Source organism: Canis lupus, chromosome 1 (assembly GCF_011100685.1).
Source record: "Canis lupus familiaris isolate Mischka breed German Shepherd chromosome 1, alternate assembly UU_Cfam_GSD_1.0, whole genome shotgun sequence".
NCBI classification, from domain to species: domain Eukaryota; kingdom Metazoa; phylum Chordata; class Mammalia; order Carnivora; family Canidae; genus Canis; species Canis lupus.
In genome coordinates, this window is record NC_049222.1 from 42790109 (window position 1) to 43355078 (window position 564970).

General features: G+C 36.6%; 3 protein-coding genes across 22 annotated transcripts; 2 read left to right on the forward strand and 1 right to left on the reverse strand.

The window, feature by feature from the left end:
• Nucleotides 1-347: 347 nt before the first annotated feature.
• SYNE1 (spectrin repeat containing nuclear envelope protein 1) lies at nt 348-449580 on the reverse strand. Of its 19 annotated transcripts, none has more exons than XM_038526340.1 (147): nt 449383-449579; nt 440832-441138; nt 364175-364236; nt 345836-345931; nt 338512-338595; nt 332650-332670; nt 332092-332184; nt 330873-331051; nt 326344-326540; nt 325141-325250; nt 321799-321849; nt 318356-318463; nt 315321-315458; nt 314001-314165; nt 305273-305385; nt 304538-304706; nt 299182-299278; nt 298391-298593; nt 296316-296480; nt 295715-295867; nt 294547-294690; nt 292110-292283; nt 289530-289688; nt 289085-289249; nt 287275-287409; nt 285118-285276; nt 284704-284912; nt 283985-284093; nt 282031-282195; nt 279281-279448; nt 277244-277414; nt 276335-276475; nt 272079-272239; nt 269953-270103; nt 266616-266843; nt 266159-266257; nt 264395-264582; nt 263876-263999; nt 262488-262654; nt 259920-260073; nt 256325-256953; nt 253949-254128; nt 252204-252354; nt 251819-251977; nt 250268-250450; nt 247708-247809; nt 245167-245370; nt 243983-244190; nt 243016-243128; nt 241761-241966; nt 240605-240760; nt 236884-237175; nt 235707-235879; nt 232713-233022; nt 231017-231181; nt 226193-226549; nt 221755-221891; nt 221375-221552; nt 220721-220903; nt 216216-216359; nt 215730-215885; nt 214061-214225; nt 212425-212597; nt 210522-210675; nt 207680-207823; nt 206621-206785; nt 204806-205123; nt 203125-203280; nt 202801-202971; nt 201902-202228; nt 200508-200660; nt 200048-200215; nt 197539-197715; nt 195197-195343; nt 193326-193451; nt 191847-192023; nt 190581-190846; nt 186802-188962; nt 182294-182631; nt 181959-182103; nt 181028-181246; nt 179573-179832; nt 178097-178262; nt 177659-177814; nt 175340-175492; nt 174537-174719; nt 173305-173442; nt 169332-169517; nt 169029-169151; nt 168309-168491; nt 167078-167221; nt 162592-162786; nt 161365-161505; nt 154557-154724; nt 154182-154343; nt 147649-147855; nt 145650-145823; nt 142427-142618; nt 134514-134645; nt 133380-133489; nt 128648-128804; nt 125444-125575; nt 125087-125242; nt 124294-124503; nt 118369-118470; nt 113862-113981; nt 111976-112176; nt 109443-109616; nt 108409-108540; nt 107653-107849; nt 106842-106974; nt 106357-106539; nt 105011-105160; nt 104232-104408; nt 103416-103571; nt 99124-99279; nt 96159-96329; nt 94125-94258; nt 93528-93732; nt 91665-91847; nt 90939-91085; nt 88897-89051; nt 88125-88272; nt 85288-85382; nt 76203-76437; nt 73877-74071; nt 70048-70173; nt 66730-66885; nt 58716-58874; nt 55375-55541; nt 41512-41674; nt 34086-34273; nt 32288-32438; nt 29503-29685; nt 29112-29249; nt 27465-27656; nt 26248-26581; nt 24097-24165; nt 22354-22496; nt 20539-20665; nt 19541-19752; nt 16464-16664; nt 12920-13048; nt 11360-11572; nt 10229-10321; nt 8810-8868; nt 348-1313 (listed from the first exon to the last, which is right to left on the reverse strand). In XM_038526340.1, the coding sequence occupies exons 2-147, from the start codon at nt 440896-440898 to the stop codon at nt 1073-1075; spliced, it is 26499 nt and encodes an 8832-aa protein (XP_038382268.1). In that variant the 5' UTR covers nt 440899-441138; nt 449383-449579; the 3' UTR covers nt 348-1072. The 19 variants fall into 19 exon arrangements, with proteins under 19 accessions (XP_038382268.1, XP_038382266.1, XP_038382269.1 ...); XM_038526338.1 differs by having other exon boundaries at nt 134514-134648; XM_038526341.1 differs by having other exon boundaries at nt 134514-134648; nt 147649-147843; nt 449383-449578.
• Nucleotides 449581-505014: 55434 nt separating this feature from the next.
• On the forward strand, nt 505015-526821 carry MYCT1 (MYC target 1). The gene is given in 3 exon segments (XM_038526357.1): nt 505015-505205; nt 524265-524646; nt 524648-526821. Coding segments are annotated over 3 exon segments (693 nt in total). The 5' UTR covers nt 505015-505021; the 3' UTR covers nt 524775-526821.
• A 27802-nt stretch (nt 526822-554623) lies between these two features.
• VIP (vasoactive intestinal peptide) lies at nt 554624-563706 on the forward strand. 2 transcript variants are annotated; one of them, XM_038525593.1, is made up of 7 exons: nt 554624-554837; nt 556224-556335; nt 558213-558335; nt 559110-559214; nt 559952-560083; nt 561059-561143; nt 562981-563706. In XM_038525593.1, exons 2-6 carry the CDS (start codon nt 556229-556231, stop codon nt 561099-561101), a joined length of 510 nt encoding a protein of 169 aa, XP_038381521.1. In that variant the 5' UTR covers nt 554624-554837; nt 556224-556228; the 3' UTR covers nt 561102-561143; nt 562981-563706. The 2 variants fall into 2 exon arrangements, with proteins under 2 accessions (XP_038381521.1, XP_038381519.1); XM_038525591.1 differs by having other exon boundaries at nt 554626-554837; nt 561056-561143.
• Nucleotides 563707-564970: the final 1264 nt, after the last annotated feature.

Here is a 564970-nt window from a genome sequence, read left to right on the forward strand (position 1 = left end):
ATCCTTGAGATGGAGTGGGAATGGGGCCTCAGTCAGGAGATTAGATGGAGTTTCTTCTAACTAGGCAAAGAGAATAGAGAGAAAAGGGGTCTGTAAAAAAAATGTTGGGGAGTAAGAGGTCAGGAGATACGACTAGCTGTGGGAAGAGGAGGGGGAAAAATCATCCAGAGTCCCTTATGTCTAAATGTGCGCCACTTGTAACCACTCTTTTTCTTTACTATGTATTTATGTTTCAGGTTCTCTCATTCTGCAAAAAAGATCATTTAGGGTGTGCTCTGATAAGTGCCTGCTTAATACATAAATTTAGAGTCATTTTCTTAGGGGGAAGAAAAAAAACACAGACAAAATATTTTATAGTATCTATAATAAATGCAGAGAAATCAATACAAACAAAACTTGGCTTTAGCAAACTGTACATACATAAATATTTTTTTTACTGTAACATTCAACTTTTTTTTCACATAAAGCCTTCCATGATCCTATTTATTACATCCAGTTTTTCTTTAGAGCTTTAAAAAAGTGCCTTTTAGATTTACAGCTTGTGCTTCTAAAGCAAAGGTTAGAACATCATGCCCCAAAGGAAAACAAGGTAAAAAGAAAGGTGTCATATAAGCTCTTAAAAATTGTATGTTACAAGGTTCTAAAATCTCTTCAGCACTGGTTGGTTGGTAGATTGTTCAATGCCAACCTGGCATTCAGGGAGAAGCCTGTGTTGAATGGATGGAGCAGCACCAGGGGAGAGCTGCTCAGTTACTTAAGTCCTTGGGTGTGCAGAGGATTCATCCCAGAATTCATGCGTCCAGAGAACGTTGGAGGTCCTTAACCTCTTTAGCACTGAGGCTCAGAGTTTCAGACAAAATTTCTTCCTAAACTGTTGTCTGTCTGTTCTCCTCTTGTCATTTTTTACTATCTCTGAAGCCATAATTTGCACACATGGGATACAGAGATGAGCTAAAGGTGCCACATCAAGGACATTCGCCAAGATTCCGGTCCTCTTTTTACTACTTTGGGATTGCTTTTGGCCAAATCCTCCTTATGCAATCAGCACTGCTGCAGATGGCATCTGCTTGATTCAGAGCGGAGGAGGGCCATTTGTGTATCTGAGCATGGGGTGGAATGATCGGGCAAAGTTGTTGGAGAGGGCACAACTATAGTCTTCCTCTGACATTGGTACAAGGCAGGCGAGCCCGATGAGAAGCAGCAGGAGAAGCTGAAGTGGAAGAGCCGCTCGGAGGACTCTGAATAGGAAGGCTCGGCCGGACCGAGCTGGCCGAGGCTCAGAAAGGGAGGAATCGGAGCCACCTTTTATGGACCTGAGAGGAGAATCAACATAAATAACTCAAATATCTCAAATGCTGGGTGGATGCTGCTTTTTGCTTCCTCACCTTCCTGGAAGCTAAGGGACCATCCCAAATACAACCCAACCTGGCAATTAGCTGGCAGTCATCTGCAGTATGCCCACGTCATCTTCCCACCACCATATGGAAGTTTTTTTTTGGGAAACTTCGCTGATGAAAAATAAATATTTAGTCAGTCAGCTAAAGGCAACTAATTGGGTTCAAATTCTATCCCTTAATTTGGTAAAACATTTTTCATCAACAAAGAAAACTGCTCTACACACATTCTATCAGCATAGATTAAGTAAGTCCAGGATAATTAAAATGTGGATGTTTGATGCAGGGCACTTTTGGTATAAGAGTATCAATAGCATCATAAGGCAAAATTAGTTGCTGTCAGAATTATGCAAAATATGTTCATCTTGTCATCCCGGATGTGCCAAAATCTATGCAGCAAGGTTAAGAACAGTGCAGCCATCTTGCAGAGACCCATAAAGTTTAAATAATCTTAGAGTATACCCTGGTTTTATCTTGCACTGAATCAGCATCTGGCCCTGACCCAAGTGGATTCCAAAGCTGTATGAACAAGGTGGCAGCAGAGTTAGCCTACAGAACACTGGTCTGGAATGGCATAGATTCTAGGCTGATCCCATTTATCACCAGCTCTCTGATTTTGGGAAACAGACACCATTTTCTGATGGGAATAGATTGTCCTATTGAAGGCGTCTTCTGGACTCAAAGTTCCAAGTTTTCTTATCTACTTCCATTTTCCCATCTACTTTTAAATATGGAAGTAAGTCCTGGGTGAGGTGCACTATTTTCTCTTTGTGAGCATCCATTAACATCTTATTTGGTTACTAGTAGAAAAGTCATAGAAGAAAACGTTATTTACAAGAGGCATTTTGTATACACACATGCACACACGCACACACATGTGCACACACAAAACATTCTGGCAGCAAAAAGAATGTATGTACTAATGAAACACATTCCCCCATACCTAGTATGAATTCCCTAATGGGTATAAGATCACTAAAGGTAAGGACACTGAATGTGAGGCCACTGGAGAGATATGAAGGTGTAAAAACTATATTGATTATTCTGTACATTTTTTTCATAAGAAAATATTATGTTTCCAGATATCCTATTAGCCATTAATTTCTGAAAGTAAATTACATAAACATCAGTGAGGGATAAGAGGTGGCACCAAAGAAAATAAATGTTAAGATAAAAACAGACACAATCCCCTTAAAAAGGAACAGAGGGAGTACTCAAAGCTTTCTCATTACACCATCAAAGACATATGTGAGACAAGCAGACTAGACCTGCAGAAGCCCTAAACAGCCACATATCATACTGTGTTCCTAGTACAATTCTTGCAGTGTAATGAAAAAAACAAATTGTTGGCCAAAACTTCTTTTCCAAAGTCTGCAACTTACATTTGTGTAACTTTGAATAACTCACTTCACCTCTACATGCCAACTTCTTCAAAACCTTCAAATTAGATTAGATGTTCTTCCAAGTTGAAAGTTCCATATTTTATACATTTAATGTCTTCTACTAGTTGGTCAGTAGTCTACCAACTGAGAGGCCATAAGAGTTTAATCACCATCTAGTGGTCAAATTGATTAACTGCCCTTAGGCTAAGGCCAATGAGTTATTCCTCATGAACTGCATGGGAAAGGCTGTATATTGTGAAAATACAGTAAAACATAAACAAAGTATGTCACATACCTACTAATGGAAGGAGAAAACAGAAACTGCTCAAGCTATCAAATTATAAAATATTCATGTTGAAATAAAGTCTTAAAGAATATCCAATCCATCTTCTAAGTTTGTAGATAAGTGGCTAAGGAGAGTTAATATTTATTCTTCTAATTGCTGGGCAACACACTAAGCATTTATTCTATTCTCTTACTTAATCATCATGGTAATCTCTGTGTGCTCATTATCTTCATTTTATAGATAATGAAAAGGAGACTAAAAGAGATAAAGTAGCTGGCTCAAGGTTATATAGCTAGCAAATGGAAAAATTAAGATTTTAACCCTGAGATTTTTAGTCCCAGAACTTGGATTCTATGTATAAATCACTTGCCCCAAATCACACAATGAAATGAAGAGCTCTAGCAGGAAGTCAGGGTTCACAAGTCTGCAACACTGTGTTGTTTGATGACATAATGAGGTTGCCCAGGTCATATTTAGGTATCTCACCTGTAGAGGCAAAGAAGACAATACCTGTATCCTAAGATATGTGGAAGTGAGTGGTTTGAGTCTGAAATAAATGCCTCTAATAGTGAAGCCTCACAGTATTATGCAGATCAAGTCTGTATATGGAGCTGAGGACATTTTGTCTCAAGGCAACTGTACAATCTTGGGCAAGTAATTTAGTCTCTTTGGTCTTAAGCAAGTAATTTAGTCTCTCTGGCCTTCATTTTTTCATTTGCAAAGACAAGGGGTGTGCATTAATATCCTAAAATTGTTTTGGCTCTGTTTATGATTTCAGTGGTTTGCCTTAAAGTGTCTTGAGAAGAATGGGATAGTTACTGATGAACTCTGGATTGAATTTTCTTTCAATGTGTCTTTCTTTGACCTGAAAATATGCCCTGGCAAATGACACTCACCATCTATCACTGGATGAATTATAACAGGAACACAAAAGACAGTTCTACATTTCCTCATTATTCAGTATTCAAGCAAAATGAAAGAGATCTCTGAGTCTTTTTCTTTAGAAGATATTTAAGGACATTAGTTATGGGCAGGTTCATGCATATACTTAATTATACAATTTGACTGACAGAGATGAAGAACTCCTGTTTGTCAATTATTATCTTCTTTGAGCTAGTAAGCCAAAGATCAAAATTAATACAGGGGCCACACATTGACAAATCCACTCCCACAGAAAACTAGAAAGGTCACCATCTTGGAATATGGGTTCATGTGTTATAGAGTCTGTTGAAGGACATGGCACATTTAACAGCATCAGAGCATTTCTGATTAAAATTTAATTAGTATGTGCCTTCTAATGTTGAAGAATGCCAACCTGGGAGAAGTAATGGGCTGAGAGGGGACAAAGAGAACACAGAGTGCTTAGTGAGCTTCCATGCAGTTGACTGCTCTTGGAAACGTCCACTTTATCTACTGAGAAAAATGCCACCTCCTTGGGGGCAATTCCCAGGGTTTCAATGTTGCCCAAAGTTGTCTCTTCTTAGATGAATCTGTACTAGAGCTTCTAGTACCAACAGGATAATGGTGTCAGGGTAAGAGGGTGCTTTTAATATTTACCTGTTGATCTAAGATCACCTGTTTCAAGAGCCTTGGGAAATTTGACAAGGGAAAGAACAAAGACAACTCATTAACTAGTCACTCATCACTCTCCAATGGCCTTATTACATAAATAGATGTGAGTTGAGATTGTGTTTATATGGGAAAAATGAAATAAGTGTGAACTTATCCAAGGAACTTAATTGATGGAGATATTTCAGATAATTCTGTCCAGCAAAAATGTGTTTATTCTCTACAAGTAAATATTTATTTTATCATTTTTCTCACTCCCCTGACTCATTCAAATTTCTGGGTAAAAAACTGCCCAGGAGTTGTTTCATCACAAATACATATAGTTGCGGAAGAAGGAAGATGGTAAAGGAGGAAGCAGTTATAATAACATATCACACAAAAGAAAGTATGCCCCCCCACCCAAAAAAAAGAAAGTATGGCCCAAGGATGTAAAAAGCCTGAATAGCATGTGTGAAGTATGACTCATTTCAAAAATTTTACATAATCAAGGAGAATAAAATGAATTACTTCTGGGCATACATTATTTAAAGGCAAGTGAAAAGAAACTTTCAATTCATTTTGTTACTTGTTAGCTAACACTGACAGTGTAGTAATAGGAATTTACTCTGAGAAAATACTGAGGATATGTATGATCTTGTTGTCTGTTCTTGTGTGGATGGTCTTTGTTCCCTGGATGTGTGGTTCAGAGACATATTTCCAGAATCAATTTAGCATTTTGGTCTTCTTTTTTCAAAAAATGAACTGGCTGGTCCTAGGCAGTGTCAGGCTGCCTGGGGCAGCCGAAGCCCCAGAACTATCATGCAAAGGATTCCACACCCCTTTGGCAGAGTGAAGTGCTTTACAAGCTAGGATCCAGAGTCAGGTAGACCTGGTTCAAATCTTTAATCTTCATACCTCTGATCCTGTGTCCTTGTCTGTAAACTTGGGAATATAGCCATGCCATGGGAATGTGGTAATAGTTAAATGAGGTAACAAATATACAATGCTTAGCAGAGTGCTTAGGACACCTAAGTGCTAAATAAATATAATTTATCACTAATAACTTATTATCATTGTTAAAGCAAAGGCGTGATAACTCATACCATTAGGGATTGGCTGTATTTAGCCTTGTCTCCCAGGAGAAGGAGAGTCCTGGTTTATTAGTAGCGCTTTCAATGATGTGATACATTTGCCAAAGTGACTGGCTTATTCCTGGGAAACACTGGGGATGCATACCTCAAAATATTAGAAAAGGAACATTTTGGTTCCTTACCCTATAACTGCCCTCAGCCTTGGAGGCCAGCCTGTCCCAGAAGTGCACCTGTGTAGACTGAGGCTCTCTGGGGAGCCTGATAGGAAAGACTTGAAAAAAATTCCATAAGAAACTGAACAGTATATACAGTGAAGTGTTCAGTTTCCTTCCCCCTTACTTCCGTTTGCTGCTTCTCATTTCACCTTAGTTCTCTGTGTAGAAAGTGCCAGAGACCAAAGGTGCCCAAGGAAATTTTGCATGTTAGAATTTTTTGAAAAATTTTTTCAGAATTTTTGGTTAAGTTTTGGAATGAAGTCATCACCTCATTGTATCCAGACTACAGAGCAATTAGTCCTTTGCCTTGCTGGAAATTGGAGTAATCTTTCCGTTTGTCAACTTCAAATAATCCACTTTAGAGTTGTGAAGACTTACTGGTGATTGAGTTAGATTATTTTAAGTCAAAGGTAGAAAAAAAGTCCAGCTGGACCATTATAAACATTGCTTTTTAAACCTTTTTAATCTAAAAAATTACGAATAATTATTATGAATTTATGCACAGATGTTTTTTCAATGTTTATAATTTTTAAAGAATCTTAAGGAGCTTCTTGTAATTGATTTGTGGAATCTGTAGATTCTGACACATGGTAGGAACCGTACAGCATTTTGTAAGCCCAGTGCCTAAACATAGTAGATGTACAGTAAATATTGGCATCAATCTATATATAAGCTTAGACTATTACTTAAGAGGACATAGAAGTGTGGCTATAAAATCAACCTGAAACCATAAATAGCAGATAAGCAACTGTATTATTAACAATAGACTTTAAACAACAAAAATAATATAAGAACCCCCTCCCTTCAAACTAATACCCAGTTTCTTCCAACTCAGTCTCTTTCCTCTCTAAGAAAGAATATGTGTCTAAAATTTTCCATTGTAGATCGGTGGGGTCAACATTCTACATTGTTTGTGCTTTCAAATTTGCTAGACCAGTGCAAGATCAAACAACAAGGTACTCTCAAGTCTCAATGTAAAGGAACACTGTAACAGGCTGGATTATGAGTGAAGTTAATTCCTTCTTAGCAGACTCCACATTCCATCGTTGGGGTTCGGTGCATCCCAAAACAGAGGTGTCAAGAAGTTAAGAAGTCCAAGAATGTTCAACCACAACCTGTCTACCAAGGTGTTTGATGAAGTTTGCCATTCGAGTGTAGATCATTTGTATTCCAGACCCTCTAGGTAGCAAAGTAAACACTGTGCTGTATGCTCAGAAAGATGTTAATAAATAGCGCTGTACAGAGCGGAGCTGAGTGAGAATGTGGCTGCCCAGCTGCAAAGCCCTGTTAGGAGACATGTTGAAGCACTTGCTGCCCTAAGAAATGATGCTTTTGACATTTTCCGAAGACCCATGCAACTAAGAGGATTGGGGGAGCAGACTGATGTGATATTTGGGAACCAGAGGGCAGTTGCTATTGGTGTTGCATAATAACATAAGAGCTTTCCCCCTTGTCATCACCATCATTTAAATCAACCAAAGAATTGATCTCTAGTATCCTACAAAGACTGCTATGGAGACAGTCCCCATCTTTGCTCATGGCACATCAGCAATTTGTGGGGAGAAGATGGACCAAGCAATGATCTGTCAATAGTACATGATTGGCTTTTCTCATAGGGGACTAAGACAACATCAGAGCACCTGTAGAAGTCCATCACTATCTTCAAAAATTCTTGTGAGTTCTTCTCCATTCATATTCCATTATTGATTTATTATGGACAAAAAAAATCTCACAAAATTATTGCCAAACCAAACCAAAGGGAAAGAAAAAAAAAAAAAACACAGTAAAGGGAGGCTTAAAACCAAAAAGCACATCAAAGTACGTTCTGCATTGCTTCAGCTGAGTAGGAATGACCAAATCAAATATCTAATCCCTTCAGCATACAGCTGGAAAATGAAAACTATTACTCAGGGGTTGTTTATAGTTCTACACTTCCTCATCCCTCACCCTCCTTTCAGGAATTTGATTCCAGCTCAGTGGTGATAAGTTTCCAGAGGAGAAAACTACTTTAACAGTGAACTGCTTGGGACTGGAATGAAAAATCAGCTCCAGGGACACTATTTTCATTTTTAAAGACTTGTCTTGGGGAACATGAATTGATTAGTGAAAGGGCAGGGGAGCACAGACATCACACCAACAACGAAGAAGGCAAAAGCACCGCTAACTGCAGAAATAAGGGATTGTTGGAAGCCAGGCGTAAAGCACGAGTGGCAGTTGTGAGTAGGCTCTCTGGACATCCCCAGGAAGGAGTACTGATTGCCCTTGTTTCTAGCGTGAAAGAGCTTGCCAAGTGTCAGGAAGGTGAGTGACTGAGTGTGCTGGCAGAAGAGAAGTATTAGGGTAAGCAAAAGAGAGAAGGTGCTTATAAATTTTAAATAATACCAAATTAGGACTTGTCATTTTGAGAATTCAAAACCCACAATCTGGATAAAACATTAAAATAAAATAAAAAGCTGGGGATGTTAGTATATTTTATTCAGATTTGTGGGTTCTGTGAATGATAAAATAATTCATTGATCTATTACCTGTCTTATTGTAAAATCTAGAAATAAAGAGGATGATGAAAGTCTGCCATGAAACAAATGTTGGCTATACCATTCATTGCACTGAATCCTTAAGTGCACACAGAATATGATGTGATGAAAAGTATCAGATAGCCTATGTATAGCTAGATAAAATTCTGCTGGGATCCAAATATTTTGTGCTCTGAGCTTTACTTATACTTTGCACTTAAAAAAGTCTCTTCAATTTATTAGAAAAAGGGTCTGGGATGAAACAAGTAATTTTTCAACTACCCTGAGGCAGACCAGATAGAGGTCTACCAAAATCATGGACAATTTTCATCATCCTCTTGGAGTTCTAGAACAGTGTGGAAACCAGGAGAATAAGGTACCTGCTATGTGGACTGTTGACAGAGGGTCCAGGCTGTGAGAGACTACATTTGCCTCGTGGCTGTTTGCAATGAACAGGGGTAAAGAAAGAAGAATGTTCAGTCCAGGCAAATAAAGACAAGCTACTGAAAAAAAATTTAAACTAAAAATGCGGCAAAGGAAAAAATAAATCAAATGAAATGATCAGTACCCATAAATTCAGGAAACTGGCTTTTCTTTTGTTGAAGAAGTGAAACAAATTCACATCTCTATCATTAGTCACTGAGGAAACAGAAATTGTGGTTCAGGAGTCCCCACCACAGTGGGTATATTTTCCCCCATTTTTCATGGTGGAAACACAGATAACTGCACAAGCCAAGGATCTACTTACAATAAATATAAAGGTCAGTGTGCCATGTCATGCCATATTTTTTCATCTTCTAGAACACTGAAATAGTATTGAAATTCTTGGTAGATAAAAAAAATACCAATGGCAATATGAGGTTGTTCTTTATAAAATGACGAGAACCAGACAAGTTAAAATAGGGCTAGAATTTGACCTGAAAAGCCAGTATTCCTTCACATTCTTAAACTAGGATCTATAGGAAACTAGTGAATGTAGTAAAAAACAATCCTAAATAAGATAATAACATTTATCAGCATAGGACTTAAGTGTTTATAACAAAAAGAGTACAAACAAAATCAATACTTCTAAAAACTAAGGAAAACGGGATGTAATAAAAATGAATATAGTCATAAAGCCGGACAAAAAAAATAACAAAACAAAAACAAGCTTCTAATTACACAGAGAAATCAAAGTATAGAGGGTAGTAGGGGCCAGATTCGTCTTTCCATCCTCTTAGAACGCCAGCGAGGCAGCCCCCCAAAGGCTCTGTGGGTGAGTCCTCTTGAGCTGTTGCCTCTTTGGGGGCAGCACAATTGCCAAAATCCTTCACGAGCTTCTTTGCTTGAGAGTTCAACAGAACCTCCACTTGTCTCATACATTTAATGGTCTCATGAGACACTCCCTGTTTTGTCTGCTTCTGGCTGAGGTGCCCCTTTACATGGTACCTGCTGTTTTTAAGTGGACTATGGTGGTAGTGGTTTGAAGGGAGGAGCAACCAAGGAAGCAAGGGAACATCATTCTAGCAATGGCCCTTGGAGCAAGAGAAATAATTTGTCTCCTTGTACCAACCACACATTGAGCCCTCAATTCTTTTGAAAAACAGAATGTTCTTTTCCATTCCTGAGTGCATGTGGGAAAGGCATGTGGCAGGGCTGAGGAAACAACACTTCACTGTGTTACAGTGTGACAATGCTCTTTTGTAGGGAGACTCTCACTTTCCTGGGGGGAGCTTGTGGAACCTGAGGAAGGTATAAATACTGTTGCTCCCCAATGTTCCCACCCATGGGCCAACTGACAAGGACCAGTGGAAAGTTACCGTTCTTTGTCTGTTTGGGGTGCTTCTTCCTGATGTAGGACTCACAGATCCTGAGGTGTCCAGTTCATCAGCAGAAGACCAGGAAGACAAATCCTGCATAGGAAATAGATTCTTTTAATGACTCCATGTCCCAAAGCTATGATGGCTTGGTCATATGCAATGAATTTACCAGCACATCCGTACTGATAAAAAGCAAACCATTCCTTCGGCAAAACAGAATCAGACATATAAGAACAGAACCTAAATCTTCTAGTGTATTAGGCTCTTCTGGGCATAAATTTGGTCCTACTGGAAAATACAGATATAGTTTTGCTATTACTATGTCACTTGTAGATTTACTATTTCTTAGTGACGCGGATGTGGATGAAAGGAAGTAAAGGAGGTGGAGGAATGGGTCTTACACTACAGGCGTCTCACGCCAGAGAGAAACTAATTCATTTAAGTTATAAACAAAAGATATTCATCCAGGAGCCTGCTTTTGTAGTATTTCTAACATTTTTTTGTTATTCGGAGTAGACTGCTCTTTTGCATGCTTACAAGAGGGCAGGGTAGGGTGTTGGTGTGTTCATGACAGGATTTGACAATTGAATGTTTGAAGTCTTACCAAGCACCTCTGTATCTACAAATGCATTTCTCAAAACCAATAGTAGTACCATGATGCAATAGATTTAAGAAAAAAATATAAAAAGTAAATGAGCAGAGGACATTTTCTATGAATTAATTGCCATCTATGTCAGGAGAACATATGCCTTCTAGTGTTTGAAAACAAAACTCATATTGCAATGATTGGTTATGATCTACCATAGCTGTGTGACTGAAAACATGTGAATTCTTAAATAAACAGGGTAAAATACAATGCCACAGTAGTGATGGTAAAGGGTTAGCAGTAACAATTGCAAGAAGTCTTCTTGATGTAATAGAATCAAAAACAGTGTCCTACTATAAAAGTTTATGAGTCCCTTAAAATTTTTTCTTTTAATTTTGAGACAGGACTCCTAAGAGCAGTGATTGAGAGTGGGCACTTTATTCTGACAAGTACTACATTCAAAGTCCTTTTAAAAATGGATAAAGATGATGCTTCTATGGTTTCCTGTAAGAAATGCTACACAATGATGTCTGCTTAGAGCTTACCTGCTGACTGCTTGACATATCTAATAACTTCTCCAGCTCCTTGATGTGACGACTGACCTCCTTCAAGAGAAGTTTGAGCCGATTTCCAATCACATGGACTTTTTCTTTGGCTTCTAAACAGTCTGTGCCTTCAGCATTCACCAAGAGTTGGCAAGACATGTCTTGCAGTGAGGCCACTTTGAGCTGGGATTCCAACAGCTCATGCCTTATTTGCTATGTACGTGATAAGAAATACTTTACTAAGAATTTTGGATCATTGTGGAAAATTCCAAAAAGGCGGAGTGACATCAGTTTAAGTTAGTGAGCCATCAATACCTGAATATCTGAATGCTGTACTCACACAGGGAAGAATGAAGCATCTCATGGCATTCAGGAATTGGGGTCTGGGTTCTAGCCCTGCTTCTGCCAAAAATATTCTATAAGGCCCCTGAATCTTTCAAATTTCAAGTTTTCTCATTTGGTAAAATGATTATACTATTTCCTGTCTCATCCACAGTAAGTATATTGGAAGGTTCAAACTGGTGAATATATGTGAAAGTGCTTAAAATATCAAGTATTATGCAAATGAGACAAGATATTATTTTATACAGAAAGTGAAACATTAACATAAATATAGCAAAACACATATGTCTAAGTATACTCTGATATTTGTTCAAGATTTTTTTTTAAAGGATACAGTAGTGATTCATCATTTACAACTAATGTCTGAGGTCAAAAGTCAGTAGAAATGCCATTGCATAGCTCTTCTCCCTTGGTTTCTAAGACCTTTATTGTACTGAATTAAAAGCTACCAATTCTGTGGCTTAGGTTAGTAAGTATAAGTATTAAATGTTGAGAAATGACATTTTAAAAATACAGAAAGCTACAAAATGCAAATCATTTTCTCCTAATGGAACTGAAATATACTTCTTTATTTTCTATAATATCCCTTAAGTACAGTGTACATTATATTGTCCAAAGTCCTTTGTATGAGAATCGACAAATTTCCTTTTGAATTCAGTGCTAGAAAAAGTTTCTTTCTCCTTGAGAACTAGAATTTTTTTTTTCCCCTCAGGTAATGAAAATGACTTTTCGCACTTTCCTTTTTGTCTTCATTTTCACAAAACTTGGTGACAAGGTTACTGTTAAATCTGGTAAATTTAATTTCTTCTAAGGAGTCTGAATAGTCTCTTTCTATTTTAATAGTTTAAATGCCCATAAAAATAAAATTTAAGCCACTCAATATACTTACTTTATACAAAGATGTAGCAAATACAGTTTAAATTTAAAATAAGTGTCATTGCCAAAGATCTGCTTTAGTAAAAACAACTTAAGATGAAGAACATCTAAGATCTCTACAACTGAGCAATGACTTTAGAACCAAATTCTAAAGCTCATAGACGTCATCTTCTATGAGCATGTTTGCCTCACAAAAATCAGAAACTATGATGAGTAAAAAAGAGAAAGTTAGAGACAGGTAAAAGGTGTAAAAAAAAAAATTATCACCTATATTATTTTCCTATAAATGAAATGGATGGCTGCTATGAATAACCAGCAGCTGCCAGAGTTCACACATCTTACCATAAGCTGTTTGTGATGGTCCTGAAGTGTCTCTGCATCCTGGTTAGAATCAATAGGGACAATTTCATTTTTCCTTCTGTCGATGTTCTCCAGCATAAGCAGCAAACCATGACTCATTTCATGGAAATCCTATGAAGAAAAAAACATGGGATATAAAATCATCTTAAATAGTATGTTTTTTTTCTCTCATAGCTTAAATTTCCATTCTCTCCAATTGCTACCACTGTGGGGTTTAAGTTCTTATGCACAACTCCTTTCTGACAAAAGCACTGGTGCTGTTGTAATTATCTGAGTTCATATTCTCCCCCAACACATCTAGTTTATTATTTGAGGGAGAGTTTAGACATAAGGAAAAACTGGCATGAAATACTTAATTTCTAGGGTTACTATTCAGTTTGGAAGAAATCAGCTCTGCTCCCCTTTTTTCTCCCTGTATACAAACCTTTCCATCTTGTAAGGCCTTAATCTGATTACCTATACGTTTCATTCATATTCAATGCATAGTTCCTGAAGATCTCCTATGTGGATAGCACAGGCCTAGGAGGGGGTACAGGGATGAAAAGTGAAAGGGGGTCTAGAGGTGAAACAACAACTTGTGTATCTGCTTTCAAGGTATTCTTGGGGCACATATAAACCTGAAAAGAAGGCTTACATTGTGCTCAGAATACAATGCACTCTCAGCCAGGACCTACAAGGCCCTGAGTGATCTGGCGGCTAACCATCTCCTTGATCTTTCTTATCACTCCCTGACTCTGACTACATTCTGTCACACTGGCCTCTTTTCTGACCTTAAAGACACTAAGCCTTTTCTTGTTTCTGGGACAACCCATTTGCTCAGTCTCCTTCATGGCAATGTCCCTCCAGTGTTAGCTCAAAGATTCATAGAAGTTCCCTGACCTCATGTCCACTCTCACCACTGCTATTCAACATAGTACTAGAAGTCTTAGCCTCAGCAATCAGAAAACAAAAAGAAATAAAAGGCATTCAAATTGGCAAAGAAGAAGTCAAACTCTCCCTCTTCGTAGATGACATGATACTCTACATAGAAAATCCAAAAGACTCCACCCCAAGATCGCTAGAACTCATACAGCAATTTGGCAGTGTGGCAGGATACAAAATCAATGCCCAGAAGTCAGTGGCATTTCTATACACTAACAATGAGACTGAAGAAAGAGAAATTAAGGAGTCAATCCCATTTACAATTGCACCCCAAAGCATAAGATACCTAGGAATAAACCTAACTAAAGAGGTAAAGGATCTATACCCTAAAAACTACAGAATACTTCTGAAAGAAATTGAAGAAGACACAAAGAAATGGAAAAATATTCCATGCTCATGGATTGGAAGAATTAATATTGTGAAAATGTCAATGTTACCCAGGGCAATTTACACATTTAATGCAATCCCTATCAAAATACCATGGACTTTCTTCAGAGAGTTGGAACAAATTATTTTAAGATTTGTGTGGAATCAGAAAAGACCCTGAATAGCCAGGGGAATATTAAAAAAGAAAACCATGGCTGGGAGCATCACAATGCCAGATTTCAGGTTGTACTACAAAGCTGTAATCATCAAGACAGTGTGGTACTGGCACAAAAACAGACACATAGATCAATGGAACAGAATAGAGAACCCAGAAAGGGAATCTCAACTCTATGGTCAACTAGTCTTTGACAAAGCAGGAAAGAATATTCAATGGAAAAAGGACAGTTTCTTCAACAAACGGTGTTGGGAAAATTGGACATCCACATGCAGAAGAATGAAACTAGCCCATTCTCTTTCACCATACACAAAGATAAACTCAAAATGGATGAAAGATCTAAATGTGAGACAAGATTCCATCAAAATCCTACAGAAGAACACAGGCAACACCTTTTTTGAACTTGGCCACAGTAACTTCTTGCAAGATACATCCATGAAGGCAAGAGAAAAGCAAAAATGAACTATTGGGACTTCATCAAGATAAGAAGCTTTTGCACAGCAAAGGATACAGTCAACAAAACTCAAAGACAACCTACAGAATGGGAAAAGATATTTGCAAATGACCTATCAGATAAAGGGCTAGTTTCCAAGATCTATAAAGAACTTATTAAACTCAACACCAAAGAAACAAACAATCCAATCATGAAATGGGCAAGTCATGAACAGAAATCTCACAGAGGAAGACACAGACATGGCCAACAAGCACATGAGAAAATGCTCTGCATCACTGGCCATCAGGGAAATACAAATCCAAACCACAATGAGATACCACCTCACACCGGTGAGAAGTGGGAAAATTAACAAGGCAGGAAACAACAAATGTTGGAGAGGATGCGGAGAAAAGGGAACCCTCTTACACTGTTGGTGGGAATGTGAACTGGTGCAGCCACTCTGGAAAACTGTGTGGAGGTTCCTCAAAGAGCTAAAAATAGATCTGCCCTACGACTCAGCAATTGCACTGTTGGGGATTTACCCCAAAGATACAGATGCAGTGAAATGCCAGGACACCTGCACCCCGATGTTTCTAGCAGCAATGGCCACAATAGCCAAACTGTGGAAGGAGCCTTGGTGTCCATCGACAGATGAATGGATAAAGAAGATGTGGTTTATGTATACAATGGAATATTACTCAGCCATTAGAAACGACAAATACCCACCATTTGCTTTGACGTGGATGGAACTGGAAGGTATTATGCTGAGTGAAATAAGTCAATCGGAGAAGGACAAACATTATATGGTTTCATTCATTTGGGGAATATAAAAAATAGTGAAAGGGAATAAAAGGGAAAGGAAAAAAAATGAGTGGGAAATATCAGAAAGGGAGATAGAACATGAGAGACTCCTAACTCTGGGAAACGAACTAGGGGTAGTAGAAAGGGAGGTGGGTGGAGGGTGGGGGTGACTGGGTGACCGGCACTGAGGAGGGCACTTAATGGGATGAGCCTTGGGTGTTATTCTGTATGTTGGCAAATTGAACACCAATAAAAAATAAATTAAAAAAAGAAAAAAAAAAAAGAAAAAAGAAGAAGTTCCCTGACCTCTCTCTCAAAGTGGCTTTTCTCAGTTACTCTTATCACCCTTGCTTATCAGCATCTTCATTAAACAATTACTTACATTTTTATTGTTTGTCTTCCCCAACAAAATCAGAGGCTGTGTTGTATCCTGACTGCTCAGCATAATGTCTGTTAGAGAGTGGGTACTCATCAAATAATTTTGGTAGAATGGATGAATAAATATTTGTAATGTTCACTTTCATGTTCAGAAAATGTCTACCAACATGCTCAGTAAATATCTGTTGAATGAATGAGTTGGGGCTGAGATAAACTTGTGGGAATAGTGCAGTTAGCTGGATAAAAGATGGGATTCATTGGCTTTGAACTTCTGTTCAAATGTACAGATTCTCCAGTATAATGAATAGTTTGGGCACAAATTTATCTCACTTAAATCCCAACTCTGGGGAGCAACTGCATCCCTCTAAGTGACCTTGATAAATCAAGTCACAGACTCAGCTATAGTTGAAGTGTCTGACTCCAGAGCATAAGCCGTCTGATGTCCCACCAACCTGACACTGCATCAGTGCATCTTGGAGCAGGCCCCGCCACTCTTCTAGCAATGAGCACACATGGTCCCAGCGCCCGTTCATCTGGGATAGGCGATCTTGCAGATCTTGGCTTTTTTCACTGTCAGTCTGGGTGAACTCGGAGCTGCACAGGTTGATGGAGAGGATGAGGGCTTTGCGGTGGTCCACAGCTTTCTGGAGCTCCTATAAAGAGAAAGGAGAACAACCAAAGAAAATAACAATAAAAACATTTAAAGCATAGTTTAAGACCTTAGGAAATGCTTCACCCAAATTAAAAGATCCACTCATTAAAACTGGCCTTAACCAAATGGCTAGCTAAAATACAGTGGTACACCCTACCGAGGACTATACTGTAGTTAAAAGAAATGGATTGGATGTACACTTGACAACTTGAAGGGATTTTAAAATATGGTATAGCGTGAAAAGAGTCAGAAACAGAACACTGTGTGTGATACAATAGCATTGGTGTTATTTAAAAGGCACGTGCACACACACAAATCCACATTTTTCATGCCTATATGAACCAATAATTTAATAAAAATACTCCTTTAATATTTAAGAATGGTTGCCATGGGTTTCAGGAATGAAAAGATTAAAGAGAGTGGGGGAAGAGTGAGATTAAAGAAGAGTGGGGGGAAGGATAAATAAACACAATTACGAGGAACTTTGCAGGAAGCACTGATGATCCTGAGCAATGAACCAAGGAGTATGATTAACTCAATCCACAGCACGGGAGTTCAACAACAATAAGACAGAACAAACGCAGACCTGGCTCTAAGAGTTCTGGGCAGGAGGAAATGTCCTGGGGAAGATTCTCATTTCACTAGACCATTGGTACTCAAAGTTGTGTGCAGAAGAATGAAACGGGAAACCTGTGAAGCAGGCAGATTCCCAGGCCCCAGCCTCTAGCTGTTTGTTTAGTTAGGGCCACTAACTCTCTTGACAGGCACAGAGAGTTAGTGGCCCACAAAGAAAGAACCGTGCTATGTCTTAGGCCACATCCTTGTGATGGCAAAGAGAATAGATTGGGTATTTCATCAGCTAAACCAATTTAGTTTGATTTCACAAAAAATTAGGCAACTGATTTTTGCCTCATGCATTTCCCACAAATCTAGAACTGTTCCAAGAACTTGTGCAGCACATGATTATGCACTAATGATTCAATATCTGGGTACTATTTAAACATCCCTAGATTAGTTTAGGGTCAGTGATCCTGCAAATCACATCTACCCACGCTACATTTTCTTCTAAGTTCTCAACATTTCCGTTAGGCCTCCAGCTTGTCTTAATTTTTCACTTTCTAATATGTTTAAAATGCAGTAATACAGATTCAAATACGGAGACATTATAAGATCGAGAGATATTGTGGAAAGATACTTGGTTATTCTACAGATTTATCCTCAGGGAACAGACCGGAAAGACTGGGAAAGCACACAGAGGGTGGCTTTTCCCTATCACACAGGCTGACTTTCAAGGTCTAATTTTCCCAACCTAATTTCACTTAGGTCTCAGACTCTGGCCAACATTTGCTTTATCAACTTTTTAAGGAGTCTGGTCATAATACACACTGCCTTACATTTTTCCCAGAGAAGAACTAAAATAATTTAAGTACTCTAGAGAAAAATGCATTTTATAATCCAGATAATATAAATTGCATCTCCGGGCAGTCCCGGTGGCGCAGCGGTTTAGCGCCGCCTGCAGCCCGAAGTGTGCTCCTGGAGACCCGGGATCGAGTCCCACGTCGGGCTCCATGCTTGGAGCCCGCTTCTCCCTCTGCCTGTGTCTCTGCCTCCCTCTCTCTCTGTGTCTCTTATGAATAAATAAATAAAATCTTAAAAAAATATAAAAAAAAATAAATTGCATCTTCAATTTTTATTTATTTATTTATTTATGATAGTCAGAGAGAGAGAGAGAGGCAGAGACATAGGCAGAGGGAGAAGCAGGCTCCATGCACCGGGAGCCCGACGTGGGATTCAATCCCGGGTCTCCAGGATCGCGCCCTGGGCCAAAGGCAGTTGCCAAACCACTGCGCCACCCAGGGATCCCATAAATTGCATCTTCAATCTGATGCTTCATTTAGAAATTGATGGGGCTAGTGCAGAGGCTATTCTATCAATGAAGTCGTCTGAACAGCAGTGGGGAAGATTCATTTCTCTGAAAATTTGTAAGAAACAATAAGCCACAATAACATCCACCCCCAAATAAATAACATACATGGAAACGGAGTGACACAAAAGCAGCATGTTTAATCCTTAAGCCTGGCGAGCCTAGAGGAAGAACACATCTTGATGCTCTCCAAACAAAAAGAAATGACTGAAGGAGCTATTAAAAAAAAAACTGGGCTCTCAACCCATAGTATGTTTACAAAAGTCTCCATATATTAATGCATTTCAAGAATTGTGCTAAAGCAGAGTGTTAAGATCTAGAGACGGAGCTAAAGGACATTATCCAGTGTCCTACATCATCCAGGCCAAAATCAAATGCACATGCCAGGTGTTTTACCATAATGACTCCACAGTTTTGTTTTATTCATTACACTGCAAATTGCTTCTGTTACTACGATAATCTATTTCAGATGTTCTGCTGATTCCAGAATCTCAAACAATTTCAATACGTCTCTACAAACTCACAGAGACACAATCTTGGAGAGGAAACCTTTCTAGCTCTAGATACAGACTTGCCGGAAACCTGGTCATTGCTGCATTTCCCTTAAAAGAAATTAAATAAAAGAGGTTAAATAGGTCCCAGAGACACCTGGATGTTTCATGAACTTTTAATTAGTCTTTCCTTAAGAACCAGGTCGTTAAATCACAAATGTTTATTTACGTGGGGGATAGTTCTACAACATGATCCATCTCTCTGTCCTTCCAAGCCTTCTGTATAAATACTGACTGGGGATGGTTGGGGGAGAGGAGGGTATCTGAGTTCATTTCTGTTGACAACTTCCCTGCTGCTGCTGTGTGATAACAGAGCAGCTAGTACTAGTGGTTTCGTAGGAGCAGGCATTGCATACGGCAGCGTTCTTTCTGGCTGCTGTGGGAAAGGCTGAGGGCAGCTACCTTGAGCTTTTTTATCTGGAGCTCAATAGCCTGGATATCAGTGCTAAGCTCTAGGCGCTGCAGCTGTTCCAACTCTTCCTCTGTCTCCCCCAGCCAGGTCCAGATGTTGTTCAGGTCCGAGTTGAACTGCTGCCACTTCTGGAGGTTCTGTTTCATTCTCAGCTCCTTGCTAAGGGCCTGTGCTTGGATGAGTTCCCATCGGTCAATCACACCTGGAGAGACACGCCACACACAGAATAGTGAGCTGTTTTTCTCCACACAGTGTGTTTGGGAAATGCTTTAAACATACATTAGTGGCCAACTTTAAATAACAACAACAAGAGAAGTAATTCTAACGGGCACTTCTGTTGTTGTCAGTTATAAAAAAAATCCAAACAATCAGTATAATGGCTGTTTCTCCTACCTGCATTTTTAATCATAATGGGGTAAAAAAAAATATGTAGGATTTAATACCATAAAGAGTTTTATGAAGTAATAAGCAGTAATGTGCATGAAGATAACATTCATTTGGTTGTTTTCTGCAACAGAACTTGGAGAGCAAGCATAAATGCCAAACGAGAGGCGCCTGGGTGGCTCAGTCAGTTAAGCAGCCAACTCTTGATTTCAGCTCAGGTCATGATCTTTGAGTTGTGAGACTGGGCCTCATGTCGCCTCATTGCTCAGTGTAGTTTGCTTGAGATTATCTCTCCCTCTTCTGCCCCTTCCCCCACTCACACTCTTTCTCTCAAATAAATAAAAGCTTTAAAAAATGTAAAATAAAATAAAATAAAAATGCCAGATGAGAGATATTGAGACAGTACATAAAATAAATGGTATGTGAAAGAAAACACTATAATGCTGTTCACCCCCTCTTCTGTTAGGAGATCACTGTAATGCAGAGAAGAGTTCTCAGGAGAGAATCATGTAGAATGAGATGAGCATCACAGGGTAACACAGGGCACAAGGTGCTTCAGGATCTCCTATTTCCCTCTTTCCTGAACTGAGCATCACTCACTCACCAGCTGTTTGGGTTTCCGTACTATTCAGGTTAACGAAGCCTGGAAAATTCTCTTCCTCCTCCCTTAGTTTGTGTTCCAGTCTCTTCACTGAGTCTATACTGCCACTGCACTCACCCAGCAATTTCATCTGTTAAGACATAGAATACAGGCTCCTGTCACAGAATTCTCAGGTTCTCACAAGTGCAAGAGCTTCTGGGGGAAAATATCTTTCTATTCCTTAAAATGGACAGTGGCTGTGTTTTATTATTCTGTGGGAAAAAAAATCCACTGAAAATAGAAAAGTCAAGTTCAGAAACATTCTCCTTAAACACAGGACAGTTTCATACACACAGAGAACAATGCCTTGAAGATACACTTCGCATACTGGGTTTTGCATGAGAATCCCTCAAAATTTATTTTAAATTTCTGAGTCAAAACAGACTAAAAACCAATCTGGGATTTAAAACTTAGAGCCCTCAGCTGGCAGTACAATATATAATTTTTGGCAAGTTGCTTCCTCTTTCTTAAACTGAAATGTGGGAACAATAATATTACCACAAATCTCAAAGGAACATTTTTTTGCATTAAATAATTAAAATACTTAGAAGCAGAAAGTACTATTAAAGACAGCTGTTTCACAAGAAAATTTAAGCAATGTTTAATAGGTGTTAGGGGAATAAATTCTAACATCAAAGGAAAACCTTCCAACCCTACGTTTAATGTCATGCACAGCATTTCAGAAAATTCTTGCTATACTAACCATAAAGTTATGTTTCAAGGTCTTTAACAAATAACACTGCCATGAAATTACTTTGACTATTTTTGATTGAGACTGAATATAATCTCAGTGATATCAGCATGGTCACCATAAAACCTGAATATATTTTAATAAGAGACTATATTTTATATATTCTGTTCACTATAACAGAAGTTGGTATAACAGACTACTCTGGACAGGAAATGAATTCATGATTGATTCCTCTCTTGTAATCGTGAGGACATTAATATCAGCATATATAACTACAACAGTTCTCTTCCCTGGTTTCAAAAAGCAGTACATTTGTCATTAGACTTAGGGAAGTAATTTTTCTTTTCCTTTTACTAGGCAGTCTTTTGGGTATGAAAAGTAGGGCTGAGCCTTGGAAGAGATTTGGTTTTAAATTCTCTTGCTTAAGTATGTGTAGGAAAATGGGTAGTTCTCCAGGAAAAATTATTTAGTCAGTAACTTGAGCAGAGCAAATAAACTTAGTATATACTTCACTAGGTAGGAACTTCGAAAACAGAAGTTAGTAACGTATACAATCATCTGCCATCTTTTTCCCAAATCCCTCTTGTAAGTCAGATTTGTTTTCTCCAGAATGAGTATATTGATAACAGAGGATAAAAACATTCCCAAAGCCAGTAAGTAAATCAATAAACCCCAGAAAAGAACTACAAAAAAAAAAAAAAAAAATCCATGTTAGTAATCCATTAACCATATCTGCTGCTTCAAGGATAACTTTGGCCCCAAAATTATTAGCTGAGTTTGGAAAAATGCCTAATCATGTTTGGGAGCCAAAGCATTTTGTTGCTTTCAATTAAATGGATCTCACTGAGTTCTCCATGTAAAGGAACAGGCTGGTCATTGTAGTAGGTTAGTGTGTCTGAGCACGGGCCAGTTTTACTCAAAAGGTAACGTGCTAGCGTGGCTTCATTTTGTATACCCAAACCAACGAGTTCAAGGGCAGTGTGGTGCTTAGAGAGCTCAGAAAGCTCTGTGCCGCAGACAGACTGTTCTTTGTCACACAACTATGATTTCTAGGTACATGTTGGGATCACAAGGGTCAGGATACTTACATAGCCTCTATAGCTGGAATCTAGCTCCGGTCCTGTCGGAGTTTTGCTACGGATAATATTTTCAGTTTGTTGCATCTGAAAACGGCTCTCATCCAATGCTTTGTCCAGTTGTCGGATCTGTGACTCTAAGGCACTGGGAGCTCCTATAGCGTCAACCACAAGAATCTTTACATGCTTGACATTCAAGAAGTTTACGAAATTACTTCAGCTAAGGTGATATAGAAATGGCATATGTGTACGCAATTACAAAGCGAATTTAGTACTAACGTGCTGGTGAGTTAGAAGTTCAAATGACCAGACCAATCAATGAATGTGGTTGGCTAAGAGTCCTAGCAGCAGATATTGCAAAAGGGCTCTGCAATGGGTTCTAACAGCCTGTGTATCTGCTCCTTTTCCAGCTGATTCCCTGAAAATCTACATGTCGTAAGTTGTGGAAGGCTTCTCCAAAAGCCCAAGGTGGTGCCTTATGCTCTCCTGCAAAACAGGAGGCAGTTATTTCTCATATTCCCTCTGCAGGCACTTATCAAGCAAAATAGATATAATCCTTTGTTTTCTTCCTGCATCTCAACAGAAGACAGTGCTCAGTAGAAGACAGTCTCCCCTGGCTGCATCCTTCACTTAAGGTATGTGACCCAGAAAAGACTAGCTTGAGTTACATGTGGGTGGAGACACTAAATTACCAATGGCTTGCTTTTGTTTAAAACCCAAAACAAAACCAGGAGAAAGCTAAGATTTTAGCATTTGCATCTAAGCATGCTCTCAGGGCCTGGAACTCCTGGCTCATCACCTTTCAGAGATATAACACCTTTTGTGCATGCACAAAATGTGTGTATGCAAAATGTGTGCGTGTGCGCTTGTATTATAATTTTTGAACTAAACAAGAACATTGATTGTCAGAGTGAAGCTAACACAGAGTGAAAGCAGAATGTGTATTAGTAAGCTTTATTAATTTCTTTTGTAAAAAGGCTAAATACACCTGGAAGAGGTCTCTCACTGGGGTTCACTCAGGAAGTTACCATTTCAGTAATGCTACTTTGCTTCCTGTTCTTTAGCTTTTCTTCAAAAACTAAGTGTAAACTAATACCTTTGCAATTCAGTATCATATTGTTGTGTTTGAATCCTATTCTATCTTCCCCCAAATTGTTTAACTATGCTAAACTATAGTTTATCTAGTGCAACATTAAACAAAACTGGCTCCATTTTCCTTTCTTTATTTTATGGGGCAAGACTTATTAAAAATTATAATTTTTTTTAGAGACAAACATCTGGTCTCACCCCTTGTCTTACATGTGGAACAGAGGTCACAAATGCAGGCTGGCAGACTTGGGCATGAGAGTCCCCAGTTGCCCTAACTGCACAGGTTAAGGCCCAGGTAAGTCTATAAGCCCTGGAAATCATGAAGTCAGTATGGTTACAATCAAGCAGGACACTAGGGCACAGATGCTGAATACTAGTAGTTCCATCTCCTATTTTCTGCCATTCATGGGCATCTTAGGTCTACATCTAATGAAACTCATTCCCCTTTAACAAAATGAGAAGTTATTTCACTGAAACTTGAAATCTTATTCTTGTTGTTTATCAACAGAATACTTTTGGATTCTGTTTGTTTTCTACTGTAGCAGTAAGAGAAAGGTTGTTCTTAACATGCTGGTGTCACAGAGCTGTGAGAGGTACAGCAGATGTGCTCAGAGAGGAGGCTTGTTACAGGTGAGGGAAGGAGGCTTGCTGGCTTTTTGTGCCTACCAGAGGTATTTCTGATTGCACTTTCTGTGAGTTTTACATAGGCCTCGGGACTTTCGGGGATCATTACATCTGCAAAAAGAGCACAGTCTAAGTTGACAGCTAGATTCCTTGTGGCGGGAAATAACTTTCCTAGAGAAAAAAAGGAAGTTAGTCACTCTAGACAGACAGCTCTTGAATATACAGAGGAGTGTGAGCATGCTCACTCAAGATTTCCTGAAATAAATCTTAAAAGCTCACACTGAAAATGCTTTATGAGTCAAGCACCGTTCTAAGCACTCCTTTATCTTTGAAGAAACTGCATAGGGTACATGGAAGTCTTATTCCCATTTCATTGATAAGAAAAACTGAGATCCAGAGGAATTAAGTGACTTACCCAAGTTTCAATAGCCAGTAATTGGCAGAATGAGATTTCAATCTAGACAGATTCTAGAGCAGTGCTGTCCAATAGAAATAAAGTGAGCCACGTGTGTAATTTTAAAGGTTTTAAGAGACATATTAATGGTGAAAATGTTAGTTCTTTACTTTGCTGGACCAATATATCAAAATTGTAATATATTATCAACATAGATATTATCAATATTTTGCATTCTTTCTTTGTGCTAACTCTTTGAAACATATAAATTTATGTAAGTTCATTTGACATAGCAAAACACAATTTTGCATGGTCACATTTCAGGTCTCAACAGCCACATGTGGCTAGTGGATACATACTGGTGAGCACTGCTATAGATAAGAAATACCTAGTAGGCTCTACTGTGAAAACAAAATAGAAATGAGGGAAATCATGTTCTTTTTAGATCATGTCATATCCTTGGGAATCCAAACGTGAACCATCAGAAACAAGCAGAGGCAGCCTTTTGCAGAATGTTTGAGATGCATTTACAAGGGCTGCAAATTGGCCTCTATTCTATTTTTCCTCACCTTCTGTACAATGTTCCTCTTTCTCTGTCCACCCCTTCACTATATGTGTGCCTTAGTGTTTTATCTTTCTTGTTTTACTTCATATGTTTTTCCTGGGTGATCTCCTTTCTCTCAGGGACAATTACCATTTATTCATGGATAGCCACACAATGTGCATTTCCAGTTCTAGAATTTCAGACCCATGCATCTATTGCTGGGTATTCCATTTGCATATTCTACAGTATTTCGAATTCAGGTGTGTACCACCAAATCATCACCTCACCCTTTCTCATTGCCCTGTCTCCTGGCCCACAGATACCCACAACATTCTCTGCATCTTTCACCAAGATGCCCAAGTCCGAAAGTTGCTTCAATCCCAGTTCAATGAACCATCACTGAAGGAGGAGAGTTTTCATGATTCCATTGTCTCCATCCCTGATGTTGTTCCTTAGTTCAGGCCACTATCCCATCTCTATCCTTGATCATAAAATGTTTCCATCTGAGCTCTTCTCCAACGTGATCCCTTCCACCTAGTATTGAGACAGGTTATGTGAAAGTATGTATCTGATCATGTGAACTCCTCCTTAGAGATCTGTGGTGGTGCCCCTGCGCCTTCAGGAGAGAACTCCCCTCTGTGGTGAGCAGGCTGCTTTATGACCATGTCCTGGTTTGCCTTTCCACCTCCTCTTTGTCCACTCTATGTCTCCCAATCTACAGCCTTGTCATTCTGGACAAACTTCTGGTGACCAAAAGCTCTGTGGCTGATCATAAAGCTCGGTGTGCAACTCTCTTCTCTTCCTCTGAACTTTGCTGTGTCTATCTAGGTGACTCACTTATTCTTCAGGTCTCAGCTCAAGAGTCTTTTCCCTAAAGCCTTTCCTCAAAGCTCTGGTTAGTCACCCCTTGGCTGTATTTCTGTACCACCATGTGTACATTATTACTATCCTAGAACGAACACTTCACACAGCTGTTTCTTATCTGTCAGTGTTCCACACTAGAATGAACCATGTATCCCTAATACTTATACAGTGCTTGTCATATAGTAAGAATGTAACACTATGTGGGATAAACCAATGATCATGTCAACTTTTATATTTGATAATCACATTAAATGCAATTATTCTATTATGTGCAATTTGCTCTAATGGAAGAAGGAAGAAGAAAGTTCTGCTTAGTTTATGCATTTCTAATACCATATTCAGTCCTTTTTATTTTCTTTTAAGTTGGCCTATTGGAAGAGCTCTTTCCTACCTGATAAGCCAACAGCTCCCCTGAGGTAGAAATCTTTATCATCCTGACCCTCTTCATCCTCAGAGGGTAGAGTTCTAGACACAGCAGACTCCAGGTCACGACTGAGGTCATAGTCATGGTCCCACTCCAGGGGGATGGAGTCCACACTGGCAGGCGTGTCTCGTCCTGACCGCTCACTCCGCAGGGGCTGGGCGAGTGAGAGGGAGGGGTTGGAGGAAGGCTGGGGAGAGAGCACGCTGTCTGCAGAGGTGTCACGCCAGTGGAGGTCTGAGAGAGCTGCAGAGTCATCCAGCTCCAGCTCCCGGTCAGAGAGGTCATGGTCATCATCTGGGAGCTAGAAATATAGGCAACCCAACTCCATTACCACAGTGGTCAGATGATGCCCTTACCACTGTTTGTTCTGCTTCTCAGGGTTCAAGCTTATCTGGGCCATATTCCTACCTCAGTGGGGATAATTTATAACTTCCTAACATCAAATAAGTAAGAATCCTTTGATCACTTTTTAAAATGTTGTATAAATTAATCTAGCAAAGCTCCAGTTTTATCACTGGTGAAATGGAAATAATACTGAAATGTACTTCAAATAATTAAGATTAAATAAGATTATGTAAATAAATGCAGCAGAGTAGTGCGCCTGCAACACAATGGGTTCACAATGGCACATTTCAGGAATAAAAGGAAATTACTAAGAAAACTTTACCTGGTCCTTTTTTTTACCTTATATCCCAGATGCAAAATATATTTTATCACAGAATATTCCAAATATTCTAACATTTTGTGATGTGATTATGGTAGCTATTAGGAAAGTGGAAGAGAAAAAATTTCAACTAAACAACTTCATCAACTGAGCAACTGTTTTCACTGCTCACTATCATCTCCTTATTTATTCTAGAACCTTCTTTACTTTCCATAGAAGATATCTGCCATGTACTAAGTTTTTTACACATATACTAACTCGTTTCCTATCTGAAGCGATCCTGTCTATAAGGTAGGATAGTATTATTAGATCAGTGTTACATTTGAGAACACCAAGGCAAGAGATGTGACTTGCCCAGGGTTATGTAGCCAACACATGTCAGAGCTCAGAAGGGAATCCAGGCATTCTGGCTCCAGAGTCTAGGGTTTTCCCCACTGTCCAATGCTACCTAACCCTATATAACTAACTCTCTTTAGACTTTGTGACAATGAAAAAAAGAAAAAAAAAAACCATCACATACAGGCAGGCGAATCAGTTTCTTATGGTATCTTTCCACACGCCCAAAGACTTCCTGACAGTAACGCCGGAGTTCATCTAGCTCTTCCTCAATGACTGCCGCATCCAAGGGCTCACTCTTTTCTATAAGCTGTTCTCCTTGGGCAATTATGTGCTCAATCTTATTGTGGTTCAGTGAAATTTCTTGCTGGAAGGCCTAGGGAACACAAATCTCATGTAATTTTTTTGTTGTTCGCAGTGACATAAAATAATTATAAGATATATATTTAGAAAAACCATGCAGGGGATATTGAATTTACCATATAGGGTGATAAGCCAAGAGGCTATTACTTTCTAAAGTCAAACATAAAAATTTTAAATCAGAACAGGAGTCAGAAATGGAATCATCAGAATTCCATGACCAGAACGGCGCCTTCAGCTAATAAAATTTACCACATGGACAGTGTGGGTAGAGAATCACAGAAAAAAAAAAAAAAAAAAACATTTAAACCCATCATAACATTGATAGTATTGGTTATCCCTAATGAAAAGCAATGGTAACCAATACAGTGCCACTGAAATAAATTTAACATTTTAGAGAGTTAATTAAATATTTTAATTTTAGATTTTCTGATCATATGTCAAACATGACTAAGAGAAACCAACTAAATGATAACTAATGTCACAAATTCTTCTCAGATGATTCTTTTATTATTTTAGGACATAACCAGAAAAGATTATAATTATTTAAAAAACAAGGAATTCTAGAGGATTATTTATACTCGTTATATAAAGTTGAAATGAGTTAAGCTAGTAGGGATAGATTTCAGGGATAAATTTTAATTCAATACAAGAATAAACTCTAGAAGAGTTGAAATTATCCACTAATGAAAAGGGAGCATGGTGGTAAGTTCTGTGACCCTGCCAGAGTCTAAAAAGAAAAGATTCAACTGCCACTTGGTAGAAATTTCCTGTTGAAGGTTTTAAATATTGGTTTGTCTATGAAACAACTTAGAATAGTCAGTGGGGGACGGATCGGGTATAGGATCAGGGCTCGCTGTAAAAAAAAAAATTTTACATTTTTTTCATCCTGAGAATCTATTTTAGGATTTTTTTCATCCTGAGACTTTATCCTTGCATAATTCAAGTTGTTAAAACACTTTTCCTTTTTAGGGACTCCTTATATTTAATGTGTATCACTCCTATATAAATTTTTAATTAGTCACTGCATTTGAACTGCATGGTGAAACATAACAATTATGCTTAAAAATTAACTTGGCCTCTAAGGATAGGGAATAATAATGTGGACTGAAATTCCAACATGAGAAAGTTGGAACATGGAGGTCAAATAAGCTATTTGAAGGTGGTAGCAACAAAGCAAAAAAAAAAAAAAAAAAAAAAGAAAGAAAAAAAAGAAAAGAAAAACAGCCAAAAAACAAGATTCCTAACACCTTGGCAATGAAGTTAATAATTTAAAGTATATAGGCTAATGGTAGCGATCTCTTTAATGTTCTTTATTTTTTTAAATATATTTTGTATTTTCTGAATTTTTTTTCCAATCAAGAACTAATTTTTTTCAAAAGAGTTCTTTACTATGTTCTTTACAAGAGGATCTACAAATCCCTTCCTCTTCACACCTTCTTTGCAATTTGAAAAATCACTACTATATTACCTTGAGTTGCTTTATTTTAGCTTGAACATCACACTCAGAAAAATGCTCAATATTAGTGAGCTGTAGATCCATCTCTGTCAGCCACACCAAAATGCTGTCCCGTGCAGTCTCAAACTCCTCACGCTGGCCAATGAAATGCTAGATGTGAAAAGAAAATGATAAAAACTAAAGTCCATATGCACAGATAGAGATGGTACCACCAATTCCAATGTTCTTATGGGAAGTCATTTTCTCAACAATGTGAACTCTGTAATCCTTTACAATGTAAATTATTATATAAACCACTCTTGCTACCCAATCTTACAAAATCACTAAGATTATGTCTAATGTGTTCAAATGGCCCAATCCTGTCCTCTGGGTCTCTAAGCGACAGAAGAGGTGTAATTCAGACCTTGAGTCTGCGCAAGATGGAGGTGACACGCTTTTGCAGGTTGTCCCATCTCTGGTTGCCTTCATGAACCATCTGCTTTAGGCTACAAGCAGAATCGGTGCGGTTCTCTCTGGCCAGGCGACGGTACTGCTTGTTGATTAGTTCTAGCTGGGTCAGGCTCTCGTGGACCTGTCGTTGGAAAGCCTAAGACCACAGAGAAGCACGCATGTCAGTGAGGGGATCAGTGAAGGGCTCTCAGCGAGAGCACCTGGCCTCATACTGTAGTGACAAGGAAAGGACAATTTCTAATGAGGGTTTATTTTCCCTTGTTAAAGCAGAGTAATATGACCCATATGGCTTAAGGAAAGGGCGTAGATCAAACAAAAATATGAAAGAAATTGGTAAACAGTAATAACTATATGTGTATATATACAAATACATATACATGTATAATATATATATGCTGCTGTATTATAGCTTTTAAAATACTGAACAGCCCCCAAAATTTTCTCATGAAACAAATGATTACACAAATATTTATGTGTGCTCAAATGTGAGTCTGAAAGGTTCAAAAATTTCTGATGTCAATACTGAGAAAAGGTATATCTGCAAAAGAATTCTCTATTTATGAAAGATGTACTCTAAAAATCCAGAAACTTCAATTCTGATGTCTATTAAAGTAATTAAACCCACTTTTTGCAGAATGTATCTGAATGCGAGCTGTTATATCTTGGGCAAATTTCATAACTATACTGTCATTTTAATGATTAAAAGTTAAGTTTTTAAATAATTAAAATGTCCAATCCACTTATGGCTGTTTAGTTGTGAGGTTATCCTATGTACACTTTAGAGTTTCAAAAGGTAAAATACTCTTTCTTCTTTCTCTCTGCAATATAGCATAGTTCTATCATAAGAATCATTTAGTCAAAATAAAATGAATCTATTTTTTTCCAAATTCATATGTATGATTTATGACTGGTGTTTTTCCTGACACTGGACAGAAAACTGTACAGTCCAGCAGTCTGTACTCATCTAAATCACAAAACTCTGCTTCCTTTGGCTCATTACACTGTTTATATACTACTACATCTGTGCCTCTGATATGGCTTTCCTTCTGAGAGTTGCTTTAAGAGACTTGGTCTTAGTAAGTCTAATCTCCAATTCAATAAAACAACTTGAGTTATTTCCCCAGAAGAGGAAGCAGGAAGGGAAGTTCAGCTTTAGCCATTACTGGGAGTCATAGAGTTTGTTTTCCCACTGGAGCAGTGATAGACACCACAAGTGGGTACCCAGACCCATCTCAAACTGTTATTATTTGAACAGGAAAAGGGTGTCCTCGAACAAAATCTTGTTTTTTTAAATTTATTTCTGTCTCTCAAGAACATTAACTAAAAAGTAAATGATAAAATCATTTATGATAGAAGCTAGACATATGGCTAACTTTTGCCATAAAATCTGAGAGTCTAAAATAGCATCAAAAAGGACCAGACATAATCTGCTTTGTAGTGTAAGCCAATTACAGAAGGTTTTAACCTTTATGAAGCAGAGCATAATAAGACGGAGTACATGAATACCTCACTACCACTGGTTCATGCCAGGAGGACCTGAACTCCACTGGATAGTGGCTCTTCACTAGAAATTTTCCAAGAGAAAACATTTTAGATATGAAATTATTTTCCTGGAATTTAGTGGGCTTGTTACACATAACTCCATATTCAGACATCGGAATAACTTTTACTTATTTTACACAGTATTTGAACATTTTTATAGATTTCTATAGCTGCTCATCTAGGACTCTTTGATTTTAAACCCCACAAGCAAAAAGCCAAACTTCATATTTATTCTGACAGGCCTCAGTAAATGCCAGGCAAACTGACTTTACAAGGTAAAAATAAATTCAACTGGATTTGGTTTGATTTTTAGTCTTATTTTTAATCATCTCAGGGAGCTTGGGGCAGAATTAGCAACCAAGAATGATCTTTGTAAGACACACGCATCAGGACGTTGCTGTCAATATCTATGGGTACACACCTGCCTGTCAGAGGGAAGTGATGGGAAAAGAAACTTCAAATTAAAACATGGTGAACTTTAGACTCTGTCAGGTCCTCTGTGGAAGTGAGAGGCAGCTGTTAGGGTTGTTATCATCCCATGGGGATAGAGTAGACCGAGATCACACAAATAGGCAGTACACTGAAGTCAGTTACTGAGCGGGGCCTTCATGAATATGATTATACTGTTGCTGTTTTTGTCTCTGTAACTGAAAAGTCTTGGGGATCCAAGGATGGCATCGTTCTTCATTTGTCATTAGAAATGGCTTATGATTAAAAGTATTTTATTTAATTCTGGAGCCAACTCTACATTACAATGATTGTATATCTATATCTATCGATCTATCTATCCACATCTATTCTCTAATTATAGATAAAATAAAAATCAAGAAAATATATTTGGAAGAGAGATTTTGATAGTATAGAGCATCATATTTTCACCTTAGATGGTGGATAATAAAAAATTATGAAATTTTTTAAAAAGCCAAGATCTTTTTTTGGGAATCATGATTTGTGTTTTGTAACAGAATTTCTTGTCATTATGACTTTATTTGTAATTCATGAGAACTTAATATAAAGCCCTCTTTTTCCCCCTTCTTTGCCTGTGTATGAGGCAGTAATAAAGATGACCATAAAGTCATCATCCAACTGTTTCAACAAATAATGTGCAGATGAACAGTTAATGTCTTGAGACACCAACTACTAACTGGCTATACTCATAGCAAAATAAGGGCCAAATATTTAGAATTATAAATCACCTCAAATTTCTTTAGTTCTTCCTTGGCAACTGTATAGAGCACCCCAGAAGAGCTGGGGAAGGCAGCTGTCCTTTCTGAAATCTTGAGCCAATCTTCAAAACGAGAATAATCATCGAGAAACTTCTGCCACAATCGCCATGTCTCTTCAATTCTGAGACAGAAAACGAAAAAACAGTTTCTGATTGTTTGAGACTGTTGATGCTTTAGAACTCTAATGCCTGCAATAGGATTAAGAGTGCCCAAGCAAGCAACTATTGTGCCAAACAATAACTGTGCCGTCCGACAAATTTGACCAGAGTGAAAAAGGGACAACTGTCTGAGCTAAAATGAAACAGCTGTGAGTTTGGAAATTTTTTTTGTTTTTGTTTTTGTTTTTGTGTTTTTTTTTTTTTAAATACACATCCTGAAGCTCTGGATTTGGAATTAGTAAAATTACGTATTACAAACATATAAAACCCGAACTGTTCTGTATACATGCAAGGGAGCTCAAAAGTGCAATGCCATGTTTACAGGGCACACTCATGCTAAGATTCCACTGAAATTAAACCAGAGTCTCAAGCTGCATGTAGGTCCAACATCAAACTCACCCTCACTAAAATTAAACCTATCACAGCAAGACAAATATTAACCTTTCAAGAGTTCTCCAAAGAGTACACAAGATGATTTTCTAACCCACTACTCTTTATTACTGCCTAGAATTTCAAAGGGCTTTTCCAAAACCTTTAAATTTCATTTTTATGTAATTAATATTACTTTTCATACCACCAATTTTTTAACAATATACTTATTCGAGGGCGTATTTTTATTTTTCTGAATTACATTTAAACTATTAGGTCAGGCATAATTGTTTCATAATATACAGTATATTATATTTGTATATAGTAAATTTATATATAGTAACTCCCCCCATCTATGAGGGATCCATTCCAAGACTCCGTATAGATGCCTGAAACTGTGGATAGTACTAAACCCCTGTATATACTATGTTTTATCCTAGACATACATATAATAAAGTTTAAACTATAAATTAGGGACAGTAAGAGATTAACAATAACCAATAATAAAATAGAACAATTATAATAGTACACTGTAATAAAAGTTACATGAATGTGGTCTTTTTCTCAAAATATCTTACTGTACTGCATTGACTCATCTTTTTTATTTTTTCTTAAGATTTTATTTATTTGAGAGAGCGGAGGAAAGAAGTAAGAGTGTTGGGGAGGTGCAAAGGGAAAGGGAGAAGTAGACTCTCCACTGAGCAGGGAGTCCAACCACATGACACATGGAGCTCCATCCTGGAACTGATCATGACGTGAGCTCAAGGCAGATGCCTAGGTACTTAACTGACTGAGCTACCCAGGCACCCCTGAATTTACCCTTCTTGTGATGATGTGAGATGATAAAATGCCTACATGATGGATGAAGTTATGTGAATGGCATAGCTGTTGTGACTAGTGTTAGGCTACGGTGGATCTTCTGACCCTACCCCAGAAGGAGTATCCTCTGCTTCTGGATCCTGCCCGACCATGGGCAACTAACACCATGGAAAGAGAAACTATGGATACCGTAGGGGGGTAAACTATGGTATGACCTTTATGCTTACTTGTTTTCCCAGCTAAACGTAGATGACGGCAACTTTGGAAAATCAATGCTCCTTTTTTTTTTTTTTTTTTTTTGCTCCTTTTGGACATTACAACCAAAATGAAATAGTAAACAGTGAATACTCTGGGTAGGTTTTTTTTTTTCCTTCTATTTCTGGTCCTTCCTCTTTCCCAGCTCTTTGAACCTGCCCACTTACTTGAGCCTTCTTTCCATGGACATGGCACAGATATTTCTCCATCGCCGGTCCAGGTTTCGCGTCGCCTGCTGGATGGAATCACACTCTGCATCCGTGGCGCAGGCATCACAGTCATGAAGCAGGACCTCACATAAGTTGAGAACAGAGGCCACGCCTGTGCTATGTTTCTCAATGTCTCTCTGAAGCTCCTGTGGGGAATGAGACATGCTTTATTAAAATACTTGGATACAGATGAGAAAATCTCTCCTTTCCTTGAATCCATGAGGTTTCTTCAATGTCTTTTATGAAATATGGCAACCAAAACAGGAGAAAACAAATCTAGAGATATTTTGGCTATGTGAGCAATGCCAAAATATAAACGGAACAAGTGAAATAGACTACATTAATTGTATTAAGAGTAAAGTTAGCCACATGGGCTATCATTCCATTTATTTGTATCTTCTTCAATGTCTATCTGATTCTTACAGTTTTCAGTATAGAGATCTTTAAACTCCTTTGTTAAATTTATTCTGAAGTATTTTATTGTTTTGGATGTTATTGTAAAGAAATTATTTTCTTTTTTTCACATAATTCATTGCTAGTGTATAGAAGTGTAACTGATTTTTGTATGTTAAATTTTTATTCTGCAATTTTACTGAATTTATTAGTTCTAAGAGTTTTTTAGTGGAATCTTTAGGACTTTCTTTGCATAAAATTATGTCACCTACAAAGACAATTTTATATCATCCTTTTTGATTTAGATGCCTTCTATTTTTTTCTTCTCTGATTACTCTATCTAGGAGTTTGAGTACTATGTTGAACAGGTCTGGTGAGAGTGGGCATCCTTGTCTTGTTTGCATCTTAGGTGAGAAGCTTTCAGCCTTTCACCACTGGGTATGATGCCATATAGTCTTTATTATGTTGAAGTGTACTTCTTTTATATACTCACTTGGTTGAGAATTTTATCATTTGAATTTTGTGAAATGCTTTTTCTGCATCTATTGAGAAATTTTTATACTTCAGCCTAGTAATGTAATGTATCACATTTATTTTTATATGCATTTCAACTACATCATTGTGTATGATCCTTTTAATGGGCTATTGAATTTGGTTTGCTAGTACTCTGTTGAGAATTTTTGCATCTACATTTATTCATGAATATTGGCCTATAGTTTTCTCCTCTTGTGTTGTCCTTATCTGGCTTTGGTATCAGGATAATGCTGGCCTTATAAAATGAGTTTGAGAGTGTTTCCTTCTCCTTAATCTTTTGGAAGAGTGAAAAGAATTGGCTTTAAATGTTTGGTAGATTTCACCTGTGAAACCATCTGGTCTTGGACTTTTCTTTGTTGGGAGGATTTTGATAACCAATTCAGCCTTCTTACTCATTTCTAGTCTGTTCATATTTTCTTTTTTTTTTAAGATTTTATTTATTTATTCATGAGAGTCATAGAGAGGCAGAGACATAGGCAGAGGGAGAAGCAGGCTCCCCACAGGGAGCCCAATATGGGACTCGATCCCACAACCGAGGATCACGGCTTGTGCCAAAGGTGGACCCTCAACCACTGAGCCACCCAGGTGTCCCATATATTTTCTATTTCTTCATAATTCAGTCTGGTGGATTGCATGTTTCTAGATATTTATCCATTTCTTCACGGTATGCTATTGTGATCCTTTGTATTTCTTGTAATCTCTCCATTTTCATTTATAATTTTATAGATCAGACGGTGCTACTGGCTGGGCTCTGTGACTGGGTAGAGCTATAGGCTGGGCTCTGCAATCACTCCTGGTTAGGTAGGATAGCAAGCTGTGATCTTAGATCAGACGGTGCTACTGGCTGGACTCTGCATTCAGGTAGAGCCACAGGCAGGGCATGGCAGTTAGACTGGGTCTCAGGTTGTGTTCTTGGATTACATAGGGTTGCAGGCTATGCCCTGGAATTGGGTGAGGTGATAGTTTGGGCTTTGCTTTCAGGTGGGCCACTGGCTGTGCTACTCTGTTGGGCAAGGTCACTGACTGGGCTCTCTGATAAGGAGGGACCCTCCACCTATATTCCAAAGTGTGTGGAGCTAGAGACTATGCTCCATGGTTGAGCTGGGTCACTGTCCAGGCTTCCTTGTCAGGTGGGGTCACAGGCTATGCTTGGTGATTGGCTTGGGGTCACTGGCAAGGCTGCCTGCCTGAATAAGGTTGCAGGCTGTGTTTAGTGATCAGACAAGGCCAGAGGTTGGATTGCACTGTTGAGTGGGGTTTCATCTGGGCTCCATGGCTGGCTAGGTTGTAGGCTGGACTCTGTGGCTAGGCAAGGATGTAAATTGATATCTGAGGTTGTCCAGGGTCACTGTCCAGACTCCCTGATTATATGGGGCCAGAGGCTATGCTCAGCAGTTGGGTAGGGCTGCTGGCTTGGCTCCCTTCTCAAGCAGGGCTGTTGGATGGGTTCCGGGGCTGCCTGGGTTCTCTGGCCAGACCTTCTGGTGAGGAAGGATGAAGGCTATGCTCAGCTGTTGGGCGGGGCTGGGAATTGGCTTCCCTGCCCAGGTCAGATGGTAGAAAAGGTCTCCAAGGTTAGTATGGCCCATTGTCTGGGGACTCAAATCATGCAGAATTGCCAAGTGAACTCCCAGGTCAGATAGGGCCACTGGCTAGGCTCTACTGATGGGCAGCACAGGCTGGAATCTTGGCTTGGGTGCAGCTGCAAACAGGAATGCAGTCTGCCAAGATGTGAGTGCTGGTTGCAGTTAAGCCTCAGCCCCTGTCTCCCTCACTAACTGATCCCCAGTAGTCAAGCCACACAAGTTCCCTTAGTACTCCCCATGAGTTGAGACTAAGACTCCTGGGAAGGGTGGGGCAGCCGGGGGAGCTAGATGCCCATTTTGGTCAAGTGGTGCCCTGTTGGTACAACTCTGTGACAGCCAGGAAGGATTTTTGCGGTCTAAAGTGTGACCACTTCTCTTAATCTTTTAACGTGGTCCTTCCTGGTCTCTGGGGTCCAGGCTGGTGCTTCAACCTTACCCTTGGGTTTTGGGAGTTTTACAGAGGTCTTTTGTCTATAGAGAGTTCCTTGTTGGTGAGGGGAACTTAAGTCAGAGATAACCTATATAGCCATATTGATGATGTCATTTCTCCACATACTTTTTGATCTACCCCAGTGCAGAAACTCATGGGGAGACCACTGTGGTAACCAGGGTGAGGGTATGAAAACCAGAACTGTAAACTGATAGATTGTTGGAGGCTCAGTGTAGACAAAATAGGTAAAAATTCCAGATGAGCTAGTCAATGGATGGAGGAGCCTGCACAATTTTTTGAAATTTACTCCAGGAGATCAACCAGGTTCCCATAGTAAATATCAGAGAAAAGACCCGTTGCTCATCTGCTCAAAAGGTTTTGTTAAAATCAATTATATGAAATAAGCTTGAAGAGGGTTATAATTATTATCCATATAATTATGGATAAGCTCTAGTACAGATAAAGATTTCAGTCTTAGCTTTAACCTCCATTGGTAATGGTCCTGACTTGACACAGTGTCTGAATTTGTACTTCTTCATCTATAGCACACAGAAATTTGACAAGATGTTCTCTGAATCATCTATGTATATTCTATGTATATTTCTGTCCAATTAACTGTGTAAGAATTAACTACATTGGCAAGAGAAACATACAAAAATACTAAAGAGGAGAACAGAAGAAAATATATTTCTTTTGAGTATAATCTCTTTTTAAATATTTAAGAGAATCTTCCTCTTTGGAGATAGACTACTATTTATCTATCTTTTACAGCATGGATCCCAAATGCTACAATTTTTACAGAATCATGGTTAAACATTTGCCACAAAGGAAACTGAAGTGAATATGATAGGATTGACATAAAATTTACTAAGTATGAACTTTGTGCTTGGTGCTGTGCTAAGTGCTTTTCACATTAATTTTTATAATAATACTGTGAGCCATGTACTCTGATTATCAGCATTCTATACACATGGGGGTTAAAATGGTTCACTATTCAGGTCATGCAGAAAAGTGGTGAAAATCAGATTTGAACCCAGGGAGCCCTTACTTTTAACCACTGATACAGAGTTATTTTTTCAACTTTAACTTTAATTTAAAAGGCAGTATGAACATATATTAATTAGTCAAAAACTACTACTAAGCTTCCAGTGAAATAGTTCCCTTTTCACTCCTGATTCTCATTTTCCAGAAATAACCTTTTCTATCTCTTGTATCACTGTCTTCTGGTTTTAACTTCCATATTTATAAGTGGCATGTTTATGTTGCTAATTCTTGATTTTTAAATTTTAGACATTATCTATGCTTCTATAGTAGAGACAGAATACACTTCTACCTGACTCACATGGCTCCAGTTACTGTTTCAGCACATCTTATAGCTGGAACAATAATGATTGTTTGACTGTGGTTATTTAATATGGTTACTTAATATTTTTCATATATGAGCAACAAACTATATTATGGTTATATTTCTTTTCTTACATAACTTTTTGTGTTTATGGAACTAGTAGCTCTCTCGTAATAGAGTCTTACTCCTTGGAGACATCCCTCCTGTAGCACCCAATGCCTTACTTCAGTCTGAACAGAGGTGCTCCAGGCTGCACGACAGCTGGCATCTGGGACATTCCTGTTCCCTCACCATCTGTCCTGAGAGTTTGCTTCTCTCTCTTGTGTAGAATATTCTTCTTGTTTTTGTTTCAGTATGTACATCTTTCATTGGCTTCTTCAGAACGTATGTGTAGGAGGTAAGTATTTTATATATTAAATGGCAGGTATAGTGCTCTAAATCATAAATAATTTTCTCAGTTTTTTGAAGGCATTGTGTCATTATCTTTTCGCTTCCACCATTATTTTGGAGAAGTCAGACTTTTTCATCTTGGAAACCTTCAAGATCTTCTCTTTGTCTCCCATGTTTTGAAATTTTATAATGGTTTTGCCTTGTTTTTAATTTTCCTGGGCATTTGTAGGACTTGTGCTCTAGAAGCACAGTTGATCCATGAACAATGTGGGGGTGGAGGTTGCCAATTCCCCACACAGTTGAAAATCTGCATATCACATTTGACTCTCCCAGAACATAACTACTATTAGCCAACTGCTGACTAGAAGAGGCCTTTCCAAAAGCATAAATAGTTGAATAATAAATATTTTGTATGTTATGTGAATTATATACTATATTTTTACATTAAGCAAGCTAGATAAAAGAAAATCGTAAGGGAAAGTAATCCACAGTACTGCATATTTTATTGCATAAAAAAAATCCACATATAGGTAGGCCCACACAGTTCAAACCTGTGTGGTTCAAGAGTCAACTTTACACATTTTTTAGTTTGGGAATTTTTTTTTTTACATTACTACATTAATAATTTCTTCCTCTCTATTTTCTTTCTTTCTTTATTCTTCTTTTTTTTTTTTTTTTGTGAGGGGCTTTTATGGAATAACTAATTGGATTTTAAAACTCTTGCATTAACCTTGGCTGTAATGTAAGACTGGCTAAGGGGATCTCTGGGTGGTTCAGTGGTTTAGCACCTACCTTTGTTCGGCCCAGGGCATGATCCCGGAGTCCCAGGATCGAGTCCCACATCAGGCTCCCTGCATGGAACCTGCTTCTTCTGTCTGTGTCTCTGTCTGTGTCTGTGTCTGTGTCTCTGTCTCTGTCTCTCTCTCTCTCTGTGTGTGTGTGTGTCTCATGAATAAACAAATCTTAAAAAAAGAAAAAAAGACTGGCTAGTGACATGGTGGGAGCTGAGGCAATGGGGTAGGAGTCATACATACCATTTGGTACAGAGCATCTTATTTAATCTCTTTATTTTTCATATAGTGACTCCAGCCTCATTGGTGCCCTGTAGCCTTAAACCCAAAGTCCCTCTGGTTTGCCTTCTCCAGAGAGTAATCCTCGGGTCTTCCACTAGAGTGAATGAGGCAGAGTTGCCTGGCTAGCTGGGATTAGGGGGAATCTGCCAGTCAAACCACTCCTTATTCAGACTTTCAAGCAATCTTCCATTTAAAAACCCTACAGACTTACTCTCTCCACTCCCTGAGCCTTCTTGGAATTCTGTAGCATGAATCAGCTTTTTCCATCCTCTAGTCTGCTAACACCAGTAACTATTCATCTATCCACTTCTGCCTCCTAAAATTCTGATGGATGTCTGTCATCTTTATCAACTTCCTTCCTGGTCTCTTTGCCATTGTGGGTCTTGACCTCCCCCGCCCTTTCCTATCATTTTATTGAGGTTTAGAACTAGGTAAGCCTATAAATAAATGCATATGATCGATTTGCCATATTTAATTAGATATTGTTTTGATTTTCTTACATTTGCTAAATTATAATAATGGCTATTAGGATTTTAACTGTTTTTAACCAGTTCTCATTGGTAGATACCATTACCATGTTCTCCAGGAATATTCAAGGAGCTGGAGGCCAACTATAACCTCAACAGCTCAATTTTCGAATTTCAAACATGAGAGAATCCATCACAGGGCTTTACTCTTACAAACATGGAAAAATGTTCTGCTATCAATTTTTTTAAGACAAAGAAATGCTACTGAAATAATCCCAATATCTAAAAAATGTATTTTAATATCTATTTGCATTGGTTTAAATAGTTTGTAAAATAAAGTATATGAACTATTTCATAAGATTTCATAAATAGGCCTGTATATATTTTATAGTATTTTTAAGTTAAGAAACTTGGCTATAATGGCCTAAATGTAATGGAAGTAACCAGAGTGTGGATAGGTTAGATTGTTAGGAGAATCTAACAGCATGGAGTAGCAAAATTTCTCATGGACGATTTATGGTATTTACTACTAACAACTGGAGTCTGCTAAGCTTAGTAAAATCAAGGAAGGAAAAAACTGAGGAAGGGGAATAGGAGTTAAAAGTCCTTTGTGTATGTATTTTTCATGGCCACTCTTTTTTACTTTTTGGGGTAGTTTATCATATGCCAGTGTGTTGTGTTGTCTTTGCTACACACATGAAGGTAAAATTACAGTCTGTGGTCTGCAGGTCATGAAACATTCCTTGCAAAACAAAATTGTTGTATACTCTAAAAACTCTAAGAATACCCTGTAATATTTCTTCAAACAGTATATGCAGGAAAAAAAGGCTCTTATCTATGTATATAGTAGTTGGTTCATGACCCAGAAAGAAATAAACAAAACGTCAGCACTGTTATGGATACATCATGGCAGCTCAAGCAGCTCCTGATGTCTTGTTGGTGGACTGATGGCATCAACCCTATGAGACCATATCTTCTAGACTCGACATGGGACCCATTTGTCCCAAACACCTGTCCTGCCCAAGCCTCTCCTTTCTCAGCAATCCTGTCTAGCTTCCTTCTGATTTTCCATCTCGATTAACCATCTCACATCTGCCTCTGTAGCCTCATCAGGAGTGCAGATGTTCAAGAGCCTACTTACTTCCTTTGGTTGTTTTAAGTTTTACCTGCTGCTCAGTAAGCTTTTTCTGTATTTCATCCGAGTCACAGGAATCATAGACTATGGGCTTGGCCAGCTCTGACTCGATGTGAGCCAGCCACGTCCTCAGGCTGCTCATGTTCTTATCCAGCTGCTGTACGGCAACCAGGGTCTCCTTCAGCTTCTTTACCCTGTGGGCAGAGGAGAGACTTTACCCTCAGTGAGAGGCTTCACTCAAGTGTTTCTTGTGGGCAAAAGTGAGCACTGGATTTAAAGCTAAGATGCCTAAAGCCAAAGTCCAGCCTAGCTCAGCCACTCAGTGTCTGGGGGACTTCCGGCAATTGCACACCCTTCCTGTGTCTCTGTTTCTTCATCTATAAAAATGAGAGTAAAGAAAAAATATCTGTGAGATTTTAATGAGTTGAATAATACATGGTCCATGGGAAACATTCAATAAATACCAGCTATGATGATGCTCTACATAGTATAATGATATAACAGTGACAGAAACCTCAGTGTCATAAAAATTGTTATTGACACACATTATATAATTTATACTCCTATGAAGAATACCTGGGAGGAAAAAATGAACATTTCCAATGGATTGTCACCAAACAAATCACAAATTCACAGTTCTGATTACTCCAGCCCTGGTGGGATGTATTTCAGCACCCTCGTGGCAGAAACTCAGTTAAAAGAAGAAAGCACACTTAAGATGAACCATCAGTGAGTGATCATACGTACTTAATGCCAGATCACATCAGAGGAGCATTTGGGCTGCAGGTGGTAGAGGGAAGATACAAGGCCAACCATCGTCCAGTCTTCACCCATGAAGCCTTGTTCAGTGCACTATTTGCTACACAGCAGGTTTTAAAAAAATTTTCCCCGTTCTTTCCAGGAAAGAGTAAAAGCCAATTTGCTTAAGACTGCTACTTAGATCTAACAATCATGTGTGGATATCCTATGTGTCAGATGCAGGGAAGACAGAATAAATAAGACTTGATTATTTTCCTAATGAAATGTACAATCTGACTCAGAATCTGGAGACAGAAACAATGGAATATAACAGTGTGGTAAGAACTAAACTAAAGAGATGAACCAAGTACCCTGGCTAATAAAAAAGGAGGGATTGATTCCATTTGGCTGCTTTCAGTAACCATTCACTCATCCATTCCCCATTTGCTCATGTCTGTATTCCTTCTACAAACATCTATGATGCTAGGTAGACAGGTGTTAAGGGACAGAAATACAGTGATGAAGTTTCATCCCTGCCACTGAGGAAATGAAGTAACATTAGAGCTGCATCTTGAAAGAGGTGGATATAAGCCAAGCTGAACATTTCTGGCCTAGGAAACATAGAGAAGAAGAGAAGAGATTCTGAAGGCACAGTGTTATAATGTCCAGGGGGCTGGGGAGGGTGGGAGGGTGGGGAAGAGAAGCAGAAGAGGGTTGCAGTTGCACTGGGGCAAGACAAATGGACAACCTGAAGTAACATTATACAGGTCTGTGGTAACATGACAAAGGCTTTGTGTGCAGTTGAAAGATAAATAGGAACTTTGCCAGGATGTGTTAGCCAAGGAATGATAGGATCTGTCCTGATTTTGAATGTGTAAGTTTGAAGTGAGGTTCATGTGGAAGTCCACTCAGGAAGTCAACAGAACAGCCCAAGCATCAAAAGCCTATAGCTTGGGGGTGTTACACGCAACTGATAAATTATTGAACACTACATCTGAAATGAATGATGTACTGAATTTAAATTAAAAAAAAAAAAGCCTATGCTTGGGAAGCCAGGGATAGAGGTGAGGCGGGATTGCTAACTTCATGAACTGACATGAGAGGAGGCAGAAGGAGTTAAAAATGATGTATTTTCCAGCTAGGTAACTAGATGGATGCTGCCATCTTAGAGAATACAAGATGAGGAGCCAGTTCATGAGATTAATGGTATAGGAAGTTTACAGTATGATGAGTCTGGGGGATAAGGTAGACATGTATGAAAGGTTCTTAGGTTCATAGGTCCAGAGGAGAGAACGGAGTTTATTCCATTGCTTTAGGGATTGTTGGCACAGAGTGAGGTCTATGAAAGGATGTGTTTCATCCTGAAAGGGAATGGATGAAAAGAATGGATTTTAAAAGGCTGGCTAAAGAAGGAGGAATCAGAGACAATGGGAGAATCAGAAAGGAAGAAGGTGAACCAGGAAAGTGTGGCATGTAACTAAAGACAGGAAAAGCTTCAAGAAGGAAGTGTGGGTAGGGGGATAAGATTGAGGTTGCTTAAGCGTACAAACTTACAACAAGTAGTAAGTAAACTAGTGAGATTTAATGCATGAGAAATGAATAAAAACAACAATCTTGTGCTGGAATTATGTAATGTGATAAATACTGATACAATGGTAACCATATTATAACCTATAAATGTATCAAAGCACCATATTATATACCTTAAATTTATACAATGTCATATGTCAAATATATTCAATAAATTTTTTTTAAAAAGTGTTGGTTTAACTAGAAAAAAACAAGTGTTGGTTTAGTGTTATCTGAATATCCCCTTGATTAGATTCATCTGGTTTGCCTCATATAAATGCAGACCACCAGCTTGATTCCAGGCCAGTTCTCTTGAATCAGAACCTTTGGGGATGTAATCAGGGAACCGGCACAAGAACTCCAGATAAGTCTTGTACATACTAAAGCTTGAGGACCACTGTTCTACTTTGTCAATGCACAGCAGGATAGTATAATGAGACCTAAAAACAGTGCACTTGGGTTAAGAAATACACTTATTGGTAAAGCAGTGTGTTTATTATTTTTAAAAATTAGGCAGTGAAGGTGAGTAAATATGGCATGAAATCTGTGGAATGATGTGGCTACAAGAAAAATTGATTTTTTTGTTTTGTTTAATGTAGTTTAGTATTTGGAATAACTTTAGAATTTTAAAAAAAGATTTATTTAGTTATTTTAGAGAGAGAGAGAGTGCATGTACACAAGTGCGGGAGGGGTAGAGGGAGAGGGAGAGAATCTCAAGCAGACTCCCTACTGAGTGCCTAGCTCAGTCTCATGACTCTGAGATCATGACCTTAGCCAAAATCACGAGTCAGAAGGTTAACCGACTAAGCCACCCAGGCACCCCAAATTTGGAATGTTTTTAAGAAGAAAAGAGAGGGAGACGGAAAGGAGGAGAGAAATGACAGCTGAATGCAGATGATGGAGCAAGGATGCAGAGGAGACAGGGTCAAGGGCATAAGGCAGGGGTAGTTTTGAAAGGTGCAGGGGGTAAGCAGGAGTTTGGGAGGGACACAGCTAGTATTTCTCAGCTCCATTATTATCAAGTAATAGCTAGCAGCAAAAAATCCATTACTGAGTTCCTGGTGCAGGTCTGACATGGCTGAGTATCCATAGATTGCTCTAAAGAGAAAGGTGATGGGGGGGTAATGAGCACATGACCAATGATTTCCTGGTACAGTCCTATTTAAAATTCACTTCTGCTTTTAGACCAGGAATCCTGCCTCAGGTTCAGGAAATGTGGTCACCTTAATGACGGTGCTTTATAATATAGATGAATGCAGATAAGCAAAAGACTTCAATGTCTGAGGTGTCAACTTGGCTCAATGGAAGAGGTATCTATCCCCCCCCCCCCAAAAAAAAGGTCAAGAGCTACACGGCTTTTAGAACTCTAGGAATGTGATATATTTCAAGACAGGAATCTGAAATAGCAAGTTCTAAGACTAACAACTGACCCACAAAGTCATCAAGTATTTCTCAGCTCTGTTACTTTCAGGTAGTAGAGAGGTGATTCTCAAGCTGGGACTGTTACAGGATCACTTAAGGGTGCTTTCAAGACCCAGATACCAATGTCAACTCTCTTCCTGCCTCCCCTAAGGACTCCCTGGAGGACTCTGATAGGCTGCCTTGGTCAAGAGTCATGCTCTGAAGAAAATGTCTCATAACCGCTCTTTGAGCATTTTCCTTTCTTTTTAATGACTTAAAACTGATATCACCATTTCTATGTTTATAAACCAATGTTTCTCTCTCAAATGAAAATCTAAGCATGATACAATCTCTTCTTTTTGCAACACAGATGCTTTTAAAAGGATTTTCACTATGATTGGTTATTAGTAATAATACCTGTATTTCATTAATTATAATAGTGCCTATATCTGAAAAATGTTTTCTGTTTATAAAGGCACTCTTAGGCATTAGCTTATATTGTTTCTGAAAAAAATGTGTGTTTAAAAAATTACATTCATATGCCACAATATAGTCTACTGACAGGAAACCAAAATCATGTGTTGCTCTGTTTCATGACTCAGAATTCCATTCAAGGTAAGACTTCTCTAATTAGCTTTGTAAAGTACAAATTGTACCAGCCCCCAGGGAACTTCAAATATTGGCCTTGCATAAAAATCCCAAGAATATTTACCTACAACCTACTTACATGTTTTTCACATATAAGACAAAATTCACTTGCATGTCGGTCAGTGAATAACGGTTTTAGAATGTCTCCTAGGTGCGAAGCTCTGGGTACACATTTTGCAAATGATTCTGATAAGGGCTCACAACTTGACATGATCCTGGACATCCTGCATTAGTAGCCCAAACTAAAAGGACAATCTACAATTAATAAACACATGGGAACGGGACTACAGAAGGCTTGTTGCACTGAGATGCCTGTCCTGTTTTTACCTCTGTAAGAAAGTTCTTTTGGGAACCTCTGCCACTGGACCAGCTTCCTGTCTTCAGACTTGGTAGGATCTGCATGCTGACCATGCTTTTTGGGATAAGGTTTTATAGGAACCTCAAAATATTACCAGGATTTTGTGTGGAGCTAGAGAGCGGAAGAATACCTCATTCAGTGCTTGCTTCCTTCTTTCCCTTATTTTTAACTCCCTGGCATTGCTTATACACCAGTTCCTCTCCTCATGTTAAATTCCTTGGAAAACTGGAACTGTGAATTTCTACTTTTGGTTTTCCCTTCCCCTGCAATGCTACATTCAGTGCTTGGCCCAAAGTTGGGCATGACTTAAATGCCTGATAAACATTAATAATTAGTATACTTTTATTTGGTTAGCATATTTTATTTTTAATTTAGTTGATATTAAATATATACTTAAACTATTCCTCCAAGACCAACATTTGCAAAAGGACTGTCAAGTACTAAAATTTATTCATTTTCTTGGTTCAAAATTCACTTACAAAAATGATCAAAAGAGCTAAGGCACAAAAGAATGTAAGTAAACATTGTTCCACTGGATATTGTCTACACTAGTCAAATAATTTACAAGATTAGTAATCTTGTATAATATTGAATGAGTTCCAATAGTCAGAGCAGTTAGTGTGCAATATGTCAAGGGCATCGTGACATGGAAATGCTTATTCATATAGCCCATTAGGGACAAGTTCCTCCTTCAAATGAATGTGTAAATCTTAGTAAAGTCAATGGGAGTGAACATTTAAGTGGTTTTCCTTTCTCATTTTTTAAAAACATGTATTTGGGTACAAATAGCACAATGCATTGTGAGTGTGTTGGGGGGGTGCAGATGTGAGCTGAGGGGAAGTGGGTAGTTAAGCCCAAACATCTTCCTTGAACCAAGATTTGCAGGACATGGATCTTAGTTTCTTTCTTTCTTTCCTTTTTTCTTTCTTTCTTTCCTTTTTCTTTCTTTCTTTCTTTCTTTCTTTCTTCCTTCCTTCCTTCCTTCCTTCCTTCCTTCCTTCCTTCCTTCCTTCCTTCCTTCCTTCCTTCCTTTCTTTCTTTCTTTCTTTCTTTCTTTCTTTCTTTCTTTCTTTCTTTCTTTCTTTCAAGAGAAATGTCCCATATTTTTTCCATTATTTCTTTAAAGAAAATCCTTGGGTAAAGTGTCACAATATTGTTATTTATCTATCACTGTAAGAAGTTTGAGCAACATTCTTTTTGGTAGCATCCAGGATTATAATTCAAAATGGATGTTTGCAGATGTTACAAGTCTGGGTAAGTTTAGCAAGTCTTGTACATCCATAAGTCCCTACAGCTGATGAGTCTCTTCACAGTCCATTGTGCCTCATGGGATTTTACCTTCCTGAGTAGGATTCTACTACTAAATCTAGTTGCATGAATATCTATATATACACATATACACAACATGTATATATTTATCGCTACTTTCCTTCAAGCTAATTTAGTAAATCCATTAACCAAAACAAAAAAATTCATATTCTGAATTTAACAGAACCAAAAGTACCATTAGTAAATCCTGTTCACCAGTAGGAATTTATTCGGGGGATGTTATGGTACAAGAATAATATTTTTTAAAATGGGTTAAATTTTGGGATATAATGTTAATATTCTAACTGAAAAAAAATAATGAAATAAGCATTTGCATAATGTACAAAATTACCATTTTAGATATAAATCTTTACATTTTGCACATTTTAAAACCTTTCTACAAGTCAGTGACCAAAACTTAGTGATAAACCTATTCAGAAACAACTTTTTCTCATACACAAAACCTCCAGGCCCCCATAGTATGAGCAGATTTTTATTTAGTAAAGGGAAAGCCTTCAGCTACAAAGCTGCAACTGTGCTAAGGTTGAATTTCAATTTTATCAGGAGCTTATCCTTTAAATAGCAGATGATGGACCAACTGGATCTTCTTACTGGGTCTCTTTTAAATCTCTTTCCTGTGTCTCAGGCTCTCTACTGTAGCATTCCCCTTGTATGACGCATACAGTCCAGAGACAACTGAAATACCAAACCATAACCAAGTCCGTTAACCTTTCCCTCCGCATGCTCAGTAGGGGGGACAAGAAAACAAACCGATAAATAACTCTTGGGAGTCCATGGCCAACGATCTACTAACACCAAATCATCTCCATTTAACATTGGCAAAAATGATTACGGATTAAAGATCCAGCATCTATCCTATGAACCCCACGTAACATGAAAGCTATGCACAATGGAAGAAACTCAAGGAGATGCCTGCCTTGTGACATCGCAGTTACATTCTGGGAGATCTGCATCCACACAGCCGTCCTCTGCCATCCTCAGGGCACACAGATCTTCTGCCACCACCATGAAGCTTCCAGCTTGCAAAAGTTAGGTCTGCAGAGTAAAAGGCTAAATCCTGTGTGGGGATGAAAGTTTCCCCTTGTCTGCGTATGGAAGTATGAAAATGCTCACTCTAAACAAATGTTGGTAGGTCTCTGCCTGATAATATGACACTGAGCAGTGACAAGTGGTCATGTTTCTAAATAAAACCTACATTCATTAACATGTGCCCGGCCTGATCTCCTGGAATGTAGGCCACGAGTGTAAGAAGGGGAAAGGCTCAGTGTAATCTGCAAGGAGGGGGAGGCTTTCTAAAGAAAGAAGGCTCTCAAAAATAAGGCCGCTGCAGACACTTTGCCATTCTGGAAGGACAGGCAACTCTTCCTGTGGGCTGTTTGTTAAGTTGGAAAGGATTTCTGAAAAAGACAAATCACTCAAATGCAAACAAAAACAAAACCTCTACAAGTACAGCAAGTTGTGGTAGCAAAAAAGAACAACTCTTTTTTTCCTTCTGTTTGAAATGCCAGCTACGGTGGTGTAAGTAGGAGTTTTCAGGGGTTGTTTGGGAAGGTGGGATGGAAAAGGTATTCTGTAGAAAAGTAGTTGGTCTTCATTTTTGAATAGACTGTTTAAGCAAGAAAAGTAATTGAAGAAATACTATTCTTCCCTTACATATTCAAAACCTTTGTCCTTTTAAAAATGATGTAAAGTGATAAAAGTAATATGTCCATTTTAAGGTAATAATAAAAAATATGTTCATTTGCTTGGTGGGATTCAGAAAACTTCCTTTGTAATTTTCAAGAGTTTCAAATTTTCTGCACTGAACCTATATTAATTTCATAATTTAAGCTTTTAAAGAAAATGAGCTCTCAAATTATTAATTGCTGGTAATTTAATAAAATATGATGAATGCTGACTGCTTTAAACCCTTTTCAGATCAAGGTATACATACACACAAATAGATTACAAATAAATAAATAATGAAATTTGCTAAGTTTTTTTTAAAAAGCCCTCTATGATGAGCTGCAAAATAAAACAGAGTATTTGGGTCTGATTGTATGAGATAATTAATTTTAAAGCAGGAACATATTTTCTTTTTTAAAGGCAACAAACCGATATTTTACATAATAAATTATTTATAAATAAAATTATTTTTCAAATCCTGATATTTAAAGATATTCTATTGTGAATTCTTTATAAAGCAATCACTCTTCTAAAATATTATTTTTAACAATGAGGAAGATAAACTTATAAGCTTTGGTTAAAGGACTATATTGGTCATGATTCCAAAGCAGTAGGTATATTTATTTTTTCTTGATTATGACTAACATTTCTGAAAATTTGAGATCATTAAAAAATTGTACTGCCATCATTTTCCTAGTTCAATTCCTTTTTACTTTATTTAATTCTCCTCATGGGCTCAAATTTTGTTCCTATGCTCATTATCATTAGGACAACATATTTATTGCAACAGATTAAACATAAAGCACGGCTCTAAAGACACAGTTACTATGATAGTAAAATGGTAATATCAATGTCAATGGAATGGGAGAAATATTGGATAAATCATGGTATATTAAAACTATGGCATACTTTGTAGCTCTCCAAAAGAACAAGATTGCCACATGTGGCATTTTGTAGTATGCATGGCATTGACCCTTTCCCCCTGCATTGTCTCTTTGGAGATATGGCAATTATTTTAATGAATATTTTGAAAATGAGGAATCTAGGGCTCAGAAAGGTTATGTAGTAAGCCCTAGGTCACACAGCCATAGCAAGGTGGACCAAATTCAGGACTCTTGATCTGTTCTGTGCTATTTACATGCTTGAAGCAGCAATACATTCCTGATCCTGGCCAGTTTTCCGAATTGACCCCCATGAGGTAATGGCAGCCATAAATTCCAAGAATCAAGTTTTATTTTTCCTCTAGTGGTGGTGGAACACCTGTGAAACCGAAACCTGTTCTAAGGGCAGCTGATCCAACTTCACAAAGCTATGCATACACGGTTCACCTACACAGCCTCTAAGCTCCCTCTGGGCTGAGAATTGTCATTCGCTGTGTGCTGTGCTAAGTAGTTTACAGGGACTTTCTCATTTAGTTCTCCTAATAACTGTTTACACCTGTGGTTATTGAGGTACTGAGAAGGTAAGGAACTTGCCTAACATCCCATTGTTGGCGAAGCAGAACAACGCAGTAATTCAGGCAGGTGAGGCCGTAAGTGCATGCTCTGCTTTATTATTTGCATTTGCGGCACTTTTCAACCTGTCTTAGATTGGAGAAATGCAACAAATACTGGATTGACCATTATGTGCAAGGAGCTATGTTAGGTTCTGGCTTCATACAGATACACCTACACTATAGTAGAGAGAAGAAACTGTAAACAACTGATCGCATAAGAGACCTATTACAGCAGGGAAATTCCATGGAGAGCACAGAAAGCCCGCTGAGAAGGTAAGAAGAATCTCACCCAGTCCAAAGAAAAGGAAGACCTTAACGAACAATTAGGAATGGGCCAGGCCAGACAGGGGCAGGAGAGTGCGCAGGCAGATGCGATGGAGGGAGAAGACCTGCGGTGAGTCATGTGTACACTTGCTCCATTCCCTTACTTGGTTAGGTGCCATTTCCTCTCCCACTTTTACATTCCCTAGAGCTGGTGTCAGCCAACTATGGCTAGACACCTGTTTTGGTAAACAAAATGTTATTGGAACCCAACTGCATTTTTCTGTTTCCGTAGTGTCTAGGGCTGCTTTTGTGACATGGCAGAGGGGTTTCAGCAGGGACCATTTAACCCGCAAAGCTGAAAATATTTACGAGATAGTCTTGTGCAAAGAGTTTGCCAATCTCTGCCCTGTAGCAGCATCCACAGTACTAAATATGCAGGAGACATTCAGTGATTTTTTATTTTAAATTTTTTAATTTTTTAAAAATTGTATTTGTTTTTTACTCTACTTCTATGTAGTTTTTAAGGGGATTTTAATAAATACACAGTTTAAAAGCAGCCAGCTGCAAAGGACCACAGATTGTATGATTCCATGTATATGGGCTGTCCAAAATAGATAAATCTGTGGAGGCAGAAGGTGACTTAGTGGTTGCCTGGGGCCAGCAGAAGGAGGGAGAGTGGAGGCGAAAAAGGTGAGTAAGGCATTTATTTGGGGATGATGAAAATATTTTAAAATTGATTGTGGTGATGGATACACAGGTCTCTAAATATGCTAAAAATTACTACATCATATATTTGTGATAGATGATTTGTGTGATATGTGAAATTATATCTCAACAAAGCTGTTATTGGAGAAAAAGTATGCTTTTGTTTTGGTGATGGGGAGGTAGGTTTGGCAGATGCAAGAGGAATATCCTTATGTTAGAGAGTACAGTTAATTAAAAAAAAAAAAAAACATAATTGCAACAGAGCACACTTGAGTCTGACCTTCCTAGATACCCAAATGGGAAATATTCAATAAAATACTGTCTAGTATAAAAAGCACTGAACAACTAATTCTAAACGACAGATTTCCTATTATCCTGAGCTCTAGAAAACTACTATGTGGGTTTTTTCATAGGGTTCACAAGCAAAATGAGAGCCAAAATCCCAGCAGACGGTTTTACAGAAAGTAAAGTACACCAGTGACTGTTTCTTTTGTTGACTGTTAAGGAAAGCCAAGGGCTCAGAAATGCTTTCGCCAATTGTCTTGGCCAGTGTTGATCAACAACTTTCTGGGATGAAGAAAATGTTCTGTATCTACAGTGCCCATAAAGTAGCCATTGCCCTCTTATGGTTATTGAGCCTGGGGAAACGTGACTAGACAACTGACTATAATTAAAATTAAACAGTAATTTAATTAAATCCCATTTCAGTTCATTTAAATAGCCACAGGTAGCTAATGACTGCTATATTAAACTGAGCAGGTCTAGAAAATATGGACAGGATACTAGAGCATTAACCACTGAGACATAACTAAGCAAATTTTGTTGTCCAAAAAACTGACAATTCTTAGTGACAGTTTAAAAATGCAATGGAAAACACATTTACTTTGTACTCATAATGGTCTAAGCTAATCCACTAGTGATAGGAAGTTGGCTCAAAGTTATGCATTCTATTTGTATGCAAATAGGGTTATTATCAGTAAATCTTCTTTCTTTCTTTTCTTTTTCCTATTTATGTTAGCTGGGAAACTGTTCACCTGAAAACATGATCTTCAAAAATGACTTCTCCATTCCCACACCTCCCAATATCAAAAGGCCCAACTAAGTTGTGTTCTGCCTTAATGAATCAGTGTGAAAAAAAAAAAAAAAGTTGGAAGAGCTAAGAGTGGTGAATGGGACTGAACCATAGAAATCTGATATTTGAGCTGGCTGCTCATAGTTGAAGATGGGGGTGGAGGACAGACATTTAGTTTGTGTACTCTCAAAGCTCAGATAAACAAGGGAAAGAAAAGTAAATATGAAGACCAAGTGTCATTTAGGAGAGGCTTCAAAGAGACTTTGAATCCAGTGTGGCATTAAACTCTAAAACAAGTGAATGGTCAACACATCATCTGGTATACTTTGGAGTGAGGCAATCAGAAATGGACAACACATCTACAAAAATCTACATCTGTATATGATGAGACTCTACTAAAATAGAAACATATGAGCGTTTTAGTGACTTTAGTGACTATAGATCCAAAAATATTTAATTGGTTCAACTTTACTAATGTGTTTTTGGAAAAATAAATAACATTTACAAAATCCTCACTTGAATAACAGAAAAGTTATTCAAGTTAAACATAACTTTGAGGAGAAATCACCTAACTCATTTGATGTAATGTTGGCTAACAGCTGGGTATACACTAAGCTAGCTTATGAATAAACTATATTAAATTCAATTTAAAACATCTTCAACATAGTGTATCCCCCATTCTATACCACTGAACCACTAAAGATTAGAAAAGAACATTAACTAGTTTAACTGGATTACATGGCAATGCAAGCCAATCCATGAGTCATAATCTGACCAAAAAAAAAAAAAAAAAAAAATCAAGGGATGTTTACCAACTGGGTGGCTTCCCTAAGAAGTGTATTTATAGTACAAAGGGCTTTGATTTGTCCTTCTGAATAAGATTTGGTTATCACAAACTGAGAAGTGAAGCTAAACATAGCAATGGGGTTCCAAAACCTACATATGCCAGAATATTTGGAAATTATATATATTTTGAGCTGAACCGTATGTTTCTGTCCCTTTGTAATAGCTTTACCAGGGCATTTAGCTTGTCACTTTACTTGATTTCTTTGCATGTTTATATGCCCACCATGAACTCCTCAAGGAAAGGGGCCTCAAAATATCTCAGAGCTGCTGTGAGCACTTTACAAAGGACTAGGAAATTAGATTGTTGAAATAATTACAGAATCTAATTTCCTTTTAATTGCATTCTTTAGAACAGGGACAGGAAGTCATAAAATTGGCAGACGGGAGCATGTAGTGCTCCAGAGCATGGGCTGCAGTCAGAGTGCAGGCTCTGCCCCTCAGCAGGTGTGTAACCATGGGCAAGCCTGGGTGTCAGCCTCTGCATCTGGAAAATGGGTATAATAAGAATGCCCACCACAAACGGTATTGTGAACAGGAAATGTGAAGACATATATGAAGCTGTAGCATGGTCATTGACACATACCAAGTGTTCAATAAATGTCTGCTATCAGAGTATTGTTACACATTTGAAAATTGGTAAACATTTATTCCATTTTTGTTTCATTATTGCTAAAATAAATCATAATTTCATCTTCTTCCTAAATTGGCTTCTCTCTGAAACTCCCTTGGAGAAAAAAAATATACTAGATATTTTCAGAATCAACATATGGAATTTTTGCCCATACACAATTTTTGTGGGCACACAGCATTCAAAAAGCACTATTTCATGCCCACATTCATGCAGCATGGCTGAGGAAAAGAACCCAGATTTTTAAAAGTGTATTCTCAGTTAGTTCCAAATGGCTGTGAATCAGAAGTATTTGTAACTTTCTACCTCTCCTAACTGCCGTACAAAAGAATGTCCATTCAAATATTCAAGTATTCATTCATTCATTCAAATATTTATTGAGCCCAAATTGTATTCAGTTACTGTTCTTGATGCTCATGATATATGGTGGATAGATACACAAAGGTGCCTGCCCTTACAGAGCCTATATTCCAACATAAAGCCAAGTTCACCTGAAGTAAAACACTTACTTCGTCATTTGCTTTATATCAAACAACATAGTATCTCATTCATTATATCAGACTCTATATTTTTAATAAAAACCCTTACATATTTTTTCTTTCTTTACATTTCTGTTTTCCCTAACCTGCCCTTCTGCAACAGAAACTGAATATAATATCCCTCTCAGATACAAAGCGGATACTTATTAAAGCTAAAAACAAAATTGCAATAATGCAGATTATTTTAAAACTATGCTGAATGGCAATAATTAGCTTTATTCCCACTCTCTGGTAGCCAGAAATATGGTAGGAAAGTAATTTTATATATATCTTTTAAAAAATTTTTTGCTACTACAGACAAAAGTGCCCTCCATGGATACTAGTCAGCAGTTTTACTTCCTTCCTCATAGAAGGATGCATACCCATGAAGCCCTGAAATAAATAATTTTTTGGGGGAATGGGTTTTGTTTGGATATGACTTTCTTTCAGCTGAGTGAAAACACCACGGGATTTATTAAATAAGGAGAATTTCAAAGTTAATGAAACACATTTATGAGAAAAGCTAAACTAAAATGGCAGGATAAAGAACACACACAGAGAGAGAGAAAGTCATTGGATTATCTTGAGCTGCAGTGAAAGATGGACAAAATGTTTTAAAATTCTGCACACATGTCCTATTGACCAGGATCCTTTTTACCTGGCTGCCATGAGATCCAGGAGATGCTGCCACCGGTCATTAACCTTTCCGAGTTTGTATTCAATCTCAGAGGCTTTGCTTTCATGGCTGGCTCTAGCAAGTCGTTCTCCCATTTGCTGGAGCTGTATTTTGTTCTCTTGGGCAACAGCAATTTCCTCTTGATAATCCTGCATAATAAATAGCAATCACGGAGATCAGAAATCATATTTTTAATGCATTCAGCCTGGCTCTACTAGAAACATGATAATTACTATTTTCTATTGCTTGGAATAGTTTAGACATGAGGAATACTGTGTGAATATCAGTCTATGTACACAAGAATTAGTGGTACCTATTATTTTCAGTATGTGCATAGACTCTAAATGGAATTTTCAAAGAGATCTTCTTAAAGAGAATTGAGATATTTTTATTTACTTAAAATGGGCATTAAAAATCAATAATGGTATATAAATAGAAATAAAAGAAGAAGCTTGAAGGATTTTAATGCTGGGAAATTATACCTTATTTTTATAATCACCAACCTGGTGTTATATTTAGAATCAATCCTTATAGTTGCTAAGAGGCTTAGAATATGTGTGTGTGCCTGTGGGCAATGCACAATTATATATGTGCAATTGACATATATGTGTATTTACATGTAAATGTATATTATGTGTTTCTGTTATTTGTGCAGAATGCTTTCAAAAATAATACTTTCATTTTAATGAGCTATCCTCTATACAATGTCAATATTTTACAAATAAATCAATGGAAAATTAACTCAAAAGAATAATAACCATTAGTCTTAGGGGATCAGTGGGTCTCACACCTTTTTCATTTATCCAGTATTCACTCCTCTTAAAGATTGTTTTGGATAGGGAAACACTGGCTTCATATGCAAGACAGAGGCCTCCAATGGTATGGTCTAAGTGATGATGAATGGACATGCCCTGTGCTCCTCAACCCTCACCACCTGACCAATGATCCTCTTACTCTTGCCACAGTGACAGAAGCCAATCTTCAGAATCACTTTTTCTTTTTCTTCATTTTGGAATCAAACTTCTGTCATGCCGCATATATTATCTTAACAAAATAATATACAAAGACAGCTTAGAGGGTCATGGGCATTTTAATGCTCTCTTGCTCTAAAGTTAGTATGGCAATAGGGCTATCCTTTCAAGTCAGTTATCAAAGCAAGAGGCCCTCTAAAAATGGAGAAGCCAGTGTAGTTTTATTCTATCTTGGTGTTGAGTGCTCTTTTTAGGCCCAGAAACCTCACCCCACCTCACCTACCTTCCATTTTATGTTACTTCACCACAGTGGGATTCAATGGCCAATATGCTAGATGCACTCACACCATGGAGGCAAGCTCATAGAGATGTCTTTTTAAATCTCATAATTCATTTTATAGACAAAATAGTATAGCTAATATTTTAAAGATTATTTCTGACATTGTGCCAAAAAGTAAAACATAATTAGGTGAAACACTAAAGTTTTTCTAAATTTTTTTTGGTTTTTCTAAATTTTAAATTGTAATTGTATTTTGTCTAAGAGAGAGTTTTTTCCACACCCCCAAAATATGCATCTTAAATTTCATGAAGAAAATCAATAAGAATATAGATACACTTATCCAAAATTTATTGTATAGCAAGCTTCACTGTAATACCTATAGTATATTGTGTCCAGTAGAGCATTTCCTGATATCCAGAAATTATTACTGCAAGCTATTAGCAGATGTTATAGTGAAATCTGTATTATCTTAGTTCACATTTTAAAGGTTTACCATATCAAATATACAAATGCTTATTGCTAGAATTTGAACATTTTAAGTGGAAGTCTTAAAGTTATACTGCATGTTGACACTGGAGTTTTTTTTTTTTTTTCTCTTTATGCGTATGCATGGATAAAGATAGTTTTTCTTAATAATTATTTATATTTATTTTAGAATTTTAGAATGAATAAGGCTATAATCCATTTATTCAGTAATGACTGAGTACTTATAAGAAGCTCTGAGTTCAGGAGATACAAGAATAAACAGACAAAGACACTTCCAGCAAAGCTGACAATCTAGTAGGGCATCTACTGTACAGAGATAAAAAATCAGTAATGAGGGAAAGTATGGTGGAAGCCAGATAGTAATATGTGCTAATAAAGAACATAAACTAAAATAAAAATGATTAACTGTTCAAAATATGGAAGCACTATTGATATCACCAAAAACATTTTTAAATGCTAATAAATTTGGTCAGCCCAACAGAGACATGAAAAATGTTCTAGAGCCAGATGATATATAAAATAATTTAATAGTCATACATAACTTGAAAATAATATGAAGCAAAATCTCAGGGAGGTTTTTGTTCTTTTTTACCTTAAATTATTTATTTATTAGAGAGAGAGCACACAAGTGGGACAGAGGGGGAAGGAGAGGAACAAGCAGACTCCATCTGAATGAAAGCCCAAAGCAGGGCTTATCCCATGACCCTAGGATCCTGACCTAAGCTGAAATCAAGAGTCTGACACTCAACTGCTCAACCAACTGGGGTGCACAGGGAAGTTTTTGTTCTTTTTTTTTTAAGATTTTATTTATTTATTTATGAGAGACACAGACAGGCAGGCAGAGACATAGGGCAGAGGGAGAAGCAGGCTCCCTGAGGGGAGCCCAATATGGGACTCGATCTCAGGACCCCGGGATCATGATCTGAGCCAAAGGCAGACAGACACTCAACCACTAAACCACCCAGGCACCCCAGGAAAGTTTTTATTCTTGCAATTGTCTGTGCATAGTGTTTTATAGAGAAAATGTCAGTTTAATGAATCCTAAAAATTTTTTCTTTTGGTTCCTCTCTAGTGATTTTACCTCTTTAAAAACAAAAAAACAGGACACCTTGGTGGCTCTGCAGTTAAGCATCTGCCTTTGGCTCAAGGCATGATCCTGAAGTCCCTGGATCAAGTCTCACATGGAGCCTGCTTCTCTCTCTGCCTGTGTCTCTGCCTCTCTTCTCTTTCTCTCTCTGTGTCTCTTATGAATAAATAAATAAAATCTTAAAAAAAATAAGAACAAAAAAACACAAAAGAAAACTAATACACATAAATGATTCCTTCTGAACAGGTAGCTAAAACGGGAAAACACTGAACATTTATCTATCAGCAGATAATTTACTTCATCATATCCATATATATTGTATATAAAGGAGGCCTTTCCATGCAAGTTTATTTTGTATTAAAAAGATAAAACATTTAAAAGATAGTACTCCTTTTACAGGAAAGTAATTTAATAATGAGTAAAACCATATTTTATACCTGTTAAAAGTACACCTAAGTGTTATGAAGAGTAAAAATATACATAGTTAGGCATCCTGTACCTTCTTGAGCTTTTCTATCATATCTTCAATGAGGATGTCTCCATTTTGAGAAACTTTGCTTTCCATCTGGGTCAACCATTCACAAAGTTCCTTGTTCTTTTCACTGAAGACTGCCCATTCATTCAATCTTTCACTTACTTGCTGCCGCCTTAAGGAGAGCTGAAAAGTTTAAATGGGAAAAAATGTAAAAGGATAATCAGAGTACAACTTGTACCCTGGGTCACGGGGGGTGGGGGGGGACCAATAAACTGAGTTGGGTGGAGGGAAATAAGCAACAGTTGTGCATGTCTTTAGGTACTGTTCCCTGAGTTTGAGACCCAGGAGGGATCTCCAGCAAGCTTTCACAACAAGGACCTGCTAATGAAATGCCAGTGGGAGGAACCCCACCCTGTATTTCCACCCCTCTAAAGAGCTGCATGCACCTTCATTTATTCAAGGTTCCAAGCAATCAAGCCTCACACTGAAATTAGTTCTATGCAGATTTCTACAGCAATATTTTTTTTAAAAGATTTTATTTATTTATTCATGATAGTCACACAGAGAGAGACAGAGAGGCAGAGACACAGGCAGAGGGAGAAGCAGACCCATGCAGGGAACCCGACGTAGGATTCGATCCCGGGGTCTCCAGGATTGCGCCCTGGGCCAAAGGCAGGCTCCAAACCGCTGTGCCACCCAGGGATCCCTCTACATATTGAATGTACTTTTACTAAAAGATAAGGAAGAGCTAGGAAAGAGGGAGGGATAGAAAAAGAAGGAAGGAAAGAAGGAAAAAGGGGAAAAAAAAGGAAGAAAAGGGGAAAGGAACAAAAGAAGGGAAAGAAAGAAAAAAGGGAGAGTGAATTGAATCTCAAGTGTCTGGAGAGTGGAGCAGAGGCGCACAGTGCAGAGAAGTCTGAAGTGGAAGACGGATCCCTGCTGCTCAGCTCTATACCGATCCTTTTACTTTGAGCAAGTTCTCTTACTTCTCTGCCTGCTTTCTTTTTTATTTATTTACCTTTGTCTTTTTCATTTCCTTCTTTTGCATAATGACTTTATTGAGATATAATTCACATACCATACAATATTGCTTAGCATAATGTTTTCAAAGTTCATCTATGTTGCGGCATGTGTCAGTATTTCACTCCTTTTAATTGTTGAATGTATCCCATCAGATGGATAGACAACCTTTTATTTACCAATTCATCTATGGATGGATGTTTTGGTTATTTCCACTTTCTGGCTATTATGAATAAGGCTGCAATTGTACACTTGTAGACAAGTGTGTGTGGAGACACATGTTTAGTTGCCTACGGGGTACTTCCCTATGAGTAGAATTGCCGGGTTACATGTTGACACACTATAGAGTGTCTACCAATGTACATTCCCACCAGCAGTAAGGTATTCATTTCTCCACATCCTCACCTACACTTACTATTTATCTGTCTTTTTGATTTGGTCATCCTAGTGAATGTCAAGTGGTATCTTATTGCTATTCTGATTCATATTTCTCTGATGACTAATAATGCTGAAAATCTTTTCATGTTTCTTGGCCATCTGTATATCTTCTTTGGAGAACTATCAGGTCAAATCTTTTGCCCATTTTTGAATTGGGCTGGGTTTTTTTTTTTCTTTTTTAGCATTGAGTTGTAATAGTTCTTTATGCATTAGAGATACAAGGGGTCTGTTTCTTATCTCTAAATCTAGAATGTTCCAAAAAAAAAAACCTAGAATGTTCCTTTCCAGTATTTTAAAATTTTATGATTTCATAATACCCTTGTTTTTGCAGTGCTGCTTACGATACTAAGAAATATTTTTAGTTAAGCCAAGCTACCTGTTAGCAAAATATAATGTGATTTGACTGGCAAGAAGATGATCCTTTTTTATAGATGTTCTACACACTCATGTTGATAATGCTAGACATTCCACCAGTCATCTCATCGCATTAAACACCTACCTCAATTTTCTTTTCTTCCACCACCATTTTATTATGAAAAACATTAGACATACAGAAAAGTTGAAAGAACTGTAATGGTAAGCAGCCATAATATACTCCCTAGGCTCCAAAATTGTGAACATTTTGCTACATTTTGCTTTAATACATATATTCCTTTATCCATCAGTCCATTTTACTTTGTGATGCACTTCAAGCCAATTTCCTTTAAAAATGAAAATATTTCTAAGGTACCTTACACTTTCTAGTTAGCAATTCTGCCTCAGATTGGCTCTGCTAATGATTAGGTAAATAATAGTCAAGGTCCCACATAACCCAAAATGTCTATGATTCTATATCTGAGAAAATACCTGGTAATTAGGCTTTGAGAGCAGGTTCCCTATGCCTGGGCTAGCTCTCATCATAGTGAGGTGCTCAGATAGTGGGCCCCATAACCTAACATAGTTTCTAAAATGTCATCATTACAAATTCATTCTTTTGAATTATGATCTTTTAAAATACAAATTTCTCTGAGTAGGGTGACACTGATGCATCCATTAAGTATTTCCCCATTAGTAAAAATCAGCTTGTTTTCTTTGAGGCAGAAAAATACAGAACAACCAAAAAGCAGTGAATTTACTTGGGGTGGGTACTGGTAGGAATGGAAAAGGCTAAGAAAACATAGGTTAAAAAGTTTTGGAGACAAAGTTCACCTACAATAAGCTATATCAAGACAGCGCTGCAGTTAGGAGCACAATCCTTCCAGTACTCCCTACCTCTTGAACTCTGATAGCAGAGTGTATTCTGATCTTCTACAGGAATGCTACGATTTGGAATTTTGTAGTGGATATGACTTCTTCCCTCTCATTCACATAGCATCAGAGTCAAGAGTGTGGCTGGTCATTAAAATTCTGGTTCAACTGATGTCCAAACTGAAACTATATTTTCATAATTGGGACCTCTGAAAGCAACTGTTTTCTAAGAAAAGACTAAAAGCCCCCACCCTTCAGATTCAACATTAATAGTTATTGCTCTATGTATCTCCTTCTTTCCTCTTTCCCCAAATCATCCATGAGTAAGGATGAATTCTCGGACTTTCCTCAACAACATCTTCAGGGAAGATGACCACATTATAGAAAAATATTATCTATTTCTTTGAGAGGTGGGTTTTATTTTTTTAATATTTTAAATTTTTTTATTTTTTTTGAGAGGTGGGTTTTATTACCCCCATTCCAGAGAGAAGGTTAGACAAATTTGAGATATTTCTTTCTAGTCAGTATGAGACAGAATGAGCAAAGCTTGAGTCTTTGATAGAGGCTGTGATATAATACTATGATCAAATATCCAGAGGTACCTGAGATTCAAAAACAGTCTCTATTACTTACTAATGATATGACCAGGGCAAGGTTACTTATCTTCTCTATGTCTCACTTGCTTCATTTATAAATGAATTTTATATCTGTTCCAAATTTCATTAAGCAAATGTTTATTGTTTGCAGTAAATAAGTATCTACGATGTGCCAAGCACTGACATGTGTCCTGGGATAATAGGCTTATAATAGAATGCAAACAAGAAATTAATTTAAGAAAATAACCAGTACATGCTAAAGATTTAACAAAAGCTGGCCATTAATATACTACTACTCCTCCTCCTCCTACTCCTCCTACTCCTCCTACTACAGGACATCATTTGAGTTTTTTTTTTCCATCATTTGAGTTTTTAACATTTTTTCCACCTCGACACCCATGTATTCAATACCTCCGCTGAGCAGCTTGCATATGTATTTCTGGTACTTATCACACACCATGGAAGTGTTACTTTCATTTGCTCACTGTAAAGCAACAGCTGAAAGAAGAAACAGGTAGACCACAAACACAGTGCAAAAGCTTCTAAAAAGATTTAAATTCTCAGTGGAGACAGCTTTTACCTTTCAGTTTATAAAACTAGTGTTTAGGCTATATGATAAGTGAACATTACCACCCCTTTCTTCGGGTTTAACTGAAACCCTCATATTACTTATCAGTTTAGCACAGATTTATGTTTTCTCAAGAGTATAAACACTCTGCATTGTTAATAGCTGGCAAGTACCAGCTGAAACCTCCAGAGTGTGAGGCAGCTGAACAGGAAATACATCCTTTTCTACTTCAAATATTTTTGCCTTGACAATTTGAAAAACACTGAGCAATTACAATGATGATGTATTTATATCTCAACGAGAATTACACACGGATCTACAAACCCAAACAGGAATAAAAACAAATATAAGCTATGGCTGAATACAGACACAGCAAACTGTTTGGGGAGTCTATTTATGAACAGTATACTTTTATACGTCAACTCCCCTCTGAAACATTTACTTACACCGTGTCTTCCTCCTCCTCCTTGGTAGTCCCAATTGCTCCTGCCTTCTCACCCACTGCTTCAATTGGAATATGAACAGACTACCGGCTCTTTAATAGCGGATAATGTCAGGTTTAAGTAAAGTTTTTAACTTTTAAAATGAGACCATAGGCTCAAGCTCATTTCCTTTTGTGGTTTCATACTTGACAGAAGAACTCCGGAAACACTAACTCAAGAACTAGTAACTAATTTATATTCTCACTTATAGTTATATCCTGGCACCTTTGGCATGACTACTCCGAACTCTAAAATCTCACTGGATTAAATAGTATTTTTAGGTTGAAGCAATGTGAGATCAGTATGCTTTAGCTTCATGCCTTAAGACATTCAATTTAAAAAAAAAAAAAAAAAAAAAAAAAAAGACATTCAATTTAGAAGTTTCCAGAAACTATGTATTCAATGTACTTCCTCTTTTTTTTTTTTTTTTTTTACTTAAGTCTTAGTCTACTCACAGGTGAAAGGTATTCATCTCTTCATGGCATATCATATGATCAATAGCATCCTTCAAAATGTATTTCCAAACGGATATATCTAAGTCTCGTGAGCAATTTTAAACATGGAAACTTTGGCCCCCTTTTTTCTTTTTCCAGCTTTACTAAGATATAATAGACATATCACACTGTGTAAGTTTAAGGTGTATAGTGTGGTGACCTGATGCACATTTATACTGTGAAATGATTACCACAAGATTAGTTAGCACATCCATCATATCACACAATTACTATTTCTATGTGTGTTGTGAGAGCCTTTAAGGTATCACTCAGCCATAAAAAGAATGACATCTAGCCATTTGTAACAACATGGATGGATCTTGAGAGTATAATGCTAAATGAAAGAAGTTGGTCAGAGAAAGACAAATACCATATGATTTCACTCATGTGGAATTTAAGAAACAAAACAAATGAAGAAAGAAAAAGAGATAAAAAAGAAGAAGAAGAAGACTCTTAAGTGTAGAGAACAAACTAGTGGTTGCCAGAGGGGAGGAAAGGAGGAAAGGGTGAATAGGTGAAGGTGATTAAGGTTATTAATTATAACCACTTATATTGATGAACACTGAGTAATGTACTGAATCACTCTACTGTATACCTGAAACAAATATAACACTTTATATTTATATTGGAATTTTTTTAAATAAATAAAAATTTAAATAAATTTTTAAAATATCTTTCCTCTTAGCAATTTTCAAGTACATGATACAGTCTTATTAACTAGAGTCACATTCCTATACGTTAGATTCCTAGAACTAATTCACTTTATAACTAGAAGTTTGTAATCTTTCTACCTCATGGCATTTTTACACAGGACTGGTTTTCCTAAATCAAACAAATATTGCACAATTATAATCTTCCTAACTTCCAAACTATTCAGAGACTATGTCATTATTTTACATTTAGAGGAACACAATGACATAAAATAAATGCCCTAAAGTCTTCTTTTAATTATTAACAGTATATATATGAACACTTACTTAGCTGTTCTAGGCACTGGAGAAAAAAGGAAATGGTCTTCATTCTTAGGGGTCTCATAGTCTTGAAATAAAGTCACAAACATTGGGAAAAAAAAAAAAAGAAGAAGAAGAAGAGAGGAACAATGCACCATCAAATGATGGCACAGGCCAAAAGGGAATTGGGGAATAGGAAAATACTGAGGTCTGAGCATCTCAAAAGGTGACATTCTAGGGATTGTGGCATTTGAAAAAAGGTGGGTTAAAATCAGAAGGGAAGAAATAGTCAGTCTAGGCAGAAGAGTGGTCTGAGTAAGGTCTGGGGGTAGGGCAGTTCATGACAGGTTTGGGAAGGGAATGGAAGCCATTATTTGAAGTGTTACCTCTCTGAAAGCTCTGTAGACATCAATTAGCCAGAGAAGTAGATATAGTATAATTAATTTCACAGGATATGCTGAAAAGTATTGGGTCATGAAGTAGTGCTAGATTTTTCTCAATTTTAAGAAAAACAAATGAATAAGGCTCATAAAAGTAACCAAACCACTGCTGTGATCATTTTCCATTATTTGTAACCACAAATTATCTTTCACTTACATGAAATACCCTGATAAAGTCCTTCCATTAGAAAATTATGTGAGAATTTACTGGATAGTTATGTATTGATTTTGGGTTGAATAATTCAGAGAAGAATAAAATATTGTGATTAGCATTATCATATTGCATGTGAATTTCTCACTGTGTTCACTAAGAATATGAAGCTCCATGAAAAATGGCTAAATTAATTTTGAACTCAAATTACTCACATGTTTATGAAAATCATCTCTTACACTTCTCCCTTTTCCAAGTATATATTCAGAAGAAATTGTTCACACATTTAGGAAGTGTGCTCCAGAGTTACCCTCTGGCTCATGGTCTGAGAAATATCTTGGTTTTTATCTAAACACAGAGAGAAATTTACCTAACAACAAATTTCTTGTTGCTGTCAAATGAATCAGGAGGCTATAAGCCTCTTAATCTCTGTTTAATGTTTCCTGAAGCATGAAGATAAGTATCTCTAAAGTCAGGGAAAATGGGAGGGGAGGACGGAAGAGGAGAGAGCTCTAGATTAGCACACTTGGCCTGAAACTAGAGAGGCACGAAGAGACCCCTTCTCAAGAGCTCCTTCCTCATCCTTACAGCACTTGCTTCTCCCCAGCCAGCTCCTCTGTCTCCTCCTCTGCCTTCACTCAAGCTGCAGCCGCATCCAATCCACCTGCTTGCTCCTTCCACACCAATCTGTCTCTTGTGCTCCCTGTCTCAGTGCTCAGCTGAAGATTTATCCGCTGCAACATGTGTGTCCTTTATTGCCTGCAGTGCACACTGCCCTGGGTTTGCTTACACTGCTGTACATTGTTTTAGCTTGTTAGAACCAGTTCTCTTCATGGCATAGGTTCTTCTGGACTGGTTTTAGTTTCAGCTCTGTTGTTAAATCGATGGTAGGAACACTTACTCTAGTTTATGAAATTCACAATTAGTGTGACTGATTCATTTACCAAACATAGACCACAGCCTCTCATGTGCCAGGCAATGCAGTCAGGTGCAGCAAGGGACATGACTGACACACACCCAGCCTCCTGGAGGGGATGGTCTCAAGGTCCTCAGTCAGAGCCTGTTCTTCACTTGTGTTTAATCTATGTTATGTTATTAATCTATGTTATTCTTCTTTGTCTTTGATTCCTTCTCATTGTCTTTCCACCAATCTCTTCCTTTCATTTCAAAATCAAAATCCAATCTGGGATCCCAATTTTAAGGTACAATGCACAAGAAAGGTACTTAATAAATGAATCACATGTAACTAAAAATGCCAAACACATGAATTCCTAGGAAAAAAATACTGTAAATCATTAGCCACAGTCATTCCAAATAAAAAACCATTTCCACAGTATTAGCTAAAATTGCAAATAAAACAAAGGTCTTTCATATGTTCAAAGTAAGAAACAGACCATCAGTACTTAGCAAGACTACATCTGTGAACCAAAAAACTATTTTCCCTCTTACAATATTATGTCAGCCAGTGAAAGGGGCAGCAAGAGAATTCAGTTGAGATGCATCTCAAATATAATGTTAATCTACAATATTCTCACAAAAGCCAGAGTTCTTCCTCCATGTATACTCTGAGTTATAGAGTCGATACAAACATGGGTCAAGCTATTTGACATTTCAAGTCATCTTCCAGTTTTCCACCTTTCTGAGCTAATGCTCAATGTAGAGTTTGTCTTACCTGGTGGCACAGTTCTTCCCACTGCCTTTGCAGAAGCTCCATGCGTTCATTCAGGATGGAGATATCATCGGCGCTGATGTAGGCACAGAGAGTATCCTTCAGCAGTGTCAGCTGAGCCATATCATCTGTCCAGCTCCCAGCTACATTTTCCAGCTCCTAGATTAAAAAAAACAAAAATGTGAATACTCACAAATATCTATCATAAACAATTTGTGTGTGTTAGGAATCTCCTCATCATATAATTATCTTTCCATCGCTTTCTATTTTCTATTTGAACATCTCACTTGGTTTATTCTATTTGCTCTGGTGTTGTCTGACACTTTGCCAAGTTCTTCTGATAAAATCCCAGGTTGTGGGGTGCCTGGGTGGCTCAGTTGGTTAAGCATTTGCCTTTAGCTCAGGTCATGATCTTGGGGTCCTGGGATCATCTGCATTGGGTTCCCTGCTCAGTGGGCAGTCTGCTTCTCCCTCTGCCTCTGTTCCTTCTCCCTGTCATATTTTCTCTCTTTCTCTCTAATAAATAAATTTTTAAAAATCATAAAAAATAAAACCACCCAGGTTGTTGGAAGAATCTTCCTATGATCTATTTACCTTTTAACTGATCATTGTGGCTCACCTTTTCTTCTTCCTTTTTTTTTTTTTAAGATTTCATTTATTTGAGAGAGAAAGAGAGAGAGAGAGAGAGAGAGAGAGAGAGCATGTAAGAGCAGGAGGAGGAGCAAAAGGAGAAGCAGACTCCCCACTGAGCAAGGAGCCCAAAGCAGGACTCAATCCCAGGACCTTGAGATCATGACCTGAGCACTTGAGATCATGACAGGCACTTAACTGAATGAGCCACCCAAGTGGCCCCCTGGCTCATCTTTCCTAAATTGAACTTTCATTACTGCATGATCTCCTTTACTTTTAAACTGATTTCATAAATTGCTAATCCAGCCTTTATTTTTGTCCTGGGTTATTGATCATGTTAAAATATTTTCAAAAAACCAAACTTCTAGGTTAACTTTCATCTTCAAACACTATGCATTTACATTCTGCAATATCAACTTAATATAATCGCTGAATTGCTATTATTACTCAATTGAAAATAATGGACTGAATTCATTTCCTGTAGGAACATAGACTTCTTCAGGTTACTAAAGAAAAAATTATGTACTCTGTCCTTTTGGGAAATGATTTAAGAAAAAAATCCATAAAGCAATATTTGAATGAGTTGACATTGGATTTTGCAATGCTTTGAACCGATGACCAGTTTTGCAATTTGTATAACTCTTGCTTTTTGCCAGCTGTGGATGCTTTTAGATTCTGGCTAATTTTGTGTATAAATAGAGTATTTCACATGGCTTTTTCCTTCTCTTTTTGCCTCTTCACACAGGATACAAGTTTCCAAAGGCAAATGCAATTAACAGTAGTGTTTGAGGCTAACTTCTCAGGCAATTTAGGCAGATGAGGTTTTAGTCTGAATTTTCCAGGTAATTGCTTTGTTTTGCTGCTAAGGGTGGTTTAGGGAAGAGTAGCAGAGAGCTGGACCAAAATGCATCCTTTTAATCTCCAAGCTTAATAGCCGGGTATGTTTATAACTGTTGTATTTTGGGTGATGAGGTCCCATGGTAACAGCATTTGGCTGAAAGACCATCCCGGTGGAGTAAAATATGCAGTATTTCTGCTTATATTTGTACACATATTAAACTGTCATGCCAATGTAAAGATTTTCCCCTTTCTTTCCAATTTCTAGCCCCTAACTCCAACATCAGACATAATTCACAATGTAAGGATTATAAAAGAAACAACAGCACCACCAAAACCAACTGTTTCAGACTCACAGACTCTATTAGATGAGTCTATATGGTAAAAATACAGCCTCTGGATTCAGGAAGCCTTGATATTTACTAACACTGAAACATTATTAAACTTCTAGAAGCCTCAGTTTTCACATCTGTAAAAGGGAAATAACAGACTGTCCTCATGAGTTTGTGTTTCTGTCAACTAAGACAACACTAGTTTACTGACTGGCACATAAGAGCAGCCTAATAAATGCCAATTTTCTTTAATCACTTGTTATAAATTTACAATCACAGATTTAAAACAAACTTTTTAATATTTGCATACTTCTGAACTTACATCTCAAGATAATATTTTCCTCACCTGCTATCCATGATGTCATGTATATTACCCCTTTATTTTTCCTAAATCTGCCTCTTCTGAGTTTCAAAGGATATCCTTAAATTTTAATACTGAAGAAAAATTCTTACATCTACGCTTTTTATGATTTCAAGACTCCTTTAAAAATTAATTTTTCCTTAATGCTTATGACTTCTTAGCCAGAGTGAAGCAGAAAACTTCTGATTAAATCCAAATCATTTAAGTATATGTGAAGTTTCTTTCTAAAAGATTTATTTATTTATTTATTTTAGGGGGAGAGTGGCAGAGGGAGAGGATCTTCGAGCAGACTCTCTGCTGAGCACTGAGTGTGGAGCCCAACCTCACAACCCATGTGATCATGACCTGATCAGAAACCAAGAGTCACAGAGGCTTACCCAATTAAGCCACCCAGGCACCCCAGTACGTGTGAAGTTTTACAGCATTGCTCCAGAACAATAATTTGCAAATGATTGGGAAACACAGGGACGTGTATTATTTGGGGAGAAAAAAAGAGACATTCGTAAAGGCAGTTTTGACTAGATCTGCATACTGCTTGACAGAGAACTGCCGAACACTTCACTTGCCTATATAGGTATGAACAGAACGAATCCTCTGCCACCACATCACGTTAATCTCAACGAGCTCACGATGCAGGGAGTGGTCTATATTAGCTCCTGATTTGCTTTCAACTGTGATTTGAGGTGTTGCTCATGATCTCATAAATAGTTAGGGCCCTGATAACTGAATGACTGTGTGTCTCCTTGCTATTTGCATTCCTATTTTCCTTACAGAAGAGCCTACAGGGCAGGGTGTTCCCCTAAGGACCACTGTCTGCAGCATTTCCAGGCTGTCAGGACTAGACTATTCTGCTAGAACAACTCTCCAGTACAGACGCTTTAAAAAGGATTGTGTTTATTGCTTTCGACCCCACTTTTAAATATCTTTCAATGCTGTGTTTTATATTTCTCAAGATATAAACCATAAGCCAGTCTAATTTCATCAACCACAATAAATCAGCAAGCAAGCCTCACCAGAGTTGTCTGCCCTAATGCAATATCCAGGAACTTGTACCAACATATACACTGCTGGAGCAGTTTGACTAGCTTATGCTTTCAAAGGCAATACCACAACAGAAGCGCACAGGCCAGTGACAGCTAACAGCTCAATCCAGTCAGCTACCTTGCAACGCATTTGCTCTGCATGCAGCTCCTCATGGTGATCTGGAAGAGGCTGAGAAAGCTTCTTTTTGAAAGTTCGTAGTTTCTCCAGAGAATCAGCTATTCCGTTCTCACAGTTTTCCCAGTCCTGTAATGGGAGAAGGAAGAGATTTCATGGCTTTGTTTTTGTTTTGTTTTGTTTTGTTTTGTTTTATAAGAAACTAAAACAAAAGATCCACACTCTTCTTAATCCCAGAGAAACAATTAAAGATTTGTGGGGGGTCCACATCCATTGTCATGTAGGCAGCATCAGAGAGTTCAACACTTACTCTATGTGACTTTAAGCAGGTAATATGCTATGTCTCAATTTTCCCTATGAAAATGGGCATAACACAAACTCTATAATTGTTGGAGGGCTGGAGGAAGCCATGGCTGTGAACACACTAAATACAAGGCCCAGAATATTACAAGTAATCAAAATTGTTATTTGCATCTGAATCAATCTGCAGAGGTAAGAAAGTAATCACAGTATTTTGCCTCTTTTCTAACCCCACTATTAATGTGTCTACACTACCTCGGATGTTCTATAAGAGATCAAAAAGAGGATATGGAAATTCTTTCAGGATGAAATGTAAAAATAATATAACCCTGCCTCTGATTCAGCTCATTATATGAACACTATGAGGCACATACATTTGATTTGTTACAGAAGTAGAAATACACAAGTACCAAAGGCTGGCAATGGGTGGGCTTCATCTCAATATGCTGAAATATGTATCACAAAAGGGTAAGTATATAAACACCTAAAAACTGAAACAATCAATGGATGAAGAGAGGTAAGGCAAAATTTAAAAAATATACATCTAGTATGTCAAATATGAGTGAGTGCTCTGAAGAAGAATATAGCAAGAAAAGCAGTAGAGAGTGGCAGCATAGACCGGTAGATCTCTACAGAGTGACAAAGAAAACATACATTTATGTGGTTATGTTTTGGGTGATTACATACCAGACCTGTAACAGTGGTTTATTCCTGTGGAAGATTACAGGATTTGGTTGTGGTATAGGGGAAATTTTGTTTTTTGCTTTACATATTTCAATTATTATCTGATTTTTTAAAATCAGACACATGTATTTCTTTTTAATTGAAAGAAAAAATTAAAGGAATCATAATGCTTTATATAATTAGACCTACAGATTAACTCCTATCCAGTGTCTCAGTGAAAATTCAAATTAAATTCATCTAAACAGGGATCCCTGGGTGGCGCAGCGGTTTGGCGCCTGCCTTTGGCTCAGGGCGCGATCCTGGAGACCCGGGATCGAATCTCACGTCGGGCTCCCGGTGCATGGGGCCTGCTTCTCCCTCTGCCTGTGTCTCTGCCTCTCTCTCTCTCTCTCTCTCTCTCTCTCTGTGACTATCATAAATAAATTAAAAAATAAATAAATAAAATCAAAATAAATTCATCTAAACAAATCTCCTTAATTTCACCTATGACCATCCATTCCTGTCCCCCCTTCCTAGTAACCCTTCCCAGTAGCCACTCCCTGCAACTTAAATTACTGAGCTCTGAAGAAAGACAGAATTGCTTTTAGTAGTGAGCCTGGTGGCAAAATTATGCCGCATTTTCCTTCACATTACCTCTTCCACCATTACCAGTCTTTTCTTGGCTGGGCTCTTTCTGTCTTTCTCTTCCGATGCTTTATTTTTAGCACGGCAACCCATAGGTGCTATGACCAAAACTGTCTTCTGTTAGAAGTGCTGACAAAAGTGTGTCCCTATTCAAAAGGTCTTTTGGTTTCTAACTGAACTGAGAATTTGGCCTAAGGTTCATTTCTCTTAAATTCCTTCAGGGAACTTCCTAGAGTACATAATCACATTCCCTCTTTCCATTTACCAGAAAACACACTAACTGTCTGTCTTGGACAAATTTGTTCTAATTCCCCTTTGTTAAAGTACCTCCATGTTCCCAGGCTACAATTAGTTCATCAATGTTAAGCATAGTGAGATCCTTTTACTAAACTGAACAAGCATTCTCAATGAAATCATCACACCCTCTGAAACCCATCAACATGCCATCAGTAAATCTCCACTGATCTAAAAGAGAAAAGATAAGTTTCTTATTTTTTATAATAAAATTAAGAGGCCATAGTGAAGCAGGTGAACATGCAGGCCACAGAATCATCATCACTCTACTTTTGGCATATTTACTCAGAGCATTAAGTCAAGAGCTAAAAATACATAAGCATTATGGCTGTGATATAAAGATATCCTAAAATAAAGAAAATGACATTAGAATATAGCTTCATAAATTCCTTCTTCGGCAAATGAGTCCTAGTTTATGATTTAAAATAAAATAAACTTTAACAAGAGAAGAATAAGGATTCCCCTTTCCAAGAATGGCTTAGATTCCAAAGCTATAACCCAGTCTTTTTACTACATGAATTACAAGGACATAACAAAATGTCATGGTCTGCAAACATCTATCAAAGTGGATGTTTTACACACCAGCAAACAGACTGGCAAGAAAAGCAAATGCAATGACTCAGCCATTTTGCCTTATTAAAGTCTTGGGAATCTGTCCAAAAATCACATCACAAATAAAGAAAAAATATATGATTAACATATCTCTACAGAATGAGTTACAGTGTTTTTAATCTTTTATTGAAAGTAAAAAAGAAGAAAAAAGAATCAGACATATTGTATTACGGATGAATTGTGCTGTATGCAAATAATAGTTCTTTAACAAATGCTCAGTGGCATTTTTGATTGATTGTTTCCTACACAGAAGGTAATATATTATTAAATAAAATTCAATAGAATAAATCCAATGGGTGTGCATACTTTAAGCATTATAAAAGCAAACTGTGTTCTTTTAACTTTAGTTACTACCTGTGATCCAAAAAAGCGTCAGGCCAAATTTAATAGATACTTTTGTTAAAGTGTTGGTGATTATCAGCATGTATAAAACTTTACTATTTATCTCTGTTCACTCTTTAATATGATGATAATATCAACAACGATGATTACCACCCTTTACCACATGCTCAATTTGTGCAGGTATTGTGCCACATGTTTACTTTCCTTATTTCATTAAATCCTCACAATGCCATCTGAAGGAGGGGTAATCATACCTACTCCAGAGAGGAGGAAACTGCCGCTCAGATAGGTTGAGATAACCAAGTTACTTAGTTTATTAAAATTTTAATTTGGGTTTATCTGAGGTCAGAGACCATGCCCTTTTTCTGATGCATTCTAATTATGTATTGAATATGGTACTGAAAAGTAAGGAAGAAAAGCATCTTGTGGGGGGTCTGAAACTTGCAGTGTGATCAGTATCCTCTCTGTATCCAACTAAAGGCTGAATATACCTCCTGAATTTTCTCTCATAGCAACATGCTTGGATAAACTAAGATGAAATCAAAAGTATCCTCTTGGATAAGTTTTTCCCTGCTATAAAATAAAAGATATCAATCTTAAAAACCACTTTAGAGTCTTAGATCAGGGAGTGGAATCTACTCTTTGCATTCCTGTTTGGATTTATAAAGTCATTGCATGGTTCTTGGCTTAGCACCGACCATTAATCAGAATTCATCACTTGGACAGTCTTATTAGACTTAAAAGTACTTAGCTGGGTGATTTTTCTGAAAGACAAACTGCTGAAAATCGAGAAACTTCTCCAGCTCATGCAAGACAGGACAAAGTCTTAAGACACAGGGCAGGGGATCAAAATACTTCAGGGTATGACTTATGGATCTTTGCACTGTCTGATTGGAAAGCTAAAAACAGGAGTAACAACTGCTTACATGGCTTCTTAAACTGCATTGCATCTAGAGGAGGAAAAAGCTGAACTTACTTTCAACAAGAAGGCCAGTTTTTTCTTCTGTTCCTCCAAACGCACGCTGGCTGATTTCCACTTCTCTTGGATTTCAGTGAGTTCTGCCTGCAAGGCAGCCTCAGCCCCACTGTCCGCTGAGAGCAGGAGCTGCTTGCCAGCCTCCACTGTTAGGATGTAGCTGCCTTGCTGTCGCAGGAACACTTTTTCTTTGAACTGAAAGGAATCGTAGCTTTTTACTTTCTCATTCTTTTTTTCAGCAGTTCCCTACTACAAGTGTTTTTAAGTAACCCTACAGTTTTTCATACATAGCATGCCCTCTTTATCCAACATTTATTGAGCTAGTACTTTGGGTGTGAATGAAGCCCTGCATAAATGAATGAGAATTCATTCAGGATGAGCCTCGGGAGAGGCTCAGTTTCTGTGTTCAACTTAAGTACAATGACCGTGCAATATGGAAACTGCTCTAGAAGATTGATGTATAGGGAACACACTGTCACATGCTTCGTTTAAGTTTTATTAGGATCTCTTAATTTCTTCTGCAAAAAACATTTATGATGCTTGTTTGATACAAGCAACCCACTTCCAAGAAAGACCACTCCTCAAATATCTAACCCACATGGAAGCAAGATGAAGAGGCTTCATGAGTCTTGGAAAATATATGAACATGGCCAGATTAAGGAGGAGCTGGTGTGATGAGGGCCAGGAATCAGGGAGAGGAATCCTTCCACGCGGAGAAATGAAGATAGGCAAATTTACTATAGGAGATCAACAGGATGAATTTAGGACCTTGGATGTAGTTCTCAGGAGCTAGGATATATTATACTTGTGAAAGAGTGGCAAAAGATGACATGAGAGGGACACCTGGGTGGCTCAGCAGTCGAGCGTCTGCCTTTGTCTTAGGGCATGATCCTCGGGTCCAGGACCCGAGTCCACGGGTTCCCCATGGGAAGCCTGCTTCTCCCTCTGCCTGTGTCTCTGCCTCTCTCTCTCTCTCTCTCTCTCATGAATAAAATAAATAAAATCTTTAAAAAAAGATGACACGAGATGATACCCTGCATGAGAATTTTTTTAATAGTGAAAGTGACTGAGATTCACAGGAGAAAATTAAGTAGGGAAGTCATGTGTCTGGATTAAAACACTCTGCAGTAGAGTAGAAAATGAAATGGAAGAATGGTAAATATTGGATACACTAAGATAGGTTAGAAAGCTATTGTCTATGTAGTTAAGAAATCAAGAGCTTCCCATCTAAGGTAGTGTCAGTGGTGATAGAAACTGGAAGTGTATTAGAAAAGAGGAGGGAGAGAAAAAGAATATAGCTGTAGAGTGACTCTAATGTCCCTGACTGATAGACCGGATAGCTGGTAATGACATTTCCTCAAATTAGGGACACAGGAAATGGGACTGCAGGAGAATGGCTGGTCCCGGCATCACAGGCTCTGCTGGAACCCATAGAATATATTATATCCTTGATGTATATATATATATATATCTAAACCTAAAAGGCAGTTGAATACATAAATTGAAAGCTTAGGAGGTGGATGTGACTAGGAGATACTACGTGGGCCCTTCTGTGCTGGTAGAAGGCCAACAAAGCCATGTGTTCATGGGGTTTCCCAGAGAAGCAAGGAGAAAGGAAGCTGCCAACAGTGAAGAGACCAGAAAAGACACTGGGGAGGACTGACTGGTAGGAGGGATCTGTCTCAGGGGCAGGGGACCCTGGTTCCCGGGGAAGACAGAAGGAAGCAGCCATACCAAGAATGGACAAAGAGTCCAGACAGGACTGAGACTTTTATCTTTTTCAGAATACTCAAGTTACACATTTAAATTGTTCATGATGGGATCCCTGGGTGGTGCAGTGGTTTGGCGCCTGCCTTTGGCCCAGGGCGCAATCCTGGAGACCCAGGATCGAATCCCACATCAGGCTCCCGGTGCATGGAGCCTGCTTCTCCCTCTGCCTGTGTCTCTGCCTCTCTCTCTCTCTCTCTGTGACTATCATAAATAAATAAAAAATTAAAAAAAAATTGTTCATGATTATGATCATTGCAAAGTGCTCCTTTCTTGGTCATTGTTTTTCTCTCCATGCTGGAAGTCAGTGAGCTGCTGGGAGGCATTGGTGTGGGCCATGGAGTGGCTCTGTGAGCGGCTGGGCCTGACCAGACTATCATCACTATAAAATCATCATAAAACGTAATACAATCATTTTATATGTTCCTGTTGATACTTTGGAACCATATTTGTCCTCATTCTAGTGTCACTCCAGGATCCTTATGAAGAACTGAGGCAAGGGTAAGGTGTACAGTGGAAATGTATAAGAGGTTTAAAAAGCATGTGTTTTGCACCTTACCTGCACTTCATCAAAGAGGGTCCTTGCCTGTTGCAGTGGTATTGGGACACTTCCGAGAGCACTCACGGGAAGATAGGACACTTCAACCAACCATTTACGAAGCTTCTCTGCCATCTCCCTGTACCGCTGCCACTGGCGAATCTGGCTGTCAATGATGCCCCTCCTCTGCTGGGCCCGGCGAATCACTCCCTGCCACTGATTGCTGAGAAGTGTCAATTTCAGGTTGAATTCATCCCTGGTACAGAAATAATTACATAGGGAAGAAAAATTGTTACCCTGGATGCATTTACACATCAGCCAGATATACACACTGTACATACACTTTATGACAGTAATAAACCCTGGGAAGTGATTTTAGGGCAGAAGTTTTGACAAATATTATGTCATAATCTGTTACTGGGTCTATTTCATGTGATTTTTGAAATTAATAACTGGGTCACCTAGGGGCCCCTAAAAATGTTTTTTAAAACTATACTCATAAACTTGATATTCCCTCACAATAAACAGCTCCAATCTTTAATGATTACTCCATATGTTAATCTAAATAATTTCTTCTACATTTTAAACCCACTTCATTTTGTTCTTAGAAATGAAAACTATCCAGTTATCACTGTCTGTATGAAGGTTGCCCTATACTTAGAGATAGTAATATATAAGTGTTCTCAATTTAAGGCTAAATAATCTCAGATCTTTTAGTTTGTTCATCCTTTATGCCCCTGTGTTTTCCACCTTTAAAGAACATTGATAGTTCTTTATGAAGTTTTCTTTAAAATTCAATTTGTAGCTCTAGAACTGGTTTGTCTAGTAACAATGCATTTCTTTGTACATTAGGGTATTATTCACATTTTAATATTAAAGTGTAACATTACTTTTTTCTCTATTGTGTTAGTTTGCTTTTCTTCCCTAGATATACTATTCTCTTAAGGGTGGCTTCAAATCTGAGATGGACTTACTGTCGTGGACTCCTATATTCTTGTTACCTCCTATCATCTAGGCCTGCTGTAAAACCTTGCTTTCGTAACCAAATGTGTAATTGGTAACCTCTGTGTTTGAAAGGAAATTCTGATATTAATAACTAATTGCAATAGAACTAAACGTGATGGATTAGGTTCATGAAACTCTCCTAGAAGTTAGAAGTATCTATCATCTCTGAAAACATTTAACTCTAAGACTTGAGAATGTCCTACAACATGAAAAGTGCCCTGCATGCTGCTATCCCCACCAGACCACCATCCGAGATCTCTTTGGAGCCCTTGTCCTGGCTTTGGAGAGCTCAACAGTCCTGAGCCACCTGCCAGCGTAAGGAAATACTTAATACATGACAGTGTCCTCGTGGCTGAACTTGAACTCTAAAACACAAAACTGATAAATGAACTTTTAATACACGATACGTTTGTAATCTGGGGCCCTCATGCTCTAATCTGATTTTTTTCTCTCTCTCAGCTTTCAGAATTATCCTCATCCAAAACTTCCATTTTCTTCTCTTTGGTGTTTTCCCTTAACTGTTAACATTTATAATTTAATAGATGTTGGCTTATACATGAATTTTAAATTTTGTTTTATTTATTGGCTTAAACTTTTATAATACTGTTATAGAGCTGACCAAAGGAGGATAAAGCAAAAGATAAGTTAATTGCATTTCAATTTCTTTTTATTTTGAAAGCCGTATATTCTCAGTAAAGCTCACATTTAAGTTTGGCTTACTTTGAACAGAATAAATATGGTATCACATTTTTTGTTCCAAACTTAACCATGAAAATCGTTCATGTTACTTCCAAAGAAATATCCACTTAAAACTGAAATTCATTCCAGAACACTAAAAAAAATCCTCTTAATAAAAATAGTGATTTATGTTCTTTTTTAAAAAATACTAATTATAATCAGAACTACTCGTTCTTCATATGGGAAAGATGTTCTTATGTAAATGTATAAGTTTAAATGAGGTTTGTACTCCAAATATCACTACATAAAGTAAGTGGGATGGACTAGATATTGTTCCTGGGAAATGTAAATATAGTATGAAATCAGCATTTCACATAATGGCAGTCAAAAGAGGAGCTGGATTTTACCTCTCCGTTTTTAATAAAGAGGTAATCTGCTAAGTAAATGAAGAGGAAGCCAGGGAGGAGGGGCAAGATGGCTAAAGAGTAGGGTCCCCAAGTCACCTGTCCCCACCAAATTACCTAGAAAACCTTCAAATCATCCTGAAAATCTACGAATTCGGCCTGAGATTTAGAGAGAACAGCTGGAATGCTACAGTGATTAGAGTTTGCGCTTCTATCAAGGTAGGAAGACGGGGAAAAAAGAAATAAAGAAACCAAAGGCCTCCAAGTGGGAGGGGCCCTGCGAGGAGCCAGGCTGAGGCCGGGGCGAGTGTCCCCAGGACAGGAGAGCCCCGTCCCGGAGAAGCAGGAGCTGCACCAACCTTCCCGGGCGGAAAGGGGCTCCAGGGAGTTTGGAGCAGGACCCAGGAGGGCGGGGATGCCCTCGGGTTCCCCGGGACACTAACAGACACCTGCGGGCCCAGGAGAGTGCGCCGAGCTCCCTAAGGGCTGCAGCGCGCACGGCGGGACCCGGAGCAGCTCTGGGGGGCTCGGGCGGCGGCTCCGCGGAGGGGGCTGCGGGGCGGGAGCAGCTCGGGGGGGGTCGGGGGGCTCGGGCAGAGGAAGAGGCTCGGTGCGGAGGGGCCTGCGGGGCGGGAGCAGCTCGGAGGGGCTCGGGCAGAGGAAGAGGCTCGGTGCGGAGGGGGCTGCGCGGTTCCAGGAGCAGCTCGTAGGGGCTCGGGGGCGGCTCCGGGGAGGGGGCTGCGGGGCGGGAGCGTGAATCCAACAGCGCAGGCTCCGGAGCACGGGGCGCAGGGACACAGCCCAGGATCCGGCCTCCCCCCGGGACAGGCAGAGGCCGGGAGGGCCCAGGACAGCAAGGACGCTCCTGCCCCGAGCTGAGCAGATCAGCGGCCCCGCCCTGGAGCCTCCAGGCCCTGCAGACAGAGAGCTCCGGGGTTACTGCGGGGGCTGAAGCCAGGGCTGCAGAGCTGGCCCCGCCACTGGGGCTGTTCCTCCTGGGGCCTCACGGAGTAAACAACCCCCCTGAGCCCTGCGCCAGGCAGGGGCAGAGCAGCTCCCCCAACTGCTAACACCTGAAAATCAGCACAACAGGCCCTCCCCCAGAAGACCAGCTAGACGGACCAGTTCCAGGGGAAGTCAAGGGACTTAAAGTACATAGAATCAGAAGATACTCCCCCGTGTTGTTTTTTTTGTTGTTGTTGTTATTGTTGTTTTTTGTGTTTGTTTGTTTTCTTTTGTTTGTTTTTTTGTTTGTTTGTTAGGGTTTTTTGTTTTTGTTTTTGCTTTTTGATTTGTTTCCTTCCCCCACCCTTTTTTCTTTCTTTTTCTTTCTTTTTCTTCTTTTCTTTCTTCCTTTTATCTTTTTTCTTTTTCTCTTTTCTTTCCTTCTTTCTCTCCTCTCTTTTTCTCCTTTTCCCAATACAACTTGCTTTTGGCCACTCTGCACTGAGCAAAATGACTAGAAGGAAAACCTCACCTCAAAAGAAAGAATCAGAAACAGTCCTCTCTCCCACAGAGTTACAAAATCTGGATTACAATTCAATGTCAGAAAGCCAATTCAGAAGCACTAGTATACAGCTACTGGTGGCTCTAGAAAAAAGCATAAAGGACTCAAGAGACTTCATGACTGCAGAATTTAGAGCTAATCAGGCAGAAATTAAAAATCAATTGAATGAGATGCAATCCAAACTAGAAGTCCTAACGACGAGGGTTAACGAGGTGGAAGAACGAGTGAGTGACACAGAAGACAAGTTGATGGCAAAGAGGGAAACTGAGGAAAAAAGAGATAATTAAAAGACCATGAAGATAGATTAAGGGAAATAAACGACAGCCTGAGGAAGAAAAACCTACGTTTAATTGGGGTTCCCGAGGGCGCCGAAAGGGACAAAGGGCCAGAATATGTATTTGAACAAATCCTAGCTGAAAACTTTCCTAATCTGGGAAGGGAAACAGGCATTCAGATCCAGGAAATAGAGAAATCCCCCCCTAAAATCAATAAAAACCGTTCAACACCTCGACATTTAATAGTGAAGCTTGCAAATTCCAAAGATAAAGAGAAGATCCTTAAAGCAGCAAGAGACAAGAAATTCCTGACTTTTATGGGGAGGAGTATTAGGGTAACAGCAGACCTCTCCACAGAGACCTGGCAGGCCAGAAAGGGCTGGCAGGATATATTCAGGGTCCTAAATGAGAAGAACATGCAACCAAGAATACTTTATCCAGCAAGGCTCTCATTCAAAATGGAAGGAGAGAGAAAGAGCTTCCAAGACAGGCAGGAACTGAAAGAATATGTGACCTCCAAACCAGCTCTGCAAGAAATTTTAAGGGGGACTCTTAAAATCCCCCTTTAAGAAGAAGTTCAGTGGAACATTCCACAAAAACAAGGACTGAATAGATATCATGATGACACTAAACTCATATCTCTCAATAGTAACTGAACGTGAACGGGCTTAATGACCCCATCAAAAGGTGCAGGGTTTCAGACTGGATAAAAAAGCAGGACCCATCTATTTGCTGTCTACAAGAGACTCATTTTAGACAGGACACCTACAGCCTGAAAATAAAAGGTTGGAGAACCATTTACTATTCGAATGGTCCTCAAAAGAAAGCAGGGGTAGCCATCCTTATATCAGATAAACTAAAATTTACCCCGAAGACTGTAGTGAGAGATGAAGAGGGACACTATATCATACTTAAAGGATCTATCCAACAAGAGGACTTAACAGTCCTCAATATATATGCCCCGAATGTGGGAGCTGCCAAATATATAAATCAATTAATAACCAAAGTGAAGAAATACTTAGATAATAATACACTTATACTTGGTGACTTCAATCTAGCTCTTTCTATACTCGATAGGTCTTCTAAGCACAACATCTCCAAAGAAACGAGAGCTTTAAATGATACACTGGACCAGATGGATTTCATAGATATCTACAGAACTTTACATCCAAACTCAACTGAATACACATTCTTCTCAAGTGCACATGGAACTTTCTCCAGAATAGACCACATACTGGGTCACAAATCGGGTCTGAACCGATACCAAAAGATTGGGATCGTCCCCTGCATATTCTCAGACCATAATGCCTTGAAATTAGAACTAAATCACAACAAGAAGTTTGGAAGGACCTCAAACACGTGGAGGTTAAGGACCATCCTGCTAAAAGATGAAAGGGTCAACCAGGAAATTAAGGAAGAATTAAAAAGATTCATGGAAACTAATGAGAATGAAGATACAGCCGTTCAAAGTCTTTGGGATGCAGCAAAAGCAGTCCTGAGGGGGAAATACACCCAATACAAGCATCCATCCAAAAAGTGGAAAGAACTCAAATGCAAAAGCTAACCTTACAACTAAAGGAGCTAGAGAAAAAACAGCAAATAGATCCTACACCCAGCAGAAGAAGAGAGTTAATAAAGATTCGAGCAGAACTCAACGAAATAGAGACCAGAAGAACTGTGGAACAGATCAACAGAAGCAGGAGTTGGTTCTTTGAAAGAATTAATAAGATAGATAAACCATTAGCCAGCCTTATTAAAAAGAAGAGGGAGAAGACTCAAATTAATAAAATCATGAATGAGAAAGGAGAGATCACTACCAACACCAAGGAAATACAAACGATTTTAAAAACATATTATGAACAGCTATACGCCAATAAATTAGGCAATCTAGAAGAAATGGATGCATTCCTGGAAAGCCACAAACTACCAAAACTGGAACAGGAAGAATATAGAAACCTGAACAGGCCAATAACCAGGGAGGAAATTGAAGCAGTCATCAAAAACCTCCCAAGACACAAAAGTCCAGGGCCAGATGGCTTCCCAGGGGAATTCTATCAAATGTTTAAAGAAGAAACCATACCTATTCTACTAAAGCTGTTTGGAAAGATAGAAAGAGATGGAGTACTTCCAAATTCGTTCTATGAGGCCAGCATCACCTTAATTCCAAAACCAGGCAAAGACCCCACCAAAAAGGAGAATTACAGACCAATATCCCTGATGAACATGGATGCAAAAATTCTCAACAAAATATTAGCTAATAGGATCCAACAGTACATTAAGAAAATTATTCACCATGACCAAGTAGGATTTATCCCCGGGACACAAGGCTGGTTCAACACCCATAAAACAATCAATGTGATTCATCATATCAGCAAGAGAAAAACCAAGAACCATATGATCCTCTCATTAGATGCTGAGAAAGCACTTGACAAAATACAGCATCCATTCCTGATCAAAACTCTTCAGAGTGTAGGGATGGAGGAGGGAACATTCCTCAACATCTTAAAAGCCATCTAAGAAAAGCCCACAGCAAATATCATTCTCAATGGGGAAGCACTGGGAGCCTTTCCCCTAAGATCAGGAACAAGACAGGGATGTCCACTCTCACCACTGCTATTCAACATAGTACTGGAATTGCCTCAGCAATCAGACAACAAAAAGACATTAAAAGCATTCAAATTGTCAAAGAAGAAGTCAAACTCTCCCTCTTCGCCGATGACATGATACTCTACATAGAAAACCCAAAAGTCTCCACCCCAAGATTGCTAGAACTCATACAGCAATTTGGTAGCGTGGCAGGATACAAAATCAATGCCCAGAAATCAATGGCATTTCTATGCACTAACAATGAGACTGAAGAAAGAGAAATTAAGGAGTCAATCCCATTTGCAATTGCACCCAAAAGCATAAGATACATAAACCTAACCAAAGAGGTAAAGGATCTATACCCTAAAAACTATAGAACACTTCTGAAAGAAATTGAGGAAGACACAAAGAGATGGAAAAATATTCCATGCTCATGGATTGGCAGAATTAATATTGTGAAAATGTCAATGTTTCCCAGGGCAATATAGACGTTTAATGCAATCCCTATCAAAATACCATGGACTTTCTTCAGAGAGTTAGAACAAATTATTTTAATATTTGTGTGGAATCAGAAAAGACCCCGAATAGCCAGGGGAATTTTAAAAAAGAAAACCATATCTGGGGGCATCACAATGCCAGATTTCAGGTTGTACTACAAAGCTGTGGTCATCAAGACAGTGTGGTACTGGCACAAAAACAGACACATAGATCAATGGAACAGAATAGAGAACCCAGAAGTGGACCCTCAACTTTATGGTCAACTAATATTCGATAAAGGAGGAAAGACTATCCATTGGAAGAAAGACAGTCTCTTCAATAAATGGTGCTGGGAAAATTGGACATCCACATGCAGAAGAATGAAACTAGCCCATTCTCTTTCACCATACACAAAGATAAACTCAAAATGGATGAAAGATCTAAATGTGAGACAAGATTCCATCAAAATCCTAGAGGCGAACACAGGCAACACCCTTTTTGAACTCGGTCACAGTAACTTCTTGCAAGATACATCCACAAAGGCAAAAGAAACAAAAGCAAAAATGAACTATTGGGACTTCATCAAGATAAGAAGCTTTTGCACAGCAAAGGATACAGTCAACAAAACTCAAAGACAACCTACAGAATGGGAGAAGATATTTGCAAATGACCTATCAGATAAAGGGCTAGTTTCCAAGATCTAGAAAGAACTTATTAAACTCAACACCAAAGAAACAAACAATCCAATCATGAAATGGGCAAAAGACATGAAGAGAAATCTCACAGAGGAAGACATAGACATGACCAACATGCATATGAGAAAATGCTCTGCATCACTTGCCATCAGGGAAATACAAATCAAAACCACAATGAGATACCACCTCACACCAGTGAGAATGGGGAAAATTAACAAGGCAGGAAACAACAAATGTTGGAGAGGATGCGGAGAAAAGGGAACCCTCTTACACTGTTGGTGGGAATGTGAACTGGTGCAGCCACTCTGGAAAACTGTGTGGAGGTTCCTCAAAGAGTTAAAAATAGACCTGCCCTACGATCCAGCAATTGCACTGTTGGGGATTTACCCCAAAGATACAGATGCAATGAAACGCCGGGACACCTGCACCCCGATGTTTCTAGCAGCAATGTCCACAATAGCCAAACTGTGGAAGGAGCCTTGGTGTCCATCGACAGATGAATGGATAAAGAAGATGTGGTTTATGTATACAATGGAATATTACTCAGCCATTAGAAATGACAAATACCCACCATTTGCTTCGACGTGGATGGAACTGGAGGGTATTATGCTGAGTGAAATAAGTCAATCGGGGAAGGACAAACAGTGTATGTTCTCATTCATTTGGGGAATATAAATAATAGTGAAAGGGAATATAAGGGAAGGGAGAAGAAATGTGTGGGAAATATCAGAAAGGGAGACAGAACGTAAAGACTGCTAACTCTGAGAAACGAACTAGGGGTGGTAGAGGGGAGGAGAGTGGGGGGTGGGAGTGAATGGGTGACGGGCACTGGGGTTATTCTGTATGTTGGTAAATTGAACACCAATAAAAAATAAATTAAAAAAAAAAAGAGGAAGCCAGATTTCAGGTTGAGTGTCGTCTGACTTAAGGTAACAAACCCTTTTGAAACCTGGAATTACCATGTTGTGGGAAAGCTGGCTGGTCCTGACTAAAAACCAGATATACAATTCTACAGCTAGTTGAGTGACCTTGGCCACATCAGTTTGCATTTCTGTGCCTTAAGTTTTCTTCTTAAGTAAAAGAGATGATCAAGTGATCTCTATGCTCCTTTGAGGAATACAATTTCTGTTAGGGCAGGAGAAGATTAGAAGCATCTGTTTACAAACCATTGATACATCATTGATACAATTTGTTCTGATCTATTCATTAATTCCAGTCTCCTGCAGAGGTCTGGAGAAGGTTGGCTAGGTGATTTCCAATTACTCTATGTCCTTCATGTAATATAATAGCCATTCTTTAAAAAGATTCAATACTCAGTCATTTCAGAGATTCAGACAAGCCTTTCTTCCAATTACTGAGGCCCCACTGAAGTACAATTGCCTTAGGAAGATTAGACATATGCCCTCTAATCTGCTCATTAAAAAGAAAATGACTAATTCACTGGAACCTTTCTTCATAAAAATATATCAAAGATCCTACCTGTCATCAACTTGACCTTGTTCTAGAAGACGCTGACCATCAATAATGATTGAGTGCAAAATCTGCTGACGACTGAACATCTCTGCTTGAAACAACTATTAAGTGAAAAAAACAGAAAAATACACTTTAGAGTTCCCAATTTTAGTGACCAGTTTTATAGTAACTTCCCCAAATTTTTGTTTTAGCAAGGCTTTGAAAAATATTTCCAGTTGAATTGGAGTTTGTGTGAAGTCCCACGGTATAGGAATAATGCATTTTTAAACAATCACATGAGATATAATTAAAGATAAAGTTTAGTTTTGCTTACAAAAACTAAGTGACTAAAAGTAAAATTATGTTTTCCTTCTTTCAAAATCACCTAATAACATAATTTATATTCTAATTTATTTTCAGATAGAGAATAGCTAAAGACCTTTCAGAAAGTTAAAAAAGATTTAAGAAACTCCACATTTCTCTTTTCTTTTCTTTCTTTTTTTTTTTTTTTTTTTGGAACTCAATATTCTTTTATTTAATTTGGTTAATAAAATTATTTCATTACAAAAAAATTCAACAAAGTTTTTCAAATTATTGCTTTTGTTTTTAAAATAGATTTACTGAGATATAATTTACCTACCTTATAATTCACCTATTTAGAGTAACAATGTCCTTTAACATATCCACAGACTTGGCCAACCATCACCATAATTGATTTTAGACCAAAAAGAACTCCACACTCAGCAATTACTCTCTCTTCCCAATCTGTGGGACCCAGGAAATTTAACAAAATCCCCTACCCCTGGACAAGCAGAGCAGGACCAACTCCATTTTGTGCTACACCCACCACCTCCTATATGACCCCCACATGACCTGCTTATTGCTTAAGGTGCTGCCCCACCCTAGTCAAACTGCTGGGCACACCCTAATCGGAAATTGGCTCATAATAATGTAACTCTGCCTTGTGCCCGCCAAAACTGCACGCCAATTCTGACCAAAGTAATAGGCCAGCTCAAATAGATACTGTAGGGTAAGATGTAATTCAATCAGCCACCTGCGTGTGGACTGACATGACTGTGCAATTATCTGTGTATCCCATGGGCCACTGGCCCCTATAAAGCTGCTATGCCTCTTAGTCTCGGGGTCCAAGTCCCTGCTCCTCTGTGTCGGATATACTTGGACCCAAGCTCAAGCTTGTAATAAACCCTCGTGTGTTTGCATTGGTGTCGGCTCCTTGGTGGTTTCTCGGATTCGCGATCTTGGGCACAACACAACCCATAAGCCCATTAGGTATAACCACTGACCTATTTTCTATCTCTGAAGATTTGTCTACTTTGGACATTTCATGTAAATGGAATCATGCAATGTACTGTCTTTTGTTACTGGTTTCTTTCCACTTAGCATGTTTCCAAGGTTGATGCATGCTCAGGATGCATCATCACCATATTCCTTTTTATTGCTGAATAGTATTCCACTGTACAGACATACCACATTGATTTATTAATTCATCAGCTGATGGATATTTAGGGTTGTCCTCATTTTGCAGCTCTTATAAATAACATTGCTATGAACAATATTGTCGCACAAGTTTTTGTGGACACATATTTTCATTTCTTTCTGGTATAAACCTAAGATTGGAATTATTGGGTCATTGGAATTATTGGGTAACTCTGTAAAGTATTTTGAGGAACTGCCCAACTGTCTTCCAAAGCAGCTTCACCATTTTACATTCCCAACAGCAATGTATGAGGATTCCAATTCCTATATACCCACGCCAACACTTAACTGTCTTCTTCATCAAAGCCATCACAGTGGGTATGGTGATATATCACTATGGTTTTGATTCATTGTCTTTTATTTCATCTTCAGTCAACTTAATAAAACTTGACTTAAAAATACCTTATACATATTTAAATTCTCTACTTTTAAAATATAAGCAAAATGCTTTAAAGTTAGTTTCATTCTCTTGTAATTTATTTTCAGCTTTTCTCTGCTTTTAGGTAGATCCTAACTCTCCATTTGTGTATAGTTCAGAAACATACAGCCCAATGTGGTTATACCAGTAAACAGCAAAATCGAGATGAAATGCAAATTAATTAATTTGCTTTTTGTATTTAGTTCTCTCTTCAGTGTTTCTTAAGAAATAATTATAATGCAATTTGATCAAGAGGTACTCTTGGAGAACAGCCGCGGTGGCGCAGCGCTTTGGCGCCACCTGCGGCCCAGGGTGTGATCCTGGAGACCCTGGATCTAGTCCCACATCTGTCTCCCTGCATGGAGCCTGCTTCTCCTTCTGCCTGTGTCTCTGTCTCTGTCTCTCTCTCTGTGTCTCTCATGAATAAATAAATAAAATCTTTAAAAAAAAAAAAGAGGTACTCTTGGAGATATTTGGTAGTTTAAGCTCCAAGTATAAAATATATACATGTTTTTTACGTAACACACAATTTTCATTTATCAAAGACTTCTGATCAAAACAATCTCTTTAGCAACTAGCCTTGGCAAGATTAATGTAGTATGTAACTAATTTGAAAATTGTCTATTTCTGCATTCCTTTCACACATACCCTTGATTCCCCGCCCCCCCTCCCTTGTAAATAGACTTTTACCACAATTCTGGCTGTATATGTTGCAGGATATCTAAGCCCACCACATTTTTAAAACCAACTAAGGAAACAAAGAATAGGACCACATTTTTGTAATTAACATATGAAAACCTCAAGCTTAAGAAAGAAGGCAAACAATGACTACACCTGAGCAGACTCAACGCAAAATATAGTGCTTGAACTCCTCCCCATGGCATTGTGCAGCATTTTTCAAGGATCAAAAACTATTTTATTACCCCACTAACCTACCAACATAACTTACCTCATGCGCTCTCTGCTGCTCCAAAAGATGCTGATAATTGCCTGAAATCTCTACTGCTAACTTTTGTTCCGTTTGAACCAGGAATTCCATCCATGTTTCACATTTTTCCAAGAAAGTCTGATGTTGTAGCAAAAATGATTGCAACTTACTGACAGAACAAAGGAAAAGAATAATGATTATATTGTTGTTTGTTCTTCTAATGTTAGCAATAAAACTACACTAAATAAATATTCTCTGCCTGCAATTCTAATTTGACCACCATGAAGCTTTTGATGTTAGGTAGTAAATTTTTAAGAAAAAAAAGTTTAAAATGGTAAGTTTTCAGGGTGCCTGGGTGGCTCAGTCAGGTAAGCATCTGCTGTCAGCTCACGTCATGATCCCAGGGTCCTGGGATGGAGCCCTGCATCGGGTTCCGTTTGGTTGGGAGTCTGCTTCTCCCTCTCCCTCCACCCTCCACTTGTGTTCTCTCTCTCTCTCTCTCTCTCTCTCATTCTCACATGCTCTCTCTCTCAAATAAATAAAGAAAATCCTTAAAATAAAATGGTAAGTTTTCAAAATGATAAAATTATGTATGTATCTTTAATATATTATGTAAAAGAGTTTTTCTTTTTTGTTAAAACAATATTTAGCACATCAAGCATGGGAACCCACTTCACAATTTGATTTCTCCACTTCTACTTCAAATTTTGTGAATATCACTGGAAAGATTGATAAACATGCACAAACCATGCACTTATTTCTCCTGATATATCAGAATGGCCCAGACATGTACCTGAATCTTTCTGTGGTCTGAGAGGAGATCAGAGACCAGCGCCGGTTCAGATTCTGCATCCTTTTGATTTCTTTATCATTCAGTGGTAGCCTATACCCAAGCTCATTTAGACGGTCTAGATCAGGGACCATGCTGCTGAATTTTAACATCTGTCCCTGAAAGCAAGATTTAAAAGCCAGTTTAGCACTATGGTCAGGAAAGGCAGAGTTCTTTTAAAGTGCATGGAGAAGAAGTCTCTACATTTCTAAGCCACTGATTTGTAATCTCAGATCTGCAAATAGAGCTTTGTCTCCTAACAAGCTCCACTGCTGTCACTGCCACTGCTGCTACAGCTTACTTGTTTCCACTGAATGTTTAGTAGTTTACGTGTATTACTTACTTGCCGATGGATGAAAGTTCTGTTGATGACTGAAAAAGCATATTTCCTACTCTGTATTCCATTTCTCTATGCTAATCTGCTCTTTATTACCTAATATCAGTAAGAACATTTATAATGATAACCATTTATAATAGCAACAGCTAACATTTCTTGAGCACTTATTATGAACCAAGTATTCTTATAAGAACTTACAGGTAATAACTCATTTTGTTTCCAAAACAATCCCCTAAGGTAAGTACCATGACTATTCCAACCTTATGAGTTTAGAAATGGTAAATAAATTACTCATGGCAACCCAGCTAGTAAGCAGCAGAGCTGGGTAAACAAGAGCCCTTAAGTGCCTGCAAGATAGAATTTGATTCCATTTGAGTTTTGAAGTCACCACACATTATCCAGCAGCTTCAATTTTAGGTGTTTGGCCCCAATCCCAAAGTTGGTAAGACTCAACTGACAAAGCAGTCTGTGCTTTCAGAGCTCTTCCCCCCCTTCAAACACAGGACAAAGCTGTCTTTTCTGGTTTTCAGGGGTTGGGGTGGGGTGGGGGAGGGAACTGTAACTCCAGCTAGGAAATTGGCTATAGAAAGGGGGAAATGGCAGGACACCTTTGGCTGTGTGTGTTTTCTCTTTGCATGCTCTGAAATAGGCTCATTACCCTAAAGACAGAATAAATCTTTCCAACTGCTAAAGTTGAAAGCATAACAATTAGATGGAAGATTTTCCATGGGTAGATATTAGCAGTGAGCAAAACTGATATACAGGGCTCCTTCTCATGGGTCCTACAGACAGTAAGATACTATTCCAATAATACTATTCTACAACAGTAGTCACCTAATCACACAAAGGTAATTAAATGGTATGAAAAAATTTTGAAGAAGAAAAACGGTATGCTATGAAAGTATGTGGCTGGGGAGCCTGACCATAATCAAAAGGTGGAGCTTTCTTAAGACAGTGACATTGAACAAAATGACCAAAAGTTCATTCCTTTTGGTGGGAAGGGACTTGGTGGGGACAAAAAAGAAATTCCAGAAAGAAAGAATGTTATATGCACAGATGCTAGGAAGCACTGTGATGGACACTGAGATGACTAGTGGAGGAAGACAAGATCCTTAGGAAGATGGAAGCCAGGTCCACTGGTCTTCACCCTTAGAACCATGGGAACCTGTGGAGAGTTTTAAACAGAAATAATATGATAAAACTGGCATGTCTATTGTATCATTTTATTTACTGAATGTTTAAAATAATTCATAATTATGTAAAACTCTTTAAAGAAAAAGATCATTCTGGCAACTATGGGCTAAAGATGCTATACAGAAGGCTATGGAGGCTATTGGTGGGGTCTGAGAAATAGAGGACTTGCCTAGGAGAGGATAAGGGTATAGATGGAGATGGGAGGCTCAAAGGCTCCAAAGGAGAAGGTGACCTACTACGCAGGGGCAGGGATGAGAGGTGGGAAGGAGGAGTGAGCTGGAATCCTAGGACTGCTCCTGGCTGGGCTCCCATCATAGGGTGTGAAATCAGCATGTGCTCGCTACAGGAAAACAGAGCAGGTAAGGATTTCTTTGGAAGTTCACAATAAAAAGTAGGCGTATGTCAGGAGTTGTGAGTAATCCTTAAGATCTGGGGCACAAAAGAAGATTTAGGCCTAGCTTTTGAATGCATTTACCTTAAGTTCTTCCATCCTTTCCTGAATGGTTGAGAGGTCAGATGAGTGGCTAGGGTCCTGCCCTTGTAATATGTCTTCAGCTTCTACTATCCAGGCCTCCAATGCTTCTAAACTCTTGGTAAAGGTCTCATAGTCAAGAACTCCAACCTTTTGTTTTCATAAAAGAAAACTGGTATTTAGATATCTAGTGAAAGGACAATTGGATGCTGAAATTATTTTTCATATTCTTGTGCCAAATTGCTATCCTTAAGAAGCAATAACTAAAGAAATAAGACTATATGATTTAACCTTTATTCTCTTTATTAATGTAATTTTTTGAAAACTTGGAATTACTCTTATATTCCATTTATTAATTAACTAATTAAAGTTATTTTTAAAATATGCTACCAAATAGAAATATATTCTGATTCTTGGCAAAAACTTGTTATATAAACAAGAATGTCAACACTAAAGCCACTTACTGTTTATTAGTTGAACATATTTCACTCAGTACCATAGAAGGAAACATTGCTTTAGGGGCAAAAATCACATTATAAGGAATAGTGTTAAAGACTTCCACCTTCCTTTGTCCTCACTGGAACTTCCAAGTTCATTTACTTTTTAATTCTTTGGTCTTGAAAGAGGTATTGTCTTAATGATGAAAAAAATTTCTTTTCCTGTTGTTAGGTTCAGATATTACAGAAAATCAATTTATAAGACATACCTATTATGAGCTCTGTAACATACCTGTAATGTAGTCTGCTGCTTGCAAAGAGCCTGTTCTAGGGCACATAGGTGTTGACTCAAAGACAGCTGATCAGATTGAATGGCTGATGCCGCTGAAGCATCCACTTGTTGCTTGAGCTGCTCTCCCAGCTCATGGAGAACAAAAAGAGAATCCTTCACTATCCCCAGTCCTTTGAGGAGATCCTACAGATGATGAAAATATGCCCATTATGAAACAATATGGTGAGTGTACTCCTTAAACTGATAATCAGCAAAAGGTCACACATCTAGAAATAGTTAATTCTTACTTGTCAAATTACTACACTAAATAACCTTTACACCTGCAGAAAAATAATGAAGAATTAAATCTGATTTTTTAAAAAATGGATATGTTATCATTTTTAGAAGTATATGTATTACCCTTATAATAAAAGCCAAAGAAATCCATTGTAGGATCCTGGGGGAGATGCAGAGAAACATACATAAAAGGAAGAAACATTTTCTTCATGTAGACCCAATAAGTGGAAACATTTGGGCATTTTTTCCCCCTATCTTTCCATGTAGTTGATATCAAGTCAAAATACACAGAGCTACATTTGACCTTTTTCTGCTTAATATTATACACACAGGGGATGAGTTTGTCAACAGCATCTTTCATATGCATGGTTGCATTATAGTGGTTGCGACAGACCCTCCTATCTCAGTGGAGCATAGAGCCCCAACAATGGCCCTGGTGAGCAGGGATTAAAGCATACTGTTGCTCCATTTTCTTCTATGGCTTCTCTTGTCTCCACCTTTTGTGGGACACTCTTAAATGCTCAAAATGTAACCAATGGAAATTCCCTGTTTCTGGTTTCCATCTATCACTAAGAGATGACAAATGACTTATTCTACCTGTTGAGGGTGCTCCACCAGACATGGTGGGAAGGGTAGAGCCTGTTAACCCTGAACAGTGACTCCCATGAGAGGTAGAAAAACAAAAGGCAGCTTTGACCTTGACATAGATCTTAGACAAATTCAGAGAGATAATTTGGAGTATTACCCCTTAAAACCAGTGTGTATGTATCAACTCAGGAGGATTGAAAATTGAAAATGACAAATCTTGTAAGAATAAATTATGTGGAAGGAGGTGAGAAAAGAATTATGTTATCTTTACTGTAAATATTAAACTTCAGCCCTAAAGTCACTATTCAGTATTCACGTTAAAGTATTACAATAGGTTGAAATTCATATGCTTTTTATAACTTGCCTAATAAACCGATTTGGGAAAGTTTACAAGGAGATCTTTGAAACAAGTTCATTAAAATAAAGACAAATCAGGACAAATGACACATGGTAGGAACCATGTAATGGGTGAAACAAGAGAACAGTTTCTGAAAACCTAAAGTAGGTTATTGGCAACTTCAGAGAAAAAGATAAATATTAAAAAGCTATTAAAAAGAAGCATACCAGTAAATCAGGAGAGAAAGACTTCTTATTAAGTTCTTAGAAGAAATAATTATGTGTGATGCTTACATAAGAGATAATGGACTTAAATAGGTAATACCTTTCACAGTGGATTTTTAAAAGGTACATTATTTTCCATACTCTCTCATATCTTAATATTGACCAAATGTGTAAAAACAAATAACCTAAATCTTCATGTGGATGGCATGCTATTTGGAAAAATGCAAAAACAACTCCTCTTTAAAAACAGTGGGAGGGACCACTTAAATCTGATACATGTGCAACAGTGTTCTGAAAACCTAGCAGACTCTGATACTTAAAAACAACTTTTGGATAGCTGTCCCACATACTGAGACTGTACTAAAAGCTTACACACATCAGCACTAGCCTTGCTGAAATTGAGAGAGAGTCTAAGACCAGCCTGGGGGGAAAACATACATTGCAATCTTGAATCCATGTAGCAGCTTCGTCATCAGCAATGTCCTTGTTAGTGGCTGCCTTCAAGAGCTCATTGGTTCGGTCCTCTTGCTGCTGAACTGTAGAAGCACACTGTTGGGAGTAGTCCTTGTATCTTTGCCAGAGTTGAAGTAGGGCTTTGCTGGAGTGCAGCTGCTCAGCAATCTCTTCCAGCAAATTATTCCATCTAGAAACAATAGCCAACACTCATGGGCAGATTAACACCCCTCACCAAATGCTGTTATTTGCTATTTTATTTTTCATGATCCTGCTTTATGTGAATATGGAAATAATGGGGGGTGTCTCATTTCTATTAGACATAATTTTGCCATGTAGTATTTTCCACTTGTATTTCAGGGGCAAAAATGAGGTCAATCTTTGGGTATATAGCAATTGTAATCTCTTTCTAAGGCTCTTCACCACATTCAATTACTTTAAATTCATTTGTGAAAACTGAAACATTAATAGAATCTATACAGCTTGAATTCAAAATGCCAGCAAATTTTAATTGTATCATTATTTATAACAACACTGTGATATAAATAATGTATAGCAGTGTAAAAGTAGCATGTTCCATACCTCATATTGACATCTTTTAATGTATTGGTAAGAGTTTCTGTCACAGGTGGGTGACACTCTTTTAACAGTTGGTTGGTGATAGAGCCAAACCTCTGTAGGTTCTTTTCCTGTTTTTCCAGATCATCTTGAAGATTCTGCCCCAAAATTAAAAAAAAAAAAAAAAAAAAAAGTGCTACGGATGACATGCCAAGATAATAAATTTTAATAATCAAGTTTAAAAGGAATTTATAGCTGTTTTCACAAATATATACATAAAAATATATAAGCCATAACTTTGTTCTGATGCTTTATATTTTCTTTAGATAGCCATTTTTTCTTCTATAATTTTGTTCTTATGAGTGTGAAAAGGGATTCTTTAAAATTAAATCTTCTTACAGTGGCATCTGGAATTCTGCTGGAAAAGCTCACATGAGTGTCCTTGTCCTTCACCTAGTAGGAAGCTATGGTGGTGGTATGCATGCAATCTGTCACACTGGTTCTCTTTGTTACTCAGAGTCAAAACCCAGGTTTCCATTTTATTACATACCTAGAGTTGTTCTACCAGAAACTTCAGATAAATAGACCGTAAGAAGTCATGGCTTTTCTGAGTATCAGTTATAAATTCTATCTTTGGGTGTTCTTCCTTGCAAAGAGCATTTATTAGACAGGCTATAGACTTGGCCCAGTCTTCTACCAAAAACTAGCGAAAGGTCTTGAAGGAAATATTGCTGAGGTGCTAGACTCAGTTCTTAATAAAACTCTATAGGTGACAGAGGCTACAAAAATCCAGTTTTGGGGCAGCCCAGGTGGCTCAGCGGTTTAGCGCTGCCTTCAGCCCAGGGCGTGATCCTGGAGACCTGTGATCAAGTCCCACATCGGGCTCCCTGCATGGAGCCTGCTTCTCCCTCTGCCTGTGTCTCTGCCTCTCTCTCTCTCTGTGTCTCTCATGAATAAATAAATAAAATCTTAAAAAAAATACAGTTTTATTTAACACCAATATCTGATTGCTATCAAATCAAAATCCTTTCAGATCTTAAAGATAGCATGTGCTGGTATTAAATACAGACTAGGCTAAATTAAAAAGTACTTCTAATCTCCTCAAAGTTATAAAATATGTTTTCAAATTTAGTATTTGCAAAGCAAATTTTAATGATTTTCAATATATGCAACAATTGTTTAAGGTTTAAATATATGTATTTTTTATCCTTCCTCCTTTCTACCCAACCCCAAGAAAAGGTGTTCCCTGCAGATCAGAGAGTCTGTGTATGAGGTCAGCAACATATAAAGTTTCATTGCCAAGCCAGGGAAAGGGATTGATGTAAGGAGGGTACATGCTGGGCTCTTGCTGGCAACTCATCTCTTGAGGGCCTATGCTGCCCATCTTGTATCATATAGTCTGCATGAATTAGCCAGGGAGAAAGAGTGGCCATAGGTGACAGTGCCCAATCAGTGCCCAGTGTGCAGGAGGGTGAGGGCTGGAGCTGATTTGAAGGCAGTGGCCTGAGTTAGGAGACAGTGCTCTGCAGAGTCAACAGCAGCGATGTCATTCTGTATGACAGGAAACCAAGCAGTAAGTGCTAGAAATAGAGGCTTATGTGTACAAATCAGGCAGACCACTGTTACTATGCTGAACAAAAAGAAAACAACTTAAGAGTTTACAAGTTTACCATTTTTGCTATCTTTCTCTTTGTTTTCTTTTTACTTCCTTAGAATATTCTTGAAGAAGCAGGATAAAGAGAGAAAGGGAAGATATAAAAGTAGCAACGAGATCAAGGAGGTTGGTTTAGATGTGAAATCATTTTATAAAATGCATTTAAGTGGATATTTTTATAATAGAATTTTAAAAATCATTTAGTTATATATTAACTAATCCAGAAATTTGGTATCTATAGGCAAGTTTAAGTTACAAATAAAGCACGTAGGATTGATTCTACGTATTTAAAAATAATTAAATGCAAACGATATACAGCAATATTCTAGAATGCTGTTCATGTTTGCTTTTTTATTTTCAGAAATTAAAAGGAATATTAAAGATGGTTTAACTTCATTCCTTACCTGAAGATTGTCTACCTGAACTTGTACAGCTTCTAAAGAGCCAGTCAGCAGACGGAAGCGGGAAAGAGAATATCTGGCCTCCATGAGGTAGGTGTTTATCTCATCAAAGGCCACCTTGTGATTGTTCCATTGGTCAAACACGGACTTCAGCAGTATCTTTAATTGCCCAACCTTTTGAAAGAGGCAGATGCTTCTTATAATCGCATAATATTTAAAATTTTAAATATTTAAAATGATGGAATTCATATTGAATTGATGGAAACATTAATATTTAAGAACTTCATCAGGTTTCAGACATTATAAATAAACTAGAAAAGAAAGATTTGAAAAGAAAGACATAGAAACACTGAAATTTATATATTTTTGTGAATTTTTGACCACTCAGTCTAAATTAGAATGCTTAAAAAAGTAACATACAACCTTTGAATGTAAATATACACAATATGTATTCTATATATCTATATAATATACAGGTGATAAAAGATTAATATATTTAACACCACAGTTAGGAAATATATTAAATTATTGTTTTAAATGCATTAACTCATTTAATTCATATAACAACCTTACGAGGTGGGTATAATTATTATCCCCATCTTACAGATTAAGAAACTGAGGCTCAAAGAGGCCATAAAAATCACCTGAGATCATACTATTGGAATATGAGAGACCTAGATTTGAATCTAGGCAGTCTGGTCCTAAAAAATGAAATAAAAATCTATCTATCTCTTCCCTCATTTCCTTTCTCTCTCTTTCTCTCTTTTTAATCTCACATATGCATGTTCACACACAAACACACACACACCAACACTCAAATTCATATCTTAAGACAAAACATTTAAGAACATCCTTTCCCTAGACTTATCTGCAACAGAAAATTTAAGCTCTTTGTTTGGTCTGTGTTATTTGGAAAGATATCTACTTTGGACTTCTTGAATGGCACTCTTAATCTTCTAAATGTAATATTTTGAATAAGGTAGAAGTATGGCCATAATTAAGGAAAGAGATAATATAAATTAGTTTATATCTACATTCTCTGCTTTTGTTCTTAATATAAATAAAAAATGCTGAAACCAATCAAACTACTACCTAACGGGCCAAAGGACTATGAAAGTGCTGTTTCAGAAATGGTACAAAGCCTCGAGGTGCAGACAGGGGTGAGGGCTTACTTAGTTTATGCAAGTCAGGGGCAGACATGAAAATAAAGCCAGGAGAGTAATCAGAGTTTTTAAATAGTCTATTTCTTCTGTGTATTATTTTCACTTGCTTTTCATGAGATGTTTCTGTGAAAGAACCACTTAATTTATTTACATAGTAAATTATTTCCAAGATTTGTGATGATTTATAAGAATGCATAAAATTAAGTAAAACAGATTTAAAACTGGGTTAAAGATAAGGTAAGGACAGCCTGGAAGGCTGCACCTAGAAAGGTAGATAGACTGTAAGGAGCTGTTTGCTGTATGCCATAGGTCCCAGTCACTTAACCTGTTTGTGCCTTAGCTCTCATCTCTGCAAACTGCCATGATAAGTACTCGCACAGGTGTGTGCAGAGCAGTATTTGTTGTTATTCATATTTTTTATTGGAGACTTCAGCACTCCATTAGGCATAGATTTATCAAATGTCTTCATAGAGCTTACATTTTAATGAGAGAAATTTAAACAAGTAGGCTGAAAACTTTGTTAGAAGTTGATAAATAATAAAGGCAAAACAGAGAAGGGCTTCAGGGAGTACGAGGTAGGGATGTGGAAGCTATCATTTAAAACAAAGCCAACAGGAAAGCCCTCACTGAGAGAGCAGATTTGAAAAAGTTTGTGGAGAGGGAGAAACCCATGCGGATACGTGGGAGGAGGTGTTCCAGGTGGAGGCGAGAGCCAGTGCAAAGCCCCTGAGTGTGAAATGTGCCGATTGAGTTCAAGAGTTAGAAAGACCAGAAGCAAAATGAATGTGTGGGACAGAAGCAGAAAATACGTTGGAGAGACCATAGAAGGCCAGGTCCTAAGGGCCTTCAGGCCCTCACCAGGCTTTGGCCTCATTTTTAATAAGACAAGAAGCTACTGGGGGCAGGGGAAGGGTTTGGTCAGATGAGTGGTGTGACCTGGTTTCCATTTAACAGGAGCTCTCTGGCATGGAGGCCACTGGAAAAATCAAGGCCGGCAGTGATGTTGACTTATACCCCAGTGTAGGCTATGGAGATGGGGGGAGGGTAAGATTCTTGATTTGTGCTGAAAAGAAAGCTGACAAGACTGCTGATGGATCACATGTGAGGTATGAGAGAAAGGAGTGAAGAATGACTCTGGCTTTTGCCTACGCAACCAGGCAGAGCAGTCATTAACTGGGATGGCAGAAAGCATAGGTTTGTGGGGAAAGAACAAATGTTGGCTTGGGCATGTGAGTTTGAGGTGTCTACTGGTCATGCAAGAGGAGCTGTCTATAAATTGAATTTCTCTCTCTGCCTCTGTCTGTATCTATAGTCTAGGAGAGAAATCCAGGCTGGGGATTTACATTTGAGAATTGTCTGTACCTAGACAGTACCTATAGACGTGGGAATGGATGAGATTGCCAAGAGAGAATGTTCATAATAATGTTTATTATAGGAAATATCCAAAGCTAGACTTAAAAAAAAAGTCTAATAGGGGTGTCTGGGTGGCTAAATCAGGGAAGTATTCAACTATTGGTTTCAGCTCACATCATGATCTTCCAGGTAGGGAGACAGGGCCTTGTATCAGGCTCCCTGCTCATCAGTGAGGAGTCGGCCTCCTCTGCCTTTCCCCTTGTTGTCTCTCTCTCAAATAAATAAATAAAAATCTTAAATAAAATAAGGAAGAGGTTAACGAAGTAGACCTAATATAAAGAGATCATGTAGAAATTCTGTAACTATTTACTGTTATTTTCAGAAAACCAAAACACCATGACATGTTTGGACACAAAACAGCCTTGGAGTCAGGTCTCTGCAAGCAATATTACCATGTGGTCTAAATTTGCCCAGGTTTGGTTCAGCTCCCGCAGCGTGCTCATGACAATGCCAGAGACTTCTTCTTTCTTGTTCTGAATCAAAGCAAGTCCACTCTGCTCAATTCTCTCTACCTCTTTTTCTTTTGCTTTAACCAAATCTTCTAGATCCTGAAAGATTAAAAATAGTCATTTTAAATTGTTCTATTGTGGAACTCTGTACACTGAAATTGAGCTATTACAGCCCCATATCCCCCCAAGTTTTTGCTAATCCAAAAAATTTATCATTCTAGGGAGATGGTCTCCACAGCAATACTTGTTCCTACATTTAAATTTTTAAAACAGCCTTTTAAGAGAAATTAGCATAACTTTTTTTTTTAGCATAACTTTTAAAAAGTAAAATTTGATTACCTAATAAAGACAAGGCAACATGTAATTTTTTTTCAGGAAGTAAGAAGGAAAGAAATATATGTGGGAAATGGTAACATGATTTATATTCTTAAATTCATGAATCTTGGTGTGGGAAAAGTTACATAGTCCTAGGCCACAGGATGAAATGTAAAAGGATGGTATTCTCGGTATCTGAGTTTAGTTACATTTCTGCTACTATTAAGATGTGCCTCTTTAAATTAAAAACTTCTACTGGGTCTCTTTCTTCTGACAGAAAATCAGAATCTCTTTTAGCCTTCCTTTTTCCCTGATTCTATATAATTCTGAAAGGTTATAGGCTTTTTTTTCATGAATCAAATCCTATTTTTAGAGGGCATATGCTTTTATAACAGTCAGTATGAATTCTTCAAAAAAGAAAATGCAATGAGGCAACATTGAGGAGATCAGCCTTAACCATACATTATAACCCTAGTTTATATTTTAATGTCATTTGAAACTTTGGAAAGCTCATTTTGGATGGATGAATAAGTGGGAGATCAAGTCATATAACCTGTCTTGGATTATAGAGCTGGTGAAGCCTGGAGAAGGGATTAGAACCCAAGCCTGCTGGGTCTACTGACTCCTAGCACAGTGTTGGAAGCGAGTCCCCAGATGTGACCTGTGGAGAGGATGTAAGTTCCAGATGCGGCTGATGTGAGAAGCCATATATTAAAGCCTGGTTGCATGCTTACGTTCAGAAGTATATCTCCAGAACTAGATACGTAGATTTGTACGCACTGGAGTTTAAAGTGAAGAAAATTCTTAAATAATATACATGAAATGTCTTCTAAGCTGTTAAAAATTTGGCAAATGCAGGATAGTATTAGTCTATTCAGCTATTTGGTCATCAGCCATGAGTCAATACTAATTTATTTATTTTTCTCTCCTTAATTATCATAAAGCTATTTTTTTCTTGATGTATTAATTGAAAATTCATGCAATTAGTAGCCTGAAGAGATTGTTTTTATTTTTAATATTGTGCTTTCATTTCTACATCATAATTCTGTCAATATTTTGACAGCTTTAATTGATCAGAGAATGAATATGGTGATTACCAGAGTCATAGGTCCTTTAAGCAATATGGAAAACATAATTAATTTTACTATTTAAGGATTTCTCTCTCAACTTTTTTAAAGGGTTAACCATAAATAATCCTTCCAACAAGTCTTTAATATAATTCTAAAATCCAGCCATTGAAATTAAATTTATCCTATTTATCCATAGATGGTAACTTTTTTAGTGAGCAATATTAAATGAATGATCCATTACTTAAAAACACATCTCTAAAATGGCCTGCATGCTTATGCTGGCATAAAAGCAAAACCCAGGAAGGAAACAAGACTGACTGAAATATATACTTTGTCCAAAATGAAATTGTGTTTTTCTTTCCTTTCAATAATTAAAAGATAATTGTTTCTGATCAATGAAGAAAAAAGCCAAACCTAACATTTTTTTGCTCTAATAAATTATTCTTGAGTTAATTCATAAATATTATTTTTATGTTGGTTTCAATTAATAAATCACCTCTGAAAAAGTGGGAAAATATTCAAGATGTTTTAAAGAAAATAAGCTTAAATCCAGTCACCGATTTAAGTCTGCTGGCTTGAATTTCACACTTTGGTCCAGAGGAACAATTTCTCAAAAATGACAATAAATTTTTATCTAGGTTTGTGGTACTGCCAAATAGAACCTGCCATTAAGCTGTTGTGATTTTTATGTGATGCCCCAAAATAATTGTGTGGGTTACATTCATTCGGTTCTTTGTTTCAAAATATAAAGAAAGATTAAATTTGAAATATCTAATTGGCATTGTGTGTGAAATTCTCTAAACGACATTTCAAGCTTTCCCTCCTGACGCCTGGTGTGACCTTCTGTGAAACTTGGCCAAGCTTCTGCTATATTTTCGATAGTATTGTCTCTGTTAAATAGAAGACATGGTCATGAAAAGAAACAAAACAGAAAATGGCAGAAAAAAAGTACAGGAAAGAGAAGAAAAAATAGTAAGAAAAAGTAGTAGAGAATGTAGAAAAAAGGAAAATTTAATGTATTGTTTCACTTTTAACAGTAAGGTTTATCACAATGATATAACAAAGAAGCAGTAATGTTACTAATGCTAACACTTAAATGATCTTTTAACTTTGGTGGAAACATTTTAATTTAGAAGCTTAAGAGGTCTGACTTTTCATCCCTCAAAGGAAAATTGTGAAATTCTGGATTTTTTTGTACATTTAGATATACAAAATTGATGGCCCAAATTAGAAATACTACAGGCCCCTGGAAAACTGGAAATGCAGTAAGATTAGGTGATGCATAATTTTGGTCTTCAGTCTTTTATATGCCCATCTTCTGATGTGAAACATTTTTTTTAAATTTCAAGACAGAACATAAAGACTCCTAACTCTGGAAAACGAACTAGGGGTGGTGGAAGAGGAGGAGGGCGGGGGGTGGGGGTGAATGGGTGACGGGCACTGAGGGGGGCACTTGACAGGATAAGCACTGGGTGTTATTCTGTATGTTGGTAAATTGAACACCAATAAAAAATAAATTTATTTAAAAAATAAAATTTCAAGGTATTTCTCTATATGATTATTTTCTTTGTCATTTTTATGTACTCTGGAAATTACAATCCATTAGCTTGTCAGCCCGGCACAAGAGCATCTGCTCTTCCTTTTCTGAATGGAAAAGCTTTGATTGAGAGCTTAAATATATCTCTCTTTTCAGGTGCCCCCAGGAAAAAAAAAATGCTTGTTGGAAGGAAGATAATTATGAAAGGCCTTTCCTTTTGGAGTCTACAATATGAAAACAAGATTTAGGGAAAAGTGTTTCTGTAGAACTATTTCATAGCTGAGTCTTCAATTGTTCTTTGGAAATACTACAGAGAATAGTCACATCTAATCTGTACATTAAAAGTTATTGAATTATTTAAAAATTTTACTATAGCATTACCTGTAATGACTCATATTTCTTTTGTAATTCACAAGAATACCTAAGCAAATGTTAAGTGTTCTGAAGTCACTGGAAAACATTTAGAGTGTGCTCACTCCACCTGAACCAGAGATTCTTCTAATAGTAGAACAAGCATATGCTGCTGAATGCTTCCCATGGGACATGGGAGAAATTAATGGTGTCACCTGTGAAGTACTCTGCTCCTCAGAGCTAAAAACAGAATTAAATCAAGTTTCTGGTGCTAACTTCCCTTTACAGGAGATACAGAGGGGAAAAGAGCAAGGTAAAGAACATCTTAAATGAAGTCCAAGGCTCATCCAGAACCTGAGGCCAGTCTACAGATTCTGCAGCAAGTTAATTGTATTAAGAAATATTAAAGAGGCTTAAGAGATCCAATAACAAATGTAGCATGTGGACCTTGTTGTACCCTTATGTGAGCAAATTAACTGAAAAAAAAAAGACATTTCAAAGAAAACTGAGGAAACAGTATTATGAGTTGAGCACTGAATAATACTACGGGATTATCGTTAAAATTTTTGTGGTGATAATGACGTTATGATTATATAAGAAAATGTCCATTTCTTAGAGATGTGTATTGTAGTATGCAGAAATAAGATGACATGATGTCTGGGATTCACTATAAAATATTTAAAAATAATTCAAGCAAATATGTCAAAATCTTAATAATTACTAAATCTGATGATCAGTATAGAGGGGTTCATAGCATTCTACTTACAAGTGTATCTCAAAATTCTCATAATTTCAAATTCTTTTAAATAGGTGAAAGAACATAATAGTTAACAAAAAACTCTACAAACTCATATATAATCAGAAAAACTCATTACCGAACAAAACTTCTTTCAGTATCTAACTCTCAACTCCCAGGGTCATAAAACTGTGACCTATGCATGTCAGCCACCTGGACAAGTTACCTGACAGTCTTTCATTGCATTCTGAACTGAAGCCTGATCTCCAATTCGATGCTGTTGCTTTAGTCTGTTTTCCTGGGTTTCATACCAAGTTTTCAGACTTTGTACATTATTTTCATATTCTGACCAAGATTCCAATAAGCCTTCCAACAGCTGGATCTGAACAAACATAATGAAATGAAATGTGCAATTTTATTTTAAACTCAAGCCACTATTTCCTCCAATTACTCAAGCCGCTATTCCCTCTAAATTAAGAATTCTTACAATATAGTTTATTGGATATATGATTAAAAAATGAATCTTATAAAGTGTGAATCAGTGACTAGTATTGATAAGTAAGTAAAAAAGTCAACTTGAAAGGCAAAAGAAGTTAAGCAGCATCTTTTTAAAAAAGATTTTATTGATATATTTGACAGAGAGAGAGAGGGAGAAGAGAGCATAAGCAGGGGGAGTGGCAGGCAGAGGGAGAGGGAGAAGCAGGCTCTCCATGGAGCAGGGAGCCTGATATGGACTCCATCCCGGGACTGTGGGATCATGACCTGAGCCAAAGGCAGATACTTAACTGACTGAGCCACCCAGGCACCCCATGAGGCAATTAAAAAAATAAAACAACATGTTAACAGGTAAAGAGTAGATGATATATAAGAGAAAATAATGAAAAAGTAAATATTTGGAACAACAGGATTCAGTGGTGTCCCCTGCAGAAATATCAATGTGCCCTGTGTAGCTATACAACTTGTGAAATGAGTCTTCTTTACAGAATGTGACTGTTCTTGGCATTTTCATGTAAATATGGACAGCAGAGGCCACTTGGCTTACCTTCTCAGTCACTAGACCCTGCAGGATTTGCCAACTTTTATTCATGGCTCCAAGTTGTTCAGCAAAATCAGTCTTATCACTGCGTTTACTTTCCACATCCTGACTACTGATTTGTAGCACAGACTGATTCACAAAATCAACTGTCAACTGTTTACAGTTAATATCTATCTTAAAACCCTGAAAAGTGAAGGGATAAAAATAAGAAAACAAGGCTATGCATATAAATATCTTATATTTTATCAGGAATTGGAAAGCCTCAAGTAACCTTAAGATTAATTTTATAAAAAAAAAAAAGATGAATTTTATCATTTCCATGATTTAGCCAGGAGGCACAAACTGCATATATTTATATAACTCATTATTATCAGAAGTTGAATATATATATGATCATCCTGAATCTATAAATTTTGAACTTATAAATATATTGATACGAATTTGAATTTATAAGATTTTCAATTTATTAATGTGCTGAATGTAAATATATGTATATATTTTTAGGTAGAGGATGTAGAAATGGATAAATTGTATTATCTCACTAAACATGTTTATAAATTATAACATTTTTATGATTATTTAAATGACACAAAATCATATTCAAAATTATTCCTAGTACAACAACTTTTCTATGGTCTACAACTAGGGAGGCAATTTCCTTACCCTTGTACCCCTCTCTGGTCACTATGTATGAAACATATACTCCAAAATCTGATGTCCATAATTTGAGTTCTTTTGGATAAAAGAATCTTAAAATATGAAAAGTTAGAAAAAAGTTCCATTACCTTATATTTCTGAAGGTATTCATGAATTGCCTTGTAACCTACTGAATTTTGTATATTCTCTTCATCCTTTTGAATAACATTTTCCATAAGAGAAATCCAAGTCATAACTTCAGAAATGGCATGACGGGAAGGCAGCTTATCCATTTGGAGCTGCCCAATAAGAGACAGAATAAGACACAAGTGTTAAAATTCAAACCAAAATTCTTCCAACCTAAAACCCCTACATTAATATTTATTAATGTCCAACTGAGATAATGATTCCTAATGACATCTTTGGATCTTAACCTCATTAGAAACTTGAAATTAAATATCAGGCAAACACTGAACAATAATAGTCATCTTATGTTTACTTGACATCCGATACTATAAACATTGTATAAACATTAACTAATTAATCAAAATACCAGTAAGAAGAAAATATTATTCTTATTTTATAGCTAGTTTTATGAGTTAAAAAAACTTAACTACAAAACATTCAACAGATGTATTTTATTAATTATCTTGTAAAAATTTCTGTGTATTATGACTCAGGAATGTTAAAGGAAGAAAGAAAAATACCACACTACAAACTATCATTTTCTAGATTTTTGGCACTCTGATATTTATTCCTAAGAGCATAGCCAATTTTCTTACTCTTTAACTAAAATATACTTAGAATTCTGAATCTTACTTAATCTATCATACATTTTTGTAGATACTTATTATAATGATTTGGAGAAACAAAAGCAATAATTTAAAATATTTATGGACTTCTATGTGGTGCAGAAAGATATAGAGATAGATGTGACCTGTTTCCTGCCCCCTGGATGTGTATAGCTGCTGATTAGGAGGGTAAGAAGGCATTAAACACAGGTATTATACCTGGTAGAATGATGAATATCAAAGAGAGATAAACATATACTGTCTGGGATCTAGGGGAGAGAAATGTATTTCCAGATAAGGGAAGTACTTACATTTATTGAATGCCAGTTGTTCTATGGTAGGTGAGATTATAGGTCTTTTCTATATAGTGTGATTGAATCCTCATAACTACCCACTTTATGAGGGAAGTGTCACCCATGTTTTACTCATGAGAAAACAAAAAAGTTTAAATAAGGCCAGGTGAAGGTTCTACTACACGCACACACACACACACAGAGTAAAGAACTCCTTGGAAGATATGAAATCTGTAGGTATGGCTTTGTAGAGCAGTTCACTTTTAGTATGCAGAACAATCCAAGAGAGAAAAGTCAAGATGTCCATGACAAAGCTGATTTAAATTTGGAAGTAAAAGCAGATTAATACTCCTTTCATTTAATATTGCTTAAATCAATTATTATGATTTAAACCTATGATTATTTTTATACCTGATGGAGCTTTTCCTGTACAGTTGGAATATTTGTCAGCAGGTCAGTCCATTGGCTATCAATGTGTGACAGCTCTGAACGTAGGGCAGCTGTGTCTACTTTCTTTAATCGAAGAAGCTGATTTCCAGTGCTGAGGACAGACGATTTCAGAGAAGATTTGGCATCCACTTCTTTGGAAAACTCCTAAAAGAAGTAGCAACGTTCAAACCAGGATTAAATGGTCAGACCTTTAATTTAAGGAAAGAGAACCATTTACTGCATAAACAATTTTTCTTTACCTCTTGAGAGTTATGTTAAGCACTCCAGAGGAAAACAAAAGCAAGCAGACCATTGCCTTGAATGAAAGCCAACAACAAAGCCATTCCTTGAAAATTACTTTGATGAGGCAATTATTGACCATACATAGTTAACACTGACATACCCTCTATAGCTTGGCTTATTAAGTATATAAAACTGAATCAAGTGCTTTAGATTCTTAGGCTTACCAGGAAGGCATTTAGATGATCACGGACCATTTCCAGTTCTTGTGGGACTGTCACAGATTGTTGAGTCCAAAATTCTAGCCTGTCTTTTGCAGATTGCAACCAGTGAATAAGTTCTGCAGATTCGCTTTGATATCTGTAATTATATTGATGAGCCTATTAAGTAAACATCCAATACATCTCTTCTGTTAACCCATGTTATTCAGCAATGCCAATTTTAAAACAAGAGATGCAACAGGTTTGGGAGAATAAATGTCTTGCATTCACACTGTCAATTTCTCTTCAAATTTATACTGTAAGCAAGTTTCAACTTTCTCATTTCTAAGCTGAATGTAAAAATATACATATATCTTTCTCCTACTCCTTCACATTGAGGCTATTTATAAAATATTAGATGACTATTAAAAGTTCTTGGAAATAAAGGTGGCACTGAAATAGAGTATTTCATTATGTAAAATCAACCTCCACTTTCTTGCATACTTCCTACTGCCCTTGAGAAACTTTAGTTTCTCAAACACACTTTCCTTCTATTTCTCCTAAGATTTTACTGTGACCACTCATATACAGTCAAAAGGCAAGGCAGGATCAAAGGTCCAAGATACAGTGTATCAGGCACTTGCTTCCCTGCCTATTTCTAATACATGTTTATACAATTACATAAGAATCTAATTAGAGACTTTGTTTTTGCCTTTATTTTTTAAAATATGAGAATAGTGTCTAAAGGGATCAAGTCTTTTTAAAGTCCCATACCCAGGAGCCTTATAAAGATTCTGTAGCGTTAATCTAAAATGATGTCTAGTAGTCATTGTATTACCTGGTCCAGTGTTTCAATACTGTTTCCAATCTGTGAAGTTCCTTAGACACTTTGTTGGTATTATTTAACCAGTGTTCTCCAAGTTGATTTAGCTGGCCTTCTAGATCTGAGCAGCTAATGGATATAAGCAGTCGTTTCCCATCATCTAATACCTGATATAATTTGGGCTGGTATTCATTAAGGCTGGATTTCAAGTGCTAAAAATGATTAAAAATAGTGGGTTAAATGTTTGGATGATACAATTTTTCTCTTTAAGAATTCTAGTTCCTCTGATGTCCATAATGTTTCTGCTCCATTAGTCAGACTTCAAATATTTGCACCCAAGTAAGATTAGAAAATTTGAGATAGCTCATCTATATCTAAGTATAGATCTTCTCCATTGTCGTCATTGTCGTCATCCGTCATCGTTGTCATCTTCTTCTTTGTAGTAACTTCAGGTACATTTAAAACTATCAAGTTATAGTTAAGGATATTGTGACACCAGTATATACCACATAAAATGCTTGGTTTTAGAGCTCTCTCATTAAAAAAAAAAGAAAGAAAGAAAAAAAGAAAAGAAAAAAGAGTTTTCTTATGTTCTATTATAAAGAAAACACTTAAAATCTGTTTTGAACAATGTCAGTAGCTTCAAATAAAAGTAAAAGTGCTTAATAAAATATTTGATTGCAAGTTTGTTTAGAGTCCTGTTAAAACCATGGGAAAGTTTCAAAAGAAAATATGGGTACTTTTCACACCAAGATGCCACTGGACGCTGACCTGGTAAAGTGCAATCCGGTCGATGAGCCTGTCCTCGCTTTCTTCCACTAACCCCACACTCGGGATGCTACTTTCCACCACCTCCAGCTGTCTGCTGAGCTCCTGATAGTCTTCATCCAGATGAGACCATGTCTACAAACATAGTATCAATCAGTGAGCTAAAGAATCCTCATTAAGGAACAGTGGTACTTTTTTGTGTACAAAATATGCATCTGACAGATTCTCTTTAAAGTTGTGTTGGACATGTTTGTGTTGAGATGCTCTGGGAAGCAAAGGATGGCTTTGAAGCAGGTAATCAGATGGTGACCTTGAAAAGCACAGGCTTTGGTATCTGCAACCAACCAGCTGATGAATATGGGCAAGTCACTAAACTTCTCTAAACCTCATTTACAGTATTAAAAAAACAAAAGGATAATAGCTATCTTGTTCATCATGAGGATTTAGCAGAATAATTGGATGCAGTGCACCTGGAACACAGTAGGCACCTGATATGCATGGTTTTATCATTACCACAGTAACAATGTATGATTTAAGTAAAAGGGAAGGATATGTTTACTTCATGTACTAAAGCGAAGTAAATACATTACATTCACAAATAAAAAAAGCTATAACAGACATTTAAGAAATATAAATATATGGTGTAGACATTTTAATAAGGAGAAATCCCAAACCAGTCACTACGAAATTCTGATTTTTATTTTATTTGAAACTGGAAAATCTTTGTAAAAATTATTTGAAGTCGTTTTCAATAATGTAAAGCAAAGGTTGGCAGTTTTTCAGTGTGACTGTCGAAACCCCAAACATGGTCATGCTCTACCTGAAGTCAGTATTCAGGGAATCTAGCTGACTCAAGGTATGGCATAGCTCTTATCCAAATACAAATAGGAAATACAAGTGGGACAAGGCAAAACATGATGCTGAGTCTGAGGGGATTCCAAAGTTATATGAGGTCAATTGGGTAAATATGTCTTGCCTTAATGGTGTGTTTTGCGGTTAAGTTTGCTGTAGGGAAGGTGCTATGTCAACAGTCTCACCTCTAGAATGTACTCCAACTCCACACCCCTCTTGTGGGCCCGTTTTAGTACAGCTGAAGCCTGTGCCATCAGTTCTGTGTGGAACTGAGTTTCCTGTGGGACTGCAAAGCTGATTATCTTTCTGAAGAGTGTTTCAGTCAAGATCATATGAGATTCCAGGCCCTGAAAATATTCCTGCAATTTTTCAGATAGAGAGAGGTCAGCAACTCACACATATACCACCTACAATAAAAGCTGCTTCAGATGTGAAAGCTAATGGAATTCAGTACATGAGCAACATCTTTCCATCCCTGCTCACCCCCACCTCACATAGGTATTCATGGCTTCCTGCCCAAACAGGGCTCCAGTCTCCTCACTGGCCTCTCGTCCCCCCATTCATGTGCACCTACACAGGCTGTGCTGCAGATACTCCAACCCCACAACAGATGTGACCAGCTGCTAAAAAAAAAAAAAAAAAAAAAAAAAGCCCTCTGCTCTCTAAATGACTTATCCCTGTACAATCTGGGAGACTCTCACTAATTCCACCATGCAAACTGGCCTTCCTTATCTCTGGACACATTAGCTCCCAGTCCCTCATCTTCAGCCTCTGGCTTTACTCCATACTTCCTAAGATGTCCTCATTCCACACATTCACAACTTTTCTTCCTCTATGGTTGGGTTTGAGCTCTACTTTTCCAAGTTCCCATTTGTTGTGCTCCAATATTCATTGCCAAGCATAACTTGACATGTACCAATGGGTATTATACAGTTTTAAATTTCCCTTTCATTATACCTACACAAAACAGAATTACAGGCCTTGGACAGTCCTACAAATGTGTTTTCAAATGTTATTTTCTATGTGTAGAAGGCCCCAGAGGAGGGAGACAGGGATTATCCGACTTCCTGTTCTCTCCACTGTGGGTAGAGCTGAAGACTTGCAAATTGATAACAATATTTAGTACAGACGATATGCTGAAACTCTACCAGTGTTTTACTGACAAATGCAGTTAATCCTCATAACACTTCTCTGAGGTATGTAGTTTTATTTCCCACTTGGTGGATGAGGACACTGAATGACTCAGTCTATAGAACATGTTCAAGGTCACTGCAGACCTCTCCCTCCCAAAATAGTCTGGTCAATAGAAGCCAGAATCTTCATTTTTTTAACTGACAATTATTGTATCATAGAATCTTGAAGTTGGAAGAGAACTTGGAGGTCATTTAGTCCAACATTCACCAAAAACTGATACTCTTTTTACAACCCAATCTCCCCCTAATGGCCTTGGATGTTGTATGGTCTTCTCATGGCCAGGAAAGTTGTCTGCTCAATGGCAGCCTATTCCTTTTAGAGTGCTTTACCTATTGGGCCTACTCCTCTGTTATTTATACTCATTGATCCTAGCTTCCTCTCTGGAATAACTCAGTATGATATTTTATTTCTGTTGTCAAAATTTGAGGGAAACCAGCTGTGAACTTTAAAGGAATCTTTTCAAAGCTAAATGATAAGGCTTTAATAAATCACAAAGTTTTGGACAAAAATCTCTGGGAAAAATAGCAAGAAGTAAAACTAAAAAAAAAAAAAATTCACCTTTACAAGCCATTACAGAGCTACATAATGGTAGAATGTTAACTATCTACAACCCAGTGAGATTTTCAAAGTTTCCATGTATGACATTCCTACAGTCTAGGAGTTTGGGTTTCTGAATTGGCAAACCTAATCTTTCTGTAGTCTAAAAATGTTTGTGTGTGCACATTAAATAGGCATTCCTTTACGAAGGTGTGGTTTCTAACTTGAGCTTGGCTATGGCACATATTGATAGGGCAATCTCAGGCCTACTAGTTTGATCACATAGTTAAAGGACTCATCCTACAGCAACCAGAGGAACATGTGCTTACAGGCCAGAAGAGCTGAGTGATGGACATAAGAGATAGACACCCAGTCCCACAGCTGAGTAGGTAGCTCTGCTTTCCTAAGGCGTGGCGAGCAGCTGCTACCCAGGACAAAGAAAGGCAGAGAGAATACTCAGAACTAGATGAATAAATGGGCATAAAAGACCCAAAGACAAATCAAAATAGAGTTAAGAGGGAAGCCAGGCACTTTGAAGAAAGTCCCCAAGTTTCCCTTTGGTTGCAGTAAATGATGAAGAAAAGCCTGGCTAATATTACTGGGACTGTTGTTATTCTTTTTTTTTTTTTTTTTTTTAATTAACTCCACGCCCAGCATAGAGCCCAACACAGGGATCAATCTCATGACCCTGAGATCAAGAAGTAGGCCAAGATCAAGAGCCGGATGCTTGACTGACTGAGCCACCAAATGCCTCTGTATTCAACTTACAGAATTAGAGGAACATATCCTCTATAATTTTTCTGTGCTATTTAATGTCTATGGGTTTGAAGAGACATTTGTTGACCATTTTGAAGAGTAATTTATTCAAGGAGGGACTCATAAAAGATTAATATTGGGTTTTACCATGTAGATACATATCAGTAACTAAGAATATGCTTTCACAACTATTTTTTCTCTCTCTCTCTCTCCCCCTCTCTTTCTCTTTACCTTATGTTTGTCAAGTAGTTGTTGAATTTCCTCTTTGGAAGACACAATGATTTTCTGGTCACCTGCCATCTTCTCCTGTCCAGTCTCGAGCAGGTCAGCCAGATCTTGCAGGGCCCTTTCGTACTGACTCTTCAGTGCAAGATTCTGGTTCAGACCACTCCGCCGGGAGCCTATGGTCATCATAAGTTCATCATACATATCCTACAAAACAGAGACAGTGATACTCACTCTCAATTAGTATGTTGGCTCTCCTCTGAAAAGCATACTACCTACCAAACCCATGACCCAACCAAGAACACTCCTTCAGGTAAAGATGAGTTTATGGTGGGATATGGGATCAAAATGTTGAAAAGTTGTTTATGGGCTGAGGGAAATATAAGTGTAATTCTAATTTTTACTATGTTCTTAATATGTACATAATTTTAGAGTAACTGAATAGTATCTTTCACATTTTATCTGCTAAATAATGGTCAGATTTTGGACTATTCCCTAAATAAAGATCTAGAGAAACAGAGGAGTTTAATGTGAGCAGAATGCCTTAAGACTTAAAAAGGCAATGTTTTTGCCAAATGTGGTGGAATAAGTAAATAACTATTTAAACTGGAAAGACATTTTAGGAGATGATGATACACCAAACACAAAATTTATTTGAACCATATGGACCTGATTAATGTATCATATTAAGGTTTAGCAGGTCAAAATGGTTCAATCTGGAAAAGTTCAACTTTAATGCCCATTTACAACTATGACGTTTGACTCTTCCACCTGACATTTAAGCACTGTTGGAAAACTGTCTAAGTGCAAAGTGGGGGCAGTGGGCTCATGACATTGTGAAATGTTAGATAATGGAATGAGACAGTTAAAATAAAAATGTTCTTTTAAAAATAAGGGCTATTTTATTTTCTCAAAAGGAAGAACTTGTGACCTTGTGCTGAAGTTATGCTATTAATCCCTCAATGGTTCTCTGTAATGCAGAGAAAACTTAACATGTGTGTGTCACTGTACACAATTTTTTCTTAATGTAATTTACCTATGTTGCTTATCAGCTGCTAAATTTTGCTGGTCTAATATCCCAGTTCCTCCCTACATCCCCATATTGGATTTCTGCCTAGCAGCCTGGTAGAAGAAAGCAAATTAACTCCAACTTATTTCCCAATCCTGAAGGATCCTGGGAAATCTATTTAGGTTTCACCTACCTTCTAGTTTATTTTTTTCTTTTGTTCTGGTATTGACACTGTGTCCCTCTTCTATCCAGACATGTTGGAAAGATTAACTATGGTTTTGAAATACCAGAGAAAAACTACTTTCTAAAAAAATATTAGCTTGAGCCTTTTTTCTTTAAAATAGTTTTTTGAGGGACGCCTAGGTGCCTCAGTGGTTGAGCGTCTGCCTTTGGCTCAGGGTGTGATCTCAGGTGCCTGCATGGAGCCTGCTTCTCCCTCTGCCTATGTCTCTGCCTCTCTGTGTGTGTGTCTCTCATGAATAAATAAATAAAATCTTAAAAAAAAAAGGTTTTTTGAGGTCCACTACAATGCAGGGTAGATGTCTCTCTTTTAACTCTTCTAGATAGGAGTGATAATTATTATGTTTTCTGGAGTAGAAAATAATATGCGACAACTAAAGGCATATATATAATAATGCTTAACCACTAGAATAATAATAAAGTAAATGTCAGAAAAAAAATCTTAGAAGTTTAAGAATACAATTTATTTTATCACATTAAACCTGGTAAAAGTTTCAGAAAAATCTCTAAGTGTTACTTAGAATAAAGATTAGGATCTAAATGACATGAATTGTATAGAGAAAAACCAAGAAAATAAAGAAAATAATTTCTCTTGACTTCTAGTTAGGATGTATCATTGAAGCTGATTGGTAGAAAACTGTACCTGAAGTTTGGACAGTTCCTGCATGGAAGGCTGCTCAATCTGCAACTTGTCACCACGCCTTTTTAATTCAATGATTCCTGCATCCAGTTCCTTTAGCCCATCTTCAGCCTGTTGTATTGCCTATGTAAGATTTATGATATTTCATTAAAATTCCCATTAACAATTTCCCACACAAAATGTGATTACTAGGTCTCTCTATTTGTTCTCTCCACAGTAAGTACTTTCAATGCCTACAAAAGGAGTCATTTTAATACAACATAAAAACCATGACCATCTAGTATACAGAAAAGAGAAAGAGGTCCTTTATTATACCACAATTGGCTACCCTACAGGTAAGGAGGTAGGAGGGACTTCATTTGGAGGGTTGGGAGGACAGTGGCTTCCTTAAACAAACATGGGAATTCATAAACAGCAAGATCTGAAAAAGAAGCATGACTTTAGGACATGGTTAGAAAAGATATTTTCCTGAGATTTCCTAGGGGAACGTGTTTTGGTTTCCAGATATGCCTTTTGAGCATCCTTGTAGAGAGATTCTCTGTGAGGTAAGAGGAAAATATCTCACAGCATCGTCAAACAAAGCTCACTCTTTGTTTAATAGAAAAGCAAGTGATCAACAATTAAAGTAGCTGCTGGCACTATGCCTCATTTTCCCAGTGTGAATTCTATAGAAGTAGTACAAGCTCTCACTCTGGCCTTCAAGGAGCTTACAGTCTGGTTAGGAAGTCAGAGTAAACAGAGCAACACAAAACAAGGATGAATCCAATGACATACTCAACTTGATGCAACTTACCCCTGTTAGAGGAGTTTGGAGAAGAGAGACAGCAGTGGATTCTGGAGCAGTTAAAGCAGACTTTTGGAAGAAACACAACATTAGTTGCACTGAAGGATGAAAAGAACATGGGCTCCAGATGGCAGATGAAACACATGTGTCTTATTTTCTCCTTCCTGAGTCATTTACTACAACTACAGTAAATATTCTGTTTGCTTGTTTTTTGGTGCCCCTCGCCTGCCCATAAATCTACCAGGACAAAGAAATGGGAAATAAGGCAATACCAACAAAATTTTGAAAGCTGGAATTCAGAAGCATGCAGGATAACTGACTTAAGACATCTGAGAAAGCTGAATCCTAAGTTAATGGGAGAGCTACATCACCCGACTTATAGCAATAGGAATCTCTGGCACTCTGGGTGGGTGGGATGGGGCACCAAATAAGGAGGGTTGATAAAAAGCTGTTTAAAGAGCAATGAAATTTCCAGAGCCTCCTCCTCATTCCACATGGCCCTTTTTTCCTTCTCTAGGAAAGATGGAGAGTTTATTTACCTTAAAGAAGGTAAAACAAATAGTCTCTGGACTGAGGGGTACCACATAGTTGTGAGTTTGAGTACTTGACTGAAAATAAGGGATATGTGACTGAATGCCCACAGAATGCTAAATGGGGAGCCCCTCTGACATATTCTAGAGTAGTGCAGCCTGACCTCTAGTCTCCAGACAGGGGAAGAGAAAAAAAATGTAGAAAGACCATTAGAAAAACCTAAAAACTGGATACAAGAATTCTCCAACAAATAGCCCACACGGCCCAACATTCAGTAAATCTCAAAGCCATCAAGCCACATCCATACACAAAGTTCCCATTCAGCGGTTTAGTTTTCCATTCTAAATGTGAATAGACAACAATAGAATTTCCATAATCTCAGAAAAGTTGCTAACATGAAAGATGGAGCCTAAAACAAATGAATAAAAGCAAGTTGAAGGGAAACAGACTATATAGGAAAAATAAAACTCTGGCCAAAAAAATCATTAATATATCCAGAGAGATTACAAAAGATAATGCATCTATTAGAAAAAGAACAGGATACTACAAAAAAAGGATCATTCAGAGAACCACAATGAGCTCAGGGAAAATGAAACAAATGAGAGCAGAAATGCAAAACTCAGTAGGAAAATTTACAGTTGAAATCAAGAAGTCTTCCAAAAAATAGAGCAAAATATCTTTTAATAAAAAAATTAGAAGACTGAACCAGAATATCCAACATCTGCCTAAAAAGAGTTCCAGAAAGAGAGATAAAATGGAGGAATGAAAAATGTTAATCCATTAGTCAATTTTCCAAAATGGAAAGAGGAGAGCTACCAAATCAAAATAGCCTACTACACTTCCAGTCCAGTGGATAAAATAGCCCCTTCCCAAGGTGTGTCACTGTGAAATTTCAGAGCACTGGGATACCTCTGGGAATTAGAATGATTTTAGATTCCTCAAGCCAACACCAGAAGATAGAAAACAATCAGGTGCCTCAAAACTCTATAGAAAATTGATTTCCAGGATCCCGGGGTGGCGCAGTGGTTTGGCGCCTGCCTTTGGCCCAGGGTGCGATCCTGGAGACCCGGGATTGAATCCCACATCGGGCTCCTGGTGCATGGAGCCTGCTTCTCCTTCTGCCCATGTCTCTGCCTCTCTCTCTCTCTGTGACTATTGTAAATAAAAAAAAAAAAGAAAAAGAAAATTGATTTCCAACCAAGAATTTTATAGTGAGCCAAGTTATCAATAAAGTGTGAGCATAGTATAAGGACCTTTTAAGATATGCAAAATATTAAAAAAATACATCTAGCATGCATCTTTTCTTAGTAAGGATATGTACTAACAAGACAAGGAAGCAATACAATAAAGTCAGACTTGAGATTCAAAAAAGAGAAGATCCAACAGAGGGAAAAGTGATGGAAATTCTCAGAATAGTGGTAAAGGGCATCCCTGGAAGTCACCTGTGCACCAAGCTTGTGGAGACAAGTCTATTCTAAATCAGAATGACACAGCTCAAAAGATGAATATATTGAGAGATATCATCTTCATGCTTTCTGCTATTATTACCTTTTAACCCAAGAAGGGTTGAGGTGGAAAAGCAAAAATTTTTTTTTGGTGCTTTCCATTTATTCAGAGAAATAGTCTAGTTATTTATTTTTATCTGTGGGATTCACTTTAGTGATACTAGTTAATAATTAGTAAAAATGTTACTTGTGATCATACATATCCTATATTTCACATTAGAAAATCAAGGCAAACATCATTATAGCTGCTGAAATCTCTTTTTTTTTTTTTTTTTGGAGTCAGGTATGCTAAAAGGCAAAAATTAAAAAGTAAAAATTAAAAAGTTCCTTCAAGTAGAAGATATGACACAGAAGAATGCTTTTTAATTTGGGGGAAATGAGGGATTTGTTTTAAAAAGCAGATGAAATTATGGTAAAAAAAATATACATTCACATACAATTTTGCAAGTTATTTTAGGTGATCTTTCGGATGGATGGATAGATAGATCTAGATATCTACCTTCAGAAATATTTCAAGGGATTTCTATCACAGATGATTCTCTATAGTCTACTCATAGAACCCTTAGAGGTCTGCTGAAATTAGGTTAAGAAATTCTATTTCTAAAACACATACTTTTCATAATTACTTAGCTTGGGAAACAGGAGATACTATATGTAACATCCTTCCCATTACTTCTTTCCTCCCTGTTTTCAATGACATCACACAAGTTAGAATTCTCATTCCTTCTCATCAGTGCAGCTATGTGAAGCTTCTTGAGGTATATGATGCTTCCTAACCTGGCACTGCCATGTCCACCATCCAGAAACATTTTTGCTTTCAAACATCCCTACTGACTCTGTATTCCCAGTGGTCAAGTGCAGACACCCAAAAGTATATGAAATGATTTGTGAGGATGAAACACTACATATTTCATTTATGTTCAATCATATTCTTCTGAATTTTTGTGTATTTGCTTTATAACACTACCTGATTCTAATTCATAAATAAGTAAATATCCATATACTTGTGTATGCTTATTTTTTTAACTAAGGAGGTATGGCGTCAATAAAGTTTAGAGACCACACTGGTTTGTAGAATGAAGTCCAAATTTCTCTGACATTCAAAAGGCCCTGCAAGCTGCCTCAAATTCATCCAAACTCATGTCCCTTCAATTGTTTTCATTCATCATAAATTCGCCCAAATAGGATAACTTGATATTCTCTGGAAGTGCTCTGAACGGTCTGACATTTATGCCTTTGTTCTTGTCCCAGTCTCTGTGTGTCCAAACTTCTCAGTCTGGTTCAAATTTTCCTTTACAAAATGTCCTCTGATCATACCCTTGCTGGAGGCAGTCTGCTCCTCCTCTGAATGTCCACAGTGCTTCATCTGTATTGCCCAAGGACAATTTGACTTTCTGTCATATGTCACTGAGGCTCATGTCTAATCTCAGTGTTAAGTGGCAAACTTCTTCAAGTCATCATCTGTCACTGACACCTTTACCCATCTCCTATTTCCTGGTTCTGTACAGGAAGAAGTGATGGATTCCATATCACCTGGCCAGTCACTCAAACCTGGCACTTAAAGACAAAATGTATGACAAACTAAAATGCTATAGTAAGCCATGAATCTTTTATATAATATTTCAAATCTCCTAGTAAATCAGATCTACTCTATGCATTTGTTCTTCTGGAAAAAGGCAACTGTAAATACCTCTATTTGCTCTGCCACAGGTTGTTCAAACACATTTGCCAGTTTCTGTAGAATGATGTATTTGTTGTCAGCCAGTGATGTACACAGCACCTTCAGATCATTCTAAAGAGGAAAGCAGTAGGAAGATTCAACATGTGTAACAAGGAATTCAAATTGTTGTAAAAATAACACACATTCTTAGAAATAAAATATAGGTGTAGGAATTTAGTGTCCAGGAGAAACAATATTGTCCCAGGAAAAGGGAAAAGGAACTGGTCACAATTTACCTAGATGTTAAAATTGATGTTTGATGAATTTATTAAACTAAGTATTTCCAACACAATACAAATAGTGATGAAGCATACAAATAAAAGGCAGTACTAGTCACCCTAATCTTCTTGTTCTGTGGGAAATAAATGTGCATATTTAAACACTGCAGTAGAAATATTACATTAATGATTTCTATTTAGTAAAACAACCTAAGTTTGTTACCGTTATTTGGAAAAAATGTGATTATTTTATTTTATTTTATTTCAATTTATTTTACATTTTTTACTTTATTTTTAAATTTTTTTTTATTTTTTTACTTTATTGATATGTCCAAATTTTATTTAAAACTACATTTTAGGGTCAGCCCTGGTGGCTCAGCGGTTTAGCGCCACCTTTGGTCCAAGGTGTGATCCTGGAGACTCAGGATCGAGTCCCACGTCAGGCTCCCTGAATGGAGCCTGCTTCTCCCTCTGTCTGTGTCTGTGCCTCTCTCTCTCTCTCTCCCTCTGTGTGTGTGTGTGTCTCTCATGAATAAATAAATAAAATCTTTAAAAAAATAAAACTGCATCTTAAATTTAATGAAAAATGGGATTCTTAACATTAATATAATTCCTTTCTTCCTCTCTCCCCTCATTCCCTCTCTCCTATACTTCCTTTTTTCTCCTTTTTTCAGAGAATTTGCATAAGCTTATAAAGAGCCACCCTGAAGTGTAGAAAATAAATTTTATCCGTGACAACCAAAGACATATGATGAGACAATATAAAAAGACCTTAGTAAAGTCTTTTGTTCAAAAAGATTACTCACTTAAAAGTCTAAATATGTATGTTGAGTTACATTTATACAACAAGAAAGTTAAATATCAGAATGTTGGTCCTCAGTTCTACAAGAAATAATGAACTGGAACAAAATTTGAATGCTATAATTCCTAGCTTTCCTCCTTGAAATGTCACAAATAAGTTCTACTTCTTGGTCAACAACGATGGGATGGTTGTTCAACAGAGGCTGAAGTTTTGACTCATCACATCCTCTTTGCTGGGGACTGATGTTATATACACAAGGATACATCACCAAGATGTAAAAATCTGTCCATAAGGAGAAAGTTAATAACAAGGAAGAAAAAAAAAACATCTCTAAGGATGTGTGCCAGCCTTATGACACAAAATGCAAGGCTAGAAAAGAAAATAGTGAGTGGATTATGCAGCAAAATAAAAAGAGAAAAAGAAAAAATTGCACATGAACATTAGAGAAAGCATACGATCCAAAGAGGCAATAACTGTCACTAACCAAAACCCAAACCAGTCTGTGCCTAGTTGTGGATTCATTAGGAAATTGTTGTAACAGCCCTGGAAAAATGATGCCAGAAGCAAGGTTTTTACTTATGAATTATAGCAATGTTTGTATTATTCAACTGTGCTCAGGGTGAGGCCATGTGGGCAATTAGGATGATGACATATTTATCTGTTTGTATGCCTGGGAAAAGATGTTTCCCATTCATTTGAACAGATTCAAAAGAAAAGGTCTCTATTAGCTATATATATTTAGAATAACATTAATTCAGTTAATCTAAATGAGTAAATAAGTCTAAATAGTATAGCGGGTTAGAAATGAAGATTGTGGAGGTGCCTGGATAGTTCATTTGGAAGAGCATGAGACTCTTGATCTCAGGGTCTTGAGTTTGAGCTGCATGTTGGGTGTAGAGATTACTTAAATAAATAAACTAACTATCTAAAAAAAAAGAGAAAAAAGAAATGAAGATTGTAGAGATACTCCCTGTACATCATCTTTATATTTTCAAAACATACTTTCTGTCTTAATTATATTGTACTAAAGCTAATAGAAAACAGAATTCACATTTCTGGAAGCCTCACTAATTACTGAGAGGGGCCAGTCAAGATGATACTAAAGCAGAGAATATGATTGATTTAAAAATTACTAAATAAGAGACCTTGAAGAGGTGTTAATAATCATAAGGATGTTGTTTTTTTTTTAACTTGTTTTTAAAGATTTTATTTATTTGAGAGAGAGAAAGAGAATACAGGAACATGAGTGAGGGGGAGGGGTAGAGGGAGAGGGACAAGCAGCTCCTTGCTGAGCAGGGAGCTGACATGGGCCTCAAATCCAGGACCCTGAAATCATGACCTGAGCTGAAGTCAAGATATTTAACTGACTGAGCCATGCAGGCATCCCATGGATGTTGGTATTTTTTTAAAAATGAAAATCCAAAGACTTTAGCTGGTTTTGTCACTCCACATGCAATACAGCAGGATAATTAAGGCATCTCTATATCACAGACATATCAGACATCACAAGTTTTATCATATGGTCACTGGCATTGCTTGTAGGACATAGAGAGGCAGGATTCTTGCTTTTTAAAAAACAGGTACATATAAGGTACATAACAGGTACATAACATTTCAAGTTTTAAAATCATCTGTGCTGCCTCGCTCACTTAATAAATAATTCTTTCATTTTTTTCAGTTTTTAAATAAAATAGTCAATTATAAAAATGTCTAGTAAATTTATTTGAGGTTAAGTCTATAGAAAAAAAAATAGAATAGTTGATGATTAACTTGTGATTCCATGGAGATAACATACATTTACATACCATCAACATGTTCTTGCAGATTGTCTGTTGGGTATAGGACAACATTAACAGCCTGACAAAAGCCAATACTCAAAAGTAAAATGGAAGATAAAGGCATATCATTCCATTATCTACTGAGCACTGACAGCATACCAGGTGCTTGGTGCAAAGTAAAATAAAATGGTTGGTGACTTGACCTTTAATTATATTAACTTTGGAACTATGTCTTTCAATTAAATTGGAACACAAACATTTTGAAATGTCAGTTGTTGTTCGTGAGCTGGCCACCAACAGGCAGAAACTTGTTGGCAGAAAAAAATAGGGAACATGATTTAAAGGGAATTTCATGATTATATGTCCTTCTCTTGGTCCTCTAGAGAAAATCAGTTCCAGAGTATTTATTTATTCATGCTTAATTCATATTTTACTCTGACTGGCTATAATTACCAATAAAGATTTTAAAGTACTTTAGACACTAGCATAGTAAAAGCAATTTGAAAAGGTAAATATGCTTCCAAGTGATACACACATTTGTACTTTTAACCCCCCTCATTGATGGCTGATAAACCAACCAGAATACTGTTAAAACTCAGTGCATTTTATGCAAGTGCATTTTAGAGTAATGAAACAAGTTTCCATAAATTACACAACACTTTTGCCGATTATAGATGGATGGTGTATACATGTACACACAATCAGATCTTGCATCCAAAACAAAATATCCAAATAATCAACCCCAGCTTTTCTGATTCCAAGTGAAATGTATTTTCCTCTCTATGACCTACATGTCATAATCAATACAAATGCAAATATCTAGTCCAGGCCATTCCTCAAAGCCAGTCTTTTATACTCAAATGTAGACTGCGGCTATTCACCTGAGTATTTTAATTCTATGGCATATGCTTGTCCAGCCAGCAGCTCAGCCCTGCCCATTAGTCAACAGCACTGCTCTTCACCAGCCCTGTCAGTCCAGGTCTCTGGACTTCCTCAGCAGTGCTCCTTTCTCTCACTCTCCATTTCTAAGCCACACATAAATAATGCTCCTATCGACTCTGTCTTCAAAATACATCTTGAAGGGGTCTATTATTCTCCATATCCACTGTGAGCACCCTAATGATATAAAATATAAAAATATTCTTTGAGTCAAATCCTGGCTCTAGTTCTTGATGGTTGAATTAGCTTAGAGAAGTAATTTAAACTCCATATTGATTTCAGATTTTATATGTGTTATCATGAATACTGCCATTAATAGCAATAACAGTAACAGAACTTACTGAGTGCTTACTATGTTTCAGGCACTGTTCAAAGTATCTTCTACATTTTAACTAATTTTACCCTCACCAAACCCCATTAGACAATTATGATGGGTGTGACTTAATAGTCAAGGACACTAAGGCTCAGAGAAGCAGCTAAGCATATATAGCAGTAGATGACAAAGCCAGAATTTGAACCCAGGAGGGCTGGTTTTAGAAACTGTTCTTAATTTTTTTGTTCTTCTGACTTTGCAAAATGAGTATGAGAATAATGCTTAGCTAAGAAGTATGTTGTGAAGATTAATAATACAGGTGAAAATTTTTTGAGAATAAAAAATGATACACAAAATTTTCTCATATTTTTTTTATAGTTTTAAGAATACAAATTACTGAAAGGCAGTAATAATCTGTCCCTGTAGGTGAATACCTAGAAAATTCCTCTTATCTTGGCTGATATTACATTTGACACTTTAACAGTATTTTTTACAAATCAAAATTTTATATCAAACTCTTAGCCTTAATTATGTAATTTATAAATCATCCAGGTTTCTTTTTTTTTAATTTTTATTTATTTATGATAGTCACACAGAGAGAGAGAGGCAGAGACACAGGCAGAGGGAGAAGCAGGCTCCATGCACCGGGAGCCCGACGTGGGATTCGATCCCGGGTCTCCAGGATCGCGCCCTGGGCCAAAGGCAGGCGCTAAACCGCTGCGCCACCCAGGGATCCCTCATCCAGGTTTCTTAAAAATAAAACTCAATTAGGGGCTCCCTGGGTGGCTCAGTCAGTTAAGTGTCTGAATCTTGATTTTGGCTCAGGTCATGATCTCAGGGTCATGAGACTGAGCCCCATGTCAGGCTCTGTGCTGGGCGTGGAGCCTCCTTAAGAGTCTTTCTGTCCCTCTCCCTTTGCCCCCTCCTCATCTGTCTGCCCTCCTCTAAAAAAATGAATAAATAAATGAAACTCAATTAAAACTTACGTATTCCCAAAAGATGCTTTTTATTAGAAATGGAAATCAACTCAAAGTTTATCAGTGGCTTTTGCACTTGCTGAAGTTTATAGTCTAAGGAAAAGTTTCATAGGCAGACAATTACTCAGCTGGCAATGGAACTCTAGTCTAGGGCTAAAAGGCAGTAAGTCTGAGGAGTTAGGAAGTCATGCTATAAACTTTTTAAAAAGATTTTATTTATTTATTTATTTATTTATTTATTTATTTATTTATTTATTTATTTATTATTTACTTCTTTAGTGAAGTGGGAGAGAAGCAGAGGAGAGAAAGAATCCCAAGCAGACTCCATGCTGAGCACTGAGCCCCATGTGAAGCTCGATCTCTCAACTCTGAGATCATGGCCTGAGCTGAAATCCAGAGTTGGATCCTTACTGACTGAGCTATCCAGGTACCTCAATGCCATACATTTTTAACAGAGATAGAAGTAAGTAGGCCATAGTCACTTTTAATAGCTCCTGGTAAATGGAGTCTAGGGTTCTAGAGTATTATAGCACTTGTATATTTCTTTAGTTGTTTTAAATAAACTTTGGTTATATGTTTTAAATTCCAATTATCAATTAAATATTATAATCATGACTTATAGGTTAAATTTAAAGTTATATTCATCCCTTAGTTTGGTTAGTTGGTTTTCTCAACTTTCTATTTCTAGGAATGTTAAACTCTTAGTTTCCTAATCCTAGAGCTCTATTCCCTTATTTTTCTGTAATGTTCTTGTTCTTCACTGCATATTTGGAAAAAAAAATAGGTCTATGTCATACCTCAGTAAGACATCCTGCTTATTACTGACTATAGCTAGAGAATGATCAAACATCTCTTGATGATGTATTACCTGGAAATTTAGTATTTGCTGAAGTCTTTCCTTCATCTGATGACAGCGCTGATTTACTACTGAGTCTAGCAAGGACAACCTGCCCAAAAGACAACCCAAAGTGTCTTCAATGACATCTCGGTTATCACCATTCTCTGGAAATGCTTGGGAAAACAAGTTCCTGTTCTTATCCATTTCTTCAGACATTTCCTTAATATCTTTGGCAAGAGTCTAGGGTTGATAAACGAGAAAGCACATTTCAATGCTTAGATCCATGAGTCTATATACAAATCAACTCATTTTGTCATAGAAAGTCCACTATATCTCTCCTACTTTTCAGTGATAATTATACATCAGGCAAGTTGACCCACTTTCACTTCTATAAATATTAGGGAAGCTGATACTGGAGATATTTTTCTCAGAAACTTTACATTATTAGCTAATATTAATAATATGTATTCAGTGAAAAATGAGACTTTGTAAAGGGCTATTTAAAAGTCATACAATATTTTTTAGGCTATGTTTCATATGTAGAAAATTTACAATACACAACAAGTTTCTACTAAGAGTCCTCCACTTTTTTCTTCCTGCTACATATATAAGATAGAGAACAAAAATGCAAAACATTAATATCTCTGGGAGCTTTTTACATCAGGCAGTTCTCTTCTGCATTATGCTGCTTGGAAATATGCCTAATTTATTCTTTATTAGAACTGTTTTATGTGTGACCTTCCTTATACGTTAATTATCCAACACCAAAATTAAAAGTGCTTTCTAATATTACATACTCACACACACCAGCTGCCAAACTTACCTCTTGGTTGAAGAGGCAAGCTTCTGTTTCTTCTGGTAAAAGTGCTGTGGCAACAAATAAACGTTCCTCAACATCATCCAACCATGTGGAGGTAGCTGACACCCCATCATATAACTTCTGTTCCAAGTGAATGTTCTGCCTCTTTTTCCCCCCACTCTGAGAAAAAGGAGAGGAGGACACAGAATTAATTATAGTGCTTTCGAGAATCAAAGAAAAATACCAGGATGAGATACCAGGGACCAGTGGCTCTGCCTTTCAGGGCTAATCACTTGTGCTTGACCTCAACCATTCATGACCTGAGGTAGAACAACTTAATGGAGACCAAGATTCATGAGCAAACCAAGAGTGCAGCCCTACCTGTGATGAAACCTCTTCGAAGACCTGGTTCAATCCATCCAGCAAAGATGTCACTGCAGATTTGTCTTGGGTCTGCCCATCCCCTTTGTATAGTGGCACACCAGACAGGAGCCGATTTGGCCTGCTGTATAGCTGTGGGCAAACAGGGGCACTTATTTAAGAGCCTATGTACTATGTTCAGGTTTCATCATTTAGAATTATACTGTGAAGTAGATGCTGGAAAAACTATCCATATATAAAAACTTCTTCTAGAGAAATATGACCTCTTCAACATATCATGTCCACTAAACATGGTGACCAAATTCAGCAAGAGTAATATTTCTACTGATGGACTAAACAACAACAACAACAACAACAACAACAACAACAGCAAAACATGGTGGGAAAAATGCCTGAAATCTATCACAGCCTTCCTCTCAACTTGTCTTCTTGGTTTTAGACTACCCTTGATGAAATCATCCATCCTAGATAACAGATCTAGACTGATCCTTATGCTTTCTTCATTCACCTAACCTCCCCTAAACTCTTGTAGGCACACACAGTGTCTCCCTGATAAGGTCCAGGATATCGCTTAAACTTGATTGGAAACATCATTCAAAAGTTTGAGTGCTATACTTTATAAAATGTTTGAGTCTTATACTTTATAAAATGTCTCATCCTCACCTTGCCTTTCAGGCTGATTACTCATTATTCTCTAAACAACTCCTTTCCCACTGGAGCTAGAACACCCACCATACAGCACCTCTTTAAAATCCACCACCTCAAATTCTACACCACTACAATAGCCTTCTACTTTTTTTTTTTACTTCTGTTTCCTTTTTTAATTCCTGCTTACAGATCCTACCATGATTGCCTAATTTCTCAGAAATAAAGATATAGATAATGTCAACTTCGCCACAGTGTTGTTAGAAATAACACCTAGAACACAAAATATATTCACTAAACACAAAATACATTCACTAAACAATCATCCCTTTCTTCTTGGAAACTCTCAAGGCCACACTGTTTCTTCCTCACCTTTTCTCTCACCTCTTCACACCAAAAAGAAGAAAACTACCAAGGGTGCACTCTCTATAAGTGGCCAGTGATTATGGAAAGAAAGTACTCAAATAAAAAAAAAGGCCATAAAATAAAGAACATTTAATGAATGCTTTCCATTTCCAATTCCAAAGGCAATAAAATATGGACCTGAACCTAAACTTTAACAGTCTAGGGAGTATGAAATGTCAGTGAGAGCAGGCAGGGCTTTTCTGGCAGGCTCACACAAGAGGATGTCAAGATGATAGCACAGCACTGACTGAAAATGTAGCTCTCTGAGACAAGACTGGGTGATAGATGAGACACGCAGGAAGTCTGGAGTCCTGGGTGAACCATGCAGATGCTTTAGGCTGGATGGACAAAGGTGGAATCCAGGACTTGGGCATTTACTGAATATAGAATAGTAAGTAAACATAAATATTACTAAGAATGCCTTGGATTTATCTGACTTAGGATAATCAGAAAAGACTGCAGTCCCTGATTTAGGACTTGAACTATCCCTTATAGTCAAAGGCATGGGGAACATTGTAAAATAAAGGTGAGGTAGTGCTCAAGTCCAGGAGCTCTACATCAGAAATCAAGAATTCAGGCTATAAGTCAGAAATGTTTGATCAGGGATGTGAAGAAGCATTAATTCAAACAGGTCGGAGGTCCACGTGAAAGCTCTAAGGCACCACTTGCCAGGGTAGAAGAGGATTCTGGGATAACTACCTCCAAGAATGGAGTGCTCTATGATCCCCAGAGCCAGTGCTGGTGACTATTCACATGGACACCAAAAAAGAAGGCTGCTGGCCAGAGTAGAGGAGTGAGAAAGGGTGGCATGACACAAGAGTCTGTAAAATGAGATAGACATGCATGGTTCTAGAGCACTAATGCATGGTTCCCCACAGATAAGGAGACACACTGTGACCATCAGCCTGTCTCCTTTTCAGGTATCTGGCAAGCTGTATCTGTTTTATAGTACCTGCCTTGCCATCTCCTGCCTTCTCCCCTCAGAGGCACTCCAGTTACTAATATCGTTTCACTTCCTGTTGCAGCCTCTCCCAGCCCAGAAGCTAGTCCTAGTCAGATCAGTGGGAACAGCAGCTTCCCCAGATCTAAGGACCTAGACTTTACTCTGATTGTACAATGGTCACAGAATGGCCTAGAAAAGCACTGCTGGCCCAGGACCCAGGACTAGGGTTCCGTCTTCAAAATCCTGCCAGGAAAAAAAAAAAAAATCCTGCCAGGTTACAGCTGTGATAAACATCTGAGGGCTGTCTGGGTTTCCACCTCATGCACTAACTCTCCACAGAGTCGATTCCTCTGACTCAACTGTTCTCTAGCTTCTGCTTACAGTGAACTAATAGCTATTATCTACCTGGACCCTTCTGTTGCTATATTAGATTCCACTGGATTTGGCTTGCTTTGTGAAACAAGTCGAACATCACACAGTACCTACCATCCTGGGAACAAGCCTACAGATGGACCAGTAACCATTCTAGCTGACAACTGGCTTCCCCTTCCTTTTAGATCCACTGAGGTCCCAACATGTTTCTCATTAAGATCTTCTGAAACTATTAAATACTGGAAATAGTAATGGAAAAAAGATAACTTAGCATTTACTTCCAGAAAGTAACCAAATTTGTTGAATTTTTCTTGTCCTAGATGTGTATATTCTTGACTTCCACCTTAATTTTCAAGGTTGTGAAGAAAAGAAGGGTTGCTAATTAGGTTTATGCTAATAAATCTCATCAGATATTAACTAACTCTGAGGAAAAGAGTATCTAGAGGGACACCCGGGTGGCTCAGAAGTTGAGCATCTGCTTTGGCTCAGGACGTGATTCTGGAGCCTTAGGATCCAGTCCCACATCAGGCTCCCTGCAGAGAGCCTGCTTCTCCCTCTGCCTATGTTTCTCTCTCTCTCTCTGTGTGTCTCTCATGCATAAATAAATAAAATCTTTAAAAAAAGGGTATCTAGAAATCAAATAAATTTACACACATAAATACATAATTATTAAAGGAAACATGAAATATGCTTGTTAAGAAAAATATAAAATAAATAATTCCTTTATGTGTTATTTTAGAATTGATAATGAAGTTACAGATTACTGTAGTTACATTCCATTAGCATAACCTACATATCTTTTATATTAGTTAATATATAAAATCAAAATATTCAGATACCAGTTGCTCTTGTTCCTGTTCCAGAACATTCTGTAGTAGCTTCTGCTTGGTACTAAATTCTTGATGTAGGCTTTCCCATTTCATTCTCATCTGGTCTTCAGCAGCTGATTTCTCCCCTTCCATCCCCAATTCCTGGGATAACACATCAGGTTTTTCGCTATTAGAAGAATAAATAATCTAAGTTTACAATTTGTGCAAAAAGGTGTTAAGTTCCAGGTAATTTATTGTATATACTAGATCTGGCCTCCAAAATTGGAACTAGATTATTTTAGTCATTAGTTTAAACTTTAAAACTATCAATTAAGATAGAAAATTTGAGACTAACCATAAACAAATATATTCTTACTTGTAAGTATAAGAACTGTGAGCACAGTAATTTAACAATTCATTGAAAATAGCTCACTAGTAAAGATAAAAAATAGTTATAACTTTTAGAAACAAAGTGTACAATTAGACTAGTGTCCATCAACAAACAGCCCACAGAATAATGAAAAAAAACCTAAAAATGCCACCTAGTCTATTGAGAGTTTTCATTCTGAGTCCAAAGAAAATGCTACAATGTTTCAGGACATGGAACAGAAGCACAGAGGGTGGAAGGAAGGTACTGCAGTATCATCCTTATTAAGGCAGCAGGGTAGCATCGGAGAAAGACCATGGCTTTGGAGGTGAGATAGATCTGGGTTGGAATCTCTGCTCCAGCATATTAGATTTGTGACTTTGAGTAATTTGTTTCAATTCTCTGAGCCTCTACTATCTTATCCTCAGATAAAGATAACTAGTGTCTATCTTACAGAAGTATAAGAATGTAGAGAAGACATGCACAATGCCTAGAACCCTACCTGGAACATAATAGCCACTTGATAGGTGGGGCCTAACAAAACGAACCTGGGGGACCCAAGTTCCAATAGATCCTAGTTTGTCAGAAGTTTTAAAGACCTAACTAGAGGGGTGCCTGGGTGGGTCAGTCAGTTAAGCATCTGCCTTCAGCTTCTGTCATGATCTAAAGGTCCTGGGATCAAGCCCCGGGGCGGGGGACAGCGGGGGTGGGGGTGGGGGCTGCTTCTCTCGCTCCCCCTGAAGCCCCACTGTTTGTGCATTCTCTCTCTCAAATAAATAAATAAATAAATAAAGCCTTTAAAAAAAGACCTAATTAGAACCATGTCATCTGAAAGACATATTAGATTGTAATTAATATTTTGACAGAACTTTTGCTTAAGTGGAAAAAAAATAACAAGTTCATTGGCCAGATAAAACTATACATTACCCTAACGTCTACTTTTCTCAGAATAAGTATTGAATACAATAGCTTTTTAGGTAAATCTGTTGAAGTAAGCCTTTAAAAATTATCTATAAGGCTGTAATGTGGTGTATTCTACTTTCTGGGATACGACGTAGAGAATCTCTCCAACCTGTGCACTTAAAGACACTCAAGAAGGCTAACTTCAATGATGCTAATATTAGCGAAAAAATAAAAAATTAAAAAAAAAATTAAAAAGTGGCAAGGTAAATGCCCATCAGCAAAAAAAAAAAAAAAAAAAAAAGAGTGAACAAGTTATTTTCACAAGATACCATTAAGCACTTAAAATGATAGAACTAGATCTATATGTATCAACAGGGATTGTTTAAAAGCTGATACTGAGTGAAAAGTGCTAAAATCAAGTTAGTATCTCTAATTTGGCTCGTCATCTTAGTCTCTGGAGTTTTCTGTGTTTTTTTTTTAAATCTTTTTAAATAAAAAAAGTTTTAAAGTTCTTATGAAATTAAATTTTTTATTGTGATGTCATTTGTATTGCTGGACTGTATTTTTAATTCACTTATGTTTACATAACACTTTAGTATAAAACCATGGGATATTAAATATCTCTATTCTTACACTTAATCATTAATGCATATAAAATGCCAGCAGCAAATCAGTCTTAACTTAGAACAAAGCCTTTTATTTCCCATGGAAAAATATTCTTCCCTTTGATATTTATATCAATTAATATCCAATTGAGTTTCCTTATCTTAGAAGGATCCCTCCATCAACCTTCTATACATCATATAGTATTTATTCTTTATATATTAAATTTCTACCCTTGAAGCAAATCATGCCCCTCTCATAGGGGTTTTCTTACATAAACCAATTCATATTTGATAGTCTTAGAAATCAGCTAATAAGGTGAAGTCTGACTACAGGGTTGTTTTTTTTTCCCCTAGCAATGTTATTTTGTTCTTTTTAAAATACATGTATTTTTACTTTTGGATACTAGATATTGCTTACTTTATGTTTGTTTGTTTGGCTTATTTACACAGAGACTTGAAAGGCATGGTTGAACTTTAATCAATAGATTTACAGGTGAATTTTCTAAAGATTTGGACTAAAAATTTAAAAATTTATAAAATTTATAAAGCAGTCTTTAAAGCGAATCTTGTGTAGAAAGGCAGTATTGCACTGTGAATTTCTCTTTAAAATATTTTTGTATTTGAAACAGCAATTTATAATTGTTTGTCTTTCATCTGAGTTGTTTCCAAAGCTAAAGGCCAAGGAAAGAAAAATATCATGGCAAGAAAGTCACAGAAGATTCCTACTGCTGCTTTTTGTGACTATTCATATGATGAGGAGGCAATGTGTGAATGAGTTCTTTGTAAAAATAGCATTTGGCAAAAATATTCAGAAAATTGTGAAAAATGAATAAATGTTTTAGAAGAATCGGAGACAGAATAGAAAATGAAAAGCAAAGGCACGTCTTGACTCAGTCAGCATGCAAGGGATGGCGTTTCTCACGTTGGATTTACACAGACACACATATTTACAGCCTTATCTGTGCTTGTAAGCATGATGGACAATCAGGATTTTTGAAAACTCCTTCATATTTTAACATAATTTTTAGAGTTTTAAGATTATGGAATTCCTGACTAGTGATGTCATAACAGTTTTCATTTGTATTCTTTTTAAATTCATACTTATTAGTTTTATCAATATTTCTGCTGTCTTTTTGTTTCATTTTTCTTTTTGATGACAACCTAATTCCTATATATTTTGTCATGTCTATTTTCTATTTCAATTGAATTGTAGTTCAATTTCTATCATCTTGCATTTTAATTCTTAAACATAGCCATATATACAAACATATAGTCAACACTGATGTTATATGTCACGGACATTTCATAAGTATTGATTAAACTGCAAAAAAAATACAATAAAAGGCTCTGCATCTATCTTTTCCAAAGTTAGCTTTTTTAAAGAGATTTTATTTATTTATATGAGAGAGAGAGAGTAAGTGAGAGTGAGAGAGAGAGAGAGAGAGAGACCACAAGCAGGGGCAGAGGGAGAGGGAGAAGCAGACTCCCCTGCTAAACAGGTGGCCTGACATGGGGCTCGATCCCAGGACCCTGGATCATGACCTGAGCCAAGGGCAGACACTTAACCTACTGATCCACCCAGGTGCCCCAAAAGTTAGTTTTGATCATCTATATTGTATAGTCCGGTTCTTACTCATGCATATACTATACCTACAATTTTATATTACACCTTTACTTAGTATCACATATATATTTTCTGGTATCATATAGTTTTTTGTTAATATTATATATTAATATACATATATATTGTATATATATACAAATATTATATATTAATATACATATATATACATATATATTGTATATATATATACAAAAACCTTTCTTAGGCTTTTTTTTTAATACTAGCAGGCATTTCCCCCTTTTCTATTATTTGGTATTCTAAATGATATTTCAAAAGTCACTTCCATAACATATATCTTCTCCTTTGGCTATTTCCTCCAATAAATGCTCAGAATTGACAATGTTGGAGTCAGTGGAGTTAAAGCTATTTGCTGTATTTTGGTTGCCGAAGGATACTACTAAATCACAATCTTTACAATGCATGAGCACACAGGTTTCACTGAAACTTTTTTTTTTTTTTTTAATGTTTTGGATTTTAAAGTTTTCCTGCATATCCTCTCAGTTGTGCCCACCACTTTCATAACCCCTCTGAAATGGAGGGGGTCAATTATTGCTGTAATCCTAAAGATGAGCAAACTGAAGCTTAAAGTTGAGTTCCTCTTCCATAGTGACAGCTGGAGAAACAGAGTTAAAACCCAGATCTGACTTAAAATGCAAGGATACTTCAACTCATCCTGCCTTTGAAATCAAAATCTCCAACTTGAAAATTCTCCAACTTCCTTCACTTTTATTTGAACACTTTGCTCTGCTGTGTACAAGGCTTTCAGACTCCATTCCAAACCAGGCCTCGAAACTCAATGAGAAACTACAGACAGATATGATCAAGAAAAATCAAGATATTTAGTGGGCACATACATTTATTTTTATTTTTCAGAGTGATGTTAGGGGAAGATAAGCTCTTGCAGGGAAAATGCTTTGCAGTTAGATATAATCACTCAGCTAGAAACACAATGGATCTAATTCTAGAATGCATTTCTTTTTTTATTTTTAGAATGCATTTCTTATTTGATTCTAAAAAATGAACTCATAAGCATCTTCTTTGGACAGATATGCTCAGCATACTGGAAAGAGGGCAAACAAGTTAGCTATCAGCCGTGAGCCATCATAATTACTAGCTATACTCATGCTGTACAAGAAATGTTCAAAATGCAAATAATTTTAATATCTTAAAGTGAAAACATTTTGCAGATGTTTAAAATTTTGAGTGAGATGTTTACATTTCTTCAAATCAGGGCAAGTTGGGAGAAAGTGTTTTGAAACATACCCAGCACCACCAGAGGTCTCTGCAGCTGAGTGCTGGGTGAGAATTTCCTCTCCACGACTGGCCACTGACCGCAGGAGGCTCTTCTGCTCTGCTAATTCCTGTTCCAACTCCTGCTCAAGGAAAAGGAGAAATGAAAACATGTGTTACTTTATGATTATTGCCTACAATCATGGTTTTAGGTCTAGAAAATTCTCAGAGAACTCCTGTAATAAGTTTCTAAGTTCAGATGTTGCATAAAAGGTGTGGTTTAGGTAAATGCACAAACATGTCTCCAAAGTACTCTATACCTTTCTTTAGTTTTTATAAAAGTTATCTCTGAAATCTCTTGGAAAAAAATTAATGGGGGGAAAAATTCTGCTGGGCAATGGTGCCCTCAAGTGGTGTACAACGCACTTTCACTCTTCAAAATCAATACAGCCAGAGCTGAGAGAAATCCTTGAGTTCAGCAGCTCTCTTGAATTCGCAACTTGCTTGATAAACTGGACAAGATTTGGGTTTACTTTTTCAATATTTATGAAAAATTTCTTTTCTGTTTGAGAAAATAAAATATTTTAATATGCCCTATACATAAAGCTAAAGTATCAATGAGAAATCATTCTTATTTATCAGCTCATTTATTTCACTAGGCAATTAATTTTTAATCCTATTTTGTGATGGTATCTACTTAAAAGTGAAAAATAAATTTCATTTTTAATAAGTTTTTTAAAAACACATAACTCAGGCTTTTACCAATTCTCAAAGGCCTTCCTGAGGTTATTATATAAAATAGGCTTGAATTCGGGCAAATCTGAAAATAGAGTAGGTAACCTTCATAAGGCAGATTAAAATTGAGTCATGCTATTTGTAAACCTGAGCACAAGCTTTTCTTAAAGAACAGGCTTTAAAATGACTAATCATTCCAGTGGTCATAAGAAAGTACACTGAAACAGTTAGCCAGGTCTTGTTTCTGTCCAAAGAGAAAATAAAGGGGCACTTTGTATTTAGTACAGAAGTCACTTGTCCATCTAAAACATTTCTCTCAAAAAAAAATAAAAAAATAAAAAAAAATAAAAAAAATAAAAAAAAATAAAACATTTCTCTCAAGGTGTTTGCTTGGCAGGTCTGCAGGCTACAGAGGGGTCAGAAATGCTTTACTTTTTGTTGCTGGAGACTGCTCTGTCTCTGGTGGGTCCACGTGGTCCGCGCTTGGGCCAGCCATTCCTGGACACCAGGGCTCTGGCTGGCAGTCAGGTCCACATGGCTCTCCTCCTTCTCTTGTGCTGTTCCCTGCTTTTAATGAGGCAGAAATCAAGAGTCATACTATCCACAGAAAAACCTTAACCAAATGGAGTAAAGGCAACTTTGGTGTGGTCTGTATAATGATACCAAAGTAGATCCATTTGGATGTGAAACCAGACTTAAAAAAAAAAAATGGTAAGACAAAACCCATCGAATTTATGGTATTTGCAGAAAAGAGAACAATAAATAGATGATTATACTCAAATATTTGAGGGGGAAACTGTCTACTTAGAGGCTAGGCTTTTTTAGCTCACTGATGTGGTCACCAGATATTCCAGAAATTTTTCCATGAGAATATAACTCTAGATCTCACTTCCTCTACTATCACCACCCAGACCAGACCCCACTGTCATCTGTTGCCACTGCTGGCGTGGATAATGTTTGGTTAAGGGAGAAAGACAAGAGTAATTATTAATTACTGAGGCAGGAATTTATCCATCATGCTTGATGATTCTGATGGAATTTGAAAGGCCCTCTAATACTGCATACAGAATGGAATTAGTTCAAATGAGAATCCTTCTACCCATATGTATATATATGTCAAAAAGATAAAGTACACAATCTTAATATAACTCATTCACTAAATGTTTATTAAATAACCATGCATTGTGTGTCTGCCACTATTCTAGGCATCTTCTGCCAAGAAGCCAGGCAAGGGTCCTTCTGGGGAGACAGATAATAAACAAGATAAGTTGAGATAAGAGCCATAAAGAACTTAAAACTAGATAATGGCATAGAGAGTGAAGGGGAAGGTTTCTTAGGCTGGTCAGGGAGAGAGCATCTTGAGAAGAGACAACTGCATTGAGCACTGAACGATGAGAAACCACCTGCCTGGCAAAGACCTAGGTAGAGGGCTTTCCAAGTTGAGGAACAGTTGGAGCAGAGACCATGAGAGAGAGGAATCTGGCATCTCAGAGAGAGCAACAACAAGTGAAGAGGCCAGTGTGGCTGTACCATGGGGGCAGGGAAGGGGGACAGTTTACAAGTAGCTTCCGCAAAGGAGTGGTCCTGCTCCCTTAAGCTCCAGGGCTCCTATATCTCAGTCCTTTGGTTCTTCATTGCTACATCTGACCATGGACTGGGATCCAGCTGCTCTAGGTCATCCAGCTTGATCACCCACAAAGACCCTTCTCTTCCTCTTATTTTCAAAATTTTACCCTAGCTGTTAAGGAAAATAAATGGGGTCAATTTACTCTTCTGTTTTATTCATTAGTCTCATGATTAAATTGCAAAATGTTTGAGATAATGTGGAGATAATGAACTTGTAATGTTGGTATCAGTGCCTGAAGAACAGTGAATGGAAGGAAACCATGAAACCCACAGGTAATATGATACATAATCCTCTCCCAGATTCTGAGCCACCTTAGCTCACAAGTAACTTCCTTTTCTTTAAGATGATCCAGCTTCCCAGAAAGAAACTATGGCTCATATAGAACAATGGGGATGCCAGGGCCTAAAGTATTCCATGTGCATTTCACAGGACCTTCAGAGTGGGTGACTGGAAACACCCCATTCAGTATATTCCCCACTCCTCCAGTAATGCTTCTTACAGATGAGCAGTGATTCTCCTGAAGGTAGGAGGTATGAGGTGAATGGGCACTCTTCAGCACTGAAGCCAGTAATTTTCTGCCTGAAACAGATTCTCTCCCATCTGAGAATGCACTATCTACCCAACATAAACTCTGAAAGACTGTGGCTCTTCTGGTAAGGATGAAACAGCAGGTCAAAGGGGACCTGCGGAGAATGACCCCAGGGAAGTCAGTGTACAAGGCTGAATGCTATCTCTAGGGAAAGCTGCCCCAGCTGATGAAATGGTGGCCCTGGCCATGACCTGATGCCTCTCGTGGGATCCGATCACTTTCCCTCGCTTTGCTCTTCAGTAAAGGTTTGTTTTCAGAGCCCAGCCTAGAGACTCATATGGTAACCTCTCAAGGGCATCACCTCACCCTTCTGCACAGGTTACTACTGTCTGATTAAGAGGTTTTTTGTTTTTTGTGTTTTTTTTTTTTTTTTTTTCCAAATTCCTCACAGCAAATTTGTGCTTGGAAAAAATAACAATTGCAATGTTAGATCTTAAGAATAGCTTAACTAGTTTTACATGCACAGACACATATTCAGAATCTAAGACTTAAAATCTAAGGGGAGTCATATTTCACTAATTGAATCCACAGCTTTAGAGAAACAAAAATTAAGAAGCATCAAAAGCAGATGTTTAGTATGTATTTTCTAATGTGGTTAGGTTCCATTTTTCAGCTAGTAAATTTTTCTTTGACTGATTTAGCCATTTTGAAACATAAGACTTGGACCACAGGAAACAAAAAATGATTAAGGATCCAGTTCAAATTTCATTCCTTTTCCCATGGGGATGAGAAGGCACTGACAGAAGGAATAGAATAATGGTAATTACATTCTAATACGTCTGATAACCATTTTCTCTCCTACCTAAGGAAAGAGGAAGTAAGGCAGCTTTAGTCCCTAGAGTCCCCCAGGGGTGGAGCTACATAAGCTGTTTATTTTGGAAATACTAGAACAGTAACCACGGTTGCCAGGAACATTCTTTGGAAGATTAGTGAGGATTGGAAATGCTAAACATTAAGTAAAACATTTCTTTACAAAGCGTTTCACTATTTATATAGGGCAAACTCTGCTCCTTCAAAGGATGATAATGTGTGAAAATGATTAACCTTTTATGAGGAAAGATACCATGTAATTCAAGAGAGTATTACATGCCCATGTGTCTCTCTGTCACTTCATAAAGAGAAGGAATCTATTAGTGGGAGGGGGACTCAAGGGATTGGTTATTTTTTGATATATATTTTTTGATATATATATATATATTTTTTTTTTGATATAACTATAACTAGTTAAAAAGATGACTGTGATAGATCTGACCATTTTGTAGGCAAGCAGCACTGAGAAATGGTGTGCTTATGGCCATACAAGACAAGACAAGAGGTGGTACACCAGGATGGGGAGACTTCAGGATAGCAGTTGCAAAGTGCTAGTCAAAGAATCTAGTCTGCCCTCTGTTTGGCACACAAATTATTTTAATTTAGAATTTTTAGAATTAAATGACAGGGTTTTAAAATTGGGAGATTTTAAAAATAATCCAAATGTCCCTTCTCTGAAAGATCTAGCAATGCTGCCTATAAAATCTTCTGTAATAGATGGAGCTGAAGATAACTGCTTGACGTGAGACCAGCTTGCCAAGATTCTGACTAGGCCTGCTTCACTCATTTATATGCCTTTACCAGGCCCTGAGGCCTTGGAAAGTGTATCCTTATCCCCTCACCTCCACCCCTCAAACCCCCTTTTATCCTGACATGTGCCACTTGCATATCAGGTTCCCCCTCCCTTCCTACCTGCCTTTAGGGTAATTGCAGCTTTTTAAATTACTATTCCAGATGTGAAACCTTGAAGTCTTTCCTTTGATTTGGTTTTTTTAGAGATAAGGTTCATTCATACAACACCATTAGGAAAAAAAATGCACTATATATTAGATTGATGATACTTTTCTATAAAACCAAGTAAATTAGTATAAACTTTTACAGTTAGAAAATTAACCTCATTTTGTTCAAATTTGATTTTTTAATTACAATTTAAATTTTTTTTATATTCCTTACTCTCTAATTTTATATTTTTAACACTTTTCTTGTTGCTTTGATTCATAAAGTCAGATTACATGTACATTTTGAAGTATGTAAATATAAAGTGAAAAGCTGTATTTTGTCGTTATTTGCATTTATTTAACCAACAGTGAGTTAAAATATCTTTTCATACATTCACTGGCCATTTGTAGGTCTCGTCTCTTCATTTGAATGGTCTCTTTATCTTTTGTTCATATTTCTATCACGTGACCTTTTCATATTGGTTTACAAAAGATTTGTGGAAATTAAGGGAATTAATTCCTTGACATGTGAATTATGCAGTTTCTTCCCTTTTTGTCCACGTCTTTTCATGTGGTTTCTGTGTTTTTGGTGGTAATAGAACTTTTTCATTTTTGTGTTGTAGTTTTTAAAGAAACTAAAATTCTGGGCTTAGGGCATACTGGCATAGATCCTTCCCATCCTAAGATTTTTTTAAAAAATACCCATATATCCAGAACTTTACCGGTTTAAATTTTTACATTTAAATATTTGGTCCATCTATGATGACTTTTTTTTCTGCAAAGAATGGTATAGGAAATCTAGTTTATCATATTTCAAGTGGTTCATCTATTACTTTATTATTATTTTATTCACTGAATTGAAATGCTACATTAACCATTAATCAATCTCCCTTAAATATTGAGGTCTCTTTCTGGAATATGTATTCTGTAAAGTTTTTTGTTGATCCATTTACTGTGCTAATGCCGAACTATTCTAATTCTTGTAATATTGTATTTTAACATATGTTAAGATCAAATTAGCTCCTCATAATTCTTCAGTTTCAGAATATTATGGTTATTTTCACATTTATTTTATTCCAGGGAAACCTGGAATCATTTTGTCACATTTTATATCATTGCATTACATTCCAAATAACTTAAACATATATGCTAGTACAGGAAAAAACTGCCATCTTTAAAATATTATGTTCCTAAGAATAGAGTTTATCTGTCCATTTTTTCACATTCTTTCTACTCATGTTTTAAAATATTATTTGTTGAGATTCCAAATATTTCATATTTTGTTGATATCACAGATAGAAAACTATTATTTCTCTAAGTTGTTTTTTGTTTGTACATGGCAAAGTTATAGATTCTATATTTTTTAAAAAAAGATTTACTTATTTATTTGAGAGAGAGTAAGCAGAGGGAGAGGAAAAATAATCCTCAATCAGACTGCCAGCTCAGTGTGGAGCCTAATGTGCATTCCATCTCAGGATCCTGAAATTATGACTTGAGCCGAAATCAAGCAGTCGGCCACTTAACCGACTGAGCCACCCAGGTGCCCTGGATTCTCCATTTTTAAAATAAGCCAGTCATCTTACTAAATTCTTCCATTGCTTCTAATAGTTTTCTGTTGATCAGGTTTGATCTTCCAGATCACAGAATTATATGATTAGCAGAAAGAACTGAAAATATGTAGTGTAGTCTGAAAAAAATTGTCATTATACTGAGAAAACAAAAGCAAGCAGAATAGTATGTTCATTAAGTTTCCACCACAATATTGGTGCCCTGTCTTCCGCCAGCACCTGCATGGAGATAAGAGGTTTCCTTGGTACTGTACTTCTGAGACCACACCCTGCCCTTTGGTTCTATCTTCTCCCTCCTACACATTTTTTATCAACTTCTTTTTCATCATTCTTTCCTCTACTGAGTTGTTTCCATCTACATGTAGGCATGCCACATTCTTCTGATTTAAAAATTTTTTTTTTTTAAGATTTTATTTATTCATGAGATGCACATGAGAGAGAGTTCATGAGAGGGGGGAGCAGAGACACAGGCAGAGGGAGAAGCAGGCTCCATGCAGGGAGCCCGATGTGGGACTCGATCCCAGGACTCCAGGATCATGCCCTGGGCCAAACAAAGGCAGGCGCTAAAACCTCTGAGCCACCCAGGGATCGCCTTAAAATGTTTTCTAAAGTATATCATTTCTCTGCTACTCTTCATAGGGAAACTCCTGAATCACTTGCTCTCCTCTCCAACCCGTCCCTCCTTATCCTCACTTTCATTTGAATGCCTTCGCCTTCTCTATACAACTGGAACAGTTACTGTTGAGGTCACCAAAGACCTACATGTCATGAGATCCAATGGTCAGCTCCCAATCCTCATCTTGCCCCACTTACCTGCAAGTAGCTTCTAGGAACCAAACTCTCCATCTTCCTCTCACCTCCCTGGCTTCTCCTTGTTACACTCTTCTATAGGCTCCTCCACAACTTCCAAACCCATAACACTGGAGTGTTCTAGCGCCTGATTCCAGGACCTTGGTCTTCATCTCTCCTCAATCCTTTGGGATCCCATCAAGCCTCATACCTTAAGGAGGACCATCTAGAGGCTGATGACTCTAGGTCTCTCCCCTGAACTCCAGCCACTACATGACACTGAATAAACATCACACACTGCACTATCTGAAATTAAACTATTGATCTAACTACTCTTTCTCTCCCCACATCTGTTCCTCAGATAGTTTTCACCTTCACAGTTATCCAGAATCTAGGAAGTTCTCATCACCTCAACCTCTATGCCATGTCTTCAAACTGGTGTCTGAGCTTCTACTCTGGTTCCCTATAGTGGATAAAAGCTGATCTTATCACTCCTCTATTCCCAAACACTCCAGTGGCTTCTCATTTCCCCCAGGGTAAAAACCAAAGTGTATACAATGCCTATAACATCCTTTTACCATGTTCCCTGTTACCTGTGTCTGGCTTCATTTGACGCCACTCTCCCCTTGCTCATTCCATTCTAGCCACAATGGCCTTCTTGAACAGACCTAGGATGATCTCACCTTGGGGCCTCTGTATTTGCTTTCCCCTTTGCATTGAACTCTCTCCTTCATATCTGCATAGTTCACTCCTTCAAATGTGACTTTAGGGGGCTTTCTTGGCCACCCTGTTTAGCACTGCAAATCCAACCAGATTGCCTTTCCCCATCTATCCACTTTATGGTATCTCACCTATAGCTCTTATCATCTCCTAACTTAATATATAATAATGTATTTTAATTTTATTTTTTTTTAATTTTATTTATTGTCTATTTCCTCCAACCATAATCCTTTGACGTCAGGAATATATAGCTATAAATACAGACATCCAAATACAGGTAGTTATTTTCCAGGCTCTTTCACTCAATTGTATAAAATAGCAGCTGACACACAGTTGCTTCTCAATAAATGTTTGCTTAATATTTGTATAGGATAACAATAGCAATATCTAATTTTTACAGATTAAAAAGAACAAAATTAAAATATTGGACAGTATCAGTATGAAAGGTATATGAGGAGAAGTCTGAGTGAAAGTGTTCCAAGGTTCTAATTATACTGCCCTAGAAGGAGATTAAGAAATAAACTTAGAATTTATTAGGTATGAGTGGTAAAGAGCAGATATTAGGGGAGGGGGGAAGCAGTCAACCACTTAAAAATAAAAGTTAAAAAGGATAAAAAAGAAGAGAACAAAAATTTTAAAAGTAAAATAAAAGACATCTACACACATCAGTAATCACAGTAAATTTAAATGGGCTAAGCCTGTCCTTTCAATGTCAGAGATTTTCTGATTAGATAAATGTTTAAAACCAACAAAGTATAGCCAAGAGGTAAATCTAAAACAGAAGGACACAGAAAGGGTGAAATTGAAGGAAAGTTAAAGGATATACTAGGCTAATATTATGCCCCCAAAAGTTCCAGGGATATAAAACAGAAATCACTATTTGGGAATATTAAGGTCACTACATGAGAATAAAATGGTTCAATTCATTTGGAATATATGACAATGTAAGGTATGAGCCCTAAGTCAAAAAGTCTAAGTATATCTGAAAAATAAAATGTAGGAAAATAGAAGAAAAATATTAAAATGCCATTGAATATCTTAATCTATGACCTATGTTGAAATACTTTTTTAAATAGTATATTTGCTAAATATGGGTATTTATTTTCATGATCTTTTCTTTTCCTGTACTGCAGGCTTTGGGTCTATGGGTTCAAACAGTCCTTACAAAACCTATCTGAAAATCAGTGCCAAAGTGTGTGTAAGTATGTACATTCCACAGCTCTTCCTTTACAGATCCTAGGCTGGGAAAAGGCGCCTTGGCGGCCATGTTTTAGGATGGAGCACTGGGTGGCTGGAGCCCTCACCTGGATGTTGAGCTGTTTGTCGTGCAGGGCTCTCTGCAGCTCCAGGAGGCTCCCCTTGAGCACTCTCAGCTTTATGGCAAGCTGCTCAGCCTCCTCCTTGGTGTGAGCCTTGCCTTCCAGCAGCAGGTTGTCATTGTGGACTGAGAGTTCTGATAAGGCCACCACCTTCTGCTCTATTTCCAACAGCATGTTCTGGAAAACCAAAACGAGGATGAAATTCATACACCCTGCCAGTCTCTGCACATAAAGATAATTTCTCACAGCGAAACACAATACTTCTAGTCTTTCACCAAAAGAGTATGCGTTCATGTTTTTTTCCTACTTTTCTGACAGACCTGAAGAGTAGTTACAGATTTTCAGATTCTTTGAGCTTCCTAATTTTTCTTGTCTTTAAGATTAGATGTTATATAATGGAAAACATCTTAAAAGCATACAAAAGCATATTTCATATAGCCAAGGGATAAGGAGAAAAGACCACACCTTTGCTTTATCCCATTATTCCAACTGTTTTACCATTTTAGTGTTAGATTGTGATGCTTATGACAAATAGTAGTAAAGATATCATATAATCAACCGTTATTCTCTCTTTCAAGACACTGCTTCTTTTTTTTTTTTTTTTCAGGTTGTTGCTCTTATTTCTTGATTTTAATTTTTTTTGTTTTTATATAATGCAGTTTTAACCTTACATTTCTAAAAGTTTTCCTAAGAATTTTATTTTCATTTTCTGAGACAACTTTCTAAGGCTGCTTTTCTTCTCAAATACAAGCTAGATTTTGAGAAGGAGCAAACTAGTCTCCCTTCTTCCAAAGTGAAGTTTAAAACAAAAACTAAAAAAGAACAAGATAAAAACATCAAAGGTAAACAAATAACAATCATTTTATTTTCTGCAGAAATCCTTCTGTTTTTATATTCCTTAACTCTGAACTTTTAAAAAATGCACTCTCTAATTTCAATCAAGATATTTACTAATGAGAAAAGTATTTTAAATCAGAAAAACTACCATCAACTTTTAAGAATATATGTTTAAACTACAAAACTAGAACTAAATGAAAGCATGAAATATTTAATTAAATGGGGCTTAACGGATGATTCCCTGAAGATTCTATTTGAGAAACTAATATAGTTATACCAAGACTTTACCACTAGGCACAGTTGGCACAGCGCTAAGGGCTCATAATACTTTTAGAGGCCCAATAAAAATCTTAATTTTAATTTCTTCTAAAATCGGAAGAAACAAATGAATATAACAATGAATATGTAATAATGAATCCACTCTAGATCATATTAGTCTTTGGACCAAAGTAGTTATACTAAAAATACAATTTTTAATATTTTTATAGAGGAAGAAGCCCACAGAAGCAAAGTGCCCAGAGCCCCAAAAGTCATAATAGGACCCTCATAACAGCCACAGTTCTAATTACACAACTGGCTTAAATACTACACTTGAATTGACTGAGGAACTGCTGTGTATTTGTGTGATTCCATATGGTTCTAGTTTCTAAAAATGTTATCAAAATACCATTTCAATGCTTCATAAAAATCCTAAAATATATTATCTGAATTGTGAAATTTATGCATAGCCATAAAAATAGAGACATCCAAAAGGGAGAGGTAGGAGTAATGGTAAAATATAATTTTAGAATGCTAGTTAGTACATGTGCTAATTTTAAGCACTTAGAAGGGAATGCAAAAAATAGATGTTTCTTTCCAGTAAGGAAACTTTAGAAAAGATGATATAAATAATTTAAAAAACATTCACACGTGGTTCTTTATTCTCTACCATCCAGGCAGAGAATAACAATACTTTGAATACACATAAATAAATTGCCTAGAGCATTTAAAAATCCCAGTTATAATGATCAATATTACAATAAATCTAAAATCTAATAAAAGGAATGATCAAAATAGCATACTACATATTAAGAAGAAAACATTCATTCATTAATGGTTTTCTCATATTTCCTGATTCCAAATAAGAGACATATGGAGTCACACATGCTGATATTTTAACCCTGTAGATTAGGAAGTCTTACTAGATAGTTGCTAGTTAAATGAAAGAGCTTTTAGACATACTTCAGCCATGTGTGAAGTCTATTATTTTTTTTTTAATTTTATTTTATTTTTATTATTTTATTTATGATAGGCACACAGTGAGAGAGAGAGGCAGAGACATAGGCAGAGGGAGAAGCAGGCTCCATGCACCGGGAGCCCGACGTGGGATCCGGGTCTCCAGGATCGCACCCTGGGCCAAAGGCAGGTGCTAAACCGCTGCGCCACCCAGGGTTCCCCGTGAAGTCTATTATTTTGATAATCATTGAAATTCAGTGATTGGTACATTGGAGTTCATTACCTAGTCTCTATACTTACACATGTGTTTGAAATTTTCCATAATGAAGAGATAAAAAAATGCTACAATAAAAACCTTAATGTCATTTTACATTAATTCCTAAAGACCTTGGGACACCTGGGTGCCTCAGTGGTTGAGCATCTTCCTTTGAACCTCAGGTCATGATCCTGAGTTCCTGGGATTGAGTCCCTGAGTCCTGGGATTGAGTTCCTGGCACCCAGAGGGAGCCTCTTCTCCCTCTCCCTATATGTCTGCCTCTCTCTGTGTCTCTCATGAATCAATAAATAAATCCTTTAAAAAAAAATTCCTAAAGACCCCACATTAGAGGAAGGAAATTCTCTGTTCCAAAAGACAACCTTCCTATGTTCAGTCTATCTGCCTGTAACTGAGTTTTTCCAAGTTGTCCAAATAATATATCCAAATTAGAACCAATATTGCAACAGAGCACTTAAGGGCACCTCCTTTTGTGTTTATCCACAGTCTGATTTACTGATATTAATTCTTTTCATTGGGTTTGTAGTCCTTAGTAGCCACTAAATATAGATACCATAAGTGTTTTAGTATTTACAGTCTTTAAAAAAAAATGTCCTTTAGGAAGCTAAAGATTTTCTAAAGAGTAGACACCGCTGGTAAAATTTTTCAAAAGACTAATAAGTCCAATTCTGAATTTCACTTAATCTTTTATAAGATATTATTTTTCTACATATATACAAATATATAAATATATACAATATATATTTATACAATAAATATATACAATATACTGATTGAGAAAAATCATATATCCATATCAAGTCTTTTTACTGTTATAATTTCTGTAGTTAAACACAGTATACTCTGTGATATTGGAATATTCCTTCAAGACCATTTTTGTACCTGGCAGTCCACTAGCTGGGCTTCCATGTCCATAGGCTCCTTCGCTGTACCCAGTGCTGTGTCCAAAGTGGCTTTAGTGCTCAAGAGCCAGTGGTCCAGCTCATCGGCTTCACAGCGATACCTCTGCAGGGCCTGTTCCTGTCTCTGTTCCTCAAGCTGATCATTTAACTTCTCCTGATGAATAAAGTAGAATGTAACATACATCACCATGAAGTAAAATCATTAAGATGCAACACAATACAGAACACCAGGTTCTTAGTCCTGGTTGTGCATCAGAATCACCTGTGAAAGTTAAAAAAAATAATAATAATAATATGGGACACCTGGGTGGCTCAGCGGTTGAGCATCTGCCCTTGGCTCAGGGCGTGATCCCAGAGTCCTGGGATCAAGTCCAACATCGGGCTTCCTGCATGGAGCCTGTTTTTCCCTCTCCCTATGTCTCTGCCTCTCTCTCTCTCTGTCTCTCGTGAATAAATAAATAAATCTTTAAAATAATAATAATAATAATAATAATAATAATAATAATAATAAAACGTGCTTAGGCCACATCCTAGAGCACTAAATGAGAATTTCTGGAAGTGAGTCTCAAGTTTAGTATTTTTTAAAAGCTTCTCTGATGATACTAACATGAACCCAGAGTTTAAGCTTCTTACATAATATACCTATGGGGCTTGGCAGGTAATGTAAATAATGGAAATTGACCAACAATTAGAATGAAACAATGGCATAAGAGAGTAAATGGCAATAGGTACTTTACCTTAGTGTCTGGGAAAGTATAAGGAGTGGTGGGCAAGCCCATTCAGAGCACCACAATGTGATTTCAGGCAAGTGATTCCCTACAGGAACAGATGGCTCAGTGGTACTAGTTTCTTAAGTAAAGGAGGAAATTCAAATTTTTTGGATATGTCTCTGGGTTTTCTCAATGATAGCAAATAATTCATATTAAAAAAAAGCCTCCAAGCCAATCACTTCATTTGAAAACTCCACAAGGATTTCAAAGTATGATTAGGGACAATATTAATGAATTAAAAAATTAATTTTTAATACAAGTACTGGGAATACCTTATTTTAAAAATTATTTCATTAATAATTTATTATATTGTTATTTTTAAATTTCAGTTTTTATTAAATAGTTGAAAATAGAGATTAAATAAAGCTAACACATTGATTTTAAGTGTCTCCCATACAAAAAATAAATGAATATATGATTTGATTAATCTTATAATAGGTAAAACTGGAAAGAGCCTACACACCCAACAATAGGTCTGTGTTCAACTGAATTACAGCATAACCAGCAGCTAAATAATGTTAAGTTCATATAATAATAAATTGAGAACATAATTGAGAACTGATTATGTGCCAGAGAAGCCGCTTGACCCTGAGATACCAGGAGACAGATACTCTAAAGGTCCTTAAGCAGTCTCTAGTCTAATCAAATTTATAGGAGTATCAATATGAACATCACATATGTTTAGGGCCAGGAATGATAAGAGAACAAGAAAAAGCAAAATAACTTATTTTGCATGTTATTGTTACCAAAATTTATCTATTAAATAATGTTAAAGTTAAGTAACATGAGAACCAGAATTGCAAAACTATTTTCATGAACTAATGTGCTTAAACTGGCTAAGGGTGACTAAGGATTTATTCTTCAGAGTATTAATAATACTAGTCATAAAATGCTCTTATTTAAACAGAGCAAACTATTATGCAAATCTTTACAATTATTCTTCACAAGGCTCACGTCTACCAAGTTTTGCTTTCCACATTCTCAATTTTTCATGCTGAAATGAGTCAGAAAGTAGTGAAAAGACACATTCAAGGCTACACACTGACTCAGTGCTCTATTCATGAGACCCTCCTTGAGACACACACAATACCAGCTTCTTCTGAGAGGGAAACCATAAAAATGTAGATCACGTAAATGACTCTCATGCTTGTCAACACAAGTTGAAGAGTTAATTTGGATGTGAGGGGAACCTGCGGAGTGGCTTGTTACCTCCAAAAGCTGTCGCTTCCCTGATGCCTTCATCTTGATGGTGGACATCCGCTCAGCTAAGACAGTGAGTGTGGACTGCAAGGCTAGCTGTTCAGCGGGGTCGGACTCGGGAGACTCGGACACCAGCTCCTCTGCCAGAGACGACTGGAGCTCACTGATCTCATCTTGAAGCATGAGAATCTCATCCATCAGTGCCTGTGAAGAAGACTGTGGAATCACACTCCTGTATGTAGTTTTTTTGGACTGAGGAATCGTGTCCCTAGCTGAGTCTCACATCGATTGAGATTAGGTTAGATACTTCACATGCAGGTCATTTAGTCAGCAAACAGAAGTCCCACTAACCTAAGTTCCAAAATGAAAGGGCATTCCTGACTTCAAAATCATTTGTGTTCCTAACATAAATGGATTTGAACAAGTTAATGAATCCTTCTGGCTTTCAATTAGGCTCACCTGCAGTCCAAGAGTGGGGACATGCTCAGTCTCAGTCCGACTCTACGATTCTATGTTGAAAACAACTCACTACTTTCTTCCTCAATGAGATTTTTTTCCATTTCAAATTTCCCCAAGTCTTCCACAATACCACACTTTAACCCAAAGCTCACATTATATAAGACCAGGGAGATCTCTCACCTGTTTCTTTGTTGTCACATCTCATTTGTCTCCTGTCCATTCCTGAAGCTTCAAATGCTTTCTAACGCTGAATGCTCACAGGGGTGTATCCCTTACTCAGACATCTCTTCTAAATTTTAGGCTTTATATTCCAAGTATACATTTCCCTGGGTACCTCCAGAGTATTACATACAAAGCCTGCTTCCTCCTCTGTCTTCCTCATCTCAGTGAAATGTAGCACTCTCTCATTGTTCAAGCTCAGGACCTAGGAGTCCTCATCACACCTCCTCTCCTTCACCTGCCATATCCAATCCAACACCAATTCCTCCATGACGCATCCTATACGTCTCCTCTGCCCATCCCAATTCAGCCGGCTCTCTGAATTGCTCTGTCTACTGGTGGCTTTCCTGCTTTACAGGCTTACCTAGTCTCCCCAGTCCACTCTGCACAAAGCAATTCGAGTAAGCTTTTAAAAAGGTAATCAGAGCCTCTCACTCCCCTGCTTTAAAATATTTAGTGGCTTATCGTCTGTAAAATAAGAGCCAGACTCCTTACCCTACTGGTATGTCTCATCACTTCCCACCCTTGTACTATCCATACTCCCTTCTTGCTTGCTACATTTCTGCCTTCTGTACTTAGTCTACGACCTCCAGCTCTTTCAGGCAAATAGCACACTAACTTCTTTATTTGCATCCATCACAATTATAGACATGTTTTTTTATTTCCCCCCCTTTTTTTTGTATGTTATGACTTACTCTTTAACTTGAATCTTGACAGGAGAAATTCTTATTTAGAATTTGAATGGTATGTTAAAAAAAAAAAAAACAGGTCCTACCACATGAGGGGCCACCAGCACTTCAAATAAAGAAATACTGGCTTCATATTTATTAATATTTCATGGTTTCTAATGTATCCATATTTGCATAGTTCATAGCTCTGCCACAGGATTGTAGGCTTCAGGCTAAGCCCAGTGCCTCCTAGAATGGGCTCTCAACAAATATGAGAAACCAACAAAAAAAACCCCTCTATTCTCCTAATATCAAGTGTCATCATACTCAACCGATTTTAAAAATATTTATAGTGAAGTTATTCTATACATCTATATATCATGTAAACATCTATACATTATTTATATTATTATATATAAAAGTACACATATTCTAAATATATATAGTTTCATATATTTACACAAACTGCATATACCTATGTCCTTCCACTCAGATCTAGAAACAGAACATTCCTAGGGCTCTATAAGCCCTTTTGACCTCCTCCCTGTTACAACTTCCCTTCTTCCCAAAGATCATCACAGTGTTACCTTTGAATATCATAGATTACTTTTGCCTGTTTGAAATCATGCCTGAGGTACTGTTCTATGTCTAGCTTTCTTCACTCCCTGCCATGATTGTGAAAGTTGCTTATGTTGCATTTGTAAAAGAGCTGGTCATTTTCATTGCTATATGGTACTCCAGTATCACCTGGTTTGTGGATCTTTTCCAGTTAAGTCTTTCTAGTAGGTCATAGTAGTAGTTCATTGTAGTTTTAATTTGCATTTCCCTGATGACTAATGAAAATGAGCACTTTTTCCTATGCTTGTTGGTCAGAAGACGAAGGAGACTTCCAGCAAGGAACCTGAAACAGGGCTCCATCCCAGAACCCTGAAATCATGACCTGAGCCAAAGGCAGCTGCTTAACCAGCTAAGCCACCCAGGTACCCCTTGCAAAATATTTTAGAATTAGTTTGCCAGTCTCTACCAAAGAACTTGCTGGAGGATTTTAATGAAATTGTAATGAATTTAAAGACTGAACTTGTTTGTTATACATTCAAAATGTTTTTTTCTCCAGTAAATTATTTTCCATTACTTCATAACCATTTTTTGGTTATTGCCAAATATATAAAATTCATAATATTTGGTTTTTTTTAAAGGATTCTCCATAACTAGACTAACCCTATTATGTCTTTTTTTTTTCCTTTGGCACTGATCCTCTGTATAAGCAAGGAGAACCCCCCACTATCTTCTACCATGTTCATTTGCATTACCTCCTCCAGGCTTTCTTCACACGTGTTTATATTTACAGTGCCTTCTGCCCACTTCTGTTGCCACTACAAATTTTTTAATCTGTGCTTCTGAAAAGACCTGATAGAGTTTCCTTTATCTATTTCCCATCATTGTAACCTACAATCCCATTGCTGTTTTTGCACAACATGTTGGTAATTCACTCCACCCCTAAAGCACATTTTTAAACCATATATTAAGGAGAAAGTTTGTTTTTTTCAGCTGTGCATGTAGTTGGTGCTCAATACATCTAGTTGACTTAATTCTAACTCACAATAGATAAAATCGGTATCTGAATCATGAAGCAACCAGGAAGAAAAAAAAGCCACCTCCTTTAACCTCAGTGGATTTGACCAATCCAGTGTACAGTGAAATCACCAGCTTCTGTTGTAGGCTCACAACATTCTAAAACAGCTCTCTGAATGTTCTGCAGTAAGGAATAAAAGGGTTTAGGCATCTTAGAACTGTTGGTTTTCATCCTCTTAGGGTAAAGCCTCCCTATTCATATGCTTCAGTTTACTCTCAAGGGAGAGTGGATGTTTTTGGAAGGTAGCTATAGTTTTAAACTTCAAGATCCATCAGCTAAGCTTACTGGACATGGGGTTTTCTTCTGAGGTAAAATGTTCTGAAATCAGATAGAGAGAGGGTGATTGTATGACATTGTGAAAGCATTAAGTGCCACTGGTTGTACACTTTAAAGGAGTTAATTTTATGTGATTTGAGTATCACTTCAATTTAAACAAAAAGATCCAGCAGTCAAATATGTCTTTACTCCCTTAACTCTGTCTCAGCTGGTAGCCAGCTGTTGCCTTACAATATCTGACTTAAAACTAAAATAAAGAGAAGAAACACACATCTTTGGGTTTCTGACTTGTGTTTACAATGAGGGTATGTGCATGACACTTCTGTGGTTTAGAGAAATACCTTGGGCTTCTCTAAAATGACTCACTCTAGGGAGAACATAAAGTTAACGTCTGATTCAACACCAAAGGTAAACATGAATTTCATTGTGATTTTCAGAATTATCAACATCCACATAGCTCGTTTCAAACTTTTGAGTTGTCATATATATTGAAGAAGAAACAATAACAAAATTACCTCAGTGCTCTGCTTACTATCTATCCATCACTGAGCTTAATGTGCCAAAGACAACACATACCCATAAAGCATTAACTGCCTATGACTATGAAGGTCTCTATGACAGAGGGCTTATCACTTAGAACAGCCACAAGTGAGCTTATGAACTGTATTAATGTCTTAAAATTAGATCTACCATACAATTTAGAGAAGATAACAGGAAAGACCCAGCACTCCACCCAAATTCAGTAGATTTAGACAAACGTTTAGAGGATAAATATAGGAATTAGGTTAGCTTTTTAAAGAAACATTAGTACTTCCAAGAAATACAATTTAAGTGTTTCTACTAATTTTTAGAAAATATAAAAAAGTATACTGGGCTTCCTCATCCACATTTAGCTGGAACTTAGAAATAGTAATTCTACAACACTTCTTGGAAGTTTTAAAATACCATTCCAAAAGCTAAGAACCAATTTAGACTTTGTGATACCATTAGCTTTTCACGTGGGCAGCTCTGTCCCAGAATTTGTAGAACATAGGTACAGATGGCAAAAGTAGGTCAGATGGAAAATTTTAGATTTGCAATTATATGAAAAATAATACATTATATATTTTTTGCCTCTCATCATAACATTAATATAATTGTTAAATTCAAATGATGGGTAATCATCATGGAATTAGCTACATCTCACTGCTAGAATTGTTTGCATTACCATTCTCAATTTAGAAATACACAGAAAGTCAAGGGGTTGGCCTTAAGTATTAAAAAAGTCACAGATTCATTTCTAGCACTTAATACTTAGCATCAATATACAATTTTGAGTTTTCTCCATTAAAACCCTTGAACAAAATAATAATTTTGCTCTGCATTGCTTATGCATGTTTTCACACCAATGCCAGAGAGGCAGGGGGTGGTAGCAGTGATTGGCAGCTAATTTGCATTTTCAGTTAGGAACTCTGGAGTGTCCGGACAGACTACCAGGATCCTCTTTTATGCAGTTTCTAAATCCTGGGGGATCTAGTGAAGGGTCTTTGCAAGCTGTTGTCACACACCTGGGACACTAGAATGATGAGCTTTGAACAAAGGCAGAGATGACTCAAAAGTAGAAAGTGTCTAAGTATTTAAACCCTTCCTCTGGAGCATGTGCTCCTGATAATATGAGTGTGTGACACTCAAATTCATTCTAATGCAGCCTTTGGACAACTTATGCCAAATTCCTTTTGAATGTTTAAAGGAAAGCTGTAATCAAATGGAGGTAAGTTGTCCTCCCCCTTTAGGCACACTGAAGCAAGGGGCTGGAGGGCAGAGGGGCAAACAGAATTCCAGGAAGCACACTGGCACTCCACAGACAACACTTCAGATGACAAAGAGGTGATGGCAGTTGACCATCTGAAAACTGGAGTAGCACATAAAGAGGACTGTGGCACTTGGAAGGAAACTGCACTGTAGTAGTCATCAAGGTCCCTGACTGTCCTCATGTTTGGTTTGGTCCAGGTAAACAAAGACTGACTTTCATTTTATATTTTTACAGCACCCTTCCCAGCCAGACTATGAATGACTTTGGGATAGCAGAAAGCCCCATAGAAGGCAGTGTTACCAAAATAAGGCCTAAAAATGGGTGCTATACACATTGGTCCCTTGTAACTTAAGAAGTTACAAGAGCGTCAAAAACCTGAAACCCCTAATTCTCAATATGTTGTCTCTAGATGAAATGTTCTTGTTTTGGGGTTATACTGTAAAGTCCTATATTGTAAAAGAATGGAATTATCAATAGACCATACAAATGGACAACCAATGTATTCCAAGGTTATCCTGGGTTCCAAAAAAAAAAAACAAAGTACAGAGTTTCACTCTTAAAGCTAATAAATTACTCAGTATTTGACAGACAAACATCTCATATCCTGCTTTTATAGCACTTAATTTGCATCTAAAAATACTTTCTTTTCCTCTGCCTTTTATAGGGTTATCCCATGCTCCTTCATTCTGCTCAGGATCAAGTAGTATTTCAGTGTCAGTGAAATATGAGTCTCACTGCATATTTAGGTGAATACCTCAATACCTCTAGCTCCTAATTATACCTGATTGTATATTAATAGTACACTTGATCATACTGCTAAAGCATTGACTAGATCTTAATATATGCACTTTCTCAGCATGCATCTTAAATTGATGCATTCTTAACACCTTTCCAAGTTAGGTTAATGTAATCATCCCTATTTCTCGTGTAAAGTTAAGCTTTCCCTCGTTTATATAACTTTTTAAAAATAGATTCAAGTCAGGGACAACTGTAAGATTATAACTTTGAATCCTTACTCTTCAACTGCCTTTGTGTCCACTTAAGTCTGAGAATTATTCTCTAATGATAATGGGAAGCTGCTAAACACATGCTGGCTAAATTTCTTAAAACAACAGTCACCACAGAAGGAGGATGTGGGGTACATTTTATTCCTACAACAGTTCACAACAACAATAGAATGATGTGGCAACTATTAGGAAATGTACTTTATGTGATAAACATAAAGAAGCAAAGCCAAGGTATGCAGCTTTCTTTAATTAAGTTCAAGGTCTGAATTTCTATCTCTCCCCTCTTAGATCCCTCCCTGAAGCAGTGGTGGGAACAACCACCATTTGGAATATTGTTTACTCTGTAAGAAATGATATAATAATAATTTAAAAAAAAAAAGGTCAGTCTGCTCTCCCAAAAACATGCTTGGCCACTTGGCTGGCTGATTAGTCACAAGAGTGTGCACCTACTTAATCATGCAGGAAACTGAAGTCATAGCTATTTTTACCTGATGTTCAGCCATCTGGCTTTCTGGACTCCTGCCGTGCTCCAGACTCTCACTGAGTTTCATCTCAATGGCCTCCATCTTTGTGGAGATGGACTGTAGGGAGTCCTGGTACTTCTGCTGGCGTTCCAAAGCTTCATAGAGAGTGCGCTGCTTTTCACTTATCTAGAGAAGAAAAGGATATTACCAAATGTTTCCTAGTCCCTTATCTTGTAGATTATGACATTTCTTTCCTCATGTGACATTCTTACCTCTGTGGCCCAACAGAGGGTATTCAACTGTGGACAGTGTGTAAACTCTCTGCATGTGTTTCATAAGACAATTGCTAAGGTAATCTGTGGCTGGTCCACTAAACAATTCCATGTTTCAGAGACTTACCACATTCTTTAAGGTTTCCCAAGAACGCTGCAAATCGTCCAGTTTAGCAGTAGCAGATGGCTCCAGTCCTGGTTCGTAGAACTCCTGAGATGGCAACGTGCTGGGGTGGATCCTTGCGGCATCAGTCTGTAACCTCTCAGCAGATAGTGCTTGGTAATAAGCAATGTCCTGTGGGTACAAAGCCCAGTGTTGGACTCAGGAGGAAAACAGAGTCTAAGTGAACATGCTCTGGGTACTATCTGTCATGTGGAGTAAAGGTTTAGGACTCACCTCTGTCCCAGGGGGCTATAAACTATAGAAGTTAGTATAATTCTTTGAATTTTGGCTTCTATTAAAAAATGAACAGATTTACCAACATTTCAAGTTGTCAAAAGTCATTCTTAGTTTGTATTTGGTAAAATATACAAAGGATTTGAGTGGTACACATGTTTAAAGCTTGATTAACCAGCAGGGCCAAAAAAAAAAAAAAAAAAGAGAGAATCTACTTAATTTCCTAAAATGTTTTTTAATGAATTGATTATAGTTCTGCATAATTTTAAAATGTACTTTATTTAAATAAAATTAAATCTATGTCATTTTTAAGATATAGCCAGATTTTCAGTATTTGTGAGTTCATTATTCACAGAAATTAATTAAAATATTTTAATATTAAATGAAATAAAATGTAATACCTTGAAAATTAAAACTACTCTAAGAAACAATAAAAGGGATTCCTTCCAATCAGTTCCTGGAAGTACACTAGAAATAATCAAAGTGAATGATGAAAAACAAAACTTTTGAATTTTTTATTAGTTTGTTGGGTTATAAGTAACATTACATATCTTTTAGTATTCATAATAGAATCTACTATATCAAGACATAATTCATGTGTTTTCAATTGTTTCTATACTTATTTATACATATAAATAGAAATTGAACTGGTGAGTAATGTTTATATTCTAGGAATTTCTATTATCAAGTTCATTGCTTTTGCAATTATACTGTTGAAGACTATTATGTATATGAATATAAAACACCTTATTGATAATAATATATTGATAAAAAGTCTTGAAGAAGGTACCAGCCACTGGGGAAATCAAAGTAATAACAAGAAAGGGCTGGTGTTTGGCAGTCTGTACAAGAACAGATGCAGGATTGTGTACTAGGAGGAGTTCACTCAGGAGTCTGACACCTGAGGAGTCAGGACAAATGAGATTCCAGGGGAAATTCTCCTCCTAAGTAGCTATACTCACATCTCACGTATCAGCTCTCTCATCTGTACAAAACTGGAGAGTTCTGAGGATTAAATAAAGTCGTATTTGAGTGGCCATGAGGCCTTCTACCTGTTTTGTTGTTGAAACTTCTGGATAAGTCCTCAGCCTTAACTTATGACACTGGCTCCTCTTCATTTGTCATCCTGTCACCATCTTGAGTAGATTTCCTTGCTATTCTCAAGTCTTTGCCCCACTAGTTCACCCCATTCATCCTGCCCTACTTTTACCCCACTTCCATCCTCCACCCCTTGAACATGATAGCCTGTCATCACTGAATTGGTTCACCCCATGTGCACTTCTAGCTATGTCTAAAGTTACTCAAACCCTTCTCTTGCCAACACCTTTGCTTCCTTCTCCCCTTAAACTCTGCTTTACCCATCTGGAAAATCCCAAGCAGTACTCAATCCAATTTTACTTTCCAGAGTGCATGCGTGTGCATGTTCAGGCACATACACATACACTCCACACACACGCACAGACACGCAGCTGAAGCCACTGAGGAGATACTCCTGAAACTTCTCAAGTTTCCAAAAATCTGTCTATTCTCAGACTCACCTTTATCTTAACACTGTCAGTTTCCTTGCTTAAAGATAACCCTCCCAACGACTCTCAGAATCCCATCCACCTTCACTTTTTCAAGGACCTTGGTTATTAATACCTTCCTCCTCTCCCTCTCTATTAACCTTTTCTCCAGCATATAGTCAAATATTTTCAATCTAAAAACATCTTATTTTTGTATTTTTCTTACAGGATATCACATAATGGAAAAGTCCACAAATCACAACATGATGAGTCATCACACATGAACACACCGTTGTGATGATCATATCTTCCTTTTCTCCCTTTCACTTGATAATCCAGTTTCTGCAAATGGCCATTTATATTTGACAATGTTCACTTTTGATCTACTTCTAAAGACTCAGTTGAACTTTGACTTTTGTGACTCTTTTCTATGAAACAAAATAATTATTTTCAGCTATTTTTCTGCCTGATCTTTCAGAAGTATTCAACAACTCTGACTGTCCCCTTTTGGAAACACTTTCCTTTGAATCTGTTTTCCTTCTAGCTCCAGTCATTCAAGCTTTCTCTTGTGTAGTTTGTTTCTTCCACTCACTCTTAAATATTGGTTATTTATAAGCTCCACACTCACATATTCAGTTTGTACATTTATAGCTTTTAGGCTCTTCAAACTCAACATTTTCAAAAAAAGATCCAGGATGAGAACTGAATTTAGGAAAAAAAAATAACATTCTATCCACCCTGCAATAAATGGAACTTCTACTCATCAAAGCACTGGACCTGATATTTATTCTCTATTTCTTCTCTCTTTTCACATCCCTTGCTTATTTAGGATGAATTCTATTGACACTTATCCTTGCCACAGCACTGGTTCAAGTTCTCCTTAGAGCAACAACTTCCTAATTCCCAGGCTGTAAACTGGCAGCCTCTAGGCTGCCTCTGGCTTGCATACATTTAGCTTGGCTTATGCAGTGTATGAAATTGTTGAAAATTTCATCGAAGTAGAGAGACTCTTATAAGAATCCAGATTCATAGCTCCTTTTGCAAACCAGGAGGTACATAAGACTGGATTCTGTGTCCACGTGGCTACAGTAATTCTAACTATAGACTTGCTGAGGGATCCTCTTCATTCCTTAGCCTGTTTCTCTCATTGACATCACCAGTCCTAGCCAGGCATCAGAGTATGCAATTTCTGTCTCTCACTAGCTTCTCTGGCTCCGAATTTGTCTATCTCTCTTCTACTACTTACATTGATCCAGAATGACCTGTTCTAAAACTTCCTTCTGTACATAGCTTCTCTCTGTGGTTACCTATTAGCTTCTGGATGAACATCAGATTTTTTTGTGTGTGTGTCATTCAAGGTCCTTCATGATGTGTTTCCTTCACCCCTCTCAGTTTCTTTTCTCCCCCACTCCCTCCTCCAAATCTGGTTCTCTCATTATACTGATAATTATTTGCAGTTGTCTGATGGGTCATCCTCATTCCAGCCAGCATACCTTCTATATGTCCTTCCTCCTGTCTGAAAAATTTCACTTCACTAGATCACACCAGCTGCCTAACTTGTATTCCCTCCCTAAAGCTTTGGGTGCCATCTTTGACAGCCCCACTCCCCGAACTCCAGGGTCAGGTGCTTATTCCAAGACCACACTCACCACGCAGTTTTCCCATTGTCATGGCACTTGTTCCATTTTGTTGTGATTACTCGCCTGCTTTCACACAGACTGTGAACTAGCTCTCTTAAGACCAGAGTGAGCTTTTTATCTTTGACTCTGAGCATGTCTTAGGGTGTTTGCCAAATAACAGTCAGGCATATGTGTCCATAATGAATCCTATGTGTAAAACCCTTTTATAAACTTTATTATTTTATATACGTGGAAGGTCGTACTATTACTGTCCACAAGGAAAAGCAAAATGTTGCTTTAAATGTAAAAATTTCAAATTAAATACTCTTTTATAAATAAAGAAGCAGCCCCCCCTCCCCGAAAAAAAAGCCAGAATAAAACAAATGGGTTGTTAAAAAAAATTTTCTTTCTGGTTCTTTTGTACACGAATATGTGCATGTGTGTGTGTCTGTGATTGTGGATGTGTTTGTTTATTGGTCAGGCCAATTAAATAGGAATGACAATTCCTGGTTTCTTAAAAGCATTTGAAAATATGTCACCTTCTATAGATGAAGAATTTGTATCTATTTGAGGACTATATAGATTCAACAAAATAAAACAATCAGTCTCATAACTACTAAACAGAGGCACTAACTGGCCTAGTGAGGAATCATCCTTAGAAACATGTCTCTTGTTGCTTTGTGCCTAAGTTATGAGAGTTATTATCTATCCAGTAGATTCCTAAGGGAATAAATTTGGAAAGCTATAGCTACTATTTTATTAACATTGTCCAGGTTAAAAAGTACTTCATGCTACACATCACATTTAATTTTCAAAATTTTGTGAAATGAGGAACATTGTTTCCTATTACAAATGAGGCTGCTTAGGGATTTTGCGGGACCTTTCAGCTTAAAGGGAAAAGAGCTGGCACCCATTCTGAGCTTTTAACCTGGGGCTTGCCACTCTTCCTGGTACAAGATTGTGCTTTTCAAACTTTGACTTCTGTTGACTCTACCGAGGAACCCAACTTTGCTTTGCTTCTGCAGCAAATTTGGGAATTGCCTGGTTATTTCTAGTCTCCAGGAAGCTAAACCATTACCACATTTCAGCTAATAGCTACTGTCAGAGGCAGAACACAATGTGAGGTAGGGGCGTGGGGGGAATCAGATAGTTATGTAATGAAGATCTACTTACAGAAGCAGCAAGCACAAAACCTTTTTTTAACAGCTGCAATTTTATAAAGCGGTTGCTTTATTTGGCTGCCCCTTGAAACAGTTGTGCACATTCTGTACAGTATTTTGAGTCTGAAAAGTGGAACTTATGGGGATTCGAAATGTCCTCCTCAGCTTCAGAAGAAAGCCTTTGGCCATGTTGTACTATTTATTCATTTTCCTCTGACTTATATTACTGTACAAGAATAACATGTGGCCATAATGATAGAGTTGATTTGTTTGAACAACACCAAGCATAACACATTTGCTTCTTAAAAGCCTCCTCTGAGGAAAGCCGTCTGACAAAGACATTTTTTGCCAATCTGCAATATCATATAAAAGAACATTAACAATGTGATTTAATAGATGCTTTCCTTTGATGGGGAGGGGGTGTCAAAATAGACTTAAAACAAAAATCTCACTCATACTTTTAGGATGTGATTGAGTTTGACAGTTAAGGTAACCATAATAAAACATTCACATATTTTATCATTCACAAGACTTTTTCACATGTACGTTGAAAGAACTTTATAAGAACTATCACTGAAACAACCTTAGAAAAGGCATATTCTTCCCACAGAGTTAATCTCAAGGCCAGTGTTTACTGTTCAATTTGAAAATTTTAAGAACATTGTATATTATAGGGGTAATGTTTTTCCTATACAATAAACTAAACAGCTGACCATAGCCAAATTTCTCTGATTCTAATAACATCTGTGACCACACAGAAGAACACAACGTCAAATAATGAGTAATATGTATTTTAAAAAGAGAATTTGAAGAACAGTTCCCTCCAGAGTGCCCTGAACTTCTCCCTTTTTGTTTTTAGTTTCCTCTCAACACTTCTGTTATTATTCATCCCACATCCACCTTTCTTTTTAGATTACAAGGTCTTTGAGGGTAGGAGCACTGTTGTCTTTTACATTACCTATCTGGGACCCCACACAAGATTTCATGCCAAGCAGGTGCTCAGAATGTGTCTGATGAATGAATAAATTGATAATTTCCTAGAGCTATATACATTTTTACCAAGATAATTGTTTTATCTAAAATTTTCATCAATTTTATTTTCCTCCTTTGGGGAAAAGGGCTTTTTTTAAATCACAGAAATACCATTTCAAATGCTTCTTCTTTAAAATAAAAATAAGGGAGGCCTGGATGGCTCAGCGGTTGAGCATCTGCCTTCTGCTCAGGTCGTGATCCTGGGGTCCTAGGATCGAGTCCCACATCAGACTCCCTGCAGGGAATCTGCTTCTCCTTGTGCCTAGGTCTCTGCCTCTCTTTCTGTGTGTCTCTCATGAATAAATAAATAAAATTTTTAAAAAATAATAAAAATAATTGTGATTGATTTGTAAGACAGCCTATAGAACATGTACTCTGTTTAATAATTCTTTCTTAATAATAAATCTCTATTCCTTTGAACACTTACATAATTTCATAGTAATGTAATTAAACTTTTATAAAGTTATTTGGCTAAAGAAAAAAGGAAAGTATTACTTAATGTGCATTAAAAATTTTTAGCTATTGTAAAAGCATATTTTTATTTCTATCCAGTATTTTTCATGAAAATCCTTTGACCTATTTAATTTAGTACCATCTAAATTTAACAGAATACATGTTGAAAGGCACCACATAGCAAGGTATTATTACCTCCACTGTATAGGAAACAGAATTTAAGATTACTGATTATTAAGATTAGTAAGTAAAGAACACGAGTCTACTGAGACATTCCAATAGGTACACTGGCACACACCCCTTAAAATGGTTGACAGTAAGTAAAGAAAAAGTATAAATCGTGAGCAGAAGCTTTTCATCTTCAAAATCTGAGCTGGTAAATGGTAAAACCATGTTTAATGAATGTTAAAATACAAATAGATATGTTATTTTGCAATAGTGACACAAATATTTCATTTTCTGTTAGGCTGCAGTACTCCATCGCAGACAGCTATCAGAAACTAAAGCCATCATGCCTTAAAACAGGGCTTTCTCCATCTATAATTTCTGTGACCTAAATTTTGCTCATCTTATTGCCAGCAGCCCAGAAGTGGAGCTGATGTGCTGAGCCAGGAGTAGTGTCCTATGACAATCACAGTTTGTGCAATTTCACACCTAATGGTAAGTCCCTCAAAGTCTAAGATGCACACCCACAGTCTATTAAGAACAGAGAATGGAGTTCTGCAACCATCCAGAGATTGTAACTAGAGGAATTCCAAATGGGTGGTACCTGGTTAACAGAGGCATCTGCATTAGCCACAGGTGAAGGGGAGCGACAGGCAGGTGGAGAGGAAATTTCACTGTTGGTTCCCTCCTCCCCAGACTCCTCCGTCACAGGTGACAGCAAAGTGTGACAACGACCTGCAGTCATCTATCACATAAAATGTAGCCCAAAGGACACAAACGTCAGTTAGCTATGTTAACAGAAGACCTAGTCAGGCACAGGTCAAAATGAAAGTCATAATATAACAAAGGTTAGGGATACAGAGACCCATACCTACATACAAATTCTGTGTTAGTATTTAAAAGTTTTGTCCTCAAGTGACTATGACTCTAGGGATCATATGGGAGAGAGGGTGTATATCACAATAAAGACTTTTGTTCTTGATTATTTATTTTCCTTTCCTTGAGGTGTGTATCTTTATAAACAAGTAGAAAAATCACGAATTATAAAAGCAAGGGAAGGGTCTACAAAATAAAACTTGGGTCTTTTGTGGACATCTCAAATTCTAAATATTCTAGGGAGATAAATACACCCAAAGTAATATTTTGCCAGAAGAGTCCAGGTATGATTATATGCTACCTGAGGCACAGCACACATGTATGGAAAACATACAGCACTGGAAAACATTTTAGTTACTAAAATAAGTCATGCATTATAGATACAAAGTGATAAGCAAGTGATATTGCAGAACAGAAATTAATGGAACCTATTTATTCTAATCCAAAGCTAAACTTTGGGTTCTCAGTTTTCTTATTTTCCTAACAATACCTTTTCTTCCATATTTTATTGAATATCTGTACAACAGAATACACAAACATGTCTAGTCGGCCAGTGTTTTAGCTTGAAAAACACACAAAAATATATATATACAGGATGATTCTCCTATCCCCCAGAAAAACTAGAAAACTGTGCAAAGGAAATTTTTTTTAAGCTCAGAGGCTTTCAATATTATTGTTTAATTATAAACAAATGCAAGGCCAACCTCTGGCATATTAAATAATTCAGCCCCCTCAAGCAAATAGCTTCATTTTAGCTATCCCTGTTTACAGTATGAAAAACTGGCCTTGGCCCAAAGGTAGTCAGAGTTAAGGAAACTGTTCTCTCAGTTCGAATCTTCAAGAGCTAACACTGATCCCTAAAAGTCACGAAGAGGGAACCTGGAACCACTGGCCAGGCTGCGGGCAGAAGGGAGCGCGCTGGCTCCCAGCGGACCCGGCCTTCACCCTCACTTACCATGACCACAGAGGGGTGGGCCGAGGTCGCGGGGAGGAGCTCCCTGTCCAGGTCCTCCGTCCCCTCCGCCAGCCCCTCCACCTCCGTGACCGTCAGCAGCATGGTGGCATGCTTGGCTTTCATCGTCAGCATCTTGCACTTGGAGTTCAAAGAGGCGATCTGCTCCTGGTAGCCCTTGATTTTCTGAGCCAGCTCCTGGGGAAACATTTCCACCACCGCCCCCCCGCCCCCCAACTGTGTGTCAGAGCAGCATCAAAAGGAAACACAACTCGTAGCGTTCATCTTCCTCCAGCGCTGGCCAATGAGATCGCAGAGCTGCGCCAGGCGGCAGCAGCAGCCGCGGCCGAGGCAGGATGTGGACGTGCGAGCGCAGGAGCCTGTCCGCCGCGCGCCTGCACCGCAGCCCGAGCACCGCGCAGCCGGGCCCGCAAGAGCCGCTGCAGCGCGGGAGACCAGGGCCCTGGGCCGGGGGATTCTAATCCCGGGAGACGCTCGCCGTGCAATCGGGAACTTATGGAACATTAGGCACTGGCAACTTTCTTTAAAATGTCTAAAGAATCCGAACCCGCCAGATGGTTCATGCCATGGAAATGAGGTCATGTGATGACTAAAACTGCAAAAAATGCAATGCTCAGCTCTTACCATACTGAACATATCAGATAGAGCAGTCATCTGTTAAGGGGCAGCGTCTCAAAAGTAACCTGCACCTCAATTCCTGTGAGCCATAGAGGTTTTTTTTGTTTTGTTTTGTTTTGTAGATAAGCTAAATATTACATAGGAAACCCTAATTTTTTTATCTTGATTACTCCCACAATAACGTTTTGTACATTCATCAAATTTTCCCTCATGTACTCCATCATGCCTCACATGTTTCTCATGTTTCAAACTAGAGCTTTGAACTTGAAGTTCAGTTCAAATTTAATGTCTTTTAAACTCATCTGTTGTTGAAAAACTTGTTTTAAGAGACAGAGGTTTTAAAACTTTTACCAAGAGCTTATTGAAAATATATTCTGGACAGCTGGCAGCTCCCAAAAATCTAAAATATTAAATAAATAATCTAAAATGGTAATTCTAAAACATTAAGTTTATACTAAAAGATATATACATGCTTAACAAAAAAGATGTATATTTCAAAACATTAATCCTAAAAGTATCAAACCATTAATTTTTTTCTGTTCCTTTTATTTGGCTCCTTTTCCTGAAAAACTGTCATTTCGTGTTTGTACGAAACATATTTCGCAACAAAAACATTGAATGTCAATGTCTTTAAAAACGATAGTGTTTATATACATATATGCCCATATATACACACTGGGCACCTATACATACTTCACCTATATGTATATATGATACAAATACTATCATTTTAAACACATTGACATTCAAACTAGAGCTTTGAACTTGAAGTTCAGAAGCAAAATAACAACAAACTGGTATATATGATGTATGTGTATGTACAATGTATATTTATGTGTGTATATGTATATGTGTATGCACACAGACACACACATATATAATTTAGTTTCTCCCCTCCCAGGCAAAACTGACTAATGGAAGGAAAAACCTTGCAAAACTCAGCCAGTAGCCTGTCTTCTTGATTTCTTCTATAGCACAAGAATTTTTAAAGCAAGAATTTAAAATGTAGAAATCATCACTTCTTTACCTTTTAGAGCTGTGGGTACTTAATTAAACCTAATATGGGTTTCTATTTTTAATATTGATTAAACAGTTGGCCTAGTGCCTAATACATGGTTACTCTATTATAATTAGTTGGCATGCACATATAGAAGACATCTACCAATCAGTGGACTCCTTGAATACTGTATTTTCATAGGACAAATCACTAAGCCTTCTTACAATGGCTTGCCACACTGGGTAGATTTGAAGAATCTTTGTGAAGTAGCATTAATTTTAGTCCTTCCCCTTTTCTGGTTACATGCATGGCTGTGTCCCCAACTGCTACACCCTGCAAAGGTGTGCCCATGCTGACAGTAAACATCCATCTCCTAAATTGGAATTCTACACTTTATTGTGTATAAAACTCATTTGAGTTGTTTGTTAACAATGCAGTTCTGTTCTCTACAAAAGATTGTGATTTACAAGGCATTTTATACTTATCCCCTTGGAGAAACAGCTCCTTAGAACTTCCTTCTGCAACAATAAAACCTGTCTGTATCAGAATAACTGTGGGTTCGTTATTAAATCTGCTAAATTAAAATGGAACCCCACTGGCTTAATGTGTTCTCCATTTTCAGAAAGCACATATATTTTTAATTTTTACTGGATATTTCTGAAAATGATGGTGGGAATTTCAGATTCAGTGGCTGTTCTAAGGAAAGCTGCCCTCTGTGGGCAGTCTCCTGCACTCAAGAGAAGGCCTTGTACGTAAGGTAAAAAGCAGGGAGGCCTGACTATTCTTATGATTTAAAAGCAGCAAGATAATTTTTTCAGGTTAAATGCAGCATTTAAAAAATTACAGAAAAAAGTTAATTCCTTAGACACATACATATATTGTAAATAATTTATCAATTTTTGATAAATTATCAATTTATGTCATTATTATAATCAATTATTTTTATCAGTTAAAGTTATCCTAGATGCTAGATTCACCACACAGTTGAAATTCTATTGAAAGCAGACTGAAAATACAGGAAAAAGCAGTCTTCCACATTTTTATGTTATCGTAAATCAGGCTATCTCCACTCAGCACATTCCTTCCTGTGTTTGTTTTATATATACAATGAATCTCACACAGGACTATGCCATTATTATTATGAAAATGTATCCTAAATCACCTGACAGAACTTACAAAAGTCTACACTCCTGTTTAGAACTGGAAAGAGAAAATGTGACAAAATGAATGGATCACAGAACAGGAGCCTGGAGGATAGTCTACAGCTGATTGTGCTCAGAGCCAGCTCTGTGACCTTGGATAAGTCATTTATTTTCTGGGCCATCATTCTTTTCTTCTGTGAAATAAGGTAGCCCAAACAGTTGCTACTGCAGGGGGAAAAAATCATGGAATTTGAAGCAACAGATACTGGCTTAGAATCTGGTTTCTATCAGTTACTAGACTTGGGAGCTTGGGAAGTCACTTTTAAAAAAATCAGTTTCTGTTTTCTTATCAGTATAATGGTGATGATTAAAAAAAAATCCTTGCCTCACAGCATTGATATAAAAGATAATGTAACAACTTTATAAACTGTTTTTTTTTTAAAAACCCAAACTGTAGTAACGATAATTATTGCTATTTCAGACAAGGTTTTTAAAATATGTACTTTCTGTACTCTGATAGAATGTTGTTACAACAAAATTCTGGATCTTCTGAGGTTAAAAATAGTTTCAAAATTAATTTTTAATTATAGTCTAATACATAGTCTAATGTATGAATTATACAAACAGTGGTTTCAAATATTTGCTTAACATATTTTCATTTGACCAATGGCATAAGAGAAATCAATGGTTAACATAGATAATAGCTATGGTGTAGAAGTAAATGTAGGTGGGAAGTTTATTTATGTAATTTTATAAATAATATATAAATGTAAGTTACTGATATGTTGGATATTTCAAGAAATTAATTGCATTTGGAGCGCAGGTAGTGAGACATTTTATCCTTCAAAGGCAACAACTGAATCTTCCGAGAAACTCACTATGATATTTGGTTTGAAAAAATAGTTGCTCTTATGACAACAAAGTTAAAATGGAGCAGATGAAGAATAAACTAAATATCCACCTTTAGCCCTGAGAAATTAGACACTCTCCTCTGTCCTGCTGCTTCCCTGATTCATGATGCTATGAGCCAGTTCCTAAGGGAAAGAGTAAATGTGACCCAAATAGGAATTGACAGGTCAGAAGAAATTCACTGCTAGATATCAGTGGGCCGAAACACTGAAAATCTATGATCTCTGAGACCAAGTCTATGCAAGGGGTGTTCAAATCCTAAGTTTATAAGGAAGTTATAAATATAAGAAAGAAGACATATTTGAAAATGGAGAAGACGCCAAAAACTTGACCTGAAAATCAGCAAAACAACATGGGCCATACTGATTGCAGTGGAAGGGACTGAAGTAACCTCTATTTCAAAGAGCAAATGATTTTGTTTTTAATATGAAATATCTCTTTTTTGTGAAGAGGTCAATCAAAGCAACAAGGCTGTGAGCACTGCTGTTTCTAGCAGTCTTTGAATACAGAGCAGACCATGTGTTGGTATAAATAACTGTGAGAATTTGGGGTGCAGGAGACAGTTGATGGATCCCAGCTAAGATATATCATCCCAATATGTAAAGAGGTTTTGGCCTCAAGGGGAAGACTCAGGCTCCTGGGTCTTGGAAAACACCAGCAAGAACAGGTAAAATCAGTCAGAGAGGATGCCCAAGAACTGAGCACACTATGTGCACAATAGGGAAAACTTTTCTCTTAGATTCACTAGAAACCAATGACATAGTCTAACCAAGCAAGCACCTTGCCTGTGTGCCTGTCTCACCTCATGCCGAGAAATCTGGGCTTGCAGCTCCTGGATGTTACTGGTGGCCACAGGTGTATCCTCGATTTCTCTGTGCGCTCCTTCTATAAGCTCCCGGAGGTGCTGCATTTCTTGCTCATACTGTTCATATTGCACCACAGCCTCCTTTGAAAGAGAAAACAACACATGATTATCTTTCTATATCAATAACTACATGGAATCATTCTGTGCTGCCGTCTACAGTGTTAACTGGTATTCACCTGTGTGTCTGGGAATAACAAATGATGGGTAAAATCCCTGGGTGACTCAAGTCCTCAAATTTATGCAGATATTTCAAAAGCTTCTCTCTAAAATAGTTTACTAAGATTATTAACAGACTCAAAATACCTAAATGGCTAGATCTTCTCTCTTCTCCCTATTCATATTGTCCTGAATATAGCAATGTCATGGTCTGAACAATGTCATGGTAGGAAGCGGTATGAGAAACACGATTGCTTCATTTTTCCATCTAAGAAATACTAAATATATATGCAAGGCACTTGTCTAAATGCTGAGGTAGAAGATAAAAAATGAAGAAAGCATGACTTCTATCCTTAGGAATTTACTATGTAACAAATTACAGGATAATCCAAGGAGCAAGAATAGTTGACCAAGTTGACCATTAACTATTTAATGAAAAGATATGTATACAATTTTTGGATAAAGTAAGTAAAGTATTAGTTGAAAGGAGATATAAAGTGGAGAGTGTCATTTCTTCCTGTAAATGGTTTTTCTCTTATTAGCTAAAAAGATTAAGAGTTCCACTTGGGTGCACTTTCAAGGCCAAAAAAAATGCATTTAGTGTATCAATAAGCTGAAATATGAAAAAAGATTCTGTAATATTATGCTAGCAACAAAGGCATTTTACAAGGTTTTAGAGGATTCTCAGATGAATAATAAGAGATAAAAATATATGACTGAAGATAAAATTAACCTTTATAAGTTATTCTTTACTAAAATATATTTCTAAAAGATAGCTTTCACCAAAGGCTATTTTTTATAGAGCTTTCCCCAGGCTTTTGTGGGTGATCCAAATGAGAGCATTTCATCTCCTTATTTTATATAACCACAACAATCTGTCAAATTTAACTTTCTGGATGTGTTTTGATGGCTGAGCCCACACAATGCTAAGAAAAGAAGCCCATGACTCATTTGCTGTTGCTCGCCTGGCACGGGGACTACAAGAGACTCTGGCTGGCACAGCAGTACATGCCTGCATGATGTTGCACTGCTGGATTGCTGTGTGCTGTAACCGGCTGGCCTCCTCCTGCAGGTGCAGAGCAGCATGGCACAGTGGCAAGCTGGTAACCACATCTTCAGGGATCCTCAGTGCACTCTGGCAAATCTGCACAGCATGGACCTTTGGCTTGAGTGACTCCATCTCAGATAACAAATGCTGAAAGTGCGAGTTCACATTTTGTTTTGTAAAAATGTTTAAAAATGTTCTACTTTAACAGCTTATTTCCTAAGCAAGAGACATTTACTAAATTACAGCTCTGTCACGTGTCATAAATATTTTCCAAGGAATTTTTCTTTTTATTTATTTTTTTAAGATTTTATTTATTTATTCATATGAGAGAGAGAAAGAGAGAGAGGCAGACAGAGAGAAAGAGAGAGAGAGGCAGAGACACAGGCAGAGAGAGAAGCAGGCTCCATGCAGGGAGCCTGACGTGGGACTCCATCCCGGGTCTCCAGGATCAAGTCCTGGGCTGAAGGCAGTGCTAAACTGCTGAGCCACCCAGGCTGCACAGAATTTTTCTTTAAATAATGCAAAGAGTACTAAGACTATAACTGAGTTTAAAAATCATTTTTCCTCACTATTTTCTTCTTTTTCTTCTCCTTCTACTTCTCCTTCTTCTTCTTCTTTTTCTTCTTCTTCTTCTTTTTTTAAATACATCTCCTTTCTCATTTCCTCTGGATTATCTTTGCTTACCTGTCGATGAGAAAGTTGCTCCTTGAGACTAAGACGGCCCACTTCTGGAGAAGTCAAGGTTGTCTGGGCTTGCTCCAAAGCAACTTGTAAGTTTTTAAGCTCGGTTTCAAATTTTTTCATATCCTAGAGAGTAAAAGCAATATGAATGTTAGTATATAAGCATTTGAAGTTCAAAGTCATCAGAGAATAACATCACAGTCAAGAAGGCGTTATCAGAGGTGAGTACTACTTCTCTACTATAACACCACCGTTAAAAAAAAAAAAGATAGACTTTCCAATTTGAATTACTATTTTTTTTTTTACCTTGGCAGCATCTTGGAGATTATGCATACGGATTTTGATCATCTGTCGCAGCTCCTCAGACTCCCGTCCCAGTTCTGCCACTTGCTGAGACATTTTTTCTGTGGAGTACACACTAGCAAGGTACTGTAATTTCACAATCATTGCTTCCAGATTGCTGTGAATTTCTTCAGATTCTTCTAGCATGGTCTAAAGTGAATTATCAAAATTTATGACATTGACAGGCAGACAGAGACATATAGGTAATCAATCTGGTGTGGTATAAGACTGTCAGACTGAAAGGAAGCGAGCTGTTATCCACAGTTCTCATAGTACTGTGTAGGTTCTATGTGTCTTACTGTGTTTAACCCTCACACCCTGTGCCTACTCCCTGCCTATTCTTATCCCCATTTCACAGAAAAAGAAATCAAGGTTTAGAAACTGCCAACCATTTGTCAAGGCTACATGTTATTAAGTATTGGACCCTAAGGCTCATTCTCTATCTACCACCCTAAGCTGCTCTCTGGGGAGGGTCAGGACATAAGTACCCCAGGAGTGTTGATGCTCTGACATGTTGGGTATCTTCATCAGGTTGCTAAGGCTACTTTTTCTCATTTTAAACTCAAGAGATGCTTTTCAGCTCCCATATCCTATGTCTAAGATCTAAGATGCCTATCAATCCAAGAAACAAAAATAACACAAGAACATTACAAACAAACAAAAACTTTTGAACACTGGCTTAATAAGACAAAGTGGGTAGAAGCTACTTGAGATACCATGAGGAATAAAATGCAGCCCTCGTCATTCAGGATAGTATCATCTAGTGAGACTAATAATACACATTGTATGGTAGAATGAAAGAGGAGAAATGTTAAAGATGGCAGAAATGAGATGTGCTACTACTTGGAGGAAGACTGGGAGAAGGCACAGCAAAACAAAGATGCAGAGGTGAGTGAGCACAAAATGGGAAGTTACTGGGATGTGTGATGTGTAAAGAGGAGGAATGGGAGCTGAGACATTATTCTTAGGCAATAGATATTTATTTTTTTAGAATAAAGTACAGTTTTTTCCTCATGAGGAATGCTATATATATAATAAAGCTTCAAAAGTATTGAACATATTAAGAAGAAAATAAAATACTCCACAATATGTCAGAGATAACTTTAAGTAGGAGATAACTGTTGTTATATTTGGGTATATTTTTAGGTAATTGAGACCATAATATATGTATAATTTTCCTTCTTTCTTTTCCACCTGACATTAGAACACATGCATTCTCTCTGTATACTGTTTTTGGCTAAACTTGGGCAGCCCCACCTAAGGCAGTCTGACCTAAGGCAGGGATGAGAGAACTCTCCAAAATAATATCTACAGGATGAGTTCTCTCCTGAGCAACTGAGAGAACCCTCGACATGTGGTGTCTGTCCTCCCATGTTCCTGAGGCATCAATCCACCCAACTGCCCAAGTCAAAACACCTAGGAGCCGTCCGTAGCTCCTCCCTCTCTTTCACCCACATCCAAGAGCCTCCAGAGTCCAGCATTCTAGCTCAGTAGTAGCCCTTGCGTCTGTCTTCTCTCAACCTCCAAAGAGAGACCTGTCACTCTCTAGCCTAACACTGAAACCACCTTCCATGCTGTCTTATCTTCATCAGTCTGTTTTCCACAGGCTGCTAAATCATTCTTAAAATATAAGCCTGAATTTGTTGCTTGCCTGAAAAATATCTATCAGAGGCTTCAGAGTAGGGTAAAGCCCAAGTTCTCAACAGGCCTTTGGATCTTCTGTTCTTTCTCTATTCTTACCTCTTTGCCTTTTCCCAGCTCTCCTCCACACCTCCTCCTACTGTACTGCTCCCTCCACTGCACCAAATGGAGCACCCCTCACTTTTACTACTGGAATTTCAACACAAGTAGGTAGCCTGTCATTACCTTATGAGGCAGTGTGGGTGGATCATGCTCCTATGGGCTCCCTCAGCATCTTGATCATCATTTCCTACACTTACCACATTGTTTGTAATTGTCTAGATCTGTCTGTCTTGTGCCTCCTTTTATCAATTCCCTGGGGCAAGAACAGTCAGTATTTTTTTGTATTCTAAGGCCTAACAAGATTCCTAGATTTGGAGAGAAAGTATTCTATAAATATTTGTTGAATAAATAAATGAGTGCAGGACTGATTTCAAGAAAAAAAAAAGTTTTGATGGTTACTTTAAAGACTACATTGTACTTTATGATATCCAAAATGTCATTCAGAAAAGTGACTTGACAGTTTTCTTTAAAATTCCACTATAGGGACGCCTGGGTAGCTCAGTTGGTTAAACGTCTGCCTTTGGCTTAGGTCATGATCCTGGAGTCCTGGGACTGAGCCCCTGCTTCTCCCTCTCCCTCTTCCTTCTACTTGTGCTCACTCTCTCTCTCCGAAATAAATAAATAAAATCTTAAAAAAAAAATTCCACTATAGTGGGGTGCCTGGGTGGCTCAAATGGTTAAGCAGCTGACTCTTGGTTTCATCTCAGCTCATAATGTCAGGGTCATGAGATTAAGCCCTCTGTCAGGCTCTATACTCAGCATGGAGTCCCCTTCCTTCCCCCCCTTCCTCCCTCCCATTCTGTTCCCCACCACAAACTCTTTTTCTTTCTCTCTCTCTCAAATAAATTAACTAAATCTTAAAAAATAAAAATAGAAAAATAAAATTCCAGTATAATTATTAATATTGCATAAAGTATTTTCTACGTTTTGGATTGCGGAGTAATAACTAAGATTTTGGTGATCATGATGCATTTTGCCAATTGTTTTTCAAAATGATTTTAACACTTAAACTTTAGGGTTGAAAGCTTTTTCTTCTTTAAATATGAATCTCAAATAACTTTTAAATGGTATTAATTTGATAAAGTGCTCTCTCACACTCTCTTTTAAATTTTCATTTCTAGATTTCTAATGAGGTTCAATATTTTTCTCATCATTTACAACCAGTTGTAAATTAAGTCTTGTCTTGAGTGGTTTAAGAAAGATTCCAGAAGAGTATACAAGATTGATTAGAGAATACGAAAACTGATTAGCATCTGTTAAAGCATTCCAAGGAGGCAATGAGGCTTTAATCTAGAAACCTGTCCACAGGAATGGAAAAGGGAATGGTTTAAAAGATATGAGTATACATAAATCAGAATAAAAGAGAGAGAATCTAAAATACTTCAGGATATCCATGTAAGTAAAAATCATTCTGTGTTGTATTGTAAGTGAACTGTGCTATTACATACTTGTATCTAATTCAAGCTAAAGATAATAAAAGGATGAAATAATTTCCTGGATGATACAACCAGAAGAAAACTTCCGGAAATGAAGTAATGCAGCCACCTTCTGATATGGACTCTTTGCTACTTTCTAGCTGACCCCCACTTCCTCTGCAGAGCCAGACAACTGAGACCAGGCTGAGTGCTGAGAGTGAGGAGGACCCACATGGCAGATAGTGTGCTTGATATTTGCACATATGTTAAACCATTCGATCCTCCTAATAATTCTGCAATAAAAGTATCATTTACATCTCCATCTTAATGAGAAAACACAATTCAGGGAGGCAAAAGAGTTTGCTCCAAATTGCACAGCCCTAAACAGCAGAGATTGGTTTTCCCATCAGTCTGAGTCTGCAGTCTATAATCTCTCCACATGTCATATCTCTTCATGGGGAAGAATTTCCCACCATATCCAAGCATCTGATTGTTTCAAAGAAGCTGCAAAAAAAGAAAAACCTATACAGGGCTATTTGGGTCTTGGAGAGAAAAAAATCTAGGGGAGATAGAGGATATTTATTTATATAGTTTTATGAAATCTTATGGGTAACCACTTCCTTTTAAACCACTGGACAAGTCATTAGGGTTACGTTAGCTTTCTTTTTATCTGGAACCTACAATAATTCCACATCATGGCCCTTTAAATTTTCTGCCAGTCTAGCTAGTTAAATCAAATTGCTCCCTTACTCTTTGAAAACTATTTTTCCCAAAATTACCTGATGTAAAACATATTGTTCTCGAAGTTGGTTTGCAGAATTCCATGTAATCTTTCCATGTACCAACACTTTAGCTTTCTCAATCCACTTCAAAATGAATTCAAGCATTTCATTGTATTCTTCTAAATGTGATGCTGCCTGAAAAAATCATTAACATTCAGATAGCAATTGTAAACTCTGCTTCATGAACTAGAAAACAGTCTTCTATTTCTCTTTCTGTACAATAATCCTAGGGGTTGATTTTTATAATATCTGTGTTATCTAAAGGTATCATGAACAATCATTCCCTTGTTGAAAACCTGTCAAGGACTTCCCAGTGACTTTAGGATAAAGTTCAAATCCTTAATATGCTTGAATAATTTGTCTTTTAAAAATATTCTATTTTCTCATCTCTGAGTCATCAGTCTAGTACCTCTCTATCCCTCCTTCTATACTCCACTCTCACTGATTCAGGAGGTGGTAGTGGGGATTATAGCTGCCAAATTTTGGTTTATTTTATTTATTTATTTATTTATTTATTTATTTATTTATTTATTTATACTATTATTTATTATTGCCAAATCCTAATTTGGTTTGTCTGTGATTACAGAAAAAATACATAATGAATTTATAAAGGTGAGTCTACAGTCAACAATTATGAGAGATGTGTGACCCAAACCTATTAAGTAAATGCAAGCATATCTATGTATCTATATATCTATATCTATCTTGTGTCTTACATCTTTATATTTATATATACCTTCTGTCTTATATCTTTGTATTTTTATTATATATAATAATATATATATATATAAATTATATATATAATTATATATAAAATACTTAATATAAATACTTAAAATTATATATATATATATATATATATATATATATATATATATATATATACACACACACATATATAAAATACTTAAAGGTATTTGAATTCATCCCAAACTGAATTTGTAAAACATGTTAAGGGATGAGTATTCATTTCACAAAATACTTCTCCAGTTGACAAAATATTCATTCCAATAGTCCATTTATATGACCACCTTTGTAAATGAACTTATAATATAGTTTGATATAAAATAAGGGGAAGTTTACATGTAAGTTTTAGGAACACAAGTGTGGTATGAAATAAGCTACTCTTATCATTGTTAATATTATCTTTTTATTTATTTAAAAAAAAAAAAAAGCAAACACTGAATATCTGCCTTAAAGGATTTTGATTCCTGTCCTGGAAGACCTACCTGACTGAGCTTGGAGAGCCGATTCTCAGCCTGCCTAATGGTCTGTTGGTGAAGTTCAGTCAGTTTTCCTATCTTCTTGGCCAGTGGTTTACCCAGTTGTCCATTCTGCTCTGAGAATTTCTGTACTGCTGCATCTAGTTCCATTAATTTTAAATTACAGCCGTCTAATTCCTCTCCTAGCACCTAGGTGGTAATCAAAACAAAAGAACATTAGACTACAAGAAATAAATTCCCCTAGATTTCCCAAGGTCAAGGGTGGTATTTTAAATGATTTTTGTATGCGTCAAATATTATAAAGAATGATTATACTCTGATCAGGTCATTTCTGTTTCTTCGGTTAGATAGGCAGAGCAGGCAGGATGTTTTATAACCTTGGTGTTTATTTCCTAGGAGGCTGAGTGAGATGGTTGTTTTCCTTCTGCCGCACCCAAAAAGGATTAATCACTTAACTCATCAGCAGAGCGAGAACACAGATTTAACCACCAAAATAATCCTTCCATTTGGAATTTTTATATTTATATTCCCAAATCATTATTTGGTCCTGTGACACTTTTCCCTATTACACATGTATGCAGGGACATCTATTAATACAGCTCCACTGTAATCATGAGATAAATGTTGTAAGGGATCTATGCTATTATGTTTATACAATGTCTTACTGTCTGCCTTTACTTTCTGGATTTAATGAAGCTTGCTAATCAAGAAAGCTTTTTTCCCCCTCTATATCCCCAAAATAAAATAACTTCAAAACATAGTTAATTCATTCAGTAGCATCTCTTATGTTTCCCCTTCTCCTTCCTTACCTTTTGGTCAGATTTAGCTTGTGCTAAATTATCTGTCTTTGCTCTCAGCTTACTTAGAATAGTTGTGAGATCTTTGGCTATCTTCTGAATTTGCCGGCTGAACTCCTGGCTCATGGCCTTGCTCTGTTCAACTTCTCTTACTTTGTCCTGGATCTAAATAATCAATGAGAACAGCAAAACCAACTATGATTAAAATTGCATAATTGCTGCTGAAAACCTCAATCATAAGATGTTGACAAGAGAGACACTGGCATGGTTAATGCCATTTTGGCATGGATGCACTTTGTCAGACCAGCCACATGCTGTTATGAGCTCTCATGGCTTTCCACACAGCTTTGCTTCCCACCACCTTTATGCATGTACTGTCCCTTTCTGCTGCTGTTTCAGCAAAGAAACAAGCAATGCATGTACAGTGATCTATGCATCAAATGTTTATAGAATATTCATTATAGATAGCAATATACATATAGCTGAGTTTGAATCCTATCTTCTCCATTTACTACCTTCAGAACACAAATTCCTTTAAGCCTGTTCTTCCATAAAATGGAAAACATTTCCAGATAATTGGAAGCACCTGGATTTGTTTCCAAGCACCTTTTTATATATAGCTGTTGGTGATCTGTTAACTCCTTTTCCAACTTTCCAAGTGCATCCCTATAGTATATCAAAAAAAGGTTAAGCACATCTAATAAAAAAGAAAGGTTAAAAAAAAAAGTACAGTTAACATTTATAAGTTTCTAATGGCTTTGGTTTGATTTGATAACAGTGATATTTTTACTTCTAATAAAATGCTTAAGAGAAAACGGTAAAGAAATATTTTCTTTATATAAGTGAAAGGCCTTAAAAAAATCACTTTAGTACAGAGGAAACACAGCATTGAAAGAACACTTTTTTGAGGTGCCTAGATAGATAGCTCAGTCAGTTGAGTGCCTGACTCTTGGTTTCAGCTCAGGTCATGATCTCAGGATTGTAAGATGGAGGCCTGCATGGCTCTGCACTCAGCAGAGAGTCCACCTGAGATTCTCTCTCTCTCTCTCTACCTCTGTTCCTCCTCCCAACTCACACTTGCTCACCCACTCTATCTCTCTCTTTCTCTCTCAAATAAATAAATAAATATTTTTTAAAAAAGAATACTTCTTTGGCTTTCATTAATTTTGAGTGCCAATGTAAATGGGATGCATGAAAATAACTCTAATATAGAAAAATTTACCCAGAGAAAAAGAAAAATTAAATTTAAACTCTTTTTTTAAGATTTGAGCTTTCTAAGTCATCCTTCCCAGTAAACCTTCCAATGTCTAAGAAGAAAAACCAAATAGGCAATTAAATACTTAAAATAGAAAATAACATTTTAGTTTATTTTATTTAGTTTAGATGTAGCACTGGATTTTGATGAAATTTTTAAAAACACTTTACAATATACATTGGAGTGTCCAAAAAATGCAATGTACTTGTATGAATTTTATAATTGTTATGATGTGATACTACTTTCCATTTTATGTAGCACTTTAGAATTAGGGATATATCTTCTTTTTGTCCTCTATAGACCGCTTTCAACTTAACTGTGTTTTAGCATTATGTCACCAAGGAGGTCCTAAAAAGCTATTATGTTTCCAAACAGATGCTATCAAAGTTATTTTCACTACGTGAAAGCATGTCCTCTCTTTAGGACCTAACATAGAAATCTCCCTCTGATCTCAGTACTATGAATGATTATGTATCTCTTTGTTTAAAAATAAAAGACTTGTAAAATTTATAGTCATGGATTAGATTACATGGCACATCTTTCATTGGTCATTTGAAAGCTAGAGTTATTTAATGAGCCTTCCTCTAGCAAAATTATATGACTCACAAACATGCATTTTGGGTAATAAATTCTTCCTTAGCTTTACCTTATTTTTTTCACTCTGATTTTCCCTTTTTTCAAATATCTTACCTACTTACCTTATATTTTACTGAACTGAAATAACAGCTAGAGGAGTACCTGGCAGGTCCTGGGTACTAAAAAAATTTGTTGAATACATGAAATACAGCTTTTAGAAAAATTTAAGTCATTTTTAAAGAAAAAGGTGAAGTAGTAAGTTATTTGTAATTATATTAATTATATTACATATTATATTAATTATATTTTTATATTGTTCATATCTGCGATCATCTGATATATTGCCAGCAAATAAGACCTCTAATTTAATATTGTCAGTTTATACCGATGCATTTTTAACTGTTTCCATGGAGATATAATTATGAAAATCAAGAATTCTCCTACAAGAACACTGAGCCTCTGAAAGAATGGAAAGGCATACTTTGTGATCATAGATTTACCTGGTCATGGATAGTTCCTAGGTCCAGTGCCACTTCAGCTAACTGAAGGGATACTTCAGAAGGTAATATGGAATAAAGACCCAGGTATTTATTTTTCTGCTCTTCAGTCATTTTCTCAATGTTCTGTCGGCGATTTGTGGCTTCTGTTAGGAGAATCTAAAAAAAAAAAAAAAAAGACATCAGACCATGTATTATTCATCAATATATGAAGTGTGGACTTAGAAAAACATTTTTTTAAAAACTCAAGCCTTTCTGGGGAGAAGCATGTCCCCTTTATACAGAACGAAAGAAACTCCCTTGAAATAATAAAAGCCTTTTATATAGTACATTTCTGAAGAATTTTAATTCAATACTCATTGAATATAAGCAAGCATATATCATTAAAATCACGACAACATTTTAAAATGATGAGTATAGGGAATAAGAAGAGTTTTGTACCTGAAGTTCTTCAAGTTGAGCATCTATTTCTATTGTTGGATTCCCCAAATATTCCTTTGTTTCCTGAACCCAAGATTTCACAGAATTGATCTGAGTCTCCACAACTTCTCGTTCCTTTAGCTCTTGTTTTACCACCTTTCCATTACTCTTCACTTTCTCCTGCATGCTTCAGAAACATTAAAATGATAAACCAGAAGTGGATTTGAAATGAAAGGAAGTCCCTAATTCATGACATCATATTATTAAAAATAGATGTAAAAAAAGTGAAGCCTCATATCTTTTTTTGCAAGTAAAGACTCTTCCCAGAATTGTGAGATGATATTCAGTAAAACTTAAGTCAAGGACAACAGAAGAATATATGTCATATGAAGTCAATGATTTATCCCCGGAAAACAGAGCTGACATACTTCCAAACCCCTAAATTGCAATGAATTTTCCTATCTTAAGTAACTAGTGATTGTTTATTTATTTTCTCTTTGGAAATCTACTCACATGGTGCAGAATCATCAGCATTTAAAAGTAATGTATAATTGGAATATTTGTGACTATTAGAGGCTAGTCTCTAAACAAAGTATCGAGCTTTGGAAATTTGGCACTTAATAATGTTCAATATCCAAATTGTAAGTTTTTATTTGAATTGACATAAGTCTGATAAAAAAGTTCAAATAAATGAAATCAGATTATCCTGAATTCATTTATAAGTAGAAGAGGTGAATATAGGCTATGGATGAGTATTAGTTAATACAGGATAAAATTATCTATTGACATTTTTTCTCTGGCTCAGTAAGTGAATTGGGCTGACTTTGCATCCTTAAGATTAACTTTCTCCTTCTGCTAAATTCACTATCAGTAAATAGTTTTTATTTATCTGGACTTTGACATTACTCTTATCTCCCTGTCCTCCAATTTAGCCAAAAAGTTATCAAGCTTTAACAAAATGTTCTCAATAGCTCTCACCTGTTTACCTTTCAAGCTTCATTTCTTATGAATTGCCCCATTGCCCAACAGCTCCTTGAAAATGACATGCTCACATCCAAGCTTCCTTACATTCTATTCCTGTTTGCTAATCTTTCCTCCCACTTCACTGCCTAGCTTAAGCCTGCCCAGTCTTCAGCATAAGTACCTCTCCTGAAGGGAAGCCTTCCTAGTTGCTTCTGCTTTCTATGCCCTTACGACTCTTTCCATGCTCTATCTAAATGATTCTGTAGTTGTCGGTTTCTGCTGCTTGAGTGAAAACCTCATGAAGGTAGAGACTGAATCTGTATGGCTCATTACTATATTTCTAATTACTACTAGTATGTATTTATCAGATAAATATTTCAAGAGTTAAGAAAAATGAAAGGCAGGGATGAAGAGAACAGTTCCCCCCATTTTTAAGGCAGCATGATGGAACATTCTCAGACTCTAATACCATGTATATCCTTTTGGGTTATGGCCAAGTTTAGTAACAGAGAACTAAAGCAAGTGTATACTTACTTCAGGCACCGATCTTGCATTGTCGTGATTTCCTGGACAATGGATGGCTCTTCTCCAGGGGACTTTGTGGCTCCATCCTGGAGCATACTTAGAGCTTGCTGCCGCAGCAGGCCTAAAGCCAATTGCTGCTGTTCCAGCTCCAGAATGAGCGTGTCATGAAAGTCAAGAAGAGTTAGGAGTTCTGCTTTTGAGGCTTTCTCTGCTGAACTTCCCGGTAATTTATCTTGTAGCTGATCAATTATTTCAGTGGCTTTTTTAACCTGATAACAAATGTATATACTATGAAGCTCAAAAACAAAATGAAAAGGCCAAGCAATTCCAATAAATGCCACATTTGATACTAAGGCATTGAAACACATTAAGATCATGACATAAAGTCTAAATATCAGGGACTAAACATGAACAATCTCCTTAATGTGAAAGGAAAGATTTCTGGGTTTTAGGATTTAATCTCAAAATAATAGGGCAACCAGACACCACATAACACAAAGGTTTTTTTTTTTTTTAAACTGAACAGATAAAAGAAAAACTCTTTCCAATATTTATGTTGACATGAATGCATGCCTTTCAGTCATTAAGGAGGATATGGTTTAAAACATTGAAGCTTACTTAAAAGATAAAAAGAATTAAATATGGGATTTTAAATTCTTGCTCATTTTTATGGCAAAGAAAATATTTTATACTTTTTCAGGGCCAGGTAAGACATTTCTTTTTAAAAATTTGTTTATTTGAGAGAGGGAGGGGAAGCGAGAGACAGTGTGCATAAGTAGGAGGAGGAGCAGAGGGAGAGAATTTCAAGCAGATGCCCTACTTAGTATGGAGCCCCATTTGGGGCTCAGTCTGAGGACCAATGAAATCATGATCCAAGTTAAAACCAAGAGTCAGATGCTTAACTGACTGAGCCACCCAGGCACTCCATTCTTTTTAAGATTTATTTATTTATTTTAGAGAGGCAGGGGGTAAGAAAATTATATTAAGAGCCTAGCAAAAGGGGCAAAGTGGGCTTGTATTTCTTTCAAAATTTAATTGCTTGGTTTTCTCATTAAAATAATCAGACCTTAGGGAACCTGGGTGTCTCAGCTGGTTGAGCATCTGACTCTTGATGGCTCAGAGTTGTGGGATTGAACACCCAGTCAGGCTCCATGCTCAGCAGTGAGTCTGCTTGGCATTCTCTCTGCCCCTCCCATTGTCCTCACTCTCTCTTTTTCTTTATCTAAACTTAAATAAATAAACCTTTAAAAAAATCAGATCGTGACTTGGGGTTAAATTTCACATTAAATTGCACATTGTATTTCATATTTTGGTTTTCACGCCACGAAATAGAGACTTAAAAAAGAAAGGCTTTTCGTTTTCATAAAGCCAATTTCAAAAAAGGAACAAAATAATATTGCTTTTGAAAATACATTGTCATCAGCAAGGAAAGAATTATTTGGGCCCATTAATCATGGAAATTACCTTATTGTTAAAGCTCTTCCACTCATCTACTGCATCTTCTAGTATCTTCTCCTGGTCCTGAGCCACAGCACGGAGACGTGTCCAGCGCTGCCAGACAGTAGTCATGGACCTGCTTATGGCTGCTTTGCTTGCATCATTTCCAGTTTTTTCCAATTGTGAAGTTTTATCCTCAAGGGCCACAACTTTCTCATGGAAAGAGTTAACTACTGATACTAAAGACTGAGGTAGCGAGAGGATAAAAAAGGTTATGAGGAGAGATTGATTTTTTAAAAGTTTTATGGATTTCAGTAAAGCCCAAATTACCTGCAAAAGGAAATGTTCCTATATATATTTATTTCCCTTAGTAACTCTTACTTTTACACTTAATTTTTTATTCACTTAGGCTTGAATTTTTTAAAGAGGTAAGATAAATATATCTTTATTAAAAACTTATTTATTAAAAAGTTTATTTGCAACTTGAGATAACATTCTCCCAATTTCAAAAAGCAGTAAAAATGTAAGTAAACTGCATTTGATATTTAAGTATGTTACATTCCACCTTATATTGCTGTGATATATGAGTGAGACTCAGTTATTAATATCTGAATATAATTTGAATTTATTGAAATTATTTACCGAAATTTTCAATTTATTGAAATTATTTACTGAAAAGTATTTACTGAAATTTATTAAGTATCATATCTTATCAGAAGAAAATTTCTCTGAAGGTCTTTTTATAAAACTAGCTGTGCATTTCATCAGGAATCCAGAAAGGTGGTAGCATTTAATTAAATTCAAACTGTTATAAAATATGACTTAGTGTATCCTTTTCATATTTAAATGCATCCAGGTGGGAATGAAGATATATTGACCTGTCTCTAGAACTCTCAGATGCCAAAGACCCATTACAATTACAATGAAAGGATATTTAAAACAACAACAAAAAACTAACCTTGTGTTCTGACAATTTTTCTTCTGCTTCATGACTGGAAGAAGTCTTTGATAACGAAAACTCAGACAATTTCTTTTCTGCATCATTCATCAATTCAATAACCTCTTCCCTTGCTTTCTGATAATCCTGCCATTGAGCTGCACACCTTGAATAAGTAAAAAAAAAAGCTAAAAAGCAACATAAAATCACACATTTCTGTGCAGAGCTCTGATGTTAATATGTCTAACTATACTTAAGAGAGAAGAATGAATTTACATGTACATCTTTGGTATATTCCTGTTTTCCATGTGAAAATTCATTTCATTGGAATATAAAAACCAAAACAAATCTAATACCTCTGTAAGAGATCTAATTGGGCATGTGAGTCCTGGATTATCCTTTGACTTTTATCTTCCAGGGAAGCCATTTTCTGTGCCAGGTCCTCTTTTCCAGTTGGCTTGATGAGTGGGTCCAAGCTGGCTACCAGACCTTGGAGCTCTTCCAGGTTTCTGTGGAATTGATCTTCTGTACTAAAAAATTCCATGTGGCTTTTGAGATTTTCTTCTGCACTCTCCACATCTATGCCATTGCCTGCCAGTTGTAACATCTCATGAGCATCCTCAAGCCAGTCGTTAGCTGCTTGAAATACTTGATAGTACCTTTGACATTGACTGTATATTTGAGTTAAGGCAGCCTGAAAAACAGTAATTGCAAACATAATCAACTCTCATTTGCAATGTATTTTCTGTAAATAGTTTAATTTTTGCCATTTCTTTTCTAGTTCTCAGTTATGTGGATATATGTGTAAAAGTGAATTGATAAGTTGGTGGAATTTTTTTAGGTGCACTTCACTATTATCTTTTACTTTTCCTTCTGCTATCCTTGGTTTTATTATTGCAGTTAAAATAAATACAAAAGGAAACAAATAGAATAGAAATTATTGGTGGTATCTTGATTACTTCTGAAAGTTTGTTCTCTCTCTTTTAAAAATAAATATGTAATGCTTTGCAATATATGACAGGCTGAATATTTACCAAAGTGAAATAATGCCTTAGTTGGTTGGAAGTATAACACCAGTGGGAATGTAAACTGGTACAGCCACTATGTAAATCAGTACGGCAGTTTCTAAAGAAATTAAAAATAAAAACACCATATAATCTAACAATCCTACTTCTAGGTATTTATCCAAAGAAAATGAAATCATTATCTTGAAAATATATCTGTACTCCTATGTTTATAACAGCATTTTTCACTAGTCAGGGTATAGAAACAACATACGTGTTCATCCATAGATGAATGGTTAAAGAAAATGTAGTATACAAAAATAAATTCAGAATGGATTAGAGACCTAAACGTGAGCCCTAAAATTATTAAAGTCCTAGAAAAAAACATAGGCATTAATTTCTTTGACATTGGCCTCAGCAACATTTTTCCAGATATGTCTCCTCAGGCAAAGGAAACAAAAAAAAAATAAAATTAAAAGCTTTTGCAGAACAAAGGAAACCGTCAACAACAACAAAAAAAGGTAGCCTACTAAATGGAAGATATTCACAAACAATATATCCAATTAGGGGTTAATATCCAAAAATACATATAAAAAAAAACCTTACACAACTCAATACCCAAAAACCCACAAATAAAATGGGCAAAGTATCTAAAGAGATATTTTTCCAAAGACATACAGATAGTAAATAGACACATGAAAAGATGCTCAACATCCCTCATCATCAGGGAAACAGAAATGAAAACCACAATGAGATATCATCTTGTGCCTGTCAGAATGAAAATGCACCAAAAAGACCAGAAATAACAAGTGTTGGCAAGAATGTAGAGAAAAAGGAACACTCATGCCCTTTTCCCCACTCAGAATCAGGTGAGAATGTAAACTGGTACAGCTACTACAGAAAATAGTATGGAAGTTCCTCATAAAGTTAAAAACAGAAATATCATATGATCCAGTAATTCCACCACTGGATTTTTACCCAAGCAAATGAAAACACTGATTCAAAAGATATATGCACCCCTATGTTACAGAAGCATTATTTACAATAGCCAAGATATGGAAGTGCCCAAGTGTCCATTGATAGATGAATGGATAAGGAAACTGTAGTATATGTACACAATGGAATACTACTCAGCCATAAAAACAAAGGAGATCTTGCCATTTGTGACAACATAGATGAAGCTAGAGGTTATTATGCTAGGTGAAATAAGTCAGACAAAGACAAATACCAAATGATTTCACTTATATGTGGAATATAAAAACAAAAGAAATAGCCAAACAAAAAGCAGAAACAGACCCATAAATACAGAGAACTGATGACTGCCAGAGGAGTGGGTGAGGGAATGGGGAAAATGAGTAAAAGGGAATGGGAGGTACAAGCTTTGAGTTATGGAATGAATAAGTCATGTAGATGAAAGGTACAGTATAGGGTACATAGCAATGGTATTGTAATACCAATGGTATTGTAATGGTGTTGTATGTTGACAAATGGGAGCTTCACTTATGGTGAGCATAGCATGACATATAGTCTTGTCAAATCACTGTTGTATACCTGAAACTAATGTAATGTGTATCAACCATACTTCAATTAAAAAAAATAAAATATGGTATATATGAATATTATTCAGCCTTAAAAAAGAAGGAAGTCCTGTCATTAAAGAAAACGTGGATGAACCTAGAGGATATGATGCTAAGCAAAATAAGCCAGACAGAGAGAGACAAATACCACATGGTCTCACTTATATATGGAATCTAATGAAAAAAAAGGAGTTGAAATCATAGAAACTAAGCAGACTAGTGTTTGCTAGGGGGCCTAAGGGATGGAAAAAATAGAGGAGGTTGGTAAAATGGTAGAAATTATTAGTTTTAAGTTGAATAAGGTATGAAGATGTATAACATGGTGACTATAGTTGATAATACTACATTGTATAATTGAAATTTGCTAAGACATTAGAAATTAAATGTTCTCGACAAAAAATGTGAGATAACAGATATACTAATTCACTCAATGGGGGAAATCCTTTCATAGTGTTTACATATATCAAACCATTACATTGTACACTTTAAATATCTTAGAATTTTATTTGTCAGTTAATCCTCAATAAAGAGGAGGTTGGGAGGAAGGAAGTATAACACCAAACTTCCAAACTGTCATTCACCATACTAAATAGCAATTTCTGAAAATGAACTAGTATCCCATAAGTCTTGAATAGAGACTAAAACAAAACAAGTTTAAGAATGGAAAGCTGACCCCATAAAGTGAAATCCATTCAAATGCAGAAGGAGAGATCATAACCAGCCAGCAGTGACTGGACAAGACAAGCCATTACTATGCAAGCAGACACAGAAAGTACATGCAAGATTAGCACTTAACGTGGAAAGGATGTAGATGGTCAAGCAAAGAATCAGTGTGGACATTAATAATACCCCTGGAACCATGACCTTTAGTTACTGGGACCGAGACAACCAATAAGATTATCAATCACAAGATGGCAGAAGTAGGGACACCTTAACAGATTCAAGATTTTGGTTCAAAAAAATCAATAAATCAACAGAAGCAACCTTACAGGACAGATGTTTCTCAGAAATGAAAACTCCAGGTAACTTCTGTCCTGATTCTTCACCCTAGATTAAACACTCTATAGCTATAGGGAAATTATAAAAAGAATTTAACAGTGACCTTGATTCAACACGAAAAGGTAAAAGTATACTAAATAGACTATTGTTTAAGAAGTCAGAACTTTAGCTAATGAAATTTCCCAAGATTTTACCCAAATATTAAGATTAAAAAAAGATTTACTATTTAGTGTTAACCAATCTATATGGAAAATACAGTTAAATCTTAGCTATCAGCTAAGATTCTTCGGGGTCTACTTCTGTCTCCATCAGGCCCTACACTGAGAGTATAAATCTAAGAGGGAAATATTATTATCCTTCTTCCACAGAACAGAAGCTGAGATTTGAGGAATGTAAGTCATTTGCCCAAGATCAAATAACTGATAATAAAACCCAGGTGTGCCTTACTCCAAAGCTTTAGCTACTATGTTATCCTAAGGAAAACGGTCTTTTATCTAAATGGCTGGTTGAAATTCCACAGAACTAGGAAGCTCTGTGCATGTTCTCAATTCTTTGTTATTCCCCAAGTAAAGTCATGAACGAATCTTGTAGTCTTGCTTCCTGCTGCAGGGGACCAAGAGAAGATGAGGAAAGGATGAAGAGAAGGGGAAACTGATGAGGAACCCCACAATAAACATGGCTTGGAATCAGGTCAGGATTGCATCATGTCCACAACACCTCCTTTGGAGGCTCTTCATCTAGCACTAATCTTAGAAATGTCAGGCTTCACATTGTTTAAGAAGGGCATCACTAACTATTCATTGCTAATTAATTAATTTCAGTATTAATGTACTCATGTGTGGTATTGATTATATTAGTGCTTTCATGCATTATCTCTCCTAAAGGTGAGAGAGAACTGAGGTAACACAGAGAACTGTGTTATAACTAAGGAAAAGTAAAAGTCTGGAATACATGAGATTAATGCCATGCATATGAGCAATAAAGATGTTGAAGATGATTCTATATAGTGTCAAAAAAGAAATATAGGGATGCCTGGGTGACTTAGTTAAGTGTCCGACTCTACTTTCTCTTAGGTCATGATCTCAGAGTTGTGAGATGGAACCCTGCATCAGGCTCTGCACTGTGCATGGAGCCTGCTTGAGATTCATTCTCTCCCTCCCCCTTCCTATCTAAAAAAAATTGAACGAAGCATCTCTAACCAATAACAAAAACTAAGAAATTTCTCACAACTGTTTACAAATAAGCAGAGTAGAAAAAAGAAAAGAGAAGCCCTAGTATACTAACCTGTCTGGTGCGTAAAGCTTCCTGAATGTCTCCATCCAGCTCTGAGAGCTCAGCAAGAGTGTGCTGTAAATCAGCAGAAATTAGCTCTTTGGCTTTAGTGAATTTCTCCTTCTCCTTGTTACTCAGGGCATTCATTATTCTCAGGCTGGACTGTACCTCTTCTTGATGAATCTGGATCTTTCTGATCTCCTCCTGGATGTCCTGTAGGCTCAGTTCCAGGCAGACTGGCCCACTCAGCTCTGCCTTTACACTCCTTAGCCAGTCCAGGGAGCGGCTCAGCTCTGTCTGGAAGTCTATACTCTGTACCATGCGGCTCTCACACTCTGTCACCGTCGCGCCAATGGCAGAAGTCAACAGTTTTAACTCCTCTTGCCAGGACTGGATCTGTTGCTTTGCTTTCTCATAAGCCAAGGGATCAAGATGTGGAACCAGATCTTCAAGATGTACAGTTACTCGTTTTAGTATGATTTCTGAATCCTGAAGACTTCCTGCTAGTGAGTGATACATTTTGAGCTTTTCCTCTGCAGGAAGTGTCTCCTCATTTACTTTGGACTGCTCTGTTTTCACAGCCTCTAGTTGTTTTTCTAGCTGGTGGCACATCTTTTCATGCTCTTGATATGCACTGGTGGTATCTTCCAATAAATTCACTCTTTGTTCTGCTTGTCGCTTCAGCCTGTGGTACAAGGTGACAAGGTGCAGCATCTTGTCTGGCTGCCAAGGCTGACCTGTGCTTCTAAAACTTTCTTTCTTCTGGTTCAGTTCATCCACTGCCTCCCCGAGGCCTGACACCTCTCTCAAAAGGGCTCTGCAACCATCCTGAAGAGACAGAGCCTCTTCAACTATCAGGTCAGTGGGGACTTTGTTCATCTTTAAGAATTGGTCTTCAAGTTCACTCAGAGATTGAGTTGTCAACTCGATCAAGGAAGCATACTCTTTCCGAGCAAGAATTGCTTCTTGGACTTTATAGAACTTGTCTTTAGCCAAGGCAACAACTACATTAAATTGCAGGGGCAGAGCATTTAGCTTTTCATTGAGGTAGGAATGATCAACTTCATTTAGTGATGGCAATATGGCCTGCCCAGTTCTCTGTAGTGTAAGCAGGAGATTTTCATATTCTGGAGATTGTTCAAGAATGTGTTGGTATTTGGCCAGCTGTGTATGAAGCTCAGCACTCTCATTCATTAGATTGATTTCAGGAAATGTAACAATATCTGCTTGTTTTAGCCAATGACAAGCCTTATCAAAATCTTCCTTAAAATGCTTCCTAGAAACTAAATTTTTTTCTAGTTCTTGTAGCCGATGGCTACACTTTTGTAAGACAGTGTCATAGACACTCTGCAACTCCTGGAGCTTACCCAGTATTTCACTCTTTTCCTGCTCTGTGGCTCCTTTCATTAATTCACGACCCTGAGCCCAAAGTCCAGTGACTTCATTTTGGTAGGTCTTGAGGCTGGCTTGCGCGCTCTTACATGTCTTAACTTGTTTGCTCACATCATCTGGTAACAGACAGATGTGCTCACGGAACATTATCTTTCGCTCATGTTGCTGAATTTGGCTGGTCGCCTGGAACACTGCCATAAGGAATTGGGTTTTCTCGGATAGGGCCTTGTTTAAGTACTTTCGTCTCTGGCCCACTAAGTCACTGAGACAATTCACATGACTCTGTGCATCAGAGAGTGCCTTCTGGATTATCTGCCGCTCATTTAGGCCAAGATCAGCCATCACCCTGTCAGCGTCCTTAATCAGTGATTTCAGGAGCATCTGTTTGGCCTCCAGTTCACTGCAAATGGCAAGGTGATCCATGAGGAGGTTCTGAGCCACATCTGGTGGGGGACTCTGCTTCAGGGCCTCAGAAATGTTGGGCTGTTGCTCCTCTGCCCACTCCATTAGCTCCTGAAACCTGGACCGCACCACATTTAACTCCTCCAGGTTGGTGACAGACACTTGGATTTTCCTTTTAACAAGGTCTTCAAGCTGAAACCAACGTTGTTCAAGGTGACTTGTCTGCTCTTTGACTAGTTCTTTGTCATCTAAATTCAGATGTTCTATCATTTTTTGTTTTTGATCTTTCAGATCTTCAATAGCCTGCTTTCTCTCCTGCAGTGCTAGGGCTAACTTTTTCAAAGCTTCTAGGTGGACAGCTGTACTCTCTGCATCAGACCTATAAATATATTGAAAGAAAACAAAAAACAAATAGCTTTAATTAATATCTATGTTTGTTCATACCATGTTAAATTATATTTCAACAAATGTTTTCTTAAAGCGGATGTTCTTAGCTTACAGTAGTTCAAATTCACATTTATTGAAGAGGTTCTGTGATTATTATGGAATACAAGACTCTTATTTCTATATCAGAAGTTGAACCAAAACAAGTTGCCTTGATATTTCTCTGTGTTTCTTCTTCTGCATTCTTAAAGAAATAGGTTGGGGATCCCTGGGTGGCTCAGTGGTTTAGCGCCTGCCTTTGGCCCAGGGCATGATCCTGGAGTCCCAAGATCAAGTCCCACATCAGGCTCCCAGCATGGAGCCTGCTTCTCCCTCCTCCTGTGTCTCTGCCCCCCCACTCTATCATAAATAAATAAATAAATCTTAAAAAAAAAGAAATTAATAGGTCATTCACAAGTCATGTGCTTTCCTACGAGAAGAACCTCTAATAAACAATATAGTACTAATTTAATCTGTAAGATATAATCAATGACTTTAACAGTCACTCATCTATATAATGAGATTTTTTTTGCTTATCATTAGAAATCTTTAAAAATACGTGTGAAATACAAAGAATTCTCAACCCTTTAATTATAAAACACACATGAGAAAAAGGAATCTTATAAGTCTCTTTCAATTATAAAATGATCAACTCTGAAATGTGAGTAACAGGGTTGGGAGGTAGAATGATGAGTTCTGTTTGGGCCTTACTAGATCCGAGTTGTCTGTGGGCCAACCAAATGGAGATGCCTATTATAAACCCAAAATATGGGTTTCTGCTGATATCAACTAGATTTGTTCTAAAGGCTAGTAGGATGTTTAGCATCAATGAAAAGTAAACAAATCAGAAAATAGTGCACCTTTCTAAAAAAAACCTCTATAATTTAATTACATCTAAAATTATGTTTTCCATATTAATTGCTACAAATTAATAAATGTAGGCAGAAAAAGTGAAGATTTTAACAATTATAGTGATCAGAAGTACAGAAAGATTTCCATATGAACCCCATATATGTGGCAGAAAAGGAAATTCTTTTCAAACAACAAGATAAGAGGGGTTCAACTGCTAAAAAATCACAAAGGACACACATTAATTAAATTTGGATTGTTCACTAATTTCTAGAATTCCACAAGTACAAGACAACTTGACGGAATTATAGAGAATGCACTACTTTACAGAATTGCCAAAAAACCTACAGAATACATAGATTTAAGAAGGATTCATTTTATGAATTGATAGATGATAGTACTATAACTGATGATTAAACAAAGCTAGAAATATTCTTGAGATACTCTTTAAAGTTACACTGTAACAGTCTTTGAATATCCCTTAAGGTCACAGGGGGAAATGGTACTGTTTTCAAACATTTTCTTTTTACTCACTGGTTAAACTGATACTGAGCAAGAAAAACCATGATTCTGTACCCATATGGCATGAGATTCTTAATAATGTTTTATCGGAATTTATTATGGTAGACAATAGATGTTTAAAATGTAAGACATTTTTGAGTTTTATAAAGATTAGGGAATTTCTGGTTTAGCATTTTGGTGAGTCACTAGAGAATTGTTGTTACCTGGCTAAGTTATCCCATTCTGTAGTAAATTTTTCTAAGAACACTTCAACAACATTCATACAGTCATGGTAATCTCTTGTTCTCTGAAGATCCTCTTCCCTTTGCAAGCACAGATTGTTAGACTGAAGACAGAGATCTAACCATTGGTCATTTAAGTGACTTATTTCCTTGTGTTCAGGAGACTCCTGCTTCTTGGTTAACTTATTCACCCTTTCTGTAATAGCAGTCACTGATGCCTGTTTGCACTGTAGCTTCTTAACAAAATCCTAAAGAATAACAATAATAACAAAATAAATGATGTATAATAACCTCCCCCTCCCCGTCCAATAAAGACAGAGTGAGACATAGATATAATACCTCCAAACACTTCAAGTATCTGAAGAATGTATAATGAATGAGTCATGGGAGACAAAGAGGAAGTCTAAAAATCATACCTCTTTATGAATTTACAAATTTCAAGTATATAAGAATCAAAGGGTAACTGTGGTATTTTCCTTCACTATGCTATTTTGAAAAGTATAAAGAAAACTGATAAATGTGAAACTAGACTATAGTCATTAAGAAAAAAAAGGTAATACTTTATCTTAAAGTACAGCCCTAATTTTCTTAAAATTTTTAAAGTTCATTTCTTTTGAGAAAAAAATCTAATTTTTTTAAAAAAATCTAATTTATCTCTATTCTTCTTTCTGCATATGCAAACAATATTCCAGTAGAAAATATAATGGCTCACTATCATGACAAAAATAAATCTTAATGTTTGTTAAAAATCTGGTATAACTTCCAATGAAGTTAATAAACTAAATAATTTTCTGTTACATTTAAGGTGTATGTAAATATACAATATAAATCCTATTTATATTATACTTAAAATTAATTATATATTAATATATGTTTTATGGGTTAGATATATTTAATTAATTGATACATTTACAATCCTACAGCTTTGGCAATATCATGATGAAAGCCTAGTAAATAATAAGGCTTCGTGTTTGTTTAGTGGAAGTACCTTCTGGCTCTATTGGCTAAACCATAACTGCTTTATTCAAAAACAAACTACAGAGTGAATGTCCTTCAATCCAAGTAGTTAATTGGGGCTCCAAGAAAATATTTGAATGTTTGCTTTCTAAACTGTCCTTTCCTGGCACTAAATGAAGGTTATTCTGATTCTATCTCATTCCCTAAATAGCTCTACTAATGTTGAAGGACTGGCTGCCACATACCACTCGTCGTCTCCTTTATCTCCCCTGGAGACTCATTAATTCCTACCTTCACTTGGGAAACCATGTTCTGTGCAATGTTGAGCTCCAGTTCTGAGTGCCTCCTCTTCATATTCTGTAGTTGCTGATCAGCATCCTGGAGGTAAATCCAAAGCTCGGCCTTCATGTGCTTGATCTCTCCCCAACCCTGAGTTAAGTTCTGTGCCTGGGCAAGCCTTTGTTCAATCTTGAGAGAACACAGAGGCAAAACTTAGCAGCAGAGATAGAACATTTAGGTTTAGTGAATCAGAAATGTGATCCTTCAGGCTGCCCATGTACACAGGCCAAAATACATGCACACACACACACACACACACATACACACACTCTATAATAAATCCAAAACAAATTTTTATTTGCTTGAAGTAAAGCAGATTTTCTTTTTATATTTTCTAAAAATTTTAAATGTCAAAGACTTATGCCATGTGATTTCAATTAGTTGTGAAGCTCCAGAAGTTTTAACAATTAGGTCAGAGTTACCCTAGTGGCTTTTTATGGTGGGCATTTCAGTAGACACAACTGCTTGACGGACTCATGAATTTAGTCTTGGGATTAACTAGAAGACTTATATTGTTCTCTCTGGTACATTTGTTGATACTTACCAAACACCAAGTAATTGATGCTTTGAATATATTTTTAGATCAGCTTCACTGGTTTTCGAAACCACATAATTTATTTCAATAAATAATTTCTTTAAAAAGATGTATGAATTATATCACCTTTCATAAGGATTTAAAGAGAGGTTTGTTTTGGTAATATAAAAGTAAAAAAATCTACATTATTTTGGTAATTTTAATATCTACATTAGTATTTATTATTTAATTTCTTTGATACTTTTTTCTTTTATATCCTTTTACTATTCTGTGAATATTCAGTCAATAAATATCAAAACCAAGTATATTTTTCTTTTCTTTTTTAAACCTAAATGTGTTGCCTTGACAAGTTTAAGGCAGCAGTGATGAGCACATGGCTCCTGTGCTGCTATCTGCTGTGGACAAGTACTGCAAACTCCTTACAACACTTTTTCCACTGAGCTGAGATACAGCTTCAGAATCCTTCTCAATACTACACTCAGTAACCACCCATGGATTAGAAGAATCTTGACGGATAGCATGCTCTTTGCCATCCTTGATACAAAGCAAGAATCAGGACCTCTTCACATTATTACCTAAAGAAAAAGTTGGAAAAGAAAAAAAAGAACAAAAATGTGACAGGAAAATTTAGAAAAGAGAAAAAGAGAATGGTAATTAAGGAGAAAGGAGGAGCGGAAAGAGGCATTAATGATCGGCAGTGCAAGGGGACTAAATGTTCCAATTCAGTGGGATTAGATCAGGGTGCTTACTGTCTGTGACTTAGTTGAAATTCAAATATCTATTTATTATAATGACTATAAAAGCCTTATAGAAAGAATAATCCCAGGAGATATCTTCTTTCACATCTCACATCAAGCAAGAAACAGACAAATCCAATGTGATTTTTAAACTTTTACCATTTGCTCTGTTTGTTGAATGTCTTTTGCTGTGGTTTTCACTGAAGAGTTTGACAAGTCACACATGGAGCAGAGGAGATCTAAGTAAGTCCTTGCCTGTTCCTGCAAAGCTCTGAAGTGTTTGACCTGAAAAAAAAAACAAAAACAAAAAAACAACCCGAACTTGTCAGAGTGAAAGAGAAACATGCTATATTTAGATAGCAAATATTTGTACCATTTGTAGTATTTTGTTGACATTTCAAAAATAACCTTGCTATGCTCAGTAGTTTCACCTTTGTTATAAATGACACATATTAGTGACTTGCAGGAAGGAATTCAAAACACACTGGCAGGGATCCATTTGTCCAGCAGCTGCTTCTCAATGTAATTAGTCTGTACAGTCTGGGAAGGGGAACACCCAAGAAACTTCTACATCTTTCCAGATTCTCTGCCCACATTTTAGGTTGTTTTCCATTTCACAGAAAGGATCAGTACCCTACTCTGGCTACTTCATATGTTTTTGTATATTCTGGAGACAGAAAGAAAGAGGTCTTTGTGCATTTGTAGACTTCCTTGGAGTCTGGTAAAAATGCAGATGGCTGGGCTCTTTTTATATGCAGAAGTTCATATAGTGCTCCTTCCTTTCCATAACCCCAAGAAAGGCTGATGGGTGAATCTTTATATACAGAAACACAGAGAGATGTGTTTCTGTGAAGATACCCAGAGTGTATGTAAGCTCTGCATTAGATACTGAGTACAATGCAGTACCCAAGACAAAACCCTTGTTTCCATGGAGCTTGCAATCTTATGAGAGAGACAGATAATTTATAAACAAATAAACATGCAATGCAATGTTTGGTAGTGAGAAATACCATGTAGCAGAATAAAGGAAGGGACGTATGATGAAGAGGCACTGCTACTTTAAGAAGAATGTACCTCCAAGATCTCTTTGAGGAACAAAATTAAATTCAAGAAAGTAGGAAGTATTGCCAAGGGGTGATGAAAGGGACAGCAAGTGCAAAACCCTGAGGCTGGAGCATAGTGACTCAGTAGGAGCAGAGGTCAAAGAGGTGAGTGGGAGAAAACCACGGAAGACCTTACATCTGAATTTGTTAGGTTTATGCCTCTGTGCCTTTTCAACCTCAAATCTACTAACATTTGAAGCCAAGTAAATATTTGCTGGAGGGACTGTCCTGGTGATTACAGGGTGCCCAGCAATTTCCCAGGCTGATACCAATAGCATCCCACCACTCCCAGGGGCGACAGCCAAAATGTCTTCAGACATTGTCTAATGTCCCATGGGGAACAAAAACCACCCCTCCTTTCAGTTTCTAAATCATGTGGTATGATGTTTGGATTTCTTCATAACTTTCAGAAGTAAGTATACTTATAATCATCACTTTATATATGAAAACACTGAGGCTTGGAGAAATTAAGTGATTTAACCCATGGTCACCCTGCTGAGTAGTTATTAGAGTTATGTCTTGGTTACAGGGCCCATGCTCTTGCTTTCCTTTTTTTTTTTTTTTTTAAGGTTTTATGTATTTATTCATGAAAGAGAGAGAGAGGCAGAGACACAGGCAGAGGGAGAAGCAGGCTCCTCACAGGGAGTCCGATGAGGACCCAATCCCGTACACACTGGGATCATGCCCTGAGCCAAAGATAGACACCCAACTGCTGAACCAGGCATCCCCCATGCTCTTTCTATTCTACCATTGGTATTGTGTCTGTCTTCCTAGCTAAAACATGAACTTGACTAGAGTCAAGCTCAGACCTTATTCATACTTTCATGCCCTTGGGAGCCAGCACAATTTGGCACATAATAAGTACGTAATACAATTTCATTGAATGGATGAATACCAATATAACATGAACTTCCAGGAGTCTACTACCTGCTTCACGGCTTCTGCCCTGCTTAGAGGTGGAAGCTGGCTTGGCTTTAAATCTGGTTGGACTGCTGAGAGCCAGGCCTGGCACTGCTGCAGAGTGTCCTGTCGGCTAACATGCTTCTGAAGTTCATGTTCCAAACTCTGGTACACCTTAGACAAAACAATCATGCTACGGTTATGAGAGTTCAAAAAAATCTCTGCTGATTTCTATAAAGATCATGGATTCAAATGAAACATACTGACAAGTCCATTTAAGTACATTTTCTCCACAGGACTCCCCAGAACCATAATACATATCTAAGGAGTTTGCATATGTTCCAAAATGTTGCAAAGCTCAAAGGCCATCTTCAGTTTATAATTTCTCAACCCACACGTTATAATATAATATCCTGATTAGGGGAAGAGAATGTGGGCAGGGTTGATGTGACTGTAGAAATGTGTTAGAAAACATGAAATCTTTGAAGTAAATTATCAAACATAAATCAGGGGTTTTGCAGTACCCCCTCCATGGTATAATTACTGCACTTTTTGTTTAAACTAGAAACTAAACATAAAAATAAAATATCATATCATGAAAAGGTAACCAATATTTCCCTAACTGAAATGCTTAAGAATATGGTCAAATTGAAACTAAACTATAAAAAAAAAAAGAAAGAAAGAAACTAAACTATAACATAGGGGAAGGGAGAGTTGGATGCCCTCATTTCATTTTAGAAGCTGTGTTTTAGTATAACAATAATTCAGAATAATCCAAACGTTTTCTAGTGTGTCTATTCAAATTAATTAATCTTCAACCAGCCAACCAGTTTCCATTTTATCCATAAATCCTGAGAAACTAAGTGAAATATACCTTTATGTTTTTCTGAGCAAACTATTCTATTTTTAAAAAGAAGAAAGAAATAAAATAAAAAAGAAGGAAATTAAGTTAGCCTGGCTTTTTATTAAGACAAGTGAAACAATAATGGAATTCTGTTTTTCTTTGTCATCTATTAAACTCATTATCTTCACTGATATTCGGATGGTCTCTTATTTAATCTTATTATAGCAGAACTAAAAAGAAAAAAGGTGTTTTTTTCTCTTTATCATTTTTACACACTTTAATTATGAAGTTCTGATTATGTTCTTAGAATTTCATCTGTTTTTTAAAGATGTATTTTTAAACTATATGTCTTTTGAACATTTACCATTGTTTTTCAAATGTGCAAAATCCTTACTGTGTAGAAAATGCTTGCTATGTCAGTGTTCAAAATAATCTCTGCTGAAGGAGTACACTAGCCAGCTCACCAGGAAGTTCCATGCTGTTTTATTTTACTTCACTCCCTTTTCCCCTCCGTGTCATCTTCTGAAATCATTTGTTAGATTTACTTTATCCCTCCTTTTTCCTAACTTTTTTTAAAATTTAAATTCAATTAACATATAGTATATTATTAGTTTCAGAGGTAGAGTTCAGTGATTCATCAGTTGCACTTAATAGCCAGTGCTCATTACATCATGTGCCCTCTTTAACTGGGTGAAACCCCTTCGGGTTTCACCCAGTTACTCCATTCCCCTACCCCCATCTCCTGCTCTTTTTTCTTAACTTTCTGAATGTGAATTTTTCAAGTCTGGGAAGTCATCTAATGTCACTCAGCATTTTTTTTTTTTCAAATCCGGATGAAGATAGAGCATTCTTCCCATGTCATGTGTACATCTCCAGTTCTTACTGGCTAGCCCAGCAACAAAAATGCATGGATTTTTTTGTGATGCCATTTAGAAATTCTAAATTATTAAAAAAAAATTCACTTATTTTACCTAATTTTTGTTAGAAGAGTGATTCTTATCCGTCTCAGACTTACTGCTAATGTCATACATTAAGAATTCTATTTTAGTGTTAAGTATACTCATAAATTATAACTCAAATTTGGTACTCACTCCATCCAATTTCTATATGAATTCATAAAAATACTGAATTGGAGTATAACCTAGGTAGCATAGAGTTAAACAGAAAATAATTATTGTGAGAATTACAGAATAAACTCACTTTGGTGTTCGAGAAAAAATGGCAAGTTAAAGTATTGATAGTGTGCAAATAAAATCTTTAAAAATTTTTCATAATCAATCTATGAAATAAAAGGATTGGGTAAAACTGAGTATCTGCAACTTACCATTCCATCACAATAATCAAATGTATGATATGTTAGTCCTGCGTCCACACAGACTATGAAACCTATCCTCCTATTCCCTTTCTGGACATACAACAAAACTAACCCAAAAACTGAGGATCAAAGCTATTTTTAAGAACCTCTAGATAGTACAGACTTTCTCCTTAATTCATCATCACTCTAGAATGTTCCAGGGGTACTCACCCTCTGAGCTGTACTGCAGATAGCTGAGTAACTATCACTTGTGCCCTGAAGATGAGCGTGCACATTTTGTTTTAGTTTTGCTTGAAGGTGGTCTGCACACTGGCTAATCAAATTGTCACCTTTAATTTTAAGGTTGTTCAAACGGTCTTCAAAACCAGCAATTTCTTCCATCATTGCCTGCAAAAATTAGAGAAATATAGAATTCTCATAGTTCCATTTTCAGTTTTTTTTAAATTTTTATTTATTTATGATAGTCACAGAGAGAGAGGGAGAGAGGCAGAGACATAGGCAGAGGGAGAAGCAGGCTCCATGCACCGGAAGCCCGATGTGGGATTCGATCCCGGGTCTCCAGGATCGCGCCTTGGGCCAAAGGCAGGTGCTAAACCGCTGGACCACCCAGGGATCCCCCATTTTCAGTTTTTAAATAACCAGTTTATCAAAGTTTAAAATAAGTAATTTTACTGTATAATGATGTTTGGAAAAGTTTCATAATTTGTCTTTGTTACTATATTAACAAATAAAAAATGTATGTTTTCAGGGAAACCCTAATGGGAAGAGCTAATGAGTTTAATGGATTAAGTTCTATAGGGATGATGCAGTAACCATTAAGACTAGAGTGAATTCATGGCTAATCTCAGTTATAGAGTTACAGAGATATCTGTTTCATGGTATTATTATCAGCAAAAAGGATGTTCATACTTTTTTTTAGCTTTATAAATGATAATTCTGGTATGATTTATACCTAAAATAATCTAATTACTATTTAATCTAATATACTAATACCTAGTTTACCTAATAATACAATAGTATGATTTATACCTAAAATAATCTAATTACTATTTAATCTAATATACTAATACCTAGTTTACCTAATAATACAATATCTGGTTGATATAATAATCTAATATCTAATTAGTAATTTATATAATATCTAGCATATTGAATAGTATTTATACTAATAAAATAATATTTACTATGCACCATTTATTAAACCCCTGGTATAGTCCAGGAACTATTTATCCCTGATAAATGTATATTATTATCATCATTTTACAGATAAGTAGATTGAAGCACAGGGAGGTTATATCACCCTCAGAGCCATACACCCAGCCTGTGGACCTTGGGTTGCCTAACTCCAACTTGTACACACCACTATTCCAACATGCGTTCTCTAGTGAGCATTCTCATAGATCACTTAAAGCAGAGAATCAACTGTTTCAAATCAGGCTTTAGTTTCCTTAATGCTATATACAACACTAATGACAAGTGGCACATTTCACCACAGATTTCCTGGGTTGATACACTAATACATTTAAGAGAAATTCTAGTGGTCCCTCAGCAGCTCAGAGTCCACCACTTTCCATGGTGGTGCTGAGTTACTGTTTTAATATATCCACCATATTAAAAAGAACCATTTGGGGGATCCCTGGGTGGTGCAGCGGTTTAGCGCCTGCCTTTGGCCCAGGGCGGGATCCTGGAGACCCGGGATCGAATCCCACGTTGGGCTCCTTGTGCGTGGAGCCTGCTTCTCCCTCTGCCTGTGTCTCTGCCTCTCTCTCTCTCTCTCTCTGTGACTATCATAAATAATAATAATAAAAAAAGAACCATCTGTCTTTGAGCTGTTATAGAACCACTACATCATGAGGTGACTGAGGGTATTTCCTCAGTGCCTAATAGAATATATTATATAGTTAAACTTTTCTATTCATATTTGCTAAGTAATATTTCCTCCTACAGATAAGGATCCTGAAGCCTAGAAAGGTTAACTGGCTTTCCTAAGACACAGTAGATAGTTGGGCACAGATGACTACAATTCAGTTTCCCACTAAGATCACCAAAATTGCTCCACAAAATTGTGAACATATGACATCTGTCCTCTGGCACATATAGTTACTACAAATATATATTAATAAAAATAATAACACTGCCTATCAGTATCATACTTTATGGTTTACAAAATGCTTTCATGCCCATCATCGCCTGTGATGACCACAACAGCTGTGTGACAGGATTGGCATCATTACTGCTCTTAACAGAACAGTGAAAGGAGGAGAATCAGGTTAAGTTTCCCTAGCTGGGAATGACAGTCTGGCGAGAATCCAGACTTTCTGATTACTATTCCTGTACCATATCTCTGGCTACACTTTTCTAAAATACAGATAATCTCTTCCTTTGATAAATTACTTTATGAAGATTAAATTGTGTGTGGGGGGGGAGGGGAAACTATTAGCTGGGAAAAATGTGTTCAAAAGTTGAAAGCCAGGATTTAACTGTAGTTGATTCACTGAAATATTGAATTCAACTGTTTTCAGTTATCATATGTTCTTGAGACTTGACCTGATTCTTTAGTACAGCTGTTATGATCTAGAGTTGGGTTCTCTCTCTCTCTCTCTCTCTCTCTCTCTCTCTCTCTCTCTCACACACACACACACACATGTGCGCGCGCACACACACACAGAGCTGTTAAAGCCAACCCTGCATTCTTTAGCTATTTAGAGATGAGGCATACCTTGTGGTGGGCCAGTTGCTGGGTAATTGTCTCTAGACTGCTCGTCTCCATGAGATCAGGTGCCACCAGTCTGCCTGACATTTGCAGCAGCCACTTTTCTACTTCTTGGAGCTCACTGTTATAATCTTCGTGGTCTTTGACTTTTGTCTCGAGGCTGCAGACATGCTCCTGTGAAGCCAGGTGCCCATTAGAGATGAATTTCAAGCCAAAAATCTACTGATAACTGCTTTATATTTTTAAAAACCCAGTGCAACTCATAGGGCAGGTACAGCTACATATTTCTAAAAATCACTAGGAACAGAAAAAAACATAAAGAATCATCATATCATTGAAAATCCTATCTGAATAAAAGGAAAAAGACTGACTCATACCAGCCCTTAATTTTCTAACAGAAAAAAAAAGTCAAGACCCCTTTCTGTCAAATAAGCACATTTTTATTGAATTTCTGGTCTCTCCTTACCTTTCCTGCATCACAGAGGTCCTTGTAATCACTTTGAAGTTTATCTATTTCATCCTTTAAAGTGACATCCTGCACCAGCTCCAGGAGAGCTTCACCTTTTTCTCTCACTGATTTTACTGATGGTTCATGGGACAGCACCATTTGTTGAAGTGACTTAAGTACAAAGAAAAACAAAAAGAGCCAGTTCATCTATGTGATCAAGGTGAATACATACATATGTCTGTGCCACGTATGAGATGATCTACCTCAACAAAGATCTGATGCATATTTTATAAATTGATAAATGTAAAACATTAGGGAATAACTTTTAGAGCTAATAAAGTTTTAAAATATAGAGTAAGAGTAACATAGCAAATAGCCCTTCACACGTGGAGAGGGACATATGGAAAAGAATCACCTTTAGCTAAATTTAACATAGTTCATATTTCTGGCTCCTACCACATTTCTTCCAATGGAGGGGAAAAAAAAAGACTCTACACAAAAGGAAGTGAGGTGTTATCATTTGACTTTAGCTCATGAAGTTAATTGCAGTTTGAACTGGATGTGAAGTTAGAGATTTAGGTTCCAGGTGCAATACTGCTGTGACAGGCTAAAAGAGCTATTTAAAAATATCCAGAACTCAGTGGGGGGAAAAAAGAGAAAAGCAGTTATGATCTAATGTGGCACCTTCAAAAGACAGACTGCTACCCTTGGCACAAAAACCCAAGAATAGGAAAAGACATATTGGCTAGAGGAGGAAAAAGCTTCCAGCAGGAAAAGCTCCGAGGGAAGCCATCATACTGAAATTCTCAAAAAAATATTGCTAATAATTTGGGTCAAATTTAGAACACAAATTATTCCACCTATAAGCCTCAATAAATTGTTTCAAAGATTTGAGCAGGTGAACTATCTATATCTACATATACTATATAGCTATATCCATATCACCATTTATTCTTTCAAAAATTAATTTCTAAGATGTTTAACTACAGTTGGTTAATTAGAACTTATTTTCCTACAAATATGGCATCTCATTTTTAATTCACCATAGATCAGCTTATAGGTATTGGGTGCCAAAAGATGAAGGAAAGACTCTATATAAAAGAGATAAAGTTTACAGATATGAGATCCTGATACCAGGAAGACTCATCTGGAGTACCCATGTACCTGAATCAGACTGTTAGAATAGATCTCCATTTATTGATACAATCTTTGAATAACTGGCAAATAGGATTTCTGAGTGGAAAAATAAGTCTGATGTAGCATACCTAGACAAATCAATCACTCACAAGCAACAGAACAGATACTTTAGGGATATCTTCCAGCACCTGCACACACCAGGGCTCTCATGTTTCTCCCATTTAAGTCCCTACACATATGACCCTCCTACACATTTGTGAGTAATGGCACACTACCTTATATTTAGATAATTGAGCTTTTTTCTCATATAATTCCATTTTGGGTTCCTCAGGAGTGTGTAGGATTTCTTGATATTCTGATATCCACTGAGTTAGTGCTTTATATTTATCTGAGAACTCCTTTGCTAAAAGAAGGCCTTTTTCCAGAGTCATGTGCTCTTTCCGGACAGTGCTGGTCAGTTCCTTCAACTGTTCCATATGCTCATGGATCTCATTCCTTAATGTCTCTGCCTCGCTGTCCTCCAGGTATTTGAGAGCCCTCTCTCCCTTCTCTCGGGTTGATTTCAGCAAACTATGGCCTTTTTCCATGTCTTTTAGCAAACCCTGAGAGAGTAAGCAGGAAGCAAATATAGTGTTAGCATTTCTTTCCTTTTAAAGAAAAGGCTTTCAAGTCCCATTCTCGAGTTTCCTCTTTATGATATATTTTTGAAGTTTTATGAAGAGGTGATCTGCCAGGAGTCAGAATCTTCTTTTCTTTACTTCAATATAGGTTTTAACAAGTCTTGATCAATATATCATTTTCAAATCAGAGACTTAAAAAAGAATATGATGTTCTTCTCATCCTTAGTAGTATTCTTCAAGATCTGAGTAAAAACTCTTTTTTTAGTATGTGGGGCCATGAATTCGGGATAATTTTTTTATCCTAATATTTAAGTGTAAAACTGGAATTCAGATATAAACAACCAAGTCTACTCATTCAGATGACATGGCATCACAAAGAACTGAAAGCCAGCTTTTAGTCTCACAGAGATTATAACTTAATATGTGGAGTGAAGTGTGAGCCATGAACTATCACTCATCCCAGGTACACATGCTCCCAATGCCTGCACTAGGGAACAGAGCAGCAATGTGGAAGAACAAAGGCTTGGAGACAAGTCTGATATATGCACACCTACCTCCAACATCTTCATTTTTTTCCCCATCATCGCTTTATCTACTCTGTCAATTTTGGTGGCCACATTCTTGAAATTTTTATGAGTAGAGGTGTACCAATCAGAATAAGAATTTAGGGATAATTCTGATTCCTCCAAACTCTGGATCTCTTCCTCCAGGAATTTTATTTGTTCCTTTAAAAGGAAAAGCAGAATTGGACAGTAAATTACAGACCTATACCAGTGTCTCTTTGATAAGTGTGTGTCTTTACCAGAAGTTAATGAAAGGGAGAACATTTTCGCTGGTGAAATTTGCTGGCCTGTAGCGAGCACTGGAAGCCCACTTACCAGCACTTGGAGAAGAAGGGCTTGGTATCTGGAAGTCAGCTGGGTGGCCTGGCAGCCCATTCTACTGCTCACGTGGTTCTCATCCAACATCTCCTGTGCTCTGGCTCCCACTTCCTCAACTTCATCTTTGTACGCGGTGACTTCTTCATGCCACTTCTGAAATGACATAAATGTTGCAGAAACAGGTTTAATCTTAGGCAAAGAAATATATATATATACATATATATATGTATATATATATATGTATATATATATATCATACATAATCTTCATGAAAAATTGTATTATGGCAATATGATAAAAGCTGTACACTTATTTGGGCACTTTTCTGTATGTGTTATACTTTAGTACAAGAAAAAAGTATTAAAAAATATAAAAATCATCCTAATAGTAAATGATTTCAGTGTATGTTTAGAATATATTTATTTTGAGATGCAGTTTTGAAAATGTGTCTAATATAAGCTTCATGAAAAACTGTATTATAATAAGACAAAAACTATTTTTTTTAAAGATTTTATTTATTTATAGACACAAAGAGAGGCAGAGACACAAGCAGAGGGAGAAGCAGGCTCCACACAGGGAGCCTGACATGGGACTTGATCCCGGGTCTCCAGGATCACACCCCAGGCTGCAGGCGGCACCAAACCGCCACACCACCGGGGCTGCCTGACAAAAACTATTCTTTATGAGTTTGAATACTTTTCTGTATATATTACACTGGTTCAAAACCTTTTTTTCAAAGATTTTTAAAAAAAAATTATTTATTCATGAAAGACAGAGAGAGAGAGAGAGAGAGAGAGGCAGAGACACAGGCAGAGGGAGAAGCAGGCTCCACGCAGGGAGCCTCACACGGGACCTGATTCCGGGACCCCAGGATCACGCCCTGGGTGGAAGGCAGGCGCCAAACCACCGAGCCACTCAGAGATTCCCCAGTTCAAAACTTTTTTAAAAGAGAAAGAGTGGCATAAATTTTTGTATCTTCTTTTAGATAAATTTTAAACTAGATGAATATGGATAAGAAACTCTAAAGGCCTGGGGCACCTGGGTGGCCCAGTTGGTTGTCTGCCTTCGGCTCTGGTCATGATCCCAGGGTCCTGGGATACAGCCCCACATCTCAGGCTCCCTGCTCAGCAAGGAGTCTGCTTCTCCCTCTCCTCCCTGTTCACGCTCTTTCTCAAATAAAGAAATAAAATCTAAAAAAAGAAAAAGAAAAAAAAGAAAGAAAGAAAAAAGAGAAATTCCAAAGGCCTAAGCATTACTTTGATCATTCCTACTGAATTTGAATAAAAGTTAGAATAAAACTAATTATCAAGTATTATTTCAATGCATTACATCAGAGCAATTTCACATGAGAACCACAAACTTAAATGATTTCTTTTTTTTTTTAACTTAAATTATTTCAATACTATTATTCATGTATCCTTACAAAGCCAAGGCAATAGGGTATGGGAAGGAAGTACAAAACATTTAATTAAATTATATTTTATTAAAGACTAATTTAAAATTCTATTAAATAACTGCTGTAGAAGAATGTTCTACATAGTAATTCTTTGCTGCCAGCAGGAAGAGATTTTGCAAAATTTAAATCTTGGACAAAAAAAGTTACTAAATATTTTAATGAAACAAACAATGCAAGGTCACAGATACTTTGACAAAGATCAAGAATTTATAAGAGTTGTACCTTCATCTGATGTAACTGTATCTCCTTGGCTGCCCTGTTGGACTGACGCCCTGTCCTAACTTTCACTTTGTTCTCCAGTGTTTTGAGCCACTCATCTACTTGCTGATACTTTTGTTCCATCAGCCTCAATTTGTTGACTACATTATTGAACTGAGTCCGGGTCTCTGTCAGTCTCTGCTGGTAAGCCTGCCAGTCCTGCCGGAGAGACTCTAAAGCCCGATCCTCTGTCTGGGGGATGCCTGATGGTATCACTTCCTCTCTGGTGTGCAGCACTGAGTTCAACAGTGCCTGCCCTTCTGCGCAGCGCACCTGTAGCTCCTGCAGGGGAAAGGTATGCATATTTTACACCTGCACAAGTTATCATGTCTCACCCAAGTCAACTGTGCCATCTTGAACTTCACATTAGAAAAGAATTATTTTATTCTGCCTTATGCCAAAAAAGTGTATCTAACACTGAACCCTGTTTCTCAAGTCAAAAGACTCAGATATATTTCCAGTAAAATGATCATAATACATACATACTTGCATAAATGTACACACACATAGCCCAATAGTTGTCTTAATCATCTTAGAAACAGTTTTTGAAATTTGACTTTTCAGCTTATAGGCAAAACCATCTGTGATTAAAGGGGTTTTGTTTAAAAGAATAACCTAGGCTTTTTATGGCTCATAAACTACTCAGAGTCCAAGCCTTTTTGTTTACACATTGAATGAGGTCAGTACTATATTTGTAGCTGAAAAAGGAACATGGACTCTTTTTTTGCTAAGAAGGATCCTTTGCTAGAGTTGTTCTAGAAGATGTGATGGTCATAAAAGTTGACCCTGGAGAGTACAGGGCATACAAACCTGGAAGGCTGATCATCATACCTGCCCACTAGGAACTCCCAGGTACAAAAAAATAGCTTTTCTTCCACCAAAGCAGAAGCCCCAAAGATGTACCCTATGAATGTGGTATGAATCAAATCTTGAAGAACATAAACTATGTTTTATGGAAAGAAAAACTGTTATACCCTCAAGGATGTTAGCAAAACAATGTTATATACTTGTTTTTCTAATGTTTAAAGAATCCATACTGTTACTTGATCTGATAATCTAAAGTTAAAGGGAACTAAGTCATATCTCACCAAGAATGTTAAAAGTTTCAACATATTTAGTTAAAATGTGGTATTATTTTAAAAATCTTCAACATCAGTTCAAGCCATTTGAAATTCTGATATCTGACAATTTTTTTTAATCTACAAAAATAGAGCTCTCTTGTGGTTCAAACTAATGGATACATTTTTCCTCAGCTATGATGCCACTCCAAGAATGTTGTATGCTTTGTAAATGGAAAATAACAAGACATATGGTAAAATATGAATCAAAATGTCCACAAACAGAAACTTTATTCCAAAATTCTTAGTTTTTTTAAAGTTAATTTTGTACAATTCTTTTAATTCAGGGTTGGCAATTTTTTTTTAAATAAAAAGACACAAGAGTAAATATTTTAGGCTTTGAGGGCCATACAGTCTCTGCTGCAAGTATTTAACTCTGCCATTACAGCACAAAAATATCCAGAGATAATACATAAGTAAAAGGATGTGGCTATGTTTCAATAAAACTTTATTTAAAATGTAAGCATCATAGCCATATGCTGTAGTTTATTGGTATAGCACTCTCTCCATATACTACTGAGATCCCAGAATGCCATAAATCAAGATCTCCCTTAGTAATTATCAGCTCGTTATAGGATTACGGTCATAGGGACTTCCCATTGCCTAAAATAATAATTGCATATTCAGAATGAAAATTCCTTTAAGATGAAGTAGACTTTACCTGAAGATCCCGCAATGTTGTCTCATGAGTGTGAGCATCACCTTCAAGAACTGAATGCCGGTCAAGATTTTCTTGTTCTTGTCCCAGCCAAACTTCAAATGCCTTTAGGTCTCTCTGATATTCTTGGTGCAGGCGAACTAGTTTTTCTGACTTGGTTACTGCTTCCTATTATCAGCATTTAAGATGATTAAGATAAGAATACATTACCACATGCACTATGGTACTATAGTGTACTATAAGTTTTGATGTACTATAAGAACTCACTTTTGGAATTTTAGGAAAACATGATTATTAAATCACTGGAGTATGATTTCCTCAAAGAATGAAGCTTCAAGATTTATATAAAAAGTATAAAAACATAATATCACTATGAAAAGGGGCCTTGAAGATCATTTTGTTGAATTAACTACCTGATGTCTGAATTCCTTATGAGATGTTATATGAAATGCCAAAAAAATGAATTAACTTTCCTTGTCATAAGAATATGCTTTTGCTAATGAAGAAACGTGAAATTCTTATATTGTGCCTTAAGTGAGGATTAGGACTTACTGTGGATTTAATTTTTCATGTATTTTGCCTAATAAGGTAGGATATGTTTGAAACTTATTTTTAGTTTCTTTGTGAGGTCTAAATGAAGAATGATAAATATTATTTGTAATTATTTACTGCTTTAGAAAACTCTCATCACAAAATGTATTAAAACTTTTATGACTCTTCATTATGAAGCTGCTCAATTTTTTTCTTAAATTGGTTAACTTCTGGGAATTTTTATTGAAAATTATTTTCCTTCAGTAACTTTCATGAACTAACAGTATTTAAAGGTTTTTGTTTGGTTTCACCAATGATTGGTTTCACCAATGGTTTCACCATTTCCTTCAGTAACTTTCATGAACTAACAGTATTTAAAGGTTTTGTTTGGTTTCACCAATAACTATTAAAACTCATTTGTTCTTTTGTACTTTTACAAATCAGCATTCCTGAAAATAAATGATTCTTTAAATAAGCATAGGTCTAACCCCTCCTATTCAGGGAGTCTGCATGGAACATGGTTAGGCATACCTTGGCCCTCTCTTTGATGGTTCTGTATCTCTCCTGAAGATCCTGAAACTCTAACTGGGTGACATAGTGCTCTGTCATGCCAGCCCCTTTGAGCTCAATGGTCTCCAGCAAGCTGCTGTAACTCAGCACTTCTTCACTTAGTAACTAGAGAACATTTAAAAGAAAATAAAGCAGTTACCATGTATACCATTGTATTAGTAGAACTGCTAAAATTAAGATATTTTAACTGTGTAGTTGACAAGTGATCTTAGGTCATCTACCTCTAGACAAGTAGATGGATAGATCCGTCCATCTATACACAAATATAGACTGACTGTGTGTGTGTGTGTGTGTGTTACACATATGGTTCAGAACTTGTCTGAGATACTGATTCCAATTAACTTTGATATCCCAAACATAATTTGTCCAAAAATAGGCTCCTAATCTCCTCTCCATTCCCATTCCTCTCCAGCCCCGACCAAACCCCAAATCTACTTCTCCTTCAGTCTTTTATTTCAAGCAGCAAATGCCACATATGCCACCCAGATGGCCATCTCAGAACACTGGAAGTCACACTTGTTCCCTACTCTCTGTCATTGTATCCACAATGAAATCTTTTTAGTTCTATCTCCTGACTATGTCCTGACATTTGTCCTCACGTCTCCTGCAAACTCCCTAGCCCATGCTGCTACCATTTTTTACTGGACTTTTGCAATATACTGCTAGGCAGATTCCCTGCCCCCAATTCTTACTCTGTTCCTTTTCCCCACTCCACAGAGCGGCCTGGGTGATAAAAGATTTTAACACTGTAGATGGAATCTTGTCATTCTCCAGCTCAAAGCATCGACTATCTTCCCCAAGCTGGGGGGATCGAGTGGAAATCCTCAGGTGAGCCTACAGGGCGATGCACGGCCAGGTTCCTGCTTCTCTGCCAGTTCACCTGGCAGCACTCACTCTGCTCACTCTCTGTTCCAGCAGCATGTGGTCTTCTTCTAGTTCCCATGTTGAGACAGATTCTCCCCCTCCTCACAGCCTGAGGACATGCTGATTATTCCATCTGGACCGCTCTTTTCCCACCTCCTCCCCAGGATAACTTCTCTGCACTGCACTCCTTCTGGCATGGTCTACAAGTCTGCTGCTTCAGAGAGGACCTTCCTGTCCCTCCCTCCACTACAAGCAATCTGTACTAGCTTTGTGCAGTTTACTCTTTCACCATGGGCCACTTCATTCATCCTAGCACTTATCACCAGTTATAATTATTTATTTATTCATGCACTCTGAAGAGTATATGTGTCCTCACCAGAACACAGTCCTCCTCTGTTTTTTTTTGCCTAGGATTGAACATGATGCCTGCATGAAGCAAGATCTCAATAAATATTTATTGAATAGATGAATAATTTAATTAGGCAATAAATCATTATAACAATATTATGAGGTAGATAATTATGATTCTATTAATTTTCAGATGCATAAATGAGACCCTAAAATGTTAAGTGACTTGCCATAGGTCCAATAAGGCCATTTAGTCCTTCAAATAACTTTTATTCAGCATTTGCTCTGTGTCATACAGAGAGACAAATGGTAGGATATTAAAAAAAAGTTAAGCATCTCTATCTATTGAGGACAAGAGACATGTAAGCATATATTCTATGTAATCGATAAAGAGATATGAACGATAGAGAACAGAAGAACTAAGTAAGCTCAGAGTGGTGGTAGTATGGCAGCAAAAAGACTTCTGCCAATTCAGAAAGGTGAGTGGAAGGTTGCTGGCCACAGAGGTAGAGCTAGATCATTACAGCAGAGGCATGGAATCTCTGTTCCATCTAAAGTGCCATTTTCAGGAAATAGTGAGAAATACAGTAAGGCTGAAGCATGGGAAGAAAGGGTATGAGAGTGAAGGAAAGAGGGTGACAAAGGAGAGTGTTAAATTCTTATAAACTAGATAAAGAAAACTGGTTGGGTGCCATGGACAATGGCACCCATAGGCAGGAAAGTGAGACATTCGCCTTCATATGAAGATAACCATAGGTGGAGAGACAAGAGACAAAATGAGGAGGTAGGAGCCTGTTGCAATTTAGGAAAAGGAAGATGGATTATAGTCAAGAGACATTTCTGAGATAAAACCAGCAGGACCTAATGCCTAATTCAAAGTGGGGATAAGAAAGAAGGATCTGGGGATAATGAACTTTCCAATTTAGGATATTCAGCCTGAGATGATACAAATGAACTGAGATGGAGAATAACAGAATTTGAAGGCTTTAGGGGGTAGAAGTAATAAGTACTGATTAGAACGTGATAAAGGTTGAGGTCATCCAATAAATACACCCTCGAGTAAGGATATAAATCAAAGGTTTATTTGATTTTATGTTTGAATACTATTATTAATAAAAAGATTTAAGACTATATCCCCAATATCTAGTAGGCTAACTACTTAGCTGGCTACTTATTTAAAAAATATATGTAGCACTATACTAATATAAGCATTATGGAAATGTACAAAAGTAGAAGTACAAAAGATGTGATAAAAAGAAAGCATTTTTACTTCTTAATGATGAGTAGGCTGAAGATATTAAAAGATATTACAAGTTGTCAAATTTTAAATGTACATGATGAATTTAAATGAATATGAATCTATAAAGTTTCCTTGTAAGAGAAAATTTTTTTTTGAAGAGAAAATTTTCACTCACAAATAAAATAGTCACAAACAAAAGATTAAGAAGCCATTAGATATTATAGTAAAAGCCCCAAACACACTTTACCTACGTGCACAACCCTAGCATACAGGTAGTCATATTTATATGTAACTAAGGCATTTTGAAGAAGTCTGCCAGAGGGCAAACGGAATCTGAAATCCGGCTCCCACCTTGGCTTTTCCCAGAGCGCTTGTTTTCTCCCGCAGTTCAGCATACTGCCTTTCAGATTCATTTAGGCTGGCTTCCATACTGTCCATCCAACCGGAAAACTGTCGAACATCATCCTGATAACTTGTCCACTTAGAAAGAGCTCCTTCGAGTTGACTGTAAGGTATGCGAAAGGACAATAATCTACATTGAGAAGCCATGTAAGTCCCATCTTTATTATGCACCTGCTCTGTCCACTCCACCAACAGATCAGGACAAAGGCCAGCTGGGGTGGGCTCAATGGACAGGACTTATCACACCTGAGTCTGGGTCCTTGACAAGTCTAACCTCAGGAAGCAAGGGACCATGAAGTCCAGGCCGATGAGTGGAGTAGTGGGACTGGACATAAAACTTAGAATCAATAAGCAGGTCACACAAGACCCTGGGAGAGACTTGAGGGCAAAATTGGGAGAGATCCTCTCTATGAGGCTTTTCTGGAGCCAAGACCCTATGCAGGAAGAGAATCAGTACTTAACTCCATCAAGTTGAGCAGGACATCCAGAGGAGAGAAAAAAATGAATTAATAAGAGAAGGAAGGAAGAAGTAAGAATAAGTACAGTAACTATCTTGCATGAGATTTAAAAGTCAGAAAATCATGATGGAAAAATAGGGTAACGTTTTCTGGTCTAACCTGATTACTTCTCTTCCAGATAAATTAAGCCCTCCTCTCACTATGGATGTTATGTTTTCTACTCCATTAATCATCTGTGCCTAATTTAACTACCATGCTTTGGGTTGTTTTGCAGCAGACACTCTCCACCCCTATTTACCCTCCAACCGTACCACTGCAGCACACTGTCAGCTGGACTTCTGATTGCCAGCTCTCTGCCCTCCTGACCTGAGAGCATTCTCTGGTCCCCAGGGCCTGCTCAGCTTGAGTGCAATGCAGGTGAGAAGTGCCAGGGATTATATGCCCTTCTCGAGAGCAGCCCTCAACTGCCTTCCTCATGGGAGACTCATGGGAATCTGTTTACAAACATTCTAGTCCTCCTGTCCTCGGTGCATAATTCTGAGACACGTGTTCTACACTGTTTCCCAGCACTGCCCGGCTCAATGATGTTTCAACTGTCTGCTGGGGTAACCTGCTTGAGAACGTTCCCTCTATCACCTGCCTTTCCTTCCTCATCTGTCTCCCCTGTCACCTACTGGTATTTCCCTAGGAAATCCCAAGTAAATACTTGGTTTAAATAATATATCTTTAGATGATGAAACCCTTATTTATCTTGTGACTTTTTAAGCAATGAACACATGTAACAAACCATGTAGTTATATTAAAACATAGGCATGGTATGGCAGGCCAACCTAAATGCAAGAGTGTACCTATAAGTTTCTTCTGTTCTAATAAGAAGAAAGGAAAAGGTAAAGGAAAGGAAAGGAAAGGAAAGGAAAGAAGGAAAGGAAGGAAAGGAAGAAAGGAAAATAAGGACGAAGGAAGTAAGAAAGGAGGAAGGAAAGGACATAAACAACACAGAAAGCCAGAAAAAGCCGATACTGACGTAGATTAGAAGGGGATGCGAGTAGGAGACTAGAGGAGCGGAGCGAGAGAAGCGAGGTTCGTAGTCCCTTGCTTGCAGTGGCGAGACAGGCTATGAGCTCTGACCTGACGTATTACTTCCTCGAGCTGCTCTGACGTCTTTAGCGTTCTAGATTCATTTCCCTTCTTCCTGTATCGCATTCCCTTTCTGATTCTCTGGCTTCTTTCTCTTCCTTTCGTCCTTCGCCCTTTTCCTGCCCAATCCCTCCCCCCTTCCCTTAGGAAAAGGAAAGAAAAAGGAAAGGAAGGAAACTCCAGGAATAGTCTGTTACCATGCTGTAATATTGATCTTTTGGTAATGGCTTGGCAGGAGTTGGCTTCAGTTCACTTACCTTTTACACCGAATTGCTGCAGACAAAAGGGAAGCCCACATATCCTTCACACTCTGCAGCTGCTGCTGAATAGCAGGAATGCCTTCTGGAGAGGTATTCTGCAGGACAGATTCCCCTCTGGTCACTATCATTTTCATCTGGATCTCTTTTTCCTGTTTCACTGATAATAGAGCCTATGAAAACAAAATCAGAAGTCCTTTGTCATTTGCATCTTTAGCATTTCTGGCTTTAAATGTTTCAGAGCTCCTGAAGACAGTAGAATGATACAATTGCAGGTGAGCCATGAATCTCTTAGGCTCACTGGGTGGCAGATGGGAGAATCACTTGCTGGCGAGAGTCAATAACCAATCCACAGTCACCTGCTGGTCTCCAAGGGGTCTTGCTTTTTAGGTCTCAATTCTTCTCTGAATAATCCCTTCTTTCCACTGAAATTTTATTTTGTTGGTTTTCTTTTGCTTTGTTTTTTGGTGTGTTTATCAATTTTTAAAATTTGTTTCAGGGGTAAAATTTAGTGATTCATCATTTGCATATAATACCCAGTGCTCATCACAGCAACTGGTTTTCAATAGAGAAAAATAGAGTACAGTAGAATTCATAGATTTTCAAAGGTCACAGGATGAAGAGCTTTATGTTAAGGTCTCTAGTACAACAAGCCTATTGATATTAAATGTTAATTTATATATCTTGAGATCTTCACAGGCACTCTTCTTTTTCTATATAAGAAGGGAATTTGAATTCAAAGTTATAAAATTGGCATTATCACTTAAAAGGCAAAGTTTCATTCCCCTCCCTAATCTGGACCCTCCCAACCTCTACAGATTCAGCATCAGCCCCTCGTTGCCATCACTTAGCGCTTCGACAAGAAGAAACTACTAGCAATTTCTCCCACGCCATGCTATTTGTTTTCTTTGGCTTTTGCTTCTGCTGGTACCATTCTCAAATCATAGCCTGGGTAGGAGACTTCCTGAGAAAGCTCCTCTGAATCTGGACCAGGTCCCTCCCACACATCCCACTCTTTCATGTGTCTGTAGCACTGCAAGCATACTCCTGTTTTTTACTGACTTGTCTGTGTCAGCCTCCAGCTTCAGACAATGAAATCCTGGAGGACAATGACCATGTTATTCATTTTTGAGTCCTTGAAATCAAGACAGGGTGCCAGTCTCCTATAATACGAACATCAGGTGAATGACTGCAGAACAGTTATTTTATCACAAATGCGAAAAAGAACTAATATGCTGGGATGGGAGAAGAATTGACTGAAGGGTACAGGCAGACAAGCAAGTTGACCAAGATGGGAAATGTCTTGCTCTAAAAAAAGTTTCATCAAAATATTTTCTAAGAATAAATGTGTCTATGATGTAATTAGAAACACATCTCTTAACTGTATCAAACAAGTAACTACATTTGATTGCAATTTTAGTTTAATTTTTGTCAAGTATTTGTGAGTGGACATATCTGGGGTCAAATGATTCAGGGATGTCCAGTCAAAGCCGCCCTCTGCAAATAGGATCACACTCATAGAGCATTCTTGGATTTGTTGTAGAGAGAGTGTGACATAATCACACCAGACAGAGACTTGAGAAATTTTGAGAAAAACAATTCTGTAAATTAGAGACTTTCCTCTAAAAATGCATACCTCAAGCTTGAGCATCCTGCTGTCCAGCACACTTTTGTCGGATGTTGGGTGGCAGTAAGAGTCCAGCATGTGAACTGCATCTGTCAGCCAGTCTTGGAGCTCTTTAATCCCCAGGGAGAACTGATTGTGTTCTGCAACAATTCTATCCAATCTTGACACTTTCTCCTGGAAATGACAGAAATCGTTTTCCAGCTGTCCATACTACTTTACAGCCTACAGATGCTCAAATTGTAAAGCTAACCAATAGTTTCAAATAACTACAATCAGGCATAAATTCCTGTGCTGCACAAATACGATGCAAGTCTGTATTGATCTGAGATGTGGGAAGTATCTTTGTAATTAGAATAACTGGGTCAAAAGCAGAATGATTACAATTATAATTTATTGCCCCCACTAATCTTCTTTATGACAATTGTGATTTTTTTTTTTTTTTTTTGGAATGAGCAAACCTTTTTCCTAATTCTTTACGTGGGAGATGAATAAGAATAGTTTCTACCTTTCCCATACCACATTTGGCTCAACTGATACTATGGACCTATATGGCCTACCTTGTGGCCAGTTCTAAAAGGTAACTATCTGAGATTTTGTAGTAATCCTAAATTTTTAAAACTGGGACCATAGATATGATTTTATTTATTAATTAGAGGCTATTTTTGACACAGTGAAGATTTTATAAAGACTATGTTTACAGTTCTTAAAGCATTCAAATATCTATTGATTTTGGATATCTAAATAAATACAAAGGACTAGAAAGAAGTCCTTAATTCATTCTAATTTCAGATATATCCCAGGTTTTCTAAGGACAAAAGAGAAGGAACTTATTCATAGAAAAAAACTGGATGAAACAAACTATTAACTGTAAGATCTATACTAGTGTAACTGTCTCAATGATGCTTTATTGAGGACCCAAATTAGCAGACCTTGAAGTAAGTCCACACTAAAATAGGTGAAGCCATATTACGGTAGGTTCCCTATATTCTAAGATCTGAAATGCAAAAGAAAAATACAGGGAACAAATGTTACAAGCCACATGAAGCTCAAGGTAGACCTGCCCGATGAAGTTCAAGATGAGCCTGAATAATACCTGCTGAATATTCTAAATTAGTTCATGATGGTATCCCATTTACTTTTTTTCTAACTATTAGAAAAGATATTTAATCAGTTATGTGAGTCATTGCCGATTCTGAGCTCTGCTCTAGAATACGGAATGAAACTCTCCATCAACACATCCTTGACAACTATAATTAAAAAAATTATCACAAACTCATCATGTTAAATCCATTAAATTTAAACTGCTCTGAATTCATGCTTTTCTAAACTAATTTAATCTGAGATTGTTTAGACCCCAACTCTGAACTTTGCCTTATGTTTACACTTCGAGTCTTCAAGGTAAAAGCCCTAGAGAACATCTCATTTCAGTATTGAGGAGAATATTTTGTGCAACAACAGAGATTGGGTCTCTTCAGCCTTTGAAACCTCTCTTGCCTCTTTTCAGACATGCACACAAAGGTGACATGGCACAAATGCTTGACAAAGACTGGAAGGCCAGGAAGGACACTTGACATGCCTTATCCCGAGCCAGCACACAACCTCGCACAACCCTACTGAGGCTCCAGATCTGTGGCTTCAGGACCACATGCACACACAGCAAGGACATGGCGGGCGTTACCTTCGTTAAATTGCTTAGAGCTAGATACTGAGAAGACAGCTGCGACACTCTGTGCATAAAGCTCTTGCTGGCAGCTTGTCCTTCCCACAGCTGCTGAGCTTTCTCTCTTAGCCTGTTGAGCTGAGGCTCGTAGCAGTTTATTTCCTCAAGGACAGACTGAAAAGCACAAGCAAGTTACTATTAAGAGGCTGGGGGAAAGCACATCACGGACGAAGCTTTGGCCCAAAGGACACGGAAATAAACATGGCGAGCAAGGGGTGTGCCTTGAAGGCTTTGTTATTTCCACGCACCGTATAGACTACAGGACTACAGACTACAGAAACAGACTGCACCTTAAAGGAAAGCCAGGAAACACAGAATGTGTCAGAAATTGGGAAGGGGTACGCTCCATCTCCAGACAGCATAACCTAACCAGGGTCCACCTGAATGCAAGGTGTGCAGAGCACAGGGGTAAAGATGTGGCTAGAAGGGTGGGGGTCCTCTTACCTGGAGCTTCTGCTGTTCCCTCCTCTTTGCGGGCAGATCATACAGGCGATTGCTGCTTTCCTGCACCAACTTCTCAGTTTTACTCAGCCAGTCCTGGACGGGCTCAGCACTTACTTCAAAGTCCTTCATTTGGATCTTTAGATTCTATGAGGTTTTAAATCACGTTAGGGATAAAAACAGATTTTATTTTTATTTTATTTTTTTAAGATTTTATTTATTGGGATCCCTGGGTGGCGCAGCAGTTTGGCGCCTGCCTTTGGCCCAGGGCGCGATCCTGGAGACATGGGATCGAATCCCACGTCGGGCTCCCGGTGCATGGAGCCTGCTTCTCCCTCTGCCTGTGTCTCTGCCTCTCTCTCTCTCTCTGTGTCTCTCATGAATAAATAAATAAAAAATATATTTTTTTAATGTATGATAGTCACAGAGAGAGAGAGAGAGAGAGAGGCAGAGACACAGGCAGAGGGAGAAGCAGGCTCCATGCAGGGAGCCTGATGTGGGATCCCAGGACTCCATGATCATGCTCTGAGCCGAAGGCAGATGCTCAACCACTGAGCCACCCAGGTGTCCCAAAAACAGATTTTAATAGCAAGTCCAAAATCCTTCACTTGGCATTGAAAGCCAATGGCAGTCTGGCCTCCTCACCCTTTTGCCCTCTTTCCTTGTTCCCAACACATAGAACATTCTATCTTTCACTGTAGCCCCTACGGAATTTTTTAATATCCTTTTAGAGATTTTAGGCACAAGTTTTTTCAAAAAGGAGTTTTTGCCTCATTATGCAGCCTACAACAGAGTTCACACCCACTTCTCAACTTCTATCACACTTGTTAATATCAGTCACTATACTTTATCACAGACTGGGTTAGATTGTGAGTTTTCATCTCATGCCAGCATGTCTTATCTCCACAACTAGCTTACAAGCTCTGCAAGGAGAGGGCCTGGGACACACCACTGGTACCCTGTACAAATATCAATAAATACTAACATACATTTTGTCAACTTTGATTAATCATGGGATAAGAAATAGCATAAAGTTTATATGCTAATTATGTTTTTAATAAATAATTTGTTTATTCTAATTAATAAAGATACCAAAAAATACCTCATAGTGTTCTGTGTTTATTACATAAGAAGCTGTGACTGCTTTCATAGATACTTTGTAGGTATTAATAGCTGTAAAATGTATTTGATAAAGTTGTATACAGCACCATTTAACTTTTGCAAAGGTGTTTATATCCTCTATTACTTATAAGAATGCTATATTGAAGTGAGTTTGAAAGTTATGCTATCATGTGAACATACTAAAGGCTTTTAAACTTAAATTTAAATCAGAACTTTAGGTAGTACTGTCAAAGAACAAATCCATAAAGGTTAGCTGAAAAATTTAAGTGGCAAGGGCTGCAGGAGACTGTGGGAGAATGCTCCAGATTCTGCTGGCATCTGAGCTGGATTGTCTACAATGTGGGAGAGTCATACCTGCCGTGGTCACCTCTTAGGGAGACATGCAGCTGTAGGAATGCTTTGGAAAACTAAGAGTGCTTCACAAATGCAAGATACCAGGATAATCCCTAGAGCATTCTACAAAAACTTAAGCTTCATGAGGACAAGAGTTCTATTCTGTTTTATTATTTGCTATATCCCAAGAGCTTAGAATAGTCCTTGGCAAATGGAAGATGCTCAACAAATATCTATTGAACAATTAAATAAATTAATAAATTCAAGGTGTTTCCATCCTTCTATTACTGAAGTCTCACGGGACCACTAAAGGACAAACTGGAGACCATGTTATTAGGAATTTAGTTCTACAAAAAAATGGAGCTAAGAAGCAGAGCATTAGAGATCTAATGCAAGATGGCTGGGTTCCTTAGGTAAGGAGTGAAGTCACAGGCTGTGAGCAGGGGGCCTGAGGAACAGGAATAAGAGCTTGATACTAAGTCAAACAACTCCTAACATTTCTCATACACTTCTTTTCTATGGGGCTGTGGAGACTTCCCATTAAATGTTCTTTCTGCACGTTTCCAATTATTTCTCCCAAGGTCTCAATGGCCATCTAAAAATCTTAAAATCCCACATCTAAAAATCTTAAAATCCCACATTTATATAACTGTATTTATGTAACACTTTAAGTCAGAGTGCCTAAGTTTGAACCTGTCTTCATCACTTACTAGCAGTAAGAATTTGGCAGATTATTTAAATCACCTTTTGCCTTAATTTCCTCATCCACAAAACCTAAATAAGAGAGTTCCTACCTTAGAGAATGGTTATGGTCATTGATGCATGCTCAGTGCTTGCACTGGCGCTGGCACTGGTAAATGCTCACTGTCATTGTTATTGTAGCTTTATTCTCTCTGTTGGACTCTGTACTTATGGTCACTGCTACTTTCCTGGCAATACCTGCTGAGTATCTTTCAGGCCCATCTAATTGAACATATATTATATTGAATTAATTTTTCTATCCCCTCTAAAACTACGTTTTCTACTATATTCATGTGTAGGATAATGGCATTACCATTCATGTCATCTTCCAAACTAAAAACTAGACTTATACTTCACTTCTCCTTTTTCCTCATGCCTCTCACTGAGTTCTCACTGAGTTAGCTACCAAATCCTGTGGTGTTTTACCTTAGAGATCATTCTCTATCCATTATTATTTCCTTAATTCCCTCATTTTCCTCATTTGGACCATTATGAGAAATTTTTTCTGGTCCTGCAGCTTCCCCATTCTTGTCTACACTGTGGTCAGAGTTGACACATTTATCTCCAACTTGAAAACCAGTAGGTTCCTTACTCAGCCTTTTCAACTAGAATTTTAAGAAAAAACGAAGCCCAAGTGTCCTAAAACATCCATTCTCTGTAATAAATTAACCTTTCTCTTACTCATCATTGTCTCTGGGTTATGTTACATCCTTGGAAAAATTGAGAACATAAATGCTATTTAGGGGTTCAGATAAAAAAAAAACCTGGTAAGAGTCAAGATCAAATTGCTTAGTACACAAAACATTTCCTATCTTGCCCTAATATTCATTTTCAATCTTATCTCTGTTGTTCATCCCACAAAACCCCACATGGATGTCAAACTTCTTAAAGTCCCCCATTGCTGACACTCATGACACTCTGGCCCTGCACATTCAGTTCCTTCTACCTGAAAGCAGGTCAGCCTTGGCAGATTCAAAGAATGTTTAGCCTTCAAGGTTCAGTTTAAATGTCACCTTTCTGGTAACTTTCCTTGATTTCTACAAGTGGAGTTAGTTGTTTCCTTCTTTGAATGACTACCATTTCCTGGATGTAGCTAGATTATATTGCAATCATCTCTTTATGTACTATTTCTCGGTCTAGAAAGTAAATTCCCTGAGGAAAGAGAAGAGACTAACCCTTTTGTATTCCTAACATAGTGGCTGACACATATTGTTTTCTGTTTTTTTCCTAATAGAAATAAAGGAAAGAGGAAAGGGAGGAAGGGAAGAAGGGAGGGATACAAGGAAAGAGAGAGGGAGGAAAAAGGGAAAGATGATAAAGAAGACAGAAAGGCAGGTTATTCCTCACCTACTCATCTACTCTTGGACATCTCTTGAACTAGGTAACCATGCAATCAATGCCAGATGTACTACCTTCAACAATAAATGCTTCAGAGCTCAGGCCACATTACACTAATGATCTCTGTAAGGTTTTGAATAAATTTCTAGGCACTGCACAATGGTTATCACTCTCTATTAAGTGGAAGATGCCTACTACGCAGGAGTAGCCACCATTACAGAGAAGAATTACAATAGTCTTGGTCTAGGGAAGAATTGAGGGAACACACATTTTCTCTTTCAAGATATTAATCCTCTATTATTATTTTTTCCATTCCAATTAGTTATTATCATAATCAAATAAAGGATCTATTCTGCCAGGAAATGTTGTTTAAAAGGGAAAAAATTACTCTCCATGCCTCTAAATATTCCTCTCAGTTGATGCACAAAACAAGTAATCTCACAAGAAAAAAACACTTGCATTGTGGCAGTAATTATGATTATAATAAATTCAACTTATGTTGTCTCTGGATAAAAGAATTTTGCATAATCATTGGCTCTTTGCATACTTAACTCCTAAAACCTATTACTTGACATTTGCATTAGTTATAAAATACTTTGTCATCAATAGCATTTTGTAGTCTTACATGGATATTTCTGTTCATTCTCTCAGAACAGCTTCCAAACTTGAGGGATTTCAAATGAATGATTGAGTGATATTGTTTAAAAGTAAAAACCTATTATTTCTGGTGGGACAATGAAAGACTATGATAATAGCCCCTACCAGGCAAGAAGCTATCAAATTCCTCAGTGAGGCCCATACTTCTAATATTGAGCTGTTTCTTATGGTTACCCAGTTATCCATTAATATTCAGAGAGGAATACCAAAATCATTGGCAACCATATTTGGATATAAATGAAAGTGTGGTTTTTAACTGACAACGACTACAGCAACAAACTACTGAGGACATGTCCTTGTGCTTGGCTATATTATACCTCTAGGGCAGATTCCTTCTGGTGGAGATTTGAATGAAAATTTTTCCAATCTTCTTTTGCAGTTACAACTTTGGCCTGGATGCCATCAGCTTTCTCTTTGGTCAACAGAGTACTCAAAAGTTCTCCTTTGGACAGCATCATGTTTAGCTTGTGCTGTCCGTTTTCACTTTCTGACAAAAATTCCTACAAAGAAAAATGCTAAGATTAGGCATGATAAAATGCTCTATGCTTTAAAATACATTGATTTTCTACTTCTTTCTTGATACACTCAAAGAGAAGAAATAAACCATTTTTCATTTCATATATTCAATCATTAAGACTCTTTTACCCTCTCTATACATGGGAATAATAATCTTATGCACCTGATATGCTTATTGCGAAAATTAAATGAGACAATCTGCCTAGGGTGCCCAGGAACAGTGCTTACATTATACAAAGGAACTTTATTAGTCCCCACATCCCTGTAAGTATATAAAAATAGCACACATTTGGGTGAATGGACTAGTTTCTCTTCACAAACACAATTAATTGTTTCCAGCAAGGATTTATTTGAAATTCGAGTTTCTTAAGCATGACTTTAATATGCTTATAAAAAGATCTAGAGGCACCTTTTTAATTCACTTAAGCACTATTATTAATTGTTGGCATTCTTACCTGTATTTTCTGAAGATTTGTTGAAACTTCATTAATATTTTGAGGTATATCAAAACATTTGGCAGTAGTGATTTTTGCATTAACCAACCACTGCTGGAAATCCTTGAAGGCTCTTCGAAATCGTTGCTGTAAAATCTGTTCTCTATTCTGACAGCCCTTGGATGCTTGCAAACAAAGACTAAAACCATGATTTGAAATGTTTAAGGGAAGGAAAAAATGATAAAATAGATTTTTATAAAGTTAGAATCAACAGTTCCTAGAGTATGCAGTGACATTAAGCAATGTAGTTAATGACTAACTTATTGTACCTTAAAATAAACAAACTTCTGGCTGCTTATTTGTATAAAAATATTTTGAATACCAGTAAGGTTCATGCTCACCAATTATATTCTTTAATCAGGCTAGAAACTTTTCCACTGTATGTACTCAGGTCTCTGGAAAATCGACAAAGTTCATTTAGCTGAGACTTAAGATCCTCTGTTTTAGGCTCTGCTTTTTGTAGGGCATCCAGTATTTCCTATTAGGAAATAACAAGACAGAGAAGCAGTATTTAAATTAGGTATTTTCCATATCCTCACACTATACATTCATAAATAATATTATAAATTATTAGTATAGAAAGAACCAACATAATAAGTTCAGTAAAGAAATACATCTTATTTTTAGGATTCCTCACTGCAAAAATAGCCCTTGGCTTATTTGCATCTTTTTCTAGGCAAAGATAGGCACTCCAGTACCAAATGTTGCCAAGTAATCAAATGATCAGGTGGTCAAATAAAGTGTGACAGAAAAGGGAAAGAGAAAATAACTTAAATTGCTTAATAATAGTTTGACTAGGCCATTGGAAGATAGGTATATTGTTGAAAGGTAAAGAAAAATCATTTGAAAGCAAGGTAATACTGATTTTGGATTAAAAATATACATAGCAAGTGATTTTACGTGTATATACAGTTAACTTTCACACTAAAAATGTCTGATTTAACTAGTAATTCATTCATTTCATAGTTTTATTCACACAGTCATCAAATATTTGCTAAATGCCTGCTATGTGCCAAGCATTTTTCTGGATTCTAGGACCCCCTAAAATGACTGAAAATATGAATCCTATACTTGAAGAGCACTCACTTTAACAGAAGAGAAAGACACATGAACAATCACATTACTGTGAATATCTAATCCAAAATAAAGTCTTGAGGGCAGCCCTGGTGGCGCAGCAGTTTAGTGCCGCCTGCAGCCCAAGATGTGATCCTGGAGACCCGGGACGGAGTCCCACATCGGGCTCCCTGCATAGAGCCTGCTTCTTCCTCTGCCTGTGTCTCTGCCTTTCTCTCTCTCTCTCTCTCTCTCATGAATAAATTAAATCTTTTTAAAAAATAAAAATAAAAATAATAAAGTCTTAAGACTGTCAAGTACATCTCTAAAATCAAGGCCATGATCCCCTGAATTATACAAGGTGCTTTTATGGGATTGTCACAAGGAGCAAATGGGATCACACAAGTACTTAGCAGAATCCCTGGCACACTGAGAAATGCCTAACTAGTAAAAACAGCAGGTAAATGACATGCAAATATTTAAGTGGGATTGTATAAATAATGGTGTTGCCACAGTTAAAGAAGAAAGAAAGAAAGAAAGAAAGAAAGAAAGAAAGAAAGAAAGAAAGAAAGAAAGAAAGAAAGAAAAAAATTAATTGAGGAGAGCCAAGAAGATGAGTGACTACTCAGATGGCTGTTGGTGTTACTATTTGTGTTCTCAGATTTTTATCTAGACATGGCCTAGATTTGTAGGAAAACCACACCTTTCAACAAGCCAGGTCTGTGTTGCATTCCTCATCCTAGTAAATGGCTCCACCGTCCTCCCACTGATCTAAATCGGAAAACTAAGCTACATTTTGGCCTTGCCAAGAAACAAGAAACAACGAGGTCCAGTCTGTTCTAAGTCTTAGCTCTCTTTCAGTGACTTTTTTCCCTCTGCATCTTACTCAGTCTCCATTCACACATCTGTCATTTCTTTCTGGAATGGCACGATGTCCTCTCAATTTGAGTCCTGTTCTCCAGTTTTCTCTCCTGTATTTTCTTGTTCCCCACTAATTTTGGATTCTGGGACTGTTCCTCCACCTCACCTATCTGGTCAGTTTGTAACAAACTTCAAGACGCTGCCTCCTTCCCACCTCGTGGTGGGGGCTTCTCACCTGAGGACACACAGCACCTCGTCAGCTCATGACAGTGGAGCATCCCCATTGGCTTTGAACTCACTGGCCTTTCCACCTAGACTGGGATTCTGAGATAGGGATAGTGTTCTCTTGGTTTTAAAATTATTTATCTTAGTGTCTGGACTAGGGAAGCCTAAGATATTTTTATTTACAAAATTCATAATAACTAGAAAGCTTCTCTCTGAAACTCCAAATGCTAAATAAACTAGTAGCTACTATTTTATCCATATTGTATCTTTTATTTAAGGAAGAGCTTAGTAAAAGCTGTAGAAACTTACCACATACCAAAAAAAGTAAAAAACAAAACAAAAAACCCACCAGAGATTCAAATAAGTCACTTATAAAATAGAGGATATCAAAAGAAAAAAGCTTCAGATCAAAATTTTACACTAAATAAATTTCCATAACTTCATTACAAATTAAAGTGTTTTAATAGAGTCTTTCATTATATAAACATCAGGTTATATACTTCTGTTTCAGTTAAGTCCTAGAATGCATTTTTCCCTTAGGTTTTAAGTTAAGAAATCGCCTAAATTTCAAACACTAATAACCCAATGGATATTAAGAGATGAATTTTACAAATACAGCAAACAAGATTTTTTGCAACATGACTTTATATAGTTTATAGATGGTGACCCATTTTTACATTTTGAAATATTTCTTGGGTATTATCATTTAATTGCAAAAGAGAAAGTAAATACTTGTGAAGCTTTATGACTTATGATTGTCAACAATGATAAGCCCTCTGTAACAGCAAAACAATGCTATAAGAATCCAAACAAATTCATTATTTTATAACACTTTTCCTATGTATTCATTGTAATGGAAGTATCACCTCCATTTAAACATTTAAAAAAATTTTTTACCAGCTTTATTGAGATATAATTGACATATAACATTGTGATAAGTTTAAGGTTTACAGTGTGCTGGGATGCCTGTGTGGCTCAGTGGTTGAGCATCTGCCTTTGGGTCAAGGCATGATCCTGGAGACCCGGGGTCAAGTCCCACATCCTCGCCTATGTCTCTGCCTCTCTCTGTGTGTGTCTCTCATGAATAAATAAATAAAATCTTAAAAAAAATTAAGGTATATATACAGTGTGCTTATTTGATACACTCATATATTACAAAATGATTACCCCCCAGCATTAGCTAACACTTCTATCTCTCATCACATAATTACCATTTCTTTCTTATATTATCAATAAAAATAAGAGAAAAGATGAGCATTGGGGGGAAACGTACTATTGTCATCAAAAACATGAGCTCTGGAGCAGCCAAACTTGGAAGTAGATCTAAGCAGAGAGCCATCATCTTTGAATTGCTAGTAAGCTAAAAGCCCCCATTTACTTTTGCATTATCATGTGGATTTTTTTATAGGTTTCACTTATAATTTTCATTAGCAGTATCCCTAATGCAAAAATTAATGGTAGTTCAGAATAGTAATATAATTTAAATATCACCAAATCTTTCTTTTTAAAAATGTCACTCATGGTAATGATAGGAAAAGGAAGAGAAACAGAATTTAAAAATTATAACTGATTTTTTTTTATCAGAGTGAATAATACCACATGGAACAATTACTGACTTCCTTGTCTCCTTTTTACAAAATTGCTTTCTACACTTTATTCTAGTGTTTACATCTAAAAGATAGGTCAGGTATCGGAAAAAAACAATAAGCTAGAAACACTATAAATAAACCTAAAGAGATCATAATAAAGTTTTATTTCATGGTATACTACATTTGTTTGAAATACTTGATTTAAAACAAGACAATGTTGGAAATACTACATGACTTTCTAATTGGCTGAAGCTATTTTGAAATGATTATAACATAAATAGAAACAGAAGTTTACTTCACTGAAACTTCCTTTTAAGGACATCCATGGTTCTGAGTGTTATAAAACTGCAAGTAACAACAGTGTTTTGAAGATACCATTTAACAGTAAAAGAAAGGATTTCAAGCTTCTACTCTTTCTTCACTATCCTTTCTACACTTTGTTACATTCATGTTCTGAAAGAGCTGCCATTAGTTAAAAAAAAAAAAAAAGTCTGGAAGGCAACCCGAAAGCATGACACAGAGGTTAGGCTGACGGGTTAATTCAGCACAGCTGTCAAAATCACCTCTAGGAGAGCTAATCAGGGTGAAAACTAATAATTGTGTTTTAGGTGATTACCAAATGCTTCTTTTTAAGCTATAAGTTCAATCATTTAATTGTTGGAAATAATTCACTGGCAGAAAACCAGCTATGACTCTCCGTCTATTTATGCCTCTACCCACAGGCTAGTTTTCAGGCTGAATGGCTGAATACAATATTACAGACTCTTACACCATAAGAATGAAAGTAAAATGTCTGCACTAACAAATGTTTCCTACAGTAAATAATAACGAACTCCTTCTCCCCTACATCTTCAGTTTTACAGTAGTCTGACTTACGAGCAAAAGGAAACAAGCTAGATTTGAAAATTTAGTTAGGTAAATAGTTATTTCTTTTAAGTCTAAAGGTTGCATGTTTTTAGTTAGCAAGCATTTTTTTTTTTTTTAAAGCAACAGTGAGAACCAAACAAAATTGTTAGCATAACCACCAACAGAAGACAGGAAGCCAACTTACTTGTCCTTTCTGCCAGCATTCCACTATCTCCTTATCCGTGTTCTTGCCTTCCAGGAGAGCTAACTGTTGAGCCCAAGTTGTCAGAAGGGCACTGAACTGCTCCAGGGCCTGCTCCAGTTGAGCCACCTGGCCCGAGAACTCCTGCTCCGAAAGGGCCATCTGGCTAACCAGGTTCTCCAAGCTGGTCTGCGTTTGGACTACACTGTCTTCCCACTGCTTCCAGTCAGCGCGCAGGGCCTGCATCTCCGTGTCCACGAGCTCACACCCACTGGCACTTGTGTTCTGTTTCACTGTAGGAGCCAGCAACTCCACTCTGCTTAGGCGGCTTGCACCAATCTCTCTGGAATCCATCAGCTCCTGTAATGGAATATCGTCATGGCAACCAAGGAGGCTGTGAGTCACTTGGGCTGCAAGTTTACAAATGTGTACAGAGGGGGACCCTGTCCTGCTAGGAAGTTTTAGCAAGTGTGCCACAAGGACCGGAATCAATTCATCCGCCCACACTTAAGTTGGAATAGTGGAGTTATCATCATGAGTGCTGAGATTTGTGGCTAAATAAGCTGCGGAATCTGTGACATCCTGGAACAGACTAGACAGGGACCCTGAAGTCAGGCATTGTTTGAATATGTGAAATTGTTTTGATAGTGATATAAACATTTGCTTGTACTGTGTTTCTCCTATAAATATGCAAATCTGTATTTCTCCCTATGTTCACAGATGAGTGACCAGGACTTGTGCCCTGCCCACGGTCTCTGCTCCATTTCATCTTCTTCCAGAAGATGGTGGCTGAAGTCAGTTCTATGCTGCAAGGAATCAAGCCACGACATCATCACCAAAGAAGTAGTCCCACTCAATTCCAAACACTTCAGTACCTTAAACATTTTTATAGTAACTAAAATGGATAATTCAGAGACCTACTTAGTCAAAAGTTCAAAGTAACTTTTAGACTGGGCTTATTTATTGCTATTATTTTTACTTTTAAGAAGCTTACCAGAAATTTAACAATTTAGGTATAGCTTTTAGCTTAAAGCACACAAGTACTCTAAAGGACAAGATAAAATTAAAATATGCATTACAAATTAGGTAGTGACATTTCTTTCTGAGAAGAGATTATTTTACTGAAATTTGTCTCACTGTATTCATCATCTGGGTTTTTATATATTTACATATCTATTGCTCAAGTTAGGATTTAGATAGTATTAATGCAAAATTATGACTTCTGTCCTGGATTAAATAGAAGGAAAAGAGGATTATTAGGGAAAAAATTTCAAGATGAAAATCAATTACAAATTAACAAGTGTACAAAAAATAGGAATGTTAAGTATGAAGCATGTTATGTTAACTAACCTACAAATATAGTTCATATTTCATTAGATTCTCTTGAAATAAATATACTTTCTCAAAATTATGTATAAGAGCCACATTTTAGTATAGATCATTTAAAAGTATTTATACCATAGTCCAAGGGGAAATCACCTGAATCTGACACATAGTTAGCATTTAATTTGTATACCCATTCTTTCCTCAGCAGCAGGAAAATAAGGCAGGATACTCTGCCTTATTTATCAGTGTATAAAGTAAGTAGAGATTTGGGGAAGAAAACAAATAATAGATTTTTTTTTAAATGAGCTATGTCTAATTATTGGATTTAAATACTTCTAATTTGCCTTTCAACTGATTTCAAATTTTGAGTTTAGAGAGTATCAATAGTCAAAATCAGTTTCCCAAAATACTCTCTATTTTGCATTATCTTAGTTTTCTTTGGCATAAAATGGGACATTTCAATATCTGCAATCACTAATTCTACTCATCCAAATTTTGAATAAGAATGTCATCAATTTTTAAAAGATTTTATTCATTTATTTTAGAAAGAGTGGAGGAAGGGGCAAAGGGAGAAGGGAGGGAGAGAGAGAGAGAGAGAAAGAGAGAGAGAGAGAATCTCCAGCAGACTTCCTGCTGAGCATGGAGCCTGATGTGGTGCTTGATCTCACGACCCATAAGATCATGATCTGAGCCAAACCAAGAGACAGACGCTTAATCAACTGAGCCACTCAGACATCCCAAGAATGTCATCATTTTAAAGTATTTGAAATGACTTGTATTTGTACTTTCTTGTTTTGGATTTAACTATTTAAAAATCTCATATGCATAACACACCCTTATACACACACATATTTGGCTCGAAGTTGTCTCTTCTTGGTGGTTATTCTTGGGAGTGGGGAGGGACAACACTGAAAGATAGAGAAGGTGATTATTTATATTTCCTCCAAGATCCCTCCTCACCCCCTCATCAGCCTCCAGGAATATTTGACCTGGACTTCACTTTCTCCTCCCTGAATTCCAGTTTCTTCCTGCCAGCTACTTCTCCATCATTTCCCATATTTTGGGAAGTATTTTATCAAGGTATTGCAAAAAAAGAGCATATAGTCTAGACCATCACTCTTTGCTTCTCCTATACTGTCACCCCATAACAGTTAAATCACTCATTTACCAAATCTACTGAATTTTCTTACTAAGTGTATTCCATGTGTCAAACATAATGCTGAATGTTTTGTGTGTGTGATCTAATTTAATCCTCAAAACCGCTTGGTGAGGCAGGTACTATTGTTATTAATTTATCAAGGAAGAGGTTGAAGCTCAAGGACATCAAGTGACTTGCCCAACACAGCTAGAAAACCAGTAGTCACAGAATACAGCATTGGGGTCTGTAGAGCCTAAACTCTAAATGTATAGTGAGCTATTATTACATTTAATGTATTTTTTTTAAAACATCAGCCTGTGCATCATTGCTCCCAACTACACAGCAGGCTCCTTGAGGGAATGAATAACCCTGGTTGAATAAATGGATAAATGGACAGATGAATAAAATATCAGTGAGGAAAAAATGTATCAAAGAAATATTTTAAAGAATCACACACTCTGCATCACTTGCCATCAGGGAAATACAAATCAAAACCACAATGATATGCCACCTCACACCAGTGAGAATGGGGAAAATTAACAAGGCAGAAAACCACAAATGTTGGAGAGGATGCAGAGAAAAGGGAACCCTCTTACACTGTTGGTGGGAATGTGAACTGGTGCAGCCACTCTGGAAAACTGTGTGGAGGTTCCTCAAAGAGTTAAAAATAGACCTGCCCTACGACCCAGCAATTGCACTGCTGGGAATTTACCCCAAAAATTCAGATGCAATGAAACGCCGGGACACCTGCACCCCGATGTTTATAGCAGCAATGGCCACGATAGGCAAACTGTGGAAGGAGCCTCGGTGTCCATCGAAAGATGAATGGATAAAGAAGATGTGGTTTATGTATACAATGGAATATTACTCAGCCATTAGAAACGACAAATACCCACCATTTGCTTCAACGTGGATGGAACTGGAGGGTATTATGCTGAGTGAAGGAAGTCAATTGGAGAAGGACAAACGTTGTATGTTCTCATTCATTTGGGAAATATAAATAATAGTGAAAGGGAATATAAGGGAAGGGAGAAGAAATGTGTGGGAAATATCAGAAAGGGAAACAGAACATAAAGACTCCTAACTCTGGGAAACGAACTAGGGGTGGTGGAAGGGGAGGAGGGCGGGGGTGGGGTGAATGGGTGACAGGCACTGAGGGGGGCACTTGACGGATGAGCACTGGGTGTTATTCTGTATGTTGGTAAATTGAACACCAACAAAAAATAAATTTATTATAAAATAAAAAAAATAAATAAAGTGATAAAACTAAAAAAAAAGAATCACACAGAAAATAAGAATTTCAAAAGATCCTTTATGCAATTATCTCCTTTAAAACCTACACAGTCATTGTAAAATTTAAATAATACTTTCTAAGCACCTAAAAATACCCTCTCAAAATGTAGTTATTACTGTTATCATCAACTAGTATTTTTAGGACTTTTATATTCTTGATGTCTAGGGATCAGAACATATGTGAATCTTAAAGTCCTGACCACAATTATACTAGTCATTCCCAACATTTCCTCGTCAGTAACTAAATCATTTAGAATTTCATCATTGCTTAATTTTTAGGTTAAAATCTGTTCTTGCAACCTAATGGGGGAATTATTGCAATTTAATATTCAAATAACTAGAAATATACTTGTTCCAGTTCCTTCAGATACATGAATTTCTATTTTTTAATTTATTTTTATTTATTTATGATAGAGAGAGAGAGAGAGAGAGAGGCAAAGACACAGGCAGAGGGAGAAGCAGGCTCCATGCAGGGAGCCCAACGCGGGATTCGATCCCGGGACTCCAGGATTGGTGCCCCGGGCCAAAGGCAGGCATGAAACCGCTGAGCCACCCAGGGATCCCCATGAATTTCTATTTTTAAAGTTCTCCCTGTGAGGAGTAAACTAGGCGATAATTTTAATGTCCTTTAAAGCACTGCCTTCCATTATGTTGTTGTACTGTTGAGTAGGAAAGCAGAATAAAACATCTAGCACAACATTTCCAAGTTACTGTTCAAATAATTTAACTAAGTTATGTTACAAACTTAGTTACTGAGCTGGAAAATAGTACCTGGTTCGGCCAGCCCATCAAGCTGGCATATATTTCATAGTCTCCCCTACTATGGCTATGGCCATAAGCACATTGCATGTGGAAGGATATATACACGGACAATATTCCATTTTACTCACAGGTGTAAATGTTTTGAATTATTTCCCCCTTACTTATGTTTATAATTTGTGAGGCGCAAGGCAATAACTATCGACAAATAGAAAATAGGAAACATTTAAAATAAATCTTATCTACAGAATCTTCATCACAGATACATCTTACTGAAGAACCAACGAAACAATGAAGTTATAATATCTGACCTTGATTTTAGATAATTTCTTCTGGGTGGCTGATGAGTCTCCAGACATATCTGACCACCGATGAAGTTCCTCCTTTGCTGAATGGAGCCAATCTGTGAATTCTTGGACTGCATCTAAATACATGAGATGGTCCTTCACAATCTCTTCCGCCTTCCTCATTTTTTCCTAGTAGACAAAGAAAAGGCTACTATAACAGCAGGCATTATTGAGAATATGAAATCCAACAAAACAACAGGTCTCTTAAGGATTTCAGAAGATTTCATTCCTATTGTTTTTTTTTAATTTTTATTTATTTATGATAGTCATAGAGAGAGAGAGAGAGAGAGAGAGAGACAGGCAGAGACATAGGCAGAGGGAGAAGCAGGCTCCATGCACCGGGAGCCCGATGTGGGATTCGATCCCGGGTCTCCAGGATCGCGCCCTGGGCCAAAGGCAGGCGCCAAACCGCTGCGCCACCCAGGGATCCCTCATTCCTATTATTGAACTTTCCGTTTATATCTTAACATGAAAACATTAAATCTTAATTAGACTGAAAGACTAAATTTAAAGACTTTAAATTTATTTTTGTCTAGGTTAGAACAAAATCTATACTGAATGAAGGTTTACTAATATCCCTCACTAATAATCCATTGAGTAATAATTATTATAATAACTATTCTTATTATTCAGGCAACAATACAGGATATTATAACATGTACAGTAATATGCTCAGCACTTTAAATGCATTTGCTCATTTACTACTCATAACATCCCTGTGATATATATACTATTATTATCACTATACTGTAGGAAAGGACACTTACAGACATTATAGAAGTAACATGTCCAAAGTCAGACATCCTAAAGAGAGTCAAAGCCAGAATTCAAATTTAGGTCTTTTTGACTCCAGAGTCATAGGGCTTAACCATTATCAACGTAAAAATTAAGATATACTAACACAAATGTTGAAGAAAATGATGCATTAAAAATACAAAGATAGTTCCCAAAAGGAAAACTGAGAAAAAGATGTTGTCACAAAGTACAAAAAAGAAAAATCATGGAGAAAATAAACATGCAGAGAGAACTAAAAACAATCTTGGTATTACATGAAAGAACCTATATGTGGAGAATTAGGATAGGAAAAGGTGGTTTATACTGCAATGAGAAATGCACAAAATACATTGTACATGATTGAAATCTGGGAGGTAAACAGACTTGCATTTAATACAACAAATATAAACTGCAATAAAAGAAAAAGAACAACAAATACTGGCATTTATGGCTCAGTCATACAAAGAAAAGAAACAGACTAACATCCTAAGTGAAGAAGGATAAAACACAAAGAATAAAAAATAATCCTAAAACTGCAAAAAGAGGAGGGTTCATGAGCATCCACAGGCAAATATGATCTTCATGTAGTAACTGTTCACTAAACGTATTAATACTTTAAGAGCAACCAGGTCCCTATAACTCAACCTGTAGTATGTTCTGCTTTTGTTTTGTTTTTGTTTTGTTTTTTTAGAGAGAGAAGGAGAGAGAGAATCCCAAGCAGGCTCCACGCCCAAAGTGGGGCTTCATCTCACAACCATGAGAGCATGACCTGAGACAAAATCAAGAGTCAGATGCTTAACTGACTGGGCCACCAAGGTGCCCTGAAGTGGTAATATATTCTTTTCCTGAACCTTAAAGGTTTTTTTCTTCAATATAAAACACTAACCTTGGAAACAGTGATTATGTCATTAAACTGTGTTTTCAGTTCCTCTTGAGCCGTTTCCTTGAAAGATTCATTCTCTGTCTTCTGGTAAAGCTCCCTGGATTTTGAGGTGAGGTGCTGCAGGGCTCCAGCATGATCTTCTGCCTCAGATACTATGGACTGGAAGTGATCCAGAAGGGAAAACTTCTCCTTCAGACCTGGCTGCAGTTGCAAGGGATGCTCTACTTTTTGATCCACCGATTCCATCCACTGCTCCAACTGGTTCCTCCATTCTAGATAGTCGTTCCATTTGCTAATCACAGACTCCAAAGTGCTAGAATTAATGTCACATATTACAAAAATAAGCTATCTTGTCATCTCTACTGAAACCAAGTATGAGGGCATTGCATACATGTAAGCTGTTTGACTTGAATGCTATTCTGTGATGAAAACTCTGATTTTAAGTGCAGGGAGGAAGACTTCCTCTGACCCATAACAGTTTCTTCAAAGAAAAAAATCTATGTCGAATTTGAAGTAAGGTGGTATAGTCATATAGGCATCTAAAGTTTGTCTTCCAAATGCTAATTGATCTAAATAAACAAAGTTATATGTTTTGTTTTTAAAACATCACTGCTGGGGCACCAATTACATTTTAATATATATCAATTCTTAATTTTCCTGGACTCTGTTTACCCCATATTCAAATCAGTTGATAACTATTTATTAACTAGAATTCAAAATTTAAAGAGAAAATTAAAAAAAAACAAAAACTAAAAAAGCAAAAAAAACCCCAAAATTTAAGGTATTTTTTTAAGATTTTATTTATTTATTCATGAGAGACACAAAGAGCACAGAGAGAGTGGCAGAGACACAGGCAGAGGGAGATACAGGCTCCCTGCAGGGAGCCCGATGTGGGACTCAATCCCGGATCCTAGGATCCTGAGGGGAAGGCAGACGCTCAACTGCTGAGCCACCTAGGTGTCCCTAAGGTATTCTTTCTAAGTAAATGATATCATTACACTGATCTTCACTTAAGGATGTATATGCATAGGCTTAGTGCTTCTGAGTTGAATGTTGTGAAGGAAGAAAAAGCTTAATATATTTATAAAAACATAGTCACGTTAGTCATATAAATAATAATCAAGTAAACAGCTCTCCAGATTATCAAGTAAAAGGCTCTTCATACTGGTATTTTTTTTAAAAAAACTTCCATTATTTAGCTTTACAAACTATTCTATTTATGTATTCATGAGGGACACACAGAGAGAGGCAGAGACATAGGCTCCCTGCAGGGAGCCTGATACTGGACTCCATCACAGGACCCCGGGATCATGACCTGAACTAAAGCAGACATTCAACTACTGAGCCACTCAGGTGTCCCTACAAACTATTCTAAACTCATCTTTGGTGACCATTCTGAGCGTCCCATGCATATGACCCTATTATCCTGGAGTATTATCTCTGGTAAATATACTTCCAGCATCTCCTAAAATTGTCCCTTTTGCATCAATATTAACCTCAGCATAAGTGCCTTAAAGTGCTATCCTTTCCTCAAAGAATTTACCAGAAAGTATAAATCAATCTCACATCTCCAGAAGCAACCTCAGAAGCATCATCCTACAGTCCCACAGTGTTGTAGTAATGCAATCTGAGTCAGAGTGTTTTAGGATGCATGCTACCCTAGCCTCTGAGCACTTTGGAAGCAAAAACTACTTTGCTTTGGTCAACTATTTTAGCTTAACAATTAGAGCACCACTACTGCTCAATATGTGGTTGTCAAATTTAATTTCTTGCTGAAAAGGAAGAATCAAGGATTTGAATCTGCTTCTTATATTTAATGTTTTATTCCAACATCCCAAAACTATTCACCCATATTCTTATTCACTTTTCTGGAACTGGCCCATTGCCAAGCACTGGGAGTTAGTCCATGCTCCAGTGGTCCATGCTATCAGAACCACGGGATCTGACTTTTTTTCTTTGTGGACCATTATGAGTATTATTGGATTCAAAGTCCTGCTGACTTTACGAGTCTCCACCTGTGTTCCCTATTTAAAGGAAATAAAACAAAACAGAATGAAGCTTCCAAAATTTTAGTTGTAACCATGCTTCACTGTTTACATTGTGGATAATTGCAGAGCTGTTTTGTTTTGTGCTGAATTTTAATCTTTTCTTCATCCATTTATTATGCTATTCGTTTATTTATTATTAAACACATACTTCTTCAGTGACCTAACACTATACATAGCTTTCAGAACATGGCTTCCGGAAGGTAATTTAGTATAATTCTGACTGAGGGTCATTTGTCCAACCAGCCAGCCAGGTTATTTGTGGATTCTTGGAAAAGAGAGGAAGGTGAAAAACCCCCGCTCATAAATGTAACAGCAATAACACCACCTGGTGTAACAATAAGTATCTTCTCTAATTGCTCCAGTGCCTTTCAACAGGGGCACCAGGGAATCCTGGGTGGGTTGATTGTTGGCTGTGAGAATGTGCTCATGCACTGCAGGATGTAAGCTCTCCTGGCCTCACTCACTAAATGTCAGGAATGCACCCATCGCTATGATAATCAAAAACCCTACACATATTTCCACAGCGCCTTTGTGGGTGACATGACTTCTGGTTATAAAAAACACTCATAGTTAAGCTCCATAGCTACCAAATTAATTTCCCATATGTTCCTCTAAAAAGGGAAAAGTTATTAAAGGCTTGCTTTGATGAATTGAAAGGTGGTATCTTACTGAGTCCATGGTGTGTATAAGATTCCATGAGAAATATTATGGGAGATATAAATATTACACACACACACACACACACACACACACCAAACAAGCAAACAAATACAACTGTCTTTCCCATTACAGAAAATACAATCCAAGCAAAGACAAGAAAGCATACAACTAGCTAAAATAATATGCTTGGTAACTCTACCGCAAGATACACTCTCAGCATTGTTCCATCATTTTACTAAGCCCAGTAGGTTGCGTGTAGGCAAATAAACACTAAAAATAGGCTCTGTACCTCTGAGCATGTACGGAGGAGCTCATGATGTCAGCCCACACATCTTTAAGGGTCTGTAGCTGAGTCTGAATCACCTTCTGACCTTGTTTGTTGCTACTTCTCAAGGCCTGTTCCCCTTTGCCAATGGCCATGTTCAACTTAACTTCTCCTTCACCTTTCATCAGGAGAATATCCTATGGAGGAACAGTGAATACAGGTCAGTAGGAATATTAAAACCTTCTCATATTTTTAGGAACAGTTATGTTTCCCATGAGAATCAATATAGGGAATACTTTACTCACTTTATTTTTTTTTTAGATTTTATGTATTTATTTGAGAGAGAGAGAGTGTGTGTATGTGCAAGCATGGGTGGAAGGAGGAGCAGAAGGAGAAGGAGTAGCAGATTCTCTGCTGAGCAGAGAGACTGATGCAGGGCTCAATCCCAGGACCCTGGGATCATGACCTGAGCCAAAGGCTGACACTTAACCATTGAACCACCCAGGCCTCTCTACCTTATGCACTTTAAAATGAAAACACAATCACAACAACAACAACAAAATCAAAACACAACAAACTCTGTACCCTATTGTAATATGACACTTAATTTAAATATCAGATATCAGGAGTCTGGGAATCAAGAATTAACTCCAATTTAAATTCCTGGAAAACTCTGGGCCATTAACCTAGAAAATTATACATTTATTGAATGTTGGTTTCAAAATAAAAATAAATTCTTTTGAAAATGAAGACACACTTGTCACAAACCTAATGGTCCCACACTTGTCACAAACCTAATGGTCCCCTACTGTCACTACCTGCCTAATTCCTAGGGGTACTGCAAGTAATAATTCATAGGTTAGCCTCTCCCACTAGACTGTGAGCACTTAGAATGCAGGCACCAATTCTTACTTCTATTATCCCAACAGCTTGCATAGTGCTTGGAGTAAGTAGTCTACATTTGCTGAATACTCACTAAGTGAAATTAAAAATCATTTTAAAGCTATTGAAACAAAAATGTTCCTTCACAAAGGGAAAACATGATTCCTCCATACCTCTTTTGCAAACAGAATATTTTCTCCATTTTGCCCCAAAATCTTTATTTAGAGGGTCACAGAACAATTGGGACCCAATTCAAACATTGTGAATCTGAGCAAATTGGTCTTCAGAAGTTGTCAGGCCTGGCTGGTGCTCTGCTTACCTGTATTTGTAACAGCCGCTTTTCTAAAGTGTCTTTGCTTCCGATGGTGCTCTCTGCACCAGCCAGTCTGTCTTGAATGGCTTTCACCCAGGACCACATGCTCTGCAGGGCTTCCTCCAGGGCTTCGTGCTCTTGCAGGGCCACCTGGCAGCTCCGGAGTTTCTCTTTGGTCATTCTGAGTAAGTTCTGGTAGTTAGTGAGGAGCTGGGAGCACAGGCGTCCTTCTTTCCCAGCACCATGGCCTTCTTCACTGAGAAGCTGCCCTCTCTGGGAAAGCTTATCCAAAGATTCTCTAAAGAAAACAGGAAAAAAAAAAAAAAAAAGAAAAAAAGAATTCTGACATCCTAGAGCACAGCAGAGTGACCAGTGATTGTTGATACTAGAGAAGTAACCAGACTAGAGTTCAGCTGACATGCCTTTAAAATGAAGATGCTGAGCAGCCCGGGTGGCTCAGTGGTTTAGCGCCGCCTTCAGCCCAGGGCCTGATCCTGGAGACTTGGGATAAAGTCTCACGTCGGGCTCCCTGCATGGAGCCTGCTTCTCCCTCTCCCTGTGTCTCTGCCTCTCTCTCTCAATCTGTGTGTGTCTCTTATGAATAAATAAATAAAAATCTTTAAAAAATAAATAAATAAAATAAAATAAAATGAAGATGCCAAGGGCCCAGGACCTTCATAGGGCCGGCTACTTACATTCTCTACAATTTCTCTTAATGTAGTCAATTTACACCGGGGAATTTCATTCTGTCTGTGCTGTGCCTAGATCCTGGCCTCTGGATTATGAGGAATTCACTTCAGAAAATGGCCCAGGACTGCCTCTGCAGCCTCATCTCTAGCACCTCTGTTCCGACTAAATATCCTAATCCTGAGATGTCCCCAAACCTCTGCTTTTTGGTGTATATGTGGGGATTCCTGCTTTGTAAAAATGCGTCTACTCTCCTCTGCTTCCCTCCTGGCTAAACCTTCAAATCGCAGGGCAGGCGTCACCTCCCTGGGCAGTACTGTGCTGACCTCATGTGCCTTCTGCTCTCTGCCCTGTCTTGCTCTATCCCCTCCTACACCCTGTCTCAGTCCAGAGCTTTCACCTTCTGGAAGCCAGGATTATCGCATTCATCTCATATCCCCAGGACCCAATCCAGAAGATAAAATGCAAAACACCAGTTTCTTTCAAAAGGCCATTATATGAGTGCTGATGAGTTTCCTTGTTGTACCTTGGGCACTTGGCTCATCTCAGTTTGGAGTTATGTTAATTAAGTCAAGGGAAAGTGTAGTCATATGTGGCTAGGTTGGCTTCATCTTGTTTTACAGAGTTCTGAACTCTGATCAGCATGTCTATCAGGAAATTCCCAGGATACCAGAAGAGAGAGTACAGATGTGTGAACATGAACTCTTCTGAATACTAGAAAAATAATACAAACTTTATCTCCTACAAGGTCTGTCACTTTTTTCTGAGCATCTACCAAAGACATAGCATCCTGTGGCCCTCTGGGAGATATATAATTTATATAATATTGCATCTACTCTAAATTACATTTCTTATAGTCTGATAAAACAAGAAGCTGGCTTAAGCAAGGATGTGAGCTAAATAATTCAAAACAATGTATATCACTTGTTACTACAAGGATTGTTTCATGGATGATAAAAGTTCAATAATTATTAATCTGGGGTACTTTTAAAAAATGCAACCCTCCAAGATAGTTGAGTACTGGAAATACAATGATGAAAAATCCAGAGGACTGGGGGAATCAAGTGGCCAGCAGGTGAGGGTCAGGTGACTCAGCTGGAGAAGCTGGGTGAGCAGCAGAGTACAATAGAATTGTCTAGAGAAGTAACCAGGTACAAAGAGCCTGGGAGCAGACACACTTAAGGACTCTTAGCATCTGGTCCTGAAATGTCAGGGGTAAAAGCTCAAGAAGAATATGTAAAGTCATTTTAGAAGTCTGGAAGAAAGAGAGAAGTAGGTCAGCCCATGTTACATTTTACCTAGATCCAAGTCAAGATTTAAAAAACAAATAAAATGCAGTATAATTTTCAGAAAGCTATATAGTTGGAATGATTATGCTATCATATTAATTCAGCAAATATTTTCTTTTCCTGGCACTATATCAGACATTGGGACTGTAATAATGATAAAAACTTAAAGATGCCTGGCCTTGAGGAATTCACTGTTGGGGGGTTGGCATGTGCAGAGTCAACAAAGAGTGGACCCAATGGTAAGGGCTCATAGAATGGGACCAAAGCACTGCAGGGAAATTTTATAATAGTCATCAAACTAACACGCTAATAATAGCTCATTATGTGTCATATTTGTGGATGTGTTTGTTTTTTAAGGCAAGGAATACTAGGTAAGTTTGACCAAAAAGAAGACTCAGCAGAAACAAGGAATGAATATGATCAGAATTAGACCTGAATTTTTTTTTAATTTTTATTTATTTATGATAGTCACAGAGAGAGAGAGAGAGAGAGGCAGAGACACAGGCAGAGGGAGAAGCAGGCTCCATGCACTGGGAGCCCGATGTGGGATTCGATCCCGGGTCTCCAGGATCGCACCCTGGGCCAAAGGCAGGCGCTAAACCGCTGCGCCACCCAGGGATCCCTTAGACCTGAATTGATCACTGCTGCTAATTTTTCTGATTAAGCAGGCAGGGTGCTAGCCTCTCTTGCTTCACAGATGAGTGTATCTGCTCTTTAAGATGATAGATAAGAAGTTTTGGGTCAAGCTGCACTCTAAGTACCAACAAAGTCAGTTGGATCATGAATTTAGGGAGCAAAGCTCTGAAGCTGGTGGAGTCAAAAGCATAGTCCAGAGAACTTTGCCTGGGAAAGGAGCCAGAAAGATCTGTTTAGTCAGGAAACAATGAAGAGACAAATACTGTAGTAAAGAAGCGAAACCTCCAGGACAGTCAGATTTAATGACCATACCTTTTGCTTTACTAAGAATATGATAAGGATGGGGGTGGATTAGAAATGGAACTAGATGCTAAAGTCTGTGAAGAATATATGCAAACAGGGTCTATTGCGTTGTTTCTTTTTTTATCTTTTTTCTTTTAATTCCATTATAGTTAACATGCAGCATTATATTCGTTCCAGTGTCCAATATAGTGATTCAATAATTCTATACATTACTCTGTACTCATCATAAGTGTAATCTTAATCCCCTTTACCTATTTCATCCATCTTCCCTCCTACCTCTCCTCTGGTAACCATCAGTTTATTCTCTCTTGTTAGAAATCAATTTCTTGGTTTCTCTCTCTCTCTTTTTTCTACTTTGCTCATTTGTTTGGTTTCTTAAATTCCACATATGAGTGAAATCAAATGGTATTTGTCTTTCTCTTAGCATTTCACTTAGCATTATACTCTTTAGTATAGTATTATTATGTAAGTGAAGACTACCTTTATAATGACCTTCTATCCTTATAATAACCCCCAAGAATAAAGTATGGTATTACTTAGCAGCATAATGCTTAGAGGCTGATATCAAGAAATACAAGAAATGAATGGCCTGTCCAGTTTGTTGAGCAAAGGGACATGGATGAAGATAGCTCCTCACTTCTATATAGGTTCTCTCCAGATTACCAATCTGCCAGAGAACAATGCACAATCATCTGTATTCTAGACATTTATTCTATGTCTAGAATACATATAAACAACCACCACCAACTAACCAACCAACCAAACAAAAACTTGTTAGTAGGGAAAGGACCTACTTCATTTCAGCACCATACCTTGCAGCCAGCAGTTCTCCTAGAAACATTTCAACTTTATGGACTTCATTCTTCTTCTCAGGAATGTGTTGTTTACTCTCTCCTAAGTTTTCTGTACTTAATCTTTCATCCATTTCATGGATCCATAAGTTCAGTTTTCTATGCTGATCCTCAAAGCTACAGAAAAGAAAATACTTTGTAGAAATTCTTCTGCACTCATTATGATCAATAAATTCTAATATCTGAGGTCTCAATGTCTATGGCAATTAAAAATCTCATGAATTTTCAAGTATGGAAGAAAACCCAACAGTAAGCCCTTCCAAATTATTACTTATTTCAGTAACAAAATGAAAACTCATGGAAATTTCTCTTGAGATCCTAACACAGTCACCCTATCTTGCTGAATGGAATTCCTGGTAATCAGCTCATAATTGTCAGCAAGATTCCATTCTCATGTCAATGTGCACTTAACTTTGTGTCTTACTACAGGACTCTGAATTTGGGCCAAAGGATTAAGTATGGCAGGGGAAGCCCTGGAAAAAGTAGGGAAAGTCATTTCTGTGTCTTTGTATCTTACGGAGATTTGAATATGGCATAACAACACAAGGCTCAAAGTTTTGAAAACAACATAACTTCTCTAAGAAACCTAAGTAAGAGTAAAGCAAATTACTTTGTGATCAGAAGTCATTTTGATTATGCTGACATCTTTTTCTCCCTAGTTTTTGGGGGTTCTTTTCTTCTAATTTTATATTTACCCCTGTTGACATAGTTTCCTGACCAGAATCTTCATTCACAGAAATTTGGCAAGTGTTTCTTGCCATCACTCCAACCCAACAGAAGTGAACACAAATAAAAGACTTGAATAATCTAAAACCTGAGCATCAAAGCTCTCATATTTTGAGTTAATCACACAGACAAATATACATGCACGCATGCCATTTATAATAACCAGTGAATATAATTCCTTACTTTTTCTATGTAGAAAATAAAGCCAAACAGCACCATCAGAGTCCAAGCAATTAATTATTGTCCTAGTATAAACCTGTACTTAAGGCTGAAGCTTATTATAATTTAAACACAGTTTCAAATATTATTTGTTCACTCACAATGTCTCTTTTCAAAGTCTTTGAAAACATATCTGTGTATGATGGAGTCTACACTTTTCAAAACAACCTACCTCCCAAGTTCTAAAGCACAGTCTTGAAGAGTCTGCTTGTCTTTAAGGCATTGTTTCAGAAATGCTTGAAATTCCTCATTAGCCTTTGTAATTTTTTCCTGAATGCTGCCGACAATTTGCTTAGACACATGAGCATACAAAGTCTGTCCTTCCTGAGTCACAGCATCAAGCTTGCTCTGCCCATCACTGATTGAGTCCAAAATGTTCTGTTTCAAGAAATAAAGGTGGCATAGAATATTCACTATTACTCAGAGACCTGGAGCATGGGAGCACTGATTATAATTTTAGTTGAGATAGTAGAGCAAGAGAAGAAAGACAGAGCCTAGAGGCAGAAAGTCTTTAAAAAGGCCCAAGTGAGAATGTACAACTAGATAGAATCCAGCTCATAATCGAACACGGTACCAGTCAGTCATTGGAACCACTGACTGCGGACTAAACTGTGAACAAGGCCAGCCTGCAAAGGAAGGTGTTCTCATCAAGGTATTTCTCTTAGCTTCGCCCCATTCTCACTGACCCAGCCCAGCCCCGGCTACACTTCTTCACACATTAGTGTGACACCCTCTAACTGGTTAGCTGCTTGCACCCCTCTTCCTCTTCTGATCCACCTTGTACACAAATTCTCCCTTCAGGTCCCTTCTTTTCTTGATAAAGAGCCATGTTCATGCATATGATCTTTCATATTTTTTAAAATAATACTTAATGCAGTGCTTTGTTCAGATGAGCTACCTGAAAAGCTTGTCCAAAACTCAATTTGAGCCAATCACTTCTGAACTCTACTTCACAAGGGCTTTTTTCCTTCTTGAAGTCATATATTTTTCAGTCAGTAAAACCTGTAAAACCTATATTATCTATTACTTTGAGTATATCCTAGCTTCAAATTTAGACTGTAGGTTATTAAAAATTATAAGTATGTCTTCCTTTTAAAACTCTTCCACAGTAGTGATATGAAATAGAATTATTTATGTTTTTACTGCTAGAAAAATTAAAACTAGGTTTAGTTTTGGATGAATTCTAAAGAATGGTCAATAGGCTAAAAGAGAGAAGAACAAGATCAAGAAATTCTGTAGCTCTGACTTATTTTCTCAACATACTTTTCATATTGCTTATCTCCTTACAATTCAAGGAATCTAATTCTATTAGAGAAGAAGAAAAGTTTGAATAAAATAAGACCTGTAGAAGAAGACGATTTAGGTCTGACCTGAAGGCACAGGAGTGCAGTTTAGGGAAGAAGGAAAAGCATTGCCAGCTCTCATACCTGAAGATTATGGAGCTTTGCCTCTAGAACTTTGCTGTCACCAGTTCTGTCAGATGATTCTTTTGCTGCTGTCTTTATTCCAGAAAACCACTCTTGGAATTCCTGCATAGACTCTTTTGAAAATAATGAAAATGAGAAATACATCCAGAACATTGAATGAGTTTCTAGGATTACCACAGTGAATTAATTCTGGCCTTCAGCTCACTGCATGTTGCCTTACAGAATGTTCCAGAAAGAAAATAATAACAAGAACAACAATAATATTAATAGAATATATTACAACATGATCTATAACCATAACTGTTTGGGGCAGAATGGAGAAATTATCTCAGGGAAAAGGCTGAAAAGAAATTTGTATTCCTGAAATATCTGACTTCCCATTGTGTTTCTTTCTCTTGGTAAAGAAAGAAAATTGCCTGAATATGGAAGAGAGTGAAGGAAGAAAGGCTGTAGGGGTGTTAAAGCCATTTTTATGGCAAAGGAAGGAAACATCTCCTCTCCTAACCTGACAGACCATCATTCTGCATCTTCATCAGGGCAGAGGCACAGCTGTGTGGAAGCCGAGTTAGGGACATGAGACTGGCATAGCTCTCCTGGACTATACAGCTGCTGCTGTTTCATGGTGTCTCCTGGTTTCCAAGCTTACTGTGTTGCTTCATCACAGCAGTGGAAGTAATTTTCCACAAAAATGAGCTAAATGTAGAAAATCCCGATCAAACTCGGAATCCTCAATATGGTGGATTTCTACTTGCTTGGGGAGAAAAAGGAAGAAATCAGCTCATGATGGGAGTCCAAACACAGCCCTTTCACTGCCCAAATCTCAACACACAAATGAATTTAAAATAATATTCTTAATAATATTCTTCTGTAAAGTATTTCCAACTATTGCTGGCAGTTTCTAGGCAGCATTTGGTTTGGATTCTTTCTTATAAACAAACGATTCATGCTAAGCCCTGTCGGAGCTCACCATTGAAGTGCTTCACCAGAGAATCCTGAAGGCTGGCCTGTGTTTTGGAGCACAACTGGCTCACAGCTTCCTGGTTCTTTATAAGGCCGGTCAGGGCACTCCCCAGGCTCTCCAACTCAACGGAGTGGTACTTTCGGCACAAACTGTTGAGATTTTCTTGGGTGGAGCTGATGTTGCTTTGCTGACTCTGAAGTTCCTTTTGTATTTCCTACAGAATAAAAGAATGTCATGAAAGATATTCATCACATTCAAGGGAAAATACCCCTCTACCTCACTATGGTACTTCTTTAGAAACTTATGTTGTTGAAATCCACTCAGTAATGCATGCATTTTTGTGGGATTTTTTTTTTCTAGTATAATAGATCTGTGTTGACTCTTTGAGAGTTTTGCCCAGTTCTCCTCAGGAACAGCAAACAGCTGTTCAAAGGTACTAGGATTTGGGCTATAGTCTAGGATTCCAAGCAACTAAATATGTTCTTAGGGATTCCCAGCCCATAATATTGGGTTTAGTTGATTAGAAACTATTAATGGAGTCTCTGCCTAAGTTCACATTCTTTGATGGGCTTCTTGGGCTTTGTCTTAGGGTCATAGGCCTCACCAAAATGCCATTAGTTACTTTTTAAAATTTAAGTACAGTAAGAAAATATGCTAAAGACAACAGATCACATATGTTGAAGAGTCAAATCAACTCACAAGCTTTATAGACAGTTGATCAGGAACATTATCTCTACAGACAGACGACATAGTAGTAGAATATTGTTTCTCAACTGTTTTTTTTAATGTATCCTTCTCTAGATAAAAGCAGTCATAGCCACCAATAAAAATAATTAAGAAATAAAAAAGTATTTGGCATTCAAATGTGAAAATTCATGGAAATTCAAACAGGTGTTCTATAAGCTCTACCCATTTAGTAAAAAATATATGAATATGCATAGCTTATGAGCAGGTCCTACAGTAATGCATGCTTTCTGTTTTTAGATTATTAACCTTCTATTTCCTACTACCTGCAATCATTTCTTCATTTGTTGACTTACTTTGCTGTATCCAATATCATGAATTAGTCAGCCTGGTGCTAATATAGGTAACTGAGAGCAAAAGTTTTATTTTTATTCCAGTCACCACAAAATAGGAAAACCAGTATTACCATTGGAAGTATAAATGCTTAATGATAGATAATTACCTACCTTTACTTTTTTCAGCCCTTCCCATGTCTCAGTCTGGGCACAGTTCATCAATGATTCTTCTACTTTTGTCAGCCAGCTTGTTATGTCATTAATAAATTTCTCCACCTGTGTACTCTGAGCAGTGAAATCTTTCAAGGTTCCTTTTGCTTCTTCAGTAATTTCTTTGGCATGCTCCAGTTTCTGCCTTAGGTCTGCTTCTACAAACTAAACATGAAGTAGGATTTCATTAAAATCTGTGAAGACCAAAACACTCATTGAGTAGGAATTCTGTTCATGTGCAGCTTAACAGAAAAACAAAACAAAACATAAGCCTAACCATGGATGCTAATTCAACTTTTCTAAGAAGGGAAATCAGCAGGCACAAGCGGTCAAACATTGTAAGTGATGGGAAACTAGAAAGAGTAAGGATTACAGTTGACACTGGATGTTGAAGTGGCATTCTGATTGATGGTCCAAGGAATCACACTTCCAAAGCAGAGCTCAGCCTACACGGAGTTACCAAGTTGGGGACCAAAACCTGCTCTTACTTCTTCCTGGGAAACACTCATTTCATGCCCTGATGTAACCACTGCTTTGAATACCACTGTAGGATTTTATCTTGAAACAATTTTATTTTTGTCTCCCCCTTTAAAGTATTCAGTGAGGCTACTTCTTCTCTCCCAAACGATCTGTTTTGGGAGGGCTCCTGACTTCTCTGGTCCTATAGATAATAAAAGGACTTATAATCAAGATAAATTGCAAAATGGTTTCAATTCCACAGTTAAAACATCTAGACCCATTTAATAATCAACACATTGAACTTAAAGTTAAGGCTTTTTTCTTACCCCTAGCTCAGATCTGCTATAAACAGGAAGCCCATCTGAAGAAAAGGGCCAGGTGCCTTTTTCTCTTTCTTCACTTTACTTCTATTCCCCCACATTTTCCAGCTTCTGACCTCTACAGGCTTGAACAAGCAGGAGGTGGGTGAGGGGCTCTGAAATTTTGACAACTGTTGTGAGCTGGCATCCAACTGTTGTGAGCTGGCATCCAAGCTGTTCCAAGGCTGGATGATGGTTCCCATTCTCTCCTGTTACACAACTTAATCTGCGGGGTTTTCTGAGACTCCCCTTACTGCTGGGACCTCCCATTGACACTGCCTAGATGCAAGCTATGTACTCCTCTTTCTCCTTCCACAGCCTGTGGACAGCTCTGTATCTTGCTGCTGAGGCCTGTTCTTCCCCCAGAAAGCCTTCTGAGATAATCACACACAGATGCTTTCTCCTTGCTTTTCTTCTGATAATTCACTTCTTGATGGAGGGGGACACGACGGGGAGTGTAACACTCTGGCATTCACATCAGATGATTCTAAGATGCACACCACTCAATACAATTACTTCTCTTTTGGCAAATACACCAACAGTTAGCCAGCCTGTCTTTCACCCATAAGGTCTTTTGGGGGAGTTAGATAGTAGACTTCAGAGTCCACTAACTGCAGGGGCACGTGTTATTTTTTCCAGATGGTACCACTAAAGCTTTTTTCCTTATTTTAAGGTAAAGAACAGGTGTCCCAACACCTTTTTGTTGAGTGTGTGTGTGGGGGGGGGGGGGAGGGTAAGAAGGCAGAGTATAAAACAGTAGCTCTCTCCCAAAACCCTGCCTCCATCTTAACTCTGCAAAAGTCTACCTGTTGCTCATTTATATTGTGGCACAAGCAACATGCATAAGCACTCCTTTTTAGTTTTCTCTGTAATTAGTACCCTTTGTCTATTCTTGCTTCAGGTGAACTTCTAACATTCTGGTCCATGCATATCATTCACTGATGATATTAAGTGACAGATATACAGTCTCTGGTCAAAGCAAGTGTAGAATCAAGCAAGATAGATGGGTAAGCAAGAAGCAGTAGGTAAAGTAGAAAGGCACAACAGGAAGAAGGAAAATGCAGAGAAAATCCATGAGGGCAGCCACAAATTCACAGGTTAAAGTAAGGCAGCAGAACATTTAGCCTGGAGCCTGTAGTGCTGCTGCCAAAAGGCCCCCTATGCTGCCTGCTCCTAGAGCTCCCTCACTGACCTAGCCCAGGCTTCCTGGTCAGAGCTGGTCTACCCCAGCCTCCCTCCTGTTCCCTAGGGATCTGTGACACCCATGAAGCCCTGAAAAGAGGTTTGCAATGGCAGACTCAATCACTGAGTAAATGAATTAGGAAAATATCAATATTCATAAATGTGGTTTCTGGTCTGGTCCAGACATAAAATGGTCCATATGAGGCAAGCTAGATTATACTACTGCCAAAATTTAGTAAGGAAAAGGGGAACTTATCTTATTTTAATATTTGTGTTAGAGATATGCTATTAATACTAGCACAAGGAATTCTAAAGATGTTAATGTTTTAACATCCATATATGGTAAGATCCACATGTTTGCTTGAAATTATGATAACAATGAAAATACATATATATAACAGATAACATTTGTTTATTGTTATTATATATCAATGATACTAGAGATTATACTTGAGACAGAGTCAGTATACAGTAGTTGTTACTAACCTGATTGAGTACTTACCTGAAGGTCTGGTGGTGTTTCTGGATTTTTAGTTAATTCTTTAAGATCATTAACTTTGCAATGAAGTTCTTCCAGTCTCAATGCTTTGTTTTTAACTTCAGACTGCCAAAATAAAAGAAAGAGAAAAAGCATAACTAGTCCAAACATTGTCATATTACATTTGGCACTTAATAATTTCAAGAGTTAACCCAACTTTAAGCCAGGCTTTAAAAAAAAAAATCTCTGATTTTCTGAGGACTCATTATTTACGCAAGTGGAAAAATGTCATCATCAACTTTTACTTTGAATGTTAGGGAGTATGCAGAACTTTCTTCCCATCCTCTTTTATTGGAAAAAAAAATCTCCTGGAAAAAATTAAACACTAACTAAAAAGTCTTGAGTTAGTGGGAATTTACAGTAACTGTCATCTACTCATTAGCATTAATAGCACTGGCTCCCAAGGCAGAATTAAGTTTTGAGGAAGTATTTCAAAGCAAATATATGTCAAGAGTGCCTCACTATATGTAGACTATATGTAATACATCAGAAATGTTTCAAATAAAAACATAAAATACTTGTATTTTAAATAAATACCTTTTTATTTTTTTGCTTTCCGATTTTTTATTATTTTGCACCAACACTAACACAAAACAAAGAAAAAATAGGCAAAGAATCATTACTAAACAAATTAGATGCTTATAAATTGCATGGTTTTTTTGGGGCCACAAAGGAACATTTGATAGATATCCTTCTCATCTTAAATACAGCATTTTGGTGCTTTGTGGACACTAACAAACCTCCTGATGCCTTCAATCCAGAAAGTAATTTACTTACCCAGTGAGCCATGATGAACTAACTGTCAGGCCCACTGGCTTTCTCCAGGAGCAGGCTGAGAAATTAAAGATTACACCTTCACCCTTATACACTTTACTTTTGAATTGCAACAGCACTGCATAATAAGGCACAGGGCTCAATCTGGGCTGCTAACTTTATTAGTTGCTGTACCACAAAGATAGTCGGTAACATTAAAAAACCCACCTTTGTGAGTGACTGAACCTGCATATGAATGTGGGACTGATGCCCTTTGGTTTCCTGGATCCCAGAGGCCAGTAGTGGAAGGTCCCGCATGCTGATTAAACAATCAGCTCTACCCTGACTTGTAGTATTTACCACCATTTTGCATTATACCACAATGTCACTGCACACAGTTTGGAAGCACTGCACTACAGCACAGCATCCTATATTTCACCATGCAGATTTAACAGATACCAACAACTCAAGACCCTAGATAATAGTTGTATGTAGAGCTTAAATTAAAAGTGATAAGTTTTAAGTATTTATTAGCTTAATTTTTAATATAATTTGATTGTAAACTAATTTATAATTTAATTTTCAATAATGGTTGTGGTTAACACTGGTTTGCAAACTTCTTTAAAATTTACCAATTGACTTTTGAAAGCTAACCCTATTCCAGGGCACACCACTATTTTGAGCTGGAATGTTAACAACATCAAAGATAACTTAAGAAACTGCAGTATCGGTCTCCTGATCGCATTTTCAGTCTGGCTAATTTCCTTTACCTCTGTTTTCCCTTAGAAATAGGCGTTTGATTTAAAAATCACCAGAAAGTTCTTTGTGTCAAAGCTAGACAACACAAGTATACAGTTGATTCACCTACATTTTTTCCGACCGCAGCCATTCATTACCTACATGTTGTGTTCCATTTGTGGGCTGGGCACAGTACCCAGCACCCAGACATGCAATGGTGAATAGTCTCTGCCCTCATAGAGAGTAGTGTTTATAGGCTTTATGAAACTAGTCTTCTCTTATCACCATTTCCTCTTACCTTACTTCATTTTTCATCCTAGCCTAAACTAGGACTGCACATTTTACATACATAGTGTAATGTGAATAAAGTAGATGCCACAAGGGTAGGGGCTTTGTCTGTTTTACTGTTTATTCTCAGTGTCTAAAATAGTGCCTGACATATTTTAGGTGCTTATTAAGAATCTGATGAGTGAATAAACAAGTGAATGCAATAAATGAAAATAAAAAGTTTAAAATAAACTGGTGACTAGAACTTTAAAAGGCCACTTTCTGAGGAAGCCTGTCATACTCCAATCTCCAGTTTTCTCCCATTTCTGAAGAGGAAGTGGGAGAACCCAGTACCTAAGATAAGTGTTCAGCATATGGTAAATACTCAATAGACATCTTGTTTGAATGAAAGAAAAATCACCTGTAAATATTACTAAATTATAAAAACCTTCAATTTGGTTTTCCAATAGGAAGGTGCCATAGTCTCAGATGAATGGAAAATGGAAAAATACAGATTTTATGGGCTTTTACTTTTTTCACTAATATCTTAAGTACAGAGTCCCAACTAAGAAGTGATAAAAATAGGGAGAAAATCCTTATCCATTGCCTATTCAGCTTTCAGGTAAATAACAAAAGATAGTTAAAACTTCTGTAATGTTCATATGTGTCTCTGAAAGAAAGAACAAACTGTACAAGAAGGACACAACTTTCCTGTATTCTGGTCAATGAGCTCACAAGCTCACCAAGGTAAATGTAGTCAATTTACCTCAAATTCTTTAAGGAATTCTTCTGCTCTGAGGCTGTTATTCAGGTTGCTGATGCTTTCCGCCAGCCGCGGAACAGAACTGTTGCACCATCCATCGATCTCATCTTTACTTGAAAGTACATCAGCCCAAATGGTCAGGCTTACCCTCAGCCTATCCATGTTTTCCTCAATTTTCTCTGATATCTGGGATAGAAAACAGAAGCCATAGCATCATCAATCCAAAGTATAAAGATGCTCCTTATCCCACCAAAGTACTAATAATGTCAATGCTGCCTTAATCAAAAAATTATATTCTGACTGAAAAACAAAGTTTTACAAATATTATTGCAAGGGAATCAGTGCACTTGACTCAAACAAATGCTAACAATTACATAATTTGTTTTTGTCATTTAGAGAGTTGACCGAACTTCTGAGACATTTGATTTTCATTTGTAAATTGGGAAACAAAGAATAGGTCTATTGGAGTCAACTTCTACAGGATAGAGGTCCATCTAAGGAAGTATTGTGTTTATCTTTGAAAGTAACATAATAAGCACTTTTATTTGTAATGCTGAAATATAAAAATGGACATTAATTAGACTTGAACATATTTATCGAGTAAATAAATACGACAGCAACCAACTTTATATGTTTAAACTAAAGAATTATTGCTTAATACTCTTCCTATAGTAAGAATGTTCTAAAAATGGGGGCAGGTAAGGTTTTCTGCAGTCCCCAAATTATTTGATTACATTACATAATTATCAATGTCTAACTTTAGTAATTCAGCTTAAGTAATTTAATCTACAGTAATGCACTTTAGGTTAATAGAAGGACAACAGAATCACTGGATTTTTGAGCTGGAAGCTACATAAAATATGTATGAGTTGAGATGGAGAGTTCTAGAGAGATCAAGTGACTTGTTCTATTGTCACAAAACTAGTAAATGACAGAGCAAGAACTAAAACCCAAGGATATAAACTACAAGTCTGATGCTTTTCAATGCAAAATTATAGTTTGTTATTCTAAATTATGATACATTATAGTTTAATATTCTGTAGGATATTTATAAATTATCCTTCAGTATTTATCCATAATCCCAGAGTTTTGAGAAAAAAATTAAAGTTATAAATTTGTTTTAATTAAAGCTACCAAGTGCAATTCTAGAAGATCTGCCACTGTTTTTTTTTAAGAGTAGGGGGAGGGGCAGAAGGAGAGGGAGAGAGAGATTCTTAAGCAGGCTCCATGCTCAGCATGGAAATCAACTTTGGGCTCGATCTCACAAACTGAGGTCATGACTTGGGCGGAAATCGAGTTGAACACTTAGCTGATTGAACCATCCAAGTACCCTCAAAAAATCTGCCACTAAGTTTTAACAAAATAAAGCAAATAATTTTTTTTTTTTACTAATTCTAAACTATAGGTGAATACTGTTTTTCTTCAAAATATCATTTTGCATGTAGCATTAAAAGTTAAAAATGTAATTCCATCCCTGAATAATTCTTTGCCCAAAATTATGATTGACAAATGTGAGTATTTGAATGGTTTGTACAACCCAGGGGATTATCTTACATCCAGCCATCTGTCCACAGTGCTGTCCATGTCTGTTTTCACCAAGATGAAATCACTACTGTGGATTTTTTTCAGCTCAAATAACAACTGTTTTCCTTTACTGGTAAAGTTATCCAATTCTTTCTGTTTATTACACATTTCATTCTTGGCAGTTTCATGCTGTGGACATAAATGTTTCCTTAATTAATAAAATAATCAGTGATAAGTCAGGCATTCAAAACCATTTGACTCTGAGAAATTTAATTCACGGTTGACTTTATGCAGAGTTGGTCAGCAGAATTTTCTACATCTATATGCACTGACAAGAGTTGTACAGAGAATCCATTGTATGTGAAAATCAGATCTACTAAGTAGTCTACTACAATAAAATAGTTTTGCTTATTACCTTGGACAAAGCCCATTTAAGATCCTCCTGGTCTTTTATAGTAGTTCTAGTTGCAATCACATTGCTGGCATTTTCTAGGACTTTAGATACAGCTGACTTCAAGTTCTGATATTCCCTTATTAGGTCAATAAGTCCACAGCATTGACCCTGGCTATAGTAATTAAAGAAAAGGTATCATTTATTATCATGTATGAAAGTAAACGGTTCCTTATGATTGGACCTGATATGTCACTACATAAATATATTCATAGATGGATGCTGGAATCAAGAAGAAACCATATTTCTACCTAGAAGTCAAGAGTTCTGGTCAAACCAACTTAACTCTAATGTCCAAATTGTTCTCCATGAGTAAAGAATGCAGTCATTAAAGTAAAATCTGTGACCTCAATGACAAGAAAAAAAATATGTGTTCTTGACAACTAAAACTTATGTAGATGCCAACAAATTTTTGTTTTTCAATTTTTTTCATTACTTTATTACATCATAATGGTGTGTATTAAGGGAAGGCAAAACAAAAACAAAAACAAAAACAAACCCCAAACCAAAATAGATGGTTTTTGTTTATAAGTGTAAAATGCCTCTGAGCAAGCAATTGTACACGTAGTAATTTTTTCAGAATAAAAGATGTGCCCTAAGATTTAAGTAAAATTATATTCTTTATACTAATATTTATAACAAGAGAAAAAAATAGAAGTAACCCAAATGTTAAAAATACACTAATAATTGAATAAATTCTGATACCTTCTTATAATTGAATACTACTGTACAATCTCTAACAAAGCACAATTTAGGAGAATGTTCAATAACATTGAATAAAATCTTATAAGATGGTTAAATTTTTAAAAGCTTACATTAATAATCTACAGTGTGCAATAAAAACTTATGTACACACAAAAAATTGAATGTGAATGTTTATAGATGGTTTTTTATAATCATCCAAACTGGAAAGAACTCAAATATTCATCAACTGGTGAATGAATAAACTGTGGTATGCCTATTAAATGGAATATTATCTGACTATAAAAAGAATGGACTTTATTAATACACATAGCAATGCACATTGTGCTGAGTAAAAGAATTTATTTACCCAAGTACAGTAAAAACCTATGTACACAAAAAAATTGAATGTGAATGTTTATATATGCTTTATTTTTAATCATCCAAACTGGAAAGAATCCATTTGTATGTGATTCTGAAAAGACAATACTACAGAGACAGAAAATTGATCAAGGTTGCCAGGGACTGGGAGTGGGGGAGAGACTGACTACAATGAGATAAAGGGGATTTTTTTTTTCAGGTGGTGGAATGATCATATGAGATTATAGTTATAATAGTTACTCATATAGTGTGTGTGTAGTCATAAACTGCATGTGTGTTAAACTCATACAGTTTAAGAGCATATACTAACGAGGATGAATTTTACCATTTGTAAACGTATCTTAATTACAAACAAGTACAACAAAACAAAAAAAGAAAATCGAAGGTTAAGATTCTCATGGTAGCACTTTATAATTTTTGACAGCTTCTGTTTTCAAGCACTGAATTACACCTATCATTGTCATCTCAACTTCTTCAACAAAATTCTGTAGGACTAAATTTCTAATGTACTAAAGGGACACAGAATACCTAAGATGGCAAAAGATATTCAATTCTTGATCACACTGATGCAAATCAACAGACAACAGCCCAATGACACAAAAAAGAAAGTTGAAAAAAAAAAAAAAAGAGAGAGGTTTTTTACTTACTTTTCATGAATGAGTTTTTTTGTATCATCCCAGGTGACCTCCAAGCGGTTTACCTCTCTATCGACTTCAGATGCAAAGGCTACGTCTTTCTGAGCAATTTGTTTAGCTTTGTCTTTCAACCAACATAGCTCATGCTCATGAGAATTCAATTCATCTTCTAACTGATTAAAGACTCTCAGTCTGTGAATTAAAATGTTATTTTATTATTAATTTACTAAAGGTAAGGACTAATATTTCTTCTCCATTAAAGCATACCTATAGATATCTAGAAAAACTCTTAACACAGAAATTAAGTTAATATATATCAATTGTGAAAGACACCTTTAAAATGAACTTTGCAGAACTCAGACTATACCTTGGGGAACATTTAAAGTCATTTTCACTATTGATCTTCAACTTTCTATGAAGTTTGTATTCTTTTTCTATTTTGCTTTCATGATATATGACTTTTAAGACTGGGGCTGAGCTTGTAGACAAATCAGATGAGCACTTATTACAAGACTTTTGGTAAAAAAAATCCTTCTGTGTCTTGAGGTCCAACTCATGTAAAATAATAATATTTCAGGGTACAGTTGTTTCATTTAAAGTAATAGCTTTAGGGCAGCCCTGGTGGCGCAGCGGTTTAGCGCCGCTTGAAGCCCAGGGTGTGATCCTGGAGATCCAGGATCGAGTCCCACATCAGGCTCCCTGCATGTAGCCTGCTTCTCCCTCTGTCTATGTCTCTGCCTCTTCTCTCTCTCTGAATAAATAAATAAATAAATAAATAAATAAATAAATCTGAAAAAAACTTAAAATAATAGCTTTATTTTTGGTCCTTAATATATTAATATTGGAATACTTGTAAAAGGTGGTCATATAGAGGCAGCCATGGACTCATACATTCTTGCATTTTAGTATATAGTGCTATAGAGTTATAAAGTGAGTGTACATGCATGATTCCATTTCATTAAAAAAAAAGGTGGTTAAGAGGATGGACTATCATTACCTACATCTTCCAAGAAGACAGGCAATTTGCCCAAGATCGCACAGTGAAGCATAAGTATGGGGGGAGTTTAATAACTATATCAACTGAGGGCAAGCATTTTCCAAAACCTCTGTGTGATGTTGGAGGTTTAGTGTTAGAGATATCGATATGGCTCTTGAACCCGACCTGGGCCTTCTTCTCTAGCAATTTTAGGATTTCTTGTCTGCTTGGCCTAAGCAGGCCAGAGAGGGCTATGCCATTCTGCAACACCAATCCTAGTGCCGACTTCCTGGGTAAGCTGTTTGCTCCTTTGCCATGTTGGCTTCTCTTTTTTGTCTTTACTCCAGAGGCTGTTTTTCCTTCTCAGATCTTACTCTTTTTTGTAAGTTTACTGTTAAACTAGTCAACTTCACACTCATCATGCATATAAACTTAAGAGCCATTATTATCTAACTGTAAGCCTTTGCTAAATGCTTGATTCAATTAAAAGGAAGCAAATCAAAATGGTCTTGGCATGGTCAACACAATCCTTATCAATTATGGACACTTTGGTATGAGTGCATTTCAGCTGTGTATTTGCCCCTGAAAAAAAATGGAAGACAAAATGACCCTGAGAACATAAATGGGGAGAAAGTTCTATGAAGGAGGAAAAATAAGACTGAGAAGAAGGTTATAGTATTAGAGGAAAAAAATTACTTCCAAAATTACTGCAGGAAAATACCACTGCCCCCTTAGGTTCTCTATTAAACTCACCTGACAAAACCAAAATTTAAGCAGTTTAAATTCGCTTGTCTGCCTTTTCCACATCTCTAAGCAGTTACAGGTAGTTGCTGAAAACTACTCTGCCAAGCTGATTGGTTTCACTTTAAGTGAAGGAATAGAGAACTCAAATGGCAGCTTTATCATCTTAACAAGCTCCAGAGATATCATTTCCATTTCCTCTCTTATAAAAGAACCATTTATACCATTTTCTCTCTGCCAATATCCTGTTACTCTCATCTCATGAGCTTATTCAGTCTTTCTGAGGGGCTGGCAGCCACCGGGAAGAACTCCCCCATATTTTCACCACCAGGACTAAAAAGCTACTTGGATCACTCCCTCTCTCTTCTGCTTTCATTCTTACTACAGAAGATGGGGACCTTCTCCTAAAAGCTAACCGTTGCTTAAAAATAGATAATATGCTCTACAGCTTGTTATAAACAAGATCTTAGGCTTATATAGACAGAGCCCTTAGGAAAATCTTTAAGGAAACCAAAGAAATTTTAGTACTTCGCAGGAGGCAAATTAGTCACTAATTTTATCCTCAAAATATTAAAGGAAGTTGCTGTGACACTGTTCAAATGTTGCATAAAGGTTAATTCTAGAACAAATTAAAAAAATAAATAGAACTGGCTCCAGCCATTTCTTTCTACCTCTGCTGAAGAGCTTGGCGGGTAAGCTCCTTCAGCCTCTCTTTGTCTGTCCTTTCTTCAATGTCCTCAATGCTTTTCAGCAACTCCTCCTTCTGGTCTTGGAATGCTTTCTTCAGTACTGCCAGGGCATCTGCTTCGCTCTGCTTTATTCCCAGAAGGTTCTGAATTCTCTCTAATTCAGAACAGAGGTGATCAGCTGTAGTTCTGCAGGAAGTCCTTTGCTCTGAGCTTCCACTTTTAAGATGGTATTGAGCTTTAGCAAGAACGCTGTCGAGGCTGATGGCCACAGATTCTAATGATTTAGCATCTTGAATTGCATGATTTAAGTCCTTCTCTAATAAATCAGTCTGTTTCCTATTCATACTGTTGGTTGCTTCCACTGTGTGTCTCAGCCGGTGGAGAACCCCCGACAGCGAGACATGGCTCTGTAGGAATTCAGCCAACTGGGCCAGGGCAAGCTGCCGCCTTTCCACCACCTGGCTGGCCTCCTCGAACAGCTGGAAGCAGTCCTCTGCCTTGCCCTGGAGGAGGGGGAGGCTCTCAGCTCGAACCAGAGCACCCAGCTTCACCAAGTGATCCTGCAGACTCTGCAATTCTCCCTTTTTACTCTCTACTTCTGCTGCGTGGTCCTGGAAGGGAAGAGTGAGTTAGTGAGTCCTCAGATACACTGTGGCTAATAACACAGACATATTCACTATTTGTGATGTCAAGATAGTTTTCAATGCAGTGGATGGTATAGGATTTAAAGGTCATCTATGGTAAACCTTTTAGAAATGTTCCTAAAATTTCCTGTTTTCTCATCTGTATGTTTCACATAAAACACAACCATGATTTGGAACTAATTCATTGCATGGAAAAGAATGTCTTCATAAATAGAAATTGTAAAAGGAAATTTTATATAAATATAAATATATATATGCATAATTTAGAAGATTTAAAATATATATATGCATGTATAATATATATGTGTGTATATATATAGTAGAATTATACATGCAAGTGTAGTACATGTAGTATATATATTAGTATATATAGAAAGTATACTAGAACTATACATGCAAGTGTATAATTCCAGTATATATACCATGCAATATATGTAAAAACTATATTATAGTATACATAATAATGGCATATATATATATATATATATATATATATATATAGTCAAAAAGCAAATCACAGGCCCAAAATGGAGTCACTTAGGGTAGGTCATGTCACCAAACTGGTGTTTCATACCTAACCTAATTGCAGTTTCAGACTCCTCCGGAAATAGAGTGTTAACTTGTCAGGAATTTTTTGGTCAGTACCCATGAGGTAATCTGTAACATTGGTTATCTTCTCCCCCATGACTCCCCAACCCAAGGAAGATGAGGTAATCTACAGGATAAGACCCCCTGCTCTTACTCATAAGGGAAAGGGACCTTGCCTGAAAGGATCCTTTCTTTCTTTTCCTAATAACTTCCTTGCCCCACTCTTCTTCCGATGAAAACCTTCCATTTTATACAACTCCTCTGAGCTCTTTTCTATTTGATTATTCACAAATCGCTTAGTAAAGGCAACTAGATCTTCAAACTTAGTTAAATTTTTGTTTTTTTAAGAATACTATATATAAAATAACAATACCATATATTATATATAACTAAATATATAAGGTATTGAAGTTTGAAAGATTTTAAATATATATACAATAAAGTTAATTCTAACAGAGCTTATAGGAAAGGAGTGTAGGAATAGATGGGTATTAGCTTCTCTTCAGAGGCAGTGGGTGAAACAGACAAAAGCACAAGTTTTAGCAGCCTCCCTTAAAGAAACAAAGGGGAACTCATTGAGAGTGTTGTATAGAAAATTTGACTTGCTCACAGTAAATCATGTTTGAAATCTCTAAGAGCATTGCTAACAAGCTCAGCATAGTACCCATTAAAGAGAAATTAACACCTATCTTAATCTTGACCACAATGGCCTTAATATCTGTCTCTGCTTGACTATTAAACTTTAGAAAGCTTCTTGAGCATTTACTTCAAAAAATTTACAAACGAATTCTCTGCCCTTTTTTAGATATAAATATTTTTAAAAGCTTCTTTTTTTTCTTTTTAAAGATTTTATTTATATATTCATGAGAGACACGGCGCCGGGGGGGGGGGGGGCGGGGGCAGAGACACAGGCCTAGGGAGAAGCAGGCTCCATGCAGGGAGCCCAAAAATGGGACTGGATTCCGGGTCTCCAGGGCCATGCCCTGGGCTGAAGGTGGTGCTAAACCACTGAGCCACCCGGGCTGCCCCTTTTTAAAAGCTTCTGTATAGTTACAACACAAGAATATGTTTCTCAAGGACACGTGAGTTATCCTTTTGAAACCAACACGCTGAGTTAACAAATGCTTGATTTTACCCTAAGAAAACTGGTTGACCTGACTGATTGATGAGCTTGGTTGGGCAAGTTGAATGAGCATGATAAGCTAAGACTAGAGCAACCTGGGAAGAATCCTTGCGGTTGCATAGAAGGGATCAAAAATGAGTAACTCCTGTGACAACACACCCCATGTGTAAGCAAATCGTGCTTACACTGCCACTTAATGAACAGGTGACCCATGACAAGACACAATTTCTGAATGTCCATGGTCAAAAAGAAGGACACCTCCCTTTTTTTCTCTATCTAATCAGCATATTCGATTCAACCTGCATAGCCATGACATCCTCACTCCTTATCCTTAAATGCACCCAACCCCAACCCTTTGGAGAGACATATCTGAAATAGTCTCTTATCTCCTTTCTTTGTAAGAAATCCTAACCCTTTGCAAAAGACCAGTGTTATGGTATTCGGTTTTCCATTGCAAGAGGGCAAATGAACTCTTTCCAGTTTGGTAACACGTTTGAAATATAATCCTGAAGGAAGATAGTGCTCCCATCTCCCTTGTTTCTTTTAGAGGATAGGAGCCTAATTTCAATGGGCATCTTGCTCCAAGTTGTAAAACTACTTGAGGTCGTAAAGATATAAGAAAATACTATTCTTTTCCATAAAACCAATTAGCAAATTCAGCACAGAGTGAACACTCCATAAATATTAAATGTTTTATCATTAAATATTGTTATAAGTTTATTGTGTAGCTTATCTCCAACCACTCCAATGCTTAATCAATATCTGATTTTTTAAATGTTTTTTTATGCCAGGATAGATATTACACATAATTTATAATTAAAGAAAATAAATCATGAATTTTAAATAATATTCAAGCTAAACAGTAATTCAGTAAACCTGTAAAGCACTGGAATTCGGTATTCATTTTCAGCATTGGAGCAAAACAAATCAGAAAGCTTAAAAATGAACATTCTCCTCACTTTGCCCTAAGAAATCATTTGCTCCATTTTGAAGAAATAGTGTCTATATTCAGTTGCCTATTTTATCTGAAGTGGCTTTATCTGCTTAATTTATCTGCATAACACATTGCCAGGACCCATATGTTCAATTATTAAAACATTTGCATATGAATGCAAGGGTAAACTGGTCCCCATAGTTGGGTTTTTTTTAAAATGTTTTTCTTTGTAATTCAAGAGCTCTGTTTGATGAATAAATTCTCTGATCTTAAAAGTACGTGCTTTACCTTGTGCCGAGTAAATGCTGCTTGATGGTCTGTTATGCTTATCTCCGAAGTAGATTGTAATTCACTAAGAAACAGCTTAATCCAGACAGAAAGGGAAAGCAACAGTTCATCAAACTGCTGGTGTTCAGCGACCACAGACTGAAGAAAAGCAATCCTATGGAGAGAAAGGTGTTAAAGTTAAAATGTCTCACAAATGAACAAAGAAAGTTGGGGATCCCTGGGTGGCGCAGCGGTTTGGCGCCTGCCTTTGGCCCAGGGCGCGATCCTGGAGACCCGGGACCAAATCCCACGTCGGGCTCCCGGTGCATGGAGCCTGCTTCTCCCTCTGCCTGTGTCTCTGCCTCTCTCTCTCTCTCTCTCTCTCTGTGTGACTATCATAAATAAATAAAAAAAATTAAAAAAAAGAAAGTTAATGAGACATTTTTACAATAAGCCTAATCGAGTGCAAAAGTGACATTGTCGTACATGGACAAACCAAAATTTTTTATGTTTTCCACTTATCAAATGCTTTCGACTTCTCAAGCTCTCAGTTTTCCACATCTCACTAACATCACCACCGTCCCTGAGGTGGGCCTACAAGCCATTCTTCATGCCTCCAGTTCTTTTTTTTTTATTTAAGATTTATTTATTTATTCATGAGAGACACACACACACACACAGAGAGGCAGAGACACAGGCAGAGGGAGAAGCAGGCTCCATGAGGGGAGCCCGATGTAGGACTTGATCCCAGATCCTGGGATCATGCCCTGAGCCGAAGGCAGACGCCCAACCACTAAGACACTCAGGTGTCCCCATGCCTCCAGTTCTTGACCACCACGTCTAATCTGTGCATACCATGCACCCCAACACACACAACACAGTGTGTCAGCACCCCCACTACAGATATTTATTCTATGCTCTCCTCTCCATTTCCACAAGCCTCCGGGGTCTAAATTGCTTTTTCTCTTGCCTGGCCTCCTCAATGACATCCTTCCTACTACCACTGTCTCTACAATTCACTCTCTAGGTAAGAGCCAGGAATAATTTTAATGTAATCAGAACATTGTGAAGCTTAAACATGGAGGTAAATTTCCTTATTCCACAAAAGCAGGCAAACTCCACAAGTCCTTACTGCAATCTGTGAGGGACCCCACATAATCAACTTGTCTTATCTCATCTGATACAGTGCTACTCCACACTACCATCGCCTCTGTTGAGAAATACCATGGGAAGCAAAATTTTAATTACCATTTTTCTCCTGTACACAAATAGCTTTGGCAAAAATAATACAAACATGAGCAACCTTACCCTCTTCAATATTTGTCAATCACTTTGATCATCTGCCCAAATGGTAAGACAAAAATTTTAGACTGAGGTTCATCAGAAATGCTAATTTTTGAACACTTTGAGGTTTTTCTTCTTTGTTTTATATTTTAATTCCAGTATAGTTAACATACAGTGTTATGTTAGTTTCAGGTGTACAAAATAGTGATTCAACAACTCTCACATTATCCAGTGCTCATCACAAGAAGTATACTCTCAATCCTTTTCACTTATTTCACCCCTCTCCTCCCACCTTCCCTCTAGTCACCATCAGTGTGTTCTCAAGAGTCTGTTTTTTGGTTTGTCTCTTTTTTTCTTTGCTCATTTATTTTGCTTCTTAAATTTCATATATGAGTGAAATACTGAAATCATATGATATTTGTCTTTCTCTTATATTCTCTAGATTCATTCATGTTGTTGCAAATGGCAAGGTTTCATTCTTTTTATGGCTGAGTAATATTCCATTGTATATATGTAATCCATTTCTTCTTCATCTGTTCATCTATTGATGGACATTGGGCTGCCTCCATAATTTGGCTACCATAAATAATGCTGCAATAAACATAGGGGTGCATAGATCTTTTCAAATTAGTGTTTTTGTATTCTTTGTGTAATTACTCAATTGTGCAATTACTAGATCATACAATTCCATTTAAATTTTTCTTTTTGAGGAACCTGCATACTGTTTTCCACAGTGGCTGCACCAGTTTGCATCCTCACTGACAGTACACAAGGGTTCCTTTTTCTCCACATCCTGGCCAACACTTGTTTCTTGTGTTTTTGATTTTAGCCATTCTGACAGGTGTGAGAGGATATCTCATTGTGGTTTTGATTTGCATTTCCCTGATGATGCATGAGGTTGAGCATCTTTTTATGTATCTATTGACCATCCATATGTATTCTTTGGAGAAATGTCTGTTCATATCATCTGCTCATTTTTAAGTTGGATTATTTGTTTTTTGGGTGCTGGGTTGTATAAGTTCTTTACATATTTTGAATACTGACCCTTTTTTTAATTGAATACTATCCCTTTATTGGATATGTCATTTACAAATATCTTCTCCCATTCAGTAGGTTGTCTTTTAGTTTTGTTGGTTGTTTTCTTTGTCATAGCACTTTTATTTTTTAAATGACAAAGTACTTTCTTTCCCTTCTATACTTATCTGAATACCTTGGCTACGTAAAAGCAAATAAAAACTCTGCTTTCTTAAATTTATATGCTCACCACTTAAAAAATGAATGATATAAATATTTTTTAAATCCAACCTTTTGCTAATTATCTGTGGCAAATCTCTCCATCTTTCATCCAACTGTTCCAAATGTAGTTTCATCATTTTCACATCATCTTTGGAGGCCACAGAGAATAGTGATTCCTTCAATTGCAAAAGGTTGCTGTAGACTGAGGCCTGGGATACAACTTCATTTTGCAGTGCCTAAGAAAAGCAGAATACATTATAGATCTCAAGCTGGGATGATTGACTAGGAAGGATCATGTGACACAAGTAGTTGCTGTCCAAAGGCTTTGCATTCTTGCAAAACAGAGGTCACTGGGACTTAAAAAGAGTTTTTATTACTTGATTTAGAATGGATCTGCTTCACCTTTAATGAAACATTTAAAATACTACTGAAACCTGAATTAGTTTTCAAGAATCTGAGTTCTATTAATTTAGGCAACTTTAGAAGCTGTAGAATTTCTTTCAAGATGAAGAAACTGTGTGGGTAAAGAGAACCAAGAAAAGCTATTGCTAAAGAGAAATAATGCATATCTAATAATAATAGAGATGCAACTCTGGGTACCAGAAATGTGGTGTCCTTCTTCATTTAAAGACTATATTAGGCAAAACTGGGGAACTTAAGGGCTCTTCATTTGTTTTCATGCAACAGAATGACTTATTTTTAATCAGGCAATGAACCTGTAAGGTGCTGTGAGTGGCACATAAAAACATAAAAGTTGTGATTCCTATCTAATAAGAGATAAAAGAAGCACATACAGATACCTAACAACATAACATGATATTAAATGGGATGGTAGTGTAGCATGGCGCATAGCAGATGCTTGTCAGGATGCTTTTTCCCCCTTCTTAATGAGGCTGTCTGTGTGATACAAACAAACCTGCTAAAGGTAGTTACATAGCCTGTGGATAGCAGGAAAGACCACAAGGCAGAACCAGGATCTAAGCCAAGCAGAAAAAAACACACAAAGCCAGAAGATGGGGGATGTACAAAGAATGTACAGTGAGTGGGAGGCAGCTTGGCGGACACTGTGCCTGGATATGGGAGTCGCAGAGGCCTTCAGCCTCCTCTTGGTCCCCTAACCTGTATAGCACTTACTTTCTGTGTAGAGATGTATAGGAATAGTTTTATATGGCCAGATATCTTTGTGTCATTTTTAAGAAAAGGAGCTGGGACTTCCCCTCTTAGAACACTTCACAGTGTATTTATAAAAAGATAAGATCTTTTTTTCCTCAGTGTGGAATGAGGATTGCTCTTTATCCTCAGGACAGGAAACAGCCACTGGGGGTTTCTGAGGAGCAACTTTTCGGGAGATTAATGCAGAATGTCAGTGTACAATTAACTAGAAAGTCAGGAGAGAGAACCAAGAGTGTGAAAAACCCTTAAAGTCAAAGAAGGAGGAAATCTGAACTTGAACTTGCCTGTATTGACTGAAGTTCACTCTCCACTTTGACTCTGTCTGAAGAAATGTCCATTTCTGGGGAACTGGTTATTGCTTCACACCGCTCTAACCAGGTTAAAAAGGTTGATAATTCTTTCTCCAACCTAGAGAAAGCAGAGATGAGAGACAAACTTATTCAAAATAATCATGGCAGAAAACGAAACCTTTCCAAAGTTGGAGGTCCAACACAAACCATTATGAATAACACAATGTTGATTATCTTATTTCTAGATGTGAAGGTAAAAATACCATTCTCTTCACATTCATATATATATTTGGACCCATGTTTACATCTGTGTAATATGAAGGATACACATACATCTTCTCCACTTTCAGGGGTCTTCAGCTTCTAAAAAGACCAACAAGATCTTCCCATATTAGACACATAAGTTGTGTTTTATACCTGGGACGATTATTTCCCAACAGCTGGTCCAGAATTTCCTACTTAAGAGTGGTGGCTGAAATCCATGCTGCCAACTCAGGAAGGAAGGCTGCTCACCTCTGCCAGTGGGCCAGCAGTTTCTCTAGTGCAGTCTGCTTCTCCTTGGCCTGACTCTGCATCTCCTGGTACCTCTGCTGCAGGGCAGCTGCCTCCTGAACACAGGAACCTCTGTTAGCGACCTTCTGGGCGCTGGCTGAGGTGGTGGCCACTGTACTGCTCAGTGCCTCCAGAGCCTGGCAGAGGTCCTGACAAGAGGCAAAAGGAATACAAAGAAAGCAAAGCATCAAGAAATGAGGCCTATGTTGTTCTTTGAGATCCATTTTCACTAAAAATTTTCCCTCAGTCCATGGTTTTCAGCAAGACATAGTTAAAGTGACTTCTGAATGCTGAAGTCAAAAATGAAAATGGAAAGGCTCTTCCCCAAATAAGAATTTATTGCTGTAATCTGAATAATTTCAACTTTCCCTTAATGATTCAATTTGTGAAATTATTCATTTTATGCCAAATGTATATTTTAAAAAACTCTATTTAATTTATAAGAGCTATATGTAACATCCCATAATCTCTATAAAAATTATAAAGGGAGTGTTATGGCTGACATAGCCATTAGGAATCATTGATAATAATAGTAATAATGGTGCCTCAGAATGTGGCAGGTACTATGTTATGTGCATGTCATATATTAACTCATTTAATTTTCATAAGAATCTTAAGAGTTATGTTCTTTTATTATCCTCATTTTAGAGATCAGATAATCAAGACAGAAAAATAATCTGCTTTAAGAAATATAAATACTAGAAAAAATAGAATATTATACTCTCTGGTACTCAATTATTAGCTTAGTTAACTATTAAAATAATTCCATGAAATTCCATTTTCCTACTTTTCATCATGTTTTGGGTATTTAAAAAAAAATTATCTAAGTAGCACAAAAAATGCATTCCTTTTTTAAATAAGGATTTTATTTATTTACTTGAGACAGACAGAAAGAGAGAGAGAAAGAGAGAGAGCGCAAGGGGGAGGGGCAAACGAAGGGGGAAGAGCAGACTCCCTGCCCAGCTGGAAGCCCTGCCTGGGCTCCACCACAGGACCCTGAGATCATGACCTGAGCTGAAGGCAGCCTCTTAGCCAAATGAGCCACCCAGGTGCCCACATTCTTATTATACGTTTTCAAATGATATAAACTCCACTCTCCTTTCCAAATGTGCATTTGTTACATGGTTTTTATCACTGCAGCGCCGTCCTCTGGCAAACATGCACATACATAGGGGTAACAAGTTTGTTTTTTTTTAATTAGCACAATGGTAACGCATGCCTTTTAGTTTTCTTTGTGCCTGATTCTCTCCCTTTGCTCCTTGCCTAAATTACACCAAAGGCATCTGTTCATTGCTCTGTGAACAACCCACACTAATCACCAGTTCAGGCACCAGACCAAAAAAGCCAGTCATTGGTTAAAGGTTAATGAGGACATACTATTTGCATATCGACTGTTGTGGGTTGAAATATAAAATCTGCTCTGCATATGTATGTTTTATGCACATCTGACTTTTTGTAATGCTCCCAAGAAGTAACAATTTACTAAAGCTATTATCAGAAAAAGTTACATGTCCTAAGTATGAGAAAGAAATATTATAAATGAATACTCCTTTAATATGCATTTTTAATAAAAACTTATCTGCACACTTGTATTTCTTGTGTTGTATGAAGTGAATATGTTTGATCTATATCATTCCTCAAGTAACATAAAAAAACCCTTTCAATTTTAACCATCATGAAAATATTTATTATGTTTCCTAGTAGGAATTATCATATTCCTCTTACCATATGTTCCTGGAGAACTTTGTATGTTTCTGTGGCTGATGAACATATTTTAACTGGATCAGCAAGTTTATCTTCAAATTCAGACACAGATTTCTGGATCTAAAATATTATGAAATATAAAGATAATGGAAAAATGTACATCAAGGCGGAAAAAAGTTATTAAGGAAGCAACATGCTTATCTTTCTGGATAACTTTCAATTAAATGATAATAAATACATACTTAAAAAAATCTAAAATCAGTGTGTCCCATTATTTGAAAGGGATTGATAAGCATTAATGCCTATCTGAACATAATGTATAATAACTTTTTCTTATCCCCTCAAAAAAGGTACCACATGAATAATGAAAAACTTAGTCATCATTGACAACTTGGTAAATGATTAGTCCACTATTTATTGCATTTCATTATAAATGCAATAGAAGTGATAATTTCGGAATGCATGGACCCATTCTTACCTTTCTAAGATTCTCTTCAAACTTTTGCTGCTGAGATAAATGTCCCAGGATTGTTCCTTCCAAGCACTGTGCATGCTCTCGGAGTTCTTCCCAATACCTTCTTATTTGTGTCAACTTGGCTTTGATTCGAGCAGATTCTCCAGTGGTGACAAACTGAGCAAAAGATTGAGCTGATTCTTCTAGCTCTGTAATACTGCTGAGCTTGCTTTGTATTTCCTGAATTATGACCTAATATTTAAAATAAGAAAAGTGACAATGTAGGCTAAGCAAGCTTGTATTCCTGAAATGATACATTATCTGCAGAGAGAAACTCAGGAGAGGTCTTTTTAGCTGACATTTCAACATACTTGGACCATTAGAGAGCAGCTATGAACAAACACCATATGTTTCCTCACCTTATTTGGAGAGGAGAGATATGCAATGTCTGAAAAATACAAAATGATGGTGTTTGTGCTCACTGCACTTTATTTTTATTTTGAAAATAAAGAGAAAGAGCTAACTTTTTGCAGAGAAGTAGGGAGATGTCCCTGTATTTCATATTTTTCATTTTTGCATTTCATGTTTTACCAAACAAGAAGTATGTCTAGAGGTAAAGAAAATTCTCTGCTTATCCTAAGAGTCATAACTTTTGCCAGCTGATCTGGGAAGCAGTGTGTTCCAGTAACTCGTAGAAATGCTAATATTGACATTCATATAATTTTCCTCCAATATAGTTGAGTATTTCATATTTACCAAACTAAAAGCTTTTCTGATTCCACTCTTACCTAAAACCAGTTTTTTTTCAAGTTTATTATCTTTATGCCAGTGGTTTCCAAATTTTGACATTAGGATTACCTGGCCCCCATCCTCAGGAACTCAGGATCAGCAGGGGAGGCCAAGACTTTGCACTTCTATCAAATACCTAGGCGATGCTGCTCCTGCTATGCAGGCTGTACTCTGAACCACTGTCTTACTCATTAGCTGTAGGCTCCACAATGAAAGGCCTACATACTATCATTTCCATTTGGAGCAGGATGACACTTCATATATTAGTAACACATGAAAAGTACTGAAAGCCACTAAGGATGTGTGTGGGGGGAAGAAGGCACGTCTGTCACAAACACAGAGGCTTATTTATACATAAGAGAATGAAAATGATTTCTCTGAGAAAAAAAGCCAAACCTTCCAATCAAATACAGCCAAAAATTCAGACAAGTCTCAGTTTCAAATAATTTAAATGGAGAATTCTGTTACCCTAGGGAAAAAAATGTGTGACTTATGTCTACATGAGACAACATAGTCAGAAATAACTTCTTTCTAGATGAGACAATTCGAAATAACTTGCATCAGATTTGTGCCAGGTGCTCATCACTTACTGATTTTTATTTTTCCTATGAATCACTACAGTGGTATATCTAATAGATATTTGTTATTTGAACATGAATACAACCTTTCTTTGTTTTGCTCTTTTTCAAGATGATGTTTTTTAGAAAAATTACTCATAAATTCAACAAAAATATATTTGGTATCTCCTATGTGCCAAAATTGTTCTAGGTGCTTGTAACACCTCAGTGAAGCAATCTTAAATAAAACAAAATTTCTTAGTTTTTACAGTAATACACATTATCAACAAATTCGTAAGTGCAAACTATGTAATCATATTATTGGATTCCAATCCGGAAAGGGAAGATGGAAGATGAACCCAGGGTATGTTCTTATCATTTGGAAATTATCAGTTAAGAATAAAAAATCAGTCAATTTGGAATAGCATGGCCTTATAGATAAAAACCTTTATGACAATGCAAATGCTTCAGTAATTTTAATCCTAAGCTTGTTTAAAGTGAAACATTATGACAGGTGTTACCTTATTTCTAATATTTCCTATAATATGGTCTCTGTATGGAAAGAGAACATGAACCTACTAGCCTAAATTTCACAGTACTAGTGTATTCCACACCATCTTTGCTTATTTCTAGCAAATACTTCATTCTTATTATTCATATTCATTTAATACATCTTTAGATAGCTTTCAAATGCCATATTGGAATGTTAAGATGTATTTCTAGTCTAAATGGTATTGAAATATACAATTAAATGTTTATATATTTAAAAATAAAATGTGTAATCATTTTGTTTCCCAAAGAGTAAAGAGGCAACGACAATTGATCATTGATATACTGCAGAAGCCCTGGAATTGAATTAAGGTTTAAATAATAATAAATTGAATTATAGCAAGAATAAGCACATTAAAAAGTGTATGCCAAAAATTTTTGAAAGCATATTTTTGATAAAAGTATTTAAATGTACTATTCTTTGTTTACTTAGAATTAGTGAAATGATCAAATAACTACTTTCAAATACAGTTTTAGAGATTGAACATATTTTATGTATATTCCTTAGCAGGTTGACATCTATTTTCCCTAGTATACCACACAAAACATAAGCAGACTCCGTATACCAGACTCTATGTATCCTTGATTGCAAAAGATGTGTGATAAACCAGGATAATCTACGCAGCAATGTAATCGTAGCTAAGGGACATGGTACCCCTCCACTGTGCACATGGTAATGACTTGTTCTGATCCATAATGTGAAATACATTGGTATTTATTTTACTATTTTTAATTGAATGAAATGGCAGAGGGTTTTCCCATTTTTTTAAAAAATGAGATTAGATAGAAAAAGTGGCTGCATTTTGCAAGTGTGTTGTGTAAAAATTGTATAAAAGAAAGAATTCATTACTTTCAGTCCATTTTTTCTTAAATGATTTGAATGAAGTGAACAATGACTATCTATGCACAAGGTCATTTTAGAGCTGGGAGAACTAAAGTATCGGAGTATTTCAGTCTGTGCCCAAAGGTCATCATAAATGAAAGCATTAGACAGTGGAGTCTGATGGCTTCACCTAAAGAAAGTAATCGCTCCTCCCTGTGGTTTGTGAGGGTAAATGCCACTAGTATTGAGCTAGCTATTTGGAATAATACTTAAAATGTACAATTGTAAGTGATAAATACATTTCGTGTTGCATAGGTGAATCAACAAAGCACTCCAATGGGGTTAATTCAAAATCAAGGAAAAGAATAATGTAACCATAAAAACATTTTAATGATATTGCACACAATACTGACTTTGAATGCATAAGTCAGAAAATATTAATACATAATTCCAACTATAAAGTGTTGCCCAGTATGAATCAAGACCTCTCAGCTCAGCATTTTGTGTGAATTGAATTTTAATAGAGTCACATAGCAATGAAAGATTTGTCATGGGCCAACTAGCATTTGATGAAATAATGTAAGAAAGGAGTTCTTAAAAGCTAGATATGGATTATAAATGTAACAACGTGTGAGCAGGTCACCTTAATCTGGTGGATTTGCATGTCCATGGCAGATGACGAAGTTTCCAAGGCATTGAGTTCTTTTTCTTTCTCAGTTATCCAGATGGACAGGGTCTCAAAATTATTGCCAAAATGATCCCACTTGTTTTTCACCATTTCCATGGTTTTAATACTAAAATTAACCAAATTAAGTAAATAAAATGCAGTATTTTAATAGAAAACAATAATACATTTTCCTTTAAATCACCACATGTAAAGATAGCGAAGCATTTGTGACCATGTGAAAGTGAAACTATTGGAACAGGAAAGAAATGCACATTTGAACTGAGTAATAGTCCACAAGTCTTCCTATCTATCTCCTCTGAGAATGAGCATTTAACGAGGTAGTATCTACACTATGTCATGAATGGAACTGTGCTTCGAACAAAATATTACTAGGTCCAAAGGGGTTTGAATCCAGGTATAATCTAGGTAAACTCTTCATATGACCAGTAGTTGCCAGGACTTTTAATAAGCTGCCCACATAATTTCCAGTGTACAGAGTCTTTTAGCAGTCCTGCTCTTGTGGACAAGGTCTTTTGCTCTTAAGAGCAGAGATACTGCAGGGATACTCTATATTCAAAGATCTTTATAAAATGTACCTTTGTGAATCAAGAGAGAGCTTGTAACCTGAATCCCATGCTGCCTTACAGGAACTGCTTCTATCATTAGAGCTAAGCCTGCAATTTATAACCTATAACGATTTCAGCTAAATTTAGATGTTTGTACAGTCTTGATTCCAAAAGACTCATACATTCTTGTACATGAGCACCCTAACTGCTTTTAGAAAATTTGGGCTTTACTTGTTACAAATCTAGTGATCAAAATTTCAGCTATAGATGTCCAGTTTGTAACAGCTATGCATATATAACCATGTGTTTATGGTTTTCAGTTAGAAAAAGATTAAGAAACTAACAGTATATCATTGAACTGATAAGTCTTAGGGTTAAAAAAAAAATGAAAGAATTTCCCGGTTTACCAAAAGGCACTTGAAGACATCAAGAAGAATGCAGTGGCATTGTTAATTTAATAATCGTTGAATGTTAAATTAAATAATATTGCAGTCTCTAATGTATACCCTGGATGTGCCTAATGCTCTCATCAGTACAGTTAATGCAAGCTAAGTTATATTGCAAGTTTTCAAATGAAATAGATTCAAATGGGTATTTCTAATAAAAGTAGCTTCTTTTCTAATAAACTCTCAGTTTCATCATTTCCATAACTTGATGGATAATATTTAATATAAAGTTCTCAAAGTTTTAAGTCATAATTTCCTTTAAATTATTTAACAAATTTTAAAGTTTAGGCAAACATACAATGTTAATTTCCAGGTGTCACTGGTTTTAAAAACAAATTTTACATTTTAAAATCCACTTTAGAAATTATATCCTCTTAAGAATAATATGTGTTGGTGATTTGCCAGTAAAGAACTTTTAATAAAAATGTGCAGTCATATTATGTTGAGGAACATTGGCCATATCTTCATATATTTATCCCCTCCAAATTTTTTTGTTTATTTTGTACATAATAGCATACCATAGGCCAAACTATTTTTTCTTTCTTTTTAAATAAACAAATATTAAATGTTGAAAAGTAAAATAAAATTTTGAAGTTAATTTTTGGAAACAGTATATCAATTAGCGACAATTTGAATATTGAGGCACTATAAATAAGCTCTGTGAGCTTCTTGGAGATAGAGACACTTAGTCTATGTCACACATATTTAGGCCCAGCATCTATACAATCAAAATATCTCTTCTTCCCTCTAACTGGTGACAGCAGTACAATACAATAAAAAAAATATTTTAAATATTGGTTCTCCTTTGATATTGCATGAAGGCCACAGAATTTAATAGATATGGCTTTCTCATGAACAAAGTCAGTTTACAATACAAAACCACATCCCTTATATTTTTCTGCTCTGTTATATAGACGATGGTTTCTGTCTTGGTGACACTTTCTTTTGAACTGTGAGTTGCTTCCTCAAAACATGCTGAAATACACAGACACTTTGAGATTTTAAAGGAATGTTTTGAATACAATATACAGGAAAGACTGTATGAAACTTTATCTCAGAGAAGAAAGTTTAGGACTTGTCAAGCACATACTCTTCTTCAAGTGTGTCTTCTAATTTTTTGACTTGCTCTTTGATTGACTTGGCCTGCTGCTGAAGCAGCTGCTTATTTTTGGGCCCAAGTGGTATCTCAGAAGCTTCCTTCACAAGATTTTCAGCCTGGACTGCAATACCTTCTGTTCGTTTAGAAAACTCCTAGAAAAAGATATCATAATTGTTAGGAAGGCATCTTCTATTAAATTCTGCTCTCAGCTAAACTGCATATACTTGCAGAGTCTCTACTAGAAAAGATGAATGGCTAGATAGATTCATTCACATATGAATATTAGTATATAATATTTGTAGCAACAAGACAGACTTCTATACATCATGACCAAAATAAACACTTCACTAACTTATTTTCATTTTATATACACAGCCAGATATCTACATTCACAGTTATCCATCAATTCTCACAAAAATCTTTTTCCATTGTTTCCTGGTTTGTGTTTATTGCTTAGAATTCTGAGCTGCATTATAATAACTAACTTTTCCACAAATATCTTAGTTCATTATATAGGCCTCATTCAGGCAATGATCAACAGTGATTGATTGTTTTTCAATCATAGAGGTAAGAGATTTCTAGGACAATAAATATAAATATTTTTTATTTGAAGAATATTTTAGTCAATACAGTGTATCACTGATACCTATAAAGAAACATTTTGTTAATCATTCCCCTAAAAGAGAGCTGACCTGATCTTAATGCTATTAAATCTTATTCACTATGTACCTATACTATATGATGAAAAGAAGATAAGTTCTCAACCAGTCGAACCTGGACTAGCACTCCAGATTTGCTAATTACTAGTTGTTTGACTTTGGTGAATTATTTTTCAGGCTTTCATATAAAATGCAGATAATAACGCTTTTCTTGTAAGGTTGCTGTTAGCATCTGATTACCAATTTCATTTTTAAGTACCTGGCATCTAGCAGGTACCTATTATTGCTTTTTTAATGTACCTTACACAAAATTAAGGACAAAATGGTTTACAAAATTCATACATTGATTTTCATTAATAATGAACTACTTCAATTCAAAGATGAATTTAATATGGGTGAGGCACTGGTAAATTTTGTCAGGTAAATGTATCAGAAACCAAATTTATAAAGCTAAACCCAGAGATAATCTTGTATGAAAAAAATTAGCTTAGTGTCTTATTTCTTCTCATGGAAGAGAAACTCACAGGAGATTTAAATTTTGATAAGAAACTCCTCTCCAAAATAGGTAATGAATTCTGACGTAAATATTTTCAAAGGTAAGACTTCTGAGAGCCATCTCTTCTCACAGAGTATCCCCCAGATTTATTACATAATAGTATGTAGTAAGATAGTTACTACATAATACTACTGTATATTCACATTTGAAAGAAAGTCCTCATGGAAATATCAACATTACTTCATGGTGGATTCATCTGTGAAGACTGTGAATCACAGTATAGTCTCTCAGAACCCCATGAACAGAATCAAAAGTGCAAAATAGTATTTTTCCCCCACCATTTCCCAGAGCCCAAGAAAATCATGGAGAAAGTGGAGTTATGTCTGAAAATGCTTAGATACATTCAATCTAAGAGCCTTCTATAGGAACTATGTATGGGGAAAGCATATTGCAGAGGAATGCAAAGGACAGAATGATGTTGATAAAAACAAACTGAACCAAAATAGAATAATGGTATAAGGCTTTATCTCTAAGTCCTAAAAAGAAGTCATAAGGCCACAGTAGGTGCAGCAGGGAAGGATCAGAGAGGACTCGCATCAGAGAGGTCTAGAGTTGAAACCAGGCTATGTCCCTTACTGGCTGTGTGAACCTGAGTCACATAACTCTCTGAATTTTCATTTCCTCATATTGCCTTGTTGTAAAGAATAAACATGATATTGCCATGGGCTCCCTACCACATGCTGGCAGACAGAAAGCACTCAAGTCCTTTAGCACAACCACACAAGGGCTACAACTAGAATGAAGGCTGTATTAACAATGTCGACTGAGCAAAGGAATAGAGAACAATTATTATAGATTACATGTGCATGTGCAACAGCATACATAAACAGTAAAGTAGCTTAGTTTTTCAATGAAAAATCTAGTAGCTAAAGGTATGTGTTCTGGACCTCTGAGGTTTGAATCCCAACCTCACCAATTAGTAATCCTGAGATCTTGGATAAAATCATTAACAACTCTGTACCTTATATTTCCTCATTCATCACAATAGTATTCATAATGACACCTATTTCTTAGGATTGTTCTGGAGAAGATGATAAATATCAAGAAGATAAAGAAGATGATAAATATCAAGGGATTAGGGCAGCCCCAGTGGTGCAGTGGTTTAGCGCCACCTGCAGACCAGGGAGTGATCCTGGAGACCCTGGATCGAGTCCCACGTCAGGCTCTCAGCATGGAGCCTGCTTCTCCCTCTGCCTGTGTCTGTCTCTCTCTCTCTCTGTCTCTATGAATAAATAAATAAAATCTTTTTAAAAAAATCAAGTGATTAGACCAGCATATATATTTTTTCAATAAATGTTAGTTTACATTACTAAATCAATCCCAAACCATGCAAGATTATTGGCTAGGAAAAATTTTAATAGTAAGACTAGAAAAGGTTACATTTGCTTCATCCACAGCTGACAAATCAATTCAAAGGGATTAGAGCCACAAGGTATCAGAAACCCTGGATGGAACATGGGTACAACATGATAATTAACCCAATAAATCTGTTTGTATTTATAAAAAACACCTGATATATTTTTAATATATAAAATGATTACAATTATAATTAAAAATGATGTTCTATTTAAATGGCTGATGAAAATCACACAGAAGTGAAGAATTCTGTGGCTTTATAAGACTTCAAATTCCTTAGTGAATTAGGAATAGGAGAGATAATACAAAATTGTTAGTATGAGAGACAGAGAAGCCTTTTACTGGAAAGAAAAAAGCAGCACAGGAGTTAATTTGCTAAAGGCCATTAACAGGTAGACAGGAGTCTTCTTTCATATTCATTGGTTAACACATTTCTATACAAACTCAAACATTCTATAAACCCCAAGTATGTGCAAAAGAAACCAAAAGAACTTACACAACTCTCTAAATGCTTCAGACAATGTATTGGTCTTCTCTGACTGTTTAAAGTGTTTGGGGTTATAGGCTTGGGCTCATGAAGCACATCTACTAAATATATTCTCTGTTGGATATCCCACTGGATCCTCAACCCCAATTTGTCCCAAACTGAATCCGTCATGCTGTCAGTTGAGTGGCTTTCTCAACTGACAGCCACTCCTTCAGGCTCTTATCTTACTCTCGTTGCATCTGTCAAGCTCAGAACCTTGGGTATCATCTTATTTTCCATTATTCTTTATCTCTTGTTTTCTGTTCTCACTGCCATCCCCATTATCCTAATTCATATCCAGATTAATACACATATGCAATACCTTTCTAATTGGATCCTATGACATCAGTCTTTCACCTTTTCAATTTTCTACACTGCTTAAAAATGCATCTTCCTAGGAGCATCTGGATGGCTCAATTGGTTGAACGGTGACTCTTGACTTCAGCTCAGGTTATGATCTCAGGGTTGTGGGATGGAGCCCTGAGTCAGGCTCCACATTCAGCAGGGAGTCTGCTAGAGGACTCTCTTTTCTTCTGCCCTTCTCACTGCTCAGACATGCACTCTCTCTCTCAAATAAATAAATTTTTTAAAAAAATGCATCTCCCTAGAGTAAAGCTCTGATTATGTTACTCTTTCTCTTAAAAATCTTTAGGAGTTCCATGTTGCTTACCAAATACTGCTTCAGACCTTCCAGTGTCTTGTGGTATGGCCCAACTTTCCTTTACAACTGTATTTCCATTTTTCTGCTTTAAAACAGAATTTCCATACACTATCATACTTCATGACATTTCCCATTATAGAAATGCTCATTTTTTTTTGTCCCACACTCTGCTTTTCTGTGTATTATCTGCCCTTCAAGGTTTAGTTAAAAATATTATTGCCTTCAGAAAGATTTTTTTAAATGTATACATCTATGAAGGAACCATTTCCCACTTTAATGAAAACTTTCTCTTAGTTCTTGATGTTTAAATCTTATTTATGTTTTCATTCCCCAGAGCAACTTGACCAGTCTGTTGAAGAGTGGGTGATCAATAAATAAGAAGTGCTGATTAAATGAATAATTATAATAATTAATAGTAATAAGGGATATAAACACAGTGTTTCTTCTGAATAATGAATACCAAGGGATTGTATGGTCGTACTGATATACCTTTGTCTGTTCCAATTCTGAAGATAAACTTTCCAAACTGCTATAACTCAGGAAGCGCTCATGGCTGGAACCTGTTTGAAAAAGGTATCTGACCACTGTCTCTTTGTTCGTTTCAAATCGTTCCCACTTTCTTAATGTGACCTAAATTTGAAAAAAAATAAACATATCATGTTATGATTTATCAAAGTATGTCACAAAATATTGTTCACATTTCCATTTGTTTGGTAGGCTGTCAACTTCCAGTTAACTTTGTTCAAATTTCACATATTATGCTGAACAAAGAGGATCCTAATGTCTCCCGTAAGAATTTCACTCTGCATTTCAATTCACCTACAAAATGAGGATCGGTAGACTGCACTCTGAGTTTTCTTTCAGTTGTAAAGTCCTATGAATCTAAGGATATTACTTAAGATGTAGATAAGGGATAAAGGGGGGAAAAGGCCTCTCCATCTGCTTCAAAAACAGAAAAAATAAAAGGGAGAAAGAGAAGGAAGGGAGTGTGTAGTGAGCAGGTGGCAAGAATTCAAAACCCTTTTAAAGTGTCAAGATCACAATAAGGCATAAACATGTGGCTGCTGGACTGCCCGAAAAAGTGAAATGACCCAGTGCTAATTCCTAGATTCAGACAAGTGTGGATTAAAATTCTGGCTTTATCACGAATCACTGCTCTGTGACTTTGGGTAAAGACCTCAAACCTTTTATTTTTAAGCTTCTGGTAAAGCACACTGGTAAAATGTGCTAATTATAGTATCTATCTCATAGAGTTGAAGTGAGGACTTAAAGAGTTAATTTGTGTCAATACTTAAACACAATGTTGGAGCATCAGAGGTGGAAACAAACTTTTGCTCCCCTTTGGAGATGTAAACTGTGACCCGGAAGTCAATAGGCCCTAGACTTTTGGTCTCCTACCTGGATGCGGCGTTCCTGTTTCTCCCTGCTGTGCTCCATGTTGTCCAGGGTGCTCTCCAGCTTCCGCAGCTCCTCCCGGACTTGGCCCGGCAGCCCACCTTCTCCCTGCTGAGCCTGCTCTATCTGCTGCTGCACATCTCTCTTCTTTGCAGAAATCCTCTTTGTCTTTTGCTGGATGACAGATGGGTATAAATGTTACTCTCTGAGCAGCTAAGCAGGACAGAAACACCTACAGTCTAATAGAGGTACAACCTTACTGTGGTGTGGGCTCAAACTGTCTTTTAAAAGTTAAAATCGACAGGGGCACCTGGGTGACCCAGTTGGTTAAGCATCTGCCTTTGGCTCAGGTCATGATCTCAGGATCCCCAGATAGCTCATGGCATCCAGTTCCCTGCTCAGTGAGGGCTTTGCTTCTCCTTCTGCCCCTGCCCCACTTGTTCTCTCTCTCACTTTTTCTCTCTCAAAGACACAAAATCTTTTTTGAAAAAAGCTAATGTGAACAGTTAAAATGGCAATGGGGACTCTATGTTGGTCAAAACGGGCATTATTTATGAATAGTTTATGTTTTTAATGATAAACAACATAGTTAATTTGATCTTGATGTTTTAACTGTGTGCAAATTTAGACATTTAGCATTTTGTGGAATATTCCAGAAGGAATTTGAAAAAACTACTCCTTTGGCATAATTCTCCTTAAAGAATTACTTCTGCCTAAAAACATGAAATCCCAACTCTATTTTTTCTTATCATTTATGTTGTTAAAATGCTGATATTAAGAGATTTAATTCCTGGGTCTATTCAGAATGATAAATCTGCCTAGGTATTTGGGGAAAGTTATGTTTAAAAATAAACTTTTGGGGGCGCCTGGGTGGCTCAGTTGGTTGAGTGGCTGCCTTCAGCTCAGGTCATGATCCAGGGGTCCTGAGATGGAGCCCCACATCTGACTCCCTGCTCAGCTGGAAGCCCACCTCTCCCACCTCTGCATGCAGTTCCCTCTGCTTGTGCTCTCTCTCTCTCTGTGTCAAATAAATAAATAAAATCTCAAATAAAATAAAATAAACTCTTTATTGAAGTATAATGTATAAACAATGGTGTACAAATCTCAAGTATAAACCTTATGAATTTTCACAAAGTAAACACAGGCATATAACAAAGCAACTGGTCCAAGAAATGTGAGGAGTTTTAAAATATTAATGTAAATATCTATAATTACATATTTCTCTGACTTAAATCAAAACCCAAACCAACTTTTATAATGGTTGAGAACAATGTAATACCAAGCATTAATTTTTTTTGTACTCACAGTCTTTTTATAATTAAATAAATCTGTAAAGCCTAGAGGCTGCTGTTTTACATATACTTTTAATGCTACTTCCATGTTTATATATCATTATGTATAAAATTAGCTAGTATTTTGCTACACATTAAGTTACCTAGAATTTTGTCATTAAAATATCTGATTTGAATCATACTTCTACTTATATTGAGTTGGCAAGTAAGCTGGTTAGAAGTGTTTATTATCAATATATGTACCAGAATTTCTTTACTTTCAGTTCTAATCTTTCATAACAGCATAGCATACCAAAAAGGTCTGGTACTTCATGTAAATTTTAATCTTCCAAACTGATATGTATTCAAAATTGTAAATTGAAGAGCATGATTTTAATATAATGACAAGGAATAATGATTTCAAATACAGAGCATTTATCTCTATGCTTTCCTTCTCTGTTCGAAAAGGACAATTGAGCAAGTTTTACGGTTTTCATAGCTAAATCAACTTTTTCTCCAAAATATTCCTCGAATTTTTTGATATCATCAAATCACTCAGGCTAAGAATTTATCTTACAGGCTCTTCTGAAGGTGACTAATATTTAACAAAGAACTGAAGTACCCAGATATTTAACCATTCACCTGGACTCCTTCCTGCACCCTACTTCTCATTGTCCTTACCCTGTGGACATACAGTTCTCTTCAACTCTATGGGTCTGTCAGTGACTAATGAACTCTGCATAAGTGCTCTGGGTAAAGAGCATCTTACCTGGTGATGAAGAAGTAACTGCTGTGCTTCAAACAGATTTTCAGTGTCCAGGATCTTCTCAGCTTGTTCCTGGATTTCTTTAGAGCCAGAAATTAACTCCTCAAGGGAGCTTTTAACTATTTCTTTGTACTGGACACAGTCCCCAAAGTTGCTTAACATCTTTTCAACCTAGGTTTTCATGAAAAAATGATAACTCATATGATGTTCATGTAATCTTAAATATTTTAAGAGTATGTGTAAAGTCCATCTCAATAACTTGAAATATATACACAGATGTCTTTATTTTCATATATTTTTTAGGTTTGTTATTATTAAACTGTATAGCCATTTATATGAATCTCAAGCCTCATTTGATATGGCACTTTGTGCCCACTCGATCTGACAATCAAGGCATGATAATCAAAGTAGGTATATTGTATATTTTGTTTCCTGATCCCCTTTAATTACAATGCCATGAATAAAATCTAATTATAAATTATTAAAATGCATTATAATAAAGTTTAGTCCACCCTATTTAAAGTAAGTAAGGAAAAAAATTGTGGAGGGGAAAAAATGGAAAGAATAAAGAGTATTTGTTGAAAATGCACTTCCAATATTTTTACATAAAACATAACATAATTTCTAATTTTGTGGTTCTTTACTGAATTCTTTTTCCTGAATTTTCAGCTTTCTTTTCTGTCTCATTTCTGCTTCCTCTAGTTCAATGTCATTAGCATCTTTTGTTTCAAAGTCTATCACTTCCCATCTTCACTAAGATGTCGTTTTCACACTTTGGTGTTCCACAGAAGCCTTCCAGTTTATCCTTCTCTTTTCCCACCTTTTGACCCTCTTCTGCTCTGAGTTTGTCCCAGGTAACTTGAGTGTGCTATTCTCCAAACAAACAGCAATAAGACCCTATGAAAACCACAAACTCCAGATCTCAGTAAATCACAGTTTTCGTAGAAAGAAGTGACTCATCAGTACATACTGTCAGTCTATCCACAGTCTCTTTTTCTTACAGTGAACAATTGCAAACACTTTGTGTTCAACATTGATTTAAATACAAAATGGATTATAATCAAAGGATGGGCTGAATGTGTCAAATCCATCTTTTAATATAAATCCAGTATCCTTACCTTGTTACAACTTATCTCTTGTGTTTTTAGTATTGTGAATATGTTGTATAACAAAAAGAATGTTTTCCATTCCTTTTTACTTGGTTTTGCTAATGAATAATTAGCATACAAGGGTATGTATACAAACGATGCAGAAGTTTAAGGTAGATGGGGTGCAAAGAGTCAATATCTGACATAATTGTTAGAGGCAGATTTTTGCTACAAGTCCACAGGCAATGTCATGAGAGTAGTTGGAAGATAAAGTAAAAAATGACCTTGGTAAAGTGTTAGGAAGACTAATAATTTCTAATTTTAAAGGCTGCCAAATTGTTTTATGTGTGCGTGTGAAAGTGGAACAAAATATACACTCATCTATCAATATGACTAAAATGATTTGTTAAGTCTTGGATCAAAGATCACCTGTACGTATATTTATTTTTAAAACTGTAATCCTTACTTACGCCCTTACCTTCTTAATCAAAGAGAGAGTAGAAAAGAATGATGTCAGAATTTTACTTAAAATATGATAGGAGCTATATTATCTGAACTATTGCTATGAAATTTGTATATCAAAGGATTGAAATAACTCATGTTCCAAAATTTGATTAATCCTATCACTATTTTCAATTTGTCAAACATTTTTAAGAAAGTTGATATACAATACCAAAATTCACACATAAAACTAAAATCGCATGCGATTCAGAGTATTTTTGGCTTATGTAAATTCACTGCTTGAGTCTTAAGTGGATCTATGTGCATTTAAAATATAAAAGGTTAATTGTCCAAACTGTTAGATTAGGGACATCTACAGAGAATTCCAAATCTTCAGAATTAGGGAACTTTAAGTCATCTAGATGATCATTTCCCCATGCAAGTTCATAAATGACTTCAAGAAATAATGGTAGCTATCTATTCAACTTTCCATTCTTATGTCATCTTCCCATGCACAAATTCATTAGACATGCATGACAGCCTGGTTGGTAAAAATATTCTCACCGAGGGTAGAAGGGGTCCTACTAGAAATGAAGTAAATAAGTTTGTATATTTTAATCCAACTTAAATGTATATCAAGAAGTTTAAAATGAGTAGGTCTTGCATAAAATAGAAATTATGGTCTGCTAACATTGAATATTTTATTATTTCCAACTATCAGTTATTGGGTATTTATTCTCAGGCACTATACTAAATGTTTTACATTTGCATTTTGGGAGTAAATTTTTCTAGCTCTGTTTTATAAGTAAGAAAACCAAGGCCCAGGGATGTTAAATGACAAGCTCAAGATTACATAGGAAGTGGGCTATCAGAGTTAAATTCTAACCTCTTGGTTCATTTGACTCCCAGGCTTGTGTTCTCAACCTCCATAATATACCTTCAACTGACCATGAAACAATGCTTTTAGTAAGAGCAAAGAGTGTGGATCTGATAAGGTTTGTACTTTAAATAGAAGTTGTCACTCTGAACTAACATATCCAATAATGGCACAGACTGTAATTCAAACATCTTCTCCACCAATCTTCATATAAATAAGTATCTTAACCATTGTGTTTCAACTATACTTTCTTTACATAATTACTTCTTAAACCACAACCAAAAGAAAAAGAACCCTCCAGATTCCTCATCAAAACTATCTATTTAGAATACAAGTAAATGGTATACCTCTGACAACAAAGCTACAAGAGCTTTGAAAGAACCAGATAATTTTGCCAGCTCATCTCCTTGCTTTTGGGCTTCATTCTCAGAAGAAACTTCAATTAAAACTTTAAGCCTGGATTTCAGCCAGTTGAGAGTCTCGCCCTTTGTGGTAACATCATTTCTGATCTCCTGGAATGAAGAGAATACATTATGAATCAAGAAAGGACTCAGACTAAGAAAGTTCATACGGTGGAGGTATGAAAGCCAGACATTCATTCACCAGCAGAGTGCCTGCTTCTTTTATTTTTTATTCACATCTTTAATAAAAGCCCATAAGTGCTAGAAAAAAATATTTCCCCAGTGCCAATATCTTATATGTAAAATCAATACTTTCTATATCAAAAAGATGACTAGATGGTTAGTTCATACCTAGATGGTTAGATATTTATAGATATTCTCTTGATCACAAATAAAGATGCTTCTAAAAGTACTGTAGAAGAAAATAGGATACCAAAATTGGGAACTATAACATTATTTTCTGTTAGCTGGAAGGAACATGGTATTTTTAGAAAAAAAAAAAAAAAAGGTTGAAAGTCCTTTTTTTTAGTGAGCTGATTTCTTTTTGTTTGAAGAGTTTAATTGTTGAATATTATTATGGATTCCCTAAAAACTGATTTTAACTTTATTAACTTATATTTTATGCCTCATTTTTGTTAGCTTTTGGAAGTCAATACCCCACATAGTAAGATGTGCAAACAGGAACACAGCCCTAATTCAGGGAGGGATGGCATACTGGCCAGGACAATGCCAGAAAGATTCTGGTGCCTTAGCCCTTGTAAGCCCTGGGAACCATGGGAATGCTGAGTGGGGCAGCCTCTTCCTCCTACACATATTCTGGGTAGCATGAGGAAACCACCTGTGTCACTACAGAGGATCTTATAGGGTAAGTTCACACCCACAGAAAATGACCGGTTCCAGAACCAAGTGATCTCTTCATTTTAAGATGTGAATGGTTTTTTGTACTATTACAGCATCCAATAGCAAATATAAGTATCTTTCTACAGGGTAAAGCATGATATTACTGAGCATCTCTAGTATTTAATGGGATTATAAATTTAAGAGAAAAACATGGAACTCAGGATAGGAATAGAAAGGAAATATATTCTCACTAACAACAACTATGTGACTTTCAAGAATTCAAAATGCTGAAAGATAAGGGTTTTCGCAATGGCATGTGTCTACAAAACACAGTAGAGCCACACTAAGAAGGAGAGGCTCTCTGTGTGTCATTCACAGAATGTGAACTGGGTTCAGGCTTGAGGTATTGTCACGTGGCTGAGTTTATCAGGCTGGACCCATGCTTACAGAGCTGACTGATCCAGACTGAATATGATGTAGAAATGATACTTTAGAGACCTTGTCCAATTCTGTGATCTGGCTTTTAAATGGCTGAAAATTAAAAACCTATAGCGTTGGGATCCCTGGGTGGCTCAGTGGTTTAGCGCCGCCTTCAGCCCAGGGCATGATCCTGGAGTTCCGGGGTCGGGTCCCACGTCGGGCTCCCTGAATGGAGCCTGCTTCTCCCTCTGCCTGTGTCTCTGCCTCTCTCTCTCTCTTGTCTCTTATGAATAAATATATAAAATCTTAAAAAAAAAACTATAGCGTTCTTGTTTTCCAGGACAATTCTTAAGTCTCTGCTGTGCTGTACGCCTATGCATGCAATTTTCCTCTCAGGATTTTCCATTAGCTAAAGATGTATTAGAGGTACCACTGAGCATGACTAAGTCTCAAAGCTAACAATGATTCAAGAGGGAAAATCCCCTCTTCTCCACAGTAACATGAGGAGACACTCTTGACAGTTTTAAGGAACTTAATTTTTTACAGAAGAAAAAGAATACATCAGTCAAATTAGATTGTCTACCATTAATTTTTTTATTAATGAAAATTTTCTGGTAACAAAATATGGCCCAGAACTAACCTCTACAGCATGTTTAACCTTTCCATGGTTGGCAGTATCGATGGGCTCATTCTTAAACCCTTTCAACTCTGTCTCCTTTGCAGATATCCAAGATGAGAACTGAGAAATTCTGAAATAACATAGATATTTTCTTATTAAAGGGAGAAAATATCCCAGCAGTTAAAATACATTTTCTATTTTGAATTTATTCATGGAAGTTTAACAATCAACTCATTAGCAAGTCAATTAACAAATTTTCTGGAAACTGTTCTTTAACATGAAGCTTAGGGCAGAGGTGGCTGCCTTTTGGAGGAAAGAGAAAGCAGAGCGGATGGAGCTCAGCTAAGGAAAAAGGTGTGTTCCAGGGCCTGAGCACCTGGGAGTATGGAAGGTACCAGGTGAAGTCTGGCCTCATAAATCTCCACCAGACTGAGAAACCCAGAGGCAGAAGTTCCCCTCTGGGGATATGAAGAAATAGGGGAGAAAGGAAGTGCCAAATTTGCATCAAAGATATAACATCTAGGTCCCCTGGAAATAAAGTGATTCACTCTGTTTCTAACTGAAACCCATTCTTTTTCTTAAATGCAGCATTTTTATATAAGAGCATGGACAAGATAACACAATCAAATTTTCTTTATTATTTAAGATGAAACATATGTCACTTCTTGTGGTGCAATGATCTCTGAATTAACAGTATTAGGACAGACTATGTACATCTCTGGAAGTGGTTCTACAAGTACCTGCTAGTATAGTCCTTCCACTTGTCTGGGTCCTCCACGAGCTTCATATAGGTGGTATCAATGGCAGCTCTGAGCTCTTTGAGAGTCACGTGACAGGTTTCAGGTGTGTTCCTTACTGGGTCCCGGCCTGGGAGCTTCAGACACAGTTCTTCAATAAGCTGTAACCTTTTCTCACAAACATGATGAGGACCTTTGTCACTGAAGAAAATCTAATGAGCAATAAATGTTTATATAATCCCTGTGAGAATCCATTCAATAGTTCCATATTTTCATAGATGATTCCATTTAGTTGACTAGTATAAAAGATAATTAAGCTATTTAGTGTTTTCAGACTCAAACCAAAGTATCGGTTATATATCTTTTAGGTAACAAATATGACTTTGCATGCCTGCACTTGGGGTGCATGAGACATACCCTGTGTTCTTTAATAATCTTTTCACTGCCTTCCTGGGGCACCAGCTTGGTCTCTCGATCCAGCTCAGTCCTGCATTCTTCTACAGAAGCTAAGAATCTATTCTTCTCCACATCAATCTTCAGATGAAGCAAATGATATGGGGCTTCTCCTTGAAGATCCTACATTCCATAGGAAGATTTAAAAAATATGATACCATTCCTGACTATATACATTTTCAATGAGAGGGGTAAAACCCATAAAATATTCCCTTTAGGGGCAATGTGATTAAATCACTATTGTCTGCACCTGGCTGCTTGCTGCTTTGTACTTTTCCAAATATTAGGCCTGAAATGAATCCTTTCAGCCTGCAGGGCCAGATTTTTCACAGGAATTATTCTATTTAATTTTTACTATAGCCTGACACAGTATCAATACTCCTATTTTACAGATTAGACCATTGAGGCTCAGGGATAAGTAGAAAAGCTACATTTGAATCTGAATTTAAATGATGCACTGATTCCACATACTCTCCTCGATACATGTCCTTTTAAATTTTGTCAATGATCCTCTGAGGCAGGAAGAACATATATTATACTCACTATACAAAAGGCAAAGAGAAAACTTTATTAGCAAAAAAGCCAGGATCAAGCAGCCCACGGTTTTGACCACCTGCCTGGTCCTTTATCCTTAGAGCATCCTACAAGAAAACAAGCTAGCAGCAGGCAAATTTGAGCTGAGCTCATGAAATGTTTTATGATCTTTTTTGATATAAGCATAAGCTACATCATTACCTTCCATCCTACAATTGGTTAATTTTAGCCAGCCTGTATCCTTAGCCATTTCAAAGGTTACTTTTAAAATAAAATACTAAAATAACTGATAAGAAATGATTTCCAGCTATTAAAAGACTAGAACAGATTATATCCTAGAGAGCTTAATGTGTGTGTGTGTGTGTAAAATAAATACAGCTTTCAATTAGAATCTCTATTCCATAATATATTTATGATATGTTAAGCTTTAAAGACACCTTAACAAGCTGGGGTTTCTTTAGGAATCTCTTTTTAATTTTCATATTTAGCAAGTAAACAAAATATGTCCTTAACGGTGTTTTTTCCTAAGCATAGGGCTGATTTTTTAGCCTATGTTACTGAGATGAGTAAAAAAAATCTAGAAAAAAAAATACAAAAGCTGATGGAGAGGGTTTTAGCTGCCTATCTTCCAGACCCTGCGACTTCTTCATACAATACACATGACGTTTGCCACTCACTATTACCTTGTGGTAGCACTTGTTAACCTGCCATTAGCATAGCCTGCCTTGAGGAAGACAGCCTTCTGGTTGTCTCCATTGTACTGTAGCTGCTCCCCTGGCAAGCAGATTCTAGAGTCGGCTTCCTTGTGACAAGCTCAGTCTGGGGCACTCAAGTTGGACAAGCCAAGTGATTCCCTCTGTCCCCCGCTCACATGCTCTCCTGCTGTCCCTCTTCCGGTTTCTGTCATTTCCCCCTCCCGCCCACTTCCAGATCTCTGCTTCTTCTTTAAATTCCTAGCTCAAAACTAGTTACTTGAGTCACTCCTTTCCCATTCTCCCAGGGGGCCCACTTCTCTCTTCCAAAGCTTTCATAAGTATTACTTACACTTTTGGGGGACTTATTAGATATTATATTTTCATTATCTGCAACTAATTATCTCCCCTGCCGGACTCTAAGCTCTTTGGAGAAATGGATTGTGCTTGTTCATCACTGAGTCCCTAACCAACAAATATTCATTTTATATATATTTTTTAAATCATAACAATCTAAACCAGATGGCAAAATCCTTGTAAACAGCGAAATGTTAGTAAAATCTGACATAATTTCCTTAGATGAGAATTGTTTACTAAATGTTGCCAAATAAGTAAAATGCCCTTGTCATTCCTACCTCCCCCCAAAAAAATACTCAAGAAAAGCAAAAGAGCATTCTTAAGTAACATGATAAAATGGATGCTACTAAAAAAAAAATCATATCATATTTTATCACTGCTTTATTCAAGTTTGGCTCTTTAAATGGGAGAAGTTCCTGTCGTGACTTTCCATGAATTTCTACATTTCTCTTACAATTGAACCTTATCACCCTCATGCTATCCCCCCAACACGTATGACCCCTACTTATGTGTGTGCTCCCATTATGCCCTGACTCACCTTCCACTGTTTGTGGAGCTTTCTAACAGCTTCCTGTAGGCCCTGCTGTTCCTGCTCAGGGAGAATGTCGGTGAGCTCATCACAAGCTTTCAGGAAAGCATTGAGCACTCTCTGGTCCAGCTGGCTGAAGAACTCCTGGCAGGAAGAGGGGGAAGTGGTTCAGAGTGTTGGGCAGAGAAAAAGGCAGCATCAGACACTATAGAGTTAAACAGTCATGCCTCTACACAAGCCCCTTAGCCAGCTGTTGCCCTCTTCAAACCTTCCTGGCAACTACTCTTTTTTTTTTTTTTTTTTTTCAGGAATGAACTATAATTATCTATAGTTATGAGTCAGAAACCACCACATCTGAAATTCAACTAGTGTTTTTCATTTTCTAGAAAAAAAAATGTGCAGTTTTCAAATTTGGTAGAATATTCTGGAAGACCAAGGGGCCCAAAACCTTGATTCCATAGTAACAGAGTTTTCATTCCTCTAAGTGAGCGGTAAGGTCAGAAGAGCTGAACAGAAGCTAGCATTTAGCCTTACAGTTCCTCATACCTTAACTGGAGTGTGTTTCAGGCCCTGCTGCTTCACTGTGAGCCATTTCCATATTCAGACAAATACACACGACCCCCCATACACTATGGATGGAATTGTGCTTCCCTTCCCCCCTGCCCCACCATCTGTCCAAATTTATATGTTGAATCCCTAACCCCTAATGTGATGATATTTGGAGATGAGGCCTTTGGGGTAATTAGGTTAGATGAGGTCATGTGGGTGGGTCCCTCATGATGGAATTAGTGCCCTTATAATAAGAGACAGCAAAGATCTTGCTCTCTATTTATCTCTGCCTTATGAAAACACAGTGAGAAAGTGAGCAGTCATGAGACAGGAAGAGAGTCCTCACCAAAACCAATCATGCTAGTATTCTGATCTCAGATCTATAATCTCTAGAACTGTGAAGAAATAAATGCCTGTTGCTTAAGCCACCCAGTCTGTGCATATTTTTAAGGCAGACCAAACAGATGAATACAGCATGCGTGCATCTCTGTGCAGACTAACTCTCACACAGGGTACACATGTAGAGATATTCTGAAACAACAGTGGTTCAAAACAGAAAGTGCCATACTATAGCAAATGAATCAGTGGAAGGAGATGTTGAGTGGCCATATACATCAACCCCAAGGTCAGTCAGCTACATCACAAATACACAGCAGTCATCCTTTGATAGTATGGTTTATACTAATATTCACTGAAATTTCAGGAAGAATAACTCAAAATACATGTTTTAAGAGGGCCCATCCTCTCCATTCAGAATTTAAGAGATTACTAACATTTTCAATACTGGTATGACTTAAATGAGATGATTAACAGGAATATGGCTTCACAATAGGACAAGTTGTGGATCAGCTATCAAACTTCAAATGACACGGTGTTCACACTTTGATATGGCAGGTTCATGAAATGAGCACAAGAACTTAGACATCCACCTAGAGTTATCTCTTAAAAAGAGTGTGTTGGTTATATAAGAATTTCTCAGCTAAATAATGAATAGTAATTTGGAGAGTCTGAATTATGTATCCTGTAACTCTCCACTACTTTAGCCGCTTAAGAATGGCCAATTATAAATGCAACTCATCAACTGCTCTTGGAAGTTCTTTTTGCTGCCGCCAATTTTTGGGTCTCATAACCTAAAATGTTTCTGTCTTCCTAACTCATTTCTTCTACTCATTGCCTCAAAAACCTATTAGAACACAACACTTTTAATTTTTCACCCAAGACACACTTGTCTGTGTCCTCAGGTCAGGTATGCCATGAGGGACAAACTCACAGTATGTCTCCTCAGGAGGTCTTCTGGATTTCCCTTTTCTTCCAAGCCCTCCTGAGCTATCCGCAGCACCTTCTCCAACTCTGCTCGAGACTCCTCAAATTTCTTCATCAAACGACTATTGGTTTCCACATGTTTCTTCCAGTCTCCAATTTTCTTCATCATATTCTTGATTTAAAAAAATAACCCCAATGTAATGCTGCTTTCTCGTTATTGAGAACATCATTTTATTAAAGAGTGTTGTTTCTTTAAAAAACATGTGGAAGGAATAAATTTCATTATGAGAGTAATCAACTCCTTTGACATTAATGAATATTAGAAAAAGAAGAAGTACAATGATTGGTTCCAAACCTCAGCAGGCAAGGCATTTAGCTAGAGGGAAAGCATGAAACATGATGATTATATGTCCTCATTCTTCTCATGTCTCTATAGCAGGGACAAAGCTTACCTGGAAAGCACCATGGGCATCTGCAATCTGTCTGTGCAGCTTTGTCTGATCAAAATGCTTTAACACACTGCTCAAGGTCATGAACTTTTGAACATTTTGACTGCCTTTCTCAATTTGTGTCATGGTTTTCTTACAGCTTTCTTGACAAGCTGACAGTTCCTACAGGGAAAGGAAGCCCACAACAATAGTATTTAAAATGGTGAGAAAGAGAAGGAAAGAGAGTAACCATTACAAAACAAAAAGAACAACATTATATAGCTTTTAGGCTTTTAGCCAGCTGTAAGTAAAATCAAAAGTACAGAGAAGTGTTTCTTTTCAGAAGAGCTCAATTTTAAGCAATCACTTAAGTCAGTGCTTTTTATATAAGGCATTTAAATGTCACATTGAGTTTTTTGAGATTTTTTTTTATTTCATGCCTGTGTTATTAACATTAAGAAAACGAAGGGGCATAAAATTGTTATTTGCCTGTGTGTGTCCAACTCATAGGCCTATCGTTTATTGAGAGAACAATTACAAAATCAACATATTAGGTTTTAATCTGACTAAATAAATTTAATACCAATGCACATTATACTTTACTGAGAGAGCTGCAGCAAATTATATATTATTTGTGTGTCTCAAAATGTACAACATTGAATTCCTTTTTTTTTTTTTTCAACATTGAATTCCTAACATTCATTAGCTGTCAAACTCATTAACAGAACGGTGGACCTCAGATCCTAACCACAAAAGGGCAGCAAACTGGTGGGTGTGGGAGGACTTGCAGTTGTCACACATTCACAGAATGAGGAACCATGCTGACCCAGGCCTCTGGGTCTCTTCCACCTCTGCTTAGTAACCTGGCATTGTAGTGATTTCTGCAGTTAAGAGCATAGAAATTATTTAGCCCAGCCAAAGGCCAATAGTCATTTTTTGACTTGAAGCCACACTTTTTGTATTTCAACATCCTCAACTGCTTTGGAAAAGTATTTCAAACTGCTCATTTGGATACCAGCTTTGGTAATCTAGATGCAAATATTAAGACCAAGGTTTTTGTTGTTGTTGTTTTGTGTTGGCAAAAGGGAGTAAGGACATACTTTTTCCTTTTGAAGATTTAGGACCAAAAAGAGTAATGTATGTTAGAAAGATATTATTAGGGGATCCCTGGGTGGCTCAGGGGTTTAGCACCTGCTTTTGGCCCTGGTTGTGATCCTGGAGTCCTGGGATCAAGTCCTGCATCAGGCTCCCTGCATGGAGTCTGCTTCTCCTTCTGCCTATGTCTCTGCCTCTCTCTCTCTCTCTCTCTCTCTGTCTCTCACGAATAAATAAATAAAATCTTTTTTTAAAAAAAGAAAGAAAGATATTATTAAATATTATTAATATATTATTACTAAAATATCAAATGTTATCTTAACCGTGGAAGGATTCTTTGATAGCAATTTATAGCAATTTGAGAATATGAGAAATGGCCCTATGACTCAAAGGGAAAGACAATCTTTATCCAATATGATGAGAACCTACTAGAACAGGGTTTGGTGATACAATCATTGTGGACTTACAATCAATAATAATAATCATGATAATAATTGCTACCAGTTATTGAGTACATATTATGTGCCACTATTTGCTAGTTACATTATAGAACATATAATGTCATCTCCACAATAAGCTCTCAACTTAGGTATTATCACTTGCATTTTAAGGTGAAGAAACAAAAGCTAATCAAGACTTTGTAATTTGTTATATCAGATCTAAGATCTGAAGACCTGACTCACTTCAGATACTCTCTGCTCTTTCTATGAACTGATGCTGCCTTCCTTCTAGGAATCTACTTCAGTGAATGAGGTGGTAAACCTTCTGCCCATTAAGTTTCACGCTCCTCTGATGGAAAGGGTCATTTATAACAAACTACTTAAACAAGTCAATTAACTCCAAGAGTGGGAAGCTGTTCTGCATAGAGATCTGCTTACTAAAAATGAGGCAAAGAAAAATGATTATCACTCCAAACACATTTCCAGAATTTTATGATTGTATAATGAGACTTAATCTTAGAGGCAAAGAAAAGATCTCATAAGACACAGATTATAGACACTGGATAGAAATGGAATGCCACAATTTGCTTTTATACATATCTAAATATCTAAAATTTAAAGTTTATTTATAAAAATGTTATCTATACACAAATTTATATAGATAAATAGATAAAATTTTTATTTTATCTTTAGTGGGCAGGGTTTTCATCTTTGGACAGATATTTTTGTTCTGAGATGCTAGTGCTATTCCACTTTTTTAAAGATTTTATTTATTTATTTGAGAGAGAGAGAGAGCACAACCAGCAGGGAGAGACATAGGGAAAGGTAGAACCAGACTCCCTGCTCAGTGGGGAGCCCGATGCAGGGCTCCATCCCAGGACCCCAGGATCATGACTTGAGCCACAGGCAGACACTTAACTGACTGAGTCATCCAGGTACCCCAAGATGCTGGTGCTATTCTAGAAAAATGCTTCCTGTCCTAACTGTATTTCTACTACTATAAGCACCACTCAGCCTTACTACACATGCTTTAAAATAACTATGTCTCCTCAAGGGGACTTTTCCTTACCTGTTGTTTCTGTTTAAAAACAGCACTAGATTGTGCCTCATGCTCAAGAACTGTTAAAATTTCATTGATTTTCCCAACTGAGTCATAAAAGAATGTCATCTGCTTTTCTAATTCTTCCAATGGTATCAACAACTGCTGAGACTCATAAAGGAGTGGAGAGTAACAGTCCTTGACCTTTAAAAATACAGAGACAAAAATTCAATTAAAGGCCACTAACTACCACAAACGCAGAACACTCTTCACAGCCCTCAGAAACATTTTCTTCAGTGATATTGTCAACAGGCTTTACAGATCTCCAAAGATATTTATTTAATGATATTCCCTATGTATTGTTAAATTTTGATATAAAAAAACAATACTACTATATCACTGAGACAAATATATGTTACAGAGTTTTCCCATGAATACTTACCCAAATTATCCAAATGGATAGCACTTTCTCTTTTAAATGATGCTGTTAGTAAGCCAGATGGCACCAAATTCCAATTTATAGACTATGCAGTTATCTTCACTTCGTCCTCAAAATCTGACCTGAGATAGTCATGAATTACATTATCTAGACTAACCTCCCAACTTTATTTTCAAGGTCTCTGCTACTTGAACCCTTACCTCAAGACCAACCTATAGCTTTGCTGACTCATTCTTCCCAGACAGGCCTTGTGCTTCCCTACATCCCTCAGTTCCATGCTTTGCTGCTCTCCCTATTATCTTCTTCATCTCAAGTGCACAAGTCACCTACCAATTTATTTACAAAGGTCCCCCCGTCCCATGCCAGAGGATATTTTCCTAGTCTGAATTGATCAGCCCCTTCATTTGAAATTTGTTGTTTAAAAAAATGCTATAACTTAATACACTTGTATTCTTTATCTTAATGCTGAGGCCATACACTCCTGGGGATCAAGGGATCTGTAAAATTTCTGCCTTATCACCTTTATGTTGGAATCCAGGACCAGGCAATTCTCTAAGAATTTCCTGTTCCCACTCATTTTACTTAGAATTGCTCCCAAAATATTATTCATACTTTTGGGAACCAAGGAAAGGAAACTGAGTACTTGTTAGTTGACTATTCTCTTTTCTTAAATTATAAATATTTTTACACTGTCGGATACCTACCTGAAGGATAAGTTCACCAAAAGAAAGCTACTAATCTGCTACAAGGCTCTGATAAAATGACTCTGAACAAAATGAAAAGAATCTGCTAACATGCATAAACATCAATTGTGCTTTAGAAATATTTCCCAAATACAGCTGAAAACTTACTAAGATGCTACAATTGACATAGTAGTTTAAAAAAAAAAACAGAACAACTTAGATGTCTTTACAAGGTAGAATTTGCTTTCTCAGAGATTGCCCTAAATTATTAAACTTGGCCTAGGCTAAGATGTGCAAGCCCAAGCTATGGCTCTGAAACCTTGAAGATTATCAAATCGATAATGCTGACTTTGAATTGCACCCAATCTTTATAAATAATCTTCACTTGAATATTAAAATAAAAAGAATTAGCAATTAACATTCTAATTTATACGTTTAGCAAATGAAGTTTTCTCTTTTTTTCAAGACCATGATTCTTCCTATTTTCACCTATCTTATTTATTCCTCTTTTCATTAATTTTCCACTACTGATTTTACATAGGTTATTCTCTTTCTGCTTTTTCTCTCCTAAATAACAGGTTTCTCTGATTTCTTTTCCTCTGTTTCTCAATTCTTCATTACAAAATTTTCCTCATTTATATAGTCACTCCTTTCTTCTATCAGAAATGAATTACCCAATTGCAAACAATACAATCTTTATAAAATTCAACTTCAGGTAGATAACAAATCCCAATTACAGAGTTCTTGAGGAAAGTTCATCAATAGAACAGAAAAGTCTATGGCTAGTGCTTGATGTTCTGTACAGAGTTCTCTGTACAGAAGTGGTACAAATGTATATATCTTGAATCTAAGGTGAGCTCCATAAGCTGAAAAGAGCAGAATTTCCACTGCTTCATGGCTATGCAGGCAGAAAATAGCATAAATAACCTTAGAGCAGACAGATGTCAAATCCACCTCAATTAAAGGCATTTGGGAATTCTTTCTCATTTAAATATCTGTTCTCTTCCTCTTCCCTCCTCTTCCTTTTCTCCCCTCATTTGTTTTATTCACATTTAACTGACTCCTTATTCCTCCAGAAGAAACTTCGCTCTCTATTAAAATAAAGCTATTACTCCTAAATGAACAGAGGTAATACCTGACATCAGCTCCACAGTTTGAGCTTTGAAACTCATGACAAAGTTACTAAATATCAGAATTACTAAATGAAGAATCCCACTAAAAAAATAAAAGCATGATCTCTTAACAAGTAAAGAATTTGCCCATGGGTGTGACTGAGGAGGTGTAAAGCACTCTGAAGGCAATGTAAGTCCTATACAGTGTGTCATGCATTAAAGTATTTCCCCACCTTGGTTAGCTGTTCTTTGAGCCCAGACATGGTTGCAAACATTTCATTAGCTTCTTCTTGGGAACTCTCTTTGGTAATGAGGTGTGCAGTCTTTGTAATCATCTTGTATTGAGCATCCATTACAGGCACCCTCTGCTCAATGTCCTGCATGAATCATTGAAACAACTAAATTAACACATAGTACATTTCCTTTTAATTTCAGAATTCCACAGAAGTCTGGACAAAAATCAATATGTACTGTATGAAATCCTATACTTCTAATACGTTTTTGGAGATTCCCGTTATTGCTTTCCTTCATTGCTAATATATTATATATTGGTAATATTATATGAATAAACAAAAGGTTTCCTTTATAAGTAACTGTAAATCCTTAAGTTAACATACAGACAAGCTGAAGTAATCTTTACGCTTTCAAAATGTATGTGTTAATGTAGTATGTAAACATTATATCAAGTAAATGCATGTTAATTTGGGGCAAATCCTCTGACTTTAACAATTATACAACCTAGTTTTTCTTAAAAAAAAAGTAACACATTGTCATTGTAAAAAATTTATAAATCAGAGATAATAAGACAAAGAAAATTTAAATTACTTACAGTCTTCTCACACAGTGATAACCAGAGCCAACATCCCATCACTACATCATTAATGTTTTCCCTTGTGCATGCTTACAGCCATTGTTTATATTTACAAAAAAAAAGATACAACTTTTTGCTTTCCTCATTAATAGTGTATTAGAAAAGCTTTCTGTGTCATCAAATATTCTTCTACTACTTCATTTTTGAGAGCTGCAAGGTATTCAAAATATGTAAACAGCACAATTCATTTAGTAAATCCTTTATAGGAGAGGCACTTATGTAGAAGTGTTCTCTGTAGATGTTGCCGTTTTTTCCTAGTCCTCTGTAATTTGGTTGTAGAAAAAAATCTCAATTAAAAAACTATTTTGAAGTTACTCTATGATCAAAACATATCTTTAACATATTCAAATTTATTTTTTTTATTTAAATGCGTTTTTTTTTTCAATTTTGACATACAAATCAGGATATGCACACACGTCAACTGGTGCCAAAGAGACACAGGAAAACTTTGCAATGATTTGAGTTAACTTCTGTGATCTTCCTTTCACAAGAGATCAGGCTTTCACTTTGTTGTCCAGAAACCCCCTCACCTCCAAGTCTTGAATTAATAGCTTGACATTAAGAAAAGAGACTTCTAAGGGTTCGGAAAGTTTCTTATGGGCTCCCATTGCAAAATCCGACAGAGCATTGACACAGTCTGTGTATTCCTTCTTCATTCTGTCCAGCTCATCAGCCCGAGCATACTGTTAGGAAAAGGGAGGAAAGTCATGGAAAGTCAATGAACCAAACCTCTGTGAGCCTGTAGCCTATATATCAACATACTCTCCAGTTATGTGGCGAGAAAGATGTCACTTTATGATTCTTATTTGGGATACAATTGAAATAAGTCCAAATACTGTGAAAGTAGAAAAGGAATGAGCACAGAAGCAAAGAATTATGATCTCGAACATAGGTTGCTCCATATTAATAGGCTCCATATGTCAATATAATCCTAATCAAACTATACATTTCTGTAATGTTCCTCTATTACAAAGGGAAAAGAATAAGGGCCAAAAATAAACATAACAGTTCTAAACACATCTGCCTAAATAAGCTCATGCTACAACAATAAAACAGTCTCTAAACAGACTGTTTATCACCACGTCTATAACGCATGCATGTTCTGAGCATGTACAGATTTGAAAGACATACTTGCTTGACTTCCATGAACAACTCCCTCCATCGCCCATTGAGCAATAGCAACTGCTGTTTAAGGTCTCGGGAAACCATCTCATCACATGTTTCAATTAGAAAATTGCCTGCATCATTCATGGCAGCATGCTGCTGTATCCAGTGAGGCAAATTTCGGAAAAAATCCTAAACAATAAGCAATGCATACTATTGTAAACCAACAAATCAAAACTTAATGAATGATATGGAAGTAACCAAACTATGAGAAAAATCTTTCTTCCCAATTTGTGTAAATTTTAAGGTAAATCTTAGCTCTCTTTCCAAATGCAATTTTCAGTAAAGAGGTTCAAAAATAGGAACTAGAAATGGCGAGTGTCTTTTTATAAGAATGGCTTATTTCTTTTGTCATATTGTTTGCTGAAGACAAAACAAAACATTATGACCATTTTCTGTTATTCTTATTTTACAGATGAAAATAATTTCTGTTAAGTGTAGGACTTGTACATGGTCTTTAACTGCATTTCTGTTAAGTGTAGGACTTGTACATGGTCTTTAGGCTTGTAAATACCAGTGCCAGAGTCATATAAAGGTATGGTGTGTGTGTTTTTTAATTTTTAAAAAGATTTTATCTATTTATTCATGAGAGACAGAGAGAGAGGCAGAGGCACAGACAGAGGGAGAAGCAGGCTTCTCACAGGGAGCCCTATGTGAGACTCAATTCCAGAACCAGGATCATGCCCAGAGCGAAAGGCAGACACTCAACCACTGAGCCACCCAGGAATCCCAAAGGTATGGTATTTTAGAGTAATGCACAGTTTTCTGTAAAAATGATAAACTTTTGACCTATTATTTTTTACTTTAAAATCTGAATATGGTACATGAAGGTAATTAACAACAGTGGATATAAACCATTGAAGGAAAATTTTTAAAATTAAATATCTGGGCCAAGAACACTTAATACAATAACATCCTTTCTTATTCATTTAAGGTTACTCAGTTGGCAATGAAACGGTTTTCTGCTGATTTCAAGTTAATACATGTGTGCTTGTGCATATATACATACACCACAGTAAAAACCAAGGATACCAAAGATAATTCAAAATCTATTTTACAAGCCATGTGTGGGAGGACTTCCCACATAAATAGATGAGAACACTTCTGTTTCTGGTGGTTATAGTCCCTTGGATGAAATTAACACATATGACATTTACTAGGGCACAGCCAGTCCAATCAGCAGAGCCAAAATCTGTATGGGTATATGGTTCTTGTTATCCTTAGCTACACAAGAATATTTAATATATGTGAAACTGAGACTGGTAAACATTTAAAAAATTATGCATCTACTTGCATAACACAATAACATAAGAATTTTGGACAGCAAGCACTAATTCTAATGTATTTGCTATATTTTTAATGGGAGCCTGGCATTTTAATGTCTTTTACATATAAGTTGATTTTTCTGGGAAAATATCATCCCCACTAAGAAGTAAATATACAGAAACAATCGACTTTATGTGATATTTTAGTGTGATACTAAAGTAAAACTGTACCTCTTCAAGTCACACATACACACCTATAATTGGAGGAAAAATATCACTCTTGCCCACTCTTGCCTGCTTTCAACCCCTGACCGAAAGCTCATAAAATCCAAAAAAGAATATTTAAAGAGATGAAAATATTTGACTACCCAGATGTCCAACTGGTGTGTGTCATTACACAGAGTTAGTATTACATTATCCTCTCTTAAATGAGAAATTCCACAGAGGTTGGGACATTCAAGCACAGACCTTAGGGTGAGTATAGCGACCTCTCCTGCCCACTGGGATTGGCTGCCCCTCCATAGGTTCCTGCTTTTTTGAATGCAAAAGCAAAACTACTGAACTGATCAGAGATGAACTCTTTTAACATAACTTCTATAAAGCAGTATATTCCTCGGCTTAAAATAATTTGCTAACGTGAAAGCACAACTTTTCTGGCCAAGTCAAGAATCCTGAATCATCCTTGAAAATATATAATACTCCTCAGAGAACTATGCTGAAGGTGCCTCACTGCTAAGTTCCTGTGAACTCCTTGCCTTGGGTAAGAAGCAATCTTACCTTTTTAGCGTGCTCTGTCTGATTTAGCATTTTCTCAGCATCCTCCAGCCAGGCCTGAAGACTGGCCACCGTATTGCCATATCGATCCCAGTTAGCGATGACTTCTTCAAGCATGCTCCGCACGCTCCTAACTTCCACTGAGAGGTTCCTCCACTGGGCAGTGGTTTCATTCATGAATTTCATCACATTCTCAGCTTCTTCCACTACAACAGATACAACAAATTATAATTCTTACTTTATATTTTAAATCCACCAAGCCTTTTTTCTATGGTCTATATACTGGTGTGCAATTATAATTCTTCTTTACATTATTACATTAACAGATGAAATGCTAGAATTTCATTCAGCTAATGCTGGGAATATGTTATACCAAATATGATAAACATATTTACAAAATGAACCAAACATATTTTTCAACTTATGTCTTCACACTAACTTAAGTTTTCATTTACTTGATAATAATATTCGTTACTTTATTTTTTCATTTAATCCTCAGAATTCAAAATAGGTTAGAAAATTGCAATTTAGAACATGAATGCTTTTTTTTTTTTTTTTTTTTGCCCCTTTTAGAAGATCACACACACAGACATGCACACACAGTTTGATTATACAGGTTAGACAGGCAATGCACAAACTGAAGGGGACTGAAGCCAGTATATGTTCTTCAGGCCCATAGCATGGTCACAAAAAGATTCTGCAGGAAAAAAAAAAAAATGACCTGATCACACAGAAACCTGTGGGTTCTAAATTGTAACTCTCTTAACTGCAATCAATTCTATCATGTATTTTACCTGAACCGTCAGCTTGGATGTACATCTCCGCTGTCTGTTTTAAGATCTGGTATGTCACTTCATACTGTTCAAAGAACTTGGTATTTTCTATAAAAGACTAGAAATGAGGAGTGGTTAGAAGACAGCAAACGCTAGGCACAGGTAGAAATATCAAAGTCAGTTTCTTCAGAAGAGGCATATGGGTATTTTGCCCAAATCTATCAACCTCATTCTTATAAAAAAAAATACCAAGTTAATTCAACTGCTATAAAATAACCTGATTATTCTGAGAATATAAATTGATTCCATGCTTTTAATTCTAAATCAGCACTATTGAGAAAGTATTCTATTTCTCCTCCACCAAAGGGTTTGTTTTCAGAAGAGACTGCAGTCTCTCCAGACAACCTGGGGCTAACATTTAGAAAGCACTAAATTTGGACGAACATTTTAGTGTCCAACTGTGTCTTAGCTGTGGGATTTTGTTGCTCTTTGAACATTAATTCTTGTGAATAATGGCTCTGAGAAACTTAGACTATAAATAAATGGCATAGTGCACATTTTTCTTAAAATAAAAAGTACAAAAAGTGTTTACAAGTAGAAAAATTTTAAATAATCACATATCCCATCCACAAGTATAAAAATTATGGATAAGACACGTTTATAGCTGTATGTAATTCCCATATGTAATAGAGTCACCACCATCCAATGGGCTGTAAAATTTAGAAACACAAGAAATCCTTAGGTAAATTTTATTGTTAATTCCAGGAAATATGAAATAACTCCTGTTTCAAAGATTGGTCTTGCTATTAAAATAGCAAAGTAAAAAAGAATAATGTGATTATAGTTACCAATGTATCACCAAAGACTATTTTCCTTTTAATAGCATAATTAGTTCCTACAATTTGAACCCACTAAAATACTTGATAAGTATCTCTATTATAAAATGCAAAATTAGCCTTTAAAAAACAGCTAAAGTCCAGTGTAATATACTAATAAATGCTTAATATGGAGATGCAAAATATTTGAGTGCAGATATAAAGCTTCATACAAAATTTCATAGACATCCGTTAATTTAACTGAAAAATGTTTATCATATTTCAAGATAACATTTAGAAACATTACATGCATAACACATTTCATAGCATTTTATGTTTATAAAGCATTTTACCTATATATTATTTTTCCTGGATATAGTGAATAGAGAAAGCTGCAAGTTACCTGGAATGAAGGGGTCCATGATGAACACTTATCTCAATAAGTTAATAGGCTGTATTATTTTTGGTAAGTAAAATAAGTAATTAATTGGTTAATTATTTAGCCTTATGTTTTCTTCACTTAACCTCCCTGTTCCCCAACTAGGGAAAGAGTAATTTACTGTAATTTAAATTTGGAATAATTTAGCCAAATAAGCATATAATACTTTGATCAAAAAAGGAAAGTCACACCTAATGTGCAAGACACTGTAGATAATTGAAGAGATAAAAATATTTGTCGATGTTTAAAAAATAGTCTCCATTTATTTTTGGCATAAATTTCAAGAAGCTAAGGGGAAAACAATTGTTCTAAATATTAGAGGAATGAAAAATAGTGCCTATATGGGACAGAAAGATTTCATTAAGTATGCTTTTGCTATAATTGTTTTCAAATTAACTGAAAATGAACAAGAGGGAACTTGTTATTATTTTCCAGTTTCATTTGTGATCCAAGAGGAAAAACAGGATATTTTAAGAATATTATAAATGTTGTAGGGATTCATTAAAGTATTTTTGAGCTTTCCTATTAGGAAGACTACGCAATTAATTTTTAAAGGAAGGAATCTTATTTGTCATTTTACCTTTTAGCTGTTTCATTTATTTTGGCACTTTTTTTCTTTCTGAACACAAAGTAAATCCATTTAGTAGCATGAATTATTTTTTCTACTAATATCACTGTAGCAGGAGGACTTTTGTTTTGTTTTTTGTTTTTTGTTTTTGCAAGAGGGCTGTTAAATCTCCTTTTTACCATGAGCTAACTGCTAACTACACAGTCTCTCAGAAGAGTGCAAAAGAAAACACAAATGTATATATTAAAATAATGATAGGATTAATTTATTTCTTTCAAAATAAGGCTTACATCTGGATATTAACTTCAACAAATACGCCATGTTATAGATGATGGCACTTCAAGAAAAATAAGATACCTCTTTATTTCACTAAATCCAAATTATTACTGGAAGATACTAAACTTCCATTCTCACAAAATAAATGCAAAGACAAATAAATTTCATTCACTGATCTCACTGGAATGGAGCTAAACCAAGTAATTTAAGATTTAAAACTCATCTTTGAGAAGAGGCTTTATCACAAGTTCTACTTACATTAATAAAATAATTACAAATAATAAAATACACGTTCACATTACTAATGTTGCATTCACATAGGCCACAATTCCAAGAGCTCTTCTTTTATGGAAAAAGAAAGAATTCTCCTATTTCTTCCATAGTAAAACTGAAACACGTGTTAACAAACACAGTCATGTCAAGAACAATTCTGACAGCAAAACCAAACCAATTATCTCCTGGTTTATATTACAGTATGTAATCTCTTATGAATAGCATGTGACCTAGGTTTAATTAACAAGCATTTGTGAAGCATTTTTCCAAGAATTTCTTAAACACATAGCAGCATCATTACCTGAGCTCCTAGTACAAGAGGTAAGTAAGAAGCACATTTTCTGATTCTCTAATCCTTTAAAAGATGGTGTAAGTTTTTGCATATGAGTAAGATTGAATTGAGAATTCAAACTAAGGAAAAGATAATTATGGAACTTTTACATCCTGCATATTACTTTGGTTATTAGATGATGGAGCAGCCATATGGCTCATTACAATAAATTTTTTTAGAAACCAAAGAAAGGAGTGGATTTAAGAACCTGATTTTAGGATTTCATTTGGAAGTCTTCACTCTTTGAAATAGTCTGTTCTAAAGAAAATTATTTTCTCACAAATTCCAAAGGGATGAGAGAAGCTATAGGGGGCATGAGATAAAAGGAAAGAAGTGTGTGTCCATCTTTCTTCCCTACAAAAGTCCCTATAATTCTATCATCATCATTATTATTACTAAAAATTTAGGAAAGACTAAGTCTTCTCGAAAATAAGTCATTTATAAAGTCACATGGGTTGTAAGTAGCTGAACCATGATTCAACACATTTCCATGAGCCTGGTGGCCAGACTGTAACAATCTCACATACTTCACCCCACCCTGCCCCAATACCATGCCTAAAACAGAAATAGTAACTGTCAATATCAGGCTACAATATGTAAGTATAAAATATTGTCAAATATGAGCTAACATTAATTGGAACTAATATTTTTGTGAGCTACATTCCTTAGTTCAGTAAGCTACAGGAGATCATTTAAATTATTTGGCCTTTTAAGTAAAAAAAAATGTTCACAGTCAATTTTGTTAGATAGTCAAGTTCAGTACTTAAGCTTCTGGTTCAGAAAGATGTGATTTCAAATCCTGACTCTACTTCTTACCAACTATGCCACCCAGAACATGGGGGTTGAGCACAGGAAGGCTCTCTTACCTCGATGAAACCATGTAAAAATGCCTAGCCCATAGGGTTGTCATTGGGATGGAAGATAACACATGTAAAACACTGGGCTACATGTAAAACACTGGGCTACACTCAATATCCCACAGTTATTAAAACTATTAAATAAAAAATACTGTAAGACTCTTTATAGAAAAGAAAGGCTAGCAATAAATAGATGTTTTTCCACCACAGAATAAAAATATTAAGAAATGTTCATTAAAATGTGCTACATTTGTAGCAAGGTTACCAATAATTTTAAGTTATGAAGCAGTTTAAAACTAGCAGCTTAGTGCATCTCTTTTTACTTTATGGAGAAAGCAGAAGTACTGTTTTTTTTAAATTAATATTTATTAATTTTTTGTCATTAATAAACAACTCTACTTACATATCCTTTATTTGAGAAGTTCAAAGAGAATTACCAACATCCTTGTATTACAACATTAACCTGGTGGAACAGTCCCATTAGGCATTTCAATCTGATTGGCTGTCCTTAAATAGCTAGAACAAAGCTGGATCCTGCATAATTACCTGCTGAGCTCATTGTGTATCATTTGACATGACTAAACCCAAAAATATAAATGGATAACTGTATTTAATATTTAAAGGACTCAAGTAATTGCTTGAATTTTAAAAATAAGATTTTTCATTACTTTCCAAAATAATTCAAAATGAGTAAGGGAACATATCATAACAGATTTCACATTTTTTGACAAGTGTTTTCAAGACACTTGTAGTAAACCTAAAGAAAGATTTTACTGTAAATGTTTTTTTTTTCTAAATGCATCTTGTTCATTCATCACTTAAAAAATGTATTTAAAATATAGTAAAATATATTCTGATTCTAGAATGCTTCAATAAAGATATGGTTTCAATAGGCATTCAGTCATACCAGTTACAAAGCCACTCAGACTAGTCAGGTTAGAAATGGGCTTGTATTTTAAACTTATTAATTTATCATTTAGAATTTGTGATTAAACACATTAAACACATGTTTAATGTGATTAAACACATAGTGCAGGACTGAGATGCCTCACAGACATTAACTTTGAGAGCAAGTTTGTATTGCTAATAAATTTTGGGGGTAGTGTTTAACAGAAATAAACTATATTTAATAAATATAAATAAAATAATTAAAATTAATTAATAAAAATAAATTTAATTAATTAATTAATAAAAATAAATCATTACATGATTACATGTAAATAGAACCTGCTGGTTACAGAACAACCTAATTTTTTTCATTAATGCAGGGCTACTATTCTATGTAGTTAAGAGAATTATTTATACTGATAGTCCAAAATATAAGATAATCTCTAAAGATTAAATTGGTACAGAGATTCATAGACATAATTTTACTTTTCCTGGACGCACACAAGAAACAATGAAACTCAGAGACATGCTAGACCTAATCTAAAAAATAGAAAGTCCCCATGTGGATAACTGAGAATGGTTATTTTTTTAGAGACATGAGGATAATCTTTAAGTGTTTTAACTCAGTTTTAATGGTGAGCTCACAAAGTCATGGCTATGCAATGCAAAAACTTTTTTTTAAGCAATAAAGCCAGTCACAATGGCTGAGTCTGGTTAATGCAGCAAAATCTTTCTATATTTCTAAAGAAAAGAGGTGAACATTTCAGATTTTGAGAAGACTTTACTAATTTATATCAAACCCACTTAACACACTGGTACCTTTATATTTAAATTCAAGATAAAAGTAATAGCATCAAATAAACCGGTAAGTACTAAATGCTAAATCCATGTGTCCTCTGATTTCTTTCTCAAAGCTCCAGGGAGACTTACGATATAGTTTTGCAGAAGCAGCTCCACTGACTCTCTCCTCCCATACTTGATGATCCAAGATTTCAGCTTTGACTCTGCAAGAACCAGCAGTGAGAGCAGACGGTACTTTAATTCTAGAAATTCCATTTTCATTAAGTGTAGCTCTGATGTGGAGGAAACAAAATGAAACCTAGAAATAAAACACCGAGAATTTACAGAATGTAACTAATAGTAACAGAACGGTGCTTACTTAACCTGTTACACGTCAGTGCTAAACATAATGCAGGCACAAGGTCTTCTAAACTCGGGCTGATCAATCACTATCAGGAGATCTGATTCCTTTCCTAGCTCTGGATTTAAAGGCAAATCGTGATTGACTGGAGTATTTAATTTAGTTCTTTCCCTTGCCAAGACAACTCTCATCTGTTTCTTTTATAAGCTGTTTTTGCAGTATTACATAATGTTCCTCACAGTACTGAATAAAAATACAGTCTCTGAAGAAACCATTTCTGTGATTTCCAGGCTGTGCGTATATTCAGGTTTACTCTTTTCCAACAATAATATATATTAGAATGTTGGATTCTTAGCATATTGTTACAGAAGCTCAATTTTTATGTGCCCAAGGTAAGCATCTCTGTAAAAACAAAACAAAACAAAACAACAAACCAATTCATTGAAAAGAAAATGGATAAAGCACCCACAGAGCATTTAAGCATTTAAGAAAGATACTTCCTTTCCAATCAGCCATTCTCTTACCTTTCTGCCATGTCCTCTAATTGGTCAGGTGGCACTGGGATCCCGTTAACAGACCTGGTCCGGTAGATCTCATGGAATGCTCTTTTGTGGGCATCTGTGTTTTGAAGCAGATCCTAAGATATAATTTTTAAAAATTTTAAAAAATGAGAAAACATGTTCACAGGAGGCTAAGAAGCATAATTTTCAGCCTGTACCGATGAGTCAATGTACTCAACAATTTGATCATGCTGCTACATCCATGTGTGGCTTGGTGCCTCTCCTAGGCTTTTACCTTGTTCAGGAGCTCAGGCACTTGTCTATAAGGCCTGTGCTAGAGCTGCTGTATCTAATAATTATGGCATCTTTTAAACACACATGACACTTGCACAGCAATGCATTCAGACATTTTAAAGGCACATGGTCCAAAGGAAAATGTAGTTACTGCTATAAACAATAATTTGTTAGGACTTTTCTCCTTCCTTGATTTTGAATACATCGGTTTTTAGAAGCTGAAAACGGAGCACAACTAGTTTAACCCTTTAATGGTAATACATACACACACATTAAACTCTATTGTTATTACACTTTGAATACATGTAGACTATCATAAAGTGATATTTGCTCATCATTTAAGTCAATTATATTACAACATTATGAAAATACCCTATGGTTAGAAGACTTCAAATAAGCACAGGGAATGTCCTATAGATATCAGAGTGGAAAGATCAAATGTAATGTTTATAAATATTCTTTGTAGGCTGTACAGAACTACACAAATTTTAATAATCTTTTTAGGCTTGTTTTCCGAGCTTTTCACTGTCAGTAGACTGACTTACATAAAGATTTACAGGTATGTCACAATTCCTAACCAATTTCTCACATAGAAGAAAGAGAGAGAGAGAGACAGAAGGAGGTTCATGCCATAGTCTCTAGAGTTTGGTTTGTTTCTCAGCGGCAGAATAAATACCCAAAAGTTTGTCACTCACTGAAAAGTAAGACCCATTAGGCCACCAGAATGGTACATGAAGATTAACATGGTTTAACTCACACTGACTGAGATTATGTGGATTAATTGGAGAAAATAGAAGCAAAAAACAGGTAAAGCCGTAAGAGAAACACTTGATGAAAAGGCAAAAAAAAAAAAAAAAAAAAAAAAAAAAAAAGAGGGCTCTCATAAATAACTTAAAATGGTAAAACCACATGTGCTTTTTCTCATAAAGCCAGATGTGTCTGTGCCTTTTAATGTGAGGGACATTAATTTTTATACTGTAGAAAAATCTATGGCCAAACTTTCTATCATGGTATATTTTGCTATTATCACCTATTGATCTGCTTTGAATCTCAGGTAACTGCACACATATTCACATGTCACTCATGCCCACAGGCAGGCTACTATGTGCAGGAGCTGATCACAGGGGACAAAAAAAAACAACCTAAAGTAGTAATGATTATGAGAATTTTAGTCACTCCCTGCCTTCTCTGTAACATCTAGACACATTTCTGTGGCTTATAATCTTGGCTGAGACTCCCCCAAGTAAGTGCAGGGCAAATTTAGAGCTATCACCACACCTAGCTCTGATTTATTATATATGACTGTATGTTAATATATGAGTAGGGGTCTGTGACTATACTGGAATACTCATATGTCCAGTTGTTTCCTAAAAAGCTTATTATAGGCAGTACCTAGTTAATTAAAAGAAGCTTGACAAGATAGCAAAACAAACAAAAAACATTTTCAAAAATATCATAAAGGAACTACAGCTGGTGTGATGTCACTGGGATCTCTGAAAACCCATCACACTAAAAACCAGTGAGATGCTGAGCACAGCATGTGATTTTAATTCACTGGTAGGCTCACAGGAGGTAAGAGAAATCTTTTAGGTCTTTTACTCCTGTTAAAATATGACCCCAAATTGATTCACAGGCCTGTGAGCAAAAACAAATAGAAAAAGCCAAATGTTTGAAGCAAATACCTATACCATTGCTGCATGAGTTTGAGTCTTGGAACTTGGAGAAGGTGGAAACAACAAAACTCAGAATCCTAATGAGCCAGGATGGTTAAATATTAACAAAAAGAAACTGGTATGAGTATAACAATATCAGACAAAATAGGTTTGAAAATAAAAATCATTATATGTAATTGCTTATGGATCAAACTTTCAATTTACTAGTAGCTATATTAATTCTGAATTTGAACATGTCTAGTAAGTCTCAAAACACACAGAGTAAAAACTGATAGAACTAGTGGGAGAAACAGACAAAACCACGTGGCTCTGGGAGGTATCAATGACCCCCTCTCAGTGACTAAGATGGAACAAAAGAACAACTGGGATAGCAGGTGATGGAGGGAGGAGGGGCGGCCAGGGGAAAGCACTGCACATCTGTGGATCTCAGGGGCCTCTGTAAGACTTTTGGAATGCTGGTTTTGAATAGGTGGAATCTAGTGGGAACTTCTGAGAGTGGTGAAATGAACTGACTTGCATTTTAAGAGCGCTGCTGTGGCCAAGTTACTGAAAATGCCCTATCATTGATGCACGGCTTGTCTTAGCTTCTATAACAACACAGGAGCTGGATTTCCTCCCACCTCACTGATTGCTCTTTCTCTTACTCTTCTGCTGTTCCACCTTCTACTCTTTGATTTCTTGACAGTACATTCCTTTAGGGCTAAGTTCCTGACATTTTTTTCCTCTGTCTATGCTTTCTTATTTAATTTCTTTGGTCTCAGAGCTTCCAATATCCTTCTACATACCAGTGATTTTGAGATTCTGAATATTTATTTCCAGCCTCTACCTGTGTCTCAAGCTCCTGTTATCTCTTACTGCCTACTCCACATGTACGCTTGGATGTGAAAAAAAGGCTCATACTTATCATGCCCCAAACTGAACTTCTGATCTTTTACTCCCGAACCTGCTTCCCTGTCTCTCTATCTCAACTGATGGAAACTATTCTTCCAACTGTTCATGTGAAAAAAAATAGTGTCATGTATGACTGGAGAGATTTTTTCACAATCAAAATCTAATGCTGAAAATTGCTCTCCCTAAAAATATTCAGAATCTGACCTTTTCTCACCATCTCTACAACTACCATCTTGAATCCCTATGTGGATTATTGAGACTGGTTCCCTGGCTTCTATCCTCCATTAGTAACACAGTCTCTATTCCCACATGACAGATACCATCATTCCTCTGGTAAGAAGGTGGATGGGAAAAGGCAGTTATAATACACAGAGAAAATCAACAGTGCCAAAAGTATGCAATTAAGGAAAGTAAGGATATGCAAAGAAACAACATTGGGGGAAAATAGAGAGGCTTAATTACAGGCACAGAAAAGATTACCAAATTTTTTTTAATATTTTGAATAATTTTATGCGAATAATTTTTAAAACTTAGTCAAATGGATAATTTCCCACTAAGTGTGAATTTGCATTACTGACCCAATAGAATTCTGAAAGCCTGATATTTCTAGTCATTTCTAGGGGCTGGGAATACAACAGGGAAAAAACAAATAATTCTTGCTCTTACGGAATTGATACTACAGTTTAGGAAATCAAGCACTAAATGAAATACATAAATTAAAACTGTAGTTAAGATGCAGATAAATGCTAAAGTGAAAAATCAAACAGGGAAGAGAGGTTGCACTTTCAAAGAGGTGGCTAGGAAAGTGTTGACTAAGAGGTAAGTTTTCAAGAAAGGCCCAAAGGAGATAAAGAAGAAGGTATTGAGACTAATCAGTGGGAGAATGTTTCAGGCCAAAGACAGAGAACATTCCAGAACAATGGTAAGGACAAATGGGTTGAGGTGGGAATGTACTTGCCTCTTTGATGTCATCTTTTCAGTAAGTTTTCACTGACTAACCCTAGTTAAAATTGCAACACCCTCTAAAACTCTGTCCTTTTACTTTTAACCTAATATGTAATTATTTTATTACTTACTTACCTTTGTTATTATCTGCCTCCTCCCACTAGAAGGCAAATTACATGAGTGTAGGAATTTGTCTGCTTTTCTTATGGGTGTATCACAAATGCCTAGAACATCACTTTGCACATAAAAAAGTACGCAATAAATATTTTGTGGAAAGACTGGGAAGGATTAGAAAGGTGTAGCCAGAGGAGTAGAAAGAAAATGAGGAGTCCAAATGAAGAAAGTGGTTCAAAGATGAAGAAATAGCTATGTGAAATGCTTATGATTGGCAAGGTAGGATGAAGACTGAGAATTGACCACTGAGTGAGGAATGAGGAGGACTTTCATGAACCTGACATGAGTAGCATGGCAAGAAAACACTCGACTGGAATGGGTTCTAAAAGGAACTGGAGAAGAGAATTCTGAAACCAAAATGAGCACAGGTAACTCTTTCAAAGAGCTTCACTAAAAAAGGAAGGGGGGGGGGTGGGAATGGACAGTAGCTGGAGTAGGGTTAAGAAAGAATTTTCATTTTTAAAATTTGATTTATTCTTTTTAAAAGAGTCTTTAAGATGAGATGATTAGCAGCATATACTTTATGTGGATGGGGACAATCCAGCAGAGAGAGGAAAAAAATTTAAGAAGGCAAGAAATACAGGAATTGTTTACTGGAGAAGAGCAGGGAGGATGGGATCTCATACACATGTAGAGGGGCTGGTCTTAGCCTGGAGCACAGATGGTTCATCCCTAGTAACAGAAGTGAAGACTGAGTATTCAGGCACAGATGCATGTAGGTGGGTTGATGTGGTCGTGGGAGCTTGCGGAAATTCTTTTTTGACTGCTTCTATTTTCTCAGAGAAATAGGAAGCAGTGTCATCAGCTGAGAGTAAGGATATGGGAGGAGGTGTAGAAGATTTGAAGAGACAAGGTATGGAATAGTTGTCCCCAAAATAAAGAGGCAGTGGAGTTGGGAAATGCCTTTAGAGTGCAAGGCAGCTTTAAAGATCCACTTGGGTTAGTCATCATGCCTGAGAGTGTGTTTTTCTGCAGCCATACTCAGTGGCATATGTGTGGGCAGGGAATAGGCAGAGAGTGGGCTTTAATCAGGGCTGTGTTTTAACCAGGACCACAGGACAAAGGAGACCTGGTGAAGACAATTAGTGTGTGCTTTTGGTGACCTTTACTGATTCAGCATTGAATTTAAGTAGAAGATGAAGGAAAGGGATGATATGAAGAGAGTGAGAGGCAATAAAATCATGGATTATAAGGCACAGAGTCCATGCAATTTGGAGTCAGGGCAAGTTTGGGTGGACAGTGAGATAGATGCTTGAGAAAGAGATTGTGGAGAGGTTTCAGTTCCTAGTGATGACAAGTTCTAGACTATGCCTATGCTTTGGAGGGCTAAATTAGAGTGTAGGATGGGATGACTAGAAAACAGGAGACCAAGGAACTAACAGTCCAGGTTATTGGTAGAATCACCTATGGGTTACTGACGTTATTAAGAATTATGGCTTGCATTATCATGCAGGAAATAAAATCCTTAAAACAGGAGGAGAAGTGACCTAGGTAGGATTAATGACCACAATAAGGATGGGTAGCAGGTAGCAGAGTTTGATGTCTATTTTCATGATTCCTTAAGACTGAAAGCCTTACTTGGCCAAAGCAATATTACTAATAAAAATTAATAAGTTTAATTACTGTATGTGTATTATATGCAATAGCTTTGTGGGCATGGTTTAAGGTTAGTGTTTAAAACAATCTTGATTATCAGCTATGTACCTGGGCAAGGCACTTAATCTCTCTCTGCCTAAAGTTCATTCATTTGCAAATGAGGATGATAACACCTATCTCAAATCCTACATGTCAAGTGCTTAGCAAAATTAAGTGCTTAAGATAGAAACATGGCTAAATACTCAATTATAGTTAGCTATGACTATATTTGTTACCTTCCTAGATAACTAAGCATTAGAGTATCTGGAAAATAGAAAAGCTAGTAAAGGCGTATTTTGCTCTTCATAATAATATGATCTTACATACATGTAAGTTAATTAAAATAAAAACTTTGGTAGAACCATTTGTAAAATAATCCTTTCTTTGCAAAAAAAATATTTTAAAAATTATCTGAATCCAGTTTTCAGACACTGAATATATATTAAGTAACAAACAATTGTCATGTGGTATATATTTTTTAAAAAACGATGTGAACAATGCAGAAAACCAAAAATTCTAGATCTTGATAGCATATATAAGTTTTTGTGACAAAAGCCATAGTTACTTATAGACTGGGATAGGAAGATAATATTCTAAAACATTCTTGCTTATGTATTGAGGAGTCCTATATCATGTTTTTTTTTCAATTTTATCATCAGTAAAGCATAATTTAATACACAATTTGATAAATGTTCTTATTGGGCTAGAATTGAACATTAGACTTGGAAGATGATTTGTAAGAATTGGAAGATGATTTATACTATATTGTGTTTTTAATTTACATATTGCATTTCCAAGTGAGTCCAATATAGCAGCACAAAGAAGTGATATCAAGTTGATGGGCTGATTTTTTTGCTATTGAAGAAGCCTGAAATTTTAGTTATCTTAACAATGATTCAAATTTCTCACATCATCAGTTTATCTTATTATAGGCACGTGATAAATATATTTTAAATAAGAATTGATTTTATAATTGACAATGACATTGTTTTATGACTCTACTACTTTAAGTGCCTGTGTCCAGACCCAGTAAAAGTTCCTACCTCAGTAAAAAGATCATTCTGGAGATCTGCCTCGAACATCGTCTTCACCTTTACCTGCCTCTGCTTGCTTCCTGTTGTCTCTCTACTGCATTCCCCAGCTTACTCTTCAGTCTTTTCTGATTTTTAGTCTCAGATAAGCTTCTTCTCGAACTCCTACCACTTCCCTTTTCCCTACTCCACTTCATTTCTGGTTTTTATGGTTGTTTACTACACTTTAGCAAAGGGATGGTTCTTGCTGCTCACTTGGTGGTTGGCACAGGGTTTCTCTCTCAAGGGACCCAGAGGGGTCATGAGGAACCTCGGGCCATATAATTACTGAGAGAGACACTGACTGCATCTGTGCATCCAGCTTAAAACTCAGACTTCAGAAGGGGTTGTGACAGCCTAGAGTGAGCAGCAAATTAACGTTATCTGCTAAATCTTATCATCTAGTAAATAGCACAGCTAATATTGCAAGGCATTTTCTCTATGGTGGAGTATTCAAGTAAGACTTAAGTATGTTATGCCAACAACAAACACATGCCATGTCTTGAACTTCTAGATTGGAGGTGCCTTCACCAGTTTCCCTGATGCATAAAGCTGGCACATAGTAGATCTGCAATGTATATTTGCTGAATTAACACAGCTGACCCATGATCGATATACACTTTACATTTGATTTTTTTTTACATTTGATTTGAAACCCTAAGGTGACTTTCTTTTATATGAAATACTCATATTACTTAAAAAATAATTTTGATTGCTATATGATGTGTTGTACAGAATTTATGATGAATTACTAATTTGTTAAAGCGGTATTTTTTGTGTAACACTGTTTCAACATGTCCCCTTATTTTTAATATCCTGGGAATCTTAACATAGGCATAACCTAGGCTTTTCTGCTTTTAAGAAGCCTTAACCATGGTTCAGTCTCAGAAAAAAATCTTATGACTTGATCTCTTATTTTCTGTCTTCAGAGAAAGTACAGACTATTGGGCCTGGATTTTATGTGTTTGTATTTCCACTGATGATACAGACCTCAAATCATGCTCTTACCTGAGAAGCAAATTCTGAGGAGTTTTCTGTGTGTTTGGTGTGTGTTGGTGGAGGCGGAAAGGGGAGAGGTTAAGAGATAATCAACAAAAGATCAGTGTCTAAACTGAAGAAGGGACAAGAATAAATGCAGGAAGGACCCTGACTAATTGTGTACGAACACAAAGTCTTGTTGTGTCCCGCTTGTTTGGTAGTTGAGTCTGGGTTGAATGTGTTGAGTTGAGAGGGACAGGAGCTGAAACTCTGTGACGCCTCTGTACCTCCACATTTCTAGTTCTAAACATAAGGTCCCAAAGGGGCATAAGACAAAATCTGTCATGAATTTGCTTTACAATCTGGTCTAGAATACCTAACAGTCTATTTCCCTGAAGCAGTTTTAAAAATATTAGTATTTTGGCAGAAAGTATATATGAGCTATAAATTGCCCATATGTGGTCATCTCCACTGGTCTGTTTTCCACATATAGAGTAATCACTGCCATGACCCAGGAAATGTGGTATACAAATTCAATTGCACAAAATGCAGGATTGAGTTAACGTGATGTGATGAAAATAGCATTTTTGTACTATCACAAAACACAAAGATGCAGGATGTTAGAATTTATACTAAGAACAACTGACTTTACTGCAAGTGGAAAAAGTCACAAATAACTAAAAAGTCATCAAGGCCTAGTCCCACCGCTTCCTAAGATCACCACTCTCCCTCGACCCCTGCTCCGTCACAACACAGGACATAAGAACTTGGCAACCTGGCTTGCCTCCTTTTGAGAATGGAGATGGGAGTGAGATCTGAAGCCAAAGGCCGACCACATTTTATACAAATGTGTGTGGTCTATGGGTTTACCTTTTGAAAAGTAACGTATAGCAACAACAATAACAAAGATAACCACAGATGAAAAAATACCATGGAGCTATTGGAAAATACCTCAGAAAACAAATCTATTGGAACATCTCTGAATTGGTATGAGTGGATGTCAGGGAGACCCAGGTGGGTGGGAGGTCTCAACAGCCACATCTCCAGACTACACCAGGACTGTTGTGCCAGATTACCCCACCAGAGCTTTACCTTGTGTTGCTCACGTTTCCGTTGTATTGTGTTGGCCGTTTCCTCATGGACCTGCTGAATGGTAATTTCCTCCCTCAGAGCTACCTCTGCTCTGTATAACCAGGCACCTATAGTGCCCAGAGGTGCAGGGAGAGATTTATCAAGCTGTATATGCCAATCAAAGAGCTGCAATACAAAAGTAGAAAAATAGAATTATCTTTAATACGGAAAATTCCTAAAACTCACCCAAATGACTTCTAAAGACATAAGGATCCCAGGTAATAATTTCAGGTTAATTTAATATATACCAAGTAAGAAAATATTTGTGTTCTGAATTTGATACTTTGAGAATAAGGAGGAATTATAGTTATAAGCAAGTTTTGAGGAAACATGAAATACATTTTAGACATGGAAGGACATCATTGAGAGCTTAAACAATTTTTTTCTTATAGGAATAGCATAAAGCCCCCACTGATTTTCAATAGAGCTTCTGCTGAGAGGGAAGGGACTGGATTTTTTGAGATGTTCAAGGATACAGCTGTTATACACTAGCTGATGTGTGTCCTTTAAAACCTGCCACATGAGGACAGGTCCAGAAAAATCAGGGTCATCCAGTCATCTCTGGAGGAAGGAAAATATTCGAGATTCTTTCTATGATAGTAACTATTTCTTCATTTCTACCACTTTATCCAATTCTTAAGCAGTGTTTCTCCCGACTTATTGGAATACCAGGTAGGATAGGTTGAGGTGCTTGGGAACTAACATATTCTCTGGTAGAGTTTGTAGGAAAAAGATTAGGTTATCAAAATGAATAAAACAGAGTAAGTTCAAGGCTAATATTTCCATTTGCAATAGAAGTTTCAGATGTTTTAAAATCCTGGTCTTTAAGTTTGCAAAATATTAACATGAAAGTTACTGAGCAGCTTTTTTTTTTTTAGGTTTATGAATGACCGGATAAGATTTGCTTACATTAAAGACTGTAAACATGAACGTGTTTATAGAAGGAGGACCTGTTGATGAAACCTGGTTATAGACTTTAGAGAAATTGCTGAAGCTCCATTCTTGGGAGAGTCATCTCTTCTAAATGACCCAGAATTTAGTGGGTAACCCAGAGAGCCTTTGAGGATTTCAATCCATCATCTACTACTCCATGGGGAAACTTCATGTAAGGTGGCAAAGCAGAAGAGTTGTTAAACCAAGTACTTCCCATAGGCAAGCCTCTCCTTCCTCAGACATAGGCTGTAGGACTAGATGGAATATCATTGTGTAGGAAAACATGAGGGAAAATGTTCTTGACTAAATTATGTCAGCCTTAATGAAATTAATCACGAGAGAACTTACCCTGGAGGACACTCTGTCCCAGGATTGTTTTACCAATGCTTGGTCAAGTGACAGTTTACCATCTCTATGTACTGGTTGTATTAAATGTTCAATCTGTTTCCTTTTTATTTCATATTGAACTCTGAAGTGCTTAAATGACTAAAAGAGGAAAAGAAGCAACAACATGGAAATGAGTCAAAAACAGCAAATGCAAAGGAAACCGCATTTCCTAAATAGCAATCCTTTATATTGGGATTACACTCAATGCATGCTGCTGATAATAATGATGACAGTCATGATCCTGATAGCAGCTACCGTTCCTCAAACCCTGATGATGAGCCTGGTCCCATGCTATACACTCTCTCCATTTTATTCCTCTGGATTTCTCCATAACCTTGCAACATCCACATGTCCTATTATTATCACCACAGGAAATCCAGAGGTCATTTGGCAAGAACAAGTAGTAAAGTAGAATTAAAACTTAAGATTTTTCATTTCTGGTTAAATAATCTATGTGTCAGTCCATACTCATTGAGAAATAATAGTAAATAGGAATATAAACCTATGCTAATAATCAAAATAATACCAAATTATTCAGAGTACCAAATTATTTAGGTTAGAAATTATGTATATCGAAATAATACCGACTTAAAGATATCTAAATTTATGCTAAAATAAGCCTGTGTAAAGTAGGGGACCCCATTTATATAATAATATTTTGTTTTAACTTTGCGCCATTAAAATGTTAATTATTGTATCATTTCTTTTATCATAGTGTGTTTAACATAAATTTGTAATATGTAGACTTAACCATAAGTCTAATACTAACCTTAAAAAAGTAGTGATTTTAATTTTACATTTTACATTAAATTAATAAATTCTAAAATAAGACTCCAAGGCCAAGTATTAATTGAATATCACTAAAATGTGCAATTATGTTAAAGAACATGAAAATGTCCTTACAGAATCTAGCTGATAACACATCTGAAAAAATTGGTCAAACAAACATGTAAGTTCACAGTACGAACACTGGGGGGAGACGGTGAGTAAATATTTTACCACAACTTTTATCTTTCATTTCCTCTAACTTAATTTAAAAATACCAAAACATAAAATCGATCTTCAATTTTATTCCACAGAATTCTATGCATGAATAAAACAGGAAAATATACTACTTACTGATAAGTAGAAACAGAAAAATGCTGTTTGGGGACTGGGACAAGGAAAATGTTCCCTATGTTCAGCTTTCAGATGGTCTCTCAATCTTTCTTAAGAGATAGCTTATTATCTTTAGACTGAAAGGAATGTTTCTGTTTCATACTTTTCTAATACTCTGTTTTCCTTTTATACAATAACATCTGTACAACAGGTAATTTCATAATTTGGAATTGATTTTTTATAATTTATGACCAAACCAAAACTCACCAATGGTCTAATAAGTATATTCACTCTGTTCTTATATTTTTATTCTCAATTTACTGGCTTAATCTTTTTTTAATTAAGCTCATCCAGAAAATTGTATTTTTGAGAGAAAAGATTACATTGAGTTTCAAAGCAAAGAGGGCACATACATTTAAGCACATATATATTGCTTTGCCATGTTCAGTAAATATGGTATTGATGGCATCATCCTTCTAAATTCAGGCACATTTTATAGAAATTATTACATAAAATTGTACACTAATGCCAATAGCTAAATCTTTTATCATCTGCCATTTGAATCTCATATCATTGCCCCTTTTTATATAGCAAAACTGATTGAAAAATAATATGGACTAGGATGTATTATAGTTTAGCCATTAAAATGCAATGCTATCTTAAATAGGAGGATAACATCAATAAATCACAATTTAATGGGAAAAACCTATTACAAGAGCTTGTGTCTGAGAAATGAAAATTAGAAGCCAAATCCAAGTAATGGTGGTATAAGGAGACTGAAGGATGGCCATAACACCTCTGGCCTCAATTTGAGAGCAACAGTGTCGAATCAGGCAGGCTGCAACAGAAACTGATCCCATTAATGGGCCCACTCCAAACATTCATATTGCAAACTTTTCTTAAATGTGGCTTATCCCATAGTAGTTTTCAGTTTGGCACTGAAGTTATTTTTTCTTATATGACATCTACAAGATCATGAGTTATAGAAAGACAATGACCAGATGTTTGTGTTTGGGGTCATTTATAAGACTCCAGAAAAGTCATGAAGCCTCAGAGGTCTACATACAGGACAGACACACATCATTTAAAACTACTAATTCTATCTCTCAGTATATGAAAGGAAGTGAAAATAAGATACTGAAGAGGTATCTGCATCTCTTATTTATTGCAGCACTATTCACAATAGCCAAGATATGGAAAAAACATAAGTGCCCATTAATGGGTGAATGATAAGAGAGGTGTGGCAGATATAGATATCTATATCTATAAATATCAAGAGAAAGAAAGACATCGTTCTATTTGTGACAACATAGATAGACCCCTTGAGGATATTATCCTAAGTGAAATAAGGCAGGCAGAAAAAGACAAATACTATATGACATCACTTATATGTAAGTATCTAAAAAAGCCACACTCATAAAAACAAAGTTAAATGGTGGTTACTAAGGAATGGGAGGTGAAATAGGGGGACAGGAAAGATGCTACTTAAGTGTACAAATTTGCAATGAGTAGTAAATAAGTCCTTGAGATCTAACACACATTATAGTAAATATAGATAACAATATTGTATTATAATCATCAAACTTACTAAGAGACTAGAATTTAATTATCCCAACCACAAAAAAAAGAAATACTTATGCAATGTGACAGAGGTGCTAATTATCTCTACAATGGTGGCAATCATATTACAATATATAAATGTATTAATTTTTTAAAACTACGTATTTACACAGAAATACAATTATTAAATTACATGCAAACTTAAGATAACACATATTATTTCTTTAAATATTTTTCTCATTAATATCATTCAAAAGATTGAACATAGATTAAATGACTTATATGAATCTTACTCATAAAAAGGGTTTTAAGAAACTGAAATGCCTCTTATACATTACCTGATATTTATCTTGCAAATTTGATTCTGTCATCTGTGCCCTTGTCAAATCTCTTTCAAATTGTTCTATCCAAACTTTTGTTTCCTTCAAAATTAGCCTGTCTTCTCTCTAGAAACCAGAACATATTACAATTTTATTAATAACTATGCATTTATTTAATTGCTGATTAATACCTGGCTGATTCTAGAATACACTGAATAGTTAATAAGTTCCAATTGTCTCTGAAAAACTTCCTCTTCTCCCTCACCTCTTTTGGAGAATGAGGGGCAAAAGTTTAAATTCTAGAAAAATAGCTTAATTATCTTGCTGAATACTAAAATTATCTACCTTCAGGCAGCCTGGTGGCTCAGCAGTTCAGCACCTCCTTCAGCCCAGGGCGTGATACTGGAGACCTGGGATCGAGTCCCATGTCAGGCTCCCTGCATGGAGCCTGCCTCTCCCTCTGCCTGTGTGTCTGCCTCTCTCCCTCTCTCTCTCTCTCTCTCTCTCTCTCTCTGTCTCTCATGAATGAATAAATAAAATCTTTTAAATAAATAAATTTTAAAAATGGTAATCATTAAAAATAAAACTATCTACTTTCATTTTTTTTAATAAACAGTAATTTAATTAAGAAAGCAGGCTCAAGAGGAGATGTCCTAAATACAAAGATACTCAAAAAGAGCAATGGTTGGAATAAGACTGACAACATAGGCCTGGGGGTGCTTCTTAACCCACAGTTATTTGCACCTCACTCCAGATGAGATTTTTTTCTTCCAATAAGATTAATTTTGACTGAATCAAAGGAGTTACAGTCACAGAACACTGTGGACTAGTATTATTTAAAAATTCTATTCAGTATTACAACATAAGCTCATCCAAAATTACAGAAAATACTCTTTTTGCTCAATATGGTATTATTAGACCCTGGTAACACAGCACCTATAAAATATTTACCAAAATATTTCCTGAATGAATGCATCCAGGCTACCTCACATCTCAGAAATGGAAAAAAAAAAAAAAACCCACCCAAATCCAGAGATTTATATAATTGTTTCCACAAATAATCACAAGCCTATAGCATTGATTTAGTGAAAAATATCCTAATTTTTCACCAAGATTTCTTATCTCGTAAAAATGTAAAAGTAATCAAAAACACATTTAACATGGTTCTTGGCTCTTACAAGTCACTTCCAACTACAGCATCTCACTTGATCACAGCCTTGTGACACAGATGAAATCACGATGACAGGTTAAGTGGCAGAGGAGATAGAGTGATGGCTGTGGTGGCAGGCAAAACTGGTTCCAAATTCTGGTTCTGACAAGTATCAGCTCTGTGACTTTGGACACATTTTATTTTAATCCTCTCTACTGCTGTACCATCATATGAGTAGACACCACACACTGCTTCCCCAGTTTGAGGAAGAATTCAAGATAACCTCTGTAGCACATCTAGCACAGACACTAGCACACAACTGTCATGATTCTTGCCTCTTCTCACTTTCCAGTCTCACAAAAGCAATCTTGTCCTGCCTGAAAACATCTTCCTCTGGATAATGCCTTCTTCAGAGCTCAGCTCAGACACAACCTCTCTAGTAAGCTTTTTCTGACCCAGAAGTCTTGTTGGAGTGTCTCTTCTGTGCCAGTGGTTCTCACACATTAAGATGATCACCTCCAGGTGATTCTGTGCACTAGAATCACCTGGAGGGCTTCCGAAAGAAGACTGCTGGACACCACCTTCAGTCTTCCTTGGCTTAGTATGTCTAGGGTGGAAGCCAAGAATTTGTATTCCTAATAAGTTTCCAGGTGAATCTAAGGTCTAAGGACCACATTTTGAGAGCACTTCTCTGATCTTGCAACAACTTGAGCTCAAATATTCACTGAAAAAGCATTATTTTGTACCATCTACTTAATTGTCTCTTCCTCTCCACCCATAGTACAAACCCCTTATGTATCTTATTTTTCTCTAGCCTAACACAGTGTCTGACACCACTGGAATAAAAATGAGACCCAGTCTCACTCAATATATCATAGTAGAATAAATTATTGGTATAATAGGTAAGTAGAGAAAGAAATGGAACAGGAGCCCAAAACTCCAAAGTTTAAGCTTTTCCTAAGATGGCTTCTCTGAATGAACAGATAAATGTGACCAAGGTACATGGTTTGCTGGTTGACCATCATGCCCATAAAAGCACAATGGAACATTCTTACAAGGTTGGAGGAACTATATGCTCTTGGTTTACCTCCAAGGTACCAAAGGCCAATGTGACCACTCAGTGGGGGGTCGGGGGAGATCATCAAAGTGAGCATGGAACTTCATTGTGAGCCTCCAAGTACCTATTTCTCACCAATTGAAATTATTTCACAAAGTCATTTGAGAGAAAAGATTATATTTTTAAAATAACTATTAGAGTTCATCTAGTAAATGACTTTTTACTGGTGGGGCAGTGTCAAGCAAATTGCAATAAGGTAAGAAGAATGTAGCTATTTAACACACTCAACATTCTCCTTTTAAGAGGAGATGTTGTACAAACAATATTTAGGTTCCCAGAGCCCAGTTAGTCCAGTGGCTTTTCTTCAACTGTTAACTTTTACATGCATTCAAAGACCTGGGTGTCTATTTGCCTACAGAAGACCACCTAAATTCCAGGCAGCCAACTGGGCAGTATTCTCATGACTTTTTCTTTCTCTCTTTTTCACTCAAACTTACAGGCATATTTACATGTTCTGTAGCATGTTCATGTGTACATCAACTTACAATTCATGGAGCATAAAATAGAAATTAATTTAACATGATATAAAGTTACTTTTCATTTTTATTCCAGTGTTGGCATAGAGTCTAGTTTGTTGATAGAGCCTTAACCTCAGGCCTATATGGAACATAAAGAAAGACAGAAAAAGTACAGGATAATTTGGAATTAGGAAAGAACTCAAAATCATTAATTCCACAAGTATATCTGAGCACTAATGAAAGAAACTTGTATGTCATGAACTTTATGAAACAAACTATATGACCAAATACTGAGCAAAAGGGATGCGATAAAACTCAGGATACAAGCTAACTGAATACTTACCTTTTTTCAAATAATTATTTCCTGCTTAATATTTGATAACATAAAAATAAATCTTTAGCTTTATTTTTTATTTTTCATATCACATATAAAGAAACCAAAAAGTTATTGTAAATTTTTCCTTTTATTAGTGCTAGTGACTGTTATTAAAAAGAAATTAATTGATGCTATCTTATAATTAAAGATTAGTCCATGGGAGTGGCTTAGACCGTAACTAACATTCAATAACACTTACCTATGTTATTTATTCTATTAGAAAGGAAAAGGAAATAACAGAATTAATGCATTAAAAGAAATGTGTATATAAAGACAAATACATGCAAAGGAATGGCTAATAAACTATGGAATGTAGGATGTTTGAAAGAGGTCACTAATTCAAGATTATTTAAATCTTACCTTAAAATTTTGGATAGAATTTGCAAAAGATGGAAAACCTGGAAGTATTTCCTAACAATATGAAAAGATAATATATAGAAAAATAATATAAATCATGGACAAAAATTATATAGGAAACAAGAAAAAAAAAACAGTGGAGAGGCATTTGTCCATAAATAAATAGATGATAATTTTACATGTACAGTTACTTTAAGAATTTTCATAACCTTTGAAAGCATCAAAATAAGGTAATGTAGTATACTAATATTTCATGTTTGATTTTACCTTTTGGAAATATTTATCTTATAAATATTTATATCTTGAAATATTAAGCATTTCATATGGTGAACTATGAAGAAGAGGCATATTAATTCATTTCTTTTCTCTTAAATACACTCATAAGATGCATCTCTGTACCCCTGTATCAATTAAGATGGTGCTGTGCTTCTGAGAGCAGTCAGTAGTATTTGTTGCAATGGAAGAAGGAATGAATGAATAAATAACTGAAAGTTTAATAGCTCAGAAGAACTAATAGGAATATTTTATCTATTTATGACTGAGTGCTCATTACTCAAGGACACCTTTAGGGAAAAAGTTTATCAGTTTTATTGGTTGGCCTAAAATAGGCATAACAATGTCTATTTCCAATAAGAAAATCAGATTTGACGGCACTGAGAGGGGCACTGGACAGTATGAGCACTGGGCGTTATACTATATGTTGGCAAATCAAATTCCAATAAAAAATACAAAAAAAAAGATTTAAAAATCATAGCTATAAAGTATCTAATTTAAATAAACTCATAAAGAGGATACAGCAATCAAATCCACCAAAAAATGGAAGTCTGGGAGACGCACTGATGCTAAGCTTTCTAAAGGTGAATTAAAAGAACTATTTCCTAAAACTTAGAGAAATACTAAGTATTTTAAGGTGATGCCATCAATAGCCTTAATATATATACTCTATAAAATCTTAAAGTTTCACTAGATAAAATTAGGTGGCCATTTAGTTGCTTTACACAACTGAAAAATATATAAAAATACATAAAATTCCTCTTTTCTTATTGAAAATATTCATTTTTAGATGCTTATCCCCAACATTACAAATGCCACACTAAAAAGGGGCAAAGCTTATAATACATTTTCCTCAAAATTATTTTTTGAAATAACCCTGAAAAATGATATGTAGTCTCTTTTCAGGAAGGGATAAAGGAACTTTAAAAAAAATCAGAATTTATTTTCTAGATAATGAAAGTAATCTCTTAATTAAACGTCTTTAGTAAAGCTTATTAACAAGCTTATGTCAGTAACAACTGTCTTCCAAATCTCGAGGAGTTTTGGCATTAAATTCTTGCTCATGAGCATTAGCAAAAGCACCTCCTTTTGTTTCTCAGACTTAGCCAGTCACAGAGTTTACTCATCTGGAGAGATGATCAATGTCGTAGAAATTAAAAGAATACAATCTCAGAAACTTGATCAGAAATGAATTCAATTGGGTAATATAAGGACTTGTGATATGAAAATCAGATGGAAAGCTGATTTTCTCTATGCTGTATGGGTCAGGTCTAATATGCTTTCTAATAGAGTTTCTTATTCACACAGCAACATCCATACCCAATTATATTCTCAAAACCCAGAAAAGCCCCAAATGTCACCAAAGCACATGTATCAGTCTATGCTAGGAATTATACAGATAGTTTGCTTTTGCTTCCTGTGGTGCTTCTTAGAAATACTTATCTTACTGACTATGGATAAGTTACTCGGGTGGTCAATGTTTGTGCCTGAATCTTGTCAAGGAACAAAACAGGTTTCCTGAAATGATAGTTTTTAAAAAAACTAATGTAGTTCTATCAAATGTCAAATTAACTTCATCCAAGTAACCTAGGAAACACCTGTTACCATTGTTTAAGTTAATTTTTTATGAAGTCACAGATTTCTATTGTGTAATGCCTTTGCCTATTTGAAAATTTGGGGTTATGAGCCATTCCTTAGCCTTTTCCTTTCTTAGACCTGTTTCTATTTGGAAAACATATTAAGTTTTTTGTTGCTTTCTTGTTTCTTTTCATTATAATCTCAAAATGTTTTGAAAATTCTAGTTGAGAACTGAGCGATGAGGTCAGACAAATAGTTTTAAAAAACACTTCATGAAAACTCTATTTATTTCTCTCCCTGATGTCATTCTATCTTATAATTAATTTTAAATTCAATAGTAAATCCGCCTCTCTATAATTAAAGAATAATAATAATACTTAAAAATTAAAAGAATGGAAATGTCCATTGTTAAAGTCTAGGAAAATAGGTATTCTGGTGTGTGGCTAGAGTATAAAGTGGGACAAATTTTCTGCAGGAAAATTTGAAAAGTAAAATTCAAAAAAGCATTAAAAATCTACATGCACTTTAGCCTAGAAATTCCACATTTAAGGAAGAATAATAAAACAATGTTTTATTATAAAAGTGTTAATGGAAGTACTTTTTATAATGGCAAAAATTCAGAAATTTTCAACAATTAAGATTGGATAACTTATTGTACATATACATATAGATGATGTCCTGGAAAGAATGGCATAGGAAGAGTTTTCTATGATGTTAACAGAAAAAAAAATGATGAAATTATATGTATATTATAATTCTATTTTTGTTAAAACATTATTCGTGTCAACATATATATAGAAAAATGTTGGAAACTTATACCAACATATTAATTTTTTTCTAGAATAGGGTCTCTCTAGAAAATCAAGTACAGATAATTTTCTTTTGTTTTTTTTTTCACTTTTTTCTTTATTATGACAATGAACATGTCATTTGAGCAGTATGAAAAATATAAATGTTATTTAAACTATTGAGAGGCTGAAAAAAATGGAAAGGTCCTGAACAATTAGGACTTTTACAAGTTTGCCTTACTTTTGTATGTTCGTTTTGAGTAGTGACTTATATAATAAACCTAAAAGTCAAAATTAGATTTTCTCAGAATGAAAAGAATATGAGGGCTCCAGCTCTAGAGGCATGACATGCTGGATATAAAATTACTTCAATCTTCAGACTACTAACTGGATTTCCCAACATGGCTATCTTTTCTCAGTTTTAATTCATCAGTGTCATATGCCCAGCATTTATCATTAATAATACTTTCTCTCACATATCCAATATACACAAGAAAAAACTTTCCCTGTAATCTTCTCCCTAATTGGTTATATCTATTATTTACTCAGTTGCTCCTTTTTTGCAATGCATCCCAAAATAAAATAAAACAAAATGAAATAAAATAATAAAATGTATTCAAATTCAATTTTTCAAAAGCATCATGTTAAAACATCTAAGTCACTATCATTGAGTGCGTTATCAATACCTGAAGAAAAAAATACTTACATCATTTTCTTGCCCATCAGTGCCTGTGTTGTGGATGTCAGGGTAATGCTTCAGAAATTGGGCTACATAGGTCATAATAGACTTCTCATCTGGTTTATCCACGTCAACATCTGGAACAACCAAAACCAAATGTGAACAAGTTAATTAGCATTCTTTATATTTTAATAACACAACCTTTGAATCCTAGCTAACATACCAAAAGACACTATCCTAAATGCAGAAGAAAAACAGAATTAGTATTTCAAGACAGCGAGGGAGGGCAGACCAATTTAGTTTGGATGACACATGATGGGAATGTTGTGACACACAAATATGACACATTTTAACCAAGAAATTTTAGGAAGTAATGCAGGTTTCATTTAAATGATCTCAACATTAATTCACCAGAAATCTGAGATACTCTTTGGTAATTCAGATATTCTGTGTCATTAATAAAACACAAATACTATGTACATTTCAGAACTGAAGTGAATGGATAGTAAAAAAAAAGCTTACAGGTGTGGTGTTGAATGACGTGACTCTAGAGCTTCTATACTGTATCTGACCAAATATAGAGAAGCTCCATCTTATCCCCACAAATTTTATTTTGGAAAAGAGGGAGATGCCTTATGTTCAAATCCTTGGATAGACTCTCCCTTGGGCATGATTCTCTCTAAATTACTACACTTTGAACAGTCAAGTACTCTGAAGGAAATACCGAGCCTGAAAACATATTTTTAAGTGTACAGATGTTTATCAAATAAAACCAGTAAAAATCAAGCAAAGGTATTTATATAAATTTAGTCATTATAGAGTTATACGGGGTAAGACTGCATACCTAAAAAGTGTTCAGTGTTTTAAATCATCTCTGCCTAACTCTTTTAAAGGCAATGAAAAGGTGATTACATTTGGAGTTTACAAATATTTACAGAGCAAAAATGTAACAAAACAAACAAAACCCATGAAAACCAAAACATAACTAAACTGCCCTAACATTTTGTAATGTGCCTTGTTATCTGAGATATAATTTCTAGGGACACTCCCATTATAGTGGCAAATATTTTTCCAAAAGAAATTCAGTGCAGGAAAGTACTATTTCTTCCACTTTCCTAAAGTTTTCTGGCCTCTGATATGGTCTCAGAAATCATTTGTAATTTCTGCCTTTAAGACATAGGAACGTACAGAGTTGAAATGTGTGTACAAGAACAAACAATGACTCCTTACCTTCAGGATCCAACAGTCTGGGGATTCCTAGTTCTGTTTCAGCAATAGTGAAAGCCTCCTCCAGGTTTTCCCGGTTAGATCTCCCTTTCACTTTCTCCAAGTCCACTAGTTCTGGTCGAATGGCATGGATCACGGAATGGAAGGCAACCCCACTTCTCCAACTCCGCCCAAAGTCCTTTACTTCTGTTCCTGTCTGCCTTAGTGTGATAGAAAATAAAATATTTATTTAATGTCACATTCTGAATAGATAATATGCACTTTCCTCAAGGACTAATGCCAAATCCAATCCTCAGCAATGATGTGCAATTAGTTATAGCAGTTAGCTGCTTGAAAAAAAAATAAGCAAAACAAAAATTTTAGAGGATAACAAGATAAGAAGGAGTTTTGTTTCCATACTTTGAGTTTTCCATATTAAGCTTTTCAGTAACTGAGATACTCAATTTAAAGCACATTTTAAAAGGAAACTAATAGGGGCACCTGGGTGGCTCAGCGGTGGAGCATCTGTCTTCGGCTCAGGGCGTGATCCTGAGATCCAGGATCAAGTTTCACATCAGGCTCCCTACATGGATCCTGCTTCTCCCTCTGCCTGTGTCTCTGCCTCTCTCTCTCTCTCTCTCTCATAAATAAACAAATTAAATCTTTAAAGAAATAAAAAATAAAAGGAAACTAATATAGAGAAAACATGTCAGGCAAAATAAAAAAGAAACTTATAAAAACACCAAAGATGAGAGTAATTCATCATTATATATTTTTGAAGTCTCTAGTGCATTTCTAATGACAATGATAAACAATGTGTTGTACATGTACAGATATTAACATGCCAAGATAATACAGCTGAATTACATCAAATGCTTTAGAATGAACAAATGCAAATGGATGTGACTATCTCTCAATCAGTCACACAGGAGCCTACACTCCACATAAGTCCACACAAGTTTCCATTTACACCACTGATCAAATAGTTTTTTTAAAATCTGTTTTTGGAATTGCCTTGACAGCAATGTCCTGGTGGCAAATCTCTGTTCTTCTGTGGTAGATATGATTAATTCAAAGTCAGTTACGATAATTAAGACTTCATTCAAATTGGTAGTAATATCTGCTAGTGAAAATAAAAGTGTACAAGCTCACAATGATTTTTTTACATGTAATTTATCAACTATATAAACTGTATACGAAAGCATCTCCAAAAAGGAAGTTGTGAAGATGTCTTTGAACAACATTCCTTGGTTAAGTTTAGAGACCTCCAAAAGTGATCAATTAGATGACATTCAATTGATGAATATTCTGGTAGTCTCTTTTTTAAAAAAATTAGTCTCATTATAGTTGTTTCTAGAGGAAGCAGAGGTAGTATCACCTAACCCCCCCCCCCTTTTTTTTACTATAATCTCAAGATTTCCATGAAGTGTAGGGTATATTTGACTGATACACTGATTAACATACAAAGTTGGTAAATACCCTTAGATTTTATCTCTGCAACCTTAAGAGTCACTTTAAATCCTGTTATACCAATATACATTCAGCTTGCATAAAACGTCTTGGGCTGAAAATAGCATCATTGAATCCCATCAATAACTTCAAAAATAAATATTTCCAAAACAATTTTGTAAGATTTCGGTAATTATAAAGTAATCCTGTATCTCCTCTTAGTTGTTTCAGAGTTTCTGTCTCTGATAGTTCGCATCCAGTATATTCAGCCAAAGTCTGGCACATGGGCAAATACCCACACAGGTGGAGCAGGTCACTGTGCTCTTGTCACCTCTTCACTTTGTACATTTGCCCCCGGCTTTGCCTTACTTTTCCACCTACATTTTCCTTTTGGTTACACTTATACATTTTTAAATGTTTTTGTGTTCACAGTTACTTCAAATTGTTTTTTAACAAAATAAGGTGGGTATAAATAAATAATTAGCTAGCAAATATTCATTAGGTATTAGATATTTTCTGACTTTCCTCAACTTGTTTATTGTTTCAGATATTTTTAAAAAGAAATATATATAATATTTCCCTACATATTACTGTTGGAATAATTTTTCAAGTTTTAGTACATTTTCTTTTTCTGTATTTTTTGAACATACACACACACCCCTATAATGTTTCGTATTACATCAAAGCAGTAGGTGGTATTCCTAAAAATTTTTGTTTTAGTTCAAGTCTCTCATTTAAGAATCTTTGATATAAATTCTAAAAAAAAGTAAATATGTTACTTAAAGAAGTGTTACAAACTTCCAGAAACTTGGACACATCACTTAAAGTGATGAAGTATATCCAGTTTATATGCATTTCTGCTAATACATATTTACTTCAAGTCATCATTCAAGACGGATCATCTTGAATGGATCATCTTGAATGGATCTGGATATACAGATTTTCGTTTGTTTTGCTATCTTATTAATTTTTGTCTTGAAATACAATTTTATTCTTAGACATCTCAAAATCAAGTTTGCAAATATCAAATATGCTATAATTTAATGCTTTTATGTCTGAGAGTATATATTTCCTATCAGGAAATGAAATTAGTAAAAAAACAATAGAGAAGGCTTAATCATATTATATCACCGAAGCAGTTTTTATTCACTTCTCACATATTTTGAAATTTTATATGAAAACAGTGAATACATTCTGACAATATGTCTGGTGTTTACTGGATATTTTGTCATTTCTTGTCATGTTCAGTCCTATGAGACTGATAAACATTCAGACCACAGAGTATAATATATTATAATTTTAAAAACATGTCTATACTTAAATAGGTATAGATAGTTAAGTATTTATCCATATCAGTAGGAAAGTTGCTTGGAAAATACATAGTAAGATAGCATTTTTTAAAAAGGCAGCTTTTAGGAAAATTATCAACAATTTGGTAGGTATAATGGAATTATGTGTTCATCACAGAATTTTTGTTAGAGAACAGTCCTCTCCCCAAATTTCTCCCCTTGATGCAGCTGTAGAATAAATGAAACTCACTCATACACTGATGGGTGGAAAAGCCTTGAATCATAAATCTGGACATTTATTCAGATAAGGAAAATACAGCTTGCACTAATGTTACAAATATAACGTTTGCAGGACTGACTTTTAGGCCGTTAGGCCTCTGCATATTTTTGAAAGCTAACACACCATATATAAAACAAAACCAAGGCAGAAAAACTTCAAAAAATTTGAGTTTACCTTAAGCTACTATAATATTAAGTAGAAATCAATTTATTTTTGGTTAATTTAATGTTTTGTGGAGCAATGGGCAAGAGAATATCACATTGATATTATTACAAAATTTTGCTGCAATAGCATCATAACAAATATCCTAGTGTGTAGTCACCTGTCTCTTCCTGCCTAGTACATTTCTTCTCTCTGTTCAATTAAGCTGCAAAAGAGTTTAGTAATTGCCACTATGGATGGCATGCAAACAGTATACCAGCAATGTGGTCAGGTTTTCAAAATTTCATTTCTACTACAGATTCTAAAAAGCCACAAAGCTTTGCTTTCAGAAATATTTTTGAATACAAGTTGAATCATAAAAATATACCCCAAATTAGAAATCCACCAACACACTTTAAAAGTTAAACAAAACTATATAAAATAGTAACACTAATTACATCTTCTCTATGTTTAGTTTTTCTCTCATTTTTGCTCTTTAAACACTTTAAAAATAGAACTCCCTACGTTTAAGTGCTTTAATATTTTATAATGATAAGTACTCATTGAAAGCTATTTTTCAGAAGTAGAGGGTAAGATTCAAATTAGATTTAGGCATGCAAAAGCAAAACAGAAAGTAAGTTAATTTTACATGTCATTTAGGAAGTCCTACAAAAACACAACTTCTTTATGAAGAGATCTTACTACTGACCACATCTGACCACAAAATACTGGTAGTCTCAACTGAAAATGCTCTTGAAATTGCTTTGAAAAGATACTCATTGAGAGCTATAATTTTCTATCATTATCACATGAATGTACACACATATAAGTTTATTATGCCCAGAAGCAAATCCACAGTCTATAAAACTGAGGTTGACAAAGGAATTTACATTCCAGATGAAAGAGGAGACACAAGGAAAAAGAATTTTAAAATAAAATTGCTAGAAAGTTTTGGGAAACAAAAGCAAATATAATTATTTCAGAATGTGGGCCTTAGTTCCATTATTATTAAATAGAACTCAACAATCTTGTGAAGAGATAATCACATTTAAATCTCTAATTTATTTGTGTAAAGATTATTTAATAAAACAGGAAGTCCAAACAATGACCTAAATATAATTACTCCTCAAATTACCAAAGTGTGTGTTAAAAAAACTTAATTGGGCCCAATCACATGAATGGTGAAAGAATTAGTTTGATTATAGCATTTTCCTAGAATATCAGTGATGATTTCTGTTTATATTTTAATTCAAGGAAAGAATGGAACAGCCTGAAGCAAAGCCTTTCATTCAAATGTCTCTTCTAATTCTGCAATATTGGAAGGGACTCTCAGTAATAAATTGGTAACCAAATTATTCAAGGGTTTCAAATTTAAACAAACTCTTGGTACTTACTTGGCTACTGTGTACTGGACCCACTTTAATAAAGCCTTCTTAGCATTTCCTTGAATCTTGGTGGCCACTTTCCGTTTACTTGGGGGGCTGGCAGTCTCAGCACTAACCATGCTATCCACAGAGGATGTGCTGCCAGACAGAGACTGCAGCTGTGGCAGGTTGCTGGTCAACTCCTCAATCTGTTTGTGAGTTAACAGTTGGCAAAAACATAAGAATTATCTTGTTCTTCTTTCCTTGGATGTTTTACTTTTCCAACTAAGTGATTTAAATTCCCACCCTTCACCCACTGACAAAGTAAGCCCTTAAGAGCACGGCTGACACTGTACTTGGCTTCCTACTTCCCACTGCATCTGAAACTACTTTATACACAGTAAAAAATACTTGTTAAACACATGAATGAATGAATAAAATAAAACCTAATGGTTATCCAAACTCATAGAGCATACAACACCAATAGTGAACACAAATGTAAACTATGGACTTTGAATGATAATGATGTGTCAAAATAGGTTCATTAATGGCAACAAATGTATCACCCCAGGGGAGGATGTTGGTTATGGGAGAAGCTACACATGCTGTGCAGACACATAGTAAATGGGAAATCTCTTTTTGTTCAGTTTTACTGTGAATCTAAAACTGCTCCAAAGAATAACCTTTAAAAAAATAGATAAAACAAAACCTAAGTGTCTGCCTTCAGCTCAGGTCACGATCTCCAGGTCCTGGGATAGAACCTGGTATCAGGCTCCCTGCTCAGTGGGGAGTCTGCTTCTCCCTCTCCTTCTGTCCCTCCCCCTCACTTGTCATCTCTCTCTCTTTCTCAGATAAAGAAATAAAATTCTTTAAAAAATTAAAATTTAAAAAATTCAAACAACCTAACGACTAGAATAATTATTCTAGATCCCCTTAATGTCTAATAGGAACATACAACTTGTCCCTTCCAGAAAAGAACAAATATTTTCTTGAACTCTTAATACACCAATATTTCATCTCCATTGTGCCCTGCTCACTTTTCAGATTGAGTACCTATACCGCAGTTCTTTGGGAGGAGTTCCATATATAATGTCTTTGGTAACAAAGAACAATGTATATGGGAAGGTCAAGTTTCTGCTCACTTAAGAATCAGCCCCAAAGGTAGGCAAATGAGAGTATCATTAAAATTTCCACCACTACCTCCATCCATGACATTATATCAACTGAAAAGGGAGCTATGGTACAATACCTGGAAATACAGAATAATGGTCCACATCAATCCAAGAACTATTGATGGTCGGCCATCAGCTATATCAGTGGAGTTAATGTTGACTAATTTAATCTGTTTAAAAAGAAAAACTGTACTAGTAATGTACTAGAAGATTATAGACCCTTAATTATTCAATAATTAGCACTTTATTAGACATCAATAACATTTGGTCATGCCTATGTAGTGGTACATAAAAGTAAGTAGGGTGAGCCATCAAAACAAACAGGCACATGGTTTCAGTGGAAATTTCAGGAGCATTCATTAGGTGCACACAACAAAAACAACTATATAATGAATTTCAAAAACTTATTTAAAATTTTAAAAATGTGACATCATGCAAGGAATTACCAACAAAACACACACAGGAAAAAAATGTTATTTGTTTACATTCAGAAGCTGACTGGAACTTAAAAGAAACTGTGATGAGTAGTTTAAGAAAATGCACTTACTTTGAAGTTTGTTACCAAATAGCATGAAACTTATGTTGTCTTTTACCTATAAAAGTCAGGAGTTAAAAATTCTAAAATTTGTACTAACCGGTGATCCTCTGTACATGGACTGACATGAAAAACAAAGGGAGAAGATGATATACATATATAAATAATGTTTCAAAATCAGAGTTATTTGTTCAAAAGGAATAAAAATGTAGGTAGTAAATTTAGAGCATAATTTGGGGGAATACATTATAAAGACAAAGGAAAGCCAAGAAATAATTAAGTAGAAGAGAACTTTAGGGTTCAGTTCCTGACTTTTGGGCATTCAGGATAGATGTTAACTTGTCTACAGTTGTCTCCAATAATTTTACTTTAATGCCCTCTCAACTATTAAAAATGTTACTCCCTAAGTCCCAGCAAAATAGACTATATGGTAAGTCTATCTCAGCCAATCAATAAAAAATACAATTAACAACTGCTCATCATCCTTTCCATAATCTCTAAATAAATCAGAAAAAATTAAATACTCCTTAGATTCCTTGCTCAATAATTCTTAAACATGATTTAATAAAGTGTATTGTGAATAATAAAATTCAGAATTTTGTAAGTGGTTTACTTTTTAAAAAGTATCAGATGCAAAATCATCCCACAAATACTTTACTCTGGAGTAATTAGTTTATATTTACTAGTAGAGTAAAAGCACAAAGTTACTGTAAATAATCTGAGATATACCTATGGAATTTTGTCTCACTGATGAAATTCATTCATCAGGTTTAGAGACAGAAAAGAAAATTGAGAACTTCCATAGATTACAAGCTTATGTGTCAACTTCTTTTAAACCTAGCACAGCATGAGACATATAATACATGTTTATGGAAAATGAAGAACATCACATTTTTTAACCTTTTATGACAGAACCTATTGCTATGTCCATAATAATTTTGATTACTCTTGTTTATAGCTTCTTCAGAATTTTCTCCACATCCATTTTAGCATCCACAGGGCACAGATATATAATACATGTTAATAACCATAAGATTAATGCATTCCATAAAGAGAAGATTATTTCTCTTTCCTTATATATCATGCTTTTTAAAAATGACAAGTTGAATTTCCTACTCAATTTCCTTCCTCAATCTAGCTACACCTGTACTATGAAGTTAACATATTTAATTTGTTCAACTTCTGAAGAAAAAAATGTTCTTCATACCTATTTTTTCTCTTAAAAACTGTGTGTTCCATAATGGGGTCATGGAACTTATTCTTATGGGTTTATGGAACTTATCCTATTAAATTCTTACTAGCCTAGGAGTGTGGGATGGGCAATAGAGACATTGAAAGAGAATGAAGAATTCCCAGAAACCAGAAAGAGAATGGGATCACATTGATGGACTTCACCTTTGACCTGCTGACCTTGGGCGTGCAGCCCAAGCATATGCTTTAACAAAACCTCTAGGTTTCATTGATTCTGGTGCATGTCAGTGTTTGAAAATCCCATACTAGACAACTGTACTTGGCCCATGTCATCTGAGGTTTGATTTTGCAAACCAGAGACCCATATTGTCTGATGTATGTTCCCCCCAAATTCACATGTTGAGGCCCTAACCCCCAATGTGACTGTATTTAGAGACAGGGCTCTCAAGGAGGTAATTAAGGTTAAATGAGATAATGTGAGTGGGTGTCCTTATAAGAAGAGGAGAAGACACCAGAGCTCTCTCTCTCCACATCTGCACAGAGGAAAAGCCATGTGAGGAGACAGTGAGTACGTGTGTCTGTTTATAAACAGGAAGAAACAAAGAAGCCAGCTCTGCTGGTATCTTGATCTTAAACCTCCAGCCTCCAGAACTGTGAAAAATAAATTTCTGTTATGTAAGCCATCCAGTCTGTGCTAGTGCTATGGTAGCCATAGCAGACTAATATAAGGCCCACAGATGTTTCAAAAGTATATTCAAATTATTTGGGAATAAATTTAAATTAAGACTCCAGATTACTAGCTTTTCTTGCTAAATTGGGAAACCAAACAAATGGATGCGTTGCCACTTTATACTAGTTACTTTCTACCATGAGGTGTCAAGTGAGTCATTCTAACCAGTGATACAGGTAGCCAACTATCTGCATTACTTAGTAAATAACTTAAACAAATAATTAGATTTCAATAAAAATCCAGATTGCTGACTTTTCTTGTTGAAGTGGAAAATCTGGGATCCCTGTGCTTGCATTTCACTGAGGCAACTATAGTCAGAACTGAATGTTCACTTTGTTTTCCAGACAGGGCCCAAGATTGCTCAGTTCTCCTGTTTCTATGGGTAACCTCTAACTCACTTCATCTTCAAGATCACCTATCTGACTTCATAAGAGTCTAAATTTATGTCCCTAGTCTGCACTAAGCAAAGTTTTAGGAACGTTAATCAGTGGTTGGCTCCTTTTGTTACTGTTTACTTGATACCTCACTGGAGAAAAAAACTGGTAGAAATGGCACCAGATCATTCGAGTCACATTTACAGGGTTCCTAACAAGTAGTAATGTATGCTTTTTTCCACTGCCCTGTAAACAAGTGGAAAATAAACACAATGGTAGGGTTTTCTCCAGTAAAATTTTAGGAGTGCCCTCATTATTCCTTAAATCAAGCTAGAATCCAAGGACTAAATTAATTTTCCATTATCTAAGGAAAAAAATATAAATGGAGGGCAAGGTAAGTCCAAAGATCAAAAACATGTTCTTAAAATTCTTAAAAATATGTTTGAAACATAAGTTCTTAAATTATTATTTTTAAAAAATTAAAATAAATAGTGAGAAGGTGGGCACCAAAAAAATCTTTAAAAACTTATTCCTCCCCACAGTCAAATTTTTATTACTTAAGGCTGTTTTGTGAAAATGACCTTGGATAAAACAAGTCTGTGAAAATAAGATTTTTTGGTCCTCTTTGTAAACAATGCTTTATACATTAAGTTCTTAAATTTTCTCCAAAACATTAATAAGAGGAATTTTGTTTTTATATTCTAGCCAATAAAGGATAGCTCAGAACAAAATAAGACATCATTGTTATATAGGTAAAATGGAAGACTGAATGATTTGGAAAACTATAAATATCTTGTTAAACATGGTTTTATCAGCTTTCTATGAAAAATTCATGGAGGAAGCTGGAAGAAGAGAAACACTCCATTAATAATGATATTAGTGATCCAGAAACAATGTCCAATATTCTATAAGAAGCTAATATTGCTTTTCTACATCATCTTAATGTCCAGACTCTCTTTTTGGCATGGAATCTGCACAACTGAGTGGACTTTATATTGTTTTATAATAGTATCAACTGATCAAAATACATATTGTTCAACCAGCAGAATCAAGTTTTTTGTATTTTCCAGAGTTCTTAAAATAGAAAGTATTCAAATATGCATTTGGGCAGTAAGTAAAAGAATTTAGTGCAGATAGAGTTTGAAGGAAATAGTTGAATCATTCTGTTTTCCAGGAGTATCTGCATATCCATTTATAAAGCTGGTTTTGGTATTGCCAAACACAGACACCTGAATTCTCATAAGTCAGGAAAAGGCTAAATCTAAATCAGTTGGTGCAACTGATTCAGAAGGAAATATGGCAATACCTAACAAACTACATATACATTTATCTTTTGACTCTGCAATCACACTTTTAGGAATTTACTCAGAAAATACCCTTCTAGTAGTGTGAAAGTACTGTGGACAGCCAGCCATTAATTGCATCATTGTGTTTGAAAAATACCAGAAACAACCTAAGTGCCCCTTTATAGAAGAGTAGTTGAATAGACTCTGGCACATCCAGATAGTGAATGCAGCCTGTGAAAATGAATGAGGAAGATCTTCAAGAATTGTTCTGAATAATTTCCAGGATACACTGTTAAATGAAAAAAGCAAAGTGGAGGAGTGTATTATAGGATGTTACCCTTCATGTAAAAAAAAAAAAAAAAAAGATGGTGGATGAAAATACATCTGCTCATTAGTGCAAAAGAAATGCTGGAAGAATCAATCTGAAGCTAAAGAGACTGGTTCCCTAAGATGAGAGGAAATGGAAGAAAGAGAGATGAGAATAGAATAGCAAGGATAAAGAGGGGGTGCCTTCTCTAAGCATAACTTATACTCTAGGAATCGCAGTAATGTCTCATTCCTCAAAATAAAAAATAAAATAATCATAATAACTAAAGTTAACTAAAATGTATGTGTGTATGAGGGGGTATTCTTCAAAACTGAATATATCTTGATTACCTAACTAAATTACTAATGGCTAACAAAATCACACTGAAGGGAATGAAAAAGCAGAAGTAACCTAAGCAAATTTGGAAAAATAGTCTTTTGACTGAATGCTGTAATATCAAAGACCAAAAGAACAAATCTATTTCTCACAGGAGTGTGGTGAGCAATTCTTAAACAATTTTATGTCTATATGAGGATTAAAAAAGAGGTGAATTCATTGTAGGTGAGGGCCAGGTTTCTCGCTGTCAGATAAAAAAGCAGCAAATAAGCATAGAAGGCTATAATGAACCTTGCGGCACTGGACTGGAAACAGTAGTATCAGTTTAAACTAATGGTACATACACACACACACACACACACACACACACACACACACACACACAGAAAGGAGGCAAGAGGGGAGAGAGAAAACACACAGATGCATATCCTGGGTTAGTAAGCATTCATATTTCCTAGATTTGTCTGTTGAGAGGCCCCAGGGGGAATGAAACTTCAGTAGCAATGAGTATACCAGCACCTAAATGTCTCTCACTAATAAAAGGAACAAAAGCCTGCTTAGTGAAGTGGTTGATTCTAGAACTGGGGTAGTGAACATATGAGATAAATGGGGAAAATCTGTAGTTCTGGAAAATGAGGAAATGCATGGAAACATATGGAGCTGTGTCAAAAGAGTTACAGGAGCCAGCCTGAAGGAACTCTTAATAGCCAAAGCTGGAATGATTTGAGAAGAATAATAGTAATAATAATGACAATAATAATAATTGTAGGATTGGATTACAATTATAGAATAAAATAAGTTCATGCCAAAGTAAATAATTGAATAAATAAATAAATGGTGGAGGGGGGAAAAGGACAACCTTTTCTTACAAAATAATTTCGATTAATACATGTGAAAGGACTGAGGGAAACGAAATCATCATTAGATAATTACAGAAACAATCACTGAAGGCGATCAATGCTAAAATCAGTGAGCAAAGTTTGCAGACAAGTAGGATTTGGCATAATCTCAATTACTTCCCCTAAATTGTTCCTCGTTATAAAGAAAAAAATAGTATCTTTATCATAAAAAATATAGCAGAAAGCCTTACCAAGTGATTGAGGTTAACATCACCAGCCAATAAGACGTAACAGAATTCTATATGCGCTAACATGATGCCCTGAGAAGAATACATCATTTCCTTGGAATTCTTGCCAAAAATGTATAACCTCAATCTCGAGAAAACATCAAACACAAATTGAGAGACATTCTGCAAAATAACTGATCACCAGCTACTATCAAGGTCATGAAGGACAAGGAAAGACAAGGTTGTAGAATGGAAGAGATCAAGGAGACACGACAATTAAATTCAAGGAATGTTACTGGATTGGATCCTTGAGAGAAGTAAGAAATAAGTGGAAAAAATGGATGAAATTAGACTAATGTCTATGCTTTAATGAATGGTATCACACCACATTAAAATTCATTCTTTAATAATTGTGGGATATATATTTTATACATATAATAATGTATATATTATGTAAGTTCTTCATTGCATTAGAGGAAGCTGGTCAAAGTATAGACAGGAAATCTTTCTGCCATTTTTTGCCACTTTTCTATAAATCTAGAATAATTTTACAATAATGTTGCATCTTTTGCTGTATAATTTACATGCACTGTTTTTACTGCATAGCCAACACTGAAAAACATTAGTATGCCTTCTTGTTTAAAAAGGTGTTTTGTTTTGTCTCTCTCTTACCTTCCTTCCTTCAAGGAACTTGAGTGCTGTGCCAATATTAGCAACAGCATGGATCCGCTTCATACGGCGTCCTTGTTCACAAGGCTATAAACAGGAAGGAATAGGAATAAATAAAAATGCACACATTAAAAAGATAATTATGAAATCTATTTAAATGGATTAAAATATATTCAAAGAATATTCAAGAACAATATTATTCAATTTCTATAAAAGTTAGTAGACACACAAAGGAGCATTATCCCCACAGCACTTGGAAGGTGTACTAATTTACTCAACAAAGACTCATTCCCAACTTATCTGTTGGTGCATGTGCCTGTCAGGTTTCTGTATGCCAAGAGCAGAAGTCTGCAAAATTCCCATGCCATCTATTGAGACCGTCCCTCCTATATGTTAGGAAACATTTATATGAAAACTGCTCTTGGTACATGTGTGGGAGCCAGAGATATATGGGAAATCTCTACACTTTCCTCTCGATTTTGTTGTAAACCTAAAACTCCTTTAAAAAAAAAAAAGTCTTTAAAAAAAGACTTGGTCACACACCATTTCTTTTTTCAGTCATACTAACATGAAAGGTTACTGAGAATATCAGTAACACTTCTTGTTTCAAATGACCAAAATACATGGCGCATAAGAGCCATGGTTAAAAAGGAAGATTGCCAGGAATGAAAATGGTATTCACACACTCGCATGTCTGGTACAAGGACACTCTAACTGACTTGCATTTGCATTATTAAAATGCATTAGGTGCTTTCTGTGTGCCACAATATTAGCTCTAAAACTCAAAATAGTTTCAATAAAGTAGATATCATTAGCCTCCTTTACATATATGGGAAATAAATGGATAAGTGTGGTGAAGTAATTCTCCGTGGTTGTGTAGTTGGTAACATGGTCTCTCCTCTGTGACACCAGAACTCTAAATAATCTTCCACTAAAACTCAAAACCGCCTATCTTTTATATTCTAATTATAGTGTACCAGGTAATGATTTTTATAATATGACTCTAAACAAATATTTAAATAGAAAATGAGCTATTTTACTTTTTATTTATTCTCTCCTTGGAAACCCCTGTTAAGCATGACAGTCTCACTGTTGATCCACAAATGGCCCACTTAGTTATTTCATGAGTTAACTCTTATAATGTATGAAGCACCTATAAATCTTCCAACTAAGATGAGGCCAGGGCCTAGAAATTAAGTACAAAAGCCACACCCCTCAATACCATCACCATCTATTTCATCCTCCTGCCTTTCTCTACCCATGGCAACCATTATAAAATCCAGTCCAATGCTTTCCTTTTTATATAGATTCATTTCATTTATATTCACTTATGAAAAGTATTTATTTTAGTCTTTAATTTTATATATAGGATATCATAATATTAATCTTTTGAGGCTTACTTTCCCATCTAATACTGTGTTGCTGAGATTCATCCATGTTCTTGCTGTCACTGTATTTCATTCATTTTGACAGCTCTTTGCCATTTTTCAATGAAATCTGGGTTATTTTCAGGTTATTACTTTTTTATTATTTTCAGGTTATTTCTATTGTGACCTATGCTGATAGAAAATTGATGTACATCCCATGTTTGGTACAAGTATAAGGAGTTTTCCTTGGTTGTAAACCTAAGAGTGAAACTGCTGGGTCAGAGGGAATGTGACTTTGAACTTCTAACGTAAGGCCAAACTTTTCCAGAGTGTTTGCACTTCTTTCCACTCTTGTCAGCAATGCAAGAATAATCCTATGGATGCATATCTTGTCCAACACTTGATTTTGACAGATATTAAAATTTTTTTTTTCACTTGAATGTATTGTAGCATGGTCTTTTCACTGAGGTCTTCATTTACATTTCACTGATCAACAATGATATCAACATGTCTTCCTCTTAATCTCTGACAATGTCTGTTTCTTTTGCAAAAATGCCCCCTTCACATCTCTTACCCCGGTTTTCCTTGAGTGTTTGTACTGTTGATGTTTTGAAAATGTACCTTCTGTATTCTTGCCATAATCTTTTCTTAAATTTTTTTACTTCATGTATTGTGAATATCTTTGACCCATTTTTTTTAAAAGATTTTATTGATTTATTCATGAGACACAGAGAGAGGCAGAGACACAGACAGAGGGAGAAGCAGGCTTCCATGCAGGGAGCCTGTCATGGGACTCCAGGATCCAGGTCTCCAGGATCACACCCCGGCCTGAAGGCGGCGCTAAACCACTGAGCCACCGGACTGCCCTCTTTGACCCATTTTTAACTTCTTTTGTCATTTTCTTTAAAGGTTTTTAATTTTAAGATATCTTTAATTCTAATACAGTCAAATGTAGCAATCTTTTATAGTCAATATTTTATGCCTTACTATTTTTCCCTATTCAAATGTCTAAAAGATATTCACCCATATTTTCTACTAAGAACTTAAAGTGTTTTTGCCAGTAGGTTCTACTCCATGTATATTTGATTTTTGCATAGGTCATGAGATAAGGATTCAATTTCATCTTTTTATATTAGGATACACTTTTTTCTATTTTATTTATCGAACAGTCTCTCCTCCCATCCTCTGATCTGATAGCCACTTCTGACATATATCAATGTTCCATTCATGCCTTGATCTGTTTCTGACCCTACTGCATTTGTCAGTATGTCTATACTTGCACCAATACCACACTGTCTTAAGTGATGTAACTTCACTGTAAGGCTTGATATCTAGTGGGGCAAATACCATGTGGATGTACCCTGGCAAAGTGAGCAAGTTACAAACATCTATTGTATTGTCCCTCTCAAGTTTGCATCTATTTTTAATACAACTTAATCTGCCCTAATACAGTTATCATCCCTACCAGGCTACAAGGTCTTACAAGGCTCTGACCATATCTCATTTACCTTTGTCTTCCTTAGAGGGCATAAGGTAGTGTCTTATCCATAACAGAACTCCAGAAATGTTAGCTGAACGGATATTCAGTGGATAATACCAAGCTCAGTTGCAGATTTGAGTTCTATTCTAAGTATATGATCAATGACTAGTAAAGTTACTTAGTAAATATTCAGGGCTTTTTGATGCTCCAGATTTCCTAAAAGTACCCAGTGTGCATTTTTTTGCAAGCTTATTTTCTTCATAAATACTTTATTGAAATATAATGACAAAAAACATTATATTAGTTTCAGGTATACAGATTAATGATTCAGTATTTACATACATTGCAAAATGATGAGAACAGTAAGTCTATTTATCATACACAGAATTTTTTTTCTCATGATGACAACTTTCAAGATCTATTGTCTTAGCAACTTTCAAATATGTAATAAAATATTATCAATTGTAATCACCATGCTGTACATGACTTACTTATTCTATAACTAGAGGTTTTGTACCTCTTGATCCCTCTCATCTGTTTGGCCTACGCCCACCCTTCTCCCCTCTGGCAATTGCCAATCTGTTCTCTTATCTATGAGTTTTGTTTTATTATTTGCTTTGTTTTTTAGAATCTACAAATAAGTGAAATCATAGAATATTTGTCTTCCTCTGTCTTATTTAATTTAGCATAATATCCTGAATGTCTGTTTGTGTTGTTGCAAATGGCAAGATTTCATTCTTTTTCATGGCTGAGTAGTATTCCATTATATATATATATATGGAATATATCCATTATATATTCTTTATCCATTCATCAATTGATAGACGCTCAAGTTGTTTCCATGTCTTGGCTATTGCAAATCAAACTGCAATGAGCATAAGTTTGCATATATCCTTTTGAATTGGTGTTTTGTTTTCTTTTATTGTGTACTTTTAAGTGGATTGTTAGGCTTCTCCCTAATGCAAAATGTTGTTTTTTGTTTTGTTTTGTTTTGTTTTTAAAGATTTTTTATTTATTTATTCATGATAGTCACAGAGAGAGAGAGAGAGGCAGAGACACAGGCAGAGGGAGAAGCAGGCTCCATGCACCGGGAGCCCGATGTGGGATTCGATCCTGGGTCTCCAGGATCGCGCCCTGGGCCAAAGGCAGGCGCCAAACCGCTGCGCCACCCAGGGATCCCCCTAATGCAAAATGTTAAGGAGTTTTTTAAAGAGAAGGTTAACAAAATGGATAAGAAATAAGTTTCTCGGGGCAGCCCGGGCAGCTCAGTGGTTTAGCACCACCTTCAGCCCAGGGAGTGATCCTGGAGACCCGGGTTCGAGTCCCACATCAGGCTCCCTGCATGGAGCCTGCTTCTCCCTCTCCCTATGTCTCTGTTTCTCTCTGTGTCTCTCATGAATAAATAAATAAAATCTTAAAAAAAAAGAAAGAAGTTTCTCTGCAGTCCTTTAAACTCTATTCATATTGCTACTATTATATCTAATTTTTCAATGGCAATTTGTAATATTCTTTAAAAGAATCCTAAGTGCAAATTAAATTTAGTGTTTCTACGTTTATGTACAATTAAAGATATATAATCATTGATCCATTTAATAAAGAGTAATGTTCCACAAGTAATAACCAAAGAATGTGCAGAAATCTAAGAACAGTAATTAAAAAACTAAAAATATTCTGTCTTTAAATATAATCATAGAGATTTCTCAAGAGATGCTGGCAGTGCAAAGGCATTAAGCCTTTTGGCCACATCTCCCAAATGATCATGGTCAGAGTCAGAGGCCCAGACTATGTGAACCCTAATGCTAAGCATAGTGTTCTTAATAGAATTATACCTATGAGATATTCTAGAATTCCTGAATAGTGTTAACATTCCTGAGGGAAATGTTCTTACCCACATTCTCCCTTTGAAAGCTCTAAAAGAACACATAGGATATTCATTCCCTCAAATGATGCTTTTCATGTTAATGTGGTCATTACAATAACGATATCTACAAAATTTAAATAACCATTTCCAAGGTTTATTTATTTGTAATTTCAGAGTAATCTAATTTTATGTAATTCAGAATCTTGACGGGCTCAATATAAATAAATAATAAAGGTTAAATTGGAAATTGTCCTTGTATGTCTGTTTTCTTATCTGATACTTAAGAATGCTAAAATTCTTAAAATCTCTTCTAGCTCTTCTTCAAGGTCTTATAACTCTATGTCTGAACAAGTATGGCACTTAAGCAGAAGAAGGACTCTTATGTCAAAATATTTGCTTTTTTTAGAATTGTCTAGCTTGACAATCAAATGCCCATCAAGGTTTCTGTACCCTATTGGTCAAGTACACTGGCAAAATTATATTGATATAGCATGGTATACTTCTTTAATACACAACTGAATTAGAACAAAGGTTCCTTTAGCTTTCTAGTAAATAGCTTAATTCAGGAGGATATACAAAGGATGGACAATTATATCTGGAGATTGGGGCTATATATATCTTAAGTCAATGACTCCCACATTTGAGTGCGAATTCAGTTTATTTAGCTCATGCATATACTTGCATATTCCAAATTAGCTTTTCATATGTGTTTTGTTTAATTTCCCCCAAACAGACCCTGAGATAAGGCCTTGGGTGTGTGCAGTTTACTGGGGAAATGACTTCAGGTAGCAAGAGTGAAGAGAGGCAGGAAAAAAGAGGCCCACTGTGAGGAACTGGGCCTCAATCCTGCTGGGGACCCAAGCACTCTGAGATATGTGTAAAATATGTCACAGAATTGTCCCTCCTACAATGGTAAGCTGGAACATTTATTCATGGATTCCCATCTCCATTGGTTGAGAGAGGGACCATTAATCCTTCCACACGTCAGGGCTGCCTTGAGCAACTTGTGCCTTTGATAAAAGCCATGAAGATGGAATCCTGGAGACTTAACAGTATTTGAAGCAAGATGCTGCTACAGTCTACAGTAATGCCCCCACTGTCGGAAATCTCGCTTGCTGAAGTTGGAGGCAAGCTAAGATGGCAGAAGGGGCACTGAAAGCATCCACTATAATAAGAATCCAATTAGATTTACACAAAATTATTATCAGTTTACAATTTTCCAGCAAATTCTTTCACAAAAGCTATTTGGAAGACTCTGCACAAAATTAACTGAAAAATGGTGTTTAGGCAAAAACGCTTAAAAAAAACTCAATTATCCAAGTATGAATGATTGGTAACTATTGTCAAGAAGGAACAGATAAAGAAAAAAAATAAGTACTCTCAATTTTGGCCTCTGTGTCTAGCATGTCATACAACATTTTGAAGATTATTTTCTGAGTATCTTTTTGTAATTACAGTAAACATCATTTATAGGTAATTCATCTTTGCAAACTACTTACCTTTCTCCTACTCTGAATTAACAAAACATAGGCCAGAAAAACAAAATATAGATCTTCCTCAATTTACAATGGGATTATTTCCTGATAAACTCATTGTAAGTTGGAAATACTGCAAATCAAAAATGCATTTAATATGCCTAACCTGTCAAACATCACATCTTAGCCTAACTCACCTTAAATGTGTTCAGACCACTTACATTAGCCTACACTTACACAAAATCATCTAACAGAAAGCCTGTGTTATAATGAAGTGTTCACTATTTCATATAATTTATTCAATATTGTACTGAAAGTGAGAAACAGAATGGCTATGTGGGCACAGAAGGATTTTAAGTGTATCAGCTCTTTACCTCATGATCATGATTCCTTGCCACTGCCTAGCATCACAAAAGAGGATCATCCTGTGTGTCATTAGCCCAGGAAAAGATCCAAATTCAAAATTGCAAGTATGGTTTTTACTGAATGTGTATTGCTTTCACATCATCATGAAGTCAAAAAGCCATGAAGTCAAACCACTGTAAGTTGGAGACTGGTGATACTTTATTAAGTAATGTGGAAACATATATTCTGTAGTTCACTATCAATGTGCTTTTTCATTCTACTGGTTCCACTGCCCCTAAAAATAAGCTGTTCCTGTGACAAATGACTGACTATGGAGGATGTCCACAAGTGCATGAAGAATGTCACGCTGATTTCAAACTTAATTTTCAACAAACAACTACATAAACAATGCACAGTTATGGACCAACAATCCTTTCCAAATGGAAAGCAAATGCTATAAAGTGAGGTAGTGTTAATCTGCAAATAATCTTCCTGGATACTACCCAGAAGCAGTAATTAAACATGACAGATTACTGATGAGGTTTTTTACTTTGCCTTCTAAGGTAGCTACTACTATATATAGTGTTTCAGATCCACTAAAGTTGTGTAGGAATTAGAAAGGAAAGATATTCCCTGCTCCCAGAAGTGATGACTGATAGGCTAGTGTTTCTAGTGTATTACCAACTATAAAAAGAGAACTTTTGTTTTATAGGGACAGTACCCTTTATGCTCCCAACTCCCAAACCCCCAAATTCCACAAGGGAACAGTGACAAATCTGGTCACAGGAAAAGTCCTTACCAATTTCTGCCCGGACAGAACCTCCAGAAGCGCAAGCAGCTTAACACCATCTTTCATGTCTTCAAAAAGATCATCTACCACCAGTGGGGGTTTCCGCTATAAGATTAAAAAATGAATAAAATGAATAAAATTGAATGAATGCAAAAAAATGCTTCCATCTCTCTCTTATACCTTTGCTACTCATTTTGGTGAAATTTCTAAATACCTAAATTCTTTTGGATATGATTGGCAACTACCAATTATAGGAGAAAATCCTCTGAAGATAAACTTACTCAAAAACCAGAGATTTAACACTTGGGTTTTCACATATACACTAGCTTCTTTCTAGAAAGGAATTTTTATCAAGGGTCAAAAAGATGGTACGGAATAAGAGAAGGAAAAGAGGTCACAATCAACATAAAAGATAAGAAAGACATTAACACAGGGCCTAAACAGGGAAGAGGAGGTGCCCCAACCAGTGGGTGAGCACATTACCAGGGCTTACTCAAGGTAGGCATTTTCACAGCCTATTCTTGCCACAGCAATCTCCTTGCCTCAGTGGCCAGCTGTGTGAGCTCTGCTAGGACAACCAAGGTTGCAGATTTAATCTCCTGTGGGTTAGCTGGCCATGTTCTGTTTCATGGCCTGGCAATCTAGCACAGCTTTCTCACAATGTGGCACTGAGCCCAGAGAATGGTAAGCATAAGATTACAGACTCATCAGTGCAAATCCATCACCACTTCTAGAAAAATAAGTCAAAGCCCATTTTCAATTCATGGAAGGTCTTTTATTTTTTTTTCATAAAGATCACTAAAATATCTAATATATTGGGGTTCGTCAAACCTTGAATTAAGGTCTATCTTAGCTCAGAAGAAAGGAAAGAAGTGATAATGCTCATGTTCTCCGTCAGTGGAAGATCAGTGTCCTCAGATTTCTCACAGAACAAGAATTTTTTCATTTATTACCTGGGTTCAAGGCCTACAGTTTTCTGGTTCTCACTGAATCATGTTAAAAGCCTAAAGCTATATTTCTGACTATATTCAATTGTCTTTCTTTCTAAAAAAGAAAGAAGAAAGGAAAAGTTCTATGAAAGATATTTAATAACCAAATGTTTTATTGAAATATGACTTTTTTTCTCTACCCACTGATATGGAGCATTTACATTTCTCCTATGACTGCATGAATTACGTCCTCTGAATGGCACAATCCTAATTTTAAATGCATTTTCTCTCTTTATAAAATGAACAGCTGAATACATTTTGTTCTCATGTTGTGAAATACATGTTCAAAAATAATAGAGTTTTCATTTTCAAGCATTCTCTTTTATATTTCACTATTCATACTTTTTATAATTAATATAGCAAAAATGTAATAATGACTTAATATTCTAAACATATAGATAAAATTATTAGTGAGCTACAATGAAAACTATTCCGTGTGACAAGAATAAAAATTATTGCATTAGTTATATTTAATCATTAAAAATATGGCCTGTTTATCATTGAAAATGATAATTGAAAACTTAATAATATAAATGCAGTGTAACAATGAGGAAAAAGTTAATAAATGTGATATATTCAATGAACAGATGCAAGTGAAGTTTTTTTATATTGCATTAACCTGAAAATATGTAAAGAAAATGAAACAAAGCAGGGAATTTTCTTGAAATAACAAAAATTCCAAGAAATTTGACACACACAAAAGTCACATTCATCCATCCATTCTTCCTTTTTTAAAAAGATTTATTTATTTATTTATTTATTTATTTATTTATTTATTTATTTATTTGAGAGAGATCATGCACATGAGAGGGGGTGGAGCAGCAGAGGGAAAGGAACTGAGTCTCAAGCTGACTCCACACTGAACCCAGGGCTCCATCTCACAACCCTGATATCATGACTTAAGCCAGCACCAAGAGCTGGATGCTCAACCACCTGAGCCACCCAGGCTCCCCTATTCTGCCTTTAAACAGCAACTCGTGTCTGCCACTTTGAAGAACATTTTCTCGTGACCCCCCTTCTACTTCTGATGTTCCTCGAATCTATTGGTGCCCCACAGTCTTCCTTTCCATCAAGCTGCTCCTGCACATGCTCGTGGACACAGCCATCAGGTCAGTAGTGATCATTGAGCAATTCAACTCATTAGTCTCTGTGCTGACCGCTGGTACCAAACTCTCCTTGATCTGTTCCTCTCCAAACCTCTTTTATCAGCCTGCCTGGTTCCCAAGCCTCTTTTCCTTCTCTCTTTCTCCTTTCTTTCTGACTGTGGCCATCACAAACTCAACCTGACTCCTCTGTTCTTCACAAAATGTTGTAGTATAGACATGACTCTTGAATCCTTCTGTCCAGGTAAATGTTCTCTTTTAAACATTGTTGAGCCCATAACAGGCACTCAATATTATATCATTGGCTGAATGACTGACTGGATGAATGAATAAATGCAGTTTTCTAATATATATATATATATATATATATATATTTATATATAATGCCTTTATATATAGAATATATTTATTTATATATAATGCATACTATAATATATATAATTATATATGTATACTTATACATAATTGTATATTTATTATATATAATTATATATTCATTATATATATAATTATATATATTATATATACATATATATAGTGCCTATATCAATGGCTTTTAAAATGTGGTACATATATAATAAGTAAAGAAAAATGTTCTCCAGGTTTTAGGTAATCAGACTGCAACACAACACAAACATAGAAGTATCTTGTTTTTGAATGTCTTATTCACAGTACGAGCTCATTAAGTATTTGTTGAAGGTATGAATTAAGGTTCCAGTCTGCATGATAAAGAAGAGTGGATGGTTTTTATTTCAAGAACACATATCTAGAACACCCTCACTTTTCCTCTTTCTCCACTTAGTAAATTCTTGCTCAATTTTCATGACTCAGCTCATAGTTAATCTTGTTTAGTTTTCCAACTAGAATTAAACCACTACTTTTGCCCTAAGTACATTGTTCAGATTAGAATGATCATGTTACATTACAGTTAGTTATTTACAAATCTGTGTCCCCAGAAATTCAGATCATGGGGTTTCTTGAAGATAAAGAAGACGTTATATATATTATTATATACCTAATATCGGGCACAGTGCGTAGCAGTAGCTGGCAATAACATGTAAATGGTGAGTGAATCACACTCAACAGAGATATGTGATGCTTATTTGCAAATATCTTTGGGAATCTTAGAGATGCACATAAGTAAAGTCATGATGCAGAATTTCTCTTTTTATAATAAATATGAGTTGCTTCTGGAATTTTTCCACCAGTGCATTCCTGCACAAAGTAAAGAGATGTAGACCAATGTCTATTACTAGTCCAAATAGAAATTGGGAGAAAATATTTCTTCTTAAAATAAAAATGTTTTAAAAATGTTTATATCAATTTAATTTGTAATGCACAAATATTGTATTTGCAACACACTGAATTACAGGACCAAGCATTATGTAACCAATTCTTTACTTAACTAATTCTTTACTTAATACCTCAACTAGTAAAAGAGGGGGAAAATAGACTTCTGGCTACTTTACTGCAAAGAGCTGGCAAAAATGAATACTAGAGAATGATCTTCATATTTCTATAAGCTCTATCCAATCACATGTAATGTAAATACTGTGCAAAGTCAACAAAACACTTATCAAAAATTATATGAGAAAAAAATGTTCTAGTATTAGTGGACAAGATTTGTTATCCCATTTTGTATAAATAATTGTTTACATATAGTAAAGGGTCAACTACAGAAGACCTTTAATATTGTGACTATATCACAATTATTTTTTGGAACAATGTTTTAATAAAAAGATCTGTTAGCTAAAATGTCCTTCCTATTATATATATAAATACTTACAGCACCAATCTGATTACTCTGACAGGATTAAGGTGCCAAAAGAAAGAGTTAGGAATGAAGGTAACTAATTGGAACCTGACTTAATTGAAAATAAAGATAATGTGGTTTTGTGCCCATTGCCCCCCAATTTGCAGTTTTTGTTTTTTATTTATGATAGTCACAGAGAGAGAGAGAGAGCTAGAGACATAGGCAGAGGGAGAAGCAGGCTCCATGCACCGGGAGCCTGACGTGGGATTCGATCCCGAGTCTCCAGGATTGCGCCCTGGGCCAAAGGCAGGCGCCAAACCGCTGCGCCACCCAGGGATCCCCCAATTTGCAGTTTTAAGCACTACTGAATGAGGAAAAATTATAGAGGAAGACAAACCATGAGACACTCTTAACTCTGGGGAACAAACAGGGTTGCTGGAGGGGAGGTGGTGGAGGGATGGGGTAGCTGGGTAATGGGCACTAAGGAGGGCACGTGATGTGATGAGCACTAGGTGTTATACTATATTTGGCAAATTGAATTTAAATAAAAAATCTATCAGGCACTTTTCAAAACCACAATTATAATAATAATTGTTGTTATTAATTATTTATTATTAATATTATTATGGTCAATCACGCTTAGATATTCTGTAATGGAACCAAAATATATTCATGCTGAATCTGAGGTTGTTCAAAGAATAGAACTTCCCAATGGCATCATAGTGGGAGAGGGAGATAGAGATGGGACAGAGAACAGAGAAAGAGGTACTTAAATTCTGTGGCTGCTCCTATCGGTTCTCCCCAACGAGGTTTAAACTTTAAATTCTGGCTCTAAGATGACTGCCTTGGTCTAAAAGGCCCTAGAAACGCAGAGAAGCTGCACATGCCTCTGTGCTTGGCTTCAGCCTTGGGAGTTAACTCATGAGTGAAACAGACTTCACAGAGCTTTTTTTTTTTTTTCTCTATTTCTTCTCCTTTATTTTTGCTATGTAGCTCCTTTAATGACACCTAATTAGATTTAAAGTTCATCCTTGATCTTTATGGAATGAGAAAGTACGGGTATCTTAGACATAATTTTTGCTGGCCATTCCCTCTAATTGGGGAAAATAACCTATTTTCTAACATTGTGTGTGTGCGTACATGCATGCGAATATCTTGTGTCACTTTACTAATCTATAAGCATCAGTACATATTCAAGCCTTATCTACCATCAATTTTCATATTTATTCATGGAAGGATGGCCATGTTTCCTCTGCCACATATTGATTTTATGCTCCTAGAAACAATTATGTTACTTAGAGGAAAAAAGGAATACGAATATAATTTTGATGAAAAAAGATATCAGACATAACCATTTAGATCATGGGGCTATAATTAAAATTATATGTGAAATTAAAATTTTTGGTGCATGAAGTAAATATGATAGTCACATTACAGACTACATATATGAATTCTAAAATTTACTAGATGATTCTGTGGCTTAGGTATTTATACATTTTAATTTAATAGATATTTTAAATAGCAGTGACAGAGGAAAAAGAGAAGAAAAAGGTAAGAAAGAATGAATAATGTATTGTTGAACATCTCAATGTGTCAAGCACTATCCTGAGGGCTTGTACATGTTATCTCATGTAATATTCATAACCACCACCCATGGCATTATCATTTCCTCTTTTAAAGCAAGGAATCTGAATCTCAGAGAGGTTCAACCATTGGCCTAGATCACACCCCTCGTAACTGATTAGATTTGAGCCAAGGTTTAGTATACTTTGATACTGTTAGATAGGAAGCTTAGTATACAAAATACAAGTATTAACCAATTTTTCCTGAATAATACACAAACTTATAAATATTTTTATTTAATATCAATATGGAAAGTATTAACTAATCAGTTGAAGTGCCTCCCATTCTACTAGAAACAACTTATTAACAAAGAGCTATTTTAAATGAATAGATATAAGAAAGACTAAATAGTAATAACAGAAGTATTATGTATATAAATACATATTGGCATAGACAATAGTTGGCCTAATTCACACCATGTCATGTCCCCTAGTGGATATGTTTGTGCTAAAGCCCTATCTTTTGTTATGTGAATGATCTGAATTGCACTCCTCACATTCTCTGCTTGGATCCAGAAGTTGCCTGTAGTCAAGCTGTCACATGGCAATGACCCAAATGCAATTGTCACTAGGTCCTGCTATTGAGGACCCAAAAACCACTTGCCTCGATCTTTCTCAAGATTGGGTCAGTCAGTATGCCAAGGTGCCTCAAGACCATCCTCAGCTCTACAACACAATAGAAGGACCCACAGGACTCAGAAGAGCTATTATATACATAATTAAAATTTGTTATAGTGAACGGACACATTAATATCAGCAAAGGGGCAAAGCTCATAAAGCAGGGTGCAGAAGAAACCATGTATAAATTTCCAGGGATGAATGACCTGTTTCAGGACATGTCTATTTTTTCCCATAATGGTGTGTGATGATGGTATGGGTGAAGTGTCACCTGCCAGAAAAGCACACTTGAGCCCCAGTGCCTGAGTTTTTATTTGTAGTCTGTCACTTAGGCATACAAAGCTTGCAGAACAAACCTCAGCTACTTGAACTCCAGCCCTTCCCCTGTCCTAGATCCCCCAGAAAAAAACAGATAGGTGTTCAGCATAAAACGCATTGTTAAACCGATCTCATCAAAGTGGTACAGCACGGCCCAAAGTTTAGGCATTCAAAACACTCCTATCAGGCAAACTACTCCAAGTGTTCTGAGGTTATCTCTCAGAAGCCACTCAAGGACCATTCCTAAAAACAAGTCTTTATTTACAATGTATAGAATTTGAGCAACCCAAGCCTGTTGAGCTAACCTTTTCCTGCCTGGTCAGAATGCACCTTTCAATAGATTTCACTTATTAGTTAAATAATTTAAAATGATTTTATTTACTTGCAACAAAATAAAGCACAACTAACATGTGGGTCTATTTTGTTATTACTTTGTAAACACTGTCTGAGTGTAAGAGTTTATATTTTAGTGACCTTCTACTCCTACTCCATGATGAGATCCACATAAGTGACCAAAAATAAATCTATGCTATTTTAATGAGAGTATGCATTTTCAGGGGAACCTAATTGTATATGATGTGAAAAGATCTTTTATAACCTTTTGATCAATTGATACTTGTAAATGATGAAGGCAGACACAGCTGAATGTTGTTGATAAACAAATAAATAAAGCCATTTCACATGGACACCTGTATGGCTATATCCAAAAATAACAAAAACGGCAATAAACTAAAAAAAATTTTACCATTTTTAACTTTGCATTAAAAGGATGACCATATGCACATCAATTAAGGTGAAAGAAGCATTGGGCATTAGATTGCATTCAGAAATGTAGAAGAGTACAAATTTACTTCGAAACATTACTAGCATATCATTACTTCATCAACAGATAGCTACACATCTTCTAGAATCTTACAGTTCCTTAGCCTCAAACATCACACAGCTATCAAGGAGATTTACAGCATACAGGATTTACTCTTGAACAAATAAAAGGGCAAAATCTGTTTCACGCTGGGACCAACCCAGGTCTTCATTTATTATCATGACTTTTAATCTCAGACAGTTGGACAGTCTTTTACTGAATGCTGTTCTGCTCAGGGAAAGAACTCTCAAAATATTTCATGACACACACAAAAAAAGTTACAGCATTTTACCTTAAAATACTAAGTACATATCCTAGGGTTTAAAATTTGTGATTACTGGATATCCACTGGTACCAATAAAACTAAACTAGAGAAGGCCTAAAGTAAATGCACATGGCACAGATTACGCTTTACTCCAACTGAGACACACATACACTGTTGAGCATTGTCAGGCTTGCTGAAATTGAAACAATAATCATGGCCTAAAATATTCTCAAAATGACCTTCTGCACAGGCTGTAGAGAGGTCCCAAGGCAAAGACAGATTCTCAAGGTGTACTGTACTCTGTGCACCCTTAAAACCTTTGTATACAGAATGACCCATCACCTCCAGAGCCAGACAAACCACAATCTCTGGTTTCCATAAGTTTCAGGCAGGAACTATTTCACAGGCTGAAGGACAGTATACAGGGAAAAATCCCATCCCAGAATCAGTCTGCAGGGTTCACATTCTCTGATGGTTATCTGATGGGTGGGAGCAGCACGCTAAACAACAGGAACAGAGAGGAGAGTGGGAAGGGAAGAGGGGTTGACCAGCAGATGTGAAGTGAGTTACCTCCCTAAAGATTGGCTAAGAGCCGACCACACTAAAATGTCTAAAAATGCCAAAGTACCCTTAGACCAGAGCAGTAAAATCATGATTACAACCACCAGCAGAAGCCACATAAAATTAATTCAATGTCTAAAAGTTTTGTCATCTTATTTAGAAAATCTAATCAGATGTTCCCAATATGTCCAGAAACAAGATGAAGTAATTAAAAATTTTATGTGTAATCTGGTTCTCTTTCATTGCCTTCATAAAAATACTATTGCGATTATTTTCCACCTCTACTTGTCAAAGGTGAGAAGACAATTCCCATTCTTTTTTATTTCCTATGATAGCATAATCATTTCCACTTCCTTAATCACTTAATTTAATTCCAAATACACATCCCAAAGGCAATGGCTACTTTTTCAGCCCAAGTTTTAATCTGCTTGGAAAACTTTGCTCTTCACAATTTTCATGTGTAATAAAATTATTTTCACTATATAGCATAAAAGAATCACTCTACCCTTAAGTTATTTGTTTTATTCAGTACAAAGTTGGGGTTATCTGCTACTCTTCTCCTTTGCTCATATACCATATCTTCTCCATCAACAAATCTTGGTGGCTTTATCTTCAAAACTCATCCAGAATCCATTCGCTTCTCACCACCTCTGCTGCTTACTTACCTTTGTCTAAGACACCAGGTTCTTGCCTAGATGACTTCAATGGTTCCTAACTTAAATCTCTCCTTGTGGCCGTGCCCCTCTTCAGTCTATTCTCAACAGAACAGCTTATTTGCCCTCTTTACCGTCCATCTTCCCCATTAAGATATAAGCACCATAATGTAAGGATTCTTTCTTCTGTTTCGTTCACTGTTACATTCTCAGTACCTAGAACATTGCCAAGTAGATAAACATCATCTTAAAATATTTAATGAGGGCCCCTGGGTGGTTCAGTCAGATGAGCATCTGTCCAATTCTTGGTTTAGACTCAGGTCATAATCTTGAGGTCCTAGAATCAAGGCCGCATCAGGCTCTATGCTCAGCATGGAAGTCTACTTATCCCTCTCCCTCTGCTCCTCCCTCTGCACAAACACCCTCTCTTTCTCTCTCTAAAATAAATAAATATTGGGGTGTTTGGGTGACTCAGTCAGTTAAAGGTTCGGCCTTCAGCTCAGGTCATGATCCCAGAGTCCTGGAATTGAGCCCTTCCCCCTCCATTAGGCTCCTTGCTCAGTGGGGAGTCTGCTTCTCCCTCTGCCCCTGTGCTCTCACTCTCTCACTCACTCTCAAGTAAGTAAAATCTTTTTTAAAAATTAAAAATAGGGATCCTTGGGTGGTCCAGTGGTTTGGTGCCTGCCTTTGGCCCAGGGCGCGGTCCTGGAGACCCAGGATCGAATCCCACGTTGGGCTTCCGGTGCATGGAGCCTGCTTCTCCCTCTGCCTGTGTCTCTGCCTCTCTCTCTCTCTCTCTGTGTCTCTCTCTCTGACTATCGTAGATAAATAAAAAAAATAAAAATTAAAAAAAATTAAAAATAAATAAAACATTTCTTAAAATGTGAGAAAAATATTTAATGAATAAATGTGAATAAATAAAGTATATGTCTAAAAAAAGAACCTTTAACAAATATTATCAAATGTTTATTAACCTACATAATCTTTGCTAGATCTATATCTACATTATCAATGAATTAATAATTCTATTAATAAATTAGTAAAGGCTATTTTTTAAGTGATGATTTTCCTTTGTAACTTTTTAGTTACCTATTTGGAAATAGTGAATTTAGCAATATGTTTAGTATTATCAAACTAAAGTGGCTTTAGAAAATAACTGAAGAATGACTAGGGGGTGAATTATTATATTTTCCTTTTCCTTTTTGCTTCTTTTTGTCATCCTAGTTCACTAATAGTCCCACTAGAGTTTGTACAAGGAAATGCTTGGAAGTAAAATGCAATCATGGAAGTGTTTCTATATTATCTTTTAGTACTGTTGATGGAAAGATAAAGAAGTGAGCAGCCACAAAAGAGATACTTTATGACTCTGAAGATGTCAGAGTCATCATTAGTATAGTTTATTAAAAGAAAACATGAAAAATCAAAAGTGTTCCTTCCAAAGAGTGTATGAATCTAACATATTATTAAAACAGAATGTTTAATGGAATATATTATGCATTGAATTGTGCCCATTCTCCCCCAAGATATGTGGACATTTTAAACCCCCGTACTTCAGAGTGTGATCTTATTTGGAAACAGGATCTTTGGAGAGGTAATCAAGTTAAAATAATCAAGGTGGGTCCTTATCCAATATGACTAGTATCCTTGTATAAAGGGGAAATTTGGACACAGACACAGGCAGACACAGACACAGGATCTAGACTAATAGAGCTGCAAACCAAGGACTGTGAGGTATTTCAGGTCACTCTCAGAAGCTAGAGAAAAGCCAGGGTGGATTCAGAGTGTTAGGAGAGCATGGCTGTCTAGCCTTGAGGACACCAAGACAACAAATTTCCCATTTTAGGCTACCCAGTATGTGGTACTTTGTTATGATAACTTTGGCAACTGAATACAGAATACAGTAATGTTTTATGATTCTTTTTAAAAATTCTTCTAAAAAGTGAGGAGATGCTCATTCCATGCCCAAGTTTATCCAAAAGACATTGTATTTTAAATATTTAGTGCCCATCCTTAATACCCCATAGCTCTAAGACTAAGATAGAGAAAGGTTTGTTTTTTGCATATTGAAAGAGCAGCTCCATTTATAGGAACACTAAACAATGATTCTTTGAGACCTATTTATTTTTCCCTAAGGACTTAATGCCAAACCATATACTTACTTTACAGCAAATACCATAAAGATTGGATCAAGGGGATTTAAATACAAATATAACATTCTATTCCATTTAATGAAATGAGAGAAAATGTGAAATTACACAATTTTGAAACCAATGGCAATGTCAAGATTGCTTACACTATCTTTTGCTAATTAAAAATGTAAAATTTTGTGAAATTTTTTGACAAATGCATCTTTAAGTTGTTCCCTTTGGGGGCCGAGGTAGCACTATAGGATTACTATAGCCTAGGGATCTTGCATAAAGTTCAGGAGCTTGTTAAGATATATCAATTTTAAAATGTGAAAGAACCAACACCTTTTTAACCTTCAACTTTTAAAGTATTTATCCCAACATAAATTCTTTACTAGAAAATGAAGACCATTCAATTGGATCTAAAAAACATGGTAACCATTAGGTAGGAATTTCCTCAAATTCAAGTCCATATCATCTCTGCCTTCCTCTCTCACTCCATCCCAAATTCAGGCATATCTACACTCATCCTTCCCATTCCCTCTAGTCTCAGAGAATGGGAGGTGTCCCTCCTCTGGTACAAATTTACATTGTTCTACTTGTGCTCTTGATTTTCTCTCCCACCTTGATTCCTTGAGAGCCTGTGTCTTAACTTTCATTCCTTTCTTTTGTAGTTTCTCCTCCTCTACTAATTTTTGATCATTCCTTTCAACAGACACACATTTAAAATTCCCCTTTATTAAAATAGCTCTTGGGATGCCTGGGTGGCTCAGTCAGTTAAGTGTCTACCTTCAGCTCAGGTCACAATCCCAGGGTCCTGGGATGGAGCCCTGCACTGCGTCCCCTGCTCAGCAGGGAGTCTGCCTCTGTCCCTCCACCTGCTTGTGCTCCCTCCCTCTCTCTCTCTCTCTCTCTCTAATAAATAAAAATCTGAAGAAAAAAAAAACTTACCAGATCCTATGTTCTATTTTAGCTGATACTTTATCTCATGAACATGTTATGTGCATTCAGTATCCTAATATCCTTACCTCTCGTTTACTCATCAGTCTGATTTCTGTTATAACATGGCTACTCCCTATGATGGTCAATGACTTCCTAACTGTCAAATCAAATGGGTTTATCTCTAGTAATTTCTGTGTCTAAAACTGGACTACTAGATATTCCCCAAGTTTGTTGTATTCTCTCTGTGAATGATCTCAATCATTTGCTCATGTCAGAAATCTAGATATCATTCTTGACTCTTTCTTCTCCAAGTTTCTAATTACTGAATCTACTCCTACATATCTTTCAGTATGGCTATTTTTATTCTACTCCACCTCTAATGTTACTTGTTTCTGTTCTAATTTATGACAGAGAAAGATACAGAGAGAGACAGAGATGTTTAGGGCCAGGGTGATCATTTAATTCTCCTGCCTAAGATTCTTTAATGTCTCCCACTCCCCAGAACACAGTCCAAGTTCTCTTAATGACTGGCCTTTGACCAATGTTGCCAACCCACTCCTGGAACCATATTGTCAGGTATTCTGAACTTCCATTTCCTTTACTGTACCACGTTATTTATCTCTTAACTTAAAAAAAAAAAAAAGCCATTGGTTCCTTCTTGGTACCAAACCCAAAGGCATTCCTCAGGCCCTAGCTTAAATGTTCCTTTCTCTGAAAGTTTATTCTGACACCTTCCATGAGATTTCCCCTGTGTTTGGTTGAGCTTGCCATGTGTTCCCTGACACGTTGCACTTCCCCTCTCATGCCATACACATCACACACTTTGCTCTAATTGTTTGTCTCTTCTGTGAGACTATATCAGTTCCAAGATGGCATGGACAATTGGTTTATTTACCACTGAGTCTACAACCCCTAGCACATTATAGGTGCTTAAAAAGTATCCGCTGCATAAATAGAAACAAATGGACCATGAGAATATACAACATGATGGTTAATGCCCAAATTTAAGAGGCCTGGGATTGAAATCTGGTTTCGTCTACTTGTTATGTGACCTTAATTTATTAATTAATTCTAAGCTTCAGGATCATAATCTGTAAAATGGTGAAAATAATACTTTATATTTGATTCTTGTAGTGAAGGTTAAATAAAAGACAAAGTTGCTAAAGCAGAGTAACTGGCACATGGTAAAAGTTCAATAAATCAATTTTAAAATATTTTTAGTGATAAGATGCTAGAACTGTGTCAGGACCTAACTTTGAAAAAACAGTACTTGAAATAAATATTGGTCTAATTAAAAAACAAATGCTTTCTTTCCTTTTTTTATTTTTATTTTTTATTTTTATTGGTGTTCAATTTACCAACATACAGAATAACCCCCAGTGCCCGTCACCCAATCACTCCCACCCCCCGCCCTCCTCCCCTTCTACCACCCCTAGTTCGTTTCCCAGAGTTAGCAGTCTTTACGTTATGTCTCCCTTTCTGAGCCCTCTGCAAGAAATCAAAAGGCTTTCTTTCCATAATAGGGTAAACAGAAAAGAAAGATTCAGTTATTTTCCTGAAAAGGAAGAAAATGATAGAGTCCATGTCTGATGAAACCCCATTACTGAAAAGAACTATCAGGTATATAAAATAAATGTAACCCATTAATTTTTGTTAAAATTATATTACATTATATTGACAATTTGTGATTTGTAATGTTTTATGTATCTGCAGAAGCATAAGGACTTCAATTTGAAAACAGAGCAAACATAAAAAAAAGAACTGATAATTATATCGACAAGTTTGAAAAAATCTACATCTGTGTACTAAAAATGGCACAAAACACATATACACAGAAGATTCTTGGGGTTTTTTCCTGCTTCAGTAAGATTTTTGCTTAAAAAAAGTATTTTTTTGAAAACAGATTGCTCTTATTTGCACCCTATCTCTTCATAGGGCTGTCAAAATATTTGTAAAGAATTGATACAATCGAATAGAATGCCATCAGTAAAAGAGCTTATTATTTTACTTAATTAGAAGTAAATAGTTTGTCAATTTGCAACTGAGGAAAGCAGCCAAGAATGAAATTAAAATTTTCCCATTAAAAGCCCTCCCCAAATTCATCTCCATGAAAAATCTTTTGAACATCTCCTAATGTACCTAAGATTGAATGATCTTAGGAGAGAAAAATCAATTTTTCTATTTATCAATTCAACATTCCAGCTTTTTTGTTTGTTTTTGCAACATTTCAGCTTTTAAAACCTGACACAACCTAATTTTGATGCCATTTCTATAAATACTCAATTTCCAAAGAAAATTTTGAGAAAAGAGATATAAATTTTCTTTCTAAATAATGAATCTTTTAAATTGTCCTTTAAAATAAAAGTTTTATTCTTTTAGTTTCCTTAAAAATTTTAAAGAAGGCACTGTAGTAGCAAGATTTTATCATGGAATTTAGGATGAAATGGTTTACCATTCCAGTTTAAATCCACAAACATTCCCATGACTACTGTGCAAAAGCTCTTAGACAACTGAGATCTGCCAAATATTTACAACTTACATTCTAGAAAAAAATGGAAACTCTTTTTTTTCCCTGCCAATTTAGCACTTTTCTCCTTTCTTGTTCTTAGAGATAAAACAACTTGGCATGTTATGTAGCATAAGAAATAAGTGAATTAAGACTAGTATCATGATTACTAGTGTAACAAATATTTTGACATGGGTCATTTTCTTACCTTTATTCATAGGTGTCAACAGAAAATTATAGGGAGAAAACAGTCAAGGAATAAAATGCATTTTAACTCTTTTAAGTGGTTTGGTTCTGAGATGATCTGAAATGATCCCAAAGCACAGAGCTATATATTACAGGGATTACCAGACAATGAAATGAAGTCCTCATGCCAGGATTGAGTTCCAATCTTTATATTATACATCTGGAAGAAACTCTCATGTGCTTCAAGCCAGATCTCAAAGTGAATTTGGGGCCAGTTATGGACTGAATGTTTATGTGTCTACCAAATCCCTGGTGAAGTCTTAACCCTCCAGTAGGATAGCTTTGGGAAGTTATTAGATGTACATGAGATCATGAGGTGATGCCCGCATGATGAGACTAGTGTCCTTATAAGAAGATGAAGAGAAACAGAGTTCTCTTCTCTCCCTCTCTCTCTCTCTCCCCCCTCCCTCTCCCTCTCCTTCTCCCTTTCCCTCCCTCCCTCCCTCCCTTTCTCTCTCTCTCTCTCTCTCTCTTATTCCCTCTCTCTGCCATGTGAGGACACAGCCAGGAGGGTCCTAATTTTACCAGGAATCAACTTGGACAGCACCTTGATCTTGGGATTTCTCAGGCTTTCAGAACTATGAGGAATAAATGTTTGTTCTTTAAGTCTCCCAGTCTACTGTAGACATATTTTGTTAGAACAGCCTAAGCTGACTAACACAGGGTCTAAATTTGTTGAGTATTTGTTGGACAAAGTAAACAAGCAGACATACAAACAACACATCAAACCAGATTCAATCTGACCCAACAAATTAAAGGGTACCCAATCCTTTCAAAGCTGACAGTAATTATGTTTCCGTCCTGGGGGTAGAATATTCCTGAGTTATAGGATAAACCTCTGCCTTGGTTATTTAATAAGCAAGAAGCAAAAGGAAATGTTGGTTTGAGAAAGCTCTGGGGGTAATAAAAAAAACACATGTTGAGACAGATCAAGTTGCTTATTGGTGAATTATTTTTTCCGTTGAAAAATGTTTTTATCCTGAGTACTTGGGACTTCCCTGTGAATGAAAGCCTGGGTATTGCTGATAAGTGATTGTGAGCTGAGGACCAAAAATTCATGAAGCTTTCATAGGAAACTTAGTAATACTCCAGGCCTAACATATACTTCCATGAAGCTCAGCTGACTTTGGGTGTACACATACACCTGTGTCTATGTATGTGTGCATATGCATGCCTGTTGTCCATGTCCATAGGTGCTAGAGTGATGGAACCAAGCACACTCAAGCATCACAGAATGGCTCTGAGAACAAGTTTTCCAATGGAGGCAGTTAAAAAAATGACACAATGTCCTCGTCCAGAGGCCAGATCAAAGATATGAAGTTGACCTTTTCTTTTTGCAAGTGGAATATCATCATTCTCATCTTGGAAGTAAGTGAGCACACTTCAATGGAGGGGGAAGGGTGTGTTTCCATTTCAATTTGGGCATACATGTAAAGATGACCTCAATGAGACTGTGAAGCCCAGGATATGCAGGTTGCATGTGTTTTTATAGGGATAGGATATAGGCAGAAAGAGATAGACGAAGATGAGAAGGAGGATATTAAGATAGAGACAGAAATGGGGTTGAGTGGTGTAACAGAGTAGGAGCTGGGGTGGGAGAAAGAAATGGTATAGGGATAGGGAAGGGGTGGGAGGAAGAATGAGAAAGATAGGGCTGGAAATGAAAACTCAAATAAGGGATAAAGTTGGGCAAAAGATGGGAAAGAGAGAAATGAGTAAGAAATCATGTGCTTAGCTGCTAAGACAAATGCAGACAAAAACTGACTCTATAGCTATCCTAAAAACTCTGCCAAGGTAGGGCCATGGGGTCAGATTTGATTTTTAAAATGTTTTCCAAGTATAAGCGATCAGGAAATGAAAATATTCTCAAACAAATTTGAGGGTTTTAGCTATGTTTGGCAAGATACTAACTACAATGTCAGTATAAATAAGTTTGGGAGAGAACTATAGGTATCATTGTTCTGTTCCAGTTTTTGGTTTTCAATGATCCAAGAAAAAAAGAAATCAAAATACATAAGAGAAAAAAAACAAACAAACAAAACAAAAAAAATCTCTATCACATTAAGGCTATAATGGAGCAGTTATGGAGGTAGTAAGTTTCTGGGTTTCTTCAAAATAATACCCTTGATGCAAAAATACTATTTAGCCATTAAAGTTATTACATTCTTCTGTATCTATTAATATGGATATATTTACTGAGTGAAACAGAAGCATACACACAATAGTATCCTACAAAGCCATTTTTGTGAAATAGTGTGTGTCTGTGTGTAGGCACATCAACATGTTAATGATGCCTATGTCAGTATCATGAGATTTAAAATCATTTCTACTTTCTTTACACTGTGTAAGAGGTTTGTCATTAATATTACTTACAATAGCAAGTAATCTTTTTAACAATATGAAGAAAACAACTTTTCATTTTGGAAAAAAATAATCTTTCCCAATTGGTGACAATTCTGTAGCAAAGTAATGGCCAGCTGGTACCAGCCAAGATCAGAGAAAATGAGCCTCTAGGGGGATTTACTGCCTTTTTACAGGGCAGATTCTGGGGGCAACCACTATAGCAGAGAATTCCCTTCTCATCAAGGGGCTTTTGGAAAGAGATTATAGGAGTGATAATCCCAATTTATCCTCTATCTAGACACATCATTTAGTCTTCTGTCTTTACTGCACTGTGAGCTTCTCAGGGTCTGGGAAAGTGCTTTCCAACATTTTCTTGTCTCCAAAGCCCAGCTTAGACATGTAATAAGCAATTAATTTGTACAATGTGAGTGTAGTAAATTGCCATGCTTTATTTGCTTCTGAACTATAAAAGAGGCTTTGGGGAATTCCCTGATCAAAAACTGCTCGTAGGGGACACCTGGGTGGCTCAGGGGTTAAGTGTCTGGCTTCAGCTCAGGGCGTAATCCTGGAGTCCCGGGATCAAGTCCCACGTTGGGCTCCCTGCATGGAGCCTGCTTCTCCCTCTGCCTATGTCTCTGCCTCTCTCCCTCTTTCTCTGTGTCTCATGGATAAATAAATAAAATCTTTTTAAAAAAACTGCTCCTAGGATTATGCCTGACACACTGTAGACACTACTCCCAGCAAAAGGACCCATTAACTGAATTCAGACATTTGTCCTATTGTCTATATTTATTTTTACAAATGAAATATTTTTTTGGTTCACATATTTTTTCATCTACATATTTACGAGACTAGTTTTATAGTAATATAGCCATACTGGAATTTGTTTTATAGTAGCATTTATGTTCAAAGTCATTACAATGTACAAATACACAGTCATCTGATACAACCTAATGTTGGTGTGGATACTGTCTGAATGATTAGTTTTTTCAGTGTCCTGCCACCATGGTTACTTTGCCATCAAAGTTCCTAAGAGGGGAGCCCAGACACTGTCATCATCTGCTCAGACTAAATTCCTTGCTCAAGAAAGACCACCCCTTGCTTCTTTCTGTTCCAAATAGAAACAAATGTATAAACAAAAACTGAGCACAAATTCTCCTTTTCATATGATATATACACTAGTACAGAAGAAATAGTTGAACAAAATATTTCATCAGATGTCATAGAATTGACATGAAGTAACTGCTCTTGATTCTAACTATCCATTCATTTCTTCTCAAAAACAATGTTAGCAAATGTCACATATAGGCAACAACTAAATTTATATCATTGATTAGTATTAGTGAAAAGAGTGTCAGCAGTGTTCCTTTTTTACACTTGGCATTTAATGATTTATTGGCTCCAAATAAGTAAACCTAGAACACTAGGGAGTTTCCTTTACCTTGGCCAGATGAGAGTTGATCCATTTTGTAAAAGTACGTTTTTGTACTATCTCTTGCTCATCTAGAAGAAAAAAAATGAGTCTAGTTAGGTAACACAGTATATCATTAAGTTGCATCCTAAAAGACATTGGGTTACAAAGTCTAGAAGTAATCATATTATTTTATTTTCTAACCCATTTTGTCAATTGTTGTCTCGAAGGAAGTGTCAGTACAACTCCAATTTGATGATTCCTTTAAACATTATCAGCAAATACTTCAAATATTTCAATATTTTATCCCTGTTTGCCTTCATTCTCTTTTTCAAAGTTCACTATAGAATCATACCTCAATCAAGCTGTTTGAAAAAAGTTCACTGAGACCAGCTAAGTGCCAAGTTTTATATTATGTGCAGAGATAGACAGAAAACAAAGGGCAACATCTCCACCATGAAAAACCTAGAAGCAGAGATAGACAAGCAAGGGCTTATGTATAGTAGAGGGTTATACAGTAATGTAATAAGATAGAGTTGTGTATGTGAGGCACTAGAGGGATGTTACTCAGACTATATGACCTCCAAAGATTTCACCACTTGAAGTCCACAGCTTTGTGTAGGCAGACTGCAGGCAGTACCTGTGACTTGTTACTAATCAATAGAATATAGCAAAAATGATGGCATGTCATACCTATAAATATGTTATTTTATGTTAGATTCCATCTTAGCTGACCAGAGTGAAAGATTCTCTTTCTGGCTTTGAAGAAGCAAATAGCCATGGTGTGAACTGCCCATGGAGCCATGTGGCAGGGAAGAGAGAGCTGCCTTTAGTGAAGGGATGGTCTTGGGCCAAAAGCCAACAAGAAGCTGGGACCCTCAGTCACACAGCCACAAGGAAATTAACTCTGCTAACAATCCAAATAAGTTCGAAAGTGCATTCTTCCCTATTTTAGCCTCTGGATAAAAATGCAACCTAGCTGATATTGTGAACTTGTCTGCTTAATTACAGACTTGTGTGACACTGAACAGAGAATGCATCTAAGACTCTTGACCCACAAAAGTTTGAGGATAACAAATGAAAACTTTTTTTGGGGGGGGGGGGTACAGGGTTTTTTTTTTTTTTTTTAGAGATGGGGGAGAAAGAGTGCGGGGCAGTGCAGAGAGAAAAGAGAGAATGTTAAGCAGGCTCCACACCCAACATGAAGTCCAACATGGGGCTCTAGGGCTCTATCTCACAACCCTGAGATCATGAAATCAAGAGTCTGTTGCTTAACCCACTGAGCTACCCAGGAAAATTGTATTAAATTGCTAAGTTTGTGGTAATTTCTTATGAAACAATAGAAAACTAGTATCAGGGGAGAAAAAGAGGTAGGGTCCAGGAAGGCTATAATTAGAGGCATAAAGATATGAAGGCCAGAGAGAAAGGGGCCCATTAAACACCTTTTAAGAAAGGGTAAGTTCTATTCATTCTACAAATATCTACCAAGCGTCAACTGTTTGTAAAACACTAGATCAGATGTTGTGAGGAATGCAGTTGAATAAGACATCATTTCAACTCCTCACCCTTTCAGGGATGGTGCTCAGATCTGTATCTCTGGAACTGATCTCTCTTGGGCTTCAGCAGAAAACATCTGACTACCTGAGAATATAAGCCCTATGAGGACAGTAACTTTGTTCCCAATATCTACAAATATGACCAAAAAAAAAAATACTGTTCAGTGAAGGAATGAAGAAAATTAATAACAAAGCATTTTAATTTGGAGAGCTTTTGGATATGTCCACAGGATTTACAGAATGCCGTTACTTCTAATGTAGTTTAAGCATGTGCTTTTAAACTTTCAAGTACATACAAAAACACACCAGTATGATAATAGGCAACATTTTTAATATATCAGACACAGATTTTTTTTTCTCTTTTTGTTTTTAAATAACTTAAGAATTACATGGGATGTTTGAAGGGCTGAGTTTGAAAGAAGACTTCTGTCCACATCTTTTTGGAAAACCCAGGTAAAATCTCAAATTGAACTACAAAAGAAGCTGGAAACAGAGCCCCTCTGTGTTCCTGGAAAAAGAAAAAAGGTAGTGGAGTTGAATGAACACCTGACAATGTCCTGCCAAACTTGCTGAAAGTTGAATTCTAATAATTTTATTTGCTTTATTAATTTTTTGTATTATGTATCTTCCTTTGAATTACCTGATACATCTGACTCTAACCAAAATACTTATTTTTAGACCTTTCATGATATGAATGGCCTGTTACATTGAGGATTAGATAACAATTTACTGTAGAGAAAGAAACATAATTTATTGGAAATTAGAGAAAGTAAATTTTAAAATACTAAAATGGCATGCTTTGCTTTAAATTTTAAAAATATCACTCTATTTGGTATGTTTTTTAACCAAGGAAGGATATAAAGGCAAAAAATTAGAAATAATTTATTGAATAAAAAATGTGATTATTTTGGACCGCCTGGGTGGCTCAGCAGTTGAGTGTCTGCCTTCTGCTCAGGGTGTGATCTCAGGGTCCTAGGATGGAGTTCCTCAATGGGCTCCCTATGGGGAGCCTGCTTTTCCCTCTAGTCTCTGCTTCTCTCTGTGTCTGTTATGAATAAGTAAATAAAATCTGTTTTTAAAAATGTGATTGTTTTGGCAAATGCTAAGTGAAATAATTAGCACAAAAGCAGCTTATTGTCACCTATAATATATAAATTCTGTGCTCTAACATAATACGACCCATAATATTTTTTAAAATTATTTGCAGTATGGGAAGTGATAATGCAAATTTAACTTCTGGTTCCAGGTATATTTAATTATTTCTAGTAGTGTTCTTTCCCTAGCAAATCAAAGTAATTATTGATTTGTCAGTTTGAAATGATTCAGCAAGCAAGTACTCTGGATGAGTCTACATGTATGTAATCATCCCTTCAACAAGATTATTAACGTCTTCTTTCCCTACATAAATATACCCAGCAAAATCCACATACTATTTATTCTTTTGAACCATTCTCTTCTTTTTTTTTTCTTTTTATTCAAGTATAATTAACATACAGTGTTATATTAGTTTCAGGTATACCCAGGCACTGATATTTCTCTCTATGTCTCTGTATAGATCTCATTATATTTTAATTAAGCCAATTATTATATATCATATGTAATATATACTTATTAACTCATTTAATTCTTTAGATTTTATTTGTTTATTCATGAGAGACACAGAGAAAGGCAGAGACATAAGCAGAGGAAGAAGCAAGCTCTCCACAGGGAGCCAGATGTGGGACTGGATCCCAGGACCCTGGGATCACAAACTGAGCCACAGGCAGATGCTCAACCACTGGCACCCAGGTGCCTACTCATTTAATTCTTATAACAAATCTTCAAGCAAGAACTATTATAATGCCATTTTACAAATAAGAAAACCAAGGCACATTGAAGTTAAGCATTTTTACCAAAGCTACTTAGTAGCAGAGCCAAATGTCAGGTTTTTTTTTTTTTTAAATTATTTATTTATTTACGATAGTCACACAGAGAGAGAGAGAGGCAGAGACACAGGCAGAGGGAGAAGCAGGATCCATGCACCGGGAGCCCGACGTGGGATTCGATCCCAGGTCTCCAGGATCGCGCCCTGGGCCAAAGGCAGGCACCAAACCGCTGCGCCACCCAGGGATCCCCAAATGTCAGGTTTTTACATTGTTATACTGCTGTCCAAGGATAGCAGAGAAATTACTATATTAGTCATATCAAATATTAATCATATTAAAATGATAAATTCATAGTTAAATCAATTTGAGTTTGACCTTAGAATCTTTAGGTTCTATAAATAAAGTCATGTAGCAGCAGAATAATCTTAACTAATCAAGCAAACTAGATTTGATGAAATTCAGAACTTCTATAATATATAAAATCCAATTCTAAGTTTAAAATAGACTACACGTACAGTTAGAGTGTATGTAAAATTTTAAACATTTTGAGATTATGTATAATTTTATTAATGTTACAAGATATCAATGTTTTAAAATCTTAAATTAGCATAGTGTTAGTTGTACAAGTCATAAATTTAGGTAATAATCTATTGATATTACTTCCTGATTTTAAGTTGTTATATTTTTACTACTCCCACCTTAATGAAACAATACTGCTATTATAACAGTTTCATCTGATGGTAAATCTGAGTTTATAAGTTAGAAAGCTCATATTAGAAATTTTTTTTTAGAAAGCTCAAATTATGGGGGGTTTTTTTGGAGCATGCATTGTATATATCTAAGTTTCAAATTCTCTACATGTTTCCTTTTACAATATAGCGCAAATGCAGAGTTTATTGGATCCTAGCAATTTACTTTTTATATATCAGACATAGCCAACTGAATTCTAAGTAAATATTTTCTGATTTTACCTACTGTATTCCCAAAATAAGGAAAAATTCCTAAAATATGTCAGCAAATATTCACTTTTTTCATACAAAAATCAAAATAATTTAGTCCAAGTTTTGGTAATTAAATCTGATATCAATAGCATAATATGTTTAAATCATGGAAATAACATAAAACATGAAATGAACGTCTACCACATTGCACTAAAACAACATCCATAAAGCTGTTGATGAAGAACTGACCTTACCAACCTCCTTGATACAGGTTTATAGTTCTTGGGAATATGTAGTTCTATTTCAGAAAGCATTATTTAAGTGTATTTAACTGTTAATCTTATAGCAATCTTACACTTTTCAGAACAACAGCATGATATGGTCTTACCAAGTGTCCATATGTATGTGTGCAAACATTTCCACTTAAACTGTAAAAAGAGTAATTCATTAAGCCATTTAGCTGAACAGGCATGTTACTTGTAAACACAAAGAAATTTGTCTAAGTCACACATGTAAACTTGGGTCTCCAGTTCTGGGAATTACAGAGAACAAGAAGTTAATTGTTTCTAAATCTTATTCTCTAATTTCTATTAATGCAAACTAAAATCTATTTAGTCCTTAAGCCAGTCTGTTGGAGGCCATCCTTGGGTCTTTACTTATCCCAATCCCCCACAACAAATTCATTAGGAATTGCTGTTGGTCTAATTTCCCAAATATCTCATCAAACCAACAAGAATTTACTGAAAACACCATCATCTTTCAGATGCCTATTCATTTCTACCACTAGAATTTAAGTTTTAGATGAGATGGCATGGACCACATCTGACTTATACATCACTGTCTTATTCATTATTGCATAACAGATACTTAATAAAGAAATTAATGGATGCATTTTCTAAGGAAGTGCTGGAGACTAAAAATCTGTCCCTATTCTAAGGAACTAGTAATAAATGAAAGAGACAAGTATGTAAATAATAGCTCAAAGCAATGTGTCAGCTACTATAATTGGAGAAAGATAAGATGTTGAGGGAATATAAATACAAGAGCAAGTAATTCTCTTACAGGGTAATAGAACAGGCTGAAAGATTCAGAAAAGCTAAAAAAGGATGTGCCATTACATCAAACATCTACAGATAAGTAGAGATTTGCAGGTAGAAAACTTTTTAGGAGAAAGAGGCAGTCTTTTAAAAGCATGGTATGATATATTAAAGTGACAGTAAAAATATGTTATGACTGGAGTATAAAGTGGAGAGGGTTTAAGAAAGGTTAACAAGGAAGTAAGCCTAGAAAATAGGTAATGATCAGGTTATTAAAGTCTTTGAATAGCATGCCATGGAGTTTGATTTCTATCTTATGAACAAAGGGGAGCCATCAACAGTTTGGATAAGCCAAAGACACGATCATATGAGACCTGAGACACAGAAATGGCAATGTAGAGGCTTAACTGAAAGAAGAAGCTGGGAGCAAGGAGGATATTTGGGAATACACGAACAGAACGCATGTTAAAAGTGATGAATTCTGTTCTGGGGACATGCCAAGAGGGACGAGGTGCAGGAGATGGCTGCAAGATAACTGTCAGAAGTAGACAGACAGGAGCTAGGAGTGCTTTCTAGACTTTTATCATAAGCAACTGCAATAATGATGCCACTAACCAAGGAAAGAAAGAGAAGCAGCAGGCTCCAAATGCACTGCATATGCATCATGAAATGTCTAGGTAAGATAAGTGCATCAGCACAAAGGTGAGGTGAGGTGGGTGCTCCACAGATAAGAACCTGTAAGGGGCTCTGACTTAAGGCCAGGTTTTGATCCACATATTACTGGGCAGAGGCAACTCAAACTCTCCTCCTCTGTAAACTTGAATCTTGTTTTCCTTCTAAAGGCACTGGGTATTATTTGTAACTGATGAATTATGGAAAGCTACATCTGAAACTAATGATGTACTATATGTTGGCTAATTGAATTTATTTTTTTAAGATTTTATTTATTTATTCATGAGAGACAGAGAGACACAGAGAGGCACAGACTAATTGAATTTAAATTAAAAAAAAAAAATTAAAAGGCCAGACTGTGTGAAGAAGAAAAGAAACTAGTGTGGAAATTAAATCCTTCACCCTGAGGTCTCCATCACTGGTTCTGTTTCAAAGGTAGTTGGTCCGACAGACCTCAGGAGTTAGAAGCTGTTAGGCCTTAAAAGAGGCCTACATAGGAAGGCTGTTTAGTACAAGTATGGCCCTGGATAATGTTGTTATAACAAATAATTTCAATATTCCAAGGCACTATCCCTCTTTAGAAACAAGTGAAAGATGAAGGGAGCTGGCTCTGACATTCAGTTTCTCTATTTCTTTGTCAGTTTTCTTCATGATGAGTCATAGTAACAGTGACTTGCTGATTTTGCACTATACTTTGTCCCAAGTAACTTATACATATACCCGCAAGCAAAGAGGCCATAGTAAAAAGTGGCCTGGGTTATTTTGGGCCTTTGCAATCAATCATGAAAATTTTGCTGTCTACAAACATACTAGTTAGCTGTATTTTCATTTTACCATATATAATATGTAAAACTGAGAAAGCATGAGGGTGGGGGAGGGGCAAAGGAAGAGGGACGACTACCCAGTGAGCAGGGAGCCCCAAGACTCAGAGCTCATTCCTCAGGGCTTGATCCTGAGACCCCAGGATCATGACCTGAGCCAAAGCAGATGCTTAACCAATTGAGCCCTACCCAGGAGCCCCCTAACAGATGGTATTTTTAAAAATACTAACGATATTGAAGTTGGCATATTTCAATACATTTAACAAATCGTCTATAAGAACTTATTTCTGAGAGAGGATTTCATAAATGGATATGCACATAAAGATGTATATTTTTAACAGAGTCATGAACAATCATGAAGATCAAAATACTGAACTCCTGGATGTATCCATCCTTAATCAATGTCATGTCAATATAAAAACAACCAACAAGGAAGACTGTTTAAACAGGTAATTAAAATTGTTAAGTCTGAAATTGCTGTCTTTTACAAAAATATTAGTGTATCATACATTGATACATTGATAGCTTGTAATAGGTTATGATCAACTTTTTGTTTTTTTGCAGATTATCATTTTATTCTTTAGGTGCTTTAATGACAATGATGGCTTAAATAAAAGTCTTATAGATTTGAGTTACCTGAAATATATAAATGCTAATTTAAAATAAAAAATTTAAGTCATAATTTCCTAACTATATCTAATAAAGTTGTTTTCATTATTTCTGATGCAGATAAATTCCCCTCAGTAAAAAGTTGGAAAGAAATTTTATTTTATTTATTTATTTATTTATTTATTTATTTAGGGAAGAAATTTTATTTATTTATTTATTTATTTATTTATTTATTTATTTATTTATGATAGTCACATAGAGAGAGAGAGGCAGAGACACAGGCAGAGGGAGAAGCAGGCTCCATGCACCGGGAGCCTGATGTGGGATTCGATCCCAGGTGTCCAGGATCGCGCCCTGGGCCAAAGGCAGGCGCCAAACCGCTGCGCCACCCAGGGATCCCTGGAAAGAAATTTTAAAGTAGAAAGTAGATTGAGCTTTTTGGCGCAATAAATGACATGGCTACGAAGGAAAAGACAACAAAAACAGAGTGACAATGAAATCACTAATGTATTAGTTAATGCAATGTACTAACTAAATAACAGCCCGAATAAGATGGCCTCAATCAAATTACTGGTTTTGGGATTAGAATTTTATGGTCCCAATTGTAGATCTACAATTGCTAAAATCATCACTAACTCTGTCATACATAGGTAGAGTTTATGGTATGTTGGCTATTTCTTCTTCTTCTTCTTCTTCTTCTTCTTCTTCTTCTTCTTCTTCTTCTTTTTTTAAGATTTTATTTATTTATTAATGAGAGACAGAGAGAGGCAGAGACACAGACAGAGCTCCGGAGAAGCAGGCTCCATGCAGGGAGCCTGACATGGGACTGAATCCCGGGTCTCCAGGACGAGACCCTGGGCTGAAGGTGGCGCTAAACTGCTGAGCCATCTGGGTCCGCCCAATGTTGGCTATTTCAACATAATGAAATAGAGTTTATAATTACCCAATGTTTAGATTTGTAAGTTAAACATAAATGAAAACAAAATGTACAAAACCAGGTTGTGCCTAATTACAAAATATGTACACAAATTCCTTTTATCCTGAGCATCAAACCCTTTGCAATCTGATTTCACTGCCTCCTATCAACACCTAGAGTGGAGGGATGCCTGGGTGGCTCAGAGGTTGACGGTCTGCCTTTGGCTCAGGGTGTGATCCCGGAGTCCCGCGATGGAGTCCCACATTAGAGGCTCCTTGAAGGGAGCCTGCTTCTCCCTCTGCCTGTGTCTCTGCTTCTCTCTCTCTCTGTCTCTCATGAATAAATAAATGAAATATTAAAAAAAAAAAAAAAGCAACACCTAGAGTGGATTTCCCCACCCATTGAATCTAGATTGGCTTTGAGATTGCTTTGACCAATAATGTGGCTGATATGATTTTATATGACTTCTGAGGCTGGGACTTGAGAAACCTTAAGGGTCCATTTTGGTTTCTTAGAGCTCTACCCTGAGACCACACACAAGGAAGTTGATCTAGCTTCCTAGAGGGAAAAAGTCACGTTGAAGAGAACTGAAGTACCCCAAGTGACAGCCAGCACCAATTGCCAGACATCCAAGTCAGTGGACCTACTAGTCCTACTAATCCTCTAGCTGAATGCATCCATGTAAATGAGCTCAGGCAAGCCAACAGAGGAAACACCCAGCCCACCCACAAGAACATGAGAAATCGTAATGTGTTACTGCTTTAAGCCACTAAATTTCGGTGGTAGCTTAGCAAAGACTAAATGAAACAGAAACTGCTACTGGGAATATAGTGCTTCATTAGCAAAAATCTAAAACATGTGGTATTGGCTCTGGGACCAGATGGGAAGGAGGCTGGAAGGACACAGAGACTGTTAGTAGAGACTGAAAGGACAGCAGCCCACCGCCATCAGAGATTGGAAGGAGAGCCACATATATTTTATCTATTACATATTCTGTATGCAGTAACTTGAACTTGTGTATTTGGCTAGAGAGGTTTCCCTGCAGAAATCTGAAAGCATCAACTGCCTTTCTATGAGGAACTGGAGGAGAGAAAGATGAACCAAAGAAGGCACTTTTTGGTTCCTGTGTTAGATTAGAAAATATGATGCTTTGTCATTCCCAGTATTTCCTGAAAAAAATATTTGCAAAGTAGAAAGTAGCTTCAGGTTAACAATAAAGCAACAGTGTTGACTATAAGACCCACTGTTAAGAACTCAGAAAGATTTAAGGTAGTGCCTACTTGACCTTTTCAGCTAGACAAACCAGCTTCTAAAAACGTTAAGGGCACTGCCCATAGCAGCCTTACATGTAGTCCAAAATTTTTTTAAATTTTGGATTTGAGGGGCGCTTTGGTGCCTCAGTTGGTTAAGCATTGGTCTCTTGATTTCATCTCAGGTCACGAGCTCAGGGTCATGAGATCGAGCCTCACAATGGGTCCATTCTCAGTGGGGAGTCTCCTTGAGATTCTCTCCCTCACCTTCTGTCCCTCCTCCTGCTTGTGTATGAACATTCTCTCTCTCTCTCTCTCAAAAATAAATAAATAAATAAATCTTTAATAAAAAAAATAAATTTTGGGTTTGAGTGGCACAGTGTGAACTCCAAGCAGATTTTCAGGAAGTCACCAATCTATAAAAGACTATTTATTTGAGAGAGACAGAGACAGAGACAGAGACAGAGAGATTGAGAGTGAGCAAGCTGGGGGAGGGAAAGGAATAAGCAGACTCCATGCTGAGCTCAGAGCTCAATGTGGGGCTCAACCTCATGACCCTGAGATAATGACCGGAGCCAAAATCGAGTCAGATGCTCAACCAACTGATCCACTCAGGTGTCTCAAGTCAACAAATCTGTTAAGCAAAAACACCACCACCTTGCACTAAAGGGACAGGACAGTTCAAAATGAAGACAATACTTGGGAACCACAACTTTATATGACTAGGAAGAAGGGTAAGAAGACTATCAGCCATAAACATGAACTACTTCTTAGCAAAAAAACAGGGAATGTCACTGGCCCCCTGATTAAAGAGACTAGCCACATGTCCCTAGCTGGATTTCAAAATTTCAGACCATGACTGTTATCTCTTTTCCATTCTTTGTACAGAGACATCTACTGCAATGGTCCTGGCCCCTGGTCTCATCATTGCATATTGGATGAATAGGGTGTAGCCCCTTCTCTTTTTAGTTATAGGCCTGGGGATTGAGAAGAATTATACTTGAGGAGTCTCATTTGTATGTGGACCAGATGCAGATCACATAACACTGGATTTGGAGCTTGTTGACATTAATGGATGAGATTTTCAAACTCTTGAGAGGAAGTGAATGTATTTTGATGTAAAAGAATATAAATAATAGTGACAAAAGGACAGATTTTAAACTGTGGCCACAAAATTCTCTGGTCCCAATATGCATCCTCTTTTCCAAGGTGACTTTGTTCTTTCTCTCATCAAAGGGTAGAATTGATTTCTCCTCTCCTTGAATATGATCTTGTATTATCCTTGCTTTGATCAATAACACAGCAGAAATGACTTTATGCCATCTGATTCTAGGCCTTAAGAAGTCTTGTACTTTCTGTTTTAGCTGTCTTATATTTCTGTCTTAAAACTAGCATGTAGGGGATCCCTGGGTGGCGCAGCGGTTTAGCGCCTGCCTTTGGCCCAGGGCGCGATCCTGGAGACTCGGGATCGAATCCCACGTCGGGCTCCCGGTGCATGGAGCCTGCTTCTCCCTCTGCCTGTGTCTCTGCCTCTCTCTCTCTCTCTCTCTCTCTGTGTGTGACTATCATAAATAAATAAAAATTAAAAAAAAAAAGAATATAAAAAAAAATAAAAAATAAAACTAGCATGTAAAGAAAGCAGTCTATATGGGAGGACAAGAGTCCATGTGGAGAAATGAGCCAGAGCCAACTGCCAGACACATGGATGAGGTCATTTTGGACCTTATTCAGCCAACCCTGCAGATAAACTCATCCCAGATGAAACCAAAAAATTGAGACCTAAGGATTCAAGATTGATACATCTCTTATCTCTTCTCTCTGACACTCCCATACATTCATGATTACAAATTCCTCAAGGCAAGAACTCTCCCCATCATTATATACATAGAGACTAAATCACTGCCTAGCACATTGTCTTATATATATGTCCTTAGGAAATAAGGACATCCATATTTAACTGTGAACCAGTAAACCAATCCATAAATCCATAAAATGATTATCTTTAAGTTTGGTGTGGTTTGTTACACAGGTGATGGCTAACTAAAACGAACACATTTAATTGTATGACAAACACACAAGTAATCTTCCTTTTCCTTCCCCATCACTCTGTCTTCTACAATAGGTTTCTCAGCATACTTGGTTGGGTCCACTTCCTGGGCCTTTGATGCTCTGATCAGATAAGTAAAGTAGAAAAGAGTGATAAGGAACAAGGACACCCAAAATTATTCTCCATATGATTAAGCATAGATTAACTGGGGAGGATGGAAGAGAAGATCAATAGCTATCAGAGGAGTGAGTTTGAGGAAAAAGATGAGAAAAGAAAATTTCTAGGGAGCTTTGCCTCTGTTGAGTGCCCTGACCATTGCTTCAATTTTTTTAAGTATCAGTAATTATTTAGTGCTCCTAAGAGTTTTGGAATTGGAATCATATTTCTTTTATATGAAACCAATGACCAGATATAAAAGCTCTGTTTCATTAAAGTTACTTTTTTCAAAATTTAGTAACATCTTACTATGAATCTGAGTTCTTTTCTAACCTTATTTTTTAAAATATTTTATTTATTTATTCATGGAGACACACACACACACAAAGAGAGAGAGAGAGAGAGAGGCAGAGACAGATACGGTGAGAAGCAGGCTCCATGCAGGGAGCCTGATGTGGAACTCTATCCTGGGTCTCCAGGATCAGGCCCTGAGCTGAAGTCAGCACTAAACTGCTAAGCCACCGGGGCTGCCCTCATTTATTTAAACAAATACTATCACACCCCTCCTATGAGCTGACACCCTACTCTGACCCGCTATGGACACAATCTGAGAGGATGATGTGGCTCCTTACACTCCAGTAGGGAGAACAGGAATCAAAAAGAAGTATACCACAGCCCAGGTTCTGTGCATGCAACATAAAGGACAGTAAGATGGAATATGTGAGTGGATTAAAAAAAAAAAGTCCACAGTATGAAATGGAAGGCAACTTGAACAGTACAAATAGTGAAAGCCAACCCCTACCACTTGCTCATAGGATCTGGGTGGAAAATGCTGCTTCTACAACTAAATTTTTTTTCTAATAAATTACAAATAAAAGTCACATGATAAATAAAAAGTGAGAACAGCTAATCTCCTTGATGAAAGATTACTTCTAATTAGGGCAGAAACCTTTAGAAAAGTTTCAAGCTGGTACTGGATGAACTTGCTACAACATAGCTCCCTAATTGTACAAAGTGGTACATCTCCTGATTTTGCAAGAAAATTACCACAACTTTGAAATCTTTTCCTGTTGTGAGTGCTTAGCAATATGAGTGCAGCAGAAGGAAACCAGGTATTAGAAAATGTTGTAAAATACCATCTTCATACAACCATTTTATTTTAACATTAAATTGTACTTCAACACTAGTATTTTAATCAATCAAAATACAGTGTTTTATTTTGGGTAAGGAGAGAGAGCAGAGAACAGTTGATCACAGTGTTCATATATTCTATTTTTGATATTTAGAGTACACTTTTTAAAAACATATATAGTTCTTTCATATAAATATGACTTTTTCTTAGCTAGAACCTCAATTTCAGTTGTTTTTGTTTTTTCTCACTAAATTATGCCCTTTGTTTTAAGTAGGTTTATGATTACAATCCCACATTTGGGGACTTTGTATGTCAAATTACTGCTAATATTATTTCTTATTTTCAACCTGTGATCTAAATTTTCTTTTTCCCCCTCTTCATTATTTTTATCAAGATCCAAACACAAATATAATAATTTGACACGATTTCACTTCTATTTTATACTGCACATCCTCTTCAGAAGTAAAGAGAGGTACAATTTTAACAGTGAAATTGCAATTTGAAATGGAGGCAAAATAATAAAAGCTGAAAACAGTAAAACTGAAAAATAAGATCAAATCACCAAATTTGAGAAGGAGATGCCACAAATTCCAATCTCAAACATATTCAATCCTGGATCATAACATTAAGTTAGCCACTTGGAAAACCTACATTCAGTGTTCAGTCACAAACAGAGCACCAGACTGTATGTAGTTTTTGGTTGCTTTAGGACTGGAGTGACAGCAGTGACCTTTGTCATAAAAGAAAATTCACTGGATAATAGAACCTGTGACCACTGTGCCAGTTGCAGAGGCTTCCACATGAGACAACAGCTGATGAGTGTTTTAAGCTTTAAAACAATAGTAACATCCATCATCTATTTAGAAAATATCATGTGGCAGGCATAATGTTATGTACATTCATTGTACATATTATCTAATTTAAACTTTGCAACAACCCTAAGAGGAAATATCACCCGACCTCTATTTTGCCTGTAAAAAAGACTTGTCTAAGGTGATACAGTCACTAAGAGGCAGAGCATGGTTCTGTGTCTCTCCAAAGCTGTGGCTTCAATCACTTCACTCTACTTGCACATCGCAATTGCCCATTGGGGTTTCCAGAATATTTTTATTTATGTCATCTGATTGTTAACCAAACCCTAGAGATACTATCCTCAACTCACAGATGAAACCACCATTTCAGAAATAAATTGTCTCAGCAAATGAGTGTTAAAACCAAATTAAGAAGTCTGACTCCTTGCTTTCTGCACCATATTAGCAACTAACTGACCAGAATCTAGCCAATAGACAGAGCACCTCCAATCCAAGTCATGACTGTTCCACCTTCTTTTTGAACTACAAGCTAAAAGGACTTCTCTCAGGAGACACCTTAATGTCTTCAGTTCTCCAACCTTTTCCATCTCTTTATTCTCCATCTCTATATTTGTATCTGTCTTAGTATTATCATGTGTCACAGGTCAGGCCAACAGGGAAACCATAGCTAGAAGAAATTTTGTCAGCAGGAAAGTTTTTTGGGTATGTGCTCTCAGAAACAACATTTTTAAGGCTGTGAGGGAAGCAGCATTGGGCAGAGAGAGATGTTGAACAGAGATGCAATTATGTCTCTGAAGCTGGGATCTCTTTCTTTTTTTTTTTTTTTTCTTTTCTTTTTTTTCTTTTTTGCTGGGATCTCTTTCAAAGTAGTCCTAAATTGAGGCAAGGAGCTGCGACTTTGTCCCCAGGCATTGGCCACTCACTGGATATGAACTGCATTGGAGAGGGGCATGTCTAGGATGAGGCAAATCTCTTGGGCAGATGACATATCTTGGGGAGGGGCTCAGGGTATGGACCTCCTACCGGCTACACTCTGGGTGGCTGAAGAAATGAGAGCCCCAAGACTAAAGGGCAGGACTTTTGCTGTACCCTATAAGTTGTGCTACATCTGACATAAAGAGGATAGCATAAAGAAAAGGGCAGTGTCATACCTCTGATAAGATAGTCAATTACACAGGTTCTCCAAATCATCCAGATGATTTAGTCCTACCAGTTTGAATGCTTTCTCACTAATTTATGTGCTTTCTCAATCCAACCAACAAAGCTTGGTTCTGCCTTTCTGCCCTCTGGGCCTTCCTACCTGAGGTAACTTTCTACTTCTCCAACCAGACAATTCCAGCAACCACTGGCTAGTCCTGCCCTCTGTCTGGCCTCCATATTATAGTCCATCCTGTCAGATTCTTTCCGTGTAGGGGATTCTGTTCTTTCAATTACTAAACATCATCAACCAGGAGCCTAGGCAAATAAGAAACAGAGAGTGTCCAACACTTCTCCAAATGTGTTTTCTTTCACCAATGTTCTAAGAAAATGTTTTAACTTGAATGTTTCGGGGTGTGACTTATCATTTCCCAGTTTTCCACATACCCATTACTCTATTTTCTTAGATGAGCTGCTTCTCCAATCACCTGAAAGTAACTGAGTTTAAGACATCTAGAAAAAAGGAAGACTTGCCCTCCATATATGCATAGGTAGGAAGTGAAGAAGGCAGTATGATAAGAAGCCTTAGGAAGAGGTAACCAGCAGAATAAAGACTCTCCCAATTTAAAAAGAAGCTATTATAATTTTTAATATAACTATTCTAATTATATCCTTAGGGAAAGAAAATATAATATATAAAATATATAGATTACATCATATATAATAATGTATATGTAATATCTTACATTAATATTACTTATATGATATTGTATAGCTGTTTTAATTATATCCTCGAGAAAAGTAGAAGAGGTTTTCTGTTCTCCACTACCTCCCAGTATTTTAAATTAGTATAAATGTTTAAGTACATTATTTCAACTGAATTATTCCATGGAAACTCAGAACAATCAGGACTGGTTAAACATTACTTGTAATTATGTGAAGATTTAAATAAAGGAAACATATAGCTTGATAAGTATATATAAAATATAAGATTTTGGTGTTTTTTATATAACCAAACACCAGATTCCAAATCTCAATCAGCTATAAGAATGCATGGTACCTTTTATATAAAACTTTGGAAATCACCAGAGTCTAGGTTAAGAACAAACTTGTTGCTAACAGGATATTCCATGCACCCAAACAGTAGCATAAGATGTGCTATTGTTTCTACATTGTTTCTTAGTAAGAAAAATGTCTCAGCTACCTAATTATGTTTAGAGGTCTCATCACTGGAAATAAAAATTGTGTGACTCCAGAAGCAAACTAGAATGCATCTGAGTACCGTTTTCTATCTAAACATAGTGGTAAGGTGTTGAAATTCTGAGTCATCCTCACACTTTATAAAAATCTGAAAACAACAAAATATAATATGAAATTATTTCATTACATTCAGATAAAAATGAAATAGTAAATGTACTTTAAAAATGAGAATTTAAAGGTGCCTGAGTGGTTCAGTGGATTAAGCTTCTGCCTTACTCTTGGGTAATGATCTCAGGTTCCTGGGATCAAGTCCTGCATTGGGCTCCCTGTTCAGTGGGGGAGCCTCCTTCTCCCTCTACCCCTCCCCACTGCTTGTGTGCTCTCTCTCGCTCTCTCTCAAATAAATAAAATCTATACATAGATAAAATCTATAATTTAATAAAGAAAAATTAGAAGTTAAAAGCAATAATACTGGAAGTGAAAAGAAAATTAAGTCATTAACAGACTGACAAATTCTTGACCAAAGATTCAGGTTTCAAGAGTAGTTTTCTTCATTAGTTGGAGGAAGATATTTAGTTCTGTCATAAATGGCAGACATTAAGGTAATAATATCTTAAGTTTTAGAAGCCATTTCTTTAAAACACCTGAATATCAATCATCTAAATTTCTATGCTAAAATTTGGCTTTTATCTTATCTTAGCATTCCTAGCAAATTTTCACTGTCCAGGATTACACTGTAAATACTAGTTTTAGGTTTTCCATGAACCAGAATTATTCATTTCACTTCCAATAGTGTTCAAGTCAGATAAAATAGGAAAAAAATTTCAACTTAGAGCAGTTTTAAAATCTATTTTATACAATCTCAATGTTTTTGTACCAAGGATTCAGACTGAAATTATGTGAAAAAAAAGTACAAATGCTCACGTACACATACACACTACATGCACACAGATAGACACATAGACAACAATACCAAAAGTACCTTTTATCGCACCAGGAGTCTTGGAGTTTGTTTTTATCATATTCCACATATTATAGTAACTTTTGGAATTTGTCCTAATTCAATCAGTATCTAAATCAAACACAGCTTTCACCAAAGGAACTTCCAACTCGGCTAGCAACATTCTCCCTAAAAGTATCCCTATAGCAACGCCTCTATAAAAGCATATTATTCTCTCATTCTTTAGCCTTACCCCCTGCTTACTGACCAAATGCACCACTCTCCAATGCCAGCATTTCTACAAAGACAGTTTTTCTATTGATTTATAAAAAGTGCTTCAGCAGCATTTTCAGGGGAAAGAATAACTCTTTTTTCTGTGTATACCTAGGAATTCAGCAATATTATGTTAAAGTCCTAAAAACATACAAGGGTTTGTTTTGTCTTGTTTTGGGGTTGAAAAGAAATCACTCAAATTTTTTAAAGTCCCAAATTATAACCTTAGATGTATATGTATATGTAAAGTTTTTAGAATTTGGGATAGAAATTAAATGAATCCTTTGTAGACCTGTATTACAATGACATTTAATTTCTCATATTTATTTTTATACAAGATACAATCTTACTTATTTCTAGTTTGTTCTTTGAACTTGCTGGAATGTTATATAAATATCTAATATTGTGACACACAAGTTAAAAATTATAATTACCTCATTATAGACATGCATAATTATAGCGAGTTACCAAGGGAATCATACTGCCATATATATAGTTTGTGTCTGTGTATGTGTGTGTATATAAACAATATTAGAGAGTTTTTACATTATTTAAATACATAAAATATCAGTTAAAGAAAAAGCCATACAAAAGAAAAACTAATATAGGTGCAAGAATCCACAAAGAATATTTAAAAAGTTCCATGTTATGCTTCCTAAAACAATTTAGGACTAGATCTCTAAATTAAAAATATTTACAGATTTGTGGGTCTCTCCACCTAGAATACAGTAATTTCTTAACCTGGAAATTCAAGGTAAAATAGAAATTGGTTGTAGCCATATTCATTCCTATTAAAATGACACCATAACAAAATTAGGAATGGAAATTGTGGGACGCCTGGGTAGGTCAGCAGTTTAGTGCCAGCCTTCGGCCTGGGGTGTGATCCCAGAGTCCCAGGATGGAGTCCTAAGTCGGACTCCCTGCATGGAGCCTGCTTCTCCCTCTGCCTGTGTCTCTTCTCTGCCTCTCTCTGTGTCTCAAATAAATAAATAAATAAATAAATAAATAAATAAATAAATAAATAAGGAATGGAAATTGTTTTCATTTCTCTGTCCCACTTAGAATTTGGGAGAGAAATTAAATCTTAAGGGATGTTTTTTGTGATGTCAAATTTGATTATAAACTGTGTTTATAAAGAATGGTAGCTATTACCATGACTTACAGAAAATAACAACAAAATTACTGCTTAGTAGAGGCAGAAATGGAATGATTACTTTCCTCAGAAGTAAATGTTTGACTCTGGGATGGTAACAGTCCTCACTTGGAATCCCCAGAATCATCATTTACTATGAGACTCAGCCATTTTATACCTCAGTTGACTCTTTTGTAAAAGGGAGATGCAAAAAACACAATCTCCACAAAATCACTGTAAAACTTAAATATTTTACATAACTGTTTTGTCCCCACATGGCATTTATTCATCAATAAGTGTTTATTATATTTATTTTTGCTCATTAATTTAAATATGATAGCAACAGTTTGTGTTAAGCAAAAAGAACTGATCACTGATTTTTTTTATTTTATTACTAGAATATGCATTTAACAAAGGCAGGAAAATTAAGAAATTTCTATAAGTCAGAAGAAACTTGATATTTATTTACATGTTCTATCTTCACCTGTTTCCAAACACTAAGAATCAGAGCTTCATGTAAAGTTTAAGACATTCCAGCATATGTTTATTGAACAAATCTGTGCCATTAGGTTTATCTTGACACATTTAGAATAAAGTAGGAATAAATAATCCTACAGCCTTGAGATCAGGGTTTATCACTTCCCCTATAAGGAAGGGATTGTCCTCCAGTATGGCAAGTGTTGTAATGAAAAGTCAGCGGAAGGTATGGACTGAACAGTATTCTTTTGTGTTTACTGGCACTATTTTTTAATCCTTTACTAGATGGGGAGTATGTCCCTTCTCACCCAATCTCAAAATATTTAACACTGAATTTTCCAATTATAATTTTTGAAATTCTCACTTGTATTCACTCAAGACCCAGAAAAAAGTAAAAAGTCACTAAACTCATCACTTTAAATTTTCTACCTATTCAGAATCTTCTTTGCTGGAAGAAAGAAATTTTAAAAAGCTCTTTTAAAAAAGGGCATTATTTCTAAGAAACATGGAAGAAAAGAAGACAGAAATTATTTACAAAGGATTTACAAATAGGCTTTCTTATTTTTTTCAAATTTCTCATTTCAGCCTTATTCTATTTGTTAAGCAGCTATTAATGGCTAAGGGCAAGGAAATGTGGGGATGAAAAGTTAAAGAGGGTTTGTAGTCCTTAAGGAGGACCAAATTTCTTAACTGGCTTTAAGAAAGATTTACATACAAATTACATGCAAGGTAGATTGGATATACTGATGATTTGGGGGGAAGTGTGGAAAAAAAAGAAGATGCAGATCCTAAACCTCGACTCTTTGTAAACTTAGTCCCCTCACATCCCTGAAGAATATTTTTTTTCCTCTGCAACAGTACAGCTGTGTGTGTGTGTGTGTGTGTGTGTGTGTGTGTGTGTTAGGGGAAGAAGCAAATATAATAGCCTCAGTTTGATTTTACTGCTCCCAAAGTTTGAACCTGTGGTCCATGAGGGAACTCAGAGTGAAGCATCTCATCTTGTTGATATAAGAGAGAAAGGCCAACAAAGAAGGTCTTGGGCAGGAAGATGTTGGCTTGTTTACCAATAAAATGTTCTCTCTTCTCAGAAGCTAGAGCATGAACCAGCATGACCTTCGCTTTTATTTTCAGTCCTGTAAGGGCAATATTGTTTCTCTTCAGGAAGAGACAATAAAGAAAAAAAATCTGGCTTAAAAAATAGCAACAACAAAGAAGTGTGATAGGAAGGAATTGCAAAGATAGCAAAGGAAGATACAAGGGCAGTAAAATGTATATTTAGAGGCAATTTTAGTCCAATCCACCACCTTCCTGGTAAAATAGCACTTTTGGCAAAAAATCTCAAATACGGTATTCTAGGATAAGGTTTAGTAGAATTATCAAGAATGTGGCTGCCAAATGGCCATCAGGCAGGAAGAAAAACCACAGGTTCACTTTCAGCAAGGTGTCTTTATGGGATTATTCCGCAGAGAGCTTGGCTTGACTCAAATATTAATTTTACAAACAAATGCAGTTATAAGAGTGACTCTCACCATTTAGAATATAATGTCAGGGGTAGAAAAACAATCCATAAACTCAATTTTTTTGTGGCCTGTAAAATATCCTTTGGTTTCTTACATACTATTTTAAATATTAACTAAATCATGCTAACACTTCAACAATGAAACATACATATTTTCCTTTTCACAATAATACAAGATTTACATTCTTTTGTTTTCCTAACCTCCTTAACTCATAATTTCCTTAAATTTCTGATTTCTTTAAATTTTCTTTAGAAAGGTCTTTATCAGTGGATTGTTCTACAAGTCTATAATGAAGTATATATATAATAGACTATTCTGATGCTTCTATTAAATTATTTGTGCCCACTCTTTGGAGACATTGACTCCTTCTACCATGCTCTGAAACAAAGGCAACAGAGAAGAATAAAATACTGATTTTTCTTGGGTCATGATTTTCTTCAGTCAGAAACTCTCCTGTTGTCCCAATGCTAAAGAATTATTGTAAGAGTTACTTTGAATTTATAGATTTTTCTGAAAAATCCAAGAAAATAGTGATCTTTATTATTAAGTTGTCAAAAACGGTTTCTTACATGTTTTCTTTAAAAAATAAGAGGGGTCTGACTCCTTTATGAAGATAAAGGAGTTATATTATCATATATATATATATACATATATATATATGTATATATATATGTATATATATATATATATCTTAGTATATATAAAAGAATCATAAGGATCAGGGGAGCAAGGAGCTCACCCTACCAAATACTCAAATACAACAAAAAGCTAAGTGAATTGAAGCAGTGTGATAACACAGAAGGAATAAACCAAGGTGGAATGGAAAACATAGTTCAAAAAGACACTCCAATCTATCAAAAAAAAAAAAATAAATGAGAAAGAGGGGCACCTATGTGGCTCAGTTGGTTAGTCCTCCAACTCTTGGTTTGGGTTCAGGTCATGATCTCAGGGTCCTGGGATTAAGACCTGTGTAGGGCTCCATGCTCAGCAGGGAGTCTGCTTCTCTGCTCCTCTCTCCCTGTGCCCCTCTCACTACTTGTACTCACTCTCCTATGCACTCACTCTCTAAAATAAATAAATAAATCATTTTTAAAAAATGAGAAAGATTATCTGGCTTAGGCAAAACTAGAAGGCAAATTAAGATAGAAAAGTCAATTTAGAGCCTCATTTCACAGCAAAATAAATTCCAAATGGTTAGGGAATTAAAGTAACATTATATAATAAGCACTTGAAAATAAGGTAAATATCTGTTTACTGAATAAAGAAAGACAATAAAGGCCTCAAAATAACTGAAGAAGGATAGATTTCATTGCATAAAAAGTACACACCCAGCAAATTTTAAACATAATTAAAGACAGAGTATATGGGCAAAATATTTGACAAAAATTTAACAAAGGGTTAAAATTTTAAATAAAATCAATAAAAAAATCAATAAAAAAACCTTAAGATATATTACATTGTTAAACAAAGATATGAACAAGTAATTCACAAAATGCCTTTTAAGATATATGAATTAAGGTTTGAAATTATTTGAATAAAAAAATGAATATTAAAACAATAAGATAAGCATTTTTTTTTTTTTTTTTGAGAGTGAGAGAGAAAGGGTAGGGAGGAACAGAGAGGGAAAGAAGCAGACTCCATACCTAGCATGGAGCTTGACACAGGGCTCGATCCCATGAACCTGAGATCATGACCTGAGTTGGATGCTTAACCAACTGAGCTACCCAGGCACCCCAATCCATGGGTAATTTTTTTAAAAAAAGAGAGATTCTGAGCTACAAAAAGTTTTTATTTTCAATTATTATAATAAAGATTAAACAACATGGATAAATAAGCTATTTATTTTCCATAACTTCAATATTATGGTAGATCAATGGTTCTCAAAGTGTCTGGAACAGCATCACCAAGAAACTTATTAGAAATGTAAAATTCGGGCAGCCCTGGTGACTTAGCGGTTTAGTGCCGCCTTCAGCACGGGTAGTGATCCTGGAGACCCCGGATCGAGTCCCGTGTCAGGCTCCCTGCTTGGAGCCTGCTTCTCCCTCTGCCTGTGTCTCTGCCTCTGTGTGTGTCTGTTTTAACAAGACAGGTGATTCTCAGGCACAATCAAGTGTGGGGATCACTGTGTGGATCATAAACTGTATAAAACACTGTAGCATAGTGGTTAACAGTATGCATCCAAAATGCCTGGTTAAGTGCCAGTTCCATCTCTTGGGCAAATTACTTAGATGCTCCATCTTTCAGTTGCCTCATCCGTACAATGGGGAAAGTAATATCATACACCACATCTTGTTAGCAAGACGAGTTAATATCTGAAAAACGTACAAAATAGTGATTAGCATATAGTTTAACCCTGCTGTTAAATAGAAATAAAAAGCAAGTGATTTTATATTTAAAAAGGGAAAACACCACATTAAAAGTTGTTTTTAAATAATCAATAATTAGGGCAGCCTGGGTGGCTCAGCAGTTTAGCGCCGCCTTCAGCCCAGCATGTGATCCTGGAGTTCCAGGATGGAGTCCCACGTCAGGCTCCCTGCATGGAGCCTGCTTCTTCCTCTGCCTGTGTCTCTGCCTTTCTCTCTGTGCCTCTCATGAATAAATAAATAAAATATTTTAAAAATAATAATAATTACACTATTAAAAATGACAAGTCAATTTGCATATCTGTAACAGGAAGCAAGGTAAGTAAGCTTTATGAACAATGAAATGAATAGAGGAGAGAAAGAAAAAAGAATATAACAGCTGCATTCAAAATAATCTCAAGTACTCTCACAATTGAGAGCCACATATAAGTAATTCAGGGATCTTTGTGACGATAACGCTGGAAGTGTGAATTCTTATGCTGTCTAAAATAATTTGGGAATATAAAACTTCTTTCCTTGATGGTAAAGATATGTTTGTTTGATTTTCTATGCTAATAAAGTGGCTGTAGAAACATGGCTTGAGGCCATACTTTGATATAATAAATAACCCTTTATTAATTTACAAGTGATCCAAATATGATCTTAACCTGTCATTAAGATGTGATCCCAATGGATTTGGTCTATTAATACTTTTCTGATTTACAATTTAATACTGACATAATTTAAAAATAAAAAGTGCAAGTCTAGTAATTATTTCAGTGTTGTCTAGATCCTGTCTGACAACTCCACTGAATTCCTCCATTATGTGGTTGTTAATAATAACTAAGTCATCATGAAGTCACAGCAAAATAAATGAAAAATGCAACCTTATATTTTCTATTTTTAAATATTCTTGCCCAAGACTAAGTAAAACAATACAAAACTTAAAAAGCATTAACATTTACCCTTTATTGTAGATATGATTGTCCAAAACATTACAATTTTTAAGTTTTCCAAAATCTTGTCAGTGGGTGAGCACCTGCCCAAGACACTGTCCTCTAACCTGGCCCCAATCCGGAGGGATTTGAGTGACACACCTCTGCCTGGTCTCAAGAACGGGCAGACATGGGGTGATTCATACTTTTGGTTGAAAAACTAGAAGGGAAAGGACTGGAGACAAAAACCAAATTGCCTCTTTAATCTGATTCTTAATCTGGTCTTTTGACCCAGGTAAAAATACAGAGATCCTTTTCAAATGACAATTTATCTCAGTGATCTAGTTTTAGTAAATATAGCCAGTACACTTTACCTTACAACATGTTCACTTCTGAGACACCTCTTAACCCAATGTAATGGAAATGTTTCTTTGTTTTGTTTTGTTTTGTTTTGGTTTGGTTTGGTTTTTGTCTTGAGAATGCTTAAGAACAGGAAACAAAGTACCACTAGACTTGCTTTTTTAAGCAACAGCCTTGGCAATGAGTTCTAGCTGAGAACTGCCACTTCTGTTGAATCTGAATATTCAGAAAAAGAAAATCAAGAGAAGAAAGAAAAACAATGTTTAGAAACAAAAGATCCAACAGATTCCTTAAAAAAATGGAGCATATATGTGCGTGTATGAATCTTATAACACACTGAAGTTAGAACTATGTAAGTACAGTCCATACTTCATAACACTTCATAACAGCTTCAGGATGAAGGGGAGAATATATATTTAGCATACATATAAATATATATATACTTTTTTACCCTACCCCCCAAAAGGGGGGAACATGCATTTTACCTTTTTGTGAAAAACAGTGCAATTTAACTTGTTTGCAAATCTATGCCCATAAGGAGGGAAGAAGGAAACTAGTTGTAGAAACAAAACTGTCTAATTATAACTATATTTGTATTGGACCAATTACTATGACAGAAGGGCCATTTTCTTTGGTAGAAAGAATATCAACATTTTATTTTCTCAAATAATTCAGAGTAACATGTGGCTTAACTTTTAATTTGCTTCCTGCTTACTTGCTATGTACAACTAAACTGTTATTTATAATGGGTTTTTTTAACATTGTAATGCTAGTTTGTGCATCATCACAAATTTTCGTGATGCCCTTGAGAAGAGATTATCATGTCTGTAGGTACAATGACAAAATTCTTTCCAGTCACTTCCTGAATAAGGCAGGGATGGGGAGGGAAGCTTAAAAGCCACAATCTTGGACTGGCCTTTTGCCTTAAGCATTTTAGGAAGTGAGTAGAAATCAATATTTTTAAAAATAAAATGTCTACATCTTTAATGGTATTCTTTAATGTCTGGGTGATTATTTCTATTGTCATTAGATAATACTTAGCATTTTACTGTCATGGCTATGACAACCAAGGTAATTTTTACTACAATCTGCATAAACTGAAGTTTCTACAAAGTATTTTAGTATTTTGCCAGTTTTGTCAGTTAATGTTCAATTCTTCTCACTCTCCTGTTAAAGGTGGGGTCAATTAATGATACACATTGAAAATGCATTATAACCTGGTTAGCTGTTAGAATAATTCACTTGAGCTTTAGATGTCTTGCTTTTGTAAAACCGCTCATTTCATGTGCCTTATGGAGAAATTATTCAGATTGGAAGGCCTTCAAAACAAACAGAGGAAGGGAACTCATACTATAGCAAAATTTTAGAATTAGAGTATTTCATACAAGTTAGGAAACTCGTAGTAGGAATCTGTGACCTGCCCAATGTCACAAAGCCACAGAAAGTCAGAAATAATGCTTATCACTGTCAGGTACCCAAAAGCTCTATTTTCTGTAGTTAGAAAGATTAGCTACAGAAAAAGTCTTTCCCTAAGAGTGACTCACTTGCTGCTAGGGGATGAGATATCACTTAGAAGGGGAGGGAACAGAAGTAAAGAAAATTAAGTCATGTAATGCCAAAAAACTATAAAATAAAACAGATTCCATGAATTTTGTTCATTGGTGTTTTCATGTGTGTTGGTGTGTTTTCCTGGTGATTTGGCTTACAAGGATATACAGGGAAAGCACTTCAGAAAAAAAATATTTCAACTATGAATTATGAAGCAGGGAGTTGCCTTTGGTCTAATAAACATTTCAGGAATGTAAACACCTACTGGGAAGGGTAGGTCTTTTTGTCATTCGTGCCTCCTGTCAGCTGCTCTAATTAGAAGACATTTTGTTGAATAGCCTCAGGCAATGAAAATAGTGAAGAAAGAGAAAGGAATACTTTTCTAAGGGTGAGGCACTTAGAGGTGGTTTGGGTCCCTATAGAGAAAACCTGGAGAGAAAGGTTGAAAAAGTAGACTGAATTCCATTTCTCACAACTGTCCTCCCGTTAGATGGCCTCAAATCGTCACTCTCCAATTTTGAATATGGGAACAGATATTCAAGAAGCTTTTAGAAAACTTATCCTCAGGAAATGCTAAAGCATGTAACCTTGGGACTCTCATAAATGATAACTTCTATATGAATTTGCTCAAGATTTACCATATAAAAGTCCATTACCCAGGCACTTGAACATGTATGTTTGAAAATCAGGACAATCATTTCTTAAAAATCTGATGATCAAACTAATTGTGATAACAGCATCAACCAATCCTAAAATAACATTTATCTCAGAAGGTAAACTTCTATGACAGAAAAAGCAGAATGAGTTCATTTTCAAATACACCAGACTATCATTGAAGCTCTGTTTCACCTGTTGGAACCAGAGAATGTATTTTAACTTCACAAGAAAAAAAAGATTAGCAACATTCATCCAAGCTCTGAGTCATCTCTTTACCAATTACAGCTTCTCAAAAACAAATGACAAGAAAACCCAGGCATGCAAGAATCTCTTAATTCCAATCTGTGAAAATGGACACTGATAATATTTTGTAATTATAAACTGAATCTCAGAAAGGGGGGTAAGAATGAAGAAGAGAGACAAAACCTACTACGTGGAGATATATACACATATATGTTTGCAGATGACACTTGGAAAGTTGCCTAGGAAAAGTACCTACAACTTTGTATGGCAAAGGTATCCCAAGCTCAATTCTGCATGGTTATCTCCTCTTTGTTTTTATAACTGCCCTTCCTTTTCTAATTGCTAATTGCTTGAATTGGATTAAAAAAAAAAAAGAGTTAGGATGCCCTTCATCTTCCCTCACTCTCACTGCTGTCAGGATTCTCTTCAGGTCTTGGTTAGTTGACTAAGCTTGAACAGTATGATCATTGATCAAAATCTCCTCATTAATTGGATTAAATGAAGTTTTGAGGGCAGAGAAGGGGATGAATCTGACAGGTGAAGGGTATACACTAGTTATTTTGCAGCCACAGAGTTGTTTCTTAGGTAGCATATGCTGGACATCACCTGAAGGTATGCTCTTTAACTATGTTCATAAACAATTATTTAAGGTATTTAAGGTAATCAAAGTGACTTGCCCCAGTGTATAAGCCAACTTCTGGTTTTATCAAGAATACAAATGCTTTCAATATCCTCTAGTAGACACCATTAAATGTACTACTCTGGGATCCACTTGTCAAGTCTGTATAGGAAATGGCTTTGAACTTCATTTTACTTTGGGCTGGTTTTTGTTAGTTTGTTATTTTGTTTTGTTTTGTTTCTCTATGGCTTTAAGTTCTTTTAAGCCAATATGTAAATACTTCAAGAGAATAACCCTTGGAATCATGCTCTTCTAAGAAAAATAAATACAAGTAAATATATCAAAACCTTAAGTGTAAGAGTTCCTAGAGCTGAAGCATGATTATATCCCTGAAAAAACACTTGGTAGGATATCCAGTTGATAAGGTTACTTCTGGCTCCATAGTTTAAGATTGTAGTCTTCAATCTCGAAATATAACAAACATCCTAAAGGACTATTTCAAGAAGACCCACTTGATACAGATTTTCCTAAGGCAATAGTACTTTGATCAGAACAATTTTAAAAGAAGCTTTTCTTGATGCTTTGGGCTGAATTACATTTCTTTGAATTTTTACTGTCAAATGCTATTCATGGACCAATGGCATCAGAATGTGGTGATAGAGGTATAGATTCCTGGGTTCTGCATCAGATCTTCGGAATGAAGATTTCAGACGAGGTTTAGAGGTCTTCTTTGGACATATTCCTCATGTAGTTCTTATCCAAACTAAGGTTTAAAAAACAGTGCTTCAGGGATCCCTGGGTGGCGCAGCGGTTTGGCGCCTGCCTTTGGCCCAGGGCGCGATCCTGGAGACCCGGGATCGAATCCCACATCGGGCTCCCGGTGCATGGAGCCTGCTTCTCCCTCTGCCTGTGTCTCTGCCTCTCTCTCTCTCTCTCTGTGACTATCATAAATAAATAAAAATTTGAAAAAAAAAATAAAAAAAAAAACAGTGCTTCAGATCCTTAAAATATCTGTACAATAATGTAATTATGTTAATTACTAGTAACATTTAAGAGAGCAGTGATACAGCGTCTCACTATAGCTCAGCAATCATCTAACATGTCTTTCTGTTTTTAGAGTATGGTATCATGAGAATAAACATGATCTTTGGAGTCAGAATAACCTAAGTTCGCCACCTCTTACTAGCTAGTTCCCAAACTGAGCAAGTGTCTTAACCTGAGCATCAGTTTCCTTTAGTCTAAAATGAGGAAACTAACAACTACCTCACAGGGCTGTTGGGGAGTTAAATGGGCAATGTATGTATAAAACATACAGTACAGTGCTTAGAACATAAAACACATTTAATCTATGGTAAACTTTTTATTATTATCCTCCATTTTAGCAAGTTGATGTGCATATAATCTCTTTAAAAATATTCAGTTTAAACAAAGTTTCTCTTGTAATTCTTCAGCATTATCAGCAATGTTCTGGGAAACAACTATTACATAATCTGCCCAATAAAACAAAGTGGACCTTGACAAATCAGCCAACATGCCTGTGCATGTTTTTCTGGTAGCTATTCAGTCAGCTATTATATTGTTCCTGCTGAGGTTTCTTTTCTTTTCTTTTTTAACATGTACCAAGCAATTTTTGCTTACTCATGTTAAGTGTAATCCGCATTAGTTATTTGCCTTGGGCAGTTATTGGCATGTATTGACATTCTATAGCTACAAGATATTCCAAAATAAAGATTGTTATGCATAAGCAGATTCTCAAGTGGTCCAGAGCAACAAAATATTACTGTGCTACAGCTCACAAGTACAGATTGGGAATAACTGATTAGTAGGCATATATGGCAGAAATACTAGTACACATTTAGTCTTGATTTTTTGAGCCCTGCTATGCCAACTCCACAACACTCCCATATACAGTGTTATTTTTTTGTTTTAATAAATCAGTGTCTGAGAGTAGATTATACTCCCAGTTCTTGATAACTAATTATTTGCAACTTGGTGTGTTTACTTCTCTAAATTTAGTCCTTTTGCCATCAAAATAACTTCTAAAGTATACATTACTAGATATTAAGTATTATTATTTTAAATTTGTCAGGGATAACTAAGAAGCATTACTATAAATGATGACTCATCCCAAAAGACACAGGTATTTCCAAGTGAGACAATGATACATAGACCAAAAGGCTTTCAAAACCTTGGCAAGAAACTTTGGGTCACAGCAGGTGTAAGAATAAATAGCCAGATTCTTGACCTTCCTATTAAAATTCGCTAGAGGAAGTACAGAAATTATTTTACATTTCCCCAAATCTGGCTGTCAAAAATCAGTGGAAAAATCCAGCTTTTTCTCTGTGCTTCCCAAATCTAATCTTGTTTAGTCCTATTAGATTAAAGAAGAGTAAGTGACCCTCAAAGCAAGCAGAGGAAATGGAGATACAATTTAACTTAATAATTGAATACTAACAAAAGATCTATGGAAAAGAGACTGTGAGCCAAAGTAAAAGAAACAGAGAAAAAAGAAACAGAGGAATACATAAAATGCCAGCTTTCAAATGTCAGACAATAATAATTGTTCATATATTAAAAAGGGATATTCTTGTCTTTTCTTTAAATTAAATCAAGCTACTCAAAATCATTGGGGCTGTGTTTTTTATTCTTTAGCAAGAATAAAACCCGTTGTAAATGGTTCAGTAATAGAATTTTATTAGGAGCTATAATTAATGTAGAACCTTAGAGAAGTCACTCGTGAAGCTAGAGCCCATATTTGCAGGCAGAAATACAGACACACACACACACACACACAAAGAAATACGGACACATTGCCACATGCTTTGGAAGAGGCTGTGTATCCTGCTGCTGGTTCAGAAAATTCACTAAAGGCTTGAAAACAACTGAATCTAAAACTGACATACTTGTAGTATTTTAAATCAAAAAACATTTTCTAACACTGAAATGCTCCTAATTTTACAGTAATTTCTCATATCAGACTTGGAGTAAAGAGTTACATTTACTGGTTTTACATCTCCCCATTATTACAGACTTGAGTGGGTTTTTTGTTTTGTTTTGTTTGTTTTTTAGTTCTGCCAAGCAATATGGCAATAAAATAATTTACTTATTTATTACACTATACCTTACCTACTTACGGGATTTACAGCATCTAATAGGCCTCACTCAGAAAGTAAACACCAGAAACAAACAGTTCTTGGAACAATCCCCACATCTTTACTTCCTGCATTTCCCTTGCCTGTAGATACTATAATGTGACACAGGGTTTGTGTGGGTATAGGTGTGGGTGTCTGTGTATATCTGAATATTTGTAAAGTGTCATTCTTTCTGTTAAATATACAAATCTAGATAGAAGCAACAGTTTTGGTTTTTTTTTTCCAATTGGCCCCCAAACAACAGCAAACTATTTTTCTTGTGTTAAACTCTTAAGATGTAAAATTTCATATTCTTTAATTCTAACATCTTGACTTTGGTTCCAAGGCTCCTTTGGAGGCTTGCAGGCTAGTCAACCCTGTGACAGTGATAGCCCTGATTTCCTGCTAACTTTAATAATTATGAATTCTGACCCCTATTGACTGCATATATCTCTTCCATGAATTCATCTAAATAGTATATTTTGCATCATTGTCACTCCTCTGTTTATTTCATTAACATTTTTTTAGCAGTAAGAGCCACATTTTATTTTAGGTTATCCACCTAAAAATGTATTAAATCTTTGGTAACAGATGTTAATTTAATATTCTAATTTATTTCAGAAGAGCTTTGACTTCATATGCCTATAACCAAGCAATGTAAATCTACAGTTATAATACTTTACCAGCTGCTTTTCACTAAATAGACTCCATTGGTTTAAATTTTGTAACATCAGGTGGTTTACTTTTTAAAATCATATTGTGGAGGATTGAATTTTCTGAAAAAGACAACAATACCATTTCTGGTTCTACATGCTCTTTCAGAACCTTGCTGCCTGTTCCATGAGGGAGCAGAAGCTGTTTTCCCTCCTCTTGAAACTGAGTGGGCTTTGGGCACTGCTGTGATAAGTAGGCTGTGTCAGAATGATGCTGTGTGACTTCTGAGGCTTGTTCTTACAAGCAAAAAGGCTTCTGAGTTGCTCTCTCTCTTGGGTCACTTGCCCTGGGAATGCAGCCACTATGTTTAGAGGACAACCAGGCCCCACAGAGAAGCCACATGCAGGGGCTCCAGCTAAAAGACTCAGCCAAGAGCCTGAATCAGCTACCACATGTGGTAAGAGAGTTCTGAGATGATTCCAGCCCCTGGCAGGGCCAGTGTTTGAGCTAAGAACCCAGATATTATGGAACAGAGATGAGCAGTCTCTACTGTGGCCTAAATTCCTGATCCATAAAATGTGTAAGTGTAATATAAGTGATTGCTTTCGGCTACAAAGTTTCTGTGGTTTGTTACAGAGTCATGGCCAACCAGAACACATGTGCATTTAGACTAGAGCATGCACACAAGGTCTATTTGGCACTTAAAGTGGGACATCCGCCAACATCTTGTGATGTTGCTTTTCTCTTGGCTTTCTAAACAGTTGCTTACTTTCTCCATTGACCAATTTTTCTCTACTTGGTAAACTCTACTTAAATTGACCGTTGTAGAACCTGTCAATGAAGGTTCTACAAAAGTTTTCCAAGGAGGCCTCAGGAACCACTGATGGGTAAACTGAAGTGTGTAGAGCTGCTCTCCTGAGAATGTCCCCCCATATGGCACTTGCAACTACCTGAATTTCTAGCCAGCCAGAGTATGCTCAACCATATATGGCCCATGTGGGACAGTACTTTTTTGTGCATAGGTGTGAGGTGATATCCACAGGGACAGGGACAGGGAAGAGCTCAAGACTGCTCTGTTAGCCACAAAGGCAACTAGACCTGAAAGTGACTCATTTACTTTCTAAGAAGGGAGGACAGATCTATAAAGGTGCCTCTGAACCTGCAAAGTATGGTGTCACTCCACAAATATTCACTGAGTGCCCACCATGTCCTAAGAGTGTCCAGCAGGGACTTCTGGGTAGGGAAATGACCATGCACTTAATGTAACCTTCAGCCGAGGTAGGTCTTTCTCCCACACCAATTCTCAAAGTCACTGCTGATTGTTGTAATGCCTTCCACCCCCAGGCCTCTCCCGTTCCAGTTTTAATTTAAATACCTCTTAACTCTTCCTTGATGGGTCTTAAAGGGTACACAGCACTCCGCCAGTTTAAGAATCATTTGAGCCCTTGGTGATACTGCAGACCTCTGGGCCTCTCCAGACTCACTGAATCAGAATCACTACTGGTGGGACCCAGGCTTGGTATTTTTGTAAATACTCCCAGCTGATTCTTAAGCATGTCTGGCCTCCCCTGTCTCCAGTCTCTCTGCCACCTGATTCATACTATTCACTAACACTAGATTAATTTTTCAGAGCATAACTCTGAGAACATCATTCCCCTGCCACCTTAAAATGGGTTACCACTGCCTAGCAGGGTTCTTATTCCAGATCCCAGGACTCAAAACCTTTTCCAATCTGGCCTCAACCTACTTTCTAGTCATGTCACCAATAACCCATATAGTGAGTTGTATTGCACTGCAGCTTGCTTCTGACAAACTGTACCCTCCACACACTTCATAAACTCAGCCTTGGCTCCTCTCTCCAGCTACTCTGACCATGTTTATGCAGGTCAACCCTGACACCTTAGATACCTTCAGTTCCTTCATTGCTTCTGGTAAAAATTCTCCTCCTTAGGGCCTAGTTCAAAAGCAAGCTCTCTCATGATATCATCATACCCGGAAGTTCTCCTTCCTTTCTCTCAAAATTAGTAGCATCTTATCTTAAACCCTTCCATAGCAGTTCTCCTACTATGTAGAGTAGTATTATGTAGTATATGTTTCCTTGTAATAATAATGTCAAGATAGCTATTTACATTTCAAAAGGCCTTTGAAACTAGACATTAATAGAATAAATTATCACAGGTGCTATAACATGATTTGTTTCTGAATTTCCTGCTGAGATTACTTTATATTTGCAACTGTCCAGGACTGCCACAGTAAATTATAAATTTGCTCTTCTTTTTAAAGTTAAATAGCTATCTTGACTCAAAAATAATATAGCACAAAATATAATTTAGGGCTGTAATCACTCCAATAAGAAACTGACCTTTATTTATTAATTTCTAGACAATATACTTCTTTTTTTTTGGCAAAATAAATGACTCATTATACATTTAATTATTAACAGCCTCAAACACAAAGTCTATACTTTCATTTTAGCACAATTGTGTTATACCAGTTTCTTGCACTCCAAATACTATTGGCCACTTATATTGTAGCCTTTTCAGCATTTGCTGATATTCATAATTCTGCAATGAAAATTTATTTCATTGTTTCTCAATATTTTGTAGATGGTTGTAACCATTCAATATTTAAAACCATTTCTTTAATTAAATTATTATATGCAGCAGTTGTTTACAAATATGGATAAAATCATGGACTGCTATTATAACTAAATAAATGCTTTTATTAGAGCAGACAGCTTTTGAAGTGTTGTTATAAATCTTATCACACATTCTATAACTATTTTATTAATAAAAAAACAATTAAACTGCTCTCCAGTAATATATTTATCACACTAAAAGTTATTTTTCATTACAAGGGAATATGTGAAAATATGTTATTAATTATCTCTACTCAGATTATAAATAATGACCCTCATTAAAGACTGCTGCAAGTCAGGACTTCTGGAACACAACTGGCCCCACACATCCTAAAATCAAGGAATCTCAGAGGAAAAGGGCCTGCAGGACTATCACAATCAACATTATCTTTCTGACACCTCCAACCCATAATTGTACACTTTGCATGACATTTCCATTACCTGTTTAGTGGTCTTGAGTAGGTTATCTCACTGCTGTAAGTCTCCATGTCATTACTAAAATGGGGTATACCAGCTACCTAAGGATATTATGAGGATTATAGAAGATAGTAAAAAACTACAAATGTTACCTATTTTAACAATCCCAACATGTGGTCTTAAAGTCTTTATCCAAACAAACAAACAAAAAAATAAATAAATAAAAAGGAAAAACAGGGAACTTCCTACCTCCAGAAGCTGGGAAATGGCCTGTATGTGTTTTCACAGGTCAGGAACTCTCCTACCTCAAATCTCTGCTGTCAGCCTCCAACCTCATGAAAACTTCCAGTAAGTAGAGCTTTTCAGTCCATAATTTGTGATTCACGCCCTCCTTAAACAGAATAATGATTGCAGAAATCCCAGGAGAACACTCTACCTTACCTGCCATTTGTTCCTCTGCATGATTGAATGTATTAGGTCTTTTCCTGAGAGAGCAGCTGTGGGTAGATTAATCAATGCATGAGCCCTGAGGCAGAGCAGAAACAGGTATGGATTGGAGGCAGGGAGTTGTCAAAAACACATTTCCATTACTCAAAACTGCCTCAAAAATAGACATTTCCACACAAGGAAGGAGAAAAACAGAAAACATACTCCCTGGAGGGGATAGGGGGAGAAGCAGTGAGGAAAAAATATACATAGAATCTTACTTTTTTCAGTAATTAAATTATAAAGCAAGGTAAACAAACTCCAAGAATTTTCCAGCTGAATATTTGATAACTTATTAGGTTGAAACACATGGAATCGTCAATTTGGTAAGTCAAAAACAGTCACATGAAGATAATTCCATAGACTGACATACTTAGCTTGTGTTAGCCACCTCATAGGAAAATCTTATCTTTAAGCCCAGAATCATACTTAGGGAGCTGAGGTGCCTGCACTGAGACAGGTGGGTGTTCAGGTTAAGTGGGGGAAGAGCAGGTTCTGGACTCCCATCTCAATTCTTCTCAAACTTGCTCCAGGGCCAGAGGAAGACAGCAGAACACTGTACCATCTGGATAAATGTCTCTTCTCTTTCTTCCAACCATTGTGTGCTCAATTGATACAGCTGAATTGACTTGTGTCCATGTAATGCAACAGGCAACATTTATTGAACACACTATTTATGAGTTCTGGACATTTGACATGGATAAACATTTAATCCTTACAACAAATCAAGAAGTCTATCCTTTTCATAACACCTATGTTGGCCAAACAAAGGTAGAGAGAGGTTAAGCAACTCATCCAAAGTTGTACAACTAAGTAGCAGAGGAGATAGTTATACTCCAGCAGGATGCCCACAGAGCCTGTATTCTTAACCATGACCCTGCCCCACCTCCCTAATACTGAGGAGACAGAAAAGGTAGTTGGAAAAGTATGTAAGCATCACTTGCAAATTCTGAGGAAACACAGAACTTCTGAAACAAAATAATAATGATATATTAGCATATTATAAAGAACTGTTACTTATTTTATTTTCCTATTAAGCTTCTCTGACTCACTAAAACTAATCTTCAAAGATTGATACAAAGTGTCCATCCTAGTATGCTGCCTATTTTCTATTTAGTTATTTGTATTTAGTTAAAACCTTTCCTTGCAAAGGGAGTAGAATATCTGCAGTAGTTCCCCCCTTATCCTAAGGAGATATTTTTCAAGACCCCTAGACCTCTCAGTGGATGTCTGAAACTATATATATATGAAACCAAACCTTATATAACTATGTTTTTCCTATATACACAAACCTATAATAAAGCTTAATTTATAAATTAGGCTCAGTAAGAGATTCATAATTATTAATAAAACAATTATAACAATATATTGTAATAAAAGTTATGTGAGTGTAGTCCCTCAAAATATCTTACTGTACTATATTCACTCTTTCAACAATGTGAGATGAGAAAATGCCCTCATGTTGAGAAGAAGTGAAGTGAATGACAGAGGTATTGTGATAAAGCTTAAGGCTACTATGAGCCTCTGACAGTGTGTCAGGAGGTAGATCATCTGCTCTGGACTGTGGCTGAGTATGGGTAACTCTAGAAAGCAAAACTGTGGATAAGGGGAAATTGCTGTATTTGTATAGTTTTGTCAACCAGTAGGATACTATTTATGATTTCCTCTGGTTCCTCCTGGGGTATAAACAAAAATGTAATATAACTATATAATAATTCATGAAAGTTTTTTTAAAAAATAAGTACATTAGGTTTGTATAGATGTATGGCTCTGGCTAGCCGCATCATTTCTACAACCAGCCAACCAACCAACCACTTTGTTCTAGCCTTGTGATGCAAAATCACTTTGTCTCAAACACTGTGTTAGTATTATCAGTGATGTGTAGCCAAGGACAAGACTTTAGATGGCGACCATGCAGTCATACCTGTAAGTAACTGCTATGGAATAAACATAAGATTTTGAAATAGAAAGTGACTTGAAGTGGATAAAAAGTAGTTATACTTACTCCATGAAAAGCAAAAACTCAGCATCCTTCTTTATACCAACTTAAAGGTCAAAAATTCATCTAAAAATAACTACATAATAATCCCATTAGAATAAAAAAAGAAATTCACGCGCTAAAGAATTCCTACAATACTTCCTGTAAGCTTAGAGCTCTAAAAGACTTCTGTATACAAGCTGTGTGAGCAAAAATCAGGAGCAGCTTGGGAGTAAGCAGTGCCCAGAAAACAGTCAGGGGTTCATCTGCAAAACAGTCCAGGAAACTTGAAAATGTACCTTCAAAATGGTGAAATTTAGCTATCTCAGACAATATTCTATATAACATCGTCATGGAAAATCAACACATATAAATGTTTGCTAATAAATGTATTTTTGACAATGATGAGCCAGATAGGTCAGTCATCAAGCCTTGAAAAGCAGTATGAACATGAAACAAAGACAATATGTTATTATTCCAGAGTCTCATAATTAAAAATCAACATTTTTAGAAAAATCAGGAATAGTGAGCAATGAGAAAAATGAATTACAGGCAAAAACCTAACTTAAGAAAACTGCACTTGGCTTAGACTGTTGAAACACTCAGTAAGGATAAAAATCAGCCTGAAACAAACCACAAAAACATTCCCAGACACCCTTAACAGAGAGACAGTTGCCTTTTGTGCAGCTTTTCCCCAAGAAAACAGAGACTGATAAAAGGTACGTGGGAACACCAGTATAAGAAAGTGTTAATCTTATCACTTCCTTAGTACAAAGTAGAAGTCTAAAATACCACAACTAGCTACTAGGTAACATGCTAGACAGGCCCAGGTGCATTAGAGTTTTTAACAGCAGATATTAGGGCATTATGCTTGATTTACAAAACAAAATAGTAGTAAGCACAGTAAAATTGTATAATAGCCATAGAATGTATAACTTACATATAGAAGTATGATTTAAATAAAAACACCTTATTAAAAATGTCATGCAAAAAATGCACGTGTTGTAGAACAATATATAGAGGAAAAATTATAAGGAAAAACAAATACTTATAGTATCCTACCCAGAGACTATATAATTATGTTCTTCCAGACACTTTTTCTTTTCTTTTTTTTTTTTTAAGATTTACTCATTTATTTATGATAGACATAGAGAGAGAGAGAGGCAGAGACACAGGAGGAGGGAGAAGCAGGCTCCACGCCGGGAGCTTGATGCGGGACCCGATCCTGGGACCCCAGGACCGCGCCCCGGGCCAAAGGCAGGCGCCAAACCGCTGAGCCACCCAGAGATCCCCCAGACACTTTTTCTATGTGAATCTGTGTGATGAATTTCTATGCATTTATATGAAGGAAAGCAGTTTGCCTAAAGGTCATGAACAACATAAGCTATGAAGCCAGACTGCCTGGCTTCGAATCCAGACTCTGGCATTTACTAGCCCTGTGATCTTTGGCAAAGTACTGAACTATATGCCTCAATATCCTCATTGGCTAACTACGGACATGATAATAAAAGCTTTACGGTTACCGTGAAGTTTAAATAAGATAATCCACGTAAAGTAGTTACAGTAGTACCCCCACAGTTTTAATAAATATGGCAAGTGAGAGAGAAAGTGAGAGAGAAAAAAATGGGACCACAGATGGGGTCATATTATATCTAACTTTTTCTACTTAATTTATCTTGATGTCAATAAATTTTCATAGCTTCTTGGTTATCCTTACATTTTTACTATAATGTTAAATATAATGAGTTAATATATACGCTCCTATGCTGCTTCTAGATTGAAGTATATATATCCTTCTGCATCTTCACATTATGCTGCATATAAATCTTCCTTACTTTTTTAAATAGATGCATAATGTTTCATTATATGGATATATTTTATTATTCGGGATACTTAGGATATTTCAAGGTTTAAATATATATGCATGTATTTACCAAAACACTGCAACTAAACTTTGTAGTCTAGTTTTACATATAAGTGCAAATAGATCCATGGGATAAAATCCTACAAACAAAACAATTGATTGGACATCTATCCATCTATCCAACTTGGAGGAACACTACCTAAATGCAGATGTTTTCTTAGGTCCTTTGCCCATTTTCTACTGCTTGACTTTCTTCTTTTTCTGATTTATAAAGATCTTTGTCTATTATAAAATTATATAGCTAGTGTCATATGTGTGACATATTTTCTCTAATTTTTCATATATGCTTTTTGTTTAGTCATACATTTTGTTGTGCAAATATTTTTACATATTCAAAGGTACAAATCAATTCCTTTTTAATTTTGGGTTTTGCCAAGATAAGAAAGGAATTCTCCACTACTAGATTATAAAAGACAAAAAATAACCTCTATAATTTCTCTTATTCTGTTGTTTTAAATGTGTTTATAATGTGTCTTATTCAGTTGATTTAAAATTTGCATTAAACCCTGTAAAATAACTAATAATCAAGTGGTGTTAACCTATAAAAAGTCAGCTTCAAGCAAGTTAAATATTTAACTCTTGGTCCACTTGAAATTGTATGTGTGTGTGTGTGTGTATGAGAAAAAGAGAGGGAGAGAGATGGAGAGAGAGGAAGAAGGGAAAAGAGAATGTGTAATTATGCATTGAGAGATGTAAAGACATAGCAGTAATCAGTCAGCTGGTTCCCTCCCGGTTCCATGGTCATCCAATTGTCTCCAAATGATTTAGTGAATACCCATCTCCCACATCTATGGGCCTATTTTGGCCTGCATTTTGGCTCTAAGGATGGATCTAAATTACTGTGGTTGTTAAATATATTACAATGTCTGATAGAATCAATGTTCTCTCATAACTCTTCTGCGGATTTTTCTGTGTATTACATGATGCATATTTTTCTAAATGAACATAATCCTTTTGGTTAATCCAAATTTAAAAATATCTTGCTAATATCTTGCTTGAGAGTGAAATATTAGTTTAAGGAGATCAACACCTTTAGTGAGTTTTCCTCATCATGTCTTCCAATTTAATCAAACCCTCTTTTGTATATTCTTCAAAAGGGTGTTCAAATGTTTTCTTTATATAATTCTTCCACATTTGAAATCTGCCACTTTTCTGAATTCTCTTACTGTTTTAACAATTTTTCAAGTGATTCTCTTGTGTTTTCCAGTCACGCATTCACATTAAGGTAACTAATAAAATTTGCCACACCACTTCAAATCTTTGTGTTTTTTATTCTTGTCTGATTACAATGGCTGCTGTGTGACTATTAACTTTAGTGGAGATGTTTCTAAAACTTATTAAGCCTCACGTTGGCTAATTACAAACTAAGAAGATATTTTACTAGTCAGAAGTGTCAAGTTCATATAACGTAATCTGCATTTGGATGACTATGTGGTTTTTCTCTTTTGAGTTATGATGTTGAGAACATTCACAATATTGAATCATTCCCAGAGTTATAAAAGATACCTCATTTGGTGGTATATTATTATTTTAATAAACTGCTAAATTCTTTTCATTCAAGCTCTGAGAGAATAAGCATACGTCTGTTTGTTTCTTCAGCCCTGATGCTCTGATGGGTTTTAATGAGGCAACAGGTCTGTATAAGCCTATCTACAACGGCGTGTCACGGCCTCAGTCGTGCAATCTTTACAAAGGGTCCTCTCAGGATGGTGATGCTTACTTTTAGAGAGGCCTGTGCCCTTGATGTGGTGACCTCGGGCTCTCCAGGGACGGACATTCACGTCAAGGGGACTGCTCTCCCCACTCTGCGCTAAGGCCCCTGGCCTCTTCTCCAGGCCACGGGGCGGCGTGCGCAGGCTGCGGCTGCAGACCTCTCCCCGCCCTCGCCCCAAGGCCCTTGGCCTCCTGGGTAGGCCCTCTGAGGCAGCGCTCTCACTGGCCTGTCCTCCGGATCTGGAGCGGCCCTCCGACAGCGGGGAGGACCATGCTGCTGGGCGGCTCTCTGACGCCGGCGCCTCGCACCTGCCATCCACCGGGCCTCTGGAGCCTCCAGGTTGTCCCTCACGTGCCTGCGGCCGACCAGTGGTGTCCTTGCCAGTTCCCAGGCACCCCTCGGGTCACCACTCCTGGCGGCTGTCCAAGCTGCAAGGGTGCAGTGGGTGAGAGAAGTGCACCCCTTCTCCTTTCACACCCGGCGCCTCGCGGTCCCCACACGGAGAACCGGATGTTGGCGTGACAGCTTGCCGCCGACGCGTGAGCATGAGGGCCGCCCAGCCAGCCGTAGGGGGCGTGGCCGTCTCCGAGGAGGTGCCGTTTTGCACAAACGCGTGTGCTTGGTTCCCTCGCAAGTTTCTACGGGAAACACAATCTCCCAAGCAACACCAGAACCTGTGTAGCGTTCTCACGAGCCACGGAGGCCACGGAGGAGGCTGAGGCACCACCGGCCTACCGCGCCGCCCGCCAAAGGTGGCCACGTCGACCTCCCAGGATGCCCTGCGCGTGCGCACGCCGCCCACGCAGCCCGCAGGCCCCGCCCCCGCGCCCCGGCGGCTCCCGGGAGAAGTCGGCTGATGAGAAGGGGCGGGTGTGCCTCAGCGCTGGAGATGTGTGCGCGGTTCTCCACGTCCTTCACCGGAGCCCATCCAAATGTCACTACTTATTTGTCAGATATTTGGGGGGAGGTTAGATTCTGACTATTTTCACATTTACTTGACTCGATTTTTTTTCTCACCATCTTTCCATTATTTTTACCGTTTTTGATAAATATCAGGGAGACCTATAAAATAAGATATCCTTTCTCCCAATCTCTTACCATAATGCCTACCTACACCATGACTCTAACAGCTGTCTGTTGTTCCACTCTATGGCTGGAATTCATTGTCGACCCAATCTCCTCCTTGTAGAGAATGAGTTAGGTTGCTCCAGATTTTCACTGGCATAAATATCACTGAAAAGAAGAAACTTTTCAAAAGACCAGGAATGGGGGATCCCAGGGTGGCTCAGCGGTTTGGCGCCTGCCTTTGGCCCAGGGCGTGATCCTGGAGTCCTGGGATCGAGTCCCATGTCCGGCTCCCGGTGTGGAGCCTGCTTCTCCCTCTGCCTGTGTCTCTCCCTCTCTCTCTCTCTCTCTCTCTCCTCTCTCTCTGTCTCTCATGAATAAATAAATTAAATCTTAAAAAAAAAAAAAAAGACCAGGAGTGGAGAAAATCCAATTCAATCACACAAAATAATGAATAGCAGACAAGTAGAGGATGCCTGTAGAATAATGAAAAAGTTGTGCTACTTCTATGGGCTGAGTTCCTCAGGCAGAAGGGAGTATAAAGGGAACTTAATCTCTTGAGTAAGTTCCTCTTATTTAATATCTTCTTCTCTTTTTCCTTCCCACATCCTCTCTCATACAGACTCTCTTGTGGCAATACTGTTGCAGGAGGTTAGAACGCCTCTGTCGCTCTACGTGTAAGATGCTAAGATATTAGGGTTGTCATCAGTAATGTGTTTTAGGTCAGACTTACTGTCTGGAGGAAATTTTTTTTTTTTTTAAGATTTTATTTATTTGTTCATGAGAGACACAGAGAGAGGCAGAGACACAGGCAGAGGGAGAAGCAGGCTCCATGCAGGGAGCCCAATACAGGACTCGATCCTGGGACTCCGGGATCATGCCCTGGGCCAAAGGCAGACGCTCCACTACTGAGCCACCCAGGGATGCCAGGAGGAAATTCCTTTTATGACATGGAATTCAACTAACACAAATCATCATGAAGATAGTACATCAGTATAAGGTCCGGTGGTTAGGCACTCTGAATAAAAGAGGCAAACTCCTTCCATGAGCTTGTATATGCTGTTTTGTTTAGGAATAATGATACCAAGATTTCATTGGTCACCTGTCTTAGACATAGATGCCACAAAATTTTTTAAAGGTTTCATTTTTATCCTGTATCTGAAAAACCTATAGATTTAAACAGTGCAGCTGACTCTCGAGACTTTTCAGCATGGATCACCCATCTACTTCATCAAATACAGATGCCTCAAATTAGATCGAATGCTAAGGCAGACAGTAGGAACTAAAACAAGATCAATGTTGACAACAAAAACCACAGAAACTTAAAACAAACAAACAAACAAACACCTGCAGTGTTGGGGCTTTGTGCTAGGCAATAAAGACAAAGAAGTTTATTATATAACCTATGCCTAGGAGAGTCTTACACTGTCCTGTATTAAATAGGTCGTTTACATACAGTTGACAGTATGTAAAATATTCTAAGATTGAAATGATCTATAATATAGTACCATATAGAAAGGCAGGAACTATTCTGAATGATACAGGTTCATTTGTTGGGCTTGTTTTATGGTTTCATTCCCTGAATAGATACAAACTGGACAGCCAGTAAGGGACCTGACCAGTGTTTGACTTGGCTCTAAGACAAGCAAGGTCAAGGTTAAACTTGCAGAAGGAAAAGGAATCCTCCCAGAGGGCCAAGCTGCCCCTACATTACAGATACTGGTGATTGAGGAAGAGGGAGAATGGGTTATATCAGACTAATTAAAGCAGTTCTTTTGAAACACACATGCCTAGGCTTCCTCCCTTGAAGTTCAAGTGGGGACAGGAGGAGACATGTATACACGTTATATAGAAGCTTCCTAGTTGATGTTTTTCCCTCCCTATTCAACAATCACATAGGCTGGGGTAGGGGAGCAACCACTGTTCTGGATAGGCTCACCCAGGTAGGTCCTTGGGAGGGTACCCAGAGCTAACAGCACTTTTTGAGAGCTTACGCCTTTACAGCTACATAGGAGGAGAGTTGCTCAGCTAGTAGACTGCAAAAGCAAAACTGGGAAATATCTAGAGTTTCATTTTTAATTTTTTAAAGATTTTATTTATCTCTCTGAAAGAGGAAGAAAGAGAGGGAGCGTGGAGAGGAGCACAGGGAGAGGTACAAGCAGACTCTGAACAAAGTGCAGAACCCAATGCAGGGCTCCAAGTAGATCTCGATCCCATGACCCTGAGATCATGACCTGAGCCAAAATAAAGGGTTGGTCACAAGACTGAGTCACCCAGGCACCTGAGAAGCCCAGAGTTTTAAATTCTTGTATTGCAATCCTTCCTTTTAAAAGAGATCATAAGTATTTTTTAAACATTTGTTAGCTTGGGTTTATTGAAGAAATATGTAATAAAGAAATCTCCTATTAATAGTTTTCGTTTTCTAGGAAAGGCAACTAGTAATCTCAGAAAACATTTCCTACTAGGAAATTTAACGTAAATCTAGCTTACTTTAAATTTTTATCCTTTATGGACTTTAAATAAAAACCCATTAATGTGAAAAATTTCATCCTCTTACCAGAATCAATCACAAAAATGAGTTTGGGTAATAAATGAATCTAAATAGATAGAGGTGCATGGCATAAATTACAATCTGAAAAGTACAAAAATAGAACAAATGGGGATTTTTTTCTCTAAGTCTACAGTCAGCATTTTGTCCATCAGTTTATATCACCATTAATATTTGACATCTTTAAGTCAAACAAGAATCATGTTACTAATCCTAAGGGCCCAGGAGGACAGCAAAGGACCAGTATGACAACCTCGTGCAAGCTTTAACTAAACATGAATTACAGTTATTCATTTGGAATATTGACTCAAAATGAAATAAAGGATTTAGCAAATCTTAGATGAATCAATTATTCTTTCTTATACACAATCTTTCATATTTCACCAGTTTGTTAGTTTAAAATCTATATTCTCCATATATAAAAGCATACTTCACTCAACAGGGGAATTAGAACTGATTTTCCCTAATATTTCACTGATCTCTTGTTCCAATAATTTTGTAAGTTGTGTTCATCTTATTAGATAATCACCTGAAGATATGACAATGTCTCAAATTGCCAAAAAGCTTTTAAGGTAAGTAATTGATGGGGCAAATCATGTTCCAAATAAATGATATTCCAAATAAGTTGCAGCGTATTACCTATTCTTATATGTAAAATGGTCTTTGCACAGTATCAAAAAGACCAAAACAGTTAATCATTCTTAAAATAATTACAGGGGCACCTGGGTGGCACAGTTAGTATAGCAACCAACTCTTGGTTTCGGCTCAGGTCATGATTTCAGCATCCTGAGATCAAGCCCAGAGCTGGGCTCCACACTGCACAGAGTCTGCTCGGGATTCTCACTCCCTCTCCTTCTCCTCCCTGTGCTTGCTCATGCTCTCTCTCTTTCAAATAAATAAATAGTTAAAAAATAATTACAGGGATCCCTGGGTGGCGCAGCGGTTTGGCGCCTGCCTTTGGCCCGGGGCGCGATCCCGGAGACCCGGGATCGAATCCCACGTCGGGATCCCAGTGCATGGAGCCTGCTTCTCCCTCTGCCTGTGTCTCTGACTCTCTCTCTCTCTCTCTGTGACTATAATAAATAAATAAAAAATAAAAAAAATAATTACAAATATAATTTCTCTTAACCACCAACAAAACCAACACTCCCTTCCCCCCCCCCAAATGAAGCTCCTATAATTAGAAAAATTATTACTTTTCTAAAAAAAAATAAATAAGTCCCATATGGCTCTTGTTGCCATGCAAAATAAAAGTCATATTTTTGTCAATATGCTCCTGGCTTTCTTTGCTTGTCTCCCATTGATCTCTCTCTCATATGCATCCTTTCCTCTAACTAAACTAAATCACAAGCTGTCTTTTGATTTATTTTAGGGTTTCCTACCTCCACTCCATTGTTTATGCTATTCACTAGACGTATAATATACCCTCCCGTGGACAATCTTACTCACTCATCCTTTAAAATTCATCTGACAGCTAACTTTTTCTGGAAAATGTCAAGATCTTCCACTTGGTCATGTCCTCCCAATCTCCATAATAGTTTATTAATATATGTTAATAGTATATTATTAATTATATTAATTAATAATTAATATAATTATATATTATAATATATAATATTGCATAATAATTTGTTAGTGCCTTTCTGCAAGATCACTCATCATATTTCACCTTAGGTAATTATTTATGTATTTATATTATTTTTTCTACAGAACTATCAACTTCTTAGGGACCGGGATTGAGTTTTTTCCATCTTAGCATATCCTAAAGAGCATTGAATAGTACCAGACCAAAGAATATACTCAATAGAATAATGTAATATAATGAAATATTTTATAAAATAAAACATCTGAAGAGTATAGTACAATGAAAATCACACTATAATGAAAAGTATAACATAATGAAATGTGTTAAGTAATGACACATCTTAAAGAACCATAGAGTGAGGATAATATCCAAGGTGCTCCCAGCCTGTTATTTGAGTATATTAACAAGTACCTAGGTCATGCCTGAAAGAAACCTCTGAGGTCAGACAGATTTTGGTTTTAATGTCAAAGGAGCCACTTGCAAACAATGTGACTTTGGACAATTTATTTAAAGTTTTGGGACCTGTATTTTCTCATTTACTGAACAGGGATAAATACTTAACTCACAAGTATCTGCTTCAAGTGTTGTGAAAATTGTATAAGAGCGCTAAGCAGAGAATCTAGATATTTTCTCAGCATATACATAAAGTAGGACTCCACAAACTGTATCCTTTAATCACTCAGGTCAGGAAAAGACAATAGTGACTGCTCCTCCGTACCAAACTCTCCACTGACAAGCATCTACCCACCGTCTCATTAACTTCTTCTTACCATTATTTTAGATCAGGAAAATACTCATTTTTCCCTATTCTGTTCAATTCCTATTCACTTAGATTCTGGAGAAGCATAAGTGGCTGAATAAGGGAGTCATTTCTAGGAGCTGAACTCACAAAGGAAATCTGCTGGTAATACCATTTTATGGGCAGCCCCGGTGGTGCAGCAGTTTAGCGCTGCCTGCAGCCCAGGGCGTGATCCTGGAGACCCTGGATCGAGTCCCATGTCAGGCTCTCTGCATAGTGCCTGCTTTTCTCTCTGCCTGTGTCTGTGCCTCTCAATCTTTCTCTCTCTCTCTCTCTCTCTCTCTCTCTCTCTCTGTGTCTCTATGAATAAATAAATAAAGTCTTTTAAAAAATTTTATGTGGGACATGGGCCACTGGAAAAGAACTGCTGTCAGATTGGTAAAGGGATGTGAAACCATGTCATACAAGCAGTGGATGGGGGTGGGGGGTGGAAAAAAAGAAATACCAAGAAAGAAGACCTGGATCATCTCATGTGCAGTGGGAACGAGACAAGGTTTGTGTGGCCTAATGGGATAAAACTAGGACACCAAAAAGAACTTACAAGAAGACATTTCTATTAGGTACACACGAAGAACTTGATTTTGACTGTTTAGTATCTCTAAAGATGGAATGCACTGCCTTACTGACAGAGATGTTGGTCTGAGAAGAGGTCTATATTGTCTATAGACAATATAGAGGACTATATTGTCTCTAGGATTTATTTTAAACTTCATATCCAATAAATCTATGAAATCTTCAAAAAACCTTTTTTGTGTTTGGTGACACACAGGACTCAAGTTATAGCAAACAGAGTCATTATTTTAAATTATTGAATCAAGCAATACTTTTATTCTAAAAATAACTAAATCAGTTAAGTAAATACCTCCGATGACATGATGTCTTTTCTCCTTCCAGCTACCATCAATTTCCCTACTCTCTTGTAATGAAAAACTTCCAAGGAATTTCTAATACACCAACCCACATTTCCTTACTTCTTTCCCAATCTCTCTTGAGTCTACTCTGGTCAGACTTTCATCCCACCGGTATCCATGGAAACATTCTTGTCAGTGCCACACCTACACCCTACCAAACCCTAAGCTCAATTCTCAAGTATCATGTTACATGACCTCTCAGCACATTAATGTGGCTAGTTATGCCCTTGTTTTTGAAACTTTATTGACATGAATTCCAAATCATCTCTCCTCCTGTTTTGTTTTGTTTTCCTTATCCTCCTTTCTCCTCTCCTTTTGCTGAACTACAAATATTGGCGAGGACCAAGTAAGCAATGATCATTCCTTTCTCTGCTGACATTTTTCCTTCAGGAGAGCTCATCCAGATTAATGTCATCTTTATACCACTGAATCATGAACATCTATCCCTAGTCTTGAATTCTCTCCTGAGCTCCAAGCTGTTAGATGAACAGCTTTCTCTAATGCCACTGGATATCTTATAACATCTCAACATGAACATTTCACTTAATTCCATGCCTCATCCTCCAGATATATTGGCCAAATTTGTTCCACAGAGCTTTACGTTTGTTGTTTAAATAGCCTGGAATGTTCTAACCCATTTCAAGGACCCATCCTTCTTGTTCAGATCTCTGATCAAATGTTAACTCTAACACAAGCCTTTGCTGATAACCTTATCTCAAGTAGCATTGCAGAGGTTTATTAAATGGTTTATTAAATAGTGAATGAATAAATGAGCAATCATGGATCTCTTCTTATCATAATACTTAAAAATGCTGCTACAAGCTATTCCAAACTGCCTTGCCAGAAACTATATATTCTTTCCTGAATTTGGAATCACTGGAACAGAAATCTGTTAACAGAGCTGTTATAGAAAAATGTACTTGGCTCTGCATCTGCCCCTAGTAGGAACTCTGGAACTTTATAAAGGGGGTATGATAGCCTCAGTTAACACAAAGTTTAGACTTTGACAAAGCATGAAGCTTCAAGGCTATCACTGCCTCACCTATAAAATGCTGCTGTTGAATCCATGATCTCTACATTCTCATTTAGTTCTGAAATTTATGCTTTTATGCTTCAAATATTTTACATCCTGAGTAACTAACTGGGAACTTTGCCTTATGTGTATACCTAGGAATGAGATGAGAGGCTGAGCTGGCTGATCTAATCATGGCCAAAGAGCAGGGGCAGATCCATCAGCTTCTTCAATATCCCTTGTGCTTCTCTTTCAAAAAAGTGTACCTAGAGCAAAAGGAGATTTTTTAAAAGAGAAAAAAGAGAGAGAGAATAAAAAGGCCCCTCTTATCTGTTTCCTTAGCTGGATCTTCCTTAGAGAAGAATTTGTTGATTATTCACAATAGTCAAGAAAAGGTAGTAACAATCTAAGTATCCATCAACAGATGAATGGGTAATTAAAATGTGGTATACATATTATGGAATATTATTCAGTCATAAAAGTCTTGCCATTTGTGACAGCATAGATGGAACTTGAGGCCATTATGCTAAGTGAAATAAGTCAGACAAAGAGAGACAAATATCACAAGATTTCAGTTACATGTGAAATCTTAAAAATCCCCCTAACAATCCCTGGGTGGCTCAGCGGTTTAGCGCCTGCCTTTGGCCCAGAGCGTGATCCTGGAGCCCTGGGATGGAGTTCCGCATCGGGATCCCTGCGTGGAGCCTGCTTCTCCCTCTGCCTGTGTCTCTGCCCCACCTCCTCTCTGTGTCTCTCATGAATAAATAAATAAATAAAATCTTTAAAAAAAAAAAATCCCCCTAACAAGCTGATAGATACAGAGAAAAGATTGGTGGTTGCCAGAGGCAGGGGTTGGGAGGTGAACAAAATAGGTAAAGGAAGTCAAAAGGTACACTGCCAAAATAAATAAGCCCAGGGAATATAATGTACAGCATGTGATGATAGTTAATAACAGTGTATTGCATATTTGAAAGTTCCTAAGAGTAGATCTTAAAAGTTCTCATCACAAGAAAAAAATTCTGTAACTCTGTATGGTGACAGATGTTAACTAGTAGGCTTATTATGGTGATCATTTCACATTATATACAAATCTCAAATTATTATGTTGTATACCTGACATAATCTATGTCAATTATGCCTCAAAAAATAATAACAAAGATTGTTGATATCTACCTAGGCCAACTTTGTTTGAAGAGATATTTTTAGATAGTTTTGTTATTTTAAAAATATTATAGTTTTAACTTGATTCTCATGAATTATTCTTATTTCTTTAAGTCTTCCACTACATATAGTGCCTGGAATTGTTTAGTTAGGTTATGCTTAAGGTCAGTGTTATATATATAAGAAGAAGGAAAGAAAAGGGAATAGAGGTATGATTTGTATAGGACTGTTTCACTTATATCCTCCTAACTATGGAACTCAAAAGAATGAAAAGAGATCTTCCTTCCTATTATTTTCTCTTCCTGTTGATTTTGACAGCCTTAAGTAAATTTGGCATTATATGATTTCTACCTCACTAGAGCACTGGTTTATTACATAAAGAACTGGTTCTTCATAGAAGTGCAGACAAAAGCATAGGCAAAACTGCCTGACCTCTGCGCCAGGAACATGAATGCTTTCATATGTCTGGGGAAAATGTAGATATTATATTGGTAGATAAAGTTCAATAAACTCACTCTTACCATCTTCTTTAAATCTTAGCAACATGGATGATTTTTTTTTTTTAAATGAATGGTGGATCTCATTTTCATGCTCAGCTCTGGAGAGCTCCAGATATTTTATTTTAATAAAGCAACAGACATTTGAGTTTTGAGCAACATGATGTTTTTCCCATTCAAGCATATGCAGGCAAATTTATCTTTAAACATCAAACAGACGTGCATCTTACAGTAACTAAAACTCCCTAAAGTATCTTCCTCTTTGCCTCAAATTTTCTACCGTATGAAATTTATATGGTTTAATGAGTGCAAGACAAATACTTATTGAGTTGGATTCAACTCAGTAGCTCAGGTAGCTGTTGTGCTCGGAATGAGTGTGCCTAAGCTCCAGAGACCACATCCACTATTATCCAATTGTACAGTACATGTCTAATGAGAAAATAGCCACATGTGAGGAATTTTCTTTCGTTATAATTATTATGAATATATTCAAAAGGAAAAAATGCAAAATGCATGCTTGAATGCAGTTAAATGGAAAGTTTTTCTCCTTTAGAAAAACTCCCTTTTTTTTCATAGTCCCTATGGCAACTATGGATGGTTTTGAGTATCCTTTACTCTTTATATTGAGATGATTCTTTTATATCCATTTTTTTCTTTTCTTTTCTTCTTCTTTTTTTTTTTTTTTTTTTTTCTGAGACTAAGACTTGACCCATAAGTTCCCTCTAACTTAGTAGAGTCCTGAGTTGCTGAAGTGGTAATAAATGTGCCGTCCTTTATGTATACAAAGTATACAGCAAAGTAAGAGAGGGAAAATATTTCCTGGGGCTAAGAGGAAGAAGCTCAGGCTTGGAGCTCAGATTCAGAAACTGAATGTACACATCAAAATATTAAGATTACTCTTCTTTAAATAATTTAACTAATTAATCATTTTGATTGATTTTTCACAAATCCAATGGTGTCTTAGCAATATCTCCCAAAATAAACATGGTTTCAGGTTCAGGATTTTCAAAATAGCATCATGTGAACATGGTATACTCTTGATTTGCAAGATTAAAAGAAAGCTTACTCTTTGTAGAGCACAAGAGGAAGGGACAAAGTGGTAATTACTCATCTTTGCTGATAGCTAATAACAGTTTTTAAGAGTCTGGGTAAATCTTCTCTTCTTGTGCATAAAGAGAATCAAGTAAACCAAGCATCAGTAATATATACATATACATCCAATAATTGATCTATATCTGACAAATAATACACTGACCAACAACATAATTAATAGTGTTTTTGTTCTTGTAGCTGTTCTCCACTAATCCAGATGTTTTGCTGCTGTTTCATCTGCGTCACAGAGAGAAGCAGAATAATTAGTAATTTCAAGTGATGTCATACTCTTTTGTAAGAGATCAGAGGCCTCTTCTGAGTCTTCCACAATATTCAAAAAATAAAAAAGAGAGCAAACATAGGGATTTTATTTGCAAGCTTCATATATGATACTAAATAAGCAACTCAGTCTAGGAAAGCTTACTGTTTGTTTAATATCTCAATAACGAAAATTCACAGGAAACGAAAATTATCACTCTGAATTTATTTAAAGCACTAAGTCCAAGCCCTTGTGAGTCTCTCAAATTGTCATTAATTTTAGACTGGAGAACTCATGAGCTAATAAATGCTCTGTAAGCCTGCCAAGGAAAACATCACTGTGGTTTGTTCTAATAAGTGTTTGGAATACAGAAGAAGAATGGGTTTTGGGGTGGGGGGGGTTGGTAGCAGTGGTTTTGTTTTGTTTTGTTTTCCTAATCCTATTTGGATCTACTTATCTGATGGCGTTAGGTTATCACACACCCACAGGCTTTCCAGAACTCCTCTCACTTCCCTCTCTTGACATACAGAGCAGTTCTACACAGGTGACACTTTCAGATCAAAGAACTAAAAATACCTTTGGTTCCTAAAGGAATAAGACGTGGAGGATTTTTATTAAATTGATTGTGAAATGGCGGATTTCAGTTGAATGCACTGTGCTGGGAGATTCTAGATATTTTAATAAATCAACAGACATTTGAGTTTTGAAACAACATGATGTTTTCCCTTTAAGCATATGGAGGTAAATTTATTTTTAAATATCAGATAGACATGCATCTTGGAATTAATGCTCTGAACATTATGTACCACAACCAGATATATCGGCGTTTTTCTCTTAATTTGCAGATAGGATGAATAAACTGCAAAATGTTACATGAGACTTGGTCTTTTGGTAAGAATCTCCAAATTATTGATTGTAATACTGATAATTTGCATAAATAAATTTCTACTGCCTGCCTATGGTAAAAATTAAAATCCATCGGTCAGTTCATTTGAATCAAGTATTTTTAGGGTTATTATTTTATTTATACCACCCTGTCTTCTATGGTTTGCTTATCCCAAGATAGTAATGGCAACCACTCAATTCTATATTTGGCACTCTGATAAGGTACTACAGGTCAACAGATGAGCATTAAATACATGGAATAATAACTGGTAGGTAAAAAGCAGAAGACAAAGTAAGTATAGACACAAGAACCAATAGGATAATGGAAAGTATTAGTTTGGTTGAATCCCAAAATAATGGGCTTGAGAAGATGCCCATCAAATAATTTATTAGAAACGTCTCTCCTTTAGTAGCAGCAGGAGACAGAAAAGCCCAGTAGTATTACACAATATATTGGGTTGACCAATATATTAAATGTAGTGGCAGTTGACAAGCCCTGAAACGTCACATATAGTAACAAAGATGAACAATTCAAATAACAGTAAGAGGAGGGATGTGTGGTGGCAAAAACCTTAGAAGAGGTGACAAAACAAGACAACAGATGGAGAGAGGCGATAAGGAACAGCTGTTATCACCTATGTGAGAAAGAACTGATAGTCCAAACAAATCTCACCTTTGCATAGCTTTCTTTTAGACACAAGAGTACAAAATGTACCATCTAAGCAATAATTCTTATTTAAATGGCTAGTAAAAGGGGACAGTTGTGTAGAAAAAGAAAGTTACCTGATTTTAAAAAAATAAAAATAAAAATCTCTTTTTAGCGTCCCCTTTATCTTATATGGAGAGTTGGATGCAGACTTTTAGGATCAAACATGACCAAGTAGAAGCTACAGTAATTTTTCTCCCTGGTGATAGAAGTGTTTGATTGCTGGGAAATAATTCAAAAAAAGAAGCAAATGAATTTGCTGAAAATTTGCCTCTGTATTTTTAAAAAATATTTTATTTACTTATTTGACAGAGAGGGAGAGAGAGAGCACAAGCAAGGGGGTGGGAGCACACCCAGGGCTCCCTTTATGCAGGGAGCCTAACATGGCTTGATCCCAGGACCCAGAGATCCTGACCTAAGCCCAAGGCCAACACGTTTAATCGTTTAACCGACTGAACCACCCAGGGGCCCCTGTATTTTTCTTTTAAATAACAACAGTCTTTTAGCTCTATTCCTTATAATTAGTTTCCTCTTTCTTTTTGCCTTTGCCCTGTAGCAGTCTAAATTTTCCTTGATGTTTTGAGAAATTGAAAGGGGAAGAAGTTGTAATCACTGGAGGGAAGTTTTCCTCTAGATGGCTCTTTATTTCAAAAAGAAACAAATGTAATCTGTAAAGTTCTCAGAAATTCTGAATATGAATTTTTGCACCATGAAACTAAAAGCCTTTACTTAAATATAGCCATGGTAAAGTAAAAATGATAATTCAGTAAGAAACGCAAAGCCCAGTTAGGGTATGAACAGTTTCCCTCTTTTCTTAATAGAAACCTTGCTATAAATCTCCCCATATATTTATGTTGTCTTACAATTGGGACTCTTAAATCAAGTAATTTGGGAAGGTAAGATCACCTACCAAATCTAAAATACCAAAGAGAACTTGTGAATTAGAATAACAATGTAGGTCTGAGATTCTCCAAGGAGAGGAAGCTTTGTTCACTTGACTGCTCATTTAATATACAGGGCATATTCTAATGATTTATGCCAAGCTAGGGGGCACTCATTTATACTCGAAACAGGAAATTGGTAGAAGTTCAACAGAGAGTTAATGCCTAAAAATAGAAAGAAGACAAGCATTTGCTGATTACAGAGAGACAAGTTTTATGGATAACAGTGCCTGTTGTTGAGACCATGAACAACAGTAGACCTAGCTAGGCACAAGGTTAACTTACCTGAAGAAACTGAGGTTCACCTAACTGGATGTTCAACCTTAACCATGAGCTAATCAATACATCTGAGACAAACCAAAGAAAAAGGAGTAATAGGTTGAGATGGAATTTCAATAACCAATGCCATTTAGGTCTCTGGTAAGGGAAACCCAAAGCAAATAAAAGGCAGCAGACTAAGCTAGGTAAGAAAATCACAGCAGGATAAGGATGTAAATGCTTTCCTTTCCCAAAGGACAAAGAACCCAGAAATACAGTCCTGCTGAATAGCTACGAGTAAAAATGAAGGGCAAGCCATGAGCAGAGAGGCACCTTGGACACCTATGGAAAAGACTACAAATCATGACCTAAAGTGCTCTGAGAGTCACTAGACTTAGCAATAGTTACAGTAGGAATGGAATCTAAACAGAGAAATGAAATGGTTCTATATAATGAGACCTAAGCAATAAGAGAACATCTCAAAAATGAGTGTGTGTGTGTGTGTGTGTGTGTGTGTGTGTGTGGTGGGGTATCTGTTCCTTACTGATTCCATACCAACTCCTTTATAATCAGTCATAGGCTGTGTGCAAAAAGCTACTCATACATTGAAATTCATCTGCAGTGTTCACTGGCCACTTGTGTCCTGGATTGTCTTATCCCTTGACTCCTACTCACTTTGGTCAATACTTTATGATCCCCAGGTTGATGCTAAAGCTGGCAGTTAGCAACTTGGAAGTAAGATACTCAGCAGAAGTAAGATCCTCCACTTTCCATTCCTCCACCACCACAACTCCCTCAGCCCTCAGTGTGAGAAAAATTTGGACACATCTTTGCTAAGTAAAGAAAGAAAGCAGTGCTAATTAGTACTTTCCAAGGGCCAAGTTGCTCACTTCCTCACTTAAAAACAAACTGAATCTGGTTGTATGCATGTTTGTTATTTTCCATCCTTTCTGGAACAAGGAGGGTATAAATAAAGACTTCCTCATGATCTGAAACTAGACCCAGAGCTGTTTGATATTTTTTGTGAATACCTGTCGAGTTTGAAGTAGGTTATTTGGAGAGAAGGGAGGGAGGGAGGGAGGGCTGAGTCCTACTGTCCAGCTAAGTTGGAGGGAGAGGCATTCCTCTGTGGCCACTCACCATCAGCTGAGGAACCAAATCAGAGTAAACATGACACAGGTCAGAATACAGTGGCGACTGAGGCAGGACCAGCTGGGAAGACGATCCATGTTGTTTCAGACTAAAGCAACTACTTTGCAGGTGAAGTAACCGTTGCCAGGAACATGAGGCAAGACTTCAGCATCTTGGTGCCTATTATTTTCATAACTTCTCACAACTTCTCACTCCCACTCACAGCATAAAACTGAGAGCTCAGAGAGTTGTCTGGGTGATTCAAGGAAATGGAAAATAAAACTCCAGTACCTCAATGGCCTATGGATTACCTTGGAGTTGAAGACTTTTGTTGGCCAGCATCCTTGATTTCACTGTGACATTCTGCCTTTAAGGACAAACTTCAGCTTTATTACAATATAGGTGGTGTTACTTTGCAAAAGAGTTTGTGTCCTTTTAAATCACATGCTGCTGACAGCTCTGCCCTTAGCTACATGGGCATCAGTCTGATGAAGGAAGTATCAGCTCTTGACAGAAATGTCCTTTCAGAACTTCCCATTCAAATGGATGCGGATGCCAACACTGCTCTTTCCAGGTTAGGCAGTCCGACTGCATCTCAAGAAAGGGTTTGAGGACTTCATTGAAAAAGACTCCATAAGTAATGGGAAATTTATCCTAACTTACATTAAAATCCTTAAGTCACTGATAATGATGATTAGACTTTCACGATCCCATTTTTGGGGAAACTTATTTACTACAATTATTATAAAGCTGATTCTTAAAAGTCATAAGCTATCTCATATTCAGTCTATATTTCTTAAAGTAAAATTCAATGCAGAAAGAAAAGCATCCTGTTTTAAGGGATTATTAGTCTTACCTAAAATAGTGAAAAGCTAGATACAGTAGAGTAGTTAAACCAACAGCAGAACTTTTCTAAAATAGAATAGTATTTAACCATTCAATGTCAATGTAGATTTGTATTTACTGATGTGTGAAGATGTGCACAATATATTAAAACAAACAATTAAAACATTAAAAACAAACCCAGAGAACAAAACAGCATTCATACTGAAAACCCTTTCCCTCATTTGTATGTGTGTACATAGAAAAACACCTGGGGAGATGTCCAAAAATATTTTTTTAATTTATTTATTCATGAGAGACACAGAAAGAGGCAGAGACATAGGCAGAGGGAGAAGCAGACTCCCTGAGGGGAGCCCGATGCAGGACTTGATCCCAGGACCCTGGGATTGTGACTTGAGCCACCCAGTTGTCCCCCAAAATATTTTCTTTCTTCCTTCTTATCTATCTACTATTATCTATTTACCTCTTCTCTCCCTCTCTCCCCTTCTATCTATCTATGTAGTGGTATTGGAAAGACTATCACTTTATTCTTAATACTTCTCCGGATTGGTTGAATTTTAATAAACATATATTTCTATAATTTGGGGCAATCAAGCTATTTAAACTTTGGAAAAAATTCAGAAACCTATCTAATATATTCTTTGGTTAATCTCACTGATAGAATACTAAAAACAATCACTATAGGTTATGAAGAATATTTTTGCTTAAAATATTCTTACCAGTTTTCCATTTGGATTCATTTCTTTTAGCCTGAAATGAAGGCTGGAAAAAAAAGAAATGATAAAATCTACTTTCTAGGCATCACATTTTCTAAGTTAAATTATTAAATAGCTAACTAGCAATGAAGAATTGGACTCGTGTTTCCTTCCTTAAACCAGAAACAAAGGCCACTTGGTACTTCAAAGCACCAATTGTCCTTGAAATGTGAAGGGAGTATCTAATGTTCTGCATCAATAATCTGACCCACATTAGAAGCTATTTTGGACAACAGGAAATAGTTTTCTTTATCAAACATATAAAAACTCACATTAATGTGTAGCTGGTTATGAAGAAAATTTGCCAAAAAGATATGCATTATGGCACTTCAGTTCAGTGGTTTGCACTTAAGTCTGATTCAACATTTCTCTTTTAAAACCCCACTTTTTGAGGCATCAGTAACTGAGCCAATTAAAACCAATTCTAGGTTGAAACTGCACAAAGCTTTCTGGGAAAAAGGCTCTCTTTATAGTTTGAACATAAGGAACATTTTTACTTTTCCAAAAGCAGATGTTTGAAGATATTTTTATAGTTGCAATTATGGGTTGGGGCTTTTACAAATTCAAAAAGTTTTATTTTTTTAATTTTTTAAAATTATTGTTGGAGCAATGTGTGTTCATTAGAGTAGCACTCAGTTTTAAATAAAATGGGCAGCGTGTGCTATTCAACTAGTCCATAGTTTCCCCACACCAAAGTTAAAATGTGAGGTTCAGTAAAGTAATAATTAACAATTAGTATTCCTAATTGTCTTGGATGTGGAACAAAAGCCCACTTTCCTTAATATAACGAAGAAGAGATTAACATTATGGAGGAACTGTGGGGAAGGAAGTGAGCATCCTTTAACCCTCCATCTTCACAGTCTGCGGCTTGGCAGTGCTTAGAGAGAAGGAGCCACAGTTTGTTGTCTAAGACCCAATGGCCCATCTGGAGTGTGACAAGAAGGGGAGCTCATTGGCAGTTCTGTCAGAATGTGGCCTAGTTCTGAAAATCTGGCATGAAAATTAACATGAGGAGGAACCAGTGCCCAAGCTGAAGCACAAGCACAGCAGTAGCCAGGGAGGCTCCTGGGACTTGCCTGGCACTAGCCCAGGAGTAATCTCAACCAACTTCCAAAGGATCCTCTTCCCCCTGTCCAGAGTGACTCACTGCAAATTCTTCAATCATGGCTACAACCTAGTCACTAGCTTTGAAGTCCCTGAAGGGCCAGGACACCACTGTCAACTTCAGAGTCAGATCCCTTATGCTTAGCAAAGTATCTGGAACATAGGAGGTGTTCAGTTTATATTTGCTGTAGGAATGGGATATCTACCGAATTGTCACTCATTAATGCATTTCATGACAAAAGATCACATAAAAGCACGTAAACTAATCAACCACATGGCAACATTTCTAGAAGAAAAACTATCCTTAGGAACAGCATTATATTTTAATCTATATAGCCTAGTAGTTGATATGTGTCAGTTCAAGTGACCACTTGAATAGGTAAGTTGTACCTATAGAGAAATCTTTGCAACAGCCCACTAAGCACAGTTGAAAAATGAAGTGATAAGCTAAAAATCTCATTCTCTTTCTTCCCCACAGATCTCTTTCTTTCTGAATTTACTAACCTAACATCCATTCAACAAATATTTAGCAAACATTTATCCTATTTTGCAAAGTTGAAAAGATATTAGCTACGCCCTCAACAGCTCCAACTATTTGTAATAAGTACTCTAATTAGAGGTAAATGCAAAGTACATAACTTTATATAAACTAAGCACACACTAAACCCAATCTTGCTTTTCAACTCAAAACAGAGCCAAAAAGGCAATGCTAGTTATAAACCAGATAATTTTACCATGAAGGGAAAATTTCATAAAATTTCACAATCCTGTAGTCAGATAATCTATGTTGTAGTCCTATTTTGCCTCAACTAAATGCGCAATTTTGTATAAGTCATTTAATCTTTAGGACTCCCAATTACTTATAAAATCAGAATTAAACAAGTTGAACATTTAAGATTTTTTTCCCTCAAACATTATGAGATTCTGTAAGTATTCCACAACACTTAGATTTTGACCATTAAATGTCACTTAGAAATCTAAAAATATGCAGATCTTTTTATGAGCAATGGCTAAATACCCTAAGTTGGATTTCTTACTATCACTAGCCATATTCCAAATATTTATAGGTATTTAACGAAGCTTTATGCAACCATTGCTATCATTATATTGAACTCATACAAGTATCTTTATGATTCAATATTGTTATAAAACTATTTTTTAAAGTACAAAGTATCAAAAGAAAAAATTTACAAAGTTTTAAAACATATTAGAAATAACATTCCTTCTTTGTTTATCTGATTATTATTGTGCTGGTGAAACTTATTATTTTGAAAAGGAGCCATTTTATCACAAAGGTGTGACACATGTATTACACAGAAAACAAATATTATAAAACCAAGCAGAAAGTGTTAAAGGGGACTAGCTGTTTACACGTTTCTAAACAGATTTAAAGATGCTTTACATTAATTTATTAAATTCATTAATTATGCATAGGTGTATCTACCAAAATTACATAAAGTAATATAACACTAGAATGCAAAATGATCTCAAAATATCTGACTCTTTTTTTTTAAATATTTGACTCTTAATATATGAGATCCATGAACTTGGCAATGCTTTTACAACTAAGTGTTTTTACACTTTTTGACTCATAAACACAAGAGCAATGTACTCTTTAAGGATTTTCCACCACTTCACTGAATAAGATGAAGTCAAGATAAAAAATTTCCAACAAATCTTTTTGTATGCCACATATCACATTTCTTACAAATTTGACTATAGTGTTACTATATTGTAAGGATAGAAAAAGTACAGGGATATGATTAGCCTGAATATATCCAGAAATAAGAAAAATAATTGCTAGTTTCTAATCATGATTATTTAGTATGACCTAAATGTTTTTGGTAGAAAACTGGCTATTAAAATAATTAATATTCAAATGGTCTTTCCTTTGAAATGTGTGGGCAAATTTAATTCACTAAGAGACCATGGATTCGTTTCTGTGAGAAGTTATTTTGAACCCAGAAAGATATGGTTGCAAGTGATAGGAAGGCTCCCCAGCCCCCAGTGTGTTAACCCAGAGCACAACTGACTAATACTACCAGCAGTGCCTGAGGACTAGCTTTGTGTTGGGCTGAGGATGAGAGAGAGGCCTCCTCTTCTCTCTTGCCTTTTATACACGATTGATCCCAGATACAAATTTTGAAATAAGCTGAGGGCTCTCTGATGTTTTGCTTCCTTTCTTCATCCTGTTCCACTTCTCAATTTCTCTTTAGTGATGGCCCTAAAATCCTCAGGGCCTCAAGTTTTCCATCTATCTGTGCCAGCCTTATGGGTGTGTGACTTGACTATTGCACAAGGCTCTGTACTAAGATGGGCCACACACATGCCTTAGTGCCCTGATGCATATTAATTATTTGTAATAACTGTTGAACAGGGGCCACACAGTTTTATTTTGTACTGGGCCAGAATAAAAAAATAAGGTAGTCAGTTTTGCCTCCTATTCATAATGATCCAGGGATCATTAGGAACTGTGCAAAAGAACAACCTTGAAAGAATATGCACTAATGTATGAATACTGAATTACCCCTCAATTCTGTCAGAGAACAGAGTTCCTCCAATACCTACTTATGACCTTTGCTTATCATTTCACTGCTCTAGAACTCTGTAACTTCAACTGAAAAATAAGAACATCAAATTATGCACTGTAACTCCCTTTCCTTTTATTTTTTTTTTAAAGACTTTATTCACTTATTTATGAGAGACACTCTGAGAGAGGCAGAGACAGGCAGAGGGAGAAGCAGGCTCCCTACGGGAGTCTGAGGCAGGACTAAATCCCAGGACCCTGGAATCATGCCTTGAGCCAAAGGCAGATGCTCAACCACTGAGCCACCTAGGTGTCCCTGTAACTTCCTTTCCAATCTAAGCAACCACAGTAGCCTATATTAAAAACAAACAAACAAACAAACAAAAGAAAAACTAAGTGTTTTCAATGCAGGCAGAATAAAAGATTACATGAAAATAATTTGGACCATTAAACGGTCTGCTAGGTGGCTTAGTGTCACCTTCAGCCCAGGGCATGATCCCGGAGACCTGGGATCAAGTCCCATGTCAAGCTTCCTGCATGGAAGCCTGATTCTCCCTCTGCCTGTGTCTCTGCCTTTCATTCTCTCTCTGTCTCTGTCTCTCTCTCCCTGTTTCTCTCATGAATAAATAAATAAAATCTTTAAAAAAAATAATAAACGGTCTGCTATCCTGGTCAATTTACTTAATTCCATTTTTGTGGAAATTTAATTTATTCATCAAACATGTACTTACTATCATCATACCTATCACCCAGTTTATAAATTTTTCATTACTTATCACATCACTCCAGTAGACTACAGCTGGGGCTGTAGGAGGACAGGAACAGTGTACATGTTCACATCTGTAGTCAGAGGACTTGGACACAATAGCTGCTCAAAACACATTTGTTAAATGCAGGAATGTACACTTGAATGAACTGAGTACCTACTATATGTTAAGTTTTTGTGCTCAGTACTGGGTATCCAAAGCTGAATAAATAAGACAAGACCCTCTACCCGCAAGATTCTAATATTCAAATAGGACACAGTAAGAAAGAAACGATCGTAGGGTGATGTAGTTAATACTTTAATAGAAGCATGTTCAGAACACAAAGACGGAATCCTTTCATTTTGGCTGGTGGTATTGGGGCAGGCTTCACAGAGGAGACAATGTTTTAGCTGAGTCTTACAGCCTGAGTAGAAGTCCAGGTAAGGAAAAAAGAAAGGAAGGACTGTAGTGGAAGACATGAAAAGATATGAAGGTGAGATCAGAGTTAGCTTAGGCAGAAGTAGGAGTGGTGCAGAGTGATTGAGACACCATGATTTAATCTGTGGAGGATGATTCCAAAGATAAGAAGATTAAAAGGATGAATTTATCTTGAAGGCTATGATGAGTCATTGTAAGCTTTTAAACAGGGAAAAGGACACAATCATAGTTATATTTTGAAAGATCTCTCTGGTAACAATATCAAGGGTACAGTCTAGTGTAGTGCCCAGGTTTCTGGGTAAGAAGTCTCCATTTGCTGTTCATTATTGAGGCAATGAATGCTTATACGAACCATGGTTTGATAAATGAGATAACCCATGAGAAGTCTGAGAAAAGTGAAGGAGCTGAAAATGTGGGCCATGAGTACATAACTAGAGTAATTCTTGTCAAAATGAACACTATGGCTCATAAAATAATAAGAATAGTAACAACAACAATAAAAATACAAGATCAGTCCTGGAAATCTGGAGCTTCTTCCCAAATTTGTAAACAAGTCAATAGTATAATAAAGAATAAACAGATAAAAGAGATTCAAGTGCCATATGAACAATTTTGATGACACGTGAGGAGAAAGTAAGCAAAAGAATAGAGAAAAATTGTGTAATTCAAGGTAAATAACTTTTTTAAACATAGGTGGAGACCAGTGTTTACTAAACATGGAAGATTGATATCAGTAGAGGAAGGAATTGTTTGTTTTTAATGCAAGAGGTCATTGTGAACAATGAAAAAAAAAGAACATAAGTTACCATAGAAATCATTTTAAAAACACTGAAGCAAACTTTGCTATATCTAAGGAATTCAAAATATTACATAAATCATTTGGCCCAGACCCTATTTGAGGCAATCACCAACTTCTCTTTCTCCAAGATAGTTCCATTCACTTATTTAAATAGAAACAAACAAAAAGTTATGATTTGCCTATTCTCAGTGTTATGGCAAAGCTGCGTATATTCCTATACAAGAATTTCTTACCTGTTCAAATAAGTGCATGATTACCTGAATACCTATGTATTTTTAGGGTATCATGTAAAGAATGCATCGACAGTCTTATTGGTCCCAATGAGAAAGAAAATAAAAGAGAAAAAAGTTACTCAGAATATGAACTGTTTGTGTAAGCTCTTAAGACACAGGAGGGATTTATCACATGAAATTTAAGGTCTAGTATTTTCTCCCTTTATAGGTATCTATTACCCTAAATAGACATTAATGGAACAAAATTCATGGGCACCAGTGTGGTCTACATCCCTTCTGAGGTTACCCCAAAGCCCCAATCTAATCCAGCACAAACCGGGTTAAAGAGCTACCAATAGTACCGTGAGTTTTCCTCAGTGCAAATGTAGTTTTCCCAAATTCAGGTACAGTACTTTCAGGAAGGGTACCATCTGGTCTTGATGGAAAGAAAATGTTTGAAATAATCTAAACACTTATAATGACATGCTTTCTCAATTCTTTTCAAGAAACTGTGCCCTGGAGGAACTAATTAAACAACAACCCAAGCAATGGAAATACAGGACACTGACTCAGAGATTTTTCCCAAAACACAAGAAGAATGCATTAACCTTATTATGTGGAAAGAACCTAGAAAAATATGTCAAGAGGTGCAAGTATAGATTTATGAGGGGAGGAAGTACACAACAAAGGAAGGCATTGAGATGCAACAGTCACACACAAAATGGCATCAGTAAGAGCACTGTTCTCATGAGGACCACAGTTTACAGCAGGGCCACCAGCTCCTTAAGAATGAAGGATTTATTAGGGCCTGAGTGAGAGACATTTTATTCCTAGGATGCATTTTTGATTGGGTTCTATGTGAAGTAGAGATTTATATTTAATAAATTCTTCAGGAATTGCCCTTATCAAATTAACTTCCAAGAATTTTGCAACTCTTCCTGGGGAATGCACAGGGCTATTCTTTTATTCTTCCAGAAATGAATTTGAAACTATATGCACATGTACTTGGCTCACTCAGCCCTGATATTTATATATATAAACACATAATCTTTTTATATACCATAAACATTTGGAAGCATGAACAGATAAAGAATGTTAACAACATTAACACACTTGATCACTCTCTCCTTGAACTCTTTCTTCTCTCGGCTTCTAGATCTTCCTTCTCTCCTCCTTTTCTTACCACAAAGGCTGCAGCTTCTCAGTCTCCTTTGTGGGACCCCTCCTCATTCCCTCACCACCAATGGCTGACGCTCTATATTTCAAGGCTTTTTTTTCCCCTATCTGTCCTTGTTCTCTGGGTGGTGTCAATCAACTGCATAACTTTAAATTCTGTGTGCTTAAGATCTCCAAATGTTTTCTCCAGCTGTGTCCTCTCCCTTGATCTCTACAGTTCTATATACCCAGTTACTTTCTGGGCTATCCACCAGCCTTCTAAATTGTAACATATCCCAAAAAAGCTCTTGGTTTTCCTTAACCCTGTTCCCAACAGTGTTTTGTCTTACCTCATTTCAAAATGAAAAATGAGAGGGTCAACTTTCATTCCTCTCTCTCATACACCACATCCAATCCTTGAGCACATTATTTCAGCTTTACTTTCAAAATACATCTAGATTTTTACCACTTCTCTCTCCATCCACTGTTTAACATCTAGTCCAAGCCACTCTAATCTTTCTTGTGACTTTTCCAAATTACCCCCTTCCTGGTCATCCTGTTTCCATCACTGAAAATCAATATATTACATATTTATATTGCATTCACTTAACAGATATTTATGAAGTATCCACATTATGAAATGCACTGCCTAGTCAATGTGTAGGGAGCACTGATGTGTATTTGACCCAATTTTTGCCTTCAAGGTGTTTATATTCTGAGTGCGCAGATTAGCCACAAACATGTAACATAATGCATACCAATTGTAGACAATTTCAGGAATAGTGCTACAAAGTGCTAAAGGCATTTAGACAGAATTTCTGATTATATCAGCAATAGAGCTCTCTCTGAGGATGCTGAATTTAAGTTGAGACTTGATGATAAGATGAATTTTAGGAGTAGTCAACAAAGCTCATTTTTGAAAGTGCCACAGAAGGACACAGAAGAGTCAGGGCATCTTGAGAGCATTGCAAGTAGTGGCATTTGGCAGGTATCTAGGGATAGGTAGGGGAGTGAGAGGAGACAAATGTTGGGCAGTTAAGATGAAGTTTGAATAAGGAAGCCAAGTCAAGAAGTTGGGACATTAAGAGGGAGGTCAAGAAGTGAAGGAAGAATTCTCATCATGAAAGTAACAAAATTAAGCGGTATATTAAGAGGAATTAATTTGAAAGCAATGTGTAGGAATGCTTTATGTTCTGTTTGTAAGCCTCAGATGCTCTTATATTTAGAGGCCTGCCACATACTATACAAGAGCAATAATGTATACTCACACTGCATATTTAAATATATTTACATATATAATATAAAATTTTTGAATTAACCTGATTTACATTTGACTAGTTGACATAATTTTAGTATTTGTAAACCTCTATTGATTTCGATTTAGCAGTTTTCTTTTTCTATCTGAAAGCCAATATTTTTGCAGACCTTAGAAAATCCCAGAAGGCCTCTGGTACTTTCTCCATGATGTGTGATAGATAAAAAGGTTCTGCAAACAGATAAGTTTGGAGGACAGGGCATTATTCAAATTTAAATACTTTAATGCATTTAAAAGTAATATGAACTTGTAATATACCGTTAGGAAGGAAAAATATCTTTAAAGCATTCAAGTTAAAAAACAACACACAATAAGCACTGGTTGTTTTGTTTTTAATTAATTTATTTATTAGAGAGAGAGAGAACGTGTGAATGGGGGAGTTGCAGGGGGAGAGCAAGAGAGAGAATCCTCAGCAGACTCCCCACTTGGCTTAGAGCCCCAGGCTCGATCCCAGAACCCTGAGATCATGATCTAAGCCTAAATCAAGAGTCAGGTGCTTAACCATCTAAACAATCCAGGAACTCTGTAAACACTGGTTGTTATATGTAAGTGATGAATCACTAAATTCTACATCTGAAACCAATATTACCACATATGTTAACTAACTAGAATTTAACAAAAACTCAGGAAAAAAAGGCAATACAATAGGTAAATGAGTAGACGGTATGAGAACCTAGAACTGATATAAAATAAAAATCAAAGTAGTAAGGTAAAATGCTTTTTGTTTTTTTAAGAGTTACTTTATTTGGTTTTAGAGACACCGTGTGTGAGCAAGGAAAAGGATAGAGAGAGAAATAGAATATCTCCAGATTTCCCACTGAGCACGGAGCCTGACACAGGGCTCAATCTCATGACTTTGAACTCATGACCTGAGCTGAAATCAAAAGTTGGGCACTTAACTAACTGAGCCACCCAAGTGCCCCAAAGGTAAAAATGTTGTTAAAGGTTAAAAAGAAATTTTTTTTAATTAGAAAAAAGCAAACAAACAAACAAACAAAAAAACTAGCAAACATCTGAGAAGTCAACATGGATGCTTGTTCACGTCAGATATTTGTCCTTAAAATGATTTTATGGGCAAAAATCAAGTTTAATTAAAAATAAAACTCATATGAAAATTTCTTTTAAAGAGGGCAAATAAAGTAGGACTCAATTTAACTGATTCTTTTTCCTTTGCTTTTATATGCATCTTGAGTAATTTCATTTTCAACTCATTAATTTAGGGATTGTGATTTATCTATTTACTCATTAAATGTTTATTTAACTATGATGTTCCAAAATATAAATAAGTGATCGTTGTTTTGTGCTGAGTTTTGCTTAGTATTTAAATCTGAGGGACTAGCACACAACATTCATTATAGGAAAAAGATTAAAGCAAAAAGAGAATTTTAACCTAAATACAATAAATGGATTTTTGACAACATTTTGAGGTTTAATAAGAAGAGTCATTAAGTCAGAGTAATAAAATTTAGAACTGAATCTCTCAAGGCACTCTAAAACAAACAAATAAACAAACAAACATCATGAATCATCATGACTGGCAAACCTTTCCTTCCCTGATACTTATTTCATGTTAAACTAAAAGGGAGGGGTTAAGATGACTTAGTAGTAGGGGGATCTTGAGCTTGCCTCATCCTTCAAACAGAACTAGGTCAACATCAAATAACTTTGAACAAAGAAGAAATCAATTTGAGGATTAAGAAATTATCTGCACAATTGGAGGGAAGGAACATGCCAGATATGAGGTTCAAAAATGTGAAATGGGGGAAAGAAAAGCCACAATGCCACAGTGGGGAGGGAGCCTTTCTTGTGGAGAAAGTTGGTGGGGGGTAGAGGAGAGGAAGCAGTGTGTAGGGTTCAAGTAAGTTACCAGAGTGTGGGGATACCCTGAGTTACACTGGGAAGGAATGCATCCCTTCCTGGAGTACATTTGGAAGAGGGTATATTGCCTCTCTAAGGACAAAAGGCTCACCTGGTGCCATTGAGTAGCCATTCAACAGAAGGGGAAAGAGGGCAGATAACTTGGTCAAAGCTTTTCACTGTGTTTCATCATAGACTCCAGGCACCTGCCTAGCCATGCAACTGCTTTTCTGGGGCAGAAAGGTGCCAGGCACAGTGCATTGAGGCTGTCCAATGGGGGAGGGAAGCAGGTCTGTGCCTTGCTGAGTTCTTTAAGATTTGGAGTTTTGAATCCCAGCTGATGGCCAGAAATAAAACATAGGAGAATTATGGTATCAGGTGTGCCAATGGCTTGAGTACAGACAAGTTGAGGGCAGGGATCTGATGAAAGCCAGGGCAGGAGGGGAGATTGTTCGCTTTTCTGTGATGGCTTTCTGAGCAGTAGCCTTGAGTTGAGAAAACTCCCCTCAAAATCAACAAAAACAGGTCAACACCATGACATATCATAGTGAAATCTGAAAAATACAAAGATAAATAAAGAATTCTGAAAGCAGCTGGTGACAAAAGGCCCTTAAAGTACAAGCCTGTCAAATCAGGTTGACAGCAGATCGGTCCACAGAAACTTGGCAGACCAGAAGAGAGTGGCATGATATATTCAACCTGATGAAATGGAAAAATATGCAGTCAAGAATACTATATTCAGCAAGGCTGTCATTCAGAATAGAAGGAGAGAGAAAGAGTTTTCAAGACAAGCAAAAACTAAAGTTCATGAACTCTAAACCAGCTAGGTGAGAAATATTAAAGAGGACTCTTTGAGCAGGACAGAGAGACCAAAAGCAACAAAGACTAGAAAGGAACAGAGACAATCTACAGGAACAGCAACTTTATAGGTAATATAATGGCCTTAAATTCATATCTATCAATGATTACTCTGAATGTAAATAGACTAAATACTCTAATTAAAAGACCTAGGTTTATTAGAATGGATTAAAACAAAACGAAACAAAACAAGACCCATCAATATGTTGCTTACAAGAACCTCGTTTTAGACTCAAAGACAATTCTAGATTGAAAGTGACAGGGGTGGAGATCTATCATGCTAATGGACATCAAAAGAAAGCTGGAGTAGCCATACTTAGGTCATACAAACTAGATTTTAAATCAAAGACTGTAATAAAAGATGAAGATGGATATTATATCATAATAAAGAGGTCTAACCAACAGAAGGTCTAATAATTGTAAATTGTTATGCACCCAGCTTGGGAGCAGCCAAATATTTAAATCAATTAATAACAAACTTAAAGAAACTCATTGATAATAATACAAGAATAGAAAGGGACTTTAACAACCCCATTCACAGCAATGGACAGATCATATAAGCAGAGGATCACAAGGAAACAGTGGCTTTGAATGACTCCCTGGACCAGATAAACATAGTAAAGCACATACACATTCTTTTCAAGTGCACATGGAGCATTCCATGTATACTTCACATACTGGGTCACAAATCAGGACTCAACAAATACAACAAGATTGAGACCATACCATGCATGTTTTCAGACCACAGTGCAATGAAACTTGAAGTCAATCACAAGAAAAATTTGGAAAGACCACAAATACATGAAGGTTAAAGAACATCCTACTAAAGGGGCACCTGGGTGGCTCAGTCAATTAAGAGTCTGCCTTCGGCACAGGTCATGATCCTAGGGTCCTTGAATCAAGCCCCATATTGGGCTCCCTGCTTGGCGAGGAGCCTGCTTCTCCCTCTCCCTCTCCCCCTCCCCCTGCTTGCGCTCTCCTTCTCTTTCTGTCAAATAAATAAATAAAATCTTAAAAAAGAGAGACCATTCTACTAAAGAATGAATAGCTTAACCAGGAAATTAAAGATAAAATTTAAAAAAATACATGGAAGCAAATGAAAATGAAAAAACCATAGTCCAAAACCTTTGGGACACAGCAAAAGTGGTCCTAAGGGAAGTATATAGCAATATAGGCTGTCCTCAAGAAGAAGAAAAGTCTCAAATATCCAATCTAATTTTACATCAAAAGGACCTGGGAAAAGAGCAGTAAATAAAGCCTAAAACCAGCAAAAGAAGGGAAATAATTAAGATTAGAGCAGACATAAATGTTAGAAATAAAAAAAAAAAAAACAGTAGAACAGATAAACAAAACTAGAAACTGGTTCTTTGTGGTTGTTTTTTTAAAGATTTTATTCATCTATTTGAGAGAGAAAGACAGAGACAGTGGCAGAAAGCACAGAAGGGAAGAGAAGGAGAAGCAGGTTTTCTGCTGAGCAGGGAGCCCAACGTAGGGATCCATCCCAGATCTCTGACCTCACGACCTGAGCTGAAGGCAGATGCTTAATCGACTGAGCCACCCAGATGCCCTGAAACTGGTTCTTTGAAAAAATTAACAAAACTGATAAACTCCTAGCCAGACTTATCAAAAAGAAAATAGGACCCCCCCCAAAAAAAATATAGGACCCAAATAGATAAAGTCATGAATGAAAGAGAAGAGATCACAACCGATACTACAGAAATACAAATGGTTATAAGAGGATATTATGAGCAATTATATGGCAACAAATTGGACAACCTGGAAGAAATGCATAAATTCCTCAAAATATATAAACTACCAAAACTGAAATAGGAAGATATAGAAAATTTGAGCATTCATAATCAGCAAAGAAATTTAATCAGTAATCAAAAATCTCCCAACTAACAGGAGTCCAGGGCTGGATGGCTTCCCAGGGAAATTTTACCAAACATTTAAAGGAGAGTGAATACCTATTCTTCTGAAGCTCTTCCAAAAAATAAAAATGGAAGGAAAACTTCCAAACTCATTCTATGAGACCAAATTACTGTGATTCCAAAACCAAAGACCCCACTAAAAAGGAGAATTATAGGCTAATATCCTTGATCAACATGGATGCAAAAATTCTCAACAAGATACCAACTAGCTAATTGAATCCAACAGTACATTAAAAGGATTATTCACCACAATCAAGTGGGATTTATTTCTGGGCAGCAGGGGTGGTTCAATATCTGAAAATCAATCAACGTGATACACCACAGTAATAAAAGAAAGGATAAAAACCATATGATCCTTTCAATAAATGCAGAAAAAGCATTTGACAAAATACAGGATGCTCTTTGGTAAAACCCCTCAAGAAATCGAGGATAGAGGGAACATACTTCCATATCATAAAAGCCATATATGAAAAGCCGACAGGGAATATCATTCTCAATGGAGAAAAACTGAGAGCTTTTCCTTTAAGGTCAGGACCATGACAGGAATGTCCACTTTCACCACTGTTGTTCAACATAGTACTGGAAGTCCTAACCTCAGCAATCAGACAACAAAAAGAAATAAAAACATCCAAATCAGCAAGGAAGAAGTCAAACTTTCACTAATCACAGACAGCATGACACTCTGTAGAAAACCCAAAAGACTCCACCAAAAATTGCTAGAATTCATATACGAATTCAGCAAAGTTGCAAGATATACAATCAACATAAGGAAATCTGTTGCTTTTCTATACACTAAAAATGAAGCAGCAGAAAGACACATCAAGGAATCTATCCTATTTACAATTCCACTAAAAACCATAAGATACCGAGGAATAAACCTAACCAAAGAGGTAAAAGATGTGTATGCTGAATACTATAGAACATTGCCGAAAGAAACTGAAAAAGACACAAAGAAATGGAAAAATATTCCATGCTCATGGATTGGAAGAACAAATATTATTAAAATGTCTATACTGCCCAAAGCAATCTACACATTCAATGCAATCCCAATCAAAATAACACCAGTATTTTTTGCAGAACTAGAACAAACAATCCTAAAATTTGTGTAGAACCAGAAAAGACCCTGAATAGCCAAAGTAGTGCTGAAAAAGAAAAACAAAGCAGGAGGTATTACAATCCCAGACTTCAAGCTCTATTACAAAGCTGTGATCATCAAGACTAGTACAAAAACAGACACATAGATCAATGGAACAGGATAGAGAATATAGAAATGGACCTCTCAACTCTATGGCCAACTAATCTTTGACAAACCAATAAAGAATATCCAACGGAAAAAAGACAGTCTCTTTAACAAATAGTGTTGGGAAAACTGGACAGTGACATGCAGAAGAATGAAACTGGCCCACTGTCTTACACCATAAAAAAAATAAATAAATTCAAAATGGATGAAAGACCAAAATGTAAGACAGGAAACCTTTAAAATCCTAGAGCAGAACACAGGCAGCAACCTCTATGACCTCAGGATCTCTTGCTAGACATGTCTCCAGAGGCAAGGGAAACAAAGCAAAAAGGAACTATTGGGACCTCATCAAGATAAAAAGCTTTTGCCAAGTGAAGGAAATAATCAACAAAATTAAAAGGCAATCTATGGAATGGAAGAAGATATTTGCAAATGACATATCAATAAGTGCTAGTATCCAGAATCTATAAGGAACTCATCAAAATCAATATCCAAAAAATAAATAATCCAGTTAAGAAATGGGCAGAAGACATGAATAGATATTTCTCCAAAGAAGACATGACATACAAATGGTCAAGAGACACATGAAAATATGCTCAGCATCACTCATCATTAGGGAAATACAAAATCAAAACCATGAGATACCACCTCACACCAGACAGAATGGCTAATTAACAGCTCAGGAAATAACACATGTTGGCAAGGATGCGGAGAAAGGGGAACCCTCTTACACTGTTGGTGAGAATGCAAACTGATGCAACTGCTCTGGCAAACAGTATAGATTTTCCTCAAAACATTAAAAATAGAGCTACTCTACAACCCAGCAATTGCACTACTAGATATTTATCCAAAGGATACAAAAATGCTGATTTGAAGGGACACATGCACCAATGTTTATTGCAGCACTCTCAGCTATAGCCAAACTATGGAAAGAGGTCAAATGTCCATCAACTGATGAATGGATAAAGAAGATGTCATACACACACACACACACACACACACACACACACATACACACAGAGGAATATTACTCAGTCATCAAAAAAGAATGAAATCTTACCATTTGCAACAATTTGGATGGTACTAGAGGGTATTACGCTAAGTGAGATAAGTCAGCCAGAGAAAGACAAGTATCATATGATTTCACTCACATGTGGAATTTAAGGAACAAAACAGATAAACCTATTGGAAGGGAAGGAAAAATAAAATAAGATAAAAAACAGAGAGGGAGACAAACCATAAGAAACTCTTAACTATAGAGAACAAACTGAGGATTGTTGGAAGAGAAGAGGGTGGGGGGATGATGCACTATACGGGTGATGGGCTTTAAGGAGGGCACTTGTTGGAATGAGCACTGAGTTTTGTATACAAGTGATGAGTCATTAAACTCCACTCCTGAAATCAATACTACACTATGTTTTAACTAACTTGAATTTAAACTAAAAACAAACAAAAAACAAAAAAATATTTCATTATTTATTTATTATTGTTGATTCTACTTTTCAGTTAACTTTTTTGTTAGCCTAAGGTTTTCTTGTATAGTACAATGGATTTATAGGAAATATTACATTTAACCAAGAGTTCATTTATTTATTTTTATTTATTTATTTTTTTAACCAAGAGTTTAAATTTGGTCATAGGGCAGCCGGGTGGCTCAGCAGTTTAGCACCACCTTCAGCCCAGAGCGTGATCCTGGAGACCCTGCATGGAGCCTGCTTTCTCCCTCTGCCTGTGTCTGTGCCTTTCTCTCTGTGTCTCTCATGAATAAATAAATAAAACCTTAAAAAAAAAAAGTTGGTCATAAAAGCAATTTTAGAGGGAAACCACAATTATCTTTTACTGAGCAGTTAGCAAACATTATAGATATATCTCCAGGAATACATATTTATCCCTTTTCTCATTTCTTTGTCTTTGAATTTATTCACAGGTTTAAAAATAAAAGTTTCACCTTGCAGTCAATAATCCTCCTTTTTTACCAGAGTGATCTCTATAGGACACTTTAGTTTGCACGTTTTGAATCTTCTCTGGCATTTACCACTCACTCTATAAGACTATATGGATGCTGCCCTGTCTTACAATAACAAATACTGATATGCTAATTAAAAAATCCTTATACTTTGATATATCATCTTCAGATGAAAAAAAAGTATTCGATAAAAGCCATTCAACAAATCTTTTTTAAGCAGAGATTATGCAGAAGCATGATGAAATTGACAAAGATATTGTCAGTATCTTCAAAATTTTATAATCTTAAGAGTTCAGACATCTACTTTTTTTAGACTAAAAACTAAAGTCACTCCGCAAGCCACCCATGGAATGGGTTCCCTTAGCCTTTAAAGAATGGAAAACGTATATACTAATTATGTGAATTTAAAATTTTAATACTCCTGTATTACTCTATTGTCTTGTATTTGCTTTTAAGGTCATATTAAACTTGATGAAAGTTACAGAAACATTCATTATTCTTAAGAGCAAATGAAACTCTGCATTGCAGTCTGCTGGCTCATCCATAATTCAGCATCCCAGCCTAAAACATTATGCTCAAACAAGCACAAATATTGGCAAAGGTGAAATATTGAACTGCTACAGTAGCAGCTAAATTACGTAGCAATCTGTGTGTGCTTCAATTTCCTAGCACTAGAAATAAAAATTAAAAGCAGAAAAACAGTCAACAATTATGGCTATAAACTAAATAAGCAAAAGAGCAAAGCCAAGTTGCCATTATTCAAAGCTACATGATTTTTATTAGTTATACACAGATCTGATATGACAATAAAATCCAAGAGGGGGGAAGAAACATTAGTTGCTTGGCTTATCTATCTAAGCAAAGAAAAGGAGATTCTAGAAGAATGTTCTTATGGATCTGAACTTTGAAAATAGCAGCTCTGGTTCTATTTAAGTTAACAGATTTATTTTTTCCTCAAATACATTCCCTCATTTGTCATAATTATCTGGGCAATAATGCCAGTCCTCCATTTATTAGCACCATGGTTACTGGTTTGGAGGTTCCATCAGGCAAGAAGAATCACTAAATATCCTCGACAAAAAACAAACTTTTTTGTCCAGGGACTTTGACTCTTGCTTGGTCTCAAAGCATCAGGAGGATGCACAGTGAGCTGTGAGATGCAGGGGAGACACAGACCTAGCCAGCTGAATCAGCACAAGTAACCCTGCAGATCAATATGTTAACAGATATATCCACCAGATCACCTTCACTTCTGACACTTTTGTTCTGTTTCCACTGCTGTAGGCTGGATTCATTGCATCTTGTGGCAGTACAGACCTTACATTTGTTGCCATTAATAACACACACACACACACACACACACACACACACACACATATAGCAGAATTGATGTCAAAAACTAATGATAAATATCTAGCGCTTAGAAATTTTGTCTTCTTTCGAATGGTAGGATTTACTGTTCTACATTTGTCAGATATCCTTATGACACACATGTTATAATTCTTTCTTTTACTAGAAAGGGGAAAGCAATTAATACAGTGAGTACAGTCACTTTATTATGTAATAAAATTACTAGTTTTAGGTACCACATGATATATAAAACCATCAACACTCATCCTCAAATTTGCATAACTAGAAAAATTTGCAACAAATTATCAAACCTATGTCTCTTCATCCACTTTTTTTCCATGACTTTTTGAACAGCTCAGCAGATGACTGTGTTTATAACTTTTAAAGCACCTTTTGTCATCATCTCACTGAGCTTTGAAATTATCCAGAGTGAGAACAGTCCACATTTTATAAGCCAGGGGTCCTAAAATGCACAGATGTTACATAGGACATCCACTGTCATAGGCCACGTGTAGGAGGGGAGTGGGGGCTCCAGTGCTTTACCCCACTCCACACACCTCTCTAGAAAAACCACTGATCTATACACTACAGAAAACAATAAAACTCTGAGGCATCAGTCCTCTTCCCCTTCCCTCTTACCCCAACGACTATCGCATTGGAAAAGGTTCCTTCAAGCCAAAATAGGAATAAAGAGTAAACTGTTTGTAGGATCATAGTCTGATTCTGAATTTTTTTTCAAATTTACCCTGTATAATTTCACCTTATTTTCATTTTTTTTTTAATTTTTATTTATTTATTTATTCATGATAGTCACAGAGAGAGAGAGAGAGGCAGAGACACAGGCAGAGGGAGAAGCAGGCTCCATGCACGGGGAGCCTGATGTGGGATTCGATCCCGGGTCTCCAGGATCACGCCCTGGGCCAAAGGCAGGCGCCAAACCGCTGCGCCACCCAGGGATCCTCACCTTATTTTCAATATGTGTATGTATCTCACCCGAAGAACTTTCACGTTTCATAGGCTCAAAGGAATATCTGCTTTATAACCTAATTATCTTCCCCTACACTTTTGTAAGGCACCTGCTACTTTCCTTCTCATCACTTCATCAATGAGGTCACCGAGACACAAAATGGCTCAGGAATTTGTGCCCAGAAAACAGCAAAGACAGACATGGACAGAAAAATGGAACTCCATCTCAGTATTCCATCCACCCTAATAAAGATGTACAACTTAAGTTGGATATCCTTGGCATTGGGTATACTCCCAATCAGAGGGGTTTTTTGGCCAGGGAGGAAGTCTATGCCCACATAATCAGCAAGGATCTGTCTTTTTATCTAACCAGGCTCTTTCTGGCATGACAGTGAGAATTCAACCAGAAACATTTGCACTGAAGCCTCAAAAATCAGCCCAAGACACTCAGCATGAGAGGGAACCATGAGATTACAGGAGCTTCAGTGAAACTGGTGGTCCCTGGTTAGAGGGAGAAACTCTGCCTTTCTAGAGCTGAGAGCATGCTATAGGCCATGAATATCCATATTCTCATCTGTATTTGAAAGTTAAGAGTGCTTCACTGGAAATTACTGCTATGCACATCGAATGCATTGTAAGCAAGGAAGGCGGAATTGTGAGAGATTAGTAAGATGGCTGTAGTGCCAAACCACAATGATCACCTGCTGGAGAGAATAGAAAAACAAAAAGCCAAGTATAACATTACTTTTAATCTCTCTTGACAAAGACCCGAGAAAAACCCTATTAAATTTAGAGATTTTTATACCTAAAAGTACACATTTGAAGCTGGAGGATGTGGCATTAGAATAGTGACAAAGAAGTAATATTTTCATATTCTTATAGATGATTATTTTTATGGCTTAATGAATATACATGTTTAAATGCATGCTTAATTCATAATTACTTTATTAATTGCATAATTCAGTCACTATAAAATTAATTTTTAAGCTGCCATAACAGTTCACTGCTAATTCTCTTCTAAAACACAGTTTATTAAAAAAATAAAAAAAAATAAAATAAAATAAAATAAAACACAGTTTATTGTTAGAGAAAGAACAGTGGTGGAGAATGTGGTTCTAGTCCACACGCTGCCACTTACCATTAATCTTATCATGTCAAAAACTCCCTGGTTCTCATTGCCTCATTTTGCTTAAAGACTTTCTAGATATTTAAGGGCTTTCTAGTTGGGATAAGTAAACTCCTGGTTGGCTTATTTGACCATAGCATACAGTTCTTTGTCACCATCATCATGATAACCTTGCGCACTGTCACTGCGTTGTATTGTCCTTGGTGATTGAAGGGCAGCTTGATAACTGTATTCCCAACTGGACACTGAATAACCATCAAGGTCACATGAATGCAGACACAAACCAAACAGAGATCTTTGTCTTTTTTCTACATGAAAAAGATGGCACCTTAAAATAGCATGGACTCATCTGGGAATGCTAGGAAAAGAGATCACTGTGATTCCTTGCTATAGACTCATAAAACTAAAAGGAAGTGCAAGCATATTGAAAAGACCCTGAGTTAAGCTGGCATTTGAACTTTAAAGTGTAGTTAAAAATAAAGACCAAACCCTTACATTTCTGCCTCTTACCTTGCAGCCTCTGCATCACATTGGCAATGTCCCGAGGAGACCGTGAGGTCGTCCTGGAAGTTGCCATGGTGCTTCCTGTAGCATGAAACCAACACCAGAGACTCTTCACCTAGGGCAGTGTAGCAGTACACCACTCAAGAAAACATCCCGGAGCTTCTCTAGATCTTTTGAGTCATACACGAATCCCAAGGAACTTGGGACAGAGAGCGAGCGAGCGAGGGGCAGTGCTTCCAGAGATTGAAGATTGAATCCCTTTTTCTTTTTCTTCTTTTATTTTAAGACTGTTCTCTTAAATGAACTCAGGAACCTGAAAAACAAATTAAAATATACAGCATTAGTATATATATATATATATATATATATATATATATAATATACCCTCATGTAAAAAGAAAACACTTTTTATTCAGTTCGATAGATGATTCATTACCAAGTAAAACACTTTTAAAGTATTAGGCAAATGTTAAGAATCCTTATATCTGACAAAATAAATGCATACATGAGAGATATATAATAAAGTGGGTTGCTAAAAAAGAAATATTTGCTTATTCTGTGTTTTCTTTTTAAGCTATAATCTCTCTCCATTCATCTATGAAAGTGAATGTACTGTGAAGCCAAAACATTAAGTCCTATTTCTCAATATTCCCAGTTCTCTTATAGATGCTATTTCCGCCTGCTTTGTACATACATTTTGCTGTTTCATCTGTACACTTTCCAGGAATGATATTAAGTCTTAGCTTCTAGATAAGCATTGAGTAATGCATAGAATTGTTGAATCACCAAACTGTATACCTGAAACCAATGTAACACTGTATGTTAACTACCCTGGAATTAAAATTTTAAAAAATAAAAATAACTTAAAAAAATCTTAACTCCTAATAACAATTTGCTGAATTAAAACACTAAATATATCAAAGTATTTCATTCTAAAAATGTGAGTTTCAAATATTCTGATTTTAGAGGTCAAAATGGATATTATATAGCTTCTTTCCTTCCCATAAAGACTCCAAAGTCAGTTGTAAAGCTAGGGTAGGGGTGGCCTGAGCAGAGAGGCCATTTCCCTTCTAACCCCTTCCTGAATTCTCCATTTTGGGCAAGTTCATTATTCTGGACTGGGCAAGAAGAAAAAGAGATAGAAGAGTAGTTGATGAAAGCTTGATATTGATACATCTACTTTGAACAAGGATTTCCTTACCCTAAGGTTAGTTGAAGAGAAGATTTTGCTATGAGAGGATAAATAATGAAGAAAGGAGAAGAGGGTGAACGTGCACCCAGAAAGAGAAGCTCAACCAAGGGGCCACACTAAGGCACCCCATGCAAGATGACACTTTATACAATTCCCACTTATTAAGATGAAGGTGAAGAAAAAGGATGGGATGGGGGCAGGGGAGGATGGCAAAAGCAAACCTGTAAAGAAAACACATACATGTGGGATGGTCCATCTGCTGGAAGGAAAAAAAGAAACCAAAAAGAGTCTATGATGTTATCAAAAACTATATCATGACCTGAATGTATGGTCATAGAAGCAGTATTTTTTATGAGACATTGGTTGTATAAAAAAGTCTAAATACAAATTACAATTGACTTTAAAAAGGCATTATTAATACTAGTATACATGGTATCTGGTTAGAATGCATGAATGCAAAGCGGTACTACCTATTTTAGAATACTATCTGGAAAAAGATGCAAAACATTGCATAGGTTGCTGCCCTGTGTGAAAAGGCATCAGAAAAGTATAGTGGAGCAAGATAGGATATACTAGTCACTTAACAGGTTAGGATGAAGTAGCGCAGTGAACAGCCTTAATTGGTAAGAAGGCACAAGCGGACTTCTCTCGGCTACTTGAAAAGATATTTAGAAGGATACTTGGCAGCTTCTGGGCTAGAGAGGTACCTCTCAGTGTGTAGGTTTCCAATGGACCTCTGAGGAGAAATAATTACTTATGGCTAGCCTATCATGCTTTAAGGCCTTAAGCCCTGCTGGAATTGTGTACCCATTAGCAGCCTTCATCTCTTGAGGGAAAACATTCCACCTGCCTACATCCAAAAGCTACCATAATTTGGAGACGAATAAACAATGGGAAGTGCCTAAAATCTTACAACTGGCTCCTCTAAACTGTTAGAAAGTTAAGTTTTCCAAATGCAAGAATATAACTTTCTGAACTCTAGCTAGCTAGCTAACTACATACATAGAGATGAGGGAAGAAATTCATTTTAATTCAGCTATCCCAAGCCAGCCCCTGCCCAGCACTGACGTTCATAGAAGATATGTCTCCTATCATCAATCAAGAATTATGGAATAAAAAAGGATTTCTCTCAATTACTGCATTACAGATCACCATGTTTCTACCTTCTTCTAGTTCACATTCATGTTGCACAATAGATTAATTTTGAACTCTCTCTCTCCTTCTCTCTCGTATGTGTGTGTGTGTATTTGAGATATATTTGATATACACATAAGAGATATATACATCTTATGATGGCCACGTAACACTCAGAATTTCTCTGCTTATGTCCAAAGTCAGGTTATGTATCCAGTCTTACTTCTACAGTATAACAAAAGCATTCTGAATGTCAGAGTTCAATGCTGGGGGTACCAAGATGAATATGACATAGATTCTATTTTTTGAGGAGTTTAGAATATAGTGGGAGATACAACATAGAAAAACAACCAGTATAACAATACTACAGGCAAGTGCAAATATAGAGATGGAAAATGCAAATAAAAAGTTGTTAACCTAATCAGAAAATTCTCAGTGTCCTGGGAGGGAGCCTACCCCTGAACTGAGTCTTGGTAAATGAGTCAGGTCTAGTGAGGAGAAAAATATGAAAGACACAGTTCAGACAGAGTGAATAGTTCAAGCAAAGTCATGGACACAAGAAACAACATGACTCTATGTAGGGGTACCAAGAGTTAGATTGTGAAGGACTCTACCAGGTGACACTCTGGAGCTGAGGCTGGAGAAGGAGGTAGCATCAAATGATTGAGGGCCCTGTGTGCTATGCTTACAAGCTTGGTCCTGATTCTCTGGGAAGCAAAAGGAATCCTCTGCAGGAATTTAAACTCTAAGTGCCCAAGTATAATTTAGATTATTCTAAATACAGTTCCTTTTTTTTTTTTTAAGATTTTATTTATTTATTCATGAGAGACACACAAGGGGGGGGGGGGGGGGGCAGAGACATAGGCAGAGGGAGAAGCAATCGCCATACATGGAGCCTGACGTAGGACTCAATCCTGGGTCTCCAGGACCAGGCCCTGGGCTGAAGGTGGCGCTAAACCGCTGAGCCACCCGGATTGCTCTCTAGATACAGTTCTTAAGGGTGTATTTAAAGGAGACAAGACTGAAAGATCCAGAAAGATCAGTTAGGAAAGTATCTCAGAAGTCAAGACAGGAGATGATAGACTGAAATAGGACAATGAGTAGAGGGTAGAAATCTGAAAAATCAGGGAGGGGAGACAGGAAGCAGTTGGTGGGGTTGTCAGAGTCTCTTGGATGACTCACATGATTCTGACTTGAGATGTTGTGGGCCATGTACCACCAATTGAGCTTAGCAGCCAGAAGGGCTATGCAGGTTTTACTTCTAATACTTTTCGCCTCATACACTTATGTCTTTGCCGAACAACTTCACCCCTGTGTGGGGCACTGTCAACTGAGCAGATTCAAAGTGTCCCTAAATACCTGGCCCAGGACTCACACTCTGCTTGAAGCCATCCCTAAACACTCCAGTACAGACTCAGCACTAACAATCCATACTATTATAAATATGATTTTTCTTACATTCATCATCATGGTTAACCTTACACTCTAAGTAGACTGTGAACATTCTGCGGGCATAGTCTGTAACTCATTTTGTTTTGACATCCCACCCATCAATGCCAAGTACATCCCTGAGAACATCCTAGGCCCTCAATACATATATTTGTTTTAGCGTCAACTTCATAATACTTTCCCTTGATGAGAGAACCCCAGAAAACCCCTCCCACCTCACTGCAAAAGAAGTTAATGCAATATCCTTCCTTTTTCAGACATAAGATAAAATATTTTGCTTTCATCATCCATGTATACACACATTTCCTCCTTTGTGAAATTATGGCATTCTTGTTTTTTACTGACACTTTCACTTGATGGGACATATGATCTGAAAATTTAATTTAAAAATATAAAAGAAGACTGGGGATTAGAAGGTAGGAGTTCTAGGCTTAGCTTTGTTCCAACTAGCTGGGTGAGTTTGAGCTGGTTCTGTGTATGGACCATTCCTCAATGGCCAATCACAGGGAGTGTGTACCGGGACATTCACACACTATGGACTAAGAAAGATGGAGAGCAGAGTCTTAGTTTTGTCCATATGACCTTAATAAAAAATTAACTTTTCTAAACACTTGTTTCTTAATCTGTAAAGTGAAGATATTTTATGCCAAATTAGGTTTAATTTTATCCTGCATAAGTTAAATTTAAAAAGATCATGATGTAATACGCTTAGCAGATTGTTTGGCATGTAGCAGAGTTCCAGCAAATAACTGGTTTCCACGTCCCTTCCCCCAGCCTCGGTTTCTCCACCTGCAATAGGAGAAATGGACCCAGAATGGAGAGGCACTCTCCAGCATCCTCATCAGTTCCAAAACCAATGGCAGCATAGGTGACAGGTGAAATAATGACTGGTACAAGGTCACAAGAACTTGAAATTCTTTCCAAGAACTGACGGATTACCTAGCAGTGCTCTTGCTGTGGGCCTGACCTATAAAGCCAGAATGTCAGAGGAAGGCCCAGCACCATCAACGAGCTCACTACTCCCAGGGAAATTGAAAAAAAAGTTTTAATAGGTGCAAGAGATTGTGGGCAGGGGTGGTGGTTGGGAGGGGTCCAGTACTGGGATGGAAAGGGAGAATCAGCTAGACACCGATAGATTGTGTACCAATGAGCAGTTCCAGAACAATCTCCAAATCCTTCCAGGAGAAGGAACGAAGATCACACTGCAGCTAAGTACATCTACCACGCCTAGCAGAGAATCAAGAGCCCATGCTTACTTCATACATCAAAAATATATTGAGAAACTATTCATAAAGGACATTAGTACTGAGTAAATAGCTGTGAACAAGACAGATAAGCCCTTCTTAAAGCTTATGTATCCAGAGAGAGAGAGATGTTATCAATAATACCACAACAAAGTAGGGTGAGTTTTGTCACAGAGTAGTCCAGGGAACTGTGAGAGCAAACTGAATACCCAATCAATAACCATCTGCTGCATTTATTGCGCAGAATGCAGGGGGAATATATACTGTCTGCTATGTAGGATGTTCCTATCTGAACAACATACTCTTCTTAGCAGCCCCTGTGAGAAGCACAGGAGTGAATCATCAAAACCCGACTTCTCCAGTCTCTAAGCAGAATGGACAACTGGCTGCTAAAGCAGTTTCTTGCTTGTGGTCCTAAAAAGAAATGCAGAAAACATTAGGAAGAGCACTGCTGGGCTCTAAGAACACATCATAAACCAGCACAACTACAATTGTAGGTATTGGGAAACTACAGCAGAAAATTGCAAACCCTGTGACCACTAGAGATGATGTGGTTCATTTCTAACTGAAAACGATGTACCGTAAAACACAAACAGATACACAGTAGAGTAGGAAGCATAAATGTTACTAAAATAGATGTCTAAATATGTAGAAGAATAGGACCCCTATTAAAATTCGCTACTAAACAAAAATAAAAAAGCTAATAACTACATCTCCACCCCGTTCTCTCTAAGTCCTTTGCGGGAGTGAGTCACATGAGTGTCTAATTTTAAATTTAATTATTGTTTTTCTGTATTCATCCTTTAGCAATGGTGTTAATTAATAATCATGAAGAAGGCTGAGCAGTAGAGAAGGAGAGGGACATCTGGAGTTAATATAAATACATAACTTATGTATGTATATGGGCTATCGGTGAATAGTACTGTGAATTATTCACAATTATGAACAGGGTAACAAATAGGAATCGGTCCTTTTTCTGGAAGAACAAAAATGTAAAGAAATAAGCAAACGACAAAGTACAGAGCTGACCAGCATGACAGATAGGAAGTGTCATTATTCAATTCTTTTTGGTTTAACTTGGAGTATAAATCAGGCCCAACGATATCTGTTACCTTCCTCCTCTTTTTGTTAGAGTATATATCACACCCCTTGCCAAATAACTAGATCTGGCTAGATCGGATCACAAGGAGGGACACATACAACACATATAAGAGGAGGAGAAATGTAGATTCCTTCACAGGGGAATCTTAGGCCCCATTGCCTATCATGGGGTGTGGCTGCAGTGTCTAGAGCTGAGAAAACACTACCAACCTCGCCCTGCCATGGGCCTCTTACATCCTGTTCAGTTATGCCTCCTTTCATTTCCAAGAAGCTGTGTGTGCGGCATACTTCTCAGAGAGTGGGTCCTAGTGTGGCATCCTGCGCATTTAATGCAAGGCATTCTTGCAAGATTCTGAATGGTAAACTACCTTTTCCCAACCCCTGCTCCCTTGCAGGAAGGAATCAAGTGACAAGAATTTTTGTATGGGGACAATGAGAAGAGAAACAAACCAGCTTGGGAAAAATCATTAGTTAAGAGAGATAAAAATGAGTCTATACTGTGATAGCTGAGCAAATAGTTTCAAAGGCCAGCGATATTACTATCTGAGTTTGTCTGAAGACGTGGTTTTATTTTCCGCATGAAACATATTAAGTTAGCATTGATCTGGTACATTTTGTTCTAAATTTGCCACAAGTAAGGAACAGACTCAAAAACACAGGAAAAAAATAGCCATGTGTTTTATTACACTGTTCTGGCAATAATAGGTACTTTTTATCCCTATGATTTATCTTTTTCATCATGGGAAACAGCAAGCCTCTGAGAGAACCACCTTCATGACTAATGATTCAATCAGCATTTTATACAGATGTGGGTCATATTAATAACTGTTGTTTAAGTGAAAATTACTACACAGTCTGTTGCACAAGTCTGGCTTTTGTATACAAATGTTTCCTCTAGGAAAGGGGCTCTCAGATGAAGACAAAAATACAGACACTGAAGGAGAGAACAATAGTTCACTTAGAACTTTCTTAACGTTCACAGAAGGTCAGATACATGCAGGTTCTCCACCTCCCACTGAAAAGCTCGGAAATGAGCATCCCAGGATGCTAACGCTGGTTTCACAGCTGATGCTTCCCCCTAGGCTGGGCCTGAACTTGCAGCCTCCACACTCTGTCATCCCCCGCAGCACACCCAACCCCGTTTCCCGGATGGACTTTCTTTGCCTTAGGCTGAGAGCTGCTTTATTCTGCACTATTTTCCTGCCCTGTGCCATGCACCTGCCGCCCTGTGAACCACCATTTCACAGAACTCCTCCAGTAGCAAGGTAATATCTCCGTCTGCAATGTGTCTTTCCAGAGAGGAGATGAAAGTTATCTTGCCCTCTAGCGTAGGCACCGCCTGGAAGCCACTGCACGGTGACAGCTCGAGCAGTCTGAAGCCCTGGCCTCCGCACGGTCTCCAAGCCCTGGGCCGTGCTACTCATTTCCCCTCCCCCGCATCCCCCCCCCCCCCGCCCCAAGCCCTTCCTAAAATAGTCGAGAGTGGAGGAAGGGAGGCTCCTAGATTTTGTCCAACGCCCCGCATCTCCCATCTGATAGTAGCAACAGTACCGACCATCACAACAAGAGGGTGGCTGCCTTTTGCTTCTGCATCACTGGAGCCCAAGAGAAGTGCCACAAGCGGAAATGACAATCCGAGAGGGGGATATTAATAGGGATATCTACGTACGAGATGTAGGGAGGACGCTCCCCACCTCCTTATCTCCTCATCCCTGAGTATCATACACGTACACACACCACCACCACCATCACCGCCCTCTCCCTCCCATTAAGCACGCACAACCCCAGTATGTAAGTACAAACTTGCTTACAATTTGCTGCAATTTGCTCAGCTTGCACCCACATTCGTATTCTCTCTCTCCTCCCTCTCTCACTCCTTCCTTCCACCTGTCTCTCTCTCTCTCTCTCTCTCTTTTTACCTTCACTCTCCCGGGCTCGTCCAGGTTCCCGGCAGCTACGCGAGCTCACGGCCGGCCGCGGGCTCCGGGAGGGAGCGCGGGCGCCGTGCAGGGCTGCGGGAGCCGGGCCGCCCTGGTTACGGAGCGCAGCGCGCCGGCCGGCTCCCTGCCCGCGGCAGATCCGCAGCCGCGCTCCCCCGGGGCCGCTCGCACACCCGCTCTCTGCTGCGCCCAGCCGCTCGGCGACTCTGCCCTCCCTCTGCAATCGGGTCCTCCCCTCCGAGGCACCCTGGGGTTTTAGGCCTCCCCCCCCCACTCTCCCCCGCCCCCCCCGCACTAAAGCTCCTTTCCGAGGGGAAGGTCGGCCCGCAGGGTTCAGCCCCCGGGCAGGATGCGGGCACTACCCCTGCCGCCACACCCCTCCCCGGCCCGGCGCCCCGCGCCCTGCGTCCGGAGCCCCGCGCCCCGTTCCAGGAGGAGCAGGTCCCTGGAAGAGCTGGGGGCGGGGGCCTGGAGGCTCCCTCGCAGGCTTCCCCTACCTCCTGCAGATGCACGGCCTATGGCTCTCTCCGCGGCTGCAAACCCGAGCCGTGACCCACCCTCCCGGCGAACCTTTCCACCGGGTCCACCTCTGGGGGAGAGACGAGGAGAAGGAACGGTCGAGAGCCCCGGGAAGGAGATGCGCTGCACTAGCCGCTAACTTTTGCTTGGGGTTCCCGCTGCCCGGTTGACCTTTCTAAGCAGAATGTGTCTTGAAAGGCTGGGGTGGTTCCCTGATGGTCCCAGGAAGGAAGTGATGCAGTTCAGGGAGGACATTTAGCAGACTCCTTTTAAATCAACTTTCAAAAAGATCCTAACAGCTGACCTTTTGGCTCTCAGATCCATATTGAACAATTTTAGAGAGATTGGTCAGATTATAGACTTTTGCTGTTGTTTATAAAGCTTAGATTTTCTGAGAAGGCGCTTGACATCTTAATTCTATTTATTCTTGGTTATTCATTAAAATGATTCAGAAGAACCACCAGTCACTTTCTTCAGACTCCCTATATGCATGCTGCACATTGCAGAGCCATTTGTCATTTATCACGACCATGGTGTTGAGTTCCTGGTGTTGCCTAGTAGCGTTCAGGAGAATCTATTTTGTTGTGGTTTTATAGTCTCTAAGCAAAGTCAAACACAGTCTCCCTTCACCAGCAATGAAGCCCAAGTCCAACAGGATTATGGCAACCAAAATAATGGGACTATGTTGCAAGAATCTTAAGAATAATAATTACATCTCAAATTTTTAATCTGACAAAAAGAGTTTTCTATTCTCTAGATTTGCTAAATGGAAGGGTGGTCTTATAAAGTTGATGATGTTTCTCTTTGCTTCCTGTCTTTCCCTCACTTGCTGCCAACACTACATGATTTAGCTGTGCATTTTCTTCAAATTCTTTTTTCTTCCAGATCCCCTCAAAACAGCAATATCTGAAAGGAATCTGATAAACCAATCTGATGTGCCCTTTTTATTGGGTTTACATTTTTTAGAGACCAAAGAATGAATCTCTAATGGCAGAATTTGTTACACCAGGAAGTTGGGCCTGGAGAGGGCACAGTTTGGGGGAATTGTTTTCCATGTATACCCTGCTTCTGCCTCAGGGTGATACTCTTTATAGATTCCCAGAGCTCCCTGTGGAGATAACCTGCAGAGCCCTAGAGTGCAGTCATTTCAGATAGTGCTCTCTTTCTGTGTGGTCATGAGACTGGGTTCCAAGCTTCCAGGCCTGCCGCTCAGGGGAAAAGGATCAGCCTCTGCTCTCCCTCTTGGTTTCCATCTTTATAGAGCCAATTTACACTGAAGGCTTTCCAAGACAGGATAAGAAAGTCTATTTTACAAACTCAAAAGCTCTGTGTGTTTGTTGCCTTACTTGTAAATTCTGAGACTGAAGCATTGCTCCCACCAAGTGAAACTCCTTGATGAGACCTAGCCGCTGTCCTCCTAGGCTCAAGACTGGGGCCGTGGCTGGCACTGGTTCCCTGATAAGCTAACTTTCCATTCTCAACTCATCTCCATCCTCTGCACAAGGGCTAAGCACATTATAGACTTTGGGAAAATGCTTGTCTTTTTCATAGCCCCTCCTCCGGGGGAGGTTTGTTACAGCCCCAATAATTCAACAACTGATGCTTGAACACTCTATGCCAAATGTTGTCCTAAGTACTGTGGTTATAGGGTAAGCAAAACCTGCCCTAGTTCCTGCCTTCACAGAGCTTACCATATGATTAGGAATAGAGCCATTCATCAGAGAAGCACACAAATAATTATAAAACCCAAACCTCCAAGAAACGGCATGTGTTATGAGAGCCTGTGGTGAATTTATTTAATTAATTACATTAATTCAGTTTAATGATCAGGAAGACTGCTAGGAAGTGATCTGCAGGAGGACTGGCATTAACTAGGTGAAAGAGGGGTAGAGTGCAGTGAGGAAGAGCACTCCAGTCAGAGCGAAGAGTATGGGCAAAGGACTATGGAAGAAAAGGGCATAGTGCATTGGAGGAAGTGAGGAGGTCCACTGTCACTGTAGAAGAGACAGCAAGGGAAAGGATGGAACTTTGCAAACAATGGGCCCCATGAGGCTCAAAAGGAATGAAGGACAGACTGGGCAGGCCTGAAAGAGCAGCCTGAATTGATGAGCCTTCACATGAAGCCATTAAAATGTTTTCACTAGGTGGTACAACATGATCAAACTCATGTTTTGAAATGTTTCATATGGCTATAATATGAGAACAGATAAGACATGGGATAAAAATGGGTACAAGTGGATCATTTAGAAAGCTGCTCCGGTATCCCTTAGGAAGATCATAGCATTCATAATAGATGGTGGTAGAAACAGTGGATGGATTCAAAGGGAATTTAATGGATGAGATATATGGGACATAAGGCCATGTGTGGCCAAAGGAAGTCAGAATAGTAAAATGATTAAAGACTTGGGTTTGAGTGCAAGAAAGCCCTACGTTTGGATCCTAACTCCATCGTTAGCTATCTGTGTGATTTTTAGCTAGTAATTTAACCTCTCACAAATTCAGATTTTACAAACCTATAATTGGAATTATAACAGTATATCTCATTCATAGGGCTATTGTGGGGACTAAATGAGTTGATACCTGGAAAGCACTTTATACTTCAGTGCCTGGCATGTGGCCAGATGCCAGGAAATACAATATAATTATAATGCATCATGATCATAGTTATAGCTATTACTATTATTCTAGATGCTTCTTAAGTTGGCAAATAAAGGGAAAACAGTCTCTACTTCACTTTGCAACAGGCTGATTGGATGAGGATATCAGTTCCTAGGAGCAGTAAAATATAATTGTGGGACATCACAGGCTGAGAGACAGCTGCCAGGGTAGCAATATCCACTTTTCTCCTCCATCAGTCCTCCTCATCTGTCTTCTCTTCATACTCTTTTAGTTTACAGAGAGACACATTCTCATATAGCATGGCAGCTGGACCCCCAGTATCTCCTCTCTGCATTAATAGGAGGTGCTAAAGAACAGCAAAAATTCACAGGCTGGGTTCAATTCAGTTTTTCCCAATGCCTGCATCATTCTGCTATATGTATTTGTAAATTTAGAGTTCTAGTGCCCACATGAAATCAGCAAATAATCATTTTTTCAAAGATTTTATTTATTTATTTATTTATTTATTTATTTATTTATTTATTTATTTATTTATTCACGAGAGACCCAGAGACATAGGCAGAGGGAGAACGAGGCTCCCTGTGAGGAGCCCAATGAGGGACTGGATCCCAGGATACCAGGATCAAGACCTGAGCCAAAGGCAGACACTCAACCACTGAGCCACCCAGGTGCCTCAGCAAATAATCATTTTTATTTCTATTATTTCTTTTTTATATGATTGTGTTAACACTAAGGCCAAAACTTGCCTTAATTAAAATATGTTGTTTATTTATCGAAGGGATTTGCTTTAGGGGCTTATAGGAAGTGTATCTTTATAGCACAAGAACATGTGCAGCTCAAAACTGGATTTTCTCTTCCACTTCTCTCCCCTAGTCTTAAGACTCTTCAAAACACACTTCTAGGCAAAGAGCAGGGAAACTTTAAACAAAATAGCTTTCTTACTGTTTAAAGGTCAAGAGACTTGTAATTTTCAAGATCTTGATATAGTCAGGAATAGTCTGGCTGGAGTAATTTCTGCTGGTGGAGTTTGCTAACAAGGGATGAAAGACAGACCAGGTAAGAAGGGTTGACTTCTGCTGGCAAGGAAGCCTCAGAAGGATTTGGAGTTCAAAGTACTAAGCTCACCCAAATTCTCCAAAATGCCTCTTTCCCAATTAAAGGACCCACTTTAAGTAAATGTCTTCACTTTCACATAAGAGCAAGGCTTTGAATTCATCTTGCATTATAAGGTTGCAGCCTGTGGCAATAGATCTTAGGTCTGATTTTTGGTTATATTAACAATACAGCTGTAAGCATAAGGGTCCTAGAAGCTTTCTGGGTCTTTGGTCATGCCTCGATCCAAGACTGTAAAGTTCTTGGTCTTGCCATTTTCTTTCTTTATGATCTCTATTATAGTCAGAAGTAGTTGACTAGGTCAACTACCCATAGTTCTCTAGGTCTCATTTCTATTCCACAGCAATAGCCAGTGTGGGTTCCTGAATCCTTGACTTCAATAAGCCCTTACTTTTAGGCATCTATAGGTGTTATTTTAAGTAACCGTTAGTCACTACCTACCTGTCTCCTTAGAATTCTGTTTTACATAGGAATGAGATTATCACTGCATGCAAACCCAACCAGATCAACCAACCGACACGAAATTCTCATCTTGGTAGATCTGGAACAATCTTGGAGTGCAATATTGTGCTAAATTCATTAAAAAAAATCAAAACAACGTGAGGGTTTGATTTGGGGATTCAGGGGCTCAAAAGTTGTTGGTAAAGCTAGAGAAGTGACCATTAGTGTGGCTGCCACTGGAGGTACAGTCCAGAACTCAGCAACTTGCTGCTGCCACCTAGAGGTCAAGATAATGCATCAAATGGCCAGCAGTACCACAATGCCCCTGCTCTGAGGCTCCCTCTGATGATGGAGCTTGGCATTCCATCAGCCACTGTAGAATGAATGAGGATGGATGGAATGAATGAATGCCCATCGAGGTGGGAGGGGCAATTATTCCGTGTTTCCTTTGCTTTCATATGTCTTGTGAGAGCGAGGGCAAAGTGCAAATTTCATCCAAAACCCCTAGGAAAGGGAACCAAACTTCCAGCCCCTGAACATAGAATGGATTGTGAATGAAGGTTATTTGCCAACAAAAGTGTTCAGTACGAGCACAGAATTAAGGTAAATGGGATCATACAAACATTTATTTAAACCAAAACTCACAGAAATTGCAGTCTAAGACACTGATTTTTTTTTTAATTTTTTGACTCATTTAATATTGTTCTAGAATTCTAAAAGCTAGGATTTTAAGACTATTTTTAAAAAACAAAACATTTAGCTTACTGATATATTTTAAGATAAAATCATTAATTCCTCAGTGTGGTTTTCTTGCCACTTTCTCCCTATGATTCCTTCAGAACCTGTTCTTCTTAGATTGTTGTTGTTGCTCTCCTACTTTAGTCATCCAGTCCCATGATCATAGTTTTGATTTTGTCCTTATCAATAATGACAATTATTCCATATTGATAATATCAATTGTTAACACCCCATTCTCTGACCATTTCTTTTTTTAATTCAGACCACACCATCTAGTGCTCCAATTCCAATAATCCCTCAACTGAGCAGGACCTTATATCCATTGTTAGGGCCACCATATACCCTATGATGCCTTAGAATTAATGAGTTTTCAAGACACTTCACTTTAATCTTTTGGAAACTACTATAATAGACTATGTTTTGATAAAACAAGACATTTGAATGCCATCTTCCAGAAAATAATTATAATATATATACAAATCATAAATATCAGATATGAATGGTGCCCACTTGAAAGGGGTACCCTAAGGTGTATATTGTGTGTAACCTACATTAACCATATATGGCAGCTTAGGGACTATTGATCCTACCATTGTTTTTCATTCTTATCATCCTTTTTATGTTTATTACTCTTTAACCGGTTTAAATTCCATATTTAATCATTACATTCACCTTCTTGCATTTGTCCTCAACTACTTTTCCTCTTACTTTGTCCTATTCACTTGGCTAAACCTCACACCTTATTAAATTCAACTCTACCTACTTGGTGCTTGCCCTCACACTGCTGAATACAGCTGGAGAAAACTCGATCACCCCAAATGGACTTTGCATTCACAATCACTAAATCAAATACCCTGGAATACTTTGTTTCTCTAATCAATGCACCCTGACACTTCCCTAAGCAAATTTCATACTTCCTCCTGTTTCTTCAAACTTCCAACATCTTTCTCCAAATCTAAATTTTCAACTTCTAACTTTTCTTCCTATTTTCCTTGAACATTTTAAGTAATCAAAAGAGAATTTTGAGAAGCTCCCACCACCATCTGCACTATCTGCATCAGTGCTATATATAATATGCAAAGTTGTCTTTTATTGCCACTAATGAACTCCTCAAGCTCTTAGCTAAGGCTAACTCCTCCACTTATATATTCAATCCATCCTTCCTGCCAATGATATTTTATGTCTTCTCAGAATCATTAATTTCTTTTCTCTTATTAGTTCATTCTCATAAGCATGTAAGCTGGTTATTATTTATCTCATATTAAAAAAAACAACAACCTTGATCATGACCTGAACTCCAAATACCACCCCTTATTTTCAAGCCAACTCTGATGGAGTTGTCTATACTCACTGTTGGCATTTCTCTCATACCCCTTGCTCTTGAAATCACAGCACCAACTTATCTAGTTACCAGTAACTCCTTCTTTGCTAAATTAAATGGTCTTGTCTCTGTCCCTATCTTGACCTATCAGAACCATTTGACTTATTCCCTCTCTTTTCTTTTTTTTTTAAGGTTTTATTTATTTATTCATGACAGACACACACAGAGAGAGAGGCAGAGACACAGGCAGAGGGAGAAGCAGGCCCCATGCAGGGAGCCTGATGTGGGACTCGATCCGGGGACTCCAGGATCACACTAGGCTGAAGGCAGGTGCTAACCCGCTGAGCCACCCAGGGATCCTCCCCTCTCTCTTCTTTAAAATGTTTTTCCTCACTTGCCTTCTGAACCCACCACACATTGTCCTCATGTTATTGCTTCTTCTGGCTACTCCTTCTTGGTCTCCTTTGATACTTTCTTCTCATCTCCTCCATGTCTAGACTCTGAAGGACCAACAATTCCATCCATGGAGCTTTTCTGTCTTCCAGCTACACTAATTCCTAAGGGATCTTATGCTGCAATTTTATAAGAAATTCATATTTCCTTTTTCAATATCATGTATATGCTATGAATTCCTAAATTAAATATCTAGACAAGACCTCATTCCTGAACTCCAGACTTTAATATCCAATCATCTACTTGGGTTTCCACTAGGAAGTATAAAAGATATCCCAAATAAAATACTTCCAAAACTAAATTTGTAATCTTCTCTTCCAGATCTACTCCTGTTTCTTCTTTCCTCACATGATAACTCCATCCTTCTCAGTTGCTAAAGCTAAAGCTTTGGTGTCACACTTAGCAATTCTTTTTTTTCCATTTTTCACCTTTGGCCAATCAGCATATCATGTTGATTCTATTTTTAAAAATATATCTATAGAACATACTTGTTCTTAGTTAACAAATTCTGAAATATTTATTAGTTGTAGGACATGTGTACCCAACATATTCTCAAGTGATTCAGAAAAAGTGTGATGAAAGACAGATTTAGAGGACAAAATGTAAATGATCAATGTATCTGGTTGAAAGGTACATGTACATGGGAGTTCTATGTAATAATCTTACAACTTTTCCCTTGATTACCAAAAACATATCTAAAATCCATTACTCATTAGCTCTACTGCTGTCACTGTGGATCATCATCACTTAACTTCAGGCCATTCTTAACATAAGGATCAAGTTAAATCTTATCACAGCATAAATCAAATGCTGTCACCCTTTGCTCAAAACTCCTCAGTAGTATTCCATCTTATTTAAAGACTCAAGTCCTTTTATTATTTGCACAGCCTACATTATTTGCCCCTACCTCCCCATTGGTTACCTAGTCTCAGCTACAATTCTTCCCTCAGTCACTGTACTGCAGACCACATGGACTCCTTGGAGTTCCTGAAGGTTACCAGACAAGCACCTGCCTCAGGACTTTTCCATGTAATATTCATTCTGCCAAGAAGTACAACTCTGAAAATAATTCAGAGGGCTTACTCCCCAATCCCTTTCAGGTCTTTTATTAAATGCCACTTTCTTCTAAGTCTTTCTTGGATGCCCTATATAAAAATTTAAAATATCCTCACTCTACCTTGAACTTTCAATCCTTCTCCATTTTTTTTTCTCCAGCATTTGGCACCCACATTTTATATTTTCTCTTTACTTGTCTAGTTTATTGTCTGTCGACCTTTAGAATGTAAGCTCCACAAGGGCAGATAGTTTTGTGTTTCTTAACTCTTATGTTCTCAACATTTAAAACAGACACAAAAGGGTGCCTGGGTGGCTCAGTCTGTTAAATGTGTGCCTTTGGCTCAGGTCATGATCCCAGAGCTGCACATCAGGCTCCCGGCTTGGCGGGGGAGCCAGCTTCTTCCCCTGTCCCTCACATCTGCTCATTCTCTCTCTCTCTCTCTCTCTCTCTCTCTCTCTCTCTCTCTCTCAGTTTGCTCTCTCTCAAATAAATAAATAAAATATTAAAAATAAATAAATAAAACAGACACATGGGGTGCCTGGTTGGCTTAGTCAGTTAGGCATCCAACTCTTGACTTTGACTCAGGTCATGATCTCAGGGTTGTGAGATCAAGTCCGTATCAGGCTCTCCAGACTGGAGATTCTGGAGATTCTCTTCTTCTGCCCCTCTTCCTGCTCTCTCTCTCTCCCTCAAAAATAATTTTAAAAATTTAAAAATTTAAAAATCTTAAAAATATAAATAAAATAGACACATAAAAGGCACTAAATAAATAGTTGTTGAATAGGTGAATGAATAATGTCCCAATCTTATTATACCTCATGGATTTCTGCATATCATCAATTATACCTGTAATGCTCTAATCAAAGCCAGTGGAAATTGGTTACCCAAGTCTCCAGGACATCTGGATACTCAGTGGATCACCAGCATAAGATAATCCCTTGTTTCATCATGTAAAGTGGTAGAAAATAATATTTTTCTTTCTTTTCAGCTCTTAATTTTACCTATTCTTCTTGGTTCACAATTTTGTAACTACTCTAAAGCACTTCTGCCACTGTACTTTTGCTCTGTTTAGGGATATATATATATTTGTGTGTGTGTGTGTGTGTGTGTGTGTGCGCCTCAAATAGCTTCTGATCTCTGAAATCTGATAAATTTGCTTCTGAGATTTTGTGTTCTTTTCATAGTTTCCTTGAGTTTGTGTTACAGTCTAGGTATATTGGAGTCTTGTCTTTTCTTGTTCTTCATCATGTGTTAATATCATCTACCCTTTCTCTGTCCTTATTTCTCTTTTTTAAAGGATTAAAGGACCTCTTTTTATGGATACTTCAAAAATTGATTTCATTGGCCATTATCATTCTGCTTCACTTATGTATAAAGATTTCCCTAAATACTGTTTTAAACTGAGATTTTGTTTACAAGATAACTGTGCCAGTAATGACATCAGGTTGTAGATGAGTTTGCAATGGGAAAAGATCATGTGGATTGAAGAACCTCTTAATTGGACTCCCACAAAGAGTGTTCCAGACTAGCTGAATGAGCTCACTGGTACACACAGTTTTATTGGCCTATTGGAAATACTTCAAGGAGCCCCTGAGAATGAAAAGGAGATCCTTACTTGTATATTTCTTCCTCCTGGTTGATGTCCCTATCCCTACCTATTTCCAGCTGGAAAATTTGTGGGAAATCATCAGAATCAAGTTTCTGCATGAACATGTGTTAGTTCAGACTCCTTATGATGCAAGCTGCAGAAAAGTCAGCTGAAATTGGCAAAAACAATACAGAAGACGTATTAGCTCATGAGAGTCTGAAAGGATAAATTTCAAGATTCATCGAAAGTTTCAGTCAAGGATTTGGTTTCAATAACTCACTGTTATGCTGCCCACATGTTGGCTTCTTTCTAAGACTGATTGCCCTATGGTTGTAGGGCAATAACATGCTGCATGCTTCTTGGTTTATCCATCTGTAAAGAAAGTGCTTGTGTCTAAAAGTTTCAGGCAAAGTTTACAACATTTATTCCAATTGAATCAGCTTAGATTATGTGCCTAATACCCTTCTTCTAATCAAGCCAAAAGGAATAAAATGTCCTCATTGGCTTTGGTCAATCAGAACCCATCCTTGGCATTACACTCAACACAGTATTTTTGCAAGTAAGTCTACATGAAACAAGTTACAGATGTCTGTATTTGTCAGAGTCCCAAAGGAACCAGAAATCATATACACCAAGTTAGGATATTTTGAGGTGAGATGTATTTGTTTTTGTTTTTATTTTATCCCAAAGACCAAATTACAAAGGTATAAATGGAGTATAGTAGAATTATAAGGCATAGCACAGGGACTTGGAGAATGCAACAGCAGAGCCATTACCAATCCCACACCCAAAAGGAAAAAGAGGAGGGAGAGATTACTAGAACCTCAAAGAAGAGCCGTATGGAAAGCAGCATGTTAAAGGGAACAGTGATCCGTTAGAAACACAGGTAATTTCAGAGGAGGTTGGAGGAAGCTAGTGAAAACAATAATCTTATATTCTTGTTTTCTCCTGTTTTTATTGCTAGTTCTCATTGTTTAAACCAAACCAGAAACCTGAGGATGCCAGAGCCCTGTTGTGTGGCCCATACTGGTCAGCATTCTAGGGCAGAAGGCAGAGAATAGAGCTGTGAAGACAAGTGGCATGTACTCTGCACAGTATCTGAATTAAAATTTAGGTGCTGTGAGGAAGGTGGAGGATGGGTGATAAATCCTGAGAAGACAGTCAGTCAATGTTCCCCACAAACCAAAAGTATTTTACTCACTAATCTTACTAAGTACTCTTAAGATACTTAGGGCAGCATTCCATAAAGCAGATAAAACTTTTTAAAAATACTTAGAATATCACATTATATGATATGAATATTTTTTACCCCAAGACTAGAAACATGAACTATTTATCTTAATTAACCATATTTATTGTCATCCTCTATATTAATAGCTATAGAGAGGATATTAGCTAATTGGTGGGACAAATTGCTTAACTTAGGAATGCTTCCTAGATAAAAATATTTTTCACATAAAAGATTATCATATGAATGACAGAGACCTCCTATTCCTTATCTTTCATGAGCATAAAATAAGAGAAAATGAATGTACTATTAGCACAAGATATTTGGATTAACTAGAGGAGTGTCTTTTTTTTTTTTTTTTTTTTTTTATTTATGATAGTCACAGAGAGAGAGAGAGAGAGGCAGAGACACAGGCAGAGGGAGAAGCAGGCTCCATGCACCGGGAGCCCGATGTGGGATTCGATCCCGGGTCTCCAGGACCGCGCCCTGGGCCAAAGGCAGGCGCCAAACCGCTGCACCACCCAGGGATCCCGAGGAGTGTCTTTTTAAAAAAGATTTCGTTTAGGGGATCCCTGGGTGGCGCAGCGGTTTAGCGCCTGCCTTTGGCCCAGGGCGCGATCCTGGAGACCCGGGATCGAATCCCATGTCGGGCTCCCGGTGCATGGAGCCTGCTTCTCCCTCTGCCTGTGTCTCTGCCTCTCTCTCTCTCTCTGTGACTATCATAAATAAATAAAAATTAAAAAAAAAAAAAAAAAAAAGATTTCGTTTAGGGGCAGCTCCGGTAGCTCAGCGGTTTAGCGCCGCCTGCAGCCCTGGGTGTGATCCTGGAGACTCTGGATTGAGTCCCACGTCAGGCTCCCTGCATGAAGCCTGCTTCTCCCTCTGCCTGTCTCTGCCTCTCTCTCTCCTCTCTGTGCATTCTCATGAATAAATAAATAAAATCTTTAAAAAAAATAAAAGATTTTATTTATTTATTTGAGAGAGAGAAAGTGAGAAAGAGCACCAGAAGGGAGGAGAGGAAGAAGCAGGCTCCCCACTAAGCAGGGACCCTAGGATCATGGCCTGAGCCAAAGGCAGATGCTTAGCTGACTGAACCACCCAGACACCCCTCGAAGAATTTCTTGATACTAGGATATGTTAAACTCCAAAGTATTTTCCCTGCTGAATATTTTTGAACACAGTTTTGGATTCCTCTAAGTTCTAAGATAAATATGGCAACCAAACAGATCCTTAAGTGGATATAAAAAATTAATTTTGCCTCTTTAACCACAGAGCTGCAATGTGTCTAGAATAACTACCAGTGTGACAGCTGTTGTGGTTATAGAGTGAGTGGACTACTTTCCATCTTCATCTGGAGCTAGCTTAGAGTGATTCAGATCACTGAGGCATTGCACTTCCCATCCAAGTCCTCAGATTTCTCTACAGCCTTCATATATTACAAGTGGGACATAAGCATGGAATTATAGACTAGATCAGAAAAAGTAGGATTCAAAATACAGGCAGATAGGCAGAGTTAAGGATCTTAACATTCATTCATTTATTCATTCAAAGTTTACTGGATACCTACTGTGTACATACCATATAATATACTTTGTGTTTGTTAGATCAGTGAACAAAACAGAAACACTCTTGCATTCATGAAGTTTATCTTCCAGAAAGGAAAGCAGACAATAAATAATGCACATGCAAATATATACTACATTGGATAGTGATAGCTGCTAAGGAGAAAAAAATAAGGCAGAGAAAAGACAGAAGATATGTTCAGTAAATGGAGAAAATATTAGATCCTGTGGCCAGGGAAGGCAGCACTGAAACTGGAATTTTGAAAAAAAAAAAAAAAAAACTGAAAGAAGTAAATGAAGAAGCCATAGGGATATCTGGAAAAAGTATTGTGGGGAAAGTACTGTGGGAAATGCAAAGGCCCTGAGGTTGAAAACTTCCTGTTCTATGTGAGGAATAGAAAGGAAGCTGGAGTGACAAGAGCTCAGTGAGTAGTGGGCATAGCCATAAGAGATAAAGTCAGAAAAATAGCAGTTAGTAGTGGAAGACAAATCTTTAGTCTTGGTAGGTGATTACAGGGCCTTTGCTCTTAATCTGGGTGATATGGGAATCCACTGAAGAGTCCTGAGCACAAGAATCGTATGATATAACTTGAATTTAAGATTCAAGAAAACCCTGGCAAATATGTTGATAGTAGCCTGAATTATCAAAGGCAGAAGCAGGAAAGGTGATTAGGAGGACATTACAGTTACATCAGCAGAAAATGAAGTGAGTGGATTGGAATATGGTAATGACAGTACAGGTGGTGAGAAGTAATTAGATTCTGAATATATTTGGAAGTGGGAGATTATAGGATTTACTGACAGGATATGACACATGAGAGCTAGAAAAGTCATTAGGACGCTAAGACTGGCAGTGTTTCCAAAGAATTCCATGAAAACAACATTTGAGTTCTAACAGGTCTAAAAGTGGAAGTGGGCCATTCTTATGGGGCAACTAACAAGGAAAATTCTAGGCCAATCAGAATGGACAGAATAACATTTCTAAATATTTATTTATTTATTTATTTATTTATTTATTTATTTATTTAGACACGGGGGTGAGGGGGTTGCAGAGACACAGGCAGAGGGAGAAGCAGGCTCCATGCAGGGAGCCTGATGCAGGATTCAATCCTGGGTCTCCAGGATCACACCGTGGGCCGAAGGCAGCGCTAAACCGCTGAGCCACCTGGACTGCCCCCAATAACAACATTTCTAAACTCAGGATAAGATCCAGAGTGAATCAAGGGGATGCAAGAATGGCTGAGAAAAAATGGCAGAATCAGCACAGATGTAGGCAGAGTGGCATCAGAGATACCTAGGAGGATATATCATAATACTGACTCTGGTAGGGTTTAGTGTTGGGCAGTGATTTGATCATTATGGAAGAAGATAGCAACTTCTTGTTTCAGAGAGGGATCTAGTTTCAGAGATTCAAGGCACTGACTAAGATATCCAGACTAAAGCTGGAGAGACAGAATAACCTCTCTCAAGCCACAGCTGATCTCAGCAATGGAGGTTGGGTGAAGCCTAAGTGAGGAGTAGAGCAGTATATATGACTGGAAGCCAGGTAAGTCAAGACCCTGAAATGACACAGCCTGAGGCGTATCTCTCTCAAAGACTCAAATGCTAACAGGACCTGAAGGTCAATTATAAAGTATAGAAGGTATTTTTATCTTTCTAGGTTTTTCACAGCCTCCGTAGTTTACATGGCTATTCTAGTGACTTTTCAATGATGCATTCAGTCTGGCCACTATACTGGGATGGTTCCCTGAGACTTCTTCAGACAAGGCTCTTGCTACTCCTGGCTGTTACTGAGGTCAGAGAAAGGGTGTGCATTCCCAGATAGAGAGGCATAGACAGGGAAAGGCATGGAAATGAGAAACTATTTGGGATGTGTAGAAATGGTAAGGAGTCCTGGTTTTTTTGAAACATGAGAATGGCAAAAGCCACATCCAGGATGAATGCCCTTAAAGACCAGGATGAGAAATCTCTATGGGAAGTCATTAACAATTTGCAAGGAGGAGAGTAACAGTGAGTGTCACATTTAAAAAAGTTTTTTCCACCTTCACTGTGAGGGCATATTAGTTTCGCTAAGGCTGCCATGATAAAACATCACAGACGGGGTGTCTTACATGACAAAAATGTATTTTCTCATAATTTTGGAGGCTGGGAGTCTTAGACCTTTTGCTGAGGTCTCTTTCCTCGGCTTGTAGACAGCTACCTTCTGGCATCCTCACATGCATGCTCATCTCTGGTGTGTGTCTCCTCCTCTTTTTTTCTTTTTTTTTTTTTTAAGATTTTACTGATTTATTTGAGAGACAGAGAGTCCAAGTGCAAGGAGGGAGGGGCAGAGGGAGAGGGAGAAGCAGGCTCCTCACTGAGCAAGGAGCCTCACACATAGGGCTCAACCCCAGGACTCTGATTCATGACATGACCTGGGTGACCCTACTCCCCTTTTTATAGGAACACAAGTCATATTGGATTAGAGACCCACCCCCTTATGACCTCATTTAACCTTAATTTGCTCTTCAAATGTTTTATTTCCAAAATACAGTCATACACAAAGATACAGATGCAGTGAAAGACCAAGACACCTGCCCCCCAATGTTTATAACAGTAATGTCCACAATAGCCAAACTATGGAAGGAGCCTCAGTGTCCATCGAAAGATGAATGGATAAAGAAGATGTGGTCTATGTATACAATGGAATATTACTCAGCCATTAGAAACGACAAATACCCACCATTTGCTTCGACGTGGATGGAACTGGAGGGTATTATGCTGAGTGAAGTCAATCGGAGAAGGACAAACATTATATGGTCTCATTCATTCAGCGAATATAAAAAATAGTGAAAGAGATTATAGGGGAAAGGAGAGAAAATGAGTGGGAAATATCAGATAAGGTGATAGAACATGAGACTCCTAACTCTGGGAGATGAACAAGGTGTAGTGGAAGGGGAGGAGGGCGGGGGGACAGGGTGACTGGGTGATGGGCACTGAGGGGGGCACTTGACAGGATGAGCACTGGATATTATACTATATGTTGGCAAATAGAACTCCAATAAAAAATATACAACAAAAAACTAAAACAAAACAAAATATAGTCACACAAGTTAGGGCTTCACCATAGGAATTTTGAGGAGACACAAGTCAGTCCATAGCAGAAGGATATGAAATCAAAGGCAAGAATATCATTCTAAGTGTCTAGGGAGGAGGAAATTGAGATCTGTACTAGGTGCTTATAGTGGCAAGGAAAAGAAGATAGATAAGAAAGACATTTCATAGGTAAAAGCCACAATGACTAAGCAATTGATTGAATGCAGAGGCTGAGAGAGAGGAATCAATAAATCACAAGTATTGAGCCTGAGTGACAAGGAGAATAATATTGTCCTTAAACAAAAATAGGCCTTTTTTTTTTTTATGTGTAGTTGTTTCTTTCACTTTGTCCTTCATTCATTTTCTCCAGACTCCGGCTCCACTCCTATTTCTTTCTCTGCTTCCCATCTCCTTCAATTTGCCACTGCAGCAGAAAGCCTGACATTCTCCACTAAGTTAATCTACTGTAAGACAATTCCAGGAAACAAATCTTTCATGTCACTTCCACTGTGCCCTTTTCTGTCCCTCTTCCTATATTTTCAGGCATTGTGATGGTTTGCTTTGATTGCTTTTCTCTTTTTGCTGGTTTGACTGTTTTTCTTGGTTAACTTGCTCCACTCTCATTTCTGGTGTCCGTTCTCAGGGGGTCTCAGTTATTGCCCTTGAGAGTCATTATGTCTGAGTTATTACTTGATAATAACTTGCATGTAAAAAGATCATTTTATTTTTTTAAATTTATTTAAATTCTATTAATTAACATATAATGTATTATTGGTTTCAAAGGTAGAGTTCAGATTAGTCTTATATGACACACAGTGCTCATTACATCATGTGCCCTACATAATGCCCATCACCTAGTTACCGCATCCCCCCAACCAGTAACACTCATTTTGTTTCCTATGATTAAGAGTCTCTTATGGTTTGTCTCCCTGAAGAGATAATTTTAAAGAAGATTTATTTTGAAGGAGGGAAGCATAATGGAATTTTGAAAATTTTACCTTATAAACTGTGCAGCTTTTGGAACTCAGTTCCCCAAAGTGATGCTAAAATATAAATAGATTACTGTAAATGCAGGAATAAGAGAACCCATATATGATATTATAAAAAGGAAGACTTAGATAAATTTGTGGACAGTTGTTAGAAAATAAATTAAAAATAGAAATTGTATAATCCAAGGGTATTTTTCTAAGTTTTATGTTTTATGTAATAGCCATGATTTTACATGCTATATCTGAGTGACCTGGGGAGCTTGCTAAAAATACATTTTCTTGGCCCTTAACCTCCTATATTCTGATTCTTTAGGTCTTGGATAAGGCATGGAAATCTGTATTTTAAAAAAGCTCAGGTGATCAGAACTAGTTTCAAAGAGCAAAACTATACCTTCTATGGCCAACATAAGAGCTGAATGCTGGCAATGCAGATTTTGATCTGACAAGTTTTGAAAGTATCGTCATTTATTTTAAATGAAAACGAGCAGATGGAGTGCCTGGATGCCTTAGTCAGTTAAGCATCTGACTCTTAATTTTAGCTCAGGTCATGATCTCAAGATTGTGAGATTGAGCCTTGCATTGGACTCAGCAGTCAGCAGGGAGTCTGCTTGAGATTCTCTCCTTCTCCCTTTGCCCCTTCCCCAGCTCATGGCCATGCATATTCTCTCTGTCTCATAAATAAATAAATAAATAAATAAATAAATAAATAAATGCCTTTAAAAAAGGGCAAATGACATATCCTGTTGACTTTACTATTTTAAGTTGATGAGGTGGGACAATCTGTAGGTAATTTTTGGAAAAAGTGTCATACTAATCGAGCTAAAGATGAGATCCTGATCCCCAAATAAAACAACAAAAAAATTAAAACTGTTGGATGTTGGTAAAAATAACTTACTCATTATATTCTGAAAATCCTAATCATAGTAGACATACCAAAATTCTTATTTACCTACTCTTTGTCAGGAACTAAAGATAAAAATTAGCAAATAGGTCCTAACTTCACATCTAAGACAATCTAACCACTTATATCTTTATTTCATAGGGATTTATAGTTAGAAATTAATATTGATAAAGATCTTGCAATTAATTTTAACTTCTTTTATTATATTACCAAAATGTATGCCAACCTATTAACACTTAGCAAATTAAAAATGAAATCCTGGAAATCAATGCTGTTAGGCTAACTTGAAAATTTGCAAGCATCAAACATCAGTAAAGAGTAAGCCAAATGATTACTGTGAAACACATTTTGTTATTCAACTGCATGTGATTTATTCAGGATGTTTAATCCCTTAGAACATGCATATAACCACCCAAATCACCTTGCAATGTGAAGATACCTTTATTTCCTGCTTTATGTCCTTTGTTCTTAAAGCAAAATGAAAATAAAACTCAAATCCTTGGAAGTATTACTTCTTGTTATTCTCCCTTCCCAAAGGCAACAGACTGGAATACTTATAGCAATGTTTAATTTGTACTTACCTTTATATCTTTAAGTAACATGCTTCCTGATTTTGGTATCTTGGGCATTATCTACAGACTTCATGCCATGGAAGATGAGTATTGAACTCTATTCTAGCTCTCCTCTCTCTCTCTTATACTCACATACACTTCCTTCTTTCGTGTTCCTAATGGAGTATAATCCTAATTCTAATTTGGTAAATATCTAGTATTTATGTTATCATGACCAGATGAATAGAACATACGTAGATTGTGCTGTAACTGCTCATCATTCCCAATAACAGTTTTTTGTTATTAAGTTAGCTCATTTTTTAATGAGAATTTCACAGCCTCAACATCCAGATTTCCCTGCCCAATAGTCTAAATCTCCTCACAATATGGACAAATGAATCAGGTACACAACTACTGTATGAATATAGGGTGATGTCAATTCAGTCACACTCTTCTGAAACCTAAAAAGTTAGCTAGACTTGTGTTCTTCTAAGAAATACCTGGGGGAGAGAAGTGAGGGAAGAAATATTAGGAAACACAGTTGTTATAACAATGAGACCTCAGTTCTCTCCCTTTGCTAGCACCTCAGCTGGATAGATTTTTCCCGGGTAGGTGACCCCAACCCTCATTCCTGAAGAATCTGAAGATTTGGTGGTCTTGTTTTATACTGCTGTAGTACTCAATTTAGGACTACTAGAGGAGGATATATTAAAGAATTTCAGTAAATCCCCTCCTAGATTCCAACTATAACTCTTCACATCTTATTGAATAATAGCAACCCAAATGCTGTCTGCAATTGGGACAATCACAACACTCAGAGAAGCTCTCTTCTTTGCCCCTTTTTTACAGAAGTGTGAAGAGCCCCCAATGGCCAGTATCAGTTTCCAGTTCATTGTATCACAACCTGGTAGACACATTCCTTTTTTAGGCCCTAAGATCTTCGAGCCCATAGTGTCTAAGGTTATAAGGACTTTAAGCAGTAATTTGTTCAGTGGCAATAAGACATAATAGTAAGGAGAGCTGCTTCTATCATGAACCCCGATTTCCAGACCTGTGTATCATGGCTGTGCTTATGCGGGAGAGTAGCCTCTGTTGGTCTCTGGTTTAAGGCCTAGACTGTATTCGTAAGACAATATTTCAGTCTCAGGATGTTGTCTCTCAGCTCACGTGGTACTGGGACTTATAGCATTACATATCACTGTTTGATTGAGACAGCTACATTTGGGCAATGAAGCACATTTAAGACTAATGGATTTCATGGGTATGAAGTGATTATCAATTTTCTTTGCTATAAATTGTGTCCCCTAATCATAGATGCTATGTCAGAACTATCAGAGCTGTCAGAAGTGGCTGCTGCTGTTTGCGGATTGGACACTCAGCAGTTATAGTCAATGAGGCCAGCCTTAGTGGGGGAAGCCCATGCTGTTGCATTCATGCATATCCTCCACTCCTGCCACCTGATGATATTGTATATAGATACATCATAAAGCAAACACATGGCAAGGGAAAGAGGCTCAGTACCTCCAGAGGAAAACTAATCTTGTCTACTCATAACTACTGAGAACCTTCTCTACCAGCTATGCCCTCTGGTAGGCATTTGATGGAAAACAAATACTTTCACATTCTCTTGCTTTTCCAAAGAATCCACCTATATAGCCTTCCTCCAGATTTTCTCATAATCAATTTTCTAATTTTGTTCTTTGCAAGTCCCATTCCAGCTGGCCAACCTATTTGTTTGTTCATGAATCACTATAGATCGACAGCCCAGGCCATCTTTACTTTGACACAAAGCAAACAATCATATGTACCACTCCAGGTCTGCAGACTGGGAAGGTTTTCCTCCATTACTGAGTTGGTTTTAGTACAGTAGCTGTTCCTTTCAACTCTGCTGGCACAGCAGGAATTGATCTTTGAGCCAGGCCCATGTTTTTCCTTTAATGAGTCAGAAAATTCCCCATAAAGTCATAGGTATGGGATGAGGAAAAGTGATAGGATATGCATTTTATTGTGCCCTCCAAACCTGTTGGAGCCAGATGTATCTCACAGATAACACTTCCATTTTATAATGACAAGCTGCCATTCACACTGAATTTTATGGTTTGGTGATCATATAACACCAGTTCAACACCAGTGTAACAGATTGTGTGATTGCCTATGTATTGGCTTCTTAGACTGTGGTAACAAAATACCCACAAACTAGGTGGCCTAGCTACAACAGAAATTTATTGACTCAAGGCCTAGAGGCTACAAGTTCCAAATTGAGGTGTTGACAGGGCCATGCTCTCTCTGAAAGCTCAAAGGAAGAATTTATTCTATGCCTCTTTCTTAGCTTCTGGTATTGCCAATGATCCTTGGCTTTCCTTGGCTTGGAACACATACTCCAATTTCTACCTCTGTTGTCACATGGCATTCTCCCTGTGTGTGTGTCTTTGTGTCTCTTCTCCTCTTACAAGGACACCAGTCATATTGGGCTAAGGGTCTACCATGCTCCAATAAAACCTCACCTTAATTTATTACATCTGCAATGACTCTATTTCCAAATAAAGTCATATTCTGAGGTTTCAGGATGGACACACACTTTGGGGACATTATTCAACCCTGTACATATCTGGCCCCATGGTGTGATGTTCAGTTTCTGTCAGAGCCAGAAAAACTCTTTTCCCATCAAGAATGGTGGTTGATAGAAGAAGGCATGACCTTACTCCCATACTCTAGGGGTCTGCACTATCATTATCTCACTGGGGCTTTTCAGAGGTTCCGTATTGTGGGCGACCACGAATTAGCTGGAGTAACTGAACCAAACCAGGCCCGGACTTGCGTCCCTCATTCACTCAAAAGGCTAGAGAGCCTAAAGGATGAATAGTTGATAGATGCTTGAGAAAGAGCTTGAGCAATGGTTCTCAGGGCTTGCTTGTACGTGATCACCCACATAACACAATAGATACAACTTATTCTGACCTGGGCATAAATGTAAATAAGAGTCTGTCTGTCCTTGCTGGTCTATTTACCATACCTAATATTCCTTTGAAGTATGCACATCTGGAGCAACAAGCTTATCTATTTACCAAGGTCTTCTGGCACCCGTGAGTCTGTCTTGCATGCTGAGAAAGGGGAACTTTGGAGAGTCTCACAAACCTGCTAAAGATAAACACCTTCTTGGCTTTGTTTTGCTCATGCTATAAAATATTGTAAAACCTTGAATAAAGCTGGCACTGCTTGGACATCATCCACTGTGTCCCTCCTGTCCCCATCTCTTTACTTTTCTTTTATTTTCCTCATCCCCTTATCCTCAGGACCCTGATCGTGTTGCCGCAGCGTGCGCAACACCATATAGCATCACTGTTAACCCTGGATATGTCTATTAACTACTGCATCATGAAGCCCACATGTCAGGCCAACTGTCATGGTGTGGACTTGCGGGGGACCCTTTTTTTCCTCTGAGTCCTACTCAAAACAAGCAACATTATAGGTTACAGTAAATGGGTTGGAGTGGCTTAACCAAATGTGACATGTATTACCAGTAAAATCTAAGGCTCAACCCATATTACACTTCTTGCATCATGGTGGGCTATGCAAGGTACAGTGACATGTCTCACCCTAGAAGACAGAGTCTGATGTGCCTCATATCACTGGACCCACAGAAGCTTTACCAGTAAGAAAGGTCCTAGACCTTATGGAACATTCATCTCCCATCTCAGGGTAATAAATAGGTATTACTAAGGAATTGAAGGTGCTTGCTACTTCCTACTCACCAGGTCCAATTAGAATAATGTCATCAATGTAATGGGTCAGTGTGATATTTTGTGTATCTAAACGATCAAGTTTCCCCTGAGCTATATATTATGATAGCAGAAGAATGGATAAAAAGTATCCATTAAAAGTATACTTCGACTTTTGCCATGTAAATGCAAACTGCTTCTGATTTTCTGAACTGATGGGTTGTGGAAAAATTGCCCAGCCAGTAGTTTCATACCAAGTGCTGTATGTATTTGCTCTAGCAGATGCCACATCTGGAAATGCAGCAGCGATTGGTTTCACTACTTGATTAAGGTGGCCATAACCTGCTGATACTCTGTGTAACCTATCTGGCTTTTGCTCATCAGATTTGTTAGATGAGGATATGGCAGGAATCACTAGCTTTGCACTCTTAAGTCTTTGTTGGTGGCACTAATCTAAATAATTCTCCAGGTATGTGGCATTGCATATTGTACGCTATCTTGGAGGGGGGATGTGGGAGTAGAAGGAGTAATTCAATTCCTGGAGTTTCTAGTCTGCCTTTTCTTCCAGAATAGATGTTTTGGAACTAGGAAAATAACCTTGGGATAATATCTAAATATGTTATTATAACAGCTTTTGAACACACATAGAAGTAGAGCAAACTGTTATATATCCATCATGCCCTAGGAGACAGACATGGATAAGACTGTCACTGACCCCATAAGTCCCCACTCTGACTATGGACCAGGCGTTTTGGGGTCCCCAGAGTCAGGACTCAATCAAATCTCTTCAAGAAGGACTATTCCCCCTTCTCCAGTAATCTGGGTAAATAGTCTCACATTCTTTATAGAAATTTTGGGGAAATATTCACAGTTTTTCCCTATGGCCAATTTATAAACCCATTTTTTTTCCTCTCAGTCTAAAGACTTAGAGTTAGCAAAGTGGTTTAGACTTGAGAATTAATTAAGAGCTGTGAATCCTCACTTCGGCAACTGCATTATGTTTCTGCCAAATACACTTAAAATTTTCCTCTCAAATGTAATTTTCCATGAAATTTTGAATTAACTTGTTTTAAAAATTTTGGTGTCATAAAAGAAAAATCTGATAAAGTTCCAGTCTTAGTTTGAATCTCTTTTCTTTGTGGGTGTTATTTCTTCTTTCAAATAACATTTAAAATCTTTTCTTTATCTCAATCTTCTGAAATTTCAATATGATGATGTATCTAGTTATGGCTAGTTTTGTTTTTTTAATTAACTATGTCTTTCTTATTATTGAGACATTCTCATCTACCTTTTACTTAAAATTTTCACATCTCTTTTATCTTTGTTACCTTTTCCTGAGAGAATATTTATTGAATGTTGGACTTTCTGCTTGGCCCTCTGTGTCTCTTACCTCTCTCTCTCTCTCTCTCTCTCTCTCTCTCTCTTTATATCTCTTTACTAGACATTTTGCAAGATTACCTGACACTATTTTGGTCTTTAATTTTTATTTCAGCAATCATAATTTTAAGCTTTTTTAAGCTTTCTTTCTTATATTATGCTTTTCATAGTATTCTAATAACTTCTTAAATCTCTCTCAGTATATTAAACTGGCTTTCTGAATTATCTTGGTTATCTCTAAGCACAGGTTTGGCTTGTGTATGTACTTATGTTGGTTTTCTCCTTTATGAGGCCAATTCTCATAGCTGGAAATTCTTTGGTATCTGTTTACATTGAAAAAAAGGATTGGAAAGATGGTATGGGTATTCTTTCTGTTGAATAGAAATGTCCTTTATTCTTATAACTCTTTTTCCTGAATAGTAATTTTTACCAAGAGCTCTGTGTGAGATAGGGTGGGCTATATGTCACTGAACAGCATTACTTTGAGTGATTGTCCAGTGGCAGGTTCCTCAGTCACCCGATCGAGGAGAACTTTGCTCTTGGGCACTGACATTGACACTAGAAACCATAGCTTCCTCCAGAAGTTTCATTAAAATTCCTTTAAAAAAAAGTTTTATTTATTTATTCATGAGAGACACACAGAGAAGAGAGGCAGAGAAAGAGGCAGGCTCCATGCGGAGAGCCTGCCATGGGACTCGATTCCAGAACTCCAGGATTACACGCTGGGCCGAAGACAGGCACTCAACTGCTGAGCCACCCAGGCATCCCAGGTTCATTGAAATTCCTTAGAAGAGTCATAAAATTTGTTTCTCATCCCTTCCCCCATCTCCTCCCTTCAGCCTTGGGCAAACTGGCTAGGATGTTCCTAAGAAGCAAAGGAGTGCCACCTGGTGTCTTTGTTCTACATATAGGTCTTTAATTAACCTCTACTTTTCAACAGTACTTCTTTTTCCTACTCTGCTTACCTTTCTGACTTGGAGGCAGGAAACCCTGTGGGGTACCTCGTTTGCTCTACAGAAACCACATAGGGTATTCTTGGTGTGGTTTTCTTTGCTGGTTTCATCCATCAATATACATCCTTCAGTCTTCCAGAAATTTGTTGGAGTCTCTCCTATACCAAAGATACTCCCTCCTATTATCTGTCTCACTTTGTGGTTATTCTTTTTTTGTGCTTGTTTTATTCTTTTATTTCATTCAAGGTCAGCATGGATGGGAGACAAAAGAGTGCACTGTTTGCTGTCTTGAACTAGATACTTTCTGTTGTATCAACAAGATATTATTTGTGACTGTCTACATTTCATATGGAAAAAACTCTAAACAAATACAGAAGTAGACTAAATACATCACCTAATTTTATATGCATCACTTAATCTTATCCGTTTTTAATATTTTGCTATATTTACTTTATCCAACTTTTTGAACATTTTTCTTTTGATAAAATATTTTATGGCAAATCTTAGATGTCAAGTTATTTCATCTTTACAAACTTCAGTATTTATTTATTTATCTCATTAAACTTTTGTTTTAATGGGTCTCAAAATTCTGTGACAGATTTTTGGTCAAGTTGTTTCCATTAAAAAGTACTGATTTTAAAAACTAATAACTTAAAACTGCCACACATGCACAAAAAAAAAAATGGTCTAGAAAACATTCTCCTTTCCTTCTGAAGGTTTTACGATGCATTGTTATCATTAACCAGTCTTTTACTATTAAACTTAAATGGCCAATTGACACAAACAGTTCTGAGACAGTTCTTCCACCACTGATTAAGACTGGGGTGGCAGGTATTGGGGATAATATTCATTTAGCCTTCTGAGCTTTCTGGGCAGACCTGGTGACTTTGCCAGCTCCAGCTGCCTTCTTGTCCACTGCTTTGATGACACCCACAGCAACCGTCTGTCTCATGTCACGAACAGCAAAACGGCCCAGAGGAGGATAGTCAGAGAAGCTCTCAACACACATAGGTTTGCCAGGAACCATATCAGCAATGGCAGCATCCCCAGATTTCAAGAACTTGGGACCATCTTCCACCTTCTTTCCAGAACGACGATCTATCTTTTCCTTCAGCTCAGCAAACTTGCAAGCAATGTGAGCTGTGTGACAATCCAGCACAGGTGCATATCCAGCACTGATTTGGCCTGGATGGTTCAGGATAATCACCTGAGCCGTGAAGCCAGCTGCTTCCATTGGTGGGTCATTTTTGTTGTCACCAGCCACGTTGCCATGACGAACATCTTTGACAGATACGTTCTTGACATTGAAGCCCACATTGTCCCCAGGAAGAGCATCATTCAAAGCTTCATGGTGCATTTCAACAGACTTTACTTCAGTTGTAACATTGACTGGAGCAAAGGTGACCACCATGCCAGGCTTAAGAACACCAGTCTCCACTCGACCCACTGGGACAGTACCAATACCACCAATTTTATAGATGTCTTGGAGAGGCAGACGCAAGGGCTTATCAGTTGGACGAGTTGGTGGCAGAATGCAATCCAGGGCTTCAAGCAGTGTGATTCCGCTGGCATTCCCATCTTTACGGGTGACTTTCCATCCCTTGAACCAAGGCATGTTAGCACTTGGCTCCAGCATGTTGTCACCATTCCAACCAGAAATTGGCACAAATGCTACTGTCGGGGTTGTAGCCAATTTTCTTAATGTAGGTGCTGACTTCCTTAACGATTTCCTCGTATCTCTTCTGGCTGTAGGGTGGTTCAGTGGAATCCATTTTGTTAACACCAACAATTAGTTGTTTTACACCCAGTGTGTAAGCCAGAAGGGCATGCTCACGGGTCTGCCCATTCTTGGAGATACCTGCTTCAAATTCACCAACACCAGCAGCAGCAATCAGGACAGCACAGTCAGCCTGCGATGTGCCTGTAATCATGTTTTTGATAAAGTCTCTGTGTCCTGGGGCATCAGTGATGGTCACATAATACTTGCTGGTCTCGAATTTCCACAGGGAGATATCAATGGTGATACCACGTTCACGTTCAGCTTTCAGTTTATCCAAGACCCAGGCATACTTGAAGGAGCCTTTTCCCATCTCAGCAGCCTCCTTCTCAAATTTTTCGATGGTTCTTTTGTCAATCCCACCACATTTGTAAATCAGATGGCCAGTAGTGGTAGACTTGCCCGAATCTAGGTGTCCAATGACGACGATCTTTTCCTTTCCCATTTTGGTTTAGGTTTAGAGGTGGTTTTCACGACACCTGTGTTCTGGCGGCAAACCCGTTGCGAAAAAGCATATACATTTTTTTAATGACATTTTCCTACATAACCGCAGTACCATTATCAGTGAAAAAAATCAATAATAGTTCCTTGATGTATCTAATATTCTATCTGTACTTAAATGTTCACAATTGTCCTCAAAAAGATTCCTTACAGTATTTTTCTTTTCTTTCTTTTTTCTCTTCCCATCCACCCTTGCTCCCTCCCTTTCCTTTTTGCTTGCTTGCTTTCTTTTCTTTCCTTCTTTCTTGAACTCAGCATTCAAACATAGTCCACACTTGGCATTTTGTTGTTAAATCTTTTAAGTTATTTATATCTAAAGCAGTTGCCCTCCCCTATCTCCCCTTATTTCTTCAGCCTTAGATTTCTTACTGAAATGGAGCCAGTTGTCTTACATGACACCTGACATTCTAGATTTCTCGCTCTGCTTTTTCATGGTGTCATACTTCATATGAATGGGAGTTCATTCTAAAGTTTTGATAAATTCAGGCATACCTTCTTGTTAGGAATTCTTAGTGCTGGGACACCTGTGTGGCTTAGCAGTTGAGCATCTGCCCTTTGGCTCAGGGCATGATCCTGGGATCCAGGATCGAGTTCCATATTGGCCCCCCTGTGAGGAGCCTGCTTCTCCCTCTGCCTGTGTCTCTGTCTCTCTGTGTGTCTCTCATAAATAAATAAATAAATAAATAAATAAATAAATAAATAAATAAAATCTTTTAAAAAAGAAAAGAATTATTAGTGCTATAGAGAGTTTGACACTACCTCATATTAGAAAGCACATGTTCAGTTTTTCTTTCTGTGATGCTAAAATGGCTTGGGAGGGCTCAGGTGATAACAGCCTGGTCCCTTTATTGTAATGTTCCCTCTTAACCTATGTTTAGATGGTTCTACTCCGTGATGAACTTTGCTTAATTAATTATTTCACCGTGCATTGCAAAATGATGATTAAAAAAAAACCACAACTTTATCATTTCTTCTACATTTAGTAGTTGGGAATATTCTGTAAAAAACCTTTACTTCTTCAGCTAGGCTTACCCAGAGATAGTTTGTTTAGAAAACACGGAACAAATACTTTTCTTTCCTCTTATTTTCCAATGTTCAGAGTAAGTGGTGCCCAGTGGTAGTCATTGTTTCTATAATAATCATTGTCCCTTAGATTTCTTAAATTGCCATGCAGATTTGTTTTCTCTGACACAATCACATTGTATTTGTGTTTGTTTTGTTTTCAAGATTTTTTATTTATTTGAGAGAGAGAGCACAAGCAGAGAGGAGGAACATAAGGAGAGGGAGAAGCAGACTCCACACAGCAGGAAGTTTGATGCAGGGCTCGATTCCAGGACCCCAAGATCATGACCTAAGCTAAAGGCAGACGCTTAGCCAACTGAGCTATCCAGGCACCCCACAATCATGTTTAAAAGTCTACTAACATTGTCAGATGGTAGGGTATTTTGATATCTGGTATGTAGTTTATTTCTAGTTTTATTTCCTATTTATTAATTTTTTAAAAACTTCATTGGGGTATAATTGAAATGAGATAAATTTCACATATTTACAGTGTTCCCTTTGATCATTATTTACGTGTGTATATATAAAATTTTCACAATAATCAAGGTAAATAGTTCTATTACCTCCAAAAGATTCCTCCAGTGCCCCCTTGGTAATCCACTCTTCTCTCCCTGTTCTACATTTCATCGTAAGGAATTAGTTTGCATTTTCTAGAATTTGATAGAAATTGAATCATATACTATGTATCCTTTTTTACCTGGCTTCTTTTATACAGCATAGAGATCTTCAGATTCATTCACATTGTTGTTTATACCAGTAGTTTATTCTTTTTTATTGCTGAGCAGAATGCTATTATATGAATATATCATAACTTGCTTATCCATTTGTCAGTTGAGAAACACTTGAGTTGCTTCCAGTTTGAGCAGTTGCAAATAAAACTGCTATGATTATTCTTGTGTAAGTCTTTGGGTGGATTTATGTTTCCTTTTTTCTTGGGTAAATACCTAGGAGTGGAATTTTTTGTCATATTGTAGGTATATTTTTAACTTTTTAAAGACCAGAGAGGTCTTTTTTTTAATCTACACTGTAGATCTCAATTTTAACTGGTACGTTCAGAGCTTTGCTGTCCAATACAGTAGCTGCTAGCCACATGTAACTATTGAGCTATTGAGCCTCATCTGAACTGGTATTTACTTTAAGTGTAAAATATATACTGAATTTCAAAGACAATCCAAATACAGAATGTGATATATTTTATTTCATTTATAATTTTGATATCGATTGCATGTTGAAACAATAATATTTTGGATATAAGGGTTTCTTTTTATTTGTTTAATGTGGCAGCTAGAAATTCTAAACAACAAAGGCAACTTGCAGTATATTTCTATTGGCAGTGTTTGTTTAACATTTATTGTAATTATATAGGTGGATGTAAGTCTGCCATTTTATTGTTTTCTATTTGTTCCTCTCTGTTTCTTATTTCTCTATTCAGTATTTTTTATAGTCCTTAAGTGGTTGCTTTGGCTGGGGCGGGGGGGCGGGGACAGGTATTTTACCAGAAGTCTTAGTTGTAATCAGCAGAATGGGCTACAGTGAGTCTAAAGAACGTTTAAAGAAGGCATTTTATTGTTTTTTTGAAAGGTTCTTAGACATTACCTGAAATACTTAATATATTAACTCTGTAACCCACTTTTCTCTAATGATTTAGTTGGTTGGTTGACTAAAATTTAGATTCAATTGTGGCTTACGTTAATGAAGCTGAGCTGCCTGAATGCCCTTGATGTAATATAAGAGGATCTTCACTAACGCATTGATAAAAACATTGCTGAGGGGAGGAGGAGAAGCCTTGAAAGGCTCTGTGATAGCGATTCTCTATCACCTGAATATGATGGCGAGAGGCTGGTTCATCCATTTCACTGGGCACAATGGAGTAGAAGAGACTGTGGCAACTCCTAATCACCCAAGATAAGATGGACACACTTACCTTAATAGATATAACAGGTTCAAAGTTCTAACATATTTTGTCCTGAAGGGATCTTTGGTGGCAACTATTTGATCACAGTGTCCTTGGGATTGAAGTAGATTGGCAGCCTACTCAAATGTTTTAGATTCAAATAACAGAAAAATATTTCCAAGTCTGGTTCCTTAGAAGCCAATTACCATACTCAGAGTCTTTTGAGAAGGGGAGATCAGGCTCTTCTAAGAAAGGATTCTGCACAACTGACACAAGATTATACTGTAGATTCTTCCCTAAGTCGTTTGCCAGAGTGACTGTGTATCGGGGAATAAAGAACTCTTCTGGCTTGTCAAGGATTATAGACACTGGGTCTAAATTGATTAGAATTGAATTCTAATATATTAATCTATTAATTAATCTATTAATTAGATTAATATCTAAGAATTCAAAATCCCATTTTTGTTCCACCTTTCAGAGTAAGAATAATGATCAGATGATAAATGGAGTTTTGTCCCATTGAATCACAATAGCTCATTGATCCATCTTGTTAGTTTCTCATTTCTGGAATAGTTAATTGGAAAGACATGTGTCACAACTGGCAGATCCCACTTTGGCTCTCTAATCTTTGGAGGAAGGACGATATGGTAGGAGTCAAGTGGAAGCCACTACAACTTCCTCTTGCTGTCCCAATAGTAAGCCCTGTACTCCTTTGGAATGTGCTGTCAGTGTAGAGAAATTCAAGGGTGCTAAAACCTAGCAATTCTTATTTACCATTTTAGAGGTCTTGGTCCCATCCCTGTGGCACATCTCCAAGCTGAGAGATACCAGCACCAGTAAAGCAGAGGCCCCTACTCAGAGTTTGAGTTTCAGCTCATGGAGCTCTTCTTGAAAGCATCTAAGTTTCATAACTCCAACCTCTTCCTTTTGATTCTCCAGCTTAAGAGGTGGTAGCTGCTTTCTGAAGTCACAGTTTTTATAATTCCCTAATGTTCTGTTTGGCTGTTCATAATACTCCAATAAAGAGCCTAATTCCATACATTTTGATGTTTGTCATATCTCCTCCTTCTACATGAACCTGGACAAGCTGATAAGAATGCCCAGTGCTTCCTTCTTTGGTCCAAGTGGGGAAGTTTAAATTGTATAAGCCCCCACCAACAGGGAACCCTCACCTTGGCTCCACTACATCACTAGCCACCACAAAGCCACCAAGACTGTCTCCTGTCTGTTCTCTCCAGTCTTATTTCAGACATGCCCTGGAACTTTGCTCTACCTAGAAAACCTCATTATTTAAGTAATAAAACTTTTATACCTGCTTGGTATGTGGGAGGTATCTGGAGCCTTGACATTTGAAACACATTTGGGGTAGATATCTTGTAGTTTACATTTGCTAAATAAATTTTTATGCTATGAGAGTTGACATCTACATCTATTAGCGTGTCATTGTGCATTTTATTCTCTATAATTTTTAAATGGTTTAATGTCTTTTTAAATGCTTTCTCTCTTTTTGCTTTTAACATACACTGATATTGAGAGTGTGACCTACTATTTTTGTGGTTGTTGCTATTTGCTTGATATTTTTAGATTTTATTTAAAAATATTTCAGACATTCAGCGCCACTGGTACTGTAGATGTACTTCTTGTACATAACAGAGTTTGCTTTGAGGTACAATCAGAAAGTCTTTTTTCTTAATGGGTGAATTTAGCCCATTTGTGTTTCTCAATATGATAGATATGTTTAGTGCTAATTCTGCCATCATAATTCGTTATGCTTCTTGTTTTCTGTGTGTGTGTATGTGTGTATTTCAACATACAGTTCATTACACAGCTTGGTTTTCTTTTATTTTTTACATATGTGTGATTAACTGTTAATTTGGTAGCTTTGCATTTTTTTTTTTTAAGATTTTATTTATTCATGAGAGACACACAGAGAAAAAGGCAGAAACACAGGTAGAGGGAGAAGCAGGCTCCATGCAGGGAGTCTGACGTGGGACTCAATCCCAGGACTCCAGGATCACACCCTCGGCTGAAGGCGGCGCTAAGCCACCTGGGCTGCCTCTATATTTAGACCATATTTGTTGACTCTTAAATTTGAGCAATGAATATTTACTGTGTTTCCTCTACGTTCCCCTTCTTTTCCTACTAAAATTAACATGATTTAATTGTATTATTTTTCTTAGTGTTTATACCTGTATATTTTTAAAAAAACCATATTGCTTGAATTATTGGCTCTTACATAAGGGCTAATAGGAACTGCTCATCAAAATCACCAAGACTTATGAATTCAGATTATAATTGAAAATGTTTTAAAGGTTGTTAGAAATATTTATGGTGGGGATAATCACAAAAGAGAGGTGCCTGGGTGCCTCAGTCAGTTAAACATCTGCCTTCAGCTCAGGTCATGATGTCAGGGTCAAGCCCCCATGTGGGGCTCCCTGCTCAGGGGGTAGTCTGCTTCCCCTCTGCCTCTGTCCTCCACCCCACTCACCTGTTCTCTCTCTCTCTCTCTCTCTCTCTCTAATAAGCAAAATCTTAAAAAAAAGAAAAGAAAGAAAGAAAGAAAGAAAGAAAGAAAGAAAGAAAGAAGAAAGAAAGAAAGAAAGAGAAAGAGATTTTTGCTAATAAGAGGTGGTGTTGGCACACCTTCAGGTATGTAATACTAGTCTTAAGGAGCCAAGAATATATACAATAGTATTAGAAATCAGGACATCTGGACTATAATTGTAAAAATATACACTTTTGATCTATCCAGTTTTTTTCAAACCTGTAAAATCATCTTCCCATTATTATTATTATTATTCCCATTATCAATGCATGGCTGGGGTTCTGAATTCTCCACAAAGGGGGAGAGAGCTAGCAGAGAAGGGAGAATAAGTTTTCTTACTATTCTTAGTGTGACAGAACATGGCTTATCACTATTCCCACTTCTTTGTTTTGTTTTTTTTTTTTAAGATTTTATTTATTTATTCATGAGAGACACAGAGAGGCAGAGACATAGGCAGAGGGAGAAGCAGGCTCCCTGCCAGGAGCCCGATATGAAACCAGATCCCAGGACCCCGGGATCATGACCTGAGCCGAAGGCAGACGCTCAACCCCTGAGCCACCCAGGTATTCCTCCCTGATTCCATTTCTTATTTGCTTCCATCACTTCACTTTTATAGTTAGTAAAATTCCTCCTAGATTTTGGACATTGCTTAAATTTCAGTCCTACAATTTTATCTTTTTTAAAAGTCTTTTAATATATTTTAGAGATGAGCTTAAAAAGAATACAACAGGTTCTGCTTGACTATTTGGTCTTTCTTCAGTTCCTAAACCTGAACATTATTAGTGAATTGATCTTTGACAAGCGCCCCATTTGACCTATTACTGCTGGGAGATTTAATGTATTTTTCACTTCTACAAAGTGCAAACGTCCACCATTTTTATTATATCTTTCTTTTTATCAGAGATTTAACTCTAAGCAACCTCAGCGCCAATTGGAATTAAACATAAGTCTTTATTTTTCACCTGCTTTTAGATTTCTAGAGTAGTAAGTAGTACTTATTCTGCTTAAATAGGTAGCAAGTTTCTCCCACATTTTTATGAATGTAACTGACCAACTCATAATTTTAAATTACTGGTGTTATATTTACATCAGGTAAACCCAATTGATTTAAAAGTGAACAGCTGAATGTTTAGCTGGTTCCATTAAAAAATGTAGAGCAAGCAACTTTGAAATATTTTTATCTTGAATTTCAACTAGAGAAGTATTTTGCATAACTAATGAAGGTTAAGACCTGAGTTTTTTTAGAAGATTTAATTATTTAAATTATTTAATTATTTAATTATTCATGAGAAACAGAGAGAGAGGCAGAGACACAGGCAGAGGGAGAAGCAGGCTCCATGCAGGGAGCCCGATGTGGGACTCGATCCCAGGACCCCAAGATCCACGCCCTGGGCTGAAGGCAGGTGCTAAACCGCTGAGCGACCCAGGGATTCTAAGACCTGAATTTTTTTCAGGTCTACTACAATAAATAAATACATGCATTTTAAGGCTAAAGATTCTAGGGGATCCCTGGGTGGCTCAGCGGTTTGGCGCCTGCCTTTGGCCCAGGGCGCGATCCTGGAGTCCGGGGATCGAGTCCCACGTCGGGGTCCCGGCATGGAGCCTGCTTCTCCCTCCTCCTGTGTCTCTGCCTCTCTCTCTCTCTCTCTCTATGTCTATCATAAATAAATAAATAAATAAATTTTTTTTTTTTTAAAAAGGCTAAAGATTCTAATTCAAAAAAAGCAACTAATGTAGGGGAATTCTACTTCACGTTAATAAATTTTGCTAGGCACATTGTTGAAAATATAGGGAAAGGATGGTGAGATGGAGTAGATGCCAACGTTGCCTTCCTATGGGCCTTGAAATCTGGGATTTTTTTTTTTTTTTATCACGTCGTACTTTTAAACTACCCGATCATCAACAAAACCTATAAATCTGGCAATGCCATGCTGCCTGGTGATCAAAATATACTAGCATGCCTATTGCAAAGGACAAAAATGAAAAGTATGATTTGCGCTTGTAAGGGAGGTTTTGCAGGCTAGATGCAAACAGCGTCATTTTTTGGCTGCAGCAATTTGGACAGCAGGGAGAGAGGAGTTCTGTATTGCCATCTTCTGGTCAGTTTCATCAATGCCTCTCAGTGCTTCCCCAAACAGGGGTTGAAGTTTAACAATAGTCCCTTAATGTGGTTGCCTTTTCAAAACTAATGCTTTTATCAGTGCAAATATATGTGTTTATTAAACAATAATATAAGTTGTGACTAATTGTGACCTAACTGTAGACACAGATGGTTTTTAAGTTTCAAAGCTCTGGAATTGTGATTGTTTTGTTCATCTCTGCATCCCTAGTACCTGCCACTACTTACGGCACACATGAGTACTCAGTATATAGATGTTGAATAATAATAGGTTTTGTTACTGTCTTTATGTAGTCTTGGCTTTATTTTCAGGATTTTTTTTTTTTTTTTTTTTTTTTTTCAGGATTAAATGGAAATTGATTCCTGAGTCTGGTGCCTCTGGGCTATGTCAACAGTTTTCTATGTTCTTCATCTTGTTTCAACCAACATATTCCTATTATTTTGGGGTGTTAATAAGCCCCCGTCTTCTACTAAAGAGGTGAGTTTCTGCCTCTTCCAAACATCCTGTCTTTTTCTAGTGTCCAGAATAATTTCAGGCACCTGATGTTTTCTCCATGGACTACACAGACAATGCCTGAGATCCCTCCCTAGCTCTGAAATTTTATCTTTTTGATAGCTTTTGCTCTATTATGAAAGTTTTGGCCATAATTATATGTGATTTGTGTTATCTTTTACATATTTTCCCCCAGCACTGGGCCATATGCCTTTTCTGGGATGCCTCTTTCTGATGAATGACCTCAGAGAATGCAAATTTGGTTTCAGATACAAATGACTTATTGTAAATTTTATTTACTGAATCTGGAGGGATTAATATTCATCTGGTTCTACCTATGCATTTTGTGTATCTCAAACAGTGGCACATCAATTTAGAGTGACTTGCTTAAAGCACAATAGGAATATACTTTTTAGCAGTTTTGTCATCTTTTTTCTCTTGGATCTTTTATTTTTTTAAGATTTCATTTATTTATTCATAGAAACACACACACACAGAGGCAGAGACACAGGCAGATGGAGAAGCAGGCTCCATGCAGGGAGCCCAACATGGGACTCGATCCCGGGTCTCCAGGATCACGCCCTGGACTAAAGGCGGCGCTAAACTGCTGAGCCACCCGGGCTGCCCTCCCTTGGATCATTTAAATGTATTTGCCTCTTTAGCACAGGAAGAATAGTTTCATAGAAAACTCTAAAACTATAGGTTTTGTTGTTAAGATTTTTATTTATTTATTTGAGAGACAGAGAGAGAGAGAGAATGAGCAGAGGGAGGAAAAAAGAAAAGCAAACTCCTTGCTGAGCAGGGAGCCTGATGAGGGACTTGATCCCAGAACCCTGGGATCATGACACCAGCCAAAGGCAGATGCGCAACCTACTGAGCCACCCAGGCACACCAGAAAACTAGTTTTATAGAAGACTGTTTCCTCACAGTCTTGTAGTGAGAAATGGTTTTTCCTTCACTATTTGATCATGTCATTATGCTTCTTAGTTGTTTCTGGTATGTTTCTAGGAGGAACATCTTCTGAGATTAGCTTTTCCCCTTTCTACCCTTGGATTTATGTGCCTTTTTAAAAAAATATCTCTCACTTTCCCTTTTAGTACCAGTTTATTCTCTCATCCTTTTCCAGATTCATTCATTTTTTTGAGGTTGTATATATTCCTGTCCTGGCTGGGCCATTTCTTCCCTGTCCTGTGATTACCATGATTACAAACACTCTTGGTGCAAAGCTTCTGAAAGAAAATAAAGCCTTATAAGATACTTTTCCTAGCAAATAGACTCATACTTTATTCAAAAGTTTAATTTTTGTGTATGATCAATATTGCTTGTTTTCCATTTATTAATAAACACAATAACTACAATAAGTGAATACCTACTATGTGTCATCCACTTCAGGAAGCACTTTCCATACATAATTTTTAATACTTATAAACTTCTTAGAAGTCAAGCATCATGTTACCCTTTTTGCAAATAAAGGGACAAAGACTCAGAAACTAAAAGTCATAGGTCCAAGGTCATTTAACAGAGATAAGATTTGAATCCACAAATTTTGTCTGACGTCATATTTTTTGAGCACATGAAATGTGTCTGGTGTGACCAACAAATTGAACTTCTAACTTAATTTAATCTTGATTAATTTAAATTTAATTTTAAATAGCCAAAGCTGGCTACCATTTTGGATAGAGTGAGTATAGAATACAAAAGCTTTCTTGCAATTGTTTACTATTGTACTAGTGTTACAGCATTCCCTTCTCCACTTTTAGATCTTCTGTTTTATTTGGCCACTTGGAAATCACTGTGAGAAGGGCAAAGGAAGTAATTTGAGTCCTTGATTATAATTTTGGTAATGGCTGTTAATGAAAATTACCCTTAAATGCTAACTTCTAAGAAAAATATTATGGCCTCACATTATATCATTGCTCTTGCTTAGCTTCTTTTCAAAGAATGTTAAAAACTTAACAGTTTTGTCCTTAATTAGGACTTAATTATCTTTAATGTGTAATGTAAAGGTTTTCCCTTAACACCACTAATTCACAGCTTCTTTTCTGTGCTGCATGGCTTCATTTCTTACACTTGGTACTCATACTCTGTACTCATGCATTCAGTGTTTATGGTGCAAAAAAGCTGAGATTATATCTTCTACACTGAGGGATATCATCTCTATGTCACGTAACTTATGTACCAAAACAAAAAAATACCCTCAAAATTGATTCAGGATAAGCTTTTATTTATATACATTTTTAAAAAATGTTCTTCAAGAGAACCCAGAAATGGACCTATAACTATATGATCAACTAATCTTTGACAAAGCAGGAAAGAATATCTAATGGGAAAAAGGCAGTCTCCTCAACAAATGGTATTGGGAAAATTGGACAGTGACATGAAGAAGAATAAAACTGGTCCACTATCTTACACTATACACAAAAATAAATTCAAAATGGGTGAAAGACCTAAATGGGATACAGGAAACCATCAAAATCCTAGAGGAGAACACAGGCAGTAACCTTTATGACCTTGGCCATAGCAACTTCTTACTAGACACATTGTCAGAGGCAAGAGAAACAAAAGCAAAAATGAACTATTAGGACTTCATCAAGATAAAAAACCTGCACAGTGAAGGAAACAATCAACAAAACTAAAAGCAGACTACAGAATGAGAGAAGATATTTGCAAATGACATATCTGATAAAGGATTAGTATCCAAAATCTACAAAGAACTTAACACATTCAATGCCCAGAAAACAAATAATCCAGCTAAGAAATGAGCGGAAGACATAAACAGACATTTTTCTAAAAGAGACATGCAGATAGCTAACAGACACATGAAAAGATGCTCAACATCACTTATCATCAGGGAAATACAATTTAAAACCATAATGAGATACCATCTCATACTTGTCACAATGGCTAACATTAATAAATAACATGGGAAACAACAAATATTAGTGAGGATGTGGAGAGAGGGGAACCATCATGCACAGTATTGGTGGGAATGCAAACTGGTGCAGCTGCTCTGGAAAACAGTATGGAGGTTTCACAGAAAGTTAAAAATAGAACTACCCTACAACCCAGCAATTGTATTACTAATTATCTATCCAAAGGATACAAAAATACAGATTCAAAGGGGTACATGCACCCCAATGTTTATAGCAGCATTATCAACAATAGCCAAACTGTGGGAAAAGCCCCAGTGTCCATAGACTAATGAATGGATCGAGAAGATGTGGTAGATAGGTAGATAGAGGTAGAGATACAGATATATAGATATAGATATAGATATAATGGATATTACTCAGCCATCAAAAAGAATGAAGTCTTGCTATTTGTTATTACATGAATGGAACTAGAGTGTATTATGCTAAGTAAAATAAGTCAGCCAGAGAAAGACAAATATCGTATGATCTCATTCATAATATGGAATTTAAGAAATAAAACAGATGAACATAGTGGAAGGGAAGGAAAAATAAAAATCAGATAAAAACAGAGAGAGAGGTAAACCATAAGAGACTCTTAACTATAAAGAACAGCCTGAAAGGAGGGAAGGGTGGTAGAGGGATGGGCCAAATGGGTGATGGGCATTAAGGAGGGCACTTATTGTGATGAATACTGGGTGTTATATGTAAGTGATGACTCACTCAATTCTACTCCTGAAACGAATACTACACTATATGTTAACTAACTTGAATTTAAACAAAAACTTGAAGAAAAAAATAAAGAAGAGGTGATATATATATATATTTATATATATATACACATATGTATGTATGTATACGAATATTATTCAACCATAATAAAGAATGAACTCTTGCCATTACAATGTTATAGGTAGAGCTAGAAAGTGTTATGCTAAATGAAATAAGTCAGCCAGAGAAAGACAAACACCATATGATTTCACTCATACATGGAATTTAAAGAACAACAAATAAGCAAAAGAAAAGAGAGAGGAGAGAGAGAGAGACTAACCAACAAACAGACTAACTATAGAGAACAAACTGGTGGTTACCAGAGGGGTGAGGAGATGGGTGGGTGGAATAGGTGATGGGTATTAGGAAGTGCATTTGTCGTGAGGAGCACTTGGTGATGTATGGAAGTATTTAATCACTATATTGTACCCCTGCAATCAATATATCACTGTATGTTATTTATACTAGAATTAAAGTAAGAAAAAACTATTATTATTATTTTAAATTCAATTTTTTAATTTAAAAAAAATTTTAAATAAAACAAAATAGCTAAAAAATAATAAAAAGATGTTCTTCACAAAATATATTTGTTTAACGAGCCAAAACATACAATAAAGTCTGTTTAAAATAAGTAAAAACTTATATTTTGTAAAGATATAATGTCAACCCATATATTACATATCTACTTTGTTTTTAAAATGAGTTGTTTGATTTTTTTCATAGTATAAAATGAATCACTACTTTACCAAAAATAATCCTATAGAGATTCCTCTAAAAAATGAACACACATGTTTTATTTAAAAGATATAATTATCTTTGGGGAAGTATATCTATTGCCTATATATGAAAAATAAAAAAATATTTTGATAAGGGCAAATTCAGGTTACAATAATAACAAAACAGAACTGTTTCAAGCCAGAGTTTGTACTTTAGAGTGTATAACAAAATCTCAGTTACAAGATGAATATTTGGACATTGAGAACGTTGGCTGTATGGACATTTGTTATCCACTAAAGTAAACTGTGATGATAAAAAAATAATAATCACTCCCAGTGGAATACAATTCTACTGATTATACATAGATTTTCAAGGACATTACTCTACTGTCTCCTCCCACGGAATTCTTCTCTTAGGGTGTGAACCAAGTAAGAGGAAATGAGTCTTTAATAAAACTTAAAAACAACCATTCCAGCTCCAGCTTGCTTTTTGTTTTCAAAATTTTAATGACCTTTAAGAGACAGGGTAAGAGGCTAATGGAAGTAAAAGTGGGAGAAAAAAATCAGTTACTTAGAATATTATATTTCTCTTAGTATAGTAACACCATTCTAAATCTTAGACAGCCTTTTATTTATAACCAACAAGTACTTTTGGTAGAGAACATTACTGAGAATATTTTCTATCTGGACAATTTATTTGAACTGCTTAGCCATAAGCTTCAATGAGTCATGAATAGCCTCGAGACAGGTAGATGTGATAAGAGATTTTTTTTTTCCTGCCTATAGGAAAATACAAACTCTTTCTCCTTTTATTAAGTATATTTCTTCAAGGAAAAATTTATTTTAAATTATTCAAAATTATAAGACTATGCCACTGTCACAATGTAAGAAACAACAATAAATTACATTCAAGATTTAATATTCCCTGAAAAATATTTTCTACCTTTGTTTCGTTACTTCTCTTCTGTTTCTACCAATCCATTTAACTTTGAAGTTATTTTATATAAATATAATTTCTACTAAAATTTGTGCTTGGGTAACTTAATAAAACTAGTTTTGTCCTTGTTGAAACCCACTATCACTTTCATTTTAACTTTATTTCATTATCTTCTCAGATTAATAACCTGACATTGAAAAATAGGAATTCATTCTAATGTAAGAACTCATTATAATTAAGAAACAATCACCATAAATTAATAGCTAAAACAGCTCTTAGAGATTTCCTAATCCAAGTCATTTTATAAGATATTAATAGTAGGGCTTCCTTTAAGTCAGACATAGTTATGGTTACCATATATTGACCTCAGGATCTAAAAGCTTTTTAGGAGTCCTTTCATTGAATCACTTCTCAACTATGTGGGGTGAATATTATTGTCACCTTAGCACAAGAAGAAATTTGAGTTCAGAGAAGGAAAGACAGGAAGGAGTAGAAGTAATGGAAGAAGGAAATCAATTGGCAAACAACCAAAAAGGTAAATGCCTGCAACACATGATGAGCAAGGCACATGCCAGGTTCTAAAACATGAAGGAACTCACTCAGTGAGTGGAATAGGAATATAAACAGGAAATTAATAAAGAGTTACAGGTTATTGGAAAACATTAAAGAAAGAATACAAATTCTAACTATAACCAAATTGTAAAATTTAAGAGGAAATACAATTTCTAATCCATCATATCAGAAAAGATTTGAAAGATAAAAATGAAGCTCTCATGTTTCCTGTAGGAGTATTATATTTATGACCTTTTTGGCATTGGTCAACTGATGATCATGTGAAATAAGCTTTGAAGACAAACAGAGTTTAGGTATACTGGCTTTAGGTTAAGTTGTTCAATTTCATTATACAGGGTAGGAAAAAAGATCATTGTGGCTAGATCAGTTGGCCAAGGTCACAGAGTGACATTTTTACTGCCTGAATGTTGACAGAAGAGTCTAGCCCAGGGCCTGGGCCTGAGAGAAGGAGATTTTGGAAGAGGAAAAGCAAAGAGAATACTTTCCTCCTGACTCTTGTACAGTCATTTTCAACATCACAATTATTTGAGAGGAGGAATGAGCTTCCTGATTCTAATTTTAACAATTGCCTTGTTGTCATGGCAGACAAGAACACAAAGTTTTGAGCAAGTGATATTTTGACTGTGAGTCCCACTGGAAAGTGAGACTATGGAGTGCTTTGTGACCAAGTGAAAACCTGTACCAGGACAGAAGGTGCAGATAGAGCACAGGGTGCTTTGTTTAGAAGAAAAGACTCCAGTATGCAGTGCCTTTATCACTAAGCCAGGATACCGCCATGCCCACCGACAATCTTTAGCATTACTCTCTATTTGTTCCTTCCTCCTTAGATTTGCCTTATTTGGAAAAAGACTTGCTACCTTTTTGTGATTGGTTGTCCTAGGTTTCAATTTCTTAACCAATGGCATTTCCATCCTAGGTTTTGGTTTGCTTGCTTAGGTTACTATGGCATTAAAGCCACTGCAGTCCAATGGCCTCTTTGTTTAATTACTTCAACAGATTTCTAACTATTATTATTATTGGATTTTTATTAACCAAGCCTTGCATAGCCTATCACATATTGTAAAGTTATGTTTACAACACTACGTGCCAGATATTAGAGTCTCTGGTTTTCAGATAAAGCTTTTGCTTGATTAGAAGTAGATGAGGTGATGGATGTTGCTGTGGAAATCCTGTAAAGACAGGAGTCCCTGACCTTCGTTCTGGAACATGGACTCCCAGACTAAGTATCCTACATTTCCCCAGAAAGTTCACAGCACTTCTGCAGAAAGGAAACCACCATTTACAGGAGGGAGGAGTGAGGAGTGGTGATGGAGGAGGGAGAGTGGGAGGTGGCAAGAGGAATACCTGGTTATCTGGCTGTCAGGTATTCTTAGATTGGAGACTTATGGGGCAAATGGGCAATGGACAGCACAATGTACATACTTATCATTCATCTCCTTATTTTCATTCTCATATCTCTTGTACTTTTACTCAAACTAGCAATTTTCATGTTCCAGCATTCTCTAGTTTGTCAAGGTAGAGAAACTCAATTCCTAGAGACCTTCTCCTATGTCTTTTTTCCTATTCATTCTCTTAGAGGAATCCCTTGTATGCTTTATCTGGTATGTCCCAGTGCGGCATCTTGCAAAAGTATAGTGCAATATCACAACCAGGATGTTGACATCGATACACCCATTGATCTTATTTAGTTTTATCCAATTTTACATGCATTCAGGTATGTGTGTGTGTTTATTTCTTTGCAGTTTTATCACAAATGTCAATTCATTCACCTACCACCAGTCAAGAAACAACAGTTCCAGCACCACAAAAATGCCTCTATCCCACACCCAACCCCATCCCTAACTCCAGGCAACCACTAATCTGTTTTATTTATAATTTTGTCATCTTAAAATGGTTTTATGAATGGAATCACACATATGTAACCTTTTAGGATTGGCCTTTTCACTCATTTTAATTCCCTTGAGATTCATTGAAGATGTTGCACGTAGCAATGATTTGTTCCTTTTTTTTTCTGGATACGATTCCACAGTATAGAGATACTATAGTTTGATCATTTATCTCTTTTTTTAAGAGATTTTATTTATTTATTTATCAGAGAGAAAGATCACAAGTGAGGGAGAAGAGCAGAGAGAAGCAGCCCCCTGCTGAGTGAGCGCCTGATGTAGGACTCAATACCAGGACACTGGGATCATAACCTGAGCTGAAGGGCACCCAATCATTTATCTGTTGAAGGACATCTGAGTTGTTTCCAGTTTGGGGCTATTATAAATAAAGCTGCTATTAGCACTCTAGCATAGGTTTTGGTGTGAGCATAAGTTTTTATTACTCTGAGATAAAGACCCAAGAGTAGGGTTATATAGTAGTACATGTTTAGTCTATAAGAAATTGCAAAATTGTGTTCCAGAGCAGCTGCACCATTAAAACTCTCCTTTAGCCTTATGTCAACAATCCAGTTTTTTTCACATTCATTTGGTGTTGTCACTATTATTATTTTTTAATTTTACCCAGTCTTGTAGGTATGCAGTGTGATACCTCATTGTGGTTTTATTTGGATTTCTCTGATACTAATGATGTTGAACATATTCCCAGGTACTTATTTGTGATCTGTATGTCCTCTTCATTGAAATGTTTGGCCAGGTTTTTCTCCTAATTTCATACTAAATTTTATTTTTTATTGCTGGGTTTTGAGAAGTCTTTATAGATTTTCAGATACTGGTCTTTTATTGGATTTTTGGTTTGCAAATACTTTCTCCAAATATATAGCTTATCTTTTTAATTGTCTTAGGCTTTTTCAAAGTGCAAAAGTGTTACATTTTGATGAGGTCTAATTTGCAAACTTTTCCTTTTATGGATTGTACTTTTGTTGCCCAGGAAGTCTTCACCTCACCTAGATTTCCAAGGTTTATTCCTATGTTTTTTCCAAATGTTTTACATTTTATAGTAATAAATTTTACATTTTTATAGTTTTACATTAAAGTCTATAATTCATTTGCAGGTTCTTTTTATATAAAGTGTGAGATTTCATTTGATGAAATTCTTTTGATGAATTTGATGTGATTCTTTTTTTGTTTTGTTCTGTATATGTTGTTGAATTGCTCCAGCATCTTTTGCTCAAAAGGTATCTTTCCTCTACTGAATTGCTTTTGCATCTTTGTGAAAAATTAGTTGGGCAGTAAGTTTGTACATGTTTTTCAAAAACCTTGTGGGATTTTGATAAGAATTTTATTCTTTTGAAAACACATTTTCTCCTTAGCTTTGATATCAGTATACCCTCCTGGTTTTCTTTCTTTTGCCACTAATTTTATCTTCTTTCAGCCTCATCTTACTTTACCTAAATGGTAAATACTAAGGCTGCTTACGTTTTGAACCTAATGTCATCTTTTTTCTCTATACATACTTCAAAAGATGAACTCATCAACATCAATTGCTTCAATGACCACCAAAAAACAAAACGTAAGACTTGTACATGATTATGTCTGCCACCTACTCTTCAGAACTTCAGACCCTATGTCCAATTCTCTAATTGAAATCTCTGCTTGAATATCTCAAGACACCTCAAAGTCAGTATAGCCTGAATTTAACCCGGATCCTTCCCACTAATCTACTCTCATTCAGGTTTCCCTGTCACTTACACATGCCAGCAAACCTGTTCAACCTCATCCAATTTTCAATGTTTATCTCCTAAAAATATCTTGACTATAGCATTTTCTACAGCTCTACTTCCAGCACTTTTTAAAAAAGATTTTATTTATTTATTCATGAGATACAGAGAGAGAGAGAGAGAAAGGCAGAGACACAGGAAGAGGGAGAAGCAGGCTCCATGCAGGGAGCCCGACATGGGACTGGATCCAGGGTCTCCAAGATCACACCCTGGGCTGAGGGCAGCACTAAACCGCTGAGCCATCTGGGCTGCCCTACTTCCAGCACTTTAAAACAAGCTACCATGATACTTTTCTTGGATTACTAAAATAGCCTTTTAATTTACCTATTTTCCTCAGCTGTGTTCCATTGTACAAAGAAAATTTTTGAAGTGAAATTATGTTCATCTCTTCTCGAACACACTGTTTTCACCCTCTGACTTCTCCAAATCAATAGACATTTCTCTTAGGATAAAAATAAAATCAATATTTTTAAATGAATTTCTGAGAAAGTAAGAAATTAAGAGACATGTTAAGTAAGAGACATGTCTAAAGGCAAAAACAAAAACAAGTAGCAATCACAAACATAATAAACACCATGGAATTATGACTGGAGAAGGAGGCAAAACTCTCTAAAGTTAGGGTTGTCCTGGGAACAGATGTTGGTACCACGAATTCCCAATTTGGGGTTTGGGATCTAAAGAGAGAAAAGAAAACTAGGCCTAGGGCCCATTTAACAGGAGGAGATAAGTCTGAAACACTTGCATAAAACTGCAACTCTAAAAAAGGATTGCATTTTAATGAAAGCATTAGTTAAAAAAGAAATCCTGCCTGTGGGCAAAGAGTTAAGAAGAAAAAATGCCTGCCTTGCCAAAGCTCCCACATTTCAAGAGAGATAATTGTTTCTTCTGAGCATTTGTAATCACTGACTATCCTCATGTACATATGCGGTTGAAATTCACAGTACCTGAAGGGAAACCCTACACTATGATAATCCAAGTGGTTCCAGATTGGATGAATCTCCACTGACCAGCAAACAAACAAACAAAACACCCAAAAAACAAAAATCCCAAATACATTCTAAAAGAAAGCAGCCTTAATCTCACTTCTCAAGATTCCCATAGATGATCTTCTGCCAAATTTAAACTCACAATAGAAAAAATTAACAAATATATGAACAAACAAACAACTATGAGGGCTATCCAATTAAGACAATAACAAAAACACATTTGGATGCTAAGATCTTGGACTTAATAAAATTAAATTCAGAATATTAAGTAATTAAAGAACAAATGACTGTAAACATAAGCTACTGGATATCTATGAAAGAGATTTTTAAAATGTAATAAGTAAATGGGGTGTTCCCCACAGATAATACATAGACTACTTCTAACAGACCAGATGTTCACATAGCAAAATGGATAGGACTTTAAAAAAGTGTTATACACACACACAACATTATATATGAAAAGATAAGAAACAGAATGTGGCCTGAGCACAATGCTTCTTACTAAAAATGTATTTACTTAAACGGTATATGTTTTACCATGACCTATCCAAATAAATGATGGCTGGTAACACAACAGTAAATTAGGAAGCATAGACCAATGATGAAAGATCTTATGAATGGATGAGTATGGCCAATGTAGATGTAGTCCTCTACATCTAAGCTTAACCCTTTCCACCAAGCAATAAAATATAAGAACATCCCTAGAATGATCAGGCCAACTCACTGTTGGTTGGTTCTCACTCTGACGGGTGTGCAATTACCTAGAAAAACAGGTCATATAAACAATTCTTAGCTGATGGGTTCTATTTATTTAAGTATGGAGTATATATAGTAAATGATGAAATAAAATTATTTTAAATGAATTTTTTTGTCAAGATATTTTCAAAGTTTGCTCTAATATATCACTCAAAAGCCTTCAAATGACCAGTAAGGATATAATCAATATACCTAAGAATCATCAACATTTATCATGCATTATTAAATACACATGAAATACTTTATGTTTATGATAATGCATAATAGCAAAATACTAGTATTATTTTAAAATGGAAACTTTTATTAGGTTAACTGATACCTAATGATTAAAATAGTTAATAAGTCATACATCATATTGATCATTGAATACTCTATGTAAATATAATAGTTATTAAGTAACTATATTATGCTCAAAGAGATAGTATAAGATTCTAAAAATATGAGGGAGGTAAACACCATGCATCATGATCTAAGGAAAAAATTTCAATATCAGGAGGCATTTAGAGAATAAACAATTACAGAATTTTACACTTGACAAAAATTGCAGTGGAACTCAGAAATAGACGAGAAATGGTTTTGTAGAGCTGAAGCTGAGTCAAGAAAAAGGCAATATGTGGAAAAGTAGGAGGAAAATAATTTGCATTATAGGTGGATCTGAAATATATATTTTAAGAGAAATGTGCAAAACAAAAAGAATATACAAGAATATAATATATGGGAATATACGGAATAATACATTATAGAAATGTAAAAAACATAAAATGAGATTTGCAAATTTATTACCTACATAAAGGGCTTTTAAAATTATCATTAGAACCAGAAGATCAAAATGAAGTAATGGCCAATGACATGGTGAAGAAATAGAACTCTCATCTCTTTTTTCACTTCTTTCTAGTTAGAGATAAAGATCTTTAGACTGAAAGGAGGAACCAAAAATTGAAAAGAAAGACTTGAAGTTATGAATCACGAAAGAGATTATATATTAATATGTAGTTAATGAGTAAAATCTCCTGGTCTGGTCAATTTGGATTCTATTGTAAAGGGAGTTTGAATATTAATTTATCAAATGTAAGTTTAGAGAACGATAGAGAATAGGAAAGGTTTTTATCTTTAAAAAGAACAAAATTTATAATAAATATTTGCTAAAAAAAAATCCTAATAGATTCTAGAATGAGATTCTAAATGAATGACTTGGTATGTGGGGGGTTGGGAGCCCATGGAAAGGTACTTGAGAATGAACACTAATCATTTTAGGATCTGGGATTATTGCAATAATAGCAAGTCATATCATGCTAAATTAATTTTCTTATTAAAGTGTTGAGGCCTTAGGACCTTTACTATAAACTATTATCATATCAACCAAAGTGAATTATTCTCATGGGTGACATAAAATCAGTGAGAAACATCAACTGCTCAGGAGTACTGGATCATTCAAGCTCCTTTGAGTTGGTTCTGAATGTGAAGGCATAGATAGAATTGAATTTGTTATGTGAAAATGCTGGTAAGCAATCCAAGCTTTATGGTAGCTACAATTATCAGGTCTTAAGGTTTTTTGGGGGTGGGGTGTCCTACCATTCTTCCCTTTTTTGTGATTGAGGTATAAACTGGGGCATAATTTCGTATGGGTGTCAAATGCACAACATAATGATTCAATATTTGTATGTATTTCAAAATGATCACCACAATAAGTCTAGCTAACATCCATCACCACACATAGGTACAAAATTTTTGTGTGTGTGATGAGAACTTTTAAAATCTCTCTTAAAATCTTTAAAGCTGGGGGTGGGGGCGGGGGGAGTGTGTGCCTGGGTGGCTCAGTGGTTCAGCATCTGAGCCTCTGCCTTTGGCTCTGATTATGATCCTAGAGCCCTGGGATTGAGTCCCACATCAGGTGCCCCGCAGGGAGCCTGCTTCTCCCTCTGTCTAAGTCTCTGCCTCTCTCTCTCTAATGAATAAATAAATATTTTTCAAAATTTAAATAAAAAATAAAATCTTCTCTCTTAGCAACTTTCAAAGAAGCAATAAGCATTACTAACTACATTCATCAATTACATCCCCATACCTTATAGCTGGAAGTTTACACCTTTTAACTTCTGCTCATTTCACCTACTCTGCATTCAATGGCCAATCTGTCCTCTGTATCTATAATCTTGGTTTTATTTTGTTTGTTTTTATTTCCACATATAAGTGAGATCATGCAGTATCTGTCTTCCTCTGTCTGATTTACTCACTTAGCATAATGACCTCAAGGTGCATCCATGTTGCAAATGGCGAGATTCCAGTCTTTTTAGATTTTACCACTTTTGACTATGGCTTTTATCTCTTGATTGTAAGTGGCTGCTCCAGCAACTTCCTCATCATCTGCTTTCTATCAAGAAGACAGGGAGGGAAGTGGGGAGAGAGGACACTTCTACCTAATTCTAAGGTAAGGTCAGGAAGTGGCCCTTTTTACTTCCCTTCACATTTAATTGGTCAGCACTTGATTGTGTGCACAAACCTGGTTAGTAGGATGCTGGGGCTTTTAGGATTTAGCTGGGTCACTATGTGAGAGTTAAAAATTCTTTTCTGGGGACACCTGGGTAGCTCAGCAGTTAAGCATCTGCCTTTGGCTCAGGGAGTGATCCTGGAGTCCCAGAGTGGAGTCCCACATCGGGCTCCCTGCATGGAGCCTGCTTCTCCCTCTGCCTATGTCTCTGCCTCTCATTTTCTGTGTCTCTCATGAATAAATACATAAAATCTTTAAAGTAAAATTATTTTTCTGATGAAAAAAGAATATTTATTGGAGAGATAGCACGCAATTCAACTTTATTAACTAGTGCATCATGTTTTCCCTTTGAAGATAATTATTCAAGCAACATATCTAAATCTATTTGTAAAAATCTTAAATACAGAGCAAAGTAAAAGTCCTTTAACATTCACTCTATATCCCTTTCTCTCCACAAACTTAATCATTGGTAACGTTTGATTCTTTTTCCTATGCATTTTCAGGTAAATTGCATATATATTACACATATTTATATCTAGCCTTCTGTTTTGTTAACCAAATTGAAATATTACTACCCTTGTTTTGTAGCTTGAGTTTTTTTCATTTAACTATATCTCTTAGAGATTGTTCTATTTTATTTCACATATATTTATCTAAATATAGTAAGTAAATGCATAGTATTTTATAGTATGAACATTTTTAAAATAAATGTATTTTTTATTGGTGTTCAATTTGTCAACATACAGAATAACACCCAGTGCTCATCCCATCAAGTGCCCATCTCAATGCCCCTCACCCAGTCACCCCCACCCCCCCGCCCACCTCCCCTTCCACCACCCCTAGTTCGTTTCCCAGAATTAGGAGTGTTTCATGTTCTGTCTCCCTTTCTGATATTTCCCACTTATTTTTTCTCCTTTCCCCTTTATTCCCTTTCACTATTTTTTATATTCCCCAAATGAATGAGACCATATAATGTTTGTCCTTCTCCGATTGACTTATTTCACTCAGCATAATACCCTCCAGTCCCATCCACGTGGAAGCAAATGGTGGGTATTTGTCGTTTCTAATGGCTGAGGAATATTCCATTGTATACATAAACCACATCTTCTTTATCCATTCATCTTTCGATGGACACCGAGGCTCCTTCCACAGTTTGGCTATTGTGGCCATTGCTGCTATAAACATCGGGGTGCAGGTGTCCCGGCGTTTCATTGCATCTGAATCTTTGGGGTAAATCCCCAGCAGTGCAATTGCTGGGTCGTAGGGCAGGTCTATTTTTAACTCTTTGAGGAACCTCCACACAGTTTTCCAGAGTGGCTGCACCAGTTCACATTCCCACCAACAGTGCAGGAGGGTTCCCCTTTCTCCACATCCTCTCCAACACTTGTTTCCTGTCTTGTTAATTTTCCCCATTCTCACTGGTGTGAGGTGGTATCTCATTGTGGTTTTGATTTGTATTTCCCTAGTATGAACATTTTTAATTGAGCTTATTAGGGATATTGAGGCTGTTCCCAAATTTTTTGCTAATTCAAACAATTTTTCCACAAAAATACTGCATTTTGTGATCATGACCTATGCTGCAGTGAACCGCGGATATGTTTCTGTGAAATGAATCCTTAGAGAGAAGCTTATGTGTCTAAATATATACTCATATATACATTCTTGCACATTTGTTCTTCCATGAATATTTTAGAACCAACTGATCAAATCCAATAAAATAAATCTTGTTAATAAGATCTTTTAAAATATATTATACATTAATCTTTGGTATTACATAGAGTATATCAGCAGAAACTGATATCTTTAATACTATATGGTTTTCCCATTACAGGAGTGTGATGTTTCTTTCCAATATTTGCTTTTTCTTTAATGAAAAATTTCAATTTCCTTAAGATAGATATAGTACAATTCTTATTAGTATATCCTAGTGTATCCTTTTATAGTTTTTTTTTCATTAAGATGACTACATTCTATTATATTTTCTATTGGCTATTTATGACATATAAGAAAACTGCTGATTTTTAGTATTTTGGTGTTTTATTCAGTAAAATTACCAGACACTCTTATTGCTTTTCACAGTTTAACACTAAAACCTCTTGGTTGATATCTGTCACTGAAAAATCATGATCCCTCCTGTGGTTTCCAGATTTCATCTAGTCTTAGACCTAGAGTCTATCAACTAAAGCAGAGTCCAGGTCCCTTTGAGGATTGCAACATAAAATTCCATAGCACGTATGTATAGTAGAAATTTCATGAATTCTCACATAGTGACCTATAGCTTCCAAGGTAAAAGAAGAGTTTCTGTATCTTGCACCTGACATATGACATTTTATTATATACTACAATGTTTTTGGAAATCTAAAAATAAAACTATAGTTATTTGCAGGTGGAGGAATTATCTATATGCAAGGTTTCAAAGAATCTAACAACTAATTATTAGAAATAAGAAGAGCTTTACAAAAGTTTGCTGGAGGCAAAATCAACATACAAAGTCAATTAAATATCTATACCAGCTTGTAGCTTGTATTTTAATTTTCTTTCTGAAGTTTTTGAGGGACATAAGTTCTTTATTCTAATAAATTCAGCCTAATCAATCTTCTTTTAGATCTGTGTTTTTGGTGTGTCTTGTTTATCAGGTCCTTCTCTACTTTGCTTTCTAAACATATCTATCTGGAAATTTTATTTTTATAAGGTACAAATTAGGGACCCATTTTTGTCCTAGTTGGATGCTCAGTTGTACAACAGTGTGGTTTTCTGAACAGATCATCTTTCTACATATATTGGCGCTTGTTTTTCTGTCATATATCCAGGTTCCTTTTATTCTGGATCCATTTCTGGGTTCTCTGTTCTGCTTCACTGATCTGTTCCTCTACCCCTGAATCAACACTACACTGGAATGAATGAATACTAGAGCAGTATTATAAGCCATAATATGTCTAAGTCCCCTAAGTTAGTTTTCTTTCTTAAGTGTCTGGCTATTTTTGGCACCTTGACCCTCCATATATATTTTAGAATCAGCATGCCAAATTTCTTGAAGAAAGCTGGTAGGATTTTATTTTAGGAATAAGAGAAATTTGTATGTTGAGGAGCATTGATATCTTTTCCGTACTGAGTGTTCTCATCCATGAACATATTAGAGTATTACATTTTAAAAGTTTTCTTTCATGTCCTTTAATAAAATATAATCATTTTCCATATAAATCTTACACATTTTTCTTGTATTTTTCTTGTTTGTTTATTTTATTGTTATTAGTGACTCCTTTCTTTTATACCTTTTGTGGTAATGTAGACAATCATATAATCTGTAACAATCATTTTATTTATATCTTTCCAATCCTTTTAAATTGTATATTTATTTTTCTTATTGTACTAGCAAGATTGTTCAGTCAGATGTTAAGTAGAAGTAGTGATAGTGGTCAAATTTGTCTTGTTTCTAAAGGAAATATTTGAAAAGAATTACAAAGAGAATATTTTTGTATTCCTTAGGTGATTATGATATTTGATGAATGTTTTGATGCATACTATATTTCAGTGAAGGCACCTGAATGCCTTAGCTCTTTTGTACCTTTTACTTATAATCTATATTCTCCTATAGGCTTTTGGTTGTGTTTGATTTTTTTTTTTTACTCCTATAGTTTAGAATTTATTGTTATCATTTTCATAATATAAATGTTTGGATTTATTTGCATATTTATCAGGGTTTTTTTTTTTACATCACATTTTCTCTCTAGAATAATTTTCCTTCATTCTGAACCAAAATTCTTTAGTGATTAATTTAGGATAATGAAATCACTCAAATTTTGTTTTCCTAAAAGTATATTTCACTTTTATCTTTAAAAAGCAGATTCACTGAATACTCACTTGTGCCAGTGATATTTTTCTCTCAGCACTTTGAAGATACTATTCCATTTTTTCCTCATTCCCATTGTTACCATTACAGGTCATCTTTTAGAGGAATTCGATTTCTTTGGAAATATTCTGTTTCTGCAGGCTAGAAGTCCAGCTACAATGTGGGTTAGCTTCTGTTCCAGGCCTCCTAAAACTGAAATCAAGATGTTAGAACTGCATCCCTTGGTTGAGGCTCCAGGGGAGAATCTGCTCCAAGCTTGTTCGTGTTGTTGGCTGAATTCAGTTCTTTGCAGTTGTAGGACTGGACTCTCCATTTCCCTGCTGGCTTTCAGCCAGCCAAGGGCTGCCCTTGGCTCCTAGAAGCCTCCCACTGGTCCTTGGACATGGAACCCACATTTCAGACTCCAAGAAGAGAAAGTTCTATTTTTAAGATCTTATGTGATTACACTGGGCCAACTAGATTAATCCAAGATAATTTCCCTTACTTACATTGGGCACAATCCTTTTGCCATGTGATGTGACACTCATATCAGGGATTAGGGTGTGGATATCTTGGAGGAGAGGAGATTATGCCTTCCAGATGGGCTTATTGATTTTTTTTTTTAAATTATAAATCCTTGTTTCTTACAAATTTATCTCTGGGCATTCTTTGAAATCTTGATTTAAAATGTGTTCCTTTAGAAAATTTCCTTCTCTAAGCATGTAAGTTATTGCTAATACAGCTAAATAATTTAAATTTCTAATGTGATGTTTTCTGGTACTATGAATTCAGGCCCTAACACATGTAAGCACAAGTTTTTCATTAGGAATTTTCAGAGAAGCCTTATTTTCTCCTATTTCCCTGAGTCAAGGCAAGGTAAGCAAATCTCTTACAGTACAATTTCTTTTTCTTCGTTGATTTGCGTTGCATTGACCAGCAGGGGCTGACAGCATGCTCAGGCTGGACCTCAACTCTCAGGCTGCCACCCTGCAGCTCAAGCTCAGTTTCTCACTGTTCATCTGGGTCAGCTCCTCCCTCTCCGATCATCACTTGCCATAGCTTCATTCTGACATTCAGGAAGACATATTTACATAGGAAATCGTCCATCTACAAAAAAATACCCATCTACCCTAGTCCCAGAAGATTATTTTTATTTATTTATTACTGTAATTTGTAAAACCCTAAACCCCAGCAGTGAGATTTTCAGACACATAACCTGACCTCTACTTTTGTCTCTCTCTGTTTTGCTGTCCCCCTCCCAAAGGGAATGAATTTAAGGAGAAAAAAAAGAAAACTGATTTTCATGCCATGTAAACAAGAAGAATAAAAGGGGCAAAAATATGTTAAAATGATATGTTTACATTTTAATTTATCCTCCAAGTGACTTTTTCAAATAGATTTGAATTTTCATTTTTTTTTGTTGATAGTTCTTATGTGTCTTGAGAATCTCAGTTTAACGGAATTGTTTGGATTAATTTAATATGGGGAAGACAAAACCCATGACAGTTTTAAAAGATAAAGCTAAAAAAGGAGGCTTAAAGTCAAATATGTATCTTCTCTTAAGTGTTACAATGTTCTTTTGTGTCATTTGACTCTATATCAAGCTATTTGTCAAGTTTTTAAAATATTGAAAAGCCCATTAAAAAAGGGTTTTGAACTTCGGCTTTTAAATGACATTTTTTATTAACTGGCCTTGGAATGTCTTGGAATGTCCAGAATACTTTCATCTTCAGATCCCTTGGAATTACTTCTTTGCTTTATTTAATAAATATTTATTAAGAGCTTGTTACTAAGAGCCTGTTGTGTTGTGTTATTTATTAATAACATTAATAACTGTTATTAAGAACATTCTATTAGCCTCAGGAGAAGTAGCCATGAGCAAGATTAATATCCCATGAAACTCAACTGCTGGTAGAAGAAACAAAAAGGAAAGTAAAGCAAAAGAAGGTATAGTATAATAACAGGGAGTGATAAGTGCTCTAAAGGAAATGATAATGCAGGCTCTAGGGACAGTGATTGGAGTGGAGACGTTTGAAGCAAGGTGGCTAATGAATGCCTGGTGAGGAAGTGACCTGAGCAGATACCTGAAAAGAGGAAGGAGGTTCTGTGATTATCTTACTCAAGGGGGAACCTCCAATGTATTTTATGACTATTGGAGAATCCACGTCTAAAGGCCCAACTTGTGAAATAATGAACAGTAGAAAAGCAGACCTAACATTTTTGTAAAGATAAAAATCAACTTCCTGTTTTGGCATTATAAGTCATGGGACTCAAAAATCCTGTAGACATAAACACTCATTTATATGGATCTCTGCCAAGGAAAAGTACAAATCCTTACCAAGCACATTACATGCACAGATAAGAACTCATGCTACTAACAAGCTGTTAACAGTGAAGAAAAATATGCCTAAGTCATATATTGTTAGAGACCAAATTTTCTGCAGGATTTCTGACCATCTGCAAAAGTGAAAACTTCTGAGGAGAAAATCTAGGTGATTAAGCATGAAACAATGAAAGGAAGTCTCAGCCTATATCCCAGCCCCAAAATGGAGCGAGCTCCGCTTCTTGCACAGAAGGCAGTTTCGACAAACCCAGACTCATCTGTTCCACTCACAGGGTTTGTTGTTTTAGCGCAAATGTGCTCTATATAACTCTTTCTTAAAATGTACCCATTTTTAAAATTAGTATTTATTGAGTCAGACTGTATAAACACAAAATGTGTACTTAAAAAATACATCTAAAATTGAAGAATCCCACTCTATTTTGGTAAGAATTTAGAAGTATCTCAATATACTTTCATCCAGATTATGTTTTTCCAATATAAGATGGTCTTTTAATTTTCTATTTTTATAAATTTTTCAACAAATATTGAAAAGTAAAATGGGGTCTGAATGTAGTTTAGTGCAGTTAATGCCGTCTGGCACTACTACTTCTACTTTCGAAGGTTTCTCAATGCTCAGAGGATCTGATCTAAACTAATAAAGCTAAAACTAGGAAAGACTCTTGAAATTTTAACTTACCTACATCTCCTGAAAAGTTTCATGTAATTCTTTCCTATAGTCACAACCACAATAACCCCTGTGTGAATTGTAATGATTGTTCTACTCTGGTCATATTGACCTTCCTACCTTTTTATTCTCTCCCCTTGGTAAAATTATTTTCATACTTTCCCACAGAGTACAGAAGTCATCGCTTTTCTCAGACATCTCCATAAAAAACATTACTGTGATCATTGTACTTGTTGCTATAACACTGAACATTCTGTTGTAATTGAATGTTAATATTTATGTTTCCCTTGCTTGCTTTTAAACAGGCTCTTTCACTGTGGATATCATCTTTTTCATACTTAAATACCAATAAAAGAGTAATAAAAATTAAATATAAGTTGTATTTTAGATAAATATTTATGAAATGAAGAAATAGCTTTTCAAAATTAATATTCCAGATAGAAAAAGAGACATGTTAAGAATTTTAACAAATACCTGAGACTTATAAAAATGGGCATTAGACAAAATTAATTAAATGTACTTGAATACTCTATGGATTTCCAAAGACTTCCCCACCCACCCCACCCTTCTCAACTTACTGTAAAAATCTAATTGTCAAACGTTGGGAGTCTCTCTTTCTCTATCCTATATAAATTTAACCCAGACTGCTGTAGCTGAGATTTTGGAATCTTCCTATGTATGTCAGTAGGAGTTGGAGAAGGAACAAGAAAAGGAGCCTCTTACCCCAAAAGCAGTTTGGAGGTGGCCCAGAGGAAGAAACTTAGTAATTTAGCTGAGGAAATGACGAGAAGGAAATTGTTTTGTGTCCCTGGAACCATGTGGAATTCCAAGATAAGAAAAACAGTTGCTAATTTGAGTATAAAAGCAGGAAACATGATACACTTGTTTCCTTTTATGCAAACACAAGTATATGAGGGGTTGTGTGAAAATTATTTTTCTCTTGCCGAACCACAAAGACATAGAATCAAAGTGCTTCTTTTGGACATACTGGCTTTTCTTTCTTTCTTTTTTTCTTCTGTCTATTCTATTTCTTGTGGATATTATGGCTAATAACACAACAAGTTTAGGGAGTCCATGGCCAGAAAACTTTTGGGGTAAGATATTTTCTTTAACTGTTCTTAATTTAAAGTTAGGATGCAGAAATTGTACTGCAAAATTTACTAAAACATTGAAAATCTCTGAGACATTTTGTTTACCATAAACTGATTAAGTTTGCATAGATTTATTAAAATAAGTGTATTCGTGTAAAATGTCTTGAAAGTGGGTTATGAAGACTTTCAAGAAGAATCTGGGCAACAAGCATAGATTTTGGCTGGTGTACAAAATATAAATAGAAAATAATGAGAATAAACATGAGAAAAAAAAAGATAGAAGTAATTGTTTAGAATATGACAATGTGGATTTTGTTGGAAAAATAAGTTGTGTTTTAAAGTTATAAATTGATATTTTATGAAATCAAGAGTTGTTACAGAGGCTATTTTAACTTAAATTGTTAATGTTATACTCCTTAATTTCCAAAGTGAATCAAAATAACAAAATCTATACTTCAAGAGTGTAATGACAGTTAAAATAAGGAATCTTATGAAGTTAGAGGACGAAAAAAATTTAGTAGAAAAGATTCACTGGAAATAACATCACATAAAACGTTAAAAGGAAACCTACCATGGGAAAAAAGAAACAGTATAAAAGTATTTTTAGGCGGAGTTCAGACACAACTACTAGTTAGTTAGTCATCAATAGCAGGGTAGAGCTAAAGTTGAAATAACCAGTTCTTCTAGGCTAAAGAAGGCAAGGGCTAGCGAAGAAGGGCCAGGATGTAAAACTGGCAAGTATTTTTGGATTCAGGGAAATTTTAAAAATAAAAGAGGCTATTTCAGTTAAATTCAGGAAAAAAAAATTTTAACGGAGACAATAGAGTTTCTGAAGAGATCAATAGCCCTATTTATTGATCCAGAATGAGTTTCTAATCTTCTCAGAGCACGATTTCATACTTTCGTGATTTGTGGAGATGCTTTGTAAACTATCAGTGAAAATAAGTAGCAGTGATGACCATCCCTAACAACCTCACCTAACTGTTCACCATCCTACAAACGTGCATGAAGGGAATTCATTCATTCATTCTTCTTTTTTTTTTTTTTTTTAACCATAAACCCTTTATGTTTGCTTCAGGCCTGGAAAGGAGAGATATTAGTGAACATCCTAATCTAATTATTAAAAAATAATAAGAAGAAAGTAAATTATGTTTGCATATTGTAAAGGATGGCTTTGATAATAAGTAATTCCAGGTGGACACCAACACACAATAAGCCTTAGAATTATGGAAGTCTTAATTATATATATTTGTTACAATATTGCTTGCTGTCCCATTTATAGAGAAAGTGAATGCACTAAACACACTGAACATAGCTAGAGTGTGTTTGCACTAAATTCATCATTACAAAAATTGCTATACAAATTATTCAAAAGTAGAGTAGCTCTTTCCATAAAAATTAATATGTAAAAGCCAATTCTATTTTTTTTCAGGCCATTTGAAGTTAAATTTCAGGCTTACTTATGTAAAAGAAATCAGCCACTGACTAAAACATAGTTAGTAATCATAAAATAAATGTGAATTAATAAGAGAATGCTTAATTGAAGCCTATTTACCAATCCTAAAAATACTGATTTTTGTTTTAAGTGCAGAAATTTGTGCTTGAGAAGGAACTTACTGTTCCAAACATAGTTGCTAGTGTTTCTTGTCTTAGTATGTGAATACAATGGAAAATAGATGGAAATAATGAAAACCAGGAAGGGGAGTGTTCATTGATAAGCATTAACAAAACCAATACAAATATGTTGAGCAGATACATTAGGAATGATTTGGGGAAAGTATATGAAAGATCACATTATTTCTTCTAGGATAAAAAATATTAAGTATAAAATGTAAAAATCTAAATGTAAATATACTAAATGTAGAAATTTCCTAAGATATAAATGTTGATCTTTTAAGTTTTTATTTCTTTTTTGTAACTAAATTGACATCTATTTTGATCATTGACTCCACGAATATATTATTTTGAAAATCTTATAAAGTACAGTATAATGTGTTGTCTATTGCCTCCAAAGACAATTGTCTGCTTGACATTTCGAATTTAGAGAATAAAGATAGAATAGTTGAGAAAAGCAAAACTTATGCATTGAATCATATGAATTTCTCAAACTTAACACACTTACGATGTATAAAAAGTTGTTTTCCAGATATCATTTTTTGGTTTACTGTAATGAATGTTGAAAAATAAGATAATGATACCAGGTTATTACCAATTATAATAGCTTGCATTTCATTACTATACTGCAAGCATTATAGTAATCAGTGCAAGAGGGAGCAAAAAAATTGGCTTGAGCCTGACAACACAGCTGAAGACCACCTTGTGTTTCTCACTTTTTCTTTCTGTAATGCATTTCCCTTCTCTATGAACATTCCCCACCAAAGCAGCAGGAACTAGAACCTGTAAAAGTTTGCTGGATCCTGCCTTCATAAAACAGTAGACACAGATCCTTAAACTTGGTTATCTTTTTGGTACTTAGCATCATAAAGAAGACATAGTTTGGGTTGTGTTTCCTGCCTTACCATGCATTTTTTCTTTTGGCTGGTACCATGGAAAATTGGGGGAGTTACTGGTTCAGGAGCTTGTATTTATTCACCTCATTTAATCCTTACATAAACTATAATGTCTGGCTTCAAGAAGATCACACTCTTGGGGGAGATTATGTCTCCATACATATGCAAATATATGCCTATATTCTTATGGAGTAACGCTAGACAATACATGGGGAAAAGGCAATGATTGTTGAGTTTTTTTTTTAAATGGCCAAAATGGTCCCCAAATTTTTCTTTCTTAGAAAAAAAAATGAGGCTTTACCTGTTCCTATAAGTCATATAAGGTTCAAAGAAAGATAATCCTCAGAAGGACATTTTAGTCATTCATTCTCCCTTTGTTAACTTATTAATGCATTGACTCATCTATCAATTCAATTTATTAGTTTACTCAGAAACACTGCCTGACCATCCACTAAGTATAAGTCAATGGGTTAAGTGTGAGTGATACAAATACAGCATAGTTGGACAATTTCAGGGAGTTCAGGAGAAATATTATCAGCCAACATGCAGAAGCAAAAACACACAAGCCACATTTGTGGAGATGAATGGTTTGAGGCAGATTTGTGCAAAGTTTTGAATGTCAGTGTAAAAGTTTGACCTGATTTAAGTAATAATTTTCGATTTTATGACTTCAGCTCTCCCTATTTTCCTCTTCCTTAAGACTTTTCTCTGAGATTGGAAAGGGCACAGGGTGGGAAAGGGCACTGAGATTGGAAAGGGACTTTTCTCTGAGATTAGAAAGGGCACAAAGTATATGGGAGTTATATACTTATAGAGGGTATTGGAAGTAGAGTATTTGATTCTTGATCAAGTTCTGATCTCTGCTGACATCTACTGATGCGTATTTCTCATCTGTTTTTAAAACATTGCCCTTTCCCTCCTCTTCTACTGAGGGCTCTTACATAAAATCTGGCTCATGGTCTATGCAACATTTGTTAATGGATAGTTTCTCCTTTCTTTATGTCCCCTCTGGTCTACTGCCTTTCATTCAGGTACTTTTCCATCTGTCTCAGTGGTACAGAACAATATTGAATGCTCTTCCATAATCCTAGAGTTGTGAAAGGCTTTTGAGGTGAAGCTGTTTATCAGATGCCCTAGGCCCAGATATAGCAATATCTTCCATCCTCACTTCTACTTTGCCCCTTAGACACCCAGGGTTCTCAGAGGGGCCAGTCATCTTCCCCATTTGGCCTAAGAAATTGAGAATAGATACCACCTTCTCTGAGATTCCCTTAATCAATCTATAATTCATCCCAGGGAGAGATGGAGTGATGATTCCTTCTCCAAAACCCTTACTAGTCACTAGGTCTTCTTATCTCTCCAAAACCTCTCCTTTTTGCACTGCTTTTGATAACTGACTTATTATGCCCTGAATGTTTGTGTCATTACCCTCATCACCTTCAAATTCATATGTTGAAGCTGTGATGCCCAGGACAATGGATGGTAGTAGAAGATGGGATCTTTGGGAGGTAATTAGGTTTAGATTAGGTCATAAGGACGGGGGGCTACATGATACATTTAGTGGCCTGAGAAGAAAAGCAAGTGAGATTGCTCTCTCTCCCAATCTTTGGGAGCATACATTGAGGAAAGGTCAAGTGATGACACAGCAGGAAGAAGAGGGTCGCCTGTGAGCTAGGAAGCTCTCACCAGCCCCTGGTCATGCTGGCATCTTGGTCTTGGACTTTCTAGCCCCCAGAATGATGAGAAACAAGTGTTTGTTGTTTAAGGTATGCAGGCCATGGTGTGCTGTATGGCAGTTCATGTTGACAAGTACATGACTCATAGACTCTGGTTTATTTTTCCCAATACTGTTCATTAAGGTAAAAAGTATACTTTTGAGTCCTTTAGACTCTCAGCATTTTGAAACTCCAATAAACAAACAAAGCATAACACTCATATTTCTCAAAATATCTAGCGATTAGAGTAAAACAACTGGTTTTCAAGATTTTTATCTATTTGTTTTCATCTATTCTATATATTTAGTCCAGTTAGAAATTCTAAGCATCAACTTTTTATTTTCCTATGCATGCTAGCTAACAGTACTAATCCTTTCCAAGGTAATCAAAGAGATGAAAGGTTGTGAATTGATTTATTGAGTAGTCAAGTGTCAAGGGAGAGAAAACCTTGTTAGTAGCTGAAAATTCTATTCCTCAGACTGTAAAAGTATGGCTTTTAGGGGTCTAACCCCTACAGATGGGAGTAGGGAGTTTCCAGAGAAACTGGGGACAGAGTAAACTTATAGACTAGACATACAAATCCCAATGATGTCCTCTATATTATCTGCTAAATAGCAAACAAATACTATTGTGTTTCTTTCTTTTTTTCTTTTTTCTTTTTTTTTTTTTTTACTATTGTATTCCAAATGCATATCTTTAATTTGTAGTTTTAAAACTTTGGGCCTATATGCATTATTGCATATTACCAACCTACCAATTATTTCTCTTAACTCATTACCTAGAAAGCTTGAAAAACAAGTGTTTATAAATGCTTGTCTTTAAACCTGCTGCATCTGAATTATGCAGAAATATTTGAAAATACATCTCTCACTGGGCTCTGTGATTAGAGATAAGATTCAATAAGTATAAGCCTAGAGGTCTATAACCTTTAATAGGACCCTGACCTTAGAACTCCTGTATCTACATTCAAGAGAGAAATTTGCCTATAATAACCTTTTCTTGTGATAGCCTGGTCACATTTGGTATCAGTGTTATTTATGCAGGTCTCATAAAACAAGCTAGGAAGGGTTTCCTATTTTTCTATTACCTGGAAAAATATGTGCAAGATTGGCATTGTTTTTCATTTAAATGCTTTAGAAAATTTACCAGTGTAATTATCTATAGCATTTTTAATAGGAAACTTTTAAATGACAGAACCACTGTCTTTAACAATAGTGGATCATTCAGATTTTCTATTGATTCTTCTAATAATTATGGAAATTTGTGTTTTCTAAAGTTTTTCCCACTTAAATTTCTAAATATGTTGCCTTACAGTTGTTCAGGATATTCTTTCATATGTTTTTCTAATATTTTATTATGAAAATGTTCAAATTTAGAGAAACATGTAAGGGATTTTTATAGTTTATACCCATATATCTACCAGTTAGATTCCATCATTGACATTTTTACAATACTTATTTTATTCACCAATCTATTAGCTTACATTTCAAAGCAGATTGAGGACATCAGTGTACCTCCTCTTAATTAAATTACTTCAGCATGTATATCATTAATCAGAATTCAATATTTTTTGTTTTTTTTTCTTTTAACATCAAATTTACCTACAATGAAATGTGTAAAATAAATAATAATGGAGTGCACAGACCATAACTCAACATATGTTGAATTTTGCCAACATGTACACACCTGAAAAACTCAAACCCCAATCACAGTAAATATTATCACCAACCCCAGAAGTTCTCTAATTTCACATGCCAGTCAATTTCTATCTACACCATCCCCAGAGGAAACCTTTATTATTTTTTTTCTAGAACAGATTAGCTTTGCTTGTTCTAGAACTTCATATAAATGAAATCATACAGTATTTACTCTTTTGGCTATTAAGAATAAAACTGTGGCAAATATTCTTCTGAAAGTCTCTTGTTGATATGTTTTTTCATTATTCCTTTGTATATTCTAGTCACAAATCACTTGTCAGATATATATTTGTAATGTTTCTACCTGCCTGTGGTTTGCTTATTTATTTTTTTACCTGTCTTTTGCTGAGCAGGTTTAAAAATTTTCAAGTCTAATCTATTCACCTTGATATCACCTATGTACTGTGTGTGTTTATTTTAAATGAATTGAAAGAAAATAGTCTTTTATGTTTACACTGTTACTATTTCTGATGCTTTTTTATTTCTTCCTCAAGATCTAAGTCTTTTATCTGGTATTATTCCCCATCAATCTAAAGATTTCCTTGAGCAAAGCTTTTAATGTAGATCTTCTGGTGATGAATTTTTCTCCTACACCTGAAAGATTCTTTATTTCACTATTATTCTTAAAAGATAATTTTCAGGATATGCAATTCTGGGTCAATTGGTTTTTAAATTACTTTGAAATATGATTCTATCTTCCTGGAGATTAGTATTCAAATAATGAGTTTTTCTGAGTGTAATATGTCATTATTACATTGTTATTTTTATTTGGCTAATTTCAGTTTATCATTGATCTTTAGCTGTTTGATTATGATGTGCCTATACATGGTTCTTTATGTATTTCCTGCTTGGTATTTCTGAGACTCTTGAATCTGTAAATTAATTTCTTTCACTAATTTTGAAAAATTTCAGCCTTATTTCTTCAAATAATTTTTATCTCCATTCTCTCTTTCCTTTGCTTTTGGTACTATGTGTATGTGTAATTACACATATATTAAATATTTTTATACTGTTTCATAATTCCCCAAGGCTCTGTTCCCGTCCACCAATTATTATTTTTTCTGTTTTTCAAATTGGATAATTACATTAATTTATCTTTAAGTTTACTCTTTTCACTGTCATCTTTTTAAAAAAGATTTTATTTATTTTGAGAGAGAGAGAGAGCATGTGAGCACAAGCAGTGGGAGGGGCAGAGAGAGACAGAGAGTCTCAAGGAGACTTCCCACTGAGCACAAAGCCCAGTGTGGTATTCAATCTCATGACCCTGATCATGACCCAAGCCAAAATCAATAGTCGGACACCTGACCGACTGAGCCACCCAGGTACCCCTGTTTTCACTGTCATCTTAAATTCAATGTTAGATTCATCGAGTGAATTTTTTTAGATATTCTCTTTAGTTCCATTTGGTTCTTTCTTAGAGTTTGTATTTTCTGTTGATATTTCCCACTTTTCATTCATTATGAACACTTCATATCATTGAACATAAATATACAAGTTTAAAATTTTATCTCTCTCTCTCTCTATCTCTCATGAATAAATAAATAAAATCTTAAAAAAAAAAGCATTCAAATTTTATCTGCTAAGTTCAACATCTGGTCATCTTAGGCTATGTCTTTGTTGACTAACTTTTCTCCTGAGAATGGGTCATACTTTCCTGTTTCCACATATGTCAAGTACTTTTATGCATCACGGACATTTTAAAGGGTCCTTTGGATTCTGCTATATTACCTTGAAGAGTTGTTTTTTTTTTTTTTTTCCAGTTTGTTCTCACAGGCAAATAACTTTGTAGAACTCAAACCACAAAAACCTGTAAAGCCTGTCTCTTGGAAGGCAATTCAGGTCTCAGTTTAGTTGAGTTGACTTATTTATTTTCTCTAGCTGTGCTATTTGAAACATGCAATGTGGTTCTGGAGTCGGCCATAGATACAGGAAGTGTTTATCAATAATATTTTGAGATCCTCCTCTTGGCATTCTTTTTTCTACAATTTCTCTCTCACATTTAAGTGGCTCTGATTACCACAATTTCTGTCCTCTGTTTCTCTAGACTGGAAATACTGTAGGTTCTCAATTGGTATTTTACCTGCCCACATAATTCAGTCTGAAACTGTCCTCAGGCTAGAAGTTTTGAAAACTAGAAAATTCACCTACTGCTTGCTTTTCTTGTCATTTATTCAGTGCCTTTAGGTAGGATTTTTTGAGGCGGAGAGCAGTGTTGTTTCCAGTGCTTAGTCCTAGTACCTGGAAGGGTCAGTGCATAAAAGCTAACTTGGAATCCTATCTTCATGTTTTCACTGCCTATAGAATCTGTTCTAATGCCATCTTTTTAATTTTTGATACTCTCTCTCCCTCCTTCTTCCCTTCCCACTTCCCATCTTGGTCATTCCCATCAATAGTTAATCAACTTTTTATTAGATTTTCTTTTTCATGGAAACCACATTTGGTTTTGGTAATTCTACCTCTTTGTTTCTTTCTTTTTTTTCTTTTTGTTTATGTCATTACATTCCACTTTTAAAAAACTTATTTACTCTATTCCATTTTACTTGTGTTTGATTTAGTTTTTATTTTTGTTTTTGTTTTTGTTTTTTGTTTTTTTTTGCTAGTTTCTTGATATGGAAGCTTATATCATTGGTTTTTCAGCTTTTTTCTTTTTAAATGTATGCCTCTAAAGCTACACATTTTCCTCTAAACACAGTTTTAGGTGCATTTTAAGTGTTTTGATATTTCATATTTCTAATATAATTTAGTTAAAATATCTTCTAACTTTAATTAAGTATTTTTGATTATTTTTATAGGTTCCTATTCTTGAAATTTTTCAACTTGTTAAATATTTTAACATATTAATTCATTGTTTTAATATTTGTGCCTGATAACTGTAATATGTTGATAACTTATAGTTATTTTTCTATGATATATTTGTTCTCTTGGTTTTTGTTCATCTGATCTTGTCACTTGGAATAATTGTAATGTATTATTTATGCTCAATATTGTTTTGGGCATTGTAGAAACAATTTAAGACTCTGAGTAAGGTTATCTTTTTCTAGAAAGGATTAATTTTTCTTCTGGAGTTAGTTGGGGTCATTTCATCTTAATCGAATCTGATCTGATGTGTACCTACATTTCTATCTTTGTGAGGTCTTCTCTTTCTCCTGTTTGCTCTTACTGTTAGGGAATAGGCCTTCAAGGGCCCTACTAAGTGTCTAGGATATTCCCAGAGTCCATTTTCCTTGGTAGTTCTTAACTGCAATTTTTGTTTCCAAGACTACTTAAATTGCACAGAATTCTACTCAGATTTTTTGCCTCTCTTTAAAGATTATTGTCACGTGAGATTTTTCTTCTCCTGTACTTTGTTATTTTGAGGTAGCAGTCTTGGCAGGTCTTTGATGGCTTCAAACAGATTTTTAAAAAATATTTTTAATATTTATCTTTTAATTATTCTCAGTGTTTTCTTTTTTTTTTTTTCTCAGTGTTTTTCTATGGGCTAATTCATCACATACAAAAAAAAAAATAAAGTATGCTACCCTCTTCCTTTCAAACTTACTTTATACTCTAGCAATATTGTTAACTAAATATATTCAGAATATGGCTTATGCTCTATGCCCTTAGTCAAAACTATGTACAAATCTCCCAGGCTCTTGTTTATTTGAGCCATAGCCATGCACAGAAGACAATTCAAATCTCATTTCTTTCATCAAGCTTTTTATTTATTTTCTTTCTTTTTTTTTTTAAGATTTTGTTTGTTTATTTGAGAGAGAGAGAGCAAGAGCATGAACATGGTGAGGGGCAGAGGGAGAGGGAGAAGCAGGCTCCCTGCTGAGCAGGGAGCCCAATGCAGGGCTCAATTCTGGCACCCCAGGATCAAGACCCAAGCCAAAGGCTGACACTCAACTAACTGAGCCACCCAGATGCCCCTCATCAAGCTTTTTCCAACCATTCTAGATACAAGTTGTCTTTCATTTCTAATGACACTTATATAGCCTAAACACTTATGCATCTTATTTACTGTTAAAAATAGTATAAATTAATGAGTCTAGTTTCCGTTACTCTGGAAGGAAAAGGAAAACCACGGGTGTTGGTTAGGCATTAGAAGTGGGACAAGATGAAATTTTCAATAGGGTGATCAGGGTAGGCCTAAATAAGAAAGTGATATATGAGTGAAAACCTGAAGTTAGCCATGGGATAGCTAGGGAAAGAATTTCAGGAATAGGCTACAACTCATGCAAATCCCTAAGTCAGGAGCATATCCAGTGTGTTTAAGAAATGGTGGGATGGAGCTAAGACAGAGGAAGAGTAAAAATGAGCATAGATAATTGGGAACAGGTCAAGTTGGAACTTTAAGAACATTTTTAGGAGTTTGCTTTTGCTCTGGGAGAAGTAGAGAGGTTAGATCTGACTTACATTTTCAGAGGTTCAGTCTGGCTACTGTATTGAGATTAGAGTGTTGTTGGGGAGTGGCAAAAGCAGGAAGACCAGGTAGAGGGTCTGAATACTTCAGCTCATAGGTAGGGGTCACTTGGACTAGGGAGGCAGCAGAGTAGATAGGAAAAGTTGAATTCTGCACATGTTGTAGAAAAAAAAACAAATGGTATTTTCTGGCAGATAAGCTACACATAGAAAATATTTACTCTTTGTTTACTTTATTATAACTAGTCGAGTTTTCTGTGCCCTAGATGTTATTCTCTCCAAAAATATCTTTGTCAAATTCTTATTGCATGAACCATCCTCCTATGTACTTCAGGGTACTAAGAACAGAATAGCTTGCTTTGGCATTAGCTGAGCTTCTGATTCGTATAATTGCAAAGGATTCTATGAATTGATTCATGTTCCATTATGTTGACACTGATAAAATCGCTTTTCAGATATTGGAACAGTTTAACAAAAGGCCACTAGATGGTGACCTCTACTAAATTTTAATACTATGAAGCATTGATTAGATGTACGGAAAACCAGATTCAATATTAGAATCTTCAAACTGAAAGACACATAGTGGCCATAAATATTAGGTGGAGGAGTCAAATGATTTGGGTAGGTTATACAACTATTAGTAGAAATAGTTATTATTCATTGAGGATTTATGTACCAACCCCTTGTTAGTTGTACAGACATACATTATAAATCATGATAAGGATACCTAATTTATACGCCTTACCTTATTGTTGTTAGAATTTGTTCCTTTTGCCTTCAAAGGGAGATCTGCATTTTTAAGCATAATCATTTGGTCTCAAAAGTTGCATCATATTTTATTATATAAATAAAATTACAGCACATTTTTCCTCCCCTAAGATTGTTGATAAATAAAAACGCAAACTGTCCTTTAAAAAGAACTATCTGTGCCAATGTATTTTTTTGGGGACAATTTTAAAATAGTGCATCTAAAAAAAAGTCTTCCAAAATTTCTTATAAAAAATCTGTCACAATGAAATTATATATATGAAAATTTAAAGATGTATGGCCAATAGATTCTGTTTCATTATATATTTTCTGGTTTCTAGTTTGATTCAGAAAAATCATTAACTACAGTTAAATAAAATCACTATGGAAGACGATTCTGGAACAAGCTATACTATAATTATGGCTCGAATAGATAAAGGGTATTAAAGAGGACACCTACCTTGATGAGGACCGAGAAATGTACAGAACTGTTAAATCTTTATATTATACATCTGAAACGAATATACCATTATATGTTAATTAAATCTGAATAAAAAATTTTAAAAAATATAAATACATTTCTTTCTAACTGCTTTTCTTCATTTGTACACTTGTTTTTGCATTCTTGATTTAAGGGAGCTTAACAAGATAGATAATAAGCTTTTTTACCAAAGAAAATTAAGTAAATCCATATCAAAAGCAGTATGCTTTTTAAATGTCATTTTTATAACTTCTGTAAGCTCCATCTTATCTTCCTTTATATTCATTCAAAATGTAACTAGTTTGTTACTAATGTATATATATTATTCTCATGATTCTCATGTATATTTAAAATGTATTATTTAATCTTTTTCAGATATCTCTATAACCATATGTAGTCTTCTGTTTATAATAGAAATATGGTATTTTGAGTCATTATTACCTATTCTGCCTAAATTTCAGGCACATATGATAGCTCCATGTCAAATATTATATTTAATATTATAATATCAAAAATATTATAGAAATATTATAAAGCCATAAATAATAGTCATTTAAGATAGATTTGTCAAACTGCTGTCCTAGAAATATTGTTCTAATTTTAGTGCCACCAAAATAATCTTTTTACCCACAAAACTGAAATTTTTCATATAAGAAGATTTTTTATTATTGAACATATTTTTTACCAACTGATCTACTCGAGTTTGGATGTTACCCTTGTTTTCTTTCTCCTTTCTTTCTTTCTTTCTTTCTTTCTTTCTTTCTTTCTTTCTTTCTTTCTTTCTTTCTTTTTCTTCTTTTTCTTTATTTCTTCTTTCTTTCTTTCTTTTTTTCAAAAATATTTTTATTTATTTATTCATGAGAGACACAGAGAGAGAGGCAGAGATATAGGCAGAGGGAGAAGCAGGTTCCATGCAGAGAGCCCAACATGAGACTCAATCCCAGAACCTTGGGATCACAACCTAAGCCAAGGGCAGATGTTCAACCACTGAGCCACCCAGATGTCCCTGTTACCCTTTTTTTTCTTATATCAGAATGATATATTTTGGAAATCAAACAATCATCTGGCACATAAATCCATTTCTTACTCCATATATTTTGGTTGACTTTGCTAATTTTCTTAATCAATTTCATAGACAAAATATTATTTTCCCTTAACTCTATATTTTAAGTTTCTGATTTTTTTCTTGAAATTGAACCTCATGCTATTTTTCAATACAAATAAACCATTGGAAACATTTTATTTGTCAGGATAGACAGCAATAGAGAGTTTAAAGGGTACAAACATGACCATGCCTAAGAACCCCTGAATATATCACCCATTGCCTGATTATATTCTGAGCTGTTTAGAATCCTCAATCAGATGATAGTGCCTGCATGGGCTTATTCAGAAAGGCAGGGGCATATACTTTTGCAAATTTGAGTATTTGTCTTCTCAGTCTACGTCATACATGAGTAAAAGCAATAGTCCCCTGACAGTGCTAGCTGTCATTATTCAATTATTAAAATAAACCAAGGATTAGTTCTACTACATAAACCTCAGACACTGTTTCAATATCAATAAAATGAGGATTCTAAGCCAAGGCATTTTTAAGAGTTGGTTTTAGCTGAAATCCCTTATCTATAATTCTATATCTGAAGTTGTTAATATTTAAAATTCTCCAGTAGAGGCTGTTGATCCAGGAGACTACATGTATAGATGCATAATACTGCTTTAGCACAATTTCCCCAAGTATTTCTGTTTGTAACAGGCTACCAAATTGGGGGTGGCTCAGTCAGCTATGCAGCTGACTTCTGGCTCAGGTCATGATCTCAGGGTCCTGGGATCAAGCCCCATGTTGGGCTTCCTGCTCAGTGAGGAGTTGGCTTATCCTTCTGTCCCTGTCCCCTGCTCATGCTCTCTCTCTCTCATAAATAAATAAATAAATAAATAATAAATAAATAAATCTATCTTTTTTAAAAATCTGGTATTAAATTGATAATTTTTTGTGAATTTTACATTATTCACTTTCATTTTAGATTAACTTTTCTTACAACACACCTAAAAAATAATCTGTTTCCCTTATAAGGTTACTTGAGAATCAAGTGATATGATATATAAAAAAAAACAGTGCCTGCAACCTATAAACTAAATTAATTTAATTAGAAAGATGCTATAGTGTTTTACAAAATAATGAAATAAAAATAAAGTTGCATTTTTTTAATGTCATATTTCCCAAAATGTCAAAAGCTTCCTAAAGCTTTAGTGATAACTTTCTGGGGTGGAGTAACAGAACTTCAAATTTAGAAGGAGCTTGTAGTTCACCTACTAGGTCTCTACCTGATGCACTGTTTTCCTATTCAAAAGTACAACATCTAGATGAACAGGAGTACATCTTTCATTCATTATTCTAAACAAGAAGACAGCATTTCTGAGTGATTTTGTTCAGATTCTTTGATTAAAGTGTTTCTCATAATTAACTCATGGATTCTCTGGAGTATAAATTATAAATAGGGATCCCTGGGTGGCGCAGCGGTTTGGCGCCTGCCTTTGGCCCGGGGCGCGATCCTGGAGACCCGGGATCGAATCCCACATCAGGCTCCCGGTGCATGGAGCCTGCTTCTCCCTCTGCCTGTGTCTCTGCCTCTCTCTCTCTCTCTGTGACTATCATAAATAAATAAAAATTAAAAAAAAATAAATTATAAATAAACTTGTCTAGGGATGACTGATCTCTCTAATAACATATAATAATAAATTATTCAATTTATATGCAATACATCTCACCAAAACAAAGATTGCCAAAAATACTCTGAAATAAGGAAAAATTAGCATTTTTTTAAAACCAAAGTACCAAATTCAGTAAACTGCCTGGACTTATTTGAAAAGACTAAAGACTTAGTTCTATGCAGTTTTTGAATTGTTTATAGTTTTTATTTATTTTCTAGAGCAATTAAAACATTTTTTAGGGAAGTAGAGAATTTATATAGCCATTACAAGTGACCAAAACTTAAAGGAAATTTAATGTTAATGATTATGATACAAATAAAAATTTGAGCAAATCTATTGTCTCATAAACTTACATAAAAGAGTAAAGTGAGCATGACACTTAACCTTTCCTAAAACATTATGACTTAATCTGATTATTAAGTTACTGCCAGTGGGATACCTGGGTGGCTCAGTGGTTGAGCATCTGCCTTTGGCTCAGGGTGTGATCTTGGGATCCGGGATCCAGTCCCACATTCGGCTCCCTGCAAACAGCCTGCTTCTTCTTCTGTCTGTGTCTCTGCCTCTCTCTGTGTTGCTCATGAGTAAATAAATATATCTTAAAAAAAATAAATTATTGCTAGAATATAACATTATAATTGAGATCTTAGGAACAAAAGCTCCACTCCCCCCATGTCTTATTTCTACTATATTATAAGGTATCATACTTTGGAATAATTTTTAGATTTTTTTTTACTTTGTGTCTCTCATGATCAAGTTTTTTCTTTCCTATTTTTACTATTGCTTCCCAGACTAAGTCATTACTATTGTTGCATATCTGAATCATGGCAGGCATGTCCAGACTCGTTATGTTATCTTCCCTGCTCTGGGCCTTGGTCTATTTCATTCATCACTACTAGCTCTATATGCTGTCCTTCCTATTAGGTCACTTTGTTCAAGCCTCTTTTGTGCTCTCTCTTGTTCATGATAGAGACTGAACCTTTCTCAAGGGGCACCTGTAACTTTCCATCATCTGACCTCAATCTACTCAGGGCAAAGTAGCCAATGGCCTCTTCATTGCCAGGCTTAAAGGACATTTTTCTTACCTTAATTGAAGTCTTATAGAATGTAAACTCCACCAGGGCTAAGGCCTTTTTCTTCATTGTTGCCTACAAACTTAGCATTACTAGGTTTCTAGTGGGTGCTTTATACATTAAACAAATGAATAGATGAAGTGTTTCTGGGGCAAATTAATCCTTCTTTGTTTCCTTGTTTTTTTTCTGCCACCTGTTAAACTGAGTTTCCTGGAAGCCTATTTTCAACTCCCTTGTACAAACAGTCTTACTTTTAGTCAAAGCGCTTTCCATGGATGGCTGCAAATCTCTTGTAGCATGGAGATTCCAAATGCTGCTTCTTTTTAAGTTCCATATTTATGTAATCTCGATTCCAAAGAGTACCTCAGGGGCACTCAGTTCTGCATCTTCCTAATATCAGCTTCCCCTAATTCCAGTCTTGCCTTTCTCCCCAGTTTGGATGAATAATAGGAGTATCCACCCTTGCCTGCTCATGCCAGAATCCCAGGACTCATTCTAGTTTCCTTCTTTCCTCCATATAGCAAGGTGTGGCATTTTGATTGGTGGATTTTTATTTTTGGAGGATGGAGGTGGGGAGGAATTATATCCTTTTGTTTTTAAATTTATTTTTCTCTTGAAAGATCTTAAATTTTCCCTCCCTTCTTCCCTCTTCTCTTCCTCATTGTCTGGTGTCCAAAAAGCACCTCTCCTCTTTCTTTCTTTTCTGTTTTTTTTTTCTTTTCTGTTTTTAACAGCTTGTTTGAGATATAATTTGCATCTCATAATTCCTCCACTTGAAGGGTACAATTAAATGGTTTTGTTATAGACACGGAGTTATGTGACCATCACATCATCTAATTTGAGAATACTCTGCCCTTCAAAAAGAAACCTGTGACCATTAGCAACCCCTCCCATTCCTTTCCATCCTGCCCATCAGCCCTAGGCAATAACTAATCTGCTTGCTAACTCCATAGTTTTCCCCATCCTGGACATTTCCTGTAAATGGAATCCTATAAGATGAGATCTTTTGACTACACAATTTACCCTCTTCTTCCTCAGGGAAAAATTACTTCCCAAGCCTGCCTCCTCACATTCCTGCCTGCATGTTTTAAGACCCTTTACAATAGTCGGTGCCCTCAGAGAACAGGATACCTTTTCATTATTTTCACACTTTTTCTGGAATTGTCCTTCATCTCCAAGACTTGAGGTAGAAGTTTGGGAATGTATTGGTATCTGTTTTACTTTCTAGGTACCTTGAAATTTACATGTTCTCTGTCTTCTGAGGTCTGGGTTTTGCATAGTTTTATTTGTGCAACTTGTTCTCTATTGGTTTTTGGAAGAAATGTTGAGAAATCCTGATTTACGGCTTGACAGTGCTGTGGCAACCCAGAATTAGTGTAACTTCCTTTTTAGTTTCCAAACATTTGGGGCACTAATAGTTAATTTTGAATGTTACTATATAATCGATAGGTCTGATTTTAGTTTCTGACTATATTTATTATTTATTTGCTTTTTTCAGATAAAGCCTAACTCTCTGAAATCTCTGTCTCAAGAGGTTACATTTTAAGGCTATGAGTCAATATTATTTTTATGAGACACATTTTGGAAGAACAATACTTGGTTTAGCAGAGCTGTTCTAAATTGCGTTGTAATTTAGAAGTCATCTTCCTATTATAAAGAATTTACTGTTTAGATTTAATATAAACCACTGTTTTAGAGGATTTTAATAGAAGTATTTGTGAAGGTATTTGTGAAAGTAGAACAAAACATACAGTCTTGACAAAGGAGATAAATGTAACAACATAAGGTGGAAGAACACTAAATATATCCTAAAATTAAAGAACAATAATTATTCTTATGTATCTGTTAACATTGGTTTATTTTGCTATTTCTGCATTATAGATTTTCTATGTATTATCATAGATTACAACAATAAACTGAAAAAAAACCTTAGTAATCATAAAATCTAACTCTTTCATTTAAAAAATAATGAGTCCAAACAGATTTCTAAAGATCACACAAAATGTTAGGGATAAAGCTGAGTTGAGAATGCTGCACTGGTCGGCTTTTTCTATTTAACAATCCACCCCAAAACATAGCAGCTTAAAAATACCATTTATTTAGCTTATAATTCTGTGGATCAGGAGTCTAGGCTGGGATCAGCTTAATAGATTTTTTTTTCTTTTTTCTTTTTTTTTTTTTTTTTTTTTGCTGCCTTCCCTCTTGTGTCACAATCAGTTAGGTTGATGAACATCTGAATTATCTAGGATGACGCCATTCATGTGTTTGGAGGTAGCAGGCTCTTGGTCAGAGCAATAGGGGTAACTAGTCCAAACTCGTCAACCAGTAGGATGCATTTGTTCAGAGGCTAGTGGTTACAAGGCTTTTGGGAGCAGCAGAGGTAGAAGCTCAGAGATCTCTTAAAGTTTAGGCCTCATTTGGCACAGCTTCATTTCCATCCCATCTTTTTGGTCAAAGCCAGGTGTGAAGCCATCCCAGTTTTGAGGGTTGGGAAATAGACTGTATGTCTCAATGGGAGGAACCTCAAAGCCCTTCTCTTGTTTTCAAAATCTCCAAACCCCACTTAGCTAATTTCCAGTCCATGGCCCTCTCAGTACAGAATCCCTAGATGAGCAATTAGATAAGATAGCCTATGTTTTTACTTAGCCTTAACTAATCTTTGTTTATGAAACTTACGAGTCTATCCAAAAAGTGGTACTTGAAATGAATCTTGAAGAATAGGTTTTTCTGACAGAGATTTAAAAATTTGTCCAGATATAAAGAAAAATAGGTTTAAAAAAAATCACAGAGCTTCAGAGAAGAAGACAAGCTTTGGGATAGTGCGAAGGTCAACATGACTCATGGGTTAGATTACGGAGTGGAAGGCGGGCAAATGTGGTGGGTGATAAGGCTGGAGAGTCTTCTAATATCCAGCGTGTCTTTACATCCAGGGCAGGGGCTCTGCTATGCAGCTTTATTCAAAAATATGTTTTCAGTTCACAAGAGGCAATAAGGTAGAATTTCCATTTTGGGAAAACAACTCCCCGGCCCCCTGAACAGGAAATCCGAACAAATACAAGTTCTGTGAATTGATACTGATGCATAGCAGAGATTCTATGGATTCAGAGGATAAAAATTTCATTATCACAATGAGGGGCATGATAGCAGCATGAACTGGAACCGGTGGTCCAGGAGCTCAGGAAATAGAAGATAAATCAGTCAGCCCACCAAATGGTTCTAGCTCAGCATTTCCTATCTCAAAATGAGCACAGGAAGTGAGACATCATGAAGCCTGCAGGTGGGAGACATCACTGGGGTTGATGAAAGCAGACAGAGGAAAAAGCACAGTCAATTTGACTGCAAAATCCTTTATCAATTTCTGGCACATTATTACTGCTGTAGCTCAAAAGGAAATAATCTTTGGACTATATTTGCAATCTTGTAAAAATTTATGAACTAAAGAATGGCCTTTAAAAAGAAAGTTTATTTTTATTCTTTTTCTTTAGAGTGAGAAAATAGTATAAGCAATAGGAAATGCTACAGCTAAAAATGCCGTTTTATATTCTTTGGCTTTAATAAATGGAAGCATAACAGCTGATATTCACATGCAACTAGCACTTTTATTTCCCTGACACAGAATCTGTCTCAATTGATCATGTATTCCATAGTTACTATTTGGACTCTGTCCTGTGTTTTTTAACTGAACACCTATTTACAAATTCGGTTACCTATTTGATTTTTGTTTGCTTGTTTCAGAGGATGTTATAACGTCCTTCACAGTGTCCATTGCAATCGTGCTTGTAATTGGAGGATTTATCTGGGCTCTGTCTGTTTGCTTGTCTCGGAGAAGAGCCAGTGCCCCCATCTCACAGTGGAGCTCGAGCCGGCGATCGAGGTCTTCTTATAACCACGGCCTCAACAGAACTGGATTTTACCGCCACAGTGGCTGTGAGCGGCGGAGCAACCTCAGCCTGGCCAGCCTCACCTTCCAGCGACAAGCTTCCCTGGAACAAGCAAATTCCTTTCCAAGAAAATCCAGCTTCAGGGCTTCCACTTTCCATCCCTTCCTGCAAAGTCCACCACTTCCCGTGGACACTGACAGTCAGCTGGTGACTCTGCCCTCTTCCAGTACACTTCCCTGCCATCACCTCACACAACCTGGGCCGGCCAGATTTCCACTGGTCCAGCAACAGCCTGCGAGTGGGCTTTTCCACACCGCCCCCACCTGCCTATGAATCAATTATAAAGGCATTCCCAGATTCCTGAGTAGGGTGCTTTTGGTTTTAATTTGTTTCTTCCTTTTACTGAAACAAAATTACAAATAGGCCTACTGGAATTTTGAGGGCATGGCCCAAACAGCTAATGAGTTTCCAAGCTGAGTTAGGCTCAAGTAGTTGGACATGACAGTGTAAAACACATTTCTTTGAATACATTTTTTCCTTCCTTGTGTCTCACAAGATAGTAATATTTTCCAATTAGTTATCTATTTATGTATTTTGTACTCAACGTGAAGGTTATTAAAGACAGTGATTCTTATCTAAGACTCAGCTGTGATACAATATATATATTAGACTAAAATTAAAACTTTAGATATTCGTGGTTTACAATACTCATTCACTGTCCAATGTGACTAGAAAGGGGAAAAAAAATCACTATGTCACTTTTTAAAAACAAAACAAAACAAAAACTATCTTAAGGAAACTTAATTTTACTTTCTTCAGAGTGATGTGAATTGTTTTATAATCCTGAATTTTTAATGGATTATATAAGCACAAAAATGACAGAACAGAGATTTCAAAGTTCCTTGAAGGCATTCATTTATGAGAGGAGTCAGAACCAAGGCAAGGAAGGGAACTTCTGTGGGTGTTATAGAACACTTCAGTTTTGCCACTTATTTTTCCCCCAGACTTTGTGTCTTTTCTGAGAATAGTTATCTACACCACTGAGGCAAAATCCGTAAGTTTCCTGAAATGACTGAACTCTTCTTCACTGTTGTAGTTATGTTGTTAGAAAAACAGCAATAGCAAATCCAATTCATTGACCTAACAATACACTTTAACACTGAGCTTACATTTTCCTAAGGGATACATTTTATTTCTTAGATCTAAATCTAGCAACCAGGAAAGCACTTTATCTAGGGACCTTCTCTTGGAACTCACAAACAACTAGGGGTCAGTAGTGAGAGAGTTTGTCATGAAATAAATGTTATAACCATGAATAATTCTCCTTCCTGGATCAGCTCATCAGGCATCATCCTTTGTTTGCTTCCTACGAATTTCAATCTCAGATTCTATGAAGAGTCTTTGTATAATGATGAAACCATGTCATATGGTCCTGGTGCAGACAATCACTTAAGGAGTCTGCTTCCACAAAGAGCCACCCCTGTAAAGAAAGGTACATTCCCAAATATGGGTACCAGAGGGCTTCAGTGGCCAAATGCCCATGGCTGCCCTTTTTCATTTAAGGACACGAGTTCACTGGAGTATTATTCAAAAGGCCTGTGGTTCATATCTGATATAGTGACTATTTAGCTTATGTTGCTGTTTATTTGTTTCTCTGAACATTGTAATTTTAGTGAAGAAAAAAATGTACTCTCATTTTAGCTTCTGCAATGCAGCGCTCACAGCAAATAGTATCTGAAGATGGTTCAAGAATGTAATAATATCTACATATAGTAAGAGATTCTGTATAGCATTTTCTTTAATATTTTTATTAGCATTTATCTTCCACTGTTCTTCAAGGACAATTATTCTTAATGATGTCTATAGATCAATGCTCTCTAATGTAATATACCAGAAAGAAAGAAGAGGGAGGGAGGGAGGAAGGAAGTGAGGAAGAAGGAAAGAGAAGAAGAAAGAAAGAAAGAAAAAAAAATCTCACAGGATAACCAATTTGTTATCAGTTGGTTTTCAACAAATTTAGCAATTGTCATATAACCATGTAAGATTACAGAAGAGCATTAACTTAGTAACAAGGTTATCTTTTGCTTATATGTCATCCTTAATATTTAATATGAGAAGTAAGGAAAGTGTATAGTTTTTAATCTAGAATTTATATTGGGAATAAAAATTGCTTGGTATCTCTCAAATTAGGAAAATAGAAGCAGAAGTTCTCTGGTGAATTTAACCATCTGGCGGAATTGTTATCACCTCTCTCTCCAAGTTTTGGAACAATCAAAATGAATATCTTATAAATACTGTGCAATGTATGAAATGTGAAATTAAAGCAAAAATGAAGGACTTTTTAAGTCGATCTGTTTAATTTGAAATGTTCAGTTGATTATGAAATAAAATTAAACTCATGTCAATTTTGATTCAGTGTATTAAGTAACCATATACATTAACATTTTAACCCAATCTAGACCATTCTTTATCTGCTCTTGAGACACAAACATTATTTTATATAAAAATATGTAACTAAAAACAATGACATTATAAATAAATGGAACAAGATATTTCAATTAATAATGCATATAGAAAATGAGTACTTTTTTGTTCAAAACATTAATTTAGATTCTTACTTCACTGAACATGTAATTCCAGAATTATTTATTTAACTTTTTTTAGAGAATAAGCTTTTTCCTGAGATACGGTTGACATGTAACATTATACTTGTTTTAGGTATAACAGTATAATGATTCAATATAAGTATATTTTCCAAAATGATCACAAGTATAGTTAACATCCATTACCACACATAGTTACAAATTCTTTTTTCTTGTGATGAAAACTTTTAAGATCTACTCTCTTGTAATTTTCAAATATACAATTCAGTATTATCAGCTCTAGTCACCATACTGTACATTACATCCTCAGAACATATTTATTTATTTATAAAATATTTCATTTATTTATTCATGAAAGACACAGAGAGAGAAAGGCAGAGACGTAGGCAGAGGGAGAAGCAGGCTCCAGACAGAGAGCCTGATGTGGGACTTGATCCTGAGACAGCAGATCACGCCCTGAGCCAGGGTCAGGTGCTAAACCACTAAGCCACCCAGGCGTCCCACATATTTATTTTATAACTGGAAGTTTGTATCTTTTGACCACCACCCATTTCACCATACCCCCACCTCTGGCAACAACCAATGTGCTCTCTGTACCTATTAGTTTAAATAAACATTTTAAATAAAGACAATTTTAAAATGAGGAATTCAAAATGTTTAGCCAATCTATGAAACAGAAAAGGATCACTTTTTAAGAGCCAAAGTGATGGAATAAATTATAGAGAAAATATTAATAGCTTTAATTATTTGAAAAATTCTGAAATTGGGGATCGCTGGGTGGCTCAGTGATTTAGTGCCTGCCTTCAGCCCAGGGTGTGATCCTGGAGACCCAGGATCAAGTCCCACATCGGGCTCCCTGCATGGAGCCTGCTTCTCCCTCTGCCTGTGCCTGTGCCTCTCTCTCTCTCTCTCTCTCTCTCTCTGCATCTCATGAATAAATAAATAAAACCTTTTAAAAAATTCTGTTTAAAAAAAGAAAAAGAAAAAGAAAAATTCTGAAATTCTGTTCATCAAAAGACAAACTTATTCAAAGTTTAAAAGCAAGGAGAAGTAAAGGAAGAGAAAGAAGAAGGAGAAGAGGTAGAAGACGAGATCCACCATAAATATAACAAACAAGTGACCAATATCTTCAAGTTATAGTTAGCTCATACAAATGGATATGGAAAGCATTCAATTCTAAATTGATAAAGGAGTAAAGGACCAAAAGCAATTACTCATCAAGAAAGTTTAGTTGATTAACCAGTATATGGTGAACTGGGCAGTATTACTACTAAGAAATTGCATTTGTATATTTAAACAATATTCTAGTCTTTTTGTCTATCATCTTAGCCGATCATTTTTAAAAGAATGGATCTCCTCACTGTTGACAAATATTCTAAGAGTGGTTGTCTCACACATTTCTGGTGGCAAGGTAAATTGGGAATACCTTTTTCAAAGACAGTCTGGTAAAATGTATCTAAAGGCTTGCACTGGACAGATCATGAAGTCTCACAGTGTCTGCTGGGTACATAATTTCCTTTGAGAAAGATGGCAGTGGGCTTGTAGGGACACCAATCTTGCTATACTGGCCACGGATGACTGAATGAGAACATCTCATAGCAGATGGTGAGTAACTAAGCAAATTAGATCTTTCCTGCTTTGGGCTGAGAAGGTTGGGATAAAGGAAGAGTGTGGGAGAATTGCTAGCAGCAACACCTCAGGAGGGAAGGAGAAACTAGAATAGCAAAGATCTAAAGCAAAATCAGAGCAGCAGCCTTTTTATAGACTCCTATTACTACTTCAGGTTACTTAAATATATTTATGATTCCAAAGTTTGAAAGACACTAACTCCCAAACCAGTTCAAGGAGTAGGTGATGAGAAACAGACCTTTAGTGTGTCTTTACTGGGATAATTCTGCCCTCGCTCAGGCAGGTGGATCACTGCTCTGGGCCACATGTCACATAAGACTCCACACTTTGGGTTAACTTTCCTGAAATTTACAACTCAGTGTGTAGGATGGCCACCACTGGGAATGCTATCCTGGATAAGGTGCCTTGAACCTGGATCAGAACCCATGTGGCTCTTGGTCTTTGTTTCTTCTTTTTGCAGTGTTCTTTGATCCTCTAGCCTATTACAGAGTGGACCATATTTCCCAGGAGCTTCCCAGCTTTTATTTATGGGGCTTCCTGAGTCTCTCTGGTGGGTCCCAGTTCCAGGAGGCAGGCTGGCAACCAGATTACTTCTGCGGAATAGGGCATGTTTCTTTTGTAGAATCACACATCAGATAACCAGAATGGTACTAACATGCTAATTTGGGGTAACTCACTCCAAACGAAGAATTTTTATGTGCATTGACTGTATAATAAACAACTATTTAAGTCTTATTTTTCAAGATGTTTAAAATATTTTTGGGGAGATCACTATACTTCATATGTACCCATGAATTTTGTAAAACATTTTTTTTTGGTATTTTTCTAATTGGCTTTATTAGAAGTATCATGAATGGTGCAGCATTCCATCTAGCAAGTAGAGGCAAACTCATGTAAAACATTTTAAATTGATTTTTTAATAGGGTTAAAGCCCCACAAAAAATATTAACCAGAGCCTCATATATCCTAGGTGTGCCCCTGTGCCGAGAGACTGCAGGGAGACATAAGACTTTTGCCTAATCTGATTTGGAAAGTAAACAATCCAAGTTTCAAGGTGATGAATGGTTTCCATTTCTGACACTTGTAATTTGGATATTATAGTTACTGAAGAGCTTTGAGTCTTGTAGCTTTAGAGTGATTCCAAGAGGTAAAGCCATGCAGGAAAAACAAATCTCTGATCTCTCTTACGGTCTAGGTAAAATAGAAATTAGCCATTTAAGTACGGTAGCATACATGGTGGCTTTTGCAAGGTATGTTATGGAAAAAATAGATCCTAGATCCAAAGCTGCTGACCAAGAGGAGATAGAACTCCAGGGTTCACCTGTATCACTGCAGTCAGAAGTCCCTACTGCTTATAGCCTTCACTTTGAGTCTATGAAAGCTAGCTGCAGAAATGGATATGTTTATGAATTGTGGGATTTCCAGAATGCCAGAGACTCTATGATTAAAGATGGTCTTTGCTGATAAAAAATCAGGCTTATAGGTAAGCCTCAGCTTATCTAAAGGCAGGTGGTGGGAAGGCTGAAACATAAATTGTTGTTGACTACAATTAGGACAGGAAGAACTAAGGCTGGAGCTAGTACATAACAGAAGCCAAATGGCCGAACGGTCTTGGGAATCCCAGAGAAAGGTGTTCAGGGTATCATGTTTGTTCAAAAATAAAGACCAAATTGATAGACAGTATTGACAAAATGCATGACGATGAGTTAATGATCTTTACATAAAGCACTCATGTAATCCTTACAAGAGAGAAATTAGGAAATCCACTGGTGAAAATGTAAATGAAAATGAAAAGTCCTGAATAGGAAACAAAACTCCGTCTACACTGAAAGTAAGGGAAACTAAAAACTCCTATTAAAATCCACAAAGGATAGCAACAAGGTACGATAAACTTCGGTTGAGATTGACAAGAGATACCAAGAACAATGTGCACTTTCCAGCTCAAGGACATAATATGATATTATAGAGAACCATCAAAGTGAAGGAGATTTTAACAGGCAATTCGAATACCCAGCCTGGAAAGACACGGGCTAGAGACAGGAATATGTTGGAAAAACCTACCACACCTTGCTCCAAACAGCTGCTAATCAACTGATTGGTCAGAACTCAAAATAAAAAAATAGGAAAGAAAGAAAGAAAAGAAAGAAAGAAAGAAAGAAAGAAAGAAAGAAAGAAAGAAAGAAAGAAAGAAAGAAAGAAAGAAAGAAAGAAAGTCAAAATAATTACTCTGCCCAGTAGCCCCCCCTTCCCCCCACTCCAAACAGACTTTCCATCAGGGACTGTTAAAGTCTGAAGACAAACTCTTTGTAACCTCAGAGAAATATATACACATAAAGTTTTTTCTACTACTTTGATGTAATTACCTCATACATGATCAAGAGATAAAATTATAGTGGTAGAAAGTCTTACAAGATCATTTGGGATTTTTCCCAGCACATTCATGTTTTGAAGTTATAGGAATAAACTTTCTCAAATGAAGAAAAAGAGCTCTAGCAACATCTGAAAATCACAAGAAAAAACACTGAAAATCTACAGAAGTGCACTAGAATTCATGGAGTAGTGGCTGATTTATTAGCATCACAAAGCACTGGGTTTTCCATATGGTAAGCTATCTGGCAAGGCTGTGATTGTAGATGGAGAAGCTGCAAAAATATTTCTCCATATTAAAACAATGGTTAAAGAAGACAGCTATCTCTTGGATCAGATTTTAAACTTATATGAAAATAGTCTCTTGATAGAGAATTAAATGTCCTCCAAGACTATATCTTGATGAGGAAACATGAGCCTCAGGCTTAAGGCTATAATGGATTGACTTACTCTGATCCTAGGTACAAATACTGTGTAGAAATTGAACCTCCATCATACTATTATTAGAAAGGTTATTGCTTTTGCTAGTGCTCTAGTTACAAAATTCCACAGGTCTTTTGGGTTTTTGAGTGATCTGTCCCCAATTTTATCTTATTAATAAGCAGTATTATCTATAGTGCTTGATTTTTTGTAGAACCTGGGATTTGGGGGGAATCATATATAGTCTTATAGCAAAAACACAAATACAGACATACACACACGTACAGATGAAAAGTTTTGGAAATTAGGGTATCTTCTTCTAGTATGAATGTCTTATCAACAAACATCCAGCTAAACATTAGGCAGTGAACTAAGTTGCAATCCAAGGTTATCTACCTCAGATTGTAAGAGACTCTTCCAATATGATAGAAGTGGCCACAATTGATGGAAATTTCACAAATTAAGGGAAAAAACAAAGAGTTAAAACTCAGATTGCAGACTCCCACTGCCTTATCCACTTGACATACTGAATATTCCAACCTACCTACTCTGTCCTCCATCTCCAAGTACTCATCAAAAGCCAAAGGGCCCCAAGTAGAGAAGGGACACAAGAGATCCCACTAAATCTTTAATAGCAGATTTGGATAGAGTGGTCCCTATATTCATTCTCAACAGTAGTTCATTTGAGCCAGGTTTCCAATATTACTGTAGGAGTTGATTATAGAACTATCTCAAGGAAATCCCAAACAGAGAAGAATACAGGCTTTAGAAGCAAATCAAACAAACTGCAATCATGGATTTCAATGCCAAGTCTCTTTCCCTCTCTCTTATGTTTGCTTTTCTCAACATGTTATGCTTCTCTTTTTCTTTTTGTAATGTAAAATAGAATGTCAATCACACACTAGGGGAAAAAGTAAACCCAGAAATTGCCACAGTTAATTAGCTACTGGAGGATGGGAACCAAAGATGAATAGCTCCCTTACCTTTTATAGTACGAATGTATGGGACACACTATTTTGTCTGCAAAACCCCTGCTGTTTTGAAAACCACATTCTCTCCCCCTGACTACCTACCCACATGATTATGGCAGGAACCATCACTGCATCAAATATCATCTCACAGGATGCCTGGGTGGCTCAGTGGTGAGCATCTACCTTTGGCTCTGGTGGTGATCCTGGGAGTCTGGGATCCAGTCCTGTATCAGGCTCCCTGTGGGGAGCCTGTTTCTCCTGCTGTCTATGTCTCTTGCCTCTCTCTGTGTCTCTCATGAATAAATTAAAAAAAAAAGTCATATCTCTGTTGGTCTAGGAGAGTGTATCTGATCAAGCAAATCCAGTAGCCCTTCCCAAAGGATTTTGTGGGAGGGATCCTGAGAAAGGCCACTATCTCTCAGATAGCTAAACCAGTTAAGAAGTAAAATTTAAAAGCTCTATTCTGTCATATGGTGGGCAAGACATATGACCAATTCACAGAGAGAGCAGAAGTAAGATAAAAGTGTCAAAGGCTTTGAAATTCTTAGTTCTGGGAAGCTCCTAAAGCCTGGCTATGTCCAACCTTCTCCTTCCTAATGGCATGAATAATGAAATCTTTCTAGAATTTCAGGAGACACCACAAAAGCTTTCTAGCAAATCTCCATTCACATACAAAACAAATTGGCTTAGATTACAATAACTTGCCAAAAAGATTTCCAACTAAATAGGAAAAAAAGAACTGGGAACAATATTCCTGGATTCTATGGTAAGTCTATGTTGAACTCCACAAGAAATTGTAAAATTCTTTTCCAAAGTGGCTGCATTTAAAATTTCACCAGCACCATATGAGAGTTTTCCTTATTCCACGTCCTCATCAATACTTGTTGTTTTCTATGATTTTAGCATTTTATTGGTTCTAGTGGATGTATAGTGTATCTTACTGGAGTATTAATTTACATTTTTCTGAGGCTAAAGACTCTAAGCAACTTTCATTGTGCTTATTAACCATTTATATTATTTTTTTGTGATATATCTTCTCAAAATATCTCAAATATTTTGCCACTTTAACAAAAATTGAGTTATCTTCCTCTTATAGAGACTCAAGAGTTCATGTAATCTAAACAAAAGTCCTTTATCAGATGCATGTATTGGAAAATGTTTTCTCTCAACTTTGGCTTGCCTTTTCATTTTTTAATGTGTATTTAAAGAACACAAGTCCTTCATTTTTATGAAATAAATTTTATCAACGTGTACTATTTTATTATTTGTATCCATCCCAAAGTCAGAAAACGTTGGTTCCTTCTGTGTTAGAACTGTGTAGCAACTTGTAGCTGCCTTAGCCCCCAGAACTCTGAACTCTCCTGAACTCTCTCTATGCACTGTTTAGGATCCCTCTCTCAGCTCTGGAATTTGTCCTCCCCCAAAATTTGATTGTAGGACTAACCTCATTTGTTTTTCTTCTTTCAGGAATCAAACTCATGTGCTGTCTGTTGCCCAATATGTAGATTTATCACTCTGCTGTCCAGCTCTATTTTTTTCTTTGACAAAACCTGCTTTGACTTCTCCAGTGACAGGCTGTCGGTTTTCACAGATACCCTGGTTTCAAGACTGCTGATTTTCAAGACTGCCATGGAACTGGAAAGAACAAGCTGGGAAAAAGCAAGTTAAAACGCGGAACAGCCCACAGTTCTTAACCAAGATTCAGTTGTTTCTCTTGAATAAATGCTTCGTGGGTTGTCCCAAGTCTTTGGTTAATTTCCAGAGTACTGAAAGATGATTGATTGATTGATTTTTGCCTGAGATATGACTTTTTTAAAAAATGTATTCATGAGGGACACACAGAGAGAGGCAAGAGACATAGGCAGCAGAAGAAACAGGTCTCCCTACAGGGAGCCTGATACAGGACTGGATCCCAGGCTCCCAGGATCACCACCAGAGCCAAAGGCAGATGCTCAACCACTAAGCAACCCAGCATCCTGTGAGATCACATCTCAATTTCAAAATCTGTACCACATATTCCAAGTTTCTAATTCTCCAGAATAAATTTTCAACGTTATTAAATCAATGTTTTCTGGATATGAGAATTTCTTGTTCCAATCCATTCTGGAAAAGGATGCTCATGTGTGATAAACATTAAGATCTAATATATTGCTAAAGGTAATTTCAATCTTTGTGTTTAAACACTTCCATTCACCTGACCAAAAAGAAACCCAGTCAGAAGTGGTATTTTCCCTGGGACCTGTGTGTAGTGACTGATTTTTCTCTGCCTTATTCTTAAGTGCATGCATTTCCACAGTTTGTTCTTCAGTGAAATTTTCATTAGAGGAGACACTTCAGTAACATTTCCCACATGCTTTGACATTTTTTCTTTTTTAGGAAAATGTTTCATTCTATTAGATTAATTCCACCCTCAGGTATTTGCATAAGTGGTGTGGATCTGGCCTTTGACGTTATCTTCCTGAATGATCTCTGATTGCTCACTCAGTCATATCAGAGACACACAGTCTCATTGAATCTTGTGCTATCTTTACCAAATCAAATCTGTAAAGTTCACTTGTAATTTAATGTATTGTTTTTGAGTCATCTTGACATTTTGACTTCATAAGTGTAAACTGAAAACTGCATTTACTGGAAATTTGTTTTTAAAAATAAAACTACATATGCCAGATCCCTGATCTACAGATGCTTTATAAAATTAGGCAATGTTTATGATGAGGTAATGCTCCTAAAAGAAAATTTTTAAAAAGAAATTTATATCAATTATTTCTAAAGTCCATAAAAGAACTAGACTATCTTCAATAGTGGAATATACAAGGAATGGTGTAAATTACTAGGACAGAATCCAATTGTTTTAAAAGGAGGTCCAGAACATAAACAAATGTTAAAAGGGTGACAATGTTTAGCATTCTTGAAAGAGCTGGAAGAAAAGCTTTTCTTATTTCAAAGTTATAAATATTGTAAATAAGTAAATAATCTTTGTGATACAGTGAGCCCATATTGAAAATCAATGCCCTCAATTTTAATTAATAGAACTTCTGAATATTTTATATTAAAACATCTTAGCATCTTATTTTATAGTAACATCAAAAGTTGAAATTTTCCTAGAGAATAATTTTTATTAATAACCTAAATAGACTAGAGTTAACTCTTGCTACTAAATGGAATCACACAGCAGGATCAATCCCATCACTTCATTTTTATTTGCCATTTAGCTGGATCCATGCATGTTAGTGTTTAAAGGTAAAGGAAATGGCTAAACACAGGTGAAGAGGAACTTTGAGTATCTTTATGTTATACCTTCTGAGGTTAAGAAGTTTGGGAGTTATAAAAGGTATTTTTGGGAGGAGGATAACTGGGGAATTTGAACTGATACTCTATATTAGGTAATATTGGGAGGTTATTATGATTTCTGTTAGATGTGAAAAATATTATGTTATTATATAGAAATAAGTCCTTACTTTTCAGAGATACATACTAAGAGTGAGATACTGTTAATTATTATTTACTCTATAATACTTTAGCAGAAAAAAAGTAAAAGAAGCAATATAGCACAATATTAACAACTTTAAAATCCAGGTGATAGGCTTATGAAACGCTCATGATACCACTTTCTCAACTCTCTGTATGTTTGAAAATTTTTTTTGAGATTTTATTTATTTACTCATGAGAAAGAGAGAGAGAGAGAGGCAGAGACACAGGCCACAGGCAGAGGGAGAAGCAGCCTCCACGCAGGGAGCCTAATGCAGGACTCGATCCCGGCATTCCTGGATGATGCCCTGGGCTGAAGGCAGGCGCTAAACCCCTGAGCCACCCAGGGAAGTTTTTGTTTTGCTTTTGTTTTTAAGTTTTATTTATTTATTTGAGAGAGAGAGAGAGAGAGAACAGGAGGGAGAGGGAAAGAGAATCTGAAGCAGACTCCACGCTGATGCCGAGCTCCATCCCACAACCAAAAGATCATGACCTGAGCTGAAACCGCGTGTTGGACACTTAACCTGCTGAGCCACCCAGGTGCCCCTGTTTGGAAGTTTTAGTAATAAGATGTTTAAAATGTTTTAGAGCTAAAAAAAGAGAATGAAGCTTTAGCAACCCCTCAATGGAATACATGGATTAACAAAAGAAGTATTACTTGTTTCCTTTTATTCTAATTTTTCTAAAGTCTTATAAAACTTTAAAGTATAAATCAGAATTAATTAATTGCTTGCTTTGAAAGAAGTTGAATATAAAGAAAAATAATAATTAAAAAACTTTTTTTCCCCTTCTTTTTTCTTTTGTGTCCTCCTTCTTGGCATTGTTTTTTGTTTTTTGTTTTTTTTAAGATTTTATTTATTTATTTATTCATAAGAGACAGAGAAAGAGAGAGAGAGAGAGAGAGAGGCAGAGACACAGGCAGAGGGAGAAGCAGGATCCATGCAGGGAACCCGACACGGAACTCGAACCCAGGTCTCTAGGATCACACCCTGGGCTGAAGGCGGCGCTAAACCGCTGAGCCACCCTGGCTGCCCTTGGCATTGTTATGTAACATTTGTTAAAGGACTTCTAAACAGAAAAATGTAAATAAAAAATAGATGATAAAGCTAGGAGGAAATCAAGGGGAGCCAGTAATTATGTTAGTTCTCAAAAACACAGTCTTACACTTCAAACACAGAAGAGCGAAGGGTCTCAGATTTGACTTTTAGTTTTCTAGCTATAGATTTTTAAAAAGAAACACGAATGGATGCATTATTCAGAGTGCTCCTAAAATAAAGGCAAATCATGCATTAAGGCAAACCATTCATCCAGGCAAAGCCAAGTAATTTCTGATTTTTAAGTCCTAAAAATTATTCATTTGAAATTTATCCTGAAGGGGATCCTTTATGATGTAATGAACAAAACTTGAAGCAACTGCCTTAGGATAGCTAAAGCAAGGAGTTTTTTGGAATGTGTCTTAATTCAGGCAGTTGTCATTATGACAAAAGAAAATCAGTAAAAATAAACCTATTGGTGCAAATGTCACAGGATCTTCAAGGTAAACAGCACTTCTATGGGCCTGGAAGTAGTTTTTGACATATCTTGAACAGAACTTTTTTTTTAAGATTTTATTTATTTATTCATGACAGACAGAGAGAGAGAGAGAGAGAGACAGAGACAGAGACAGAGACACAGGCAGAGGGAGAAGCAGGCTCCATGCAGGGAGCCTGACATGGGACTCGATCCCAGTACTCCAGGATCAGGTCCTGGGCTGAAGGCGGTGCTAAACTGCTGAGCTACCCGGGCTGCCCTTGAACTGAACTTGTTAACCAATTTCAAGAACCCAGAGGGAGTTGACAGATAAACTTTGAAGAGTTCTAGGAATCCTATAAATTGTGTACATTAGCAGGCATTTATGAACATGGATGCATTTGCGGAGGACAGGATTTGTATCTTTTATTAGAAGGATATTTGCTTCAGAAGAAATTGAGAACCAACTGATTCACAGAAATGAAGAGACTGTTCATCTGTTATGAATATCTTTTTTTAAACGAGCTTTTTGAAAATATGTATGATAATGAGTTTCGAGATTATGCTCTCTACCCACTTCTCAAAATGAAAAAATTCTGTATATCCACTAAAGAACAAAATTGCATGCTCTGAGTCAGCTCATCAGAGTAGGCTTGATCTCCTGACAGTTGAGGTACTGATTTAGGACTAATTGGTAGAGAAACCTATTTCATGTATGCATAGAGATGAGCCCAGGGTATATTCTTTAGCTGGGATAAAGATTTTTACAGACAATAAATTGGGGTGTATTTCAAATAAAATTGAGAAAATAGCTTCATGTAATGTGTTAATAAGTTTAACATGAGTATTTTAAGAGCAAGTACACTTGCTTATCTTAAACATTGCAAAAGAAAAGTTGAATAAATCAGCCAAAGACTGTCTGGCTTTGAGCAAAACAATTTCCTGGAACAAATGCTAATATAAATTGCTTGCAAAATGTATTCCTCTGTAACTGAATAAGGTACCTTGCTGAATATGGTTGTTAGCTATAAATGAGTTAAAAGTTTTCTTTCTGGCAATAAGGAGTCAGGACAAAAGTTTCTTAAGGTCTTAGGTAGATCGTAAGTATAAAAATTTATTATACATCTTGTGTCTTTGTGTGTGCACTAAGATTTTATATTTATATATTATATATTAAGAAAAAATATTTTTAAATATTTTATTTATTTATATGACAGAGAGGAAGGGAGAAAGAGAGAGAACAAGCAGTGGAGAGCGGCATGCAGAAGGAGAGAGGGAGAAACAGTCTCCCCGCCCAGCAGGGAGCTGGATGTGAGGCTTGATCCCAGAAACTTGGGATCATGACCCGAGCCAAAAGCAGATGCTTAACTGACTGAGCCACCCAGGTACCCCAAGAAAAATACATTAAATGTATATGTATGTAAATGTACGCATGTATGTACATGGTGGAGCTTGAGTTCAAATCAAAGCAGTGTAACTCCAGAATGTATGCCTTACCCACCGAGCGAGGCTCCCTCCATGTGAAGAATACAATCATATTATTTGCTAATAAAAGAATATTTCCTTTCCACTGTTTGTAAAGGGATTTAATAAAGGAATAATGCATCTATCTCACTCAAAATACTATTTAGTGACTAAAGAGCAAGTAAATGTTAAAAAAAAAAAAAACTATTATTTTCTCCTAGAAATAATTAACTGTTCTGTCAAGACCATTTGTATAGTGAACATTTTGTTTTAGGTTTCATAATTGAGAGAAGTCTAGAACAGTTAATGTAATAGCTGGATGTCTTTCAGTCAGCTATTGTCTAAGCATAGGAAGTATTTGTACATAATTAAGAGAGTCCATTTAAATGGTTTATTCTTCTTACTCTCGAATTCCTCCAGCCAGCTTCATGATTGTTTACACAAGTTCCCACAATAATACTATGAGGAATTTATCCCAATAAAATGATATAGAGAAGGCAAAAAGCTATATTCATGGAGATATCCAGTCTATCTTTATTAATAGTCAAATATAAGATGGGGGGAGGACCCCAGAGGTCTCATATTAAAGGGCAGAAAGGCAGCTATATCAACAAAATGGAATATTACTAAAAATGTTGTAAGTAATTATGAAAATTCCATAAAATCATAGACAATGTCTGGCTAAGTGTTGAGAAAAGATATCAAATTCTAATTTATAAATGTGTATTAACATCTACTATAACTTTAACAATAAAAAATATAAACTGGCAAAAGGAAATGTGAAAAATGGAGTCATATAATGGAATTATACACATTTTGTTATTCTTTCCCTAACATTGTGTTTTTTTTCTTTCTGATTAACATTTGAGAGTTCCTTGACAGATTTCTGGGTTTTCATTAGAAGTCTTTAAAGTTTCACTAGTGATTGAAGCCCCTGGGTCATTCAGTTGGTTAAGCATCTGCCTTCCACTCAGGTCGTGATATTTGGCATTTCTAGCTAATGATACTTCATATTTAGTGACTATATTGTTTAAATAATTATAACTTATATCCTGTTATACACTTATTAACTATTTTTCAAGCTATCTCTAGGTCTTTCAAATGGTTTCTACAAATGAGAGAATATATTCAAAATTAAAACTATTCAGGAACAGCTAAGATACCTGTTTCTCAATTTGGCATCATAAAGCATATGGCTTCTCCATGTCTGCACTAGTTTAGTAACTTCAGAAGCCAGCTATTACTTGATGACACTTAGGTTAATAAAGCTAGGAGGAAGGTCTTAGAAGAACGTTGGCCCTTTTTTATTTTCCATGAAAATGTATAGGAAGTATAGAAATGGAAAAGAGTGTAGTACGTATACCAAATCTGAAGCCCAAAGTTAAATAATTTTTCCCTAGTTTAGTACATTAACTTCAACCATTTCAGAGGACAAATTAAAAATACCCCAATATTGGTAGAGTTTCCAGTCTAGGTTAAAGTGACTAAGAAATTTTGACATCTAATATATCTGCTTATCCTAATGAAAACTCCCAGCTTAAATAAATCCCAATTTGGAAGATTTTAAATCCTGGAATTAACTTGATTCTCTACACTTTAAATCACAATTTAGGGTGAATTGACTTTTGGGGGATGTTTGTAAAGATACAATAATCCTAATGCATTTGAAATCTCCTATTTCTTAAAAGAAGCTGCAAGTGATGACAGCATCCAGTTTCTAACCTTCCATCCATCAAAATCATTAAAAGAAAAAAAAAGTCATTGAAAGAGCATCTCTCCTTACTAATTTCCAAGAATTGTTTTTTCCCCTTTGGTCTTAGGCAAGAATAGAAATATTACTCAAAAGACTTATTTTTTACATGTATTTGTATGCCTCAATTATTCTTGGATACCTCTTTACAATTTCATGTACTCCCAAAAAATAGTACATATTAAATGCAGATACATTAAAATTTAGAAAAGTGGATTGAGAAGAAAGAATTTATCAGTAACATGCTCCCACACATGGATAATTACTATTATGATATTGATATATATTTTAATAATTCTTTCTTCTCAAGAAAGAAAAGGGTAAAAGGGTAGTGGAACAAAATAAAGCCCCTGCTGTTGCACTGGTCTGCCACTCAAAATAAAGACTGCTAACTCTGGGAAACGAACTAGGGTTGGTGGAAGGGGAGAAGGGAGGGGGGTGGGAGTGAATGGGTGACGGGCACTGGGGGTTATTCTGTATGTTAGTAAATTGAACACCAATAAAAAATAAATTAAAAAAAAAGACTGAAATTCATATTCTCCACCATAGTAGTCCTCCCTTATCCATGGGGAATACATTCCAAGACCCCCAGTGGATGTATGAAACTGTGCGTAATACCAAACCCTATACATACTATGTTATTTCTATACGTACAAACTAATGATAAAGTTTAATTTATAAATTAGGCACAGTAAGAGATTAACAACAAAGCTAATAATAAAATAGAACAATTATAATGACATATTCTAATAAAAGTTCTGTGAATGTGGTTTCTCTCTCCAAATATCTTACTGTACTGCACTCACCCTTTTTCCCATGATGAAGTGAAATGACACAATGCCTATAGGGTAAAATGAAGTGAGCTGAATGATGTAGATATTGTGACATAGTGTTAGGCTGCAATTGACCTTTTGACACTTCGTCAGAGAAAGAATCATCTGCTTCCAGACCCATTGTTGACGGCAGGTAACTGAAACCATGGAAAGCAAAACCAGATAATGGAGGACTCCTGTACTGCTCATTCTAGATTCCCCTCATGTTCAGCTAGCACACCTGATAGACTCCATAACACACCTACGGATGGCGTGAAACAGACTCTCATTTGTGAGATGTCTGAGTCTTTGCCATCACTCTGTCCTCAGAATGTAAGTGCTATTGACCATTTAATACACAGAGTAGAAAACAGCACTAAAAGATAACATAACTTAAAAGTGAATGGGACTCTTGCTGCACTCCCAGGTAGAAGCTTATTCCCTCTTGGTATTCAATACCTCTATAAACCCAGAAGCCCAGATTTGCAGAAATGGGAACTACAAATTCTTTAAGTGGGTCACTGAGAATGATGGTGGTAAGCAGGATTAATTCTTACTTCCATCCCTCAGTTTCTGAGCTCAAGTATTATATCTACTGGCCAGTAGCTTCTGAGAGAAGCAACATGTACTTGTGCAAGTAGGTCCCATAGTTATGTGCCATTGTTGCATCTCCATTGCTGCAAGGAGACCCCTTGATCCCTGTGCGATCCAGTTTTGGTAGATTGAGCAGTCTATAAATCCTGGAACAGTAATCAATCAATCAATCAATCTTTAAAATAGAAAAATAAAATAGCTGCTAAAAATGCTCAGATTTTCTCCTATTTAACAAACAAACCAGCAAACAGGCAGACAAAAAGCTTCTTAATCTGATTTCTCTTAAAGTATTGTCCTATCTGTCCTTCATAACAAAATCAAACTTCTTGAAAGCCTTCTCTTTAATTTCTCTACTTCCTCACCTCCGGAAGCTACCATGGTCTGACTTCTGCTACTACAGTCTTTCTCCAATTGACTTATTTACTCAGCATAGTACCCTCCAGTTCCATTCATGTCAATGTAAATGGCAGGTATTCACCCTTTCTGATGGCTGAGTAATATTCCATTGTGTATATACACCACATCTTTATCCATTCATCTGTCAGTGGACATCTCAGCTCTTTCCCCAGTTTGGCTATTGTGGAGATTGCTGCTATGAACATTGGGGTAAATACCCAATAGTGCAATTTCTGGGTCATAGGGTAGCTCTATTCTTAACTTCTTAAGGAACCTCCACACTATTTTCCAGAGTGGCTGCACCAGTTTGCATTCCACCAACAATGCATGAAGTTCCCCCTTTCTCCACATCCTTGGCAATATTTGTTGTTTCTTGTCTTGTTAATTTTAGCCATTCTCGCTGGTATAAAGTGCTATCTCATTGTGGTTTTGATTTGTATTTCCCTGATTAGTTACCTTAATTTTTTTTATGATATTTTCAACTCTTCTCTCTCATAAAACTGTCTCTTTCATCTAAAAATATTACACTTCTACCTGCCCTCAGATTAAGATCTCACCTTCTATTTTCCATAAGTGCCATAAAATATAATTTGTTCAACTTCCTACTAATACAACTTCACATCTACATTAAACCTTTTCTCCTTTTCTGCAGATGCCATGGAATAGACCTTAATGACTTCTCAGAAACCTGGTGCTATTGACTAGCCTACTCTTCCGTCTTGAATATTCACACATTTAGTTTTCCACTGGCATCTTGCTATCATCACTAAAACATATGTAAGCCCCATTCACCACGAAAAGCCTCTCCTTTTCAATTGCTATGCTGTCTTCCTCCTCCTTTTCCACAGTCAGGGTTTTTCAGAGTTTCTGGCTTCTTTTACTTCTGACACTCCAACATATTAGAATCAGGATTTCTCTCTCCCCATTTCACCAATATTGTTGCTGAGAATCCCTCTTGCCAAACAATCTTATGTAAAGTTTAAATTAGCATATTACCTGAAACTCAGAAAGATTCACTACTACTGATCACCTTAAAAAATATTAGTTTCCATTTCCTTTTAAAACCCCTATTCTTTAGATTTATCTTGCACCACCAACAGTCTTCTTTTTACTTGTCCTTTTTTCTTGTCTCTCTCTACACTTTGTCCTTAGGCAATCCAACCTAGCCCTGTGATTTCCTTTACTGTAGTCAAGTTAATGAATCATATGTTTCTTTTTTAAAAGATTTATTTATTTATTTATTTATTTATTTATTTATTTATTTATTTATTTATAGAGCACAGGCATGTGAGAGTGGGAGGTAGCAGCAGAGGGAGAAGGAGAATCTCAGGCTGACTCTGTGCTGAGGGCACAGAGTCCAACTTGGAACTCAATCTCAATATTGAGCAGAAAACCAAGATTCAGACGCCCAACTCACTGAGCCATCCAGGTGCCCAAATCTAACATAGTTCTTACTCTTACATTTCTTTTGAACTCCCAAGTCATATGCCCTTCCATCACCTCTGCAATTACATTATAGGATTTATAGGTCCTTAAATTTAACATCCAGGACTTAATTTATAATCTTCATTCTCCTCACCTAATTGTACCAATAGTTAGTTTCTTTCTCCCTATTTCCTATTCTACTGAAAGCTATCAACACCTGCCCAGTTCAAGCTAGAAATCTAAGAAAACCTCTTAGTCTTCTCTCCCACATCTGCCATTTCCAAAGAGTCACTAAGTAACCCATCCACTGCTATCAGTTTAGGCCAAATCATTACTATATTTTCACTTGTACCATCTCTTAACTCATTGGTTTAGTAAGAATTGCTGGGGAAAACCCAGCTGAGGGCCCATGCCCTTTCAAACAACTTTCATCCACATGTACTTACTACCATCCAAAACTATTGTCTTGAAATGTTTCATTGTTTTAGATGATTATTGAATATTCAAATCTTACAACCATTAACTATCAAAGATGCTACTCTAGTTTGACTGAAGTACAGCAATTCAAATTTAGGCACCAGTGTCATGGCTATGAAATATAAGCATGTATTGACATGTTAGACATGTGCCTTCCAAGGACTGGTGAATTGTTCTTGGGCTCCATTCATTGAATATCTGGCCGTTCTAATCACTTAATGTCCAATCATCTTCAAAGCAATTAAATCCTCAGCTTCTGTATGTCCTTCTACTTGAAAAGAGAGTAGATACTCTACCCAGCTGGTCCTTTAAAAAGGAGTGAAGAATGCCCAGCTCTCTAGCACATGCACTAGGCCTGTTGTACATCCTAAAACTATTATATTTACCAGATAAAAGACTCAGTTTTTTGAGGAACAGTGTGTACTAGGACCATGCCTACCCACTCAACATTGTAAAATTGCAATACTATCCCCTTACCACCAAAACTAAACAGCCTGGAATTTAATTCTCTTTGTGATCAAAACACCTCCACTTTTATTCCTGCTGTGTACTATGAGGCAGCATTAAATTTGATTTTGTTTTTCTCATATTCTGTGAATTGACATGTCTATAAAAAGATCTGCTTGTTCTGATAAAGAAATCTGCTTTAGTACCCTTTGAAACTTGAACTCCAGTCTTCCTCAGACTGATATGTTGGTCTTTCTCGAGTCGGTATTTATTTAATGGGTACTTCATGTACCACCTAGACTGATCTCTTAAAAACCAACATCAACTTGGGGTGCATGGGTGGTTCGGTCCATTAAGCATCCGCCTCTTGGTTTCATCTCAGGTGGTGATCTCAGGGTCATGGGATTGAGCCCCATGTTGGGTTCCACACTCAGCACTCAACAAGTCTGCTTGTTCCTCTCTCTCTGTTCTTCCCCTTGCTCTCTCTCTAAAAAATAATAATAAATAAAATCTTTAACAACAAATATCAGCTCATATCATATCTCTACTTACTGGCTTTCCTTTCCCTTAGGATAAGGCCCTGTATCAAATTTTTATTTATGCCATACCTCCAGATCTTCTCAAATGTTCTTTGTTAAACCTGGAATATTCTTCCTTATTTCTCTTTTGTATTTTTTTAAGGTGCTCTAGTCACTCAATAAATCTCAGCATCGATATAACTTCCTCAGAAATACCTTCTCTAGTTCTCATAATATGTACTTTTTACATCAATCCACATACACCACCTACAAAGCGGGTGGCAGGCTAGATTTGGTCATGGGCTGTAGTTTGCCGACTCTTGAAGTATAACCACATAATTGAAGAGATATTTCTTTGGGACACAAGTCTGCAAACAACTTCTTCTATGAATCTAATGAATACAACTCTAAAGGTTTTACAAATTAAAAACAATAATTAGAAGTTTTTTATAGAAGAGAATTTCTTTTTTTTTTAAGATGTAATTATTTATTTATTCAGTCATGAGAGACACAGAGAGAGAGAGAGAGGCAGAAACACAGGCAGAGAGAGAAGCAGGCTCCATGCAGGGAGACTGACGTGGGACTCGATCCCGGGTCTCCAGGATCACACCCTGGACTGAAGGTGGCGCTAAACCGCTGAGCCACCCGGGCTGCCCTAGAAGAGAATTTCTAATTTTTTTTTTCTTTTTGCTTCAATCTAGGAAGTAGAAGAGATTTAACATTAAGATTAAATAGTGCCAGATGGAATTAATTTTTTATTTAAAGAAACTTTCCATTTTTCCCATTTAAATTATTAAGTTCCTTCTGATCAGTAAGCATTTTGGAGGAACTTATACCAAGCATTGGGGCTATAATGATGCATAGGACTCAATTTTAGTAAGAGACATAATTAAATAAATTGTCATTTAAGTGCAGTGTGAAAAAAACTATGAAAGAACAATACAGATAGGGTGCTACAAAAGCAAGTCTAGTGGGTGAGAGAAGGCATTCTAAAGGAGTGGTGAATCATTCACTTTTTAGAAAACATTCCCTTTTCTCTTGTGAAAAAAATGTTATTTTACAAGAATTCTACTGGCTTTGGCCAATATTTATCCAGGTTAAAATATTTATCAATATACTAATCAAGCATTAATCAGAGGGCTGCTAAAACATATTATTTCTTTATGAGACTAAAAAGTAGCCTATTTATTATTTAGTGAGACTTGGCCTGGGAGAGATAATAAATAAGTCTGAGAATTTTTTCAAAAGATAAAATTGGTAAGATTAGGGCGGGGGAAAAAGCATCCTAAGACTAAATTGAATTTGAAGATGGGAAAGAAATACTGGACATAGCCCAAGAGAACCAAAAAGTGATAAAAATTAAAAGATTTGAGGCCCAAACCAAAAAAAAAAGTTGAAATGAGTACAACTTCAATCTCATTCATCTATCTAAAGTAATTACTGAGCACTTCTTATGTGTCAGGCACTGTGCCTGCACATGTTAAAATTGTCTCAGGGTATATGAAATGTAATACTCTGCAACAATACAGTATGCTCAGTGTTATCCTAGGGGAAATACAGAGTTGATGGGAGTCCCAAAACAGGGTTTCTGGCCCAGACTGAATAGAAGAGTGGTTTGAGATTTTCTGGAAAAGCTGAGACCTGAAAGAGAGGAGATTGGATTGGGTGTTCCTGAGGGATGAAATGGTATTGTATGAAAACCAGAGGCAACAGAGAATATGGTCCTTCTGAAGAACTGAAGTTTGGTCAGCATGGCTTGAGAATAAATTATGGCCAGATGGTTTGGGGTCAGCAAGGAGCCATTGAGAGCAGCATGTACCAGGCTTGCCTGCCTGTTACTGGGTCAGTACTTTACAAGAAAAGGGCCACCCATAGAAAGGCTCAAACGGGAGAGTTATGATCAGAGATACATTTTACAAAAATCATTTTGGCAGCCTTGTGAAAGAAGGATTGGAAGAAAGGCTGGACACAGTGCTGGAGACTAAGGCAGTAGCACAGGAGAGAGAATGGCTTCTCCAGAGAGTCCTTAGCTTTGTTTCCAGAGATCCTAGAGTCTCACATTTGACTTTTTTCCTCCTTATTTCAAATGATAAGAACTCTCACATATGTACATATAATTGTCAGATCATTGATATCTATGCCTAGAAACATGGATAACTTGGAAATCATCTACTTCTTTACCTTTTTCAAGAAAAATGCCCAGAACAACTCTGCTTGTTATGAAGAAGACAAGGACGCATTGTGTGCTCTCTTTATCTAATATTTAATTACAGAACTGTTATAAGGGAAAAACTGGCAGAGCTTGGCTTTCTCCCTCTCTTTATCTGGTGTTTCTTTGGAGGTAATCTAAAAACCTTGGAGCCATAGACTAGTGTGGACTCAGGAAGCCATTTCCTATTGTGATGCCACTCAACACAGTTTCAGTAGGTTATTATTTTGGTTAAGAACTCTTTCCAACAAATGTAAATCACTGGGCATAACTATCTGTTAATATCATCAATATGGTCAAATGTCTGTGGGTAAACCCGCATTATCACAGCAGCTAAGGTAGTCATGCCCTCTTCCCCCTCACTTCCCTGTTGCTTTGGTTTATGTAACACATTCTCTATTCTGTGGGTTGCTAATCTGCCAGATTCACAGTCTAGTGAAGAGTCAGTGGATTTGGCGAGAGAAAAGAAGGATCCCAATTCCAGGTTTGCTACTCATTTGAAGTCACTTGCTTCTTTGGGATATGGAATTGCTATAAACTCCCAAAATGAAGTAATGGGATAAAATTATCTTAAATTCTTCCTAGCTAAAAATTATGGTTTTATGAGTCAGATAGAACACCAGTTTCTCAAGCCGAAAGTCCAGAGAAATGACTACAGATACAGGATATTAAAATGATAATTAAGAAAGAAAAAAAAAACTCAAACAACTAGTTTATCAAATAGCCAGAGCTCCTGCTTCCTAGACAGTGAGGTTTTCTTTCCTGAGGCTGAGGCGCCAGGAGCCCTGGTGAGGTGCAGGCCACGTTTGCCTCAGATCTTCCCCAGAGCATTTCTGCTACTTTACTTCCGGAAAAGACCCCTATCAGGGCTTGGTGATTGGCTTCTGGCTGCACACTGACCTTTCCTCACCAAATGGATTAGCAATGGATCTAACCTCTTTTCCTGGAGGGGCTTGAGTAGCACCAAGTGTATGAATGGGCTGCTAGTTTATTTGCATTTTGGCCACAATCTTCAAAAACCAATTGCGCACCAATCTAACAGACCTGCTTAGGGCAACAGTGACCTTCCTCCAAGCTTCCACATTGACTTTTCTAAGGAGTCTCCCAACTTGAATTAAAAATATCAAAAGTTGGGACACCTGGGTGGCTCAGCGGTTAAGCGTCTGCCTTCGGCTCAGGGCATGATCCCGGGATCCGGGATCGAGTCCCACTTCGGGCTCCTTGCTTGGAGCCTGCTTCTCCCTCTGCCTGTGTCTCTGTCTCTCTCTCATTGTCTCTCATGAATAAATAAAATCTTAAAATATATATATATCAAAAGTTAAAAATGAACAGGTTTTCTAAAGCTACTAAATCCCAAAATTAAATGTCTCCAGATAGTCTTAAAAGTGTGAGGTCTGGTGCAGGAGTGGGAGAGCAAAGGTAGGGACTGGGCAGGATGAAAATGGCTCTTTCCAAAGGTGAATGGATGTGAGTTTAATAAAGAACTTAAGGACCAATGAAGTAGCAAAAGACTCATGGGCTAGCCTCCGCAGCAAGCTGTAGGCCCCTCTAAGGTTGCAGTTAAGGCGCCACCTACAGAATCTGGGTTTTGGTGGAGGAATGTAGACTATGTAGATCATGGTCTATGGAGAATAAATATTCAAAGCTCTCTTTCTTCTAATATTCCATCCTTTTAATTTCCTATCACTTCCTCCCCTTGGCTTAGCCTGACAGAAGCCAGAGGAACACAGGGCAAGGATGGATCTGGAGGTCAGCCTCTAAGGAATAAAAAGCAGTGTGAAGAAAAGCAGTTAGCAGATTCAAGGGGGGCAATTGGAGAACATCTAACAGAGAGGAGCATCTGGGTTTACAGTCTGTGGGATCAGACCTGCCTGAGAGCAAAACTCAGGTATACTAGAAGGCCATAGAAGGAGTGAGGCAAAATGAAAGAAACAGGCTGGGAGCTTGAAGGCCAAGGAATAGGATGGGGAAGCCTAAGGAGGCTTCAACCAGAACTGAAGCTGGGGACCAACTAGAATGACTAGAGAGACAAGGGGGTCGGCCTTGTTATTCTAGGATGGGTCAATGGCTTCTGTTTCACAGTCTCTAATAAAGTGATTTGATCCTAAGTAGGATACAAGTTTCTGGAGAGGCTTCTCCTATGCAAAGCATGATCAGACAAAACACAAGTTCATTTGTAAAACAATAGTAAAACACATTTTCACAAGCCATGTAGTAGGACATACAAAAAATTAGCTTTACAATCTTTCCTCTGACTCAACCTCTGTTTTGATCTCCCATTCCACAGAAAATGTACAATGTAAAATTACTGCGTTTACCCAGAAATTACTAAGATTTAAAATTCTGTCAATTCAGGATCTGCTATTCCCTTCCTTTTTCTCAGAATAGCATCTAAGTTTCTGAGAGTGTATATAATAACATGAAATCTGGGAGGCTGCCCTTGGGTCCTTGGGAGATATTCTGTGCTTTGCTGTCATCTGCTGAGGTATGTACGGGTCCCTGGTTAGATGTCTGGCCTTTGGTAGACTGGTGGGTCCTTTCCACTTTTTACCCTGACAGCATTTAGGGTTTCACCAAACAGGGTGTTTGTTTGTTTGTTTTGTTTTTGTCTTATAGTTTTATCTATTTCCTCTTGTACCATAGCAAAGAGTGCTTCTCCATGCTTTGCTGTAGCAATCAGATAAGAAAAGAAGCCAAATTCATCTCTGTTGTTTGGTTCCCAAGCTTAATAGGATGGTGTTCCGTCACCAATTCCTTCAGCTCAACCATAAACTCCCACCTAGGAGCAGAAGGTTGCCTCCTCATCTTTAATAATCTCTTCTCCCTATCTCCCTGTCTGAGGAGGGTGGATATAGTGGTGCAGGGGACATGAGAATTCACTCAATAAAAATCCTTGCCAAATCATTCATTCTAATATCTAGACTTCAGTGTTATTTAAGAGCCAAGAATTGGACACTGCTCTCTTTCTCTTCCTTCATTGTGAACTTCTCCCTTTCCTTGTCGAACCTCACATATTCTGATCCTCAAGATGAGGAGGTCAACAAACTCGTTACATGGAATGTGTCTATGGGGGAGTACTTGTAGAGGACAGATGATATTGTGAAGCAGATAAAATTTGGTCTTAAATCTTTAATACTTTGTTTTTAAACTTTCCTATCTTGGAATTGCACGCTTTTGTGATTTTTCTCTACAGCTTTCCTCCAAAATCTACTTTTGTAAAATTATCTCATAAACATAATCTTAAAGTAAGGTATAATAAGTTCATAGCATTTTTCTTTCTGCTTGTATTTTGGTTAAAACAAGAAAATTCTGAAATATGAGGATGATTTTCTATAAAATTCTCAGCATCAGTAAATGGGATAGGTGATGGTATTGTAGAATTAAAAGAGAGATCGTCTCTCGTCTTATCATTTACATGTCCAGTTGCTTAATATTTATTAATACATTTTTAGACTCCAGAATGAATTCTAGTAGTAACTTTAAAGGAAAAATTTACATTTGCTTTACACATTTTCTTCATCAAATCACTGGTATCACAATATACAAATCTTGGAAGTAAATTGAAATTTTCTAAGTTGAAGAGATTAAAAAGGTTTATGTTATAAAAATTATAAACAAGTATATATATGTACTGTAAGTACTTATAAATATTAAATATATATTTAAATATTTAAAATACTAAAGTACTTTTAATATACAATACAAATATTATATACAGGTATGTGTACACATACTTTTAATATTAAAATGATACAGGTGTATATAATATATATTATACATATATGCAGACATATATTATTCATAATATTTAACACAAATTATACATAATATATATAAAAACTGCATATATGTGTGTATTTCCTAGTACAAGTTATTGAAAGCTATAGGACTTAAGAATATTAAAGCAAATGTGACCTCTTAAGTAACTCCCAAAACAGGATGCTCCAAACCAGACATTGACAAAGCTTTTCAGTGAAGGGCAAATATAAACATTTAGGCTTTTTGGGCTATATAGTCTTTGTCATAACAATTCATCTTGGCCATTTTCAACATGAAAACAGCCATAGATGGTGCATATGTGATAAACATTTCCATATTCCAGGAAAATTTTACTTGTGGACACTGAAATTTAAATTTCATATACTTTTCACATGTCACAAAATTTTAAAAAAATTTTTCCAACCTTTTAAAAATGTAAACATCAGGGATGCCTGGGTGGCTCAGGGGTTGAGCATCTGTCTTTGGCTCAGGACATGATCGCAGAATCCGGGATCTCAGAATCCCACATCAGGCTCCTTGCATGGAGCCTGCTTCTCTCTCTCTGCCTAGGTCTCTGCCTCTCTCTCTCTCTCTTTCTGTGTCATAAATAAATAAATAAATAAATAAATAAATAAATAAATAAAATCTTTTTAAGAAAATGTAAACATCATTCTTAGTTTAAGAGATGTAAAAACTGAAGGGGTTTCCAGACCTCATTTTGACCTAACCCCTAGAGAATAATTACTCCAGCGAGATGGCCAGGTCTCAGAGCGAGTGTGAGTTGGGGTGAGTTAGGCCACAAAGCTGTCACACCAAAAGGCCAGAGAGGACACATTGGGCATGTCATCCATAGCAGCAGTAAGGACTCTCTATTAGCAATTTGCACTAAGAAAAAAAGAGTGAATCTGAATTTCTGCCTGTCTCCTGAGCTTGAAAATTCCTTCCATCTGACTTCCCTACATTCAGTATATTTTAGTTTAGTTTTCTTGGTCTTGTTGGTGAGAAGACAGGACAGATGGCAATATTTTTATATGCTTTTATTTTCCTTCTTTGATGTGTCAGCATTGATAACAGTAGTAACCACAGTTACAACAAATCACCAGTTCTTAACAGAAAGAAAGCTGTTATCAAGATCAAAACAACTACCTTTCAATCCCTTATTTGTTATTAACTACCTGAATGATCTTGCAAAAACTACTTCAACTCTGAGTGTCAGTTTAAGTATTTGTAAAAGAAGGGTCTTGGAGATTTGTTCTAAGTGTATGAATGAATGATAGTTCTTCTTATAAACATCACTTCACTGAGAAGCGTTCCAGTAGGGATTAAGTTTTGCTAAAGATGTTAGAAGGTATGAAGGTAGAAAGATATGTTAAAGTAGCAAAAAAGCAGATTAAAAAACTAAATTCACATTTGTATTTTTGTATTTACTGAGTTTTATAGTAAAATATTCAGGATTAATTCAGCTGCAGTATTTTTCTTATGTTTATTTTTCTAGAAACATCCATAATTTAAGTGGTTAAGTGCCCCTAGTTTACATCCATTTTTTTGAAAAAAAAAAAAAAAAAAGACAAGATACACATCAAAAAAACCCCAAAAAACAAAAAATGAGGAAAAAAAAAAAAAAAACCCAACCAAAAAATCAACCCTGTGAATTAAGACTTTAAACCTGCAGATGGTGCTATGATCCCATTTGAAATTCAGTTTTGCTTTCTAGCTTAAATTCATAGGGGAAAATGCAGTTCTTTGATTTAGTTTATTTTTATCCAGAAGTAATAAAATCGATTTCTCTTTACTTTTGTGTTTTATTATTATAATGGGAGAAACTGTCTTTACTACTGGAAAAATCTAATGTAGTTATTCTTTGTGAATGCTAAGGGCTTCCTTAGACCAAATAATAATTTTATGTCTTTTTTCATTTAGATTTTTCTGCTTATCATTCAGCACTGGTTTTTCTGAGACTTTCAATCAACTTACTTTGCTGTTTCTGTTCTTAGATAAAATTGTTTCATTGATAATTGAGTGACAAAGAGCTAAGGATAAAAAAATTCCACATGAGAACCATTTCAACCTCTAGTTTGTAATAATCAGGTAAAAAAAATATTTCCTGGAATTAAGCCACAGGAACTCTGGCTAAAGTCAGAGCTGTCAACTGGGAAACAAATTTCCAGACATTTTGAAACTTAATTCATTTAATTTTTCTTGTAACTGGATTGGAAAATATGATTAAGCATAGCAGGATATTCTTTTACTGGATCAGTCTGGCTTTGAATGAAGCCAATAGATACTAAATTTTAAAGTAAAAGAAAGGGGGCTTTACAGTCTTTCTCCCTTGAGGAACTTATGAACAAAAGTGTAAAAGAATACACATGCTGGAAATTTTTTAAAATTATAGGAAAGATGGTATTTTACTTTGTTGTCCATGAAGTTTTCATGTGGTTATATTTTTACCTGAAACTCTGGCTTGAATAGATGCTAGTCTAGTTTGAATTAAAACCCCTACAAGCAGAAATTAAGTATTTATCAAAATACTCCACAAATACTTTCAAACTAGTTCTTTGAAACCTGTCAAATGACTAAGCCGGAAACGTTCAATGGGTGTGAATGTATATTCAGGGATTGAGGGGAGAAACAGAATAATTCTATATAGTTCAGGGACTTATACAAGTGATGAAGATTCCTTTCTTTACAAAGGGAGAAAAATTGAATCCCTTGAGATATACAATCTGATAGTTTGTTTTTTGGATCATATGAGATCACATATATGAAAGTGCATTGGGAATTACGATATTTTGTACAAATGTGAAGCAGCAGTACCACTATGACTTTATACAACAGCGTGTATATTATGCTATCTTAGAGCCTTTCTGAAAGTTTTATCTTAGAAATAGTTTCAACACAAAGGAAATGTAATAATAGAAAGATAGGAAATTATTTCTAGATGTTTTGAAATTAAATCTCAAGAAAGACTAAATCAAAATTTACATGAATAACATAAAAAATTGTAAAGGCTTTAGAATTGATACTTTATGATAAAGGAGAATTATACATTTGTAGGCATAAGTGCTTGGGTTTTTTTGCACCTGTTTCTGCACATAAAACTCTTATTTTCTTAAGGAACTCCGATGGCCCTGGTTAACAATCATTCTCCTACTTTCTTATTACTAATTAAAGATTAAAATATTTCATATTAAGGTTGGTACCTTTTTGTTATTGTTTATTTAAGGAAAAGTAAATTTCCTCTTTATATCTTACGTCTTGAAGTTACTCACTATAAATTTATATAAATCAGACATAATGACAATTTAATAAGGACTCAAGCCTTATTCATCCCGTGGGAGTACTACTGTGACGTCTTTCAGAGAGCTTTGTGATTGCTCAGCCCTAAGTGTAAGCCCTATAAAATGATGGGCTTTGAAATGCTGGTCAGGGTAGAGTGAAAAGCAGTTGCCGACAATAATAGCCAACCCATAGCCAGTACCAAGTTCTGGTTCAGCTCTGAGGGCAGAGAACTGCTGGAGCCTTTCTCCGCCTCATAGGACTTCAGCACCTAAGACAGCTCCAATATTCTTCTTCCATACAGAAAGCTCCTGAGGAACACTACTTGGCAAGGTGAGTAAAAACTTTACCTGTCTTCCTTTTTCCCCTGCTCCTGCTTTCAAACTTTTCCCAGGGTATACAGAATATTTCTCTCTCTTGAAAAGAATTTTATAATGTTCCTCCCTTACAACAACAAAGAACAGTTTCTCAGGTCACCTGGTAAGTGTAGAAATGCTTCAATTTCTTATATATTCATGGATTTTCTAAATTCCTTAGAAGTTGCTTTGCCCTGTATGCTCAATACTTTTACTCAATACTGTTTTTTTTTCAATACTGTTTTTTAAAATATATTAAAGTAAGTGTTTTTTTTAACCTGTTATATACATTTTTACTGAAGGGTTTAGTGGGTACATTTGTTTTACAAGTTTCAACTTGCTTTTTTAGTGTTGTTCTATTTCATAAGTAAGTTATGTGAATCAAGGAAGCATTTTTTTCCTCTTTAAGTCTAAATTCTGTGATTTTTATAGACATCAAGAAAATCAAAGCTCAAATTCCTAATTTTCTATGTAAGAACTGTTTAGAAATGAAATCTGTAAATGGATTAGATGTAAAAAAAATAGTACAAACACTATTTTTAACATATTTTTCCTTTTGTGGCAAAAATTATTTCAATGGTAATATGCAGTTTAATAATTTTTTAAAAGATTTTATTTATTTATTCATGAGAGACACAGAGAAAGAGAGAGAGGCAGAGACACAAGCAGAAAGAGAGAAGCAGGCTCCATGCAGGGAGCCCGACGTGGGACTTGATCCCAGGACTCCAGAATCATGCCCTGGGCCAAAGGCAGGCACTTAACCATTGAGCCACCCAAGGATCCCCAGTTTAATAATTTTTGATATTAATTTTCACTACTAAGTTGTTCAAATCAGGCTTAAGGAAATAAGTTCCTAATAACCTCTACAATTAGAAGAGGAAAAAGAAATGTTTGTATAATTTTATACTGATAAGTATATGTACATATATACATAAATAGACACACACATTATTAAATAGAGGATACTCCAATGTTATATTAACTAGACACTAGAAAGTTAAACTGCTTCTTTAGTTAGAAAAAATACTAAATGTGAATGCTTGAATGCTAACACTCTGTTACAAGAAGATTGTTCTCATGAGTACTTCCAGCACTGTGAAGGTATGGCATTCCACATACACTTAGCACAACTCTGCCTGGTGAGAGACAGTTGAAAAGGACCCTAAGTTTTATTCAAGCAGCTGTGACCAAGAAAAATCTTCCTGACTTAAAAATTATATTGCAGTTTAACTCTTTCTATAAGATGAAAATTACTTTTTCCAAACTCTGCAAGAGGCTTCAGAAATGACTACTAGACACTTAGAATTACTTTGTTGGTGATATCTTTGGTAGGAAAAGCTGATGTGATTCTCTCTCTTTCAAGGCACGATGGAAACCAGAAGTAAGTCCCAGCTACTTGTGCTGCTAACACTTGTCAGCATGCTCTTCTCCCACACGCTGGCATGGCCTCTTTTCGGAGCACCCTCTGCTCTGAGGTAAATATTCTTTCAATTCAGACAGTTCAACGTTCCTTCTTCATCTATTGGGAATTTCCTATATATTATGTTGGACAACTTAATTTTTAAAGTTATGTATTATTTATTTAAATCTCTTGGTTGACGTGTTAAGCAAGTTTTTTGAACATCAGATCAACATGATTATATATATATATATATATATATATATATATATATATATATATATGCCACTTTCAGGGCATGAGAGACAGTGTAAATGACGTTTTAAGGATATGGTGGATCACATTTCCAAACAGGGAGGAAGAAGGATTTGACTTTTTTTCATTCAAAACCAGTTTTAGATAAGTAATGAGCTTTTATCCATTGTCATCTCAGTTCAATTCAGTTTCTGATGGAAAAAATTAGATGTTTAGTTGCCTGCCTCATTATAGTTCATTTTCAAGGTCAATCAGTAAATAATATTAAGGTTATTAGCTAATCAGTGAAACATAAATACAATCATACTGAACAGATACACCTATCAAGCCAGAATCAATTGGCCAATATTATGAATTGTGGAATAACTGATCTACTGAGATGCCCTGCCCCAGTGAATGAATTTTAATGTACTTGGTTTCAACCCTAAATTCTTAGTTTCACTGTTCTCTATGTTGTATTTCATGTCTCAAATTCATAAATTACAACACAACTCTTATTTAAAGCTTTCTCTGAAATAAATTTATCTTAGGAAGTAAACAATAAAAGAAAACTACATTAGTTTGATTTTGTCCTTCCACCGTACAGGCACCACTAGATCTAAAAACAAAATCATCACTTCTTTGCTCATTTTCCCATTTCTGATTCTTTTTTCAAGGAAGACTTCTACTCAATAGACTTAATAATCTCATAGCTATTAGTGTTTGTGAAATCTGCTTAAAGCCAGATCTTATGTTGCTTTATAACCAAATAGAATGATTCTATCTGAATGGTTATATCACATATCATAACAGACAATCATAAGATGCTGAAGTTTGTTTGCATTGATTGCTAGGCTTCATACAAAGAGGAATGCTTATTACTTTCACCAACTACTACATCATCAAAATATGCACAAGTGCCCAGGAACTGACACATTCCTTAGAGGTTTACTCTAATAGTGAAAATCAACGCATTCATAATTTTAATAGTGTGCTGGTGTTCAAAATGTTCATGCATTAAAAAATATAGTCATATTCCATGTATAGCCATGACTATTCTTAGCCTTTCAGGAAAACATTGTGCATCCCTCATTAAAATTGTATTAATACATAAGATCAGAAATAAGAAGACTCCACAAAATTTGTTGAATTTGAGTAACTACTCAGAAATGGAGAGATTCTTTGTACTTGACTAATACAGAGAAATACATCACACTAAGGTGAATCTTCAGATTAAAGCTGATAGAGCTAGAGAAAGAAAGGCAATTAATATCCACCTCTTGAGAAATGTTCGACAAATGATACTAAACACCAACAAATACAAGAATTGCTCCCAGTTTTCATATTGAATACTTAAATTTTTTGCAGTTTCTATTTCATACAAAATCTTTCTATCTGTGAAAAACTTTGCAAACTGAAGCTATCACCAACAGAATGTACTTTGCTTAATGCACTGATAGGATTGAACTCAGTAACTCTTATGTTTACTACAAATAGCTTGTAAAAGTTGCATGGCATCAGTTATATGGGCTAAAAAAAATTCCACTATTTATACTCTAAACCATAGAAGCCAGTAAATCTAACTAATGCTATCCATATACTGGGAACGGGTAATTCTTCTCAAGATTATTGAGTATCTTATTTCCGATGATTGTAAAACATAAGCGTTATCTTCTGAGAATGGAATAGATTATGGTTCTCCTGTCTGTTTCCTAATAGGTTGGATGAAAGAATGCCACTCGAAGGAGCAAATGAACCTGATCAAGTTTCCTTAAAAGTAGATGCTGACATCTTGCAAAATGCACTAGCTGAGAATGACACACCCTATTATGATGTGTCCAGGTGAGTTTCTTTTTTATTGAGATTTATTTTAGAAAGTAGGTTTTGAAATATAAATGTTTCACCTTTTGTGTCATTATGAAGCTATTCCTACAGTACAATGTTAGAGGTTTCCATGTGCCATTGCTTCATGCAACCTGATTTACTGAAGCTCTAGCAGCTGTACATGATTTTCATGTAGAGAGATTGCAACAAGCTAGAATCAACAAATCCTTCACTTAACAGAGTGAACAATTCAGGTATAGACAGAGTAGCTCTATATGGAAGGCAAAGTGTAAAAATTCCTGATTTGGATGGGAAAGTTGGCTAACAGTCCCTATGGGCCTCTCTATCTTAAAAGATTTTGTTTCCAAATATGTTGACAGGAGAAATAGCAAAACATATAATAAGCTTTTTGCTAAAAATCAGAATAGTTTCTCCTTGTATATATCTTTATTCAGAGTAGAAGAAACAAAGCACCATTAATAAATAAGGAAAACTCATTTAAATATATTATTTTTCCCAGCTATTGGAGAATTAGTTTAATTCAATTAATATGGAGACATACTTCTAAAATTTAAATTCTTTAGTTTTTCAAAGTTTTGTGCTAGAAATATATATCTCAATATAAGTGATTAGAAAATATATCTTATTAGGTAATCAAGAAGACTTTTTTTGCACTTAAGTTTGCATGAGAAGCTTTCAAATAGCTGCTAATACATTTCTTTCCTATTTAATGAGGCAAAATAATATTTTAAGAAATTATTTAAGAAATAATGGCTATCCTTCTTCTTTTAGGAATGCCAGACATGCTGATGGAGTTTTCACCAGTGACTTTAGTAGACTTTTGGGTCAGCTTTCTGCCAAAAAATACCTTGAGTCCCTTATTGGAAAACGAGTTGGGTAAAGATGATTTATTATTTTTATCAAACACATTATGATTATTTAATCTGCAAGTTATTGTTTTTCACTGTTAACACTTTACTTACTTACTAACTCTTGATGATGTGCAATTTAATTGAAAAACAATTTATATTCTTAAATAAAATATACAGGCCCATGGATTAGGGAAATAGACTTTTTAGTGATATACTATTACTCATTGGCATACTTATTTTTCTTAAATGTCAATCATTTATAAATCTGCAATCAAATTGAACTAGACACAGTAAAAAAAAGACATAATATAAACTGAATCAAATTTTAATATTTACCACAGTATTTGTTTTTTAATTCCTGATCAACCAAGCCTTGGAAGTTCTTTCTTTAAATGGCCAATTGCTGAATATTTATATGGCACTATTCAGGGTGGCAAAGCTTATAAAGAATGTATTTTTAAAGAAATTTTCCTCCCAATGAAGCAGAACACAACTTCAACCATTTTCCTTTTTTAAAAATAAATTATTTGCTCAATTAGTACAAAATGTGTGTTAAGGTTCCCAGTAAGTACCAAAATATGTTGGAGTATTCATTGCTCCCTTATACTTAGGCTTAGATATATTTTCATTTCAGTCTTTTTGTAGTAGAAAAGACACTGGGCATTGGAATTCTTTTTTATCTGACTCCAAGAAATTTGGAACTTTGGCATATTTACCATTTCTTATTAAAACTCTTTGATTTCCTTTCCCTGTATTCTTTAGCAATAACATCTCAGAAGACCAGGGACCAATCAAACGCCACTCAGATGCAGTGTTCACTGACAACTATACCCGCCTTCGAAAACAAATGGCTGTAAAGAAATACCTGAACTCAATTCTGAATGGGAAGAGGAGGTAAAAAAACAGAGAACTTGCTAAAATGAGAAATTGTAAATGGGTTCGGAAATAAAAGCTACATAAGAAGAGTTATTTATCAATCTATCTCACTATCTACACTCAGTAGAAGCAGTAATGTTCAACCTTGGCTGACATTAGACTACCCTGGAGAGTTTTTAAGATCTTGATGTATGCCTTACCCAAAACCAACTGCCAGAAAATTAGTACCTAGGCATTGGGGTATTTTTTTAGGAGCTCCCCACTCGACTCTACTGTGCATCCAGTATGAAGAAAGAGACTGTGGAGACATCTACTCTGAATCTGGGAACAAGTTTTATCAGAAGTACTAGTATTTTGTTTTTTAGGTTTTTTAAGATTTTATTTATTTGAGGGGGAGGAGCAAAGGAGAGAATCTTAGACAGTGTTGAGCCTAGAATCTACTGTGGAGCTCAATCTCATGACCTGAGCAGAAACCCACTGAGCCACATTGGCACCCCCAGAAATGCCGGTTTTTTTAAGATTTTAAAGTGCAGTCAATTAGCAATTTGACATCACAAGGAACTCCTTTCATATGCATAGTCAATACCTTTATTTTACCAAATTAAGCCATGAGTTCTTTTGTATTTGAATATTCTATGAGACCCATGTCTCTCTATGTGTATAAGTATTGGATTATAATAAATAGAAAGTGGGATGCTCTCTCTTTTTATTCCAATTATTTTTGTTTAGATGGTGAGCATTAAGAACAATATTGCTTGGGCAAGATCAGGGAAGATTAATGCCTTTGCCGGCTAGATCATAATTCTGTAAAAATAATTTTAGACACTTTAAGGACAATCTTAGTTAATAGCTAACCTCAAAGATAATTGGTTAGTCCTCAGTGCACTTTATAGAAACCAAAGAACAGCAAAAGTTATGCATCATCAGTTCCTTGGAAGCTTTCTCATTTAAGAGCCTTCACATGCACACTTTTCTTTTTCTGGTCTGCAGCAGTGAGGGAGAATCACCTGACTTTCCTGAAGAGCTAGAAAAATAATGGAAAGCTCTTTGAAGCAAAGCTGCTGACAACTTCCCAGTGGTAGGTGTATCTTTGTATTCTTATTTTTATTTTATTCTGAGAGCAAACATCTAATTATTTGAATAGTTAAGAGTCACTTGGTAAAAAACAGCTTGGAGTTCTCACAATGAGACCTTATAGAAAAGGACACTTCTATCTGAAGTGGACTCCCACCCAGTAAACAGCTTAAAATGATTCATGCAGTGCTCTGATAGCAAGGAAGAGAAGGCTCACAATGGGCCAACAGTTTGCTACCTGCATGGTACTCCTAATTTACTCAGACTTATTCCTAACCTGTCGAGATATAAAACAGAAGAATCTGACTCATACTAATCAGAAAAACTGTTTTTTTTTTCTTGAGACTCAAGCCATGTTGCTTTTATTAATTTAAGGGTTAGCCCTATAAATGACAGTTAACACCTCATTTAGTATACAGAGAAATACCCCAAAACTGCAGCATGGTTCCTTTTTATGAAAATACCAAGGCATTCGGTCTAATTTAATTCCTTGAACCATAGCAAGCTTCATGCAGCGAAGTTAAATTCAGCTTATCTTACCTATATAGTGAATGTAGGTGCTACGATCCAATACTATTTATATTCAAATATTTTTTGAACAAAGAAAACACGAGTAGACTTTTCCTTTGTTAAGTGATAAGCTTGTTATCCCAGTTGCTTTTATGTACATATGGATACAAGATGTAATTCTCCTGAGTTATGTCTACATTAGCTCATAAAAACATATTTATATTTGGCCAATGCCTAAAGGAATTTTATGTCATCATTGTATCAGAGGTTGGTAAACTTTCTCTATAAAAGGTTACTGAGTAAATATTTTTGGCTTTGTCAGTTATATGGTTTCTGTTACAACTACTCAAACTCTGCCCTTGTAGCATGAAAGCAGCCACAGATGATATGTAAAATGAATGGGAGCTGCTGTTACAATAGTTTATTTGTAAAACCTAAAGGTAGACTGGACTACAATCTCTGACTAGGTCAAGGAGACTAAAATAGAAACATGCTCAGAGGGAAGGCAATCCATGGTTATACTGAAGTTCCTGGAGCAGGGATCTAAGGTTTTTGTGAGAATCATCAAGTGGGAGACACCCGCCTGATTGGTTACTTTTGTCCACTAAGAGAGACAGATGCTCAGTGTCCTGCACTTGCTCACTCTTTATCATGTATAGACATTTCAGAGAAACAAGTCCCTTTGCTCAAAGAAGAAAAATCACATATAGCTTCTTGAAAAAAAAGTTTACAAAGAAGTAGTCTATTTCATTTAATTAAGAAATACAAGAGGCACTAAAATATAAAGGAGGTTTCATCATTTTATCTTTTGCAAGCCGCAAGATCATTTATGAGATTCCACCCTCCCTTCTTTTCTTTTCTGAATGGGTAACTTTGGACAACTTCTTTTAATGGGAAATCCTGTGTGTCAACCATGTGGAAATTACAAATGGATACTTAAAATGACTAATTAAAGCATCTCTTCACATCTCAGTTCCCTTTCTGATAATCAGTCCTTCGGAATATGAGTTCCTGATATTCCAGAACGTGATTTCCTGTAATGACAGGCTATTCACAAAGGGAAATAGATGTGACAAAGTCAGTGGAAGAATGAAGGAAACTAAGATGCTGTAAATAAAAATGTATTTTTAAAAGATTTTATTTATTTATTCATGATAGACACACAGATAGAGAGAGAGGCAGAGACACAGGCACAGGGAGCCTGACATGGGACTCGATCCCGGGTCTCCAGGATCAGGCCCTGGGCTGCAGGCAGTGCTAAACCGCTGAGCAACCCGGGGTGCCCAATAAAAATATTTTTATGCTTAAAACACCAATTCTTTCTTTTTCAGAATTCGTGAAGGAAAACGATAGAAGTAATTATATTTTGAGTTCTACATAAGTAATTCAAGAAAACAACTTCAATATCAAAACCAAATAAAATATATAGTGTTGTGAATGTTGTGATTTGTTTTATCCTAATGTAATAACTGTGATGTTTACATTGTAAATATTATTTGGGAGTTCTAAAATTTGTCTTTGACTCATAAAGATTATGTAATTTCATATGCTGTGTATCCTTTCTAACAAAAATATATTTAGTGATAAGTAAATACTAGGTTAATGCCAATTTTGTGAAGCTTTGGGGGAGAGTAATAGAGCACAAATGATGTGTGTATTTATAGAGCATACTTAACTATTCAGAAGCATGGAGCACATAATCAGTGTGTCTAAATTTGAATGCTAAGCAGCTAGGAAGCTGTGTTAAATAAACTGCAAAATGTCCAAGAGAAAACTAACAACAAAGATAAAAAGACATTCTTCAAAACAGATTTTCAGAAAGTGGTATACATTTTCACATTTTTAGGCATCATTTAATTTGAATAAGATTTAAAACCTCTCTAATCTGGATCTCTAATTGCCAAATGCTCTCTTCTGTTGTGATGTTTAAGTGAAAGAGAATGACCTCTGTTTCTGACATTGGACCTTTCTTTTCTGCTTGTGTGAAATATGTGTAAAATGGAAACTGAATGGAACTTTTGTTTTTCAGTAATAAATTTTTTCCATAATTACTCAAATAATGCTTTGGTCCTCAGCTTCATTCAGTGAAAGTACATTTGGAGACATGACTATTTTTCCAAAAGGATTGTAGGAAATTAAATAGAAAAAATAAAGAACTTTGATTATCATTGCAGACACTTTCTATTGTTCTGATTCTGTTAAATGATGCAGTGGTAACTCATGTTCGCTCTCAAGTTCCAAGCATTAGATAGTTTTGTGATGTTTGAGGTAGGACTATGTTGATTCTGTGTGAGAGTTCTAAAATAGTGACTTAAATATGACAGAAGTTTTTTTCTTACATTACACCAAAAGGGAAATATCGTAGGTTAGTTTGAAGGTACTGCTCCATGAAGCCCTCAGAAATCTAAACCTCTCCTCATCATGAAAATCGCAGCCAGCATTCCAGTCATCATCACTACATTCTAGGCAGTAGGATGGAAGAAAGAGCATAGGAAAAAGAGAGACAAAGAGTTCATGCAGGTTCTCTTTTCACTGATATTTTTGCTAACAATCCCACTGACTAGAACATAGTTTTATGATCAGACTCATTTGTAAATCAGGCTGTTTAGTTTGTTTGTTTTTTTTTTTCTGGATAGTCATGTGCCCTACTAAAAACTGGGGTTCTTATAAAATAATGAAAGATAGACTTCTGTGGGAATTTTTTTTTAGAAGTCTCAGGCTATGGATCTTAAATTCCTACCATAAACCTTAAAGAAATGATAAAGAAGGTAAGAGTCAATAGACCCTCACAAGGCAAAATTATCATCACAAGGCAAAATTTTGTTCAAGTTCATTTGCTACAATTAGAACAAATGCATATATATGGAGAGACTAGTATAGAACTACCAGTAAATGCAAAGCACTTTACACAAGTTGAAGTGAATTGGACTAATTGTATCTTTTGCTCATTTCTGATTTTGCATAGCATTAAATATTTATTAGGTGAACTTTCTAGGCAAAGTACTACAGTGAAAACCAAAAACTTCTAGATGTTATTTGCACATAAGAAGCTTGTAAAGATCAAATGAGGACATAATTGTAGTACAATTTGAGTGTGAATCTAAGAATTTTATTTTTATCTTATTAATGTAAGTCTTTTCAATTTAGTCCCTATTTCTTTAAGAAATATTGATCAAATGAATATGACGTGGAGTTTAGAGATCTGAGAGATGAGTGTTCTGGGCAGAGGGAACAGCAAGTGCAAGTGAGGGGCAAATCCTGGCTTATTGGACAGCAAGGAAGCCAGTATGGCTGGAGCAATGTGACAGCCATACTGGACTG

Bases quoted from the DNA above. Each gene is read 5' to 3' on its own strand.
- VIP (XM_038525591.1), top strand. From the start codon at position 556,229: ATGGAAACCAGAAGTAAGTCCCAGCTACTTGTGCTGCTAACACTTGTC. The intron at 559,215-559,951 runs GTAAAGATGATT...TGTATTCTTTAG, and splicing joins CTTATTGGAAAACGAGTTGG to CAATAACATCTCAGAAGACC. The intron at 560,084-561,055 runs GTAAAAAAACAG...TCTGGTCTGCAG, and splicing joins ATTCTGAATGGGAAGAGGAG to CAGTGAGGGAGAATCACCTG.
- SYNE1 (XM_038526338.1), bottom strand. From the start codon at position 440,898: ATGGCAACTTCCAGGACGACCTCACGGTCTCCTCGGGACATTGCCAAT. The intron at 287,410-289,084 runs GTGAGTTTGTCC...TCTTCCTGCCAG, and splicing joins ACCTCCTGAGGAGACATACT to GAGTTCTTCAGCCAGCTGGA. The intron at 215,886-216,215 runs GTAAGAGGACCC...TGTGCTTTTCAG, and splicing joins GGGAACAGCAGAAGCTCCAG to TCTGTCCTTGAGGAAATAAA.